We start from the raw sequence: 568,596 nt of genomic DNA on the forward strand, positions 1-568,596 counted from the left end.
GTGGCTGAGGCAACCTAGTCAGATGGGCAGGGATAAATGATAACATGATGATGATGATGATGGAATAGCACATCCCTATTTTCATCGTGGACCTCTGCCCCAGAGTCCTGCTCCGACAGCACCACTGCCAACTTGCCTCTAAGCATACAAGATACATACTGTACTGTTTACATGTTAAAAGACTAATGGTGCTTTTAAAAGCTTTTCAGGTTTGAATAACCAAAGTTAATCATTCACTTAACATTTTGTAGAAGGACATAAGGGGTTTTTCTGCAGCACGTTTTTCTCTGAAATGTGCTTGTCAATAGCATCTCTACCCAACAACTGCCACCAGAACCTCCATAAGGCCCTAAAGCATGACGTCATTCCAGCGTCAGTAGAACAAGAGGAATTATGGTTGCAAAAGGTGTTCAGTTTTATGAGCAGGAGGAACGCGCTTTAGGGTTGGCATGAGGAGATGTCGCAAACTGCACCCCTTCAAACCAAATTTCTGTCTATAATAGGTAGTACTCACAAAATACGTATATTGAACTTGTGGATTGATGCTATGGATTGGTGAATCTGATAAAGTACACTTCGTTCAGTTTCTTGTCCCCTCCTCCGGTCTTAAGTCCCTTTGCCACATTTCTACATCTGTTTGCAATTAAAAAAAAAATTCCCCACAAAATGTTTCAGCATATTATTGTGAATTTCTCCTAATCTAAGCATATTCACTGCAATTTTGCCGTGTGTGTGTGTTTGCGAGCAATTTTTCTAATGCATTTTTATACATACTTTTTTGTACACCTTTTTCTTCCTAGTGAAAACTATTATCGCAAAATGCAGAGAAGTGTACATTTTGAAGGATAGCTGCGTTTTGGTTCACCTTAACGATATGAACCAACCAAAATTTCTGCCCTGTCCCTATTTGATGCCATTATGTGGCAGGCCACCATACCCTCACCCCATATTCCTGGCGCTTGCTTTCAAGGAGCAGTGTTGCTGAGCTGAGGCTAGGAGCCAGGACCCTGAGTCCAGACCTGAGGGAGTCAAGGCCTTGTACAAAACGGAGAGAATTACCGTAAAACCCAGAGAACAAACTGAGAGCCAGCAAAGTAATGCTAGCCCTGCAGTCCCATTGAGATGAATGACCATGACTGTTAGGTCCTTTCATTTCAATGGGGAAAACATAGTTGGATACAAACTACTAGGCTTCCCCCCACAAAAAACAAACAAACACAATGCTGGTTGTAGTTTTATTTATTCATTCATTCAACACGCTGAAGTTATACCCACTTACTCGAAACCCAACAACCACCTGACAACCTGTAAGCGTTTTACATAAAATATAAAATATTCATAAGGCAATACTGATAAAATCAACAGACTTTTAAAATCAAGTAGACATAATAACTTTATCCAAAGATAGATAAAATCAACAGACACACACACACACACACACACACACACACACACTTTAAAATAACATGCTGGGAAGTCTTGCTACCTAAATAAATAAAAATATCTTTTAAACACATCAAAAATAACACATCAAAGTCGCCTCCCTCATATTATTAGATGGGGGGGTGGGGTGGTTCCAGGTAATAGTTGCTGCCACAATAAAAAGGATTTGCCACCACTGCAGAGCAAATGTTATGTGGCACTTGTAGCAGTGCCAGGTCCTCAGGTCGAAGTGACAAAATGGGCACTTATAGGGTAAGGAGGCAAATTAAAGTGGTCACAGGCTGTTGAGAGCTTTATAGACCAATAGGTCCCGCTATGCACTGTAGTGGATTTCCTGTTTCATGTGAGAACAATTGTGAACAGCTTTTGTTGCCTTTTTCTTTTTCTTTGCCAGTGCAGGTAGTCACCTTCTGCTGACTTAAGCAGGAAGGGTTTGTTCAGCCGTGGGTCCTGTCCCCACCCACCTGGCCCAGAGCTACCTAGACCAGTCTTCCCCAACCCGGTGCCCTTCAGATGGTTTGGACTACAACTCCTATCAGTCCCAGTGAGCATGGCGAATGGTATGGGATGATGAGAGTTTTAGTCCAACAACATGTGGAGGCTGTCTATGTTCTGCCCACACTATTGGGATGTGTCGGTCCCAGGATCCTTCCCTGGCTTCTCCAGACAGGGCTGGGAGGGACCCCTTCTTGAAAACAGCGGGGAGCCACTTCCCATCTGTGTAGACCAGGGGTGGAGACCTTCCAGTCCAGAGGCCAAAATTAGCCCACAAGTCCTCCCCATTTGGCCCATGAGGCCATTTTGAGGAAGGAAAATCCACCTGCCTTATCCCAATATCACTGAAGCACTGAGCAACCTGTTTTGCAAAGCCTACGCACAGCACTTCCGCGAAACCCAACAACCAGCTGCTTGCCAAGCCTTTGGGGAATGTTGCAGAAAATTATCTTCCACCCCCATGGTCCAAACATTGACAGGTGTCAATTACCTGGCATTTTTATGATATCAGATGATGGACAGGTGGGTGGTTTTGTCCACCTACCAAATATAGCCCACGGAGGTGAGGGAGATAAAGATCCAGCCCATCAGGCCAAAAAGATTCCCTATTCTCCGTGTAGACAATATTGAGTTAGCTAGAAGAAGGGCCTGTCTCACATCACAAGCCGTTTCCTATGTTCCTATGACATAGCTGTGCGTGATGGTTTCAGCGTCAAGTTAAAACTTACCTGTTTGTGTAGGAATTTTAAGTGTTCTTAACCAGGTGATTGTTTTCCCCTGATATGTTGTTTTTAGCTGTCTCTGCTTTTCTTCTTCTTTTTAGTTTCTTCTACCCTTTTATTGTTGTTTGTCTAGATATGTTGCTTGTTTATTCTGTTTTATGCTCTGCCCTGCCTTGGTATCTGTGCTGATGATGAGATGTAAACCCTTGTCAAACAAACAAATAAAGCAAATAAAATACGACAATAGCTCACCTGCCTGACACACTGGTGCACACACGTCAAAAACTTGTATCCTTTTCAAAAGGAAGAGCAATTGCTTCCGAGAAAGAAATGGAATGGTGCTCTTCAAATTGTCACAAGGCTTGAAGAAAGTTATAAGGAGCAGAGGGAAACCACAGGAGAACAGCAATTTGATGCCAGTGCCATGTAGATGCTCCATAAAAAGTGAGTAAACAAAGGGTGGTAATTCTACATTCATTCAGCACCTAGTGTTGAAAGCACCATATATAAGAAGGTAGGTGAAGATGCACTGTTTGCTTAGAGCAGCCACAGCGCATTCCTCACACATGATGTGAACTCACCTTTGCCATTTGTTTGAGAGACATGCATTCTGGGGTGGAGGAACACTGGCTTCGTGAATTGCTTCTCATAAGAAGAAGAGCTGATTCTCAGTATTCCTTCGCTTGCTGGACATCTAGTAGGCTGTCTCTCTTTTAAGCTCCATCAGCATTATACATTTAAAACAGTATCCTATGACTCTGGACTGTCATGGCTTCCCTCTCCTCAAGGCAGCCTGGGAAGTGTTGTGTGTTAAAGATGCTGAGAGCTGTTAAAGGGGCACCTGTTCCCCTCTCAGATCTGCAATTCCCAGAATTCTCTGGGAAGAGCAGTCAACTGTTAAACCATTGTGGGAATTGTAGCTCCTTGAGGAGAATAAGGGCCTCTCAGCACCATTTGCAAACTAGGTTTCCATAATGATTTGGGCGAAGGAGCCACGACTGATCAAAGTGGTATGGTACTGATCAGAAAGTCGGGGGTTTGACAGGGTGAGCTCCTGTTGTTCGATCCCTGCTCCTGCCAACCTAGCAGTTCGAAAGCACATCAAAGTGCAAGTAGATAAATAGGTACTGCTCTGGCGGGAAGGTAAACAGTGTTTCCGTGCACTGCTCTGGTTTGCCAGAAGCGGCTTAGTCATGCTGGCCACATGACCCGGAAGCTGTACGCTGGCTCCCTCGGCCAATAAAGCGAGATGAGTGCTGCAACCCCAGAGTTGGCCACGACTGGACCTAATGGTCAGGGGTCCCTTTACCTTACTTTACTGCTTTGTAATGCAGAAGGGGCAATGCAGTGATGTGTGTGCATTTATGTGTGTGTACTTGGAATCATCCTTCAGTGTTCCAACAAATAAAATGTACTTATATTTTTTAAACTGTTGCAAATTGATATTTGGAGCCAACGGAGCCAGGTATATAGGGCAGAGGGGGCTTCAGCTCCCCAAATATTTTTTGGCAGGGGGCAGCGCCCCCCCAATATTGAGGGGGTCACCACCCCATGCTGGCACCGGGCACCCTTCGTGTGTGTGTGTGTGTGTGTGTGTGTGTGTGTGTATATATATATATATATATGCTTTCGTAGATTTTCACGGGTACAGGAATGCAGGTTTTGGTGTCTTCGGGTGTCTTCCCGTGTAAGAGTCGGGGTGTCTGTGCGACGTTTCGACGAGGTCTCACTCGTCATCTTCAGGCTGGTGCTTTCGGCTTCTTGTTACTGGAACAGAGCAGAATCTGGTGTTTGAGTTCCTATAAATACTGTTGAGGGGTGTGGTGTATAGCCTCCAACGTTCTGGGCAGAGAGGAAGTTCCTAGATTAGTGTGCCTTTTCTTCTTTTCTTTTCTTCTTTTGTTCCTTAATTACTTTTCTTCTTTTCTTTTCTTCTTTTGTTCCTTAATTACTTGTGCCAGCCAGATCTGTGTAGGGATTGCAGGGGGGTGCAGCATCCGGAGGTGCCACTATAGTTTGGCTACTGGATGGAGTCTGTAATATGTCTGTGGAGAGGGTCTGGGTTTGGGTCTGGTGTGGTTGATTGGTGACGGCGTTCTGTGTGCCTCTGGTTCTGGTGTCGGTTTTTGTGGGGAGGGCTAATTTCCAGATGTCTGGCAGGCGGGACGTGTCGTCACGCTTGTTCATGTTGTGAGGGTGTTGCACAAAGCACAAAACCACAGCTCGCCCCTATACACGAAGCCAAGCCAGAGCACAACTAAATGCAGCACAGCCATCTTCTCAGAAAAACTCTTCACAAGCTCAAGAGGTCAAGACACGAAAGCTTTAGCAACTAATCTACACTTAATGACCCACCCAGTGGTATTCAGAATATCACTCATGAAATCACTCAAGATATCCCTCAAGTAATTAAGGAACAAAAGAAGAAAAGGCACACTAATCTAGGAACTTCCTCTCTGCCCAGAACGTTGGAGGCTATACACCACACCCCTCAACAGTATTTATAGGAACTCAAACACCAGATTCTGCTCTGTTCCAGTAACAAGAAGCCGAAAGCACCAGCCTGAAGATGACGAGTGAGACCTCGTCGAAACGTCGCACAGACACCCCGACTCTTACACGGGAAGACACCCGAAGACACCAAAACCTGCATATATATATATATATATATATATGCAGGTTTTGGTGTCTTCGGGTGTCTTCCCGTGTAAGAGTCGGGGTGTCTGTGCGACGTTTCGACGAGGTCTCACTCGTCATCTTCAGGCTGGTGCTTTCGGCTTCTTGTTACTGGAACAGAGCAGAATCTGGTGTTTGAGTTCCTATAAATACTGTTGAGGGGTGTGAGACCTCGTCGAAACGTCGCACAGACACCCCGACTCTTACACGGGAAGACACCCGAAGACACCAAAACCTGCATTCCTATACCCGTGAAAATCTACGAAAGCAAATATATATATATATATATATGGATGCTTCCACCCTGCTATTTTCATGTGGGATTCAGTCACCTATCTGAAAATTCAGGTTGCATAATTAAAGTTAATTTGGAGCTTTTGCTCCAAATTAACCCACATCCCCTCCCCCCCCCCGCAAAAAAATCAAACTTTTTTTTGGTGAGAAGAAAAATGCATTGGAAAGTGTGGGATAACGTTGGCTCAAGACAGCGTAATCTAACCTCTCCACAAACAAATCAGGCGGAATGCTCAAGGTCATTTTCAAATGACCTTGGAGGGCAGTGGTAGGAACATCACACTACACTTAAAATGTTTAATCTGTTTCATCACAAACTCTTGCACCATACAGTATCCTTAAATCAGGTTGAGGTAAACTGAATTTGAGCAACTATCCCTAAGAGCTTGTTAGGAGCTGGTATCTTTCACTGGATCAAACCCAGAGTATTTAAACAGCAGTACAAGCTTCGAAACCAAATGAAGTGCTTAATTAAACAAGAAGGAAGGGATCTAGTTGATAGTGGTGCTCTGCTCTTTAAAAATATATAAAAACAGGAAAACCACCAACTAGGCCCTCCCTTCCTGCTCCAGCCCACCCAGTTTATATAAACACCTGAAATAAACAAAAGGGTAAAAAACAACAACACCAAAACAATCAAAATAGAAAACAATTAAAAGCATTAGAATAGCCCCCCAAGTAATTTGCATTAATGTCAGTCAGTCTTCAGATTAAAGTTCCAAGGGGTGCATTTAAATTTTGTTATGTTGTTTTTTCTTATTGCTTGAAATTGTTTTGTGAATGAAAATTGATAAAAAATACACTTCTCTTTTTTAAAAAAATGATGCTCAAGCAACACATTCAAATGCATCCTTTCATAAGAACATTTCCCTGTGTCTCACATCACCAGCTCATTGCTTCCCGGCTACTGTGGGTGTAGCACTAAGAGATTTGATTTTTTAATTATTTGGCATGGCCTGTGGACTCTTCCCACTTTAGGCTGCTTGACCTGGCTTTTGTTTCCAGGTAATTAGCATTTAAAGCATCTTTGAGAGGCAGCTCTGGAAGGAATGTCAACCTTGGTCCTTCAAGACCAGGCTATAATCCCACATACTTTTCATAACTGAAAATGCCTCCATTAAATCTGAAAATGGGTTTGTATGGGGGTTTTCTATTGCTGTTGTTTTTTTGCCAGGCTTTCTCTTTCAATGTGTCCTGTCTGTCACTCGCTGTATTACTGTGAACACAAATGAGTGGTGCTGGTGGTGTAGAGACATACGGTGTAATGAATTGAGAAAAAAATGTTTAAAATAACTTTTGTAAAAACAAACAAACCCAGAAGCCTTTTTCTTTTAATATATATTTTATTAAGGATTTTCTTGTTTTACAGAAGTGTAGTGCCTCGTATTTCCCCCCCCCCGTAACATTTTTACAAATCCGTTTCATTTGTTGAGGCATTAGGGGGAGAAGAAAAGAAAAAAGAAAGGGGGGGTGGAGAGAGGGAAGATGGATAGGGGTGGGGTCAGGTGGCGGTGTTTCTATTATGTTTAATGTATGTAGAGTTTGGTGTCAGCGTTGCTTGTGTTGTTCACTTGTGTTCCTTTGGTGGTGAGAGAGGTTGGGGTTGGCCTAGGGTGTGATTGTTTGCTTGTGATTGGCTGTGGTGATCTTTGTTTTCGTGTGTGGGTGAGGTGGGTGGGTGTTTTGGATCAGGTTAGCCATATTGATTTGTATGCTGTTGGTGGATTATTGTCATTGTCCTGTTGGGTTGTGTATGTGATAAAGGGGAGCCATACCGGGGTGAAGGCGTCTTCTTCTGTTTGTCCCCGTGTCAGTTTCAGTTTATTAGTTATTTTTTCTAGTCCCAGAAGCCTTTTATTAGAAATTGTAGGTACTGACATTCCAAAGGAACAGAAAAGACTTTTCATGTATGTGACAACAGCAATGCGGATGCTACTAGCCCAGAGATGGAAAGAAGACAAAGTCCCTACCAGAGAGGAATGGCAAACCAAGCTGTTGGACTATGCCGAAATGACAAAACTTAGCAGTATTTTAACAACACTTTTAACATAGTGAATAATATGGACAATATTGAAAGATATAAAATATGGATTATGAAATTATATGCAGTTGAGAAGGTGGACAATAGGATCCATGGAGGGGAAGGTGGGAAGTCCAGAGATTTGGAGAAATCTCTAAATAGGGATATGTAATTTGGATTGTTATAATTCTATATTTGTAAAATCAAATAAAAATTATTATATGTGTAAAAAGGGAGGCTTGGGCAGTGGTGAGTTGGGGCGGAACCTTCCTATTTCAAATCGGGTGACCAAACAGGATGGCACTGTCTTTGCCCATCCCTCAAAAATGCCATCTAAGAAGAGGAAGGGAATTCCTGCAGCAGGGCACTTTCCCTCCCCTCCCCTTCTTGAATGTACACTCTGTAAAATGGAAGACCCTGCAGTATGAGGAGACCAGTCTTATAGCACACAGTCAACCCAAGTGGAGATGACGATCTTCTTGTCACCCCGGGATGATGAGCCCAGCCACCTTTTATTCACAGTCGCATAAGCACTACACTACAGCATGGCCATAAAGCTGTACGTTCAACCGCTGAAATACACACCCAATATGTAGCAATGGAGATTTATGTTACTATTTTATGGATGAACACTGTGTTTTATTAATGGACTCTGTATTTTTGGAATTACCCAAGAGCCACCAATAGGGAGAATCTGACAGCTAACCAATTGGGTACTACCAAACAGTGACCCCTATTGCTGAAAGCAGGTAACCAGCAGGAAACGCTTCAGCTCAGCCTTTGCACTGTTGACTGAACACCCCCTGCTGTGCAGATAATGGAGAAAGCGCATAAATTGTATCCCTTCTTTCATCCTGGTCAACTCTATTAGGCTGGTGTAAACCCTGGTGCACCAGGAACCCAGAATAACAGCAAATAAAATCCGCTCATACACCAGCGACTGATAAGCTGTTATTCCAAAGTCTTTCTAGATTATAAAACTCCAAAATACAGGCCAAAAGAGAGCAGGTCTGGAAAGAGCGAGCCATACAATGGGCACCACCAGTGAAAAGGCCCTGCTCCATGTAGTTCCTGCCTTGTCATTTGATGGGGTGCCCATCTGCCCTCCTTCTTGACATGGAATGCTCTCTATTGGAGTCTCCAGGTCCAATATAAAGACCATAAGAAGGGAGAGCAGGGACCTTGAAGTTCCCAACAGCTGTTAAGCAAGCAAGCAAGCATACAGGTCACCTTTGTCACAGGTGCATCATGCCTATGTCCTGGCCAGGCCTGCACCCAATCTTGTTTCTGTACACTCTTGCTTGTTCTCAGTAGCCAAAAACATATTATCAACAAATACAAGGAGAAAAGTTGTTTTCCTTCATTTGCAAGGAATCGTACAAAACAAAGTGGCACTAATGAAGAGAAGTTCCAGGGTGGCAACAGAAAGCAAACTAAAAATGCTTTTGCAGTTCATCAGAACTATCCAGTAATATCAAAAGTTATAGGAAAACTGGTGCTATTAATAGTAACCCTACTTGGTTAATTGATTTGGCAACTTCCATGCATGTGACGTCTGATGCTAAACCCCCCCCCCCCCAGAATTAAATAAGATTCAGGTGAGGGTCATATGCTTTGTCCAGCCCAGCAGGTATATAACAGGAAGACCCGGCCTGCCCAGGACGGAGGAGCTATTTTGGCAGCAGAATCTTGCTGCCAGTTGGTCTGGAAAAAGTCAACAAGACTGCCTGGCCTGTTCTGGACAACCTTTGAGATCAGGATTATAGGCAGTATTTGGCAGAATAAGTTCATGAGCAGAGCAACTTCCACTTCTGCAATAGGACTTTCCTTCCTCTCTTCCAACCCTGCACTGTCCCTGAATCTGGGTTTGGAGGAACCCGTATAAAGTATTTAGGGGGATCACAGGGAGAAGAGAAGGAGGAAAGTCCCATTGTGGTCCACTCATGCAATTATTTAATTGAATATCACCCTATGTCTGCATGTCGAGCTGCTGTTAAAAGCACAGCTACAATGGCCGCTTGAAAACACTATTTGGGAAGAAAGTGGAATCTTTTAAAATCATAGGCCACCCACAAACCAGTAGCATTTGGTGGGGGGAGGCACTTAGCATATCTCCCAATGCTGACATCCCTGTGGCTTACGAGAAGGTAGAGGAGGAAGGAGGTGAGGTTGATGTGGTGCAAACACACTGGCATGAGCACCAATTTGGCTGCACCGGTGTGTTTGCACTGTGCCAACCTCACTCAACCCCGCCAGCACCAGCAATGTCAGTAGTGGGAGGTCATGTAAGTGCCAGGACCTTACCCTGCCGACAGTATTAGCTGCAACCCAACATGGAAACCCTATGCATAATCCTACTAAATCTAGTTGGTTTAATAGCAGTATTAGGCTAGCAAGATCTTGCGAGATCTTCCTGAAATTTCACAAGATCTCATGAACTCTGTAAGATCTTGCAAGAACTCAGTGAGATCTCACAAGATCTCACCAGAATCTGCCATTGCTGCTGCCAGGCACCGCTGCACAATCCAAATAAGGGAGGCATGGGAGGTGGTGAAATTCTCAGCATGTTGTACGCTGAAAGAAAATTATATGAAAATGATGTACCGGTGGTATTTGACTTCTAGTAAGCTTGCAAAAATGTATAAGACAAGTGCAAATATCTGCTAGAAATGTAAGCAAAAGGAAGGCACCTTCTATCATATGTGGTGGACCTGTAAGGTTCTAAAAGCATTCTGGGAAATGATATACCGGTAACTTCTGTTTTTGTTTTAAAGGAATCTTTTCTGCTAAATTTATACATACAACAGAGTTGATTTTCTGCACTGCTGAAATCCAGGTTTTGAGGCAAGGAAACCAAATTTGGGACCAAGAACACTATTATTTTTAAAAAATATTGTAAAGCTGGAAAAAAGGTACTAAAATGGGCATTGTAGCAGCTTCCCTAAAGAAAAGCTAAGGTTGGGATTTTGGAATATTCTAGAAAGAACTTGAGAATTGGTCTTGAACAGGTTGCTAGGCAACAGAAAAATCTCCCCAGTAACAGGTTCCTTTATTAAAGGTATGTAGGTCAATAAAGGTCAGTCAGTGTGTTAATGAACAGAGTTGTAAATGAGTCAGCAATTGAGTCTCAGAGCCAAATGGCTAGAGGAGAAGGAATTATGTTGTTTTATTTGACAAGTGTAATTTTTTTTGGTAAATAATAAAAATTCTCTGTAAAAAGAAACTCTGCTGCCAGCCTGAATAAGAATACAACCCAAGAGCTGATTCTCACATGTCAACAAGGGAGAGTGTTATGTACTGAAGTTTTCACCCTGGGCCAGCAGGGGGATACTGTAGATAGTTTTCACTCAGGTCCACATATGCAAATAAGGAATTGGAAGTGACGTTCAGTGATTGGATAGTTACAGAAAGTTGTTACTGTTGCTTTGTAGTTGAGCTCTATATAAGCAGGTTGGCTGAACCCTTCAGCCCAGTTCTGTTCTGGGCCTGTGAATAAACAAGAGCTGTCTGAAGAATCGCTGTGTCGTCTGATATGTTCACCCACAACTTAACAGAGAGCATTCCAGAGGTTTCTAAACTACAGCTCCCTTCTGCCTTGACCGCTGGCCGTGTTGGTTGATGGGAGTTGTAGAATGCTGAGGAATTTTCAGCCTCTTAGTTTCAGAGTTTTGGAGAAATGAGGAATGGCTGGGCCTCATCAGGCCCTAAAGACAGAAACCAGAAGCAGGCGGGGAAAACTTTTAAGAAAGCTTTTTTTCTCACGGAAGTTAGCAACACCTGGAAGGCGATGTCGGCCACCCTTTGGCTAAAATGTTTAGGAGTTGGGTGGCCACTTTTGCATCGTGAAAAAAGAAAGAAAATACCTCACCCATAGAAGAGGACTGTGTTCACATCAGCCTGCCTTGGCTTCATTTCTCCATTGATACAAGGGAATTATAATGACCTACACTGCAGGGATTTTGTGAGGATGAGAGCAATACAATTTTAAAGCACTTTGGAAATTAAAAGCACTTATAAAGAGAGGGACCCCCCCCCACTACCCCAGACAAGTTTTATTTTGTGGGTATTCAGCAACATGTTCTAATATGGTATTAGTGGTGGCTTTCGTCTCCTTCAGTCGGTTCTGCGATGTTCTGCAATGCTACCACAGTCTTGCCATCTGGAGGGGGAATAATGCAACAAAAGCAGGGTGAAAAGAACCCCACAACCCCAGAACATTTGCGGTATAGAAAGATCTAAGATTTTGTTTGTCATAGCTATTTGTGCATGTGCAAATCAGGACACGCATGCAGAGGACAGATGAACAGGAATTCCTGTGGGGTGGCGGTTTCAGGGACAGGGAAACCTAAAAGGTAATGGGTGAAGATATCCCTTGCCTCTTCTCTGATGTGAGCAAGACCATGGAAACATAGCTTGAAATGCAGCGGGGTGAATGGGAATGATTTTGCTGCATTTTAAGCCACTATTGTGAACATACCTTTAGATAGTGTATTGGAATGCCATGAGAACTCTAAAGCTGGTATGTTTGGTGCTTTTCGAGATTCTATATGGCCACATAAATAAATAAAATAGGGAGAATTAATAGTGAAGAGTACCATAACATGTAAACCCAAGCTGCTTATGAGACTGACCTGGGAGAGAATAAGGTTACATACATTCCAAGTTTCTAAAAGATGTTTCAAGGCTGAAGTAGTTTTCATTCTCTTGCCTTACTGCTCCCATATGGCATTTGAGGTGGCAAGCAGTGCCATCTAGTGGCAGTTGCTTTCCATTGCAATGCCACATTAGAGAGAGAGAGAATGAATGAATATAACATATACTATACAGTGGTATCTCAGGTTAAGTACTTAATTCGTTCCGGAGGTCCGTTCTTAACCTGAAACTGTACTTAACCTGAAGCACAACTTTAGCTAATGGGGCCTCCCGCTGCTGCTGCGCTGCCGGAGCCCGATTTCTGTTCTCATCCTGAAGCAAAGTTCTTAACCTGAGGTACTATTTCTGGGTTAGCGGAGTCTGTAACCTGAAGCGTATGTAACCCGAGGTACCACTGTATAACATATACAGGGTAAGTCCTTTAAAAGAGGCCCCGTGGATACAGAATACACATGTTCCACGGGGCCTCTTTTAAAAGACTCACCCTGTATAATATATAACAAATATTTAAAATATTTGATATCAGCTCTTCAAACAAATTCGGAGGCAGTGTACCAAAGTGTGGATAAAAATTAATGCTCTCTCTCTCACTCACACACACACACACCATTTTAGCATCCTTTAATTGTGCTTCATAATCTCTGACCTATTCCAATTAAACTAAAGTAGCATCTACAGAGATCATCCATCTCTTCACCTTTCAGTAATACTCCAGAGTCCTTTGGTTGGTTTTTTTAAACTTACATTTTAAACAAAGAGAAAGGAAGGAAGGAAATCTCTTGTTATTTAACAAACAGAGGTACAGAGTTAAAAATACCCAGGTGCTATTCTGTTCCATCCAGCTGCGCAGTGAGAAATGAATCCCTTCAAGATCTTTGATGCTTATTCTTTTTTATTTTAATTTTTATTAAGTACAAATTAGAAAACATACATATTTACAACAAAAGAAAATACAAAAGAAAAAGAAATTACATATAACCAAGGAAAATTAGAGAATACTTTGTCTCTTTTCATATTTACAGTTATTTATAACCTCTATAAAATGCTATTCACAATAAAGGAGTGAAATGAAAGATAAGATATCAGAAAAAAATAAAAAAGAACAAAGAAAAAATAAAGAAGTAAAAGAAAAAGATGCTTTGATGCTTATTCTTAAAGTGCTTTTGGTTGACCTGTTTATTGAGCATTTACCTGGATTTCTTTTTTGGGAGATGAGATGATATTGGCTATTTAATAAGCCTTCACTCTGATTTGCGGGTGGTGAAACGAGACAGCATTGCCTCAAAGCAACTGCTAGCCCACACTTTCTAGTGTGTTTCCTCAAAACTTTCATTACCCCCACAAAAGTCTGCTTTTGAGGGAAGTGGGTTTATTTGCAGAACAGCTCCAAATCAGTTTAATTGCACAACCTGGATTTGACGAGCTGTGGATGAATCTGAATCTCATCCGACAATAGCAACGGCCCGGAAGCGCCCTTAATTGCATTCTGATTAATGGTTGTCTGATTCAAATTATTTAATAAATTAAAAACTAGCAAATGAATGAAGCATTGTTCAATCAACTGAATAATGACTTAAAAAATATTGGATGGCTTGAATTTAGGTCTTAGCTGGTTTGCTTGGTTTTTAGAACTGAGGGATTTGTGACTCTGGCACACCCACATAATAAATAGGCCCAGTTTATCATTATGAATGAGTCACTGAGTGGTTCAACCTTGAGAGCTGTCCAACAAAACACATGATGAAGGTACCCACGTCATTGGAGAACAATAGGAACGTGCCTTATACCGAGTCAGACCATGAGTCCATCTAGCAGCAGATCTCCAGGGTTTCACACAAAATTCCCTGCCCCAGCTCTAGTTGGAGATGTCGGGGATTGAACCTGAGACCTTCGGTGTTATGTACGGAGCTGAATCCTAGAACAATAAGATCCAGAACGCAGCAGTCTGATTCGTCCGCAGGAGCCACCCAATCCAGCTCCAGGTGGAAGTGAATCAGTGACCTGATTGGCCTACAGGAGCAGCCAATCAAGCTCCTGGATGAAGTGAATCAGCAACCTGATTGGCCCCCAGGAGCAGCCCGGAATTAGCCAATCATTTGGGGCCCATTGTGTAAATACTATATATATAGCAAGATGTTTTGGGGAAAGTTTCATTCATTGCTACTATGAGCTGAGTAAAGAGCATGAAATTCACACTCGACTCTTGAGTATGTTTCATTTGGCATGCAAAGCAGATGCTCTTCCACTGAGCTATGACCCTTTCCCATCAGGAGGCTGCAGTCACACACATGTCCTGAGCACTGTCGTGTTCTGTGAACTGCAGCTCTCTGAAGGGGAAACCACATTCCCAGGATCCTCTGGGGGACGTCAACAGGCTTCAAACGTGCATTAAATGTATGGTGTCTATGCAGCCTGCTTTGAAAGTGTGTCTTCCCTTCAATCAGCGTAAGCATGCTGTTATGTACTGAAGTTCTCACCCTGGGCCAGCAGGGGGATACTGTAGATAGTTTTCACTCAGGTCCACATATGCAAATAAGGGGTTGAAAGTAACGTTCAGTGATTGGATAGTTACAGAAAATGGTTACTGTTGCGTTCTAGTGGATCTCTATATAAGCAGGCTGGCTGAACCCTTCAGTTCAGTTCTGTTCTAGCCTGTGAATAAACAAGAACTGTTTGAAGAATCACTGTGTCGTCTGATATGTTCACCCACAACTTAGAATCATAGAATCATAGAATCATAGAGTTGGAAGAGACCACAAGGCCCATCGAGTCCAACCCCCTGCCAAGCAGGAAACACCATCAGAGCACTCCTGACATATGGTTGTCAAGCCTCTGCTTAAAGACCTCCAAAGTAGGAGACTCTACCACACTCCCTGGCAGCAAATTCCACTGTTGAACAGCTCTCACTGTCAGGAAGTTCCTCCTAACGTTTAGGTGGAATCTTCTTTCTTGTAGTTTGGATCCATTGCTCCGTGTCCGCTTCTCTGGAGCAGCAGAAAACCACCTTTCTCCCTCCTCTATGTGACATCCTTTTATATATTTGAACATGGCTATCATATCACCCCTTAACCTCCTCTTCTCCAGTCTAAACATGCCCAGCTCCCTTAGCCGTTCCTCATAAGGCATCGTTTCTAGGCCTTTGACCATTTTGGTTGCCCTCCTCTGGACACGTTCCAGTTTGTGAGTGTCCTTCTTGAACTGTGGTGCCCAGAACTGGACACAGTACTCCAGGTGAGGTCTGACCAGAGCAGAATACAGTGGCACTATTACTTCCCTTGATCTAGATGCTATACTCCTATTGATGCAGCCCAGAATTGCATTGGCTTTTTTAGCTGCCGCGTCACACTGTTGGCTCATGTCAAGTTTGTGGTCAACCAAGACTCCTAGATCCTTTTCACATGTACTGCTCTCAAGCCAGGTGTCACCCATCTTGTATTTGTGCCTCTCATTTTTTTTTGCCCAAGTGCAATACTTTACATTTCTCCCTGTTAAAATTCATCTTGTTTGTTTTTGCCCAGTTCTCTAATCTGTCAAGGTCGTTTTGAAGTGTGATCCTGTCCTCTGGGGTGTTAGCCACCCCTCCCAGTTTGGTGTCATCTGCAAATTTGATCAGGATGCCCTTGAGTCCATCATCCAAGTCGTTGATAAAGATGTTGAATAAGACCGGGCCCAAGACAGAACCCTGTGGCACCCCACTAGTCACTCTTCTCTAGGATGAAGAGGAACCATTGATGAGCACCCTTTGGGTTCGGTCAGTCAGCCAGTTACAAATCCACTGAGTGGTAGCATAGTCAAGACCGCATTTTACCAGCTTCTTTACAAGAATATCATGGGGCACCTTGTCGAATGCCTTGCTGAAATCAAGGTAGGCTACATCCACTGTGTTGCCTTCATCTACCAGGCTTGTAATTCTGTCAGGTGCATTTCTCTCCAGGGTCAAAAGCTGGGTGGGGTTTGCAACAACAGAAACTAGCTGTATACAATGATGATTGGCTGATGCCTCTGAGGTTGCTAAGCCACCTTTCTCTCCCTACAGCTGCTGCAGCTCTTTCCAGAACTTATCCGTATTTGTTTGTTTTAACAGGCTGAAAGATGAGCTGCCAAATTACCCATCCCAGGCCAGAGCCCGAATGATACGAGGGCATGGAGATGGGTCTGTAGTTTTGCATGCAGAAGGTCCCCGGTTCAGTCCCCAGTGGGACACCTAGGTAAGGCTGGGAATGACCCCTGTCTGAATCCTGGGAGAGCACCTGCCAGTCAGTGTAGACAATATGGAGCAAGATGAGCCAGTGGTTTGGCTCAATAGAAGGCAGGTAGGAGAAAACCACAAGAGTCTGTAGCTGTCCAAATGCCTATCCAGACAGCTGGTGTTTCTTTCTTTTTTTAAAATATACAGTGGTACCTCGGGTTACATACGCTTCAGGTTACATACGCTTCAGGTTACAGACTCTGCTAACCCAGAAATAGTGCTTCAGGTTAAGAACTTTGCTTCACAATGAGAACAGAAATCGCCCAGTGGCGGCACGGCGGCAGCAGGAGGCCCCATTAGCTAAAGTGGTGCTTCAGGTTAAGAACAGTTTCAGGTTAAGTATGGACCTCCGGAACGAATTAAGTACGTAACCAGAAGTACCACTGTATTTTTAAAAAAGATTTTCTTGATTTACAAAGGTATGTGCAATGTCTCTCTCGTATTTTTTCCCCCATGTAACTTTTTTTTTTTTTTTACAAATTGGTTTCATTTGTTGAGACATTAGGAGGAAAAGGGGGGAAGATGAGTGGGGGTGAGGTCAGGTGGTGATGTTTCTATTTTACTTAATATATGTGGGGTTTTGTGTCAGTGTTGCTTGCGCAGGTTCTCTGCTATTCACTTGTGTTTCTTTGGTGGTGAGAGAGGTTGGGGTTGGCCTCATTTGTGGTTGGCTGTGGTGGTCTTTGTTTTCATGTGTGAGTGGGGTGGGTGGGTGTTTTGGATCAGGTTAGCCATATTGATTTGTAGGCTGTTGGTGGATTTTTGTCATTGTCTTGTTGGGCTGTGGTGATAAAGCGGAGCCATACTGAGGTGAAGCCAGCTGGTGTTTCTGTGGAACTGGCACATTGATATATACTCGGAGTTGAGAGTGGATTTCATGCTCTTTATTCAGCTCATAGTGGTGAGGAGGAATCGAAGTTCCCCCACAATATCTGCTTTATATGCATTATTTACACAACGGGCTGCACGTGATTGGCTAATTCCAGGATTCTCCTGTAGGCCAATCAAGTTGTGGAGCTGGGTTGGGTGGCTCCTGCGGACCAATCAGACTGCTGCATTGTTCTAGGACCAATCAGACTGCTGCATTCTGAATCCTATTGTTCTAGGACCAATCAGACTGATGCATTTTGGATCCTATTCAACTCAGTATATAACACGCATAACACAGCAGCAAGGTAAAGCCGCCTCTAAATGTTCAGGGGCTCCAGCACCAAATTTCTAGGTTTTAGCTCAGTGACATTACAAAGGAACAAGGCTGCAGGCATCTCATTCGCATCTAGTTCTGGGCTTTCCCGATTTCTCAGCTTAAAACAGAGCTGGCCCACCCATGAGGCAGGGTGAAGCATCTGCCTCAGGTAGCAGAACTGCAAGAGGTGGCCTCCTGCTTGCGCCATCTTTTCTGCCACCCTCTTGCCAGCAAAAGGGCTGTGTTCTGGCAAGTGAGAACATCTTGGGGAATTCCCTGGCTCTCATTGATTTTGGTGAGGGGGGGGTAATTCTGGAAGCAGAGGAAGTAGGAGGGCACAGCACAGCAGAGCCATTTCATTCCCATTTCACCTCAGGTGGCAAAAACAGGACAGGCCGCCCCTGGCTTACAACGTCGTCATTAATTCCAACCCGAATTCTCAGGAATGTAAATAAAATAGTCAAGAAAGAGCAATATATAATCAACATTTATTCATCATCAATCCCTATTACTAGGAATAATCACATGCAAAAAGTAAGGATGTAAATCAAGTGAAAACAATAACACCACACAGAAGCTCCTCACTGGCAAGGGAGGTGCACTCTGTACATGCCCCTGTCCCTTATTTCTAAGTCTCAGAGTACCTAATTAAATTTTTCACACGATACCATGCAATCTTCTTTTCCATCCTTAGGCCCTTCTCAACCCCCTTTCAGTCTCTAGGTGTTTATTCACCTCCTGCCTAGTCCCAGGAACCCTGTGGTGGTCGGTGTCAACTGCATTGGCTACCCTGATCTGGTCTGTTTTCCATAAGGTGAGATTAAAATATACTTGTACACATTCAACAGTAGGAAAGGTTAAAAGTCCACTGCTTTGGCCCGGGCCCCAATTCCTCTGTGCTTGTTCAGCGAAGCAGGCGGCACCCAGATCCCCACGTCATTCGGGCTCTGCCCTCCTAGCGCCTGGGGTGTTGCAGTCTGGCTTGATAAAGGAATGTGCAAAGTCGACAAACCAACCGGCCTCATTTCATTTTCACTTGCTACTGTTTGCGCAAAGGGGACTCTGGTGGCAACTTCATTCCAGATGTTCAAGCAACGGTGGATGAAACCTGGCAAGGATTCAAGGCTGCCACTCCCAGCTTGAACATTTAACCCTGGGGAGGTTTCTAGTATCTGAGAAGGGGGCGGGCAACACATTGCTATAGGTTTTTAACTCACTCCTTTTTTTTTCATTTTGTGGTTTTAAGTTTTTATTGCTGCAAACCGCTTTGATTTTTTTTTAAAAAAATGGCAGAGCAGTAGACAAATACTTTTGTAAATAAATAATTATGTTCATGTCCAAGTTGAAACAAATTGTGTGCTCGTTTGTGGGGGGAATTTATCTCTGGTCACATCTGCAGCATACATTTAAATCACAATTTAACACACATGGGTTTAAATATTTATTGAAAACTGCTTAGAGGATGTGTTCCAGTCAAGCAGCATATAAATTTTGTTAAATAACACATTTTCATTTAAAAAAATACACATTTTTATATACTCTATCCCCTAATACATGCATTTTTGTAAACATTGGGTAGAGAACAGCATCACTAAATTTGGATAAGCGTGAATTTGGAAGGATGACTCTGCTTTGGTTCACATATTGTTTTGGAAAACTACAGATTGGATGGATCCTCCTTTAAAATGAGAACTGCATAGAATTCCACCCCCACCTCTAGGCCCCATAACTGCTAAAGTGGTATAAGAGTGTTTTACGTGGATGGTGTCCTTTGCAGCTGTCTCTGGCTAGTGGCCAAAGGGAATGTTTGGGGAAATTCACACATTCCACCACAAGGAGGCAGAGCACTAAAGAGATCAATTGTTGAGATACAGTTTATTGAAGACGTTGATGGGATTGTGAAAAAAAATTACCCGGGCATTTGATGGCAGAAAGATCTATCTCTGGCCACCTTGAATTACTAATTTTTAGAGGTGTTGACATCCGTATGTCTCGGGAGTCAATGGAGGAGTGCGCCTTTGCGTCAAGCTGTTGGACAGTTGCAGCGCCTGCTGTGGCTGTACAGACCAACGTGGGAGAGACATGCTTTGTTGCAGCTGGGGCAGATGAAGGCATCTGTTTGCGCTGCTGCAGATGCATCCTGGCGTTTCTTCTCTCTGTGCTCCTCCCCAGTGGTCATTTCTCCTCTGGCCACTGCTATGGATACACAACTCGACTGCCTGTCTCCAGGCACTGCAGTCGTCTACAAGGGTTCATATCACATTTGCAGACATCTTTGTAACGCAGAGTTGGTCTGGTGCCAGAAGTCAGCTCTCCGTACAACCAGGGCCGGATTTAGGTTTGATGATGCTCTAAGCTACTGAAGGTAATGGGGCCCTTTATATGTCCAGCTGACCTATGCCAACAACAAATTGTCACTGGTTTTTTGTGTTGAATATGTGCTATATGGTAATTTAGGGACCTAATAGGAATCTAAAGCCATTTGCACATAACAAAATATGTATTTTATCAAACTAATTGATATAGAAATGAGCAAACCAGTGATATTTTAGGGAGCAGGCTAGCAGGCGGGGCCCATTACTTACATCACAGGAGCCTACACAACACAAAACACTGTTGCTGTATGTAGGTTTTATTTTATTCGGTTTTTATCTTACATTTTGGAAATGTACATCCAGTGTTTTTTCCTTTAAATATTTAGGGCCCCCCAAGAGAGTGGGGCCCTAAGCTATAGTTTGTTTAGCTTATACGTAAATCCGGCACAGCGTACAGCACATCCTTATGTATCCTGGTTGCTTTTAGGAGTTCTAAATTGTTTTTAGAAGTCTGAGTTGCAGTTTTAGTCTTTGCGTTTGCTGCCCTGGGATCCTCTGGAGGAAGGGCAGGATATAAATGTCATGAACAACACTACCAACAGCAGTAAGCGAATAAGCCTGCAGGGGTTGGGATAGAGAGACACTTCAGGGATGGCTAGTGCAGCAGGCTCTTAAGTACAACAGCCAAAGGTGCCTTTTTATGTACATCCAGGAGATTCAGCAAGTAAATGTGCTTCCTGTCCTCTAGGTGGCTGCTGTGCTTTGGCACGTGTGCCACAGGTGCTGTTTCCTGCCAGGAAACCTCAAAGTGAAAGTAAGAAACAGAAGTTCCTGGCCCAAACATGAGCTGCTGCACGCCTTTCCAGGATGTCTCTTCTGGGGGTCTGTTGTCTTGTGGTGCTGGCTTCCTTTGGACAGGCTTCAGGGACAGTCGGTAAGCCCAAATTCCCTCTGGCTCTTTTGTTTCTACTGATACGTTTGCTGGGTTATGCTCCAAAGGGTGCAAAGTCTAAAAAGGAGAGCCTGCTGTTGGGTTCACTTTCTCAAAGTCTCTCTGCTGCTGGCCGGATTTGACAGGGAGTGACGATTTATGGCAAGGAACAAGGTTGTCGGTCTGTCAGTGTGGAAGGAGTACACTCAGATGGAAAAAGGCAGCAGGGAGAAAGGAGATGTGGGAATGAATGTCTGGCTGAAAGTGGGGTGTAAAATGATTTCCTTTTTCTCACACGCTGGCTGGGGCTGATGGGAGTTTCAGTCGAAAGCATCGGGAGGGCAGCAGGGCTGTGAGGGCTGTTACATGCAGCGTTGAATGCTTTGAGCTTCTGCACGGTGGAAGGAACCCTCTGCAGGGGCCTATTCTATGGTTACCAGATTTTTTTTCCAATGACTAATAAAATAATAATAAAAAATTACAAGCTTTATTATCCCCAATTACATTTATAGATCAGCTGTTTTGCTGTCTTGAGAAGTCCAGAGGAGAGGAGAAACCTGGGGGGTGGAAGCAGAGTTTGAGAATATGACTGTGGGATGATCACAGATTTGGAAAGGACCTCTGAGGGGCACCTAGGCCAACCCCCTGCAATGGAGGTACCTCAACTCAAGCACCCTCAACTTAAAAGAACATAAGGCTTCCCTGCTCCAATTTGACTTCTGCAGTTCCTGGCCGTCGGGGACACGCTTTCATTCACGCTCTCTCTCACGCTCAGTTGCCCAGCTCTGCTCCAGCTCCACCGCTGCTCCAGTTGGCCGAGGGGATTGAAGTCATCTCACCCCTCCGTGCCTTGCCCAGCAGAGAAACTGCGCCCCTCGCACCCCTCCTGGGCAACTGCATGCCGCCTGCCCGTGACTCCCGAGCCTCCCCATATCTCCTGCCCCCTTCCCCCTTCATTTTGCTAGTCTCACAGGGTGCAAAAGAAGAGCTTTGCACCATGCCCAGCAGAGAAACTGTGCACCTTGCACCCCTCCTGGGCAACGGTCGCCCACCCATGACCTCACAAAAAAGGGGGTAGGAGATCGGGGGAGGCTCGGGAGTCACGGGCAGGTAGCGCGCCGTTGCCCAGGAGGGATGCAAGGCACACAATTTCTCTGCCGGGCAAGGTGCAAAGCCCTTCTTTCGCACTCCTCGATCCCCCCCACCTCTGCCTCTGCCTGCGCAAAAACTGTCTTCCCACCCCTCCAGCTGCATATTACTCCAGGAGACCAGGATGTCACATTTCCCTGGGATGTTTAATGAAATCCAGCGATGGAATTTGTCCAGGGACAGATTTGCAAATTTGGGGTCTGTCCCCGGGAAATGGGGACATCTGGTAACCCTAGCCTATTCAAATGTGGTGACCTCAAGATGTTGTCAGACTCCAACTCCCATCAACCCCTGCCAGCATGGCCTATGACCTGGGATGATGGGAGTTGTATTCCAAGCAATAAATAGAGGGCGACACGTTGGCTGCTCCTATTCACCATGTTGGCCTATTCCAGGATGGTTAACAACCAATCCTTCTTCCTGGGGAACTGTAGGAATTGTAGCTCTCTGAAGAAAATAGGAGTCACCCAACAACTCTCAGCCCCTTTAACAAATGCCACAGCATTGGTGATCACAAGATCTTGTCAGTACCTGCTGTCACCGTTGCTGCTTTGTGTCACTACGTAACCCAGGGAGGGGATGCTTTGGTGGCGGTGGTGCACTGAAATGGGACATACTAACTCTGGCTGCTACACCCCCCGTTAAGGGAAACTTACAGGCATCCAAGGACTTTCCCTAACAGGTAAATAGGCACTCATTTTTTTAAGTGAGTTTTCAGCATTTGGGTGCGGAAGTGGACTCTCACCTCTTTGCAGTGCTCCTGTCCAAATCACAGACACCCCGCAGATACTTTCCCAAAAGAATTTCAGCCACAGAATTCCAGATATGGCCCTAAAGTTATCAACTGGGTGTTTCAACATATGAAATGGGATAATGCCAGGCAGCTGTGCAAGATTGGTTCACCGTCTCTCTTTTGATCTGATCATTTTTGCATAATCTTCACTTCCCTTTTTTATATATACTAGACTATCATTTCCTGCTGGGTGGTTTGGGCGCTTTCCAATTACATATATTTGCCCTATAGGGAAGTTTAGTAAAATATTGTTTTGCGAATAAGTTTGTATTCTCCCCCACTTCCTTATCCAAATTGCTCAGCAGCAGCAAAGTGGGGTAGACAAACACCTGACCAAAGATGGATATTGACGTAGTAGGTGGAATCTACACACATATAAAAACCGTTCTGAAAATGCTTTTTTAAAAACATACTTTGAATTTTCCATAAGGTTCACCATCACCATCTAGTGCACTTAAAGCATACTTTGTTGTTGTTTAGTTGTTTAGTCGTGTCCGACTCTTCATGACCCCATGGACCAGAACACGCCAGGCACTCCTGTCTTCCACTGCCGCCCGCAGTTTGGTCAAACTCATGCTGGTAGCTTCGATAACACTGTCCAACCATCTCGTCCTCTGTCGTCCCCTTAAAAGCGTTTTATTTGCAGCTGTATAATGGGAGTCTATGGGACGCAGGTGGCGCTGTGGGTTAAACCAAAGAGCCTAGGGCTTGCCAATCAGAAGGTCACGGTTCGAATCCCCATGATGGGGTGAGCTCCCGTTGTTTGGTCCCCGCTCCTGTGCACCTAGCAATTCAAAAGCACGTTAAAGTGCAAGTAGATAAATAGGTACCTCTCCGGCGGGAAGGTAAACGGTGTTTCCGTGAGCTGCTCTGGTTTCACCATGCTGGCCACATGACCCGGAAGCTGTACGCCAGCTCCCTCGGTCAATAAAGCGGGATGAGCACCGCAACCCCAGAGTCGGCCACAACTGGACCTAATGGTCAGGGGTCCCTTTACCTTTTAATGGGTGTCTATAGTGCTCCCGTTTTTGATAATTGCAACTGCAATCACATTTCCCCTTTAAAAAGGCAAAATTGTTGTATTGCAGGAGTTCATAGCTTGGGATCATTCTCTAAGAAGCCATCGCTATGTATGCATATGTAACCATGACACATTTCCTGGGCATCATTACAGAAAGCCTTGAAATAGATAGTGGTTAGCAGCCCTTGGGCCAATCCCTTTCCCTCACAGAGTTGTTGTGAGGACAAATTGTGCGGAAGGGCATATTTGTGTGAAAGTGCTCAGAGAATGGGGGAAGTTGCCTTATCCTGAATCCTAGCTCCATATTGCCCACACTGACAGGCAGCCGCTCTCCAGAGTTTCAGACAGGGAGTCTGTCTCCCAACTCTACCTGAAGATGCCAGGAGGTGAACCAGAGATCTTCTGATTGCAAAGTAGATGATCTACCACTGAGCTACAACCTTTCCCCAACTGTTTTTTTTAAAATGGAGGAGCATTCAGTCACATGACACTTGCCTCTGCTCTGCCACCCTGCAGTCTGAGGCAGTTTAGCCCAAGTATAGATTTATTGCCTCACCCAGAAACAGGCTTCACTGTGCTGAGAAGACACAGGTTTGCACAGGTCGGTTGTCTTTGTTGTGACCATCCTTTCTCTCCCCTGCAGCACTTTAAAAATCATTATTGTTTATAGTTTTTATTCAGTACCAAAATGACACATTTATGATAGAGTACATGGAATTGGCAGAAATGACTGGCAGAATCCGAGATCAGGGAGAAGAGGTGGTGGAAGAAGAATGGAAAAAATTTAAAGACTACTTGCAGAAATACCGTAAAATTAATGAATGTTAGAGGGATGTTGGATTGAAAATATGCGGTGTTGGTAAAAAGATCAACAAGAATATGTAAATATGGATTGACAATGGTGGAAAATATATATTTATAATAGGTTAAGATACTGAGTAAGGACAAATGATAGAGGGTAAGGACTTGCTGAATTAAATATTTGAACTGGAATACAAAAAGGGAGGTGTGAGGAGGTCAAGAAACTAGTAAATGAAGTATAAGATATGAAATTATTGATTTTCTTTTTTCTTTTTTCTTTTCTTTTTTCTTCGTGTTAACTGTTCTCTATTTTGTATTTTTCATGTGTCTTGCTTTTGTATTTTTGTAAGTCTTTTTTATCCTATTAGGGTTATTCTTTGTCTTTATTTTTTAAGTTTAAATTTTGAAACTTATTAATGTTTGTAAAACTTCAATAAATATTATTTAAAACAACAACAACAAAATGACACATTTATGGAACAGAGGAGAGTCACTGCATCAGTATCAAAAGACAGGCACTCGTGTGTACCATCCATTGATCCACACGCATTCGCAGAGACACACAAGGGAAAGCCAAGGGTTATTGCTCTAGCCCCCAAATTCAACAAACCACCTTAGATGAAGAAGCCCGTTGCTCAACTCCAGTTCAGGCAAATAAGCCTTTATACGCAGGCCAAATGTCAGAGAACGTCTTGTCCTGCCGCCGCCTGTGAAAACCTGCCCGCTTGTATGCTGCCAATGTTAACAGAACGTTTGATGGCTGTACAATTGGGGGTAAGAGGCGTTCTTCCCAATACAGTGGAACCTCAGGTTACATATCGTCCCCTTTACGAACGCTTCAGGAAACGAGCTCCACTAACCCAGAAGTAGATGCTCCTGGTAGCAAACTTTGCCCTGGGATGCGAGCGGAAGTCGCGCGCCAGTGGCACAGCAGCAGTGGGAGGCCCCATTAGCGAAAGCGCACCTCAGGATAAGAACAGTTTCATGTTTAGAACGGACCTCCAGAATGAAATAAGTTCATAACCAGAGGTACCACTGTACTGCAGCGTCAGCACCCACAGAATCCAGTTTCTGCCCCTCAGTGAGGTCCTGTTACACCGAGATACAGTTCAACATCCACTAATGTCAAATATTTCTCTAGAATTAGATTAACAAGTGTGAGGACCTCGGACCAGAGAGGGGTAACCATTAGGCAGGCCCATATCATATATACTAAAGATTCTCCACAGTTCCAGCCTTTGTCCACGCTTGAAATGCATTTAGGTGAGGTGGTAGGAAAGATCCTTTTAAATAGGTTATTGGGGGAGTGTTTTAATTTTTGTTTATTGCTGTTTTTAAATTGATTTTAATGTTTTTGTTATGTTCTTTTTTTTTAACCGTGTGATTTGCTTTGAGGCACTTGAGTGCAAGAATGCAACTAATTAACATTAATAAGAATACTCCCAACTCAGGTAATGAATAAATGAGGCCCAAAGGGTGGGATTCTCATCCAGATTATGAGGTTTCCTCACAGATGTTCCCTGTGGGCTTTGCTTTATCTGAATTAATAGTAGGGTGGTTGTCCTTTGGATCTTCTGCCTGAGCAAGGAAAAGTCTTGGGCTAGCCTTGTGAAGACGAAATGAACCCCAGGACACTTAAGGAAGTCTTCCTTTCCAACAGGCCAAGAATTCCACCTATCACCTCCTCAAAATCTGACGCTCGTGTCGAAGGATTTCCATCTGTTCTTGACATGGCTGCCAGCTGCTGATGACCTTCCTGGAGTAACCTACACTGTTCAATGGATGTGAGCATCAAAGAAAAGAGCAATGGCTAGAAGAACCTTCCCCCAGTTTGGTAGCCTTCCAGATGTTTTGGACTACAATTCCCACCAACTTGCTGGCAGCTGTGGCTGCTGGGAGTTGTAGTTCAAAACATCTGAGCGACACCAGATTTGGAAAGGCTGGACTATAATTTCCACTTGATTTTTCTGGGATATTACTAGCACATAAGAAATTGGAGGCAGTGGGTGTGTTTATGTCTCCCAATTAAAAACATCATCTTCTTGTTTGTGCAGGATGAGCTAGGTTCACACACCTCTCAGAGAAGATGGGGGGAGGACAGTCTCCCAGATGACCTGTTTATTGAGCATTCACACCTGATTTGTTTGCACAAAGTTTACAGGGAGGTGCTGTCATGCCCACCATTTATTGAGTGTTCATTGCAGGGAGCTTATCCAATGTCACATGAAGTAATTGTCACCCCACACTTTCCAGAGCATTTCCCCATCACTTGCCTTACTGCAGTAAGTGGGTGGGTGGGTGGGTGGGTGTGGGTGTTTTGTCCAAGAACGCCAAATACTCATTAATTGCATGACTTGTATTTGGTGTTTTGCAATGGAAGCCCACCTGCAAAAATAGCTTTGGCCTGAAGTGGCCTTTGACTTGAATACGTTGTGTAACACCAGTCGCTTGCCAGAACGGCCTAGTCCATAGGTCAGGCTCAGACTGGTTTGGAAATTTACAGTGCTATTGGGTTGGGCATTCCATTTTTATCCTTTGACAATATATTTCTGGGGTGAAGGGCATAGTTACATGCACACATTAAACAAAACAGGAAACAAGTATGGCCATATTCACACCATACATTTAAAGCACTGTTGTACCACTTTAAACTGTCATGGCTTCCCTCAATGAATTATGGGGGCTGTAGTTTGTTAAGAGTGTTGAGAGTGGTTAGGGGGGGCCTATTCCCCTCACAGAGCGACAGTTCTCAGTACAATCAATCCCTCTTCACAGGGAACTCTGGGAACTGTAGTTCTGTGAGGGGAAACAGAGGTCTCTTTGGGGGCAGCCATGGCTGTTTAAAATGACAACATAGTCCTTTAAATATATAGTGTGAATGTGGCCTATATGTGTATGTATATGTATGTTTATATTGCATATAAACCATATTTATATTCTGTAAAAAAATTGCTATGCAGGCAAGGTTATTTTGTTTCGTGACAGCTCTTCTAAATCATACGTCTATAAAGAATGGTATACTTTCTCAGATATTTTGTTGAGCTTGTCATTTAAAAACAAAGACGATCCTTTAGGGACTGAGTATTGGCAAAGCCCCATCTAATCTCCACCCCTGGCGACAATTGGCTGCTGACTGTTCTTCAGAATTGAAATCGTCACATCCTCATGTGAATCTGAATACTAACCTGCCACCGCTGTGGCTTCTTCCTGCAGGGAGCCTTACAGACTTCAATGGGACGACTTCTTACCCTGTAGGGACATCTCTGAAACAGTCTGCAACATAACTTGCATGCCTCCAGAACTGGACAACAGATACTCAGTCCATGTGAAAGCTCAGATGAAGAATAACTCTGGGATGGCCTCTTCTAAATGGGTGGAACTGAATAATATTGACTACACTGTTCAAGGTATGGCTGGTAGGACCCTGAGATCAAGGAGCGGAGGGCGGTTGTACTAATGCTGCCAATTGTTATTTTGTGAAATGGAAGGTTCTGCTCACAATTCTGTCCCAGAAGACCTAATAAGTGAAAGAGAGGGGAACTTCTTATAAGGCCAGAGGTTCCTTTCTCTCCAGACAGCCTGGCAGATAGGGATAAAACACTAATACCTTGAAATATACTCAGAGTCGAGTGTGGATTTCATGCTCTTTATTCAGCTCATAGTGGTGAGGAGGAATCGAAGTTCCCCCACAATATCTGCTTTATATACATTATTTACACAATGGGCCAAACGTGATTGGCTAATTCCGGGATTCTCCCGTGGGCCAATCAGGTTGTGGATTCACTTCCACCTGGAGCTGGATTGGGTGGCTCCTGCAGACCAATCATACTGCTGCATTGTTCTAGGACCAATCAGACTGCTGCATTCTAAATCCTATTGTTCTAGGACCAATCAGACTGCTGCCTTTTGGATCCTATTCAGCTCAGTACATAACTGAGGCTTTTATGGGTATGTTCGTAGCAAAAGGAAGAACAAAGAAACTGTGGGGTCACTCAGAGGAGAAGATGGTGAAATGCAAACAGGGGACACAGAAAGGGCTGAACTACTCAATGCCTTCTTTGCCTCAGTCTTCTCCGATAAAGAAAACAATGCCCGACCTGAAGAATTTGGAGCAAATGATTCAGCAAAGGAAACACAGCCCAGAATAACTAAGGAGATAGTACAAGAATATTTGGCTAGTTTAGATGTATTCAAGTCTCCAGGGCCAGATGAACTGCATCCAAGAGTATTAAAAGAACTGGCAGATGTGATCTCAGAACCACTGGCAGTCATCTTTGAGAATTCCTGGAGAACAGGCGAAGTCCCGGCAGACTGGAGGAGGGCAAATGTTGCCCCTATTTTCAAAAAGGGGAAAAGAGAGGACCCAAATAATTACCGCCCAGTCAGTCTGACATCAATACCAGGGAAGATTCTGGAGCAGATCATTAAGCAAACAGTCTGTGAGCACCTAGAAAGGAATGCTGTGATCACCAATAGTCAGCATGGATTTCTGAAAAATAAGTCATGTCAGACTAACCTGATCTCGTTTTTTGACAGAATTACAAGCCTGGTAGATGAAGGGAACGCAGTGGATGTAGCCTACCTTGATTTCAGCAAGGCATTTGACAAGGTGCCCCATGATATTCTTGTAAAGAAGCTGGTAAAATGCGGTCTTGACTATGCTACCACTCAGTGGATTTGTAACTGGCTGACTGACCGAACCCAAAGGGTGCTCATCAATGGTTCCTCTTCATCCTGGAGAAGAGTGACTAGTGGGGTGCCACAGGGTTCTGTCTTGGGCCCGGTCTTATTCAACATCTTTATCAACGACTTGGATGATGGACTCAAGGGCATCCTGATCAAATTTGCAGATGACACCAAACTGGGAGGGGTGGCTAACACCCCAGAGGACAGGATCACACTTCAAAACGACCTTGACAGATTAGAGAACTGGGCAAAAACAAACAAGATGAATTTTAACAGGGAGAAATGTAAAGTATTGCACTTGGGCAAAAAAAATGAGAGGCACAAATACAAGATGGGTGACACCTGGCTTGAGAGCAGTACATGTGAAAAGGATCTAGGAGTCTTGGTTGACCACAAACTTGACATGAGCCAACAGTGTGACGCGGCAGCTAAAAAAGCCAATGCAATTCTGGGCTGCATCAATAGGAGTATAGCATCTAGATCAAGGGAAGTAATAGTGCCACTGTATTCTGCTCTGGTCAGACCACACCTGGAGTACTGTGTCCAGTTCTGGGCACCACAATTCAAGAGGGACACTGACAAACTGGAACGTGTCCAGAGGAGGGCAACCAAAATGGTCAAAGGCCTGGAAACGATGCCTTATGAGGAACGGCTAAGGGAGCTGGGCATGTTTAGCCTGCAGAAGAGGAGGTTAAGGGGTGATATGATAGCCATGTTCAAATATATAAAAGGATGTCACATAGAGGAGGGAGAAAGGTTGTTTTCTGCTGCTCCAGAGAAGCGGACACGGAGCAATGGATCCAAACTACAAGAAAGAAGATTCCACCTAAACATTAGGAAGAACTTCCTGACAGTAAGAGCTGTTCGACAGTGGAATTTGCTGCCAAGGAGTGTGGTGGAGTCTCCTACTTTGGAGGTCTTTAAGCAGAGGCTTGACAACCATATGTCAGGAGTGCTCTGATGGTGTTTCCTGCTTGGCAGGGGGTTGGACTCGATGGCCCTTGTGGTCTCTTCCAACTCTATGATTCTATGATTCTATGATAACATACCTGATGGGATTAACCTTCCCCAACCTGGCACTCATTGGCAGTGAAGCAGAAAGACATGGAACTGTGTCCAAAATATCTGGAGGGCACCAGGTTGGGGAAGCTGAGATTGAGCCAATGCTGTGGTTTAGAAAGGCCCAGGTAGCTTACCTGACAGGCCCATAAATGAGCAGGAATTTTAGGATGATTCCAGACATATAGTTAAAATTGTGCACTCATGATGATTTGTGCTCAGGGTGGCACTGAGGTGTCTATATGCAATCTCTCTTCAAAATACTACTTGTACCTGTAAAAGTTTCAGAGCAAGCATATTGCCTTCATTTCCTGTCAGCACATGCCCTGTAGCTTCCTGCTGAAATTCTGTCACTTTTTATACCACGTTCTGAGTCCCAGTTTTGTTGCTCTATAGCTCAAGAGTTTTGTACCGGACAGTAGTAATGTGGTATCATTCAGGAAGCATTGCAGAATGCCAGATAAAGCGGAATGATATGTATTATTGCATAATTGAGATGTGGAATACATTGGCAACAACCAAGCATTTGGGGGGTGGGGGTATTTACTCCTCTCTGTCTCAATATTGCCCTAACATCTGTCCAATCATTTCCAGTGGAACTTGCTCCCCCAATTCTGCAACTGAAAAAGACTGAAAATGCTCTTAATGTAAGCATTGCTTTCTCCTACCCATCCTGTGCAAAGGCCACATTTCAAGACCTGACCTATGACTTGGAGTATGGCATCGATGGAGCAGGGAAACCAGTAAGTAGGTGGTGGATATGCAACTTCAAAATCATCCTCAGACGTCCTTCTTGAAAGTCATTGTCATTTACATTTAACAATCCTTCCTCATTTCAGGGCTTGCTTAGGGAGTGCTTATTAAACTTGTATCCCACCCTTCCTTCCATTGAAAAGCCTCCTGTGTGTGGTGCAGTGGACCTCTTCAAAGTGCAGCTGCAGCAGGGAGTGCTGGTGTATACTTCAAACCAGGGGCGGGGATCCTCAGGCCTTGGGGCTGAATGTGGCCCTCCAAGCGTCTCTGTCTGGCCCTTGGTACTCTCTGTTAAGTTGTGGGTGAACAGGCCAGAACAGAACTGAACTGAAGGGTTCAGTCAGCCTGCTTATATAGAGCTCCAGTACAACATAACTGTAACAATTTTCTAAAACTATCGAATCACTGAACGTCACTTTCAATCCCTTATTTGCATAACTATCTACAGTATCCCCCTGCTGGCCCAGGGTGAGAACTTCAGTACATAACACTCTCCCCAGGCCATACCCCCTCACTAGCCCTGCCTTGTACCCCAGCTGTTTTTTGCCTGGCTTGAAATCGTTCTTGAACCAGGCTAATGCCTCTTGGTGGACAAGGAATGGGCAAGTCTGTCAATTTCAAAACTCAGTTTCTCATTTTTTCCAACCTTAAGTCCAGTTCTCTGCATTTCTGAAGCAATTTATCCCCTCCATTGTTTTTAAATTCTTGTGAGAATTTGTCAGTATTTTAGTGCACGTTTCTCCTGTTAACCACATTTTGCATGCCACTTTGACTAGTTTAGACATTTTTGCCACCCCATTTCCCCTCCTATAATGCATTTTTGTGTGTTATTTTCAACTTCCACAATGTATGCATTTTTCTACACATTATTTGGCTGGAGAAGTGCATGGTGAAATTCAGAAAGCGCAAATTTTCAAACACTTGCTGTGTTTCAGTTTGTGTTTTATATGTATAAAAAAAGTGTGAATTTGTCCCCGGTTTCCCAATGAAATGCAAGTTTCTAAATGTAAAATAATAAAAAAATTAAAAAACCCTAGTCTCAGCCAAAGTTAATGTTTGCTGATATCCCTGTCTGTTCAGGGAATTGGCTTCCTTCTGTTAGGAGTGTGTGCAGGAGCCGGGCCCTGTGACTGGTAGGGCCTCACAGGACTGGGGCCTTCCTGAGTTTGGCCTGGAAGGGCAAGGCACGGCCGCACAGGTGAGGCTTGACAGAAGACTTGTAGCACCTGGTGGCAAGGGCCGGGAGGGGTATATAAGACCAGCATTTCCCTCTGGCTCTTTGCCACAACAACATGCTACCCATCTAGCTGTGCTTTGGCTTCCTGACTCCTGGTTTTTTGACCCTCGGACTCTTGGCTTCCTGATTCGTGGACCCCTGGACTGCTGATTCCTGCTTCCCGACCTCTACCCCGGTCCAGAGGTACCAAGCTGGGACTCCGACTGCCTGTAACCCGGACCATGAAACCTTCCCCCTTTTGGCAAAAGATAAGCAGAACAAAGAGAAAGGAGTCTCTTACCAGTTAGAAACTTTAATGATCACAGTGAGAGAACAAAGAATACATTCATCGAAATGAAGGTGCTCCCAATTAAGGGTTCCACCCACTTCCTCCCTAGTCACCCACATCACTACCGCGTCTTGCAACCTTAGCTCGCAACCACTGTGCTTTCTTACCTGCTCTTCTTGACCTTGGGCTGAGCAAATGAACGCTTTCAAGCAACAGTGAGTCTGTTAACTCTCTCTCTCCCAGTTCTTCTCCTCCTAGCTGTCCCCCATCCAGTATTTCCCAGCTTCTGCCTTCAGAACTATGCCCCTCTGCAAACCACTGTTCCAAATCTATGCTGTCCTCCTGCTCCTGGGAAGATTCAGGATCCTGATCAGGAGCAGGGGGAGGGGAAGGCTCCCACCGTTCCTCCTCAGTGCAGCCTTCCTCAGCATGGTCCCTGACACTGTCGATTTCAACCCCCTTTGCTTTTCTTATCTGCCAGAGGAACTACACTGAGATGAAGAAGAAAGTTCTGAGCTTCGACACGACACACTGGAGCAGTGGCAGATACTGCTTCCGTGCCCGTGCTGTTGTGAGTGAAAAATGGAGCAACTACTCGAAACCAGTTTGCACTCTCTTGCATGAAAAAGGTACAGGGAAGGAGGAAATGGGGGTGCCTGTGCAAAGACTTTACTGTCCATTTTGTATACTTGCCCTGATCCAGCACGTGCAGGACAGACTTGTGCACATGCAGTTTAGATGGGTGCAAATGGATGTTTGAAGTTGCATTGTGATCACACAGCTAAAGCAGATAGCTTTGCCTCTTTATGTAGATGGGAACAAATCCCTGTGGCCTCTTATTGAGCAGCCCCACATTCCAGGAATATATACAGAGACATTGTGTGCCAAGGAAGCTTTGTTTTATCAATAATAATAATAATAATAATAATAATTTATTTATACGCCGCCCATCTGGCTGGGTTTCCCCAGCCACTCTGGGCAGCTTCCAACTGAATATTAAAAACAATACAGCATCAGACATTAAAAACTTCCCTAATCAGTTGTCATTTAAAAGTAAAATAGTTGTTTATTGCCTTGGCATCTGCTGGCAGGGCGTTCTACAGGGCAGGCGCCACTACCGAGAAGGCCCTCTGCCTGCTTCCCTGGTTCAGTGAAAATTTCATTCTGTCTGTGATAAACAACAAAAAACACCACTTTTCATTAAGAGACCAGGAAGAACAGAACAATAAAACAGATTGAAGTGGAGAAAGGGGAAGAACTTACCCCAAATACAGTATTAACTGCTTCGTTTGTTTGTTTTCTTCTGCAGCAGAAAACTGGGTCTTTGTTGCTGTTCCATTGCTACTCATGCTCCCTGCTGGTGCCTTTATTGTCTTCTGCTGCTACAAAAAGATGAATAATCCAATCAAGATGCCTCAAGCTTTGGTATGGGATGATTGATTATTTATTTATTTATTTATTTTATTATCACTTTCCCCACAAAAGTGACCCAAAGCAACTTAGAAAAAACAAAACACTAAACTCAAGTATAACAAACTGCTGATAAAAATCTAAAAAACACAGCTATACAAATAAAAAACAAGTCTTCCACTAAAAGGGCACAAATACCTGAAGCCCTTCTAATCAAGAGCCAAAAGCCCCGGGGAAAAGGGAAGTTTTTGCCTGGCACTTAAAAATGGATGAAGGTGGCGCCAAGGGCATTCCAGAAGTGGGGAACCACCATGGAAAAGGCCCATTCTTGTACTGCCACCCTCTGGACCTACCTGATGACTGTCAGGTTCTGGATTGGTTCATGTGGGGAGAGGGCAGTCCTTGAGATATTGGGGTCCTGAGCGACATAAGGCTTTATAGGTCAAATCTAGCACTTTGAATTGAGCTTGGAGACTTAACTGGTAGTGACTGCAGACATACCAGAATTGGTTCACCATCTGGACTCTGAATTCTGTACCAGCTGCAGTTTCCTAACTGTGGAGGTAAAGGTAAAGGGACCCCTGACCATTGGGTCCAGTCGTGACCGACTCTGGGGTTGCGGCGCTCATCTCGCTTTATTGGCTGAGGGAGCCGGTGTACAGCTTCCAGGTCATGTGGCCAGCATGACTAAGCCGCTTCTGGCGAGCCAGAGCAGCACACGGAAACGCCGTTTACCTTCCCTCCGGAGCGGTACCTATTTATCTACTTGCACTTTGACGTGCTTTCGAACTGCTAGGTTGGCAGGAGCAGGGACTGAGCAACGGGAGCTCACCCCGTCACGGGGATTCGAACCGCCGACCTTCTGATCAGCAAGTCCTAGGCTCAGTGGTTTAACCCACAGCGCCACCCGCATCCCTGACTGTGGAGGCAGCCCTACAAATAACACATAGAAGTAACCCAACCTAGAGATTACCAGATTGTAGACAACGGAAGCTAGGCTGCCCCTGTCCAGATAGGGGTGCAATTGGGCCACCAGTTGAAGCTGATGAAAGGTGCTCTATGTCGCCAAGGCTAATTGAACCTCAAGCAACCGTAATGGATCCATTAGTACCCCCAAGCTACATAACTCCACTCAAAGCAGGCTGCATCTCATCTATTTGATCTAGGGCCCCCCACACCAACAGTGCCTCGGCCTTGTCAGGATTAAGCTTTCGTTGATTGGATCTCATCCAGACATTTACCAAGACAACACATCAATCTTGCACCTCTGCTGCCACGCTCGCAGATGTCAAAGAGAAGCAGAGCTGTCTGCCACCCACATTTTGCTCACATCGTGCTCCAAAATCCTGGATGACCTCAGTCGGGGGTTTTGTGTAGATGTTGAAGAACAGGAGGAGGAAGGTAGATTACTTCCCTGTTCTGTGGTTTTTATCAAATGGCAAGGTTCTTTCCTCTTGCCAGAGACATGAACCTGACTGAACTTCTGCATTTGAAACCAAGGACTGAAACACCTTGTATACGGAACAGATAATGCTGCTTTATACAGTGGTACCTTGGTTCTCAAACGCCTTGGTACTCAAACAACTTGGAACCCAAATGCTGCAAACCCAGAATTATGTGTTCTGGTTTGCAAACTTTTTCCGGAAGCCTAACGTGCTCCGTTTTGAGAGTTGCGCTTCCGATTTGAGTGCCACACTTCCGTTTTGAGTGTTACGCTCAGGTATGTCTGTTTTTCCTATTTATTTTGCGTTTTTGTTTTTGCGGCTTTTTTGTTTGTTTTTGCGACTGTGTGGAACCCAGTTCAGCTACTGACTGACTGATTGTGTGGCTGCAGTACATTGTTTATGGCTTTCATTTTATGGATCAATGGTCTCGTTAGATAGTAAAATTCATGTTGAATTGCTGTTTTAGGGGTTGTTTTTAAAAGTCTGGAACAGATTGATCCATTTTGCATTACTTTCTATGGGAAAGCGAGCCTTGGTTTTGGAATGCTTTAGTTTTGGAACGGACTTCCAGAACGGATTAAGTTTGAGAACCAAGATACCACTGTAATAAGCCAGACACACTTTTGACAGTGTTGCTACTGCCTACAGCTCCTGGTAGACAGGAAGGGATGCAAGGATAGTAGAGCTGGGAATTTTGCTGCATTTTAAATATTTGCAAGCATGCATTTCTGTTCTACTTTGCACTTGATTGCACCGTTTCTTAGGGATGGATGAATCTGTTGAGTTTACTTTCTCTCCATTTCTCGTTTTTCCAGCTTTCCACGCTTCTACATCATTTTGCATTTTTTTAAAAAAAGGTATTGACCCCACACATACACTAAGTAGAACAGAAGCATTGCCACCCCACCCCACCCCACTCACCACTCCCCCCTCCACCTCTTTCCCCCTTTTCTTCCTAATGTAACACTAATGTCTCACAACAAATGAAACTGATCTGTAGAAAACGGAACTTGAAAAAGGGGATGTTGCACATACTTTTGTAAATCAAGAAATCTCATATATATTTAAGAGGTGCTATGGAAAAAAAGGCATTATGAAAATTCTTCTGCATTTTAGTGTGCATTTCTTCCATCATATGCCTTTTTCAATGCAACGCTGTTAACACGCACATTTTTGACAGCAATTTTCCATATTGTATAAAGAGGTTTTGTATGTTAGTTTCGCTAATATTTGCAATTTTACTCACACTCCCCCCTAACACATTACTTTTTTTGGTCGGAGAATGGCATTTCAAAATGCAGAGAAGTGTGAATTTAAAATTTATCTAGGAAGTGCAAACCAGGTAGGTTTGCATTAAAATGTGAACAGAAGCTAATCTCTCCCCCATCCCGAAAACCTCCTTAGCTATTGACCATTCGCATAATCAGTCCTAGTTTAAAGTCGTATGTCATGGTGACTTCAAGATGAAATGTTGACATATTTTAATATATTTTGCTGTTCATTTTAATTATTTTTTAAAAGGTTTTTAATTCTGTTTAACTTTTTACGGATAATTTAAATACTTCCCGTTAACTGCTTAGAGGGTTTTTTGTTTTTGCAGTCAAGGAGTGTATAAGTAACTAAGGAAATAGATAAATGTTATATCCAGAATTAAAAATATCTAGCCATATGCCTCTAAAATGGTTAACCACATTCTGTCTCCCTAATTAGGATTTTTCCAAAGGCCCAACAAAGTTGCTGCTGATTGGTGAAAAGGAAGCAATCAAGGTGTATCCCATCACGTGTACAGCAGCACTTGTCGAATCAGGAAGGAGGGACAGGACTGGCCCCCAGAAACACTCAGCACTGAGTCCTTCTGTGCCGTCAGAAGAAAGTGAGGAAGATGAGGAAGATGACGATGACGATAGCGGAAGCCCCATACCCTACACGGAAGTGCTTCGATTCCAGAAGAAAAGCTTGAACTGCCAAATGGCCAGCATGGGCCTGGAAGCACCTCTGCCATCTTCCGGCTATGGAAGTTCTCAGTCAGGTTTGCCAGATTTAACGGTGCCAGGGGTCCCTGCTTCAACAGGGTGGGTGACAGGGGAGTCTTCTTCTGGGTTCCAAGAGAACGAGGGGACCTCAAGTTCTGAGAGTTCCTCTGTGGAGGAATCCCTTGGGTTTCCAGTTGGCTTTCCAACTGCTGGAGGAAAAGGATGGGCTGAAGATATAGACTTCTCGTCGGTATTGATAGAAGGTTCTGGCATTGACCTTTCCACTGGGAAGCAATTCACACCTGTGAGAGGTCATCTTGAAGAACACTGTGCAAGCCTGGAGGACTTGAAGATACCTCTCTTTGGGATGCTAGGCAGCCAGGACTCCTGTGGGTTCCATTTTGAGGAGCAGTTTGTAGACAAAAGAGGTTCTGAAAAGGACTCCAGTGGTTGTGGAAGTCTCATGGATAAAATACCTCTTCTGGACGTGCCTTGTATGGGAGCCTTAGACCCTGGGCTGTTTGGAGAAAACAGAGACTTGGAATCGGGCCGTACTCCAGAACCCAAATTCCATGGGTATCGGCCGAGGCACACACATTATATTGCAAGAACCTGATTTTGATGCCCTGAAATGGATTTCCCTAGTCACAGAATCTTAGGATCACAGCCGTTTCACCAGTACCAAGGTGGTGAACTTTGCACTGAAAGATCTGGATTCTACAATAGGGAAGTTAACCATTATACAGAATCCAATTCAGTCCAAGCTCACGTTGTTTTCTAAACCCCCATCCCATAATGAACAAGGTGTGGGAAGAGAAAGGTGTCTCCTGCTTCAGAATTTTAGCCCCATGCTGTAGCAAAAGCTTTGATTCCAGGGGGCAGCTCAGCAGTCACAAAGAAAGCCAGGAGAATAAATGTGTTAATTTACAGTGCAATCCTATATATGCTCACTTGGAACTATGTCATGGGCACAGGGTGGAACTGTCAATACAATAAATAGATCTACATCTAAATTCCGTTGTTGGAACAAAAAAAACCTCTCTGCTGAGCACAAAGAGGCCTTCTGAAGTCCCAAGCTGTTGTAAGTGTTCTAAATGCATTTGTTAATTTATATTGTTAATATATTGTTAGATGTGTGTACATTCCTCATATATTTAACAATCTGGTGTCCCAGATATTTTGGACAGTTCCCATTTAGGCTACAATTCCCACCAGCCCTAGCCAGGGTTGCGTTTTCGGGGCCACTGGCAGTTGTGAACCAAAACATTTGCAAGGCAACAGGTTGGCAAAGACTCTTGCACAGAGTTTACTGTGCACTGTCGCCCTCTGGTGGTGACAGCTGGGCCTACAGGCTGCTGAATCTTGTGAACCTTGCGTTGAGGCTGGCAGCTAGCTTTGCCAAGAAGCTTTGCTCTGAAGGTACGACGGTCCAAACCAAAAAATCCAGCCATTGTTCTCTCTGACAACCTCGTCTCCTATCCTCTTCCACATTACCTGATGCAGGTTAGCTATTGGGATGAGGATAATGTGTGGCAGGTACCTGGAGGGAAGGCTCTTTTCCCTTGCGTCTTTCTCTCTCCAGCCCCAGCTCCTTAAAAGGGGGTGGAGGGAGAGAGGAGGTGGCAAATGGAGGTCAAGATAGCAGCCCTCAATGGGCGTGTTTGATCTGGAGTCTTCCTGGCGTTAATGCCTCTTTGGATAGATAGAAAGTTTTATTTGGGTTTTCACAGTATTATAATAAAAGCAATACAGCCTTCTGCTCCCTTCCCTGTCCCTTCCTTTCCTCACGCCTTGTTGTTGTTACAGCCTTTTTGCTTCTGATGTGCAGTTGTTTTGACATGTTTATACAGTGTTGGGGCTCACATGCTCAGATAAGGGCTAGGAAAAACCGCTCTCCTTGAGCCCCGGATTAAGATCCGTTAACCGGAGACCTTTCCATTACTGTGTTGTGCCACTTTTCGAGACATGAATATTATGTTCAAGGACATTGGCTAGTTCTTTGCAATGATTCTATTATTCCTCCAGAGAAAACAAACCTACCTCGCCCAAAGCTGCTTCCCACCTTCCTTTTTATTGCCTAGCTAAGTGTGCTTGAAACCACCATGCACACCCACCCTTGCTAACACTTTGGGTAATTCAAACAGTATTTTCTAAAGGACGTTTTACTGTGACAGAGTCTGACACATGCACGCTCTTCTCCCTTGATTTCTTCAGGCAGGAGAAGTGGTTCCTTTCCATGCGTATTGACAGGTGGTATTTCTCCTTAGAATGAAAAATACTGTTGGAAACTGAGACTTCCAGGTATAGGGCCGTATTCAATAAATAATAACAACTGGCAACCCTATCAATAAAATGGCAAGTGTGTCACTGTATGTGTATAATGTTGAGTTGTATTGTTATTTGCATTGCTAAATAATGTATGTTTTTATAGCCATAAATAGGCTACAAATAAACTTTTACAGGGGAAAAATATTTTATTCAAAACTTTGTGTGTGTTTTTCAATCGGTGATACTCGATACTCGAACATGTTTCTGTGGAACACAGGAGTGACGAGAACAACCAAGTTCACTTTGAATAGGGCTGAGCCAAACATTTTGTTAAGAACTTTCAGCTTGAAATGCAGGAGAGGCTCAGGGTGTGTATGTGACATCTTCGTACAGAACGGAACTCACCAATACCCCAGCTCACCTTTTCTGCTGCTGGTGCCAATATATTTTTCATAAGCCTGACAGTGATGGTGATAAAGCTGCCAGGGGTGGAATATTTTTTACTGAACCAGCAAGGAATATTTTTTACTGAACAGGACCCAGAGCAGGGCAGGGAAATCTCAGGCTAACTCCACTCTCGGCATCCTTACCAAACTACAGTTCCCAGGATTCTTTGAGGGAAGCCATGGCTGTTAAAGTGGTATGATGGTGCTTTAAATGTATGGTGTGAATGTGGCCTGGGGGTCACTGGGAGCTTCTCAAGGTTTCCTTGATGAGAAGATCCATAATGCTTTTCCAAATGCCCAGCTTTCCCTGTCACTACAAGCAATGGCTTCCCACTGCACCCAAAGAAGAGTGTACAGTACTAGGGCCCACCCCCAATTCACACAGGACAACAAGGGGGCCTAACAGGCTGGGTCTGCCCTGCATATGACTGAGGAAAGGTCTACCTGTTACATATATGGAGAAGGGGTGAGGAGCCTGCGGCTTACCAGAGGCTGCTGGGCTACAACACCCTTTGTCCCTGACCACTGGCCACAGCGGCTGGGGCTGATGGGGTCTGGAGTCCAACACCAGCCTCTGGAGAGCCAGACCTTCCTCACCCCTGAGGTAGAAAATTTAGGACATCGGTTCCCAAACTTTTTCAGGCTACACCCTCCCCTCTGGTTTCATAAACTCATCCTCTGTGCCCCTTTAAAGAACATTCAGCATAGCTGTTTGCACAACCCCCTAAGGAAGATAAATAATAAAATCCAGAACAGTAACAATTAATTGCACATTTATTCAAAACCCAGTTAAAACCATTTAGTTCAATTGATTCAACAAAACAGATCAACTTGACCCTCTGGTGCATGCTTTTCAGAGCCTGGTGTGCCCCTCCAGCACCCCCTGCCACCCTCTTGCCTCTTAGTGCCCCCCTTGGTAATCCCACCATCCCCCAGGGGGCAGTAACGTCCATTTTGGGAACCACTGTTTCAGACAAATGTAATCTGCCGCAACCTAACAGTGGAGACTGGTATTGAATCAGCATTGCAAGAGAACTTAAGATGCATCCCTGTGAGAAAAGGAATCTGATTTGCATATTGGAGCTTCCTTATATTTTCCAGTTGCACAAGTTGTAATAGGTAATTAGTGTATAAAATGCATATATTCATTAGCATGCAAATATGCATTAGATCAGGGAACACTGCTTTGCAAAAAGGTCTGTGCTAGGCCACTGTGTGAACAGGGTGGTGGACGAGTCGGGCCATTGATCCCGAAGTACGTAAGGGTCTTATTATGCTCTTACGTGTGCAACAAAAACTTGATGGCTGCTTTTCTACAAGTCTGTCTAGGCCGGGGATGGAGAAAACAAAGACATTTTTCGCTTTAGCTCTTCAGTGCTGGGCCATGTTCTCCATCTCCCCACCGGCCAGGCAGCCATTTTGTGACATTTGGCCACACCACTTTCTCCATATTCCCATCTGAAATCAATATTAGTGTCCTCCAGACAGAAAAGGAGAATTGCTATCCAATTCTGTGGCTGCCATAGTTCCTTATTCTCTGGACCTTAGAAAAAAAGTTAGCTGTTTGCCAGGGCAAAGTGCAAGAAAGGGGAAATGAGCCCACATGACGCATAATGATAGTGTTCAGACAAAGCAAAAGTGGTAAAATGAATTTCCACCACATTCTCACGCATGTAGAACCTGAAAGCGGAAAGGGTGTGTGAACTGACCGTGCCCTCTGAAATTTTCTTAGTGCTGGAAAAATTCTTCCAAGTGAGTTGAAGGGCAGGTACATCTTTTAACAGAGACAGGCAGCTGTTGACACAGTGACTGCCTTCTTATGACAAGTCCAAAAAGAGGCCGTTGATGATGAGCAGCTGTATATATTAACTAACAGACCTGTTGGGCAGCTTCATTTGTCAAGGAGGTGGATGTGGCAGCTCCTTGCTCTAGGAAGTACAAATGAGAACCTCTATATATACACACGTATATCACACGCAGACAAGCAGGTTACTCACCACTGCAATGTCTGTGAGTAGGTTGCCTTCTTCAACCTAGTAACCACTCCAGACTAGTGAAGCCTGTTGGGAAACACTCCACATGACCTGACAATCAGCTCTTAGTGGGGTCTTCTGGAGAGCTTTACTCAGGTCTTTGCTGGCACCACCAATCAGCTGATCCCTGCAATCTCCTTTTGGCTGAACCGGGTCTTTACCTGCATCACACCAAAAGTCAGATATGACATCAGTTGTAGGGCAAGTGGGCGTGGTGTGGATAAAATGGCCGGATCTGGAAGTTTGGTGGGCCTGATAAGACCTGCAGACTGGAGGTTCCCTACCCCTGGTGAAGGGTCTGTTTGGGGGCATAAGTTGACTACCTATGCATCACCAAAAACAAGAAAATGCACCAATGAAACAAAGGCAAAAGAGGAAAACAGATTTGCACGAAACCTGTACATGCTAATTTATATGCATAGATGCAAATCAAAAACAATTACTATAAACAGAAATAGTGGAGAAGGCTAGGGCCAGCTGAATCTGGGACCTTCACTGTGCAAAGCAGTTGCTCTACCACTGGGCTTTGGCCCTTCCTTGAAATCCCATTTGCCATAAAACAGGGATTCTCACTCGCACTTCCATCACTGCGAGCCCATCTAAATCCCACTTTGTGATAGATTCATGGCAATGTCAGTTCTGCCCTTCTGAGCAACCTCCTCCTTCCCTGCAAACCACTTAACAACCTTTTTCTCATCCAAACCAAACTGAGCCCTTTTCCATTTGCTCCTCTTTGCCATGCAGAAGGCAATGCGCCCTCCAGAACTGGGATGGGGAACCTGTGGCCCTACAGATGTTGCCAGACTCCCATCAGCCTCAACCAGCATCAGCATCCATGATCAGGGATGCTGGGGGTTGTAGCCCAGTGGTGAGGAACCTCTGACCCACAGACCTAATTTGAGGCTGTTTTCCCTGTCATCAGTTGCAAGGTAGGTACAGCCACTGCTCCCTGCCCAAAGAAGGGTTTGCAGGCACTGCTGATAAACAAAGCTCTATTCCTTTGCCTGCACAGTTTCAATTCAAACCATAAAGGCAAAGAAAAATGCTTCACCTGATACGGTAACATCAGTTAATTGACAGGGGGTGGCCCCACCCACCTGCCAATATGGCCCATGGTCATTGGAGAGGCCAAGATTCAGCCTGCTGCCTGCATTCACTTCTCCACCCCATTGTAGCCCAACAATATCTGGAGGGAACAAAGTCTAGAGACACGCCCCACCTTTTAAATAATATCCAATGCACATATAAAGTGCATGACTTCCTCTCAAATATCCTTGGGAATTGTAGCTCTGCGAGGAGCAAACTACAGTTCTCTGGGAAGTCATGTGCTCATAATAATAATAATAATAATAATAATAATAATAATAATAATAATAATTTATTATTTGTACCCCGCCCATCTGGCTGGGTTTCCCCAGCCACTCTGGGCGGCTTCCACAAAGACCAAAAATACACTAAGATGTCACACATTAAAAACTTCCCCGAACAGGGCTGCCTTCATATGTCTTCTGAATGTCAGGTAGTTGTTTATCTCTTTGACATCTGATGGGAGGGCGTTCCACAGGGCGGGCGCCACTACCAAGAAGGCCCTCTGCTTGGTTCCCTGTAGCTTTGCTTCTTGCAATAAGGGAACCGCCAGAAGGCCCTCGGCGCTGTTCCTCAGCATCCGGGCAGAACGATGTGGGTGGAGACGCTCCTCCAGGTATGTATTGTGTATTGGATGCGCTTCAAAAGTATGGTGTGGACCAGATGCAAGTTGTTTTAGGATAATATAAGTGTTCAGAGTATGTAGCTTTCAAACAAGAACTCACATTTTATTTAATATTATTTATTTTACTTTTTAACTCAGCTCACCTCAGGCTTAGGAATGCACGGATGTTGCTTTTTAAAAAAGCAAACCAAAGTAAAAGGCTGTTTCAAAAGGCCATCCTGACACTGTCTTCCCTTGTGCAGGCTTTTCAAAAGGGTTTTTTTTTTTTTTTCACCAGTGTGACAGCAGCTTGCGCAACAAGAATTGCAGAAGTTCCGCAGCCACAGGCTGAGGTGCGGAGCCCTGTTTCTGCTGGTTGAGGTAATAGTAAATGAAGAAGAAAAAGGCGACTAGACCAGAAAAACCAGTTCCTGACTTCTCGTGAGGAATGTCAGCAGGAAGTCCCTTATCAGGGAATATTCTTGGCTTGGCTTCAGACTGCTGGACGTTCTGATGCCTCTGGCATTTAAGCAAAGAAGACGTCTCTCCGACGAAGCTCGCTCGATTCCATGTGCTGCAGTGGGGACAGAGTTACCGTATTATCTCTTCAGCCGAGGCAGACAGGGTAGTCCAGGATCACCAGCCTGGAGCCTTCCCAAATTCATTCAGCCAGTGTTGAGGACAGCTAGCTCCGTACCACGACTCTTTGTGCCGTGCTATTAATGAAGGAACTTCTCGTCTTCTGGGCCCTGTGCTCCCTAGTGGGTAAGTAGCCAGCCTTTGACTCCTCTTTATTAAAGCCTCTCTTCAGGATCTCTGAATCTCTTTAAGCTGTAGCGAGAGTTTACCAAGCAGGCAAACGCGATCTCCATGGTTGGTTCTTGCTCCCATTACCTTTGTTTCGAGCTTACGCCCTGGAGTGGCATTGACATAGTTTCACTTGTTTCAGTTGTCACGCAGGTAGAAACAGCGTTCATCTATGGCAGCTGGAGCCAGTGGCAGACCTGGGGTCTCAAAATTCAGCAGCGCCTTATGTGACGCCAAAATTCAGCGCCCCCCCCCACCTCTTGCCTTCCATTATGCAGCATAGTTGCAGCATCTCCTGCTGTGCCCCCGAGGCTCTGCGACCAAGCAAGTCGCGCTCCCCTCTATCTACCTCTGACTGGAGCTGCCTATCTTATTTCTCTCTCTCTCTCCTTTTATTTTCTTTATTTCGATTGTCCTTTTCCCTTCTTTTCTATTCCTAATTTTATTGTATTATGGAAATTTTTAAAATAAAAAAATCTTACTAATCTTAACTTTATATGGGTTTGAAGGTATGGTATGTATTAAGCCTAGGATTTCAGTCCTAAAGAGGAAAGTTTTCCTCTCAACAGATAGGTGGTCTCCAACCTATCTGGGGCGCTGGGGGGGGGGAGCAAAACAGAAAGCTGAAATGAAATCAAAGTATTTCTTAGGTCTTTTCACTACACTGTCAAAGCAGGAGTCCAAGCTGGGAGTTGTTTTTCCTTTTCCCTCCATGGGAGGTTTTGCCCTTTGAATAGGGAGAGATGTGGGCTAGACTCTAATTCTCATCCTTATTGCAATTTGCTGCTTGTGAGACTCTGACGGTGTACACAACACACTTTTAAAGCACACACACAACCAAGAATCCTGGTAATAGAAGCTGGACTTGTTGGAAGAGTGGGCTTTGAGGAGGTCCTCTTGCCCATAGGAACTGCAAAACCTGGAGCCAACACCAGGGATGCCAATTTGAACAAAATATTTGGGGTAAGCCCTGCCCCACATAATCCATCACAAGATGCACACCATTAGAACGGCAATGCCCATCAACTTTGGGGGCCCCAAACCCCTAGGAGTTGACTCCTACAGCCAACACCCAGCACAGCAGCTTGCATCGCTGCCATGCGGCGAGGGTAATGAGGTAGGGGAAATCCCAGCTGCATATTTTTTACTTCTACAATTCTAAAAAAACAATTGTAAACCTTTTAAACAATGTGGGTCTGTATTTCCTGATCACTGTTGCCAAAACACCGCTCAGCTGAGAATGCTTGACAGGTTTAAGGCAATAGCTGGCTCCCCACCTGAAACCGTTGTTTGTTTGTTTGTGGGGCGGAGAGCCCATTTCAGCCCAAGGCAGCCTTTTGAAGGGCTACATGCAAATGGTGGGTGGGGCTAGAGGCAAAAGTGAGCAAAGCAATGAGTGTAAATGCTACCTTTGTACAGCAAGCTAGTTTCTACGCACATATCTCTCCCTATCCTCCACCTACACCAAGGAAACTTTCCAGTGAGACAAAAACCCTCAAGGAGGGGGCAAAGCAAGGCCTGAGAGGGCCAGGTAAAGAGGTAGGGAGTCCCCACTGGCCTGAGTTTTATGGCATTTCTACACCACCCTTCCACCTACAAAATCCCAGAGCAATGTACAACAACACTGCAACAAAAAGCAGCAAATAAAATTCTCTAAAATAGGGGTTCTCAAACTGAGGGGAATTTTGTTTGGGTTCACACCCTGCATTTGTTCTGTGCTCCCACTGCTGGCTTGGGAAGTGGTGCACACATGACATTAGCCACAAACATTGAGGTCGGTAATAAATGTTATCATTATCCATATCTATCCTGTCATTTCTTATGAAATACTGTATGGGAAAAATAGAGATGGCGGATAAATTTGATTCAGTTCACATTGATAGCTGATTCTATGAAATTTGCGTTTTCCTAAAACACTATGAGAACTAAAACAGGGTAGTTCGTGGAAATTCGCAAATATCAGAATTTTGCAATACAGTTCTCCAACCACAGATGGTTTATAAATATATATATATTAAGGGAAACTTTGCAAAAAAAATCAATATATTAGTTAAAATAATATACTAGATGCATTATATTGTGAGGAATATATTGTTAGTTAAAACTGCATGGAAAAATATATCTATTTGCAGAATTACACGTAAACATACTGGAGAATTTTCATGCGGATTTTTGACCCCCCAAAAAATCCACCATTGTTGAAAAAATGTAGAAAACTGTATTTAAATTTTGAGAAATGAGAAACTGAGAGAGCCAAAATGGATGGATGCTTTCGCCCCTTGTTTCAGTGTGTCATTGTCCCTACCACCACCACATGCAACCAGCTTTAGTCTGAATTGAGAAAAAGAATGACCCTAGCTGCCTTTTAAGTTGATAAGATATACACAGCCTAAGTACAGAGACTGCACTTTCTACGGTTAACCTCTAATAATCTTTCCCCTTCATTGTAGGGAATTCGCTAGCAGAGAGATCACCACTCATTCAACAACCAATCTTTTTGTCCACAAACTTTGAAAATATCTTCACTTGGAAGAGCTGGGGGGAGCCACTTCCAGGCACGGTGTACGATGTGCAGTATAAGAAGTAAGAGGACTATTCCTTCTCCTTACTTGGTGTGACTGTTATTCTTTGAACCCACAGAGATCTCAGATAGGGAGAAAAATACTTTGCTGTAGAAATAGCATTGTGTCAGGTCCAAGGAAGAAACAGACCCGGCCCAACCCAAGACATTTTGCTGCCTGAGGCAACAGGCAAGATGATGTGTCCTCCCCATTCTAGAAACAGAAGCCAATTGGACTTTTCAGTACTGTCAATGGGACAGTGTCCTATGCCGCATTTGATTGGAGCAAGTACATATGGAGAAACACAGCTCTGTCCTGTAAGAGAAGGGGACAGTTGGGGGGGGCCTTAGAAGGCGACTGCCATTGTTGGCCCCACCCCCCAGTATCTACCATCTGAAATAATAAACTTATTCTGCCTAATGGTTGAGGCGGCTCTGGATACGGCCATATTTTGAGGCTGTTGTGTAGCTTTAGGTTCTCACTAATGGGCGTTGACAGCCCCAGTTATTACATTTATAAGGAGCTCAGTGTGGTGTAAATTGATCCTCCTATCCCTTTTATCTGCAAAATAGGCGTGTTAGGCTGAAAGGCTGTAACTGGCCCAAGGTCACAAAGAGAGCTTGATAACTAAGTCACTGACGGAGGAAGAGGAATGCGGGGAGCACACCGCCCCCGGCAGCGCGATCCCAGCCGGGTGCCATCACGGCTGCCCCCCCCGCCCACGTAGGGCACCACGCCCCTGTAGGTGGTGTGCCCCGCCCCCAGGATGTGCACCAGCCCCGCCCCCACCTGCTCTCCACCCCGCAGTGCCGGAGCACAAAGCTCTGCCACTGAACTGAGTATGGGTGTGGACCCCTGTCTCCAGCGCTCCAACCACTGCACCACACTGGTTGCCTTGTACCAGTATCGCAATGTGAATACTCCCAGTGCAAGGAATTCAGGTCACACCTAAGTGGCAGGTTGCAGAAGTAGTTTTGCCATTTGGAATGCAACTGGCAAATGAGAGGCAGCCTTGTGGAGCTGTAATGTCACTGTAGCTGTGGGAGGAACTGGTGCTGCTTGCAAGACGTGCTTGCTTCCCCTTGCTCAGCATGCGTGCGTGTAAGCAAACATAGAAGTACACACATTCACCAACCTGTTTTCCATGGATTTATGCACGGTGTTTAGTGGTCCTGACAAAGGACTCAGCTACATTAGAGAACCAACAGTGTTTTAAACATGTAACAGCAGATGCTGCTGTAGAGCAAAAAACTTTGTCTATGCAATTTTACATAGAGTTTTTTCTTTTGTTATAATGATTGAATTCATGGCTTATTTATAGCGCCCCCCCCCCCCCGTAGATTCAGCCCCAGTCAAGTGCTCTTGCACAGAGCACTTGGGCATTATCCGTTTTGTTGGTTTGTTAAAACCCAACTAATTCAACACTATACTTCTGCAATATATATATTCTGAACAGTGGTACCTTGGTTTACAACCATAATCCATTCTGGAGGTCTGTTTGTAAACCAAAACAGGTTGTAACCCAAGGTGCGCTTTTGCCGATGAGGCCTCAAAAATTTTTTTGTTCGTAATCCAAAAACAGCAGGTTGTAATAAAAAAAAAAAGGTTGCAAACCGGGATGCGCACTTCCGGGTTTGACGTATTTGTAAACCAAGATGTATGCAAACCAAGGTACCACTGTACTATATTTCTGCAACATAATTGTATAAGTATTAATGCAAAGTACCCTTTTATACACATTGTTGTAGGTATCTGTTTATGTGCTTTAGGAAACTTGGGGTATACATATATGTGCATAAAATGCATATTATAATAATGCACAAAATATGCAAGAATTATTCCTATTCTGGCAGAACAGGGGGGAAAAGTGCTCTCTTTTCATCATGCATGCCTGTCAGGGTTACTTCCAGATCCTAGCTCACAAAGGATCACGCTAGCCAGCGATCGTTAAATAAAAGTCTTTATTGAGTTACAGTTTCCATTCTCAAGCTGCTGCGTGCAACTCTACGTCTAATGGCTAGATCGGCGAAGTCCCGTCTGAGTCTCCGCCCCTTGCGCACCAACTTAATATCCTAGCCCTGCTCCACCTTTTCCGCCTGACAGTTCTCCTCTGGGTCCCTCTGCCCCCCTGGGTCTCTTCCTTCCGGGATTCTTCTGACGCTGACCCCCCTGACTCTCCTGTCTCCTTGCGCCGGGTTTTAGGACCTGGCTCCCTTTCCGGGCTGCATACTGCGCCACCTTCCTGTGCATTTGAACTTGGCGCGCGCGCCCAACCTTCCACTTTCCGTCTAACCGTCACTTCGCTCCCCGATGAAGGTGTGGCCACTCCTGACTCGTGCCCTCCCTCCTGTTGCGAGCTGCCAGCGCTTGCTCCCTGGCGCTCTTCCTCTTTCCTACTCTCTGGCGGTGACGTTGGTCCCGATCTCCAACTGCTCCCCTCTGAGTCCCCTCTGGCTCTTTCTTCCTGGGGTGTCCCCCTAGTCTCCCCCCTTGCCCTGGCCACTGGTGCTCCTTTTTGTGAATCTTCTGATTCACTGGAAAGACTCGGAGATCTCGGGTCGTCGTCATCACTCATCCTTTCTTCTGCCTCCTCCCCCTCGCTCTCTGTTTCCTCCCTTGCCCTCGCCTCTGCTCCTGAACCCCTGACATCCATCCCCCCCTCGAAGCCCCCTCTTCCCCCCTCCCCTCCTTCCGGTGCGGGAACTGGGTGCTGCAGTGTCAAGGGGACGAATGTCGGGTACAGTTCGCTTCCCGTGGCGGGCCTCCATCCGAAGTCTTCCGGTTCTTCCTCCCTGCTCTCGTCGACGACGGTCACCTCTGCTTCCATCTCTGTGCCGCCGTGCTCGAGACCCTGGTCGTCCCCGAAAACGTCCATGTCCGTCTCTCCCTCGCTTCCTTCTGGAGGCGTTGCTCGTCCTGGACCCTCCAGCCACTTCCTGCGCCACTGCTCCTCTGGTCGATCATCCCACCAATACGAGGGTTTTGAAGCAGATCCCGAGGGCGACCCCTCCGGGGAACGGGCGTCTCGTGTCGGTTCCTCATCCGAGTCGAACCCCCGGAACGTGCTGGCTGAAAGCGTGGGCGTGAAAAGCCAGTCGTCGAAAAAGTCCGCTGGCATTGGCCTATGGGGGAAGAGGGCATGAAACTCTTCCTTGAGCAGAGGTTCATCTAAAGCGTAGCCCGGCACCCAGCTGTTGGCACTGGCCGGGGTGCCCTCCTTAGCGAGAAGGTATTCTACCCCCTCTTCCCCCCATCTGGAGTCCAAAATCTCCGTGACTTCGTTGAGGCGCACCTCCTGTGCCACTCCCCGTTGCCTGGTTCCCTCTCGGAGCGGACTCGGCGCCGTTCCGGGTTCCTGAAACCTGTGCGGTGCCTTGTAGGGAGTGAGCACCGATCTGTGGAACACCGGATGCATTCTGGAACCCTCCGGAAGCGCCAGCCTGAAGGCCACCGGGTTGACCTGCTCTTCGACTTGGTAGGGCCCCAGTTGCTTATGCCCTAGTTTCTTCTTGGCCAACGACCTGGCCGGCACTGCGTGGGCTGCTAACCAGACCCAGTCTCCCACATGGATCTCTTCGCCAACCCTTCTGTGTTTGTCTGCCTGCACCTTGTATGCGTGTTTGGCCAGCTCCAGGTGCCGCCGCAGCTGATCGTGGACCTCCTGCAACTCCGACGCGAACGCATCTGCTGTCTGCGGCTCCCCCTCCACCAGTCTTTCCAGTCCCGGGAAGGTTCTGGGGTGCCTCCCGTTGTTGGCGAAGAACGGCGTGACCCCCGTGGACACGTGCTTCGTGTTGTTGTAGGCGAACTCGGCGAGCGGCAGGTAATCCACCCACGTCGCAGGCTGTTGATTCGCATAGCATCTCAGGTACTGCTGCATGATGGCATTGACCCGCTCCGCTTGCCCGTTGGTCTGCGGGTGTCTCGCCGACGCCAGGTTGATCTTGACGTTTAGGAAGCCCATCAGCTTCTGCCAGAAATTCGAGATGAACTGCCGCCCGCGGTCGGACAGAATAGACCGTGGCAGACCGTGAACCTTGAACACGTGGTCTATGAACAGTTTGGCGGTTTGTTCCGCCGTGGCCACCTTCGCACACGGGATGAAATGTGCCATCTTGGAGAACAAGTCCACCACCACCAGCACGGCCGTCTTGCCCCTCGAGCTGGGCAGATCCGTGACGAAGTCCAGGGCGACTCTCTCCCATGGCTCGACCGGAGTTTGCAGCGGTTCCAACAGTCCGGCCGGCGGTCTGTGCACTGGTTTGGCCCTCTGGCAGGTGTCGCACCTCGCCACGTAGTCCGCGACCTCCCCTCTCATTCCGGGCCACCAGAAATCCCTGGCGACTAATTCCACCGTCTTCTCCTTGCCAAAGTGCCCGGCAGTGGGCGCGTCGTGCAGCTGATGCAGTACCTTGGCGCAAAGTTCGTCTCCCGGCACGTAGATGGCCCCTTTGCGGATGAGCAATCCATCTCTCAGCTGGAACCCGTCGGTCGCTGCCGTGCCCCTTTGCATCTCTGCCATCTTTGCTTGCGCGAAGGAGTCATTCTGCAACGCTCGTCGCACCGCCTCCAGGTCCACTGTCGCCGCAGCGCACGCCCACACTGTTGGCGCAAAGATGTGCATGGCAGCCGCTGGCGTGGCGTCCTCCAGATACTGTGGCTTACGGGAGAGCGCGTCCGCCATGATGTTGGTGTCCCCCGGGACATACTCTATTCGGAAGTCGAAGTTCGCAAAGAACTCAGCCCAACGTATCTGCCTCTGGTTCAGGAACTGTGCCGTGCGCCAGTGCTCCAGATTCTTGTGGTCCGTGCAGACCTGCACCGTGTGCTTGGCTCCAATCAGGAAGTGCCTCCATGCTTTGAACGCTGCATGAATAGCCAGCAACTCCCTGTCCCAGATGGTGTAGTTCTGTTCGGACTTGCTGAGCTTCCTGGAGTAAAACGCTCCGGGCCTCCAAACCCCCTGCGGGTCCTCCTGCAGCAGGACTGCTCCGACGGCCCTGTCCGAGGCGTCTGTTTCAACTCTCTTCGGCCTGCTGGGGTCGACATGAAGCAGCTGTTCCTCCGACGCAAAAAGACGCTTGAGTGCCTGAAAGGACTGCTCCGCCTGCGCTGTCCAGATGAACTTCTTTTTCTTGAAACTGAGCGTGTCCGTGATGGCCGCTGTCTGCATAGCGAAGCCTTTGATGAACTTGCGATAGAAGTTCGCGAAGCCGACAAACCGTTGGACCTCCTTCCGGTTGCGTGGGCTTTTCCAATCCAACACCGCTCGAACCTTGGCGCTGTCCATGGCGAGCCCCTTGTCAGACAACTTGTAGCCCAGGAAATCCACCTCCGTCACGTCGAATTGGCACTTCTCCAGCTTGGCGTAAAGCCTATGTTGCTGGAGCCTGCTCAGCACTTCCCTGACGTGTCTGTCATGCTCCTGCTGCGATTCCGAAAAGATCAGGATGTCATCCAAGAAACAGACGCACGTCTTGTAGAGGAGCCCCGCCAACACGTGATGCATGAAAGCTTGAAAAACGTGGGAGCCATTTTGCAATCCAAAAGGCATAACTCTATATTCGTAGGTGCCCAGGGGCGTGAACATGGCTGTCTTCCACTCATCTCCTTCCCGCATGCGAATGAGGTTGTACGCCCCTCGCAGGTCCAACTTGGTGAACACGCTGCCCTTGCGTACTTTTGCGAGGAGGTCGTCGATTCGGGGCATGGGGAAGTCCGATGGCTTGGTGACACTGTTCAAAATGCGGTAGTCCACTACGAGTCTTTTTTGGGGCGTGTCTCGCTTCTTCACAAAGAATACAGGACTGCCCCCCGCTGCCTGGGACTCTCGGATGAAACCGCGCTTCAAATTATGATCTATGAACTCTTTGAGTTCCTGCAGTTCGTCTTCAGACATGGAATACAGCTTCCCTTTGGGCAGCGCCGCCCCCGGCAGCAGGTCAATTTTGCAGTCATATGGTCTGTGGGGGGGTAGCTTGTCTGCCTCCTTCTTGCAGAAAACCTCCAAAAATTCTGTGTACTTGTGGGGAATCGCTTGCAGCGTGCCTAGCAGCAGCTGTGACTCCTCTTGCTCCCCTTCCTGCTGGGGCATGATGCAGTGTTCAGCACAAAAGGAAGAGCCGAAGGTCAGCTGCCTCTGGTACCAAGCCAGCGTCGGGCTGTGCTTGTCCAGCCAACTCATGCCCAATACAATAGGCGTGTCCGAGAGTTGAGTGACGTTGAAGCTGATGATTTCCCTGTGATTTCCAAGCCGCAGCACCATAGGTGGCGTCTGCTTCACCACTTGCCCCCCTAACAGCTCCCTGCCATCCACCGTGACAACCTGCAGGGGCAGCGTGGCAGGCAGCAACTGTATAGCGTGCCGGTCGACAAAGTCCTGCCCTATGAAGTCTGCATTGCTTCCCGAGTCGACGGTGATTGGCACGTCCATGGTGATTCCATTGGGTAGCTGGAGCGATGCGGTGAGTCTCACTACTGGCTTGGGCGGGAGGGGGTCCATGGGCGGGAAAATCTCTGGGGACTGCTTCACTGACACGTCTGGCTGGGCCCCAGTGCCTCTTCCTCCAGCCAGACATCGTCGTTTCCCTGCTGTGGTTCTCCGTGCTGCGTTGCTGCAGTCACCATTGCTGAGGCTGCAGTGTGCTTGTGGAGCCTCCGGGGACACTCTTTCGCCATATGCCCTGGATCCTCGCAGATATAACACTTCCTGTTCCCTCTAGGAGGCTTCGCTTTCACTGCTGCCGGTGCTAGGGCTCTGGCTGCTGACTGAGCCCTTGCACTCCCAACCTCCATCGGTTCCACCCCTCCCCCTGTTGGAGGCGTGGATTGCGCACGCGCTGCTTCTCTGGGAAGGAAGGAGGAGCCCCTGGCTGGTTCGCGCCCGCTGCGCCCTTCGTCCCTGCTCCACGGACGTTCTTCCAGCCGCACCCCCACCGCCAGCGCCCTCTGAACGATCTCCTGCGTGGTCCGGGGTCTCTCCCCCCTCGCAATCTCATCTTTAACCGAGTTGTGCAAGCCCTCCCAAAAAAGGTCTCTGACAGGAGCCGAATCTCTGTCCCATTCCAGGGCACTGACCAAGGCGAAAAAGCGGGCATGATACTGCCTTACGCTGGCCCTCCCTTGCCTTAGTCCATGCACCTCCTTTCGGGCAAGATCCACGTCAATGCTTGATAAAAAACAGCCATCCATCGCTTTAATAAAGGCGTCCGCATTTTGGAGCGCAGGATCCTTATCTCTCCACAAATTGCGCAGCCATGCTTTTGCGTCTCCATGCAAATGGGACATGATGAACCCCACTTTCTCTTGTTCATCTCTAAAGTCTTTGTGCAGTAGTTGCAGTGCACACATTACGTCTGCTCTAAAGTTGGGGTACTGTTGCAAATTCCCATCGAAGTGCGAGACCAGACCGCCTGTGCGTCTCCCCAACCCAATCCCCTCTGATTTGGGTGTCTGTTGCCCTTGCTTCGTAAGCACGTCCAACCTGACCTGGAGATCCCTGTAGGCGGCAGCTGCTTCCTCCTCTCTCTTCCTGGACGCCAGCGCCTCGGCATTCAGTCGTGAAACTGCTTCTCTGAGTTCCGTTATTTGCTGTTCGGCCGTCATATTGTCTGCCGTTCGTGAGCTCTCTTGTAGGCACCCGCTTTCCCTCCTCTTCGCGAGGCCGTGGATGCCCACAATTTGAAGAGACGGAGCTTACTGTCAGGGTTACTTCCAGATCCTAGCTCACAGAGGATCACGCTAGCCAGCGATCGTTAAATAAAAGTCTTTATTGAGTTACAGTCTCCATTCTCGAGCTGCTGCGTGCAACCCTACGTCTTATGCTTAGATCGGCGAAGCTCCGTCTGAGTCTCCGCCCCTTGTGCACCAACTTAATATCCTAGCCCTGCTCCACCTTTTCCGCCTGACAGTTCTCCTCTGGGTCCCTCTGCCCCCCTGGGTCTCTTCCTTCCGGGATTCTTCTGACGCTGACCCCCCTGACTCTCCTGTCTCCTTGCGCCGGGCTTTAGGACCTGGCTCCCTTTCCGGGCTGCCTACTGCGCCACCTTCCTGTGCATTTGAACTTGGCGCGCGCGCCCAACCTTCCACTTTCCGTCTAACCGTTACTTCGCTCCCCGATGAAGGTGTGGCCACTCCTGACTCGTGCCCTCCCTCCTGTTGCGAGCTGCCAGCGCTTGCTCCCTGGCGCTCTTCCTCTTTCCTACTCTCTGGCGGTGACGTTGGTCCCGATCTCCAACTGCTCCCCTCTGAGTCCCCTCTGGCTCTTTCTTCCTGGGGTGTCCCCCTAGTCTCCCCCCTTGCCCTGGCCACTGGTGCTCCTTTTTGTGAATCTTCTGATTCACTGGAAAGACTCGGAGATCTCGGGTCGTCGTCATCACTCATCCTTTCTTCTGCCTCCTCCCCCTCGCTCTCTGTTTCCTCCCTTGCCCTCGCCTCTGCTCCTGAACCCCTGACAATGCCCATGACACAGTCCATTTCATGCTGTTGCACAAGTAGACCCAATCTGAATGTTTTCCAATAACTGTAAAATGAGCAAAGACATATCTAACTCAGATGACTGGGTAGGGGTGTCGTGTAAACAAATCCTCTTGATGACAGCTTTCACCCAATTTGCTTCCATCACATTGCTGAGATAGCTGATGTCCCCCTGAACTGCATCGTACTTTAGATTTTCCTCTGTTGCACAAGCTGGAGAACTTGGCACCCAGACATTTTCCTCCTTTGATCTTTCCAGTAAACATAACCCTCTGGTTGCAATCCATGGATGGGTTATGAAATTCTCATTAAACCTTAATATCTAAATTGAATATTCATTGTAGCAATTAAGCTAAAGAGCAGAGGGGGGGAAATATGCAGATAAATTACACTACTGCCTGCTTTCAAGATGCAACACACACACACACACACACACACACACACACACACTTTCAGGGAACACCCACCAAGACATAATGAATGGATGACTGATGAAGAGATTGGCGACAATGAAAACATATTTATGGCTTTCGCAGTGACACCATCTCTTTAAAAACTTGCCCTCCTCTTCCACAAGTGTATTTACCCACAAAGCCTTTCGCAAACTTGGTAGCAGACAGTTGCAGTAAGTCTTGTCATCTTTCCATTCTGTCAACCCATGAAATTGCTGGCAGAAAGTCTGGAGGAGGAGGAGGAGGAGGAGTTGGGTTATTCCTCTAATCCTGCTGTTGCTGCTTTGCTAAAGCTGCAATCCAAATGCTAATAACACAGAAGTAAACACTGAACCCAGTAGGACTTAATTGTAAGCAGACATGATTAGGATTGCACTGTAAGGTGGTGACTTTTTAAAAAAAACTCCTCACCTGAAACCTTGTTTGCTGACAAAGGCTTTTGGAAAGTTGGGAGGAAGTTACAGTCCGTGCATCTCTGGCCTATAGGGACACCTGGTCTCCTCTTAACTGCAGCCTTGTTTTGCTCTCAGGGGCTTTTAGAAAGTTGGGAGGAGGAGGAATTCCATTCAGTTCTCATTTTAAAGTGAAACTACCCAATTTGCACTTTCAAAAAACAATATGAGAACCAAAACCCATCCACCCATCAACTGAAATCTGTATTTCTCCCAATTTTGCAACAATGTTTCGCAAAAATGCATTATGTTAGGGGAAAGTGTATAAAACACATAACGCATAAAAACACATATATTCAAGAAAAGAAACCGCACACAAACATGTTTTTTGGGAGAAATTTGCACTAAAATCCTGGCAACTTTTCATGGCGAAAAATTGTAAACTGCTGCAGCAATGTAGAAAACTGGATCAAAGACTGGGAAAATTAGAAACTGAGTTCCATCCCTCCATCCCTACTATCAGGTCAAATATGGCGGGCAAGGTATACTACATGACAACTTAGTGTCAGCGTAGCCCGCATGGTCCCCTCCAGATGTTGCAGTCAGCATGCCCAATAGCCAGGGATCATGGGAGTTGTAATCCAAAGACTCTGTTGGCTGCCTCTGCCTTAGTGAAACACCCACCCCTTTGCCCAGGCCTTATGCCTGCTACGACGGTAAAGAAATGCACTTGGTGCCATCACTGCATTGTTTTCACTGTGCACTGAAGACAAACCACTCTACCCTGGCCTTCTGACATATATATTTTAGGACCTACTCAATTTCCCTTTCTATTTTCCCATATACAGTGGTACCTTGGGTTAAGTACTTAATTCGTTCTGGAGGTCCGTACTTAACCTCAAACTGTTCTTAACCTGAAGCACCACTTTAGCTAATGGGGCCTCCTGCTGCCGCCGCGCCACCAGAACCCAATTTCTGTTCTTATCCTGAAGCAAAGTTCTTAACCTGAAGCACTATTTCTAGGTTAGCGGAGTGTATAACCTGAAGCGTATGTAACCTGAAGCGTATGTAACCTGAAGCGTATGTAACCCGAGGTACCACTGTACTTTTCTGGCATTTTCTTTGATGTAAATACTTTTAACTGGTTTTAATGTCATTGGTTTTTTTGTGCTGCTGCAATCCAGCCTGGGACTCTGCAGCAAAGGGCAGAAAGGAAACTTGATAGCCGAATAACTAAAATGGTGACAAGCTGGCACCCCAAGAGAGAGAAGCCTTCCCTGTTCTACATATTTGGCATGCCTCATTCAAGGGAGGAATATGAGAGGAGCCACTCCTCCTGCGCCAAGGGTGATGAAACAAACAAAATGATGGGCTATTATGATGGTGGGAGGCTGTCTGGAAGGAGGGCCTGCACAGAGGTGCCCTGTGCCCTTTTTTGTATTCTTGCCTTGCACCCCATCCATGAGATTCCTACTGACAAAGGCCACCAGCTACCAGAGTGGTGGGGGAGTATGCTCTTCTTCCTCACATTATTGTCATTATTTATTCAGTTTATGGCCAACGCTTCCTCCCAAAGGAGCCCAGGGCAGCAATGGATGGCAACCAGCCACCTGAAAGTAAGGCAGTGGCTCAATGCATGCAGAAACAGGTACAATCCCTGACATCTCCAGACTGCGCCTAGAGAGACCTCGGTCTGAAATCCAGGACAGCTGATGCCAGTGAGTGTAGGCGAGACTGAACTAGATGGACCCAAGGTCTGATTCAGTGTAACATGACACCCTCTGCTCTTTTCATCCAGTGCTTTACCAACTGCACTGGCTCCCAGTGGAGCACAAGGTGATGGTTTTGACCTCTGAAGCCCTCTGCAGCCTAGGACCCATGTACCTATGGGACCGCCTCTCCTGGTATTCCCTGCGAAGGACCTTAAGGTCCACAAATGACAACATTTTGGAGGTCCCAGGTCATAAGGTGGTTAGATTGGTCTCAACTAGGGCCAGGGCCTTTTCAGTACTGGCCCCGACTTGGTGGAACACTCTGTTACAAGAGACTAGGGCCCTGTGGGACTTGACATCTTTCCGCAGGGCCTGCAAGACAGAGCTGTTCTGCCTGGCCTTTGGTTTGTACTCAGTCTGACCCTTATGTTTCCCTCCCCCTTATGATTTTGATTTAGGGGCTACTTTTAAAATGAGGCTGCATTTTACATTGCATTTTAACCAGTATTTTAAATTGGTTCCCCCCCCCCCCCCCATTACATTTTTACTGCAATTTTATTGGTGTTAGCCTCCCTGAGCCCGACTCTGGCCGGGGAGGGCGGGATATAAATAAACATTATTATTATTATTATTATTATTATTATTATTATTATTATTATTATTATTTTCCACATGCAGGAAAAAGTAATAGAGTTTTCTTAAGGACACCATTGGGCTGAGGGTGAAACCTGCCTTCTGACCTTAGTGGCCCACATTGTGTGATGTGATCTGTACTAACTCCACTGTGTCCCAGGGGGCAGCCTGTTTGACCCCTAAAGTATTTGTCACATGTCACCTTAGCATTGTTTAAAAAGGAAGCTTTTTAAAAGCAAAATTGTCCTAGAGATTGCAGGTGGGAGCTGCCTTGGTGATGTTAAAGGCGCTGGCCAATGGGTGCTGTGCAGTGCTCAGTTCTGCTGCTTGCCGAACCAAATAGGTTCCTGAACTCCACCCTGGAGTGAATGCAGGGCTGAATGCAGAGAACTCACTTCCAAATAGGCCCAACTGCTCTAAAACCCTCACACCTTATTTGTCTTAAGCTGGAATCCCGGCAACAATAGCACAGCCAGCCAAGTGGCTGGTAGCATCGCAGCTTGCAACACACTGCTCCGTGGCATATCCAGGCACGTGTCTCTTTTTCATTGATGTCTGTCTCAGACCTGAATTACCTTCCCTGTGGTTTAACAGTGACGTGTGCTGTCTATGCCACTGCCTGCTGTTCTCCACCCACACATTGCCTAAAGCAGATGGGGAGCAGTGATTGTGGGGGAAGGGCTGTAACTCAGAGGTAGAGCATCTGGTTTGCATGCAGAAGGTCCCAAGTTCAATCCCTGGTGGCATCTTCAGGTGAGGCTGGGAAAAACACTAGCCTGAAATCTTGCCAGCCAGCTTGGATAATAGAAGAAGAGTTTGGATTTGATATCCCGCTTTGTCACTACCCTAAGGAGTCTCAAAGCGGCTAACAATCTTCTTTCCCTTCCTCCCCCACAACAAACACTCTGTGAGGTGAGTGGGGCTGAGAGACTTCAGAGGAGTGTGACTGGCCCAAGGTCACCCAGCAGCTGCATGTGGAGGAGCGGGGAATCGAACCGGGTTCACCAGATTACGAGTCTACCACTCTTAACCACTACACCACACTGGCGCTCTCTGGATAATACGGAGCTAAATGGGCTTTTGGCCTGACTCAGCTACCTTTGTTCATAGGTACGGGGATGCATGGCAGAACAAGAGCGAGTGCCAAAACATCACACGCCGCTCCTGCAATCTCACGCTTGAAACGGAAAACTTCACCGAGTGCTACTACGCCAGAGTGAGAGCCACTGTCCCTAACTGTTGCGTCTCTGAATGGGCCGAGTCCTCAAGATTCTATCCCCGGGAAAACAGTAAGTGGCTAATATTGTAAACCGGGTTGGGGAACTTCTGGCCCAGCAGCCAAATGTCTACCAAATCACCTGTCCCTCAAAAGTCTCTCCAAACCACAGACCCTCTCCTTGAGTTGCCTTGAGCTCTACTTTAGTGGAAAAGTGGGAGACATTGTTAAAAAGTAAACAAGAAAATAAACTTCAACAGTTTGTAGGATGTCTCGCCACTATGGCACTATGATGGGGTAAGATGCATTTCTTGAAATTCTCACTTCCATACAGTAGTTGAAAGCTGCAGGAGTAAGGTAAACATGTTTCCCAAAGACAGGCCTCATGTTTCTTTAAGAAAGCTGCCTCATTCAGCAGGTGCAGCTATTGCAGGTTGTGCGGATGTTGCTGAACTACAGTTCTCATCACCTGTGGCCATTGGCCGTGCTTGCTGGGGCTGATGGGAGTTGTACTTCAGCAACAATTGGAGGGCCAAGACTTCTGCACTCCTGTGTTTTGGTCCTCTTCACACTGCTCTGACACTCATTGCTTTCCACAAAGAATCTGAGTACTGTAGTTTGTTAATGGCACTGGGCCAGTTCCCAACACCTTTAACAAACTGCAGTTCCCAGGATTCCTGGGGGAGAAGACAAGAGTGTTTACTCTTGGGTTGGTTGGGGAATTGTTTAGGGGGTGTTGTTGCTGTTATTGATATTAATTTTTAATTTATTTTATCTTAAGTTTCTTTTAGATCTTACTATGTTTTATGTGTATTTTTTCAATTTGGTTGTGTATTTTTTTGATGTTTTCTTTATGGCTGCTTTTGTTGTGCTGTAATTATGTATTTTTTCATGTTGTAAGCCGCCTTGATCATGGTTTGAACTGTGGAAAGGTGGCATACAAATAAAATTATGCATATACGCATGAATGTTTTAAATACATGGTGTAGACATCATGTGAGGGCCAAGGGTGCTAACAATGAGAAGTCAGTATTCAAGAAACGGAGCCAATTCTTTTTAAATGCCTCAGTTACCCAGTTCTCAAAACTGGGTATCACTAAACTCTTCAGTCTTAAACTAATCCCTTTTGCTTTCTCACTCTTGCTCTCTCTCTCTCTCCAAGCCATTATTGGGAGTCCTGATGTGAAATACACACCCAGTGTTAATTCAATAAAGTTCTATGTACAACCTCCTGCTACCCCTCTGAGAGACAAGGATAACCAGGTCCTGACCGTCGTAGACATTTTCAGTCAAATTGGAACGACCTTTGAATACGAATTAACGATACATTGCCAAAAGACAAAGCAGGAGGTAAGGGGGGGGGGGAAGGTGTATGAGAGAAAATGGTAACTTTGGGGGGAAAGTACCCAATTCTTATTTCTTTGACTGTTGTTGTCTGTCTCAAGAGACAATGGAAAATGCACTTCTGGGGGTGAAGTCAAACTGCTGCGTTAGCAACACCCCAGGGTACAAGCCTGAGCAGCGTGTCCAGATGACAAAGTGTGGTCCAAAGAAAAGCAGAGCAATATGTTTGGCGTTAGTTGCTGGAAAGAGGTGTGCAAGGCACCATCCGACTGTCTTAGGGACTCCACTCTGGATTTGTGTAGGGTTCCCTCTTTGGCCTTTTCTTCTCCCAAAGATATCTTGCAAGGCAGCAGAGGTTTAGGGTCAGAGTTTTCCTGAGAACCAGTGTGGTGTAGTGGTTAAGAGTGGTAGTTTCGTAATCTGGGGAACCAGGTTCGCGTCCCTGCTCCTCCACATGCAGCTGCTGGGTGGCCTTGGGCCAGTCACACTTCTTTGAAGTCTCTCAGCCCCACTCACCTCACAGAGTGTTTGTTGTGGGGGAGGAAGGGAAAGGAGAATGTTAGCCGCTTTGAGACTCCTTAAAGGGAGTGAAAGGCGGGATATCAAATCCAAACTCTTCCTTCTCCTAGATGGGCTACCTTCCTACTGCACACTTCTTGAGGGTCAGCGGAGTGCTATTCCATACAGATTAAGAATGGGAAATAAATTTAATTCAGTTCTCATTTAAAGACAAACCTACCTCATTCACATTTTCCAAAATAATATGCAAACCAAAACACAGCCACCCTTCAATATTTGCACTTCTCCGAATGTTGCAATGCAGTTCTCCAGCTGTGTGATTTGTCAAAAAATGCACATACTGAAGTGTGCATAGAAATACATATATTGGTGAAAATAACATACAAACGTGCATTATGTTAGGGGAAATTGTTTTGCCAAAATGTGTGGATTAGGCAAAATGCATACAACGATGTGTGGATTTGGAGTAATTTGCACTGAAACATTTGTGAATTTTCAAAGGGCATTTTTAAAAAGAATTTCATACTTATGTGGAAACATGGAGAACTGAACTTCAGATTGGAGAAATGAGAAACTGAGGGTAACCAAAAGTTTCAGCTTCAGTCTTTAGCTCTCTCTGTGTTGTTGTACATATTCATGTGGAAACACCCTTGTTTTATGAAGTGTCAGGACTAAGTTTCATGTTATGCTCAGTTCACAGCATGCAGCTACATCCTCTGTTTTTCCTGAGTGAATCAGAGGTGCAAGGATCCCTGATGGTCTGGAGAGGGCAGGTTTACCCCCAGCTGCCACCAGGAGTGGAAATCAGGGGACTGAAAACAGAAGACACAACTATATACTACACATTAAGCATAACATACAGTTTGGCCCTTAGTGGAGCTTTGAAAGTAGATAACACAAAGTACCACTTTCCCTACTTAAAATACAAATCTCTCTCTCTTTCTTTCTCTCTAGTGGGTCAAAGTCAACAACAACAATGAATTTGAAATCTCTGACTTGTATTCCAACACCGAATACAATGGCACAATACACATAAGATATTCAGACAAAATCAGCAAGCCTTATGTTTTTCGGGCAAAAACATTATCAGGTGAGACATTGTTATGAAATGCTGCCGGATCTTAAATACTGAAAACCTTAGAGATGAAGCAGTCACCACAGGCAATTTTCCCATTGTGAACCTTGTGGCACAACTTGCATCACAAATGAATGTACCAATCGCCAGTCTTGCCTGCCACAAATGAGTCTATGGAGCTCTTTGTCCTCCCCCTCCCCCATCTCAGTGTATTTATTTATTTTACACAGGTACATATACCTTTCCATGAATGTGAGTTAAGCCCTTATCTTAACAACAAGAAAGCCACAAATATTTTGCAAACAATGAAACACTGCTTGAGGGATTTGGAATGGGTTGGTGATGTCGCAAGTGCTAACCAAGAGGCAGTAACCAAGAGGCACCCTTCACAGCAGGGTGACTAAATTACACCGGGCTGAAATCCTGCAGGAGACAAACCCTATTCCACCAAAAGAAACGGGGGACACCAGGAGCAGGAAGCAGATGCCATCTCACAAACGTTGAGACCTGTTACCTGCCTTCATATAAATAAAGAGTTATGCTTCATTCCTGTGGGAAAGTGTCACACTTGTGGACACCACTGTAAAACTGCCCCGGGTGCTCCAGGTTCTTTGAGTGTGTACAGAGGCCCTCTGGGCATCTTTGCCATTCATAGACTTTCTTTCTGCTCTCCACAATAAGGGCATTTTGCTAGTTCAAAAAGTAAAGGGCCACATAGCTCAGAGGTAGAGAACCTTCTTTGAATGCAGAAGGTCTCATTTTTCACCCCCAGCATCTCCTAGTAAGGTTGTGAAAGACCCCTGTCCGAAGCTCTGGAGAGGCGCTACTAGCCAGTGTAGACAATACTAAGATAGATGGACCAGTGTTCTGACTAAGGCAGCTTCCTTTGTCCCTATGGAGATTCATCACTTCCCTTTACTTTGGCTGGAAAGATGATGATCCTTTATAAAAGCTCAGACCAGTCCTATGAACTCTTGAGCCAGAATGACTAAACGATGCATGCCATCTGTTCCTGCCCTCTCAACTCTCCTGGTCTTGCTATCTTTAACGGTTTGTTTTCTCTCTCCAGATACCACCTGGTTTGCATATTTGTTCGCGGTAGCTCTGTTTGCGGCACTGTTGATCTTTGGAACAATATATTACTTCATTTACAAGTATATTAAACAGCACACCGCACAGCAACCCACGTCTTTGGTATGTACTGTACCCCCCCCCCCCGCTTTATGGAAGGTTGTTGGATTTTTTATTAATGAGCCTGGGCTTTTAATTGCTGGGCATTGTTCATACATAAAAGAGTAGCGCCTGAAGGGCAAGGAGAAGGCTGCAGCCCCCACCCAGGAATGCTGGAGAAATTGCTGCACTGCCTGGGTTCCTAATAGTTTGATTTCCCTTTTAGGAATTTCTTTGCAAGTGGAGAGACTTGGTGGAATGGTTACTCTTGTAAACAAAACATGGCAGTTCTTGGTGTTTACTAACCAGGAGTTCCCATATTTTGGCTTGGCTTAGTAGCCACCTGTGATTTTTGTGGTCGCCATTAATTTCTCTCAACCCCTCAAGCTCTTTGGCTTACACAGAGAACTCAGGAGGAGAGAGGGGATCATTTTGAAGTGGGCTTTGGATAAAATAGATGCTCACCCTGAAGTGAAAACCTTTTCCTCTTAGAGGAAGGACCATAGCTTAGTGGTAGAGCCACTGCTTTGTGTGCAGAATATGCCAGGTTCAATCCCTGGCTTCTCCAGGTAGCGGTGGGAAGGACCCCTGCCTGAAATCCTGGTAAGCTGCTGCCCATCACTGTAGCCTGTCACATTTGAGCTCAGGCCCAGGTGCCAACTGTGGCCCTCGAGTCCTCTCTGTCTGGTCCTCAAAACTCTTCACAGGCCACCCCCCCCTCTGACCAGGCCGCATCCCTCACTCGACCTGCTTCACACACTCCTTGAATGTTTTTGCCCAGCTGGGATGTGACCTTGAACTCTAGTAATGTCTTGTGCCTGCCTGGATGGAAGTTAAAGAGGAGTGTGTGTCTGTAGAAATTAGTATACAAAAGTGAAATTTACATTCATTGCTCCACTCACTTTTGCCTCTGACCCTGCCCACCATTGGCATGTGGCCATTGGAAGCTTGCCCAGAAGAGAATGTGGCCCTCAGGCTGATAGAGGTTTCCCTTACCCCTGCTGTAGTCAATATTGACCTAGATGAACCAATGGCCTGACTTGGTATAAGGCAACTTCCTGTGTTCCATGCTGGCCCCAAGGCAGAGAGTGAACTTGATTTCTTAATGGTGGGGACTTCCCGCTTCACCACTCGGTCCTTCCGCTACTCTGCTTCATTATCTTTCTAGCTGCCTACGTTTATGCTGATGCTTATCTCTGGCAACTAAATTTAATCCTTCTTCCCTGATAGGATTTCAAGGATATTTTACGCTCCCAACCTCTCGTGCCAAGAGTGGAATATATTCTGAACCCCTATGAATCGTGCAAGCCTGTCCAACTTACTATAGAGAATCACCAGGCACAGATCACCCAACATCAGGGAGTGTTCAGCCTGACAGAAACAGCTTACCAGAAACAGGCCAACGCACCACTGTTCCAGACCATTGCTCAGCATGAAGGTTATACACCACAAATGGCCAAGAACAACCCACCATGCACACAAGGTCCTTCGCCTTTAACATATGGAGTGTGTTTTGAAGGCACCAGCTCCACCAAAGCGAATTCTTCAGCAAATCAGGTGAGGAAGCTCAATTCTTTAGCTGAGGGCTTCTTGAGCAGCGAGCATTATAAAGCACAGCCGCCAGAACAGATCAAAAGAGAATTGTGGGGAAACAAGCCCCAACAGATGCCAGTGCCTGTGTTGGGAGATGCAGAGCGAACTCAATGTCTGCTGCTTCAGGAAGACATGCAAGATATGCCACAGCTGCTTCCGCCCCTTCTGGAAGAGAGAGTACCTGCCACAAGAGGCAACACGACAGGGAGCTACAGAGAGCAGCCTGCAGAATTGCAACCATCTGCGGTGGAATTCGACCAAAATGCCATCTCAGATGGCAATCTTCTGTCAAGCGTGCCACCATCCTTGTTTTCAAATCGCACCTGCAGCAGCATCATTCAAGATCAGAACCCTGGGCAGTGGGTGGCCTGGGATTTGACAGCCTGGACGAATCCCCAGCATCAGCCTTTGGGACTCCCTGTATCGGACTGCATAACTCAAGTGAGCAAGGGGTTGGAAAACAAGCCTGGGTTCCTTGGTACAAACCCAGATACCTTAGACTCTGCCCACAGCAATGGGCTCTTCACAAGCCTGTTCAGAGACTTGGAGCTGAAGGTGCAGTGGGATCAGGCGTCTGAGGAATAATGGTTAACGCATCCAGCAACTGAGGAATGGAGCGAGGGGAGGCGATAACACAAGGGAGGTGGAAATATCTCCCTCCAAAACAGAGTTGAAAGGAAATGTCTTTTCCCAGCTGTTCCTGAATCCTCTTTGTGAATCACACTTCAGCCCATTAAACGAAAACTAAATGTGGTTGATAGGTACCCTGCCAACTGGGTGGGTACTGCTGGCATGATTATTCCCAGGTGATTCTGTCCCTCACACATTGCTGGTTAGCTTGCACAAGGAATCCTGACAGTGCTGGTCCTATCTTGTGGCAGATACCCCAAACTTGAGTTGCCGGCTGATAGGGTGTGGGAGGAAACACACCGATTGGCCTGCCTTTGTGTTAGTTACAGTTTTGCCTGCAAGTCGGGAGGCGACCCTTTACATGGCCTGGCGATAAGAACGACCACCTGCTCATGTCAGCAAAAGAAGCTGCCGCTGTTGAGCAGGAACCACCAGTGTGGCGCCCGTGGGCACCAGGGTGCCCGTGAGTTCCTCTTATGATGCTCACGAAAGGTCTCAGTAAATTTCCACCAAACAAATCCACAGTGCTTGCAAGAGACTGCTTGTTATTCTTGTTCTGTTCCTGTTTGCACTGACTTTGCCTCTCCTACATTGCACAGCGCCCTTAAATATGCTCACATTTCATTGGATGCCAGGGCTGGACACCTCCTTGCCCTCCCATTCTGAACAGAAGATTGCTGCAAAGAGCTTCTCTCTGTGAGAAAGCATGGCAGTGGCTGATGTAGGTACCTTTTCCTCATGGATGACAGGACTGTTGATGGGGTGAATGCCTCCACCATTTTGTGGACCCATCTCTTTTTCTGCTCTTTTAGATGTAAGCCATTTTGTGGCGTGTCACATACCCACGGCAGCCATTTTCTGACTGGTGTCTGCTTCCTCAAAATTCCACATTTGCTCACTGGCTCCTAAAGGTTGGCTGCTCCTGAGTTAAAGGAACAGGAACAGAAGCAGCAGAGACATTGGTGACTCTTCCCCAGTTCTGTATTACATGGGGGGCGCGAGAGAAGTATGTACTATCTTTGTACTTTACTAATAAATATTTTTATTATTATTGTGACTTATTTTCAGTCTACAGAGAGCTAAGAATTGTATTTATAGTTCAAAATAGCCTATACCCTTTGAGGAGTTGTCTGTGTTCCAAACTTCACAGCTAACTTGATCCTGCAAAATGCACTGAACCAAACAACCAGGTCCAAACACAACGGAATGTAAGGAAAGCTTTATTAATAAATTGCCTGAGGCAATGATTCCATAATTCCTTGGAAGGGTGTATACACTCAGATGATTAATTTTCTGGAGCCAAGTATAAAAACATTAAAAGAGCTCTTAAAGGAAGGAAGAATTACAGCCTACTAAGTTCTACTCAGGGCAGACCCATTTAAATTGCTCAACCTAAATTAGCCATGCCCATTAATTTTAATGGATCTACTCTGAGTATTGCTAACAATAGATGTAGCACAAGGTAATTTTAAGCGGTTTTAGTATTTTAACTTTTGTATGTTTTAAAATGGGATTGTAAATATTTCTTGGTTTTTCTGTTCTGTCTTTTGTAAACCACTTTGAGAATTTTATTTTTACAATCAAGCAGTGTATAATTTTTTATGAAATAAAAAGTAAATAAAATACATCAACATTGTCATAGGATGGAATGGATCTACTTTTTTGACATTGTTCTGATGTCAGAGAGGAAAATCCTCTTTGTCATTGTGGGAGCATCATGAAGCATCTGACATCAGAGCTGCAACGTCCCTAGGGCTCCAAATGCCCCCATTTCAGAAACAGGGAGAGGATTTGAACGTGTGCTTCAGAGCTTGCCTAAATCTTCCCTTCCCTTTTACCTCTCATTGTTTCCAATGGAGAATAAAACATGCAAAAAAAAAAAAAAAAAGCACACCACTCCACTTTTGTTTTAACTAGCAAACAGACAAAGCAATGCAAGAGAGTTCTTCCATCCTCACTTCCACCTCAAGCCGAGTAGGGTGTAGGCAGCGGCTGACTTTGGTGGTATGGTGCCATGAGCAAGGACAAAATTCCCACCTCCCAATATTTATTATTTTCACAATAATTCCTTTCAGTACAGTTGCTTTTTAATGGATCTTCTCAGGAGGTATCCATATAAATATAGGTTAAAAAAATATTATTATTATTACTATTATTTTGCGCCCCCTCGGCTTGGCGCCCTCTGCAGGGGAACTGGCCACACAGCTCTAAATCTGGTGATGGCACAATGGAACCTCAGTTTTCAAACATCTCCATTGACGAATGTTTCAGCCTCCAAATGCCGAAAACTCGGAAGTAACTGCTTCGGTTTTCGAATGATTTTTCGGAAACCGAACGTGCCACGTGGCTTCCGTTTTGAGTTTCCCTATTGTATTGAGGCTTCCGCTTTCAGATTTCGGTTTTTGAATATTTCAGAAGTCGAACGGTCTGCCGGAACTGATTACGTTCAAAAACCCGAGGTTCCACTGTATAGAATAAAGTGGTAAAACTGCCTTTCTGTTTCACCATCCTTTGATTTTCCCAACAAAAGCACAACCCTTTTGCTCACTCTAGGTGAGCACCTGGAACCCCCTGGAATCTTGTTACTGCTCAGCAGAGATTGGGGTGGGGTGGGTTGGCATGCAGCCTTTGCAACACTCTTATCCTGCCAACATCTAAAACATATTTGGCAGAAACTCAAAAGTAGCAGCAGGAGGAGAGAATTGCTACCATTCACATTTAAATCTTAATCTTAATCTCAGTTTGCTTGTTACCTCCAGTTACAAACTTAATTTGTTCCGCGGGTCCGTTCTTAACCTGAAACCGTTCTTAACCTGAGGTACCACTTTAGCTAACGGGGCCTCCTACTGCCGCTGCACCACCACCACACGATTTCTGTTCTCATCCTGGGGCAAAGTTCTTAACCTGAGGTACTACTTCTGGGTTAGTGGAGTCTGTAATCTGAAGTGTTTGTAACCCGAGGTACCACTGTATAGGAAGAAAAATGCCAACATCCTTTGAAATTTTGCAGTAGTGGCAGACTGTAAAATTTCACTGAAGCCCTGTGAGACACCAAAATCCGGGGCCCCCTCTCACCTTCCATGGGATGTTATAATTGTGACACCTCCTGCAGCGCCTAATAAGCTCTTCACCGCTTGCGCTCCCCTTTGTTTGCAGTGTGGTTCTCTAGCCAAGTAATTTGTAAGAAAATGCATAAACTAGGGTAAAATATGCATATAAACACATAGAAATGACATAGAAAAATGCATTATCTTAGCGGGAATCTGCACTAAAATGCAGGTGAATTTTCAGGAGGACTAAAAAAAAAAACAACACAACCACGACAACACACTCTCATGTGAAAAATGTAAAGAACTGAACTAAAATTGGACAAATGAGAAACCAAAATGGCCAAGTCCATCCCTGTTCAAGAGAACTGGAACTCTTTGCTAGGAAGTCCATATGGTGACCTGGCAGCAGGTAAATGGGTTTTTATTCAGACAGAACTTTGCCCTGATAAGTTGATTTGTCTGTGGCTGGTATGTTGTAATTCGTTCATCTGGCTGCTGTCCTTATTGATTTTAGCCGCATGTTTCATCTGCCGTTTTTGTTCCTTTTTCATTACTGTTTTGCCTTTCACTTCTCTTACTGTTTGGTAGCTGCTTTGGGCACTCTTTGGTTGAAAGGAGGGGTCCAAATTTCTCAATAAACATTGAATAAATCAATATTTATGTACAGTTTTCCTGTGAGTTAGGGAGAGCTATGAAAATGAACATTCTGGAAGTCAAAAAGTCTCTTCAGTAGGCGGGAAGGCCTTCTCAGCTTGCTGGAGCATGCTCTAACATCCACGAGATACAAAGATATGAACCACCTAGAGGTTATAAAACATGCCCCATTAAGTATGAGTCAGATATTGCACCTCATATGGGGCCACTCCCAAGTGAAAGAACATCACGTCACTAACATGCCTTAAAGCAGGGGTTGCCAAATGTTTGGGGCCCATGGGTACATTTGCAAACTGGAGGAACACAAGCTGCAATTATACTTGAAACAAGCCTTAACCAAAGTAGAACACTTCTTCCAAGCCTAGTTTCAGCTCGGGAGGGTGGGGAACAGGACCCTGCAGAGAAGGCCTCTGTTTGCAACATATGACCTAAAGCAGTGTGTGAAAATAAATAATATTTGCTACATAGATATCTAGTAAATAGCAGGTCACAGCCTCAACTTATATTTCAAGCACATTTAATGCACATGGCTTCGCCACAAATAATCTTTGCAACTACAGTTAACAAAACTACAGTTCCTTCCTTCCTTCCTTCCTTCCTTCCTTCCTTCCTTCCTTCCTTCCTTCCTTCCTTCCTTCCTGTCACCATGTGCTTTAAAAGTGTGCTAAGTGCACTTTAGATATACAGTAGTACCTTGGGTTAAGTACCGTATTTTTTGCACCATAACACTCACTTTTTTCCTCCTAGAAAGTAAGGGGAAATGTCTGTGCGTGTTATGGAGGGAATGCCTACGGGTGGCATGCCTACGGATTTTCCTCCTCTAAAAACTATGTGCGTGTTATGGTCGGGTGCGTGTTATAGAACGAAAAATACGGTACTTAATTTGTTCCAGAGGTCCGTTCTTAACCTGAAACTGTTCTTAACCTGAAGCACCACTTTAGCTAATAGGGCCTCCTGCTGCTGCTGCGCCACAGGAGCATGATTTCTGTTCTCATCCTGAAGCAAAGTTCTTAACCCGAGGTACTATTTCTGGGTTAGCAGAGTCTGTAACCTGAAGCGTATGTAACCTGAAGCATATGTAACCCGAGGTACCACTGTATGGGTATGGCTCAACCCCAACGGGCATATAAACGCATATATTAGTGAAAGTAACATACCAAAACACACTACATTGGGGGAAATTGCTTGCACAAATGTAAGCCCTGGTCAAAACTACACACAAAAATGTGCTTATTTGAATAAATTTGCACAAAAATGTTGATGAATTTCCACGAGGACTCTTTAAAAAAAATCACAAACATGTGGGGATGTAGAGAACTGACTGGAAAAATGAGAAAGTGGGAGAAGCTGAAATCCACACATCCCTCGTCAAGAGAGAGGCTGAGTGGTCGTGACCCTAAAGGAAGGGGCATGTGCCGCCGTCTGAAGCTTGGGGAAACGTTTAGTGGGATCATCACCAGTCCATTTCCTCCTTCCCTGACCCTGGGCAAGCAGCTGCAGATGTTGCTGACAGCCCAGCCGGCCACCTGTTGGTTTCCATGCAAGGACGGGGCTTTAAAGGGTGCAGGCTGCCCTGCCAGGGGCCGCGTTCCAAGCTCTTGATGTGGGATGCTTTTCTGAGCAATAGCCCGGGGATCCCATGTCAGCAGCATGCCAGGTGATGCCACTCAGCCAGTGATTAAATGCCACGGCGGAGCCTGTTCCTGCTCACTTTTTAAAAAGGAAACCTCACACACAGAACCATCAATGGGGACACCACTGGACCAAAGGCGGGGAGGCCTTCCATTTGAAGGAGTAATACAAAATGGAGAGTTCACTGGTGGGCCCACCTTTGAATTAGGTATTATCAGGGACTCCAGCAAACCTTTGTTTGTTTGTTTGTTTGTTTGTTTGTTTGTTTGTTTGTTTGTTTGTTTGTTTCAACCCAGGCCACCCTCCAGAATTATGAAAGGCGAAGGCTTCTGGTTCAGGCGTGGCTGTCCTTTTTTCTTTGTTTTCTTATAAATTTGCGGGCCTTGAGTCTCTACAGCTGACACCATGTCATGCAAGGCTTAGTGATAAGGAGTCTTTGGCCCTCCATATGTTATGGACTACAACTCCCATCAGCCCTTCTCTTAGAATCATAAAATCATAGAGTTGAAAAGGATCCTGAAAGAGCAACCAGTCCAACCTCATGGTTGGCAATCCAGACTCTTCTTAAAAAACCTCTACAGTGGTACCTCGGGTTACATACGCTTCAGGTTACAGACTCCGCTAACCCAGAAATAGTGCTTCAGGTTAAGAACTTTGCTTCAGGATGAGAACAGAAATTGTGCTATGGCGGCGCGGCGGCAGCAGGAGGCCCCGTTAGCTAAAGTGGTGCTTCAGGTTAAGAACAGTTTCAGGTTAAGTACGGACCTCCAGAATGAATTAAGTACTTAACCCGAGGTACCACTGTAATGAGTCCACAACCTTCCGGGGCAGGTCCAGTCATTCGGATATTTAAAGAAGGACAACAGGAAACTCCTGACTCCCCCCAGATACAACGAGGTCCAGCGCAATCTATTTGTTTAACAAAATGTATATGCCACCTGATTGTAGTAAAGCATTGAAATCATCAATGAAAACAGTTTCAAACATTTAAAGATGAATGCCCTGTTCTCAGAGTCAGGGCGAGCCAACCCATGAGGCGATGTGAAGCGGTCACTTCAGGCAGCAGATCTGGCCTAAGGAGTGTGCCACTCGCTGCCAGTGCCACATCCTTGCCCCAGCTTCCACGGGCGCACCCTGTCACTGTGGCTGGTGCCCCCCACTGCCTCCTCTGCCACAGGCACGCCCCGCGAACACCATGGCCACACTTTCTGCCATAAGTGCACCCCACTCCACCATGCCCCCATCATGGGTGTGTCCACAGTTCTCAACTGCAACCAAGGAGGAGAAGGAGGCAGCAAAATGTCCCAGCCTGTGGAAGAGGATTGGAAGAAGTTTAAAGACTATTTGCAAAAACATTGTAAAATGTTGGAATGTTAAAATGTTGGAAGGCTAAAATGATGCAAGATATAAAGGCAATGTGGCATTAGTGATATAGGTAAAAGGAGTATGTAACAAATATCTCAAAAGACAAGTGCGGAAAAATTAGAGTACACTGTGTCAAATCTAATTAAAATATAAAGGGAAAAATTGGAGACACAATGGGTTGAAATGCATAATATAGATTAAGATCTGAAAGAGGGTAAGATATTGCTGAATATGAGTGTGTAAAAAGGAACACAGAAAAGGGAGATGTGAGGAAGTCAGGAAGAAGGGTTACGAAAACAACAAGTAAAAATTTGGGACTTCCGGGTTAGCGCGATCGGCTAAGGGCGGATTACCTCCAAGCTCCGGAGGGAATCTGCTCGGCAGGGGCCGGGTCTTGCCGCGCCAGCGACGCGGGGACCCTTAAAAACCACGGGTGTGGATGCCCGTGGACATGGTGACTCGGCGGGCACCGTTAGCGCCCTCCCAACCCGCGAAGGAGCCTTTTTAAAGGCTACGGAACAGGGGACGGGGAGCGGCGCGGTGCTGTGAGTCTACTGCTTCCCCTGCCAAGTGAAGCCGCATGCCATTTGTCAGAGAGCGCTGACTTCTTCCTTTAAAAATTTGGACTCAAAATCAAGAACAACAACCCATGAGTAATTTGGAAATTGGACTAAAATTATTTTTTTTTGTGGATCTGGCACGAGCGGGGGAGGTGCAAAGAGGAAGTCCGTCTCCCCCCCCATTGTAAACAGTTTAAAGCAAGGATTTGCCAACTAAGGTTGTGAGAAGAGCTGTTTTTTTCCCCTGATTGGATAAAAGTTATTAATTCCACGGATTTAAAATTCTAAGTTACTGTGCTGGAGGACAAGAGTTTATTTGCTTTGATTAAGTGCCACTCTTCCCGAGACCGGGAGTAACCCGTGAAAGGAGCCTGCTGAGGGTTTACAGAAGATTTTGACAGCTGTCAAATTAGCTGTCAAAGTTGGAAAAAACTGAAAGCTTTGGTTTAGCCGGTCATATCGTTACAAGGTATTGAAAGTAAAGAAAGATTGATACAGATAAATTTGACTTTTGGTTTGGAAGTGAAAGGAATACTAAGTAACCAGAATCCCTCTAGAGGGGATTCACGGACATTACAAGAATGGAAGTAGGTCGGAAAATTCTGGCAGATCTGGATGAGGTCATTTTTCTCATGGGAAAGCTGTGAAAGATGTATGAGCAAGGCCATGTTTTGTCTACAAGTCCTACAAAACCGAAGTCAACAGTAAATATACCTTCTGAGCTGGAAAAGGACTTGATGTTCAAAACACAGGCAGCTGGACAAGAAAAGAAACCAAAGACTGAAGAGGAGGAAAAGATACTTGCTGAACAGGAGGAGCAGAAAGGAGGGGCGGCCGAAATGTCACAGAAGGTAAACGAGAGCCGGAGGCCTGTCAAGATGGCTACAAGCTCGACCAAGGTGGAAGCTGGAGTCTTTGGGATACATGGATCTAAGAAACAGAGCTTGAGCTCCACCTTTAAACAAGTAGGCCTGGCTGGAAGGATCATGGACATTATAGAGAGAGTGCCCCTTCGAGTTTGGGTGTTAACCATAAGGGACTTTCAAAGAAGCCGGCTGAAAGGGACTGAGAGAGATTTGAGAGCCTCGGACGTAAGGTCACCAGGCTAAATAGATGGACTAATGGACTATGGTTTGGGATTGAAACCGGGGAGAGAAGGGTGGGGTTTGGAAATCCAAAGGGGGCCTGATCTTTTTTATGCTGTGTTAAATTTCATGTTGTTTATCACTATAAGAATGGGGAATTCGTGGAAGGGAAATAGGGTCAACCTTAGAAAAAGTTTTTTTATATATGATTAAGGTATATAAATTAAAAGTTGATTTATAAACTGAACTAAATATAATAATGAATTAAGGGTTAAAATCTAATACAAATAAACACATTAATAAATTAAGGTTAAGACATTAGGGATAAAAACTTGTTGAACAAATAATTGGATCTGGAATACAAGAAGGGGAGGTGAGGGGAAGTCGTGAAAAGAAGTTATTGAAAATAAGATTTTAAAGGTGGATTTTTTTGTGTTTTTCTTTGTCTTTTTGTTTTGTTTTTTGTACCTTTTGAAACTTTATTAAATATTACTTTAAAAAAACAAGTAAAAATTTGGATTTTTATGTCTTTTTTATGTCTTGTTTTTATGTTTTTCTTTTTTTCTTTTTGTTTTTTACCTTTTATATGTTTTTATTGTATTTATCTGTTGTGTTTTGAGTGTGATGGTTTTTTGTTTAAAATCTCAATAAATATTTTATATATATATAAAAAAGCAAAATGTCCCAGCCGGACCCTGCTCACAGTGGCCAGTCAGGTGCCTGTGGGAAGCCTGCAGGCAAGATTCACGCACAAGAACGTTCTCCCCTCCTGCAGTTTCCAGCACCTGATACTCAGAGGCATATTGTGTCCAATAGTCAATAAAACCCTGCTTTGCATATAAACGTTGTGCAAGCAATCAGGATGAATGTTCAATAAACAGGTAATCTGGAGGAGCCCTGCTCTCTCTCTCCCCATTCCCTCTCGACCCGCCTCTCTCACACACAGTGCATAAATCCACAGATTTGTTGACTGGCTAAAATTTGTGCAAATAAATCTTTCTGAGAGCCCAAACAGAAGAAATCCGTAGAGTCTGGGCCTGGAAAATCAGCCCGCAGCTTTTCTTCCTTGTTCTGCTTTGACAATGGCCATGAATACTTCTGACCTAGGAAAATGATCTTGCTTTACCCGTGCAGAGAGCTGTTTGGGGATCATAAATCCTAGATAGTTCTCTCCATTGTCATTGAAATGACATGAGATAATGCTATATTTAAGGCTGCAAGGGTGGGCAGTTTACCCTTGGACACATTCTTCCCGGGACAGTCATTCTTAATGCCATCAAGCAGGGGGAAGGCATCCTTCCTTTTGTCCTTTAGCTCTCTTCTTCAAGACTAGCTCCCTTGCCAACCTGTTCTCTGATTTTCCTCTACACTGGGATAGCGAAGTCAAGATTTAGAAGATCCCCCAACTTCAGGGAAGGTACGTGATTCCTGCCGCCTGCCCCAAACTTGTATCTTGCTTTAAAGATTGCTTGTGATTCTTGTCGTATGAAAGACTAGCTGATTTTCATTGTTGCTGCTATTCTTACATTTTGTTTCACAGGAATTCTTTTGCTCTGTTTTAAATTAAATATAATTTTAATTTAGCATGGAAGGGAAATGCGGTTCCTCCCTGTTCTTGAACTAAAAAGAATGCTCTGTTCTTTTATTTAGCTCAGATCTCTTTGATTATTGCTATTTATCATTTCTGTCATACTTCACACATCCTATATTAAAACCACCCTGTGAAGCAGCGGGGTATTATGGACATAGGGCAACATCACCAATCCTAGTTTTACAATCCCAGTTTGCAGAGCATGTGCCAACTCTAATTTGCTTAGCAGATGAAAGGGCACACTATGGTTTCCTGCAACCAGGAACTAGAAGTTCCTAGTCTTGATTGGCAAGAGAGGGCAGGAACAATGTGGACGAATGCATAAGATTACGCACCAGATTCAGCCAACGTGGTGCACTAACAAAAGCTAGGACAAGGGCTCCTGCTAGAAGAATGGGGCTGTCCTCCCACTCTGCTTCCCCTCCCCCAAAAATCTGCCCTGGCTGGTGAGAACCACCAAAGAAGTATGTGGGGAGGAGAAATGCTTGCACTGATGGAAAGACCATATTAGCACATCGTTGAATCGCACCCCAAGACTACTCACTCGCAAGATACTAAACCATAGCTGCCCAAAACGGCTGAACCACCAACCAGTGTCATGGACAAAGAGTGTTTCCATTGGCACTCCCATCTCAAAACCCATCAAATTTCCTAACTTCACCACCTTGTCTCTCCTCACTTGCCTCCAAGGAGAGCAAACCCCCAACTTGAGTGTATAGCCAAAGTATTTATAGAAAGGGAATGACTGGGGGAGGATCGAAGCAGCTACAATCTCCACTTCAGGGTCTGCACATCTGTTCGCTTGCACTCATACCCTCCAACATTTCGGGAGGGCAAAGCAGGACACCTTCCCTCCCACCCGATCTTCCTGCTCTTCCCCATCTGCCCAAACTCCATGCTCCTTCTCCCACCTGATTTATGCACTCTTTCTGGCCTCCACCTGCCTGATCTTCATGCTGCTTCTTCCCACCCCCCATCACCCGCCCATCTCTCATTGCTCCAAAACCTCAGCCAGGACCCAGTGTTCTCACTTATTTCTCAGTATGACAGTACAATATATGAACAATGGTCCACAGCAGGTAACCACCTTCAGAGTTGCTGCACCCCACCCACCCCACAGTTCCATCTTTAATGCCTCTAACTCAACGGCAACAGCAATGTTTCAAATGGCCCCGGCTAAGGTCAGCAACACCAATGAAAAGAAGAGTTTGCTCTGACTGAGCACCAGCTTCTGCCAATAGCGACGCAAAAGGAGAGTGGTGGTGCTAAAGAAGGTATAGGGGGCTTGGGGAAAAAATCTAATGGAGGCAAAGGTAAGAGAGCATCTTTCACCTCTGTTTTTTTGGTGTTGCGCTCTGGTGTGAGCCAATTGACTCGCACCACAGCGCGGAACTAAAAACTACACGTCTTTTGGTCCCAAATGGGACATTCAAGATTGGGATCAGGAGTCAGGAAGGCTTCTGTTAATCCAGGATGTCCTGCTTAAAACGGGACAGTTGCGTAGTATGCGCTAAGCCATTGTGTGCTTAGCATTGTGTGCCAATACGGGAAGAGGAGGCATTTAAAAGAAAACTGAATGAATATGCCCTTTCTGAAATAATAGGGAAGATGAAACACAGCCATCCCTTCTCCAAATTTTCCAGTGCAGTGCTCCAGCCAAGTAATGTGTACAAAAATGTAAGTACTTGGGTAAGGTGTGCATAGAAATCAGAAGCAGCACATCCCATTGCACTGCTTGTGGCCAATTGGGTAGTGCCGCCCTGCCCTGCCACTGCCACCTTGGGGCTTCCATGGCTTGAGATGGTGGCCTCACCTGTCCTAATGGCTGGGTAGGCCCTGATAGACATGCATATATTGGTGAAAATAGGATGCATTAAAGGTTCCGTTAGTGGGAAAATGCTTTGCAAAAATGTATATATTAGGCAAGTTTTAATATTAGGAGAAATTTGCACTAAAATGCCGATGACTTTTCACGGTGACTTCTAAAGAAAGATTGCATACTGTTGATGAAACGTGAAGGACCGAACTTAAGACTGGGGGGAGGGGGAGGAAACAAAAATTGTCAGACCCTTGTCATCCCTCTCCACACAGAATTAACCTCTCCTGTATTTATTTATTTACGGGGTGACCCTCATTACAAATCAGTGAAGCATACTGCATGTTCTCATCTCCTGAACTTCTTGTTAAATCATCTAGCAATGTATACCAGAGTACAGCAAATACTTCAAGACGAAGGCATTTATTTCTGAGTATGTCAAGAGGACTTGCTCATGAGTATATTGCTGGAGTCCCAGAAATGGCACCATTGAATGCCCTCCCACTTGGTGCCTGGCAACAGCCTCTCCCCTTCCAGCTTTTAAAATTGAAAGGGGTGTTGTCTCTTTACTGGTGGCTGTTTAGGGAAGTGCCCGACATGGGGCGGGGGTGTCTGCTGCCTGCTTCTTTGGTCTGTGTTTTGTTTTCGTCGGTGTATAGGTGATTGCCTGTTTCGTGGGCGGCAGCAGTCTTTCTTTAGTGAAAATGAATTTTGTGGAGCCCGCAATAGTTCCTTAGATTGCCAAATGTGCCACGTGGCCCCTAAAAATCAGGGACTCCAAGTACTATATATTTAAAGCCACATCATATCACTTTAAACCTTTGTGATTTCCCCCAAAGAATTCTGGTTACTATAGTTTATTTGCGTAAGAACGCAAAGAGCACCTAAGTGGATCAGTCCAATGGCCTATCTAGTCTAGTATCCTATTCTCACAGGTGACTCTGGGATTAAGCATAACAAGACATGAGGAGACCCCTGGTCTCCTCACAGAGCTATAATTCTCAGAGTGGTTTAACAGTTAATGCATAAACTTTTGCTATTGCTATCTAATACCAGGTGTGTGTGTGTGTGTGTGTGTTTCCTCAGTAGCAGGAAAAATATACCATGTGTCCACATTGTGTCCACATTGTACTCTCTTTTCGCAGAAGTCATTTTGAAGGCACCTGCAAATTTTACCACATAACTTTCTTTCTAGGAGGGCTAGAGACTAATGTCTTTTTTTTAAATGAAAGCTCAGAGTCTGAGGAACTTGCCCAGCAGCTCCAGTGTAATCCTTCAAGGGCACTGGGTTGGTGACCTCAGTGCTAGGTGTTACAGATATCAGGTTACACACCTGGGATTCTGGACTAAAGAAGCAATGACCTCATTTTTTATAATGTACAGTCTAAATAATGTCTTAATTGAATCTAAGTAAAGTCTATAATGTAATACTAAAGACTACTAATTTATTTATATCCATTTCGCAGCTGCTAAGTGTTATTTTCATCCCGAATTTAAGACAATTGTCTTTCCACTTGCTGCAGTTCTTATGCTTCCTCTTGCCTGAGCCCTGTTGATGCAAGAGTGATGGGAACACATGCACAGTTAAGTCTGAGTGTTTTGTGTTCACTGCAACAGTTTAACACATGGGCTATTTTAAAACCTGTTACTTGCATTCAAGCGTAAACAGTTTATTAAAAGTATTAGCCTCAGATGTTCTAATTAAAACAGAAAATGCATCTTCCAAACAGAACTTGAGACACACAATAAAACCAACATGCCAAAGACAAAAAAAAACCTATTTAAATCCAGTGAGTTAAATGGGAGTTTCATTTTACAGATTTGGAGACTGTGTTGTCTAAGAAGTATTTTGAGTAATTTCTGAGATAATTCACCTGAATAATTTATCTTGGTTTTAACATATCTAGGTGGGGCTTATTGTCTGTTTGGTTGTAAGTTGCTTTGGGTTATTATGGGCAAGAGAAAGCAAATAACTAATTAACTAACTGAATGAATGAATGGGTGAATTAGTATGTGTCTTCTTCAACAGGGATTGGTAAATTCATCAATTTTCAGTTCTCTCGGTTTCTCATTTTTTCCAAGCAAGTTCTTTACATTTTTAACATCATTTTCCATTTTCTTTTCTAATGTTCTCATAAAAATACACCAGCATTTTAGTCTGAATTTTTCAATACATAAAAATGTCTCTATGCAATTTTGTATTTTTGTCTGTTATTTTCATGAACATTTGATGTTATTGTTTCTGACAGGAATTCCCTCCCTCCATAAGTGTCCATCATGGAAATCCGAAGCTTTTCCCACCACAGGGAAGAGGAGCAAAAGGAGGAGAGGCACAGAAATCTACAAATGAGCTCTAGAACAAGGAAGGCAAAGTTCAGGACCAGGTTAGCCAAGGAATGAATGAAATGACAAAACCCAGTGCTCTGAAGTGTATATATATATATATATAGTGCGTGTGTGTGCGTGTGCGCACACACTAACAGTGAATGCCAGAATTTCAGATAATGTAAACCTTTTGTGATAAATTTTGTGAATTCATGAAAACTAAGAGCGAAGCTTTGGAAGATTCACAAAACTCATTAGGGATTGCTAGCATTCCCATGAGAATGTCACTAAAGTTTGGATATTCAGCATATCATATGAGTGGAGTTGCCATTTGTAATGCCAGGAATCTGAATTTAAGATTGGACAAATGGGAAACAGGGAGAGACTGAAATTGACAGATTCACCCATCCCTAACTGAGTATAGTGCTGTTGTATTTAGAAACAGGCTGGGGGTTTTTGGCACCTCTAGTCCATGTGAAACATTTTTGTTTTTGAACTTGTCCCGTTACATATCTCCCTCGCTGCACCTTGTGGTACTTCTTTGGTATTCATGAAATCTTTCATTTCTATCTGCTTTCTCAACCTTGGGGGCAACAGTGAAGAAGACGAGGGCTTCACACGTCTGGATTTGTCCATAGCATCTGCACTTGCATTGACATCGGAAAAATCATGGTAGGTCCAGTAACTTACTAGAGCAAACTTTTCCAAAATTCTAAAGCATAATGAGTTCAGTTAGGGTCAGTTATCTTAGTGATGGAACTGTGTACATTTGCATAAAATCTGCCTGCTGCGTGAATGTGAACTGATATCACCAGCAAACCTTTGGACGCATTAATTTTCTGGAGCCATACCTGCGAGCATAAGAAGATAGTCATGTGATGCCCTCAAGATGTGGTTCAGCTCTAAAAAAATCCCTGGTTATTAGAATCTGAGACTTGGGAGAAGAAACAATGGAGGAGGATTGGAAAAAATGTAAGGACTACTTACAAAAACATTATAAGTTATACGAATCTTAAGAATTTGCATGATTTGGGAAATCTAGCTTCAGCAACCAGGATTTAAAAATATAGGGATTTAAGTTATAAGTATGAAAGGGTTAAAGTTTAAAGTAAGATTATATTTAATTTAAGGTATAAGTGAATTGATAATAAGTATCTAAAATCCAAAATATAATATTTGAAAAGTACAAAAGAATGCATGAAACAAGGTAATAATTTCCTGATATCTTTATTGTAAAGAATGCAGGGTGAGGGAGATGTGGGGAAGTCCGGTTGGTTATGAAAAAATGTTCTGGAATGTTGGATTTCTTTTCTTTTTCTTTTCTGTTTTCTATACCTGAAAAATGTAATTAAAAATATTTTTTTTAAAAAAATCCCTGGTTATTGGCCATGCTGACTAATGTGCGTTGAGAGTTCAAACGTATCTGGAGGGTGCCATATGTTGGTTTCTGCTCTCTTCACTGTGCAGCGAAGTGCTTGTCACAAGACAATGTTTACATTCCACAGTCAGAGTACTGTTGGGTTTTCCCACGGGAATGGGAAGCTGGATGTGACGTACACTGGTTTCCTGTTTTTCACAGTTTCTCTCGGTGTTCTTCATTCCGAGGAGAAGGATGGTTGCTTCTCTGCTCCCGCAGAGGCAAGATGCATGTTTGTAATTTATCCACTTTGAACTGAAAATAAAGCAACATTAAGCATGTGGCACGTACTGTTCGTCATTCCGTTGTGCAAAGGACTCTGCAATATCAACACCATATTGGCTACCCGCCATCTAGAGCCCTGCTCATAGGTTAAGAACATAAGGAGAGCCTACTGGATCAGGCCAATGGCCCATTTAGTGCAGCCTCCTCTTCTCACAGCGGCTAACCAAATGCTTGTGGGAAACTGGCAAGCAGAACATGAGCACAAGACCCATCTCCGCTCCTGTGGCTTCCAGCACCTGGTATTCAGAAGCATTAGTGCCTCTGACTGTAGAAGCAGAGAGAATGAAAAAGGATAAAGATTGCTAGTTCGGGCAAAACCTGTGTGGGAATGTTCAGGGGCCCCCAAGAGGATATATATTGTTTATTAATATCCTTCCTAACTTGCACTAGCAAGTGTTAGAATTCCTGCTCCATGATTGCAGTCATGGGATTGTTGTCTATCACATGATGGTGTATGTTTTGACTCCACAGAGTGGGAAGTGACGGACACAGGATGTTTGTGTTACTGTTTTCCGTGAAGTGGGACTATTGTCCTTTGTTCTTTCTCTTTGCTGTCTGATGCTAGAGAGAGAGGGAGCCATGTTACAGTGCTCCGTGTGTGTTTATATGGAAATAAAGTAGATTAGCCAAAATGCTGAGTTGCTGAGGTCTGTTACGCAAGCTGAGAAGACTCTGCGGATCCCTAAGTGTGCCAATGTCTGTTGGCATCGGTCGCTGTGATGTTCGGGCAGAAGAAAGCTTTTGAAGCTCCCGGACGATCAACCAGGAGGGAGAGAACATGCCAGTCGGGCATGTGTCTCTGCCAGGGTCCTACTTGAGTGTAGGACGAACTCCTGACAGCAAGTTCCTTTATTTAGCAGCGTGCATTCCCCTCTACACAGCAGAAAACTAGTTGAAAACTCATGTGAGTTTCTTAAGTGATTCAGTCTGGCTTGTCCAGATTGAAATGTGTTCTAATATTTTCCTGATAAGACCCTTTGAATCCCTCCTAAAAGAATAAAGACACCACAGTCTTATTCATAAGCAGTAAAAAGAAAGTTTACTCACGATCAGGCAAACCAAAATGTGATCCCTGAAGGCAGGCTTTAGGCTTAAAGTTACAAACGTATAAAAGAGGTGTACCCCATAAGGGAGATGACCTGAGGGACTGCTTGGCTGGCAGCCAGCAGTTCATTCCAGGAAGTTCGCAGGACGAAAGGAAGATGGAAGAGGAGAGAGTGGCAGCATGCCTTGTCCTTTTACCAGGTCTGGAAAGGTCACCCCCACCCACTAGTCACATGCAAGGAAGGATGCTCCAGGCCAGGAGGAACAGGAAGTTTCGCCTGGCTGGACCAAACATTCCTTTGCGTGTCCACTCTAGGAAAACAAGGAATGTTGTACTTGACTGCTCTCAGTGGATTACATCCCACAACCTGAACCCTGTGAGAGGACATGGAAAGCTGGATGCTATATATTTAATGCTTTCTGTCCCCAGGGAAACGAAAATGAGGCAGAAGACTACTGTTTTGGAGCTAGAGAAAAGAGGACAGAAGAGAGTTCGTTTTGGGAATGAAATGGAGAAACTGGAGAAAACGGTCATTCGGAACTGCCGGGCCTTGCGGGTGAGAGCTGACAAAAAGGCTCTGCGGAGGAAGGTAAGGGGAGGAGCAGCTTAAAGTGGGTTGTTTGAGAGTCAAGAGCCAGCAGCATCCATCCACCAGCTTGGGGCCAGTCTGGAAGCTTGCAAATTGTACTATGAAGATCAGCCTCAAGGCTGCAGCTTTGCGGAGGAGGAATGTCTGGCTCTGCGCATGTGTGGATACTTTTCCATTGCTTTCTGTCAGTGATTTCTGCCCGAGCAACAGATTAAAGTTATGTATGTTAGATGGGACAAGAAAGGGTCAGCGCTGTGTGGTTTGCGAAAAGAGAGCCTGACTGTTGTATGTAGATACTCTGTTGTTATAGCAAGTGGGTTAACAACCAGCAGGTAAAATAACCAAGCCAGGAAGGAATCTCAGTGTTCATTGACACCTCCTGGTTAGTTCTGAGTCCTGAAGCCCCTTCAGCCCCATATGCGCTATACATTTAAAGCAGTTTCATCTCACTTTAAACAGTCATGGCTTCCCCCAAAGAAAATTGGGAACTGTAGTTTAAGGGTGCTGAGAGTTGTTAGGGGGCCACCATTGCCCCACACAGAGCCCCAGAGGTGGATTTACTGTTAAACCATTCCAACCATTGTAGCTCTGTGAAACAGTACATTATAAGATAAAGGAACGTGTTAGATTTCCAAAATTGTGGACATGCGACTTCCATACAGTAGCCACTTATATATCTCCAGAAAGGATGGGGCTGCTCTCCACTAACATTTACTTGGAATAGATCTGCTGAAATTAATGGACCCAAGTTAGCAATGACCATTAATTTCAATAGGTCAACTCTGAGTAGAAGTTAGTTGGATCCAGCCCAGGAGGACAAGTATCTGCATAGAAGGATTTATATGTATAGATGCAAATTTCTATGATTTAAATAGAAATACTGTGACAGGTAAGCTGCATGTCAGACATCGTCCTGTAAATCATTTGTTTATATCCCACACTTTTCAGTGGATATACCTTTCCTAGCTACAAAGGTATATATTTGGATTTAGTGCACCGAGGCGGCATCTTACCTGCACAAACTTAAAATTTACAGTATGCTCCTGAATCCCTCCCATGAAAGGCTGACAAACTTAAGCTTCCTGGGAGAGCTGTTCCATGAGATACTTTCACTGGCTTGACGCTCTGTCTGAAGCCTTTGAGAGCTGCTGCCAGTCAGTGTACACGATACTGAGCTAGATGGTCTAATGGTCTGACTCCATATAAGGCAGCTTCCAGAAAGGGCCTGCCTGATTATTCTGTAGCAGAAAACAGAAGGGTGTTAAGAGTTGCCTGCCCAGTTCCTGCAAGTGTATTTATAGAACACTAAGATAAAAGGTTTTAAAGCTGTTTGTGGTCCTTGTCCTAGGCTGAAGCAAAGGCACAGTTGGAAAAGGAGGTCATGGAGCTGCTTTCTTGCCGGCCGCCCATGTTCTGGATCCCTCTCCGGGCTCACGCAGTCTGGGAAAGAATGAGCGTCAAACTGGAATGTACAGTTCTGGCTTCTCCTCTGCCAGAGGTGACTTGGTGAGTGGGCAGAGATGGAAGAATTCAGTTTCAAGAGTCCCCTGCAATTAGGGCTGCGGGTGCGGAATGTTATTCAGTCTGCATTTAAAGGTGACCCTGCTAAAACCACCCTTTTTGCAGCAATATTCAAAGGGAAACCCCATTCTTTTGGCATTCATACTTCTCTGAAACTTGAAATGAAGTTCTCCAGCCAAGTAAAGTGTATGAAGATGTATCTGCTTGGTTAAAGGGTGCACACAAATGCATTTATTAGTGAAAATGACACAAAATGCATTATATTAGGAGAGATGGCTTGCAAAACAAAATGTTTATTTTAAAAAAACTGCACACAGAAATATGCTTCTTAGGGGAAATTGGCACTAAAATGCCGACAAATTATCATGAGAACTTTCTTCCGTTTCTTAAAAAATCACAGATTGTTGGGGAAACATGGAGCACTGAATTTAAAATTGGCAAAACGATAAACTTAGATAACCAAAATTTACAGATTCATCCATCCCTACCTAAAATCTGGCCTTGCTGCTTCTTTTCATGTCTCTGTGTTTGTTTATTTGCACCTGACTAGGTATAAAAATGGAGTTCGGATTGACCCTCGTCTGGCTCCAGCGGGGAAATATAAGATGAAGAATGAGTTTGGAATGCTGACTTTGGACATCAGCAGGTAACGGACTTGCATGAAAGCAAGGAAAAGCCAGACTGTGATTTATCTTTATTGAAACATCAGGTGCCATTTCTCCTCTGAGCTCTCTGCAGAATGTCTTAATAGTCCAACCCACAGGTATTAAAAATAAGCACACACTTGTATATTAGAAATCGGGGCTTCTGGACTGAAAGCCGTGTGGCACCCCAACACTTTCAAGAGACTGCGACCCTCCCAGCCTCTTTGTCTATCCCTTGATATTCTCCCTAGACCACGCCCCCTCCCAAGCCCCGCCCCCTCCCTGGCCCTCCTCTTCACCCTACACAAGTGCCTTTGCCTAGCTGGAATGGGTCCTTGAAGCACAATGATGGCTCTTATTTCCTGGTTGAAGGATGAAGGTGTGTGTATATGTATAGGTGTACCTTTCACTTTTGTGCGGCTAGAATACAGCCTAGTCTGCAAAGTTAAGAATCTCCACATCAATTGCTCCACCCACCTTTGCCTCTGGCCCCAACCACCTCTTGAATGTGGCCCCCAGAAGGTTCCCCTCAAGAGATTGCGGCCCTCTGGCTGAAAAAGGCACCCTATTCCTGCCCTTGGACTGGCGCTCCTTGCTGTTGAGGCCTCTTGGGGCCCCCTCAGAGCCAGGTGCTTTTAGCTTCCTCTCTTTCTTTCAGGTGCTCCTTGGACGATTCTGCTGAATACAGTGTAGAAGTGAAAAACGCTTATGGCGAAGCCTACTCATTTGCCACAGTGCTCGTCAGGAGTAAGTGGATGTGGGAAAGGGGGAAGAGATTTTCTTTTCTCTCTAAAATTGCTTTAGGACTCTCTCAGGAACCTTCCTTGCAGCTTCCGCGTTGCAAAATGTTTGGGGTTTGCACATCATGTTTGTTTCTCATTTGCGAGGAGCTAATATTTTAGCGTGGTAAAAGCTGTGCTTCTGGACTTCCTGCTTGTTGACATTAGGCAGGTGGCCGTGCTGTATCGTTTTAGACTCCTGTGGGAAAACCTGTTTATTTCAGCAACCCTACCTAGGCAATATAATTGAGTTATGCATATTTGTTCTTTAAAGTTTTACTGGTGTTTATGTTTCATAGAAAAAATTATTTTGACCTTGTTTTATTGATAATTTAGTTTTTGTTCTAAATTCTTCCGCTTAGAAGCCACCTTGGCAAGTAAGCAGTATATAAATTAATAAACCATCATCATAATGATAAAACAAAATTTTTGTTCAGGAGCCTGAAGAAGTTCCTTGCAGTAAAAATGGAAATGGAAGACTTTCCATGTGATGCAAAATTACCTTTATCTGCTGTTATAGCAACGACCCATTGTAACAGAAGCAACATATAATTTAATCATCCACAATGTTTACCAGATTGTTTCCCGTGTTTACTTTGGTTCAGGCCCCATCTGTTCCATTATGGATCCCTGTAACCCACTGGGATTTTCCTTTGGTGGTATATAGGAGATTTTCCTCTACAGCTATGAGGCCAAGACAGTGAGATCTGCGAGTGACCTCTAAGCACATTGTGGATACATAGGGCCTCTCTCTTGGGCAGCGTTCTGGTGCTGTCCAGATGTTCTGGACTACAGCTCCCATGATCCCTGGGCATTGGCCATGCTGTCTGGAGCTGATGGGAGTTGCAGTCCAAAGTATTTGAAGGGCACCTGGTTGGGGGAAAGTTGCTCTATATATCTAATGTGAGTTAGCAGACCTGCTGCCTTCCAAGAGTGCCTACCTTCACTTATGCTCTGCCTGTATACTTCAAAATAAACCAAACAATGCAGAACCCTCCAAGGCTTTAGCACCCTCTCATCCAAAGGAAGCCCACCAGAACTGCTTCTGGAATTCTTCAGTGTTGATACGAGCATAGGAAGCTGCCTTATTCCAAGTCAGCCCATGGACCCATCTAGCTCAGGATTGTTGCTGCACAAACTGTTAGCAGCTCTTCAAGGTTTCAGACAGAGACTGGTCTTTCCCAGCCCTACCTAGAGAAACCAGAGATTGAACCTAGTCCTTTTGCATGCAAAACTACTGAGCTATGACCCTGGGTGTTATGTAGTGTAGTTTCACCCTGGGCCAACAGGGGGATACTGTATATAGTTTCCACTCAGGTCTGTAGATAGTTTTTACTCAGGTCCGCGTCCGTTATTTTAGGCGGGAACTCTGAGCTGTTATGGTTACAATGTTGACAGCCGGCTGACTATAAATACAGGCCGGCTGAGCTGTTCGCTGTCAGTTTATTTCCAGCTTACCAGAATAAAAGAGCTACTTGAAGAAATCGCTGTGCCGGCTGCTATGTCAACCCACAACTTAACACTGGCGACGAGGATGGGATGGATGGACATCAGAGCACAGCCAGATGCGGCCAGCCTCTGAACTGAGCTGAATCACAGAGCGAAATCACTGAGCGAAATCACTGGGCAGAACCAATTCAGAGCTGACTGTTCTGGCTGGAGCACTGTGTTCCATCCATCGCCCTTCACGCCGGCATCGGAATCATGGCTTCACTTGTGCCTCTACCGCCGTTTGCGCCAGCATCTGAATCATGGGACTCCTACCTCGCTCGGTTCGACTGCTACCTCCAAGCCAACGAGCTGACAGCAGTATCAAAGGATCGGAAGCGGGGCCTATTCCTCAGCCTCTGTGGGCCTGAGGTGTTTGAGACGGCCCGAGCATTGGTTGCACCTGAAGCAGTCCAGGAAACACCATGGGACACGATCCAAGAGAAGCTCCGCAGCCACTACGCACCAAAGCCGTCCAAGATTGCTGCCCGCCATGCGTTCTACCACCGGAACCAGGCAGAGGGGGAGTCAATCAACAACTACACCACCGCCCTGCGACAGGCTGCAATGCACTGTGAGTTCCGAGACTTAGACGATGCCCTGATGGATTGAATCGTCTGCGGGGTCCGGGACATCCATCTGCAACGGCGTCTCCTAGCCAAGCCAGACCTCACGCTACAGAAAGCCATTGAGGAGGCTGTGGCCTCAGAAGCTGCTGAACGCTCCGCTCAGGAGATCCGCAAGTCCAGCAGCCCGCGTCGTGCTAGGGAGCCAGTTCCGGTGCATCATGAAGAGGCCAGCAGTGATGAGGCATCCTCCAGTGAAGACGATGATGTGCACCAGACAAAGCGGGAGCACAGGAAGTTCCAACAGAACTCCAAGGGCCAACCGGAATGTGCTGGCTGCGGAGGCAACCATTCCCGTGCCAAGTGTCGATTCAGAGACGCCATCTGTAGGAAGTGTTCCAGAAGGGACCACATCGCTAAGGTCTGCCGATCGGCTCCGTCTGACACCCCCCCTTCATCGACTCGCAAGTCCAAGTCTTCACTCCAGTCTGCCAAGGAAAGTTGTTTCGCTCTCACCAACTGCCGCTGCCCGTCTGGAACCACGATTGGCCAAACCGACTCGTCGACGCGACGCAAGCTGAACGTCACGGTGCTCATTGAAGGAGCTCCATGTGGGAAATGGGGAATGTGAACACTGCTTTGGAGGATCTGCTGATCAGCTCCTGGACATTATTATTTAGATTCTGAAAACTGAAATACAATTCTATAAACCAGGAACTGGGAACCAATGGCCTTCCAGATGTTGTTGGATTCCAACTCCAGTCATCCCTTACCATTGGTTGTGCTCACTGAGGATGACCAACGACTTCTGAAGGGCCACAGATTGTTCATCCCAGCTATAAGTATATATAATGCCATTCCGACAAAAGAAGAATGGCAGACGAAATTAATGGACTATGCAGAACTCGACAAAATGACAGGAAGGATTTGAAACCTGAGGGACCAAGATTTACAGAAGATTGGAAGAAGTATATGAATTATTTGAAGAGCAACTGTAACCAACAAATTACGCTAGCAGGACTACAATAAGTTTTGTAAGGAGAAATATATGAAATGTTACAAAGTAGAAAAAGATAGAGATATTGGTTATGAGTTTGAAATGTAATAGGGAAAATAAGAAAATAAGAAATCCATATTAAGAGATTAGATTGGAAAATTTTCAGACAGGACTGATGGGAGTCAAAAAAATTGAATAAGATGTAAAAGTATGTTTAATTACTGTTGAAAATGATATGTTAAAACACTAATAAAATTTATAAAAATAAAATAAAAAATAAGTATATATAATACCTATATATAATACCTCATCAATTCCCTTCCTCTCTCTCTCTCTCTTTTTTTTTTTTGGTAGAATATTATGGAAAGGAGTCTGGATTTGACTCAGAGATATATAAAAGTAAGTACAAAACTTTTATTCTTTTGTGGTTTTCTCTATATTGGTTTAGCCTGGCATGTGACTTCATAGTACAGTTTGGGGCCATTTTGTTGCCCAAATGATGAGATGGGAATACTGGGGAGAAAACAGTTGCATAGGTAGCCTGGGGCAGAGGGGGGCACCCATAGGGCGTCACGGGGCTCTGTAGGGCAGCACGGGGTCTGCAGTGTTTTAAGTTGGCTGCTGTGTGTCAGGGGAGTTTGCGGACACCACTGCAGTTCCTCAGAGGGCTCAACAACTTCAATTTCCCCCCAAAAAGCTCAACATCTTTGGTCCGCCCCAGGTGCTGGCAGGGGTTGCTATGCCACTGGAAGAATGTCTAAATGGTGACTGGGAAGCAGGTCTATGTCTATTCTGTGGAGAGAGTGAAAGGTTCCTGTTCCAAATAAGCTTTACTCCAGGGGTTGCCAACCGTTCAGGCCCTGTGGGCACATTTGGAATTTTGAGAGAGTGTTGTGAGCACCAGTCACAAAATGGCTGCCACAGCAGACGGCAGGGGCACTGGGTCACGGAGCTAGGGACGGCTGACACTCCTGCGACGCCACCCCATAGCATCTGTTTGGGAAAATATAAAGATTTGGAAAACAAACAGACACGCTCTGAATTGAAGAAGCTGGAAAAAACCTGCAGTATGTACAGTCTCTGGTGCAAAAGATCGAACTTCAAAGAGATCCTCATCATGACGTTTGGAGTGTGGAGGGGCTTGGTATGTAAAAAAAACATTCTTTTATCCTTAACATCAACAATCCGTAATGCATGCCAAGTCTCATTAAGAACTTAAATTGCTCTTCAAAAAGTGAGTTCAGATGGACTTTCATATATACCGGTAATTGGGATCTACTCGCAGCCACTTCTCTTCTAAGACCGGAAATGTCTGTTAAAGATGAAAACAAAGGACAAAAGACAAAATGGCGTATCCCACCACGTCGTTATTGAATATCTGAAATACTTCCCTGATTAAGAGAAACAGGAGCTAACGGATGGTTGGTTATAAAGACTGGAAACAATATTACATATACAACTGTTTGCAAAAAGATGTTTTTTTGATTACGAGCGAGAGAGGGGGCTAAATGGACGTCTGGCAGCCTCCCTCTAGGGCCCAGAGGGGAGACTGGGAAGATTCCAAAGGCCAATTGCTAACTGTCTGATATATGGCTACATTGCAAACAGTCTGTTTAAGATAAATCAACAAGGAGGGTACAGAAGGAAATTTCTCTCTGTCTCTTTGATAACACCTGGATGGGAAAGATTAACGATCTGGGAGCTGCCAAAATAACAACTCTCAAAGAGCTGGACAGAACTTTGAAATTGGATGCAATTAAATGAAGCGGTGCAATGAAAAAACAGCTGAAGGAGTACAATATCTGCAGTCCATAGGGGAAAAAAAGTATTGGTTTTCTGACATGAATGAGGATCGTAGAACCAGAGTCAAAATGTGGAAGGGGAAAATCGAACATGGAATTATGAATAACATTGAGGATGATGAGAGGCAGGACTATGATGTTGAATGCGCTTCGAAATTCAGACCGTGGGAAGTCAAAACAAAATTATTACAATTTGGAAGACAATTGGACCTTTTTTTATTTTAGTTTTTTATTTTTATTGGATCTGATTTGATATGTTAATTGGATGTTTTTATTGGAAAATTAATAAACGCTTTAAAAAAAATGGCTGCCACAGGATTTGTGGCACAACACGTTTGCTCATGGAGAGAACCTCTTTGTACTTGTTCAGAATGGAAGACGGAGGGTAGGTGCAAGCAAATCAGGATGAATGCTAGAAGCTACATAACCTCCCTGCAAACATACCAGAATGAATGTTCAATAAAGTCTGCACACTGTATAAACTCCAAGTAACCGTTTTTGTAAGCAAATCAGGATAAATGCTCAATAAGCAAGTTGTCTGGAGGAGCCCTAAAGTGGGTTTAAAAATAGCATAGATATAATTGGAGGAGGGGGTTGTATAGATGCCCAATAAAAATAATGAATGAGTCAAACACAGCAGTTCCACACTTTCCTTAAACTGGATGCAAAGAGCAGAGATTAGCTCCATGCACTGTCTTCTGCTTGTGAGCTTGGCTGTTTGTGGCAGCCGAAAGCTGCAGACGTCTAGAGAGTTCTAACAGAAATGGAAATCCGGAGCAGAAATTGTTACAATTCACATGTTCATTAGAATTCAGGAATGGAAATGGTTGGGTTTTTTGATCTGCAAACGTGATGTAAATATTTGGTTGTTTTCTGCATTGTGTTTTACATTTCACTTCCTCTGAAATGCATTTAAATTAATTAATTGCATCATTAATCACACTGGGATGTGGGTGGCACTGTGGTCTAAACCACAGAGCCTAGGGCTTGCCGATCAGAAGGTCGGCGGTTTGAATCCCCGCGACGGGGTGAGCTCCCGTTGCTCGGTCCCTGCTCCTGCCAACCTAGCAGTTCGAAAGCACGTCAAAGTGCAAGTAAATAAATAGGTACCGCTCCGGTGGGAAGGTAAACGGCCTTTCTGTGCGCTGCTTTGGATCACCAGAAGTGGCTTAGTCATGCTGGCCACATGACCCGTAAGCTGTATGCCAGCTCCCTCGGCCAATAAAGCGAGATGAGCGCTGCAACCCCAGAGTTGGCCACGACTGGACCTAATGGTCAGGAGTCCCTTTACGTTTACGTAATCACATTAGTTTTGGCCATAGGAGATAGCGAGATGATCAAAGTTAGGTTTTAGCAGAAGCTGAACTGTAGCTGAATGGAAATAGCACTGATTGTGATGAACAGATCGTCGAATCATAGAATTGTAGAGTTGGAAGGGACCACAAGGGTCATCTAGTCCAACCCCCTGCAATGCAGGAATCCTGCCCACAGCTGTCCCTGGGTGGGCTCAGACCACCAACCTTTTGGTTAACAGCCAGATGCACTGGATGGAAATCGCTGTCTCCTTACATCTGGCAAGGCCAGATGCTCTTACCTAACATCTTCTCTTTTTAGAGTCACTCAGGGACCTGGAAGCTGACTTTGCTAGCACTCTGAGGCCTGTCTTTTCCAGAGAAAAGGAGCCCTTCACGCTTTGCTGCACTTTTACTTCAGACTTGCAGGAATACCAACGAGACATCCGCTGGTTCAGAGATGGTCTGTATTTGTAACCCCTCCCCCCAAAAAAAACCCCACCATCCATGACTATTGCCATTTGACAAGTATTAAGAAAATCCTGGCCAAAGACATTTTGTTGTCTGAAGTGGGGCCCCAATACAGCCAACACTTCGGACCAGGGTTGGGATAATTTTTCAGCCTGAGGGCCACATTCCTTTGCAGGGAACTTTTGGGGGGCCACATGGCTCCTGATGCTACATACCTGGTTCCTGGTACTAATTACAGGAAAATTTATCTTGGGGGTAAGGGGGGAAAGGCACCTGGCTTTTCCCAAATGAATGCTGGAAGAAGAGATTAAATGAATTTGGGGACGAAATTCTTAAGCAAATTATCCAAGATTGAGTGTTTATGCAAGAATACCCTCTGCATTTAATTTTCCATTAACATTCCCAAATAGCGCTGGAATTATAATTTCACATTCTGAAATTTTGCTATGTTTTAGCTCTGTTAGGAAGCCACCGACCAGGTAAGTCCTCAGTTACCATCTTTCTCTTGCACTCAGGTGAGTTGCTGAGAGATTCTGATCGCCGGCAAATAAAGTGTGAGGCCCAGGAGGCTTCCCTGACAGTCTCTTGCGCTTACAAAGAGGATGAAGGGTTTTACAGCATCCGCATACCGACACATGATGGGTACAACGAGCAAAGAGCTTATGTGTTTGTTAGGGGTAGGTGCACTTGTTTGCTGCTGTTTGGTGATGGCATTGTTGTATAATTGTAATTTACAAAGGCCCTAAAATGTCAATGGTCTGTATGGAACTAAAAAAAAAGTAGGTTCTGCTTAGAGCCTTACAGTTTTTAGGGAGAAAGCAAAAGCAAAACCACAGGTCAGTGGTAAGGAACCTCTTGCCTACAGACTTAGGTCCAGCAGGTCTTCCCATTTAGCCCATGAGGCTGTTTTGGCAAAGCCACATGCACCAGCCCTACACCTGATGCCATTTAGGATGTCAAGTGCATGGCAGGTAAAGATGCATCTGGGCTGAAAAAGGGTTCGCAAGTGCCAGCCATCAGCTGATCAGTGGCACCTTCACAGCTCCTTGCATCGTGCTTAGTGAGTGCCATGAATCAGCTGATTTTCAGGGCTTGCAAAGAAGAGTTTGGATTTGATATCCCACTTTATCACTACCCGAAGGAGTCTCAAAGCGGCTAATGTTCTCCTTTCCCTTCCTCCCCCACAACAAACACTCTGTGAGGTGAGTTGGGCTGAGAGACTTCAAAGAAGTGTGACTGGCCCAAGGTCACCCAGCAGCTGCATGTGGAGGAGTGGGGACGCGAACCCGGTTCACCAGATTACGAGTCCACCACTCTTAACCACTACACCACACTGGCTCTCTGTGCATACTGCTTTGCAAGCCCTCCTGATCATCTGATTGCCAGGGCTTCCGTGCACAGCGCTATGCAAATCCTGACAACCAACTAATTGTCAGGGTTTACAGAGCGTTGTGCAAAAATGAGTCACCTGTTGTCATTGTGAGATCGAGTGAATGGTCCCACCTCCCTTTCAAGCTTGGCCGGTGGGTGAGTGGGGGGAGATAAGGATCCAGTCCACAGGTCGGATTCAGTTCCACATACCTACTGTAGGCAAATTTTGTACAGTGGCTTCTCTAAAACTTGACCATGCTTTCATGGGCCAGAAGATAAACTTGGGAGCCATTCTAGCTTATGGGCCAACCTGACCTACAGGAAACCATCTAAGCATGGTTTTTTCTTATCTTTAGATGCCGAGGCTGAAACTGCTGGAGCTCCTGGGTCACCCCTCAGTGTGCAAGGCCATGACGTGAACAGAAACAGTCTCATACTTTCCTGGATTACTCCCAGTGATAATGGCGGAAGTCCTGTCATTGGGTATTACATTGAGAGGTCTGTCCTCAGAAGCCACAGATCTGTTATCTCTTTCTTTCCCAGATCATGTTGCACCCAAACTGTAAGGTCCTTCTTTTTCCAGGTGTGAAGCAGGCACAGACGAATGGGTATTGTGCAATGATAAGCTCGTGAAAGCCTGCAGATCTCCTGTTTTAGGTCTCACTGAAGGGAAGACATACCAATTCCGAGTAAAGGCCGTCAACTGTGCAGGCATCAGTAACCCATCGAAGGCCAGCGACCCGGTGACAATGATAGACCCAAATGACAGCAAAAGAGTGCTAAGTATGTTGGGGTTTTTAATTGCTCCAAGACAATTGCTATTTTCTTAACATCCAAGGCAGCCTCCAAGATCATAAAACCCACCAGTAATCCCAAATAAAACAATTTTAATGTTCAAAACACAGAACAATTACCCTGTGTCGGCAGACTTCAAGAGCAATAGATCTGTGCAGGACCACTCAGAGTAATGTCACATGTCCTATCAAAAGTGGCTGGTGGGGGCAGTCATCTTCCCCCCAAGAATGCCCCGGGCAATGGCACTATGTCACAACAGAGCATCATTCCCAGTGATCCATTCTGGAAGGCATATGGGAATATCACTGGTCTGCTTTGAAAGCAGCTCAGCAACATAGTTTTCCCCCCTTGTTTATGAAACAGAGAGAGAAGACAAAATCCTCCTCTATTTCTCTTCCACCTCGTCTTATTTATAAGCCCCCCTGACAAAAATTAACACATTTTAAACAACTCCCTAAGATTATTGCCATAACCCAAAAGTGACCAGGAAAAAAATCTAGGCTGATTATTCTGGCCCAGCCTAAAACAAGAAGAACAAAAAGACTAGCAACTGCAACACTTTGCATACAAGAGTCCACTGTAGTTCAAAATGGTGACAGTAAGGAAAGGGGGGGGGACTTCTCCCAACTTTAAGGTCCCTTAAACCAAGGGTAGCCAAAGTGGTACCCTCCAGGTGTTGTTGGACTTCACTTCCCATCATCCCTGACCAGTGACCATGCTGGCTGAGGCTGATGGGAGCTGGAGCCCACCAAAATCTGGAGGGAGCCATGTTGACTATCTCTGAAGAATTCTGCCCCCTTGTAGTTTAGAGGACCCTAGGGGAGCAGAATTGGTCTTGGAAGATGCTCTCATCAGGCATGCAGCCTCTGAACCCTGTTCCCTATGCCTCACCATGTAGGCTCCCACACCCACCAATTTAGCCTAGCACAAGCTTAACACAAGTCTGCACGATTGTTTTGGAAGCTGAAGAAGCAAGGGCACAAGCTTCAGCCTTCTAGCTTCTGTACCAGAGCTTTCCAAACTGTGTGTCACAACACATTAGTGTGTCAGCTGCAGTGTGTAGGTGTCTCTCACGAATGCTCCCCACACTCATCCCGGGGCTGGAAAGGGGTTAGTTTAACCTCCGGTTTGCTAATAAAGCTTAACTACTGTGTTGCAAAATGATGCAAAACTGAATTACTGTGTCACGAAATGATGCATGTCTAAAAAGTCTGTCACCACCATGAAAAGTTTGGAAAGCTCTGTTCTATACCATCATTGGATGGTGGCTTAAGAGCTTTGGGATCAACTCATCCACTGTGCTCAAGGCTAACCCCCACTATGGATTTAAAGCCACTAAGAGAGGTGCAAGCTCACATATATGTTGTTTGGCCATAATGGGGCAGGTCAGTTCCCAGCCACAGCCCCCTAGTCAAGCCAGGTAACATCCTGGCCATTCACTGCCCCCAAACGCAATTTGCAATTCTTTTCATGATTCCCCACTTATCCCCATCTCTTTCTCTTTCCCTCTCTGCTCCCTGTCTAGATATCCCTTATGATGACGGATTTAGGACAATTACAGTTTCCAAAGATGAACTGGAACGTAAGTTCGCATGTGACCTTTGTGGTTGGGTAACACTGCAGAGCTGCCCTCCCAGCACCACCATCGCTGTTGCTTAACTGGATGGTGCTGGAGGGGGGGAGGGGGCTGCATGAATGCACTTAGGGCCGGCCCATGCATGAGGCGCAGTGAGACAGTTGCCTCAGGCAGGAGACGCAGGCTTTAAGAAGTGTGCCACTCACTGTCTCTTGCCACCTCCACCACCCATCACCTTCTTTTACTCCCTCACCGCATTTGGCACACTGGGGCTGCCCTGGGACACCTCCAGGCACCTGAGGAGGGAGCACAGAGAAGGAGACAGTGGCGGGGGGGAGAGGCTCTACCAGAAGGTGGCATTTTCATTTTTTGCCTCAAGAGGCAAAACCCCCTGGGCTGGCCCTGGATGCAGCAATTGGGCTTTAACCACTGCCCTATCCCATCCATGTCTAGCAGCAATGCTGGCGGCAGAGTTGAGGTACCATTGCTGCTGTCTCCTTTGAAAAACATTGGGCGTTGGAGCAGAATGAAAATCATATCCATGGGGTCTGATCAGTGGTGGCTAGGGATGGAAGGATCTGTCGATTTCATTTCTGCAAATCTCTCATTTTTCTTCAATTCAGTTCCGCAAGTTTCTGCAGCAATTGCCAGGGGTGTTTGTTTTCGTTTTCTGAATTTGCAGGTTTTCCTGAAAAAATCTCCAGGATTTTTGTTTTAAATTTCTCCTATCTGCAGTTTTGACTGATGTGCACACTTTTGCAAGCAACTTCTCATATAATGCATTTTCACCAATGTCCCCCTGATACATGCATTTTTGCAAATCTTTTGGTTGGAGAATTCCATTGCAAAGTTCAGATAAGTTCAAAGTTTTTTTGAAATCTGGCTGTGTTCCAGTTCTCATAATGTTTCAGAAATGCGAATTTGATAAATTTGGCTTCAAACATGAATTTCTAGTTGTACTTCTCATCAGCTATTTTGGGGGCTGCTCCATCTGGTGACTTTTACCCATCTGGCTGTTAATTGGTCTTTCTTGCAAACACTTTTCTATTCCAAATTAAATTGCTGAAAGGTTGGCTTGTTGTTTTTCTCCCACAGCCAAGATCAAAGTCCCTTTGCCACCCACCAACGTTCATGCCAGTGAGATCAGGGAAGAATATGTTGTCCTCTCTTGGGATGAACCAGACCCTAGAGGCAAAGAGCCACTGAGTTACTATGTTGAAAAGGTAAGGAAAGGGCACAGAGAACATACAAGAAGCACCATCTGTTAGTTGCTAAGGATGCTGGAGAAGCCCATCGGAAATGGGAGTAGAAATTGCCGATGTTCCCTAATTCATCCCATGTCTGGAACGAAAACCAACCCAGCGAATGCAATCAGTAGCACTGCTCTTGCGTTTTTCAGTCTCAAACAATACCTAACAATACATTATTTAAGACTCCCCTGTCCACCCACAATGTGTATTGCATTTCCTCTGCGCTGTAATGAATGATGTGCAATAATGAAATGGTAAGATGATTGATTAATTAATTAATTGTTTGTTTGATTGATTGCATAACATTTCACCATAGTGGACAGCAAGAGGTCATTTTTGTTGGAAGCTGAACTGCAGCAGAATGGAAACAGTGTTGCATCTGGCAAATACAGGACAGAACTGAAGTCAGTGCCGTCCTACATTCCTGTTAGTTGCTTCAAAGATCTTGTGAACATCTCTCTATATTTTTGCCCTGGCTTTTCCCTGACCTATAGGATTTGACTCTGTTATTTCTGTATTTCTCTCTCAACTGTTCGTATTCTCATAATGTTCTTTTACTGCTTCGATTATAGTGCTGTTTTTATGCTACCTTTGTATACCACTGTGGTTTTTTAAAAAAACAAAAACAAACAATAAATGGCCTAGAATGGCTTTTCAATTAATTAATAAAATTAATTAGAAATGGGCAAGGGCTTCCAAGTGTGCCATGGATTAATCCAGAAATTATTCAAATTGCAAGGACTTGGGTAATTTTTCCAAGCTACTCTCTCATCTCCTTAGGCACCTTTGACTGGACTTAACCATCCAGGGATCCTTTACCTTTACCTGACTTATATGTCACTCTGTTGTTCTGAGTGTTGTTCTGAGCTTTTATGATACCTGCAGCTTCCCAGAGGCATCTGGTGGCCACCGTGAGAACAGGACTAGGTGGGCCTTTGGATCTGATCCACCTCCAAGTGCTCCAAGCCAGGGGAAGGACAGTAGCTCAGTCATAGAGCAGCTGCTTTCCATGCCAAAGGCCACAGGTTCAGTCCCCGAGCACTCCCAGGTAGGGCGGGGGATATCCCCTGCCTAAAACTGCTGCCAGTCAGTGCGGACAATGCTGAGCTAGATAAGGGGTCAGCAAACTTTTTCAGCAAACTTGTCCCTCAGACCTTGTGGGGGGCCAGACTATATTTTGGGACCCAAGTACCTAAAAGAGCACCTTCCCCAGTCTCAACCATCTTGGATCCTACGATCAGCAGGAGAGGCTTTGTTAGTGGTCCCACTACTGAAGGCTGCCCTCTTGGCATTGAATAATAATAATAATGCCCGCCCATCTGGCTGGGTTTCCCCAATACTCTGGGTGGCTTACAGCATATCTGAAAACATAACATCAAGCATTACAGGGCTGCCTTCAGATGTCTTCTAAAACTTGTGTAATTCTTTATCTCCTGGTGGGTCCTTTTCAGTGGTGGCTCCCCATTTGCAGAATGCCCTTCCTCTGCCTCCTTCACTATTGGCTTTCAGGAGAAATCTGAAAGCCTTCCTGCTTGCCCAGGCAGTGGATGGCAGAAATACACAGTTCCTGGCAACCGCGAGGTCACTTGGTTGAGTTAATGTTTTTAGCTGTTTTTAGAATGTTTCAAATGCTTTATCATTATGGTGTCTGCTGCCCTGGGCTTCTTCAGGAGGAAGAGTCGTATATAAATCAAATAAACAACATTAATAATAATCCTTTATCCTTGTAGCGCTACTGTCTCTAGTTTATAGCAATTAGCCACTGATAAATCACCCTTCCTATCTTCTCAGTCGATAGCAGGCAGCGACAGCTGGCAGATGGCTAATCTGGACACCCTAGTGAATTCCACAACATTCACTGTCTTTGATCTGGACAAAGGGAAGTCCTATTGCTTCCGAGTGCGGTCTGTGAACAAGTATGGAGTGAGCGAGCCTTCCTTGCCCAGTGAGCCCATCTCTTCTGGAGAAAAAATAGGTAATCTTTTTTTTAATGGATTCGTTTCAGTGAACATTTCTCCTGATATACCTTGTATGCAGTTTTGCTTTTACAAGCAGTTTCCCCGAATATAAAACATTTTGGTATGTTATTTTGACTAGTATATAGTATATAGGGAAGTTTTTAATATTTAATGCTGTATTGTTTTTAACACTCGATTGGGAGCCGCCCAGAGTGGCTGGGGAAACTCAGCCAGATGGGCGGGGTATAAATAGATTATTATTATTATTATTATTATTATTATTATTATTATTATTATTATATGCATCTTTACACACACTTTCCTCTAATATACACTTCGTTACAAACACATTGGTTGGAGAACTTCTTTGCAAAATTTGGAGAAGGGCAAATTTCAAAGGTTAGTTGTATATCAATTTGCAGATTGCTTCGGGAAATGCAAAATAGGTGGACTTGCATTAAAATGTGAACCACACCCAATTTCTTCCCCACCCCTACCCGTGGTTGATAGCAATAACACCCAACTTGAACCTGGAAGGAGCTACAGAATAGGCTCCCAATAGCTGCTGTTCTTTGGTGATTCTATCCCTCTTCTTTTTCCTTCTTCAGCTCCCCTCCCACCTCCATCCCAGGTGCTGACCTTCAGAGACACAAACACTTCTGTTTTCCTGAAGTGGAGCAAGCCAAAGGAGGGCCAGGAACCACTTGGCTATTATATATATTGCCGGGAGGTTGGGACAGATGAATGGCAAACGGTCAACAATAAACCCGTCACATGTAATGAGTAAGTTGGTAAAGCAATTTGGTATGCCTCTCTGCATCTCCTCTCTGACCTTCTTTGAGGGCATGGGCTGGATCCTATCACTCAGTTCTGAGATTTGAAACAGGGGAGGGGAAAATTCCATTTGTTTGTACTATTTTATGACGTTATTGGGTTGGATATAGGCAGGTAAGTTAGCTAAACTGAGGTCCCATTGAAATCAGTAATGAAAGGCGAATGATGACTTATTTGGAAGTCCCATTTATCTCAATGGGATCTAACTGTAACTAATGTACAGGGCAATCCTGTGCATGTCTACTCAGAAGTAAGTTTCACTGTGTTCATTGGAGATGTTCAAGACACTGTGATTCATGGAATCATAGAATCATGGAGTTTTAGGGTTGGAAGGGTCATCTAGTCCAACCCCCTGCAATGCAAGACTCTCAGCTAAATCATCCATGACAGATGGCCATCCAACTTCTGCTTAAAAACCTCCAAGGAAGAAGAGTCCACAACCTCCCAAGGGAGTCCATTCCACTGTCAAACAGCTCTTGCAGTCAGAAGGTTCTTCCTGAAAATTAGTTGGAATCTCCTTTCTTGTAACTTGAAGCCCTTGGTTCAAGTCCTGCCCTCCAGAGCAGAAGAAAACAAGCTTGCTCCATCTTCCATGTAAAGGCGGCGCAGTGGCTGCAGGAGTCCACCCGCTGCCTCCCCCTCAGCTGCAGGGCGACGTAGTACCTGCAGACACTCGAGCCACCACATTACTCCCAGGAGAGACATATGGCTCAGGCACACTGCAAGCCCCACGGTAAATGCCGCCCCCCTGGGTAAGTGGCACCCAGTGCACCCCACTCCTCCCCCTGCCCCCCTAGCTACACTGCTGACCCCTAGATCATTTTCACATGTACTACTAGTAAGCCAGGTGTCCCCCATCTTATATTTGTGCAGCTGGTTCTTCCTGCCTAAGTGCAGAACCTTACATTTATCCCTATTTGACTTCATTTTGTTAGCTTGGGCCCAGTTCTCCAATCAGCTAGTCGTTTTGAATTCACTAGGAGCTGCTCCAGAAACTCTTTTTATTGCATAATCATGATTACAGTCATACGTCGGGTTACAGATGCTTCGGGTTGCACACCACGCCTAACCCGGAAGTACTGGAATGGGTTTTGGCACTTGCGCATGCGCAGAAGCGCTAAATCGTGCTTTGCACATGTGCAGAAGCTCTGAATCGTGACCTGTGTGCGCGCAGATGTGGCGCTGCGGGTTGCAAATGTGCTTCCCACACAGATCACGTTCACAACCTGAGCATCCACTGTACTTGTATTCATGGTGGTTATGTGCGATTCTGCTTTCAGTATTGTTTGTGTCTGCAAATGTTAATAAATAAATAAATAGGCTGAACACTGCAAGCACTTTTATATTCTGAGTTTGGAAGGTGACTTGTAAGGTGCTAAGAAATGACCATACAGGGGGGGTTTCAATTGTTTATCAGGTTCACCGTTCCAGGGCTCAAAACAGGCAAAGAGTACGTCTTTTGTGTGAAATGTGTCAATGAAGCTGGCGTGGGTGACAGCTCCCCTGAATCAGATGCTATCATTGTGAGGCAGGCTATCTGTAAGTATTGTGTTTGAGGTGGGCACATAGCTGTCAACTTACAGATTTGAAAATAAGGGGCCAGCAGCCTTGAAAATAAGGGACCAGCAGCCAAAATAAGGGACCAGCAGCCAAAATAAGGGACCTACAGCCTCACCTGTTCTAGGCACTCCAATCTTCCTGTCCTCCTGCAGTCTGGTCAAACTCATGCTGGGTAGCTTCGAGAACACTGTCCAACCAACTTTATAACCAGAGGTTCCACTGAATAGAATCTGAATCACATGCACCACAAGGCCTATGCAGCCTCAACTTAAGATGGCTCCACGGCCTGGCTTTGCACTGCAAAGTTTGCAGCAGCATGTGCAACAAAATGGCATCCAGCATTCAAAAAACCCCTCAACTTGCATTAACTAGCCACACACAAGGCATGCAAGCTCCACCCCCCAGTCATTCTCAGACTTCTTATTGGGTGAGCAACACAGCCAAGCAACACAGTTGGAGCCTCCCTCCTCCCTGGCCGGCAGGGAGGGAGGGAGAGGAGCTGCTTCCTTTGAAATTTAAGGGACATCATTTAAGGGACATTTAAGGGACATCCATCAATAAGGGACAGCGGCGGGACATGGCGCTGGAATAAGGGACTGTCCCTTCAAATAAGGAACACTTGACAGCTATGGGTGGGCAGATCTATCCATTTTTGTCCTCTAGCTTTCTCATTTTTCCTCCTTTAAACTCAGTTCTCTGCATTTCTGCAGGAACTTGCATTTTTTAAAAGAAAATAAAATAAAATTCCTCTGAAAATTCATTGGCATTTTAGTGTGAATTTCTTCTGTATGCAGCTTTGACTTATATAAACATATTTTGCAAGCAGTTTCCCCTAATACAATGTATACAATGTCACATGATATGTCACATTTTAGCCATCTTTGTGCATATTGTTTGGTTGGAGAACTGTTTTGCAAAATTAGGGAAAGTGCAGATTTTGAAACATAGTTGTGTTTTAGTTCATGAATTGGTTTGAAAAGCATGAATTAGGTCCTTTTTCCTTAAAAGGCAAACCAATTCAAATTTCTCTTAGTTATGGCGTACACATTATCCCCTGAAACCACTACAACTTGAGAGAGCAGCTGAATGCCGATCAGATTCTAAACCTTCATTATCCTTTAATTTATTTCCCGCACAGCTTGTCCATCAGCCCCAAGGGCCTTTGCCTTGCTGAGTTGCGGGAAAGACAACATGACCATTGCTTGGAAGCCTCCCAAACGCAAAGGAGGCACAACAATCCTGGGCTATTTCCTGGATCAACACGATGTGTCGCAGATTGAATGGCACGAGATCAACATTAAGCCAATCGCTCAGCGTGTTTACACGGTATGGGTGTTTGTGCCATTAGTTTGCCTCTGAAGAAATAAGTAAATAAATTACCATATTTTTCGCTCTATAAGACGCACCAGACCACAAGACGCACCTTGTTTTTGGAGGAGGAAAACAAGAAAAAAAATATTCTGAATTTCAGAAGCCAGAACAGCAAGAGGGATCGCTGCGCAGTGAAAGCAGCAATCCCTCTTGCTGTTCTGGCTTCTGTGATAGCTGCATAGCCTGCATTCGCTCCACAAGATGCACACACATTTCCCCTTACTTTTTAGAAGGGAAAAGGTGAGTCTTATAGAGCAAAAAATATGGTACTATCACTTTTAGGCAAGACTTTCACTCTCTTTCGATTCTATAGGTCACCAGCCTGGATGAAGGGCACTTCTATGAGTTCCGTGGTTATGCAATGAATGTGGCTGGTGTTGGGAAGGTATCAGAACCCAGTGACATATTCAAGTGCGAGGAGTGGACAATGCCAGAACCAGGTAAAAGTCAATGCCAGGCCTTGAGACTGATTGCTGTCTTCACACACCCATTTACTGCACACTGTCTGTATTTTCAGTGCTGGGTTTTAAAATCTGTGGTCTCACAATGTGATCCCAAATGCGTACACACCCTGTACTTTGCTTCAACTCCTGTCTGATGGGTTATGCCTCAAACCAGCTTCACACCAATTAAGAGTTCCAAAGCTGTTCTTAAATCGTACCATCAAGTAAAAGCATCTTGCCCAGTCTCACCTTGGAATTTAAAACAGCAGGAGAAGAATGCCTGGCCAGGAAGGTCTGGGCTTTAGGACAATTGTGAGGTTGTCACAGCAGATGACTCCCAAGCAGATGGAACGGTGGTCTAACTATGCCCCCTCCTGGCAGGGGTGGGGGGGAATGTATGTCCATGGATTCAACTTTACAATTCTATGGTTCTATGATTCAATGAAATTAAGGGGCATGTGTGCTCCTTGCCCCTGCTTTCCCACCTTCTCATTTGCGCATACTTTGAAATTTCATCTGCCCTTGAAACAGGACCTCCCTATGATGTCAGGTGTACAGAAGTGAGAGACACATCTCTGATGCTTCACTGGGAGCCACCTGTGTATACTGGAGCGGGCCCTGTCACTGGCTATTATGTGGATGCCTGTGAGGAGGGATCAGACACCTGGGAACAACTGAACAAGCAGCCAATATCCAGCACCCACATGAAGGTCTTTCTCTTGTATTTCCTGTGCCTTTTACATCTGCATTACAGCTGTCGTTGCTCCTCTGACGCCAAGGTCCACTGAAGCCTGCAGGCTGAATCCAGCCCATGAAGCCAGTTCTAGTGTACCACCAGCCCTCTTGCCAAAATTGGTAGTCAGAGAGTAACGCTCTCTTCTTACCTTGGAAAAAAATATCTCTTCTTCTTACTGCACAGTCCCCAGGGATGGTGTGTCCCATTTGACCACTTGAGGCAAAACAGAAATTTGTCCTGCCACTGCTGCCACTCCTGCCACACCACGTCTGCTGCTGTTGCCACAACTTAGGCCACCCACTTGGCCTCTACCACACGCCCTGCTGCATCCACCACTGGCAGATTGCACCAATTTTGGGTGAGACCCAAAATTGTGGGAGATATTGTGCGCTCTGCAAGTTCTCACACAGTTTCAGGTGAGATCTCACCCAAACTGGATGCAGTCTTGTCTGAAATCAATGCCAATGGTGGTGGCGCTTATCTGCCACTGGTGGAGGTGGCAGGGCACCCATGGGGGTGCTGCCTCGGGCTTCTGCTGCCTGAGGCGGTGGTCTCACTCTGCCTAATGGCTGGGCCGGTTCTGATGGCCCCATTACAATAAGTCCTAGAGATTTCAGAAACACTCTAAAAACTGCTGTTCCACCCCACGGCAGTGCTGGAGGGAAACTACTGTTTTTCCACGATAGAGCAGCATAGAGATAAGAGAAGAATATCTCCTATTTTAGGAGGAAAATGCTCTCTGCCCATGTGTGTGTGTGTGCGCACACATGCCCTCCTCTGACATGTTATCTCTGACTGTTACCAAGGGAAAAAGGAACGCGGAGGGGAAATGAAAGCAAGTACTGGAGCTGCTCCACCTCTGGCATGTTACCTCTGACTTTTACCTGCTCTTTTTCTTACACTTTTCTTGATAGCTGTCTGATCTGGAGACAGGAAAGTGCTATATTTTTCGAGTGCGGGCCCTGAATAAGGCAGGAGTTGGCCCGCCATCCTTGCCATCAGATCCTGTGGTAGTAAGAACCAAACCAGGTACAAAGCTTCTGCCTCTGCCCTCCACTTCCTCTCCCTTTCCTCTCTCAACGTTTTTTATTATTTCCACATTTCTTCACAAAAGTCTGCATTCCCTTGGAGAAAGATTAGGTCAGTAGACTGGGGGTGGTGAGAACTGTAGTCCAAGTCCTCAGGAGGGCATCAGGCCAGGGAAGGTAGACTTTTCATCGGAAATCTTAAAGCCATTATACGAATGTATAGTGTGATGGCCTTTGGTATACTGTGTACCATTCCGGTCACCTCGCCTCAAAAAGGATATTGTAGAGTTGGAAAAAGGAAGCGCAACCAAATGATCAAAGGGATGGAGTGACTCCATTATGAGGCAAGGCTGCAGTATTTCGGACCTTTTTGTTTAGAAAACAGCTCTGTAAGTGGTGACATGATAGACGTGTGTGGAGAAAGTGCATAGAAAATAGGTTTTTCTCCCACACAGCTCTAGAACTCATGGGCATCCAATGAAGCTAAATGTTGGAATATGCAGGACAGATAGTCAAACTATTGGAACTTGCTTCCAAAGGAGGCAGTGATGGCCAGCAACTTGGATGGCTTTAAAAGAGGATTGGACAAATTCATGGAAGACAAGTTTACCAGTGGCTACTAGTCATGATGCGGGTGGCGCTGTGGGTTAAACCACAGAGCCTAGGGCTTGCCGATCGGAAGGTCAGCAGTTTGAATCCCCGTGATGGGGTGAGCTCCCATTGCTCGGTCCCTGCTCCTGCCAACCTAGCAGTTCAAAAGCACCTCAAAGTGCAAGTAGATAAATGGGGATCGCTCCGGCGGGAAGGTAAACGGTGTTTCTGTGCGCTGCTCTGGTTCGCCAGAAGCAGCTTAGTCATGCTGGCCACATGACCCGGAAGCTGTATGCCAGCTCCCTCGGCCAGTAAAGCGAGATGAGCACCGCAACCCCAGAGTCGGTCACGACTGCACCTAATGGTCAGGGTCCCTTTACCTTTACCTTTACCACTTCTTTGTGGAAGCCGCCCAGAGTGGCTGGGGAAACCCAGCCAGATGGACGGGATACAAATAATAAATTATTATTATTATTATTATTATTATTATTATTATTATTACTACTACTACTACTACTACTACTACCAGTCATGGTGGCGGTGTTGTTCCTCCAGAGTCAAAGGCAGCATGCTTCTGAATACCAGTTGTTAGGAATTGCAGTTGGGCATCGCTCCTGTCCATCTTGCTGGCTTCCCTTAGGCATCTGGTTGGCCAGTGTGAGAACAGGAGGTTGAACTAGATGGGTCATTTACCTGATCCTGCAGGCTCCTCTTATGTAATGGCATTAGGCAAGGAGAAAAGGTGATAAAAGCTGTGGTTTATTTCACTGTGTTGAAAAATTAAATTACTTTTTTCTCTTAATTTGCAGGCACAAAAGAAATTGAAGTTGGGGTGGATGAAGAAGGATTCATCTATATGGCCTTTGAGGCTCCAGAAATGGTTGACACCTCAGAGTTTATCTGGTCTAAGGATTACGAAGGGCCACCAAACCCTGACAGGGTCGAGGTTGTAAACAAAGATGATAAGTAAGCTTGCAGTGTTGCCAGTTTTTAATTAGGTGTGCGTTTTGTGCCATTAAAAGCCACCCAAAGTACAGGACCCTGAGAACAACTACAGCTGCATAGATATGTCTTAATTTGCGTGTTTGCATTTTCTTTTCTTTTAAGATCTAAACTCATTTTGAAATATGCCACTGAAAGAGATCTGGGGACATACTCAGTAGAAGTAACAGACACTGATGAAGACATCTCTGCCAGTCATCTTTTAACCCAGGAAGGTAAATAATCCATCCTTACAGGGTTAAAAAAAAGAATCTAGCTAATTTTGCATGATTGGAGGCTCAGATATAAATTCCTCCCAAGTTGCTAGGTTTGAAATTGTGTGTCCTCTGTGCTCCATCCTCAAATGTGCCTGAAAGAGGTTGGAGTGGGCAGGTTCTATTCTGCAAGACTCTCCTTTTTCACAAAGACAAGAGGTCTCAGTGCAGATTGGTGAATGTTTTTTTCCTGCACCTTGGAATGTTGGAGGATTCTGACAAAAATGGAAAAGGGAGCAGAAATAGTGTGTGCTCTTCTATGGTCACGAATGGAATCAGTCAAGTGAATACAACCAGTATTCATTCACAACGTTGTTCTTTTTAAGTCCTCAAGCATGAGGGGGTTTTTAAACACTGAAATGAAGGTAAAGTATATAAGTAACTTAACTAGTTATGTAACGTATGTTATATACTGGACAGTGAGACAAATACTGTAGTATCTGACAGAAACTGAGCTGCAGCAAAAGAGAAACAGCACTGATTGAGAGGAATATAGGTCAGAATAGAAATTGCTGCCTTCTTACATCCTCTACCTCCACAAAGATGTCTCCTCAAGTAAAGTCCAATCCACCGCATGGTTACTTTGGTTTCATTCACATCATCCTCTAAGACAGTGGTTCTCAACCTATGGGTCCCCAGATGTTGTTGGACTACAACTCCCATCATCCTTGAGCTCTGGCCTTGCTAGTTGGGGTGATGGGAGTTGTAGTTCAACAACACCTGGGGACCCACAGGTTGAGAGAGGCTGCTGTAAGAGGAAGCTTGCACAACTTGTGATCCACCAACCCAAACTAAGCTAAGCAGCCATGAAAGGCAGCCCACAAAAGGGGGCCGGTCCTTTACCTCCTGACACCCAACAGGCCACTGTATGTGGCAGGCAAACTTTACGTGACTTGGTGGGTTCCAGGTTACACAGTCTAAGGCAATGCAATCAGAAGGAACCAATGTCATTGTGGGGTCATTGCACTCAAGCACCCCAGACTAGGTGTACAGAACCTTTAGCCCATGAGCTGAATGAGGCTCTCCTGGCCTGCCTATCCCTTGGGGACTCATGCCTGGCCTGGCCAGGGCCATTTCTCAGACCACCCATTGCTGTGTGTTGCTTGAGTGTGTTGCTTGAGTGTTTTCTATTAGTTACTGAATCGGCTCCTTCCCAAGGCTGTCTCAAATGTTCTACCACTCATTTATTCAGCACAGTAGAAATTTGGCAACTGAACCAAAGCACCAGCACCCAATGGGGAAAGGGTTGGGATGTGCATGGCTCCTTCTCTTAAGTCTAAGGCCTAGTTCTGTTCATTGCATTTTTTTATTTTTTTTTCAGAACTGGACAAGCTGCGGAAGATCAGCCAGGAGATCCGCAACCCCTGTAAGTTGTTGTTTTAAAAAATGATATGTGACTTTGCAGCTACAAACTGTGACCAAGGGGGTTAGCAAACACAAGGGTAAAAATACAGTGGTACCTCGGGTTACAAACACCTTGGGTTACAAACACTTCGGGTTACAGACTACTACAGAAGTAGTACTCGGGTTAAGAACTTTACCTCAGGATGAGAACAGAAATCGTGTGGCGGCAGCGGGAGGCCCCATTAGCTAAAATGGTACCTCAGGTTAAGAACAGTTTCAGATTAAGAACAGATCTCCGGAACGAATTAAGTTTGTAACCCGAGGTACCACTGTAATTAAAATTTAAAATAGATAATAAATAACTCCTAGTGGTTTTTGTGTATATTTTCTGTTTGTACGTTTTATATCAGCCTTCAGCAACCAGGCAAGCTTTTTTTAGGTGTGTTGTGTAGGCCCAGTTTGCACAGAAAGCCAAGCCAAACCAGGGCTAAGGGTGAATGCATTCAGGCATCTACTTTTGGCCACTTTCCTCCTCTGCCACCCTATCTGGAACCAGGCCATGGTTTAGTTTAGCATTGTGGCCAAACCTAGGATCGGTTTCGCTCCAAACCACAAGCTGTAACCAACGTTTGTTCTTGACTTACTGCTCATGGTTTGTCTGGAGGAGATGAGCATAATGCTAAGTCAAAAGTGTTTTACTATGAGTATTCACACCCTTGGGCATCGGTTTTGCCATGGATTGGCATAGTGTTAAAGGAAAATCAGACCAAATAATTATGGGGTTGGTTGTTTTTTTTACATTTTGCAAGCCTCCCAAGGAGTTCAGCAATAAGCCTTAATCCATCATATGTTGCTAGTTCACGTTGAGCTTCACTCTTCATCCTCGGATTCCAATAACCTGTCACATCTTATTCTGTTCCTTTCAGTAATTGACCTGATATCCGGATGGAACATTGATGTTCTGGAGAAAGGGGAGGTGCGGCTGTGGCTGGAGGTTGAGAAGCTCTCCCCAGAGGCAGAGCTGCACTTGATTTTCAACGGAAAGGAGCTTTCAAGCACTCCAGTGAGTTTCCCATCATTTGCTTTACGAGAAGGGTGAGGAACCACTGCCCTGCGGCCAATCTGGGATCCAGTTTGGCCCATGATGCCATTTCCCCCAAACCTGTCACTCAACTGATGTCACTTGGTGATGTCAGCTAATGGGCAGAGGAGTGAGGTTCAGGTCTGCACTGGCTGTGCACCAAGAAACTGGGGCAAGCATCCAATAAAGCATAATTTAACACACACACACACCAGCTTATTAGCTGATGGGGCTGTTAAATCCTGCTCAGTTTTGTCATGTAAGGCATTTCCTTGTGGGGAATTGGTGTCTGCAGACATTTCAGCAGAAATGCACACACACACACACATAGGCTGATGAGTTTCCCTCAGATGCAATGGAAGAGGTTGTTCCAATGGAAGATGCTGACAGTCCAGCCACCTTCTGTGTGAAAAATGAAAAATGGAGAGGGCTCCATCTTGTACTTCTCAGGCCACAAAATGTATTGGGGCAATTCTGCCCCTAAGAATCCTTTCCTGCTTGCTCCCTTCTTGCTTTCTGGATGCTACGAACCCCATTTCTCAATTCTGAAGTCTTTGGAGTAGTGAGCTGATATAAATAAATGGTTCCTTTTTATTCTCGTGGTTGTCTTTTGCTGTGATTTTAGTGGGATTTTAAAATGCATTGTTCAGTTCCTCACTAGCCATGTTTTCCTTTGCTAGCAACTTATTTTTGCGTGTGTTGCTGTTCCTGTTGTTTACATTTAGACACATAAGATCAATTTTGACAAAGCAAAAGGCCTTGTGGAACTGATCATCCAAGACTTCTCTGAGGACGACAAGGGGACATACACTGCCAAGCTGAAAGACGGCAAAGCTGAAAACCAGTTTACTTTGGCTCTGGTTGGGGACGGTACGTGGAGGGTCAGCAAGCAAAAGAAGGCAGCTGCAACTGTCTCTTGTGGCTGTGGGTCCAGTGTAACTTTTAGGTAGCATTCCCCAACCTAGTCCCTTTAAGCGGATTTGGACTACACTTCCCATCAGCCCCTGCCAGCCCAGGCCAGGGGTAGGTGAGACTGATTAGAACTGTGGCTCAGAACAGTTGGAGGTCACCAGGTTAGGGAAGGCTGCTTCTAAATGTTCAGGAAGTTTCTGAACTTGATGCAGTGTTTAGGGAACAGCTCTTAAATAGTTGGGTTTTTTTTAAAAAAAATCAATCACAAAGCTATGGCAATGTTGTGAATCACACTTAAGATTGGAAAAATTAGAAATTGAGACAAACTGAAATGGAAAGGTTATTCCATCCCTACCACCCACGGGCAAGTGTCATTACTTTCTCTTGTCTCACAGTCAGTCTCCTACCTTCGCTCCGTACTCGTGCCCTTGGATCTTGAAAACCTAATAGATCTACTGGAAAACCTAGTAGATCAACACATCTGGGGAAGTTACTTATCTTAGCACAGTGTTAAACATCCAACACTATCCTTCATGAATCAAGAAATCTTGGCTTGTCATCACACACTGATCCGATGGTGTATTTATTCTTCCAGATTTTGATAAACTTAAAGCAGAGGCTGATGCCAAGAAGAGAGAATGGAAGAGAAAACATGGTAAGATATCCTTGCAGTCAGTGGCTATATGCCTGGCTTGAGAAGCTGCATTTGTGGCACAAGGGGTCACTCATAAAATGCACCTGGGGTGGGGAGGTGGGGGAACAAAGCTGTGATACCAAATGTCATTTGTTGACATGGGGCAAAGTAGGTCACGGTTACAGGTAGAGGAGCTGAAAAGTTAGCAAGAGTTTTGTACAGTGTGTTGTACTTTAGAGACAGTCCCAAAGCTGGACACAGACATGGCTTCTGCTGTAGGGACATTGAGCCAGCGGATGCACCTCCCCACTTGGATGCCTGATTCGTTCTCATCTAAGAATTTTTCAAAACCAGGGTCTTTGATTTCTGACATTTCCATTTAAAATTGTTTAAAATAGGAAAATGCCTAATTTCAACAAGCAAAAGAAGAAATCAATCCTGTCCCCAAAGTGATAGTGCTCAAAATTCCACCCATCTCATCACCTGCCTAGTTCTGCCTAGTCAAGATTCCCTTGACTGTTTTTAAAAGAAAATTATGCTTAACTATGCCTAGAAACCAACCCCTTCCTCCTTCAAATCTACAATGACTTTGAGCACAGCAGATGATTGAGATTGTTTCATTCCATTTAATAGGTCCACATTTTATTGAACAGCTACAGTGGAAGGTCACTGAAGACTGTGAAGTTCTGTTGACCTGCAAGGTAAACAGCACAATCCCAGACACTGGCATTATTATTATTATTATTATTATTATTATTATGGAAAAGAAAAGAGGAGAGACAATATCCACAATTAATAGGCAGTTAAGAGTGCAATGCTACCTATGTCTAGTCCTGTTGAATTCAATGGGGCTTACTCCCAGGTAAGTGGGGTTGGGAGTGAAGCCTATTGTTTTGGCATAACAAAGATGCAAAATGTTCTGTCTTCTGGTCTCAGTTAACAAAATAAAACCATCCCCACAATCTCAGCCTTGTTCCCATTTTACCAGAGGCCGGTGGAGCAGTGGTATAGTGGTAGATTTTTTTTAAGTGCAAGAGATCATTAGTCTTTGTAACCGTGAACTCAAGGAGAGTCCAACAATGCAAGCAGTTGTTATTGATCCACTCTATATTATACACTCATCAAAGAGCAGCAGTACATACCACGATACTCCATTTATTAGGACCAGCAGGACTGTAATCCTGCTGGGAGTAAACTTACAGGAAGTCAATTTCACTGAACTCATTGGTACTTGCTTCTGACTACATAGCGTCATTTTGTATATGATGCTGAGCTTTAACAAAAGATTGTCAGCCAACTGAAATGCAACAACAGAAATGCAATCAATCTTGCAAGGAAGCTGCAATAAGTTACCGTTTAAACCACTAGCATGAAGCAGTCATCCCATCCAATAAAAGCAAAGCAGTACCTAGCCTCTATTTAAGTATTTCCCTCTTTCTCTGACTTAGTCTATGCTTCTCTGTCCCAGACAATAGATTGTACTTGAAAGTCTCTTTATCGCTCATTTCACTTGCCGGAGCAAGTAGAATTCATCAATTCCCTTGTATTCCCAGCAGGTATTGTCATTGCTCTGGCCCTGTAAAATATCCTGGAGTTGTGCTCCCTTGCACTCTCCCTCCACACTACCACTGCTGAAAGCTAAACTATTTGTGACATTAATTGTGCCAGAAATGGGATTCCCTGGCAGGGCTGCCCTAGGGGATGCTGTAGCAGCAGAGAGGAGCAGTTTCTACATTGCTTCCCCTAACCAGATTTCAAGTAAGCCTCCACTCCCCTACCCATTTCCTTTCAACAGGCAGCAAACATGAAGAAGGAGAGCACCTTCAAATGGTTCTTTGATAACAAGCCTCGTTCAGATGGTCAGTATGACCCAAAGACAGGTGCTGGAGTCCTGCGGATTAAGAAGGTAAAGAGCGTGCAATAGCCAACTGGGTCAGTAATGTATAGGGTGGAATTACAATGGATTTATAGACACTACATGTTAAAATGAGGTGGGGGGAATGAAAGACTGCCCAGGTAATCATGCTGCACAGGAATGTGGACCTTTGTTGCATCGGATCACCCTACACATCAATGATGCTCAATGCTTTTTTCATTTTTTTGATAGATAAATATATGTCTGTATTTTGCTAGATTACCAAAGCAGATAAGGGAATATACAAAGCTGTGGTTTCTGATGACCGAGGGGAAGATACAACTCAGCTTGATCTCTCTAAGGAAGGTATGTTTCTCTTTATTCATTGGGCAGGAGATATGTTGTTGTCTGTTCATTAAACAATATTTACAACCTGCCCTTTATCAACACAAATCCAGAGTGTATCAAGCAAAACACTCTGCTGCTTTTTTTAAAAAAAATTCATTTAGTATGCACTTTAATAACAAGAACAAAAAACAAAAACAGCAGAACCAAATGAAAACGAAAATTATACATACATACGAGAAGTACAAATATGGGTTGTTTCATTCTCATGCCCTGGAAATTGTAATAATTATTATTGGTGTTGGGAGGTAATAGCATTTTTTTAAAAAAAAGATTTGTTTTATTTATAAGTAGCCCCGAACATCTGGAAGTTACTAGGTAGGGTTCAAATTCCCACTCAGCATAAATCTCCCTGGGTGACTTTGACCTCTCATTTTCTCTTGGCCTAATCTACCTAAGCAGGAGTTGCTGTGTGGGTAAGAGGAAAAACGGGACGCGGGTGGCGCTGTGGGTTAAAGCCTCAGCGCCTAGGGCTTGCCGATCGAAAGGTCGGCGGTTCGAATCCCCGCGGCGGGGTGCGCTCCCGCTGCTCGGTCCCAGCGCCTGCCAACCTAGCAGTTCGAAAGCACCCCCGGGTGCAAGTAGATAAATAGGTACCGCTTACCAGTGGGAAGGTAAACGGCGTTCCGTGTGCTGCGCTGGCTCGCCAGATGCAGCTTTGTCACGCTGGCCACGTGACCCGGAAGTGTCTCCGGACAGCGCTGGCCCCCGGCCTATAGATGTGAGATGGGCGCACAAACCCCAGAGTCTGTCAAGACTGGCCCGTTCGGGCAGGGGTACCTTTACCTTTACCTTTAAGAGGAAAAAAGACTTGTGTGGCCAGCACTTTGCCAACAGCTGTGGATGATGACAACTGTAGACTCAAACATTAGGAGGGTACCAGGCTGAAGAAGATTGATGCACATTCTTCTGAGCTCCTTGGAGGAAGGGCGAGATCTCAGTGAAATTCTAACTGAATAACTCCTAATTCTTTTCCAAGTAATCCCATGGTTATCCAGAACATAGTTTGAAAATATTGCCATTCTGATATGTTTGCTATGTGTTGCTGCTTGTTTGTTTTTATCTACTTAAAAGGATTTTTAAAAATGTGTTTTACAGCGTTTGATGACATCCTCAAGGAACTTGCCAGGATCAGCGGTAAGTTGTTTACTTCTAAACCCACATCCTTGTGGTATCAATAACATTACATTAAAGATGTAAATAGATACAAGGCTGCCGCCTTGCTGAAGCTAAGCAGGTCTGGGTTTGGTCAGTGCCTGGATCAGTGACCTCTGAGATCAGTGACATGTATACATACCTGCCTTTGCTATCATCATGGAAGAAAGGCAGAAAGAAAATAAACAAATGTGGGTTAAAAGAAAAGCAAAAAATAGGAGGCCTGGTCATCTTTCTCAACTGCATTTCCATCCCCACAACCCCTCCCTCCCCATAATTCTCTGTTTAGTTCTTTCTGCATCACCTTTGAAAGTCCAGCCTACTGTAGAAGGCATCAAGATCTACAGTGAGGTGAAATACTACACAGATGCCATGAAAGCAACCTGGGACCACAAGTATGTGTTTATTTATTAGTACTTAATTGGTTTAGAGTGCTTATACCATGGGTAGGCAAACTAAGGCCCGGGGGCCGGTTATCACCTTCTGAATCTGACCCACGGACGGTCTGGGAATCAACGTGTTTTTACATGAGTAGAATGTGTGCTTTTTTTAAAAATGCATCTCTGGGTTATTTGTGGGGCATAGGGATTTGTTCATTCCCCCCCCCCAAAAAAATAGTCTGGCCCCCCCACAAGGTCTGAGGGACAGTCAACCGGCCCCCTGCTGAAAAAGTTTGCTGACCCTTGGCTTATGCCAACAAAAGCGGAGTGGCAGGTTAAATTATTTGAGTATATGGAATTAGAGAATATGACTGAGAAGATCAGGGATCAGTTGACCCAAAAGTTTAACAATGAATGGGACATTTACATATTATATTTAAAAGAGCATTGTCCCCACATCAAAGCTTTAGTATGCTTTGACTAACTCTCATGATAGCATAAGGTAAAAAGAGCACAAACAACATTTATTACAAGATAAGTTTATTGAAAAATAGATGCAATTAATAAGGAAACAAAGAACCCACGCTGAGGAGGTCAGAAGTCGGTGGTGAAAGTTGTCTGTTTTTAATATTTGTGTGTTTTGGTGTTGTACTTTCTTCTTTCTTTTTGGAGTTATGTTTTCTTTTTTCTTTGTGTATTGCTTATAAACTAATAAAGATCGATTTTTTTAAAAAAAGAATGCTTATACCTCCACTTTAAAGCTCCAAGCGTTGCACAGGGGATTGTAAAAGATTCTCAAAACGAAATTACATTCAAAACTAATAGTTCACATTCAAATCTAGCATTTTTGGAAATTATTAGCATAAGAGGTTTGTGTACTCATGGGGTGGGGAAGTGTTCAAAAATGGCGCGTCCACATGGTTTGCCATATATGCATGAGCCTTTTGCCTGCATGCCATCACTTGTCTAACCTCTTCTCAGCAATTGAGCTTCATTTTAAAGATGAAGAGGGGAAACCTTTGCACCACTTGTCAGAAGTCATGGCCTCCATACCTGAAAATCTGGGACAAATCTTCTGGTAAAATGAGAGGGGGAATTGCTGCTCTCTTTTGCCTTAACTCAAAGGCATGGGGTTTGTAGTTCTTTGTCTATGAAACTGAGGGAATGGACTAGCCTGCTTCAGGAGTGAAACAAAGGTCAACCCCCTATTTTTGAATCAGGGAGAGAGGGAGGAACAAAGGAACATTGGAACCTCTGGGTGTAGCAAAAGGTCATACACCCCAATTTTAGATATTTTCCATAACTTAACCCCTAGCTTCTTAACTCTCTGTGGCAGTAATCCCTCAATCACATTCCCCAGAGAAGAGGCTAGCTGGCACCAGCACTAAGACGTCTGGCCCCAGCACCATTGCTCTGACATAGTTAAATGTTGTTGTTTTTTACATCATGGTAATCCAATGTCATCCTGTTTATTCAGTGACAAGCGCGTGGAAGGAGGAGACCGACTGAAAACAGGAACAACCATGGAGCAGGTTTGGCTCCACATCCTGGATCCCAAGGAGTCGGACAAAGGCAAATATACTTTGGAGTTGTTTGATGGAGAAAAATCACGCAAGCTGTCGACTGACCTGTCTGGCAAAGGTAAGCAACAAAGCAACAGCTTTTTTTTAGAATCCTAGAATTGTAGAGTCGGAAGGTACCCCAAGGGTCATCTTTGCCGCCATCTCAACACCCAACACTCTGCCTGGCCTTTGGTTTTCCTCTCTCTAACACTGGCAAAATTAACCCTTACATTACAAACTGCATGATCCCTGCCGTTGCACTTCCAGCCATTTGAAGCTAAGGAAGACCTGCTGACTAAAGTCCTGCTTCCTCACCCCACAAAGATGAGTCTCCCTGGCCTAGAAAATTAACATTCTGTGACTTTACTAAGTTCCAGCCTTAGCTCACTTAGCTCCATCTTAGAGGAGATCCTGGTTTAATGCTCCTTCCTGCAGGATTAGAGTTGGAAGAAAATTTTCCACAGATTCACCAACATTTCAGGTGTCAGATTTGACTTTTTGAATTTCAGATATTTATAAATTTTTGTACTGATATTTGATTTTTAGGGATATGTAATTTTTGCTATTGCAAAGGAGCTATGTGATATCATTGAGTGGCAGGAGACTGAGCTATGGAACAAAGTTTACTTAATACACCATCTCTTACAACAACCAAATTCAAAATGGGTACTACTACCCTGCACCTGCAATCCTATATGCACTGGGAGTAAGTCCCACTGAATTAAATGGCACTCATAGGCTTATGCTGTAAATTTCAGTTACTTCTTGGTGTTCCACAGAACTGTTTCCCTCCGTGTACTTATTCCAATAACACTTTGGTTCCTACTTACCATTCCTACCTGAGATGTTGCAGGAAATTTAGAATTCCCCGTCTCTGTCATTTCAGCTCTACATTTTTTACCTCCAGTTTCTACAAGTACCTTCCCTTCTCCTCTCCCAATGAACAAGGCTCTGTTTTCACTAATGGAGACTAATTCCCTGTGTTAGAGAGGGCAGCTGAGCATTTTCTGTCCAGATTTATGGGCATAGGTGTTTGGGATGATAAAAAACATTGTACTGCTGACAATCTTTCCTTTTCATTGGCTGCTTGTGTATTTGCCTTAAAGCTTAATAAATATATATATATAAAGGAGGGGGAAAGACTATGGGCATTTCCTTGGAGATGAATGACAATTCTGTGCATAGGAGACAAATAGAGGATAAGAACCTGGTATTGTTTTCATATTTCAACAGTAAAGGAAAACATGGTTCATTCAGTCAAAATCTCTCTCTTTTTGCAGCTTTTGACGATGCACTGGCTGAACATCAAAGGCTCAAGTAAGTTTTTGCTCCAAACTTTCCTTTTCCGTAGAAAATTTCTACTTGTCACTTAACCAACACTCAATGCAGAGGAAGGTTTTGCTTTCTTTCTGAGCATGCTCCAATCATCTGGGTGTGAAGCTGATGCCCTAACTGTGTACTCCATGACAAAATGTGCATCCTGAGATAGGAAGCAGTTAGTATGGCATCTACACCAGCCTGGTCATCCTCTTAGTGATCCTTTGCAGCCACATTTTTTTCAAGAGGCACTTGCCCTTTGGAGCAAAGTACTCTGCACTGGACCTACCATTGAACAAAGAGTGGTGTAATTTGTTCTTCCATAGCTGCCAAACTGGATCTTGTCAAAAAAGCACTGATGGCAAGCTTTGTTTAAAATAAAGCAAAAACAAAACAAAACCAGAAAGTGGGGTGGGGAGACAAGATTGAAATACCAGCTAGGAGAGTAGCCATATTACTTGAGGGATGTGAGGGGTTTTTATTTGCCCTACAGTTGGGGTGATGGTGTCTTCGTTAGTGTTTTAGTTTTAATTAAGGGTGGGAGGGCTTTGAATATTTATGGTGGAACTCTCTGATCTCATGTAATAAGCCAGTACAGGGTGTAGTGGCTAGAGCATTGAATATGACCTGGGTTCAAATACCTGATGAAGCCATGAAGCCAACTGGGTGGGCCTTGGATGTCACACACATTCTCTCCCAGCTAGAGCGGCTGGGAGGGAGAGAGATTCAACTCAGGTCACATTTAAAGGTCTATCTACCTAACTCACACTTTCTGAAACCAATATGAGAACCAAAACATAGCCTTTTTTCAGAATTTGCACTTTTCCGAATTTTCAGTGCAGTTCTCCAGCCAAGTAAGGGGTACATAAATGCACATATTGCAATAAACTGTGCGTTGAATGGGAATATAGTGGGGGGGGGTATGCAAAAATGCATTACATTAAGTAAAATTTGCTTTGCAAAAATGTACATATTAGGCAACACTGCATTTGGAATTGTATATATTTGGACTTCTAAAAATTGCAAATAGGTGGGGGGGGGAAATGAGAAACCGAGAGAAACTGGAATTGGCACATTCATCTGCCCCTCCTTCCAACCTACATCAGGGGGTTATTATGCAGCTTAAATGGGTTGGCTCCTTGGAATAGGCAAAAGCAGAGATTCAGGAAGATAATCTCTTTATGAGTATTAGATACTCATTTAATAAGAAAATGCCTATGCTGATTTTACAATATCATTTTTCATTTTAGGGAAGCAGCTGTTGTGGAAGAGCGTGAGTATACAAAAGTGCAATCTTTGTTGACTGAAGCAAATGCATCAAAGGCGCTTGTTTTGTGTTATATATTGTACTGTGACACACTTCCATTTCCCTTGGTCGTGGAGGGGAGGTCTAGGGGCAGTACCAGTGGGTTGAGTTTCCTATGGATCCAAAAGTACTGGAGACTTAAAGATGTCTTTCTAAGATGAGCTATCCTTGTAAATATACAAGTTGGGCATATAAGAAGCAAGCAGACACTCTTTCAGCAGCTCCAAAGGGATAATCTTCTGCAGCAGCAGCATCAACTCCACCCCTGCCATCAAGGCTGCTCCTCCCATTTCAGTTAACTCCAGGTGGAAAACTCTCTGAAGTTCAAACTGCAAGCTGCTTTTTTGCTGTCTATCTGCCTCCTCTTTGCAGCTGGAGGAGTATCTCCTTCTCCAAGCTTTGATGTGCAATGCATTCTGAAGGCTACCGAGAGAGATTCCCAGCTATCACAAGATCATCTTCTGGCCTTAGCTCTCAGCTGTGAAGCATCAGCTGATTGTCCTGGTGAAACAGTCAGTAGCCTAACCAAGGAACAGTCAAGCAGCAGTCATAACATTATTAATATATAAGCTTAGTAGGCATTCCTCTTTTGGTGGGAAAAGGTGAGGTGATAGCTGAATAAATAATAATGATATTTGATCTTTTGTCAGGCCGAGCAAAAGTTGTTCGGGGCCTTCCAGATGTTGCCACCATAATGGAGAACAAGGTAATTCTAATGTTATGGACAGGTTAACTCTAGCCCTAATAGTAGGGGAACAACTTCTTCCTCTGGATGCCCTAAACTGCTTGAGAGCCCTTACAATTTATCACACCATGGATACAAGAATGCCCCCTAATTCATTAACGGGACCATGGTATAAATCTTTTTCTCATATTTACATTTCTCTGTATATATATGAGGCAGGGAAAAGACACACAAGGGAAGGGCATTTAAAGCTCCTGATTGTGATTAGTAGCAAACCACAGTTTCCCATATTCAGAGAAAATGGTAAACTATGGTTTGTTACCAACTGAGTATGGAAGCTTAAAATAACCTAACACTCATTAAGGCTTACACATAACAACTGAATTGGTGCTGCATTCATTTTATAAGGCTGTAAGTTTAATATACTCTCCCACTCAGAGACCTTTCTTATCTGTATTGATTTTCTTTTGTAAAGCCTGAATTCCTATTGCTAATGCTATGTTTGTTTGTTTGTTTGTTTGTTTGTTTGTTTGTTTGTTTGTTAAACAGACTCTCTGCTTGACATGCATCATATCTGGAGATCCTTATCCAGAGATCACTTGGTACAAAAACGAGCAAGTCATTACATTCAAAGATCGGTACAAGATGGAAGTGAAAGGGACCGTTATCACCATCACCATTGAGAATGTCAGCAGCGAGGACTCTGGGAAATTCAGCATCTTTGTCAAGAACAAGTGGGGCTCTGAAACTGGCAGGGTTACCGTCAGTGTCTACAAGCATGGAGAAGAGCCTAAGGAGCTAAGAGATGAGCAGGCCTTGATCTGAGCTAGGCCTTAGCCCAGCGCCTTGTTTCAACTCCAGAGCTCACATAAAATAATCAGATAGAAGAGATTTTGTTTCCTTCCCCATTTGCAGAGCACTTCTCTCACTGCCAAATAACTGCCCCCAGTATATCTGGATTGGTGCTTCCAGGACAGACTACCAACTGAGGCCCATCTGTTTTTACATGGTAAAGGCAATCTGTAGTGTTATTGGGTTGAATCCAGGCTAAGCTAATTGAATGTGGGTCCCATGGAAATCAATGGATTGGGGAAGTCATGAGTTAACTTGCATTGAAATAAATAAAACTTGAATTCAGCCAGCAAAATTCCTCATATGTTCACCCAGTAAATTCGTTTGGGGTGTCAACCCTAATCTGGATCCATCCTCCTGTTTTTTTATCTATCCTAACTAGTGGGCACGCACAGTTTGTACTGCCTCCTTCATAAACCTAGAACAGATGGTGCCAAGGGGCAGTTGCAATGAAATGGCTGGAGGTTGGAGGCAGCACTTGGCAGTCAAGGTAGGAGGTTGGAAATGAAACCTGGTTTTCTTGTGGGCACCCAGGAATTACACAAATAAGAGGCATGTGCAATGGACTTCCCCATTCTACTGAGTCCCTCTGAAGGACAACTGCTGCAATGAATGGACATGAGGGTCCACCTTTAGTCAAGCATCTTTCCAGACAGATGCATCATGGGAAACTCAAAAGCAGGGCAGGATGGCAATAGCTCTCCCCACATTGTGCTTCCACCTAAACACACACATCCAGTAGCTGGTATTCTGTCGCATACAATTTCTGACTCTTCCTAGTTGATTTTGTCGTAGTGATCTGAGCTTGTGAAAGTGCCAACCACCACCACATCCCTTGGTAGCCCACTTTTTGAAAATATTTCAGAACACAGCTACGAGGACTTGCATCAGAGCATTGATAGGAACAGTACTGTACATGAAAATCCCACTCGGAAAATGTCGACTGAAAGCTAAGGACCCCTCCAGACTGGTGCTTTATTGTGGGTGCTATCACAAAAATTATGTTTTAGTGGTGGCTTTATTCTGCTCATTAGTTCCGCGATGCTTCTCCAATGCTACCTCATTATTGATGTCTGGAAAGGCTGCAGCAGAACAAAAGTGGGACACACCCAGAACATTTGTAGCACGAAAGGTCAAGGAATTTCAGCAGGAAGTCACAGGATGTGTACCGATTGGAAATGAAGTAGTGTGACTGCCCCAACTTTTGTAGGTGCAAATAGTGGGATTGCATATGACATCCCTGATAGAATAATAATAATAATAATAATAATAATAATAATGATGATGATGATGTTATTATTTATACCCCACCCATCATGAAATCACAATTTTAAAAATCTGGGTTCACCATGTTAAAAAGAGACTTGTCAATCAAGCATTATTGGAAAGTTTTGGGACTTGGGTGATATGTCAGGCAGGTCTAAGAGTGATGTTAGGTCTACAGTGGCTCATTCACAAATTATAACATGATATTGCGGTTGCCCATTGACGAGCATGCATGCATGACTCAGCCCTGGCAGGCAGAGAGAAAAGAAATTGTACTTTAGAAAATGGGGAAAGTGGCGGGAGGGGGTGCTTGGAAAGAGTGACAGGCCTACAGCTGGATCTCTTTACAGGACAAACATGGTCTGAACTAGAGTACAGAAGATGCTGAATTTGTTTTTCACGAAAAACAAACCTGAAATCAAATGTCTGTAGTAGCAGCAGCAGCATTATTATTACCTGAAGAATTATTATTATTATTATTATTATTATTATTATTATTATTATTATCATCATGATCATCCCACCTTATAAGGAGCTCAGGACAGTATACATTATTCCTGTCCCCTAATTTTATTCTCACAGTAACAACTCTGAAAGGTAGGCTACTGGTAGAGTTGATGTGTGGCTCAAGGTCACCTAGTGAGTTTGATGGTTGAGGTCTCAAGTCTACAGCACATCCACAACATTCATTTAAAGCACATGGTTTCCCCTCCAAAAAAAAAAATAAATCCTGGGAACTATAGTTTAGAGTGCTGGGAATTATAGCTCTGTGAGGAGTATACTTCCAGGATTCATTGGGTGAAGTCATGTGCTTTGGTTTAAGGATGCTTTAACTGAATAGTGTTGATATGTCTGATGTCAGAGACCTTCCTGCTGATGTTAATAGCAGTGGCTCTATTCTGGATGTAGAGTCCAGGTGAAAGAAGGCTTGAGTGGACTTCTGATGCATTTATTCCTTGGTGTTATTGATCATGAATCTGTAGTGAGCTGTTTTGTGGTTCATGCTATGCTTTTAATATTCACGTGAAAGAAAACTGTTAAATGTGACAAGACAAGAGCAAATGATGATGCTTGATGATGAGGCATGCATTAATAAACTAGAAGCCTAAAACCTGAATTCATGGCTGCTCACCTGTGGTGCTACCTAGATCTAAAGACGTTTGAAGGTCTTCCTTTGTTATGAAAAAGGCTAACAGCGGTTGCCCAACTCCCCCCCCCATGGGCCAAATATAGGTGAATATTTAATGCAGACACACTTCAGACCACTTGAAAGAAGCACACAGACCGCTGTTGGTGTTGGGGAAATATTGGGGTTCGATACCCAAGACCCTATGAGTTCAGCCAATAAAATCCAGACTTCAACTGTTGGTCACCAAGGGTGTTTATTTAAGCGTTGCAAGGCCAGTGCGGCAACCTCAACCAGCAAGTAGTTGAGAGGATGGCACACCAAATATGAAAAAGGCACAAGCATTTGTACATGTGCTAGCAAAGGGGCCGTTATCTCCATATATGGCAGTACTTCTTTCTACTAGCTTCTGCTGGTTTGATCTCAAGACATAGCAACTTTCTTAGCTTCCTCTCCCTTTGTCCTTAACACTTACAGCTATAGCTCCTGTCATTCCACCCTTCTCTCACGGGTCTCTTGCAAACACAACCTTCGCTTGCTCAACCCCCTCTCACACACATTTCAACTTTCTTTAATTCTTTCATTTCTGTACTTTTTCTCTGACAGTGGTCCATGGACCAGAGTGTGGTCACAGTCACGTGATACATTTAAAGCACGGGGATCCCCCACAGAATACTGGGAACTATAGTCTGTTAACGGTGTTTGGGAATTGTAACTGTGGGAGGATAAATTACAGTTCCTAGGATTCTTTGGGGGAAGTCATTAGCCTTAAATATAAGGTGTAGAAGTGGCCAAAATCTGCCACGCTGTTTTGTGTTATAAATGCTCCTAAAAGCATTTGTGGCCATTTGTCATGTCCTCCTCACCCTCTCTGGTGGCTAGGGCTGGTTAGCTAATGCCACAGTCCCTTTGACACAGCAGCTTAAATTTTAGCTCCCCAGGGTCAGCAGAAGTCAAAAGAGGTAACTGGCAGAACTGAGCAGGATTGCTTAAGAGATTATGAACTTTTCCAGTGTTACAACTGAATATGTCCTGTTATGCACTAAATGCCTCCAGGCATTCTGATACCGTTAGGGAGCAAGAGAAGAGGAACTGCATAACCCAAAAGAAGAGGCAGATTTGAAGAAATTGGCATATGCTAACTTATACTGTATGTAAAGATGCAAATTCAGAAATAATTACAATAAATAGAAACACAATACTTCTCACTGCAGTGGGAAAGACTGCTCAAGTGACCTGTGTACCTACTCTCCAGGTCTGCTGTTGAGGTGCTAAGTGTTGATGGACAACTTCTTCAAGGCCACTCCTGCTCTGCCTCCCTATGTTATTTCTTTTTAAGCTAGGCTGGAACCAGAGAGCCATTTATGACTGTCCTCTGTAAAGTAAGACATGGCCACCCTGTCTGAGAGAGCCCTAATCTCCATCTCATACGTATGTATGTTTTTCTGATACAAAGCTAGCTCTGAAAATGTGTTCCTATGCATGGTCTGCATGATTCAGTTGCTATTGGTCCTAGTCCAGGAACCCTTGGAGGTTCTCTGAGGAGAAGATGGCTCCACTCCCCAGTCCATCCCATGTAGGACTGTGTGTACCAGAGTCCACATCTCCCCAGAACAGATTCCTTGGATGATGAAGAGAGCCTTGAGAAGATATCCCCACAGCTTGAAACCCCAGGGCCTAGCAGAAGCCAATGGCCACAGAAGGCATCAGCCCATCAACTGACCAGATACAGCATTTAGTGGGTGGGGCCTCTACTCAATAAATAATTAGGCTATAAAAATAGGAACATACAAATATATGAAGCTGCCTTAAACTGAGTCAGACTTTTGATCTGGGGTTTCAGCCAGCAGTCCTTCCCAGACCTACATGGAGATGTCCAGGATTGAAGATGGAACTTTCTATGCAAGGTCAATGTTCTACCACAAAGCTACAGCCCTTCCCTGTACATCTGCCAGTTGCTCCAGGACCCTGTAGGCAAGACTTTTATGTCCTACCTCAGCTGCAGGATCACTAATTGTGACCCACCCTCAGAAGACTCAGCCATAACAGCCAAAGGCCTATCTGAACAAAAAGCTCTCTGTCTGCTGGTGAGAGGAAAGCAGAGAGGGGACCAGCCTAGCCTCCCATGGAAAGGAGTTCCACCATCTGGGAGGAACCACCGAGAAATCCCTCTCTTGTGTCCTCACCAAAAGTGCCTGGACCAAAGACATATAAGGTTTTGTAGGTCAAAACCAGCACTGATTTATGCCTGGAAACAGACCAGTAGCCCGTGGTGCTATTGCTAACAAGGAGTTTTTAGTGAGAGCCTGGAGTCACCAAGCCTTTCTCCACCAAATCAATTCAACAGTACTTTGCAAGTGCAAAGCTGCTCCAAACCAGGACTCATGGTGTGGTGTTTCTCAAAGTATGGCGCAGGGGTATTAAGATGGTTTCCACCTCTTGGCATTTGGGGGGGGGGACAAGTTGCATACAGCTACAAAAAGAGGGGGAAGTATTACTCTTCCATTCTGCTATCAAAAGGGGGTGCATTGTGTAGTATGCAGGAGTAGAAATGTTGACCTAGGTAGGTCAGACCTGGTAGTACACAAATACTACTTCAATTAAGCAATCTCGTGGCATACAAGGTTACACTGCAGTGTAAAGCCTGCCAAAGTTAACAAGCCATCGTCCTGGAGTGATTATTCATCTCTCTTCTTTGGCCCTGTGCCCAAAAGGTGTAGAGGTCTGGAGTCATGGGGGGTGGGGTCAAAGACCTGTGACTATTTCTGCAGCAGGGTCCCTGTCTCCAGTATCCTAGAGCCATCCAATCAACATGAAAGGGGAGCTTCATAGCCACTGAGAAGAAGTCTTCTTACCATTTGTGCTGATTGGAGCCAATCGGAGTGAAAGGAGGTGAGTTGGCCATTGAGGATTGGCTCCTAGGGTCACCCTGGAGAAGGCACATGGGAAGAACACCAAGGAGTTGTTTTTCCATATGCTCCAAAACTGAGCATTTAGGAACACTGAAAATGCAAGGTGCCTCCGTTTCCAAGAGTATGGTGTGTAAGTTCTGTTCTGCACAACGGAACTTCAAGGAAAGCACAGCTTGAGTCACTGCAAAGGAAGATATTGGAGCACTCCAAATCATTTGCCGATGTACATGCACAGAAAATAATAGCTCTTGCTGAAAAGCAACACAGGGAGCTCTGCATTGATTGTTGCAATTAGCCCCTGATTATTATTACAGTGGTACTTCGGGTTACAGACACTTCAGGTTACAGACTCCGCTAACCCAGAAATAGTACCTCGGGTTAAGAACTTTGCTTCAGGATGTGAACAGAAATCCACGATGGCGGTGTGGCGGCAGCAGGAGGCCCCATTAGCTAAAGTGGTACCTCAGGTTAAGAACAGTTTCAGGTTAAGAACGGACCACCAGAACAAATTAAGTTCTTAACCCGAGGTACCACTGTATTGCATAATCTTAGAAGAGGGTGTGGCTGTAACTGGGGTATGGCTGTGACTATCATAAACGGACTGTGAACTTCTGAATTTGCCCACGATGTCTAAGTACAAAAGAAGGTTGCCACCATGCTAGTATCCTACATGATCCACTTGATTTCCTATCAAACAGAAGACCAGCAATCTCAGCTTTGAAGGACCGATCATCAAGCATTCTATCCTCCTGCCTGATAGGCCACATTTTTCAATAGACATTCACCTGGCTGCCTGTGGTGATTCTAGACAATCAGGAATCAAAACTCTCACAAGCTGGAAGCTGGAAGGTAGTTTGTTGATTTTGCTTTTGCTTTTAAGCCTATGCTAGGAACAAAGGAAGCTACCTTACACCAAGTCAGGCCATTGGTCCATCTAGCTCAGTATTGTCTACACTGACTGGCAGCCACTCTCTAAGATACTCCCTAGTATCCTTCGAAATTCACATTTCTCCAGATATGGCATGTGGTTCTCCAACCAAATAAATTTGTTCAGAAATGCTTATATTAGGGGAAGCATGCATAAAAATGCACACATGGATGAAAATAACACAAAATATATTGGGAGAAATTGCTTGCAAAAATGTGCATATTAATCAAAATTGCATACAAAAATGTGTGTGTTAGGAGAAATGTGCACCAAAATGTTGGCAAATTTTCATAAGGACTTTAAAAAATGCAAACTGCAGGTCTTAACTTTAGACTGGGAAAATGAGAAACCAAAATCAACAGATTCATCCATCCCTAATGTTCTGTGGCAAAAATCTGAAGTGAGGGTGGAGGAGATATATGATATACCAGGGTGAAGTATACACAAAAAAATGCCTAATTAGTGAAAATAGCATTTTCATGAGGACATGTTGTTGTTTTTAAATCACCAAGTGATGTGGAGATGTAGCAAATGAATTTAAGGGTAGGAAAGTGAGAAACTGAAATTGACAGATTCAGCCACCTTTGCATTGGATTCACCCACCCTAAATACATTGAGGCTTCCTGCCTTCATTGTTACATAAACCCTGGATCTTGAAATAACGTGTGATTTGCCAATGCCTGTTCCTGTGAGGAATCAGTCAAGGCTTGCACCAACCCAATGACCGGAAGGTTATTTCCACAAAGCCAAAATTTAGGATTAATTATTGATAGTTCCTAGTATAATCATTTGCAGCTTGAATTTGGGCAGGATGCAGGATTCACATCTTTATAAATGGCACCCAGTTAAGTTGGGGACACCAACAACTGCTTTTGCCCTGCACCAGTAGCCTGTCGTTCTGTCATTCCTGGTTTCCAAAATGGCATTCAATGGCACGTGGCAGGTCTACAGCCAAGAGAAATATGAAGAGTTCCTGAAAGCTATTGGTAAGCAGCTCCTTGCTTCTTCCGGAAGAGACAAGTTCGCTAGAGTATAATCAGGGGTCTCACGGGAGACCTGTTCTCTCTGCTTTGAGGACTAATAGAATTTGTAAAGTCCTCTGGGCAGAGAGGCAAAGGACAGGGCTAGGAACCATGCAGACCTCTTTTGCTAGATCAAGGTGAGCAGCATCTTCTGCTACAGAATCAATCTTTTGCTGCAATTAGAAAGCCCTTCTTTGCTACAATTCTGTGATTGTTTCCCTCCAGTTTTAGAGGTCAAGGATAGCTCAGTTGGCAATTAAGACACTTAATCTCAGGGTCATGGGTTCAAGCCCCATGCTAGGCAAAAGATTCCTACATTGCTGAGGGTGGGACTAGATGACCCTGGTGGTCCCTTCCAATTCTACATCATTCCTCGCCATACATTCACTATCACCCCAATTTAGACATCTTCCCAAAACCTTTCCAACCTCAGAATTGCTCTTTTACTGAGAATATAATGCTCCTTGTTTCCAGGCAAGAGGAAGCAATCCTTCAGGCAGAAAGCATGCATAGGGTTCCCCACCATAGAATGGGGTGGTGGTCACTGCTTTAGAAGGTGTTAAATCTAAAAGGAAGGGCCATAGCTCAGTGGCGGATATCTGATATGGATGCAGAAGATCCTGGTTCAATCTCCAGGGTCTCTGAGGAGGGCTGGAAGACGGTCCCCTGCCTAAAACCTTGGAGAGCTGCTGCCAGTTGGTATGGAGTTAGATGAATCAGTGGGTCTGACTCAGTACAAGGCAGCTTCCTGTGTTTCTGAAAATGAGTGAGACACATACATGGAGGAAGAGAGGCTTAGCAGTGACTATTAGCCATGCACAGTTGGCACCTGCAACCAAATGTTGCCCTTTCTAGGGCTGCTGTTCAAGATTCCAACCCCACCTCCCCTCTGGCTTCTCCCCCTTCCTACAGTCATTGTGTGGTCAACGAGCATGCTCAGTTTGGGGATCCTTTAATTTGGAGTTCCCCACAATACCTCCCAGTCATGTTAAGGTGGTGTTGTTTGGGCTACATAAAGGATTGGCACTCATAACCAGAAGCCTGGGAAATAGAAGGAATGATAGCAAAATGGAACTTCCATTGCCTGTGAACAATGGTTGCAGGAGAGCAATAGTGGGGGGAGACTGTGCTCCTACTTGAAGGCGTCCCCAGAGGTATATTGGGGGAAGGGGAAAGCAGGATGCTCTAATAAGCAGTTCTTTGATCTGATCCAGTCAGGATCTTTCATGTTCTCCATTTATGAACACCACATCTGTCTGCCTCTGTCTCTTTCCACCTCCCCAGCTTTGTCAGACGATATCATCAAAGCGGCTAAAGACATTAAGCCCATCACTGAAATCCAGCAAACCGGGAACAGCTTTGTCGTCACATCCAAAACCCCCAACAAATCCGTCACAAATTCATTTACTCTGGGAAAAGAAACAGAAATGACCACCATGGATGGCAAGAAAGTGAAGGTAACTAAGGGCTTTGAGAGAGTTAACAGCATTAGCAGGTGGCTCTTGATGCTGCCGACTGATTACTCAGGCACATCTGCAACACAAACTAGAGCAGAGTTGGTTCCAGTGTGAGAGCTGCTGGGAAACAGTAGCTGGTGGAGATTCCCAGATGCTTTGCCAGAACGACAGTTCCCAAGGTTCTTTGCTGGAAAGACATTATAACCACGCTTCTTTAAAACTGTCTTGTTTGTAATGTACAGAAAAGGGCCAGTCCAAGATATTTTTGGTGCATAATGTAGAAAACCGACTGCTCCTCACACGTGCATGAATTTAAAAGGGTGCACAATCTCCTGCGACACTAAGCTGCCGTTGCTGCTCATTTCGCTGGGGCTTGAGCAAGAGAAAATCCCACAGGACTGTGCCTCCAGACTCAAATCTGCCCTACCTGTTTTTACTCTGCCATCCTCAGAGGCATACGATGAAGCTGCCACCTGGTGCAGCTGCCTCACCTGGCTGCTGTTGTCATCCACACTTCTTCGGTTTGCCCTGCCGCTTTCCTCTGGGAAAACCTGTGGTTTAGCGCTGAATTTGAACAATTGGCCATCAGGTTTCCCTCAGATTGCTGCTTGTTCCAATATAGCACTAAAATACAAGTTTCCTAAGGGGAAAGTGGTGGGACAAAGGCAAAACCTCTTGGACCTGCACCTAGAAAGTACGGGACAAGCAGGAAAGCACTCAGACACCTCCTTTCTATGCACAGGACAAGCGAAAGTGTGCATGAGTCCTGAATTCTCTGTAGAGTTGCCAAACCCAGAGAAAAGGGCAGGGGAGGGAGAATTTTGATCCAGTTTTCATTTCAGGGTGAACCTACCTCATTCACACTTTTTGAAACAATACACAAGGCAAAAGACAGGCGTCCTTCAAAATCCACACTTCCCAAATTTTGCATTGCAGGTTTTTCAGTCAGGTAATGGGTACGAGAAGGCAGCTACTAGGGTGAAGTGTGCATTAAAGTGCATATCCTGGAGAAAATAACAAAGGGAAAAAATGCATTATATTGGGGAAAATGGCTTCTCAGAACTGAGTATATTAGTAAAAAAAATGCATTAAAATGTTTATATCTGAGAATGAATTTGTATGAAAATGCTACTGAATTTTCACAAGGACGTTTAAAAAAATCAAACTGATGTGAAAATGTAGAGAACTGAAGAATGAAAAAATGAAAAACAGGTTCACTCATCCCTACTCACACCTGCATGTGAGAGCCCACATGGGTGGGTTCTTAAAGGTAGACACAGAGGCCACAGTCACACTATACATTTAAAGTGCTATGGCACCACTTTAAACAGGCATGGCTTCCCGCAAAGGATTCTGGGGGCTGTAGGTGGTTAAGGATCCTGAGAGGCATTAAGAGGCTCCTGCTCCCCTCAGAGAGCTACAGTTCGCTGAGTAGTTTAACAGCCAAGCCCTCTTCATAAGGAACTCTGAGAACTGAAGCTCTGGGAAGACAACAGGGGTCTGGTAACAATGCTCAGCACCCTTAACAAACTACAGTTCCCAGAATTCTTTGGGGGAAACCATGACTGTTTAACATGGTAGCAAAGTGCTATAAATGAATGGGACAAAGTGGTCAGAGACTCTGGGCCTGGCTGGCAACCCTCAATCTTTGTGGCACAGTATTCCCAGGAGGCACCTGTTTCTTTCCCACTGCAGTGTATGGAGAAGCTTCTATTCACTTTAGAGGCTCCATAATGTACACATTTGTTTAGAATGTATATACAGGCAGCAACTGATTTGAGTGTACGTTACGTTCCAGACCCCTGTGCACATCAGTGGTGCCTGTGTAAGGCGCCCTGTCCTGTTCTGCCCCCTTTTTTGTGATGTTTTTCGTGACATTTTCTGGGTGTTTCTGAGTTCACTGCAATGTGGACATGTAAAGTCATGCACATATCAGAGGTGTCTAAAACACTAACTGCCTGTATTCATTTCCTTCATTCTGGTGCAACTCTGCCTTCTGCTGGCCATTTGGCTGTGGCCACCTATGCATCTGATCTGTTGCTGCCCAAACCTTGTGCAGTAATGGTTTTTCTTCTTTTTTAAAACAGTGCACAGTAACCCTGGAAAATGGGAAACTAATAGCCAAAGCAGATAAATTCGTCCATGAGCAGCAAGTAGTTGGCAATGAAATGGTGGAGGTGAGTAAATGCTGATACAGTGGTACCTCGGATTACAGACGCTTCAGGTTACAGACTCCGCTAACCCAGAAATAGTACCTCGGGTTAAGAACTTTGCTTCAGAGTGAGAACAGAAATTGTGCTCTGGCAGCACGGCGGCAGCAGGAGGCCCCATTAGCTAAAGTGGTACCTCAGCTTCAGGTTAAGAACGGACCTCCGGAACGAATTAAGTACTTAACCCGAGGTACCACTGTATTTTAAGATGAACAGTTGCAGAAGGGCCACTTTCTCCAAAAGAGGGGCTGGGAGAATGTCTGTGCCTCTGCCTTTGGAAGCTCCTGTTCTCCCAATCCCAGATATGTGGGAAGTATTGGTCAAGGATGCAAGCATTTTGCTCACTTTTATTTTGGCATTTTGCATCATGCATTTTGCTCACTTTTATTTTGGCATTTTGCATCGTGCCACATGGTTCTGCAAAATACTGCAGGCCATCTAGAGAAAGGCACTCTGCACATGCTCAAAGGGTACATGCCCCTTTAACTATTGCAAATGTGAAAGCAAGAATCGAAGCAGGTGTAGATGCTAATGCATACAAGAGCATTTTGAACATGGCCACCCTATCCCCAATCCAAGACTACACAAACTGGATCTCATCAGGAATATGCTCCAACAATAGCCATGGCTCGAACAAAGGTGAAAACTCACTCCAAACAAAATAGTTTCATTGGAATGTTTTTGAATCTAAATTATATGTGTCAGTTAATTTACTAAGGGATCTACTTTTAATTGGTTCCCTGGCTTCAACGATTGCCCCAATTACCTGGTTATATGCAGTGTTTTGGAACACGTTCTGATGTACTTTGCGTTGCTTAGGTAAGTCTTACATCTGCTAGTTACGAGGCAATTTAGAGAAACCTTTTCCAATTTATCTTCCACAGACCATCACATCTGGCTCAGCAACATTCACCAGACGAAGCCGGAAGGTTTAAAGATTCAAAAGACAACCCAGTTTTGTAGCAAACTTTTTATATTTGGGGAATAAAGTGCCCTGTCCATCACTGATAATGTTTCCTTTTATTTATGGAGGGTGAGACTTGTTGGAAAAATGCCCGGGAAGGCCACCACCTTCCCAAGACACCAGGGCGTCTCTCCGGTGGTCACTCTCTGGCTGTAAATCTTCCTCAGTCCAGAGAGACCTGTGATAAGCGACCCCCCCCTGAGAGGAGCACGCTCGTCTTCCGGCATCTCACTGTAGAAGAAAGAGACAATGAGTAGCTATAAACTACTTTATTTAACAGTCTATATACAGAGACTCCAACAGCATGTCTGCTCTCTCTCAGCAGCAGTACAGAACAACATCTCACACAGAAGTGAAATAACCTCTATCAGTACTCCAACAGCAATGAGACTTCCTGTCTCATGCCCTCAGACACTCACATGATATAAACAACCATAGTGCTACTTGCTGAGCAGCTGGTGAGATAAAAATCCTAACAAGACTATCAATATATTCTGCCTCCACTGTCGGCGGCAGTGTGCTTGTGAACACCAGTTGCTGGAAGCCGCAGGAGAAGAGAGTGCTCTTGCCCTTGGGTCCTACTTGCAATTTTCCCACAGGCTTCTCATTGGCCACTGTGAGAACAGGATGCTGGACAAGATGAGTCATTGGTGTGTTTCAGCAGTAAGGTTCTTCTTAAGTTTAGCAATGCTAAAGGAAATGTAAAGGGACGTTGCTGAAATTGAGAGGACTTTAGTTTTGAAAAGATTCCAAGGAAAGCTTTGGGGCGAAAAGAACTCTGGTGTCACCAAATGGAATGGAGTTAGCATGGGTTGCTGACAATGCTAGGCCTACTCATTGTAGATCCACTGAAATTAATGGACATGACTAACTTAGGCCCATTCATTTCAATGGCTTTACTCCACATAAAACTCAGTTGGGTACAACCACAAATTAGTCATGTGAAGTTGGCTTCTCATCAAATGGCAAAGATACATCGTTGAGCATCAAGTGCCTCTCCTCTTGCAAAGGACATCGTCTCTTGCTTTTTGCCTCTTTCATGCCAAAGCCCTCATATAAGATTCCCACTAGTGCCCCTATAGCTGCCCATAAAGCTGTGCCAATTAATTACAGACCTGCAGCAGCTGAGAAGAAAGAAGAGTAAGAAACACTGTTACTGTGAATCCTCAGCTAGAGGGCCGAACCTTGGTACATTGGTGTAATAGCTCTCTAAGAGTGACTAGAATAGGATAGCAATGCTCACTTCAGACACTCCTCCAGCATAGATAAGTGCTGGTATTGCCATCATCTATGCATCCAAGAACCCATTCACAATTCTGCCTCCAGTGAAATTGTGGCACCCTTAAAAAAATGAAAACGCTAGAATTAACGACATGGTAAGAACCTTAAAAATAAGTTCAGAATTACTATCACACACACATCTACAGTTCTGCACATGACACCAAACAGCTAATGCTGTAGATGATAGAATCGGGATTCAAGATTATCCTAACAGATTGGAGAACTGGGTTCCAACTAATAGAATTAATTTCAATAGTGTAGCAGGAACCCCCCACCCCAATCATTCTGTTTGCACAAACTTCACACACACTCACACTCACACACTACATACGCCACATTTCTGTTATAAATTCATAGAAAATCAACCATACATCGGATTTGCACTGTTCCATTTTATTTTACTCCATGTGACAAGGACTATTAAGGGGGGGGTGGCTTGGTTCTGGTCAGCCATAATCCCTTCAGCATACCAGCACATCCACAGGAGCCCTGCCCAGTTGCTATGTCAGCCCTGATAATCCCAGACAGAAGACAATCAAAAAGACAAAGAACCTGCATATGGGAGTGGATTCAGCACAGACTGAAACAAAGGACAATAATCAGATTTTCCCTCTGGGGGCAGGAAACTGCAAACTCCCCTTTGTCACCTGGAAAGTACTCATGGGGAGGGGGAAAGGAGGAACCAGCCAGGTGACAGGACACTCAGGTTACCACCACAACTCCTCCCTCAACCCCTCCTTTCTGTAATGTATGCATGATGTCAACCCCTTCTGTAATGTATGCATGATGAGCCGGGGGGGAGCAGCGCTGCTTCCCGAGCCGAGCCCGGGGGAAAACTTCGGCGTCGTTGCACCGGGTGTTGGAAGCGGAGGCTGGCGGGGGGCCCTCACCTGCAAAACCTGGTCGCCTCTCATATATTTCGTGCATTGCATTCATCGCCCGCTTTCTCCTCCAAGGAGCTCCCGGGGGCGCGCGTGGTTCTCCCCGTGTTATCCTCGCAACAACAGCCCTGCGAGGTGGGTCAGGCGAGTGGCCCAAGGGAGCACCCAGGGATTGTCCTGGCCAGGTGGGGTGATTTGAACCCTGCTCTCTGCCCGGTCTTCGTCCTCATTTAGCCCCCACATGTGCATGACTGTGCATGACTGAGGTTTTCCCTCCTCGTCTTGGCTATGGTGTGAGTCTGTGCTGTTAATTAATGGGGTTCTGCCTTCGGAGAAGATGAGCCAGCCCTCAAGGAGGTGATTATGTAATTTGCTAGCAATTCATGTCCCTCCCGGCGTGACGCTGCGCGCTGACGTCACGGGGCTGTAATGGTGGTGTGCCTCGATATTTTTTTCATGAAACAAGTGTGCCTTTGCCCAAAAAAGGTTGGGAAACACTGACTTAAATTGCTGAGTTTCTCTTTTTGTTTAAAATCAAACCCTATTTTCAAAATCTACTCCTTACCCTTCCCTTCCCTTCCCTTCCCTTATTCCAGTGTTTCCCAAACGTTTTTGGGCAACGGCACACCTGTTTACCGGAAAAAAATCTCGCGGCACACCACCATTAAAGCCCCGCCCCGTGACGTCAGCGCGCAGCGTCACGCCGGGAGGGACGCACAAAAGTGAACGTTTTTTCCCTTCCCCTTGCCGGGGTGGGAGGAGGCAGCAGAGCGAGGGACTGAGGGACGGCGGCAGCTGAGGCGGCGGCGGCTGTTGTGGTGGTGGCGGCGATAGCGGGCGGAGGAGGAGCCGTCGCCGGGAGTTGCTGCTGCTGCTGTTGCTGCTGCTGCCCGGACATGCCGGCCTCCTCCTCCTCCGCTGTCTCGCGCTCCTCCCTTTTGCGCGCGCTGCCCCGCCGCTCGGCACCACCACCGCGGAGCCGCCCCCGGCTCGACGCGGATCCTCGCCGCCGCCGCCTCTCGCCGCCCGACTCGCCCGCCTCCCTCCCACGGCACACCAGCCGGTGTCTCACGGCACACTAGTGTGCCGCGGAACACCGGTTGGGAAACACTGCCTTATTCAAATGGTAATTTAGCCAAAGGATGCAACATTTTCAATAGTATAAAACGTTTGCTGAGACATGAACTCTGCACATGCACAGAGGCTAGATCAGCTAAAGAAGAGAGAGAGAGAGGAAGGGGGGAACTGTAAGGGGAGAGAGAAGGTTTGGAGAGTGTGAAACCTATACAAATTTCCTTATGTAAAACTTGGAACCATTGAGGGAAATCACCCTTAATGTGTTTTGCTCCAGGGGCTACTTAAGACAAAAGAGTTAAGTATTGGACATGCCAAATTCTTTTCACAGGTAAATATCAAAGCACTCCCACTGTGAGTTCCTCTCTTGAGTAGTTTCTCCCCCCCCCCATGGGATTTAAATGTTATAACAGGTTTTGTGTGTGTGTGTGTGTGTGTGTGTGTATGCCTATGCATTTTAGGAACAGCATTTCCTGACAGACCTCTCACATGAAATAATTTTCCCTTTCAACAGGTGTGTACATGCCTATGCATTTTAGGAACAGCATTTCTTGACAGACCTCTCACATGAAATAATTTTCCCTTTCAACAGGATATGGGAACCTAACAAAGTGTCCTTTCTTTTCTCCCACAGCACAAATGATAATGAGGGGATGCAAACAGTGATTTAAATACTCTATAAAAAGTAATTGCATTGTATTTCTTTTTGTCTTTCTTCCCTTAAAGCCAAACAGTCACTTTCTGTTCAGCAAAAGAAGTCTGAATCCCTGCTATATTAGTGACTTCCCTCTATCTCTTTGTGGCTTTGACATTTTTTTTAGGTTACAAATAATCTGTTTTCGTTTATTAAGTTCGTTTTATCAGTTCTTCCATTATATATATGAAATTAATCGAAGCACAACCAAACATTGTTTGTGGACTGGTATTTGTTTACCTTTTTGCCTGAGCATTTCTTATTAATTCTGTCATTTTGGCTAGTGCAAGGTACTTGCACAACTTTAAATTGCCATTCATTTTTTCTTGGTATTAACTCATTTCCCAGTATTCCGCTATTAACATTACAGCTGATGTTGTCACATCATTTGGGATGTTAGAATGCCAAAACAGATTACTTCAGGTTACTTCAAGTTTCTTATTAATTGTGTGTCTTAGCATTTATTTATTTTTGGTTCCTCATAGCTCATTTTGTGTGTGTGTGTTTTAACTTTGGGGACATGTTCATCACATGTTGAAAGTCAGTTTCATGAAGTTCTTTTATCAGATAGCACATGGTGAATTTAAAGTTTTTCCCCCATTGTTTTCCCATTTTTTTCAGTCCAGTAGTAATCTGTGCGGTTTTTGATAATATCTCTGTATTATTTAATAATAGTTCTTTTCTGAATCTGATGTCTTTGTGTCAAGTCCGTTTTCATCTAACTGGTAATCTAATTTTTTGCTTACTTTTAATTTTTTAACCTTTCTTGTATTTTTTACAGTTCTCTTTCTCTACATGTGGAGTAATTTTTTATTAAGTGAAGGAAAGCAAACAAATTTAGCAGATAATAACAGTAATTATATGGAAATGTGATAATGAATAAAATGTTTAATCCACTAAGATTGTTATTATTTGCAGCTTCCCATGGAAACTGGAGGACATCCTTTTTTGCCTTTTGCCCCTTCCTTGTCTAACTGTGTTTTTAAGTCACCCCAAAACCCTGCCCCCTTACAGGATATCACTTCTACAGATGTGCAATGATGAAAAGCAGCAACAACCCCTCAACTCAGTACTTCGCCATCACAAGACCAGCAACAACAGACAACAGAGTTTTCAAAGTGCCCACAGCTATCTCTTTCAAAGGCTATAGACTGCCGGGGGAGTGGGCCTGACAAAGGGGGGTGGAGTTGACTTGCAAGGACATCTTTTCACTTGAACCTCAAGCCTCTGTGCTCCAGGATTCAAAAGATACATGCGTAAAAGATCACAATTGTGTCAAGATATGCAACTGATATTTAATTAGTTTGTTTTGTATTACGTGTTATTACGTAGGAATGTTGAAATGTGTCTGACAGTGTGTTATTTGTGGGGGGGCTATTTTGTGTATAATTGTTTTTATGTTTAATGTCTTATTCCTTACACCCCAGTGGAGGATTCTCATACATTTTATGCTTTTTAATAGGTCAGGCTATTATGTAGTCCAATGTTTAGAATTAGATAAATTTATAACCACATTTCGTTGTTCCACCTGGCACTCTGCCAACTTCCCTACCCATTTTAAAATGTGCTAAAACTCGCTTTACCAAAGAGAAGCTGATAAGATACATGAAGGTGCATATGCTTTGGTTTAGCAGGAATGATCCCTTATAGAGTTAAATTGTCTTATTTGGACAAAGTGCCCTTTTAAGAACAGTTTTCCTTTAACAGACTGGTTTGAAAGGTTGAGAACCATGGGCACATAAATTCAAATTGGACTCAGTTTGAATTGGGCAAGTGTATCCAGGCTGCAATTAGCTTTTTGGTCCTTAAAGTGCAAGTGAGCAACTTCCCAGGACTGCAAGACCAGAGCCTGTAATAATAATAAGAAATCCCATGGATTTTGGCCAAGGCAAAGACATTTCTCTCAGGACGTGTCCGAAACCTGTGCCAGCTGTGGTGGGTGCCAGGCAACATGATAAATATGAAAGCTCTAAGTGGATTCACCAGGGATTGCCACTACTGCGACACCATGCCGATGTGAGACCACAGAAGAGCTACCTTGACACCTGAGAACACAAAAATGGCGGGAGGGGAGCAAACTGCACTTATCAGTCATTAGTGGACCTTCCTGCTAAATGTAAAGCATAGATCACTATTGAGAAAATATTTCTTCCAAGGTGCTAGAATACCACAAGTAACTGAGCAACAAAATATTAATTTACGTGATATCCTATGTCTAACTATGTGCACTGTTACACCATTATATTTCTATGCAAATATCCTTAAAGTAGCATGATATCCAAGTCCCTTTCAGGTTCATATGGACACACACATCTGGGACAGAGAATACCAGGTTATTATTTACCACCTTAAATTGTGCGGAGAAAAGGATTGCAAAGTAGCCACCTTTGCAATCTTATCTCCGAAGGGGGGAACTGTAGCAGGAACCCCCCACCCCAATCATTCTGTTTGCACAAACTTCACACACACACACACACACACTCACACACTACATATGCCACATTTCTGTTATAAATTCATAGAAAATCAACCATACATCGGATTTGCACTGTTCCATTTTATTTTACTCCATGTGACAAGGACTATCAAGGGGGGGGTGGCTTGGTTCTGGTCAGCCATAATCCCTTCAGCATACCAACACATCCACAGGAGCCCTGCCCAGTTGCTATGTCAGCCCTGATAATCCCAGACAGAAGACAATCAAAAAGACAAAGAACCTGCATATGAGAGTGGATTCAGCACAGACTGAAACAAAGGACAATAATCAGATTTTCCCTCTGGGGGCAGGAAACTGCAAACTCCCCTTTGTCACCTGGAAAGTACTCATGGGGAGGGGGAAAGGAGGAACCAGCCAGGTGACAGGACACTCAGGTTACCACCACAACTCCTCCCTCAACCCCTCCTTTCTGTAATGTATGCATGATGTCAACCCCTCCTTTCTGTAATGTATGCATGATGTTTCTGGGGGTGGGCTTGACCTAGAGGAGGGGAATTTCAAAAGTTTTTATAAGGTCTTGCACACCATCTTTCTGGGTCTTTCCTCTCTCTTGCAAGTGAAGGGAATACCCTGTTGCAACAGTTCAATAAAGGCCAAGCCTACAGGCTGCTGTTTTGCTCCAAGATATCCTGGTTGGTGTCTTTGTTTTGTCCAAGAGAGCCCTCGGATTTTTCCGTTAACAATAGGGACAAATGTCAGGTTCTACACTAGGCAGAAAGAACCAGCTGCACAAATATAAGATTGGGGGACACCTGGCTTGTCAGTAGTTCATGTGGAAAGGATCTAAGGGTCTTAGGAGACCACAGTCTTAGCATGTCAACAATGTGATGTAGCTGCGGAAAAAGCTAATGCTATTCAAGGCTGCACTAACAAAAGTATAGTGTTCCGTTCAAGGGAAATAATAAGATGGCTCTCTATTCTATTTTGGTGATATCAAACCTAGAATATTGTGTCCAGTCCTGGGTGCCACAATTTAAGAAGGATATTGGCAAGCTGGTGGTAAGAGCTGTTTGACAATGGAATGGACTTCCTCAGAAGATAGTTGACTCTCCTTCCTTGGAAGTTTTTAGACAGAGGTTGGATGGACATCTGTCATGGATGCTTTGGTTGAGATTTTGCATTGCAGGGGGTTGGACTAGATGACCCTCATGATCCCTTCCAATTCTACAGTCTATGATTCTGTTATCTTTTACTAGCCTGACTGTGCACATATACTATTATAGTAGTCATATGTAGATAGGGATTTTGGAGAAATTCAATTCAGATTAAAAGCAAAACCTACGTTATTCACATTTACTGAAACCATATGCAAAGTGAAACAGACCCATTCTTCAAAATCTGCACTTCTCTGAATTTTGGAATGCAGTTCTCCAGCCAAGTAACGTCCACAAAATGCATATATTAGTAATAAAACTAAAACAAAAAACAAAAACATGCATACATACAAATATGCATTGTGTTTGGGAAAATTGCTTTGCAAAAACTGTCTGTCATATTATTATTAGCATTAAATTTATTTATTCACGAGCAGGTCCCAGGGTGTGTTACCGTAATCTAAAATGCAATGCTAAAAGCAGTTTAAGCAAATCACAAGAGTAGGGCAGGTCCCAAAACACACTTCTCAGGTGTCAAAAGCCAGGGCAAAGAGGTATATCATCAGCATACAATTAAAAACTGTATAACGAAGGTGCCAGACATACAGTGAGGGGAAAAAGTATTTGATCCCCTGCTAAATTTGCCCGTTTGCCCTCTGACGAAGAAATGACCAGTCCATACTTTTAATGGTAGGTTTATTGTTGCTGTGAGAGATAGAATAACAACAGGAAAACCCCCAGAAACCCAGAAGACAAAAGTTAGAGATTGATGTGCATTATAATGAGTGAAATAAGTATTTGATCCTCCATCTTTTTTTAAAAATAATTTTTATCAATTTACAACAAAAACACACAATAATTTCACATCCAATTTTTCACAAAGTATTTCTTTTCTGGACTTCCTTCAGCCTTTCCGTAAATCGTTCATAGTCATTATTTAAGTTACGCATTCCTTAGGTTTGTATTGTCATTATTTGAACCTTTCTTTTTCTATTCCCTTTTAACAATACTTCTCACAATTCACAGTGCTTCTTTAAATCCCTCTAGCGTTATCTGTCCCTCACTTATACTTTTCAGATATTCCACAAACTTTCCCCAGTCCTTGATGACCTTTTAGTCTCTTAAATATCTAATCTTCCCAGTCAATTTATCCAACTCGGCATAGTCTAACAGCTTCATTCTCCATTCTTCCATCATCGGTATTTCCTGTTGTTTCCATTTCTGAGCCAGTAGCACTCTTGCAGCTGTCACTGCATATTGAAAAAATTTACTGTCCTTTCTCTTTATCTCATTTCCTAAAATTCCTAACAGAAAGGCCTCTGGTTTCTTTATAAATGTATATTTTAATATCTTCTTTAATTCATTATATATCATTTCCCAGAAGCCTTTCACTTTCTTACATTCCCACCACATATGGTAAAAAGAACCTTCTTTATCTTTACATTTCTAACACTTATTACATGTCTTATACATTTTCGCTAATTTTACCAGTGTTATGTACCATCTATAAAACATTTTCATAACATTTTCTTTTAACGTCATACATGCTGTAAATTTTAAATTCTCCTTCCATAGCCTTTCCCAGTCTTCAAATTGTATGTTATAACCAAAATCTCTGGCCCAATGTATCATTACCAATTTAACTTCCTTATCCTTCAAATTCCATTCTAACAACAGCTTATACATTTTGGATTAAATTTTAAAATCATTATTTATCATTTCTATCTGAAATTTTGAATCCTTGTCTGTATAACCGCATTCTTTAAAATCTTTCCTAAACATTTCATTTATTTGAAAATAATGCAACCAGTCATATACATGTTCTTTAACCTGTTCTTATGGTTTCATTTTCCATTTTCCTCCTTTAAATAACAATTGGCCATATGTGATCCAATTACCTCTCATATTGATTTTCCTTACACTCATAACTTCTAATGGAGATAACCAGTGTGGTACTCTAGGTTCTAATAGGTTTTTATACCTATCCCAAACTTCAATTAAAGGACCTCGGAAGATGTGGTTCTCAAAACCTTTATGGATTTTCTTCTTCTCACACCATAGGTATGCATGCCATCCAAATCTGTTATCGAACCCCTCTTAGTCTAACAATTCCTTATTTTCTAATTTTATCCATTCTTTTAACCAGCAAGGGCATGATGCCTCAGTATAATTTCAAGTCAGGCAGGGCAAAGCCTCCTCTTTCTCTCACATCTGTTAGTAGCTTAAATTGAATTCTCGGCTTTTTGCCCTGCCAAATATATCTTGAAATCGCTCTTTGCCACTCTTTGAAAATCCTGTTCCCCTTAATTATGGGGATAGCCTGAAATAAGAATAACATCCTTGGAAGCACATTCATCTTAATTGTAGATATTCTGCCCCAAAAGGACAGTTTCATTCTTCCCCACACCTCCAAGTCCTTTCTTATTCCATTCCATACCAGTTCATAATTGTTCTTGAATAAGTCTATATTTTTAGAGGTTAACCATATTCCTAAATATTTCACCTTTTTAACCACCTCTATCTCTGTTTGCTGCTGCATTATTTCTATTACACTTTGGTCCATGTTCTTCACGATCATTTTCGTTTTCTTCTTGTTTAGTCTAAAACCTGCCACTCCTCCAAATTGTTCAATTTCCTCCAATACTTCTTTTGCAGTACTTATTGGATCTTCTATCATTATTACCAAATCGTCTGCAAACGCTTTAATTTTATATTCATTTTGGCCAATTGTCACTCCCTTTATTTTTCCATTTTGTCTAATCGAATTTAAAAGTACTTCTAGCATCGTTATAAATAATAATGGCGAAAGTGGGCATCCCTGTCTTGTTCCTTTTGATATCTTTACTTCTTCTGTAATTACATTATTTATAATAAGTTTAGCTTTTTGTTCTGTATAAATTGCCTTTATTCCATTGAACAATTCTTTACCAACATCCATGTATTCTAAATTTTTCAGCATAAAGTCCCATGCTATGTTGTCAAAAGCCTTTTCTGCATCCACAAACATCATTATGGCTTGTTTCTCATTCCTGGCAGACAGATATTCCACAATATTGATTATATTCCTTATATTATCCTTCATCTGCGTGCCTGGAAGGAAACCTGCCTGATCCTTATGAATGATTTCTAGTAGTATGCTTTTCATTCTTTTTGCAAGGATCCCTGCGAATATTTTATAGTCCGTATTTAGCAGTGAGCTCGGCTTATAATTTTTAACTTGAGTTAAGTCCGAATCCTGTTTTGGAATAAATGTAATGTATGCTTCTTTCCATGTTTCTGGAATGTCTCTTTCCTTTAAAATGTTATTCATTACTTCTTTCAATGGCGTCATCAACACAGATTTCATTTCTTTATAATAACTTGCAGTGAATCCATCTGGACCTGGAGCCTTTCCCCTCTTTAAAGCTTTTATTGCTTCTTTTATCTCCTCAATTTCTATTGGGGCGTTTAACTGTTCTTTTTTATCTGTCGGGATCTTCTGCACCTCTTTCTCCTTCAAGAATCTCTCTATTTTCCTCAAATTGTTTCTTTCTCTATTTTTATATAATCTTCTGTAGTAGTCCAAGAATCCTTTTCTGATCTCCTTCGGATTGACTATCTCTTCTCCTTCCACTATAATTTTATTTATTGTATTCTGCTCTTTTCTTTTTTTTATTTGCCATGCAAGCCATTTTCCTGATTTGTTCGCAAATTCAAAACTTCGTCTTAATTTTTTGATATTCCATTCCACTTCTCTATTTATTATCATTGCAAACTGAGTTTGTAGAACTTTAATGTTTTCTTTTATTTTTTGACTGTTTGGTTGCTTAATTAATTTTTGTTCATTGTCCATTATCTGCTTCAAAATTTCTTTTTTACCTTTTTCTCTGTTTTTATTCCTGATTGAGTTCTGCTGGATGAAAAATCCTCTCATCACTGCCTTGCTTGCATCCCAAACCACATTTATCTTTGTGCCCTTGTTGCAATTGTCAACAAAGTATTCTGTTAACCTCTTTTGTGCTTTTTCTGTAATTTTCTGATCATCTGATAGTCATTCATCTTCCATCTGAAAGTTCTTTCCTCAAAACCTTTTAGTTCAAATTTTATTGGACTATGATCCGAAATCACTTTCGGTTGAATTTCTATTTGTAGGGTTCTTCATTCGAAATCCAAATTTGATCTATCCTTGACATTGACTGGTTCGGTTCTGAATAGTAAGTAAATTGTTTGTCCAATGGGTGTCTAAGTCGCCAAATGTCTATCAAGTTACAATTCTTTATCATTGAAAAAAAAAAGATTTGGGTAATTTCCCTTCTTTACTTGTTCCCTCTCTAAGTCTATCCATTTCTAGTGAGACCACTCCATTCATATCACCCATTGTTATAATTTTCTGGTCCATGTACTCAAATAGTTTTTCTTCCAAAGTAGAACTCAGTCTTATTGCCATTAGGTGCATAGATCCCAACTATAATCAAATTTTCTCCTTGCCATTTGATCCGAACTGCTATTATCCTTCCTTCTTCATCTTTAAAGATTTGTTGAGCTTCAATTTTATTTTTTTATGTACATGACCACTCCTCTTTTTTTCTCCTTGTCTGAAGATATGTGTCAGGGAACTGACATCGGAGCTAGGGGTGGAGGGAAGGCTCTCTAATGATGCTGGAGAAGGGCCCAGCAGGGAGAGAGGCAGTTCAGCAGATGGGGAAGCAATTCATTGCAACACCAGGAATAAGAGGGGCAGATGGGGGAATTGGTGAGAGGGCTCTCAGACTCTTCACCGGACATCAGCGGGGAGAGCACTGGTCCTCCGCTACCCATGCCCTCCCTGCACAGAAGACTTCCACGCAGAGAAAGTAGGAGGAGACTGCGTGTCAAACAACTTTTATGTTGGAAAGGGTTTAAGAAACGGCCACTGACGGATTCTGCTAGCGACTGAGGCAGCCACAAATTGAAGGGCTGTCCAGACAGAAAGGTTTAACAAGGCAACATAGCCAGGAGAGGCGGCAACTTACGCACGAGCAACCCCATACCCATTATAATATGAATTCATTTCCTAATCTTTTATTAATCAGTATTTTTTGTGTCTTCTTGCCACATGTGTCTCTTGTAAACAAATGAAATCTAAATTTTTCTTTTTAAAAAATTGTTCAATTTTATTCCTCTTTTTTATCATTCATCCCATTAATATTCCAATTCCAAATTTTTAACGCCATGATGTCCTGATTTTAAATAACTTTTATTTGTATATCTATAATTTAGCTGTTTCTTCTTCTTCCCCTTCTTCTTCCTCATCTGTTTTCTTTCCATTCTCTCCCTCTTCTTCCTCTGGTTCTGACCCCCCTGGTGCTCCTCCGTCTGCTCCTTTGGTTTCATCCTTTTCTGATCTTAATTCCTTATATTTCCTCAGAAATTTCCCGGTCTCCTCTGGGCTTGTCAATCTGTGCCTTCTATACGCAAATGAAATTCCTTCCGGGAACTCCCATCTAAATTCAATGTTGTTTTTCTTCAGCGTCTGTACCAATGGTTTATATGGGTCTCTTCGTCTGAGTAATCTGATTGCTATATCTTTTAAAATGATTATGAAAATCCCATCTATACACAATCTCTTTTCTCTATTCTTTTGTATGATCATATTTCTCATTTCTCTATCTTTAAATGTAATCAAACAGTCTCCTGCAAATCTTCTTGCTTTGGTTGTTCTTAAGTATTTGATCCTCTACCTGGTATCTTCACTGTATGTAACGAGCTGAGATTAGAAGCACCTGCTGTAAGGGAGAGGTCTTACCTGTAATCCCAGCTCGTTACAGTACCTGTACAAAAGACACCTGTCAACAGAAGCAAATATGCCCAGGAACCTCACCTAAATGCTGGAGAGGGTGCACCACCACAGGCACATACCTCCACATGTGGTGGGAATGCCCCCAAATCCAACTATTCTGGACAACAGCCATACGAGAAATATGTAAAATAACTAAGCAAGTATTAGAAATCACCCCAGAATTGGCACTACTAAACATCTTCCAAGACAATAATGCCCATTTACATTACAAAGAACTCATAACCCGCCTACTTTCAGCAGCCAGAAACATCATAACCAGACACTGGAGAGACCTGTCAGGAGTAAGCATGGACCAATAGTACCAAATAGTATGGAAAACAGCCCTACTAGAAAAATTAACCAATAAACTGAAACTGACACAGGGACAAATAGAAGAAGACACCTTCACCCTGGTATGGCTCCCCTTTATCACATACACAGCCCCACAAGACAACGGTAAAAATCCACCAACAGCATACGAATCAATATGGCTAACCTGATCCAAAACACCCACCCACCCCACTCACACATGAAAACAAAGACCACCACAGCCAACCACAAATGAGGCCAACCTCTCTCACCACCAAAGGAACACAAGAGAATAGCGGAGAACCTGCACAAGCGATGCTGACACAAAACCCCACATATATTAAGTAAAATAGAAACATTGCCACCCCACCCCAGCCCCACTCGCCTTTCCCCCCTCCAACTCTTTCCCCCTTTTCATGCTAATGTAACACTAATGTCTCAACAAATGAAACTGATCTGTAAAAATGTTACTTGGAAAAGAAAAGAAAGAGGAACACTGCTCATACTTTTGTAAACCAATAATTTTTAAAAATAAAAATACATTTAAAAAAAACATGATCGTAAAATTGTAGAGCTGGAAGGAGCCTGGTGTGAGGCTCGAACCACAACACTGAGATTAAGAGTTTCGTGTTCTAGCAACTGTCATCCAATCTTGCTCAAATATTTGTGTATCACTTTTGCTTCCTTCCTTCTCAGAGGGCTGGGAAATAGAAACCTAAAGGTTTGTGGCTTGGTCCCTGGACGTTACTTAATAACTGGAGCAGGAACTAGATTCTGTTTACGTTGGTGGAGCATGCTGTTAGTCACTAGCCTCTCCCCACTACAGAGAAGGATATAAACAAGAGGTGGCAGGGGCTGCAGATATGCTGCAAGAAGCGGAGTGGGTGAGTAGGAACTTCTCGGAGGATTACCCAAAGGGTAAGCAAGGGAAGTTGGTGACTCCATCAGTTCCTTCCCCAGCAGCTGAATATTGAGATGTTTCTATTTCGGAGAAATATTTCTTAATATGCAATACCAAGTATCACTTCTCAGAATGTATACTTTCCAATAAGCTTATTTGGTGGGGAGGTAAAGATACGTGGTGTTTTTGGCAAAGTATCATAAAAGGAATCAAAGAAAAAGCAGGGTGTGAGCTTCCCTTGCCCCCTTGGTTTTGCTGTTAGACAACATTAAGGATGTTTTTAAAATGAAAACTCTAACTGTTAAAGTATTGTTAATAGGTTGTTTTCAACACAAATACTGAATGCCTTTTTAAAAGCAACAATACCTTCGTTTAAGAAAAGAAAATCTGGTGAAAGGTAACTTTATACAATTGTTCATATTGTTAGCAATTTGTTAACTTAATGCAACATATATAGGATAGAAACAAGCAGCTGCTTGTTAAATTTCTGGATTAAAGTCATATGGAAATGTTAGGTAGGAAATTCTAAAGATTAACTCTTTGGCTGTGAGGACGTTCTTTACTTCACCTTAGTATAACCTGGTGGCTGTTGGTTGTTTTCCTGATACTATGAATTTTTAATCATATAAGTTTGCACATTTTAAATTTCCATTTGGTTATATTAAAAGCACAGTACAGTATTCAGGGGTGAAACTATGCTTTATTTCACTGAGGTCAAAGACACAGTTTGGTGCACACACACAAACACGCCATAGGTATTTGCATACACAAAAGCATCTCAACACATTTGTTCCTAACAAGTAGACAAAATATTATTTGAATACAAAGTTTCGCTTTTAAAAAAAAAACCCCAGATAATTTACACAACAGAATATCCAAAATAACTTATCAACAAGTAATAAAAAGTATGCATTTTTTACAGTGTTAGGGGATATAATTTATATCTATTTAGAGCATTATAATGTTTTTGCTGCAGGTTAGCTGTGAGATAAAAAAATTGTTCTTATATATTAAAGGCCAGAGCCAAACTGACTGAGGATGGGGGTGGGTGGGGAATAAGAGTGCAAAGAACAATATACGTGCATGGAAACGTGAATCAGGATTGCTCTCTTACGAACAGGAAGGCTGGGCATGCAAGCTAATCCCTGAAGCCCTGCAGGCTGGAAGCCTCAATGACGCCCCTCGGGATAGGGATTATTATGACCGGAAAGTAATTGAAATCAGTAGGATTTTGGAACACAAAAATAAAGAAAATCATCCAATCATCAATTCCAGCACCTGGGGGCCACCTTATCTAAATTATATAATTTGGTATCTTAATGATTGATATTATTAATTGTATTATAAATTGGTACTGGTATTATGAGGCTATTATTCAATTATAAAATATATTTTAATAAATTTTTATTAGGAATTTAAACAAAACATATTATCTTAAAACATATCATCCTTAATTACCCCCTATTTTTTCCACCTCCCTCCCATAAAACAACCCACCCTCCCCACCCCACCCCTTGACTTCCCTCAGTTCCAATCTCTGGTTTCTCTATAAATGCTATTCTCTGCATGCTACAAAATTGTATAGATCCTTAATTTGTCTGACTAGTTATTATCAATAAAAAGTTTGTGAGTGTTTATTCAAAACCTGCCAAGGAATCCAATTCACTTTGTTGCATCTTTAAGTACTTTGTAAAAGGTTCCCATTCCTCTTTAAAATCACAGTTATCCTTGTCCCGTAGTTTATGTGTCAATTTTGTCAATTCTGCATAATCCATCAATTTCTCTTGCCATGCTTCTTTAGTCGGGGTTTCCTCAGTCTTCCATCCTTGTGCTATTAAGACTCTCGCCACAGTTATCGCATACATAAAAATGTTTTTCAGCTTCTTTGGCAGGTCTTTCCCTATAATCCCTAACAAAAATGCTTAAAATTATTATAAAAAAAATAAAAATAAAAATGACACCCCTCTGGAGGCACCAAAAAAAATGTGGCTACCCACCCCCCACCCTCACCCCCAACTAACTTTTTATCCAACTAACTTTTTCACCAGTGTCCTTCTTACTGGCTCTTTTGTGTCTTTTAGCAGCAGCCTGGCCTGCAGAAATTATTCTGTCTCTGAATATTTTCCTGCCAGACAGATGACAAAGCGAGGAACCCTCTTCCCAGCACTTATCTGCATACCTAATTACAAACTGACAAACTACAATTCCCAGGATTTCTCGAGAGGACACCACTTTCTGAGTTCCCTGGGAAGAGGGATTGATTGCTAAACCACTTTATCAGATGTGCAGAATTATCCTAAATTGGCCAAGTGATGTACACCAGGGGTCAGCAAACTTTTTCAGCAGGGGGCGGGCCTACTGTCCCTCAGACCTTGTGGGGGGGGGCGGACTATATTTTGAAAAATAAATGAACGAATTCCTATGCCCCACAAATAGAAATAGATATACTTTATTTTCACTGTACCACTTGTTTACAGTGAAATAACCCAGAGATGCATTTTAAATAAAAGCACACATTCTACTCATGTAAAAACAACAGGCAGGCCCCACAAATAACCCAGAGATGCATTTTAAATAAAAGCACACATTCTTCTCATGTAAAAACACGCTGATTCCGGACTGTCCGTGGGCCGGATTTAGAAGACAATTGGGCCGGATCCAGCTCCGGGCCTTAGTTTGCCTACCCATGATGTACACAAATGCTTGGGAGGCAGAGGGTATGGAGAGGTCAAGAGGGAAACAAAATGCAAAAAAAACAAACAAACCAGGCAGTTGGTAATTGTGTAAAGGGAAATAATAATAATACCCCGCCCTTCTGGGTATGAATACCCAGCCACTCTGGGCTGCTTCCAGCAAAATATAAAAACAATAAAATGTCACACAGTTAATAATAATAATAATAATAATAATAATAATAATAATAATAATAATTTATTATTTGTACCCCGCTCATCTGGCTGGGTTTCCCCAGCCACTCTGGGCAGCTTCCAACAAAGATGAAAAATACACTAAAATGTCACATATTAAAAACTTCCCTGAACAGGGCTGCCTTCAGATGTCTTCTGAATGTCAGGTAGTTGTTTATCGCTTTGACATCTGATGGGAGGGCGTTCCACAGGGCGGGCGCCACTACCGAAAAGGCCCTCTGCCTGGTTCCCTGTAACCTTACTTCTCGCAATGAGGGAACCGCCAGAAGGCCCTCGGAGCTGGACCTCAGTGTCCGGGAAGAACGATGGGGGTGGAGATGCTCTTTCAGGTATACTGGACCAGGGCCGTTTAGGGCTTTAAAGGTCAGCACCAACACTTTGAATTGTGCTCGGAAACGTACTAGGAGCCAATGTAGGTCTTTCAAGACCGGTGTTATATGGTCTTGGTGGCCGCTCCCAATCACCAGTCTAGCTGCCGCATTCTGGATTAGTTGTAGTTTCCGGGTCACCTTCAAAGGTAGCCCCACGTAGAGCGCATTGCAGTAGTCCAAGCGGGAGATAACCAGAGCATGCACCACTCTGGCGAGACAGTCTGCAGGCAGATAGGGTCTCAGCCTAGGTACCAGATGGAGCTGGTAAACAGCTGCCCTGGATACAGATTTGACCTGTGCCTCCATGGACAGCTGTGAGTCCAAAATGACTCCCAGGCTGCGCACCTGGTCCTTCAGGGGCACAATTACCCCATTCAGGACCAGGGAATCCTCCACACCTGCCCGCCTCCTGTCCCCCAAAAACAGTACTTGTGTCTTGTCAGGATTCAACCTCAATCTGTTAGCTGCCATCCATCCTCCAACCGCCTCCAGACACTCACACAGGACCTTCACCGCCTTCACTGGTTCTGATTTAAAAGAGAGGTAGAGCTGGGTATCATCCGCATACTGATGAACACCCAGCCCAAACCTCCTGATGATCACTCCCAGTGGCTACATGTAAATGTTGAAAAGCATGGGGGAGAGGACAGAACCCTGAGGCACCCCACAAGTGAGAGCCCAGGGTTCTGAACACTCATCCCCCCCACCACTTTCTGAACACGGCCCAGAAGGAAGGAGTGGAACCACTGTATGACAGTGCCCCCAGCTCCCAGCCCCTCAAGACGGTCCAGAAGGATGTTATGGTCGATGCTATCAAACGCCGCTGAGAGATCCAGCAGAACTAGGAAACAGCTCTCACCTTTGTCCCTAGCCCGCCGGAGATCATCAACCAGTGCGACCAAGGCAGTTTCAGTCCCATGATGAGGCCTGAATCCCGACTGGAAGGGATCCAAATGGTCCGCTTCTTCCAGGCGTGCCTGGAGTTGTTCAGCAACCACTCACTCAATCACCTTGCCCAAGAATGGAAGATTTGAGACTGGGCGATAATTGGCCATCGTGGCCACATCCAAAGATGTTTTTTTAAGAAGCGGTTTAATAACTGACTCTTTTAGCGGGTCTGGGAAGGCTCCCTCACGGAGGGAAGCATTCACCACCCCACGAAGCCCATCGCCCAGTCCTTCCCGGCTAGCTTTTATAAGCCAGAATGGGCAAGGATCCAGGAGACAGGTGGTTGGCTTCACTCGTCCGAGCAGCCTGTCCACATCCTCGGAGGTAACAGATTGGAATTGATCCCACACAACTTGACTAGACAGGACTCTAGCACTCTCCCGCCCTGGCCCTGCTCCCACGGTGGAGTCTACTTCTTCCCGAATCTGAGCGATTTTATCTGCAAAAAACTTTGCGAAATCATTGCAGGAGATCATGTGGCCCGTACTGGGCCCCGATGTCGCAGGTGGTTCCGCTAAATTGTGAACCACCTGAAAAAGTCTCCTGCTGCTGTTTTCTGCAGATGCAATAGAGGCGGCGAAGAAAGTATTCTTTGCTGTCGCTATCGCCACTTGGTAGGCTCGACGTTGAGCTCTAACCTGTGTCTGGTCAGATTCGGAATGAGTTATCCGCCACCGGCGCTATAGCCGTCTCAACGATTGTTGTTGTTTTTTTAATGATATTTATTAGAGGTTTAATAGTTACAGAAAAAAGAAGAAAGAAACAATAAAAAGTTAAACAAAACAAAACCTTACAATACATCAGAAATAAAAAGTTTGGATTTGATATCCCGCCTTTCACTCCCTTTAAGAAGTCTCAAAGTGGCTAACATTCTCCTTTCCCTTCCTCCCCCACAACAAACACTCTGTGAGGTGAGTGGGGCTGAGAGACTTCAAAGAAGGGTGACTTGCCCAAGGTCACCCAGCAGCTGCATGTGGAGGAACGGAGACGCGAACCCGGTTCCCCAGATTACGAGACTACTGCTCTTAACCACTACACCACACTGGCTCAAACAAAAAACAATACAGCAAAACAACAAGAAAAACAAAAACATTTAAAAACACATCCAATATTTCCATATCTTTACATTTCATTTACTTGTTTCATCGACCTCCTCACACCTCCCTTTTTTGTATTCTAGTTCAATTAGCTACTTCAGCAAATCCTTTCCATCTTTCTCAATTTTTGTTCTATAATTTATCTTAACACAATCTAACCTTAAATTTTCCACTTTGGCCCATTGACAATCTGTTTTTGCTTAATTCTTTATGACATTTCTGCTAAAGCCATATAACTTCATTCCAGCATCCTTCTAACATTGATTAATTTTGCAATATTTCTGTAAATATACTTTGAATTTTTTCCAATCTTCTTCCACCGACTCTTCTCCCTGGTCTCGGATTCTGACAGTCATTTCCGCCAATTCCATGTAGTCCATCAGCTTCATCTGCCATTCTTCCCGGGTGGCTAGATCTTGTGTCTTCCAATGCTTTGCGATAAGTATTCTTGCTGCTGTTGTTGCATACATAAAGAAAGTTCTATCCTTCTTTGACACCAATTGGCCGACCATGCCCAGGAGAAAGGCCTCTGGTTTCTTCAGGAAGGTATATTTAAATACCTTTTTCATTTCATTATAAATCATCTCCCAGAAATTCTTAATCCTTGGGCATGTCCACCAAAGGTGAAAGAATGTACCTTCAGTCTCATTACATTTCCAGCATTTATTATCGGGCAAATGGTAGATTTTTGCAAGCTTGACTGGTGTTATGTACCACCTGTAAATCATTTTGATTAAATTCTCTTTTAAGGCATTACATGCCGTAAACTTCATACCTGTGGTCCATAACTGGTCCCAGTCAGCCATCATAATGTTATGTCCAACATCTTGTGCCCATTTAATCATAGCAGATTTCACCGTTTCATCCTGAGTATTCCATTTCAACAGCAAGTTATACATTCTTGACAGATTCTTAACTTTGGGGTCTAACAATTCTGTTTCCAATTTTTATTTTTCCACCTGGAAGCCTAGTTTTTTGTCCAAATTATATGCCTCCATTATTTGATAATAATGGAGCCAGTCTCACACTTTGTTTTTTAATTTTTCAAAACTCTGCAGTTTTAATCTGTCTCCCTCTTGTTGCAGAATTTCCCAATACTTCGGCAATTTGGCCTCCATATTGAGCTTTTTCTGAGCCTTTGCTTCCATTGGTGACAGCCATCTTGGGGTTTTATTTTCTAGCAAGTCCTTATATCTTATCCAGACATTAAACAGTGTTTTTCTGACAATATGGTTTTTAAATGCTTTGTGTGCTTTAACCTTATCATACCACAGATATGCATGCCAACCAAATACATTGTTGAAACCTTCCAAATCCAACACATCAGTGTTTTCAAGAAGCATCCATTCTCTCAGCCAACAAAAAGCGGCTGATTCATAATAAAGTTTAAGGTCTGGCAGGGCAAATCCACCTCTTTCTTTAACATCTGTTAATATCTTAAATTTTATTCGAGGCTTCTTGCCCTGCCAGACAAATCTAGAGATGTCTCTCTGCCACTTCTTGAAACAGTCCATTTTGTCCAAAATTTGCAATGTTTGAAACAGAAACAGCATCCTTGGCAATACGTTCATTTTTATCACAGCAATTCGGCCTAACAGTGATAACTTCAAGTTTGACCATATTTCTAAGTCCTTTTTCACTTCAGTCCAACATTTTTCATAGTTATCCTTAAATAAATTCACGTTCTTAGCAGTCATGTTAACCCCTATGTCTCAACGATTGTTTCATTGCCCTCAGATCCGTGGAAAACCACGGGGCTGCCCGGGCTCCATGCAATCGGAGAGGGCGCTTCGGAGCCAAACAGTCAATAGCCCTGGTTAACTCCACATTCCAGCAGGCCACCAGGGAATCGGCTGAAAGGCCATCAACATGGGATAAAGCATCCCCTACCACTCTCTGGAAACCATTTGGATCCATTAAGTGGCGGGGGCGGACTATCCGAATCGGTCCCACCTCCCTGCAGAGGGGATGGGTCGCAGAGAAGTCCAGTTGCACCAGGAAGTGATCTGACCATGGCACTTCTTTCGTTTCGCTTTTACTTAGTGTCAGCAGTGGCGTAGCGTGGGGGGTGCAGGGGGGCCGGCTGCACCGGGCGCAACATCTGGGGGTTAGGGTTAAGGGGCGCAAATCCACGGGTTAGGGGGCGTAAATTACTTGCCTTGCCCCGGGTGCTGACAACCCATGCTACGCCACTGAGTGTCAGATCACCAACATCCATAGAGGTAAACACCAGGTCCAAGGCATGTCCGCGGCTATGGGTTGGGCCAGACTTATTCAGGGACAGCCCCATGGAGGCCATGCTTTCCACGAAGTCCCGAGCAGCCCTTTGTAAGGTCGTGTCGGCATGGATGTTAAAATCCCCTAGGACAACCAAGCTAGGTGTCTCCAGGAGAACATCCGCCACAACCTGAAGCAGCTCGGGCAGGGAATCCTTGGTGCAGCGGAGAGGTCAGTATACCAAAAGGAATCCTGTTGCCCAACTTCCAGAACATGCACTCGGAAAACTGGGTCTTCCCAATAGGACGCCTGGTGCAAACTAATGACTTCCTAAAAATCACTGCAACCCCCCCTCCTCGCCCACATGACCTGGGTTGCTGTGCGTAAGAGAAACCTGGTGGACAAGCAGTGGCAAGGACAGGCCCATCTGCTTCATCCAACCAAGTCTCTGTTACACATGCCAGGTCAAGTCCTACATCCATGATCAAGTCATGGATGGCAGTGGTCTTATGAATCATTGACCTGGCATTGAACAGCAGCACCTTCAGGTCATGTGGGTATCCCTTGCTGATTCTAGTATCTATCCGGTCAGGACCAGACCCGGAGGCAGGGATAGTCCTCAGACAACGACTAAACCTGCCTCCTCTGTAATGACATGGTCTGGTCTTAGCATAACTCCTCCTCCTACCCATGATCACTGAGATCGGTTGTCCCAGTGCATCCCCCCCCCCCCCGTGGAACATGCCCCAGCCATTTTGTTGGCTGGGACCTACTCCCCGGTAGCCCTGACACCTCCCCTTAAGAACAAAATAACACCTTAAAAAAAAACACCAATAAAACAATACAAACAAAAAACAGTAAAAAGTACAAAAGCATAAAATCAAACAAATTCCCAGGCCCAATAAACATCCATCCCACCCCCACCCCCACCCCACATACAAAAAATTCAAAAGAAATTTTTTAAAACATTTTAAAAGCACTCTGCACCCCTCCAGCAGTAACAGCAACTGTCCTAGTGAGGCCTGTCAGGCCCTGCCCTGGGCCAGGTGGTAAGTGGCAGGAAGGAGCAGGGCCCCCAGACACTCACACAGGAGAGTCCTCCTGGGCAGCAGAGCGCAGCAGTCCCTTCCCGAAACAGAGACCAGCAGAGAATGATAATTGTCACTGTAACTATTTAGGCAGTGATTGTTAAACCACTTTGATACTTGTTGCTCTCAAACAGGAACAGGGATCTCCTAACAACTCTCAGCACCCTCAACAAACTATAGTTCCCAGTATTCTTTGAGGGAAGCCATGAGGACCATTTAAAGTGGTACAATACTGTCAACCAGCTCATGGGCGTAGCCAGGATCTTTGTGGGGGGGGCAGGATTTGGTTGGGGGGGGTCAGGACTTTTCTTAGGGGGGCAGAATCGACATGATTGGTCAGTTAGTTAAGTATTTACAGTATATTGTTTTACTTCATCGGGGGGGGAGCTGCTCCCCCCGCTACACCCATGAACCAGAGTCCTTTTTTAACTCATGGAAGCTTATGCTGAATATAATTTGCTAGTCTTTATGTTACCATGAGACTCTTGGTTGCTTTTGCTGTGAAACAGAATTAACACAGAAGTTTCCCACCTTGGGAATTGTTTTAAGCAAATCAGTTTAACAGTGCAGTGGCATAATGTGCGAGTGGATTCTGGACGCAGTGGGAGTCTGAGTGGTTGTTAGTTAAGAACATAGGATCTTGCTGGATCAAGCCAATGGTCCATCTAGTCTAGAATCCTGTTTTCACAATGGCCATTCAGATGCATCTGGAAAACTCTCAATCGCAACTCCACTGGTTTCCAGCAACTGGTATTCAGAAGCATCGCAGTCTCTGAACTGGAGGCAGAGCACAGTCATTATGGCTTGTAGCCACTGATAGCCATGTCCTCCGTGAATTTGTCCAGTCCTCTTTTAAAGCCACCCAAAATTGGTGGCCGTCACTGCCTTCTGTGGGGTTGAGTTCCAGAGTTTCACACACAATTGTACACTGCATTATCCTAACAAGAGTTTCTGGCACCTCTATACAGGTCTTTAGGAAGCCAGCATGGTTAATCCAGGTAAGAGAGCCTGTTTACTTTCTTGGGGATTGGGTAACTGTAACCTTACAGTCCAAAGCAGTTGTCTCAAACTCTCAGTCAGTGACACAAACTCTCCTCACCTCCACCCCCACTCAGCGCAGATTAAAATTGGAAGCATGCTTCACCGTTAGGATCTGTTGACACTATGGCATTAATGTGTTAAAAATGTGTAGATTGGTAAAAATAACATTTTAAAAAATGTATTGTTTTAGAGAAATTGCTTTGGGGGAAAAATGTGTGCACTAAGGAATATTGCATAAAAATGTATATATTAGGAGAAATCAGCATTGAAATGTTGGTAAATTTTCATGAGAATTTGTTTGCATTTGCTTTTAAATCAAGCTGATATGGAAATGTGAACTGAACCTAAGACTGGAAAACATGAAGAGCTGAAAGTGACAAATATGCCCATCACAGTTGTAGCTCAACTGATGCTTTTTTGCATTTTACAGTCATACCTCTGGTTGCGAACATGAACCATGTGGGAGGCACGTTCGCAACCCACAGTGTTCATAGCCTGAAGCGCCACGTCTGCGCACGCGCATGATGCAATCCAAAGCTTCTGTGCATGCGCATGATGTCATTTTGTGCTTCTGCGCATGCATGAGGGCCAAAACCCGGAAGTAACCCGTTCCGGTACTTCCGGGTTTGGCGCGGTCTGCAACCTGAAAACCCGCAACCAGCATCATTCGTAAACCAAGGTATGACTGTATATGTACTTGAGATCTATTATAACTTATTAAAACAAGTCTCTCTTTCAGTAGCTGCAGTTTTGGGAGGTGCAGCCGGCTTGGGTAAGTAATCTGGATTTCCAGTTGGGGAAGTTTGGGTGATTATTTTGCTTGTAGCGGCATGAATGAAGCTTGCAAGTCATTGGAAATGGTGGAGTTCACAATGAAAGTCTGGCTTGATGAGATCTGTGAAATGGCTTTGACAGAACACCTGGCATATCAAAACAGAATAACTGAAGGGATAGCCAATACCACTAAATTTAACAAAATTTGGATGCCCTTTCTGCATTAAGCAAATACAGTGATACCTCAGGTTAAGTACTTAATTCGTTCCAGAGGTCTGTTCTTAACCTGAAACTGTTCTTAACCTGAAGCACCACTTTAGCTAATGGGGCCTCCTACCGCTGCCGCGCCACCGGAGCATGATTTCTCTTCTCATCCTGAAGCAAAGTTCTTCACCCAAGGTACTATTTCTGGGTTAGCGGAGTCTGTAACCTGAAGTGTATGTAACCTGAAGCATATGTAACCCGAGGTACCACTGTATCTATATATCGTAGTCAGTTCCCCCATCTTTTTTTTCAAGAAAAAAAGCACTGGTAGCCGGGATAGCCAAAGCAGGAAGGATGGCAGGGGTGGGTGGGTGGGTGGGTGGGTGGAGGAGAGAAACAAACTGCCTTGACTGTCAGAAATGCAGCTGAAGTTATGGCAAGTTGTTGTGAGCAGGTGCTAGCAACGGAGGTACCTAGTGCTGGTGAAAAGGTTTGTTCCCCCCCCCACTCCACTGGTCTCAGAAACAGTGACTGGTCTAGGGCTACTCTGATTTTTTAAAGCAAAAAAGGGACTTGAACCAAATTCTCCCCAAGCCCAAATCAATGAGGTCTGGACGCAAAAATATGCATTTGCTTGATTGGGCATATTTTTAGAATCCACCTTATTCATATGGCATTAAGTTGTTTTCTATTGCCTTTAAATATTGTGTTTTAATTGTTGTAAGCTGCTTTGGGACCTTGGGGTAAAAGATGGATTGATGATGACAACAACGATAGGTGGAGAGCTTTACACGCCAAGTCGTCTGAATTAGTCGCTCCTAGTTTAATTATTTTAGATCAGGCTTCCTCAAACTCAGCCCTCCATATGTTTTTAGCCTACAGTTCCCATGATCCCTAGCTAGCAGGACCAGTGGTCAGGGATGATGGGAATTATAGTCTCAAAACATCTGGAGGGCCAAGCTTGAGGAAGCCTATTTTAGATGATAAGCAACCAGGAGCTGCTTCCCCTTTTGTCCTATCAGGGCTCCATGAATTCGCCCCATGGAGCAAGCAATTTGCATTCTCACTCTCTCCTTGTACCAATTGCAAGAGCCATAAAATGATGTCAGAGGTTTTTCCCCAATCCCTACTCTCTTGCCATCCAGCAACTTTCCCTGATAGTGCGTGGAGGCTCAATGATCCACAGATGGCTTTCACTCCCCAATTAGCAAGATAAGCAAGTTCTCTCAGGCGGGTGCAACAGACCACACACACCCCCAATTGGAAACCACTGTCCTAAATACCCCAGCCCAAGAGCCTTAGCTTTTGAAATTAGAGTCTGTCAGTCAGGGCCCCACCATCCCAGGCCAGGTGGGAAAAGACCTGCAAGGTCTCATAGGACCCACAGCCAAGACGGTTAAGCACTGTGGTCTAGCCAATTTAGATTTAAGGCTTCTATCATGTAACATATTCCTAATTCTCTTTTCTTGCAGCAGTGGCCACAATTGCTGTACCAGTAGCACTGGGAGCAGCTGGCTTCACTGGAGCTGGAATTCTAACTGGCTCTCTGGCTGCAAAAATGATGTCGGCAGCGGCCATCGCCAATGGTGGAGGAGTAGCAGCTTGGAGCGCTGTTGCCGTGCTTCAGTCAGTCGGTATGTCTGCTGCTCTCAGGACAAGAACCACATGATTGGCAGAGCCAGTCTCCGAACCTTGAGATCTTCATCACAATAATTGTGTGCCTTAATCATCTTCTAGGTGCTGCTGGGCTGTCCACCGCTACCACAGCTGCAGTGACAGCTGGTGGAGCACTGCTAGCTGCCATCTTCGCTTAAGAAGACACACATACGCAGAGGCCATATCTACATGGAAAAGCAGTACTTGGAAGATTATGCTTTGCTGTCAACAGCATAAATTACCTTAAGCAAAATGTGATTTTAATCAATGCTACGTTATTCCTACTGGTTGAGATATGCAACAACAAATAAAGCTTTGAGAATTCAACAAGTGTGTTAGCAAGAAAGCTGATTGGTGGTATTGCACAATGTACATGTAAAATACTTGCTGTCCCATGAGGAAAAGATCCATGTTTTCCTTAGCAGGCTTTTGACTTCAGTGTTTTGTGCTGCACTGGGGGAAACTCCATTTCCCCTCTTTGCACAGTTATGAGCTTCTTAGTTGAGAATCCCATTCTGACTGGAGTCCAGACATGTACTGAGGCCCCCAGTAATAGAGCTCGGATTCACCTAGTGCAATAAACTGGCAGTAGATTCAGAACCAATAGAGGAAAACACTCCTTTGCAAAGTTGAGATAGCTTTGAGGGGACATTAAAAAGTAATTGAGGATCAGACCAATTGATGGGTGGCAGATATGGGACAGTTGCATATTGTTGGACTAGATGATCCTCAGGGTCCCTTCCAACTCTATGCTTCTATGACCCCCAAGGGCCGTTGGTGACTATTAATCACAATAGTTATTTGGACCATTGGGCAGGATAGAGTGGGAACAAGCATGGGACAGACCTGCCTGTTAAGCTTCACAAAACGTATATTGCCAGCATTCAAGGGTGGTCCTTCAGCACACACCACAAACTACAGTGGTACCTCGGGTTAAGTACTTAATTCGTTCCAGAGGTCCGTTCTTAACCTGAAACTGTTCTTAACCTGAAGCACCCCTTTAGCTAATGGGGCCTCCCACTGCCGCTGCACCACCACTGGACAATTTCTGTTCTCATCCTGAAGCAAAGTTCTTAACCTGAGGTACTATTTCTGGGTTAGCGGAGTCTGTAACCTGAAGCATATGTAACCTGAAGTGTATGTAACCCAAGGTACCACTGTATTTGGGGAACTTTTGAACTTGGGTATGTGCTACTTAAAAGCAACAGTGTTAAATGGAAACACCAGGCAGAACTGGAACACCACTGGGACTGACAAACAGGAGATCTAGGGTTCTTCCAGATGGTCAGTATTTTATGTGTGATTCCAGCACAAAGTGGAACGTAAGGTCTATGTATTTAAGTGGATTAAACAACACTTTCCCTCATGCAGGGATGTCAAATTGGGCTCTTTTTCCTTTGTGGGGGCAAAAGAGCATCAAGTCCCGCCCCCTTGCCCCGTCCTCCATTTGTGCACAATCGCTAGTACGGAAAACAGAGTTTTCGCCATGATCCTGAGTGTTCTTTTGGTAAGCGACTTTTACCTTTCCCCCCTAAAGTCAACAAGTTTGGCTTTTCTCCCTAAAAAAAAGCTCAACAACTTTAACCTGAACCCCTCCAAAAGGGGTAGATCACTGTCAGTTTTTTCTTCTGTAAGTAGATCACAGTCTCTTGGGAGTTTGACATCCCTGCCCTAGTGCAACGGATCCACTTTTTTTACTTCTGAAACTGAAATTGACCAATTCTATGAAGACTTACAACACCTTCTAGAAATGACACCAAAGAAGGAGGTTCTTCTCGTTATAGGGGATTTGAATGCTAAAGTAGGGAATCAAGAGATAAAAAGAACAACTGGCAAGTTTGGCCTTGGAGATCAAAACGAAGCAGGGCAAAGGCTAATAGAGTTCTGTCAAGAGAACAAGCATAGACATCACCTTGCCAACAAAGGTCCATATAGTTAAAGCTATGGTTTTCCCAGTAGTGATGTATGGAAGTGAGAGCTGGACCATAAAGAAGGCTGATCGCTGAAGAATTGATGCTTTTGAATTATGGTGTTGGAGGAGATTCTTGAGAGTCCCATGGACTGCAAGAAGATCAAACGCATCCATTCTTAAGGAAATCAGCCCTGAGTGCTCACTGGAAGGACAGATCGTGAAGCTAAGGCTCCAATACTTTGGCCACCTCATGAGAAGAGAAGACTCCCTGGAAAAGACCCTGATGTTGGGAAAGATGGAGGGCACAAGAAGGGGACGATAGAGGACGAGATGGTTGGATAGTGTTCTCAAAGCTACCAGCATGAGTTTGACCAAACTGCGGGAGGCAGTAGAAGACAGAAGTGCCTGGCGTGCTCTGGTCCATGGGGTCACAAAGAGTCGGACACAACTAAACAACAACACACTGCTGGCTGTGCAAGATAAGAAAAGAAAAAAGTAGGTTGCTAAGGGGATTGCATATGCTGATGCTGATAGCCAATTGAATCGTCATAAGTATTACTGCGTATAGAGTTAACTGTATAAATTGTGTGAGCATGCCACAAATGCTGTACGTATAGGATTTGGAACTCCATTTCCCCATACTTTCTTCCTGCTGTCTGATTAAATCTTTCCTTCTCAATCCTGGTGTGATTAATGGCTCAGGTCACCCCACCATTGGACCTTTTGTCCGCAACACAGTTGTAAATAAAATGAAAACATTAAAAACATCCAAAAACTTAAGAAATGCTCTGAAAGCTAGTAATGCCTAGTTTACTGGGAGTAGTATCTTTCAGCCATCAATCAGGTCAGCAAACATTTTCAGCAGGGTCCCTCAGACCTTGTGGGGGGCCGGACTATACTGGGGGGTGAACAAATTCCCATGCCCCACAAATAACCCAGAGATGCATTTTAAATAAAAGGACACATTCTACTCATGTAAAAACACACTTGTTCCCAGACCGTCCGCAGCCAAATTGAGAAGGCGATTGGGCCGGAGTTTGCCTACCCATGAATCAAATGTATGGGTATGCAGGAATATTTTAAAACTCCTCCTGAAAGTTAATGATGAAAAATATCACTCACCAAAATGTCACCACTTTGGGCTGACAAAGTCTCACCCAACCCCAAAAATGTGCTAGTGAGCTTTCACAACACCCGTGTGCTTACTGCAGATGCAGAATGATTTATTTTTATTTGGTGTTGCCTGGGCTTCAGTTTTCTTCCAGAATCACAGTAATAATTGCTTCCATTACCTTCTAGCATAATTGCAAATAGCCATCCCACCCCTTCACTGCCACATTTTTCCTCTTTCACACTCCCAGGATCTGTCTGAAGAATTTTGAATCCTTTCTGATACAAGTACTGAAATCTCATCCTGACTCAGCTTTATCATTTCATTCCTCCCCTACATAGTTCCATTCATCTCCTGAAATTTTCCAGCTACAATTAGTTACTGGATTGTCCTTTTAAAAAAAATGGTGGGGAGAAGTGTTTTAATAGGGTTCATTACCAGTATATGCTCAAAACACTTCATAGACTCAGTCCTTGTTTCATGGTTTTCACGTTCTCATGGTTCCTGATGAAAATGCTTAATTTGTGAATATTCCCATAGAGACGTAGCTCAGTCTATCTCTTATTGCTCCTAGGCAAGCTACAAAAGGGAAAACTGAATCATTAAACTACAAGCCACCTGGTATCAATGCCACTTTCGTTTCCTCCCATCTTCAGAAGAGGGGGAAATAGAAACCTAAAGGTTTTGTGGGCTGGTCTCTGAGAATCACTTAAAAACTGGGAGGGGGGGTGTTGCAACATGGAACGAGAGTCTAGGTACTGTTTCCATTGGCGGAGGATGCTGTCAATCACTAGCCTCTCCCCAATATAGAAAACCTGGTGGAAGTAGCTGCAGATCTCCGAGGAGAGGCGTGGGTAAGTAACAGCTTCTAGCAGCGGTAACCAAAACAATCAAGGGAAATTGGTGACTCGATCAGTTCCTTCCCCAGCTCAGCAATTGAGCATAGAGATGTTTCTGTTTTGGAGAGCTGACTTCTCTTCATATGCAAGACCAAGTATCACACCCACCCCAATGTCTATTTTCCAAGAATTTAGTAGATGTTAAATTTGTTTGTTCGATATGTACAGATATGCAGTGTTTTCGGCAGGATATCGTAAAAGGAATTAAAGAATAACACTGCCCCCGTTTTTGCTGTTAGACAAAGGATGTTTTCAGAATAAAAGATCTAACTGTAAAAGTATTGTTAATAGGATGCTTGCAATGTAAATACTGAATGCCATTTTCTAACAAAAACATTTGCATTTCAGAAAGGAAAAACAGGTAAGAGGTAACTTGTTTATATTTTTAGCGGTGTATTAGCTCTATGCAACACCTATAGGATGGATTGAAGCAAGCAGACTCTTTGGATAACCGGCAGCCGCTTGTTAAATTTTTGGAACCAATTAAAGCTATATGGAAACATTTGGTGGCGCCTTGCAGGGAACTGCAGGGCCAGCATAGGGGTCCTGGGGCCTTCGCTTTCTGTTGCCAAGACGCCAGCTGAGGAGATGCTGATGCTGTGCAGAGTGAGCGGCAAGCTCATTGGGGGCAGCAGGAGCGGGGAGAAGCCAGAGAAGAAATCCTCATCCGCTGGCTGGGAGCTGCTGCCTGTGCAGAACGAGCGAGAGGTAAACAAATAGAGGTGGGTGGTGTGGGGAGCAGGGCTTTGGGCCTGGCTGGGCCATCCCTGATTTAGACTTTAATCCCGTCATTCTGACGCAATCCAAACTGAAATGGAGGCTCCTCTCTTCCGTCTCGAAACTCCCCATTGTTTTGGCATGTTTTGCATCAGGGAATTTGTTTCCAGCAGCTTCTGAGCTCTGGGTGCAATACTGCGCCTCAGATTTCAGATTAAAACTGCCACTGCTGGAAGGAAAGGAGGACCTTTTTGTGCCTCCCCACTTCCAGCCACTCTCTGGAGATGGGCGAAGGGACCCTCATAAGAATATTAGCAGTGTGGACAAAGGAAGCATGGCTTTGTGTTTTTTTGCAGTCTTCAGATGAGGACTAGACCATGTGAAAAATGAACATAAGATTTTAGCTGCGGTTCATTGATTTTCAGCTTTGTATTGTTATAAAAAAAACATGCCTAGACATTCCGTTGCGGCGCCCATAACAAAGGTTTAAGATTCCATTTACATAGCTCCTAGCTTTCATATCTGAGTTTCTAACACTGTTTGCAGTGTTATGTCTCCTGGTGAAAAGGCAAGGAAAGTGACTTCTCATGCTTTCATATTTAGGTTATCTGTGTCTGGGTGAAAAACAAAAACCAGGGTGCAGCTTTTCCCAGCATGAGGATGCCTTGATGGGGAGAGCTGGCATTTCTGTCTGCCACACAGCTGTTACAGAAAATCCTAGACACCACAAATAAAAGCAATATTCTTATCCTCCTCCTGAGCTTCTGGGTGCTGCTGTCAGGCACTTTTATTTCCCCTTAATTCATACTCAGGGTTATTTATTTGCATCTAAAATTCAAATCTTGGCTTTATGCTGTTTCTCAGCATTTATTCTTTGGGGCAGTTGCAGTTTTGCAGCTGCTGGTATATTTGCCTCTGAAAATGGAGGTGCTGCACGCATAAACACATCCCTTATATAGCACTTTTAAAAAAAACAACCCCTCTAAACTGTATACATAAAACTGTATGAAATAGTCATATAGCAATAATGACTATATAGCAATAAAGACAATATTGCTTTCCAACAGATGGAGATAAAATGGAGATAAAAGCAACAGATTTAAAAAACCAATGTACATAATAAAATTACATGTCTGAGAAAGCTTTAAAAGAGTACACCTGTCTTTCACAGGGCGTATGCCTATTTTCATACTTAGGACTATCCCGTATTGTGCGTTGGGATTGCTACCATTCTTGCCGGTCCTTCTATGTCGTTTAGCAGCAACCTGGCATGCAGGAATTCTTATTCTTAATATTTTCCTGCCAGACAGATGACAGAGTTGGGAACCCTTTTCCCAGCACTTTGTCAGTTTGTAGCCTGACAAACTACAATTTCCAGGATTCCTGAGGGGACAACACCATTTTCTGATTCGTCTCAGGCACCAAAATGTCTTGAGCCAGCCTTGGTGCTGAGAGTTCTTAATTAACTCTTAAAATACCCTGACTTAACTGGGAAGAGGGATTGGTAGTTAAACCACCAGAGTCCACTTTGTCAGATGTATAGAATTACAGTGGTACCTTGGTCAAAGAACAGCTTAGTTTATGAACAACTTAGATTAAGAACGCTGCAAACCCGGAAGTAGGTGTTTTGATTTGTGAACTTTGCCTTGGAATAAGAACATGTTCCGCTTCCTGTTGAGTGTGTTCCATTTTTAAATTGAGTCCCCTGCTGCTATGGGAAAGCACGCCTTGGTTTAAGAATGCTTTGGTTTAAGAACAGAATTCCAGAGCAGATTAAGTTCGTAAACCAAGGTACCACTGTATCCTAAATAGACAGTGTCCAGTTATCACAGTAGCCATCCAAATGCATCTGGAAACCCCTCAAGAGCACCCTCTTCCCTCCTGTGGTTTCAGACAACTGCTATTCAGAAGCATTGCTGCCATCGTGGCTAGTAGACATTGATAGCCTTATCCTCCATGAATTTGTCCCGTCCTTTTTTAAATTCACTCAAATTGGTGGCCATCACTGCCTCCTGTGCGATCAAGTTCCATAGTTTAACACACAATTGTACACTGCATTAGCCTAACTGAGTTTCTGGCATCTCTCTTCAGGTCTCTTAAAGCCAACATGGTGGGCGTTCCAGGTAAGAGAGTCTATTTACTTTCTTGGGGATTGGGAAACTGGTCACCTTCCAGTCTTCTCGAACTCTTCTCAGTCAGGGACATGGGGTTCTCCTCACCTCTTAGCCTAGATTAAAATTAGAGGCACACTTCACTATTGGACTGCGTCCAGACTATGGCACTACCATGTACATACACAGGCCACTCTTTCTGAGTTAATATTTGTGCGCCTTCATCCGCATATAAGTGCTTTTGATTTCATGCTTCCGAAATCTATCTTGATGTTTCCCATCCACACCAGTAGGCCGTACTTGGTTAAATGTGTGTGTTGTCTCACACCTCAACTAGAATTTCCCTGTTCCTGAAACTGGAGGTCTCTTGTGGGCATGAATAGACATTTACCTGGGTCCAGCACCTTGTTGTAATACAAGTTGTCTTGATTTTGTTAAATTTAGGGCTAAATCATTATGCCGCTGAATCATTAGCATTGCTAAGCAATTCTTTTTTTAAAAGAGACCACACAGAGAAGAAAACGATAAAAAGTCATCAGAAAACTGAAATAATGTTTCCAGGCAAGCTACCTTGAAATGCTAATGATGTATTTTAAAATCTTGTACAACTTTGAGTAATCAGCATTAAAATGGTGAGGAAATTTTCATGAGAACTTGTGTTTGTTTTTAAATCAAGCTGATACGGAAATGTGAACTGAACCTAAGACTGGAAAACATGAGGAACAGAAAGGAACTGAAACTGACAAATATGCCTATCACAGTTGTAGCTCACCTGATGCTTTTTTGCATTTTACAGTCATACCTCCAGTTGCGAACGTGATGCGTGCAGGAGGCATGTTCGCAACCCGCAGTGTTCACAACCTGAAGTGCCGCGTCTGCACACGCGCATGATGCAATCCAGAGCTTCTGCGCATGCGCGTGATGTCATTTTGTGCTTCTGCGCATGCATGAGTACCAAAACCCGGAAGTAACCTGTTCCGGTACTTCTGGGTTCTGCGCAGTCTGCGACCCGAAAACGCACAACCAGCAGCGTTCGTAACCCGAGGTATGACTGTATATGTACTTGAGATCCATTATATCTTATTAAAACATGTCTCTCTTTCAGTAATTGCAGCTTTGGGAGGTGCAGCCGGCTTGGGTAAGTCTTCAGTAATATGGATTTCCAGTTGGGCAAATTTTGGTGATTATCTTGCTTGCAGCAGCATGAATGAAGCTTGCAAGTCATTGGAAATGGTGGAGTTCACAATGAAAGTCTGGCTTGATGAGATCTGTGAAATGGCTTGGACAGAACACCTGGCATATGAAAACAGAATAACTGAAGGGATAGCCAACAGCATTAAATTTAACAAAATTTGGATGCCTTTTCTGCATTAAGCAAATATCTATATATCGTAGTAGTCCCACGCTGTGCACCCTATGGAGCCTTGTGTTTAGAGGGAGGTCAGCACAAGGTAGAGGCTGTCGCCTGGGCGAGATTTCTTCTATCCTGGTTAAACATCTGCCTTACATCAGATAAAGATCCTCTCCTCAGCGATATTTTATTAGATCCCTTTCTTTCCCCAGGGCTACAACAGTTTAACAAGAAGGTACTGCAACTCAGGCTGTCAGTGGAACTTTTGCGATCGATGTCCCTACCATCTGCCAAGGCTATATTAAAAACTACGTTGTGGGATATTGAACGCCAAGAACTAACAGCAGCAGCAGGGGAAACATGTTTCCCTCTTTATTTTCAACTTTCTTGGGCACATGAAACCAACCACAATTACCTTGAATTTCTGCTTAACCCTCAAGAAAAGGGGCATTTTCGCTGGCCAGGTTTAATTCAAATCCATCAAACCTCAGGCAGGGGAAGGTTCTGAGGCAGGGTGGAAGGAGAAAGAACTTGCCCATGTGAAGACCACCTGGTGGAAACCCTTCCACACATGGTTCTTCATTATAAACTATATGCTGATCTCCTTTAGCAATTTCTAGATCAACTCCGTATCCCCAAATGGAAACCAGAGTTGGAGTTCATACATTTTCTTTTACTGGGGAATGATCAAGAGCTCACCAAGTTAGTGGCTAAAAATATCTATTTGGTTTTTTGTAATTGAAATACACTGCAGACGTCTGATCTCCCTGGAGACCTAGAGATGTGATGATAGTCTGCTCTGCCTTTCTTTTAGCAAATGTTTTGTGCCACTGGGGAAGTGGTAATTCTGTATTGATTTGTTTTGGATGTCTGTATGTGATGCCAATAAAAGGTTTGATGATGATGATGATGATAATATAGTCAGTTCCCCTACTTCTATCATGTAACATATACCTTATTCTGTGTTCTTGCAGCCGTGGCCACGATTGCTGTCCCAGTAGCACTGGGAGCAGCAGGCTTCACTGGAGCTGGAATTGCAGCTGGCTCTGTGGCTGCAAAAATGATGTCGGCAGCGGCCATCGCCAATGGTGGAGGAGTAGCAGCTGGGAGCGCTGTTGCCGCGCTTCAGTCAGTCGGTATGTCTGCTGCTCTCAGGACAAGAACCACATGATTGGCAGAGCCAGTCTCCGCACCTTGAGATCTTCATCACAATAATTGTGTGTCTTGATCATCTTCTAGGTGCTGCTGGGCTGTCCACCGCTACCACAGCTGCAGTGACAGCTGGTGGAGCACTGCTGGCTGCCATCTTCCCTTAAGAAGACACACATACGCAGAGGCCATATCTACTTGGAAAAGCAGTACTTGGAAAATTATGCTTTGCCGTCAACAACATAAATTACCTTAAGCAAAATGTGATTTTAATCAATGCTGCGTTATTCCTACTGGCCGAGATATTCAACAACAAATAAAGCTTTGAGAATTCAACAAGTGTGTTAGCAAGAAAGCTGATTGGTGGCATCACACAACGCACATGTAAAATACTTGCTGTCCCATGAGGAAAAGATCCATGTTTTCCTTAGCAGGCTTTTGACTTCAGTGTTTTGTGCTGCACTGGGGGAAACTCCATTTCCCCTCTTTGCACAGTTATGAGCTTCTTAGTTGAGAATCCCATTCTGACTGGAGTCCAGACATGTACTGAGGCCCCCAGTAATAGAGCTTGGATTCACCTAGTGCAATTAACTGGCAGTAGATTCAGAACCAATAGAGGAAAACACTCCTTTGCAAAGTTGTGATAGTCAATAGCTTTGAGGGGACATTAAAAAGTAATAATTAAGGATCAGACCAATTGATGGATGGCACATATGGGACAGTTGCATATTGTTGGACTAGATGATCCTCAGAGTCCCTTCCAACTCTATGCTTCTATGACCCCAAGGGCTGTTGATGACTATTAATCACAATAGTTATTTGGAACATTGAGCAGACTATACTGGGAACAAGCATGGGACAGACCTGCCTGTTAAGCATTCAAGGGCGGTCTTTCAGCACTTACCACAAACTGTTTGGAGAACTTTTTAACTTGGGGTATTTGCTACTTTAAAGCAACAATGTTAAATGGAAACACCAGGCAGAATTGGAACACCACTGGGAATGACAAACGGGAGACCTAGGGTTCTTCCAGATGGTCAGTATTTTATGTGAGTGATTCCAGCACAAACTGGAACCTGGGGTTTATGCATTTAAACAACTTCCCCTAGTGCAACAAATCCACATTTTTCTTTTAATAATTTACTGCTGTTTGAAGAGTGACAGGGGCATGCACTCGAAGATGACGAATGGAAAGACATGTAAACAACCTGCAAGCAAATCAAGAAGAATGCTGATAGAACTGCCCCATAAACAAATTAGAATTAATGCTCATTAAAGACTAGACAAAGGGCTTATCCACACTTACTTTTTGCCCTGCTCTTTACAGGCACGTATCATATAGTTTGAAGGGACCCTGGCATCGTCCTAGTCCAACCTCCTGCAATGCAGGGCTATGCAGCTGTCCCTTACAGGGATCGAACCTGCAACCTTGGAGTTCTTAGCACCACACACTAACCAACGTGAGTTCCATGCCTTAAAGCTCTGAGCGCTCTCTTTCGCCCAGAGCTTTCCCTGTGAAAACCCGCGCTCTAAAGCTTGAAGCACAACAAGCAGCTTCATGCCAATTGGGTTAGCCATTGCTAATTCATTACTAGCCAAGGTTCATTTTGCACAGGGTAGACATCCTTGAAAGCCCCCTGGTGTGTACACAAACAGAATTGAATCTGACACTGATGAAGCTGTGCTGAACAGCTAGCGGTGGGGCGGGGAGGAAGAGCTGTGAAAGGAACACATACCAGAGGCTTACTAAGGGCAATGGGCTAGCAGACTAGCAATCGGCAACCCTGAGCTGCAGACACCAAAGTACAGTCAGCCACTGATTACTGTATCTGCAGGGAACAAGGTCAGTCCCAGGAATGCGGAGCACAGTTATCTCAGTGGGTCAAATGCACAGCTCTGCTGCAGCTTGGCTTAAATTCCTCCGTAAAGCAGCACCAGTCTTGTAAACATGCAAACACATGCACAGGCATGGCATCCAGTGTAGAAAAATGCACCCCAGATAAAACTGAAAAAACAAAAGTACCGTAGGTTGTGCTGCCATCTGAAGTTCGGAACTGGACGTGCTTTTGCCACTCACTTCGGTAGACTGAAATAAGAGCAGAAACAAGTATTTAAAGAAATTGAAGCTATAACCAATCCTAAGCTTCCTTGTATGTATGCTGCATATACACACCATACATTTAAAGCACATTTCCCCCATTTTCAAAGAAACCTGGAAACTTGTTAAGGATATGGAGGAAGCTGCCTCCCGCTGACCTAACCATTGATCCATCTAGCTCAATATTCTCTACACTGACTGGCAGCAGCTCTCCAGGGTTTCAGGCAGGAGTCTCTCCTACCCCACCTGGAGATGCTGAGGATTGAATCTGGGACCTTCTGAATGCAAAGCAAATACGCTACAACTGGTCTACAGCCCTTCCAAATTCCCAGGGTGCTGGGAATCGTAGCTCTGTGAGGAATGAACTAGTTGCCATGCCTCTTTGCCAGGGGGTATGCGCTTTAAATGTAAGTTGTGTATATTGTCAGAGAAACAAAAGGAATGCTAAGATTCCTCTAAAACACGGTTTGAAAACTGCTGCACTTTTTTTGGGAAGTATACTGTTATCCTATTGGATTTGTTTTGTGTTATGTAACTTGCACCATAAAAAAACTTTCAGTGAAAATGTATTTTTAAAGGCACTGCATTCCAAACATAATTAGCAGAAAGAGCAGGACGTTAAAGGTTTGAAAAACAAGCGCATTGTAGCTGGCAGCATCATATTTCAGAAGCATAATGGCATGTGGAGACTTGTGATAACGCCATCTGGTTGAAGGTTTTTTAAATATACACAAGCCAAACATTAGCTAGGCTTCTACTCCAAAGTGCTTTATTCACTTGACTCATTACCTGTATACCTTTGGCACAATACCTTTATGTGATGTACTAGCAACACTTTTATGTATCTGCTACGAAGTGATTGTAGCCATAGAATCACTAATCATTACATTGGCCTCAGCACTGAGTACCTTGCTTGTAGTTTTCTCCACCATCTTTCTATTTCCACTGGCAAGCCTCAGAAACACACTGTCCTATCATTGCATGAATTACCGCTCAGGCTGCAGGCTTTACTGGACAGTGCTTTACATGTGAAAGAATCAAAAGTGGTTACAGGCAGGCAAACTGCTTCTCAGGATATGCAGAGTATTGCTCCAACAGAAAATGTCTTCCATTTACCAATGAGGGCATTTTCCTGATTTATTATTTTATTTTTTAGTAAATCAGTGAAAGCACAGGCACAGCATCTCTGAGCAGTGTGTATTTACCATACAGGGGATCCAAGTTAGTTTGTGCCAATGTAATGAAACCAGAGGGCCATGGGCTTACCCAGGATTTTTGTAGGGGGGGGCAGACTTTTGTTGGGAGGGGCAGGGGATTTTTATTTATTTATATTTATTTAGGGAGGCATCTGCCCCCGTTAGGCCCATGCAGAGGGCTTATGAGCATTATGTGGAGTGAACCTCTAAGGGTCACCTTCTTTTCTAAAATGCAACCTAATAAAGGTTTACAAAAAAAATCGAAAATATTTTTTCGTAGAAATATATCCTTGAAAGATTTTGTGTCCTGCAAGGTAGTGCCCAGATGAATGAAAGCCTGGCCAAAGGCCAACAGCAACCTTCTCAGCCCGACCCCCGAAGAGACCAACACAACCCGCGCCTTAAACACGGGGAAATGAGCCCCTCGCTTCCACAGCGACTACTTCTACAGATACGCATGCGTACTCCGCGAGCACCCGCTTGAATAAGAAATGACGAGGCCTCAAAGAGAAGGAAATGGGTGGAGCTGGGAGGGGAACGCGAGAAACTTCGGCGCCTGCGCATACGGCCCCGCGAGGGCAGACGGCCGGCGAAAGTTCTCCGGCGCCTGCGCGCTCGCACTCCCTTCGCTCCTATTGTGAGCGAGCGCCAGTCTTGCCGCCCCGCGCGGCTCGAGTCTCGCGAGAGGTCAGCACAAGGCGGTTGGCCTGAGGCGCTTTCTGCTTGTGTCTCTTTCGTCAGGTGGGTCGCTTCGCCGACCTCCCTTCGCGTTCTGCCTCGCTCTCCCTTCGAGCCAGCCGCCTCCGACGAGCCATGTCTCGCTACCTGCGGCCTCCCAACACCTCGCTCTTCGTGCGGAACGTGGCCGACGACACCAGGTGTGTGTAAGTGAGGCGGGGGGTGGAGAGGGCATGGCTGGCTGGGCCTGCTGGCGGAGGCGCGGAGAAAGAGAGAGAGAGAGAGAGAGGAGCCCCCTCCCCCCCCCGCCGCCATTAGCTCTCTTGATTCTTCCCGTTCCCCATAGGCATTATGCAGAATCCGCCAGGCCTCCGTTTAAGCCGGGGGAAAGCTCGCGGCGGAGGTCTTCGCGAGCCGCCTTCCCGCCATTTGTCTTCTCTTCGCGCTTCTTGTGTGCTGTTCGTCGGGCCTCTGCACACCATGTCCCTCGTTTCACATCCCAGTTCAGCGCGTTTGTTCCGTGGCGCTTAACCGCCAATGTCGTTCTGAGGTCTCAGCACGCGGGTTCCCTAGGAGTAAGCGCCGTGTTGTTCTCAAGCTTTCTCTTTTGGAGCCAAACGTGACTTGGCAAAACACAATAAGAAAATAGGCATTTAGGCTCCGCTCTTCAGCCGGAACAGTCCCCCGAGTAGCTTACAAATTAATGTTAAAAACCCTATCGCAGCAGCGTTTATTTTCAAAGACTTCTTTTTTCTCCTCTCTCCCCGCCGCGCGCGCTTCTTGTCCTTTTTCTTCTCTTGTCCTCTTTTCGTCTCTTTCGTTTTCCCTCTTTATATTGTTTCATCCCCACCTGAATCTCGTCTGCCTTTTTTTCCTATTCATGGCACCATCTAATTTCTGTTTGGAATTTATCCTCATTAGATGGTTTTGCCTATATTTTCAACCAGCTGCGATGGCTATACTCTGTCTCTGAGGAAGTATCCTTCTGAATACCCATTTCTGGGAAATAAGGAAGGGAGAGTACTTTGTGGTTAAATCCAGCTTGAGGGTTTTCTACAGGCATCTGGTTGGTCCCTGAGAACTAATTGCCGGACTAGGCAGGCACTTGGCTTGATCTAGTGGGATGTTATGTTTTAATTACTTCTCTAATCCAAATCTACAATTTTTTAGGTTTTCAGTTTTTGTTTCCTTCAGTATCTAAAGTACATTGTTTCAATAGGCCTTAACACAACTCTAAAGTAATTTACAGTTAGCAGTTCATAGCTCCTGGCGATGGTGGATGGGCTCCTTTGCTTTTTTATCCGCTATTATTCTGTAATAATTCCTAAAAGTCTTGACGGACACTTTAGCATAGTTTTTTTTTAAAAAAAAAAAGCTTGAAAATATTTTCATCTAATTGATACACTTTAATAATGATTTGATATACTTGTATTTGGGAATGGACTGTTACCACAAAATGCTAAGAAAAAAGTCTTCAGTCCCACATTAAAGTAAGTTCTACTATGTTCAGTGGGTTATATTCCCTGTTGAGTTAGCATGGAATTGTAGCCTTAGGGTTGTATCCAACATGAATCCCACTCAAAGTTAAGCCATTGATATTATTGGACAGTGGACATAAGCTAAAATAGGTCTATCAATTTCAGTGGCTCTAAGCCTAACTTAGTTGGATAGATCCCTTAGGGTTGTATCCAACATTACTGTTCCACTTGCACACAAAAACTCCTCTCCAAAGCAGATTTTGGGGACACGTGCAAATAGTGGCTTGGCAATTGTCTCTTTAAGTATGTGTTCATGTAGCCTGTTTCTTCTCAGCTTGCTTTGATTATATTAGTAAAGACATTCAAATGGTCAGTGTTCTGTTTCAGGTCTGAAGATTTACGTCGTGAATTTGGTCGTTACGGTCCGATAGTAGATGTGTATGTACCTCTGGATTTCTACACTCGCCGTCCAAGAGGATTCGCTTATGTTCAATATCCTTTCTTCAGATGGCTGATTAGTGAGGGGTGTTGAAGTTTGAAATTCACGTTTGTGTATGAGGTAACAACCCTAAATGAAAAAGCTGTTTTCTTCTGTGTTGTATATAATGTCATTGTAGTGTGCTCCATTTCCCTCACAGATGACTATCTTACAAAATTTCTGTAAGTTAAAATTTAAATTGCATCAAGTAAAATGTGCTTTGTTATTGCAAGCTTCATATACAGATTTGTGCTTTTAACATTGAAATGGCCTTTGCTGCTGCCTCCAAGTGTATCGTTGCAGTTTTATATCACTGGCATTGATAAACTTGTTCTTGTGCTTAGCAAAATGTGGCTGATATTTTATTGTTTAACTTAATGGAAACTGGAATAATTTGATCAAAAGCAGATTTGTATAAAAATGAGGTGAAAAGTTTTGCTCTGATTATTGTCCCCTAATTTACTGTCCTCTGTTGTTGCCTCAGAGTGTAAAGCTGTACAGTAATGGCGACCCCAAAGAGAAAGCATGAAAGAACCTTTAGAGTAGAGTTCAAGAATTAAGGCAAGTAGACAAGCCAAAGACCTCTTAAGGATCAGGCTTGAAGAGAAGGGAAAGTTTGGGAAAAGAAAAGATAAAGAAAAAGCTGGAAGAAGGACAAGCCATAATGGGAGACAAAGCTTCGCTTTATCTGCAAATGGGGGAAAAGGTTGTTTTTCAAAGTATAAAGATAAAGCCATCTGTCACTTTTGACCAAGCATCTCATGACAAGTCCTTCTGACAAGCACTTAAAGAGTTAAAGGTCAAGATGAAGTTGACTGGTGGCCAAGATAAAAGGAGCCAAACCTGATGTATCCTACAGAATAAGAGCTGTCCTCTGGCTGCTTGTGTAAGTGATTAACCAATCAATTTTTCTGGTTTAGTCTAGCTGTGAGCCCTGTAATAATTTGCTTTACTTTGGTAGTATCTTCTGAAATTATGGTTCTCAGTGAAATGCAATCACTCATTATTTGAGATGAGTATAATAGGGTGAAATTTGGCTTCTGAGGATTTGGTATATGAACATATAGGGACAACCTGTCTAGGCTACTTAGAGGTATGCAGGATATGGGTTATTACATAATAAAATTTGGTATAATTTCATGCTTTAAAACCTTAGTACAGTGGTACCTCAGGTTACAGACACGTTAGGTTATGCGATTTTGGGTTGCGCACCGCGCTGAACCCGGAAGTACCGGGAACTGGTTACTTTCGGCGCAGAAGCGCCAAATTGCAACGTGTGCAGACACGGCGCTGCGGGTTGCAAATGTGCCTCCCGCACGGATCACGTTTGCAACCTGAGGTTCCACTGTATAAGAATCTAGGAAACGTCTAGTACTAGTTTCATCAGCAAAAAGCAACATTTTGATGTCTTCTAATGAGTCTCTGCTGAGGGAAGCAAAACAGATTTTCAGAGAAGCTATATTTGAAATACCCATATAGACAACTATAGAACGATTATTTTAAACTGAAATTTGTCTTTTGTCTCAAATAGATATTGTTAATGTCAGCTAATTTTTGTTATGCCATAGAACATGCCAAAAAATGAGGACAAGTTGGTAAACAAGGGTGTGTGATGACATTATGGGAAAGCCAAAACTTGCTAACTGTGTAGCTGTAAATACATCAAATTCCCAAGTACCTTAACATCTAGCACATTTGAAGATGTCCGTGATGCTGAAGATGCCCTTCATAATTTGGACCGGAAGTGGATTTGTGGCCGCCAAATAGAAATCCAGTTTGCTCAAGGAGATCGTAAAAGTATGTATGCTGTCTTAACAACTGTGTAGTGTAAAACATAAAGCCTAATACTCAGGGCTATGTATTAAATGTGTTGTCAGACTTGTCAGAAGAAGACAAAAACTGGTGCGGGTTTAGCACTGTGAAATAAATAAATTAGAATATTTAAAGCATTTCTGTCCTAATCTTCAGCCAACAAGGCTCCCAGAATGGCTTGTGAATGGTACAGTAAATTAAAACAAGACCACTTTGAGGGGGTTTTCTACAAGCGGTATATAAATTTCATGAAATACATCAATAAGACCCACAAGCTTACACTAAATAAATAAAAATGACACAAAGGGAAAGGGACATGGAGGGAAGCAGAAGAGGCACTGTTTAAGCACCTATTCCTAAACAGTTGTTAATGACTAGATGGCACAGTTCAGGGTTCTGTTTAGGGAAGTTTTTAATGTTTGATGTTTTATTGTGTTTTAAATACTCTGTTGGGAGTCAACCAGCATGGCTAGAGCAACTCAGTCAGATGGGCGGCATAGAAATAATAAAATTATTATTATTAAATATTATGGAAACCCTGATTGAGCTAGGCATTCAGCAAAGTGGATGGAATAAACCCTGCTTCCTATCCATCCCACTGAGACAGTCTGATGGAATGTCTGTTCCCAGGGAGAGGAGGCCAGATGTTGGGTCTTTCACAACAGCTGATGGAGTGAGTGCTACTTGCCATTTTTAAGGTGTATGATTGGAGGCAAGGAGAAAATCCTGGAAGCAAAGCTAGTGGGTTGGATCCAATATCAGTAATACCCAAAAGTAGACCTATTGAAGTTAATAGAATTAACTTAGTATCTGTCCAAGTCCTGATAGTCCAACTCTTCCTCATTTGTCAAGAAGAGTGCAGATCATAAACTAGAATGCTGGATGCCGAATAAAGGATGCAAAGTTGATTTGCATATGTTTCTGATAATTTCTGCACGTTGCTTGTGTATTTCAGCTAGAAAATATAATCATGTATTTGAGTGTGCATACAATAACTCACTGTAATTGAGTACTATAGAAAGGTTTTGCTGTTGATTATGGATGAGAAACATTTGGCCCTCCATATATCTTAAAATAAACTGAAATGATCAGACAGTATGTTTTTTAAATTGTTCCATTTCAGAGATGAAGATCCATTGGTGGTGGGAAGTCATTTCAGGGGTCTGTTACTTAATGATTAACATGTATTGCATTTACAAACATCAGCTGAGAATTTTTATTGTAACATTAAAAAATTGCTGTTCTGTTCTTCTGTAGCACCAAACCAAATGAAAGCCAAGGAAGGAAGAAATGTATACAGCTCTTCCCGTTACGATGACTATGACAGATACAGACGTTCTAGAAGCCGCAGTTACGAAAGGAGGAGGTCAAGAAGCCGCTCTTTTGACTACAGCTATCGCAGATCTTATAGTCCTAGAAAGTAAGTGTTGTACTTGGATTGACCTATGCTGCCATGTAATGGAGAAGAGAGATCATATTGACTGTTTGACACTTCTAGATATCAAGTCACCTTTGTAATAACATGCATGGAAGTTGTTGTACCTTGCATGGACCATCCAAAAGTCTGTGCATCACTGAAGAAAAATGAAAAACAAATGCAACTCTCAAGAAACTTAACGTAGTTGGGTGTGTGTGAATAATTTTAAAGGTATATGCCACTGTTTACTTTTTCTGATGTACCTTTTTAGCAGTAGACCTGCTGGAAGACGCCGACGTAGCAGAAGTCGTTCAGATAATGATAGGTAAACATTCTTTTATATAACAAATTCAAAATCAGACTAGTCTGTGCCTGCAAGAGTAAGCTATTTTGATGTGAGATACCCAACTCCTAGCAACTTGTCCATATTCAAATGTATTATCTTCCTCTTTCTGATAGGTTCAGACACCGTAACAGATCTTTTTCAAGGTCAAAGTCCAATTCAAGATCACGATCTAAATCACCCAAAAAAGAAATGAAGGCTAAATCACGTTCTAGATCTGCATCTCGCACTAAATCTAGAGGCACCTCTAAAACGGATTCTAAAACACAATATAAATCCAGCTCAAGATATGAAAAAGAATCAAGGAAAAAAGAACCAGCTAGATCCAAATCTCAGTCGAGATCGCATTCTAGATCTAGATCAAAATCCAGATCCAGGTCATGGGCTAGTCCCAAGTCCAGTGGCCACTAACAATGTACCTTGTTTTTTAGGCATGTATCATCCAGTTACACAGTTGAGTTATGATGTTGCAACATTGCATAAAATAACTTTCGTCAGTTATCCTGTTAGCAGACAATTAATACTATTAAAACACAATATTGAGAATCTTATACAAAAGAGTCCACTTTGTTAAATGTCATGGGCAGCTACTGAGGTTCTTGTGGTGTTTCTATGTATATTTTTGTAAAAGACTTGCATTTTTATGCTTCAAATATCAATGGCACATTGATTATGACAGTAGTTTACAGCTTGTCCTAATGAACTCACCCACAAACAATAACTGTTTCATGTATATTTAAATTGTCCAATAATCCCTGCAGTACAGTTGGAAAACTGCGCAGTTGTAATGCACTGGTAACTGCTGTGAAATCAGAAATTAGTACTTTGACATTTGAGAGGGAGGGGATTTGCATTTTTCTTCCCCACTTGTGCCAAGGTGGCTCGTTCCTAAGGCATTGTGAAAAATAGTATTAAGATTCTCATTGATAACATCTGAAGGGGTGGTTCTTGTAGCATAGTGAAAAGGAGATAAAACAGCCATGAGACTGTTGTGGAATTGGTCAAGGTTCCAGGTACTTTTTTCCGGCTACTATATTGACACCTAAAATATTTAGTTACATAATTAGGTGAATGTGTATACATTTATATCCAGTGTATTGTTACCTAGTGAACAGTTGACCTCTAAATTGCATAGGGTTACTTGCTGTAAAACTGCAAAGAAAACATCTCAGATTAATGTGTACAATAGTAAGAATGAATATTTTTTGCCAATGACTTCATAGGTAGCCTGTGTATCCATAAGAACCAATTTCTAGTCTCCTATCTTTAATAATTATAATTGACAGTTTTGAGTTTACATGTCAGAACCTACATCACAGTAGGTTAAACTAGTCTGTTTACCCAGAAGGTGAGATTATAAATTGTGCTCCACTTGCAATGTAGCATATCCAGTTCCAGTATAGTTTATCATAATGTGAGCTTCTTCATCCCTATGAAGAAGAGCTGCATCCTACTTTTGGTTTGTTGTAATACAGTATCAGAACTGAACATGAAAAGTTGCTATGGCATAATCTCAAAGTATTCTCTGCAGAGAGCTCTCTTGTATTACAAACCATAGCTTTTTAATTCAAATGTGAAAGCCAGTCTCAAACACTTAAAGACCCTCCACTTATGCTTGGTAGGATAATTGAATGTTGATGAAATTGTTTTGTTTCAATTTTAGTTCTAACTGGCCACTCTAAATAAAGCTGGCTTTTAAAATTCTGGCTGCGGAATGTGTTTAAGAGGTGATTCTAGAACCTTTGTATATTTGATAGTATTTCTAACTTTCATTTAATGTTAAAAGTTAACGTTCTGCTATGCAATCATTTATATCTGCGTTCCTTTAATTTTGTAGACTTTCCCCTGATGTATAGTTTAAAACAAAGTGTAAAATGGTAGCGTTACTGTGCAGCTCTGGTCAGATGAAAGTTGTGGAAATAAACTTTGTATTTCCTTTCTTATAGAGGCTTCTAAAAGGGTATTTTTATATGTTCTTTTTAAAATATTGTGTACTACTTTAAAACATCAATGTTTTGATCAAGGAAGACCCAGCTTATTATCTGCTGTAAATTTAGCAAACATGCTGTAATAAAAGAGATCCAGTTATTCTGCATTGTAATCTTAACCTGTTCCAAACACTGTTTAAAATGTATCGGTTTGTGGCTGAGGGATAAAATTTTATATATCAGTATTGAGTAAAAATGGGTACTAAGTTGTATTGCTCAAGAAATTACCAATGATGTATTTCCAACTATGATTGGAAGGTTGGTCAACAAAATAAGGTAATTCTTTGTTGGGATAGTTTGGTGTAGGTATTTGTATAGGATTGCATTTGACCAGTTTAAAAAACAAAATATTGGTCAAATCAAGTAGCTAAAAAAAGCCTTCAGATTGTAGTGCTCACTGTAGAACTCCTGGTTCCTAGAAAGTTCCTGTTCCCCCTAGCACAGTGCTGGGTTATATGAAGTCATTCATCGTCCTGTTGCAATAACTGACCCTATGATAGTCACCATTGTGGCACATAAAGCTGCCGGATTCCTTTTCTAAGAAAAGAAAGTTTTCTTGACTCAAACTTTGTTCTCTGACTACACTTTCTGCAAAGTATCCTTGATGTAATGACAGGCAGTCCTTTGAGACAATCATGCCAAATGCATCCTGCACAAACCTCCATATTCATAGTCTTAAGGGCTCATTCTGCATTTATATTCAGTGTACATATGTATTACACTAGAGATGCTATCTTTACATCCATGCCATACCTGGTTGGCTACTACAACAGGGGTGTGTGCTTTTCCAGTGCTGCATTTGTGGGTACAGGGAGCAGGGAATCCCTCAACCATGTAACTGCTACAAGATACCATGATGCAAGTAAGAGAGGTTGTTTGGTATAGTGATGATTTTGGAGGGTCAGGTATCCTAAAACAGATAGTGTCCTATGAATTCCTATCATTTTCCACTGGCTACATACCACACAAGAAGTGGGTTACAGTTCTTTCATTATTCCTTTTCAAATGAAGTTAATACAGTATAATTCTAAAAGCCAGTATTGCTCATTGCTCACCCTTCCAAATTCCCCATGTGTCTACACTGTAAGCTAAATAACCACTGGTCTTCTGGCAGACAAGTGTTTCAACTTCTTATTTGGCCATAACAATCACTTTAGGTTTGGTTGATTTGTAAGTTTGTTGAGGTCCCTGGGATGCACATTTGATTTAGTGAGCAGCTATGAGTCCTAGTTGCATTTTGTCATCCAAACGATGCAGACCTGACAAACCAGAGATGGGAAAGAGCACTCTGAAGTTGTGCAGTTGCTTTTAATTTTGTTCGCCCTGACCTAGCCACTGTGATCCACGCGACGGTCACCTCCAGACTGGATTATTGTAACTTGCTCTACGTGGGGCTGCCCTTGAGACTGACCCAGAAACTCCAGCGGGTGCAGAATGCCGCGGCGAGACTCCTTACGGGGTCTTCGCTGCGAGATCGCATTCATCCGGTACTATACTAGCTGCACTGGCTCCCAGTGGAGTACAGGATCAGGCTTAAGGTGCTGGTTTTAACCTTTAAAGCCCTATATGGCTTAGGACCCTCGTACCTACAGGACCGCCTCTCCTGGTATGTCCCACAGAGGAACTTACGGTCTTCAAATAAAAACATCCTGAAGGCCCCAGGCCACAGAGAGGTTAGGCTGGCCTCAACTAGAGCCAGGGCTTTTTCGGCTGCGACTCCAATCTGGTGGAATGCTCTGTCACAAGAGATGGGCCCTGCGGGATTTGACATCTTTCCGCAGGGCCTGCAAGACAGAGCTGTTCCACCAGGCCTTTGGTCAGGGCGCAGCCTGATTCCCTCCTTTGGCAATCTTTACAGAACTTAAGCTTATGGTTGCCATCAACTTGATTTTAATTAATTCTTATAATGAAATGTTTTTAGAATGTTGCACTATTGTTAGCCGCCCTGAGCCCGGCTTTGGCTGGGGAGGGCGGGATATAAATAAAATTTATTATTATTATTAAGCACACCAAATCCTGTCTAAATACCGTATTTTTTGCACCATAACACTCACTTTTTTCCTCCTAGAAAGTAAGGGGGAATGTCTGTGCGTGTTATGGAGCGAATGCCTACAGATGGCCGGGGGGATCTGCTGCAGTTGTGAGCAGAGGATCCATGGTTCCCCTTCCGTGGCTTGCTTTGAAACAGCAAAGCGGGAGAAGAGCCGCTGAGTGGGGAAGAGAGAGGGACAGAGAGCCTGCTTGCTTTAAAGGAGCAAAGCGGGAGAGGAGAGGAGCCTTCTCCTCTTATACCCCTCTTCTGCATTATTAACAGCATCCTTCTCCACCCACCCCACACGTGTTCCTTGTCCCTTGAGTGCTTTTCCTTCCCTCCCCACTTAAAACATCGTTACAAAGCACGGATCCACATGGATCCTCAGGATTTTTACACTGGGTCACCCCAAATTTACCATCAGATCACATAGCATGTCCATGGCTACAGCTTTCACCAAAAAAATCACGCACCCACTGTTGCTTGGGGCCACAGTGGTGCAAAAATGTGGTTACAAAGCATGGATCCACAGGATTTTTGCATTGGGCTACCCCAAACTCACCGTCAGATCACATGTCCGTGGCCACAGCATGAACCACAAAAATCATACATCTGCTGTTTCATTTATTTTTTTTCTTGTTTTCCTCCTAAAAACTATGTGCGTGTTATAGAGCGAAAAATATGGTAGTTTCTTTGCTCCAGTTGCAGATGAATAATGGGAGAAAGACAACAGAAAACTCAGGCTACGCTCCCATAGCATGAGTTGTCTGTTGTCTTTCTCCCATTCATTCTTTCCAAGGCATCCTTTACCAACATATGCATAAGGTCTAGTCTTTTACTCTTTAATAAACTCAGATTGAGAAGAGTAAGGCATATTCAATTTACAAACCCAAATCCCTAATTCTAAGATAAAGCAAATTAAGTAATAGTGTGATCAAGTGATTTAATCTTGCAGCTTACAGTACATTTAAAGTGTGTAGAACACCCACACCCTGGAAAAGGGAAAGTTTGTGTAAAAGTAATAAGCCAACACATTATTAGGGGAGAGAAAACATTACAATTTTTTATTTAAATTTTGTTTCTAATTAAGATTCAAGCAGTACTTCAAACATGAAATTTAGATCAGAATTACATTTGGGCTATAACAATGATTTCAACATACTGATGACAATTTGGGGAAACAATACTTATGTTTTTTCAAGATGCCCAATACATTTCATTTGGGAATATGGAAAGTTTCTTCACGGTTGCAAACATTTTGAATGTACAAATAGATAAAACATGCACTTTTGTATTGTCAAGTGCTGCAGAGACTTTCTGAAGTAATTAAACATGTTTATTAGTAACTACTGGTAGAAATCCACCTTTGGTATCACCACCAGATATTCATCATGGAAGGAATTTAAGATTTCCGTTGCTACCAAGTCATGCACCACATACAATTTAAGAAATTCTATCCAATTTTGTAGATTCTTGGATGCTGGCAGAAATTGAAAATTGGTTTTCAAGTCTGTCATGAGATAGTTGAACTACAGGCCTGAGAGAGCTAAGTTCTACACAGCAGATCCACTGCGATTAATTGACCTGATTTAGTCGTACCCATTAATTCCAATGGATCTACTCAAGTGTGACTAACATGGTATACAACCCTTAATTGCATCATTCAGCGCTGCTAGGAAAGGTAATGAGTTCAAATGCATACTCTTAAACCAAATAAAATATCCAACCTGACCTGAGTCACAACTAAGATTAGACTGTCACAAATAAAAGATGGGGTTTTGGCAGATCTTTATTTTACACTTACTACCATTGTGGGTATTTAAATTTCTGATAATGGTTTGTCTCTGCTATTTACTCAGTACATTCAAAATGAAAGCATTTACTGGCTACAATGCAGCCTTCCCTCAACAGCCCAATCCTAAACACACTTGAGTAGTTCAGAAAGTTAAGTGTGCCTAGAATTGCTTTCAAGTTAAGTGTGCCTAGAATTGCTGCCCAAGGACACAATTCAGCTCCATTGCACCGTCATTATTTTTTTTTTAAATGCTTGTTTTACCTTTAAAAAGCAGTTTCTTTGTACCAAGGTTATTTTAAAATTCAACTTAACAACCAAAGCCAAAAAAATGGGGACATATACCCTCACTGATACTTGAGTGCAATGGCACAGACATGTGCTTTTAAGGTTTTTTTTAACTTTTTTTATTTTTAAAAAATCATGCCATGTGTTTAGCATGGTCTTCTTACATTCAGCAGTTTTGTACTAAAAATATTTCATCTTGGCAGGAAAGCCCAGCATAAATTTACATATGCTACAAAGTTTTACATTTATTTACATGGCTCTTTTTTCCCTAGATAAAGGATGTTTTACACTTGCTAAGTTCATTTAAACAAGTTCATATCATCCAATTTCAGACTGGCCTCAACAGTTCCGTTTCAGCAAAAGATACAAAACATACAGAATGTGTTTCAAACACACAGCTCAGTGAAATTCTGTGAACAAAAAAACACTTTGAAAGCTTTTGGCAGTCAACCAGCAATGCAAAAATGTTCTTGACCTGGCACACATAGACTGTTTGTGCTCAATGCAATACATTTCTATGGTTGTATAAAAAGCTAGAAATCAAGTGCATGCCCATGTTCATTCTTATTAAACAAGTTCTATACAGAATGAGATTTCCAAATTTAAGCGTTTACATTTTGGTCACAGGGTTTTGGATGGATGCCTACCTGCCCAAACCACCAGTTCAAATGATACAGGTCTCGTAAACTAATAAAATCCATCACAATCTAAATGGCTTTCTTAAAACAATTTTAGGTGTTTTGTGTTTTTTTAATTAGAAACTCTAGGCAAAAAGTTACTAACATTTCACAGTATGTGGGGGAAATCAATGATATTTTGCAATCACTTTGCATTGCAGTGGTTGTAAATTTGGTCAGCTGGTGTTAAATTTTAATTCCCCCAAATACGTGCTCCATCAAGCAGTTCCAAAAGGGAAGGCAACTGAAATATTTATTAAGAGGGCCCGGTAGTGTTTGTAATTCCAGGACCAAACCAGGAGTTGGTTCAGACTATATTGATTACAATGGTGCATCAGTAGCACAAGTTGATAAAAGTGCACAGAACCCCAAAATAGGTGAGTGTTAACCAGTGCACAAAACCCCAAAACGGGTGTTTCCAAGTGGGGATTCCCCACATGACATAAAAAACTGACCCAACTTCTATTACACAGCTCATTAATTCCATAAGATGTGCCTTGGTTTGCATTTGGGAACCCAATGCAGACCAACCTTATGGAATTTGAAATGATAACATGTATCTTTTATCCCAATGTATTCATAGATTGTATCTCAAGCCTGGACTTTAAGCAAGGTCTTAAGTTGAAAAGTCATGATTTCTTTATCAGCAGGGTCAAGTGAAACAGTTACCCAGTGGCTTGGTGGTTTAGGAAGAACACTGGGTGATGGTGGCTCACTGAATTTTGCTCCAGCATAATTTTCATTGGTTTGAGGCATGAAGAGGGAGTGGGATAAAGCTGGACTCCAAGTCTGGTTAGTTGGGAAGTGCATTGTATTCTTCCCCCCATTCTGCATGGCCTGCCATGCTACAGATGATGGGCTGCATCCATGTCCCCTCTCTTTTTTGTGGATTTTCTTTATCTGCGAATTCTGATCTTTGCTTTTTTTCCTGTTGTTCAGTTGTTGGTGGTTCTTCGAAGTATTTCTGGGCTGGGTAGATGGAATGTTGAACCTTTCTCCACCCCCCATCTTCAACTTAAGTGTCACCTAGGGCAAGGCACAGAAGAAAGCAAATGCAATTGTCAATAGAAAGCCAGATAAAGTTTATTGAAGATACAAAGCACATGCTTAAAGAGATTAAATAATTTATCAGATTTGTGTTTTCAAACTAAAAAGACAAAAATCTAAATGACTTTACTGGCCTTTCATGCAACTACTATTTTTTAAAAAACAAAACTACAGCATTAACCATAGGTTTAAGAGCCCAAGCTACACCATGTAACAAGTCATAATGACTTAAAAGTTTAATTTGCAAACTTTTTTAAAGGTTGCACTATACGCCAAGGAATCCCTAGTCCCTCACAAAGACATAATTTGAAGGCTTCAAGAAGCTTGATAAATAGGTTTCAAGTGGTTCAAAGACCAGGTCTTAATTGTAGAAGGTTAGGAGTACTCGTGATATTCCAATGCTGTTTTGTCCCCTACCTTTCAGTTCTCTCTTCAGATTCCACAGTCTCCACCTCCTGTTCTATTTCCTGCTGCCAGACCTGAAGGAATAGATACTGACTCCTGCTGGACCCCTTCCTTTGGCTAGGAATGGTAGTTCTCATGGGCCGATTTGCTGTTTTCAGCCACGAAGCCGAGCCCAACATCGGATTCTCGGCACACGGGCTTCTAGGGTAGAAGTCCCAGCTCTGAAAAGATAAAGGTTTTTTTTTATAATAAAAAAACAGATATAGCTCCTAGTCAGAAATACAGTTTGGAGAACAAATAGTTTTGATTCTCTTAAAAATAGTATCAACAATGTCTCTGTTCTAAACCATCAGTTGCATCTGATTTTAAAAAAACATCTAGTTAGTAATTATTTTTCTTTCAGTATGGGTATCAAATTTCAGAGGAGCAGCCATATTAGCAAAAGCACAGACTAAAATAGACTGTGGCATAAGAATTTGTGGGCTAGATCTCACTTTTATTTCTGTAGATTTTCAGCCTGGATCTGGAAGAGCCTAGTTCTATGCATGCTTACTCAGATGTTCCAGTGTACTCAAGGAAGCTTACTAATAAGTATGCACAGGACTGCAGCCTTTGTCCATCTACAGTCATATCTCGGGTTACAGACGCTTCAGGTTGCGCATTTGCGGGTTGTGCACCGCACCGAGCCCGGAAGTACCAGAATGGGTTACTTCCAGGTTTCGCTGCATGCGCAGAAGCACTAAAACACACTTTGTGCATAAGCGCAAAATCGCACATGCACAGACATGGTGCTGCGGGTTGTGAACGTGCCTCCCACATGGATCACATTTGCAACCCGAGCGTCCACTGTATTTATTTTTAACTCCAAAAGGTACTCTTTTAACTCCCCACTCATTACAATAGTAAATTAACCCGGACTTCTCAAATGTGCTGTATCCCAATGTTTTTGAATACAATTCCCATCAAAACATCTAGAGGACACGAGACTAAGGAAGGCTGCATTAACCAGAAACATGTCAATGAAAAAAAACTTTAGCAACAAACCCTTATAAGTGCAAATGTTCAATGGTTTGTAGTTAAGATATTTAGCAACAAGTGCTGAAACTAATTAATTTAAACAGTTTCTATTTAAACAAGCTCAGTATCCGACAATTTAATAATTACGGTCGTTAACTGGAGTCAGTCAAATTTAAAACAGATAATCCTTTTCCTGAGATTATGACTACCAGAATCCTCCTTTTTCAGGAAGAGTAAGATTCCGGAATTTATTTATTTCTTTAAAAAGAAAGCACAGCTAGATCTTTGAACAGAAAAGTTTCTTCAAGAAGCCAGTACTCCCATTCAAGTCAATATGAAAGGGGGGTAGATTCAAAAACTGTCTTATACCCAGTCCATTTAGTCCAGGACTGTCTACCAGGGATGCCAACTTGAATAAAATATTGTGGGGGGCCAAATAAGCCCCACCCCCTGCATAATCGATCACATGATGCAGTGCATACACACAATTTGAATGGGAATGCCCATCAACTTTGTGGGGGCCCAGCCCCCCCAAATATTTTATTGTGGAGGCCAAAGCCCTCTGGAGTTGGCTCCTATGCTGTCTACTCTGACTGGCAGTGGCTCTCCAGAAGAGGTGTCTCACCAACTACTGCTCTGCTCCTTAATTATTATTTTTCTAAGATGCCAGGGACAAACCTGGTATCCTTTGCATGCAAAACGTTTCTTCCCTCCTTCCAATAGAAACTACATGGCAGCACTTCTCTTCCTTCAAGCAAATCCTCTATCCACTGTTGCCAAGTATACTCTCACACAGATATGCAGTTGGTGGCATCTTAAACCCCTTTATTTCAATTATTTATGGAGCACTACAACACCATCACAATTTTTCATATATATTTGCTTTCTGATTGGTTTTCAGATTTAAGCTGCGTTTTATCTACAGTTTCTTTCGTATGCTGCTTGGAGAGATCTTTAAATCAAGGATACATACTGTACTTGTTCCACTTTCTTTGCTCACTCACATGACCAAAGGAATAAAAACAAAACCCTCAGCTGGATCACAAGTAGTAACACAGATTTTCCTAGCTGCACACACTGCAAACTCTTCACCAAATTTTATTTCATATTGTTTTTGATAGCGACCTCCCCCCCCAACCCTGCTTCCTTATCTAACCTCCTTTACCACTACAGGGGGGGAAATCGGCCCTGGGTTCAAAACAAGGCAGGATAACTTATCACTTCTGGAATTCGTTTCCCAAGTAAAGCCTTACCACCGCGACACACAAAGGGGAATTCGTAAAGCCTCCCTGCTGAAAAAGAAACCACCAATCCTCCGGGGAAACCGAAGCCTAAAGTCTTTCCCTTCCCGCCGCCAACACCAAGGGGGGGGAGGCTTCGATTTCCTCCTTTCCCACAAGAAAACAAAGCCCTCCAACGTTATTTGGAGGGCTCTGTACTGGTCAACGTCTTGAAACGGGCTTGCATCTTACGAAGTCATACTCAGGAGCAGATCCACCGAGAAATAAATGGGACAAGGTCTATCACCCAAGTCCACCAATTTCAGCGAGTCTACTCTCAGCGTATGATTTGGTCAGGAACAACCCGATGCGGGTTTTTGTAGTTGTTGGTATTAAAGGGCCCTGTTGTTGTTGCTGCCTTATTTATCTCACGCGAGTGAAGGAAACCGGAGTCTCTCCCCCGCCCAGAGAAAAGGAAGAAACGAGCTGCTCCCAATCCTTTACCTGTGTTTCTTTCGCGCACCCCACGCACAGCAGTACCTGGCAGTAAAGTCCCCAATGAACTTATGGGGCGCAGCCCGCTTGTGCTCTTACTCAAAGAGGAGACCCATTGAAATCAATGGATGCGGCTAACGTAGGTCCATTTCAATAAGTCTACTCAAGAGTAGAGCTTAGGATGAGACAACCCTCTTGAGGTTCAGTTCCGCATAAACACGGACAGAGAGTTAGGCGCCAGCTACCCCGGATTCCTCCCCCCCCCCTTAAAAACCTTACCATTTTTTAACACTTCCACCACCGATTAGGGAAGAAAGACCATCCTAAATGGGGGAGACACAACATGGCGGCGAACCCACCCGGAGGTTCCCTCCACCCGCCGCACCCAGAGCCTCCCCTCGGCCGCCCAACACATTCCCGACTGCCGCGGGAGCCGCAGTCCTGCCTCACCGCTAAGGCGCAGCCCGCTCCGCTCCTCTCTTCGCCTCCCGCCGCTGCCGCTCTCGCCTTCCGCTGAAGCAAACTCGCACACAAAATGGCGGCCACATTCTCCCCGCTTACGTACGAGCGAGGAGGGGAGGAGGAGCCACGCACAACGGGGCCTCGTCCTCTCTCGCTGGGGCTAGCCAATGAGAGAGCGAAGTCTGAGAACAGATAGCCAATAGGAATTGCGTCCGCCTGTTGCTAGGCTTGGGAGGGAACTCGGAGTGGTTGAAAGGGAAAAGGAAAGGAGGAGGATGGCGCAGCAGAAGGAGTTGTTTTTGCTGCTGTTGTTTGATTTGAACCTCTCGAGAGAGGGGCATGTCGGGAAAATGAAGGGATGCGGGAGCAGCTAAGGATGTGATGTGGGGCGGAGGGACTGTAGCAGCTTTTGAGAGGGAGGTGTCCTCTTGCTCGGTCTTTGCACGTATCTTATTTTTACCCATCAACAGTTCAGAGGGTAGTTGTGCATTAGGTCACAATCACACAACATACATTTAGAGTACATTTGTCACCCCTCCAAAAAAGCCTGGGAACTGTGCTTGGCCCGTCAGAGTTTCAATCCGCAGCACCGGCCTCAACAAACTATGATTCTATGAATTATGGGGGAGAATGCGTGTATGATGCTTTTGGGTGGTCTTTGGCGAAGGGGTTGGGCAGTTTTTAAAGTAAGAGTTGTTACACGCTTTTGTTCTGGGTTCTCACCTTGCAATGGGGAGGGGGAACTCTCTCGCAACAGAAAAAATAAAAGAACTTCCTTGCTTTTCTTCAACTGGTTCCTGCCTCCATCCATTCTTCTCTGACCGATCATGGACTCCAAGTCCCCTGAGGAATGGGCTGTAAAATTTCATGTAACAAATATCAAAGTTGAAATAAGGAGAATATGTCCAAAGGATCAAGTTTCACCATGTTTCAAGTTAAAGAGTGTTGTAAGAAAAACTGCTCCTCTTCCCTGATTTCCATGAGCCCATATGGAGTCCTTCTAAAGTTCCCTATCGTAGGAGAAAGTAACAGAGGCCAACCAGAGTATATTGAGAAGCAAAACAGCTAGTAAGCTTGATCTTTATTAAAGGAACTGTTGCAAAAGGGTCCCCACTCACCACACGCAGGATGGAGGAGAACCCTGAACAATGGTGCGCAAGCAAGGCTCTTGAAATTGCCCACCCTGTAGCCCAAGACCCATCCACCCCCCAAAAAAATCACTGTCTGCCAGCATACCTGATAATGGTCACTGATTGCATTACCTGGGCAGTCTGGCCATCCTTTTGTGATGGTTAATACTTTGGCTCCTGAATCCAGGTCACAGGCTCACCCTATTCATACACAAATACGCCCTTAAGACAGGATTTGCAAGCAAAAAGACAATGGGAAGGCTTTCCCTATTGGCCTCCCTTACTGCAGAGGAATATTTGAGGTCACTGGAAGAGTCAAAATGGCTACAGGATTGCTCTCCTGCACTATTGCAGACACATGGCTTGTATACTTAAGTATGTGTTTACCTTGTACATTTATGAACATTTAATTTATATATATAAGACCTTAGAATTCCTATAACACATGTTTTCATTTTTAATTGTATTGTTTTAACTTTTTGTGTTTAGCACCCTAGGCACCTTTGAGAGGAAGGGTGGAATAGAACAGAATAGAATAGAAATGCAAGATAGTGAAGATCTTGGTGAAGGGATTAAGATATGCAAAGCTGCAGCAGTGAGGCTCAGGGTTTGATTGGAAGGATTTCTCTAGCTTACTTTCCAGATAATTTAGCCCCTATTCTATTCATTAAAAATGGAATGTTTCCCCCCCACAAACATTTTTAAAGATTTATCTATTTACTTAAAAAATAATAGAATTGCCCAATTCTGTGACCTCAGGGTGGCTCACAATAAATATAAGAAACTGTCAAACTCTTTCTTAAGTATTTAACTCTTTTAACTATTTAATTCTTTGTTAAGACAATGGCCCAGCCAAATTGGTTAAGTATGGTAACTGCATGTCTAAAGACCTGGTCAAGTACATATGTTTTGTCATTGATACAAGCTAGTGATGCTTCAAGGAGCATCCAGCTCAGTATTGCAGACACTGACTGGCAGCCACTCTCCAGGGTTTCAGGCAGTTCTACCTAAATATATTGGGGGCTTTGAACTTAGGACCTTCCACGTGTAAAGCAGATGCTCTACCATTAAGCTATGGCTCTACTTTTTGTTTATTGCTCTCCACAGGTTATATGGGTGCCAAAAGCCCAACTCCAGTATTCAAAAACATGTGGATATGTACTCATTAGTGGCTTTAAATGCAGAAAGGTTACTCCTGCCTCCTGTGCATTTCAAGTCATATTTGCATGTTGCTGTACACACCAGAGAAGGGGTGGGGATGTCTTAATCTGGCACACATTTATGTTTTCCCATGTCTGCAGCCCCACTCCTTGCCCGCCGAACTCCTATTCTATGAAGCTGTCATCTGCACATGCGCAACCGCTGTCTCGAACATACACACCTCAGCTTAACTGCAAAATGAATGCAGCTTGTGCTTTCAGACTGAATGGAATCTGGTTTGAGAGACAACACGTCAAACAGCAGTATTACTCAAGAAACAACAGGACAGATATGGACTGTGGCTAAAGTCATGCATACATTGCTTCAAAGACCAGTAGTGGGAGTGCACTGGAGCCATTAATGGTAATGTTTACATAGTCTTAGTCACATCCATGGAGCATGAAGAAGGTTGTCTACATGCTCTTTTCCTTCCCAAGGCTGCATGTGCCAGACAGAGGTCCTCCTTTGGAAAGTCACACCCTACAGCAGCTAACCAATCTGCACAATGCAGATTCATTACTTCGGGAAACATTCACGTCCATCGTGAGCAAGAGACAGGCCTAAGCCACCTCAAAGCAGTACAGACTGGCCTCTGGATTATTGGTAGAATTCCATTTTTTAAATGGCACCGACTTGAGCCCCTAAGGGCTGTCAGAGATGTAATTACTTGCCATTCTAAATATCACTTTAAAAACTACAATAGCAAAAAAGTTATCCAATTCCAAAACTATTGAAGGATGAAGCAGGAAAATAATGGGTCAGCGGCTCCGCAAAAAGGTTGATAGAAATGAAGCAACAACTCCTGTCTCATCATGGGGAAATTATAGGCTGCCTCACTTGCACTTCTCTTATTTTCTGCTGATTGCAAACAATTCCCTTGCCATCAACAGCTACAGCAAAAGCGATGTGCCCTGTGGTCAGGGAGAACTCCATAAAGCACAATGTCTGCTGACGGCCAAGGAAACTTTCGCTGCTGTTAAAAAGAGTGAAGATAATACAGGTTACACTGCCCAAAAGCTCAGTGGTAGTTCCACCATCTTTCAAATACTAATTTAGCAAAAATGCTCTTGCTTATATTGGCTTATAATTTGAAAGATGTTGGGATGAAATCCCCACTCAGGCATGAAGCTCATTGGGTGACCTTGGGCCAGTTGCTGTCTCTTAGCCAAGCTACCTCGCAGGGGTCTTATGAGGATAAAACAGAGGAAGAGAACCAGGTACATCACCTTAAAAAAGACATCGCATCAATAAATGTATATGTTTGGTGTTCAATAATTACCTAGAGTCTAGCAAGCAGCTGTAAATGGGTAGGGCTGCTAAATTCAGAGGTTCTTCTGGGACAATTAGGCTCCAGTCCTGTACCCACTTTTCTGTGTTTAAGCTGGAATCAGGCTATGTACATATTAGTGACTCAAAACCCAGTGACATTCCCCCCACATGCCGCATTTCAAGTCACTTTTTAATGTTGCTGGTCATACCAAAGAGGGGGCAAGGGTGTCTTAACCTGATTTGTTTCCCTGCACCAAACTCCAGTTCACTGAACCTGTCGCGCACCCTTCAAATTAACTGCTGCTTCTGTTTCCTAAGTGATGGAGGCTGTTTGACCGGAAAGTGAGCCAAACAGGAGTATCTCTCAAGAAGCTACAGACCACCTGTGGATTGTGGCTAATGCTGTGTGTATTTTGTTCCAAACACCAACAGTGGGACCACACTGGAGCCAGACTAACCAGTAATGTGTACACATCCACCAGTGGGAAGTTCTCCTAAATAGGAAGAGACAAGACTGTCCTGTTAATTAATGGGGATTACCAGCAGGCAGCTGTGGCATTTCTAGGTGATTCACAACAGCAGGATTATGTGAGTTAGGTCACTTCTGATTGATGGGTTGAGAAGCACACCAGGAAGAACAAAGACTTGTGTGATGTCCAATAGTGCTGATCGCTGATCAGCTTTCTACATCTATCTCTGGGTTCCTTTAACAGGTAAATGCCTGTAAAATGTTGAGGGTCTATGAGCCTACCTCAAGTCATTGGAGGTCCTGCTCGGTGTGCCCCCTCTTGCTGGGATTTTGGGGGTGGCAACGAGAGAGGAATTTCTCAGTGGTGGTGCCACACCTGTGGAATGCTCTTCCCAAGGAAACTTGCCTGATACCCACTTTACATGCCCAGGGCCCTAAGTGAAGACTTTTCCTTCTAGTATTAAAAGCTAGAACAGGTCAGGTCAAACCTTCTTTGCTTATTTGCCAATGTTCTTTGCAAAAATTCAAAACAAACTCAATGGTACACAGTAAATCACATTTACAAATACAAATACTGAAAATACTGTATGCAATAACACATTAAGTAAAAGCCTGAATCAAGATTTGTATATTTAATTTTTTTTTTTTTAAGAAATGCAACAGTTTTTTTGTTATTTATACTTGTTTTTTCTCGGCCAGTGACTAAATATTGTTTACTGTGGCTGCTATATCATCTGCGCTTTAGACAGATATGTTTTGTTTTTAAATGTTAAGTTAGCAATAAGCTCCTGTGTAGCTGACACATAAATTCAATAATCATAATCATAATATAAACTTGTTATTCTTTATGAAGTCACTTATGCACACATATTCTCAGTCACCCATATCTATACATCTGTCAAATTCTGCTGTGCTTTGTTAAATCTCATTGATGCAATTTCTAGACTTTTGGACTTTGTAAAGGTTCTTGGTGACTCAGTAAAAACAAGTTTACTTCCTTTATTTGTTTCCTTGTGGTGATTTAAAAGGAACTCTTGTCATTGTTTACCATCTAATTGTAGGAAAGTTTCTCATGGGGGATGAAGATTAAAACAGTGTCAAGGCTGATAGTCTAGTAAAAAAAAGCTGAAATAACTGGAAATCTTGGTATTTCAATGGGCCTCTTTGGGCCTTGTGGGACGCGGGTGGCGCTGTGGGCTAAAGCCTCAACGCCTAGGGCTTGCCGATCGAAAGGTCGGCGGTTCGAATCCCCGCGGCGGGGTGCGCTCCCGCTGCTCGGTCCCAGCGCCTGCCCACCTAGCAGTTCGAAAGCACCCCCGGGGGCAAGTAGATAAATAGGTACCGCTTACCAGCGGGAAGGTAAACGGCGTTCCGTGTGCGGCTCTGGCTCGCCAGAGCAGCGATGTCACGCTGGCCACGTGACCCGGAAGTGTCCCCGGACAGCGCTGGCCCCCGGCCAATAGATGTGAGATGGGCGCACAAACCCCACAGTCTGTCAAGACTGGCCCGTTCGGGCAGGGGTACCTTTACCTTTACCTTTGGGCCTTGGGGAAGTGCTTGTGATGTTATTGATATGCAAAGCATGCCTATCATCCCAGAAATGAAACCTGGGCAGAAGTGTAAAGCAGAGGAAGTAGTGGGTGACAAGTAATAAAAGAAAAAGCAACTAAAACAACAGGGAACATGTAGAAAAAGCAGAAATAAAAACTAGAAATGAAAGTGGCCCGTATTATTATTATTTTGTTATAAAAAGCTTGGGTTGTATCCAGCTAAGCCCTACTCAGAGTAGAACATTCTTTTCAGTGAATACCAAATTCGTTGGGGGGGGGGGTTTAGAATTCTAACAGGGCAATTCTACACATGTCTACTTAAAAGTAAGTCCTAATGGAACTTCCTCACGCGTACGTGGATATAACAGAAGCAGGGGTGCCAACTTCGATAAAATATTGAGGGAGGGCAGGTAAGCCCCACCCTGAATAATCAATCACAAGATGTGGCACACCACACGCAAACCATTTGAACGACAACACCCAGGGCTTTTTTCCGCTCAGTTCCAGCCCCTCTCATGTGGGCACCATTTGCCATGGAGATGACTAGTGAGACCAAAGCCAGTGAGCATTTGAAGCAGAGTTCAGCTACATCAGCCGTTCACCTAAGGTCACTAGGATGTCCTCTCAGGCAACCAAGGAAAGGCCTTTTGCTGACGTGTGCGCACTGCAGCATTGCTACCCGCTTCTGATTCACATCCTGGTCCTTCTGATAAACTCTGCAAACCTACACAAGGCAGGGAGAGTGCAAAGGTCAGTGACAGAATACATACGTTACTTACAGAATGGTTCAGGCCACATCAACATTATGCATTCATAGTAACGTATAACTTTAAACAGTCATGGCTGCCCCAAAGGATATTTGGAACTGTAGTTTGTTAAGGGTGCTGAGAGTTGTTAGGAGACACATCCACCCACCCACCCCGTTCCCCTCATATAACTACAGTTTCACTGTGTTGTGAGAAAAAAATGGAAAGGGGAATATTCATGTACACCACTTTGAGCTCCCAGTAGGGAAGAAATATAACAACAACAACAATTACTATTAGTAGCAGCAGTACCATTATTGGCTTGGCTCCAACAAAGTTTTGCTCAGAGCACACCCACTGAAATTAATGGGTATGACTAACCTAGTTGCATTAATTTCAGTGAGTCTATTTTGAGTAGAACTTAGTTGGGTACAACTTATTCTTTTTCGTTTTATATTTTTAATTGATCTTATATGTTTAAATGTTTTCATTTTTAATTGCATTGTTTTAACTTTTTGTGTTTGGCACCCTAGACTCCTTTGGGAGGAAGGGTGGAATAGAATAGAATAGAATAGAATAGAATAGAATAGAATAGAATAGAATAGAATAGAATAGAATAGAATAGAATAGAATAGAATAGCCAGATAGTGAAGATCTGGGTAAGGGCATTAAGATAAGCAGTGGCAGGGGGGCTCAGGATTTGATTGGAAGGAGAGGGTTGTTTAACCCTTTCCTCCTATGCCATTTCCCTGATTAAATCACCTCAATCAAAGCAGTTGTTTGCCCAAGAGCAGAAACATCAGTTGCTCCAGACCTTTTGTGAAGACTTATTGTTTTGCCCAAGGGACGCGGGTGGCGCTGTGGGTAAAACTTCAGCGCCTAGGACTTGCCGATCGCATGGTCGGCGGTTCGAATCCCTGCGGCGGGGTGCGCTCCCGTAGTTCGGTCCCAGCGCCTGCCAACCTAGCAGTTCGAAAGCACCCCCAGGTGCAAGTAGATAAATAGGGACTGCTTACTAGCGGGAAGGTAAACGGCGTTTCTGTGTGCGACTCTGGCTCACCAGAGTAGCTTCGTCACACTGGCCACGTGACCCGGAAGTGTCTGCGGACAGCGCTGGCTCCCGGCCTATAGCGTGAGATGAGCGCACAACCCTAGAGTCTGTCAAGACTGGCCCGTACGGGCAGGGGTACCTTTACCTTTACCTTTATTGTTTTGCCCAGGCTTTCCCTGCCCAATAATATGGAACTCTGTTTTACATGTTTGGATATCTGTTTTATTTCCTTTCATATTGCTGTTTTGTTGGTTTTAGGCTGTTTTTTCATGTTAATGTTTTAATGATGCATTATTTGCTTTTATAGACTACAGATCACTTGGAGACTTTTGAACTATGATGCAGTTGATAAATGCTATTAAATAAACAAACTAAAGACAGAAAATGAGACATGTATGGTATTTTGAAACAGGCCCTGGGTTCAGTCTTGGACAAGCCCAGCCCAGGGAGAATAGGGTGGCTCTATCTTTCTCATGGGAGGCAGTGGCAAAGCAGAAGCTTTCCACACAGAAAATCTCCAGTGCAGTCTTTGCAATCTCAGGTAACTGGCTTGGCAAAATTCCCAGCAGGAAATGTGGCTAAATATATTACCCAAGCCTAGTGACTCAGAGCTGACAGCTGCTGCCCCTATCTAGTTTCAGGGGCGGAATATGGTCAGAGAGGCACTGGATGAATCATAAAACTGTCACAGAACAGGAATAGTGGAGGAGAACTGGGCAGGCCGGCTCTATCATAAGGAAGGGTGCAGCAGCCTGCCTCAGGGGACAGATTTTGGGGTACGATTAGAATTACCAGTCGCCTAGTTCTGTATGATATTATTACCAGTAGCACCTGCAACAAAATGTTGGAGTATTACATTCATCCTCTAACACAAGAGTGTTCCTGGTGATGTAGTGGAGAGGCAATGCCATTCTGGGCCTCTTCTTAGAGCAGGAACAATGATGTCATTGTCAGGACACACATGAGCTCCAGGAGAGGAGCTTATAGCCAGCTTGCTCTACCTGGTCCTTTTCTCTGTATTAATGGGGAGACAGGCCAGTGAGCATCCACAATTTACTCTGCTGTGGACATGCCCACAGATGTCTCCATGCTAACGTGCTTCCAATTTGTATCGAAAGAAATAATAAGCATTAACTGGAAATGCCTGCGTTTGCACGCATGCTGGTAGTGGAGAGGAGGGCCATGGTTCATTGGCAGAGCATCCAATTTGCACACAGAAGGTCCCAGATTCAACCCCCAGAATCTCCAGGTAGAGCTGAGAAAGAATCCTGCCTGAAATCCAGGAGAACCTCAGTAGACAATACAGAGATAGAGGGACCAGTGGTCCGACTTTGGGATCAGGCAGCTCCCTACAGTACATTTCCAAGCACAATTTGAAGTGTTGGTGCTGACCTTTAAAGCCCTAAACGGACTCAGTCCAGTATACCTGAAGGAGCATATCCACCCCCATCGTTCTGCCCGGACAGTGAGATGCAGTGTTGAGGGCCTTCTGGCGGTTCCCTCGCTGCGAGAAGCCAAGTTACAGGGAACCAGGCAGAGGGCCTTCTCGGTAGTGGCGCCCTCCCTGTGGAAAGCCCTCCCACCAGATGTCAAAGAGAAAAACAACTACCAGACTTTTAGAAGACATTGGAAGGCAGACTTCCGGAGGCGGCGCGAAACAAGCAATGGCGGTCCTCTTCGCGCTGTGAAGAGGGGCTCCGCAGAAAAGGGTCGTTCGCTGCGGCAAAGCGACGACCCACCAAGATAAACCACGAGCAGAGTGAGCTCGTGGCCGTGGGACTCGGCGGGCACCTGGAGCGACCCCCAAAATGAAGAAGGGACCCCGTAAGGGGTTCCGGAAGCGCGGAGGGGAAGCGGTGCTGTGAGTTCATCGCTCTTTCTGCGGGAGTGAAGCCGCGCGGCTGTTGCTGATGAGCGCTGACCTTTCTTCCTTAAATATTGGATTACAAATCATCTACTCGTGAGTAAGAGTTGTTTTACATTGGATTACAAATTTATGAATTCGGCTGAAAGCGGGAGACGAAAAAAAGGAAGTCCGTCTCCCGGCAAGGCTTACAGATCAAAGGCAAAGAACTGACAAGCTGGCAGCAGTGGAAAGGGATTTTAAAACTTTTTTAAAACATCGTGTGTTGGAGGAGTTCGTAATTGAAAGGAAAGGCAAGTCTTTTTCTCTATTTTCTTTTACTTTTGGGACGATTTAAATTGAGAACTTTCCTCTCTCTGTGGACTTTGTAAATTGAAGAAAACAAAACCTCGGGCTGACAGAAAGGAATGTGAGCTGTCTTTGCGGATACAGTGTATATTTGAAATTGTCACATTGTTATATTGGGGCGCTATTGGAAGATACAATTAAGTAACTGTAACTTGCACCTTTTAGAAGCAACTAAATGGTAACTGGGGAAAGACTCTGCAACTGGAAAAAGTTTTTAGGACTATTGTTAAGTTATTTAGCTGCAGGGACTTTAATGGCGGCTAAACTTTTCTCCTTCTTTTCTGAACTGTAACAATACTCCCTCTAATGGAGTTTGGGATTTACAAACCCCTGGGAACTAACTCCTGGGAACTATCTTTGTTTTGTCTCTCATCCGTTTTGTTATCTACATCGAGGACTGTCTTTCTCATGGAACATTTGACAACTTGACCTTGACTCATAGACAGGTGTGGAATGAGTGGCCCTCCGAAAACAAGATCTGCAAAAGCAAAAGCAGGGAAAGGCCAACTTGTGCAAACAACTCTGACCTCTCAGTCTCGCAGATCATCTGTCCCTGCTGTATTAAAGGGAGTCGAACTCCCAACAACAGCCCTATTAAAGGAAGCTGAACAGCCAACAACAGAGGATATGGCTGCAGGGGGATCTGATACCCTACTAAATGAAATGTTACAACAATTTGCAATTCTAAATAAGAAGGTTGATGACCAAACAGCAAAAATTGACTTAGCCACATCCTCTATTACAAAACTATCTGAACAAGTGGCACAACATTCACAAGCAATTGGGAATTTAAAAGACACTACCTCTGAGAATCGGAAATTGGCTGAGGCAGCAAATGAAAAAGCGGAGCAAGCGAATCAGAAAGTGGATGAACTGAAAGGAGAGGTAAGGCCACTACATAAGCACATCAGTGACCAGCAGGCCTACCTGTCTATGGTCGAATTGAGAAACCGGGAAAATAATTTGAGATTACGCTCTATCCCAGAGCTTGAGAAAGAGGATCTGACCGGCTATTTGACAGCAGAATTTTCTAAGTTCTGGGGTATAGTGGAAGACAAAGATTTCAAAATAACAACTGCGTTTAGACTGGGAAGAGCAGCAAAGAAAGACAGGCCCAGAGACTGTCTGATTATCCTGAGGACTAAACAGGAGAGAGACAAAATACTTGACCTTCATTTTAATAAATCACTTGAGATCCAGGACAGAAGAGCGGAGATTTACAAGGATATACCAAAACAATTACTGGATCTCAGAGCTACATATACTGATTTAGCAGGACTTTTGAGAGGCAACGGGATACCCTACAGGTGGGAGTTTCCACAAGGTTTATCATTTAACTACAAAGGAAAGAAGGTTAGAATCAAAACAAAAGAGGACAGCCAGAAGTTCCTGCACGACCACGGAGAGGATCTACAGAAGGGAACAGCAGTCCCCTGGCCTCCACCACAGCCTGGAATAGTACCAATACCTACACCCTCGGATTCGGAAGAAAAGAAGGACACCCCAGAATAGAAACAACAGACTGATTCAGGATGTCTCTGCAGCTGTACAGTTGGAACATTAATGGAGCAAATTCCCCGGAGAAAAGGAAAAGGATTTTTCATATTTTGAAAAAAGAACATTTGGATATAATTTGCCTGCAGGAAACACATGTGACTAGACTCCATAGGAAAGTGCTAATTAATAAAAGACTAGGCCAAGAATTTATTTCATCAGACAGAGTTAAAAAGAGAGGTGTAGTGATCTACGCGAAGGAGAACTTGTCACCGAAATTTTTGTTTAAAGATGAACAAGGAAGAATCCTGGCAATTGAAATACAAACTCAAGGAGAAAAAGTTTTGATATTAGGAGTCTACGCACCAAATGAGGGGAAATCAGAATTCTACAAGAAGCTGCATGAGACCTTGCTGGACTATTTGGACTATTCGAACATCATTATGATGGGAGATATGAATGGGGTGGTTTCCACCTTTATGGATAAGTCACAAAATCAAAATTTAACTAAGGATGGCAGACTACCGAAAACTTTTTTTGAACTGACAGACAATATGGACTTGATTGATATTTGGCGGACAAGGAACCCTCTAGGTAAGGAAGGAACTTTCTTTTCTGAGGCCCATCTGTCATGGACAAGAATCGACCAAATTTGGACAACTAGAGGGCTGGCACCGAAGACTACAAGAGTGGAAATCTGCCCAAAGACTTGCTCCGACCACAACGCCCTGAAAATGGAAGTGAGATTTACTCCAGCCGGCTCCTTTAGATGGAAAATGAATGACAGCCTGTTTAGAGATCAAGAGTTGGTAAAGAAGGCCCAAAAAACTTTAAAGGACTATTTTGAAATTAATTTGAACACTTCGGTGGAAAAAAGAACGACCTGGGACGCAAGTAAAGCTGTAATGAGAGGGTTTCTGATACAACAAAATACGATTAAGAAAAAACTCTGGAATGGAAAAAAGGATAAAATATTAGAGAAGATAAGAGATGGGGAGAAAAGACTGAGATCTAAACCAAAATCAAAAGAGATTCTGCGAGAAATTAAATTCCACCAGTCACAATATATGAAATTGATAAATCAAGAAGTGGAATGGAAAATTAAACAAATGAGACAAAGATCTTTTGAGTCAGTGAATAAATGTGGGAAACTGCTGGCGTGGCAGTTGAAAAAAAGACAGAAATTGAACTATGTCACCAATCTAGAGGTGGAAGGGAAAAATATTCAGAAACCAGGCGAAATTAGAAAGTGTTTCCAGAAGTACTTTAAAAAGTTGTATACACAAGGGCCTGAGGAAATGTCTGAGATAGATCAGTTTCTGAATCTTAATGGTTTACCTGTACTATCTCAGGAGAAGAGATCAATCTTAAATTGTAAAATAACACAACAGGAAATTGAGGATGCCATTCAGAATTTGCAGCTGGGCAAGTCTCCAGGCCCAGATGGACTTACCTCCAAGTATTATAGGACGTTGAAGGACTATTTGATACAACCACTAATGGAGGTGTGTAATCAGATTATGGGGGGAGGAAGGGCACCGGAAACGTGGAAAGAAGCTTTCATCACATTGATACCCAAAGTGGAAACTGAAAAGACTCAACTTAGAAACTACCGTCCCATCTCACTCCTAAATGTGGATTACAAAATATTTGCAGACGTTTTGGCAAGTAGATTTAAAAAGGTTTTGAATGAAGTAATTCATAAGGACCAAGCAGGCTTTCTCCCTGGTAGGCATTTGTTTGACAATACTAGGAATATTATAGACATTCTGGAACTTTTGCAAACAAACATTAACACTAAAGCAGTGTTAATTTTTATTGATGCAGAGAAGGCCTTTGACAACATTTCTTGGAAGTTTATGAAGAAAAACTTGGGAGGGATGGGAGTGGGACGGGAGTTTGAAAATGGCATAGAAGCAATTTATTCAGAACAAAAAGCTAAGTTGATAGTGAACAATGTGGTGACAGAGGAGTTTCATATCGAAAAAGGAACACGCCAGGGGTGCCCCCTATCCCCTCTATTATTTATATCAGTCCTGGAGGTGCTGCTGAATATGATTAGGAGGGACCGGCAGATACAAGGGATACGGGTCGGAGTGAAACAATATAAACTGAAAGCATTTGCAGATGATTTAGTTTTGACATTACAGGAGCCAGAATCTAGCACAAAAAGAGTTCTAGAACTGATTCAAGAATTTGGTCGGGTGGCAGGATTTAAATTGAATAAACAAAAAACTAAGGTCTTGGGGAAAAACTTGACACCCTTAGAAACAGATGGGTTTCAGAGGGAAACAGAGCTAACTGTGGTTAAAAAAGTGAAGTACCTGGGGGTAAACTTGACGTCTAAAAATCTGAATCTGTTTAAAGACAACTATGAAAAATGTTGGTTAGAAGTTAAGAAAGATCTAGAAATTTGGTCAAGATTGAAGCTTTCCTTGCTGGGCCGAATTGCAGCTGTAAAGATGAATGTTTTGCCAAAGATGTTGTTTTTATTTCAAACCTTACAGATCGTGGACAGAGTGGAATGTTTTGGAAAGTGGCAGAAGGATATTTCAAAGTTTGTTTGGCAGGGCAAAAAGCCCCGAATTAAGTTTAAAATACTAACTGATGCAAAAGAAAGAGGGGGGTTTGCCCTGCCAGATTTAAGGTTATATTATGAAGCTGCGGCCTTCTGCTGGATGAAGGATTAGATTTTATTAGAGAACACAGATGTCCTAGATCTGGAAGGTTTTAATAACTCGTTAGGATGGCATGCGTATTTGTGGTATGGCAAGGTAAAAACACATGGAATGTTCAAAAACCATATTGTCAGGAAAGCAATTTTTAGGGTCTGGATGAAATACAAAGACTTACTAGAAAGTAAGACTCCGAGGTGGCTATCACCAATAGAGGCCAAGGCACGGAAAAAACCCAATATGGAGGCCGGCTGGCCGAAATATTGGGAAATAATAGAAAACATTGGAGATAACTGGAGGTTGCAGAGCTATGAAAAACTAAAGGATAAGGTGCAAGATTGGTTTCATTATGCCCAAATTAATGAGGTTGTTAAGTTGGACAAAAAAATAGGATTCCAGGTGGAAAAATCGAAACTGGAGACAGAGTTGTTAGAACCAAAGACCAAGGTTTTATCGAGAATGTATAACTTGCTGCTTAAATGGAACACCCAGGATGAGACAGTTAAATCAGCCATGATAAAGTGGGCTCAAGATATTGGGTACAACATTATGTCTGAAGACTGGGAGAAGTTATGTACCACTGGTATTAAATTTACGGCATGTAATGCTCTGAAAGAAAACATTATGAAAATGATATACAGGTGGTACATGACCCCAGTCAAGCTTGCTAAGATATACCATTTGTCTGATAATAAATGTTGGAAGTGTAAGGAGGCTGAAGGGACATTCTTTCACCTTTGGTGGACTTGTCCAAGAGTGAAGGCCTTCTGGGAAATGATTTACAACGAGTTAAAAAAGGTGTTTAAGTACACCTTTCCTAAGAAACCGGAGGCCTTCCTCTTGGGCATTGTGGGCCAAAAGGTGTTAAAGAAGGATAGAACGTTTTTTATGTATGCAACTACAGCAGCAAGAATTCTCATCGCTAAACTCTGGAAGACCCAAGATTTGCCCACGCTGGAAGAGTGGCAAACGCAACTGATGGACTACATGGAACTGGCCGAGATGACTGTCAGGATCCGAGATTTGGGAGAAGAAGCAATGGAGGAGGACTGGAAAAAATTTAAGGATTATTTGCAAAAATTTTATAAGTTATATGAACTATAGGAGCTCACACGATTCGGAAAGATAGCCCCAGCAACGAGAGTGGAATATATATGAAATTAGATAATAATAATGAAAGAACCAATGTTTAAATGTTTTAAAAAGGATAATATATGTGTTTATTGAATAATTTGGGTAATAAGTAATTTAAACTTAAAAGGCATTTGAAAGCACAAAAGAAACACACGAAACAAGGTTATAATTTGCTGATAAATTTATTGTTGAGAATGCACTGTGCGGGAGATGTGGGGAAGTCTGTTGGTAGATTGAAATAAGCTCTGGAAATAATTTGTTTTTCTTCTTTTTTTCTTTCTTTTTCTTGTTCTCTTCGTTGTTCTGAGCTGTTTATTTCTGTCTGGAAAAATGTAATAAAATTTTATATATATATAAAAAAAGAAGACATTGGAAGGCAGCCCTGTTTAGGGAAGCTTTTAATGTTTAATAGATTATTGTATTTTAATATTGTATCAGAAGCCACCCAGAGTGGCTGGGGAAACCCAACCAGATGGGCGGGGTATAAATAATAAATTATTATTATTATTACATTGCCTTGGCATCTACCTTTTTGTTTGAAACCATGATGCACACCTTAAGGTCAAATCATAGGTGTTTTTACCCTGCAGATTAGTTGGCAGTGCAGGTTTTCCTTCAGAATGAAAAGCCAGTGTTAACGGTGTTCTAGTTTCTTTTAATAAACAATACCTGTGAAGTTTTTGGGGTTTTAAAAAAACTTTTATTTAATTATATGTGTTTTATATGTGTTGGAACTTGGAAGCCGCCCAGAGTGGCTATAAGTGTGTTATAAGTATTTCCCACACATACCTCCCTCACGATGCAAAGCAGACTGGCACAAATCTTCTGGAACCTTTCTTCCCTAGTCAGCTGCTATCTTTCTCTCTGCTTTTATTTTTGTCTACTGTGGGTCTGTGTAGGATAATGGCCTCCATTACTTAATTCTATGGCTACCGAGTTATTAGTCTGAACAAGCAGCCAGAAGACTCAGCACTCGCTGCAAGCACCAAAGATATTTCATTGGCTTTATAGCCTAAATTCTCTGTCAGGGGCTTGATGCGTTAGTTATTTCTCCTTTTCTTTCTTTCTTTCTTTCTTTCTTTCTTTCTTTCTTTCTTTCTTTCTTTCTTTCTCTTTCTTTCTTATATGCATCCCAGGCTTAAAAATATATGTTTGTCCTAGCCTACTTATTTGTCCTTGTGGCAGGAATGGACTTCACTGAATTACTCTTTGTAAAGGCATAGAATTCTTTGGAATGGCACTAAAGGCTGCAAATCTAAGTACCGTATTTTTCGCTCTATAACACGCACCAGACCATAACACGCATGTAGTTTTTAGAGAAGGAAAACAAGAAAAAAAAATATTCTAAATGAAATAGTGGATATATGATTTTTGTGGTTCATGCTGTGGCCACAGACATGTGATCTGACAGTGAGTTTGGAGTAGCCCAATGCAAAAATCCTGAGGATCCATGTGGATCCATGCTTTGTAACCACGGAGGAGGGAAGGAAGGGGAACCATGGATCCTCTGCTCACGACTGCAGCAGATCCCCCCCGCCACCCGCAGGCATTCGCTCCATAACACGCACAGACATTTCCCCTTACTTTCTAGGAGGAAAAAAGTGAGTGTTATGGTGCAAAAAATACGGTATATATCTCTATGGGAATAAGGCCCATTAAATGCTCTGAGTGTTACTGGAACTCGCATCCTACATATCTGGGGGAAAGGGAGAAATTATTATTTGAAACCCACTTATCATTTGGAAACCAAACGCGGGGTAAGCACAGTACCCTGCCCCCCGGAGTCTCTTGCTGCTAAAAGATTGGGGTGCAGACACATAATAATACTTTACTTAAGTGAAACAGCTACAGGAATACAGTAGAGCTCAGGAAGACCTAGTTCAGACAAGGCTTGATGGGAACTGGAAGCCCTTTATACTCCTCCTTTTCCAGAGTGATCCAATGGTCTGCCTGGATGGGAGGAATCGTCCAGCACCCAAAGGTGCTGAGAAGTTGCTACCTGCATTTCACCAGATCACCACAGGAGGCAAGCTGTGCACAGATCCCCGCAGCTCCTGACATTGTGTTCCACTGGCTTGTGTTCCGCCTTGGCCACCTGACTCCGTCTATCTCTCTCATTGGCTGTCTTAGGTTACAGACGGTTCTATCAGTAATCACAAGGAACCCAAAGATAATTCCCAGTTGTGGACCTTTCTGGGTCCAAGTCTCCTAGTCCAGGTTTGGCCAGTGGCTGGGAAGCACAATAGTAGCATAGCAAAGTGAAGTGTAGGAGTGTGTAGCTACAGGGTTATACTATTTTTTCCAGAGCACAGGAGCAATGGCATTTTCTGCTAGAGGGCTAGGGAAATTGATGGACCGTCTTTGCTCTGGCATGTGAATGAGGTAATAAGGAGGCTTTTGAGTTTGTTTGTGATAGCTTAGCATAGACCAAGTCAGAGAATGAGGACAATAACCAAGCAGAGGCTATATATGTTTTTTATTTGATGTGGTTCCTGCTTTGTGGTAGCAGTTTAAATGGCAATACCCCTTTACAAGCTTGCTTGAATTTCTAATTAAAAACTAAAGGTAAAGGTAAAGGTACCCCTGCCCATACAGGCCAGTTTTGACAGACTCTAGGGTTGTGCGCTCATCTCACTCTATAGGCCGGGAGCCAGCGCTGTCCGCAGACACTTCTGGGTCACGTGGCCAGCGTGACAAGCTGCATCTGGCGAGCCAGCGCAGCACACGGAACGCCGTTTACCTTCCCACTGGTAAGCGGTCCCTATTTATCTACTTGCACCCAGGGGTGCTTTCGAACTGCTAGGGTGGCAGGCGCTGGGACCGAACGACGGGAGCGCACCCCACCGCGGGGATTTGAACCGCCGACCATGAGATCGGCAAGTCTTAGGCACTGAGGTTTTACCCACAGCGCCACCCACGTCCCTAAAGAGAGAATTTCAATTGCATAAAGATCTTTTGTTAAAGCTTAACATGCTGTATACGTTGAACCTGCAGTCAGACGTAAGCAACTCTGATTTCTTTGGAGCTTGCTTGCAGAAAACAGCATAGGATTGAAGTCATGCCACCTAATAAATTAGGTATTGTGCTATGTCCTGCTTCTTTTGTGTGTGTGTTTAATAATGGATCAATACAGCTGCTTATATGTTCAGACTCTTCTTGGGGCCATAGGCTGTATTGCCTCATAGGCTGCAGACACACTACACCTTTAAAGAACATTCCACTCCGCTCCCCGGACACTGCTATGTACTCCTCACAGAGTTTCATGTCTCAGCATCTACAATGCCCAGAATTATTTGAAGGAGGAAACACGGGCTTTAAAGATACTGTATAATAGTCAACTATACTGTATACAGTATGAACTTTATTACGGTCGGAGACCAGGATTAAGAAAAGCATATAGATAAAATAGCAGTTGGGATTTTTGACCGGTAATTGTTAGGGCAAATGAGGACAAGGAAACAGGCATAAAATATCCGAATAAAATATTAAACACAGATAATGGATGGATAAAAAACTAATAATTAAAACAGATAAGAGCTAAAAACCAACAAAGACACGGAGTTAAAACAACTATAAGAGCATATGAACTAAAAGACTCGCAGATAAAACAACTATAAGAGGCTGCAGAGTAGAAGCTTCTTAAATAGAGGACACTCACAACGTTAAAAACTGCTGTGCAAATATGGTTAAAACAGACAATTAAAACAATATACAACACTAAATTTAGAAACAATGTACAACAATAAACTGTCCCAGGGAGTTGGTATACAGTATAATATACCAGGTAAAGTATGGTCTGGTGATGGCACATCCCCCCCAACAGGTGGCAGTACAGCACACCAGTAAAGAGTTGGGCTAAATACAGTGGTACCTTGGGTTACATATGCTTCAGGTTACATACGCTTCAGGTTACAGACTCCGCTAACCCAGAAATAGTGCTTCAGGTTAAGAACTTTGCTTCAGGATGAGAACAGAAATCGTGCTGCGGCGGCGCGGTGGCAGTGGGACGCCCCATTAGCTAAAGTGGTGCTTCAGGTTAAGAACAGTTTCAGGTTAAGAAAGGACCTCTGGAACGAATTAAGTACATAACCAGAGGTACCACTGTACATTTTAAATAAGAGAGAAGCACCTGAATGAGAGAAGCAAAAAAATTAAAATCCAAAGGAAAAAAATTGGCACTTGACAAATCAGATGTAGCATTTTGTATTGTTTTGCTCTTGCCTTTTAACCGTAGGTGATTGAGCAGCAACCAGTCATTGCTGTTCTGCTTTAAGCATACAGTGTTAGTGGCGTAGAATTTTAACACCCAGTACTGCCTCAATACAGCTGCACGTTTCTGCCACTGTGCTCTTTTAAAAATGGCTTCCCCGTGTGAACCAGGAAATGATCTCTTCAAACAATGGAATGACTCTTCTTTTCTTATCTCTGTGGCTGTGATCTCTTGGGTGACGCGGACACCGTTAGACAGTTGAACGCTCATGCGTACGCAGTCCGTTTCCCTCCCACCCCATCCCCTCCACATGGCCCCAGGCTCTGGCAACCTATGCTACACCACTGACCTAAGTACACTTCCTCAAAACATGGAGGCTCCGTTTACCCATCTCGTCTTATATTAATGATTCTATTGGATCTTGTGCTTTTAAAAACTAGAATAGACTGGGCTTGTTCCATAGCTCACAGATTCCTGCACATATACTCCATTTTTGTGCATGTGTACACAAAGTGGGATTTCTCATGTCCCCCTCCCACTGGGACAGACCTACTAACATTGCAGGACTGTGCCCCACATCCAACCTCATGTTTAACTTGCCTAAGGATGAAATAGGCAAAATAGGAAGCAACACACTAAATTAGCCACCTGCGTGTGAGAGAGAGTATGAAAACACTAATTGAGGGAAGTTGGATAGAGAACACCATTACACACTAGTTCGTAAACATGCCCACGTGTATACAGACAACACGGATAGTAGATGACGTTATCATGCAAAGGTGTGTACAATTGCAAACCACCATGTATAAAAGCAGACTCTTGGGGGGGGGACAGCCCCTGTGCATTCATAGGCTATGTGTGTACACAGGCTTAAATGGGAACCTAAACAAATTTGAATACACTAAACTTAGGTGCAGACAAGCTCTAGAATGTGCACAATGTTTTTGTGAGGAGGTTATATATACAGTGGTACCTCAGGTTAAGTACTTAATTCGTTCCGGAGGTCCGTACTTAACCTGAAACTGTTCTTAACCTGAAGCACCACTTTAGCTAATGGGGCCTCCTGCTGCTGCCGTGCCGCTGGAGCATGATTTCTATTCCCATCTGGAAGCAAGGTTCTTAACCTGAGGTACTATTTCTGAGTTAGCTGAGTCCGTAACCTGAAGCGTATGTAACCTGAAGCGTATGTAACCCGAGGTACCACTGTGTGTGTGTGTGTGTGTGTACACATATTGCTGCAGACAGGTGGGGAACTAGAAATGAGAATGGAAATGGGTAGTTTAATCAATCCCTATACAATGGTTAGATAATGCTGATCAGGGGCTTATGAAGTCTTCCAAATGCAGCAATCTCCCTGCCTGCCTTCCTACCTACACAGAATCACCACAAGAGTTTAACCACACCACTGAGCTCTTAGCAAAGGTGATGCATAGCAAAGCCACAGGAGACTGAGCGCATTCTTTGGCTGACAGACTCCTGCAGAAGTCAAGAGATGGAGAAGTAATAAATACTTCCCTGCTCTGGCTTGCAACTTAAAACACTTCTTGTAGCTCGGAGGAAAATCTAACTCTGGAAGGTGATCTACAACTGAGGTTGACTGGAGTGCTGATTAAACAGAAAGGAGGGTTTCTTCCCCCATGCTTGTTCCAAGAAGGGATGCACAGCAGAGCATTTCTACTTAGGAGAGGAGGGTGAACCTTGGCCAGTTACCACCCAGTCAGGAATGGATGCCCTGGCAGAGCCAATGAGTACAAGAGGCGTAGGGCGTGCAGTGCCCAGTTGCTGAAGGAGGGCAACATAAGGAACCCAGGCGGCGGAATGGAGAGAACCTCAGAAAGCATCCAGACCGGGGCATCCCATCTATAAAGCCACCTGGAGCTTTGATCTGCTATCCAAAGGGTCCAGCTTTCTTGGGAGAAAAGGTACTTGTAAGATGAAAGTATTTACTGACTCTAATTTATGTTTATTCATTTATAGTAGCCTAAGTACATGGAACGGCATTTGTGGAGATGTGTCCCTGTTGCCTCATTGACTGCTTTGGTTCTCCCTCCCACACTCCGTTCCTTCTGCTGCCTTCCCTATCTGAAATGTAGATTGGAATCTCCTTGGGGCATAGCCTTGTCTTTTTGGAAAGTGTCATGTGCATCAACATTATTTGCATAAATCATTTGCCTGTTTCTTTGAATTATTTGGCTTACACTTAAAATAAATGCTGTATAGAGAGATGATCAACAATTTGAGCAGTGTTTAACATGTGAGTGTGATGCTGATGATGATGGTAGGGAACTGTAGGCAGACAGACTGTATTTACTTTCTTAAAAAAGAAACTGCAGTTGTAATTCTATATGTGCTTACCTGGGAGTAAGCCCCATTGATCGATGAGGGTCAGTTGTGGGGGAATGAGAAAAGTTCCTATTTTCATCTGAGGAATGTTGGAGAGTATGAAACCAGGCTGAAAGCCCCCATGGTAGAGTGGGATATATAAATTATAATAAACATGAACTGGAACTACAGTTTTAGTGTGCTTGTGGCAAGTTTCCCTTAGTTATAACAAGCAGGGCTTCTTTGAAGATACTTTATTAATGATGCTAGCCAACGCTCCATTACTGAACAACACATGAGTCTTCCCACAGCCTAGACTTGCGAAAGCAAATTGGACAGATCCTACGAAGAGAGACCTCTTGTCAAAAGCATTTTTCCAGGTAAAGGTTCCGGAGATCTGGTTTTCAGAAAATGGAAATCTTGGCTTTGTGGAATACAGCTGATCATAGTATCACAGGAGGGTCTTGTGCTTGTCCAGGAAGCATCCAAAATCACTCTTGAGCAGCTTATTGAGCAGCTTGTGGAAGGGCTTCACCTGAGACTCTCTGCCAGGGTACATCCACTGGATGAGGTTTAACGGAGGTTTAACTGAGTACACCTCAGAGGTCTTCTTCAGCAGCTTATATTGCGTGGTGGTTACCGTATTTTTTGCACCATAACACTCACTTTTTTCCTCCTAGAAAGTAAGGGGAAATATCTGTGGGTGTTATGGAGCGAATGCCTGCGGGTGGCAGGGGGGATCTGCTGCAGTCGTGAGCAGAGGATCCATGGTTCCCTTTCCTTCCCTCCTCTGTGGTTACAAAGCATGGATCTACATGGATCCTCAGGATTTTTGCATTGGGCTACTGTGGCCACAGCATGAACCACAAAAATCATATATCCACTATTTTGTTTAGAATATTTTTTTTCTTGTTTTCCTCCTCTAAAAACTATGTGCGTGTTATGGTCTGGTGCGTGATATAGAGCGAAAAATACGGTATGTTCCAGGGGTGGCATGTATATCTAAGAATGCTTATGCTCAAACTGTGCCCGTGTGAGCATCACCCTTCCAGAGCCATGCCTGCCTGGGGGTGCTGATGTGAGATCTCACGAGAACTCAGACAGCCCTGTGAGATCTCAGAACAGCATCACTGAGCACACATGCTGAGTGCCTTGCCTGGTAAAGAAGGCAGAGAATTTAAAAGTTATTTTGTGCTGGGTTTTCCCGGTTTGTGGAAAGAGCTTTCTGCCTTCCTTACTGGACAAGGCCTGCTCAGGACTTGGAATGGCTGGCCTGGCTGACCCAGCAAGTTTTAACCCCCTAGGTCAGTAGTTCCCAAACTTTACCAGGCTACTGATCCCTTGGTTCCATGAACTCATCTCAGTGCATACTATCCTACCCTATAAAAAGCATTATTCATAATAGTGTTTTCCACAGCCCACTAAGGAAGATAACACAATAAAAGTCAAAATAGTAGCAATTATTTACACATTGAACTTGATCCAATGATAACACTTTTTCAAAGTCTGATAGTCATTTATACCTTCAGTGCCTCCCTGCCCCCCTCCTGCTGCCTGGCTGAGGTGAATTTGCTGCGTTACTGAGGAGATGGATCACTCTCACTTCCTGAACTGAGAGTAAAGGCAAAAGAGTGGCAGCTGGGGAAGTGCAGGGGAGCTGCCTTGTTCTGTCAGACCACTGGTCCACCTGGCCCAATATCAACTGCATGCTGAGGCTCTGCTTTTCTAGAGTGGGGGGGTGGACAGGACTTATCAGATGTTTTGTTTTCCTTTGTTTTTAAGGAGACTCAAGTAATGGCCACCATCACCAGCAAGGCTTCCTGGCTGACAAGTGCCTAGACTGCCCAACAGATTTTGTAAAGCACCAAGAAAACCTTAAGCACAGGCAGGCAGGCAGTTTTGCAAGAGGATGCTTAGGCGGATGACGTCACCACCACAAGATGGCGGAATAGCTTTTCTCTCCCCAACCCCAGGGCTCACAGATGTTTACATTAGATAACTCTAAATCTTAAAAAAAACGCTTATCAAAATAGCGAATTCTGTCTGGACATGTTACAGCGCTCATAATTAGAACAAAAACGGGTGGGGCTGATTTAATTTTAAAGAGATTTACTGTGGTTAGAAGGGGGTAAGTGAAGACTTCTAGATCTCTTCAGAGATTGCTTGCCACAGGAGAAAGCAAATGGCTTAAGCCACTTTTAACACAGTTGTAACATAAAGAAAAGGGCTGCCCTCTGAATGGGAAGGGTTTCGAAGAGATCAAGGGAAAGAGGAGCAGAGAAGGCAGCTTGTAGAGCACAGACCCCTGTCTCAATTCAGATGGCTTCACAGCAACAGTCTGCAATGACAGTTACAGCCCTCCCCCTCAGCACTCGCCATTTGTGGCAGCTGGACAAGCACTGGTCCTTCCAACTCTGAGATTTGTTCAAACACAGCTCAAAAGTCGAGAAAAGGTGGCAAAGTAATAGATGCTGATTTTACGATGAGGATTCCTTTAAAACTTAGAACAGATATAATGTAAGACTGGGGTGAAACTTTTGTTGCCCCTTAGAAATCAGCTCAGAGAACTCACAGCTCAATTGGGGGGGGGGAACAACTTCAGTCACTCCAGAGGCTAAGGAAACAAGTTTAAAAAATAAAGCAGTCCTAAAATCACTTACCTTGGAACAACAGGAAATCTTGTGCATGTTAGCTGACAATGAGGACAAAAATAGAAGGGAAACTATTTGGGTGAAGGGGCCCCCAGAAAATGTGGAAAATAATAATATTATTGAAACTTTTGTCGACTGTCTTAATACCCTTCTTCCTGATTTAAATCTGAAATCAGAGGGTATGAAAAGAGTGCATTGAGCTCTTTATCCCAAGCCCAAAGTAGGGGAGCATCCACACGATGTAATTATTGCTGGGTTTGAAAAAGTTTCCACTAAAAAGTTTCCACTTTACAAAAGCTACGCAAAATTGAACAAATAACTTGGAAAGGTGCTTCCATCCTTGCTTTTCAAGATCACAGCCAATTTACGCTTAACAAGAGATGTGAAATGAAATCTATTAGAGAAGCTATTCTCAGAACCGTAAATTTTTGTGGGAGAAACTAGCCTACTCCTCTTTTCAGCTCCCTCCCCTAGACCTGGTGTCCCTGCTGGGCATCTTCAGGCAGCTGGTACCTTTCCATCTTGACCCCCTCTAACAAGCATTCTGCAGCTAAACTCATCCACCTCTCTCATCTCTTTGATCACATGATGCATCTCTTCTCAAATCCCTCAACTGACTTTCTGTTCATTCCCAAATCCAGCACAAGCTCCATGACCTTCCTGTCAAAGTCCTCTGTAGCCCCCACAGTAGTTTTCTCTCTGCTCTCGTATCCTGATCAGCTTTTGTCAGTGACCTCCACTGCTTCAGCTACATCACTCTTAGCCATCTGAGGGCCCCTCCACACGTCCCATTTATTGTGCATTCATAATGATTTGTGCTCATGATGGTGTTGGGGCAGTTACACACAATCCTGCTTTCAGTACTTTTTTGAGGCTTCAAAGGATTCAGGAGGTTTGTTTCCTCCAGCAGGTACTGTTTGGTATGCAGGCACAGAAGGAAAAAAGGAGCACTGAATTCTCTCGCAATACAGTGGTACCTCTGGTTACGAACTTAATTTGTTCTGGAGGTCCGTTCTTAACCTGAAACCATTCTAAACCTGAGGTACCACTTTAGCTAATGGGGCCTCCCGCTGCCGCCACACGATTTCCGTTCTCATCCTGAGGTAAAGTTCTTAACCCAAGGTACTAATTCCAGGTTAGCGGAGTCTATAACCCGAAGTGTTTGTAACCTGAGGTGTTTGTAATCCGAGGTACCACTGTACGTTGCGGCAAATCTTTCCGGATTCTCTCGCAATATGTTGCTGTTATCTCTTTCTGCTCTGTGTGCAAACACAGCTGCACTTGGTGACTTTTTCCTCTCTTTTCCACTCCAAAAAGGCACGAGATAAGAGCCATGTTCTCTTCAGCTAAGAAGCAATCCTTCTTCTGAGACTGTAAACCTGTAATTTTTATAACCAGTCTTGTTCTTTTCCCACGATGCTCTAGTTCCTGGATTCCTCTGTTCCTGTTTTTCCCCAGTGAAAAATATTGACAGGGTTTTAGGTGTGTGTTTGCCTCATCACCAGAGGGCCCCTGTCAGCCTCTAGATTTTGCACCCAAAGCCGCACAGACCTACCACAAGCATGCCACCATGCTCAACTTCTAAGATTTGACTTAAGGAAAATGGGTGTGTGGTCCAATATAGAAGAAGAAGAAGAAGAAGAAGAAGAAGAAGAAGAAGAAGAAGAAGAAGAAGAAGAAGAATTTATTATTTATACCCCAGCCACTCTGGGTGGCTTCCAACAAAATATTAAAATACAATAGTCCGTTAAACATTAAAAGATATGTGGGAAACAGCCAATTCGCATGTGTGGATGCATTGCTTAATGACAGCATCATCAGGTGTGCATCTCACAGCCCAAACCATAGAGAGAATGCCCATCTCATCTCATCTGTACCTGCCCATCTTCTTACATCCAGTCCAGGGGACAGCATTGCCTATGAGCTTCCTCCTCCTCTCAGGCTGGGTATACACCATACATTTAAATCACCCCCAAAAGAAAGCTTCCTGGCAACTGTAGTTTGTTGACAGTTTGGGGAATTGTAGCTCTGTGGGGGGAACTACAGCTCCCAATATTCCTTTTGGGGGAGTTGTGCTTTAAATGTATGGTGTGCACATAGCCCAAGTGTTGCCTTTGTAGATCTCAGCAGAGGAGAGGATGGGGGCAAATTAGAATTAATTGGCTCCTCTCATTGGCACTGACTCCATCTGCTATTGGTCTTCCTGCCTTCTGCTGCACCATTCCCAGTGGGCACCAGCCACCCCTGGAGGGTGTTTGACAAATACTACGGTTTGATGCATTCCTGTCAGCCAGAAAGCCTTGATGGTGATGGTAGAATTTGTAAAACTACAGGATCAAGATGGATTGTGGCTAATGTTGTGTCAGTGCGGCTTCAGAAATTAGCAGTGGGAGTGCAGTGGATGCAGAGTAAGCAGTCATATGAACATACCCAAATAACTTTGTATGCACATGGATTAAAGACCAATCACTGGAAAGGCACTAAGTGCACAGTAAACAGGACTCTGAACATAGCCCAAATTTCCAGACAGCAATCTTCATGAGATTGGCATTTATAAGAAATATGCTCAAATGTCCCTTACTGGCAGAATCACTGTTGTTGCTTCTAACGTGCCTACCTGTTTGTTTGCTTTTCTGTCCTGCTCCTCATTAGGGAACAGGTTTTTGCAGGGTTTCAAAGAGGGCTAGTTGTCAGGTGTCTGATGATGTCCCAGCACCCCAGCAAGGACCCATTGCTGCCACCCCTACCCTGCTCCTCCTCCTCTTCATTCACCTGTCCTTTCTAAAGTGTGCAAGAAGATCAGGGAGAAAGAGTAACAGCCTCCATTTCCCTTGCGTTCTCTGTCTGGGCAGTGGTACGGACTGGGTCCAAAGGAAGAGAGTAACAAGGGGGACAACCCAGAAGGAGGGTTCACTGAGACCATCTTGCCCAAGGGCTCTCCAAATTCTGGAGCTTCAAAACCTCCTTGAGAAGAGAGACAACAGTGGAACAAATGAAATTAGTGTGAGTGTCACAAACAATAGTGCTCTTTGCAAACAACTTTGAGCTCTTTTTAGAACTTTGCTTACATTTTCTGGTGGTGGCAAATGTTGACACAGAGATCTCTGCCCCACAAGCCCTTTGTGGTGGCCGCCTTTGGAGAGCTGTTCCACTCCTGCCACCTGCTCTCCTGTCAGAGCTGATGCCTGCCTGCTTTCCTTCCATTTCAAAGGTCGCACAGAGAAAGCCAGGCACAGAATCCTGGAAAGTCCCAGCACAGATCAAGCCAGCGCTGAATCTCACATGGTCTTCTTTTTTCTACCACATCCCTCTACTCTCCGACATGCCATGATTCAGCTTTTGCAGGTTTCTGTGGTTCTTCTCTTGCAAAGGCTGTTACTTTGTGGTTTTGGCTCTCCAGACATCTGTTCTTCCCACAGACTCTTGAGGAGATCAACATTCGGGCTGATTTTGTGCAACTCTTTCGGATCAGGTGAGGAAATCACAAGAAGTCAGCCAGGTAGGTCCTTCCCAAAATTTCATTTTACAGCGGTGTCTATGACAATCCTGCATTTGAAATTTGTAGTTGGAAGCAAGGAGTAAAAGGGTCTTTTGATGATTTTTTTTTACATGAAAAGTGATTGAATACTGTAAAACCAACATTAAAACCTTACAAAGAAAATTGCATTTGATAATTGCACATGCATCTGGGAAGCTGCAGAGTACAGTGTGCTGCTTTTGAGAGCCTTTCTAAATAATCCAGGTTCTCTAGTCAATAAATGTGCAGTAATTCATTGCAGGAGAGTGAGATGAAATTGAGAGAAAATCTCAGGGATCTCAATAAGTCTTTAAGGCCTTTTTTGAATGCTACACTAAGTTGTGGTTTAGCTTTATATGAACAAGCCTGCTCAAGCTTCAGGTGTGCTCCAAGGGAGAACACTGAGAATGTGCTGGAGTCAGAGAACAAAAACACCTACTTTCAATTTTAAATTAATGACAGTTCTCTGTCAGAATCCATGGAATAGGGATTACCTTAAATCAGGAGTGGCTAAACTCTGACCCGCCAGATGTTGCTTTCCTTAACTACATCTCCTGTCATCCCTGACTATTGGCAATGTTGGCTGGGGCTGACGGAAGTTTGAATCCAACAACATTTGGAAAGCCACAGGTTCTCCATTCCTGGTTCAAACTACAGATAGCTCAGACAAAGCAGGAGCGAACCATGGTTTGTGATCCTGGTTTGTTCACTAACCAGAGTGCACACAATCCAGAGTTTGGACATAATAGGGAACTCTTGTTAGTTTAAAATGCTTCTGATCTACTGACCATGCAAGAGGAGAGATTGTGAGGTAAGGAGCATACAGGTTTTGAGGCTCAGGCAGGCTTGTTTATTTAATACTAAAGCATAGTTGGGCATTATTCCTGAAGCAGCCCACTGTTTTTTAAATGCTCACTAATGTTATCTCTCATTGGGTGGGATTGTAAAGAGTGGAACAGCTCATTAGCAGAAATGCTGAAAATGGCTGGCCTTTATCAAATTCTTATCTTCTGTAATATAGAAGGCTGTGTACACATGGCACCTTTAAAGCACATTTGAAGTACATTAATTCCCTCAAAGAATTATGGGCTTTGTAGCTTGTTATGTTAAGGGCTGCTGGGAATGGTAACTATATGAGGGGTGAATTACAGCGTCCAGAGTTCTTTGTGGTCGTGTGGATGTCCTTTGAATGTGCTTTAAATGTATGTTGTGAATGCAGCCTTACTCCCTTTCTTCTATCACTTTTGCATTTCACTTCAAATTGTTGGAGGAAGGACAATGAACAACGATGTCAGAACATGGGGTTTCAGCTGCAGCCCCACAGTTTTTTGCAAAGTGTGATTCTATCCTATGCAAGGTACACTCTCCTAATTAGAAACAAGGTGAATGGATGTTGATGTGCTAAGATGGAGCTTCGGTCTCAATATTTTCTCTTTAAAAGTGGCTAGCAAGAGACTCCTGAGAAGCTCAGAAGCAGGGGATAGCCATATCCTGTTGTTTGCCTCTAAGAGCCAGGAACTGTACCTATACTTAGGGATGGAAGAGGAATTCAATTCAGTTCACATTTGAAGCTGAATCTATCAAATTCACACTTTCCAAAACAATATGAGAACCAAAATCCAGCCATCATTTGAAATTCACACTTACCTGAATTTTGCGATACACTTCTCCAACCAATGTTTTAAAAAGAGAGTATGTTAAGGGAAAGTGTGCATAGAATTGAATGTGTTAGTGAAAATAACTTACCAAAATACATTATATTAGGAGAAATTGCTCACCAAAAGGGTGTAAATTTGTCACAACTACATGGAAAAAGGTGTTATTAGGAGAGATTTACATTAAAATGCTGAATATTTTTCTTAAAGACTTTTTTAAAAAAAACACACACACATATTGCTACAAGAATGTGGAGAACCAAATATAAGACTGCAAAAATGAGAAGCTGCGGAAACAAAAATAGACAGAGCCTTCCTTCCCTAGCTATGTTGCCTTTGAGTGTGGAGGTTTCCTTTAGCTGTCATGACTAGATGTTTCAAGGAGTTATGTCAGGTAGCCCAGGTTTACAAAAATCCAAAGCACAGACCAGAATCTATCCAGAATGCTGTGTGCTTGGCAGAAGCAAACATTAGAAAACAGGAGCTAGCAAAAGCAGATGTGGTGCTGTAAAAAAGCTCTGGAGGCAAGAGGTTATAGGGAATGTCATGTAGTTGCGGACCCTAACCCAGGGCTTGGAATAAGGCTTCAAAGCCCATTTAATTGAGCTCTATTAGTAGCATCAAAGGCTGCCTAACTTCTCTTTGCTAGATTCCCCCCCAAAAGGGTTTCTAAGGGTATTCTAGTTAAAGAAGTATGCTTGTGAAAACAGGAAACATGATGGAAACAACTTCCTCTTCAGAAAGAAAACACCTTTTAGCACTTCTGCTTCTATTATATCATTGTTTTGGTTTTCCCATTAGCTGCTTTATACACAGTAGCACAGAGCATGTCGCACGCTGCTAGCCTTAAATGCACAAACACTTCATTACATAATGTCATCTGCATGCACTCAGCCTCAATAAATAACTAGCAGTTTTGCATAACCATGCATGTACAGGAAAAGAAAACATATAAATGAAATGTATACCTTGTTTTTAATCTTTTAAAGACAGTGTAGATGCACCAGTATAGTGCATGAAAAGATGAAGAGGCTTTGCTTCCTGCATGTTCTTAAAAGGCTACAGTGCTACACCTGTGCTGTTACTCCATTGTGGAGGAGTGGGACACTTCCAGATAACCTTGTTACTGAACATTCATTCTGCCTTTTTCTTTTAACAAAATGTATATACCACTTACTAGAGCAAAAGACCTCTAAGCAATTTACATGATGGTGCAGCAGGGGTCAGCAAACTTTTTCAGCAAGAGACCGGTCCACTGTCCCTCAGACCTTGTGGGGGGCCGGACTATATTGGGGGGAATGAACAAATTCCTATGCCCCACAAAGAACAAAAGCACACATTCTACTCATGTAAAAACACCAGGCATGCCTCACAAATAACCCAGAGATGCATTTTAAATAAAAGGACACATTCTACTCATGTAAAAGTTTTAGATTTAGAAGGCGATGGGGCTGGATCTGGTCCCCGGGCCTTAGTTTGCCTACCCATGGTGTAGAATGTTTATTTAAAATACGACAAACCCATTAAAAACTAGTTACATAATTGTTCAAAAGAATCATTAACGTACAAAACCCAGGAAGCGTCCAATGATGTAAAGAAAAGGGAGAAATGTACTGCAAAAGTGCTGGATAGGATTATTATTTTATCATTTAATTAGCTCTTTGAATTTTGGCTCAGGTACCTTTTGAAAGTGTTCCTAGTTTCTTTACAAACTGCTTAAAATTCTCCATTTCAAAGATCTTGCAGGACAAAAGTGCCTCAGGATGACTTTTGAGCAGTTTGTAAAACATAAAGACTGGCAACATCAGCCCCGCCATGTGGGAATCCCTCGCAGATGACCATAGTGCCTGGAGACAGACCACAGTAGTGACCAGAGGAGAAATGACCACTGGGAGGACTGCAGAGAGAAGAAATGCCCTGGTGCATCTGCAGCAGCACAACCGAATGCCTTCATTTGCCCCAGCTGCAACAAAACATGTCTCTCCTGTATCAGTTTCAGCAGACACTATAACTCTCCAACAGTTTGACTTCACCCTCAAAGGCGCACTCCTCCATTGTCTCCCAAGACAGCCAGATGACAACTTGAAAGGAAACAAAGAAGCCTTTGAGCCAAAACATGCTGGGCTAATTGAATAATAAAATAGCCATCCTCTCCAGCATCTTTGAGATTCATTTCTCCTTTTTTGCTGTGAGGCCTAATAGAAGACACAAATGTGACTGAGTACTTTTGTGCAATTCTTTAAAATGCAGTTTTGCGTTTAAAAAAAAATGAAGAAAAAGAAATGAAATGCAGTATATAGTAAAACGAGGAAGGAAGGAATCAACCAAGGAAACTATGCAGCTAAAAAGGGCGGTGTGTGTGTGTGTGTGTGTGTGTGTGTGTGTGTGTGTTGCAGATAGAACTTAGTAAATACAGGGTGGAGTTGAGCAGAATACATTGATGGCATTTGTACACTATTATATATTTAAGTTCTCTCATTTCCAACTCTCTTGCAGTTGCACCATAAATACTGCAAAAGAAGACAAGCTTGCTCACTCTCGAGTTCACCGGCATGGAGAAGTGCAAGAACACCACGGCCGGCACCTCTCAATGCGGCTCCAGTGCAACGCCCATGGAATGCTACATGGTACTTGACAATTCAGCTCAGACTGTCATTGCCGTGCTCTGTTACAGCGTTGGGAGCTTTTGTATCTTGGAGAACTGTTTGGTGCTATACCTCATATTTTCTTCCCCCAAGATCCGGCACAAGCCTTCCTACCTCTTCCTTAGCAGCCTGGCCTTGGCAGACACACTAGCCAGCATGATATTTGTCTGTAGCTTTGTCACCTTCCATGTTTTCAATAAGATTGATTCATCAAAGGACATCTTCTTGCTAAAACTTGGAGGGGTCAACACGTCTTTCACAGCCTCCCTCGGCAGCCTGCTGCTGATGGCCTTTGACCGCTACATCTGTATCCTCAGGCCGACAGAGTACAAAGTCCTTGTCACGAGCAGAAGAGCTGTGGTGGCCCTGGTGATGCTTTGGGTCATCATCATGCTAATTGCTTTCCTGCCGTTGCTGGGATGGAACTGCTGCCACCTCAGCTCCCCCTGCTCCGAGCTGTTTCCTTTTGTCGACAACAAATATCTCTCAAGCTGGATTGTCTTGGTGGCCATCCTTCTGGCATTTATTGTCTATGCCTACATGAATGTTCTTTGGAAGGCCCGCAAGCATGTGGTGTACATGGAAAAGTACCACATTCAAACAGGCCAGCAGAACACAAAGGTGAGACTAGATGTCACGCTTGCCAAGACCTTAGTAATTGTCCTGGTGGTTCTTGTGATGTGCTGGTCACCAGCCTTGGCTCTCATGACTTACAGCATCTTTGCCGAACTAGACGACTCCATAAAGCAAGCGTTTGCCTTCTGCAGCACACTCTGTCTGGTGAACTCTATGGTGAACCCCGCTATCTATGCCCTAAGGAGTAGGGAGTTGTGCTCCTCCCTGAAGAGAGTCTGCTCCTGTTTTGGAAGACTGCTGGGTGTATCTGAGAGCAACCCAGAAGTGGAGAGCACTCAGAAGTCCTGCCCAATCGAAACAATTTGCGATTAATTTGTCGCCAGAACAGGGGCAGAACTGATGAAGGTCTGCACTCCAAATGGCGTCAAAACTTATACATAGAAACTGATGTTTTATACTTTGTTTGAAGGGACTCTAGAGCTTATTTTCTACATGAGTTCGACTTGCCCTTTGAGTATGGTAGCAGTTTTTCGGTTGCAATGATTTCCCAGTTTATAGATCGCAGGAACAACTCCATACAAACCATCAAATAGCCAGCAATAGATGTCAAAGACAGTATGAAACCAGGGCCATTAAAGTGGTCCACCTCTGGAACAGACTATCAAGTCTGACCATTTGCAACAACAGGGTGGCATCTGGAGAGTTTATTTGTTATTTAATAAAAAGTAAAGTGGGAGCACCTCTCTACACTGTGCAAAAACAAACTCCAATTATTGTGGGCCAGGATTGGACACAATCAGGGCTACTCAGATGTCATATTTATGTGGCAGAGCAGAAAAAAAGGCAGAATGTAACACTTTGGGAGCTGACCTTAGCTGAAGAGAGTTTGGGATGCTAATACACAAATAAAGAAATACTGTGTGCAAAAATTGGCTTCCTAAGAATCTCTGCTTTCATTTTGTGTAGATTTATTTAATTAATAAAAGGTATCTAGACCTTATGACTGAAAAAAATTATGCTTGGCAGTATGTGATAAATTTGTGCAGGCATGTCTGAATCCAGAGAGAGGTCTACATGCAATTTCCAGTGGTTGTGGGCAGAGCCTCACCTTGAATAGTTTCCTGTCCCTCTTCATCCACAACAAGCAACAGCTGGAACGAACTACAATGTGCAAAATAAAAGAAAATTATGTTGTGCCGGCTTTAGACTTTTCTGTTATTTTTAGTACAGAATCTAAACCATCTTACTTCTTGATTCCTATACTTAAAAGAACACATATTAACTCCTGCTTCCAGATTTCCAGATGAAGGATAGAAAGAGATAACTCTTCTCATCAACCAATGACCAAGGTGGGCAGGGAGTGTGTGTTCAGGGTTGAGACTTAATGGGTGTCAGGGGAAGACCTAAAGGGCCCTTTTGCTCCCTGGGGCATCATGTTGGTGCCGCATGGCTTAAGGTGAGACTTAAGGTGACGGAGAAAAGAAAGCTGCTGCTTTGGACATACAGCTTTAAAAAAACTGCTTTAGTTTTTAAAAGTTTTTTTTTAAAAAACCTTTTTAAAGAACCTTTCTGAAAACAAGTCCAAAAGCAAAATACCGTAAATGAACAGTCAGGTTTGTCCCCCCTGTTCAATTGGCAATCATGTGTACATGTGCTGGTTGTGAATATTTGGTATCCAGAAAGACACAAAAATGTGACCAACCTGCAGTAGTGCAGCCCGTTTTGACCCATACAATCTCTACCCATGTGTATTCAACTCCATGTGTACACTTAAGTCTTATACAAGATGCCAGGCAAGTTAAAACTGATTACCTGTGAAGGTTGTACCCTTCAGTGGTTATCGAGGGATGGACTGGGACCTGGGAGACCAGAGTTCAAATCCTCACTCAGCTATGAAGGCTAACCTACCTCACAGGGTTCTTGTGAGGATAAAATGGGGGAGGGGAGAACCATATACACCAGCCTGAGCTCCTTGGAGAAAAGGTTGGCTATGAATGTAGTTGTATTAAAATAAACACGAGTAGCATTTACACCCTGCCCTATGACACTTGCCAGAACCAAGAATTCATAGTGTGGTAATGTCATGGCTGAAGGAGGAAGCATTCATGGCTGAACCAGTCATGCAGTGGCGTAGCGTGGGGGGTGCCAGGGGTGCCGGCCGCACCGGGCGCAACATTTGGGGGGGCGCGTTTGGCCGGCCCTCCTCGAGGAAGCAGGAACCCCACTGTCCTCGGACCTCCTCCGAAGGCTGGCGGTGGGGCGGAGAGACCTTCTCCCCGCGCCAGCCTTCGGATGGCTGTCCTGAAGACTTGTGGTGGGAGCAGTGGCGTAGCGTGGGGAGTGCAGGGGGGCCTGCTGCACCTGGCGCAACATCTGAGGGGGGTGCGGAAGAGACTCGAGTGCTAAAATCCACGGGTTAGGGGGCGCAAATTACTTGCCTTGCCGCGGGTGCTGAGAACCCACGCTACGCCACTGCAGTCATGTGGAGCGTCAGCCCAGGGGTAAGCAAAGTTAAGCAGTAAATCAGTCCCCCCCCCCCCAAAAAAAACCCAGGCCTCATGCTGTGTGAGATGGAAGAAGAGCCTGCTGTCAAACCATTTGGATCCAGGTTGCCTCCAGCTCTACCAGTCTGCCTTTTCTTTAAGATAAGCTCCAGAAGGGACCAAGCAGTACAACCAGTTTGGCTGGCAGATATGACCTGCCTTCTTAGTGGTCATCCTACTACAGTGGTACCTCAGGTTACAGACTACCAGAAATAGTACCTTGGGTTAAGAATTTTGCTTCAGGAGGGGAACAGAAATCGCGCAGTGGCGGCGGCACAGCAGCAGCGGGAGGCCCCATTAGCTAAAGTGGTGCTTCAGATAAGAACAGTTTCAGGTTAAGAACGGACCTCCGGAACGAATTAAGTACGTAACCAGAGGTACCACTGTACAACTATGAAATTCCCTGATCTGAACAACAAAAAAGAGACATTGCACATTCTTTCGTAATTCATGAAAATCTTTAATAAAAACTATTTCAAAAACAAAACAAAACCCTAACTATGAAATTCCCTCCTGGGATATATGTGTGTGTGTGTGTGTGTGTGTACACACACCACATAGGCACTGAGGACATTGTTTCAGATGGCATTGGCAGAGACGTTGTGTGTTATAATAGTTTTAAGGTTTATGTGCTCTGAAATGGTATTAGTAAGCCAGTTGGATTTTTTTTATTGCTACTTTTATTTATTATACTTATGTATGAGGAAGTTGAGGCAGGATACACGATTCTCCCTATTTTTTAATCCTCGCAACAACCCTTCAAGCTAGGTCAGGCTATGAGTTGGTGACCGGCCCAAAGTAATCTAGTGCATTTCATGGCTGAGGATTTGAACTCGGATCTGGTACTGCAGTCAGTGCATCCGGCTTGCCTTTGGAGCTATCATTATGCGACAGCTCCCCCCCCCCCCTTTTGACTGTTGTTACGCCTTTCTATCTTAACCCTGGTACGGAAACCGCCTTGGGAAAGACTTCCGTCTAGCAAGTCTTCTAAAAAAATGAAGTACTGTACAAGCCACACCGCCCATTTCCTTTCTCGAGACCCAAGCCCTTGGGAAACTGCTTGAGTTCCGCTCCTGTCGTTATAATGTATGCCACTCTCACTCCCTCCAGCCATCAGCTGCTCGCTTTCACCCCCCGGGCGGGTCGCGCGCTTATTATGCATGATTTACATATGGGAGCGAGGCTGCGATTGGCCGAGGGAAGCCCTTACTGGCGCCAATCGGCGAGCGCCGTTCTGAGCGGCGATTGCTGAGGGGAAAGACATGGAGACGGGCCGGGGGCTTTTCCTGCGGGCGGCGGCGGCGGCGGCGGCGGCGTGGCTCTGCTTGGTCGGGGCAGCCTCTGCCTCGGCGCCCCCTCAGCGCTACACCCCCGACTGGCCCAGCTTGGACGCCCGGCCGCTGCCGGGCTGGTTCGACGCCGCCAAGGTCGGCGTGTTCGTCCACTGGGGAGTCTTCTCGGTGCCGGCCTGGGGCTCCGAGTGGTTCTGGTGGCACTGGCGGGGCGAGAAGCAGCCCGACTTCGACCGCTTCGTCCAGGCGCGCTTCCCGCCTGGCACCAGCTACGCGGACTTCGCCCCCCGCTTCACCGCCCGCGACTTCCAGCCCCGGCAGTGGGCGCAGCTCTTCCAGCAGGCCGGCGCAAGGTCAGCAGCAGACGGGCGGAGCGGGCAGCAGAGGCCGCTTCCGCATACCGGCCGGCCTGGGGCTTAGCACGACTGAGCAGTAATAATAATAATAATAATGGTGTATAATAATCCATGTGACAAACAGCACAGCGAGGACTGTGTTAATCGCAGTTGTTGTTATGAATTTCCCGCCCTTCACCCTAAGGTCCCAGGGTGGGCTACAACATAAAAAAGAACATCAAAAGCAGTTTAAAACAACAGTCACAGAAACAATATCAGGAATATATATATATATATAGTACAATATTTTTTATTGCGTGGCATTTTCATTGTTCTGCGATGGATAAAATACTCTTGCATAGAAAATTATTGTTACTACACACCTTTCCTCTTTCATAATATAAATCATTGCAAAACTATTATAGCATTCATAATTATTAGGACATAGCTATATTTTCTAGGCTTGAGGCTATCTTGAGTACAGTCTTAACCTGCAGAAGAATGAAGCTTTACCTGGAGATGCCAGGGAATGAACTTGGGATCTTACGTCTGCAAAGCTATGGCCCTTTCCTAAATTCTGTCACAGCATCACCCAATAAAATTGACATGCAGTGGATTTTGGGACTTACAAAAATGTAAAATACATACTAAAACACATAATTAAGTTTTGAAATTTCCTGCTGAAAGATGTGGCAATGAGAAAACTATTGCCTTCAGACATGTCCTGTTTGGGGACTTCCCAGAGGCATCTGGTTGGTCATTGTGGGAAACAGGATGCTGAACTAGATAGACAATTAGTCTTATCGAGTTGGGGTGCAAAAGGTTTTGCTGTAGTCCTGCCTAAGTCATTCAGTTCTTGACCAGCTAGCACACCCTATCTCTTGGTGAGGCTTCTTACGACGCTGGGCTAGCCATTTCCCAGACATTGCTGTTGGGATGATCTAATTTAAAATTATAGGCTTATTGAGGAAACACCTCAAAAGGTATGCGCCATACAATTGTATCCAACTAAGTCCTACTTCAAGTAGACCCATTGAAGTTAATCGACTTAAGTTATGTTCATTATCTTCATTGAGTCTGACTCTGTCGGAGTAGCATTGTATACAACCCTTGATTTAAAAGGACTTATCCATAGAATACAATACAGTAAAGGGAGGGGGAGGGATACAAAAGGAAGTGGAATGGGGAAGTCAATGCAGAAGTTACAAGAGGTCGAAGATTTTGGGGAAGAAGTTCAATCACTCGCAGAGAGGAAGAGTTAAGAAGGGGCCAGAGTATGAAAATAAATAAAGAAAAGTAGTAACTGGACAAAATGCAGGGCAATGAAGAAACAGAAGCCAGCAAAACAAGAAATGGAAAAAACCCAGCTGTACAGGCACCAGAAATAAGAATGGAGGACAAAGGGTGAATCTGAGTGTGCAAAGAATTTCAGTCATCAAACTGGGAAAATAAAAGAAGAGATCTGTGTTTTTGCAGAAGATAACAGAATACACGGCAATAGTTGTTTTTACAGTGTCTTGAAGAGTACTGTACACAGGGAGAAGGCAAAATAGAAGCATTACTTAAGTGTCTTTCAGGCCAACTTGTTTATTAAGTATTTGTCCTAATTTGGTTGCAGGGAGATTAGATGCCAGTGGCTATTTAATGAGCATTCATTCTGATTCGTGGGGTGGTTGAATGCCATTGCATCAAAGCAAATGTTATCCCAACTTTCCAGTTCATTTTCCTGTCGCTTATCGCAAAAAGTCAGACCTTTGGGGGAAGCGGATTTGCTGCGAGACCTCCCAGTCAGCTATAATTGTACAACCTGAATTAGCTGGTACATGATTGAATCTCACATGAAATTAGTGACAGTCTGGAAGTGCAGCCAGAGTGAGAGAAAATGAAGTGATTTAACAAAGTTGGGAAGGCCCATCTTGGTCTAGTCTCTCCAGCTCTCACCTACCCTCCCTGTTAGATTTGGGAATATTGTTGATTAATTTTCTTCCCTTCTAATCCTGTGCCTTTGGTTCCTACAGATACGTGGTGTTGACGACAAAGCATCATGAAGGCTTCACCAACTGGGGGTCCAACGTGTCATGGAACTGGAATTCGGTAGATACGGGGCCCCATCGAGACTTGGTGGGTGAACTGGGGGATGCGCTCAGAGAAAGGTATCTATGCGGGTTAACAAGTGGGGAGTGGAAGCTTATTGCTGTGCAGGGTCCTGGGCTTCACAGCCTTCTGCTGACATCCAGACCTATCTAATTCTATTACTGTGTTTCCCCCTTTGTTTAATCTTTAGGAACATACACTATGGACTGTACCACTCCCTCTTTGAATGGTTTAACCCACTCTATTTATTGGACAAAAAAAATGGCTTCAAGAGTCAGTTTTTTGTCTATGGCAAGATCCTGCCTGAGCTTTATGAGCTTGTCTTGAGGTAAGATTGAAGAACCTCCACTTACATGCATTGAACAAAGTGAGACTTTCAAGTAAATTGGGTTGCTCAGAGGTTTCCCCTTGCTACTTGTTGCCGTGGTAGGTTGTTATTGTTCTTGCAACACTTAACAGAGTGTATGGGGCTGTATAGTTACACAGGCCGCCTCTGCCATAGTCCCAACATTCTACCACCATGTTTCCTACATTGAAACCATGACTTAGCTATGAAATCTCAAATGGTTCACTATGTGTCCCCTTAAACTACCTTGGTGGGTTGTTATGAGGATGAAATGGGTAAGTTCATAAGCAGTGTCCTGATCTCCTTGAGGAAGGGCAGGATATATATGCCAGGGCTATATATACTTGTATTGTTTTAATAGTCTTAGAGGGGGAAATAGCTGGGCACGCCGCTGAAGCTCTTCCTCTTAGGCCCTGTCATGGTTACTTATTTAGAAATGGTAGCCAAGCTTTGCCCCATCCCCTTCAGCTCTTTGTAGGCATGTTTACTCAGATGGAAATCGTAGTGTGTTCAGTGGGGTTTGCTCACAGGTAAGGGTGCATAGGATTGTAGTCTTAGTGAGTGTAAAGGTCAACCCCTTTTGTTTTGCCCACAGTGGCTTCCAGAATTTCAGCAAACAATGCTGACAGACTTTCAAGCATATCTTTACAGACGAGAGAGCTAGGAACATTAAAAAAACAAAAAACACCACTCAAGTTCTGTACCTGGTGTCCAATTTTATGCTTTATGGAACTGCAGTACATATGCAACTCTATAACTTTGTCATTTCTAAAACATGTTTGTAGTGCACAAAGAACTCCGGTTTTGTAATAAGAATGTAGGTTTCTTGTGTGCAGACCACTGGCACAATAGGCTTCTATCCACCTGGTCATTTGTAGACAAGTGCAGTTAGCACACTTGGTGTAGAAAGGTGGGGTATAAATTGTTGTAATACATTTACAAAATAATTCAATACCATAAGCAGCTATTAGTGGCTAATCTCTGCAGAAATACCAACTCGGATTTATGACGCAATGGTACTTCCATCTTAGATACAAGCCAGATCTCATTTGGTCTGATGGAGACTGGGAGGCACCAGATACTTACTGGAACTCAACTTCTTTCCTCGCCTGGCTTTACAATGACAGTCCAGTCAAGGTATCTCAATTTCCTTCATGTTTACTGATCAGTTAAACAGGTTAAGAACTGGGTAGTCTCCTTGTTTGCATTTGAGATGAATCTCTTAGAATGGTTTCTGGTATATGGGATTGTCACATTTTTTGTGCTCCTTTGTAAGTTCTGCCCCTTTCCCTTTCCTCCGGGGTGAGATGTATTAATTGCTTCTGATGCAGGATCAGCTTATGGTTATGATTATATATGTGTTGCTTTATTATACCCAAAGGTCTCATGGCGGTTTATAAACAAATATTTAAACCTACAACTACAATAACTAAAAAAGATCACACTATGTGTCCCTCCAAGAGTGCACTTCCTGCCATAAAATTAATCACACACAATCACCGTAAAACCATAAGCAGCTAAAAACCTCCCATTGAGCTAGCAAGAGAATGATGTCAGTATTCAAATATTGGGGTGTACAGTATTTTTTCAAAACAACCAACCCGACAGTGAAAAGATGCTAGATTTGCAGTCAGGTGCACCTTTCTAGGGAAGGTAATCCAAAGGCAGAGAGCCTCTAAGAGGAAAGGCACTTTCTCACGTGGTGACTCTCTGCACCTCCGTTGGAGATGGTATTCAGAAAAGGGCTCCAGAGATGACCAGGGGGCTCTGAGGCAATAGAGTGTTCATCCATATGACACTTTATAGGTTAAAATTAGCACTTTGAATTTGGCCTGGAAATCAGCTGAAAGCCCGTACAGATGGCTGGCGCTGTTATTAGATTATTCATCATCCCAGTTCCACTTATAAATATGGCAGCCAGATTTTGCACCAGCTGAAGTTCATGAAGCCTCTTCATAGGTAGCCCCACATATAACACATTATACTAGAGCATAGGCAGCGTATCCCCATCCAGCACCCTCATCCAGTCTGTTACTGCAACCAGGCAGCTGAATGTGGGTACAAACTCATATGAAAGGCATTTGCTTAAGGTGAGATGATACAGAAGTTCCATCAGCAGTGGCTCATTCCCACATGCAGATTGCCACCCAATGCTGCAGTCATCTGAGAATGGGCAGACAACAAGCCAGGATTCTGTGACACTGAAACTAAACTGTAGCAAAGTCTTTTTCCTCACTGCACTGTCAGGGAGCTGGGTGCAAGCCCAAGCCTTTGTTAAGGCTCATTCCAGCTCATGCACAAGTCATGGTTTTGTGTGAATGAGGCCACTTTCTTCAGAGTGCTAACAGGGATTCTACAGCCATCTATAGGGCCACGTTTTGCTGTTCCCCGTCTTTGATCCAAAGCAAAGTGGACGAGCAGAACACACTGGATACTTCCATTTTTATCCTGAAACATTAACCTCTGTTTTATCTGGAGGATTTCACACGCACCTGTAATTATTGAAGATTGTAGCATAAGGAAAAACAGCTGCAGTTATTTCATATGAATCTCTTCCTCTAGGATACTATAGTGGTGAATGATCGATGGGGCATCAATTGCTCTTGTCACCATGGAGGTTTCTATAACTGTCAAGATAAATACAAGCCTGGCACTCTGCCAGACCACAAGTGGGAGATGTGCAGCTCTATTGACAGAAGTTCTTGGGGGTATCGAAGCAACATGCAAATCAATGAACTCATGGATGAATCCAGCATCATTCAGGTGAGCACTTTGAAGTGTAAACAAAGGCCAAGGATTGGCCATCCAGCAATGATGTTGCAAAAGCTTGCAGAGAGTTGCCTGGAGGTTGCAACAGCCGGAGCAGAGATTTGAATTGAGCCTCATCTCTAGTTAAAGTAGGCCACATTCTTTAGGAAAATGCTAGATACTTTTGTACTTCAGCTTAAACACATGTAAATGGTGCTGGACAAGGTCAGTGTCTTTAAAAAAAAAAGGCTTTTTCAATCTTTCCCAAACCGACTGCCTCCTACAACCACAGAAGAATACCTGAAAAGAGAACAAACCATGCAAAACCATAAGCATTCATCCTGTTTGTTGACTTTTGAAGGGACTGCATAAGATAAAAGGCGAAGGAGAGGATAAGAACTGGCATGAAATGCCACCACCATACCTGCTCAGACAGGCCCTTTTCCTTCTTCCCAACTTACACTTAAACCTCCCCACAAATGTTGGAGGCATCAACATAAGCATGCAAGACATTTATGTTCGGTGAAAATTTCGCTTTGTACAGTATGTTTATCAGAGTCAGTTTGTTGAAATTACTGCAAGAACAGCAGGATACATTCTGCAATGTGAATATTTTGCTATAATGTTGGATACTTGTGAGGTTATGGAATTTCCTAAATCTTTCAGGAAAAAGGAGGCAGGCATTTGTGGGTTGTTCTACAGCAGGGGTGGCTGATGTGTTGTCCCCCCAGATGTTGGACTGCTACTACTACTATTAATATTATTATTAACATTTGTTAGTTGCTTTATCTTGCCCAGTGAAACCCAAAGCGACTTACAAACAGACAGTAAACATAGATACATTAAAACCAAGAGGAAAGAGAAGGACATTAAAACATCCCATTCACTTCTAAAAGGTCACAGGGTAAAGACCTGTTTTTGCCTGGCACTTAAAGGTATGTAGTGAAGGTGCCAGGAGAGCCTCCCTGGGGAGAGCATTCCACAAATGGGGAGCCCCTGCAGAAAAGGCCCCTTGTCATGTTGCCACTGTCCAGACCTCTAGCAGAGAAGGCACATGAAGAAGGGCCTCAGAGGATGAGTGCAGGGTCCAGGTTGGTTAATATGGGCAGAAGCGGTCTTTGAGGTATTGTTGAACATGTTATCTCCCCTGTTCTAGAGTATCCTTTCTCAGTGTAAAGGACTGAACTAGTTAAACAGGCACTTGCAATTTTATTGCTGCTTTGGGGAATGACTTTCTTTCTCTCTTTACTTAAAAATGCGTATATGTTCTGTTTCTGTCTTTACCACAGGAACTTGTGCAAACTGTGAGCTATGGTGGAAACTATCTTCTCAATGTGGGACCCACAAAAGAAGGGGTGATCGCTCCAGTCTTCCAAGAGAGGCTCCTAGCCCTTGGGAAGTGGCTAGGCATTAATGGGGAGGCCATTTATGAATCAAAGCCATGGAGAATACAAAAGGAGAATTGCACTTGCAGCACATGGTATGGCAAAAACTAATACAAAAGCGGGCTTCTTCTTGAAGATTCAGGGAGGTAGCCTCTAATGCTTCAGCTATCTGTAGTTAACCATTATTTGCATAGCAACAAGAGGAGATGTCACAGTGTCTTCATGGATATTTGGTTGCTGCATTGGCCTTAATGTGATGAGTAAACTGTGTTAGAACCTCTTTAGGAACGAGCACACTTACACAAAATTCCTTTTGTAGTATCTTACATGAATTCACTATTTTACTGAGGTAGTAAGAAGGGCAAACCTTTTGCATGTGCTGCAGTAGCTCAAAGGAAACTGAAATGCAAGAGGCCTCACCTTAGAAAAAGACATAAAGTATTGTCAATCACAGGTGACGCAGGCTGTCAAAGTACTTGATTGGACTGCACTTCTCTGCTCTTTCAGCACCCAAAGCCCATGAAGGTTTGCTATTCATATTAATGCTTTCTTTTCTTGCTGTGTTTTGCTTTATTTTACTTAATGAGAAGGTTTGTGTTAGATTTAACATCTGAAACCACAAATGGCTTTGTTTTGTTTAAATGCTGGTTACACTTTTAAATCTTCTTGGTTGACTTTTTGGTATTTGCTACATTGGGGGTAGTTATTTTATTTATCTAAAAGGTACACATTGTCATTTCACCAGTTATCTCCAAGGCAGCTTTTCGTAGATCACAGAATTGAAGAGTTGGAAGGGATCTTGAGGGTCATCTAGTTCAACTCTCATTCAGTGCAGGAATAATTTTTGCTATTAAGAGCTCCCCTGCATACATCAGCTATGACATGGTGGTGTGCTAAATCCTAAGTAGAGGGAGAGATGAGAGAATACCAATTCTGAAAGTCTTTCAGGAGCAGAGAACATTTAAAAGAGAATGGCCCAGCATAGAACTCTAATGGAAAGTTTCCACAGGCCCCTGCCAGACCCACCTCCATGTTGGTGACGGCAGCAGTTGAAAAGCAAGGACAGACTGTCATGCAATGTTTGCTTTTAGGGGGTGTGAGTGTAAAGGTGGACTTTGAGGCTTTCGTCATTCTTGGCCACGCAGCCACAACATGAGAAGGTGGAAGAAGCACTAGATCCCTGCAAACATCAGCAAGGGAAGGTATTTCCGATACAGATGTTCTGCTCCTGCAAAAGATGGATGCTTTTTCTTTGCTTTGGAACTTTTGTGTTTGTTTCCACAACTTTGCTTTGCTATATATTTTCTCAGGTACACTTCAAAGGGAGAAACAGTCTATGCCATCTTCTTGACCTGGCCAGAAAGCAGTGTGTTGATTCTTCCATCACCTGTCTCATCTGCAACTACTAAAGTAAGGAAAGAAGGGAAAGCAGGCCTGAAAATTGCATCTACTGGCATCTCAGTAATTTTTAACATTTCTTGAGCCTTTGTTATGACAAAGAATAATTTTAATGGCTCTAGTAAGAACTTGAATACCCCGTATTCAATACGAGTACAAAATTACCTTAGTCTGGCTATTGGTCTGTCTAAACCAGGCATGACCAAATAAGCGCCCTCTCAGTTACCTTTGCCAAGATACAGTGAGCTGTTGTGCTGGATTTCGCTTGAAAGGAAATGCACCACGGAATCTCCAATATCAGATTCATATGCATATTTGCTCTGGAAAGGCAAAAGTACCTATTCAAGTATCACTTCATATCATCCATGTTCATGTGCTCCATTCATGGGTACCCATTTCTGCTAAATGATGGCAACTTGAACCCTGACTGACCAAGAGGAGGCTAGATTGTCCTTCATCCTGAACGTGGCTGCTGATGGTCTTGGGCAAAGCTCTCTCCTAGCTCTGCTTCTTTAGATCTTTTTAACTGGAAATTCCAGGAGTTGAACCTGCATCTTCATGCTGTTAGGACACTTCCCCAGTTATCTGATTAGCTGGATTTAACCTCTGAGGGGCAGGGGAAACTGCCCAGCATGAAGGCAAGTAGCTCCTTCCATCTCCCCCACCCCATATACTGCTCTTGTTGCTCTTGCCCACTTTAGGGCTGCAGATTTGCTGGTCTTCCAGCTGGCTCCAGGTCACTATGATGCTCACACCAGAAAATGATAGGCGTGCATTGTTTGCATTTCCCTGTCACATGCCTTCCTAGATTCTCTTCTTTTCCTTTTGTGAGGATGCCACAAATTAACACAGAGGCTGCAGCCTCTGCTCCCTATAAGTAACGCAGTTGGGTGAGGTGGGCAGCAGGAGAAGTAGTAACTACAGTGTAGGAAGGCAGTCTGTCATTGTTCAATCTAGTTGCTGAGTATTTCCAAGATATTAATTTATTTGGGATATTTATAATTAGCCAGTCTCAGAAAGAGCTCAGGGTGATATACATCAAACCATATCAACAAAAATACAGCAAATATAACTAAAGCATATTCAAATGAGGGTGGAAATTGTAACAGCTAATTAAAACACATACATTGCTGCTCAGGGTAAATCTTCTATTATCAGACTGCATAAATAAATTGAACTGAAATTCATTTGTAGAGGAGATCATTCCAGAGATGAGGTCTTACCACATATAAGTTCCTTCTATACATCCCCTCACCCTGAATCCTGGTGGGGACTGTGAACAGAGCTGCTCCCTCCACTGGCTGATCTTAAGATCAAGCTGTCTGGCATTGGAGGAGATGCTCTGGCAGATATTTGGGCCCAAAGCTGGTTAGGGCTTTTAGGCCATCTCTAACGCCTTGAATCAAACCTGGTAGCACACATGCAGGCAGTGTAGAGCTTTCAGGGTTGGCACATGTTCCCATCTTGCTGCGCCATCTGGCAGCCGCAGGTTTTCCCTCCTAAAATTGCCCTATGACTCTTCAGAAAATTAGATTGCTGCAAATAATCAGAGAAGCTCCTTCCTTCAATAGGCAATTGTAGGTAGATACTTGCCAGAATATTCTGTAATAGACTTAAACAGCAAAATGCCATCTGAAAACAGAATTCACATCTTTAAATGCCATTTTATAAGAATGTTATTTGCTTCCTCTTGCATCCTGTGTATGTGGTCTACCCCGTGCTCTGCAATCACTTTTTAATTATTCATTTCTGACAAGAGATCAGTCTATGCAGATGGATACTGTGTCCTCTTGTTGGGAAAGAAGCTGTGGTAGTTTTGTGCCTGTTCAGGCTACCCACAATCCCTAGACTCTTCAGGCCTTAAGCCAGTAAGCAAGTGCTTGGCAGATATCTGTACCTTAAAGTTATTTTTTCTCATTCTTGGTATTTTCTTAATTGCATTAAGCTTGATAAAGGCAGTCCCCTCCTTACAATCTTGGTACAGTTTGTTTTTACAGTGGTACAGTTTTCTCTTAAAGAGCACAGTGAAAACCTTATCCCTAATTGAAACTTGCCATTTCCATATTTTTCCTTTCTTGGAAACTCTTACGAAGCAGAGGATATTTCTGAAATCATTGTGCTTTATTCTGAACATTCCTTCCACCCTAATTCTGAACGGTTTGAAGACAGTGAGTTGTTTAGTTCAATGGGGATCCTTCTTGCACTAGCTGTTTATTTATATTTCTCATGTTTATAGCCCACCATTCCCCCAAGAAGCTTAAAGCAGTGTACATTGTGCTCCCCCACTCCATTTTCTCCTCACAGCATCTCTGTGAGGTAGGTTAGACTGAGAGACTGTTACTGGTCCAGGATCACCTAGTGAGCTTCATGGATAAGTGGGGATTTGGACCCTGGTCACCCAGTCTAACACTAACCACTACTCTTCACTGGTTCTCCCCACGTGACTGACACACAGTACCTGCATTGGGCTCATGGCCCAGCTAGGATGCTGCGGCGGGGTGGCCGTGTCACTGAGAAAAGATGTGCAATCATAATATACATTACTAGTCAGGTTATAAGCTGTTTGGTGGTTCCACATGTTCCGCAAGACCAATATGGAGATTGCTAGCTATGTGAACCAGCCTAATTATCTTACAATGTTTTTGTATAAAGTAACAAATTAACAACTTTTGTATCCTTGTTGTAGGTGACTATGTTGGGATTCTCTGAACCTTTGAAATGGCAGGTAGCCCCAGACAAAGGACTGAAGATCATGCTGCCCTCTGCTGTTCCTTCACTTCTCCCTCTGCAGCATGGCTGGACTCTTAAGCTAGTTGGAGTGGCATGATGGTGAAGTTGGAAGGAAATTGAGGAACGTCTGTTTCTCTCTCATTGACAAACCATTCAAGCTGGTGTGATTAGTGGCATGAATGGGTTTGAAATGGTGGGTGGTTGGGGCTTAAAAGATGGGACTGCAATGCAATGCAGTGTTTACGTGTTAGCAATCCTCAGGTGTTGCATTTCAGTAGGGAGAAACCGAAGAACGGGCACTTTCCCGGCAGGATTTAATTTGCCTGACACAAATGTCCAAAAGCACTCTGCTGTAATGCACTGAGCATCATTTGCACAGAATGAGAATTGTCTCCAGTAACTTCTCGGGAAAATTAGCTTGGCCTGTGGTGAGTTCCACTTAACTCACATGTTATGGGAAACTATACCTAGTGGCTAACTGAACACCAAAGTTATTGTGATCTTGGCCACTTAGCTTGAAATAAACTGTGATCCTTGACTTAGCATTACACCTGAAGCAGAAATTGTGGTTTGTTTCAGTCTCAGCATACCCTGATCTGTAGCCAAGGTTTGTCCTTGGCTTACTGATGATGCTTTGTTAGAGCAAAAGAAACTATGATTCCTGGCTTAGCGTTACCTCCAAATCTGGGGTCATGGTTTGTTTTGCTCTAATTCTAAGCCAGGGATAATGGTTTGGGTCCACTTGCAGGAAAGGGACAAAAGCAGCTCTGAAAAGCACATTCCAGCAAACCATTACCTGGTATATTGTGACATGCAAACTTGGGCCATCGATTAGAGGCAAAATGAGCAGAGCTCAGCAATTGATCTCAGTTGAATTAGAGCAGGTCTCCCATTTATGTATCACTTTACACAGGAAGAGTCACAAAGCAGTTTCCAGAGACAACAGCATACAAGCGACAAAAAAAATATATCAAAATGAAACAGATATATGAAGTATAAAACAAAATAACTATATTAAGTGTTCATTCACAAAAATCACTCAAAAATATGAATAACTGCCCCATCCAATAAGTATGAACACCAAAAATATATGCCCAAAACATAGACCATTAGTATTATGAGGTACTAATTAGAACTTTGAAAGCTTCTGAAAAGTGTTTTGCTTGGAAGTGGAAAGGAGAGGCCTTGTATCTTAAGTTCACAAACCAGCAAAGTCCAATGGGAGGGAACACAGAATTAACTAGAATTACTGGTAACAAGCCATCAATACATCACAGTTGTGGGGCAATAGATAATTAAATGCCAGATTTTGGTGCAGTGATTTGAGGGGAACAAAACAACTTTGTTCTTGGAACGCAGTGATGATATGACCTTCATGTTTTCAGAATTGTGTAAGTTCATCTCTTGCAAAAAGTGGACCGTGAGCCCATGTAGAACAGGGAATGGACTCTCTTAGAACGGGTTTCAAGGTCTAGACTTACAAATCAATTAAGAATTCACTTGTAAATAAGAAAAGTACCTGGTCCCTCACTTGCCTTTCTCGTGCATTCTATTGATGAAGAGTTAATGCTATCTTGAAACATCCAGTTAATTTATATTGCTGCATATGGCATTAAGTGCCTTTTCCACAGGCATGGCTGGCAAAATTTAGAAACTTTCACCATTGGCTGCTCATCTCACCCCGTTTTTCCTTAGCTAGTCCCTTCTCTTATGTCAAGGGTAGCAAATGTCTGGTGCCCTCCAGATGTTGGACATGAACATCCTTGGCAACCGGTCATGCTAGCTGTGACTGATGGAAGTTGTAGTCCACCATCAGGAGGATACCATGTTGGCTAACCCTTCCATAGCATATAAACTTACCTTCTAAATGAATAAACATACAAGATGGGAAATACAATTACAGGACCTTTTACCCCATTTCTTGAGGGATGTTCTTGTGCTCTGGAAGTACAAGCTAATCATGCAGTTGAGGGCAAATGTGGCTCTGAGTGAAGGGTATGAGTAATTGGGTTGAAATGTTGACCCTGCAAGGGATGGATGTGGGATCTGTGGCACTACAGGTGTTAGTCCTGCTCCCATCTGCACCAGCCAGTTGAGGATGATGGAACTTGTAGCCGGGCAACATCTGCAGGACTACAGGTTCTCTATCTCTGCTGCAAGGGTTATGTAGCAGTTAATTGCATTCTGCCACCCCCACCATGGCCTCTAGACTATGATCAAGCAATGCAGTAGATCCCAGCAAGTTTAAGGAGTGTGTTGCAGTTTCTTAGCAGCTATAACAGGTGATTTCCTCACCTCCATCATATGGCCTATCATGACAAAATACGAAAGTATATTTCAAAGGGAAACTCGTACGGTGCAACTCTGTAAATGAAGGACTTTAAATCAGATGTTTAAATCTTTTATATATATAGAAAACCAAACTGCTAGATTGAACCACATGGTATGAGTGGTCCTCCTGATGTGTTGTTCTGCAATGTATCAATCACAGTGCCTTTTCTGTTTTTCATATCTGATTTCAAATGTTGGTTTTGCAAAAATAATAAAACATTGGAATTGAAGTAAAAGCATTGCATGATCTGAATATAAGGCATTGCAACAAGTGAGGTTTGGAAGCAAAATGGGTAAGAACTTGGGAAGGGGTAGGCAGCCAATAGAACTGGCTTGTGAGAATGCCCTTTGTGGTGGACACAGGCTCTTGAGAAAGTGAAGGGGACACCAGAGAGGTGCCATTGTTTTACTCCAATACTTTTCAGAGGTATCCATTACCTCTGAAGCAAAGGAAATCCTCTCCCAACCCTTTAGTTATGGTACCTTCAATCATTTCTAAAATGATTTTTAACATGTTCAAGGGGAAAGACCTATATGTGTTCCAAAGAAAGGTGGTTTCCAATGAACATCCTGGTTCAATCATTAATTGCAGTGCTGTGAAGTAACAGTCAACCTCAAACGCTGAGGCTCAGTGCCAGTTAGGGGGATCCAAAAAATGCAATTGATGTCATCTGTCTCCTGGCTTGGGGACATTGGCAAATAGTTTTTGGCATTGATCATCCCTTGCAACATACTGAGGAAAATGCCACGATGCTAAAATGCTGAGTATATACTGGGCATACAAACTCTCTTGGCACTGGGTTGCAACCATTGTGAACTTTGGTGGGAGGAGAATAGTAACACACCTTTCTGCTTCATTCCATAGACCCTTGGGTGAAGGGAATATTTCAAGTAAATAAAATTGGCAGTTTTAGAGCCAAAACAAATAGCTCTTATCTCAGAGCCACAGGTTTCTGTTGCTTTAGTGGTATAAATGCACATAGGGCAGTGCTGCAAGTCACCCGTGCAGGCCAAGCTAAGTCAAACCCCTGTGTGAGCAGGAGACATCAGAGTGCAAAATGGGACCTTTACGAAGAGGAAGCCTGATGGGACAGGTATACTTTTTAAAAATGGGTGCAAATAGTATGTGTAATGAGTTGTTTCAGCTATTAGAAAAAAATATGGTTATCTCTTGTATCTTCTATGCACACTTGAGAATTTGGGTAGAAGGATGCATAGTACCATACTTTACCATACCATACTTTATAGGTTGGGTTGTTGTTTTTTGAAGGCCACTATAAATATGTTAGGCTAATAAGTGTAGCAAGCAGAATGAGGTGTAATTGATTATGTGTCATTACATTGCTTTCTTCAGCCTCTTAGTAAGTTGTGAAGAACACAAAGCAGGGCAGAAAGGTGGCATCAGGTATTTGGAAAGGATTTTCAGGTACGAACAGCAGCAGTTGAGAGTGGTCAAAAGCCATGTAGGGCTGCCGTCCCTATTGTGGATAAGCTCAGATTGTTAGCAGGAAACCTCATAGTAACCATGTGACTAATGCTAAGAGGTGGGGAAGTTATGGGGCAGAGAGATAACAGGCTTGACCAGGAAGATCTTTGAAGGTGAGGGCTTTGCTTCGGATGCTGTGGTTCAAGCATACCTCAAATATGCAAAAAATGTGAAATTGATGGGGAATTCTTTTATGGCACAGTATCCTGTCCATGTTGCTTGTGTGTCGTGCTTACCTTTGTCAAAAACAATCCTTGTTATGCTTGTATGAGTCTGGTGTCATTTTATACATACAGAGAGCCAGATTTAGGTTTGATGAGGCCCTAAGCTACTGAAGGTAATTGGACCCTTTATATGTCCAGTTGTCCTTTGTCAACAACAAATTGTCACTGTTTTTTGTGTTGAATATATGCTATATGGTAATTTATGGACCCAATAGGTATCTAAAGCCCATAACAAATTTGCACATAACAAATAGGAGCCTACAGAACACAAAACACTGTTGCTATAGGTTCTATTTAATTTGTTTTTTATCTTATACTTAGGAAATGTACATCGGTTTTTTCCTTTTCATTTTTTGGGGGCCCCCAAGAGAGTGGGGCCCTAAGCTATAGCTTGTTTAGCTTATAGGTAAATCCAGCACAGAGCTCTAACAGTTGTAGCCAGTCAGAAAATACAGGAATCGCCTATCCCCGTCTTGAAAGCCTCTCAGGGGCAACGCCTGCTTGGAGGCGGCAGCTACTAATGCCAAGAGCAGGCATGGGCAAACTCCGCCCCCCCAGATGTTTGGGACTACAATTCCCATCATCCCTGACCACTGGTCCTGTTAGCTAGGGATCATGGGAATTGTAGTCCCAAACATCTGGATGGCCGGAGTTTGCCTATGCCTGGCCAAGAGGAGGTCTGCCACGATGGGCATTTCGCCTAATTCATCAAAGCACTTCTTACGCTGTCCTCTCAAGCTCTGGTTCCGGATGCCGCACTCTCAGCTGCGCGGCGGCGCCAGCCACTGCTACTCCGCCAGGGGCGAGGGAGGCACTCTGCACATGCTCAGGCGCAAGCACAAAGGGCATAAAACAAACCGCCCCCCTCCCGTGCCGGGGTCTCCCATCCTCGGCCACTTTCCCCCCCAAGCGGACAGGCAGAGATTCACCAGGTGAAGCCCTGCCCGCATTGCTGGGAAGGCGAACGCGCCAGCGCCGCCCACTCCGCCGCACGCGCATCGAGGGAAGAGGGTCACGTGGAGGAACAAAGCCCTCCCGCCGTCACGTGACCTGCTTCTAGTCGCGGACTCTCGCTGGAGAAGTGGCGACATGGTGGCGGCCAAGCGGGCGCTGCCGCGGCTGGTGGCTTCGCTGCGGCCGGTGAGCGGGAGAGCAGAGCTGGGGCGGGTCCAGGCTGGGAAGCGGGACGTTGCTGCTTCGGGCGCTGCGGTTGTGGCGGCTCTCCGTGGGGAGCCGTGTCCCTAAGCTGCCCTGGCAGCTGCTATGGGGTGGCCTGCGAACGGCAGGGACTACCTCCAGATGTTTTCTACATCGTCCCCAGACAGGCTGCTTGTAGGGCCTGTGGGGAGGGCACGTTTCAGGTTAGTTGTTGCGCTGCAACCTCCCGAGCTCCACCAGCTGCAGCCTGGTGTGCAAGGTAAACACTTGCAAAGGCTCGCAGATTGAGACTGGCAAGAGCAACAATTGCGCTTTTGCCGGAGAATGGTAGAGGTCCGTTTCGTTTGCAAGTTCTCCAGAAAACCAGTCCCAAAGGTTTTTACTAACTTGTGAATCACTGAATAAGAACATGTTTTACGGATGTATGTATGTACAGGAATATAGGTTTTTTTTAAAAATGATGCACTTACCCAGGGTTCTCTGGGGAAATACATGAATGAAGTGCTGTGAGGCATGAGAAATCATTTGGAGGTGGGCTTATAGTCCTTTCATGCACAAATCCATTCCACTTTAAGCTTTCTTCATTTCAGGATATTAGGATTCCCGCCCCTCTCCGGGATGTAAGGGATGACATTTTGTTGTTGCTGTTCTGAAACAATTGGGAGTCCTTGCTGATCTACTATAAATCTGTCAGAGATCTACCAGTACTGTAGATCATTGTCTACATTCTGCCCACCCTTCCAAAAATGCTAGAAGGGCAGATGTCAAGCTTAGTTGAATCTACTCTATATTTTGGCTTTTGCCCTCCGTGAATTGGTTTTAACCTCTATGAATTTGTCCTGAACCCCATTTAAAGCCATCCAAATTGGGGACCATCGCTACATCCTTTAGTTTAGCTATGTACTGTACCAAGATGGACTTCATATCTCTTTTCATTAATTATTCATTAGGCATGTTGACCAATAAGAACATTGTGAAAATGTATTGTTCATCCCAGTTGTAAATAAATAAATTTATCATTTTTTCCCCTCTACAGCTCAGCTCAACAGCAGCTGGTACGCTTCCCAAATATGTGAAAATAGTTGAGGTCGGTCCAAGAGATGGCTTGCAAAATGAAAAGGTAAATGACTCCTGATAAGCCATTTGTCTTGTTCGTGAAACCTACAGTAATTTGTTCTCATGAACCTGCTCTTTCAACATCTGCGCTGTTTTGATTTTGCTGCCAACTAGAACATGGGTCACAGCTCAAAAATTCCATCCTCACCCTTTCATCCTACTTTGTCTGTTTCTGGCAATTCCTGTATATTGATCACTGGAAATGCATCAGTCCAGGCTGATGGGTCACATTAGACTCACCTCAGAGACTTAGGCCTGGGCAAACTGCAGTCTCTGCTGCTCAATTTCTCATTTGTTCATTTCAATACAGCAGCTTATATAAATTAAATCAGTCTGTGAAATGGGTACAGCCTACTGCACAGATGATGCAAAGATGCCATGGACCAGCATAAGGAGCACCTGGAGAGATAACATTTCATAACATGCTCTAATCTAACATTTTGTGATCTTTGTTGCATTTCATCAGATTCCTATGAGCATGCACAGTAGTATGTATAATGTTTGCACGCTCTGGGTTGAAAAGCACTCCGCATTACACAGACCTTGATAGTTTCAGTTTTTAAGGATTTAAGGCGGCATTGTGATGAGGAGACTGGCACCCTAATGAGTGATGCTGACAATAACATTTAGTATTTATGTCCCTCTTTCTTTGCTCAAAATGCTTTTGCATACCTTATCTTTGTTCAAACAGCAAACATCTAAGGTACGTCAGTGGTGTTGTACCCATATTGCAAATGGGAGATTGAGGCTCAGAGAATAGTTTGCCGAAGGCTACTTCCATAGCAGAGGCAAGATTTGAACTGGGCTCTTCCTGGTTCATAGCAACCTTAGCTTCTTAGCCACTACATTTTACCAGCTCTTGCCTTGAAATGGCATAGTTCAGAAATATCGAAGGATTTCTGTACTAGGAGGAGAAGCTGCAAGAGCCCGGCCTGGAGTCAGAATTGTCCTGTCTGCCTCTGGCTTCGGTGGGAGCCTTTGCAGCTTGTAGGATGTGTATGGTTTTGTTTATGCCTGTGAACCATATCTTGGAAGTTCCATTGGGGGATTTTAGCAGTCTTACCTGCACCCCATAGAGATACTGACTTCATAAAGGCATAATGAAAAATCCTGTTGGAATACCAAGAATACGTCCCCATCAGGCCAGTGGTCTGTCTAGCCCCACACCCAGATTCCCAAGTGGCCAACACAGTGCCCCTGAGAAGCCCACATGAGAGTAATGGGCCTCTCCTGCTGCTTTTGCTTCACAGAAACTGGTATTCAGAGGCATAATGCTTCTAAACTGGAAGGTTGCCTCTTGGCATCTTGACTAGCAGCCATTGATAGACCACTTCTCCTTTCTGAATTTCTCCGACCCTCTTCTAAAGCTATTTAATCATTGCAGGTAGCCAACTAGGTAAGACAGTACAAGTTCTGACCTACGGTAACTGTGGAGAGAGAGGGGAAAATATCTCCCAATACACAAAGTCAGAGCCAGGGAGTTTGTTTAAGGCTTGACGTGAATGTTTACCCATTACAAAGTCTGTCCAGCGTTACCACGTTGCAAAACAGGAAATCTTTGTCCCTCTGGCAGGCTGTGTGGTGCGCAATACTCACAGTGATGCAAAATTGACTAACAATGTCAGCTCCACTGAGTTCAGTGTAGCCGGTTCTTACGTATTTATTGTTTATTATAATAGGAGATTTTTAGTCTTCTCCATTCTCCAAAGCTCAAGGTCAGATGCAGTATAAAAATTAAAGAAATGCAAAAAGGTTGTGGTAATTCACCTATCTGTAAAAAATAATAAGATCATTGTATAAGGATCCCAGCCATTTCCACTCCCTTGTCTCCAATAAGAGGCATCCTTCTTGCCTTCCAGTTTGTGATCCTCCACCTCAGTGGCCTTCCCCAACCCTTCGAAGCCACTTTTGTTCTACTTCAGGGAAGGGTTTGATTAGACTTTCTGGAAGGGATTGTGGAATTGTTACAAGTGGGAAATGTCAAAATAAAAAAATTCCTTCCAGTAGCACCTTAAAGACCAACTAAGTTAGTTCTTGGTATGAGCTTTCGTGTGCATGCACACTTCTTCAGATACATGCACACGAAAGCTCATACCAAGAACTAACTTAGTTGGTCTTTAAGGTGCTACTGGAAGGAATTTTTTTATTTTGACTATGGCAGACCAACACGGCTACCTATCTGTAAGTGGGAAATGTGTTTCTCTCTTTTTGTAGAACATCGTCCCCACCCATGTGAAAATTGACTTAATCAACATGCTGTCGGAAACGGGTCTTTCGGTCATAGAAGCTACCAGCTTTGTGTCTCCGAAATGGATTCCTCAGGTCAGTATGGGTGATCCTCAAATTCACATTGTTGACATGTGAGTCTCATAGTGGGTTGCAGTAAAGAGAGCGGGTCCCTGCTTCTCCTGTAACCTCGCTGGGTGGCTTAGATAAATTACTGTGTCTCAACTTGGTTTCTTTCATAGGCTGCATTTGCATAGAGGTAATTCCAAACTATAGTTTAGCGCAGGTCTGGGAAGCTGGGAGCCGCTCTCTGATTCTCAGGACTTCCCCCCCAGGGCTGCTAAGCGTAATGTGGCTATGCAGCAATTTAACACAGCAGCATGCAGAGGGGGTTGTTTCTGTTATAAAAAGTTTCTGACCTTTGTAGATTACTGAGCATTGTTCTCAAATGCCTGTTATTGTAAAACGTTGTTCAGAAAGCTAGAGTCCCTCTTTAAAAACCAGCTAATAATGGAAGCAGAGCTTGCAAGAGGAGTCTGTTTTTCATTGAGGAAAGTCTTGTCAACAGTTTAAAAATACTTTTCATTTGCCGCCTAACAATCCTATTTCTTTTTCTCATTTTGATCTGCGAGGGTTTGGAAGCTTTAAGGTGCTCCCCTCTTTTACAGTAGAAAATTAAAATTCTGTCATCTCCGTTCTTTATTTTGCAACTTAGATGGCTGATCATACTGAAGTCATGCAAGGGATTCGGAAGGTTCCTGGGATCAGCTACCCTGTTTTGACTCCCAACCTCAAAGGCTTCCAAGCAGCGGTAAGGAAGATGGCAGTGCAGAAGCTCTGAGGCCATGGCTTTAGTAGTGAGAAATACACAACTATGACTATCATTTCATATCCTGTTCCAGGTATGGTGCACCTGGACAGGCAGCTCATTTATTTAAATAGGGGAGGCACATTCCCCCCCCCCCGAATTGAACTCAGTGAAGGTGTTTGTATATGTAAAAACCTGTAGGCCATGCTGGGAAAAGTCTCTCCAGCACCACAGGAATATTAATTAGCTCAATGTAGCCTTGAATTGGATAAACTAGACCCATTTTGGTATGATTTTTGTACATTATTTATTTGTTGATTTTATTGATTAGTCAATTTTTTCCAGAAAGGTGAACTCAGGGTGACTTACAAATAGGAACTTTAAAAACAAGTGAAAAGAAGAATAGGTAAAGGTAAAGTGCTTGTGCCAATAATACGTATAATAGATCAGATCCACCCCACTAAGGCAGAGGTCCCCTACCCTGCACCTTGCAAAGGCTTTCTCTGCTGCCCCAGGCAGGTGTCCCAGAGACTAAGTTTTTTATAAAAAAACAACAACAATCCAGTCTTTATTCCTCATAGGAAGAAAGTTTTGGGGCAAAATGTTCAGGTGCCTTCTAATCAATTTGTGTGAAATGAGAGCGAGTGTGATGTTGCCACCTGGTGCTGCGAAATGCCTTGTGTTATTACACAGCAACATCATTTATACGTGTAGAATCAATATTATGTGATTTCCACAACCAGGAGCAGCCGGACATAGCTGACGTCCCATGGTTAGCATAAGGTTGTTGGGGAGGTACCATACTTTTCCTCTATAAGACGCCCCCGTGTATAAAACTATCCCTCACATTTTAGAAAAAGGGAGTAGATTGCTCAGAGTTGTTGAGCTTTTTTTGCCAAAATTCACTCATCCACACGCGATGCGAAGTCAGCCTCCCGTCTGTCCCATCGCCAGCAGAAGCTGCCAATCACTCACCCAGCTGACAAGATATCAGCCAATCAACACTGCCGATTGACGTAGCAACCAATAACACGCATAATAGTGACTGACAGCCGCGGCAGCAACCAATCAAACATCCACCCTATGCACTACCCATGTATAAGACAACCCCCACTTTTTAGTATGATTTTTAAAGAAATAAACACAGTCTTATACACGGAAAAGTACAGTAACTAATTTTGAGTTATGCCACGCTGCCCCTAGCCATTTTGTGACAGGCCCCGCACAGCGCTTCTCAACATTCGAAAAGTGCCCCCATTCCAAAAAGGTTGGTGACCCCTGTGTTAGAAGATAAGCAGAAAATCAAGTTTGCTTGCAGTCACCACCTGAGTTTGAAAATTAAATTGTTGTCACTCACCACCACCTGAGTTCACTTATCAGAGGGAGTGATATATAGGGCATATTCCCTGTATTGGCAGGTGGCAGCAGGAGCTAAGGAGGTGTCAATCTTCGGGGCAGCATCAGAAGTTTTCACAAAGAAGAACATCAACTGTTCCATTGAGGAGAGTCTGGACAGATTCAGTGACGTCCTGAGTGCAGCTAGAGAAACCGGCATCCCGGTCCGAGGGTAAGCTTTAGGGCCATGTGCTAACTGAGGTGTTGAGCGTTCCTCTCTACCTGCTAATATATCGTGATTTATTTATTATTGTTATATTTACAAATGGGCTGGTGAAGTTCGGGAGAGCCGAGGGGATTCAGAACCAAAATACTGGACCATTTCTGAGATGGCCTGAAGGAGCTTTCCATAACGTGGTCCTGATAAGCCATAATTGGGGGGTGGCCATTGGTTGCTGTCTTTCATGTATGTGAGGAGGTAGCTGCCGCTCCCCAGTAGGTGAGCAAGGCTGCTCTTCACATTTTATGTGATGGAGTGAAGATTCTCGTGTATATAACAGGCTGTGGTGAGGTTTTCATACCACAGGCTTGGCTGTAAATCCCTTGGAGCTACTCTTATTCTGCAAATGATTTATAGGTCACGTGTGAGGCTGGTGGTCTGAGGCTCCCGTTCTGGTTGTGTAAAAGGCATTTGAAACTCCTGCATGTCTTTGGTATAATAATGCCTGTTCTTTCCCCCCTGCATGCAGGTATGTCTCCTGTGTCCTTGGCTGCCCATATGAAGGCAAGATTTCTCCTGCTAAAGTAGCAGAAGTGAGTATATGTTGCAGTTGGATGTTGTGGCATCCCTTCTATCTTTGATATTCTTGGTAACCTCAGTCAGTAGAGGGTCATGCATCAGCACTGCGTGTTGCAGCTGCCATCATTTCAGTTCTCATTGCACAGGTGGAAAAAGCAAAAGGTGCCTTTTTCAAGATGGAATTGCACTTTGCAAAGAGCATAGGGCTGCCATCCCAAATGGCAGCCCTGTATTAAGTTGGTATGTGTATATATGTGATATAGGCACACACACACCCCATTCACCTTGCACTGTGTTCTGACAGCAGTGCAGGGCTGGGAAGAGCCCAGTACTGGGCCAGGTGAAAGAATGCTGCAGCTGCATGTATTTTATCCTCACCACCAGCAGCCAACAATGCAAAGAGCAGGAAAACGCACACTGTAACATTGGGACATGGGGTGAACAGAAGTATATGTTATGCAAAGGGAGGATGAAACTCAGCCAGGGGCTCCCGCTTTTTGTTTTGTCCCTGTGCTCTTTACATTTTGTAGCTCAAACTTTAAATGGTAGGTCTGCATGGGAAGGGCAGTAGTAGAGCACCTGCTTTGCTGAGCAGAAGGTCACAGGTTCTGTCCCTACTCTCTCCAAGTAGGTCTGGGGACAGCCGTGTCTGAGATCCTGTAGAGCCACTGCCACTCACTCTAAACCAGGGTTTCCCAAACGTGGGTCTCCAGCCGCTTTTGGACTACAACTCCCATCATCCCTACCTAGTAGGACCCGTGGTCAGGGATGATGGGAGTTGTAGTCCAAAAACAGCTGGAGACCTAAGTTTGGGAAACTCTCCTCTAAACAGCACTGAGCTAGATGGGCCGGTGGTCTGAGTTGGTGTCAGGCAGCTTCGTGTGTTGGAAATTTTGTAAATGTTCTGTTCTCTGCTGCAGGTTTCAAAGAAAATGTATGCCATGGGGTGCTACGAGATTTCCCTTGGTGATACCATTGGCATTGGGACCCCTGGCAACATGAAGGACATGCTCTCTGCTGTCATGAAGGAGGTGCCTCTTGGAGCACTGGCTGTTCACTGCCATGACACTTACGGGCAGGCACTCGCCAACACGCTGGTAGCGCTTCAGGTGACTTCCTCGCTGTTTTCATAGCTCAAGACAAAATTCACTAAAATGGGTGGAGCAAATCAACCGATCCAATCCACATGCTAGCCCTGAACAAGCCCTGGTCGTTGGCCAATCTTGCCTGGGATAGAGATTATCTATTTATTTTGGCAGTTTATGTATCGCTTAATTAGAATTGCCTGTAAGCCATGTACAAGAAACTCAGTACGGTACAGATAAAAATCAATTGAAACAAATGAAATATTAGAATTCTGTTAAAATGCCTGCTGGAATACAAAACAGTCTCCAGTAGTAAGTAGTAACAAAGAGGGGACCTGCCTGACCTCAGCTGGAAGGAAGTTCTATAAAATCGGGTCCTCTGAATGCACAGCTCCTGGCACATATAAGCCGTGCATCTTAGCCATGGGGGACCACTAACAGTGACTCTCCAAAGAGCTCAGTGACCTGGAATGGATAAAAGGGTCCCTGGGGCATGTTTTGGCCCCACAAAAGGCATTCAGACTACATATAAAACAGGAGCCACGCAGAAGGAATGCTCTTAGGAGCCTTTCCAGCATACATCCGCCTTCCCCAAATCATACAAGAATTTCTGATACCCTGGAAGAAAGGGAGGCGACCTATTTTATTTTATTTATTTTTTGCAAAAGAAAAAGGAGGCAGAACCCCTTACCTGGATTTTCAGTCTAATTCAACGATGGGAAACCTGTGGCTTTCCCAGTTGTTGGCTCACAGCTCCCCTCATCCCTGGCCATTGGCCATGCTGGTTGGGACTGAGGAGAGCTAGGAACCACCCACATCAAGAGGGCCACCGCTTCCACCTCCCTGGTCGAGTTAATCAGCACATAAGTTGCTATTTCACTGGACTGACCAGGCAGGACTTTTCCTTAGGACGTCTCTGCTTCTGTTCGCAGATGGGCGTGAATGTGGTCGATTCCTCAGTCGCTGGCCTTGGCGGCTGCCCCTATGCCCAAGGAGCATCTGGGAATGTGGCCACAGAAGACATGGTGTACATGCTCAACGGCCTTGGCATCCACACTGTAAGTACTTGGTCATAGGAGGGGGACACACTTGTCTTGGCTTTGGGAGTTAGTACCAGGCTTTGCTTTGATAGAGATGGGTGTCTGTGGCCCTCGTTGGCTGATCAGCTGCTATTGTACTTGATGTCTCTCCTAACTAGAGCATCCAGCCGAGCTTTATCTGCCACTGTGTGTAAAGTTGTAATATGTGCTGGTGGAAACAGGTTGTCTGAAGTTTTCCACTGCATGAGGAGTTACCTACCTCAAAATTATATTCTTCTGAGTAAGGGCTGTGTCTTTGGTCACATTCATACCATCCATTTAAAGCATTCCTATGCCACTTTTAAGTCTGCCCACCCCCAAATCCTGGGAACTGAATTTTGTTAGGGGTGAGCATAGTTGTCAGGAGACCCTTACAGATACAATTCTCAGAGTGTTTTAACAACCAACTCGTCTTCCCGGGGAACTCTAGGAATTGTAGCTTTGTGAGGGAAATAGGGGTCCCCGGCACTGTGGGTTAAACCACAGAGCCTAGGACTTGCCGATTGGAAGGTCGGCGGTTCGAATCCCCACAATGGGGTGAGCTCCCGTTTCTCGGTCCCTGCTCCTGCCAACCTAGCAGTTCAAAAGCATGTCAAAGTGCAAGTAGATAAATAGGTACCACTCTGGCGGGAAGGTAAACGGCGTTTCCGTGTGCTGCTCTGGTTCGACAGAAGTGGCTTCGTCATGCTGGCCACGTGACCCGGAAGCTGTACACCAGCTCCCTCGGCCAATAAAGCGAGATGAGCGCCGCAACCCCAGAGTCGGTTACGACTGGACCTAATAGTCAGGGGTCCCTTTACCTTTTTTAATGAGCTCTGTTAACAAACTACATTTCCCTGGATACTTTGACGGAAGCCATGGTTGTTAACATGGTATAGGAGTACTTTAAATTCATGGTGTGGTTGTGACCTCTGAGGAAAAGCACATGTTTTTGGGTGTAGATGGTCTTAGGTTCAATTCTCTGCATCTCCACTTTTTTAAAAAAAGGAAAGAAAGTGGGAGGACCTCCGTTTACTGGGCTGGAAAGACCAGTGTCTGAATCTTTGGACAGTAGCTGACAGTCTAAAGAGCAGGCAGTACTAGACTAGATGGACAAATGATCTGACGTCATTTAATGCAGATTTGTATGTATAAGTAAGCAGCTGTGTCTCTTTTCTTCTTCCCTATGAAGGGTGTGGACCTCACGAAACTTCTGGACGCAGGAACCTTTATTTGCAAGGCGTTGAACAGGAGGACCAATTCGAAAGTGGCACAGGCCTCCTGCAAACTGTGAAGCAGAGCAGCGCCTTTACGGGACTTGTTGGAAGCAAAACTACAAGCGACACTCTGGAATCTGCCATGTTTGCACTTGGTCTCCTCTCCTAACTTTATTTAAGCACTCTCCGGACTCGACGGCAGGAAGATGAGTCAGCCAAATTTTACCCTGAAAAGAGACATTAAAAAAAAGTAGTCTAAAGCACTGTATTTGCACTTTGTTGGATATCTTGGGCTTTGCAAAGAACCTGAGTCCTTCCCACTGGTCACAGCTTGCCTCCAAGGAACAGATTTGTTGCAAGGGGTCATAAAATGAGCCCAGCTGGGTTGGGCCAAAGGCCTATCAATAGTCCAGCATTCTGTTCTCACAGTGGCTAACCAGAGTCCTATGGGAAGCTCACAAGCAGGCCCAGAGTGCAGTGGGGCCCTCCTCACCTGAGGGTCACTCCAAATGAGATTCAGAGGTATATTGCTTCTGACAGGGGAGGGAGAACCTAGCCATAGTGGTTCATAGCCTTATCTACCATGAATTTGCCTTTTAAAGCCATCCAAATTGGGGGTCGTCACTACATATTTTGGGAGCAAATGCCCTAGTTTAAAAAACTGCAGCTTGTGAAGAAGAACTTCCTTTTTCCTGTCTTGAATCTTCCAGCATCAATTGGAGCTTTTAAAAACACTCATCTTCATGGGAGCATCCTGAGTTCCTGTAGACCTCTATCCCAATTTGTATTTTTGGACCCTGCATTTGCTTGGGCCATAATTTATCTTTTCCTCTTCTCTCATTTGGAGTCTCCTATGTGGCATTGTGGTTGCGTCAACAGTGCGCTGTGGAGTACCCTCCCCCCCCCCACCAGGATGCCTTTCTGAATCAACTCGGGATATAAGTGGGCAACCTAAAACAGGCAATAATTTTTTGCCTTCTGTTCACCACACCTATCCCAAGGTTGCCCAGCTTGCAAAAAACAATTAACCAATTAAATAAATAATAAATAATTTTTTATTTATACCCCGCCCATATGCTACTTTCTATATCTAAAAGCAAGTAGCCTCTCTGAAGCCTTTGCTGAAATCTACTTCTTGGGTCTCAGAGGGTGGGATCCTGGTCTGACCCCCAACTCCTGTCCCCCTGAAGACTCCCTCTTGTAGGACAAGCCCATCACAAGCTCCTCCTGCTGCCAGTGTCCATGGCAGCTCAGCCTCCCCACATGATCTTCCTTAGGAAATGTGGGGCATGCTCAGTTTCCTACCCACTCTTGGAGAACAGTGTGCAGGCCTTCATTCCTTCTTGTGCCAGTATGGGATGATGGCTTCCAATCCTAGGGGAAGAGGTGTAGCAGGGATTGTGTGCCACTGAGTGATGGTGTGCCTACCCCTAGATTTGGGCCGCTGCAGCTGATTGATCCTTGTGCTGTTCCAGCCCCTGACCCAACTAGTTCTGCTTGCCAGCTAAGGGGAGTGGGCTCCTTTCACGCTTGTCCCTCTACTCCATTTTCCTCCCCTACCCCTTTTTGTTCTCCTGGAGTTGGTGTCAGAATGGCAATAGCAACCTTCCTTCCCTGGTACAAATCTGCACTTCTAGCCAAAAATAAATGGTACCCTGGATGACACAGTTGCTAATAGCTTGGTGCTGATCCTGCCAAGGTTACAGGTGTGATCCCCATATGGGACAGCTGCATATTCCTGCATTTCAGGGGGTTGGACTAGATGACCTTGGGGTACCAACTCTACAATTCTATGATTTTGTGTCAGGCATAGGCAACCTTCGGCTCTCCAGATGTTTAGGACTACAATTCCCATCATCCCTGACCACGGATCCTGTTATCTAGGGATCATGGGAGTTGTAGGCCAAAACATCTGGAGGGCCGAAGTTTGCCAATGTCATCCTAATGTCCATATGGCACTCACCCTTTTGCTTCCCAGTTCCTTCACTGCTTATAGTTCACTTTCCCTTTGTTAGGCTCTTAAGTCTTTCTGAAGATGAGGAACAGTAAAGACTTGATAGCTTTCTACTAATTCTAACAGACCTGTGCTAGAGGAATTGGTGCCAAATGATTGTTAGCTTCTTCTTGTTGCTGGGGAAAACCTTCAGAACTGGTTAGAGCAGAGGTAGCAAACCTGTGGCCCTTCAATTCTGGGACTCCCCTGACAGCCCATGCCTTAGATCAGGCATGGCCAAACTTGGCCCTCCAGCTGTTTTGGGACTACAACTCCCATCACCCCTAGCTAACAGCACCAGTGGTCAGGGATGATGGGAACTGTAGTCCCAAACCAGCTGGAGGGCCAAGTCTGGCCATGCCTGCCTTAGAGGTACATGTGTTCAATATGCCAGGCACATGTGTTGATACCCGTGCTGGCTAGGGCTGATGGGAGTTAGTCCAGCACGTCTGGAGGGCACTCGGTTGGCCCCAGGGGGGAGGGCTGAAATAGAATATATGGAAAGGGGTTGTTCTGGTTTTCTATATAGAAGGTAAAGGGAAGGGAATTATTAGGTAAATAAGCAAGTTGTGCTTGGTCCTGGACAGGGTTGGCTTGGCCACTGTGACCCCTGTATTGGTAACCTCAAGACTGGACTATTATGTGGACACACACTATCTGGAGCTGTTCTGGAAGCTGTAGCTGGTATGAAATGCAGCAGCTAGGCTGCAGGCTGGGGCAACATTCACATGTTACACTAATCCAAGGAGTTGCACTGACTGCAAACAGGCTGCTGGGCCAGGCTTTTAAGGATTTTGGTGATGACTTCTACTGCCCTAAGCAACTTGGTACCAGGATACCTGAGGCTCTTCCTCTTGGGATGCAGCCTATGGAGCTACAGTTTGCAGCCACTGGAGGGAGAGTCTTTTCAGTGGTGGCACCCATACTATTAAACCACCTGCCTTCTGAGAGTGGAAAATACAGTATGCCTAAACCTCATTACTTTGCACATCTTAAAGCCACATTGTGCCGTCAGGATTCTGGTGCCGTTTGGTCTCAGAATAAAGCTACCCTAGATTTTCAGTTGTGTTTCCTTCCCACATTTTAATGTTTTGATAAATGTATTTTAATATTGTTGTACACCACCGTGAGACTTGATGTGGGAGGTGGTATAGAAATGTTTTAAATAAAGTATTAGTTATAAAATCTGTTGTTCTTTTTTGGAATTGCTGTGGATGGGCAAGGGGAGTGGAGTGGAGGGCGTTTCAGGATCTTAATGAGGAGCACAAGCTTAACATGAGCCAACAGTGTGATGCAGCAGCAGCAAAAAAAAACAAAAAACTAATGTAATTCAAGGCTGCATCAACAGAAGTTGTCCAGATCAAGGAACGTAATAGTGCCACTCTATTCTGCCTTGGTCAGACCCCACCTGGAATACTGTGTCCAGTTCTAGGCGCCACAATTTAAGGAGGATATTGACAAGCTGGAACATGCAGAGATTATCAAGAGTCTGGAAACCAAGCCTTATGAGGAACAGTTTTAAAAAATGTTTTCAAGGTTGGCTCCCCTGCGCCTTTAACAACAACCTGAAAAGCACAAATGTAACACAGCTTTCCCCATCTCTGTGTATATCCTTATGTCTGGAAAAGCTACAGCTGCTAGGTTTTTTTGCAGGAGGAGGGCAGTAAAAATGTTGGCGGCTCAATTCCTACAATGCTGCTTTTGCAGGGAACTAGAGAATTAAGCTCCGTGCCCGTTCAATCTACTTTCTGGTCCCCATCGCAGGTATGTTGAAACACAGTCACACTCTCTGGGTGTGCAGAGTGTTACGATATAGAAGCAATGCAGCTGCGAGCTGGTAGCTTGAAAACAAAACATGATGGAATGTTGGGACTGTTCCGTGGGAAACAGAGGGACAGTCAACTCACAAGGCAATGCACCGGAATTAGCTCAGAGTGTAATATGAGCTCTTCCTCTTGCTCTTGTACAGGAAGTACAGGAGGTGTTTGTCCCTCGACTGCTGGAGCTTGAAGAGAGCAGTCATGTTTTCTGTAATGCTGCAAAGACAGGAATAAAAGCATATAAATACGTTTCTGTCTATCTCCTTTTCCCTGCCGGGGGGGAGCAGGAGGGTGGGAGTGTGCTCTTCCCACGCTGGGAAGGGTCGCTTATCGTGACCTAGCCTGGATCTTGCTGGGAATGCAACCAGGGAGGTCAACAGGAGACGAAGCCGGGTGCCTGGGAGTGTTGCCAGTTACTCCCGATATAGGCTTGATTTCTGACACAGAGTCAGTTACATGGGTGGGAGCCAACCTGCTTCAGAAAACAGGATATGGAGACACCAAAGTCACACAGTTCCTGGTCAGAGATAAAAGGGGGAGTGGCATGATGGACTGGAACTCACCTGGGCAGGCCAGATACCTGCAAGTGGAAATAAAGCCTTAGGAGGAACAGCTGAGGGAGTTGGGTAAGTTTAGCCTGGAGAAGAGAAGGCCGAGAAGTGATATGATAGCCATCTTCAAATATCTAAAGGGCTGTCACATGGAAGATGGAGCTGTGCTGGTTTTCTGCTGCTCCAGGGGGTAGGAGCTGAACCAACGGATTCAAATTACAAGTAAGAAGTTTCCAAGTAAACATCAGGAAGAACTTTCTGACAGAGCTGTTTGACAGTGGAACGGACTCCCTCAGAAGTGATGGACTCTCCTTCACTGAAGGCATTTTAAACATTGATTGAATGGCTATCGCTGCTGCTGCACGCAATGGCCACACTGTAACGCTCCTCCGTGCAAGGAGGAACATTGGCACAATCTGTGGGAGATTAGCAGCCAAAACCAACAAGTGCATGTTCTGGCTAGTTAGCATGAGAAGGGGCTACGTCCACAGAGTTGTATTGCCAATAGCCAGATACTCAGCCCATAGAAATGCAATTCATAGAGAGGGCTCTGTGTGATGTCATTTCCCCTCCTCTCCTGGGGAGGAAGCAGCATATAGTACTTCCTGTTCTTCTCTCTCCTCCTTTGACCAGTGTTGGACGCAGGCATGCCTCTGCTTGCCCCATCTTTAGGCACAGGCCTGAAGCTGGTTATATTGTAAATATAAGTATTTTGCCTGCATAGTTGTTACTGCTATGTTGCTGTGAACCAATCCATGATTATAAAGTAAGTAAATATATTTTTAAACTTACTTCTTAAATTATTCCCTGATTCTTTATTAAACAGGGTAAAAAGGGGAAAGCAAGCTTACTTCAGAGTTGGACTTGCTCCAAATAAGGTTTTATAGCTCAATTCCCTATGCTTTTAGTTTTGATGCCAAGTATGGGATTTGGAAACTCTGTTCAACCCACATGCATGGGTGTCTGGAGGGATACATTGTAATCAATATATCCTCTCCAGCCCATTGAAACCCATTCCACAAAATCAAAGTCCACCCCCTGCAGAGAGGGGTGCCCGCTGTGCTTGGCTGAGGCATGGGGTGGGCTTGTTGTTGTTGTTGTTGTTTAGTCCTTTAGTTGTGTCCAACTCTTCGTGACCCCATGGACCAGAGCACGCCAGGCACTCCTGTCTTCCACTGCCTCCCACACTTTGGTCAAACTTATGCTGGTAGCTTCGAGAACACTATCCAACCATCTCGTCCTCTGTCGTCCCCTTCTCCTTGTGCCCTCCATCTTTCCCAACATCAGGGTCTTTTCCAGGGAGTCTTCTCTTCTCATGAGGTAGCCAAAGTATTGGAGCCTCGGCTTCATGATCTGTCCTTCCACTGAGCACTCAGGGCTGATTGCCTTAAGAATGGATACGTTTGATCTCCTTGAAGTCCATGGGACTCTCAAGAGTCTCCTCCAACACCATAACTCAAAAGCATCAATTCTTCGGCAATCAGCCTTCTTTATGGTCCAGCTCTCACTTCCATACATCACTACTGGGAAAACTATAGCTTTAACTATACAGACCTTTGTTGGCAAGGTGATGTCTCTGCTTTTTAAGATGCTGTCTAGGTTTGTCATTGCTTTTCTCCCAAGAAGCAGGCATCTTTCAATTTCGTGGCTGCTGTCACCAACTGCAGTGATCATGGAGCCCAAGAAAGTGAAATCTCTCACTGCCTCCATTTCTTCCCCTTCTATTTGCCAGGAGATGATGGGACCAGTGGCCATGATCTTCGTTTTTTTGATGTTGAGCTTCATCCAGCCCAGCCTTTCGCATGATGAATTCTGCATATGAGTTAAATAAGCAGGGAGACAATATACAGCCCTGTCGTACGCCTTTCCCAATTTTGTACCAATCAGTTGTTTCATATCCAGTTCTAACTGTAGCTTCTTGTTCCACATAGAGATTTCTCAGGAGACAGATGAGGTGATCAGGCACTCCCATTTCTTCAAGAACTTGCCATAGTTTGCTGTGGTCGACACAGTCAAAGGCTTTTGCATAGTCAATGAAGCAGAAGTAGATGTCTTTCTGGAACTCTCTAGCTTTCTCCATAATCCAGCGCATGTTTGCAATTTGGTCTCTGGTTCCTCTGCCTCTTCTAAATCCAGCTTGCACTTCTGGGAATTCTCGGTCCACATACTGCTTGAGCCTTCCTTGCAGAATTTTAAGCATAACCTTGCTAGCATGTGAAATGAGTGCAATTGTGCGGTAGTTGGAGCATTCTTTGGCACTGCCCTTCTTTGGGATTGGGATGTAGACTGATCTTCTCCAATCCTCTGGCCACTGCTGAGTTTTTCAAACTTGCTGGCATATTGAGTGTAGCATCTTAACAGCATCATCTTTTAAAATTTTGAATAGTTCAGCTGGAATACCATCACTTCTACTGGCCTTGTTATTAGCAGTGCTTTCTAAGGCCCATTTGACTTCACTCTCCAGGATGTCTGGCTCAAGGTCAGCAACCACACTACCTGGGGTGTACGAGACATCCATATCTTTCTGGTATAATTCCTCTGTGTATTCTTGCCACCTCTTCTTGATGTCTTCTGTTTCTGTTAGGTCCTTACCACTTTTGTCCTTTATTATAGTAATCTTTGTATGAAATGTTCCTTTCATATCTCCAATTTTCTTGAACAGATCTCTGGTTCTTCCCATTCTGTTGTTTTCCTCTATTTCTTTGCATTGTTTGTTTAAGAAGGCCTTCTTGTCTCTCCTTGCTATTTTTGGGAAATCTGCATTCAATTTCCTGTATATTTCACTATCTCCCTTGCATTTTGCTTGCCTTCTCTCCCCCTCTGTTTGTAAGGCCTCGTTGGACAGCCACTTTGCTTTCTTGCATTTCCTTTTCATTGGGATGGTTTTCGTTGCTGCCTCCTGTATAATGTTGTGAACCTCTATCCATAGTTCTTCAGGCACTCTGTCCACCAAATCTTAATTCTTAAACCTGTTCCTCACTTCCACTGTGTATTCATAAGGGATTTGATTTAGATTGTATCTTACCGGCCCAGTGGTTTTTCCTACTTTCTTCAGTTTAAGGTGGAATTTTGCTATAAGAAGCTGATGATTTGAGCCACAGTCAGCTCCAGTTCTTGTTTTTGCTGACTGTATAGAGCTTCTCCATCTTTGGCGGCAGAGAATATAATCAATCTGATTTCAATGCTGCCCACCTGGTGATGTCCATGTGTAGAGTCATCTCTTGTGGTGTTGGAAAAGAGTGTTTGTGATGACCAGCTTGTTCTCTTGACAGAACTCTATTAGCCTTTGCCCTGCTTCGTTTTGATCTCCAAGGCCAAAATTGCCAGTTGTTCCTTTTATCTCTTGATTCCCTACTTTAGCATGCCAATCCCCTATAATGAGAAGAACATCCTTCTTTGGTGTCATTTCTAGAAGGTGTTGTAAGTCTTCATAGAATTGGTCAATTTCAGTTTCAGAAGTAAAAAAAGTGGATTCATTGCACTAGGGCAGGGATGTCAAACTCCCAAGAGATTGCAATCTACTTACAGAATAAAAAACTGGCAGTGATCTTTTGGAGGGGTTCAGGTTAAAGTTGTTGAGCTTTGTTTTAGGGAGGAAAGCCAAACTTGTTGACTTTAGGGGGGGAAAGGTAAAAGTCGCTTACCAAAAGAACACTCAGGATCATGGCGAAACCTCTGTTTTCCGTACTAGCGATTGTGCACAAATGGAGGACGGGGCAAGGGGGCGGGACTGGATGCTCTTTTGCCCCCACAAAGGAAAAAGAACCCAATTTGACATCCCTGCACGAGGGAAAGTGTTGTTTAATCCACTTAAATACATAGACCTTACGTTCCACTTTGTGCTGGAATCACACATAAAATACTGACCATCTGGAAGAACCCTAGCTCTCCTGTTTGTTAGTCCCAGTGGTGTTCCAATTCTGCCTGGTGTTTCCATTTAACACTGTTGCTTTTAAGTAGCACATACCCAAGTTCAAAAGTTCTCCAAATACAGTGGTACCTCGGGTTACATACACTTCAGGTTACATATGCTTCAGGTTACAGACTCTGCTAACCCAGAAATAGTACCTCAGGTTAAGAACTTCGCTTCAGGATGAGAACAGAAATTGTCCAGTGGTGGCGCAGCGGCAGCAGGAGGCCCCATTAGCTAAAGTGGTGCTTCAGGTTAAGAACAGTTTCAGGTTAAGAACGGACCTCCGGAACGAATTAAGTACTTAACCTGAGGTACCACTGTAGTTTGTGGTGTGTGCTGAAGGACCACCCTTGAATGCTGGCAATATACGTTTTGTGAAGATTAAGAGGCAGGTCTGTCCCATGCTTGTTCCCACTCTATCCTGCCCAATGGTCCAAATAACTATTGTGATTAATAGTCATCAACGGCCCTTGGGGTCATAGATGCATAGAGTTGGAAGGGACCCTGAGGATCACCTAGTTCAACAATATGCAACTGTCCCATATCTGCCACCCATCAATTGGTCTAATCCTCAATTATTATTTTTTAATGTCCCCTCAAAGCTATTGACTATCACAACTTTGCAAAGGAGTGTTTTCCTCTATTGGTTCTGAATCTACTGCCAGTTAATTGCACTAGGTGAATCCGAGCTCTATTACTGGGGGCAGATTGGGATTCTCAACTAAGAAGCTCATAATTGTGGAAAGAGGGGAAATGGAGTTTCCCCCAGTGCAGCACAAAACACTGAAGTCAAAAGCCTGTTAAGGAAAACATGGATGTTTTCCTCATGGGACAGCAAGTATTTTACATGTGCGTTGTGTGATGCCACCAATCAGCTTTCTTGCTAACACTCTTGTTGTTGTTTAATTCTCAAAGCTTTATTTGTTGTTGCATATCTTGGCCAGTAGGAATAACGTAGCATTGATTAAAATCACATTTTGCTTAAGGTCATTTATGCCTTTGACGGCAAAGCATAATCTTCCAAGTACTGCTTTTCCAAGTAGATATGGCCTCTGCGTGTGTCTTCTTCTTAAGGGAAGATGGCAGCCAGCAGTGCTCCACCAGCTGTCAATGCAGCTGTGGTAGCGGTGGACAGCCCAGCAGCACCTAGAAGATGATCAAGACACACAATTATTGTGATGAAGAGCTCATGGTGCGGAGACTGGCTCTGCCAGTCATGTGGTTCTTGTCCTGAGAGCAGCAGACATACCGACTGACTGAAGCGCGGCAACAGCGCTCCCAGCTGCTACTCCTCCACCATTGGCGATGGCCGCTGCCGACATCATTTTTGCAGCCAGAGAGCCAGCTGCAATTCCAGCTCCAGTGAAGCCTGCTGCTCCCAGTGCTACTGGTACAGCAATCGTGGCCACTGCTGCAATAACACAGAATAAGTTATGTTACATGATAGAAGCCTTAAATCTAAATTGCCTAGACCACAGTGCTTAACCGTCTTGGCTGTGGGTCCTAGGAGACCTTGCAGGCCTTTTCCCACCTGGCCTGGGATGGTGGGGCCCTGACTGACAGACTCGAATTTCAAAAGCTAAGGCAGTGTTTCCCAAACGTTTTTGGGCAACGGCACACCTGTTTACTGAAAAAAAATCTCGCGGCACACCACCATTAAAGCCCCGCCCCGTGACGTCAGCGCGCAGCGTCACGCCGGGAGGGACGCACAAAAGTGAAAGTTTTTTCCCTCGGCAGCTCCTCTCAGCTGCGCTCAATCCGCCTCGGAGCGCAGGAGCGATGCCTCTCTCTGGCTCTCCCTCCGCGCAGGCTGAGGGAGGGAGGGAGGGGCGCGTGTGACCCGTCTCTGCTGGGAGACCAAACCCAGCGAGGCAGAGTCGCGCGGAGGCGCCCAGGCAGCGCTGCCGGCTGCGAGGAGGAGCGCCAGGCAGCAGCAGGAGGCGCGACCTCTCCTCGCCGCCGCCGCCCCGCCTCTCGCCGCCCGACTCGCCCGCCTCCCTCCAGGTATCTCGCGGCACACCAGCCGATGTCTCACGGCACACTCGTGTGCCGCGGAACACCGGTTGGGAAACACTGAGCTAAGGCTCTTGGGTTGGGGTATTTAGGGCAGTGGTTTCCAATTGGTGGGGTGTGTGGTCTGTTGCACCCCCCCTGAGGGAACTTGCTTATCTTGCTAATTGGGGAGTGAAAGCCTGGATCATTGAGCCTCCACGTACTATCAGGGAATGTTGCTGGATGGCAAGAGAGTAGGGATTGGGGAAAAACCTCTGACATCATTTTGTGGCTCTTGCAATTGGTACAAGGATAGAGTGAGAATGCAAATTGCTTGCTCCATGGGGCGAATTCATGGAGCCCTGCTAGGACAAAAGGGGAAGCAGCTCCTGGTTGCTTATCATCTAAAACAGGCTTCCTCAAACTTGGCCCTCCAGATGTTTTGAGACTATAATTCCCATCATCCCTGACCACTGGTCCTGCTAGCTAGGGATCATGGGAACTGTAGGCAAAAAACATATGGAGGGCTGAGTTTGAGGAAGCCTGATCTAAAATAATTAAACTAGGAGCGCTTAATTCAGACGACTTGGCGTGTAAAGCTCTCCACCTATCGTTGTCGTTATCATCAATCCATCTTTTACCCCAAGGTCCCAAAGCAGCTTAACAACAATTAAAACACAATATTTAAAGGCAATAGAAAACAACTTAATGCCATATGAATAAGGTGGATTCTAAAAATATGCCCAATCAAGCAAATGCATATTTTTGCGTCCAGACCTCATTGATTTGGGCTTGGGGAGAATTTGGTTCAAGTCCCTTTTTTGCTTTAAAAAATCAGAGTAGCCCTAGACCACTCACAGTTTCTGAGACCAGTGGAGTGGGGGGGAACAAACCTTTTCACCAGCACTAGGTACCTCCGTTGCTAGCACCTGCTCACAACAACCTGCCATAACTTCAGCTGCATTTCTGACAGTCAAGGCAGTTTGTTTCTCTCCTCCACCCACCCACCCACCCCTGCCATCCTTCCTGCTTTGGCTATCCCAGCTACCAGTGCTTTTTTTCTTGAAAAAAAGGTGGGGGAACTGACTACGATATATAGATACAGTGGTACCTCAGGTTACATACGCTTCAGGTTACATACGCTTCAGGTTACAGACTCCGCTAACCCAGAAATAGTACCTTGGGTGAAGAACTTTGCTTCAGGATGAGAACAGAAATCGTGCTCCGGTGGCGCGGCAGCAGCAGGAGGCCCCATTAGCTAAAGTGGTGCTTCAGGTTAAGAGCAGTTTCAGGTTAAGAACGGACCTCTGGAACGAATTAAGTACTTAACCTGAGGTACCACTGTATTTGCTTAATGCAGAAAGGGCATCCAAATTTTGTTAAATTTAATGCTATTGGCTATCCCTTCAGATATTCTGTTTTGATATGCCAGGTGTTCTGTCAAAGCCATTTCACAGCTCTCATCAAGCCAGACTTTCATTGGGAACTCCACCATTTCCAATGACTTGCAAGCTTCATTCATGCTGCTGCAAGCAAAATAATCACCAAAGCTTGCCCAACTGCAAATCCAGATTACTTACCCAAGCCGGCTGCACCTCCCAAAACTGCAGTTACTGAAAGAGAGACTTGTTTTAATAAGATATAATGGATCTCAAGTACATATACAGTCATACCTCGGGTTACGAACTCTGTGCGTTGCGCGTTTTCAGGTTGCAGACCGCACAGAACCCGGAAGTACCAGAACGGGTTACGTCCAGGTTTCAGCGCTCGCTTATGTGCAGAAGCACAAAATGATGTCACGTGTGCACAGAAACGCCAAATTGCTACGAACACTGTGGGTTGCGAACGTGCCTCCTGCATGGATCACGTTTGCAACCAGAGGTATGACTGTAAAATGCAAAAAAGCATCAGGTGAGCTACAACTGTGATGGGCATATTTGTCAGTTTCAGTTCCTTTCTATTCCTCATGTTTTTCGATCTCAGGTTCAGTTCACATTTCCATATCACCTTGATTTAAAAGCAAATACAAACAAATTCTCATGAAAATTTACCAACATTTCAATTCTGATTTCTCCTAATATATACATTTGTATGCAATATTCCCTAGTGCACACATTTTTTTTTGCAAAGCAATTTCTCTAAAACAATACATTTTTAAAAAATGTTATTTTTAGTAATCTACACATTTTAAGGACAGTGTGTGCCTTTTTGTACACATTGCTTGGCTGAAGAACTGCACTGCAAAATTCGGAGAAGTGCACATCTCAAAGGGTTGCTGTTTTGGTTCTTGTACTGCTTCTGAAAGTGCAAATTAGGGAGGTTCACCTTCCAATTTGAAAGGAAATGAGTTTCTCCCCCATCCCTACCTGTGGCAGAGGGAAGTGGAAGCTATCAATTGGCACTGTGCCCAGAAATGAACTGCTATCCAGTGCAAATCTTTTAATACTGGGCAAGATATATTTCAAACTGGCATTTTCCAACATAATGGCACAGTTGCATTTCTTAACCAGCTTCTGTTTCCGTGCTGCCTTCAAAAGCTGCCCAAGATGTGGTCTGTTACATTAATCTAAGATGTTACAAGAGCATGCAACTGCCCATGCAGAACTAGAAGAAAAGTATTTCAGATTTGTTCAATTCTTTCATCTAGTCTTGGTCACAATGTATACAGTTGTACAAGATTTTGAAATACAGTGGTACCTCGGGTTACATACGCTTCAGACTTCGCTTAACCCAGAAACCTCAGGTTAAGAACTTTGCTTCAGGATGAGAACAGAAATTGTGCTCTGGCGGCACGGCAGCAGCAGGAGGCCCCATTACCTAAAGTGGTGCTTCAGGTTAAGACAGTTTCAGGTTAAGAACGGACCTCTGGAACGAATTAAGTACTTAACCCGAGGTACCACTGTACTTAAGGGACGCGGGTGGCGCTGTGGGTAAAAGCCTCAGCGCCTAGGGCTTGCCGATCGAAAGGTCGGCGGTTCGAATCCCCGCGGCGGGGTGCGCTCCCGCTGCTCGGTCCCAGCGCCTGCCAACCTAGCAGTTCGAAAGCACCCCCGGGTGCAAGTAGATAAATAGGTACCGCTTACCAGCGGGAAGGTAAACGGTGTTCCGTGTGCTGCGCTGGCTCGCCAGATGCAGCTTTGTCATGCTGGCCACGTGACCCGGAAGTGTCTCCGGACAGCGCTGGCCCCCGGCCTCTTGAGTGAGATGGGCACACAAACCCCAGAGTCTGTCAAGACTGGCCCGTTCGGGCAGGGGTACCTTTACCTTTACCTTACCACTGTACTTGCATTCATACCCACAAGAGACCTCCAGTTTCAGGAACGGGGAAGTTCTAATTGAAGCCTGGGGCAACACACACATTTAACCAAGTACTGCCTACTAGTGTACATGAACATTAAGACAGATTTTGGAAACATAAAATTAAAAGCACTCCTATGCGGATGAAGGCACACAAATACATTCAAAGAAACAGTGTCTGTGTACTGGGATGGAGGTGGTGCTGTGTTCTAAACCACTGAGACTCTTGGGCTTGCCGGCGGTTCAAATCCCCACGATGGAGTGAGCTCCCATTGCTCTGTCCCAGCTTCTGCCAATCTAGCAGTTTGAAAGCATGCCAGTGCAAGTAGATAAATAGATACCACTGCGGCGGGAAGGTAAATTGCGTTTCCGTGCACTCTTGCTTCCGTCACAGTGTTTGCACCAGAAGTGGTTTAGTCATGCTGGCCACATGATCCAGAAAGCTGTCTGTGGAGAAATGTCAGCTACCTCGGCCTGAAAGTGAGATGAGCGCTGCAACCCCATAGTCACCTTTGACTGGTAAAGGTCCAGGGGTCCTTTACCTTTCCCCCTTACCTGTGTACACATTAATGCCATAGTGTCAACAGATCCTAACAGTGAAGCATGCTTCCAATTTTAATCTGTGCTGAGTGGGGGTGGAGGTGAGGAGAGTTTGTGTCACTGACTGAGAGTTTGAGACAACTGCTTTGGACTATACGGTTACAGTTACCCAATCCCCAAGAAAGTAAACAGGCTCTCTTACCTGGCTCAACCATGCTGGCTTCCTAAAGACCTGTATAGAGATGCCAGAAACTCTTGTTAGGATAACGCAGTGTACAATTGTGTGATAAACTCTGGAACTCAATCCCACAGAAGGCAGTGATGGCCACCAATTTTGAGTGCCTGTGATGGCCTGGGATTCCGAGTCTGAGAGTGAACCGGAGGAATCCCAGCTGGCACAGGAGTCCCCGCCTCCAGGGCCGGCTGAACTGGGGCAAGGCCTAGATGCTGAGGAGCCTGCACCTGTGCCAGATCCTCAGGGGCAGGCACCAGGTGAAACCATTCTGGCCCCAGAGGTGCTGGAGGACTCAGTGGCTACAGGTGAGCCTCCCCCGGGGCCCAGTAACCCTTCGGCCTCTCCTGAACTGCAGAGGCTTAGGGCAGAGAGGCGAAGGGAACTGGTCTCTCCCAGGAGGAGTGCTCGCCTTAAGGCCAGGAGAGGCGGGACTCCTGGGGGCCGGGACCGCCCCCGGCCTTAGAAGAAGATAAAGGTCAGGCAGCCCGGTCCCAGGTTGCGGGAGCAACGTCATGGTGGAGTACCTGCTTTACCCAGACCTAGATCTGCACTCCCAGTGTGCCTGTTCCTCGCCCGGCTTCCTGCTCCTGACTCTCCGGTGTTCCTGTTCCTTGCCCGGCTGCCCGCTGCTGACCCACCAGTGTTCCTGTTCCCCGCCTGGCTCCCTGCTTCTGCTCTACCAGTGTTCCTGTTACTCGCCTGGCTTCCTGCTGCTGTCCTACCAGCGTTCCTGCTCCCCCGCCCGGCTCCCTGTTTCGGACCTCGCATTTCATCTAGTGTTCGTCTACCCTGCTAGTGACTCTGGACTGAACTTCGGCTACGGTATTAGTACCTCCCCCCCCCCGGGGGCCAGCACAGTGCCTTTAAAAGAGGACTGGACAAATTAGTGGAGACATGGCTATCAGTGGCTACAAGCCACGATGGCAGTGCTCTGCCTCCAGTTCAGAGACTGCAGTGCTTCTGAATACCAGTTGCTGGAAACCAGTGGAGTTGCGATTGAAGGTTTTCCAGATGCATCTAAATGGCCATTGTGAAAACAGGATTCTAGACTAGATGGACCATTGGCTTGATCCAGCAAGATCTTATGTTCTTACCTAACCACCACTCAGACTCCCACTGCGTCCAGAATCCACTCGCATATTATGCCACTGCACTGTTAAAATGATTTGCTTAAAACAATTCCCAAGGTGGGAAACTGCCGTGTTAATTCTGTTTCACAGCAAAAGCAACCAAGAGTCTCATGGTAACATAAAGACTAGCAAATTATATTCAGCATAAGCTTCCACGAGTTAAAAAAGGACTCTGGTTCATGGGTGTAATGGGGGGAGCAGCTCCCCCCCCCATCAAGTAAAACAATATACTCTAAATTCTTAACTAACTGACCAATCACGTCGGTTCTGCCCCCCCAACAAAAGTCCTGACCCCCCCCCACCAAATCCTGTCATTCCCCCCACAAAGATCCTGGCTACGCCCATGTGCTGGTTGACAGTATTATACCACTTTAAATGGTCCTCATGGCTTCCCTCAAAGAATACTGGGAACTATAGTTTGTTGAAGGTGCTGAGAGTTGTGAGGAGATCCCTGTTCCTGTTTGAGAGCAACAAGTATCAAAGTGGTTTAACAATCACTCCCTAAATAGTTACAGTGACAATTATCATCCTCTGCTGGTCTCTGTTTCGGGAAGTTTTTCCTGTGTGACATTTTATTGTTTTTATATTTTGCTGGGAGCAGCCCAGAGTGGCTGGGTATTTATACCCAGAAGGGTGGGGTATTATTATTATTTCCCTTTACACAATTACCAACTGCCTGGGGTTTTTTTGCATTTTGTTTCCCTCTTGACCTCTCCATACCCTCTGCCTCCCAAGCATTTGTATGTACATCACTTGGCCAATTTAGGATAATTCTGAGCATCTGATAAAGTGGTTTAGCAATCAATCCCTCTTCCCAGGGAACTCAGAAAATGGTGTCCCCTCGAGGAATCCTGGGAATTGTAGTTTGTCAGTTTGTAGTTTGGCATGCAGATAAACAAAGTGCTGGGAAGAGGGTTCCTCACTCTGTCATCCGCCTGGCAGGAAAATATTCAGAGACATTTCTGGAGGCCAGGCTGCTGCTAAAAGGCATAGAAGAGCCAGTAAGAAGGGCACTGGTGGAAAAAGTTAGTTGGATATAAAGTTAGTTGGGGGTGAGGGTGGGGTGGGTAGCCACGTTTTTTGCTGCGGGTGAAGCCTCCAGAGGGGTGTCATTTTTTAAAAAAAATAATATTTTTTATTAATTTTCAATTATAATCCAATAATACCCTCATTATAATAATACCAATTTATAACACAATTAATAATATCAATCATTAGGATACCAAATTATATAATTTAGATAAGGTGGCCCCCAGGTGCTGGAGTTGATGATTTGATGATTTTCTTTATTTTTGTGTTCCAAAATCCTACTGATTTCAATTACTTTCCAGTCATAATAATCCCTATCCCGAGGGGCGTCATTGAGGCTTCCAGCCTGCAGGGCTTCAGGGATTAGCTTGCATGCCCAGCCTTCCTGTTCGTAAGAGAGCAATCCTGATTCACGTTTCCATGCATGTATATTGTTCTTTGCACCCTTATTCCCCACCCACCCCCATCCTCAGTCAGTTTGGCTCTGGCCTTTAACATATAAGAACAATTTATTTATCTCACAGCTAACCTGCAGCAAAAACATTATAATGCTCTAAATAGATATAAATTATATCCCCTAAAACTGTAAAAAATGCATAATTTTTATTACTTGTTGATAAAAGTTATTTTGGATATTCTGTTGTGTAAATTATGCTGGGGGGGATTTTTTTTTAAAGCAAAACTTTGTATTCAAATAATATTTTGTCTACTTGTTACGAACAAATGTGTTGAGATGTGTTTGTGTACGCAAATGCCTATGGCGTGTTTGTGTGTGTGTGTGCCAAACTGTGTCTTTGACCTCAGTGAAATAAAGCATAGTTTCACCCCTGAATACTGTACTGTGCTTTTAATATAACCAAATGTAAACTTAATATGTGCAAACTTATATGATTAAAAATTCATAGTACCAAGAAAACAACCAACAGCCACCAGGTTATACTCAGGTGAAGTAAAGAACGTCCTCACAGCCAAAGAGTTAATCTTTAGAATTTCCTACCTAACATTTCCATATGACTTTAATCCAGAAATTTAACAAGTGGCTGCCAATTATATGAGGAGTCGGCTTGTTTCATTCTATCCTATATATGTTGCATTAAGCTAACAAATTGCTAATGATATGAGCAATTGTATAAAGTTACCTCTCACCAGATTTTCTTTTCTTAAACGAAGGTATTGTTGCTTTTAAATAGGCATTCGGTATTTGTGTTGAAAACAACCTATTAACAATACTTTAACAGTTAGAGCTTTCATTTTAAAAACATCCTTAATGTTGTCTAACAGCAAAACCAAGGGGGCAAGGGAAGCTCACACCCTGCTTTTTCTTTGATTCCTTTTATGATACTTTGCCAAAAATACCACGTATCTTTGCCTCCCCACCAAATAAGCTTAAAAGCTATTCTTGGAAAGTATACATTCTGAGAAGTGATACTTGGTCTTGCGTATTAAGAAATATTTCTACGAAATAGAAACATCTCAATATTCAGCTGCTGGGGAAGGAACTGATGGAGTCACCAACTTCCCTTGCTTACCCTTTGGGTAATCCTGCGAGAAATTCCTAATCACCCACTCCGCTTCTTGCAGCGTATCTGCAGCCCCTGCCACCTCTTGTTTATATCCTTCTCTGTAGTGGGGAGAGGCTAGTGACTGACAGCATGCTCCACCAATGTAAACAGAATCTGGACTCTAGTTCCATGCTGCAGCCCTGCTCCAGTTATTAAGTAACGTCCAGGGACCATTCCACAAACCTTTAGGTTTCTATTTCCCAGCCATCTGACGAGAAGGAGGGAAACGAAAGTGATTCACAAATATTTGAGCAAGATTGGATGATAGTCTCTAGAACATGAGACTCTTAATCTCAATGTTGTGGGTTCGAGCCGTTGTTGTTGTTTAGTCGTTTAGTTGTGTCCGACTCTTCATGAACCCCATGGACCAGAGGATGCCAGGCACTCCTGTCTTCCACTGTCTCCCACAGTTTGGTCAAACTCATGCTGGTAGCTTTGAGAACACTGTCCAACCGTCTCGTCCTCTGTCGTCCCCTTCTCCTTGTGCCCTCCATCTTTCCCAACATCAGGGTCTTTTCCAGGGAGTCTTCTCTTCTCATGAGGTGGCCAAAGTATTGGAGCCTCAGCTTCACGATCTGTCCTTCCAGTGAGCGCTCAGGGCTGATTTCCTTCAGAATGGAGAGGTTTGATCTTCTTGCAGTCCATGGGACTCTCAAGAGTTTCCTAACCTCCTCACACCTCCCTTTTTGTATTCCAGTTCAGATATTTAATTCAGCAAGTCCTTACCCTCTATCATTTATCCTTACTCAGCATCTTAACCTATAATAAATATATATTTTCCACCATTGTCAATCCATATTTACATATTCTTGTTAATCTTTTTACCAACACCGCTTGTTTTCAATCCAACATCCCTTTAACATTCATTAATTTTACAGTATTTCTGTAAATAGTCTTTAATCTATCCTATAATTATCTTAACACATTCTAACCTTATTTTTTCCTTTAATACTCTATTAATCTATTTATACTCTATTAATTTATTTATACTTAATTCCTTATAACATTTCTACTAAAGCCATATAACTTCATTCCAACATTTTTCTAACATTCATTAATTTTACAGTATTTCTGTAAATAGTCTTTAAACTTTTTCCAGTCTTCTTCCACCAACTCTTCTCCCTGGTCTCGGATTCTGCCAGTCATTTCCGCCAATTCCATATAGTCCATCAACTTCATCTGCCATTCTTCCCGGGTGGGTAAATCTTGTGTCTCCCAATACTTCGCGATGAGTATTCTTGCTGCTGTTGTTGCATACATAAAAAAAGTTCTGTCCTTCTTTGGCACCAATTGGCCGACCATGCCCAGGAGAAAGGCCTCTGGTTTCTTCAGGAAGGTATATTTAAATACCATTTTCATTTCATTATAAATCATCTCCCAGAATGTCTTAATCCTTGGGCATGTCCACCAAAGGTGAAATAATGTACCTTCAGTCTCATTACATTTCCAACATTTATTGTTGGGCAGATGGTAAATTTTTGCAAGCTTCACTGGTGTCATGTACCACCTATAAATCATTTTCATTAAATTTTCTCTTAGGGCATTACATGCCGTAAATTTCATACCTGTGGTCCATAACTGTTCCCAGTCAGCCATCATTATATTATGTCCAACATTTTGTGCCCATTTAATCATAGCTGATTTCACCATTTCATCCTGAGTGTTCCATTTCAACAGCAAGTTATACATTCTTGACAAATTCTTGATTTTTGGATCTAACAATTCTGTTTCCAATTTTGATTTTTCCACCTGGAAACCAACTTTTTTGTCCAAATTGTATGCCTCCATTATTTGGTAATAATGGAGCCAATCTTGCACTTTGTTTTTCAATTTTTCAAAACTCTGCAATTTTTTTCTGTCTCCATCTTGCTCCAGAATTTCCCAATATTTCGGCCATTTGGCCTCCATATTGAGTTTTTTCTGTGCCTTCACTTCCATTGGTGACAACCATCTTGCGGTTTTATTTTCTAACAAATCCTTATATCTTATCCAAACATTAAACAATGCTTTTCTAACAATATGGTTTTTAAACGCTTTATGTGCTTTTACCTTATCGTACCACAAATATGCATGCCAGCCAAATGCATTATTGAAACCTTCTAGAGCCAACACGTCAGTATTTTCAAGACACAGCCATTCTCTCAGCCAGCAAAAAGCAGCTGATTCATAGTAAAGTTTAAGATCTGGCAGGGCAAATCCACCTCTTTATTTGGCATCAGTTAATATCTTAAATTTTATTCGAGGCTTCTTGCCCTGCCAAACAAATCTGGAAATATCTTTCTGCCACTTCTTGAAACAATCCATCTTATCCAAAATTTGCAATGTTTGAAATAGAAACAACATCCTTGGCAACACATTCATTTTTATCACAGCAATTCGGCCTAACAATGATAACTTCAAATTTGTCCATATTTCTAAATCCTTTTTAACTTCAATCCAACATTTTTCATAATTATCCTTAAATAAATTCACATTTTTGGCAGTCATGTTAACTCCTAAATATTTCACTTTCTTAACCAATGTTAGTCCTGTCTCCTCCTGAAACTTCTCTCTCTCATTCACAGTTAGGTTTTTCTCTAAAACCTTAGTTTTCATCTTGTTCAACTTAAAACCTGCTACCTGTCCAAATTCTTGAATCAGTTCCAATACCCTTTTAGTACTAGATTCTGGCTCCTGTAAAGTCAATACTAAGTCATCAGCAAATGCTTTCAGTTTGTACTGTTTAGCTCCCACTTGTATACCTTTAACCTCTTGGTCCTTTCTAATCATAGTTAACAAACCTCAAGGACTGATATAAAAAGCAATGGAGAAATTGGGCAACCTTGTCGTGTCCCTTTCTCAGTCTTAAACTCTTTCGTCACTACATTGTTCACAATTAATTTTGCCTTTTGTTCTGAATAAATTGCACCTATATCATTTTCAAAACCTTGACCTACCCCCATTCCCTGTAAATTCTTCTTCATAAAACTCCAAGAAATGTTGTCAAAGGCTTTCTCTGCATCCACAAATATCAAAACTGCCTTAGTATTAATATTCACTTGTAGTTTTTCTAGAATATTAATTATATTCCTCATGTTGTCAGACAAATGTCTGCCCGGGAGAACTATACAGACCTTTGTTGGCAAGGTGAATTCTCTGCTTTTTAAGGGGTAGGCTTACATTATTTAAATATATTGTCATCTGATTCTTTTACCCTGATGATAATATGTTAAAAACATTAAGCCTGAGAACCACATTCCCATTTGTGGGCAAGTCAAGGGCAATGGGGTAACAGGTGTGATTCTTTACTGTTTGTTACATCCCAGCTGTGCAAAAGCCAAATCTTTTTACACTCACGCACCCTTCTCCATCCAGGCAAGCAAGAGGCATTATCACAGGTCAAGGAAATGAGATTCCAACCAGGCACAAGCAGTCGAGGAGGGCCTGGAGTAGGACCAGTGTGGAGTATGGCTTGGGGTAGAGTCTGAGGGCCCCATTCAGCCTCTGAGGCCAGGCGTTCCCAACCCCTGTACTTCGAGAATTAAGTACAAGAAGGTAGATATCAGTTCACACATTCGGCCACTAGGGAGCAGTGTGGTCTAAGAAGCAGCCGCTGATACAACGCATCCAGTGAAATTAATTTTTAAATCAGGTAATGCTTGTGATGTGATTTTCCGAAGAGGTAACGGTGTGTCTCCCACTTTTTGAATATAAACTTATTTTCATGAACAACAGCAAAAAGAATTTTGTTGGGCGGGGCGGAGTCGTGCGGGAGTAAATAGTTATCTGTTCTATTGTTACTTTATGTATTGCATTCATCAACCTTTGCAATAATTGATTCTAAAATGACACATATCTGTATTACAGAAGACATGTTTATTATTCTGCACCTCGATATTCTTCTTGAAAGGAGAGGAAAAACAACAGCAACTATGCACTTTGTTGTTGTTGTCTAGTCATTTAGTTGTGTCTGACTCTTTGTGACCCCATGGACCAGAGCACGCCAGGCACTCCTGTCTTCCACTGCCTCCCACAGTTTGGTCACACTCGTGCTGGTAGCTTTGAGAACACTGTCCAACCATCTCGTCCTCTGTCGTCCCCTTCTTCTCCTTGTGCCCTCCATCTTTCCCAACATCAGGGTCTTTTCCAGGGAGTCTTCTCTTCTCGTGAGGTGGCCAAAGTATTGGAGCCTCAGCTTCAGGATCTGTCCTTCCAGTGAGCACTCAGGGCTGATTTCCTTAAGAATGGATACATTTGATCTTCTTGCAGTCCATAGGCCAGTGTTTCCCAACCGGTGTTCCGCGGCACACTAGTGTGCCGCGAGACGTTGCCTGCTGTGCCGTGGGAGGGAGGCGGGCGAGTCGGGCGGCAAGAGGCTAGGAAGCAAATGGATTGCGAAGTCTGCCAGGTTCAGATTCGGGTCTCGGCTGTTTCCGGCAAGTGCTGATTCGGGTCTCGGCTGTTTTCGGCAAGTGCAGATTCCGGACTCGGCTGTTTCCGCCGGCCCAACTCGCCGATCCCGCGCCGTACGTAAGAATTCTCGAGGAAAGGCGCAGGCGCATTCCTCGGAGAGAGCGGCCGTTGGCGTCCAAGATGGCGGCTGTGCTGGCTGAGGGGAGCGCGGGCGGCGCCGAGTCCGAGGCAGCGGCTGTTCCGCCCATGGCGGGGCTGGAGATGGTCCAGCAGGGAGCCGAAGCCCGGGTCTACCGGGGCCTCTTCCTAGGCCGGCCAACTGTGGCGAAGCACTGCTTCCCGAAACGTTACCGGCACCCGCTGTTGGAGGAGCGCCTGAGCCGCAGGCGGACGGCGCAGGAGGCCCGCTCGCTGCTTCGCTGCCGGCGGGCAGGTGGGCGCGCCTCGAGACTGGACTGCGCGGGGCAGGGGCGCGGGCTGGGATTCCATCTCCTTTAAATTGCATGGCCGGCCCACCTCTTTGCAAGGAGTGCGGTTGGGAATTGCAAGCAAAGCAGCCACGCAGCTCGATTCCAGTCGTTAGTGACCGAAACTAATTCCCCCCCCCCCCCGCTATAGGCAAGGAAGCTGAAGACTGGTTATGGAAGGCGGTGGGCCACAGGTGTTCTGGTTTGCGAACATTTTTCAGAAGCCAAACGTGCTCCATTTTGTGTGCCATGCTTCTGTTTTGCGGTCTGTCTGCTTTTGCTGTTTATTTTGCATTTTTGTCTTTCTGACTTTTTTGTTTTGTTTTTGTGACTGATTGATTGACTGATTGTGTGACTGCAGTACATTGTTTATTGCTTTCATTTTATGGATCAATGGTCTTTATCGATAGTAAAATTCATGTTAAATTGCTGTTTTAGGGGTTGTTTTTAAATGTCTGGAATGGATTAATCCATTTTGCATTACTTTCAGCCAAACAGGCCCAGGTTGCGCACTGAATAAAGTATTTTATAATTTTTCATATTTCTGTTTACTTACTATTTCATAATAAAGTAATTATAAAATACTATCTTTGTGTTTATTTGATTCCTATTAAAGAGAGTTACTTTATATATAGTCAATATAGGCACAGAGTTAATTTTTTAAACATTTTCTAATGGTGGCGTGCCTCGAGATTTTTTTCATGAAACAAGTGTGCCTTTGCCCAAAAAAGGTTGGGAAACACTGCCATAGGCCTCTCAAGAGTCTCCTCCAGCACCATAATTCAAAACCATCAGTTCTTCAGCAATCAGCCTTCTTTATGGTCCAGCTCTCACTTCCATACATCACTACTGGGAAAATCATAGCTTTAATTATACAGACCTTTGTTGGCAAGGTGCACTTAGGGCATCCTTTCTCAGCCTTGGGTCTCCAGATGTTGGACTACAACTCCCAGCATCCCTCACCGCTGGCCCTGCTGCATCTGAAGCCAAGCAGAGAAGGTGCTCAAGGCCAGTCACAATGCAGCTTGGAGCTGAGCAGGTCTCTGCCTAGCCGATGCCTGGCTGGGAGAAGGACAGCGCCGACTTCTGTATATCCAATGGCTGATGGCTTGGCTCTTTTTGGCTCTTGCCTCTTCCCGTAGCGGGGGGCGGGGACGGGGCGGGAGAGGAGTGACACGTTTCCATGGGGAAGCTGCCGCGTATCGCCACGCTACGGGCCGGGGCGGGGCCAGGAGGGAACAAGGGAGGAGGGGGACCCAGGAGCTCTTAAAGGAGACGCGCCGAAGAATGCGCCCCTGTTGAATTGGAGGCGCTTTCAGAGCTGCTGGTGAGTGTGGGAGTTTGGGAGGCGGTACCGGGCAGTGTGTGTGCATTTTTATATATTTGTGAATGAAATGGAGGGCCCTGGCAATTTGAAACCTCATAGGGAGGAAGATGCTACTGACTGAGGTTTTGATTTAATACATGCCATGCTGTTCGAGGGATGCTGCTCATCCTAAAAGCGGGGTGGGGGAGTTTTTAGGGGGGGTTAATAGGATCTCTTGGTGTTCAGCGAGGGAGGTCAGCAGCCCGGGTAGCCTTTGTGCAATCAGGTTGCCACCTTTTCCTGATGGCTCTGCTCGTGTGCCTATAACAGCAGGCTGGAGTATTAGCAAATGAGCAGCCTTTCCCGGCCTGCTGTACCTCCATGCAAAGGAAAGCCTTCACCTGATCGTTTCCATCATGTGTCCACCTGCTGTGAAACAATACAGCTGTCTCCATTTACTTCCCGATACCTGTCTTAAACCTCTTCAAGGGCAATCACTCAGTGGTGGAGCATCTGCTTTGCGCCCAGAAGGTGTTAGGTTCAATCCCTGGCATTTCCAGATAGGGCTGGGGGCTGGCCTGTGCCTGAAACCCCGGAGAGCCACTGTTAGTCAAGGTACACAAGATGCACGAATGATTTGACTCAGTATAGGCAGTTCTCCGTATTCCTACGTTTCCTGTTTGCTCATGGGGTAATTACATTGCAAGAGCTAGTGGAGGGTGAGTGGGGAGGTTAGTCTGCATTCCTATTCTTGCTTTTTCCTGAATCTCCAGAAATTAAATATCCGGAGGCAGAGCTGGCATCTTGCTTCTAGTAGTATGCAAGTAAACACCTGTGTGTTAAAATCAAAGCAAGGCATGTTTATCTGCTGTTTCCACTTGCTGGTCTGGATCACTTCAAACTGTGGACAATCCATTATATTTCTAACCGACTGTCGTCGCACCTAATAAAAGACGAACAAATTACTCAGTGGAAGCTTATGCCATAATAACTTTTGTGCTTTTCCTCTAAAGTTATAACCAGCTAAATGTTGGCTATGGCAGAGGGCAGGGTTCAGTGCCTGGGGCACATGCTGTGCATGCAAAAGGTCCAAAGTTCAATGCTCAGCATTTCCAGGTAGACCTGGAAAGCATACCTGCTTGAAACCCTGCAAGGCAGTTACAGTGGTACCTCAGGTAAAGAACTTAATTCCTTCCGGAGGTCTGTTCTTAACCTGAGACTGTTCTTAACCCGAGGTACCACTTTAGCTAATGGGGCCTCCTGCTGCTGCCGCCGCACGATTTCTGTTCACATCCTGAAGCAAAGTTCTTAACCCGAGGTACAATTTCTGGGTTAGCGGAGTCTGTAACCTGAAACATCTGTAACCTGAAGTGTCTGTAACCAGAGGTACCACTGTAGTTGCCTGTCAGTGTAAAAGACAATAATAAACTAAATAGACCAATAGTCTGACTCCTCAGAAGGCAGCTTCCTATGTTTTAGAATAGGAAGTAGTAGGAGAAACCAGTGTGTTGCAGGGAGCCAGGGGTGTTCAGTGTACCCCAATGTTTTCTTTACACAGAGATGCACTTTCCCCATTACATAATCTCTGTCTGTAGGTTTCAGATCGCCTAGCATCACATATAGAGGGAAGATTTTGCTTCTCTGCAGTGATGAACTTTTCTGTAAAGGAAAAATTTCCTTCTAGTAGCAGCCAGCATGGAAATATCTGGAGTGTGGACGATGTCCTCAAAGTTGTGTCTATACAAGCTGTTACTCTTGAGTTTGGCATATTAATACATTGTAACAGATTACTAAAGGGTTTGTTAGATTAGAGGATGCTGTTGTTGTTGAAGCAATGTGGTTCTCATGTCTTTTCTTTCATTAAAATTGATGTACTTGGGATTAAGCCCCTTGCTGCACGTGACTTGTGCTGGGAGTATATTGTGGTTTGATGGCTGTTTGGGGTGATATTAAGGTGTGTGGCAGAACATTTCCTATCCCCCTGAGGCTACACCTGTGTGCTTTGTTTGGAATGCAAGTTCTTTTTTAAAAATTGTTTTTATTAAATAATTTCTTGGATCACAAATATGTTTTCAGATCATAAAGTCTTTTTTTTTACAGATCGTTTTTATTCAATGTGAAATTTGAATGCTGTATACAGTATATGGTGGGGGGAGAGATGGGGAGAGAAGGGGGTAGTAAATATTCATTCTTTTACATAGTGTATGTGTGATGTTTTTGGAACTTAAGTTCTATACAGGATATGTTTCATGTTATACTCACTTTTCCCTTGTATTTGAAACTGAACCATAAAATAAAAAATCAAATATATCATATTGAAGTCATTCTTGGCATTGTAACCTGTGGCCCTCCAGATGTTGTTGGACTCCAGCTCCCATCAGCCTCAGCCCGCATGGCCAAAGGTGAAGGATGATGGGAGCTGGAGTCTTAACAAGAAGAAGAAGAAGAAGAAGAGTTTGGATTTGATATCCCGCCTTTCACTCCCCTTCAGGAGTCTCAAAGCGGCTAACATTCTCCTTTCCCTTCCTCCCCCACAACAAACACTCTGTGAGGTGAGTGGGGCTGAGAGACTTCACAGAAGTGTGACTGGCCCAAGGTCACCCAGCAGCTGCATGTGGAGGAGCGGAGACGCGAACCTGGTTTCCCAGATTACGTGACTACCGCTCTTAACCACTACACCACACTGGTGTAGTGTTTCCCCACCCCTGCCCTTTCGTTGTCAGGAAGGTTTGGCGCACTTTCAACTTTATCCCAGACTGAGCTTTCACATACAGAACTGGGTGAGTGAGTGCCACTGAGAAATTAGCAAGTTGGACCTTCGTAGCTCCATCCCTTCATCTTCATATTCTTGCATCATGTTGGTGTGATACTATGGCCAACAAAGACTTTGCACATCATGCTGAGCCAAGCCATGGGTTAGCACAAATGCATGGGCTGTGGGAGAGGAGATTGAGGTCACTTTGCTCCCGGCCAGTCAATCTGTAGATGTGCCAGGACAAGCTACTGTTTGCCTTACTTAGCATGTTATCTGAAACAGAGCTGGTGGTTTGAACCTATGGTTTACAGCTCATGGTTAGTCCAGGGGAGCTAAACCATGAGCCTGGGTTCAGACAACATGTCAAGCCAAACCATGGCTTGTCTTTTTGGTTAACTAATTACCAGCACTGCATAGCTGCCTTGAAGATAAGGGAAGTGGTTGAAATTTCCCTCTGGTGCTATTTCCTTGATCGAAATCTTTGCCCCTGCCCCCTCCAGCATACAGGTTTCAGAACAAATAGTGGTTGGAAGGAGGAGATTTCAGATTAAGGAAAAGGCACCCCTTCAGCGATGCAGATGCTGTGAGCTGCAAGCATGCTTGTAACCCAGGATAAATTTTGGCTCTTGCCAGTTAATAAATGGAAGCTGTACAAGGTTCATTAATGATATGACAGAAGATTTTTCTGGTCATTACAAGAATAAAGAAATTTTCTAGACATGTCTCCACAATCTGGTTTAAAGCAATTTGTACCTGTCAAAATTCACAGACATGCCAATAAAGACCTGTCTGTATTATACATGCTTTTGTGTTCCTGCTAGTTGATCTACTACCTGGATTTCTGCATCTGGCCCATCACAGTGTCTCTTTCTGTTGTTTGTACAAGGTCTGACTCAAATCAGCTTTCTTCCTGCTTCTCCTACAGTTGTTGACAGCTTGTGTTTCTTCTCACATAACTGAGTCACCTTAACTTGTCCTCATTTATTGGGCTGTTAGAGTTGCGCTCAAATTGTGGAACAGAGGGCTGTGTGTACTCAAGGTATGCCAGCAGAGCCAGATGGTCTTGGTGTGGCACTGCTGGTGTAGCTACAGTACAGCTTGTATACCTACCACCTTCTAAAGTCTCCTCTGAACCAACCTGGACCCAGTGAGTGTCATCTGAAGCCCTTAATCGTGTGTTCCTTCCTCAGGATGTCCAAGGGTGGCAACACAAGACCGGGTCTTTTCTGTGGTGGCTCCCAGCTTGTGGAATGCTCTCTCCAGGGATGCTTGCCTGGCACCATCATTACATAGCTTAGAAAAACATTTAGCTGTTAATTATCTGTGGTCTCCTTGATAGAATCACCCTTTTGATTTTGCTTCAAATGTTTTTCTTTTATGCTGGTTTTACTGTACAGTGGTACCTCAGGTAACATACGCTTCAGGTTACATACGCTTCAAGTTACAGACTCCGCTAACCCAGAAATAGTGCTTCTGGTTAAGAACTTTGCTTCAGGATGAGAACAGAAATCATGCTCCGGCGGCACAGCAGCAGCAGGAGGCCCCATTAGCTAAAGTGGTGCTTCAGGTTAAGAACAGTTTCAGGTTAAGAACGGACCTCCGGAACAAATTAAGTACTTAACCCAAGATACCACTGTATGTGTTTCTTTGTTTATATACCGTAAGTTGCTTTGAGTTACCTTGGTAAAAAAAGGTGACCAATACATCTAATTAATAATAATATGAAAAGTCCATGCCTGAATCTATCTACTATTCTAATGATTACTGTTTAGGAGAGTCTAATTATCATAGAATTGTAGAGTTGGAGGAGACTCCAAGTTCAGCCTCCTGCAATACAGGAATTACAGATAAAGAATCCCTGAAAGATGGCTAGTCAACCTCTGTTTAAAAACCCCCAGTGAAGGAGAGTCCTTCAGATATTTGAAGATGGCGATCATCACTTCTCGGCCTTCTCTTCTCCAGGCTAAACTTACCCAACTCCCTCAGCCATTCCTCCTAAGGCTTTATTTCCACTTGCAGGTATCTGGCCTCCGCAGGTGAGTTCTAGTCGATCATGCCACTCCCCCTTTTATCTCTGACCAGGAACTGTGTGACTTTGGTGTCTCCATATCCTGTTCTCTGAAGCAGGTTGGCTCCCAGCCATGTAACTGACTCTGCACACCCACAGGGTGTGACTGTGTTTCAACATACCTGCGATGGGGGCCAGAAAGTAGATTGAACTGGCACGGAGCTTAATTCTCTTGTTCCCTGCAAAAGCAGCAATGCAGGAATTGAGCCAGCAACATTTTAACCTCCCTGCTCCTGAAAAAACAACCACCACCACCAGCAAGTGTAGCTTTCCCAGACATAAAGATACACAGAAATGGGAAAAGCTTTCTCTGTTACATTTGTGCTTTTCAGGCTGTTGTTAAAGGCGCAGGAGCAGAACCTGTCAACATATTTTTAAAAGTTGGCTAATTTGGAGGGTGCTGGGAACTGCACGGTTGTCGGAAGCACAGTATATCCATTGCCTGTCCTGGCAATCAAAGCTTAAACGTTAATCACCCTGCAGCAAAGGTTGCAGATTATAAAGCAGAAATGGATTGAAAACATGGTTTTGGGCGGAGGCGCAAGTGAGGTTACGCCAGGGCAGTCCCAGAAGGGGCTAAGCAGATGGTCTGTTCAGCCAGGAGAAATGGCAGGGGGGAAGCATCATAGCTGCTGGCTATCACCAGGGCTTCTGTTTTGGCTAATCATGATTTAAAATAGTAAAAATAATAATCCAAATACTATATTGGATCAAATGTGCTTGCAGGAGCGCCAAAGTCCATACAACTGCTTTATTATGGTGTGAAAATGGGCTTGAGGCCCTGGAAGAAGCTCATGCTCGTCATAGGAGCTTATGAACATGGGGAGCTGGTCCTTCTTGCAACTAGCAGTGGCTCTGCAGGGTTTTGTATGGGGGTCTGTCCCACTTGGAGAAGCTGGGTATTGTTGGCATGCAAAGGTGCTCGACCGCTGAACTGCAGTTCTTTTTGCCAGCCATAGTCATTTGCCAGCCATTTCCTCGCGCCTGTTCCTTTTTCTCTTTTAGGAAGTGTTGGGGATTTTGTGGCGGATGCCTTTGTAAGAGTTATGTTAATGGGCATCAGATGTACACTTGGGTCCTTCGTATTTCCTCTGCTGGGTGTCTAAACCAGCCTTTCTCAACCAGGTGCTCTCCTCCAGATGATCTGGGTTCCATCAGCCTAGCCTAAAGCATCTGGAGAGAACGAGGTTAAGGGAGGCTGGCCTGGACATTAGGCATGTTTCTGGTTTCAGTTTGCCATGCTCTGTATCTCTTCCATGACCTTGTTCTCACCTTGTTTTTAGTTTAGTTTTTAATCGTTCATTTCCATAGTGGTATCAGCACTTTACAATGTATAAGTCACTGCCCCCATGGCATTTCCAATCTGTAATTTGACTCAGTGGGCAGCAGGTGCAACAGAGGAAGGGAGGAAATGGGGATAAAATATGTATCCCTTTCAGTTGCATGTGGCTTCAGTAGGATATTGGGGTGGGGTTGTGCCAAAGATTTCACAAAAATGATGGGGGTGGGTTTTGAAGGGGGAGAGGTGGTATCAGGCTGGCATTGTAGGAGGCAGTTTCTAGCAGACAGAGGAAGAATGAAATCTTTTGAGAAAATTTTTGGTTGGTTGAGGGTGGTGGAACTGAAGGAGGGAAGATCACGGACAAGGGTTTATTGAATACTATGAGCCGTGGGATGAGGAGGGGGCAAGGCCAAGAAGGGCTTTGAAGCTAAGGACAGGGCACTCTTGCTGGATCCAAAAATAGACAGAGACCCAATGTATTCCCATTTTGCAGATGAAGACAAATGAGGCTCTGGGGCAGGGGTCTGCAACCCGCGGCTCCAGAGCCGCATGTGGCTCTTTTACACCTTTGCCGCGGCTCCAGGGCGGATACTAGCGAGGGGAGGAGGCGCATTGTGCGCCCCGACACTCCCCACTGTGGCGGGCTCTGTACTGGCTGTGATGTCGCATGGGGGCGGTGCGACGTTACCTTCCCGCCCTCTGTCAGATCGCGGCTCCGGAGATATATTTGTTTTAAATGTCACAATGGTTTTGCGGCTCCCAGTTTTTTCCCATTCGGAAACGGGTCCAAGTGGCTCTTTTTGTCTTAAAGGTTGCAGACCCCTGCTCTGGGGTAATCTGGCCAAGGCTGCTCAGGAGCATGCCTGAGGCTCAATTTGAACCTTAGTCCAAGCCTAACAGCCCAGCCACATCTCTGCGATGATTTTTCCCCAACATGAATGCTTTTCTCTGTGTATGTGTGTTTGGATATTCTTTCCATTGGCCTTTGGAGTGAGCCCAGTTTGTCTAGTTGGCTTAGTCTTCTCAGCTGCTACTCTGAGGGCTTCTATTCCAAGCAAGACGCTGAACCTTGCCAGCTCAAGAAGACTAAAAGCTTGTCTGTTCTCTGGGGAAAAAATTGTCCATTTGGGAGGATTAAACACCCGTCCACCCCTTCCTGCTCCAGTCCCTCCTTTCTCTCCAGGGAGCAGAAGGACAGAAACCTCTTTCAGTGGGCAGAAAGGTGGGGCTGACCCATGTATCTGCCGACTGTGAAGAGGCTCACATGCCCAGAGGTGTGCTTTTGGGCAGCTGCCCTGTGGTGTTGGCAACCCACTCTTTGGTTCTTGCGCAAAACAGGGTGGATCTCAACAAAGTGACTCATTGCCCTGGTCAAAGTCCAACTCCTCCCCCCCCCCCACGCAGTGGTTGATCCTGTCCTCTCCCAGATGACTATATTTTCACCACTCGCACGAACTGCAAGTTTCTTTGGTCCCTGGCTAAGAACAGTGTTGGTTCTGTATAGCATCTACCCTCCAGAGGACCCCAAAGGAGTGGGAAATAGATGATGAAGTAAATGTTGCAATTTACTCCAAATTACATTGAGGTGGAGGGAAGTTGTGGGAAGGAAGGAGGCAGGCTTGGAGGGGGTTTCATCCTGTGGCGTTAATGTCACATCTTCAGAGAAGATAACACTCCCCTATTTCTGTTTAGCATGCAAAGGGCGCCCAAAGGCATCATGGTTCTCTTCACAACAACCCTGCACTGTCTTAGCGCAGTTTTAGTGTCCTGAGTACCTCATCACCACTGGAAGCCCATCTTCTCAAACATCACCAGGCGCTGTCTGATTTCCAAGCCTGCCGTTGCAGTCTTAAAGACTAGAAACTTGCTATGTTCCCTTATTAAATATGAGCCAAAACTCTCAGGTTGCTGACTTCTGGACCTGAAAAGAATGTCACGACTTCCCCAGTGCAGTCGCGATATATGAAACCTGTGTGCATTCATGCTGTGCAACACCTGCCTTGACTCAGGCTGGATTTTCGCCTCTTGTGCCATCCAGGCAGATATCAGTTGGGGGCACTGACATCCTTCCTAGGTCCTCTGTGAAAGCTTCTGCAGCCCTGAGGTTCCCATGAAGGCCCTCATCCCTCCTCTCTGAAGCAGCTTCCATGTCCCCTTTCAGGTGACGATGTCGGAAAAGATCCTTGTGACGGGTGGAGCCGGCTACATCGGGAGCCACTGTGTTCTGGAACTGGCTGAGGCCGGCTACACCCCTGTGGTCCTTGACAATTTCCACAATGCCATCCGAGGTAAGGAGGCAGCCAAGGCCAGGGCTGGCAGCAACTGGTTTGATGGGGATTTAGAGAAGGGCCATAGCTCAGTGGTAGGGCACCTGCTTTGGATATAGAAGGTCCCACATTCAATCCCTGGCAAAAGAGGCCTGCTAGATCACACCTGATGCGTATCCAGAAGAATGGAGAAGTCCCATGTCCTGAAACCATGGAGAGCCGCTACCATTTCATGAAGACTGTGGGTCCTTTGATTCTGTTGGGACTGCACCTCCCATTATCCCTGGCCATTGGCAAAGGTGGCTGGGGATGATGGGAGTTGTAGTTCATTAACATCTGGGGACCTGAGGTTATGCTCTGATGAACTAGATGGACCTCTAGGAATGCAGGAAGCTGCCTTCAGCTGAGCTCAGGCCATTGGTCTATCTAGCTCAGGGTTGTCTACAGTGACTGGCAGCAGCTCTCTAGGAATCCTACCTGGAGATGCCGGGGATTGAACCTGGGACCTTCTGCATGGAAGACAGATGCTCGACCACTGAGCTATGGCCCTTCCAATAGTCCAACTCAGCAAAGGGAGATTCATAACTGAGCAAAGCCCCATAGGCCAGAAACATTAGCTCCACCCACTGATTTGCAGAGGCAAAGGGCTCTTTAACCCTCTCTTTCCCAGCGTGGCAACACAGGCTTTGGCCTTCCTCTTCCTAGGCCTCCCCATTCACTCACTTGAGATACAGACAAAAGCTCTCCTTTTTTCATCCAACCTCCCCACATGAACAGCAACTGGGACAGTGGTAGGATTTTGCTTTTCTGCACCTCAGCCAGTCATCTGACCAGGCCACTATTGCTCCACCTGTGGAAGGGATCAAGAGCAGCAACATTGGCTGCACTCACCCATTCACAAAAACAGAGGTTTATTTAACTCTTTAGGACAAGGAGGGGAAACCTCCAGATGTTTGTTGGACTACAGCAACCACCATTCCTTAACCATTGACTATCCTGGCTGGGACTGATAGGAGTTGAAGTCCAACAATTGGGGGGGGGGCACAGGTTCCCCATCCCTGCTCTAGGCTGGAACGTGGATGGAAAGTCCCTGAGGGCCAGACCAAGCTCCTGGACCACCAGTTGCCTATTCCAATCCTAAGAAGGGGGTCCTAGATCTGGATGTGTGAGTCCTTTCAGTAGTGCTGTTAGGATAATTTAAGTCCTTAGATGGAAACGTATTTACCTCACAACGTGAACATTAACCCAGCCGTTCCGTATTTGAGGGTCCCCCAACTGTTTACTCTGCTGAGTGGGGGCCCCTGTGTTTCTGCCCCCCCAAAGGCACCACTAAGTCTTCCTCATTGTAGAGGACAGCAATGATTTGGGAATTGGGTCCACTCTGGCATGGTGTCAAAAACAGTCTTTCTCCCCAGGGGGCAGCACGGTCCCTGAGAGTATTCAGCGGGTGGAGGAGATCGTGGGCAAGAAGATCCCATTCCAGGAACTGGATGTCCTCGATGAGGCAGGTCTCCACAACCTCTTCAAGAAGGTGAGGGCCTGATCCTACAGCTTAATGTTTCCTTCCCCATTACACCTATTGAGATGGGTCAGAGCATCGCCCCCTCTGCCCTGCCAGTGAGGGCACTATTCTGGCTTACCTGTTGCTCTCTGGGTGGCATCAGGGCCTCCTCAGTGGTGGTCCCCTAGATCTCCTGTCTTCACTGTCTTGGACTACACTTTGGGCTGGCAGGAAAGGGGTTCCATCTCTCTTCCCCTGCTCACCCCCTCCCTCCCCACAGCATTCCTTTCAGCCTCTGGGGAGATTTTATTGTTCCCAATGTGCGTGCATCTTTGTGTCGCTGCCATGCTGCTCCCCCAACACCCCTGCTGTGTTTATTTCTGGCCCATTTATTTATTTATTTTGTATACCGCCATTCACCTGAAGGATCACAGGGTGGTTCGAAACATGATTATTTTGTATTTTGTAAATACATAGTAAAAACAAGAACAAAAAGAAACCAATAGCCCCCTTTCCCACAAACACATGGGATGTTAATTAGCCAAAGGCCTGTTTCTAGAAAAACATTTTCGCCTGGCGCCTAAAGATATGTGGCAAAAGCGCCAGATGTGCCTCCTTGGGCTTTGCTGGGGAGCCACGAGTGACGCCTGTCAATCCCAGAACTCAGAAGTGGCATCTGCACCACTCAGGAGCCACGCAGCCCTGTTGTGGCTTGTGTCAGGCTGGCATCTGGCTCTCCTGCCAGAGATGCAGGACATCTGGCTCTGGTGTGTGTGTGTTTGCAAGCTTGGGCCAAAAGCCCTTTGAAATCAGTACACAAAATGGCGTTTCTCATAAAAAAAAAGCACCACAGGCGCTTTTTGCCCTCTTCTGGCTTTTCATTAGGGGAACATTTATTTATTTTTAAATGGGCACGTATAAATAGAAAACGTACTGTAGCCTCCGCAGAAGTATTCTTAACACAGTTCCCCCTTCTGTTTCCCCTCAGCACAATTTCTCTGCCGTGATGCATTTTGCAGGCCTCAAGGCTGTGGGAGAGTCTGTCCAGATGCCGCTGGAATATTACAAAGTGAACCTGACTGGGACCATCCGATTGCTGGAGGTGAGCAGGAACATGGCTTATTCCATCAGGGTTTGTAAGGCTTCTTTTATAAGTCTGGGTTTGCGGGAGGATGTCAACTGTAGCAGGCCCATCTCGCGTCTGGCACAGACGCCTGTCAGAGCAGCCCAAAGGTGCTTCCGGCATCACGTGCGACAGGCTTTCCATCTCTAGGCACCATGTTGGCCTGGAGGAAGGCTGGGCAGGGGTTGGATGTGTCCCATCAGTTGGCCCGCCCTGGCCTGGGGAAGTCCTGTTCACCCATCATCAGGGCTTCTTCCTGCTCTTGAGGAATCACTTTCAAACAGAAACCCTGCTAAATGGAGCCTGGATAGCTCAGTGCCCTTCGACCTTCGCTCCCTGACTCTTGTTGGACTCCCATAATCCTCAGCCATCTCAGTGGTCGGGGATGATGGATGTTGCAGTCCAACAACATCCAGAGACGTCTGGAGGAAGAGCACTGAGCTTAGGTTGTCTGCATTCCTCCGCAGGCCATGAAAGAGCACGGGGTCAAGAACATTGTGTTCAGCAGCTCAGCCACAGTATACGGCGACCCGGCCTACCTCCCCCTTGACGAAAACCACCCTGTGGGAGGCTGCACAAACCCTTATGGGAAATCCAAGTATTTCATCGAGGAGATGATCCGAGACTTGTGCAAGGCAGAGCCAGTGAGTGAGCAACATACCACACTACTAACCCCCTTATAACGCAAGGGTACAATTGTCCTCAGCAGTATTTTCTGGGTTTTTTTTTTTGTTTTTTTCTTCTAAAATAATTTTTATTGTCATTTTTGCAAAAACTCATATAGCATTAATATCAATACATACTACTTATTTCATTACTTCTGGAACTAATGGAAAGAAAGGCATATATTAAGAATCCACAAGTGCATGGCCTTGTAATACCAACATAAGCCTATACATTTAGCTCAATTTATCTGCCCCAGTATATAAAAACATATATTTAAAATATAATTGACATAAGCCAGAGATTGGTTACAAGTAATTCCATATAAATGAATTGTGTCTGGGCATATAATATTTAAGTGGATCATTGATCCATGGCCACCAAACAGTGGCCAGATCCTCAGAAGTGGCTTTACCTCTTTGTACCTTTGAGTGACATGTTACTTTTTCTGATACCACTATAAATAAAAGCTTTTTATCTCATGCCTCTAAAGTCAGACTTGTGCAAGGCAGAACTGGAAAGCAAATGGCCAGAGTCCTCCATACAGCTCTCCTGGGCGGTATTTTCTGATCCAATCTCTTGTGCTGCTTCTCTCAGGACTGGAACGCAGTTCTCCTGCGATACTTCAACCCCATTGGAGCCCACGAGTCGGGGAGGATTGGCGAGGACCCCCAGGGCACCCCAAACAACCTGATGCCCTACGTTGCTCAGGTACCCAAGACCCCCCCCCCCCGAGAGAGTTTGCTCTGCTCCACCTCTTGCACAGCGCGTTTCTCTTGCTAACTCCTGTGCCTTCCTGTTGTTTCTTCCTTCTGTTCACTCCAGGTGGCTGTGGGGCGCCGAGAGTACCTGAGTGTATTTGGGGATGACTATGATACAGTGGATGGGACTGGTGAGTTGCTTGGAATCACCCTAGCTTGAAAGGAAAGATACCTCCACCCCCAAATCTACTTGAAATACGCTGGGCACTGGGAAGTTTGGAGATGTGGAAGCCAGAGTGGTTATGGGCCTCTAACCCTAGTGGTTTATAGACACATATAGGCACGGGGGTGTTTTCTCTTTTTGTATGTGTTCTAGGGCAAAGATGGGAAAACTTCAAGGGGAACCTTCTGAGGGTCACAGGCCAGTGAAGGGCAGGGCCAGGAACAGCAAACATGGGTGGAGCAATGAACATGAATTGTCCCCTTATAAAGGGATGTGGGTGGCACTGTGGGTTGAACCACAGAGTCTAGGACTTGCTGATCAGAAGATCGGCGGTTCGAATCCCCACAATGGGGTGAGCTCCCGTTGTTCGGTCCCTGCTCCTGCCCATCTAGCAGTTCAAAAGCATGTCAAAGTGCAAGTAGCTAGATAGGTACCACTCTGGCGGGAAGGTAAACAGCATTTCCGTGCGCTGCTGTGGTTCACCAGAAGTGGCTTAGTCATGCTGGCCACATGACCCGGAAGCTGTACACCGGCTCCCTCGGCCAATAAAGCGAGATGAGCGCCGCAACCCCAGAGTCGGTCACGACTGGACCTAATGGTCAGGGGTCCCTTTAACTTTACCTTTACGATAGGCTAGTTTTGAAACACCCGTCTCTGTCTTCCATCCAGGCAACCAAGAAGCAGGGCACCTTCCAGCCAGGCGAAAGCAGTCTGGTTGCAAGCCATAGCCTGTGAGGGGTGTGGCCTGGGGAGAGTCTCAGTCCCAGAGTGGTTTAACAATCCCTCTTCCCTGGGAATTGAAGCACTGGGAGGGGAATAGGGGGTCTCCTAACAGCTCCCAGCACCCTTGGCAAACCGGAATCCCTATAATTCTTTTTTGGAAGCCCTGTTTAAAATCAAACTTGGCAAATCCATGATCTGCTTGGAAAATCTTCCCTGGGTTGTTCCTTTCATTTCATAGCAGGATAGCGTCTGTATTTATCATCCCTCCTTCTGATGATAAACCACTTCAGCCTTCGCCATCCTGGTGGCGACTCAGCTAGCTGGGCTGATGGGATCATCTGGAGGCTACCAGGTTGGCAAAGGTTGAACTAAGTAAGATGTAGGCCTACCCAGAGAGGGTGGCCAGTGCGCTGGCTGATGGGCTTCCTCCTTCTTCTTCACCTGCAAACTATCTGGCTGATTTACAAATATCTAAGTACAGACACTCCTTTACCCTGGCCAGATTTAACGTTTTGCCCTCTGCCCTGTTGCTAGGCAGATATGAGGGCAAACCATATGCGTCACGTGTTTGCCCATGTGGCTCATCGGAAGTGGAAACAAGTCTGCATGTATTGCTGCACTGTAGATACTACGAGGATCTACGCCTGACCTTTATTGCCCCAGTTTTACAAAAGCGTAAAAATGAACCAGAACTCCAACGTCTGAGAGCCTTGATAGAAGATAAGGTTCCTGAAATTACGACCAATGTGGCCAAATTTTGTGTAGCCGCTATTAGGCGCAGGAAACAAGAGCTTTCCAATATCAATATGCAGGCGAAGGCAAATACTTAATTTTATGTATGTTGTCTAATTTTAAATTGCTGTTATGGCCTAATTTGTATTGAAATTGTTCTTTGTTTTTTCCGGTGTTATGCTTCGTTGACTAGCTGTACGAGTTAATCTGGTCTGTGACCGTTTAATAAAATTTGATTTGATCCCTCCTTCTGATGATAAACCAGTTCAGCCTTCGCCATCCTGGTGGCGACTCAGCTAGCTGGGCTGATGGGATCATCTGGAGGCTACCAGGTTGGCAAAGGTTGAACTGTTGAACTAAGTTAGATGTAGGCCTACCCAGAGGGGGTGGCCAGGGCGCTGGCTGATGGGTTTCCTCCTTCTTCTGCAGGCGTCCGGGATTACATCCACGTGGTGGACCTGGCCAAAGGCCACATTGCGGCTTTGAAGAAGCTCAAGGAGAACTGTGGCTGCAAGGTAGGGAAGTGCATAGACTTGGTCAGAAGCACTGCTTCCATCCCTGTTGTCTTCTGCTGGAGCCCACGTCAACTGAGCCTCCGTCACCTGGATTTTGGGAGCATCCTTGCTTGCAGACTCCAGCCACTTCTCCTAATTTGTTCAGGAGACGGGCTCACTTTAGGAAGGGGTGTGTTCAAAATTTTGTGCCAATAAAGTTCCACCACCCTATATGATTACGCACACTTCCCGTTTCACAGAATGCTTTTTCCATGAAGACTTTGGCATGGCCCCTTAGTTACTTCCCACAACCTACAGAAACTAAGCTCTAGGGATGTGTACCTGAAAAGTGAATGCATTTCCTTCCTATAGACCCTTCCCTTGTGGTGCAGTTTTTCTTATATTTGTAAGTTCCTCGGGACAGGCACCTGGAAAGTGCCGCACAGGGCAATAAGGTCGACAAAGCCTTTGTCACAAGAGTTGCATCTTTGCAGATATACAACCTTGGAACCGGCACCGGCTGCTCAGTCCTGCAAATGGTGAAGGCAATGGAGAAGGCGTCGGGAAGAGAGGTAGAGTATCGGGACAACCTGGGTTCCAGGAGGGGGGATTGAACTCCTGTTAGGGTCTAGGTAAAGGGGACCAGAGAGAGGAAGGCATTGCCAATTGGCCAACCCTCGCTGGGCCCACCACCAAGCAGGAGTCTGGTTCAGCCTTCCCTAACCTGCTGCCCTCCAGATGTTCAAGGACACATTCCAGCAATGCAAAAGCACTTGAGAGTGGAGCAAGGCCAGGAAGGGGAGTGGCCTGGAGAATTCCTGCATTTTTCCCCTGGACTGGAGGCTCCCCACACATTTTAGCACTTACCAGACCATTGCCAGGCTGTTCTGTTCGCAGTGCTAGTTATGACAGCAAGATCAGGTTGGCTATCAAGCCAGGTCTCCATAGATGGCTGATGGGTTGCATCCACTTTTCTGCAGGGCTGGGGAGAACCTGTGGCCTTCTAGATGATGTTGGGGATGATGGGAATTGGAATCAGATGACTTGCCACAGGTTCCCACTCCTGCTTTAGGGGCTCGTAGGCTATTTAGCCTGTGCTAAAATAATAAATGCCTGCCATACCTGAGGTAGCTTTCAGTATTTTGGGATCCAAAATCTGCCTCCTTTGATATGAGGCAAACATGGCCTCTTTGATCTGCGACCCTGTTTAAAAAGAGTTGGCATAAAACTGGGGCTGGAATGTGTACCTTTAAATTTTAATACTGGGACTATAGAGAGGCACATTGCTCCCCTCTGCCAGTGGCATGACCAGCCCACCTAGTATGCAGAATGCAGGGTGCTTTTGAGGGAAGCAGGCAACATTTTGGTCTAGGAGCCTCACACTAGAGTAGAGAACGTCAACCAGCGCTTTAGTCTTCTGGAAGGAATGCCATTGTGATTAGGTTGCAGATAATTGAATATTAAGCAGCTTACCAATGATTGCCTTTAAATAAATGAAAAAATGCTCTCCCTAGTGAGGTCCACCTGGCACCATCATTAACATCCTTCCAACTCTCTTCTCCCATGCATTTGATGGCTTATGATAAACATTTTGTTTATTGCTGTTGGCGATTTGCTTCACTGTAATGCGTATTTTTTTCATTTTCATTCTTTGCCTGTGACACTTAATTTGTTATGTCTGAGAGGGTTTTATTTTGTAGTGAGAGACTTAATAAATCAAAATTATAGTACTACTAATAGTAATGTGTCTTATCATCTTGGCTGCTGCCCCTGGTCTGTTTCCCTCCGCTTAATGACAGGCTGCTGTCTTTGTTCTAGATAAACTACAAGATTGTTGCACGTCGGGAAGGAGACATTGCCTCCTGTTACGCCAACCCTGCCCTAGCTGAACGGGAGCTGGGCTGGAAAGCTGTTTTTGGCCTGGACAAAATGTGTAAGTGGAGCCTCCCCACGGAGGGCCATCTGCCTGCTCCTTTTCTGCCAGCCTTTGCCTCCCCCTTCTTTACTCCTAGGGGCGGAAGCTGGAGAAATAAATGGGTTTCCATTCCCTCCTCCTCATTTCAACCAAGTTGCTTCACTCGCCACTGTTCGCCTGGAGTCTCATGGGGTGGGGTTTTGCATTGACACCTGCATGCAAAGAATCCTGCAAGGTCAGGCCTTCAGCCCAGCTAGCCTAGCATCCTGCTCTCACAGCAGCCCACCAGGGGCCTCAATGGGAAGCCCACAAGCGCAACAACATCTCTCCCCCTTTGCAATTCCCAACGACTGGTATTCAGAGCTATACGCAGCCGCTGGCCCTGGAGGTAGACCATAGCTATCACAACCAGTAGCCATTTTTAGTTTTATCCTCCACGGATTTGTCTAATCTCTCTGCAAATCAAGGAAAGGACCTTCTCCGTAGTGGCACCCACCCCCACAGTGTGGTAGCAAATTCCAGTTTAACTCATTGCCGTTATTCTCTTGCCCCTTTCCAGGTGAGGACTTGTGGAGGTGGCAGTCACAGAACCCCACTGGCTACAGCAAGAACTAGCGCCTGGAAGATGTTGCCTGTCCTCCCCAGTGCGTGGCTGCCATGACCCAAGGACAGTTCCAAGGGCTGTTTTGCGTTTCACTCAGGGAAGATGGTGGCTCCTGCTCGTTCCCTCCCCTTACCTTCTTCTCCCTTTTTGTAAGAGACCAAATAGACTCAGGAAGGGGAAGATTATCTTGGCCTTTTGCTGTACCCATTTCTTTAACTCTCTTGTTCCTTCTCCCTGAACCTTCTCTGCCAGCCAGGTTGGTACCAAACAGGGAGCAAGGAACTCTGACCCTCCCATTGAGTGGGAAGACTGACAAATAAAAAGTGTCAATGGGAGCCCATGGAGGATGTCAAGCTCCCCTCACTGGGGACAAACTTGGTTTCTTTGGTTTTAAAGAGTCCACCCTCTGCTGCCAGGTTCTTGAGATGTCCTGATGGATGCAGGCTGCTCCATGAGGTTCTGAGCTGTGGGAAGAGGCTGCATGGAGGTACAAGTGTTAAAATGTAGTTGGAAAACGACAGCTAGGTCCATGGAGCCTTGTCGTTTGCTCCCTGGCTTCCCATTTCTAAATTGTAATGCCTTCTGTAAATCAGAGGTGGGGAACCTGTGGCCCTTTGGATGTGGCTGCACTACAGCTCATCATCATCCTGGACCACTGGCTGTGCTGGGAGTTAGCCGTCCAGCAGGTTCACCAAGACGGATGTGACAAAGCAGTAGTAGGAGAGAAGTACACCAACTCTTTGGCAGGTGAACGTTCAGGCTTATAGTTTGGTGCAGCTTTGAGGCCATGCTAGGTCAAGTGACCCTTTGCAGGGTGGTCCACAGACTGCCAGGTGTCGCTGAGGCCGTGAGGCTGGGATGAAAATCAAGAGAGAAGAAAGAGGGGCGTCAGTTCCGAGGGCATGTCTACCACTGTGGGAAAATGTGCTTTTCAGATTAGATCAAGGGGTGCCCCCCAGAAAGCTTTGGACAGCAACTCCTATCATTCCCGAGTATCGGCTGTGCTGCCTGGAGCTGAATGGAGTTGTAGTCCACAACAGCTGAATGCCACCAGGATAGGGAAATCTGGTTTGCACTGTTACTCTTCAACAGGGCAAGGGGCTGCTCCTAAGCAAACTTGGAGGGGACAAATACTGCAGCTGAATAGGAATGTAGTAACCTTTTGAAGTATCTTCTAGCAGGCAGAGGCTAAGCAAACGGTCGCTGTAAAGGTCACGCCCAAACTATAATTAATGTTGGTTTTAGGGCTGTAGCTGCAATGGATGCGGAAGGAGGTGGAATCCCAGTGTGAACTGCACTAGATAATGAGGCAAATAGCTGACCTCTCATTAAGCATAATTGCGCTTGTGTAGCCCCATAAAAACCAGAATCCAGAGAGTCCTGTAAAATTCGGAGCTGGCCACAATATTGCTATTCCTCTTCCCCTGGGGTGAAGATGAGTGCCAAGGACTCACAGAATGCCCCTTTCTTGCAGAGTTTTGGTGAGAAGCGGGCCGCTCCAGTGTCAGTGGAAGTGAGGGGCAGGCAGTGTATGGTGGTGGAGCAGGGCAGGGGACAGCACATTCACGTTTTAATTCAGGTGCGCCACAGAATGGGCCACTCCTAGTTCATTGAGCTTAGGCTGTGTGGCATAGGGGCCAGATCCCTAACCGGAGGGGGGGGAGCACTTCCTAAGCTCCTCTTTGGTGTTCATTGTAACTGTGACAGTTGATGCAAAAATCCGTTCATTTATTTGGTCAAGTAGAGACACAGGCTGTGGTCAGCCTGGAAACTCAAAAGCCTAGTCTTGCACCAGCTAGCTCAGCTCACCATCACACTTGGATTTCTTTGCAATTGCCCTCCTGCAATGCCTGATGATCAGTGTACCATCCCTACTACCAGAGATCAGCCTTCCTCTTTCTATATTTAATGTATTCTGAGGCAGGACATGTTTTCCTAAACCAGCCACATTTCTTGCCCCCATTGGAACCAATTATTTTGGCCTCTCTAGTGATCATCCACCACCAGTTTATAAGTAGCAATCTCTGAAGCATTATGAAATTTTTTGGTGGTGTACGGATTAAAGAAGAAACCAGTTGCAAAAATGGAGCATCAGCTAGGATTTGCTTGGTGGAATAAGTTCCCCTTTCTGGTCTGCCTTTATCTGTTACAACTAACTCGAATTCACACAGCAGTTTCTGTCGCAGCCAAATCAAAATCCTGCTGCAGTCATCTTGCAGCAGATAAATTACTCCAGTAGCAAAGTTGTGTGTAGCTCCTGCAGTGGAAAGCCAGATTGTGCACTTAGAAGAAATTGTGTATATAGCAGCTTTCATGAGTACGGAATGTTTTATTAGTGTATAACTTGAGGGCAGAAAGCTTTGAGGGAAAGAGCTCTACCTGATTGACTGGAGCAATGTCCTTCAACCATGGCTCCCTATCTCTTGTTGTATCACAGCTCACATAATCCACAGCAAGCAGTTAATAGTGAGGGATAATGGGAGATGCAGCCCCAGATGTTGCATTACAAAATCAAAGAACTAGAGATTACTCTTTCTACCCTTCTGATCTATTTGTGTCTCTCTGTTGCGGTGCTATTGTTGCCATTGTGTTCCTTCCATCTTAAAAAGGACGAAATACTTGATTTTTTGAAGTTAAAAAAAGGCCAGATTTTGCACCTCTGTGTTGCTAATAATCTATGATCCACCCTGCTTGTGGGCAAGCGGTTCACAGGTGAAGCTTTAACTCCCATGCCTGTTGCTAGAAGTTTTTTATCCCCACTGTAAGCATCACCCTGTGCCTGCCTACTCAGAAGCAATTCTTAATGTGTTCTGTGGGGCTTAGAAGCTGCATAACCTTGCCTATTGGAGTGAACAAGAGGAGAATCCATTTGAGGCTACCATCTTCCAATGTTTGAAAACTTCATTTAAAGCTCATTGCTCCCACTGTAAGCTACATGTAGAATTGCAGCTGACTTTTCCCAATTTTGGTGGGAGGTGGGTAGTGTCATGCTATATTCCAACTACATTGGGAAACATAACGTAGTGCAAGGGTTGCCAACCTTTTGGGGCCTGTGTGGCGTATTTGATATTTTGAGGAAGTGTCAAAATGGCTGCTGGGGGGTAGGCTAATTTACCTGTTCAGAGCAGCTGAGATGGTAGGTGTCCACTCCAGGGCAGCCAAAAAAATGTAGGCATATTCAACGTAGGAGAAACCAAGCCAAGTGCAAACACAATTTGAACAGGAAGATCAAACAGTCTCTTATGTTATATATATTTACCAAGACCTTTTGCAGGCACCGTAGGTGATACTGGCTGGCACATTACTGTTGGCAACCTCTGCCCTAGTGAGTTACAGTGCCCTGAAGAATGGCCATTTAGCAGCCTAGCTTTTTAAAGAACTCTAAAATCTGTACTGAAACACTTCTTTATTTGAGCACCATCATCTGAATGTGCATATAATTTTTAATGTAGGCAGAAGTATTTTAGGGCAAATTAGAAGTTCAATAAAAATAGGCACGTTATTAAAATTGTGCCGAGTAAGTAAAACATAATGATAGCCACTGCCACCAGAAACATGGCCAAGTAGCAGCAGAGGTGGCACTGATCCTTCTAAAAGGAGCCAGATTTTTCTGAGGTCTAAAAAAAACATATAGAAGGGCATTGGGGAAAATGCAATTGAATGATTATAGATAACTGTGTTATTCTTAGGGTCATCTGCCTGGAACACATCCCAGAAGGTACCAGAAAAATGTAAATCTTGCCAGTGCAAATTTGGTGGCTTGAGACTAAGGGGGGTGAGGTTTTTAAAAGGCTTGTTTTGATATATTTTTAGATATTGGAAAATATACACGAAATGATTAACACAGAGTAATAATTACTAGGCTCACTTCCAGCTTTTATTATAGCACCAGCAGTAACATGCAAGCACATCCTGGTGGTGAAACAGCACCCACCAACGTCAATGGGACTGTTTGCGAACAAGTGGATTAAGGCTTCCTGCCCCAAAGCCAGGTATTTACAAGGCCTTGCCTAACATACTCTGAGATAGCAGAGTAAGATTAGACTGCCACCTCAAGACGCACAAGGCATCTCTCTTTGTTGAGACAAAACGTAGGCAACAGGAACTTCCTTGTCCTCACTTAAGACAGATGCCTACCACACACACCCTGGCGATAGCAAGATCTATTGCAATGAGAATGCTGCCTTGGTTGGGTTACAAGTTTCCTGTGTGATTGAGGTGGGAGTTCCTGCTCTGCATGTAATGTTCCCATTTCAGTCCCTAAACATCTCCAGCTGAAACAATTCTCAAGGAACAGAGATCTTGAAGAGCCAGTGTTAAGCAGAGTAAACAATACTGTCCTCAGGGCCAGCCTAAGAGATCTAGCTGCCAGTGCCAGAAAGACAAAATAATGCATGCACACAGATGCACACCCCGAGCGGCATCTCAGCCTTACTTCAGTGCTGGTGATGGAACAGCATTCTCCACTGCAACTGGTGAAACAGGCGGCCAGCTGAGGGGGTGCAAGGCACAAGCACACAGCGCTAGCCAACACTTCATTGCTGCTCCCTACCTCTTCAACACCTGCCTAACAGTAGAGCTGGCCCTGACTCAATGAGGAGGAGAAGTTAAGAAAAACCCCTTCCAAACCGAGGGTGTTACATGGGAATAGTATCTCCTACCCAAACCACCAAATCTGCTTCTCTATTACATAAAGCCCTTTTGTACATACAGTATTTGGATTCAGAGCCATTCAGCAGTTAGCCTCAGGAGGCTTTTTTGTGCCACAATAAGGGCTAGAACCTTTTAAAATTTAGTAGACAAAACCAATATTTTCTAGGGAGTTTGTCTTGTGGGTCACATGTTGCACTCTAGAAATCAAAGATGGTAACTTGCAGTTTGTAGAATTCCAGTGTTGCAATAGGTATTTGGGCCTGGACTGGGAATATCTGTGATCAAATGCTAGTTCACAAATGAAGCCCACAGGTGGCCTTAGGTGAGTTTCTCTTTCCCCTGCTGCTCATCGTGTAGGAAAGTCACCTATAAGCTAATCTGCAACCCTCCAGATGTTACTGAACTGCAACTTCCATCAGCCCCAGCCAGCATGGCCAATGGTTGGGGGTGATGGGATATGTAGTTCAGCAACATCTGGAGAGTCACATACCAGCCGCCCCTGGCCTATGAGCTATTGCACAGGCTTGTTATTCATCTAAACCAAGAGGCGTACACAGTGCTTTAAACACTTAACGACTGTAGGAGAAACTGACACATCTTGACAACACTGAAGAAACAACAAGGTGAGGCACAGATGGTTGTGTTTGTTTAATCTCAGTGGAACACAAAAATAAAAATGATGTATGGGGAAGACAAAAGGGAAAGGGGGGTTGGGGAAGATAATTAATTCATGTGCAGGAACATACAGAAGCCACTGTTTTGCTTTGGCTTCCATATTCTTAACACAGTCCCTCCAGAGACACCCAAGACTTGCAGGCCACTTTGACAATTTGCTTTGAGAAGGATCTAGTCAAAATTGGCAATGGCAACAGCAGCAGAGTCCAGGGCACTTCTCTGTGTAACTCCTATACAGAACAATCCAATTAATGGTCAGAGAAGAGGAGAGCAGCAGCAGCAGCAGCCAGGCAGCCACAAGCACAGGAGGAGCATCACCCCTCATGTCTGCTTGCCTACGCTCACTATAGAGAAGGAAGCCAAGGCCTGGTCTGCAGATAGAGCAAAATGCAGAAGGAAAAGGACTGTCACCACAACACTTAGAATCATAGAGTTGGAAGAGACCACAAGGGCCATCGAGTCCAACTCCCTGCCAAGCAGGAAACACCATCAGAGCACTCCTGACATATGTTTGTCAAGCCTCTGCTTAAAGACCTCCAAAGTAGGAGACTCCACCACACTCCTTGGCAGCAAATTCCACTGTCGAATAGCTCTTACTGTCAGGAAGTTCTTCCTAATGTTTAGGTGGAATCTTCTTTCTTGTAGTTTGTGCCTTCCTTGTGAAGGCTGAAGTGGTGGTGGGATAACATGCCTAAATACTCCCTACGTAAAAAAGCAGCATACAACACGCACAAAGGTCCCTGCAGGTAGAAATCCAGCAGATCTGTTTGATGTGTTGCTACTTACAGGGATTTGAGTTTTACATCAGGGAGCATTCAAGAACAGTGCACACAAAACCCACCCAGTGGCGTAGCGTGGGTTGTCAGCACCCGGGGCAAGGCAAGTAATTTGCACCCCCTAACCCATGGATTTGCGCCCCCTAACCCTAACCCCCAGATGTTGCACCCGGTGCAGCCGGCCCCCCCTGCACCCCCCACGCTACGCCACTGGCGAGCGCCTCCTAAGCATGTGCAGAGCGCCTCCCTCCGCCCCCACCACGCGGAGCTCAGCCTGCGCGTGGGCAGGCCCTTTGCGTCGCGCGCGCTTGGCAATCCCCGGCACCTCTCCTCTCCTCTCTCTCTCCCTGGAGAAATGAAGCAGTGATCCGACAAGGAGTAGCGAAGGATGGGCGTGTTTCGTCCCTGATCCGGATGAGATCAAGGCGCCGGCAACGGGAAGGAGGCGGGGGAGAAGCAGGAGCAGGCCAGCCAGGGCTGCTCCAGACCCCCCCCCATCTCTCCCATCGCCGCTGAAGGGGTCATGGAGGCACTGAGCCCGGGAGGCGGGTAGCCAGCCAGGGCGCACCTACCCAACCTCGCCGTGCCCAGGCGCGCTGCTCTCTCCAGCTTCCTCCCGGCTGGGCCAGCGGCTCCACCTCTTCCTTTGCCTCTTTGAGCCGTTTAATTCCCAGCAAGTGATTAGCAGGGTCGGATCAGATCCTGTGCCAGGCGGCGCCTCCACCTCCTCCTCCTCCCGGCTTTGCTGCTGCTGCTGCACGGCTCTTTTCCCTCCACCGACGGCGCGCTGCACCTTGGAGAGGTTCCCGCTTCCTCGAGGGGGGCCGGCCAAACGGAGATGACGACCCCCCACCGCAAACAAGCCTCGATTGCTTGTCCCTTCCCTCTGGACTCACGCCCCCCCCCAGATGTTGCACCCGGTGCGGCCGGCACCCCTGGCACCCCCCACGCTACGCCACTGAACCCACCTTGCAATTGTGAAGTTGTACAGTCCTCTACTACCTTGGGATTCTACCACTTCATTCTGCTGCATGTCCAAGACCAGCCACAGTCCTCCCAACCACTAGAACGTCCAAACCCAAAGCAGAATATCGGAGGATTCAAACCCTCCACAGAGCAAGCAAGAGGCAGCTTTGCCATTTAAGCAGTCACTCAAAATGAGTCTAATGCAGATCAGTTTATGAAAGGATTAGTGCTTTCTGCTTCTCTGGTGATAAAAAGAGGCCATACAGAATATTCCGGCCCATTACAAACAAATCTCTCCAACCATTCCTGCTGTTTCTGTGAATGTGAGCTGTTCTGTCACCAAGCCATGTAATCTGGCCCTATTTCCAGTGAGATCTGGGAAGCCCCTGCGACCTGGAGGACGACCCAGCCAGTTGCCAGCTGCTAAAAAGGAAAGTCCCCCAAGTGGGAGGCGTTCCGCTTGGCAGTGAAGGCACTTTGCCTTCTAGAGAAGCCAAGTTTGGCCTTGACCAAATGATCCCCAAGGCTGGCAAAAAGCAGATTTTGGGGGAAGCAGCGGCTGCTCAGGGCAGAGGAGGAAGCCTTGCACTGAAAGCAGGAAGGGGAGCAACATCTCCTTTGGGGCTGCCATTGTGATGCAAGCTCTAGAAGGGCAGGCCAAGTATTCCTACATGGATATGCTGAGATCCCCCTTTGCTGCACATAGCTGTATAAAGCACTGGAAAGTGTAGCAGAGGGAGGGCTGTCCTAGCTTTGGGGGACCCCAAGCCCCTCCCTTGCTGTTGCTGCTACCAACCACCGAGGACCATACAGAGCCAGGGGAAGGAAGTGAGCAGAGAGATCCCTCACAAAGAGCAACACAGTAGGACAATGTGGGAGGCAACATTTAGCCCTTCACACAAAAAGAAGAGGAACGCTCCCTGAAGAGACATCTTGTCCCTGGCTGTCAGTGCTGGTGTCAGCCCACGCCGGTGGATAATTTGGGTGTGGGTGCTGAAGGGGTGATGGTAAGAGAACCTTGGCTGCTCAACAGCACAGCCCCCTGCCAGAAATGAGGATGAGAGCCTTCTGCTTGAGGTGAAAGGGGACAGTTACTGAAATAAAACAGACTAGAGACTTAGGGGGAGAGCCTCAAAAAATACGCCAGCCACCAGGGCTAGAAGGGAGAGAGGGGGACCGTGCTTGCCCATTCCACTAACAAGACCAGCAGGGTGGGGAGTGATAAGAGGGAGACTGCACCCCATAGACAAAAAGGCCGCTTGCAGCTACTCGATACAGACTGGATAGGAAGTGGAGGAGTGGTGCTTCTGAGAGCTGCGGTGCCCAAAAGGCTGCAGAGAACTTGCTGCGTGTCTACCTTCTGGACAAACGCTACCCTATCTGTGTAGATACAAAACAAGATAGACCCAATGGAGGAGACCACAACAGAGATGATTTTGAAAGAAACAAACAAAGGAATTTTTAAAAGAACATACATTAGAAGCAATTCCTGGTGAGGTGGGGGGCCCTCCACCACATTAACGCCCCAACCGATGGTATCTCCAGCCCAAGCTGGGAGTTGTTAGCACACTGAATGGTGCATGTGGCTGACTGGGGAGGAGCAGCCCCAGGACATGCTTGGAGGATGTACAGCAACCCGTCAGCCAGCCAGACCTTCCTCCTTTCGCCTGGCAGAGTGGATGGGATGGCAGAATAGGGATGGAATGATTGCCTGGGTGGGGCAGTTTACCTGCCTCCCCTGCCCCCAAAAAGCCAAGCACTGGCAACTCGAGAGGGGAGCCCTGACCCTACCTGCACCTCTAAGGTGGTTCCACCAGGACAGGCTCAGGCTCTGCATCACAGAAAAGGGGGGGCACAGGGACTGTGGGTGGGATTGTTGCAAACCCATCAGGGAGCTCAGATACCTTTGCAGATGCTCCCTGCAAATACTGTAACAGCGCAGAACACAGTCTCGTAATACCTTTGTTTTAAGCCTTTGGCTACCACCCAGTTCATTGCCACAGCAAGCATTTGTGTGGGGTTGGGGAAGGGGGGAGAGATAGCAAAGAAAGGCGGAAATCAGATGACCAAAAATACTAAATTTGCAAGGAGGCAGCCACATGGTTCTCAGCTGTACCTTAAAACCGCTCCGTACCTTCACTCCATGTACAGGAGAGAGAGGGGCAACCCTCCCTATGCACAGGAGGGGGGCGGTGCAGGAGGAAGGGAAAGGCCAGAGAAAGGAAACCGGCTGAAGTGGAGGTGGATTGCTGTGGCTCCCCATTTGCAGCTGGGCAGGTCAAGGTTAAAGATCACAGGTGGTGACCTCTGTCTCCTCTCCCTGCAACAGTCTCGAGTAGCTTTGTTTAAATCCTGGGCAGCAGCTTCTCAATGAATTCTTTCACAGCCATCATCTCCTGCACAGAGTAAAAAGAGAAGTAGTGGTTTTTGTTTGTGCGTGTGCTCATTCTCCTCCCCTTCAAAGACTTAACAGCCTCAAACAGTTCATGTGCTCCCTTCCGGGAGTGACAAGATTCTCTGCATTGAACTGAGGGTCATAAAACAGAAAAAAAGTCAAGAGCTGAAATGAGAACTGAGCTTATCAAGAGTCCGGGGGGTGGGGTGGAACTGGCCACTTTCCTTGTTATGCTACATGAGTTGCTGCCCACACATGTACGCTGATTTTCAAGTTTCAAGCAGTCTTTTGGCTGCCACAAAAGGCGGCTGCCAAGCCAGCTCACAGCAATTTATTTCGCTGCTCATATAAAATCAAAAGTCAATTGAAGCAAGTTGAGATTAAACAAAAGCCACAATTAAAGTGTCATGCTGGCACTTGGCTTTATCAGGAGTTTGGGGGTCTGGCCCATGAAAGCTGATGCCACAACCTTTAAGCTTCCACAGGGCACCTGCTATTTTTAGTACTCCAGACTAACACTGTTATCTCTTTTGAATTAATCGGCTAAAAAAAATACATATCCAGTTAAAGACAGCTGATTGCAGCAGTACGATATAATTAAGTGGGGGTCAAAAAGAGGCTGCCTCAGACCACCAGGTCTGCAAAGCTGCCTTAGGACACTGGAGCATACAAGCCATAATAAGGGCTCATGGCAGAAGGCACTTCAAGGAGTACCTCAAAGGATGCTTTGCTTTTGGATGCCATCCACCGAACCTCTGAAGGTCGAGGCACCAGGCATAGGACCTTCTCAGATACTCCCAGAGTAAGGGCATCTCAACCCTAATATCCTGGCATGCACCCTGGCTGCAACCAAGATATGGCACTCAACTAAGACTAGTTAGTCATCTTAGGAAATGGGTTTACCGGCTGCCAACTAACCTGAGGGCAGGAGCTGTGCATCATTCCTGGGTAGGTTCTGAATTGGACCCTGCTTGGAGTCACAATGCCCTTCAGTTTCTCGGCAGTGAGGGCTCCAAAGCGGACTGGGATCATGGGGTCCATCTCCCCATGGCACTGTAGGATGGGGATGTCTTTGTTCATGCTGTTATTTGCTGCCTGCAGGAGGAGGGGGGGGGGACAGCAGCAGGAGAAGGAACACCAAGCTGTGAACAACCCATTGCACTCTGGGAAATGCAGTACCTGGGCAAGCTAGTTGTGAAGGAACTGCTCTACCAGACAGGCATTTCCCAGTTGAGCAGCCACCCTGGCATGCACCAAGCCCAACCCACAGGGCCCACAGGGCCCACAGCAACACATTCAAGGGGGAGAGGGGGCTGCAGTACCTGAGGAAAGGTCTTGTGCAGGGGGAGCCAGCAGCTGAGGGCCACAATGCCAGCCAGTTGGTGTGGGCACGTGAGCGCCGTGTAGAGGGACAGTGCGCCACCCTGAAGCGCAACCAAGATTAGAAAGCAGGTCAGAGCTTGCTCCAGAAAAGACCCTCTACCAATGCAAAGGTGCACACAACTCTCATCTACTGCCACCCCTGTGAACAGCCCTCCCCACCCCACCCCTTTGTAGGAGATTTCCTGGTTCTTATGGCACGAATGGTATGGGGGGGGGACACACAGGTCAGTGGAGGCCACACTCCCAATGCAGAGAAGAGCCCTCACCGCTTCCTGCCCCACTTAACTGGTTGAGGGGGGGAAAACAGACCTAGTGCAACCTAAACCTTTCAAAAATATAGAACCAAATTCTGCAACTTGATTATATTCTACCTACACAAATTTCAAAGGCTTCCCTCTCTTTTTTTGCATGCAATGTTCAGCTTGCCAGAAGGAAACAGGGAAGTACAGTGGTACCTCGGGTTATGAACTTAATTCGTTCCAGAGGTCCATTCTTAACCCAAAACCATTCTTAATCTGAGGTGCGCTTTCGCTAATGGGGCCTCCCGCTGCCACCACGCGATTTCCGTTCTCATCCTGGGGCAAAGTTCTCAACCCGAGGTACTACTTCTGGGTTAGCGGAGTTTGTAACCCGAGGTACCACTGTAGTAGTTAGGAGGGCAGAAGTTCCCCTCCAGAAGTCTAACTCTGTCCCCACACCCATCCTTGGGTTGTAAGGTTTTACCAGACATTGCCCCAAAGCATGTGTTTCCCATGACAATAAGGGTTAGAAATGTGTTTTGAATGGAAAAAGTGAAAGCATTATGACTCAGGATACCACTTAACCTCAGTACTGTTGGAACAACTGCACACATCCACGTTGCTGCTCCAGAGGAAGCTATACCTCATCTCCCATGCTCCCCCCCCCCCCATTAGCAAGGTGGCAGCCGCTAGTTCTCCATGTTCCCCCAGCACTAGTGCTCATGTCCTGTTCCTCATTTCCAACCCCACTGTCCACACACCGGCTTGCCATCCTGAGGATGCAGCCTGCCACACACACACCAGTCACCTGTGAAAAGCCTCCCAGGATGATACGGTTGGCTGGGATCCCATTCTTTATCTCATGTTCGATCACCGCTTTAACTGAAATGCAGAGGGAGAGAGTTCAAGGTGGCATAATATCATAGGCCTTGCATCTCAGGTGCCAAATATGCTGGGTGCACAATAATTACAAAGACAAAGTCTGATGGCACAGATCTATTTCACAAAGTTTCCTCTGCTTCAAAATGTCATGTTTTTAAAAGGAGTGTGATGTTCTTTCTGGCAATGCCTCCGGTGGCAGAGATCAAGGGAAAAGGAGTAGAGATTGAAAAGGGGGGGAGGGGGAGCATAAGACAATCAACGTTTGCATTGGGCTCAGCTCTCCCTCATGAAAAGTGATGCCACAAAATACATGCTAGTCTTTTAAGATGCCAGAGGACTGTTGGTTTTGCTGCAGTGGACCAACATGGCTGTTTCTCTGGAATCTGAAGCTTGCCCAAGACCTCTTCATTGAATTCACAGCTTTTACCACTATGTCACACCAGCTTCGGAGAGAGTTGGTGTGAGATTGCTAAAACCCAGAAGCCACTCTTCTTTGGTGTTGAAATGTTTAAAAAGGCAGACAGTGCTAAGATGCCACACATTTGCAAATCAGGAATCCGCCTTGAGAGCACACATTCCCACTCTCTGGGTCTTTCCTGCTGGAGTGATTCATCTCCTCTTCTTCTCCTGCCAACATTAACAATTTGGGAATGGCTGCAAATCGGTGGTAGAACATTTGCTTTGCATGCAGAAGATCCTAGATTCAATCCCCAGAATCTGGATAGGGCTGGACAGACCCTTGTCAAAAAGCTGCCCATCAGCATAGACAGCACCCAGCCAAAGGTCTGACTAGGTAAGGTAATTTCCCATGTTGCTAGCCAAGGATTTGTTATACAGACCAATGCAAACCATGGTTACTACAACCAGCTTTCCTCATAACCATGGTTTCCATGTTTCCGATAGGAACTATGGCTTGCAACCACTGCACCTGCAACACAAAACTAGTTAAAACTGGAACGGGCAGGCAGGGGTGAAATCTTCTTGGAGAAGGGATAAATATGGTGTGGGAGTGGAGGATGGCTTAAGATATGCAAAACATTGTCTACAGGATGCCTCTGTTACATTTGCACCAGGAGGAAGTGTTTTAAAATAAGCCTTCCATGCATTCAGAATGTAAACATCCCAAACTGCTTCACTCGCTTTACTTTTTGCAAGAATTAGGAAGTGGGCCTTTTTGAACTGGGAATGTAAAAAAGGGCAGAGGCTCTTTATGACAGAACCCAAGTCTCTCTCTTTCTCTCCGGCTTTCAAATGTTGTCAGTTACAATTTGGAGAAATGTAGACCAGCTTTAACACTACCCCTGGGCAAACTTTTCTTACGGTTCTCAGCAGCTTTTTTAATTCCAGTTTCATCCTCGGGTGCATCAGGACTCAGGCCCATCAAATCAAACCTGGAAGAAAAAAATGCAAGTTAGCCCCTGTTCTCTGGTCCACCAGCAGCCTACATGAGGCTGGCTAAGCAAGCACATTATATGACTATATAGTGTCCTGGCAGCTTAGCTGTGCCATTCCAAAATCTTCTGTATGAAAGAATTAAAGTGATTAAGGGAGGACTCTGCTGGGAAGCTGGAGAGGTTTCTACCCGACAGACTATCTGCTGGCTGCAGACATGCACCAATTCAGAGACCTTCTTTCCACCAGGTCTTAAAAGGCAGCAAGCCTGCCTATGCTCCCCTGCTGTATTGTGAATATACATTAATGCCCATTGCCCAGAAAAGTAACCAGAGACACAGGAAAAATTTGTAGAAAAATCTAGAAGTGAAACCTGTAGGTGTTGAAACAATATACATTTCTTAAAAGACTGTTGAAGGGCTGTGGATCAGAACCCTAGGCAAGGCAAGTTACCTGGTAGGCAGTACCCCTCGACCTTATGGCCCAAATGTCTTATTTAAAGACGCACTCTTCATCCTCTACAGTGTTTGAACCCCAGCCTTATAGGCGTAGTCATGGTGTGCCCCCTACAAATCATGCACCAACCTGCCCTAGCCAAAAAGCATCGGCCAGCTTCCTCAGGTCCACTAAACCTTTACACACAGCTGCTGCCTTTAATTTCCCCCCATCACTCCTGGCAACTGCCACAAGCCCAGTTCTGGCTGCCATATTTCCTTATGATGTCATGCAGGCCAGAAAAAGAAGTGCCTGGGAGGCAGCAGGCCGGGGCACATCACTTATCTGTCAGCAATTAAATTAACATTGTTTTATACTAACCAGGATGGCATGACCATCTTCATGTTGAGGGTGACAGGGATCCTAGGCCTGCAAGCATATGAGAGGGTGGGAGGAGGGAGAGAGAAAGAGAGAGAGAGAGAGAGAGAGAGAGAGAGAGAGAGAGAGAGAGAAGCAGGCAATTATGCTCCAGTAGGAAGAGACAACAGGACATGAGGCTCCTCACAAACCTAAGAAACCTCAACTCATCCAGACTCATCCAGACATAGCAGAGTTTGCAAAAACCTGCAAAGGCTGCACATTCTATCAAATCCTGAACTTGTACAATGTGACTCCAAAAGGTATGGGATAAACGCGACTGAGTTCCAGCTACAGAACTGCTAGCTGTTTTCCCCCCAAGTACCCAACCTCAGGGTCTGCCCAGGTAGGCTTAGCTTTGCAAAGAAGCAGGTGACAAAGATCTTTACATATGCGCGCACACACACAGCCTGCTCTGCTTGCCCTTACTTCCTTTCTAAGAAATACACACAGTCCCTCCTGGATCAGGCAGCGTTTGGTGTGGTTGCCAAGCAGCCCACCCTGGGACCTGGACATTTGGGGACTGACTTGAGCATGAGCTAGGTGCTTTGGCTAGAGTTGCTGAGGAAGCAGCAGCTATCTCCTTTGGGCTGAAAGGCTCACGAGCCTGCACTCACCACAGTGGGCACAGGGCTTTGCATGTCTGCCTGTTGCTACCAACAAAAGAGCCGAACTCAAGTAGGAGCAGTCTGCAAGTCACTCCATTTTGTCTTAAATCTGACCCAGGTAGCGTCGCAAAAACAGACACGGCTGCTTTGCAAGGTAAGCGGGGGGTGGGGGGAGATATTGCAGGCTGAAGGCAGAACTGTGTGGCTCTTCCCAGTGTTTTGACAGAAAGAATGTAGGTGAAGGCAAACATCAGCTCTTTTGGAGCCTATTTTACTCATACTGCCATTACCACTGCAAGTCCAGGTTCAAAGAGGTGCCTAGGAAGGGAAACTGATGCCTGTTTATCATCTTGTATGGCACCCAGACCCACCACTTTAGCCCCACCCCAGCTGATGCATCCCCACCTTGCTTGTCAACATGCTCTTTGTGGCAAACCTAAAGATTCCCCAGTGTAAGGGGGGGGGGGCACGATGGTCCAGTTGTGGGGTATGTTCCACCTGGGAGCTGCTGGGGGTGGGGACTTGGTGAAGGGAAAACCAGGTCAAACAGACTCTCAAGTTTTGTAACAAGGGCAAAATTATTTGTGAGCCCCTCTTAGTATGTGCTTGGCAGATACTACGTTTGTCCAAAGCAAGCAAACTGGTGCTAAGGGCTGAGGTGGAGAGGCAGTGTGCTTTGTACCTCAAAGATAATATCAGCTGATTAAGGCTGACATCCTCGTGGAGAAATGGTGGCTTCTGTTAATGTTGGTCGGTCAAGAAGTTTGCACTAACTGACCTCCAGGTGTTCAACCTGGTTTGGTCAAAAGTCAACATCATGTCTGATGTCTATTTTTCAGATTGGGTCACCACTATGATATTAATGTACTAACCTCAATCTGTAATATTTAATATGGCTGTTTTACCATAAACACCAAATTATTGTTTTTTGTTGTGATGTTCGTGCGATTGTAGTATTTTACAGTTTAAAATCTTCAAAAAAATTGATTGAAAAAGATTAGAATATCAGGGATAACACAAGGATTGGTGGGGATGGGGTTTTTTTGGTTTTTTTGTGTTTTTTTGCAAGGGCAGAATCTTAAGCGGGCAGCAAAAACTTAAGCCATAGTCCCTAAAAAGCTATAGGTTAAGTGCTATTCTCACTTTGAGACAGCCAGAGCTGGCTTGATCCAAAAAGAAAGAGAACTGGGATGCAGCTGAGATTCTGCCTTAGCACATACATATATTTCTATTTTAAAAGGGAAAAAGTGGACGCAGGCAGGAAAAACATCACAGCCCAATTCCACTAATGGAATATATATTGTATTGTGCTTAAGGAAGCCAAGTCTCTGGCACTGGGGCAATGATGCACATAAGAGGAGCTCTGCTGGATCAGATCAAAGGGCTACCTACTCTAGCATGCTGCTCTCTACAGTAACCAACCAGAAGCCCAGAAAAGCTCACAAAAATGACGTAAGGCAACAACCTTATCCTGCCTCTCAACCTACAAGGTACCAAATTACATGACAGCAAAGCTGTCAGAATGCCTGCAAACTAGTTTCCATGGGTGAAGAGAATGTTTCCAGTTTGGCTAGGATTAAAACCACACACAGGCCTTAAGGGAACCGGTGTTCCGCACCTCCTCCCCATTGTTGGACTTTGGTTCCCATTAGCCCAGTTACCATGGCCATTGGTGAGGGATGATGAGATTGCGCTGGCTGGGGCTAATGGGAGCTGCAGTCCAGAATGACTGAAGCGCACTAGGCTGGGGATGGTGAGTGTATTTTCTGAGTTTGTAAGGGAAGCTTATTTTTGGCTGGAGGAAACTAGACTGATAAGGGGAACACACACCCCAAGCAGAGGCCTGTTTCCTGAAACATATGCAAGCCTTAATTGTAACCCAGGGCAGAGGCAACACTTACGCATGAGGGCAGATGTATTTCACATAAGGAAGCCGGATGGAGGACAGGGCCTCAGCCCAGCTGTGCCTGGAGTAGGGAAGGCAGAAAGAACATAGATCAGAACTTGCACTGCACAGCAGACAAACTAAAATGGAGAAGCAAGCATTTTCCACTGCCTGTCTCCCCCACCAAAACCCATTCTACTGGAAAGCCATGGTGGGACATTTTCATAGCTGCCAACTGTGGTTAGAAGCATTTATGCAAAACTATGCATAAAGACCCAAGTAAATTTATATACCCTGTATGAGTAACTGCAATCCAGTAAAGTCGGTAAGTTCTCCTCCGTCTGGTGCAGCATCCCAACAGGAGAGCTCAGCAGTCAGTCCACACAGACCAGCATTCCCCAGCCTGGTGCCTTTCAAATGTCTTGGACTATAATGTCCATCATCCCTGACCAATGGCCATGCTGGAATGGGCTGATGGGAGCAGTAGTCCAAGGTTTTTGGAAGGTACCAGGTTGGAGAAGGCTTGTGTAGACATACTGAGCTAGATAGACCAATAATCTGATTTGGTAGAAGGCATTTTCCTATGTGAAAATGTGTTCTGGATTGGTAAACTACTGCTTTTGTCTCAACATCTCCTCATTCCAATCCTGCCGCTGGCTAGAATATTAACATTCAACATTTCCCAACTAGAAACAGGAGCTTTTTCGGGTCCAGGCTGCTGGAACAAAGAAGGTTTCCCCCTTCCCTTCTTGCCTCAGTTACTAACACAACCCAAACACTCACCCTGTGTCTCCAAGCCCATGTAAAAAAATGACCTGTGAAATCAAGCAGAAAATAACACATTAGGCAGCACACCAAGTGCAAAAGTGCTACCAAAGCACATCAGGAGCATCCTGTGAGACCAATTAGTTGCCCCCCCCCAAAAAAAGTGCAGCAGTGAATTATGCTAAAGGGGAAAAGCAGGAAGGACCCAACCTAAAGGGAGGAGGAGAGGCTGGGAACGAAGAGCCTACACATCACCATGTGTGTGCCCCAGCTGTAATAAGAGAAGATGCCTCAACCACACCCCACGTCACTGAAAAGGGACTGCTAACACATCATGTACACATCTGCACCTGGAAGACAGAGGCAAACACAAGACGTCAGCTGAGCCATGCAGAGGCCCATCATCTAGGATTCCTAAACCTAGGAATCTAGGAACCTAGGAGTCCTAAACCATCATCTAGGATTCCTAATCCTAGGCACTGTGATAAGCTCACCCCATACATGCCCACTTGACTGCTTAGATCTCCAGAACCAACACTCTACAAATGCCACAAAGCATGCATTCCACACTTGTGAGAAATCCATCCTTTAGTGTAGCAGAACTTTGGAACTCCCTGCTCACTTACAGGAGGAGGCGCCTACTGTAACACTTTCAGTGCCTGGTAAAAATTTGTTCATTTCAGCAAGCCTACTCAGGCATGTAGCTGCAATTTGTGTTGTTAAATTTACTTATCTTCTTTTGTATTTTGAACTTTTTGATGTAACTTTTTAAATGTTTGCTTTTGCTGGTATTTTAAAAGGAATGTTATAGATTGTTTGTAAACCACTTAGAAGTCTTTTGTTTGAGTAACCATTATATAAATGTTGTTTAAAAAATATGCCCCACCCCCAATAACTTCTGGGTCAAGGTTACTGCTTTCTGTGAATTAATCCGACAGGCTGCTACCACCTCCTCTCCTAAACCTTGCCTATTTCAAGCATTTAATATTTCACCTGAAAGAAAGTATAAGCTTTCGCAGGATCACAATATCTAGCTTCCTGAGAATCTCCATTTTCAAAAAGAAGATGTTTCTAGCCTCTATGGCTTTGAGGCCAAGTGGGTATGATCGGCAAAGTCTCAAAAACCATAGAGGTGACCCAGTCTGGTTTCTAGTGGTTGAGGCTTCTGAGCCTTGCATAACTCCTCTGCCCCCTCTGCATAATACCGTATTTTTCCATCTGTAAGATGCCGTCATGTATAAGATGCCCCCTATTTTTGGGGACGCATATTTAAGAAAATGGGGGGTGGGAAGAGATGTATCTGTATATAAGATGCCCCCTAATTTTTGACATTTTTTTGGGGGGGGACCTAGTCTTATACATGGAAAAATACGGTATATTTATTTGCTGAGAATGGAAACAGTAGAAGTTGTGCAGTAAATTATGTATAATAAAGAAATATTGCACAAATTTGCAAAAAATTATACAGGTTTAAGAATTCAACATTTCTTGCTGAAGAACAGGGCAATTTATCTTAGCATTGAGAATCACAGTGATCTAAAGGTCCTATTTAAAAGGCAGGCTCTCCATGCAACGGAATCTGGCCTTTCGAAAATTCACCCAGAAATGCTGGTGCACAGCTTCTTGCACCCCTCTGTTATCAATGTTATTCTTGACCAGCAGCCCAGATAGAGGAAACCAAACACCCCCTAGCAGAGCTGGATGTGCTTTGCTTCCCCATTTCTGTTGGCAACCACAAGTTCCAGCCTTCTTGAAGAAAAACAGAGTTGTTCATTAGAAAGGTCAGGGAAGTTAGCAATTCCAGTCCAGGTGAGAGGGTTAAAAAGCTTCCATCAACCAGCTCCATGGCTACATCTCTGCAGCAGGTTACCACACTGCTAAACCCAGCAGTATTTTGGCAGTGACAGATCCACTTGCGGGCAGACAGGCCTGTTCACACCATCAGTTACCTCAGTCATGTCTCCTGAGCAGCTTCAATCTCTGTTCACAAGCCAAGACTGTTCACAAGTTAACTGAGGAGGCATACTCCAAATATTTACACCTGAGTATTCACATCCACTCCCCATGTGTCAGACCACCAGAGACCCTCGCAGAGAGGTTAGTGCAAACTAACTTCTCGTGAATCTCTTCACAGGATTTACCCAATGGAAAGCTAGAGACTTGTAAAGCTTTGCTTCTGTTGCAGATCTTGATATATGGTTTGGCTGCTTATGAGCTCTGAAAAACATGGCTTTCATTTCTAGTGGAAGAGGAAGTTCCTAGCCATTATCACTGTGGTCTTTGGGAGAGGAAATTCTACAGTTTCCTTTCCCTTCCTGTGGTTCCAAATGGTTATGCCAGAAAACCTATTACTGTCCTAGTTCCATCTTTCATTTAAAACATCCATTCTTCTCTCTTATGTCTAACCCTCACCAAAACGGCTACAAATTCTACAAACACCTCTGCCTATCCCATCTCAATCAGCACACATTACAACGAAACTCTCAATCCCACAGAGTTCTTGACCATCCGAGGGTTGTTTCACAGATTTAACCCCCCACCCCACCCCACGGAACTTGGGTGCAAAGGGGAGTTGGCTCTTTGAGAATTTAATCTCACTCCTTCCTACAGTTCTGAAACATTTAACACCCTACTCCAAATCTTCATATGCCATCAACCTTTCTCTCTGTCCTTTAAAAAGGAAACAGAGCCACAATTACACCTGCAAATTAATCAAGAGTCATTTGCTTAATAGAACAAGATGATGGGCTTTACAAAGTAATATTTGCTGAATTCCAGAATGCAATAATTTCTGTTGGCCAGAATGTGGCAAAATTTAGCATCTTTTGTCTGTTGGGCACATATGTTCGGAAAAGCTCAGTTACTAGTCCTCAGGAATGCAGAAAACAAACTTTTTTAAAAAAAAAAGTGTTCTGGGGGTTGGCAGAACTAACCAGTGGTCAGAAGGGAGCACTTCTGGTGTCTCCTTGCTTCCTGATCACTCACAGCCATGCCCCTGGAGACCACTCATCTCTCTGCTCTCACAGCACTGAGGAGACCAAATACTGAAAAATAATTATATACAAATAAGCCGATCTAGGCAAAATGTGTTTGATTTATGTAATGTGTTTTCCTTGCAGAATTTAGATCTTTGTGAAGGGGAGGGCATGGTTCACACAGATAGGCAGGAAATAAAACTGCAAGGTACATCTGATGGTGCAAATGCAGGCAGAGCCAGCAACAAGGGCGAGGATTATAGGAGCTTGGGAGCCTGGTGGGTGTCAGTGTCATTTCTGCAGAAGCGCCTGGCCATGATGGTTGACAGCAGCAGCCCCATATTTGCATTAAGGGGGTGGTAGAAAGCAAGCCTTGGCTATTATTTCCTTGTTAGTGCAAGAGTAGTAGCGTCAAGGCCAACACAATTTGATACAGCTGGGCTAATTACCTGCCAGAGGCAGCGGTGGTGTTTTGCGCAGGTCCTACACAAACAACATTGTGCTGTTTACTGGAAAGGAACGAAACCATGTTGATCTCTTCCCGCAGCCCTCCCCTTACCAAAGTTTCTCTCTGCACAATTCCTCTGCCACCACCCCTTTCTCTCAAACAGCTTCTGAGTTAAAGGGAGGGCAGCCCCTTGACATTAGCAGCAACCAAGAGGAGGGGGGTGGAGGAAAGAAATCCAGTTAATTCCCCTAATCTTTCTGGATCCCGACAGATGGCAAGCCAAGGAGAGAGACAGAGAAAGCCCTTACCGCTGCAGTCTCCCGCTCTGCCCCTGAAATGGTCACGGCATCGGCGAGGAGGGGGACAGACATGTTGTTACCGCACATACACCAATAGAGGTTTCACAGCTCACGGCTGAAAGACACAGAGATAGAGAAACACACACACATTTATTATATGCATAGCACTTTTAATTTAAGAGCCGCTCTGCAATGCTTAATCTTGTTGGACCTTACAACTATGCGAAGAGCTAGGTCACTTTTATAACCAGGCAGGGTACAGAATCAAAAGGGGTGTGAAAGTCTCTCTTCAAATGTGTGCATGATGTACAAGTTCCCATTCTGAAGCCCATCAGGTTTCATCTCTTTCCCTGTCCTACATAAGGGCTAGAAGCTTGCTCCTAGGTTAAAACTGAAAACCAAGATTTTCAGAGCAAAGGTTGCAACCCAGAAACCTTGGGCTTCAGACCAGCACCCAAGACCAAAAGCCACAAACAACTAGCTCTCAAGGTGGAATATCCACCTGGAAAACCTGGATCAGCTAGTTCCAGCAGTTGACAGTGGCAAAGAGAATATTCCATCTCTAGGCAAAGCAAAAATCCAGTCTGGTTTCCAAGGAGACTTTACATTTGCTTAAAAAGTTCATCTGGGAAAGTTTCCGGTAGATATGAACTAACAAAAAGAAGGCTGCATACAGGCCAGGTGCAAAAAGACTAACATACACAACGTTTAAAAGCCTTGAATACTTTAAACTCCAACCTATCTCAGGCCATGGATCTCTTCTTTAGACCATTATTTAATATAAAAGGTGAAACACAAAGAGTTGCCTGAAATGTGACCTACAAACATTCCACTGAAGGACACATGCGAGGATTCAGATTATTAATACCTCTGAAAACATTTCTGTACCCTTTTATAGTTGTCCTCTAGTAGACACACGTCAATGAATTACAGAGTTGAGGTCTGTAACAGATTATCTAGTCAGCAAAATCCTATCCTATACTGAAACAACCATGAGGGTTTGTCCCCGAGTATTTAATCACAAGGTGCTTTCCCACAAATTAAGTATGAACCCGTTTAATGTAGAAATATAAGAGTAAGAAGTGCTACATTCATAAAAGGCAAAATTCAAAACCAGGATGCAACTAGAGGAATATACCGTAGGCACAAAATAATATGTATATGTGTGTGTGAACACATTTCGAACAGGCTAAGAATTGGCTACCACATGGTAGCTGAGCTCCCAATCTGTATTTCCCAACTCTGAGGGTTTTCAAAGCAACCGTGACTTGTTTTTCAAATGCTGCTTATCTGTTATATTCAGTGATATGGTTTGATAAGGGTTCCCTGTAACATCCTGCCAAAGGCCTTGGGAGGCACACCTTAAGGACAGAGTGGGAGTCAGTGGCTTTTACAAAACTGCAGCATAAAGACCCTGATATTAAGCCTGGGATTTCTCATCCCAGCAAACCCCTCCTGCAACCAAAAAGCTGAAGGTTTAAAAGTAGTTTTTGTCACTTCAATGCCACCAGTAAAGGACAAGGCTATTTATATAACCACTGATAACAGTGCAGGGGCATAAAGATTCAAGAGTCTGTGCTGCCTCGGCTGCTACTGATGCAGCCAATACCATGAAAAACAAGAGCTAACTATGACCACAAAAGCCAGGAAGGTATCAAGCCATTGCCACACTGCCAGTACATCTGGAAGCCTATTATTAACCTAATCACGCAATGCAAATCATCATACTACAGTGGTACCTCAGATTACATATGCTTCAGGTTACATACACTTCAGGTTACAGACTCCACTAACCCAGAAATAGTGCTTCAGGTTAACAACTTTGCTTCAGGATGAGAACAGAAATCGCGCTACGGCAGCGCAGCAGCAGCAGGAGGCCCCATTAGCTAAAGTGGTGCTTCAGGTTATGAACAGTTTCAGGTTAAGAATGGGCAGCTTCCAATCAAGTGTTAAAAACAATACAGCATTAAATATTAAAAACTTAAGATAGCCGCTTATTTCCTTCACATCTGAAGGGAGGGCGTCCCACAGGGCGGGCGCCACTACCGAGAAGGCCCTCTGTCGGGTTCCCTGTAACCTCACTTTTATTTTCTCCTTCTCATCCAAATCAACAAATGGAATTCATTTCCACTTCAGCATCATCATCTGCTTAACTATTTCATGATCCAGTCCTCCCAACTTTTCATCAATTTAGTCTAAAGCCTCTGAGTATTCCCCTTCTCCATTTTCTGCATTAATCTCTGATCTGATCATTTGAAATTATTCAGTCATCAACTGTTGAACTACACCAACAGTCACTGGAAGATCCAAAAGTGACTTTACCATAATGGACGCTTTTGATGTTCTGGATATTATTAGCAACTCAGTCTAGCTTAGTATTTCCACCTTAAAATCACAGCTGCAACGTGTCTTATCTCATATTAACTTCTAACCCACAGCTGGCAATGGCCACTTTACTTTCAGTTTTTTCAGTTGTTTGGTGGTAGGAAAAGAGAAAAAGGGTTAAAGATTTTTCACACAGAGGTTTCCCTTGTCCATTTAATCATTATTGTCAACAATAAATCTGGAATTTTGCTCTGCCGTAGACACTCTGCCTTAGACAACAATCCGTTTTCCTTTCTGTTTTCCTTAATGACGGAAGGTGTTACTTACAGATTTTCAGATTGTAGATTTTCACCAGCTGATGGAGGGAATTTTTGTTACAGTTTTCCTTGTCCCAGAAGTGTTTTAAAAAGAGAGGGTGTGGGTCTTTCTTACCTGTGAAAATTGATTACGTGGAGTTTGGGCACGATGGCAACTCGTCAGTTTCCCAGCTCGTTATAACTCCCGTCCAAGCCACCAGGCATATAAAAACAGTCTCGATCAAAGCATTTGAGGTCAACTCCCAGATCACCCTTATCTGCATAATGATTAATAGTCAGACTATCTGTCTATTATCAATTACTACATACCGTAATTATCTTCTGTAAGCAGGAGCTAACAGAGAGGCAGCCAAACCGCCATTCCTCTCCCCGGAAGTCCTGTAACCTGCCCACAAATTGAGTGAGATGAGGACATACCAAGCTTGTTTATTCCATACCATCATTTTAAAGCCTACCAAAAAAGTGACTACACAGTACAGTATTCAAGGTTAGAATTCCATAAAGGCAAAGATCAGGGCCACAAACCTGTGCAAGGGCCACGTGTACATAAATCCACCAAAAAGCAAAGAACTTAAAGGTGCCTAATTCTATGTTGGGCAGTGACCAAAATATTTAAATTGCTATGCACATAGCATAGGTTGTTTAACTCCAGTAACACCTAGAGTGTCACAGATTTCCTATCCCTAGTATATATGATCTCTGAGCACAAGATGTTGAAAAGGTTGGTGCAGAAAATAGCAGGATTCCCTCATTCAAGGCACCCTGGCTCATGTGAAAAAAGCCATGAGAAATACAATCCCTAACTGTTAAGAAATCATAATCCCTTCCTCTCCCAAATGCATGCCATGGCCTTATTTATACGAAGGAGTGTAAAAGAAATGTGTCAGATAGTAAACCTGGTCATCTGTGCATTTAAAAATTAGAATCAGACACTGGCATCTTAGTACCTTGAATACATTTTCACCTCTATACAAGGTACTCACCTTGAAATTAACACTGGTACTGTAATCTAATTACCCCCCCCCCCATTTTACACAATACATTACTTAGGCTTGCCTCCTTTTTTTAAAAAAAAGCATACCTGCATGTAGGGCCCATTCATTCCTAGTTGAGGAACAGATGTGAAAGTCTGTCAAATATAAGGACTGAGGAGAGGGGAAAACATTTTACAGAACCTCATGCTAAACCATGCTAAATCTGAATAAGATAGGTAGTTTTCAAGAACAATGACAATTTTGCTTGAATTTAAGAGAACTCACTACTTAGCACACACTTACAGCATCATGGAAATCAGCTTCCTTATTGGAACACAGCCAGCGTAACACCATTTATTTTTAAGGAATCCAGTAAACTACGGATTAATTAGGCTAACTGCTGTCCCTGCTACTGATAGAAAACCTTATTAAGGGCTAGAATTGTTAAACATATAGAGAGGAAGAATCAGCTGAGGAATTAGTATGCTGAGGAAGATTCAGCACAGCTTTTTCAAGGATAGTTCTAGCCATTTTTTGAAAATTCCTTGAGCATTAAACATGAGACCTGCCAGACATATAATTTTGTCAAAAGATTTCAGAAAATTCAAGAATACAACATCTCAAAAGCTTTTGACAAAACTTTTTATCAAGGGCTGCTAAGAAAAAAAACCTTAGCATTCTGGTTAAAAAACAGGAAACAGACATTAGAAATAAATTGTCAATTTTCACAGTGGTGGGAAGCAAACTAAACTCCCTCAGTTCTGAATTGAGAATGGCGTTATTTCACCTATTCATAAATTATATGGATCTGTGGGAAACAATGAGGTAGCAGTAGAAGATAAAGCAATTTTCAGACAGGATAGAAGAATCCCAAGGAAAGAGACTAAAATAAAACAGCCATTACATATATAGAAAACTGTGGTGCACCTACTATTAGAATACTAGGTTACCAGTTGCTCTGTCTCAAAAGGGATATTCTCAGGAGGATGAAGCTACTGGCCAATAACCCTGGAACAGTTGGAATATCCATGTTCAGAGGTAGCATACTACAGAATATCAGCTGCTGTGGACAAACAACAGGGGATGGCTCTCATCATACCCTGCTCATGATTTTCATTTAGAGACATCTGGCTAGCCACAGCTGGAAAAGAAAGCCGGACTAAAGAGACTTTCTGCAAGGCAATTCTATGCTCTTATGACCAGCACTTCTTTAGGAGAATGGATTGGGGAAAATGAACATTCCTTGTCCATATCTGAGTGATGGGGCAAGAGAAACAAGCTATTCAAATGGCAAATGGAATTTCATTTGTGTTCTCTGCTCATTCTCTAGTAACAAAGAGAAGTCATGCAATATTAATAATAATGCTTGTTCAGTAATAACAGCACTCTCAGAGCTAAGTACATTGCTAACAAAATCAGTCCCAACATGCTCCCAAAATACATGACATGAGTGAGTCCAAAAGCAACAGTAGCATAAAACTTTTATTAGGACCAACTAAAACACTACAAAAGAGTGAGTTTCAAACAATTTGAAAGGTTGCTCACTACTTGGTAGTGTTTGAGGTGGCCCTAATAAAGGTGTTATGACACTGCTTCTGGATTTTTTTCTAGAAGACCTAACAACTACTTGTAATTGTTGTTTGCTGGTTCAAAGAAGTCTCTCCCTAGTGCCTCCTGAACAGGATGTCATAAGTAGATGGTTGCTTGGAAAGAGAAACCAACTCTTTAAGCACTATTTCACACAAATATGTTGTTCTTTCCCTGATATCAATTCCTATGCTATAGTAAAAAAGATACTTCATTTCTTATAGGACACATAGCCCAACAAGCTGGAAATGGTTTATCAAACCTCCATGCTACAATGTGAAGCATTTTACATGCCTGAGATGTATGGGGAAAGGGACTATACGTATTAAGAATAAATCCTCTTCCCTTCAAACCTTTCCCACACATTCTATTTATTGCTGTGGTGCTTTCAACCTTTGCAAATGGACCTGAGTACTTAACACAACATGAAATAAACTGATAGGATTTGCTACTGCCAGAAGTAGTGATTGATAGCCAACCGAGATGGTTTTTAAAAAGGATCAGACAAACCCATGGAAGGATAGGATTAACAGAAACTCTTAGCCACAAAAGTTCAGCAAAGCCTCCATGTTTAAAGAGAGTATAGCTGAGCATCAGATAATTGGAAAGGCAAAAGGATAAGGCTCTTGCTTTCATGTTCTATCTTGAAGCATTTAGTTGGCTGAAGACAGCATGATTAGTGGGCTCCTAGTCAGATCTAGGAATGTGACTTGTGTGTACTGTAATGAAGAACACTGTGCTGTGCATCTTCAGCCAAAACCACAACTCATCAGCTTTATTCCATTATAACTTGCTCAGGAAACTCTGGCCTTGCTGAATCAATTAACTTACAAATCACTCCGATGTGTTTTTCACAAACTGAGTTTTTGTGTAAGTCAAATTATAACTTCTGGCATGCTGACTGCAATCTTAGGCAATCTTGGAATGCCAAGGAAACATGGTTAGATCAGTCTGTAGGTTAACTAAGGTTTAAGACATTCAAACTTGTGGTCAACTTACAACTAACGAAGTTATTATTCCTTCCTAACGAATGTATGTCTCTCTCCCGCTTTAAATATTAAAGAACCCAGCCCATGAGAGACACCCATTTTTTATTGATGTGTGATGGCAAAAGTTCCAATGTAATCTACAGTTATCACACAATACAACATTGTAGTAAAGCTATTTTGTTTCAACAAGCCTTTGAGTTCAGGTGAATCGTATTATTTTAGTTATCAAAGTTATGTTTTTATGCTGCTTAGTTTATTATTATTTCATACTGTTTTATTATACTTGCAATTCACTTTGGACATTATTATGCAATGGAACAAAGACAATATATGCTTTTAATAATGAATGTGTTGTCCACCTTTGTTCTCGGAATAAGGTAGAAGATAGAAACTGAGTGAATATCATCTATTATTTGCAAGGGTACCTACAATATATGCAAAGGTTGTAAGCAGTTATAGGTACTCAGGTCACTGCTCACAATAAAAATACAGTTTGCATGAGATACTGCAGCATGCAATTAACTTCTCTCCTATGATTTGGCACAGCTTTGGTTCTTATCCTTATTCTTATTAGCGTCCCACCCAGATTCCTCCCCCCCCCCATTCATCTGCACACATACATTCTACCCACGACTGCTTGCATCTTCCTGCCCACACTCATTCACCCTCCTCATCCCCTGTCCTCTTAGGATGAGCCCATGCCAAGGAAGAGAAGGGTGGGCAGCTCCTGTATATCAAAGGAAAATGTAAATGTAAACTGGGAAGAGATGAGAAAAAATATGCACCTGCCAGGACACCTTTAAAAACACACACACACAACTCTCAGAATGACAAGGAGTCCTGGCAGGTGCATATTTTTCTCTCATCTCTTCCATTGCATCTGGGCCATGTTAGCACCTCCTCGTGCTCCTAACCCTCCATCACTGACCTCTTCCCATCTGCAACCCCTGGACACCCCCCCCCCAAAAAAAAAATCCAGTACCTCAAAGCCTCTTCCACTTTCTCAGCTCCCCTTCGCTCCTCGCGAGTGTCACCTCCTGGCCACACCTTCCCTCCAGCCCGCCCCACCCTCTGCCTCCCTCCAGCCCACGCCCCCTCCGCTCCCACCCGCGCCCTCCCCCAACCCCTTACCTCACAGACCTGGGCCCCTTCGCGTGCCCCCCCCCCACTTCTACCAACAGCCCGCCGCTCACGCAGACACCGGCCCACCCTCCTCCTCTCCCCATACAGAAGCCCCCTTGGCGAAGAGACTCTCCCCTCGAGGACGGCCCCGGTTCTAATTGCTCCTCTCCCCCACTCCCGCTCACCTCCTTCCTCTTGTCTCTTTCTACCCGGCTTCCAACTGAAGAGGATTCAGTCAGTTCTCGAGCTCACCAGACGGCTCCGGAACTTCCGCCGCCGTCGCGCGCGAGGTGGGCGAGTCCGCCCAAGCCTCGGCCCCGCCGGAAGTGTCGCGCGCCGCTCTATCCCGCTGGAAAGAACGGAGTCCGGAAGAGGAGCCTCGAGGGGCGCGGCCATCTTGGTTGGCTGAAGTAACGACCCGCGGGGTTCGTCGTGCCGGTGTCATAAATTAAATGGCTCAGTATTTTCATATGGCTTTTTGCTGTTATTACAGTGGTACCTCGGGTTACATACGCTTCAGGTTACAGACTCTGCTAACCCAGAAATAGTACCTCGGGTTAAGAACTTTGCTTCAGGATGAGAACAGAAATCGTGCTCCAGCGGGGGAGCAGCAGCAGGAGGCCCCATTAGCTAAAGTGGTGCTTCAGGTTAAGAACAGTTTCAGGTTAAGAACGGACCTCCGGAACGAATTAAGTACTTAACCCCGAGGTACCACTGTATTTGAAATAGAAGCTCTTTTTTGGGGTGGGTCTTGGTAATGGGGATTATAGCATTTGATGCCATGGCCAATTCATAATTATTATGGTGAACAGCAGCGTTGGCGTTGCTAATTATTTTTGCGCTCTTGGTATCAGCCGTTAGTCATAATAACGTCACACATACTGTACTTAATGGTAGCACGTGCCTACTAACTGTATCGAGTTAGCAGGATAAATTTTGCCTGACTTGATTTTGAAAGTCTGACCAGGTGACCATACTGAGCATACCAGGTAAGAGGGCAATCCTTTCCTGTGAATTTAACATCCCACACCTATTCGCAATGGGTATGCCCGTGAAAGATAGATTAGGATCTGCTGGTACAACCATAGATCGGCAATGACTTCTTCTTTTAATTGGGTTTTATAAACAAGAATAATGTTATACAAACAAGTATACCAAGTTTTCTCATGTCATTTGTATATCACAAAAATAGCATAATAAATGTGGAAAAATATATACAATGTGTTTCATTATTAGTGGTCAAGTTATAAGTTCTTGGTTTATGAATTGGTTTAAACATTTAGGAAGAAGACGGGAGGGGATGGGGAATCGGCAAGGACTTCTGACACAATTGTTCAACAGTAACAAGATTACTTATTTTCATCTATGTGCTGAGATGAAAAAGGCTAATTGGTAGTGGGTAGTTTGTCCACCTTTGGTCCCCACCCTGCACTTAGCTCTCATAGCTGTTAGAAGCTGTCAGCATGCAACAGTGGCCGCACCCTGGGAACTGCTTCCACTGGCTGGCTAAACCAGGTGAGGGTAGCCCATGGGTCTCAAACCCTTGTTGAGTTAAGGACTTCCTCTGCATGTGAAGACAGGCTACAGTGGATTGAGCGGATGAGGTCAAAAGTGGGTCCAACGGACAATAGGACAGTTTCTACATGTGCAGGAAAGTGAGGGGTAGATGGGGTTCATTAACCTGGGAAGGTAGCCCATCTAGAAGGAAAACAGTGATCCTAAACCTCCGTTACCTTGCAGTATATCTTCGGGAGAAGAAAAGGCTAAGGAGTAAACCCTACACAAATCCAGAGTGGAGTCCCTAAGGTGGCAGGATAGTGCCTTGTACATGTCCTTCCCTTCCAGCATCTCCTGCAGCCAAGCTGGTGCCAAACGTACTGCTCTGCTTTCTGTTGGACCACATCAGTGAGACCAAAAGCAAGTTCTTGTTGTCTTGGCATCCCGGGACCTTCATACACACTGCGCAGGCTTGCGTCCCATGGTCTGACTTTACTCTCAGAGGCACATTCCATTGTCTTGAGACGGATGCCAACAAATGGACTTGCTCACAACCACCACTACCAATGAAACAAATACTCCTCTTCCCTCCCTTCATCAAATGTTAAGGTGTAATAGGAAAAGGGCTGACATCTTTAGCCTATAAAGTGGACACTGAATGCACACATATTTTGAAAATGTACAGGAAGCTGGATTGGCTGTTGTTTATACCCAGCGGCAACAAAGGGTTTATTACTTTGGCACATGTAAAGTAACATTTGCCAGGAAACATGCACAGGATTGTGCTCTTTAGTCCTGCTGCTCAATGGAGAATAATCTGCTATAAGGGTTTAAGGCTGAGCCTTAGTTAAGAACTGGCTACTAGCATGTTGGACTAGGACTAAGGAGATCAGGGTTCAAATTCTCAATCATCCATGAAGATCACTGAACTAAACATTTTCTCTTGGCCTAGCTTACTGGAGAGAGGGAAAACCACATACACCACCTCGAGCTCCTTGAAAGAAAGGTGGAATATAAATGTTGTGATGATAGGGAGGTTTTTAAGCAGAGGCTGGATGGCCATCTGTCATGGATGCTTTAGCTGAGATTCCTGCATTGCAGGGGGGAAAGATTTTTTAAAAATCTACTGTTGTCAACAAAACTCTAATGCTGACAGCGGACCATAAATCTCATCCTTCCATACTATTTTATTTCCCCATTGCCCTGCTTGTGGACTTCCAAGAGGCATCTGGTTGGCCACTGTGAGAACCAAAAACTGGACTAGCTAGGCCTTTAATCTGATCCAGCAGGGCTCTTCTTGTGCTCTTTGTACTCCTCCACATTTATTTTGTACCAGTCAATTGTGTCAGGCACTAAGGGCAGATTTCCTGCTTGGAGAGTAAAAAATAAATAAATGATATAAGCAAGGGACATACACGTTCTTTGCCATGTTTATTAGAAAAAATTAAGCCACATTGGTTAGAAAGTTAAGCCCAGGAGAGAGACACCCCTCTTCAGGTTTTAGATGCACAGTTGAAACTGTTGCATTTTGGCAAGCAGCTTACTGGATGATATTCATGGAGAAGCATGCAGTACTTTGGTGCACTCTCTGGAGCACAACCAAATGAATACTGCCATGTACAAGTCACATTAACTTTTGAAATTAGCCAAGAGCTCATCTAGAACACCAATAACTTATCCCCCTGTATAAAGTACATTCAAGAGGCAGAACAGAATCTCAGATGATACAACACTCCCAGACCAAGTCTTCCACCAGCCTCACACCTTTAATGTATTGCCAGCAGAAGCAGCAACTGAACAGGAAGATCACTGACTGAAAAAAAACAACTTCTGCCCTGACAGATACAACATAGTTGAGACAACCATGTTACAGGCAGACAAAGGCCAATATTTCCAAAACCTACTCCTTCAATATTTGTAAGATCTCAAGCCATGATTGTCCTTAGCAATGGTATAATAATTGGTACCTAATTGCCAGCATTTAGTGCCCTGCTTTACCAAAGCAGCCACACCCACACCCACAAAAGAATGAACACTACAAAGCTCCTTATAGCCTTAAGTGTTTGACAGTCTTCCAAGCCTCCACAGCAGTCTGGTGGTGCACAAACCACTTAGGAAATGAAATATGTCTCCGGTGTGAACTGATCAATTTTGTGGTCAGCTGGGTTCGCTGCTGCTTCGTAGTTGCAGATGGTCACTTCATGTCGATGAGGCTGTACAGGAAAGACAAAAGACTTGCTAAGATGCAACACAGTAAAGTTGAGAATTGGCGAAAGCCAGAGCAGTCCTTTGATACAATTTCCATTTAGCAGGACCTTCTCTTCCACCATATGTTTTCCCTAGAATACTCACTACGCAAAGATTCCTTGAGTAACCTGTGCATGCTTTGATGAGTTTTAAGATGATGCTAACCTACCCCTTTGGGGATGCAGTGATGACTCTTTTCATGTCTTGTCCCCTCAAAGTCTAGCATGCCTTATCATTCAGGTATGCTGTGTGCAGTGAAAAATGGCAGGATTGTCAAGACAAGTCAGTGGCTGCTTTAACCTGGCAGAGCTCTGCACTAGGGAAAACCAGCAAAATAGCTACAACTGCTTTGTTTACAATCATACCCTAATTTGGAGCAACAGGTGGGATTGAAGACAAGCTGCCCATCTAAGGAATCTCTGCTTTAGATCCTACGACAGATCTTCCACATAACTGAAACACATCCTGCACAGAGAGCCTGGGGCCAGATTTGTAGCAATCAAGTGGCAGGTATATAAAAGTGGCATCTCTGCAAACAGCCACTCATTGAGTCATCTGTGAGACATAAGATGCATCAAGATGTGACAAGGCAGGAAAGCTGCTTCTTCTTCTTTTTTAACAGAAGGGTGGCTCCCTTATACAACGTGCTAAAAGTGACAAGTAACCTTCAGGAAGTCAAGCAAGCTCAACGGGATAGCAGCTTTTGTGGACTCATCTGCATGGCTTGGGTATACGTCATACTCCTCATCATTACCACAGCAAATAGCACTAAGAACCATAAGTGGTGGGCACCTACTAGAATGCAATAGTTGCATTTAAACCTTGTTAATGTTTTACTATGGATGTACCTTAAGCACAGACTTTCATATGCTCTTTTCCACTAGCCACTAACAACAGCAGACAACAGCTAGGAGTCGTTCAAATATACAACATCCAAAATCAACATTGATTTTGCACCCACCCTGGAGCCTCTGCCCAGACAGAATTACATACAGAATTGTATGTAATTTGACTTGTCTCCTGCTATTATAAACTCTCCAGTGATGAAGGACGGTATAGAAATTTTATAAATAAGTAACAGTATCCTTGGTGGCCTTCCTGCTGGCACAAGATCTACCTTTGTTTGCTTCCCTTCCCTTCCCTTCCCTTCCCTGCCCCCCACCCCACATCTCTTTTTCCTTTTTTACTGTGTACTGATCTAGAAGCACGTGGGCTAGGGCTGTCTTCTTTTTCTATCTCTATTAATAATTTATACAAATTTAAGAAGCTCTGCATGGCCCTCTTTCCTCATAACTGCACACTTTTTCCATTTGTCATCTTGGCCCCTTACTTCTGTCCATTCTCCCCTCAGGCCTATGTAAAAGATCTTCGTTGTCTCAGCACCAAAGTTCTTGGAGATGTGGATGGACAGATGATAAACATTTGAGAAGCGAGCAATTCTGAAACAAAAAAGAAATTTGGTGTTCTGAATATACAATTCTCATTACACACACGCAAGAAATTGCATTCTGGTCTCTGGAGTAATAATCACATAGGGATAGAAAAACAGTTTTTGGGGGTCACTGTCTCTACCAACTCCAGACTGAGACACAAGCTCAGGAACTGGCAAAGCTTGAAGGGAGAAAGGGATCACCTTAACTTCCTGGATTGCAGCAGCAGTTAGAGCATTTTTGGCTGTTTCAGCAAACCAATCAGGGCACACTTGTCACTGGTGCTATCTTTCTTTTCTGGGAGAGACCTACCAATGCCTGATCCCTTACTGAAATACTCCTCTATCAGATTCTGCCCCTTAAAGCCACTCAATTCACTTCTTGATCATTGGGATTTTTCAGTGACTACACTACCGATCACATTTAGAGACCGTTGTGCCTATTTATGCGTCATAGTACCCCCCGCCCCATTTAGAGGGCTTCCAACTCTCTGAAATTCCAGTTTTGTCTGTTCAGCAACACAACCAACCTACTATATTCTTCATCCTGCCTTTCCTCTTTTGGGGCACATGGGGGTTTATGTCACCTTGGGAAGTTAATTCAGAAATTGAATTACTTCAAAACCAGGGCTGCAACTTTCCACACCCTTAAATTTCCTGTGGTTTTTTGTCCCAGAAAATGATACGTATCACCTTTGTTCTGTTGTAATGACAAAACATCACATCAATAATAACTAATTATAATATCACAAAAGGAAATGGGAGCAAATGATGACAGTTAATGGGTGTCACACAAACAGGAGGCCAAAGCCCCATGATGGATAGCTTTCGCTACATTTCAAGTCTTCTCCAGTCACAAAAGACTCTAATCCTCAATTGCAGAAGAAAGCTCAAGAAGAAGCTGGGCAAGGAAAAAGCTTCTCTACAGTCTAGGTATCAAGTTAACTTCCCTTCTTTGACTTCTTCATTAATTTGCATGCATCCAGCTGTGGTGCTTAGTTCCCACCCAACACATACGCTTCAGGAGCAGCAATTAAGCACCATACCACATTTTTTACAGCAGTGGCAAAAATGCTGTTTGTGAGCTATACCAGAAAATAAAATATAATTAAGAATCAGTCTGGAAATAAAACAGTTGCCCTTCTCTTTATGTTCCGTTTCTTACACCAAGCATGTCTGCACAGTAGAAATATTAACCAATTTAACTGCCATGGCTCCTTATGCTCAAGAACACGACAGATTATAGTTCAAAAGAGAAGGTCCTGACATTTGGTACATGGAGAACTATAAGAGAGATGGTGTTGAGGCACAGGTTGAATATTTGTTTCCAGTTTCAAAACAAGGGAGTTCTGCACATCCCCTGTGAGAGCTGAGCAATGACTCACTTTGTAGGATATTCCAGTTCTCCAGTAACGTCACGATTCAGGCTGAACATCTGATCTGGTTCTCTGGCAGTATCACCAAAAGACATGTGAGGAATGTTCTTAAAGCTGAAATAAATACAAGACAACAGCAAAGGTCATCCTGCACAAATTCAAAGTTTGCTTACATATCCCAACCACTGTAGTAATTTGGCTTTGTACTGCGAAACATAGCCCAACTGCTAGGAGCACCACACAAATGGAGAAATCAGAAGACAAAAACAAGTTATTTTTCACATCCTGGTGCCCTCCAACTGTTTGGAACTGCTATGGCCATCATTCCCATGCACCACGGCCAAAGGTCAAGGGGGCAAGATCTGTAACCCACCACCACCAGGAAGGAACCAGGTTGGAGAAGGCTGGCTTAAGACATGGTCTAAGTATGAATTGTGATTTGTAATGATTTGTTGGGTCTCTGGACAGTAATAAAGATTGATTGATTGACATGCTCTAAGTCTATCTATTGCAAAGGCAGCCCAATATTGTGTTTTGGAGCTGCATATGTTTTTGAGCTACAACTCCCATTAGCCACAACCAGCATGGCCAAAAATCAGGCATGATGGAAACTGTAGTTTGTCAACATCTGGAGGGCACTACAATGGTTACCCTGCTCCATTCCACTGGTCCTCCACTGGTGGGTTGGGATCCACTGCTGGGTCACAGACAGATCTAAGGTAGGTCACAACAGCCGAAATACTACCCTGAAAGTACAGGTAACTTTCATCTTATATCAGGGCTAGGTTCCAGGGGTCCATGCATATACACAAAAATAAATTTAGTCATGAACCCCCAGAGTCAGCCCCCCTGCAAGCTCCAGCGCTACTTCCCACCTTTGGGAAGGAGGTGGGAGGACTCTAGGACCCTGCCAGAGCCCTCATGCCTCATTCCCAAAGCCCAGTGCCTCACTTATCTGGCTCTGGGAAGGAGGTGCAAGGGCTCTGGGATGCTTCCAGGGCCCTTGCACTGCTTACCCAAAGCATGGTAAGCCCACAATTGCAGCTTTGCACAGGTGGGGGGGAATAAATAAATGGAGAGTGGGTTTCCTACGCTCTCCATTTACTTAATCATTTCCCTTACCCACCCACGCAAAGCTATGATAGTGTAATTAAAATTAGCATAGATGTGAGTTACCTGTATGTAGTAAAAAAAAAAAAGAGATACGTCCCCAAATGCATATTGAGTTGAAGGTGAGTCCCAGGTCTGAAATAGTTGAAGACTACAGTATAGCCCTAATGTACTGCTTAGAAAAGGAAACTGCTCCTCCTATTGAAAAAGAAAGGAACTACAACTCGTGGATTTCTGAGTAACTGGGCTGGTAGATCAGTAGTACCAACATTGCTACCTAGGGGAAATATTGATTTAATAAATGTTAGCAATTTATGAATCTCCAGCCACATCCCCAATTCACCAACTTCCTGTTCCTTTGTGACTCTGCCCTCAAACCACCACAGATGACAGAATGGCAAGCTACTTGCGAAGCTCCTGCACCCAACTGCTAAGGGCACCAACCTGCAAATGCCATGACAGCAAAGCCAAATGCCAATTTGCCTAGAGAACACAGCCAAAGCAACAATATCCCACTGCAGCACTAAAGATGGCTCTCATGATTCTACAGTTTCGGTCTTCACAGTTGCACACAGGAGTGTAAAAACGTGTACTCTTCCTGATGAATGTGAGGGATCTATGTATGATTTCTAGGGGTCCCACAGGTCATATCATAAGCTTCTATTTGTATGGCTCTATTTTTATGGGCTCCACCTAAGAACTAGCATCCTGTATTTTGTTCAGAGGGGACAAAGGTGCAAAGAGGGAAACCTTAAGTACACTATGTGCTACTAAGGTGAGGTGGGAGTGGAAGGAAGGCTAGCCAAGTGGCAAGATGGTTAGAAGGAAATGGGACAAAGCAGACACCTGAGGAAAGAAGGAGCTGAAGAATGGGAGGCACTCTCCTACTTTCTCCTACGTAGGACTGGGGCACAGGGACCATTCAGCAGTGGCAGGAAAGCAAGGGAGGAGCACGTATTAGTATAGAAGCCAGATCTTGACAAATTCTGCCAATTGTAGCTTCTGCTGTCACTGCTACATGATGACCTGGAAGTTATGAGAGTAAAGAAAGACAGTTCTTCGGGCACAGAATTTGGGCATGGGCAATTTCAAATTTACTGAACTTAACCGTTTACTGCAAGCTACACAGTGGCCAGTATTGACTAGAATAATAGAAGAGCTAAAGCAAAAAAAATAAGAATAACCACTCAGTTATTGTCTTGGTAGGATTAGGCATTTGCACAGCACAACAGTTCCCCCACAAAATATTTCCCCTTCAGCCCCACTTACAGTCTCATTTCTGATGGGTGTGTGTCATCATTGTCTCCCATCACAATTATCCCTTTTAGTTTCACATTGCCGGTAAAACTGCAACAAGAGACAGATTGCTGGTTTTCCAAGTACAGTAGATTTAAAGCATTTTTTAACAAAAAGATTCCTAGGTGGTGTACTAAAGTGTAACAAAATCTGTACTCATATGATTAAAATCTTGCAGTAAGAATGTCACACCTTCAACATTGTCCGATGTCTCTTCAGAACATTGGAAAGACTGCTGCTGTGGCTTGCCATCTTTACCACCAGTCATACTGCCACCCAGTCTACCCACAGCTCCTTCTGCACCCCCCTCTGAAATGTCTATTAGGGCATCAGCTGCTGGAGAGTGCCATAAACACTTCACATATCCCTAACATATCACTCTTTTTGTGGATTTTTTAATTGCAACCTGCTTTGAGAGTCAGTCTTTCCTGAAAATCAGGTAGAAACAAAAATAAAATTATAGTAGCGATCTTCCAAAATTACCTCTTACAGCTTGACTGCCAACCAGATGCTCTGCATTTCAAGAGTGAGGAAAAAACAGCACTGAACATGGAGAGACGTGAATGTCAATAAATCATGCACTCATGCAAAATAGGTACTTACGGAATATTAAACAAAAGCTCTTCATCATCATCGCTTTCTACAAACTAGAAGAAACATAAAACTCCATTTAATATAAGGAAATTTATATCCAGTGAATAAAAATGTTGTCCTGCATGGCATCTTGAGAACACCAGAGGCTACTTTTAAGTTGTAATTTTTAAAGAACAAGTTCCTAGCCATCACAGCTAAGAAGAAAAGTCTGGATGCATGTAAGCCGGGCAGTAGCAACATAAACTGAAAGAAAGCCTTGCAAATAAATGCACATATGTTACATCAGCCCGCACATTTCAGCAACCTACACAAAGTTATGCTACTTATTCATTTTCTATTTGAAAAATTGAGGAGGAATCTGCTTCCACTCTGCAAGACCACCCTCTTGGATTTCCTGGAGGCAATAATGATCCACCCCAAGCAGGTGGCTATTTCGAAGCCTGGGGATGAGGCCATCTCTTATGCCTCCCAGAACTAATGCACTGTGACTCACAGACTACACCTGCTGTCAGTCTAACCCTGTTCTCTATGCCCATACCATTCTTGCCCAGATAATTCTATGTGACCTCAAAACCTGAATTTTAAGTGCACAGACAGAAAATATATAATTTGCCTTAATTCATCTCAGTTGCAGAATGCAGTAATTTTCTAGGCACAGAATTCTGGACATCTAGGCAAACACATACAAATCTAAGTCTGTCTTCTTTCAAACCTCTTTGCACTTTAAATCCAATACAGGCAAGTACAACTTAACTACCTATAAAACAGTCCTATAACATAGTGTGCACTGGGAATCTATCAGGAGACATAAGCAATAGTGCCAGATGGCACAGCCACCTCTCTGACCCTTTCCAGTCAATACACAAACTGACTGGACCAGGTGGTGTAACAAGACCTGTCCCTTCACAGTCAATGTATTACGTACATTGACAGACAGTACTGGAAACCAGTAAGTTTTTGCTTCTAAAAGTAGGGCTGTCTTATCTCTCTCTGACCTGAAAAGTACACTGGACATCCTCAACACTTTGTCTCATATGTCCAAGTTCTAATGGGGAAATAGCATCATGCTTCACATTACTGTTCCCATCCTAAATATACTGTATGCCTTCTGAAGTAATTTATATTTATATTGATGGAGTTAACTTTCATAGTAAGCATGCAGACTCCCGTCAATCTTATTTGCCATATTAAATTTGCGAGCCCTCATAAGAAGAGCTGCTGGATCAGGCCAATAACCCATGTAGTCCAGCATCCTGTTCTCACAGAAGAGAACCAGATGCCTGTGGGAAACCCACAAGTAGGACCCGAGAACAAAAGCACTCTCCCTTCCTGCAGTTTCTAGAAACTGGTCTACAGAAACATCACCATGGAGGCAGAGCATAGCCATCATGGTTAGTAACTACTGATAGCCTTATCTCCATAAATTTGTCCCATCCTCTTTTAAAGCCATCCAAGTTGGTGGCCATCACCACCTCCTGTGGGAGCGAGTTCTGGAGATTAACTATGTGTTGCATGAAAAAGTACTTTATTTGTCCTGAATCTTCCAACATTCAACTTCACTCGGTGTCCATGAGTTCTAATACTCGGTGTCCATGAGTTCTTACAGTTCTAAAATGGTTTTCCCCCCTATCCACTTCCTGAATGAGATGCATAATTTTATAATTTTTTTCATGTCACCTCACACTCACCTGTTCTCTAAACTACAAAGCCCTGAGTGCTGCAACTTTTTCCCATATGTTTTCCGGGTAAAACTCTAGTTTTTGTTTTCTAAGCATGCCGGTTTTCAATTTATACTGTTAAGAAGCCACCTTCAGATAGCTTACCTAAGAGGCAGCTTACAAATATCTTAAATAGATAAGCCTTGTTTCTATGGCAACAGAATAAACACCGTTATCTCTCTGGAAAATGCTTAGGATTTTTTAAAAGTTTCCACTTCATAACTGAGTTATAATTTGTACGTGGAAAAATACCTTTCTGCGCAGTTACCACATGCATCCAATAACAATGAAAGGGCGGGTGAGTGCCTGGGCGTTTGACACACACCCTTGACCCTCACTCTGCCCCTCCCTGTAACCAGCACCTTCTCTGGGTCGATATCTACGCCAGGTATGGGGAGCCCTGTGGCCCTCCAGATGTTGCTGGACTCCAACTCTCATCAGACTCAGCCAGATGGCCAATGATAGGGATACATGGGTACAGCCAGGGGGAGGAGCAGGTGTCCCCCATCAAGTAAATAAATAAAAAAATATTAACTAACTGAACAATTGCGTCGAAGACAACTCGATTCTGACCCCCTAACCTAAAGCCTGCCCCTCCCCCAAAAAATAAATCCTGGATGCTCCCATGCAGGGATGTCAGGAGTTGTACTTCAGCAACACGGGGTCTAGTGTTGCAACCTGTGCTGGTGCATTGCACCAACGCCCTCCAGGTGTTGTCGAGCTACAACTCCCTGGCACAGCCCATGGCGAGGCCTGGTAGGAATTGCAGCTCAGCAGCACCGAAACGTCCACAAGCTCCTCCTCCCCACAACACCTCCGCGAGGCGAGACAAAAAAAGGAGAAGCAGACCTTCTGGCGGTCCCCGCGGTCTTCCCAGGCGCGGAAGACCAGAGCCCCGCTGCCTTCCCTCCGCTCGTTCAGGCACTCCAGGCGCTCGCGGTCGATGCGCAGGTAAAGGCCCCAGGCCTGGCCGCGCCGCTCGGGAGGCTCTTCGTGGTCGTCGCTATGGCAACAGCTTCCCCCGCCGTGACTGTGCCCGTGAGACATGGCCGAGCGCGTGGCGACGCCCCCCCCCGCACGCCCCGTTCCCCGCAGCGATAGCAGCAAACACGCAGCCACGCGCACTGAGCAGAGGGAAAGAACCCGGATGTCAACAATGGCAGAGCATGCGCACTGCCGCCTTCAAAGGCATCTCCCGGCCCTGTGAGAGATGAGGCCGGCCTCCCTTGGTTCCTCCCGCATCTCTTGAAACACGGTGCCCGTTTTGCAATAGAGCTAGAAAAAGTATAGAGTGTCCCCGCACAAACTGAACTAATCTAGTCCAACCCCTTGCAATGAAGAAATATGATGGTAGCCCGTGTGGGGATCGAACCTGCGACCTTGGCATGATCAGCACCACGCCCTAACCACCAGAGCATTTATCATTGATGTTATTGTTATTAGTTACGCACTCTTCATCCCAAGGTCCCAGGGCAAGTTACAACATTAAAACACAATATAAAAAAACAGTTCAAAACATCTTACAACCCCAACAGCAATATGAGTCTTAAATGTACAAATATCAAGTGTCAGTAACAGATAAGTAGCCGTGTTGGTCTGCCATAGTCAAAATAAAAAAAATTCCTTACAGTAGCACCTTAAAGACCAACTAAGTTAGTTCTTGGTATGAGCTTTTGGTATGAGCTCATACCAAGAACTAACTTAGTTGGTCTTTAAGGTGCTACTGTAAGGAATTTTTTTTATTTTAAGTGTCAGTAAGCAACTGAGGTGTAAGTGACATTCATGTGCCATTACTTGGTCATAGACAGTGTCTCCTGAAACTAAGTCACACTCTTTATACCAGAGCTTTCCAAACTTTTCATGTTGGTGACACTTTTTAGACATCCATCATTTCACAACACAGCAATTCAGTTTTACTAGCAAACCAGAGGTTAAATTAATCCCTTTCCAGCTCTGGGAGGAGTGCAGAGAGTGTTTGTACGACACACTAATGTGGACACCGTTTGGAAAGCTCTGCTTTACATGTAGACACAATAGAATTGCCACATGCCACAACCAAGACACATATGCAGGTTGCGATCTTGAACTCACAGAATCCTTGAATTATTTCATTTATTCTTAGTAGTCCACCCGCCATACTTTCATGGCATTTACAATGGCCCTGTGGGCACGTTTGGAAATTATTGCCCTGTGGCAAGCATGGGTGATCTGTGGCCTTCCACATGTTGTTGGACTCCCAAGTCCCAACAAGCAAAGCATACACCTCAACAAACAACGCAGAACAGAAAGACACAAATGTCCAGTGTTTGGCTTTTATTGAGACACAATTTTCTTCCTTTCATATAACTTATCTAGTTAAAATATTCATCTCCATATAGTTACCACAAAAAAGTAAAATAGAAAACTGTTATTTACAGCTGTGGGAAACAAAAGACAAATGCAATTCAGCATTACCTTTTCCTTGTAGTATGCAAAAAAAAAAAAAAAGGAAGAAAGGGGAGGAAGGGCACTTTCATTCAATTCCTTTGCATGTAGAATAGCTCTGAAAATTGTACCCATTTTAAAATGTGTGGGAAGCCCAAAGAAGAATCAGAATTGGAGTCATTTTACTCTGCATGAGATTGTTTGTGTATCACCCAGGCACTGAAAAGCTTAAAAAAATGCTTTTTAAGCCAACTGATCAAGCATCTGGCTGGAGAAAAAACCCACCTGTAAAATAGAGGGGTATGACAATGCGCTAGTTCATTCTTCATTGGGTCCGCTTTTCCTATTTGAGAAAATTTGTTCCAGTATCACTGAGCTAGACGTCACAGTATTTGCACTGCAACTTTCATCGGACAATGCCACCTAACTAGTCCGTAATACTGATAAGACAGCTGAAGTCTCAGATTAGACACAAAGGGTGGAATATACTCGATGGCTCAGTTTCAGTGGTGGGATACACCCGATGGCATAGCTGATAGCAGCAGCAAGTATCATCTAGACACTCATCTCTACCAACAAGATGGCAATAGCAACAACCAGAAATTAAGGGGCAAACCCTGATCTCAGAGAACTAGCCCACCCAACTGCCCATTTTTCAGTCAAGCAAGCCTGATATCACATCATTCCGGTCCAGTGGCTGCCACAGTCACCGCCCCCCTGCCATAACTTATTGTGTGCTGTACACTATGGAGCTTTCTCCTACACCAGGGCTGCTGCAGACTAATGATATCACACACTGCAAGGTGGGAGGGGCTACAGCCAGCTGACCATTTCAAATACACAATTGCTCAGATGCTTCCTTGGTTAGTAAAAACAGGGAAACCACCCACGTTTCCTTTTTGTGGCTAACAGAAGGGATATTTTCCAGGGTCAAATGCTCTTTCTTCAGTGATTGATAATTCTTCAATCCCCCCCCCCCCATCCACACCACCGATCCCAATTATTACAAGGAGAAAATACATTAAGTACAACAGTTGGCAGAAGATTTATCTATATAATAAACTAAATTAATACAGCAAAATGAAGTACAGCAAAAAGCAAAAAGGAGCATGATTTTCTTTTCTTTTTTTCAACATCACAACACACCTTGAAATGCTACACGATGTCATTAAAGCTTCCGCGGAACTTTAATCAGCTCCAAACAGCATGAGAGAGACCAAGAGTCCCGTTTTCGAACACCATCATCATTAGAATTTTCATGTGTGTGTGTATGTGTGCACGTGTATAAGACTGGAACTTTGAGGGACATTGGGGTGCTTTTTTCAGCTTGAACAGAGAGAACATCAAGGTTTTCAAACTCTGCATGGCACACACTTCACAGGTCCCATCGAGCCCCAAGCATTGAGGAATTAGCAGCAGGGTTTTTTAAAAGTAGCAGGGCTTCTTCAGCTGCTGCAATTCGGTTAACACCACCGAGTGTCAGTCAAACTGTGGAACATCTTTGCAAGGCCTGAGTTTACAAGAGCGAGGCTGAAAAACCACTGAAGAAAGAGATTCCCATCTTCCACTTTCACGTGATCAGGAAAGGGCTAGGCTCCTTCATAAACCCCCTAGCCGAACTTCATGCAGCCTTGGCAACCAGAAAAACACACCGTCAAGTCTCCCAAAACTGATTCAGACCTGCCCAACCAACAACCCCCATCACCATCAGCATAAATAATAGTTAAAGCCTGTGCTCCCTCCAGCTGCTGAAAAAGCAGGCCCCCAAAAGTACAGCTGCCTCAAACTCCTCAGACAGACAAAAAAGATGGAACTCCCAGTGGATTTTCTCCCTTGGCCTCTTGCATGGGGAGAATGCAGGTCCAGATTCTACTCAGTTGCACAAGCTGCTGCTTCAAGGTAGACAAAACACCTGCATCTTTTGCCTGGAGCTCCTTCTAAGATTAGGTGCCGTCCAAGATCCTTGGGTGAAAGAAGTTTCATCATCTTCCCATCTAGAAGCTCAATGTGAAAACGAAGACAGGCTGTAAAGCTACTCCATGCATCTCTCCCAAAGTTCCTTGCAGGGAACTGATTAAAGTGCCAGTTGTTGTCATCATTTTTTTTTTAAAAAAAGTCAGAAAACAGTCTGACCAAAAACTGGAAGTGGGTATTAGAACAACAACACCCCCAAACCCGCCAAGAGAGGTGTTAGGAGCAGGGACACAAAACCTTAAACATCACTATTCATTTTTTAAAATAAATTTGGCTTTCAAAAGCAGAGATCAGTCTCCAATTCATCAGACTGCTTTAAATTTAGATTTCTGCAACCTGCCATTTTCTCTCCCCTCCTGAGGCTCCTCCTCTCAGATCCTGTGCTGTTTTTCCTATGAGTTTAAAAGGAAGAGGAAGAAGTGGAAGAGCTTTATCATGTGTTTTTTGTCAAATGAAGAGAAGGGAGAAATGGCAGGGGGCAGGGACAGTTTTGTGTCCATATGTAGAAAGGCCTAATCAACACATATCTGGCATGAGAGTTTTAGGGATAAGAGGGAAAATGGGGATTTAAGAATTGAGGGGATAAGAATATGCTGCACCAGGGATGATTTGATAGAGGGCTGGCAAAACCATGGGGTGGATTCCAAATGGGGTTTGAGAAGCAGCAGTGGCTGCCACAGTCACAAGTAAAGGCCTTTGTTTGTAACAGTACCAGCAAAAAAGAACTCTCCAAACTGGATGCTAGGAGAGATCAAGATCCATACATATTGGGACTGAGAAAAGAACACTGTAGGTAGAGGAAGAAGGTATTCCTTTCCATTCTGGAGTTCAGAGAAAGAGACTGAAGGAAGAGCAACAGTTTGTGGACCTTCTTATCTCAGCAAGTGCCAAGACTTCACATTTTAAAAAACGCTGGGTGAACAGACCAGGTTGTAGGAGCAGAGGAAGGAACTGGAGGGCTGCTTTGAACAATACTGTGCTGTTGGTCTTAAAATTGGGCTTGGGGGGATTCTTAGCCACCCCAACCCCTCCCTGTTTTCCCATTAAGCACTGCTTCCATCAAAAGAGGAGGAGAATAATTCCCTTCTCGCTCAGGCATGGGTGTCTTTATCTCCGAGAAAATCGATTTTTGAACTCTTTAATCGTCTTCGCCATCATAGGTGCAATCTCTGAAACAACACAATAAAGACAGAGAGAAAAGGAAAGTTGAGACCATCTCGTGCAAGAATGTGCTTGATCGGATTCCAGTTAGTGCCTGTGGAATACAGCTGCCCCAAAATGATGTTTAAAGTAAGATTCTAGCCCTTTAAATCAAGATGCCCTACAGCTCCAGCATTGTTCCCAGGCTGTATTACAATGTATACCAACAGCTACGAGTTCAAGCAGAGCATAAGCCCTAGAGAAAGCTGCATTCCCACATTTGCCTTACTTACTCTTCACAGGAGGCTTCCTGGAGTCATAGCCAGCAGAGGAGGCACTGCCCAGGGATGGCCCCGAGTGGCCGCTGCTAGTGCTGGGTCCATCGTAGGACTGTTCCTCTTCTGTGTGAACAGTGCTGCTTTTAGCTGGCGTGAAGTACACTGGTTTGATCCTAGACAGAGAGAAAAGACACAAGATTGCTCTGTGTGCACCCAAGAAATCACACTGCCACTGGAATAAGTGAGGCAATTTCAATCGCTCTGAGTTTAAGCTGGCAGAATGTAGACGAGAGGGTGTCAATTTAGAACCAGGGAGAGTGGAAGCTCTCTTTTTCTCAGCCTAACATCCCTCACAGGGAGGTTGCAAGGATTAAAAAAACAACACCAGACTAACAATGAATGGAAGAGAAGATATTATAGCACCACTGCTAAATCTGAACCGTCTTGAGCAATCTTCTCCAACCTCGTACCCTCCAGATGTTTTGTAACACAACTCCTTTCAGCCCCAGCCATCCTACTTGCTATGTGAAAGCAACTGCTAGACCAAAAAACAATCAAAACTGTACACTTCAGCCTCACGGACGCTTGCTCCCTCTCCCTACAAATTGTCTCTTGTTAGTTTGGGCCCTGCTAGGCTCAAGGAATCATCAGCTTCTGCAAACACCAGAACAGCCACAATGGGCCAAAATGGAGGAGAGGAATGAAATGTACGCATCTTGTAAGCTGCTTGGAACTTTTCCTGAATCCCGGCTGGATCCGGGAGTAGCAGTCATCTTGCCCAGTATTCTGTCTGCACAGTGGCCAACCCAAAGCCCTAAAACAGGACCTGAGGGCAACAGCAACACTTCCCATTTGTGATTCTTTGGCAATCAGAACCCAGAATACGGTTAAAAGACAACGCCATACCCAGTAAGATGCTAAGGAGAACCACAACGGCATCTCAGCGAATGTGGAATTGTAACTTTATTGGACTGTATAGGGAAAATGCTGGAATGTGTCAAAGTGAGCTGCCAGAAACCCACTGGTTGATAAAGTGCAAATCGGGAATCAGATTAGATCACCAAATTAACACCCCCAGGTCCTCTCCTCCTCAATATTACAAAAAAAGAGTGACTATGTGGTTTCAGACTCACTTGATTTTCTCTGGGACTGCAGCTCCTCCAGTCCCAAATTTTGCTTGCCGTCTCAGCACATCCCGGGGCGGCTTGGCCACTGAATTGACGAAAGCCATCTTGGCTACTCTGCCTAAAAGGGTGAGCAAATGGAGAAGGATTGGGTTAAACAAAAAGCGCTTTGCAAGGAAAACCCATATATCCACCCCCCTCTCCTTGCTCATGGCCTCAAGCCGTTCATGGAGCAGGGGGAGGCTTTCTCCCAACATCAAGCAGATGGCTTGCATCCTCTCTGATGAAAGCTTCCTCCTGCTGTACCTTTTCCTGCATGAAATTCCAGAATGATCCCAGTGATAGCATCTTCCCTCTGACAACATGCAATACACATACAAGCCATCTCACTGCTAACTACCAAGAGCAACTCAAGCATGCATTGGTTTGATCACAGTCTTTTAGGACAGGGGGCACGTAACATCTAGGACATGGCTACGGCCTCTTTAAAAGAACCAACTCTGGGAAATATTCAGCAGTCAAAGTTTCCTCCCCCCAATCACTGCAACACTGGAGATAGGAAAAAGTTATTTCTTTGGAAATCAGCCTTCCAAAGAAGGCAGATTAAAGCAGGGGTCGGCAAGGTTTACCTTGCCTGGGCCGGTTCATTCCAGTGGAGATCCGTCCGTGGGCTGGATCACATGAGCGCGCACACTCGCGAGTTCCAGCATCTGCGTCTGCAGACGTGATTTCCAGCGCCACGGAAGCAAGCCCCTGTGCCGTGCTGTGCTGGTTTAGTGCAGCGCGTGGGGACTCGCCAAGCAAGCAGCTCGGTTCGGGGGCGGCTCATGGGCCTGTTAAACGACTCCCATGGGCCACTTGTGGCCCATGGGCCTCAGGTTGCAGACCCCTGGATTAAAGGAACAGGGGCCCCAATCCCAGACGGAGTGCAGCAACCCTACTCTGTAGAACAAGGTAGTGCTGCCAACATTTCTGCTGGCTACTGTAGTCATTCCTTGATTTGTAGATGTAAGCAGGCAATAATATTTCACTCCATGCCGTTAGAAGCTTCTTGCTTTTAAAAAGATACAAGAGAGAGCCAGAGCACTTCACTATTAGTTAATAACCTTGGAGAGTCACCTATGAAAGGGCTACAGGACAGATTCTCATTTCCTAGAATGGAGCCAAAGCCTTCAGATAACTCATGTTATCATGGACAGCAATGCCTCTGAAGGAGCTGTGACTCAAGACGCAAAAATACTTCTAAAATGGTCATATCTTGTTTGTCCTTGTTCTTATGCCTTTAACAAAGGCACAAGGAAGTTATATAAGTGAAGATCCCATTAGGGCTGCCATATGTCTGGAATTTCCTCGTAAACAGCGCCTAGGCAGAAATCGCTTAAATGTCCTGGAAAATGTGGACATATGATAACCCGTGTCGGAAGTGTAGGTTTTGGCAAATTTCCTTAAAAATAGCTCAAAACTTCATTATTTTTTGATATTTTGTAAAAAAAATCTGTGCCTAGATTTTCACTTTTTGAAATATAGCAACCCTACATTAAACATCAGACTGGTGCTGACTCTCTTTTCAGCACATACTGAATACTTTCCTTTTTAAACAAACCTTTTATGTGCAGATTTTTACCCCAGTGTGTACCTGTACTGGATTCAAAATTGTGTTTATATATGAAATTGTTTAAATCATATTTTTTTTAATCTATGAAATGATTTTATATAGGTTTTACTAGTTGACTTTTTAAAATTGCTAAATCATTTAAATATGTTTCACAGGAAGCTATTTACAAATGAAAGTAAATAAACCAGATTTTCCTTCTCATTGTTTCCAGGCTTGATGCTAAATTTCTGTCCACCTAGGCCACTGCTGAAGTCAAAAGAGCAGGACTATTATTATTTTTTTTAAAAAAGTTGGCCGTTCTCATCCACACTTCCTTTCAGTTTCATAAGCAAATGGCTAGCATTTCCCCCTCAAATCCCAGGCCTTCACATTCTACCTTTGGGTTTATTGGCATGAGCTGACTGGATGTTTTTGGTCAACATCAGCAGCCGCTGCTCACGGGCATCGTGCAGGCGCAAGTACATCTCCCGCCACGACTCGAACTCCTCTGGCTTCTCCTTCTTGAAGTCGCGAAGGCAGTGATTGTGCCACAACTGATCTGTGTCCTCAATTAAAACCTGCAAGCCATGAGAGGAGAAAAGGCTTGAGCCCAGCAAATGGGAAAGACAGAAGGCAAAACATTGGGCAAACACCGCGGGGGATTAAATTAATTCTCTACACATCCACTTGGAACTGCTTTTCTAAAGGCAGGCTTCTTAAAGGCAGAGCTCTCTGCACTGCTCTTGAGAGACCACTTGTACCACCTGCCTCCTGGTTGTCTGGGGAGGCTGCATTTCATTCCCCCTCGGAGCATAAATTAAAGGGCTCTTGAGTGTGTTTTTTCGCTCTCCAAAAACATGTGACACCTCTCTCTTTTTTCACCTCTGTTTATACCCCCGAGGCTCATTTAGAGCAGCAACAGCTGCTGACCAACCTGCGCTGCTCTAACCAAGATCTAATTCCCTCTACTGAGCACGACTTTCAATGAAAAACGCAGCATCCGCTCCATCGCTGTCTTGGGAACCCTAATCCAGCTGAGCTCTAAGAGATTCTGCCTTGTGGGAAGGTAGCAAAATCCACATGTACTATGAAAGCAGCCCACTCCAAACTAATGCCTTCCTGATGCTTTGGGTTACAATTTCTACCAGCCCCATCCAGCACTGCAAGCAGTCAGGGATGATGGCAGTGGCACTCCAAAACTTCTGGAGGGCACCAGATTCGGGAAAGCTGTATTAAGGTTTCTCATCAAAACACAACTGGTATGACGGTGAACAAAGTGCTTGCTGCCTTAAGGAGGAAACACACATGCACGCTGATAAATCTGTGCTGCCTTTTTTTTAAAGCCATCAACAAAGAAAAAAACCCAAGAGGCTGATCGATTTTGTAATTCAAAATCTGAATTAGGAAGCCTAAACAGCTAGAACTTCAAGTTTCACATCAGAATTTGATCTCGGTGCCAGAAATGCTGGCCAGCGCCCCCCAACTTTAAAGCTATGAGTTCTGAACTAAAATGTTACTGTTCAACACAGATGTAGTTCAACTCACCCTTTTCCTGAAAAGCAGTCAGGCTCATTGTATTCAATACTGGACATAAACGTTAAGTAGTTACAGTGGTGCCCCGCAAGGCGAATGCCTCGCAAGATGAAAAACCCGCTAGACGAAAGGGTTTTCCGTTTTTCGATGCGCTTCGCAAGACGAATTTCCCTATGGGCTTGCTTCGCAAGACGAAAACGTCATGCAATTTTTTTTGCTCCCCCCCCCTTTTTCTAAGCCGCTAAGCCGCTAATAGCCTTTTAGCCGCTAAGCCTTTAATAGCCGCTAAACCGCTAATAGCGCTAATCCGCTAATTGGGTTGCTTCGCAAGACGAAAAAACCGCTAGATGAAGAGACTCGCGGAACGGATTATTTTCGTCTTACGAGGCACCACTGTAATGATTTACACCCTTAGTAAGGTTGGCGAAGCAAGGGATGGTGTGTCTTTGGAGTAAGTCAGACAATTTTCATACGGGTGAAATCAGTTGCATCCTGTCCAACTAGGACACCACTTTGTCCAATGTTGAGCAAACACAACATAATGATTAAGAGCAGCCTTCTGGCTCCAGTTGAGGACAGGAACGGCAGCTAGATTTATAGCTCAGTCGTTTTTTAAGCCTTTAAATTTAGTTTTAAACTTAGTTTTGCCTTTTTAAACTCTTTTAAACCAAACTATTTTTGCATGTTGGAAAAGCTCCAGACAAGACTGTGGCTAACTGCAATTAAGAGAGTTTTTGTTTTGTCAGCTTTCCTGTGGGAGCTTCAGATGAGTAAGCATTTTATAGATAAGATACAACAGCTGCCCTATCAATCTTGACCATGGAGCACGTCGATACTAAAGGAGGGAGACCCAACCTCCTCTCCCCCTTACCCCATGGGAAAGGATCTGCTCTCCCTTCTCAGCTCCAAGGCTGCCTTTCCTGAGAGGGTGGCTGGGAACCCATGCAAAGAACGTTGTGAGCAGCCTTCTTCAACCTGGTAACCCACATGTTACCAGACTAAAACTCCAAAAATCCCTGACCATTAGCTGTGCTGGCTAGAACTGATGGAGTTGGAAGTCCAAGTCTTCTGGAGTACAGCAGGTTGGGGAAGGCTGGGGAGTGTCAGAGGGGGACTGGGAAGACCTGGGTTTAAATCCCTCACTGAGTGATCATCAGTCTACCTCACTGGATTCTTGTGAGGTCAAAATGGTAGGGGGGAGAGAAGTGAGCCACTTACATTGGCCTGAGCTCACTGGAAGAAAGACCCAGATAAATGGAAGAACTCATACTAATATTAGTATATACTAATATTGGTGGGGAGGGATGGAACCCCCTCATAAAAATGACCAGTGAGAATTGAGCATGCTCTGTGGCATGGAATGCTGACTCTGCAAGTTTGGCTGAAGGAGAAAGGAATATCCTACAGATGGACATGACTCACTGGCCGGCACCTGAACAGGAACATTCTGTGCTGCAAAAATTCGTTGCAGATCCTAGGAAACAGAATCCAGGGTGCAAAACTACACAGAGAGGAAGGAGCAGTCTTGTTTCCTAATGCATGGGATAACCAGGGGGCAGGTTCAAGTCACCCTTTTGTGCCCCCAATGTAAGTAAATGGGGCTGCCTTTCATTACTGCAGAAGGCAGTAAAGCACTGGCAGCTGGGGGCACGGCTGAATAAGGAAGTGGAAGCTAGTGCCCATTGGGACCAATAGGGCAGAAGGCAGGGAGAACAACAGTAGGTGAAGCCAGAGCCAAGTGATTCTTGTTTTGTCTTCATCTTCCTCCCTGCTCAGCCCTATAAGGGCAACACTGAGGCTAAGGAGAAGGAAGCCAACAGCTAGTGCTACCCTATGCTGGTTGCAAGTAAGAAGATAAGCAAGTGGGGGCTGGATGAGGGCAGGCAGAGGCTGATGCGGCAGCGTGACACTTCCCCTAATGGATCAGCCTCTACTAGCACACACTAATCGCAGCCGGTAATGGAACAGCAGCAGCAACAGATGCAAACACTTCTTGGCCCTGACTCTCCCACACCATCTCATAACACTCACATGATTGCAGTCCTCAATGCGGTACAGTTGCTCCGGGGTGCATCTCTCCAAGACAGGCTCCAGCACAGAGAAAGGGACACCGCCTACTTCATAGATTGCTGTAAGAGAGAAGGCGACCCATCAGATCTATGAAAACGCGCCCAAGAGCAGCCAACGACCCAACTGATTTGACTTGCTGTAGAGCACAGGCCACTGTAGCACCTTCTGAAACTCAGGGAGGTGTCAGAATGCCACAGCTATTGTGCTGGCTGGGAGCTGTATTCCAAAACATCTGAAGGGCTGGCAAAGGCAGAAAGAGATCATAACAAATGTTCCCTGCAGGCCATTACCCAGCTGGAGAGGGGGCAGTAAGCAGAAGCAAGACCTAGACTGCTTTGTACTTAACCAGTCACAGAGCCCATTGGTGGCAACGGACAAATATGTAGAAAGGGGGGCTTGAAACTGGCGTAGGGGGGCACACACATCAGGAGTGTTTACCAGGAGAGTGGGGCATGAATATTCTCCCACTGGAGCTTTGATAGACCATATAAGGAAAGGTTTGAGGAAGGCAAAGCAGGAGGATAACGAAGAAAGTGAACAAAAAAGGTCATGAAGAGACGTCCTACTTCTATTTCAAACCACTATTTAGCACAGGGATGGGGAACCAATAGGCCTCCAGGTGTTGTCATCAACTCCAATTCCCAACTAGCATCAAGGATGATGGGAATTGTAGTCCATCAACATCTGAAGGACCACAAGTTCCCCATCGCTGAATGAGCAGGAGGATCTTGAATTAGAGGCGGGGGGAGCCAGAGCAACAGGCAGAGAGAACTTCCAATAAATAAAGTGAAAGTTGCTGTTGGTCATGACCCTATGAATATAAATAAGTACGTTCCTGTAGCCTTGCATGTCTCTAGTGAAAGACACATAGGCCTGGCATTGACAATTTAGAGTGGCTGCTACTGCAAGCCAATAGGAGCACAGGAAACTGCTTTAGTTAGAGTCAGAACAGATCTGGGAGACCAGGGTTCGTATCCCCACTTGTCCATGAAGCTCACTGGGTGACCTCAGGCCAGTCACTTACTCTCAGCCTAAACTGCCTCACAAGGTTGTTGTGAGGATAAAAGGGGGGAGTTGCTATGCACACTACGTTGAGCTCCTTGCAGGAAAGCTGGGATAAATAAATGAAATATATATGCTGCATATATTGCCTACCCTGACAGAGGGTCTCCAGCATTTGAGCCAGGAAATAAACATGGTTGCATTAAGGTGGGGCAGAAGGAAGTCAAGGGTGAGGAGCTGTGGAGAAGGCCTAAGCAGCCCTCCCTTCCCCCACTAGAAATACTCAGTCAACATGGGGAACCAGAAATGGCAGTTTTCCTCAGCCATCCAGAGGCCCCAAACTCCTCCCTGCAAAACCCACCCCTTTATGTTAAAGGAGCCCAGCTGGCAAATACTCACAGTCAATATTATTGCTGAGTACCCTGATGCACTGCTCATACAGAGACATCATCTTTGGGAGGTAGGCAGTCTTTGAGCCGGAGTACACCTGCATCTTGGAATTCAGCCTGCGTCCTGTGAAGCCAGCCTCGTCTTCCTCTGTGGGTGAGGACAGTACTGAGGGACAGGAGGAAAATGAGACAAAAGCAGAGAAACAAGTCACTGTCAGTTCTCAGGATCCAGTACAGAGATTAGGTAAATACAACGCAAAGCTCAGACGGCTTGCTGAGTCCTTCCCAAGAAGACCTGCTGTCTCATTGCAGCAGGTCAATGATCCGCCTTAGATACCACTCCTTCTCTAGCCCTGGGTCCAAAAGTTGGGAAGTTGACAACTCCTGAATCAGGAACTCAGGTGTGCTGGTGAACCTGGGAGATTCCACATAGCAATCACCATAATTTATTACAGGGATGGGAAACCAGTGGTGTTCTAGATGTCAGTAGACTGCATTTCAGGGGGTTGGTATTAATAATAATAATAATAATAATAATAATAATAATAATAATAATAATAATAATTTATTATTTGTACCCCGCCCATCTGGCTGGGTTTCCCCAGCCACTCTGGGCGGCTTCCACAGAAACCGAAAAACACTAAAATATCATACATTAAAAGCTTCCCTGAATAGGGCCGCCTTAAGATGTCTTCTGAATGTCAGGTAGTTGTCCATCACCTTGACATCCAATGGGAGGGCATTCCACAGGGCGGGCGCCATTAAGAACATACAAAGCTGCTTCATACCTAGACAAACCACTGGCCGATCTAGCTTAGTGCTAGACTGGCAGTGGCTCTCCGGCATTTCAGACAAGAGCCTTTTCCAAGCCCTACCTGAAGATGCCACAGATTGAACCTTCTGCGTGCAAAGCAGATTCTCTACCACCGAGCTCCAGCCCTTCTTCCACTAATATCATAATGACTAAAATGACTGAGAAGCAAAGAGCTTTTGAATGATGGTTCTCTATGCCAGGCACCCAAAAGCAACACAGAAAACAAGGAGCATGCTGCACGGCAAAATATTGACAGAAGTGGAAATAAGCCTCGCATGAACCGAATCACGGATCAATGAAGTCAAATCCATGTCTGCATTTCAAAGCCAAACAGAGGTCAAGAATTGATCTCCAAGCATGTTCAGAGGGGCATACCTTTTCCACAAGATCCTGATTACTTAAATTTTGAGTCCGTCTATTTCTCAATCCAGCAGGCATATTGGAGGGCTAAGGTCCAAGGTACCTGAGTGCACCTTTCCCTAATATATCAAGGGTAGGGAACGTGTGGCACTCCAGATGCTGTGAGACTTCAACCTTCATCACCCCCAGCCAGCATGGCCAACGTTCAAGGTTTATGGGAGCTGGGAATCCAATATCTGGAGTGCCACACATTCTCCATCCCTGCTGTACATTAAGATCTTCACATGACACCGTTCTCTACACCCTTTGAGAGTGACTCAGGGCAGTGCCTTTCCAGCAGTGGCACCCAGGTGTGAAACCTCCTTCCCCAGGAGGACTGCATGCTGAGCTCTTTAGAGGCCTTGGGGGAAGAGCTATGGGGCATTTCTATTCCAAGAGTCTTTGGAAGGTAAGATTCCACCAATGATCTCTGTATTGGGTATTTTCAGCACCTGCTTTTTACATTCTAATAGGGGTTTCGCTGTTGATGGTTTTAAAAGAATAGAGCTGTCCCACTAGTCTTAGAAAGGATTTTCTCAAGCAGATTCCATCCTGTTCTTAGCTCAGAAGTTACCTTTCCTTTTTGGCTGGGGAAGGGGCATCGATTCAATTGTAGGAAGAGGGCGGTAGTTGGCCTGGATTGGGGGCAAGGGGATGTCAGGAAGCGTTGGCACCACGTCAATGATCATCTGGAATAGAGGAGAAAATAAAGTGTTTAAGTTAAGGCAGCTCTGCAAAATAAAGTTCATGAAAGTGTTGCTAATCCGCTATAATATTTACTAGCCTTTCTTCTCACACATAGTCATTTGTGGCCCATAGATGTCCTGAAGGAAGACGGCTGGTGGGCAGGAGTGGGGAGAGTGCAAACACTTGTCTGCCTGGTTGCCTAAAGGCAGTTCTCTCTGCCCTCCAAATAGAAGCAACCATACTGAATCAGACCACTGGTCCATTTAGCTCAGTATTGTCTACACTGACTGGCAGCAGCCTGTAAAGGGTGTGGCCTGGGGCCTGAGGGAGGGTTCCGAGGCCAGATTTGGCCCTGGGGCTCCCCACCCTTGGTCTATACTAACCTATCAGCAGCTCTTCAGAGTCTCACACATAAGGGATATTTTTCTTTACAACACCTACTACTCGATCCATTAAACTGGAGATGCCAGGAACTGAACCAGGGATTCCCAGAATGCAAAGCACATTCACTACCAGTGACCTATGATCACCTCCCTTCCGCCACTAGAAATGAGAGCAAATACAATCACATGCACTTAGTCTTCTTTTCAGTTCAAGTTGAGGCCAAAGGGAGTTGCTTGTTTATTTCCAATATTTATATACCAGCTAATGACTACAGTCCTCTGGGTGGTTTACAAGTAAAAATTATAACATAAAATACAGTATGAAAAGAAAATCTAACACAGAATAAAACCAGCAACAGAGATTGGCATCAGTGCAGCATGCATTTTAAAATAAAAGTTCAGTAAAATGTTGTTTGAAATTTTCTTCAAAGGAAAGATACAGCAAGTACTACCCAGACATGTATTTCCCTGCCAGTGCTGCCACTCAAGGGGATCTCACGGGAGGCATTTTTATTTGGCAGCGCTCTGCCCAGCCCCCATGACCTCATGCCATGCCAGTTCATGCACTCCATACACCTGAACCTGTCACCGTTAGGCAGTGTCAATTTTATTTCATTGCCCAACAGGTTGGCTTGCTCTGGTCTCTGTGGATTAGTGCCTGAAGAATATAGTGGCCCCAAGAATACAGAAGTTAAGCAAGCTTTACACAATGTTGATGAGCCATTTTCAGGGTGAGGGAGGTGGCACTGTGCAGGCCGGGCCGGGGAATCTGTGGCCTTCCAGATATTGTTGGACCACAACTCTCATCATCCTTGCCATTGGCTATGTTTGCTGGGGCTGCTGAGAATTGTAATTCAGCAACATCTGGAGGGCCAAAGGTTCCCCATACATGCAATTATCCACTAACCATGGATCATCATTACATGTGAATAAGTCTGGGATGAAGACAAGGCAGATCCCAATTCCATGGATAGTCTTCCTTATTCTCATAGAACTGTTCCATGAAGAAGTTCTATCCTCCTTCTGATTTACTAAAGCTAGCTTGCCCCTCAGTGTGCTGAAGCTAGATCAAGTACCAAGCAGAGAGGAGTTCTTTCTCATTAATTCAGAATTTGGGGAGTTCAGAACTCACAGGAGCAAAACAGAGAGCAAGATGCCCTGAGGCATTGAGGAGCAGAGGTGTCACAAGCCCTGCACCACTTGCAATTATGCTGCAAAGGAGAAATCAAATCTCCAACAGTTGCTTTTTAGTAATTTTATCAGAGGCTGGAGTTACCAAGAAGACATAGGGAACTTAGGGAGCTGCTTTATACTGAGTCAGACCAATGACCATGGGCCTATCTAGCATGGCATTGTCTACAATGACTGGCAGCGACTATCCAGAGTCCCAGGCAAGAGTCCTTCTCTGCCCTACTTAGAGGTGCTGAGAATTGAATCTGGAACCTTCTGGGTTCAAGGCAGAAACTCTGCCACTGAGCTGAGGCCGCTCCCACAGCTAAATAGAAATAAAAAGAAGTGAGCTACACCTTTTAGTAAAACATCAAGAATAAAGTAAAGTACAGCCTCTGATAAGTGTGCAAATGTTCAAGATGTAATTACACTGCACTGCTTCCTCCCACATTGTTTTTGCTGCATTTGCAGCACCGGTGACCTCTCTGGGGTGCAAGCCTGGGCAGTATGTATGGAGGTCCTGGGCTGCCCAGAAGGCGCTAGACCACAAAGATAAGAGAGACCATATTTCACAAACAGATGGAGCACATGCAGAACCACCCCAAGATAAATGGTCTTCCCTCTTCTCCTCATTCATAAGGTCAGGGTGTATGTAATCCCTTGGGAGACTGTCTCTGCACAAGTCTCGTTGAAATGAACAGCAGCACCCTAGAATGCTACTCCAGCTCCCTTGCATCCCAGAGAACTTCCTCCAGAGCTGCCATGCCATGAGGCAGATCCACCTCTTTGCTGCGTTTGTGGATGCTCTCTACCTGCCATCTCCCCTTTCCTTATTGTAAAAGGCACTTATGAGCAAGTGATCCCTCAAGGGGAGAAGGTGCAATGTACCCCCAAAACATCGCACTCACCTTTTTCGCTTTGGAAGCCCCCGACTGCTTCTTCTCGCTGGCCTGCTTGTGTGTCTTCCTGCTCGTGTCAGAGCTCTTGGTGCTGGACTTGGAACCGTTCTGCTTGCCGTGCCCTTTGTCTTTTTCTGGGACGGGAGCCGTGGGCTTCACCACGTTCTTCTTCTTCTTCTTCTGCGGCTGGTCATAACTCAGGTAGGACTCAAAGGACATCTTCGGCTTCTCGTACTCATCCTCTGCGTCTCCCTCCCCATCGTTTGGAGGAGAGAAGTTGGCTGGTCTCTTGTTTGACTCGGAGGCCCTGGCTTTGCCCTCCAAGTTCTTGGAGCTGCCCGAAGCCTTCTTCTCCTTGCTCTTGGAGGGATCACCCTCTGGCTTGCGCTTCTCCCGATCTCCAGGCAAGGCCTCCAGGCTGCCCAGTTTCACCTTCTCTGACTTGACTCTCTCAGAGTCCTGGTGCTTTTGCTTCCTCAAGTGGTTGTCCAGCGTTTCCTCCAAGTCCACGTGTGGCTTGTCCTTCTTGCTACTGCTGCCGCCTTCTCTCTTCTTCTCTCGCTTGGTGCCGTCCAAGGCCTTCAGCCTCTCCTTGCTGCCCCCCACCACAGAAGAGTCTCGCAGGGGCTCTTTGGAGGAAGCCTTTAGCAGCCTCTCCGGGCTAAAAGCAGGCCCTTTCTCCTCCCCCTTGGCCTCCAGCCGCAGCTTCTCCTTGTGAGAAGACTTGTGCTCTTTGCTCCGACCCAAGCCGGCTTTCTCCTGGGAGTCACTGAAGCTCCTACTCTGGCTTCCCTCTTGCCTGTCCTGAAAGCCATGGCCCTTATTGGACTTCCGATTAAGGGACTTCTGCTCCCTTTCCTGGTCCTCAGCTCTACAGAGGTCCATGTACTGAGGGCTATCACTAGGCTCAGGCGAGGCCGCGTGTCCATAGTCAGAGCATTCCTGGTCGGAGGAGAGAGCCGGGGACTCTCTGCCCCACGTCCTGTCCTCTGGAACACCATAGCTCAACGTCTCATGGGCTTTTTCGGGCTCATAATATCTCTTGGGCTTTTTTGCCCCATTGTCTGGCTCGTACGACTGGCTGCAGGAAGGCTGGTACGCCTCTGTGTAGTCCTGGTCAACCTCTTCATCCTCTTTGGGGGAAGGTTCCCTTTGCCGTTTCCTAGAGATGCTTCGGTCATAGCTGCGCTCTACAGGTTCGAGGTTAGGCCTTTGCAAAATAGAAAAGGAAAGAAGTAGTAGATCAGAAAAACCTGACATCGAAGCATGAAGTTACTTCTGAGGTTGGCATCCCTCCCTTTACTGAGGTAGAAAAAGAATCCAGCCAAGACTGTTGACTTCAGTGCCTCTGCAACAAGGGTGGGGAACATCCAGCCCTCCAAGCACCGCTAGAGTAGGACTCCCATCAGCCCCAGCCACCATAGCCAAGGGTGATGGGAGTTGCAGTCCAACAGCATTGGGAATGCCAGAGGCTCCCCATTCCAGTTCTACAATAGGCAGAATGCTGGATATTTTTTGAGGCCAAGTTTCTAGTCCTTATGGCCAAAGATTGAGCTTTCACGTGTTATGAAATACCCCTGCACTCAAGAAGCACAATGTATCTCTTTCTTCGCCTTGACAGTCCCTTATTTACTTTCTCACATGCCAACAGTCCAAGTACAGACTATGTCATTTGAGATAATGCAGAAGAAGACAAAATGCAAGTGAACATGTTTGCTTAAACTGGTGTTCTAAAGTCATGATTCAAAAGAGCCAAAAAAATTGGCACCCAGGTTCCATGATCACATACAATGCACAGGAAAAGGCAACACAGATGGTGCAACTCTCTGGAGTTTGAGTTACAGTTCTAGTCTCACTCTCACACACAATTATTCACTGCCCTCCTTGAGCATAAGGGAGGGGAGGTCAGTCAACTTTGCCTTTGTTTCCAGCAGTTCTCAATGCCTGTTCTTTGTCCAGCAGCAGCAGCTAGGCCAGTAATTCTTACTGCTAGGAGAAAGCGGTCAACGAGCCACGATAAAAATAAAAATAGTAATTAAAGACTCCAAGGAGCCCAAAGGGGCCATCACATGGAAGAAGTTTCCTGCTGCTATCTCTACATGAAAGTGCCCGTGCCAACTCTCAGCCAGTCTCTCCTGGAGGTGGGCTATTCCTGCTGTGACCCAATTCTGGACTGGGGACAACAGATTATTTGACTGCACACAATGCAGATTCAACAGATTACATGGCCTCTGAGGAAGATGCCTACTATCCCTCTGGATAAGTCTCATATAGCTATCCTCACTTTCTGCTATGCAGCATCACTTAAAGGTGGACAATTCTGCTGCCTGCCTCTAGAATGGGTACAATTGGACCATTCAAGCATTCCTGGTGTGGAGATACAAAAAACTGTGTCCTTCTAATCAGGAGACATGCCCAGATCACCAATTCCTGCAGAAATACTAGTAACAGGAGGGTTGTTCTTCTGAGGGAAGGTATCCATTAAAAAATATATTATAGCCTGCCTTCCAACTAAAAGCATATTTGGGTTCTTTAAAAGCTTTCCTGTAAGAGTGGCATGTATGTTTCACTACAATGCCAGCAAGGAATTCTATGAACGGTCAAAAGGGAGAGAAACACCAGAGTGGACAAACTATTCATGGTGTTGGGGAAATGGACAGAGAGACATTTCTCTCTCCCAATCTCCCGGTTCTAGAACCCAGGGCCATGCAGAGGAGCCGAATGTTGGAAGAGTCAGGACAGGCAAAAGGAAGTACTTCTTCACACAGCACAAAGTTAAAAGTATGGAATTCACCACCATAAGATGTAGTGGGGGCCAACTTGAATGGTTTTAAAAAGCATTCAGACAAATTCATTGAGGATAAAGCTGTCGGTCGCTATGCACAACCCTCCAGTATTGAAGGCAGTATGCTTCTGACATTTCTGGAAAGTCGAAGGGTGGAATGCACTTGGGTTCTTCTTGCAGTCTTCCCATAGGCATCTGATTGGCCACCGCAAAAACAGGATGCTGTGCTAGAGTGACCTAATCCAACAGGCCCCTTCTAACCTTCCTAATGCTTACAAGGCAGATCAGAGATGAACCAGAATCCCCTGTGCTATGGAACAAAGGAAGCTGCCTTGTACCAAGTTCATATTGTCACTACACAGAATGGGTGATATTCAAGCAGTAGACCCATGGAAATTAATAAACCTAAGTTAGTCATGCCTATTAATTTCTATGGGTCTACTTTGAGTAGGACTAACATTGGCTATAACCCATAGTTAGCACCTCTCCAGGGTTTCCAATAGAGAAGGTCCTTTCCCAGTGCTACCTGGAGATGCCAGAGATTGAGCCAGGAAACTCTACACCCCAAGAATGCGCTGTACCACCAAGTACCCCAAAACAGCAGGGATTCCTGGACTCTATCCCACACTGCTTTGGGCTTACTTACTTGGTCCCTACCTGGTCAGCCACAATCAATGCAAGAAACGTGGGAATCTTTCAAATTATTCTGAGGCATGAAATGACTTCAGCTGATGAATTACAAGTCCCCAGATGACATCTGATATAAAAGATCATCAAAGAACAGAATTAGGGGATAAGTCTAGCTTACCGTTCCACTTCCTGTGGGACTGGCACTAGCTTTTTCCACCTTGCCACCAAATTCTTGGCAAACTCTCCAACCTGTTCGTGTTTTCGTAAACCGTTCACAGTTTTCCCCACTCCAGTCTCCTGCAGAAGGGATACAGAAAACCTCAAGTTTTGACCATCATTGATTGCCAATGTGTATTTCTTTTAGGATTGTGTATATCCAGTCTCACCCTGGGAGGTAACATGTCCAATCCCCCCAAGTACATAAAATAAAACTTGTTTATTTTTACCCCACCTTTCACTCTCAAAAAGGAGCCCAAAACAGTTAAATTAAAAACATCAGAACACAACCAAATAAAAAAACCACTAAAAATAAAATATGAATGAATCTTTTGCTTGGTTCTCAATTTGGGAGAAATTACTGGGTTTTTGTGAGATTAGGAATGATGCTAAGGGTCAGACAAAAAGCCACCGGAGCTCATTTTGGCTTCCACCTGCTTCATCCTAAAGGTGGTACATACCCTCAGTGATGCACTGCATATCTGGGAATAAGAAGAGCTGTTATCAAAATAGGTCTTACCAGAAGGATATCAACCGTAATAGGCAACTCTGAAAGCCGCTTCAAACTCTTCATCAGCTGCAGAGACAAAAACGAAAAGGGAATTCAAGATGTCTGTGCTAGCATAAAAAACCCTAACTGGCTGAGGGCCCAGGTACCTAAAAGAGCACCTTCCCACAATATAAACCATCTTGGCAGTTGTGACCTTGGTGGCAGTATCACCATTAGATGCTGCCAGGTTGCCACTGACTCGTGACAGGGCCTTTTCGGTGGTGGTTCTCCAATTTGTGGAACGCCCTCCCTGGTGAGTCCTGCCCATCTCCCCACATTATTACCGTATTTTTCGCCCTATAGGACGCACTTTTTCCTCTCCAAAAATGAAGGGGGAAGCTGGGTGCGTCCTATGGGGCGAATGCAGGCTTTTGATGAAGCTTGGAGAGCGAGAGGGGTCGGTGCGCACCGACCCCTCTCGCTCTCCAGGCTTCAGGAACACATCCGCAGCCTAGGCAGTCCTTTATTTCCCCCCAAAAAAACTAGGTTCGTCCTATGGGACGGAGCATCCTATGGGACGAAAAATACAGTAAGTTTCAGGAAAAGCTTTAGCGCATTCCTGTTTAAGCAGGCATCTGGTGGCTGAAAGATACTGGTCTTGGCAGCCTTGAAATTATTAACCATGAGAACAGGCAACTTTTTTAAAAAAAATAATAATGCTTTTCTATGCTCTTATTTATTTATTAAATCCACCTTCTACCACAAGGTCCCAGGAAAGGTAGCAACAATAAATTAATACAAATAAAAATCAAATAAAAGAGTTACAGCTGTAAAACAAAAAAAGTGTGGTGGGGGAACCAGTTCCATATGTATAGAACATTTTTTTAAAAAATCCGCATATAAAAACAGTTCCAATGTGGTCATAGGCTGGGATAAAGATCTCCACTTAAAAGAGTTGCTGAAAGAAGAATGTCTTCAGTAGGCGCCAAAAAGTCAACATAGTCGGTGCCTGTCTTAGTATGTATTGGAAGGAATTCTATCATGCTCAATGGACCTCCTAATAAGACAGTATCCACAGGAGGCCCTCTCCTGCAGAACCCAGTGATTGGTTGGGTGTAGAAGGGGCGAGACTATCTTTTAGGCACCCTGGTCCCAAGCTGTACAGGGCTTTGCACACTAGTACCTTGAACTTAAGCTTGCTGGCAAATTGGCAGCCAGAGCAATTCTTTCAGCAGCAGTGAAACACGGTGGGGATAGTCAACTTGCCAATTCCTGCACCAGCTGCAGCTTCTGAGCCAACCTCAAGGACAGTATGCATTGCTGATGGAGTCTCTGACGGGTTGTTTCTCTTTTTACTTATCTCTACGTGGGTTGTTTTGCAGCTTTGTTGTTTGCCACCATGGGCTCCTTTCGGAGCAAGGGTGAGATGGAAATTAAATAAATAAATAAGAGACCTCCTGAGGGCTGCACCATCTCGAATCAAGCACTATCTATCATGGATGCTTTTGCTGTGGCTCCTGCATTGCAGCAGGTTAAGCTAGATGACTCTTGGTGTTCCTCCTAACTCTACACTTCTATGATTCTATGACTCAAACTGTGATGCCTAGTAAGGTCAGTAACCTCAATGGGCTACTCTGAGGAAGACTAACACTGTATACAATGCCACAAATATATTCTATTTATGCCCCACCAACCACTAATAATTTCCAGGCAATCCCATGCAGTAGTCTAACCTGAAGGTTACCATAGAATGGATAACTGAAGCCAGGCTATTTTTGCCCAGCTAAGGCTGCTGGGGGGCAGAGATGGAACCTGGGGTGTCCTACAGACAAGGCAGATGCTCTGCTTCTAAGCTACAGCCCTTCCCCAAAGGCAAGGCTCCTGTATTTATAACAATTGTGGAGCAGAGGGAATTCTTCCAAGTGCAGAGTGCCTTTTCGTGGGTGAGAAAGCAGCATCTCTCCAAATTTCCTGTTTTACACAACTGTTTGAGAAAAATTCCGCCCACCTCCTTCCCATCTGCCAAGTCCAAAAACAAAAGGGAGACGTGGCCTCAAAGGTGCAGAGTCTCATTTGGGCCAGTGTGGTGCTGCTCTTTCTTCAGCAAGGGGGTTGTAAGTTATGTTCACAGAAGACCCGTGGAAATTAATGTGTTAGCCATGTCCATTACTTGCAATGGATCTACTCCGAGTCGGACCAACACTGGTTACAATCCGAAGATATTTTAACAGGATAATTGTACAAACTCGCTTACTAAATGGATCTAAACTACAAAGGGAGCCCATCCAATTGTCTTGTCATTTGTTCTTTTATTGCAGTTTTGTTTTGTAGATGGTCCAAAGAAGAGCTGCACGAGTTAAAATGTGCCGTGCCAAATTATTTACTCTCGGTGCGGCCAGATATCTGCTCCTTTTCTCTCCTGCAGCTGCTCAACCTCTCTCTCTCTGCCTCTCTTCAGAAAGTAGACCAAACTAACAAAGCAAAAAAGAAAACATTGGTGTTGCCACTAGTGCACGCTATCTTTGTTTAAGGGAAGGGCCGTGGCTCAGCGGCAGAGCATCCGCTTTGCACACAGAACATTCCCCAGTATCTCCAGGTAGAAGGGGGAGAGACTCCCTGCCTGAAACCATAGAGCAGCTGCCAATAGGTATGGATGACACTAAGCTAGATGGACCAATGGTCTCACTTCATATGTCAACTTCCTATCTTCCCCTGTACAGCCCCTTGGCTAAAGCCAGAGCACTACCTTTTCCAGAAACCAGTATGCAAGCAAAAGACCAGAGTCAGGCAAAATGTTTCACAAGCCGTAAAGAACTTCTGCAACTCAGACCACTGAGCAACATTTTCTGAGCCATCCACGTACACAAGTGCACTTGCCCAACCCTGGATTAGCGGCTCAATGGCAAAATTTCAGTTAGAGATCAAACTCCTTTCAGACTTTTATTTGCAGCCAGGGCTGCATGTGTTCTGCAGCAGGTCAAGCATGTCTGGTGTTAGTCTGGTGTCTAGCATTTAGACCTGCAGCTAACAGCATGGCTCCAAAACAGAAAAGGGGGGGGGCATGTAAGGAAACAAACAGAAAATGCTTCATAAAGGATCAGACACGGAGGTGGAACAGGACCATTCTCCGACCGTTTCCTTCCCCCTGACCACAGTGCACCCACAAGCCCCGACTGGCCAAAGAACACCCATCTCCAGGGTCTTCAGTCCTTTTTGCCACCTTGCCACTTCAGCCTTTCGCCCAAAAGAGAAATCAACATCTTTGAAAACTGTCTGGAAGCAAAAATAAAACTACAAACTGTGTAATCATTTATGCTAAGCCCAAAATTAGAGTTTCTGTTACGCAAACTCTGACAGAGTGAAGAATAAAGGCATACAAACAGCTTATTTAAAAAGAAAAGTACGAGAATAAAGTATGGGTGGGGATTTAATACAGATGACAGAACAATAAAAGGGCAATAGAAAAGAGGATTTATAGCAGGGGTGGCCTTCCAGATGTTTTTGGACTACAACTCCCATCAGCCCTGATCACCAACTAAGGGCTGGTGTGAGTTCTATTCCAACAACACTTCTACTTCCCTGGGTTTTATAAAACGTGCAAAATCCCTATCTCCTGGACAACAGACATAAAGCCTCATGGGGCGGGGGAGGAGAGGCAAGGGTCCGCCTGAGGTGTTAGCATTTGAGAGGAAGGAGAAAGAGTGCCCTCCTGTCCCTTTTTCCTCATGTGTCATAAGCCTGAGGGCAGTGAACCACTTACTACTGATTTTTCTAACTGCTCTGGAAGCCTGATTGGCTAAAAGGCAAAGAAGAAATTATTTCAATCAAATCCCCACTTGGGAGCCTCAGGACCATGTAGTAGCACAGTGTTCTTCAAACTTGGGTCCCAAGATACTGTACTAAAACTCCCATCATTCCTGCCCATTGACTAAGCTAGCCAGGGATGTCGAGAGTTGTAATGTCTGGAGACCTGAGATTGTTCAACACTGGTCTACATGAGTATGTAAGTCCCTTTTTTCTAAATTGCAGTCCTCTCACCTTGATGATTTATGAAGACTCTAACTAGAAAAACTGTTGCAAGAATAAAATCAAGTTTTTGCTAAAAGCAGCAAAATTATTTGATTTTGCTTTTCCAAGCTTCTTCCCAAGAAGCTTATATTACTGGTTTCTGGACTTTGCCCTGGACAAAGCTCACAGAATTTTTCAGGATGAAGGGTGAACACAGACGGTCCTTTTACCAAGTGGTATCAGCTATCACGGTACACATGCTGCCATATGGCACAACTAGTTGCCTGTATGACAAGACCTTGGCCAAACATCTAAACCCATTCAGAAAGTCAACAAAACAAGGGGAAAGGGCACACACTTCTTAGCATTTGCCTGGATATTACAGACCACCCTGATGTCTCACATGGTAACAGGTACACTATGATAAGTTGCCATTTTGGACGATCGGCACCCACCCCCTAATGAGTAGGTCTAGGACCTTCACATTTTTATTTAAGCAGAAGCCAATATTTTATAGGGCAGACACCAGATTCTAGCTGTGCATGCCATTTCCCACCCCCTCTCACAAATACACAGAGCAGATGATACAAAAAGCATACTTGTGGACATACAGATTAATAAGAATTAAGCTGGGTAGGTGTTGGAACTCTCCTTTTCACACCTATGAATTTCTTTTTTATAAATTGTTGCAATAACTTTAAAAAAAATAACATTTTACATATAAATCAAAAAGCATTTTTGACCTGGTTCGAAACCCCAAGCTTATTGTACTGTAGTTCCCAGAATTCCCAAGGAGCAGGGCCATCTGATTTTAAGGAATTTCTAGGTTAAAAATGCAACTCACATTGCTGAGCAAACCTAAAACCCATAAAATACAGGAAGCACTTCTAGATACAAAGTTGATTTCACTTCGTGGTTTGTTGCTGTGCACCAGAGATATGGTGCTTTCCCTCTAGCAATTAATGTGCTCCAGTACATGGAGTGCAATGCATCTGATCTCTCCCGTAACCTTATTTTAAATCAGTTCAATGCAAAGACATGATGAGGTATTCAGCAGACACCAAAGTTATATTGATTTGCCAGAATAACCCTCTTTTTATGAGTCCAGGAAAAAGAAATCCAGCCCTTTCCTCTAAATTATTCACAGAGCCACTCACCATATCCCATGCCTGCCCCCCCCCATGCTTTACATCCCCAATCAGCACATAATGAAAATCACTTAGCTTAGCTTAGTTGTTCTTTGCACACTTTAACCATTTTGGGGATGCATGTAAACATGATGGTTAAAATCAGTGTTTTCTTTTAAAATGTTTAGGGGTACTCTCGTTTTCCTACTCATATTGAAATACTGCCCCTCAATGAAGCTAAACTTAGATTCACAAAATGTTTAGGGATATGCGTCCCCCTGAGTCCCCCCAGGAAAAAAAGCACTGTTTAAAATTAATTAGGATATATTCTACTTTTTGGTCAGCACACCTAAAGTAGTTGCAACTACAAAATCAAAGGGTGGTTATGATTCCACATTTGTGCAGAGGGATTTATAAAATGTTGAGGACTGCCTTGCTTCAGATATCTCCAGCAACCCGCTCGATGTGGGGGTAAACCCAACAACCTCCCCGCTTCCTTCTTTACACTGCACATATGATGATTTTATTTGACAGATCGACCCTTTCATAGGTCCACAGCGACAACCCGCACACCATCCATCAGCACACACTGAAAAGGGGGTTCAGGGAACACACTGAAAACGGGGCTTGAGATCGGAGCCCTCATTGCAACCACCCCGGTTCAGAGTTCAACCAGGGTGTCGTGGGGCGGGCGGGGAGGGGGGAGGCGTAGAATAACTTAAGACACGTTAAGGTACATGCCCTTGGAAACGGAGCTCTGCTGACTGCCACCCCACTTCGGAAAAAGAGACGTTGGATCTCCTGGTCTTTCCATCTTCCCGGTGTGAAAAAGTCCCAGCCTGCCCCAAATTCATAATTTGACTAGGGGGTGGGATCCCTTACTCCAGAACACCTGGATCCATACTAGGGAGCCACCCCGCCAACATCCCACCGACCTCCTCCGAGTCGCCCCCCACCTCCTTCTCAAGGACCCCTCCCCAGTTCTCGTCTCCTTTGCTGTGTGGCCCTTACAAGCGGGGCCCCCTCTTTGTCCACCCAGTTAGCCAGAGTTCCCCAAACCACTCGGCTACCAGAGGACCCACCCGCCACCTTTGCTTCGCCCTCCCCTTCAGGGGGTCCTTTACCTTCTTGGGCTCCGAACTGCCCGTGAGCCGCGACTGCAGCTTCCCTACAACTTCTAGCACCGACTCCGCCATTTTTACTGCTGGCGAGGCCTCTCCTCGGCGGAAGTGGCTGCTGCTTCACCGTCTACCCAGGAGGACTCGGGGCTTCCCTCCTTCCGAACCTTTACTCCCTCGCTTCCTTTTTTTTCGCGCCGCCATATTTGCTCCGGGCAAAAAAAGAAGACGGTGGGCAAAAGAAGGGCCAGTAAGCCGTTCTCTTCCATAGGTCGGCTCCGCCATCTTAGAAGCTGGCAAGTTGCTTCGAAACCGAGAAAGGTAGAGAGGGACAAAAATCGCCATCTCGGATCAGGGCGAAGCTCGAAAAACAGCTGAAAGGATAACGGGTTGGAACCCTCTCATCTTGGAGAAGGGCAAGAAGTTTCCTTGCTGAGGTGCAGCCGCCATCTTGCGTGCTGGCAAGAACCTACCCTCCTCATATGTTCTAAGCCTGGAGTCGGTTGCTGAGGTTTTTCGTGCCCTTTCACATAGTATGAACACGCCAGGATCTCAGCTTTACTGAGTAAATAGCTCAAATAAGGAAATTACTATAAAAGATACTTTTAATGGGGTGGTGTTTTGTTTTAAAAGTCTTTTTTCCACTGCAATTTGTGGGAAATGCTTCCAGGAATCTCCATCTGTTATCAACTGAGAATTTGTTGCATATCAGCCTTTTCTCCATCCTAATCCAAGCATCAGGAGCAAACAAAACTGTCTCTGCAGGGCCAGAACCATTCAGGGAGCTCTCAGCCTAGTGCTGCCAATGGGGCCCTACCCAGACCCCAACTCTCACACATACTCTTTTCCCACTGCATACCAGTAGACGACCTCATTTCCTATTCAAAAGTGGATCTACCACCCACCCCTAAAGTAGCCAGCCATGCCCCCAACACAAACAGCAATGAACTGCAGCATAGCTGGGCTAGGCCAGTGATCAGTCCTTCTGCTGAGCCCTGGATAGTTCCCAACCAGACCAACTGCTGGTCCTGTGTCTGCATCAACAAACCCCAAAACTGGAATTTAAGTACAGTGGTACCTCTGGCTATGAACACTTCTGGTTACGAACGCTTCAGGTTACGAGCTCTGCTAACCCGGAAGTAGCTAATCCTGGTTGTGAACTTTGCCACAGGATGCGAACAGAAATCATGCGCTAGCGCGCACACAGCAAGAGGCCCCATTAGCGAAAGTGCGCCTCAGGATAAGAACAGTTTCAGCTTAAGAACAGACCTCCGGAACGAATTAAGTTGGTAACCAGAGGTACCACTGTAAGGAAAGAGCAAGGCTGGTTACTCCTCTTTAAACAACAGTGCTTATCCTTGGCATGGGGAAATGTGTGGCCTTCCAACTCTTGTCAGTCATCTTCCAAGTGTCCCTATTTTCCAGGAACGTCCCTGATTTACAGAAGCCGTCCCGGTTTCTGATTTGATCCCAGAATGTCCTGATTTTCCTTAGGATGTCCCAATTTTCACTGGAGAAATGTTGGAGGGTATGGAGTTATCCAACCCCTGAGCTGTCTGAAGGCAATCCTTTATAGGGAAGTTTTCTTAATGTTTAATGTTTTATTGTTATTGTTATTGTTATTATTATATGTTGGAAGCTGTCCAGAGTGCTGGGGCAACCCAGTAAGATATGTGGGGTATAAATAGTAAAATTGTCATTATGGAATGGCCCGAATGGGGTGTCCTTATTTTCATTGGAGAAATGTTGGAGGGTATGCTATGGCTGATGATGGGAGAATCCAATAATGGGAGAGCCACAGGTTCCTCATTCTTGATTTGCCTCTTATTTCAGCTTTCCCCAACCTAATACCCTCCATCAACCCCAACCAGGTCAGGGACACAGGTGCCGCTGTGGTCTAAACCACTGAGCCTCTTGAGCTTGCTGGTTGAAAGGTTGGCGGTTCGAATCCCCATGTTGGAGTGAGCTCCCGTTGCTCTGTCCCAGCTCCTGCCAACCTAGCAGTTCAAAAGCACGCCAGTGCAAGTAGATACTTTAAATAGGTACCACTGAGGCGGGAAGGTAAATGGCGTTTTCGTGCACTCTGGTTTCCATCACGGTGTTCTGTTGTACCAGAAGTGGTTTAGTCATGCTGGCCACATGACCCGGAAAGCTGTCTGTGGTCCAACGCCGGCTCCCTCAGCCTGAAAGTGAAATGAGCACCGCAACCCCAGTCGCCTTTGACTGGACTTAACCATCTAGGGGTCCTTTATCTTTTTACCTTATAAGACAGACAAATCTAAAACATATGGAGGGCTATAGGTAGGTTCCTTATCCCCGATTTTACCTCTTACTTCTTCATATGATGCAAAATTAGTTTACAGACCTCACCATCACAATATGTGGCAATGAATCTGTGGTCTGATCCAGTGGGACACTTCTTATGAACTGAACTTTGTTCATGATAAAATTATGAGAAGCAGGGCCCTCTATTTTTCCCCCAGGATGAGCCTCTTGCTTTTTAAAGAGATGATGATGTGCGGTGCCACTGCTGCCTAAGAACATAAGATGAACCTGCAGGATCAGGCCAAAGGCTCAACTAGTCCAGCGTCCTGTTTTCACAATGGCTGACCCACTGTCTGTGGAAAGCCTGCAAACTGGACATGAGTACAACAGCACTTGGCCCACCTGCCCAAGGCATGTGGCCGTTCTTCCCTGCTAAGTGGATGTGTGTACTCAAGGGCAGCAGCAGCACAGTGCCAAGGGCTCCCCAAAGTCTGGCACCAGAATTCTTCCCACCATGTCATTTTGCTGAATATGTAGTTCAAGCATGCATAATCAATCCTTCCAACAGACCAAGGCTATCTACACACCCCACATGACTTTCTCCAAAGAATCCTGGGAAGTGTAGTTTGTTAAGGGGTGCTGGGAATTGTAGTTCTGTGAGAGGTAAACTGCAGTTCCTAGTATTTTTTTGGGGGGGAGCTATGTGCTTTAATGAGTCCCTTACCTTTACCTTTAGTGTGTGCACAGCAAAGGTGATAAGTCAGTTGTTATTGGTTGGCATCTATCTATTATTATTTATTATTTTAATTATAATAATCATCACCCCCACATAACAAATAGCAGCTAAGACAGAGAATGGTGGCTTGCCTAAGACCACTGAATGCAATAGTCTTCAACCTCAGACCCACTTGGAGCCCAAACATTCATTTGGAGTCCCATGTCTTTTTTTTTTTTTAAACCACATACTTGTATGGCAGTAGTGCGTCACTCCCATCAAGCTGGATGCAACTGGTGAGTTGATAAGGGTCGTCAGCTGGCCAGGCTGAATTGGGAAAGGAGGAGGAGGGACAGGGGAGCTGCTACATTTTGGACGTCTGCCTGGGTTCCCGAGTGCCTCTTAGCTTGTGCAGCGTACAGGCATTGGTTGCTATACCCTCCACTGGATCAGCCTCTTGAAGGTAGGGAGCAAAGGCCCTTCTGTCTGTCTGTCTGTCTGTCCTGAACCAACCAGCTTGCCCATTTCTACTTTAATATTTGCAGAGTAGTTTACGGGTCACTTGAGCTCTTAAAAAGTTGGGTGCAGATGGAACAAAGCGAGTCCTTCTTAAGAGAAAGAAACATTAGCTGTGTGAGTGACTGGAATGTGGAAAAAACAACAGGAGAAGGCTTAGATTTCTGTTGCCTAAAACCTACAATTTTTCATGATTTCAGGGTGGGGGAACAAAATACAAACTCAAGCTATTTATCGACACAAAGTCATCACTCCAAAAAGTAAATATGACCCAGAATGGCCATAGCAGTATTTTAGCTAAGCTAGAGGTGGGCAGAAAAAATAGATTGGAGGGGAAGGTCTCATAATGGACAATTTCTGGTTCTTAGGATTCTTGCAAAGAATGCTAGACTCAGTAGTCTTTGGCCTGATCTAGCAAGACACTTTATGTTCTAAGTAAACGTATCATTTAGCATGCTCAGTATCACCTAACACTGATTACTTATGCCTTAACTGTTAAGAGATACTGAATGTGCACTCTCGCTTATAAATTTAACACATGTTGGTGGCCATGAGCGAGGGATTGTAAGCAGAGGGAGGGAGGACTGCAACACATAAAACAGATTATTCTAACCCTGATCTAATCTGCCGGTGCGGCTCAAAAATGGTCAACAAAGGTAATGTCCAAAAAGGCAGCAGGTGGAGGGAGAAGGAATATAGATATAGAACAGTTGAGGATGTCCTGAGACGGGTACCTACAGTGCTCTGAAAACTCAAAGCAGGAGATAAATGCTAATTATTATTTTATTAAAACATGAACAGAATAAAGATCCAGATTCCAAACATTGTGGTGCAATAGGTTTTGCACTGTGTGTTGTGTGTATATGATATTTAGTCAACAAAGTAGTAACTTTGCACATAATTCTGCTACTGATAGGGATTTACACTGGCAAATTGAGTTGGATGTGCTGGATCCAGATTAACGGCATATTCCTATACTCAGGAGTAAATCTCATTGAGTTCAGCAGGTTTATTCTCCACTTAAGGGGCACAGGATTGCAGTTTAAGTCTGCAAGTCAATCACATTTAGGTCCCATTGACTTAAACTTTTCATATTGATTTAAGTGAGACCAAATTGCCACTTGGTTAGTCTGGATCCAAGCTTGTATTCTGCAGTGTAATTCAAAAATGCATTTGCTTTCAGAAAGTGACATTTTCAATTGGGCTTTGCTGTTGTTTTGGCTAGAAACTTCAATAGAGAGTTGGAAAGGAGAGGGGGAATCCCTGGGAAATGAGAATGATGGCTTATATAAGCATTTCCTCCAAGGCAGGAATCAGCACCCATCTCCACGCAAATGCTTAGGCAAGCCATATGGTTTGTGCAGCAGTGAATGGTATGTCAGCTAGTAGCCCCATAGATAAGCCTACAATGAACTTCACATAGTTGATGCTGCTGTTGCTGTTTTTAATAGTTATTGCATTACAGTGTTTCAAAAATTTTTGTTATCTAGCTTGTTTTTTGGCTTATATTGGAGGCACACACTTCACTCATTCCCACTAAAAATATGGATCCCTTTTAGAACACTAATAAGAGCTCTGCTGGATCAGAGCAAGGGTCCATCTAGGTCAGATTCCAGTTTCTTACACTGGCCAGACAAACGCTGACAAGCAAAACATGGAAGCAAGAATCCTCACCTGTCATTTGCCCCCACCCCAGCAGCTGTTATTCATTAATAGGTAGACTATATCTAGATGGGGAGGTTCTCTTCAGCTGCCATAGCTAATACCTTAGGGCTCGATTGCACCATCTCCATGAATGTAATTAATGTTCTATGATATAAGCACATAAGAGCAGTCCTGCTGGATCAGATCAAGGAACCACCTGGTCCACAGTGCTTTATACATCACCGGCCAGATGTACACCTGTAATGCAGGACCCCGTCAGGAAAAAGTGCATCCCTATTCCTCCCAATTGCTGCTCAATGGGCACAGAGTAGTGGAGGCATCCAATGTAATGGCTCAAGCTGAAATCCTTGGCACACTAAAAAAGGTAAAGAGACCCCTGACCATTAGGTCCAGTTGTGACCGACTCTGGGGTTGCGGCGTTCATCTCACTTTATTGGCCGAGGAAGCCGGTGTACAGCTTCCGGGGTCATGTGGCCAGCATGACTAAGCCACTTCTGGTGAACCAGAGCAACGCACGGAAACGCCGTTTACCTTCCCGCCAGAGCGGTACCTATTTATCTACTTGCAGTTTGACGTGCTTTCGAACTGCTAGGCGGGCAGGAGCTGGGACTGAGCAACGGGAGCTCACCCCGTCGCGGGGATTCAAACCGACGACCTTCTGATTGGCAAGTCCTAGGCTCTGTGGTTTAACCCACAGCGCCACCCGTGGGAGTAAATACCACTGAACTCAATTTACTTTTAAGTAGAAGGGATGTAGCTCAGTGGTAGAGCATCTGCTTTCAATGTAGAAGGTCCCAGGTTCAGTCCCTGGCATCTCCAGGTAAGGCTGAGAGTGTCCCTTGTCTGAAACTGTGGAGAGCCACTGCCAGTCAGCAGAGATAATGTTGAGCTAGATGGACCAGTGGTCTGATTCAGTATAAGGTGGCTTTCCTATGTACATATATCAGATTGTACCGTATATTTTTCAAAACACACATTACAGTGCAATTGTAGATGGGTCTACTCCGAAGTGGGTTTTTTTTTAAAAAAAAAACAACAACAGTCTATTGAGTTCAAAGGGCTTACTCCCTGGAAAGTGCCTTAGCATTGCAGTCTCAGACCCTGCTTGCGGCACACTAGCACATCCCAGTTTTGGACTCACATTGCCTTTACAGATTTTGCACACCATTTCTGTCCTCAGACCGAAGTACGACCATAACAAAACAATAAAATCAGTTTAGGAACAAGCAGCCCCACTAGGAAAAGTGTGTGTGGAAGGGGGAACCAGTAGCATCATAAATACAACTCTGGGAAACAGGCAGCATGGAAAGCATGTCTAAATAAGTCCGCTTGGGACATTTTCCTAAAGACTGGGAAGAGGCAGGGAAGAATTTCCAGAGCCCGTTCTGTGTACTCTCCAATTGCACATCAGATGGTGGTAAGATGCAGAGAAAAGGCTCTTCGGAAAGTCTTCACTGGTGAGAAGAGTCCTGTGGAGGGAGCAAGGGGAGGGGTCCTTCACAGACCCAAGCTGCGTACTTAGAACTGGGCTTCAAAAATACACTGAGGGCCACCTTTACCTTTACTAAATAGATACAGAGTCTGTCAATAAGGAGTCTGTGGCAGTAGCAGAGTATAGTTGTCCAACAGTCTTCAGAGTCAGCCCCATGCAGAGGATGTTGCAGTGGTCCAACCTACATGTAATCAAAGCATGTGTAATTGTGGCTCCATCTGCCTTCTGTAAGAAGGGTCGCAGCTAGCACCTTAGTCACAGATGCACAAAGCACACTCTGTGGCCACAGCAACAACCTGCCCTCCAGAGGCAAAGCTGGGTCCAGAAACACTGTTAGACTGAAAGCCTGATCTTTCAGAGGGTATGCTACTCCATCTAGATCCTTAACGCTTACAAATGTCCTCAGATCAAGTTCCTATTAAAGGCACAGCTACAAAGGCTGGTAAAAAAGTTGGCAACCCTAGCCTAGGACTTTGCTTCCTCCCCATCCTGTTCTAAGAATTGCCAATTGCTTAACCCTCCAGAAATTTGATCTTTATGTCCAGCTCTGAGAGATGCAAGACAGAGAGGCACTTCGGCTATTTCTGGCCTGTAACAAACAGGTTTGTCACCCAGGAGCTCAGATCTCCTTCCCTCCTCTCCCCGCCCCCAGCAGAGGGAAGGGAAGGTGGACAGAAACAGCTGAGAAACATTAGCAATAAGCCGTCCTGCCTGTGGAGGGTCAGAATCTGTATGCACGCTCAGTTCAGATATCAAATGCAGTCATGCCGCATGTCCCAAGTCATGAAGTCCACACGTGGCAAGCCTTGATGGAAGGAATTATTACAGAAGGGTACACCAACCCTTTCTCTATGTTGTGGAAGATACGGTTCCTGTCTTGCCCAGAGACACAGCCTATGCTTTCAGTTACATGCAACAGCCTAAATCATATACTCTATTCTCCCACGATGGGTTTCTGCAAAAAGAACTGTACAGAGCTGGAGTAGCTAAGTAGCTGGAAGTTTGGGCAGTGAGGGAGCAACTCCCTGGTTCAAATCACACCACAGCTATGAGCTCCCTTGATTGACCTGGGCCAAGCTACTATTTTAAAGCCTCAGGCCCACCCTGCCAGCTTTGTGCTGTGATAGGAAGTTTATGACAAAAAAATTCCTTCCAGTAGCACCTTAAAGACCAACTAAGTTAGTTCTTGGTATGAGCTTTCGTGTGCAAGCACACTTCTTCAGATACACTGAAACAGAAGTTGCCAGATCCTTCTATATAGTGAGAAGGTGGGGAGGGGTATTACTCAGAAGGGTGGTGGGAATGGGTGATTGGCAGATAGCTGAGATGAGCCTGTTGACGACTCTTAACGACTGCAATAGGTCTTACAGGAAAAAGCAAGGGGTGAGAAGGTGAGAAATGGCTTTGTCATGTATAATGAGATAAGAATCCAATGTCTTTGTTCAGGATATATGGTAATGTTCATAAGCGTACCAACCAAGCACATACATAGATCAGCACAGGAAGGCCAACCTGGAACCATTTTTATTCCTAAACTGACCAAATCTTTTCTCTGCAAGGTCAAAATGGAAAAGCCTCCCCATTGTCTTTTCCTTCACAAATCCTGTCTTAAGGGTATGTCTGTGTTTGAATAGGGTGTGAGCCTGCGACCTGGCCCAGGAACTAAGTATTTATCATTACAAAAGACTGGCCAGGCTACCCAGGAAATCCAATCAAGTAACCTGCCAGACAGGAGATAAACAAAAACAGGAGAAAAACAATATTAAAATTTCTATTTTGGACCGCCTTTTCTGTGATGTAGGTGTGATGTATCTGAGGGGTGGTCTTAGGTTACACCCCTTCTGTGATGTATGTATGATGTTTCTGGGGGTGGTCTTGATCTACAGGGTCGCAATTTCAAAAGTCTTTATAAGGCCTTGCACACCATTTTTCTGGGTCTCTCCTCTCTCCTGCAGGTGAGGGGAGCACCCTGTTGCAACCGATCAATAAAGGCCAAGCCTACAGGCTGCTGTTTTGCTCCAAGTAATCCTGGTTGGTGTCTTTGTTTTTTGTCCAAGGGAGCCCTCGGATTTTTCCATTAACAGTGCTAGGACAGTAATAATACTGGCCCAGTATTATTACAGTATTATAATACTGGACACGGGTGGCGCTGTGAGTTAAACCACAGAGCCTAGGGCCTGCCAATCAGAAGGTTGGCGGTTCAAATCCCTGCAACAGGGTGGGCTCCCGTTGCTCGGTCTCTGTTCCTGCCAACCTAGCAGTTCGAAAGCACATCAAAAGTGCAAGTAGATAAATAGGTACCGCTCTGGCGGGAAGGTAAACGGCGTTTCCGTGCGCTGCTCTGGTTCGCCAGAAGCAGCTTAGTCATGCTGGCCACATGACTGGAAGCTGTATGCAGGCTCCCTCGGCCAATAAAGTGAGATGAGCGCCACAACCCCAGAGTCGTCCGCAACAGGACCTAACGGTCAGGGGTCCCTTTACCTTTACAGGAACACAGGAGGCTGCTTTCTGCCCAGTCAAGCCACTGGTCCAACCAGCTCAGTATTGTCTGATCCAGGGATCGGCCTTTTCAGCCCAAAGGCCATGTTCCCTTCCTGGCAACTTTCCAGGGGGGCACAAATCAGTGAGAGCTAGTCTGGTGGGTCACTTGGTTAGAGTTTCAGACTACCAGGTTTTGATCTCCCTCAGCCATGAAGCCCCCTGGGTGACTCTGAGTCAGAAACTGCCTATCAGCCTAACCAACCTCACAGGAGGAGGATAAGAGGAGGGGGGGGGGGAGGACTAAGTATGTCACCTTGAGATCCTTGAAGGGAAAGGTGGGATATATACGCAGCACATAAAATAGCAGTCGGGGATGTGGGCAGAGGCAAAAGTGGTCAGAGCAATAAATGTTAATTTTAGCTTTGTAAAATAGGCTTGTTTATCCATACACCCACAAACCCCTCCTCTAGCCCCCATCCAATAAGTAAGAGGCATTCACAGAAATCAAAGAAATTCCAGCATGGGCGTAGCCAGGAATTTTTTTTTTGGGGGGGGACTTTTGTTGGGAGGTGGCAGAACTGACGCGATTAGTCAGGAAGTTAAGTATTTCTATTGTTTTACTTGATCTGGGGGGACCTCCCCATAGGCATAGCCAAGGGGAGACAGCTGCCCCCCTAAATCAATAAAAATTCATAACAAACTGAGGTTCTGCCCCCTTAAGAAAAGGCCTGCCCCCCCCCCACAAAAATGCTGGCTACACCCATGAAGCTCACCCCCCCCCCCGGCTATGCCCATGAATTCCAGCTAGGCAAAAATACCCAAGGAGAGTATGAAGTAGGGCAGGTGAGAGGTGTGGCCTGGGGAGAGGGTGTGGCTAATAATGGGTTGTGGCCTTGAGACAGTCCCAAGGGCCTTAGAGAAACAGGGGTGGGGGGTAGAATGCATTTGGCTCCTATATTAGGGCTATATCTAAATGCAATTGCAGTTGATAGTAGAGGCATAAGGAACCTTTAGCCCTCCAGATATTGCTGAACTTCAGCTCCCATTGCCCCTGGCAATTGGCCATGCATTCTGGGGCTGATAGGAATTGTAGTTCAGCAACATCTGGAGGGCCACAGGTTCCTCACTCTTGTCTCTTTCAAATTCCTCCATCCATTTTGTGCTGGAGGCCAATATATATGTCACCTATGATATTCCTTTACAAAGCAGTGTTCTCCTTAATACACCTTACAGGCCACGCTTCCGCTCCAATGGCACCCAAGAAGAAAGCCCCAAAGAAGAGCAAGCCGTCAAAGACGGAGACGTCTACGAATGTCACCATGGTAGAGGATTCTTCTCTTGACATTGACCACCATCAGCAACTAGATGGCTTGTTTGAAAATGGTTCAGGTGGCTTCCTCTGCACTGCCACAGAAGTCACAAATCCTAGCCACGGAACCAGTGTTCTGGAGGAGATGAGCCTCATGCACCAGGAGCGTTTCCTCTGTGACCTCACTATTGTCACAAAAACAAAATCCTTCAGCGTTCACAAGTTGGTCATGTCTTCCTGCAGTGAGTTTTTCAGAAGCCTGCTGAAAAAAGACCCAAACCTTCAACAAGTGGACCTCAAAGATGCCTCCTCCTTAGGCTTGGCTACCGCCATTGCCTACACCTACACTGGAAAGCTGAACCTTTCTCTGTACACCATTGGGAGCACCATTTCCATAGCCAGCCGCCTGAGGATGTATGCTCTGCTCAACATGTGCACTGACTTCCTCATCCAGGAGATGAATGTGGAAAACTGGATGTACATTGCCAACCTGGCAGACACCTACAATCTCAGCCAGGCGAAGGATGCTGCAAGGAAGTTCATCCGGGAATGCTTCCTGGAGTTTTCCGACACTGAACAGTTCATGAAACTCACCTTCGATCAGCTCAATGAGCTGCTGATGGACGACAACCTTCAGTTCCCCAATGAGGTGGTGGTCTTTCAGATTGTCATGAAATGGATCGAGTTTGATCCCAAGCGGATCAAACACGCCGCCGACCTCCTGAACAATGTCCGATTTGGCACAATCCCAGCTCACGACTTGATCAACTACATCCAGCCTGTGCCGTGCATGATGCAGAACCCAGAATGCCACAAGCTCCTGGTAGACGCTATGAATTACCACTTGTTACCTTATCAGCAAAATGACCTCCAGTCCAGAAGGACCAAGATTCGAGGAAGCCGTAAAGTGTTGCTCATGGTTGGGGGCCGCCCATGCTCGGCCGAGAAAGCTCTTAGCAAAGATGTAAGCTACAGAGATCAAGAAGGAAACTGGAATAAGCTAACAGAGATGCCTACCAAATGTTTTAACCAATGTGTTGTGGTAATGGATGGATTCCTCTATGTGGCTGGTGGAGAGGATCAAACTGATGCCCGGAACCAGGCAAAGCATGCAGTTAACAACCTGTGCAGGTAATGGGGAGGTTGCACCTTGATTGACACTGTCTATAGGGTTCCCAAGCAGGGGTCTTCCTCATGCCTGAAATCTTCTAAATCCATGCTGGGGTATCCATGGCCCAGCTCCAATTCCTATTATCCCCAGCCATCATGGACAATGGTTTTGGGGGCTGTAGTCCAGCAACATCTGAAGAGGCCAGCAGTTTCCCAGCCCTGGATATACTGGGGTCACCTGCCAGAGGCACAAGTAGGCAGAGCAACAAATGTGAATTTTACCTTTGCACAGTAGACTAGTTTCTGCACACCCAGCCCTCTCTATCCTCCGTCTAGGCAAGCAAGAGGCATTGTCAAAGCTCAAAGACACATTCCAGCCAGGAAAAATATCCAAAGACAGTATGAAGTGGGGCAGGTGAGAGGTGTGGCCTGGGGAGAGTCCCACGGGCCAAGTAGAGAGATCCAGTGGGCTGTATGTGGCCCCTGGGGCTGAGGCTCCCCACACCTGATGTATAAACTCCCTCATAGGGCACAGAAAAAGAACCTCAATTAAAAAATAGCATCACAAAATAAAAATCACATATAGGAAGGTAGACATAGATCTGAATATCAGTATTGATCTCTAAATGCTTATGTAAGAAGTCATATTTTACATTGGCTTCTTAATGACAGTCCTGTAGATGTCTTACATACTTTTAAGAGGCAAGGCATTCTAAAGCTGGTGGGGGGTTCACCACTGAACAGGTCCATTTCAGGGCCAACAGCTAGCAAGGCTTGAAGAGTTTTGGGGTGGTGAGATGGACTGAGGTGTATGGAGGAAAAGGCTATCCCTGGCTGCTAGGGCTGCATGCTGCCTCCAGTATTGGAGGGAATGTGCCTCTGAAGACCAGTTTCTGGGAATCACAAGTGCGGAGAGTTGCTGGTGTACTCAGGGCCTGCTTACACTTTCTCCATAGGCATATGGTTGGCCACTGGGAACAGGCTGCTGAACAGATGGGCATTTGGGCTGATTCAGCCACCAGACTCTTCTTATATTATGCTCCTATGGACGGGGAAGGTACTTATTTCTAACCCTGATTTTTATTGAGGACAGAAGCCTAAGGCATGTCACAAAACATTATTTCATGGGTGAGAGAGACATTATAATAGACATCCGTTTGAGCCAAAAAATTAAGGGGCACAACAGGCAGAGGAACTTTAGTTGTGTTTTGAGGTCTTTTCCCCCAGGGGCACCTAGAAAAAAGGAATGTTCTCTATGACTCTGGGCTTAGTGGTCTTATGGCCCTGCTGCATTTATTTACAGTGGATGCTCGGGTTGCGAACGTGATCCATGCGGGAGGCATGTTCGCAACCCGCAGCGCCACGTCTGCACACGTGTGGATCACAATTTCGCGCTTCTGCGCATGTGCTGAAACCCAGAAGTAACCCATCTGGTACTTCCGGGTTTGGCACAGTGCGCAACCTGAAAAAGCGCAACCTGAAGCCTCTGTCACCCGAGGTATGACTGTATTTAGAAAATGTATAACCTGTGACCCCTTAAGTTAACTGGTCTCAGGTTTGCTAGGGGCCCCACCTGAGGAGTGGGACCGCAAACTGTTACCCTGACAGCCTCACTAGGCAAACTCAGATCCCCTGCTTCAACCACACATAAGAAGCCAACACAGCAAACCTGTGGTGCCTGCTGGATCAGCCCAATGGTCCATTAAGTGCAGCATCCTCTTCTCACAGTGGCCAAGCAGATGCCTGTGGGAAACCCCCAAGCAGGCCCCAAGGACAAGAGCACTCTCTCCTCCTGCAGTTCCCATCAGCTGGTATTCAGGGGCATTACTGCTTCCAACTATGGAGGCAGAGCATAGCCATCACACTCAATGGTGACAACGACAAACTCTCTTCCCCTCTGCAGGTATGATCCCCGTTTCGGCACCTGGCTGCACTTGGCCAGCATGTCGCACAGAAGAACTCACTTCAGCCTCAGCGCATTCAATGGGAACCTCTATGCCATCGGGGGACGTAATGCCAAGGGGACCCTAGTCTCTCTTGAATGCTACATCCCTTCAGCCAACACCTGGCAAGCCAAAGCCAACATGGACTTGCCCCGCTGCTGCCATGCCAGCGTGGTCATCGATGGCAAGATCCTGGTGACTGGCGGCTACGTCAACAACGCCTACTCCCGTACCGTCTGCAGCTATGACCCCGCCACAGATTCATGGCGAGACGGGGCATGGCTGAGCAGCCCCCGAGGCTGGCACTGCGCTGCCACCTTAGCAGACCGCGCCTACGTCCTGGGTGGCAGCCAGTTGGGTCCCCGGGGGGAGAGGGTGGACGTCATCCCTGTGGAGTGCTACAACCCTTCCACGAACCAGTGGAGCCACATGGCCCCCCTGCCCACCGGCTTGAGCATGGCGGGGGTGGCCACCCTCGGTGGGCAGATCTTGGTTGTCGGTGGTTGGAATGAGAGCGGGAAAAAGTACCAGAAGAGCATCCACGCCTACAATCCGGACCTGAATGAATGGACAGAGGAAGGAGAACTTTCCGAAGGCACCGTGGGGGTCTCCTGCTGCACCATCGCCCTTCCGCACTCAAGCACCAGGGGCTCCAGAGCCAGCTCAGCTGCCTCAGCAACGGTCAGCATTTAAGGGTGAGAGGATGGTTGGATGGAATGGAGGAAAGAGTCAGAACTGGCCTCAGCTGGCATGATCAGGGGGTTCACAAGAACGTCAAAATACTTCTTTAAAAATCTCATTTATGCCTTGGTTTTGCCAGCTTCCAGGAGATAAATATTCTACCTGTAGAGCAGGTTTGGGCAGCTCTTGGTCCTCTGTATGTTGCAGAAATGCAAACCTCATCATCCCTGGCCACAGGCCATGCTTGCTGAGGCTGATGGGAATTGTAGTTCAGCAACGCTTCCAAGGCCAAAGGTCCCCCAAACTTGCTTTATAGAATTAGCACTGCCTTACTGCAACAGGGGAGGCTAACCTGCAGCCCTCCAGGTGTTAGTGGACAACCCCCATCCTTGACTGTTGGGGCTAATGGGGTACAAGAGCATCTGGAGGGCCACAAATTAGTTACCCATGTACTATAGCTTACTTCACAGAAAAATAAGTAACAGGGCTGAATACAGCACCGCCTTCCCATGGTTTTACTTTAATAACACCTTTAAAGCACAATTTCCAGTCCCTCAAGTGAAACCTGAAGATGTCATTTGAGCTGAAATACAACTCCCCGTCCCTCAGCTTCTACCCCCAAATATCACCACCAGTTTTTTAAAAGAAAGGTGTGACCCTTAAGGCCTACCTTGAATGAACTGCGTCACTGAGATATAGGATTCTTGAGGTCTAAATTAAAAATCTGAAGCACACTTTACAATTTTGTGTTGCGTCGTCTATGTGGTGTGGAACTCTGAAATGGCATTTTGTGTGTAATGTCAACCAATGACTCTCTTGAAAGGAAGTTTTCAAGGAAGGGATTTAGGCTGCAAATCCTGCACTCTCATACCTGGCTTTGACACTGCCCATTCAGGCCCTTACAGTTTTACAGCCTCCCCATCCCCGGAGAACCACCCATAAGAACAAAAGGGTTTCTCATCAAACCTTTTACATTAATAATTTCTCTTCCACGCCATGCCTCAAGGAAGTACGTTGCTAGGGGACAGAATAATTATGAGAGGCAAATGAAGCTGAGTTAATTGCAGGGTGGCTGACAGCACTTTCCCCCACCACCCTGGGCAAAGAGGGCACGTGTGCTTGGAAGTGTTTGTACTGAGCTGAATCAAACACAGGGGATTGTGTAATTGTGGCGACAGCCTTTTGTACAAGGCAGTATAAGCCTCCCAAGAAAAAGTGCAACCATTACAGAGGAAGGCACAAGAGTTTCCTGTTTTCACACAGGCCTGCCTCGTGCCAATTATGAGGCTGTTTTATACCAGGTCCATCTAACCCAATAGTATCTACTAGGTAAGGATGCAACAACAGGAAATATGTGGATTTCTTTTTAAAATTTCTACAGGTAGCAATAGAAATGGGAAGGAAAACATCCCTCCCCTTGGCAGTCCTTATCTGGATCAGCTCCCATTGCTACTTGCGGTGTAAATAGGTGGAAATTCCTGCACTGTGTAATTTTGGTGCCAACATTTGTCCTAAAAATAATAATAAAAAGATAGGTCTTTCCAGAGCCATTTTCCTATGATGCATTTAGTTGGAGAGTTCAACACTCAACATGGGCATTCTGTGTCCAGTTAGGTACTCCACCACTCAGCTACAGCCCCTTCAATTACCATAAGAAATTAAATCTTCCATGCCAGCTCACTTTTGTCTGTCCCCACCTTGACCAAGAGGTGGTATACAGTGGTACCTCGGGTTACATACGCTTTAGGTTACAGACTCCGCTAACCCAGAAATATTACCTCGGGTTAAGAACTTTGCTTCAGGATGAGAACAGAAATCGTGTGGCGGCGGCACAGCAGCAGGAGGCCCCATTAGCTAAAGTGGTGCTTCAGGTTAAGAACAGTTTCAGGTTAATAGATCTCCAGAACAAATTAAGTTCTTAACCTGAGGTACCACTGTATTCCGCTGTTATCACAGCAAGCCTACAGCTTTCCCCAGTAACCACACAGAACATGCTAAAAGCCATCCTCCATGGGCCCTTCCTCTTATCTACCCATTTGGCTATTAGGTCAGAGCAATTATTTCTCATTAGATTGGCTTTGAGCTAGCTCCATTTGGGGAGTAGGAAGTCACTCATTTTGTGTGTCTTTGGATGACACATCTTGTGAAGACTCAGAATATATTTAATTCTCTTTCATGGTCTCACTTGTGCCTTGTGCTTTTCAAGGAGCACTACTAATTTGATCTCAGCAAACGTCTGGCTGGCTGTCCCGGCCAAGAAGGCCAATGGGTTTTTTACAACCCCACCCAAAACTAAAAGAATCACCCACGGTACTCCAGCTGTCTATCAAATATTGAATACAGATCAGAACTGGAGAAAGGGGATTAGTAATAGAATATGCTAAAAGGCAGTCTGAGCAAAGACTCTGCTCCACTACACACAGAGAATACGAATTGAAGTTTTTACAGAATTCAATTTGTTACTAATATCAGACAGAGCACGATCTGAAGACATGTGATGCAGCAGCCATGTTGAAGCTAACTAGGTCTAGGTCTACTGTCAGTGCTTGGAAGCAAGAGGATGGGAGCCCTCTATATGCCACTTTGGTTCCTTAGAAGAAAAATGTTAAGATAAAAGTGGTGGCCTGGATGTCAAAATAATGTGGAGCATTTTCCTAGTACAGGAAATGGATTATCATGCATACAATTATCTAAGAAGGTACAAGATCTTCCAAAGTAGAGAAAGGACATGTATTGTTAGCAATGAGGAGACGGCTACTGGGATCACCTGTGTCTTTGATGGCCAGTGGCCTAGGCTGGGGAAACTAGGCTCTTCACGGCCAAGCCAACCACAGGCAACACCTCCAAGCTATCTTTGTAAGAGTGAAACAGAAAGCAGAATCAGAAATATTGCCACTTTCACCCCAACCTCTGTACTTGTGGAGTGTCTCTGTCCTGTTTTCCATCTACCCCCACACCCTGCCAAATGATAGGCTACAGGAACTGTTTGAAATCATGTTGTATGTCTACACAGTCCTCCTCCTATAGCAGCTTTTGCCATGCCTCCGGATTAGGCAGACAATAGCTCCTGAGACACAACATGGAAAGGACAAACAGATATAGTGGCTCAGCAAAGGATAAATGACCACAAAATACACAGCAGCAAGTTAAATGGTGGAAAAATTTATTGACTTTTTTATACTGGAAACTTTTCATTTACCAGGAAGGATGATGCCGTCATACTGCAAGAGAAGAAAAGGATTATCAAAATAATTGTGCAAGAAAGACTAGTCTTTAAAGCATAGCCACCACCAGGAAATTTCTCCCACATTATGTCTTCGGCAAAGTGATTTGATGCACTGGGAAACAAACTCAGAAGTTAGCAGATTATAAATATTGCACCAGCCCACACATTAGTGATTTTTTGTGGCACAGAAAAAGAACTAATTTCTGATTGGCTGAAAAGCAATAGTATATTTACAAGCCATTTAAGCAGGAAGAGTGCTATAAAAGAGAAGCTTACACATTGTAAATAATGATCTTGCCATGTGGAAGCATATTCCAAATACTTTTGAGATGCTGCTCACAACATTTCCCAATACTGTGAAGAACTGTATGAATTGCCCCCCGAAATCTCCATCCACCTTGCTGCAGAATGCACAGGTCTCACACATCTTTTACATTTGTTAATCCATTAGACTAATGTAGGCAAACACTAACAATTCAATGCAGCTCTCCAAAACTGTTCCAAACTATCAGAACTGCTGAAGACTTATGTACTGGAATTCTTTTAGAAGTGGAAGGTAAGAATTGAGCACAATTATTTTACTTAAATACTTATAAACAGCACTTCCATAAAAATACAAGGCTATTTACACCATACAAAAATTACAATAAAAACAAATAAATTGCAAATTGGAAAAATTCACATTTCAAAGGCCTGTCTAAATAAAATCCTTTTTAGGAGAAATCTAAAAGAAAGCAGGGGTGATTCCTGCCAAATCTCTACTGATAGGGAGTTCTACAGGGCAGTGTCTGCCACACTAAAGGCTTGGTCCTAAGTGAAGGATGATTGGGCTTCAGGAGTGTGCAAAACACCAAGAAGTGCTCCATCAAATGACCTCAGTAATCTAGGTGGAACATAAGATATCATGATTGCCCTTACAGTACTTTGGGCCGAAGTTATTCAGGGCTTTGTGAATTAACACAAGAACCTTGAGCTTGGCCAGGTGGCAAACTTCAACATACCTCTGCTCTCGCTGACCGTTTGACATGAGCCAAGCTAACTGTAAACCCTATCCTAAAGATGCTAAGGTCAGAAACTGTAGATTGCACTAGATTGTACTGTTAAGCCTTAGATATATTGGTCTAACACAAAGAGGTCAACAAAGCGGACTAAACATGTTTTGCAAGCTTGTTTGCAGCTTAAAATGCAGCAAAACCTACCTTCTGCTGGAACCAACGCATGGCTTCCTCCTTGCTGATTCGGTGCTTGGCCCCAATGCTACCAGTTCGGTGCTTCTTGTCAGCAATGCTGAAGCCTGGCCTGCCCAAAACCTGCAGCAGAAACACAAGCCTCATTGAGTCCTGAAGACCTACCTTTAGAAAGCCTTTTCAGATAAGACTTCCATCTTTCATAGTGTTCGAGAAAGAAATTTAAGAAAAGCACCCAAGTTATCCATAGCACCCAAGAAGGGTGTTCACAGCTTCTCACAGAGTACACACACTGCAGCAGCTGCTAGAGTGTTGAATTTGGATGCAGGACCTGGGTAACAAGGAAGAGCTGGGCGATCTGATGCAAGTCACTCTCCTAGACTAACCTACCTCAGATGTAGGTCTGAAGTTTAAAATGCTATACCCCACCTGCCAACATTAATGAGATAAGCAAAGCCATCATGAGCAACACTTGCTTAGGATTAATTCCTATGCTCCTTTTAAAGAATCTATAGACACAATGCTACATGAACAGCTATTTAATGTGTACATTGTAAAGCCACTTTTTCGCCTGCGTGGCCCCCACAGAGACTTACCCCAAAACTGACTATCAAAAAACAGAGCAGAAAACTGACAATATCCTTTTGATTCCAGTATAGTTTAATTACTTTTAAACTATTATATTTTAGATATATTTTTAACTTTCTGTGTTTAATTTTTGTTTAAAAAAAAGAATCTGGGAAATAAATGAATAAAAGCAGCAATCTATTTTTAAAACAGTAAGCGTAACAAGACAACTTTCAGCAAGTCAATTAAAATTATCTTAGGAGCAGTGTCAGCAGTGCTTCACTGGACATACATGTCAATCTCACCCCAGGAACACACAGTAAACTATTCAAAAAAACGATTCTGTTGCAGGCCTGTATGGCTGCAGCAGTAAAGAACAGCAGCAGTCATTCCAGCAGTGCTTTTCAGTTGATGCTTTTACAATTTGTTCCTATTCAATTCTCACAGCTGCCCTGTCAGCTAAAATAGATTGAGAAAGGAGACTCTTCTCACCCAATAAGCTTGACAAAGTGGGAATTTGAACATGAGCATATCCAATGGCAAAGTTTGCAGATAAAGTAAAAAGTGTTAATTGGTCAAACCACATGGTTCCCTTTCTACAGCTGTTGCCAGTTGTTATAGCACAGGGGCAGAGAGCTGAGAGAGGGCCCAAGCACATCAAACCACATGTTTTGGGCCTACCTAACCTCATATGTAACTCAGGTGTCCATAGATACAAATGTTAACTAGATACAGACTGGAACAATAAAATATAATTGAATGTTCTGGTCCACAAGCTCTAGCTGGTGCAGAATGCAGGAGCTAGACCACTGATGGGAGCTGAAAGCATGTGACACCTTTGCTAAAACTTCTGCACTGACTCTCTTTATGCTACTTGGTAAGATTCAAGGCTCTTGTGTTGATTTACAAACCCTGAACAACTTGGTCTCAGGATAACTTAAGGATTTGCTGAGCCCTTATATACCAGGTCAATCACAGAGACCCTCTGTGGAGAGCATTTAGTTTTCTCCTGTGTTTACAGAGGCCCAACTAGCCTCAACTATAAATCAGGCATTTAGTGTTGCTGTTCTCACGCCATGGAACAGTCTTCCAGGAGAGATTCAGCAGGCATCCTTGCTTCTGACTTTCAGGCATATCTTGAAGAACCTTCTATGCCAATAGGTCTTTGCAGCTGTTTACTTTTATCAATAAATATTTACTTGCATGCACGCACCAAGTGCACTTGCTACAGCTTAAGTTCAGGCTCCCCAGATTTGTTTTAGGGTAACAGCCCCTCTCTTGTGTGTCCAACCATGCAGAAAATGGCAGCTACCACTGCAGTGGCACCTAGGCTCAGAGTCAGTAAGACTGACAAAACAACTCTACAGACATGACCTCTGGATTACAGCCTAAGAATGCAAAAGGGTAAGCTAAGTATACAAACCACATAGAAGTCCAAGCCGTAGATACCAATACTAGGATCGTATTTAATCCCCAGATCAATGTGCTCCTGGATTCCAAAGCCAAAGTTGCCGGTGTCAGAGAAGTTATTCTTCCTCAGCTCGTATTCTCGCACCTGAAAGATGGACATCAGCTTTAAGCTTTGACATTTTCCGCCTTGCATGTGCCAAGTTCTCTTAAGAAAGCATCCAAATACAGCAAGGACAGCACTTCACCTTCAACCCTTTCTCCAGGATCTCCTCAGCTTTGGCCCCACGTACAGTGCAGTGAACGGCTATCTTCTCATTTCTCCTGATCCCAAAGGACCTGACTGTGTATCGAGCTGAAGAAGAAACACAACTTCTCTTAAGTTTGCTCAAAGGGTCAGCAAAAGGACAGATATGACATGCCATATTCAAGGAAAACAAAAATACGGTGGTCAGAAATGTCCACCAAACACCCAGCTCCAAGTTTAAGATTACAACTTCCAAACAGTAGGTCCACATCTGCAAACAAGCTATACAGAAAATGTATTGACAGGCCACGTGACTGCAAGCACAAAGAGGGGAAGGCATGCATCACTGCTGATCAGGAAGTGGGTTTGAGTGGCAACTCCCCAACAAAAACACCAGCTGTAAGCAGCCCCAGTCAATGACTTAAACTTCTCCCAACCTAGTACAGTGGTGTCTCGCAAGACGAAATTAATTCGTTCCGCAAGTCTCTTCGTCTTGCGAGTTTTTCGTCTTGCGATGCACGGTTTCCCATAGGAATGCATTGAAAATCAATTAATGCGTTCCTAGGGAAACCGCCTTCAGACCAGGTCCGGGGACAGTCTGTCCCCGGACCTCTTCTGAAGGCTGGGGGGGGGGGACAAGGGCTTTTCTTCCCACCCCCAGCATTTTTAAAAACCCCGGGACAGCGGAGGACTTCTCCGCTGTCCGGGGCGATTTAAAAGCCCCTGGGAAGGCAGGCAGGGTGGACAAAGACTTTTGCCCCCCGCCCGCCTTCAGAAGAGGTCCTGGACCTCTTCTGAAGGCGGGCGGGGGGCAAAAGTCTTTGCTCCCCCCCCCGCCTGCCTTCAAAAGCCCTCCGGGACAGGCAGGCAGGGGGGAGCAAAGACTTTCGCCCCCCGCCCGCCTTCAGAGGGTGTTCCCTCCCCGCCGCCCGGCTTCAGAGCACCGTTCCGAAGCCGGGCAACGGCAGGAGGAGGTGTCCCCGCCCCGCCGCCAGGCTTCGGAGGAGGTCCGAGGACAGTGGAGAAGACGCGCTGCGCTTCCCCGCTGTCCCTGAGATTTCCCTATGGGCTGTCGTCTTGCGAAGCAAGCCCATAGGGAAATTCGTTTTGCGAAGCGCCTCCAAAACGGAAAACCCTTTCGTCTAGCGGGTTTTCCGTCTTGCGAGGCGTTCGTCTTGCGGGGTACCACTGTACTCACCATATGTTTTTGGACAAGTTCCATTACACTTACCCACTAGCAGTGCTTAGTGAGGCTGCTGGAAGTTGCCGCCCAAACTTCTAGAGAGCACTAGACAGAGAGGCCTGAGCTAAAATCTACTTTTGGTAATACTGATAGGCTAACTTAAGAATCCAGCTCTCTTTTTTAAAGATTTCTAGCATTCATATTTAAAGGGAAGCCTGCAAACGACAAAGACCTGGACACTAGAGAACAGAAAGCATGAAATGTGGATTCCAGTTCAAAATCAATCCAATTAGGTGTATAGAGAACTGTGAGGTGGGCCAACCCATTCCCTGACTTCCTGCCCTGGGGCAATCACCTATCCCTATTCTTTTGCCCTAGTCACCATGCTGTGCATGCGTTAAGCTGAACCAGGGTGCCCACCCACACAACAAAAAAAGAAGTCTGGGCAAGGGGAAGCAAATGAAGTTTCCAGACCACTGATGGGTCTTAAATAACTTTGGAAACACTGCTATACATCCTGCACTGAAGCTGATGCTTCCTTTGTTTTTTAAAAAATAAAAATAAAATGGTATGAATAAAATTTCAGCCTTCTTGCTCTAGAAACTTCAGTAACATTCTTCCAAAAAAGCTTACCTTTGGAGAAAACAGGAGTCTGGCCTGTGAGCTGCTCCAGCACTTTGGCTGCCCGGGTGAGCCTGTCTCCACTTTCCCCAACACAGATGTTCAGGCAGAGTTTGCGGATGCGCAGCTCCCGCATGGGGTTCTCCTTCTCACCCTTGTCTTGTTGCTGTGCAATGGTGGGGAAAAGAAAGCAGTTAAACCAGTGACAGATTTCCCTATACCCAACTCACATGGCATAACACAAGGAGCAACGTATTGGGCTGGGACAAGTTTTCATACGACGCTTAACGTTTACAATCACATCTTCTGTCCCCATGTTGGCAATTTAGCATGAAACCCTAGACTGGGGTGGCAAATGTGCGCCCCACCCCACATTATGTTAAGACTCCAACTTCCATCAGTCCCAGCCTGCATGGCCAATAGTCAGGAATGATGGGAGTTGCAACAGCCAGAGAGCCAAAGGTTCCCCATCCTTGCCCTGGACCCTAAAAGGCCTTCAAGTGGCCACTCCACCCCTCTTTGTGGTATTCTCCGCTATCACATGAGCACCTTATAGAGTAGAATAAGCAGCACCATGAGAAACACAGTAATTGTTAAAATGGTTCCTAATTCTGGATGTCTGTTTCAAAGTTTGCGGTGTTTCTGTAAAAACCTGTTGGTAGCTACCCTAAGTAGAGTTTTAATAGGTTGTTCATAAGCATGGCTATAAACGAAACTCAGCACAAGGTAAATTCAATACTGAGTGATACTTTACAAGGGGTAACTGCAACTTACATTATCTTTAAAATATAGTGAGGCTGGTGACCAATACACAAAGGTAAACACAAGAACCAGACATGTAGACAGCCCAACAGGCCCTGGTTTGTTTTTAACATCATGAATTTGTTTTAGCCCTGTTTTTAGTAACATTGACTTTTTATACCTGCCATTTTTGTTGTTTGTAAACTACTTTGGACTGGCTTTGCCCAGAAAAAGCACAACAAAAACAAGATAGCAAACACGTTCCCTTTCCCTAGACTTCTAGAATGCTAGGTAGAAATATTCTAAACGAGCCTTTCAAACAACATATCAACTTTCTGTGTGTAATGAACTTTTCTTGCATGAGGTATTCTATCCCTCAAGCCCTCCAGCACCCCCCCCAAAAAAACCCTCCAGCCTTAAGAGAGAGAACTACATCTACAGAATTCAGCAAGCGAAGCTTTTTCAAGCATGGAGACAAAAGCAACAGGGCAAATTGCACTGGCTGCTTTTCTTGCGTTATCATGCTGTTCTCAAAGAACCCAAGTTGGAGGCGGGGGGAGAAGAAACAGAAGGGAGAGCTGGCAACCATCTATCACCCAAGGAAAAGCATCTTGGGTAAGAAAATGCAGCCCCAAAGAGAACTGAGTGTGGAATGGAGGATGGGAATGAAACATCCCATCAGGCCCAGTCAGCTTGCCCAATGGTCAGAGATAACAGGGCCTGGAGGACCACAGTATCTGCAGACCCCCGTTTAAGGCCTCTCCAAAGGAGGAAGCTCGACTCCTTAGCCTGGTTTAGCCATAGGGCCAGCTATTCCTACGGCCCTCCCTCCCCGCCCGGCGAGACTCTCGCCGTTTCTCAAAACGGCCCCACGGAAAGCCCCCAGCCCTTCCCCGCCGCGCCTGAGTAAATTCCTGCCCAGAAGGACTCGGACTCGGAAGGATGGCGGCGGATTCAAGGGGTCCCTCCGCGCAACTCCTCAAACACAAGCTACTCACCGCCATCTTGGAGGCGTGGAAGAGAGCGCGATAGCCCCGGAACGGGATCTTAAACGCCTAAGCTGCGCTAGACTACCACAGAGAAGGGGAGCTAGAAGGCTTGCTTGAAGGGGACGTTGCTGCCCTCTGGAGGCTGGAGGGAGGAACTGCACGCGGTCCCCATCACTGGATAACGACGCTGTGATAATCTGCCGCTGGTCGCGTGCGGTCGCTTACTGATCGCCAAGAAAGCATGACACGGATTTGCATGAAAATTGCATCTGCTGTTTTATATGTGCAGATGCAAACATATTTGAATAAGATTTGCTTTCAGTACTTTATATGTGCAGGTGGAAATTTAGACATCATTACTGCACTTTCATAGAATCATAGAGTTGGAAGAGACCACAAGGGCCATCGAGTCCAACCCCCTGCCAAGCAGGAAACACCATCAGAGCACTCCTGACATATGGTTGTCAAGCCTCTGCTTAAAGACCTCCAAAGTAGGAGACTCCACCACACTCCTTGGCAGCAAATTCCACAGCTCTTACTGTCAGGAAGTTCTTCCTAATGTTTAGGTGGAATCTTCTTTCTTGTAGTTTGGATCCATTGTTCCGTGTCCGCTTCTCTGGAGCAGCAGAAAACAACCTTTCTCCCTCCTCTGTATGACATCCTTTTACCGTATTTTTCGCTCTATAGGACACACTTTTTCCCCTTCAAAAATGAAGGGGAAATGTGTGTGCGTCCTGTGGAGCGAAGACGCCATATCCCTGCGACCCTCTCCCGGCTGGAGAGGTGACGCGCGGCTATGGCAGGAACCTCTACGGCCCCGTGTCACCTCTAGAGCCGGGAGAGCGCGCGTGGGGCTAAAGCAGCCCCCCGCGACCCTCTCCCGGCTGGAGAGGTGACGCGCGGCTATGGCAGGAGCCTCTATAGCAGCGTGTCACCTCCCCAGCCGGGAGAGTGTGCGCAGGGCTAAAGAAGCCATAGCCCCGCGACCCTCTCCCGGCTGGAGAGGTGATGCACGGCTATGGCAGGAGCCTCTCCGCTGCGCCTTTCCGCTGCTCCCTGACCTGCTCTTTGGGGCTGGTGGTGGGCTTCCCCCCGCCAGCCCCAAAGAGCAGGTCGAAAGGAACCTGAAGCCTGGAGAGCGAGAGGGGTCAGTGCACACCGACCCCTCTGGCTCTCCAGGCTTCCAAGGTAGCCGCCTGAATGCACCTTAAACGGCACCTTGTTTTAGAGCGGGAAAACAAGAGGGGGAAAGTTCTCCCCCTCTCTGTGCAGCGCCTCCTGCCGCTTCACTGAAGGGGCGCTGGGCAGAGAGGGGGAGAATTTTTTTTTCTTGTTCTCCCCCCTCTAAAACAAAGTGCGTCCTATTGTCCGGTGCGTCCTATGGTGCGAAAAATACAGAATATATTTGAACATGGCTATCATATCACCCCTTAACCTCCTCTTCTCCAGGCTAAACATGCCCAGCTCCCTTAGCCGTTCCTCATAAGGCATCGTTTCCAGGCCTTTGACCATTTTGGTTGCCCTCCTCTGGACACGTTCCAGTTTGTCAGTGTCCTTCTTGAACTGTGGTGCCCAGAACTGGACACAGTACTCCAGGTGAGGTCTGACCAGAGCAGAATACAGTGGCACTATTACTTCCCTTGATCTAGATGCTATACTCCTATTGATGCAGCCCAGAATTGCATTGGCTTTTTTAGCTGCCGCGTCACACTGTTGGCTCATGTCAAGTTTGTGGTCAACCAAGACTCCTAGATCCTTTTCACATGTACTGCTCTCAAGCCAGGTGTCATCCATCTTGTATTTGTGCCTCTCATTTTTTTTGCCCAAGTGCAATACTTTACATTTCTCCCTGTTAAAGTTCATCTTATTTGTTTTGGCCCAGTTCTCTAATCTGTCAAGGTCGTTTTGAAGTGTGATCCTGTCCTCTGGGGTGTTAGCCACCCCTCCCAGTTTGGTGTCATCTGCAAATTTGATCAGGATGCCCTTGAGTCCATCATCCAAGTCGTTGATAAAGATGTTGAATAAGACCGGGCCCAAGACAGAACCCTGTGGCACCCCACTAGTCACTCTTCTCCAGGATGAAGAGGAACCATTGATGAGCACCCTTTGGGTTCGGTCAGTCAGCCAGTTACAAATCCACTGAGTGGTAGCATAGTCAAGACCGCATTTTTTTGTTTTTTCTTTCCCCCCTCCTTCACCCGTCTAGTTTCTGAGGCAGCCGCTTACTCAGCCAGGCATTGAAGTGTCTCACAATTCCCTCCCCCCCCCCCAAAGAAACTACGCTCAATCTTCTATGGGAATCTTGGGCCTGAGAGATCTGGGTGATTTTGGTCAGGCCGTCATGGCCTCCAGTGGCAGTGAGTTCCACTGTTTAGCCATGTGCTTGGGCAAGTGCACCCGGACCCCCCTTCCCTCTTGGTCCCCATCACCCCTCCCATCTTCTGCCTCTCCACAGCCTTCCACATGTTCGGGTCTGGCTCCCTGTAGGTCTGCCATGAACAGAGCCCCCCTGGTTTTCCTTCCCTCGTCCCATGACTTTGCTCGCTCCTGGGCACATCTGGCTGGGTGCGAGCACATGCCGCCCATCAAACGGTCTGGCGTTCAGGAAGGGGCACGGGTTCATAAGATGTGAGGCTGCTCGCTTGCAAAAATGCATCGCTGCAGATGTTCTGCAGATGCTTTGAACTGTGCAGAGACCAGGAAGGGCCCTGGCGATGTTTGCAGGGGGGGGGCCAGAGGGTTCCAGCTTCTTTACAAGAATTTCATGGGGCACCTTGTCGAATGCCTTGCTGAAATCAAGGTAGGCTACATCCACTGCGTTCCCTTCATCTACCAGGCTTGTAATTCTGTCAAAAAACGAGATCAGGTTAGTCTGACATGACTTATTTTTCAGAAATCCATGCTGACTATTGGTGATCACAGCATTCCTTTCTAGGTGCTCACAGACTGTTTGCTTAATGATCTGCTCCAGAATCTTCCCTGGTATTGATGTCAGACTGACCGGGCGATAATTATTTGGGTCCTCTCTTTTCCCCTTTTTGAAAATAGGGACAACATTTGCCCTCCTCCAGTCTGCCGGGACTTCGCCTGCTCTCCAGGAATTCTCAAAGATGACTGCCAGTGGTTCTGAGATCACATCTGCCAGTTCTTTTAATACTCTTGGATGCAGTTCATCTGGCCCTGGAGACTTGAATACATCTAAACTAGCCAAGTATTCTTGTACTATCTCCTTAGTTATTCTGGGCTGTGTTTCCTCTGCTGAATCATTTGCTCCAACTTCTTCAGGTCGGGCATTGTTTTCTTTATCGGAGAAGACTGAGGCAAAGAAGGCATTGAGGAGTTCAGCCCTTTCTGTGTCCCCTGTTTGCATTTCACCATCTTCTCCTCTGAGTGACCCCACTGTTTCTTTGTTCTTCCTTTTGCTACGGACATACCCATAAAAGCCTTTTTTGTTGCTTTTAACCTCTCTAGCAAGCCTGAGTTCATTCTGTGCTTTAGCTTTTCTGACTTTGTGTCTACATGTGCTGGCTATTTGTTTGAATTCCTCTTTGGTGGTTCCCCCCTTTTCCATTTTTTGTACACATCCTTTTTAAATCTTAACTCAGTTAAAAGTTCTTTAGATAGCCACCCTGGCTTCTTTAGGCACCTTCCATGTTTGCGTCTCATTGGTATTGCCTGAAGTTGTGCTTTTACTATCTCCCTCTTAACAAACTCCCAGCCATCATGAACTCCCTTTCCTTTTAGTATTACTGTCCATGGGATCCCACCCAGCACTTCTCTAAGTTTTATGAAGTCGTCTTTCTTAAAGTCAAGAAATTGAGTCCTAGTATGCTTGGCTGCTCCTTTCCGCTGTATAGTAAACTTCAGAAGAGCATGATCACTCGCACCTAATGATCCTTCCACTTCTACCCCACTAACCAGGTCATCAACATTGGTTAGGACCAGATCTAAAATGGCTGTTCCTCTTGTTGCTTCTCCCACTTTCTGGACAATGAAGTTGTCAGCAGAAATGTGATACATCTCACTGCAGAAGATTGTCATAGAATCATGGAATTGTAGAGTTGGAAGGAACCGCAAGGGTCATCTAGTCCAATCCCCTGCAATGCAGGAATCTCAGCAACCAGGCAACCTTTGTATCTGCTCAGTGTGCTGTCGAGGTGCTGCTAGCTGTGGATGGGCAACTTCCAGGCCTCTCCAGCTCTCCCTTGTTAGGGTTTTTTATTGTTAAACTGAACAATTTATCCTTAGGACTGAACAGCCTTTCAACCTGAGAAGTCCTTTAAACAGAAGACTGTGACCACCCGACAAAAAATTCTGCAGTTTTTGGCTGTAATAGACTAAGGATTGTTTTCAACTAAGGCCACATTCACACCATACATTAAAAGCAGTATCATACCACTTTAAACAAACATGGCTTCCCATGAAGAATTCTGGGAGCTGTAGGTTGTTACTAGTGCTGAGAGTTGTTAGGAGACCTCTAGTCCTCTCCTAGAGCTACAATTTTCATAGAGATTTAAAAATGCTGTTTCACAGGAAACTCCGAGAAGCCAATTAAGAGGATGCAGTATTGGAGTACTAAGCTGAAATAAGCAGGTGTCTTGTCAGCAGTCTAGCTGCAGCATCCTCTGATTTAATAGGCATTCTCCCCCTCGAAGAATTTTAGGTGTGCAGTGAGGGAATAGACAGCCAGTGTGGTACACTGAGACTAAGACCAAAGAGACTTGGGTTCAAATCTCCACTCCACCGTGAAGCTTCTTGGATGTGCTTGTGCCAGATAAAAAGGTAATAAATAAGACAAACACATAAATAAACTTTAGGAAATCTATTTATTATATTTTTCTCTGGTTTTGAAATAAACAAGGTTTATAAACAAGGCCAACATTTTTGGAGAAGCAATTTCCTAATTAAACAGAATACAGAGATCTGTTCAAAAGTGGTAATGGAATTGGCCTGTCTTATACTAGGAATAAGGCCATCTATTTATATTCCTCTGGTATATTATTTCACCATATACTCACATATTTTGTCTTCCTCATATGGTCAAATCATCAAGGGATAAATGTGTAACAGGAATATTGAGGATCATTGCATGTGCTACCACTGTTACCATATAATCTATCTCTGATGAAAGTCAGGAGTGCTTGAGATGCAAAACAAACAAACAAACAAACAAACAAACAAACAAACAAACAAACACCCTTCCATGCGAAAAATGTGCAAGAGAAAGATCCCCACAGATTTTGCAAGAAGGACCAAGAGGAGGAGCTGACAATCATCTGCTATCCTGCTCACAGATTTCTTGTCTTAACCAAAACTCCATGTGGATTTTCCAGCCCAGTGACACATTTCCCACACAAATTCCATCCTGTAAAACACTGCCTCTAAAGTACTGCTGTGGAATACATCAAAATGTTGCTAGCTGGGTCAGGATGAGATGACTATGACTGGCCATTAACAAAGATATCCTATAACACATTTTCTCTCAGTTCAGAAACCAAACAGTGGAAGCTGATAACCCTACATTTTTAAGATGCAGTTTGTGGGAGAACAACTGATACTAGAACTATCAGGCCAAGGGTAATCATGAGAGGCCAAGTCATATCAGGATTTACAATCAGGGCAGAACAGCGTCTCTTGCGGGACACAGTGAACGACTTCATAGTTCCTTCCTTCTCCTTCAGCTGCGCCCATAAGAATTTCAGCTTTGTGGGCGGGAAGAACTTTGCCCCAAACAGGTTGCATTTGGGTAGGAAGAAGTGGGTCAGGTGAGCAGTGGTCACCTGGTGGATGAAATTGGTCAAGACCCTCTCAAAACACTGAGGGACTTCAGAAGGCTTCCAGTCTTTATCGGCCTTCCACTCCCACAGGGTGTGCAGGAAGGACGTCCGACTGTGGTAGGAACTCAGATGACCCAACATTTGAGGGTATTCCATCTTGAGAGCATTCACAAGGTCCTCCAGCATCTTCAAGCAGTCTTTCCTAGAACAGACCCCCCCCCAGTCATTAGCCTGACTCATTCAGATCTTTTCTTAGAGCTTTTCCCCAAACAATGTCCACCCCCCATCTCTCTGTATACAATGAACTATGGTTGTCATTTCTGAAACTTGGGTAGTCACTTGATGATAGGGCTTGTGGCATGAGGTATATCTCTCTGGCCATACAGTACGTCATCCACACAAGAGCATACATGGAGGATATCTGCTGAGGGGAACTATGGAAAAGAGAAAACTTTGGTGGGCAAGGTGGTGGAAAAAGTGATGGCAGAGCAATTGCTCTTCCCTTTACTAATATATGACTACTATGCCTTGGAACTTGGAACTACTATGCCACTCCTGGTCCAACACTCCTTTCTGCACTGCAAGATCTCAGCCAAGACACCTGCCAAAGAGCAGGCTGAGACATACAAGGAGGGGGGGAACAGGAGGATGACATGAGGGAGGAGGCTGAGACAGAGGAACAGAGGCTTCTTTGTGTGCCCACTCCACCAGTAGGTGGCAACAGGAGAACAGGCCTTTTCTGCAGTGGCTCCCCATTTGTGGAATGCTGGTACAGCTGCCCATCTCATTTCGGAAGCCAGGGATGCCATCTACTGAGGGGGCAGGGGGCAGCCCCTCAATATTTTCAAGAAGGGGGCAGCTCCCTCCCAAAATCCACAGCGATCCTGAAAAGGATGCACCAGGATAAAGCTGCTTCACCCTGCCACATCCTTTTGAGGATTGCCAGGGACGTAGCAGGGCGATACATCTTTGTCCCGCACACCCCTTTCACACAGGCAAGACGGCTGGCAGGGGAGGGGGGTGGCGGTCTGAGCTGGCCTGGCCGGGTTGGCCGGGGTATCATGTGCGTGAAGTCATGCATACACAATGCCCCCCCCCCAGCGCCTATGTCAGAAACTAAGTGCTGCCCTCATTAATCACAAACCCTAACAACGTTGCCAGGCACACATACCTGCAGCACTTCGTCTTGTGATACGATTGGGACCTGCTGTTGAGGTTCAAAATCTCTTTTTCAACATGAGAGAATGAAATTCTCCAGGTCTCTGAAATATACAGGACATAGACATGCACCACTTTGTGTCAGGAATCAATATTATCAAGGAGCTGGAGACACGTCCTTACAAGGAAACGTTTGGTGGTGTACAGCTTTTTTCAAAAAATAGGGGCAGGAGACATGTTATATGAAAGAGGTGGATTAAATTATGCAGGATGTGGAGGAGGGGAGCCAACTTGAATATTGTGGGGTCCCAGGTAAGCCCTGCCCTCAATCATAAGACGTGGTGCACACACACCATTTGAATGGCAATGCCCATCAATGGGGGGGGGTCCCCTGAAATATTTTTTTTGGGGGGGCATAGGGACCTCAGTCCCCTGGAGTTGGCTCCCATGGCCGCTGCATTCCTCCTTGCACCTAGCCCCTTCCTTGGCTGTCTTGCCCCCAATTTCCACCCAGCAGGGATCCAAGATCAGCTGGGCTAAACACAGTCCAGGCTTGCTTCCAGGTGGGGGCTTGTTGCATGGGATCAATGCTCAAATGCATGCACATTTTTCACAGCATCCACACAATCCAGATTTACCATATATGGGGAAAATTCAAAAAGTTTCATGCTTTGCTGACATGTTTAGTTATTTTCTACAAAAATAAAATCCTTAATGGGCACGTGTGTTCGTGTGTAAGTGGGAATCTAGGTGAAACATTAGCTGAGCCTACGTATTGGAAGAGTTTGCTGGGAAACTGGAACCTTTGCCTCTATTTCCAGCCTGAAATTTACCGCTAACAACCCTTTGATGGCACCAGATTGGCTGACAGAGGTAAGAGGGGTATGTTACCTTTGTTGTGCCTCCCGGGGGATTGTTCAGCTATGAAATAAAACACCCTCATCAAGTGAAGCAGTTCTTTCCCCTTCATCAGCTCCTTCGCCTTCTTCATGCATGGCCACTGGCCAGTCATCTCCAGAGCAGGGACGAGGTTCAAGGACATGAACTTGGCGCCTTGGTTGTCCAGCATTACAAGCTGAACTGCTGGACAGTTTGACTTCTTCTTCTCCAGCCTCATCTGCCAACCTGGAAAAGGCACTGAAAGACCAGATGGACAGCTAGGTGAACAACTGAGGCAGCTCAGGGGGCCAAACAGCCTGCAACGCTAGCAAAAAATGCAAGCCAAAAATGCAGTACACCTCCAGGTGTACATGTGTGCAGCAAATTTATGAATTTATTTAGCAGGATTTATAAACCACTTAATTTAAACGCGGGTGGCGCTGTGGGTTAAACCACAGAGCCTAGGACTTGCTGATCAGAAGGTCGGCAGTTCAAATCCGGGGTGAGCTCCCGTTGCTCGATCCCTGCTCCTGCCCACCTAGGCGTTCGCAAGCATGTCAAGTGCAAGTAGATAAATAGGTACCGCTCCAGCGGGAAGGTAAACGGCATTTCCGTGTGCTGGTCTGGTTCACCAGAAGCGGCTTACTCATGCTGGCCACATGACCCGGAAACTGTACGCTGGCTCCCTCGGCCAGTAAAGCGAGATGAGCGCCGCAACCCCAGAGTCGTCCGCGACTGGACCTAATGGTCAGGGGTCCCTTTACCCCTTTACCTTTTTAAATCTCTAAGCAGTTTACAGAAAATGGGTTTGCTGGTGATTATAACTCTGTGAGGTGGAAACTACAGTTCACAGGATTCTTTGGGGGGAAGTCATATGCTTTTAATGTGTGTTGGGTATCCCAGGCATCCTAGGGAGTTGCTTGGGATGCCTGCATAGTTCAGCAAGCTGTGGCTGGCAATGTTTACAAGCCTCCCAGGAATGTGTGGTGCCTGGGTGCAGTATAAAGTGGTTCAGGTCTGTAAACAAACCCCCACTCCGGTGTTGGCTATTCATCCTTTCCTCCTACCCTCACCCCAAATCCCTGATTGGCCACACCTGAATAAGAAACTTTAAGAAACTGGTCGACGTGTTTCCGGAATTCCTCCATGATGTTCCGTGGGGAGATGGTCTTCCCATCCTCCAGAAGGAGCGTTGCTGGGAAGCTGCGAGACTTTCTCAAGAGAGCCAGGGTGTAAAAGAGGCCGCCATAGCCCTCCACTTCAGTGTACTGGACGTCCTGTGGGACAAGGATGCTTAGCATCACCTCAAACTCGCCCGGATGCAAGACCTGCAGGCAAACCAACAGCATCGTTGAAGACAACAGGGAAGGAAGGAGAGGGCTTGAGGCACAGAACCAACCTTGCCTCACCTGTCACACTGACTCTGAGGTCTTCCCTTCTAGCTGTTTTTGGACTTCAGTTCCCACCAGCCTCAGCCAGTATGATCCGTGGTTTGAGATTATGGGAGGTGTGCCCAATTTCATCGCAGGGGGTGGGGCAGGTTAGTGGCGGTTGCAGCAGCAGAGCAGTAAGGAGACAGATGGCAGCTTCCTTGAGATTAATTATTCCTTGAAAATTTACTCCTTGAGTGCAAATGGCCTGATTTAGATAACTGTTATGCTTCACCAGCATTATATTGGCTTTTTGGATTTTAGTACCAGAAAGTCTAGGCAGAAAGTCTAGATTTTAGTACCAGAAAGTCTAGACAGCATCTTAAAAAAGCAGAGACATCACCTTGCCAACAAAGGTCTGTATAGTTAAAGCCATGGTTTTCCCAGTAGTGATGTATGGAAGTGAGAGCTGGACCGTAAAGAAGGCTGATCACCAAAGACTTGATGCTTTTGAATTATGGTGCTGGAGGAGACTCTTGAGAGTCCCATGGACTGCAAGAAGATCAAACGCATCCATTCTTAAGGAAATTAGCCCTGAGTGCTCACTGGAAGGACAGATCGTGAAGCTGAGGCTCCAATACTTTGGCCACCTCATGAGAAGAGAAGACTCCCTGGAAAAGACCCTGATGTTGGGAAAGATGGAGGGCACAAGGAGAAGGGGACGACAGAGGACGCGATGGTTGTATAGTGTTCTCGAAGCTACTAGCATGAGTTTGACCAAACCGCGGGAGGCAGTGGAGGACAGGAGTGCCTGGCGTGCTCTGGTCCATGGGGTCACAAAGAGTCGGACATAACTAAACAACTAAACAACAACAACGACCAGAAAGTAGCAGTAGAAAGCATTTATTACAGCACAGGGGTCACTGATGTGGGGCCTGCAGGTGCACAGGCACCCACAGGGGCCTTCTGTAGCACCCACAGGGTTCCCTCCCATTGCTTAAATTAAAAGTCAATTAGGTGTGGTTTGATCTACAGCCATTATGTTACACTGCTATTACAATCTTCATATGGCCCAATACCCACTGGTTCTAATGGGCTTAGGCAAGTGAAACTCTGTGGTGGATTGTTGCCTGCAATTTGAATCCCCATGGAGCAGATGGGTTCAGACTGAGGCTGAGAGAGCCTGCAGCTCACCTGAGGCCATATGGTGAGTTTGCTGCTTAGGTGCGATTTTTGAACTTTCCTCCTCAGAGCCCAGTTAGGCAAGGTGTAGGAGGCTTGATCTCCTGAAGTTTTATGGGGCGGAGACGTCCTCAGTTTTGATCAGAGTGACAGCACTGAGATAAGGGGTGTTTAACTATTTCTACTAGGAGTGGAGAACTTTTGGTACCCCAGATGTTGCTGAACTACAACTCCCATCATCCCTGATCATTGGTCACCTGTCTGAGTCTGATGGCAACTGGAGTCCAGCAACATCTGGTGGACCACAGATTCCCCAGCCCTATTCTACAACTTGGGTCCCCTGATGTTGCTGGACTTCAGCTTCCATCATCCTTGACCACTGGCCAAGCTGACTAGGAATGTTGGGGATTGAATCCCAACAACAACTGAGAGGTTGCCCAGGTTTGGATAAAGCTGCTTACCTGGCATTTGTTATACATTACCTTTTCATACTCATAGCTGCTGCCTGGAACGAGTTCCCTGGTGTCCCTGAAGTAAGGCCTGTCTGGGCAATCATGCAGATAGTTGAGAAAATGACTGAGGAAGTTCTCAAGCACATCTGCTGCCTGGGCTCTGTCTGGCTCCTTCAGGGGCAGAGGCTTTGCCTTCTTTTGAACCAGTGTGTTGCTCTCTGCCTGCAGGGTTTGGTGGTTTCCTTCTCTGCCTCCCACAGCCACTGCAGACAAAGCCTCTGCATCTTTGGACACCCACCCATCACCTGCTAGAACAAAAAGACATTTTGGATCATAGTTGTATTTAGTTCACTTTCTAAGGTTTTTATTATTATTATTATTATTATTATTATTATTATTATTATTATTACTAGTACTAGTAGTAGTAGTACTACTACTACTACATTCCACACTTCCCAAGGTAGTGGGGAGTTCCAGGAACAGCTGCCACATGAAATTAGTTTTATTGTGAGATTAATGGTGTATTTGTAATATCTGGAGGTTTTGTGCATGTTTTACAAATATACACATTGGGCAGGGAAGACCGGAGTCAATATCCTTGTGCTGGCTGGAGCTGTTGGGAGTTGTAGTCCAAAACATCTGGAGGGAACTAGGTCAAAGTATGCTGATCTAAAATGTTTAGTACAAAAGTGGCACCAGCAGTAAAATGAGCATAAAATAAGCAAGATAATAACCTACCTGCCGGCTCCTGCTTGAGCCTGTCTGGCCTCCGTCTGGACCAGGGGGCTGGTGTCCCAGGATGCTCCACAGTTTGAGGGATTTGGGGCACCTTGGGACTTTGCAGATTCCCATCTGCAGGCTCTTTGGACTCTGCTGCTGATAGCAATGGGGTTTTGTAGCCAGGCACCTCCCTATCGCTGGTCTCTGTACATGTCCTCCCTCTGTTCTTACTCTGAGACCTCTTCTCCATCTTCTCGCCATTCCTGACAGGCATGCTGCTGAGAATGGGAATGAGAACCGGGCCTAGTTTCACAGACCACTCTGGAAGCCATGTTGAAAGATTAGCAGCCAGTCTTCCCCGACCAGATGCCCTCCAGATGTGTTAGACTCCAACTCCCAACAGCCCCAGCCATCACAGTGAAAGGTTGAGGGTGATGGGAGCTGTAGTCCAAAATACCTTGGGGTAGGCTGCCCTAAAACTACCTGAGGAATCTCACATCCTGCAGCAAGGGTGGGTGCTAAGGAAATATTTTGCTTAGTCTGTGGCTGGAGTAGAGCAAGGGGGCAAATAGCAGGACATTTGGCAGGCCTGGCAGAGAGACTGGCGTGAGAGGAAGGAGACGAGGAAAGACTTTTTAAAAGTGAGTTTTCCTGCAATAACATTGAGCATACAAAAGAGAATAGTACATAAACAGACCAACAAGTGTGTGGAGCATAAAAGCATAGTAGATATCAATAAAATTACTGAAATAACGGTTGACAAATAAGTGAAGAGACACTAAAAGGCTAGCAAATAGAAAGATGGAGCTGTTTCGTGTTAAATGAACTTACTCTTGGTTTGTAGGGAAGTTGATCTGGACGTTGGGCTTCTTTGTTTTTACTATATTTAAATCCCCCTAGCCTATATTCACTAGTAGGGACCTGCCTTTGCAATTCCCCAACCCCACAGAGTTTCCTAAGGAGCCTTACTTACCCCAGAGATCACCAACTGCCCACTCCCAACGGTCAAACCCAAACCCCTCAGAATGTTAGGGAGCAAACATTCCTGATCAGACAGGAGGGCTGCTTGGAGCTTGGAAAGTTCATTTTAAAAAGGAACTATTTCAAGTTCAACATGTCCCCAAAGGAACTGATTCTGCTCCATGTTAGTCCATTTACAAAATGAACTAGTTTGGTTCACGTTTAAGTAAATGGGTTCAGGGCTTCAGCCTTGCAGTGGTATAAGTTTTCGTGGACAAGAGCTCATCTCATGAGATGCTTTTTCATCATGCCCAGAAATACTATGTTGTATCTCTGCAAAAAAAAACCAAAACCCAACATTTTTCTTTGTTGATAAATAATTATGATAAACTCGAAAGCTTGTTGATTCATTCATGTCTTCTTAGTTGGTCTTTAGTGAGAACATTTTTAGATGGTTTCCATATAGATAGCTAAACCTCTTAGCAATCCTTTGCCACCGAGTTTACTGGAGCTAGTTTTTCATAGGAAGTTTTTAATGTTTGATGTTTTATCTTGTTTTGTATGCTGCATACCTTATTTATGTATTTTTTATTAAAGTGGGGTCTCTAAATATTTTGATACAGAAATAAAATAAACTTACTTGGGAGTAAAGCCCATTAAATGCAGACTAAGCTTGCTTCTGAGTAAACATGTGTATGCTTAGCTAAACCAAACCTGTCTTTGAACTATGTTATGAACTACGCTCTGTAAGTTGAATAATTTGTCTTTGAACTTGCTTCTCCTCCTCCCTCTCAATTCCTTTTACTTCACATGTTATGTTATTCTGAGAGCTTTTTTGCCTAAAGAGCAAGGGGTGTGTCTGTGTGTGTGAACTCAGGATAAAGTGTTCATTTCCTAATTATTTTTCTGCAGGAAGAGTGGCTAACCAATCTCGCAAAGCTAACAATGAGTTTTGTGGGACCTAAAAGTCCAACAAATTCATTATGGCATTAGTTTTTGTGAACTGTTCATAATAAATTTGTGAGGCTTTAAAGTGCCACAAAGCTACTCCACTGGAAACTGATCAATTATTGGTTCTCATCTACAACAAATGGGTGTGGCTAGTCAAACCTCGGGTCCTGGGTGTTAGATTAAAAAGGACAATGAGTGACATCTCCTAAATCATTGGAGGAAATAGCTGGATCCTTAAAGAAAGTTGAACCTGTAGCCATTGTTCATACAAACTTAATGGATCTTACGAGATGTGTGAATTAAGGAATTTGAATGTATTATATAGCCTAAGCAATGGAAAATTGCTTTACATTCTGTGGAGCATTTCTTCAGACTGGAAATTGAGACTGATCCATCAAAAATAAATATACAGTGGTACCTTGGGTTAAGTACTTAATTTGTTCCGGAGGTCCGTACTTAACCTGAAACTGTTCTTAACCTGAAGCACCACTTTAGCTAATGGGGTCTCCCGCTGCCGCTGTGCCGCCAGAGCACGATTTCTGTTCTCATCCTGAAGCAAAGTTCTTAACCTGAAGCACTATTTCTGGGTTAGCAGAGTCTGTAACCTGAAGCGTATGTAACTCGAGGTACCACTGTATTCTGTTTGCAGATAAAATGGAAGAATCCAATGAGAGGCGTCCCCCCCCCAATATATATATAAATTCTGCACTAGAAATCTGTCTAGAGTTATGTTAATATTCAAACCACACACCCCTGGTCTAGCAGGAGCAGCATGAACTCATGCAGGTTTACTGTAGAGCTAGGCAACCTGTGGCCCTCTAAATATTGCTGCACTACAACTCCCATCATCCCTGACCCTTGCCTATGCCAGCTAGATCGGATGAGAGCTGGAGCTCTGGCCTTGCCACTGTCTCAAAAAAAGTGTTTTTGCACTGCATTGTGGCCGCATATAGCACCCTTTTCCCTGTAGAGAAACAGATCCACCGCTAAAACTGAAGGGAATGTCTCATTTTATCATTTTAACTCTCTAGCCCTCATTGTTCCAGGAAAGTAAGAGTTTGTCAAATTCCGAAGTAAAGTGAGACACCAGTGTCACCTTACTTCTCTCGTTTGGTCCCTCCACCTTTAAAAAGTTCTGTTTCATGTCAACCCAGCCCTCCCATCAGTCCATTGTGATGGCTGAAAAGAAGCGGTGGGGGGTGGGGGGAGGGATTTTTGGCCCAAACTCCGCCCCGCCTTTGAGGACTTAAAAGCCGCGGACCAAAGCACTGCGTGCATATTGGGCCTTTGGGATTCACACGTGGAGAAAGGTGACACGGGGTTTGAACAGGAGGACGGCGGGATTTCTCAGCCCGTTTTATTCGCGAGTGACTTGTGCGTTGCAAAGATGGGGGGCTCACTTCTGCAAGTGCCGAGGCTGGCACCTGCTGGTGGAAAGGGTTGGGTGTCTTTTACGAGGTTCATTCGAATTGATCCGTTTACACGCAGGCTGGAAAGGGGGTGTGTGTTTCTTTTCAAAGACCCTCGATAAAACCGATGCTTGGCCGGGGTGTGTGTGTGTGTGTCTCCCCCGCGGATCTTAGCAAGGTGAAGGGACTCTGGTCTGCTTTGACTTCGAAGTCGCTTCGGTTTCGGTTAGGGGGCGTTTGGTTTTCGGGTCGGGAGAGGTGAGGAGTACTCGGAAACGTGCATTTAGGGCTCAATTCGTGAAATTGCGACTAGGGCGGCTGGGCGAAGGGGCTGTGCTCCTGTGCCTTTAATATCTGTGTGGGGAAGGGAATTTAGCTGCTTGTCATCCCAGGCACACCTGCGGAGGAGAGATTCTCAATTCTACATACCTGTTAAAGGTGCAGGAGACCGGCCCTATCTGGCCCCCTGCCCACCCCAACTGTGGCTATTTGGGTGAATTTATTTGGGGTTAGACATTGCAATCCTATACACATTTACTGTGCTCAATACTCCCTAGTTCTTAAAATTGTAGACCCACCTATTTTATGCCCATTGAACCGGATAGGATTTCTGAATAGGACTTACTTCTGAATCCATAATGCAGAATATAGGGCTGTCAAACTGGACCAGTGAAGGTGCCAGTTGCTGGTGGGGGTCTCCGCCCATCCTGCTTATTTTGTTCCCTTCTGGTCTTTTCTCTGATCCAGGGTTTTGTCTTGGCTGTGTGTCTGTGTTTGTGTGTTCACTGCACATCTTTACAGCAGTCTAAATGGGTCTCACTCAGTAACTTTGGTGCATGCACCAGAATTCAAGCCTGGATAGGTTTTTTTGCCAAATCAGATGGGCATGGGCATCTTAAATTAGCAAGCTCTGATTGGGGCCGCTGTCTTCTACTTACCACCCCCCAAAAAAAGAAAAAAATTGCTGGGGAGAAGCATGCAGGCATAGTAGAAAAACTTTGATGTTAAATTTGGAGGCATAATTTGGACTCCAGAGTCCTTTTTTTGCAGCTGGCGCCTGCAAATGTTGTTGTGTAGCTGCAGTTTGAACCATGTTTGTAGACTTTCCCCCCTCTTCCACGTACATCTGGGCTTTGTCCTCTTGCTTCCAATCCTTACAGGTTCCCTCAGCCTCGTCACCATGGGCAAAGAGAAGACCCACATCAACATAGTGGTTATTGGGCATGTGGACTCTGGCAAGTCGACCACCACAGGCCACCTCATCTACAAGTGTGGAGGCATAGACAAGCGTACCATAGAGAAATTTGAGAAGGAGGCAGCTGAGGTGAGTTCATGCTAGGGCTCAGGCCTAGAATGAAAGGCAGTGCCTCTAGGTATTCCTGCTTTCTTGACCGTGCTTGCACAACTAGGATATTGGGGTAGCTTTGAGCCACTGGCTGCTCCAGGAATCCTATCTCCCCGTGTCTGTCCTCTTCTCACCCCACTGGAGTGTTTTGGAAATAGTATGCATTTATTTTTATTTTTTTAAGATGCTGACTTAACTGAACGTAGCCTCCATCTTCAAGGCTAAGGTGTGTGTATGTATGTGTAAATAAAACTATATATCTTAAAGACACTACAGGCTCTGCCATGCCTCATTCCAAAGGAACACAAACCCCGGTTAAGTTCCAAGACCCCTGAAATCTTGCTACCGCTTGGCAGAGTTTAGGGTGGCTGGTAGCAATATATTAACTCTCTCACTCACAGCTACATCTACCTCCTGCAACTGCACAAGATTGAGGAGAAAGCTAGCTTAGATGCCTAGTAGCAAGCACACCAGGGATTTGTTTTGTTTTAACAAACTATTGTTAACTACAGTGGTACCTCGGGTTAAGAACTTAATTCGTTCCGCAGGTCCGTACTTAACCTGAAACTGTTCTTAACCTGAAGCACCACTTTAGCTAATGGGGCCTCCTGCTGCTGCTGCGCCGCTGGAGCACGATTTCTGTTCTCATCCTGATGCAAAGTTCTTGACCTGAGGTATTATTTCTGGGTTAGCAGAGTCTGTAACCTGAAGCGTATGTAACCTGAGGTACCACTGTATTTAAATTCATTTAAGAGGCTATTATTGTTGGTATATGACCATGGAGAAGAGTTAACCCTTTCTACCCCTGTTACAATCGTTTTGAAAATCCCCCTCGCATGCTATTAATTCCAGAAAGAAACAGCTCTTACAGCAATGAGTAGGTAAGTCATTTTAATAAGGAATGTGGTAGAGAATGAAAAGTTTAAATCTTCCCATGTGCTGCACTGCAGTCCTAATTATAGCTCCCTCCCATTGCCATCCATGCATGCAATTACAGTGGTACCTCGGGTTACATATGCTTCAGGTTACATACGCTTCAGGTTACAGACTCCGCTAACCCAGAAATATTACCTTGGGTTAATAACTTTGTTTCAGGATAAGAAGAGAAATCAAGCGGCGACCAGCAGGAGGCCCCATTAGCTAAAGTGGTGCTTCAGGTTAAGAACAGTTTCAGGTTAAGAACAGACCTCCAGAATGAATTAAGTTCTTAACCCGAGGTACCACTGTAATTACAAAACAAACAAAGTTGGGCTTCCTGATGATGCATTTTGCATCATGTATAGTTTGGTTTCTAAAAGTACCGTAGTTTTCTTTCTTCCTTGCAGATGGGAAAAGGCTCTTTCAAATATGCCTGGGTGCTGGACAAGCTGAAAGCTGAGCGTGAGCGAGGGATCACAATCGACATCTCCCTGTGGAAGTTTGAAACCAGCAAATTCTACATTACCATCATCGATGCTCCCGGCCACAGGGACTTCATAAAGAACATGATCACTGGGACCTCTCAGGTAAGGTTGCTGTCTTCCACTCCCCTGGAGAGGAAACGTGTGCCATTAGTTATGGCTGCTTCTTTTTTCTTTACAAAAAAATGCAAAGGAAAATGTAACTTACCTTTTTTAAGAAAAGGCAGGAAGAACCAGCTGCACACAAAAAGATGGGGGGGGGGGCGGGAATCTGGCTTGTCAGTAGACCACACAAGCCTAACATGAGTCAACCGTGTGATGCAGCAGCAAAAAAAGTTAATCAGGCTGCATTCACAGAAGTATAGTGTCTCAATCAAGGGAAGTAATAGAATCATAGAATCATAGAGTTGGAAGAGACCACAAGGGCCATCGAGTCCAACCCCCTGCCAAGCAGGAAACACCATCAGAGCACTCCTGACATACAGTTGTCAAGCCTCTGCTTAAAGACCTCCAAAGAAGGAGACTCCACCACACTCCTTGGCAGCAAATTCCACTGTCGAACAGCTCTTACGGTCAGGAAGTTCTTCCTAATGTTTAGGTGGAATCTTCTTTCTTGTAGTTTGGATCCATTGCTCCGTGTCCGCTTCTCTGGAGCAGCAGAAAACAACCTTTTTCCCTCCTCTGTGACATCCTTTTATATATTTGAACATGGCTATCATATCACCCCTTAACCTCCTCTTCTCCAGGCTAAACATGCCCAGCTCCCTTAGCCGTTCCTCATAAGGCATCGTTTCCAGGCCTTTGACCATTTTGGTTGCCCTCCTCTGGACACGTTCCAGTTTGTCAGTATCCTTCTTGAACTGTGGTGCCCAGAACTGGACACAGTACTCCAGGTGAGATCTGACCAGAGCAGAATACAGTGGCACTATTACAGTAGTGCCTCGCAAGACGAAAAGAATCCGTTCTGTGATTCTCTTCGTCTAGCGGTTTTTTCGTCTTGCGAAGCAAGCCCATTGACAGATTAGCGGATTAGCGCTATTAGCGGCTTTTATCGGCTTATCTGCTGATCGGATCAGCTGATAAGCGGCTTAGCGGCTTAGAAAAAGGGGGGGAGGAAAAAAACCCAGCAGGAACTCGCAAGACATTGTCGTCTTGCGAAGCAAGCCCATAGGAAATTCGTTTTGCGAAGCACCGCCAAAACGGAAAACTCTTTCGTCTAGCGAGTTTTCCGTCTTGCGAGTTTTCCATCTTGCGGGGCACCACTGTACTTCCCTTGATCTAGATGCTATACTCCTATTGATGCAGCCGAGTATTGCATTGGCTTTTTTAGCTGCCGCGTCACACTGTTGGCTCATGTCAAGTTTGTGGTCAACCAAGACTCCTAGATCCTTTTCACATGTACTGCTCTCAAGCCAGGTGTCCCCCATCTTGTATTTGTGCCTCTCATTTTTTTTGCCCAAGTGCAATACTTTACATTTCTCCCTGTTAAAGTTCATCTTGTTTGTTTTGGCCCAGTTCTCTAATCTGTCAAGGTCGTTTTGAAGTGTGATCCTGTCCTCTGGGGTGTTAGCCACCCCTCCCAGTTTGGTGTCATCTGCAAATTTGATCAGAATGCCCTTGAGTCCATCATCCAAGTCGTTGATAAAGATGTTGAATAAGACCAGGCCCAAGAAAGAACCCTGTGGCACCCCACTAGTCACTCTTCTAATAGTTCCACTCTACTCAGGCTTGGTCAAACCGTTTCTGGAGTACTGTGGCCAGTTCTGGGTGCCACAGTTTGAGAAGTACCTATAGGAAGCACTTTTCCCCCTCCAAAATTGAAGGGGAAATGTGTGTGCGTCCTATGGGGCGAATGCAGGCTTTTGCTGAAGCCTGGAGAGCGAGAGGGGTCGGTGCGCACTGACACCTCTTGCTCTCCAGGCTTCAGGAAGCTGTCCGCAAGCCGTGGGAGAGCTGCCTGCACCCCGAAGCTCTCCCACCTCTTGCGGAGACCTGCTTTGGAGGCTGGCGGTAGGGAGAAGGGCACTTCTCCCCATCGCCAGCCCCACAAGCTCGGGGGACAGTGGGGAGGCGGAGAGCCACCATCCCGCTATTCCCCGACCTGCTTTGGAGGCTGGCGATGGGGAGAAGTGCACTTCTTCCCACCGCCAGCCCCACAAGCTTGGGGGACAGCGGGGAGGGGGAGCACACCTTCCCGCTGTTCCCCGACCTGGTTCTTCCAGCCCCACACCTGGGGGGGGAAAATAATTTTTTTTCTTTATTTCCCCCCAAAAAACTAGGTGCGTCCTATGGTCCGGTGCGTCCTATGGGGCGAAAAATACGGTATATTGGCAAGCTGGAACGTGTGCAGAGGTGGGCTACCAAGATGATAAAAAGTCTGGAAATCAAACCTTTGCCCTAACGCAGCCTCATGGGTTATAGTTTGCTGAGGGCTCCATTAGAGATTTGTATCCCATTTCATGGCACTAATAGTTTCTAGATGAATGTAAATGACTTATGCCTGCCATATTGGTTTGCCCTAACTGTGCCCTAGATTCTACCCTGACTCCTTGGGAGTCCCTAGACACCAGACAGTATTCCAGAGCTGTCTCTTGGTCTCCCCAGGCTGACTGTGCAGTGCTGATTGTGGCTGCTGGCATGGGTGAGTTTGAAGCTGGCATCTCCAAGAGTGGGCAGACCCGTGAGCATGCCCTTTTGGCCTATACTTTGGGGGTGAAGCAGCTCATCATTGGGGTGAACAAGATGGACTCCACAGAGCCTCCTTACAGCAGCAAGCGCTACCAGGAAATTTCCAAGGAAGTGAGTGCCTACATCAAGAAGATTGGCTACAACCCAGCCACTGTGGCCTTTGTGCCCATCTCTGGGTGGCATGGAGACAACATGTTGGAGCCCAGCAGTAATGTGAGTAGCCTACAGTATTTTTCTCCCCCTTTCCTCAAACCTACTCAGTAGGGAAGTTTAGATTGATGAGGTCAGTGGTATTTCTCCAGCACAAAGGAACCTGTGGTCCTCCAGATGCTGTTGGACTACAACGCCCATCATTCCTGACTGTATATGCTGGAGTTGATGGGACTTGGAGTCAAACATCTGGAGGGTCACAAGACCTCATCCTTTCTTTATCCCATGTCTAAAAATCTTACTTAAGCATCTATTCTGGCATTGGAGATTTAAGCAGACATCTTATGCCCACTTTCAAGCATACCTCTGCAGTCATAAGAACTAGAAACTTCATTTACCCCTCCTTTGAAAATAAACGTTGAGGCTTTTGGTGAGCTGAATTCCACCATCCAGTGGAATTGCAGAAGACGCATAGCCCCGTTCATAGTGATTTAGGCTGTTTGCCCAGCTGACCCACTTTGGCTAACGTAGATTGGCAGTAGTTCTCCAGAGTCCCATGAAGGAGGTCTTTGGTAAGCTCCCACCTGAAGATCCCAGGGAATAAGCTTAGACTTGCCAAGCTTGTTCCTACCCCCTCCTAAAAACTGGAAACACATTCCCAGGAGAGAGACAGGAGAACATGCTCACTTCCAAAGACCAGCTGTAGAAGGTCTCCAGTTGTAGAATTGCATGATGTGACTTCAGGCTGTCACAAATATTTGCAGGCATGCTGAAAACTGCACATGCTCTTCATCTCTGTTGGCAGATGCCTTGGTTCAAGGGCTGGAGCATCACCAGGAAGGAAGGCAATGCCTCTGGCACCACTTTGCTGGAAGCTCTGGATTCTATTATCCCTCCTTCCCGCCCTATTAACAAGCCCCTTCGCCTTCCTCTGCAGGATGTCTACAAGATTGGTGGTATGCATTATTGTACTGGTGGGATAATAATGTAAAAGGATATTGACCTGCGCTTCAATAGTTATGCACAGTGCAGTGATTCAATGCAGGCAAATATTCCAGCTTTCAGGAAGAATTCCGAGTCCTTGCTGGTCTGCATTTGTAGCCTGAATTTCTGCCAAAAAGGCTCCCGGAGCAGCTTACATAGAATCAACTGAAATAAGGCAGCCCCTGCTTGCAGAGTTGCAGTCCTAAAGCCATGGCACACAAGGGAAAAGAGACTGGGATGGAAGAGGAGAAAGACAAACTCTGCCACCAATTCTTAAGAGTTAAATAGTAATACTTTACATATGGAAGCCTAGTGGGTTGCCTGAGGCTGACTAGGCCATATTTTTCACTACTCGACTGGGGACGGCTGTTGTTCTATGAGGCAGAGCTTGGAGTAACTCTGTCAGGCCATTAGCTGTGCAGCTCAGTGGGTAACCCTGTTGCTTTACCCTTAGGCATTGGCACTGTCCCGGTGGGCAGGGTGGAAACAGGGTTCCTGAAGGCCGGCATGGTGGTCACCTTCGCCCCCACCAACATCACCACAGAGGTGAAGTCTGTGGAAATGCACCATGAGGCGCTGGCGGAGGCCCTGCCAGGAGACAACGTGGGCTTCAACGTTAAGAACGTGTCGGTGAAAGACATCCGTCGTGGGAACGTGGCTGGGGACAGCAAGAACGACCCTCCCATGGAGGCAGGCAGCTTCTCAGCCCAGGTGAGGGGTGGGCAGGGCCAGAGGGGTCTTGGGAGATAGAGGAAGCTTCCATATTTAGTCACTTATTGGTCCATTTAGCTTGGTATTGTCTACACTGACTGGCAGCAGGTCTCCATGATTTGGGCCTGGTTTCCCTCCCAGCCCTACCTAGAGTTGTTGGGGATTGAACCGGGATTTTCTGTATGCAGATGCTCTTCCATTGAGCTGCAGCCCTTCCCATAATGCTTGGTTGCATATCCTTGTAACTCCATAAAGCAGGGATGGGGGACCTTTTTTGCCTGGTGGGCCAGGCCTTTATCTCCCCACACCTGCAACTTACTACCTGTCAATCATACAAACAAACAAACAAACAAACAAACAAACAAACAAACATATGCTGCCTTTCCACAATTCAAGCCATGCCCAAGGCGGCTTACATAATGAAAAAATACATAACTACAACATAACAAAAGAAGACATCAGTAGTAAATTCAAAAATACAAAACGAAACCGAACAATTCCCATAAATCACAGCAAACAATACAAAAATAAGAGCAACAACTCCCTCCTCAACACCACCTCAGCAGCCTGAGGCCCCACCCTCCCAGATCAGGTGTAAAAAGGCCAGGCTTCACTGGATGCTCAATTCTCATTTCCAGTCTGCACAGGTTAAGTACCTTAAAATCAGGGCCAGAATCAAGGATCAACATGGCTGATACAGTAAATAATAATGTCATGCCATTCCCCATGGGCTCCAGTCACCACTGAGATCAAGCCCTTTGCATTACAAGTATTCTGAATCCTGAACTGTCCTGGTCAGAAACATGAAGTTGCCCGGGTGGCATGGCATTTAGAGAAGAAAACAAAGCTTGTGGAATACTGCATAACAGCAAGAGGAATCTGTTGAAGTTGAACAATCATCCAATGTCAAGTGGGTAGTTTCCTACCTCTGCTGTGTAGCAACATCATCATAGAACAGGACTCAAGGTGACTTAAAAAAGTAAAAATAAGAACCGCAAAAAGGGGGGGGAAGCAATAATTAAAAAAGTAAACACTGATAGAACAAAAAGTTATAGACATACATACATACAATTTATTTAAAACCTTACAAAAACTACAATAAAAACAGCACGACACCAGCTCTTTCATAAAAAGCAGTCAATTCCTAAGAGCCTATTGGAGCAAAAAAAATGTACCTGCCAGCAGAAGGACAGCAAGGAGGGTGCCAATCTAGCTTCACCAGGGAGGGAGTTTCATAGTTGAGGAGCAGCCACCGAAAAGGCCATCTCCCATGTTCCCAGGGCTGATGGGAGTTGTAGTCCAAAACATTTGAAGGGCACCCAGTTGGGGAAAGGCTGCTGGACAGGTAGAGTAAATGTTTTCAGAAGTCCTACATGTTCTTCCTCCTTGACCTTGATGTTGTAGGTGATCATCTTGAACCACCCAGGCCAGATCTCAGCAGGCTATGCCCCAGTCCTGGACTGCCACACAGCCCATATCTCCTGTAAGTTTGCTGAGCTGAAGGAGAAGATTGACCGCAGGTCTGGCAAGAAGCTGGAGGATGACCCCAAATCCCTGAAGACTGGTGATGCGGCCATTGTTCAGATGATCCCTGGCAAGCCCATGTGTGTGGAGAGCTTCTCTGAATACCCACCTCTTGGTAAGTTTGCAGCGCATTTATCAGAGACTCGTGGCCTCATATCTGGGATTGGCTAGGAATTCTAAAAAACTAAAACGTCAGGGCAGTTTTGAAACTGGTATAGCTTAGAAAGGTTCAGTCCACTATCTTGATTAAAAATGACTTCCAAATGTATCAAAAAACCACAGATGAAACCCTTCTGCTTGGTCTCAGGAACCATCATGCAAAAGTGTCCATACTTCCATTTTAATGGGCATCATTTTGGTTTTCCTCATTATGTGGAAGGGTGAGGGTCTAGGTTGTGCAAGGGCCTTTTCAGATCATTCAGCTATGCCTGGGCCCTGATCTGGGGAAGGGCCATTGGGTCAGTGGCAGAGCATCTGCTTTGCATGCAGAAGGTCACAGGTTCAATCCCAGGCATCTCCAGGTAAGGTTGGAAGAGAAACTCACTGGCTGATACCCTGGAGAACTGTGGCTTGTCAGAGCAGACGGTAACTGAGCTTGATGGGCCAGTGGTGTAAGGCAGCATCCTATGTTCCTGTTTTCCTCTGGCACCAAGGGGCATTGTGCATGTGCACATACCACAACAGCCATGAGGGCTAGCAACTTGGATTTTTAAAAAATGGACTGAAAAATTAGATTTTGGGGTAGCTAAGTCTGTACCCAGTACATCTTGCCCTTGACTGAGGATGTGAGACTGAATTGTGGGAGTGGCTGCGGAATGTGGTTTGCGAGTTTACTATAACAGGAAATTTTGAGTAGGTTTGTACTTGATGTGTGTTGCTCATGTAAGGGTACTCTTCTGCTAAGAATGACTGCCTCTGTAGGACCTTCTGGGTCTGTTTAGGAGTCTTCTTTCAGGCCTCTCCTGTCTGCTTCAGTAGCCGTTTTGAGTAGGCTGAACTTGAAAACAGTGCACATAAATCGTCCAAATAAACAAAGAATGAATCATTCTGTGGTCAGTTGTGATGAATCAGGTCCTCCTTTGAAGCTTGGCAGGGAGGTATGATCTTTGACTGTACCCTCCTATTAAATGTGCCACATGCTAACTATTAGTGGCTATTGTATGATATGAGTGGCTAGGCAAAGAGTAGGTAACCTTTGCCCCTCCAGATGTTGATGAACTACAACTTCCATAATCCCTGGTCATGCTTCCTAGGACTGAAGGGAGTTGTAGTGCAGCAACATCTGGAGGACCAAAGGTTACCCTCACCTTGGTTAGGCATTTGTTTCTAGCTTTTAGGAAGGCTGCTGCTTGCTAATGGTGCACTCTTCTAGCTTGCGGTTTTGCATTCTACAGCCATTTATAGCTACATCTGTGTGACAGCTTTAAAACCTAGTTTAATAATCAGTCCTTCTTTCTAAGGAATACTAGGAACTGGTAATTCTGTGAGTGGCGCTACAAATCTCAAACTCTTGGCAACTACAGTTAAGCCATGGCTGTTCAAACCTGTCGGTCATAGGTAAAAAGATTCCAGAAACTGCATTGAACTTTCTGTGCCCTAATGAGATCTCTTCTCTCTGGCAGGTCGTTTTGCTGTTCGGGACATGAGGCAGACAGTGGCTGTGGGTGTAATTAAGTCTGTGGAGAAGAAGGCTAGTGGGGCAGCTAAAATAACTAAGTCTGCCATAAAGGCCAGTAAAAAGTGAACAGCTTCTTGCTCCTCCCCCCCCCAGCACCAACAGCTGGTGCTTAGGCTCTTTCTGATCCCTGACTGGAGCCCGGCCTCGCTCAAACTGGACTGATAGCTGAGCACTGCCATGCAGCGGAAGAGGATCTTGAAGGAAACTGGACACTCTGTGTGGGTGGTGGGTTTAGATATAAATATATATATTTATATATTTATATCTTAAATATATAAAAATAAAAATGTGCATCTAATTTGCCATGTTTCTCCATTGTTATAGCATCCATAACCAGATTATAATACTTGCGTCCAAATGTACAATTTGCAGTTGGGTGGAGGGGAGGAAGAGAGTATATTGGCCTGTTTATAATCCTTAGTTTCAAGGACTGTACTGGTTATCAGTGCAATCCTGCATGTCTACTCAAAGTCAGGACCCCTGAGTTTAAAGGTAAGTGTGCATAGGATTGGAGATTTCTTAAAAGCTGCATCTACAGCACTAAACAAATGCTAGTGTTATTTGACTGCATTAGCAATTATGAGGATTCTGCTTGTAGGAGAAGGGGGTAAGAGGATGATTCTACAATCTAGGTCTAACCTAGATGTACCCAGCCATACTTTAAAAAGTAGAGAACATGCATAGTTACCAGGATTGCTGGACCTCAGGCAGTGACTTCCTCCTAGGACTCTCCAGCAATGAAGATATCCAGAAAAATATAAGCAAGAGTACAAGGTGATTCTTCCATAAGGCTCAAACCCAGCTGTCTTCTCCCTTCCAAGCTTTAAGCTTAAAGTTTAAACCATCCTCCCTCTGCCCCATGTATTTACTTTCCAGTCTTTGTATCTTTCAATATTGAGGAGAGTGAGAGGTGGACATCAGGGCATAATATATTTCTCAAAACAGGTGGGACAGAAAGATGTCATCTTGCACCAAAGGCTCGTTTAAGAGGAAGGTTATCTGGCCTCTCCTAAATAATAAAATTGACAAATCCTACCAGGTGCCACCCTTGAGTCTGCCACCTTGAGTTTGAGCAGCTGAAGCCAGTGCAATGTTATTCCCTGTAGGGCAAGGTGTACAACTCTGGGCTCTTTTAAAATCCCCTCTTAAAGCAACAACAATCAATTTACCAGCAAGTATGTCTGAAATCAAGGGGCTTATTTTGAAGTATACATTTATAGAGTTGCACTGCAAATCTGGCAGTGGAAAGCTTGTTCTGTTTGTTGCAAACAGGCATAATGGTCAGGCATGTCTGCCAGTTTAAAATAGGTGGGGAAATTTACAGCCCTCTAGATACTGTTTTGACTCCCAACTCACATCAGCTGCAGCCAGCATGGCTAATGGGTGGGGATGCTGGGGCCCAACAGCATGTGGAGGGCCACTCTTTCCTCATCTGTTATTTGAAAGCTGCTTTCACCTCTGAAGCAGAATCCTAGGTGTATTTACAAGTCCCATTGTACTCAATGGATATATTACTGTACTTACGAGAATACAGTAGAAGGGTCTTGTTGTATCAGGCCAAAGACTCATGTGGTCAAATGCTGTTACCATAGTGGCCAGATGTCTCTTAGAAAGCCCACAAGCAAGACCTGGTTGCAACCATGTTCTCCCACCTGTGCGGGAAGCAAGTGGTATTCAGTGGCACACTGTGTCCAACAGTAAAGGCGGAAAATACCCATTGCGGCTACTAACTATTGCTGGCCTTGCACAGCTTGCATGGCAAGTTGCACCTGCTGAAATAATCTCATTCATACAACTATAGGCTGCAGGAGCCCTGCCTTCCTCCTCTGCATTCTGACACCTCCCTCCTATGCCAATAGTGTGGTTAGAGCGCTGGATTTGGACCTAGGAAGCCAGGGTTCAAATCCCCACTCAGCCATGAACCTCACTGGGTGACCTTGGGCCAGTCGCAACCTCTAGCAGCCTAGCCTACTGTAAAGGGTTGTTGTGGGGATTAAATGGGGGGACGGGACAGTATACAGCAACTTTGAGAAAAAGGTGGGGTATAAATGCAGTAAGTGTGAAGACTGGCTGAAGCATGAAACTGAATATTTTATGATAATAAATTAATATCAAAAATGTACAATCTGTTGCTAGACTGGGAAATGAAAGATAAAGAGGTTAAATTGGTCATGATTAAATGGGCACAAGATATGGGACACAATATTCAGATGGAGGAATGGGAAAAACTATGGAAGAGTGGGATTAAATTTACAGCATGTGTGGCAAGAAAATTAGATACCATCTATAAATCATTTTCATATAACTCCAGTCAAATTAGCAAAAATGTATAAATTAAAGAAAATAAGTGTTGGAAATGTAAAATAACAGAAGGGAGGTTTTTCATATGTGGTGGGAATGTAAAATAGTAAAAAAAAAAACTATTGGGAAACAATTTATAATGAAATGATTTTTTTAAAAAAAACTTTTGTCAAAAAACCAGAAGCATCCCTACTATTAACAGGAGTAGATATACCTAGATTACAAAAGAACTTATTTATGTATGCGACTGCAGCCGCACGAGTACTGCTTGCACAACACTAGAAAGAAGGTGTCCCAATTAAAGACGATTGGCAAGTTAAATTAATGGAACGTGCTGAAATGGCAAAAATGACAATGAAACTAAGAAAAAGAGATGACAACGAATTTAAGGAAGAATGGATTTTATTGCATATATACAGAAGCAATGTACACAGGTTAATATATTGGCAGGGTTCTAGCACTACTTGTAATTAGATTATGAATGAACAATAAGTAATTTTAATGTGGTATGTTGATAAACGCTGGAACCAAGGAAGGGACATAGGGGGGAAGTCAATTTTTTGTTTGATATTGAATTTGTATTGATGTTTTATTTTTGTTATATTGGGAAATTAATAAAATATTTATTAAATATTTACCACATTTTTATTTTTAAAAAAACCTGAATGAGATTTTCGTTTTGTTATTTGATTGGCTGCCCCTCCAACCCAAGTCCTCCAATCTCCCGTTCCCAGAGCTCCTCCTTTCTGAAGAGGCGACAAGGCTGGTCCAGGCCCGCCTCTTCTCTGTGCACATGGCATATTTTCCTCGGCTGCGGTGGGAGGGGGGGATTTGTGTCATATGACAGATCCAAGATGGCGTCGGCCAGGCTGCCGAAAGTTTTGCTGCTCCAGCTGCTGAGCGGATTTTGCTGGCTGAGTCCCGGGAGCTCGGCGGGGCCGGTGCCGCTGGTCATCTGGCATGGCATGGGTGAGTGAGCGGGATCTAGTCAGGGTCTCGGCTGATGCTTTGTCGAGAGAGAGGGTGTTTTAAATGTTCATCCCGGGTTTTTTTTGCTTTCGCAGCAGTCTTGAAAGAGTCTTACAAGAGAGTGACCAGGCTAGTTAGCTTTGTGGCTGAATGCAAATTCGAACCCTGGTTGTGGGTAAACGCTTTCCCACGGAGTTCTAGCCTCGTTGTGGTAAAACACTGGGAACATCTGTATAGCATGTACTATGAGGTGCTTTAACAAAACGAATTGTAGCACAATCCTAGCCATGTCTACTTGGAAGTAAGGCCTATCTAATTCAGTGGATCTTACTCGTAGGTAAGTGGGGATCGCAGCCTTACTAACAGCAGTGTGGGCTTGTTCGTAGTTTAGTATCTGTCAACAGGTTGCTAATTGTCAGGAGGCTATTCATTTACCTGTGAATAAGCCCCATTTAACTTGCTGGAAATTATTTCTGAGAAGATATGCATAGGATTGCAGTGTCAGTTAACTCTTGTCAAGCAAAAGAAATGAAGAAGAAAAAAACCCACTGTGCATAGGATGGAGCAAAGCAAGTGTTAATTAGTTGTTGGACATGGGTTCAAGTATGGGTTCTGCTACTTCAAAGTGTCACCACTTCAGTTGTCTTGCAAGGTTTCTTTTAGGGTGAAACTCTGTGGCTTTCTTGTTTCAGTTTCAGAAGGAAGGTAATGTGGTAACTACCTGATGGCCCTGTAGCTACAGTTCCTTATTCGGAAAATCATTAAGTTAGTAGTGCTTTGAGAACAGAAGCAGCACAGTTACACTATGACTGTGAAACTAAAAAAACATGTCTCCTCCAAGTCACTGTCTCCTGCTTGTCATTTAGCAGCCTAAAGGGTCTGGAGGGACTAGTATCTAAACCAGAGGGTCAGTTTTTCATTGTAGCCCATGTTTGCTGACCCCAGTCTTGTACTCCCCAGTAGCCTGGCCAATCACATTTTCCTTACTGTGTGACTTACTAGGTTATCAACTTGCAGGAAACTGATCCAGTATTTCACCAAGCAAAGCTTGTATGCATTTCTCCCTAGTGGTTTTCCTTAAGAGAGGACTTGTCTGTAGTGACAATCTTTCTAGCATTTCTTGGGTGTTCACAGTTTTTTCTCGGTTGCTGTGATTGATGTGTAGACTACATTAGTTGAAAAGTGGATTGATACAGCTCATCCTTCTGCCAATCGCATACCATAAAAAGACACACGTGTGCACAAATGAAGCTTGATTCTGCATGAATAGTGCAAATGGAAGCAGCTTTTATAAATATAGCAGTAATATTTAACAACTACCGCGGTGTCATTATCCTGCCAACAGTGACCTTTTTTATCTGCTGGCTTTAGTCTAAAAGCAATGTTTGATGTATAAACAGACAGGTGGCAAGAAATCTGGTGAAGCTTGTTCAAAGCTGGCCAGGTGCCACCCTTCCCTTTATGATCATATCACTTAATTGGATTATACAAGGGGATGGTTGAATTGGAGTGGCATGAAAAGAACTGGGCATTCAAAGCTCATCTCAGTCAAGGAAAATGTATTATAATTTGTGTTAATGCAGAGGTGGGGAACTGAAGGCCCAGGACCAGACCCTCCAGGGCTCTCTGTCTGGCCCTTGGGACTCTCCCCAGCCCATATCCCTCCCTTGCTGCTGGCCCTGGTTTGCACCCTTCTTGAATGTTTTTGCTTGGCTGGAATGTGTCCTTGAACTTTGATAGCGCCTATTTCTTGTTTGGATGAGGATGGAGAGGGATGTGTGTAGAAACTAGCCTTCTGAACAAAGGTAAACATTAAATTGATTGCTGTGCCCACTTTTGCCTCTTGCCCTGCTCATCTCCCAGAAGCAGGTGGCCCTTGAGAAGAAAAGGGCTTCCTGCCTCTGTAACTGGGATCATGGGACACTGTTTCTCAAAGAAATATGCTGACCAACATCATTAAAAAACTGAAACTAAACAGAAGAGAAAATGAAACTTTAAAAAACGGAATTTACAAGATTGGAAGAATGCCATACAAAACATAGCATCCAGTTCCAGACAATGACATTGCAAGTGTTATATGCATTTACAGTTGAATAAGACAGTGAGAAAGGGCAGGTAGCATTAACGCTGTTCCTTAAGACCAGTTTGATTCTCTTCCCTAATCCTCGCCCTGCCCTAAAGCAGTTGCTGAGAAATTGCAAATGTAAAGGCATCCTGAAATGGCAAGACGTCTTGGAATCGGGGTTAGCGACTGGAGGCCCCATGACCAACTCCAACCTTTGAAAGAGGACCAATTGCAAAATGGGCTAGATTAGGAGGCTTACTTGTTAGTCCACTTTGGGTGGGGGTAGAGGGTAGCCCTTTTTGCCCAGCTTCCTTTCAAGGTAGTTGCTGACTCTAGGACAGGGGCAGGGGACCTTGTGCACCTCCTGATATTCATGGACTTTCATCTTTCTTGAATGCCGGCCTTGCTGATGGGAGCTGGTGTCCAGAAACATCTGGAGGAGCCACAGTTTTGTCCACTTTGCCCTGAGATAATATTTCTTTTCCAGGGGTAAAGAGTTAGAGGAACTGGCTCCAGGCCCCTCCAGCCACAGTATAAAAGAGAATATTTGTATCTCCTGAAAGGCCACAGGCTCCAGACTTCCATGACTCTTCACAGTGATTTCAGCCTCAATTAAAGACTGGTTTATAGCATGGCTGCATTTGTGTGATCATTCAGCTTTATAAAAGTCCAAGGCTCCAGACTTCTTGTCTTAGGGTTCTTACTCACTCCAAATCACCATGTAAGATGTTAAGCACACTCAGTACTGTGAGTGAGGTTTGAAATTTGGATGTGCACTCTCCTGTTGCACTTTTGATTCTGTTTCAGACTTTTACTCCCAACGGTTTGTAATCTCTTGCGCTTATCCATGGGATGGAGCACAAATGAGGGAGGGACTAATGACTAGGAAAGTGATGACAGAGCTGCTTGGGCAATTAATATTTTTTCCTTAGGGGAAGATGATATGTACAGCTTCCCTGCCTAAGATCCTCCTCCAGTTTCCTGCTGATCTTGCCTCTTCCCCTCAGGCTCTTTTGGAGTCCCAGGTTGATGAGATCAGGCCAGATTTCTTTATATGGTCTAAGGCTGCACACAGACAATACATTTAAAGCGCATGGCTTCCCCCCAAAAAATCCTGAGATTAGTAGTTTAGCTATAATTTCCAGCACCCTTCAACTACAGTTCCCATGATTCTTTGGAGAAGAAATGTGCTTCAACTGTATGATGTATATGCAAGTTATAGACCCATTGTGAAATATAACTGGAATAACATGAAATGTTAGATATAGTATGAAATTTTGCATCCATCCAGACCTCATTCTGATATTATCTGGGCTTTTATCTTGATTACCAAACTTGTTCTTTCTTTTTTTCTTTCTTCTTTCTTTCTTTTTTCTTTCTAAAAGGGGCTACCCTTCTAGTAATAGATTCACCCTCTCCCTTCATATAAAATTCTCACAACACCATTGATCTGCCAGATAACATGTCCTCAGTTCCCTGCCTCCTGTGAAGTCTCAGCCCTGTGCTTGGAGAATAAAAAATCCTGATACGCTTTCTCTGCTGGGACTAATATTCAATGGCAAACAATCTAAATTGATGTCATGAGCATACAATTAACAAGGGTACAGGAAACTCTGGGCCGTGTCTAAAGCCACATTCGACATGCATTTATTTTGAAGTGCAGTATTCCTATGTGTGTCTAAAACCATACTCCTTTTTTTTACCTCACCCCTTTCTTTGGATGGGGCTTTGGGTTACAGCTGTTCAAGTAAGTGCCTGTTGTATATATCTGGATCAAAATGGCTGAAGTTTTGTCAGGAAATCAGAAATCCATTGCTATATTTTAGTATTACAGTGGTACCCCGGGTTACAGACGCTTCAGGTTGCAGACTCTGCTAACCCAGAAATAGTACCTCGGGTTAAGAACTTTGCTTCAGGATGAGAACAGAAATTGTGCGGCGGCGGCACAGCAGCAGTGGGAGGCCCCATTAGCTAAAGTGGTGTCTCAGGTTAAGAACAGTTTCAGGTTAAGAATGGATCTCCAGAACGAATTAAGTTCTTAACCTGAGGTACCACTGTATTTATTAGATTTATATGCCACCCCTCATTATAAGATCTTAGGGAGGTTCGCAGAATAAAATACAGGTTAAAACAAGTACATGATTAAAACAGCTAAACAATAGCCTGCCCACTTCCCACAGACACATTTAAAAGGCTGCAGAATGTTAATCAGCCAAAGGGGAACCTTTTCGCCTGGCACCTGAAATATATATAATGAAGGTGCCAGACGAACCTCCCTGAGGAGAGCATTCCACAAAGGGGAGTATTATAAATATTATATGTTCCTTTTGCCTTTGTCTATGTGGGAGGTGTCAGTCTCCTGACTCACTGGCAAGATAAGATGCACACCGTTTGTATAAACCCACTTTATCATCACTGTTATCTTCCCAGGTGTAGTCCAGGATGACGTTCAGCAGCCCTCGCACAAGAAACAACATGCCTTGCCCAGGATGGTCAGGAATGATAATCGTGTTGTTTTTGTGGAACCGAGAAACAAATGTGGTTTTGTTTATGTGCTTATTACGTGCGTCAGCCTTCAGTATCTCAAGAAGATATTTACAGTGGTGCCTTGCAAGACGAAATTAATCCGTTCCGCGAGTCTCTTCGTCTTGCGAAGCAACCCTATTAGTGGATTAGCGCTATTAGCGGTTTAGCGGCTATTAAAGGCTTAGCGGCTATTAAAGGCTTAGCGGATTAGCGGCTAACAGGCTATTAGCGGCTTAGTGGCTTAGGAAAAGGGGGGGGAGCGAAAAAAATCTGAACACTCGCAAGACATTTTCGTCTTGCAAAGCAAGCCCATACGGAAATTCGTCTTGTGAAGCAGCTCCAAAACGGAAAACCCTTTCGTCCAGCGGGTTTTCCGTCTTGCGAGGCATTCGTCTTGCGGGGCACCACTGTATGTGGCAGTTTTTGTAAAATGCAGGATTTTCTTTTAATGTAATCCATTAACTTTTCAGGAAAGATAATTGAGCAACTAAAAATTCTGTCTTAATAGTTGACCACCCTGCTGATTTGCGTTAAGGTGGGAGCCGACTATGGGGCTTCCCTATAGCTCCCTGGGGACCCCAGCAACACATGAGCTGAGTCTACGTTTGTTATAATTTGCAAATATATTTTGCTAGACTAAAAAAGAATGCTACTGCAACAGTCCCGTTGCTGAATTTCTGATTCCAAATCTTTTCCCTCATCTGCTTTTTTCCCTTTAATCCCAGGTGACAGCTGCTGCAATCCTGAGAGCATGGGTTACATAAAAAAAATTGTGGAGAAGAAAATCCCAGGGATTTACGTTCTGTCTTTGAAGATTGGCAGCAACCTAATTGAGGTGGTGTAATTTTTTATTGTGAATTTTCTCAAGTAGACACGGTGTTTAAAATGGTGCTCCTCATACTTTGTTAACTTGAGCCCCAACTATCAGCCTGGAGAGCTCAGTTGGTTAGAGTGTGGTGCTGATAACGCCAAGGTTGTAGGTTCGATCTCCTTAAGAGACAGCTGCATATTCTTGCATTGCAGAGGGTTGAATTAGATCAGGGGTCAGCAACCTTTTTCAGCCGTGGGTCGGTCCACCATCCCTCAGACCATGTGGTGGGCTGGACTATATTTTGGAGAAAAAACGAACGAATTCCTATGCCCCACAAATAACCCAGAGATGCAATTTAAATAAAAGGACATATTCTACTCATGTAAAAACACGCTGATTCCTGGACCGTTTGCTGGCCGGATTGAGAAGGCGATTGGGCCGCATCCAGCCCACAGGCCATAGGTTGCCTACCCCTGGATTAGATAACCCTCTGGATCCCTTCCAACTCTTCAGTTCTAAAGGACAGTGTGCAGAACATTGTGGACAGCGCTGCATGTCTTTCCAATGCTGCTTCCAACAAGGATCTGTGCATTGGGGCAATCAGTCTTGATGCCAAGACTGACATTAGAGGAGGGACAGGGGCGGGGGAGTGTTTGTAGGGAAATGCCATTAGAACAAAGCAGCATCTCTTCTGCCTGAAAGAGGATGAAATGATGGTATGGTGAGGAGCAGCAATCTCACGAATCCAGTGGGGATAAATGGAGGACCCTGCTGGGGCAGTTGAATTCTTCCCACTCATGAGAAAGGCTAGGAGACCTGCCTGTTGATGAGCAGGATTCTCATCCCCATCCCCTCCTGACCCAATGGACTTGTCAATCACATTGGGTGTGCATGTCTGAGTAGGGGTGGGGAGAACCTAAAGGCATCATCATGGACACCTTTAAAACAGGTGTGAGCAAGTAAGGGTGTAAGAAGGGCAGACTCCCATGAAGTAACCCCGAAGCTGCGGGTTGTAATTGGATTTGGGCGCAGATCTGCTTATGAGCTCCTTGAAGCCATGATGGCCTCTTACTTAGGCCTCTTCTAAGCCTTGTCTGTGCCTAAGCTCTGATCTCTAAATGGATTTGGTCCTGATACTGAGCCGCCCAGCTCTCCCACACGCTCGTGCCTTTGGTTTTGCTACGCAGAGCTCAGAACCTGGGTGCTGAATCAAATTCCATCCTGGCGTTACTTTTCCAAGCATTGAGGGCTGCCTTTCCCCAGTGGAGAGCTGTCGGGGGCTGCATCCCAGTAGTGAGTGGGGCCAGACACAATCACACAAGCACTTGGACAAAGCGACTTCCCATGGAAGCAGCTAGGCATATATTCTGGGTGACCTCGGCTAAAGTTTCACCTCCTATCTTTGCCATAGACATAGAACCCTGTAGTCCCCCTAACTCCCTCTCCCTCTTGTATCCTGATGGAACGGCTGCTGGCTGCTAGGCACTTGAAGGAGAAGCCTCTGTCCAGCAGAGCCAATGGAGAGACACAGCAGCCTCATCTCTCCCTCTTTACTTCTCTCTTTACATCTATCTATCTATCTATCTATCTATCTATCTATCTATCTATCTATCTATCATCTATCTATCATCTATCTATCTATCATCTATCTATCATCTATCTATCATCTACCCCTCTTGCGTTTGGTCCAGAAATAACAGTTAATGCAGAACACTGCAACATGTTTGCTGATCCTGCCAGCATGTTACATCCTCAGCTCATAGATCTGCATTGACGACTGATTTGTTCCTGGGCCAGATTCAAGGTGGTCCTCAGCCCGGTGAGTCAGGCTGGGCCTGGGAAGGACTAACACCTGGCTCCTTCGAGACCAGGAGATTCAGCTGCAGAGTGACACTTGTTGGAACATTGGACAATTAGTGAGGGAAATCTATATACAAACTTGTCCCACTCTAGTGACTGCTGTATCATTGCATTATTAATATACTGTAAGCTTCACAAATACTCCTAAATGAGCAAACAACTGGAGGGCCACAGGTTCCCTATCCCTGGGTTAGCGACTTCCTTTTTGAACAGAAAGGAGGAGGGCTGATTGTCTGGGGAAGGGAGCTGCAATCTCCCTGTGGGGACTTGCCTGCCTCCTGCTCAGTGTGTGACACTTTGGCTGTCTCCTGTTCTTCAAGTTCTCCATTTTCTTCAGGACATGGAGAACAGCTTCTTCATGAACGTGAATGACCAGGTGAAACTCGTGTGTGATGAACTCGCAAAGGACCCGAAGCTTCGAGGCGGCTACAACGCCATGGGCTTCTCACAGGGAGGGCAGTTCCTGTAAGTGTCTCAAGCGCTGCAGAATGAGGGAGGAGCTTTGGGTGGAAGGGGGCAACTTTTGATAGAATGCAGTGGTAGAGCACATGTGTTGCATGCAGAAGGCTCTTAGAAATGTTAAATAATCAATACAGTTTTTTTTAATGTTTAAATCATATTAATTTTTTAAAATCACTTTTTAAAATGTTCAATTTTGTAACTTATTTTAATTTTAAATTTATGTCCCTCATGTGACATATCATATTAAAGCCCACGAAGTTCTGAAGAGATTGGTGTTTTTAGTTTTGATTTATGTCAGTTCTGGCCTGAGCTTTTCAGGTTTTTCTGCAAGGCCAAAATTGTCAATTTTTTGAAATTTCAAACCCTCATGACTCACAAACGGATGAGATAAAAAAAAATTGAAATTTTAGATTTAAGCTTAGCTTTGATCATTCAACAAATGTACAAAATGTTAAGAAAATTGGATGAGATGAGGTAAAAAAGTTGAATCACTTGATATGGAATGACCTACCTGTGACACAGGAGGCTGCCTTTTACAGAACCCAGGCCCTTGGCCCCTCCAGCTCAGTACTGGTAACCTTAAAGATGGGGAACTGCGGGCCTCCAGATGACATCAAATGTCCCCTCCCACCACCCCTGGCCATTGGCCATGCTGGCTGGGGATGATGGGAACATCCGACAGGTCACCCCACCTCCCCAACCTGAATTCCAATAAGAAGTATAATAAAATCTAACGTATATAAATTGAATTTCAAAATCAATATTAAATCAAAGTCAATATAATCCTGCCAGTTCTACGTTCTGCCCTGGCATGTAAGAACTGTCTGGACAATGTGTCTTCTGCCTTGGAGGTTGCTGCTTAATCTGTTTTTGTCGTTGCCCCCCCCCCCTTTCCAGGAGGGCGGTGGTGCAGAGATGTCCCTCTCCCCCAATGTTCAATCTGGTTTCTGTAGGAGGTCAGCACCAAGGTAAGCCCATCTGAGTGGTCTTTTGTTTTCTAGACAAGAGAATGCAGATTCAGGCGGGGAAAGTTATGACATAGCAACAGAGGATGTTATGTCTGGGGGAGGCAGACCATATGGGTCCCTTCCAATCAGGATTCAGTCCCCATCATGGGACTGAAACTGCCTTGACTGCGCTGGTCAGTGATCTCCGGCGGGCTAGGGACAGAAAGGAAAGCTGTTCCTGGTTCTGCTGTGAGTGTTTGGAGGCAGCTGGAGGATGGATGGCAGTTAATGGATTGAGGTTGAATCCTGACAAGACGGAACACTGTTTTTGGGGGATGGGCTGGGCGAGTGTGGGGGACTCCTTGGTCCTGAATGGGGTAATTGTGCCTCTGAAGGAACAGCAGCACAGCCTGGGAGCCATTTTGGACTCACAGCTGTCGATACAGGCACAGGTCAATTCTGTGTCCAGGACAGCTCCACCTGGTACGCCAGCTGAGACCCTACCTGCCCGCGGACTGTCTCACCAGAGTGGTGCATGCTCTAGTTATCTCCCGCTTGGACTACTGCAACGTGCTTCAACCTTTGAAGGTGACCCGGAAACTACAACTAATCCAGAATGTGGCAGCTAGACTGGTGACTGGGAGTGGCTGCTGGGACCATATAACACCAATCCTAAGGGATCTTCACTGGCTCCCAGTACGTTTCCAAGCAGAATTCAAATTGTTGGTGCTGACCTTTAAAGCTCTTGGCCCAGTCAGTATACCTGAAGCAGCGTCTCCACTGAGGTCCACCTCCAAGGGTCTTCTGGCATTTCCCTCACTGAGAGAAGCAAAGTTACAGGGAACCAGGCAGAGGGCCCTCCCATCCGATGTCAGGGAGATAAAGAACCAGACAACTTTTAGAAGACATCTGAAGGCAGCCCTGTATTGGGAAGTTTTAAATGTTTGATATTTTATTATGTTTTTGCACGTGCCGGAAGGAAGCTGTCCAGAGTGGCTGGGGAAACCCTGCCGGATGAGTGGGGTAGAAATAATAAAACAACAACAATTATTATTAAAGCAATAAGCATGACTAAGGGCCATTAATCTTAATGGCTGGTGTCATGTTCAGATCTTGAATGCCTGCAAATTGGTATCTTGCTGCCACAGGCGTGTATGGCTTTCCGCGTTGTCCTGGGGAGAGTTCTCACCTCTGTGACTGGATCCGAAGGATGTTAGACCTAGGGGCCTATACTGCAGTGGTCCAGAACCGGTGAGTTCACTTTGGCGGAAGTCGAATGTTATGGGGTGGGGCATGTGCTTGGGGGTTGGGGCTCAAGGGCTTGCTCTGGCTTGTGTTTTGAACTCCCAGTTCTCCCTCCACTACAGCCTGGTCCAAGCCCAGTACTGGCACGACCCACTGAATGAAGAGGAATACCGGAAGCACAGTCTTTTCCTGGCTGACATCAATCAAGAGCGAGTAAGTTTGATAGGTTTGGGCCTGGCCGGTCTGGCTGCTCATCCCACCCCTCTAATCAAATCCAAAAACACCCCTGTAAACTGCAGGAAGTTTATCATGAAATTGTGAAGGTCTGGAAGGGCTCAAGAAAGAAAAAAACAAGCTAGAAAAAGTAGAATAAAACATGCAAAAATTAAGCAGATATATGCAGGGCATGGTCCATAGGCACACAATGGAGCAGCCTTGCTGAGTCTTGTAAGATCTGCACCTGGTCAGTGACCAGAAAGAATGCCTGTGAGCTACACGCTTATGCTTCCTTAGAGGAAGGGTTGCTGCTGACGTTTAACTTGTTTTGTTATGTACTATAAGCCTTGTTTTGAAGGGTGAGTTATTAAACATGTAGTTAATTAGTACCCAAACAATATGTTTGCATAATAATATAAAAGGTAAAGGACCCCTGGACAGTTAAGTCCAGTCAAAGGCAACTGTGAGGTGCGGCGCTCATCTTGCTTTCAGGCCGAAGGAGCGACGTTTGTCCACAGACAGCTTTCCGGGTCATGTGGCCAGCATGACTAAACTGTTGGGGCACACTTGGGTCAGGATTTGCATGGCATTTTCTGCAGTGTCATCAGCAAAGCAGATTCCAAGGTAGCTTGGGATTCTCTTAAATCTTCTTTCCTCTCTGTCTTTTCCTCCCTCTGTGCCCCCAATCTTCTTTCCAGAACAACAACAGTACCTATAAGAAAAACCTGATGTCTTTGAAGAAATTTGTGATGGTGAAGTTCCTCAATGATACCATGGTGGACCCTCCTGCATCTGAGGTGTGCACGCATATATATGTGTGAGAAACACATGCAGAATTTGATGAAATGGAAGGGGGCTGATTTTGCAAACCCGATACACCTTGAGTATAAGCCGATCCGAATATAAGCCGAGGCACCTAATTTTAGCACAAAAAACTGGGAAAACGTATTGACTTGACTATAAGCCGGTTCACCACACCACAAACCTGGTGGCAGCGGCAGCAGCAGAGGAAGAACAAGCAGCCTGAAAGGGACCGTCCTTTGCTGGCCTGGTGCATGTAGGTATGAACTGGCCATTGCAACAGTGAGTGGCTCATTTTGTTGCTCTTCTCTTTCCCCAGTGGTTTGGTTACTACCGGAGCGGTCAGGCCAAAGAGACCATTCCCTTGCAAGAGACCTCACTGTACACAGAGGTAACTATCCCGAATGTTGCTATTATTCCTATCAAGAATTTGACACCAAACCAGCTGTGTGACATCCCATCAGTTGTTGCAACAAAGAGTTTTGTTTTGTAACTAGATAATAACTTGCAGAAGAGAGAGGTGACTCCCCACTTGCATGGGGGGTTGTGTTCTGGGGGGCCCATGATTGTGTATAAGTGGGGAGCACTCTTATTTAAGTGGGGAGTGCTTGTGGTTCACAAGGAGACCTTCCTCTTTGGGCTATGGGGAACCAAGAGGACACTTCAGGGTGCTCCCCTCTTCTGGGTTCCTGTGCTGCAGGTGTGCATAGTTGCATGCAAGTAAATTCCACTCAAAAGTTGTCTGCTTAAAGAGCTGCATAAATACTGTTCTACAAACACTGATTTGCAGAATTTGAAATTGAGACAGTTGACAGGAAAATGATAAATGAGTCTAAGCTGGTGTAACTGAACAGAGATAATCTTCCAAACCTGAAGATGTGCTGACCACTGGAAGCACGTTCCTTCCAAGCTTTTACGAGAGAGCAGGGTGCATGCTTCCAAAAACAACAGGCAAATGTGTCTTTTTTTTTTTTAGACTTCAATAGCTTTTAGGAATGCATACAGTATTTAAGAATAGTTACTGCCTCCTCTCAGGGGCCAGTTAAAGGAATTTGGTTGGACTAGTACTGCAACCTTTTAAGTGACTGAAAGCCTTTGTGAATTAATTAAAAAGGCAGCCCTGGTTAATGGGACAACACATTGGATGAGGTCCAACAATGTTGTACTCAGAATAGTAGACCCATTGAAATCAGTGGATGTAACTTAAGATAAATTGCAGAAATATTTGAAGAGCATCATCCCTACACTCTTGAATCAGTGCAACTGATACACTGGTTGTGAGCCGCAAAACATCTGGACAAATGGACAGATACTACCCTGAACGATTTGGAGTTAGAGGATAGAAATTAACAGCCTTTATACCCTTTTCTTGTCACTTGCTGCCTTTAACTTGCTGCTGCTTGCCTTTAACTTAATGAAGCAGGGGGTGTAAATTCACGCCAGTTAACTTGATGGAATTTCCCCCTAGACTGCAGCTTAGTTCTAATGGTAGGTTTTAGCATTTTTACAGTAGTTTCCTTGGTGCCCTCAAACTAGATTGGCCCAGGATCTGCTCAGAGGAAGTCTTGATAGTTAAACTGGATGTAAGCCAGTTTAGGATTGTTCTATATATGCAGCTGTGGAAACATCTGCTGTTGTATTTTCTCAGAAGCTCCATTTATAGGGCTTACTCCAGTGCTTATGATTGCAGCTTCAGGATCTTAATACTGATTTATTTTATTTAATAAAATTTATATACCCCTTGATTGTAAGAAGAAACCCCAAAGTGGGCAGGAGTGGACTTGTTCAGCCTACTTTTTTACTAGAAGTCCAAGATCTGCTAACAAGTCAAAAGACATATAGCTGGAAGCAAACACTCTTTCAGCCAGCAATCTACCAGTAGATTCCAAACCACCTTCTCTGCGTGCCTAAGTTTTGCATGGTGATTTCTAGCTGAGGTCCATCTGTTTGTTACTCTATGTTCCTTCTTTCAGGATCGATTGGGTTTGAAGGAAATGGACAAAGCAGGGAAGCTGGTGTTCCTGGGCGCAGAAGGAGATCACCTCCACTTTTCTGAAGACTGGTTCTACAAGAACATCTTGCCATTCTTGCAGTGAAGCTGATGACGACCCACAGGCTGAGCCTGCCTTTCTGTGTTGCTGGAGAGGAGAGTGTTTGGTGTGTTCCTTTATAGCGCTTGCCTGGAAGGGAGAGACTTCTCACTAATCTGCTAGGTAGGGGCTAGCTTGATATAAAGATTAACACCAATTAATTGAACTCTCTCAGTAGGTCTTCTGCACCTGTATTCAATACAGCCTGACCTCTGTCAGCTTTGCCCTGCAGAGGCACTGAAATAGAACAGTCCTTTCAGCTATGTGAACAGTCATTCGTATTTGTTTTGGGATGGCAAAATTGATGTGGGTTACAATGCTTTATCAGCCTCCTTTTCTGGGATCTGTGCCAACCTTTTCCTGCCCCCGAAATGTTTTGACTACAGCAGGAGGGGAGGATCACTTTGTCTTCTTCCTCCTTTAGTGATTTTATTAGGACAGGCAGCCATCAAAATGAACACATTCACTTGTGGAGCATGTTGTGCGAAACTGAGGATGCGATATTGCAGTTAACCTTTTGCAGATCTCAGGGATGGGATATTTAATACCTCTTGTTAGAACAAGAGATAAAATGGGGGTGGGGTGGTGCACTAGCTTACGTTTCTCTCACCAGACTGCAAGTCTGAAAGCAGGCAGTAGGTCTGTAGTACACAAGAGAAACAGGTGACTTATACGTGCAACAATACTGTTGGGCCGTGTGAATGGCAGGATGTTAAGAAATGATGATTCAAGTTCTTTGGCTTTGTATTGTATTATAAGCAATAGCACACAAAAAACAACACATTCCAATAAAAAGGTTTAAGATGATTCATCGAGCAGCAGCACTGCTTTCTTTGTAGAGGAAGATTGCATCCTCACTCCTAGCATGAAGCAACATTCCTCTTGAAGGCAACAGAAGAGGTACTGTTTCCCATGTTGTTGGTTTCAAAACTCCCTTCAACCCCGCCAAACCATTATGGCTAATGAGGAATTATGGGAATTGTAATCTAGCAATAGGTGCAAAACACAAGATCTGCAGTTCAGTAGATACTCAGAAGAAGCAGAAGTGCCATTTCCCCCAAACTCCCACCTGGGTTCTAAAGGGCAGAGGCTGGATGATGAAGCAACTACTGCATCTTCCAAGTTGCAGTCTACATGCGACTCTGGCAAACTTGCAGCCCTTCACTTGTTGCTGGATTACATCTGCTACACCATCCCTGACCGCTAGCTCTGCTTGATAGGACTGATGGAAGGAAGTTGGGTAGCCAACAGTTTCCCCACCCATTATAAGTATAAGTATGTTGGGTTATGCATACAGTACTAACTCTCAAAATTCCAGAAGCCCTTCATTTGAAACATCTGAATTATTTCACTACAATCCCTTGGTGAGTGGAGAGATGGCTTTCTGGACTTGGAGGCTGACGTAGGCAGGCTGTCGGGCTAGTTCAAGACCTTCCTGCCAACACAACAGATGTCAGTGGCCTCTGTGGTAACAGCTTTTAACAAAGCCAGGAAACATTTCCATGAATGCATTTGCCCACCACTGCCGCTAGCCACAATGAAATTCTGAGTGAAGCCACAGCGGGCTCTGAGAGACTAGTGTGAAAACACTCCCAAGGACTCCTCAGACAAGCTTAAGCTGGAAATGTTGCTGAAAGAGAGCAGCATTGAGTGAAGCTGTAAACTGAGATTTGCAGCTTTTCTGGACGAAGCTAGTTGCAGAGGAGCTTAGGAAGGACCACCATGTTAAGGAGCAACTTGGCATTAACTTTATTCTATCTTCAGTATAATTTTAAGTACATAAGAAAGGTTTTATTTCCACAAGCCTCGGGAGAGAAATACAAGTCACAGGACAGTTTCAAAATAAAAAGAAATTGCATATCTTTTGTTAAGTTTCATTTTAGTGGGGGGGGGGAATCATTAATGTGGCAAAGAGGGAAATAAGATATGCATATGCTATCCAAAAACACTTATGATTCTGGTGCGCAGGCAACTCCCTTTGGTGGGTCAGTACAGTACCATGCCTTTGGTCTCGGCGCAAGCACTGCAGTGCCATGCTAACACACACACACACTGGCCTTCCGGTGGAGAAGAAGCTGAGCGACAGAGAAGGACAGCCAGAGAAAGTCTTCCAGACTCTACAGGGTAAATAAGCTCAGATGGAGGATTGGAATGAACTTGTGCTTACAAATAATTAAATACTGGACCTGGAATGAAGAAGACTCATCCCTCCCTAAAAAAAAGAGAGAGATGGGCTCCAAGGAAAAACCTGTCCTGGAAAGCCTGGACAACGCTCAGTTGCTCAGAAGAGGGACCTTTGGGCACAATTTTCCCTTTAAAGGAGGGCTTGAATGGAAGTGGGTGAGCAGCAGTTTTCTTGCTGCTGGACAGACTCCCGGAAGGGGCGAGTGGGGAGCCTGTCCCATGGAAGTCTTGTGGCACCTGTAACTGAGAGGTCTCCCCCAACATCATGGCACAACACAGAATTTTACACTGAGCACATAAGGGGGAAAATGGGGAGGTGGGGTGGGGGAGGAATGCTATACATGCACCAGTCCTTCAGCTTTTGGTCCAGCAAAGCCATTCCTGGAATCTTTGAACAGCCCCAATTAGATTAAACAGAATGAAGTCAACTCCCTTGTACTTCCCCCAACCCTCACCTTCCAGATACACTGTCACACACACATATCACTGGGGACTCTATACCCTGATAACTCGCTTTACTCCAAGAGGAACCGTCTTCCTTTGCTTAAAATGAAAGGGGAAGAGAAAAACCTCTAGAACCAAGTCCTTGAGATACTGGCTCCAGAGAGCACAAAAAGAAAGGCCAGACAGAAGTTGATTGGTGATGCGGGTTTGCCAGACCAAGGGGAAACGCCACACTTTCCTGCTGATCAATTGATAGAAGCAAATGATTCTGCCACCCTGCCCCAAATCCTAGCCTGAGGTATTTTCAGTGAAGGCAGGTAGGCAAGTCTCTCGGGGAGAAGACAGAAGCAGATTGAGAGCGGAAAAGGTACAGGAAAATCTATAAATCATCCCAAAAAAAGCAGATTTGTCCCACAGCAGTGGTGGGGCGAATGTCGAGCGCCAGGTCAACTTATCCAGCTATCTCCGTGACAGTGGTGACTAACTTCTGCCCGTTCCACTGTGTCTTGAATTGTTCTGGGATTGGGAACTCATTCTAGGGGGAAACAAAATATTGGAGTCAGTAACATCTACATGGAAGTGACTTGCAGAGACGTACAGCTTTCAAAGTCCTTGTGTGCTCTCTGTCCTTTAGTACAGCTACACCTCTAACACAAAAGCTTACTGCCATCACAGGGAGAGCCTTGCTGGATCTGAGCAAAGGCCCATTGAGCTCAACATCCTGCTTTTCAAGAGCGGCCAGAAGGATGCTTCTTTGAAGCCCGCAAGCAAGGTACTAATCTGCCTGGCTGCTCCCCTCTCCCTCCATAACTGGCATTCAGGGACAACACTGTCTTGAATGCAGGCCTTCCACTTACATATCTTGTCTAAATGAGCTGCATGCCAGGGGTGGAGACATGAGAAAACTGCAAAGAGGCCTAATTCAGCAACAAAGCTATTAACATCCCATTCAATATATCAAAAAACAGAGCAAGTACCAAATTAAGCCAGGTCTGGGAATCTCTGGCCTAAGGGGCTAATTAGATCTGGCACAGGTGCACACACCTGACTTCAAATGCAATGTCAAGTAGATGCAGCTGCCAAAGCACAACTGGGGCCCTTAAAGTACACTCTAGGATGCTAAGTGGCAAAGGAGGCTTGCTGTCATGCCCATCAGCTGATAGGTGGTGACAGCAAGCCTGGCAGGATCTGCAATGCAGCCCGCCACCCATACAAGAGGAGCATAATGTTGGCACCAATCAGCAGTAGCTTCAAGCCCTGCTTGGGTGGGCTTGGAATCTTTGTAGTGGGGCTTGCCATGCTACAGAGAAGAAAGTATTCATCTGACATAGTGATACCAGGTTAATGCAGGTGGGCAGGGCCCGTTCCACCTGTCAAAGTAGTCTGCTGAGGGTGAGGGAATGCAGGATTCAGCCTGTCAGGTGGATCCAGTTCTTCACCCCAATATTAAGCTCCTTAGAGCTTTGCTTCTTGATTCATGCTTCTTAATCCTAAAAGTGTGGTGCAGATGTACATTGATCCCAACCACTGAAAGCCTGCCTGCCTTATTAAGCCTGGGCTTCTGAAAGCCAGCTAAAATCATTTTGGCAACACAGCACTTCATCCTGGTGACTTTTGACCACGAGCTATCCCAAGATAGCTTCTTCCCAATGTCAGCAACAACCACCACCCACAGCAAAGCGGCTTTCTCCCAGCATCTGATTTCTATGCCAAGTAATCAGAAAGAAACTTACAAAATCACCACTGTCTGTAGGAACGAGGACGTTCATCTCTGAGGACTTGGCACTGACAATCTCACATTCTAATGAGTTCTTGCTCAGGTAGACGTGACAACCGTCTGTCTTGTTGATGGAAATGGTTGGCACTTTACCCAACACCTAGCAAGAAAGGCAAGGATGTCAGACATGGCTAGAGCGCCTACCACCCTACACCCTAGAAGTCTGAAAGAAACACAGGAGTTCACTTCTCCTTGTTCTGAAAACATCATTATCAATACTCTTTATATGTACTCTTTATAATATCATATATAAATAATACATCAATGAAGACAACGGATCCATCAATAACACATTCAATTATCAATAAATCATAAAACAGTAGTGTGGTGAATCCTATGAGCAATGGAAACAAAATTCAGTACGTTCTCTTTTCAAGCTCCGAGTGGCTTGTACTTCAAGTGCCACTTGCTCTCAACATGAACCTGGCCTGGATGCAACATCATCTTTGGAGGGGCCCTTCTTTGTCTCACTCCCATGATGGCAGGACCCAGTAACCCAAGACTGGGGCTTCCACAGGAAGCAATTGCCCTTCCTTGGAACACCTTCCATGGAGAGGCCTGCCCAGTGCTAACTTTTCAGCACCCGTTGAATACCTTTTTATTCGTCCATACCTTTGAAAGTTGTGTGTAATCCTACAGGTTGCCATTTTAAAACATTTATCCTAGCTGTTAGTATTCTGTCCTTTGCCATTTTTAACGCATTTTTAATTTACATGGGGCTTACGCTCAAAGACACTGCACAGTTAAGTGAAATTGCAATTGAAAAAGCTGGCAAACACACCATTCCACCCCTTTCTGGGACGTTTTTGGGTCACTTCTGGGTTCGGAGCAATGTGTGTGTGCGCATGGGTTGAGGAGCAAGATGGGTTTCTAATTCTGTTAGGGAATCTGAAGACCCTGAATCCCCCCTCAGAGACTACTTCTTCTTGCTCATCTGTTTAAGGGTTCCTGCTCTTCAAAAGAGGCAAGGCAGAGTGAGGACCGTTAGAGGTTAAGGGAAAACAAAACTGGGTGGGGGCGAGGGAGTGCAATTACCTGAACTTGGATATCCCGACTGTTGATGATCTCAACAATGCCCACCACATCATCGAACACCAGACCTAGCTTCTTGCAGTTATCTACAAAATAGAGGAAAAGAGAACAGAAAGGACCATTAAGGACCTTTCCCAGTGTGGCTGAAGAATACTTCAGCAAGTCCTGATTTAGCCACCCATCCATTGGGTGCTCCAAGGTAAGTCACAACAACAGCACTCCTCATTTGCAAGGGTAATTTTTGGGAAAATGAGAAACTAGGGGGGGGGGACCCCATGGGGTTTGGATGCACACACCAGTTCCCCATAAATATATGGGGAAGACCCTTGTGGTGAACCCTGTTGGACTGAGCAGGAGTTAACTCCCTCTTTTCAGCTGAAGAACTTGGGAGGCCTGGGATGTTAAATCCTGCAGGGAAGTGGTGCATGAAGCCAACAGTGAATTGAATCAGAGAATCACACCCACCTCTCTTGGAGTGGCATGAGCTGATTGGTGGGCATGAGTTATTGGTTTCTTCTTTTTTTAAAGCCTCCCACCCCAGCCCCAGCCGATAAGAACCTACCCAGTGTGATGGAGTTGATCTTGCCCTTGATATGGAGTGTACTGTTCATGCACTTGTAGACGTAGGCCACCTGCTTCAGCTCCGTGTCGCTGATCACCAAGTTGGAGGCATTTTCTTGGTTCTCCTAAAGAGGAAGGGGAAAAACAAATGCCGCTCATTCCAGCCCCTTCCCTCCTCGGATACGCTTATGACCTGCAGATGTGCCTGATGGACAGCAATGAGCCAACGTCTCCTTACAAGACTCTCTTATTCAGGTCAGGTATGGGGAGTCTCTGGCCCCCCAGACTCCAATTCTCATCACTGGCCATGCTAGCTAGGGCTGCTGCGAGCTGGAGTCCAGCACCCAGAGGACAAAGTTTCCCTCCCTCTTTATTTTATTAAAACAAAGACTAAAGGTGCTGCTTGAATTAATTGGACAGCAGACTTTAATAAGTACTCTTAAGAACTGCAGATGACGTGTCTCTTCTAAGATGCTGCCTGCTTCAAAATGCATGCATAATCTAAATGCAAAATACAATTCAGATTTTCCCCACCTTCTCATATGAAATCGCAAGTTATCCATGGCAGCAGGGAGTCTTTTGAGTGGGACCCTTGCAACGCCCCAGCCCCTCGGAACTCACCACTCTCCATTTCTTGCCTTCCAGCTCCAGCACAGGAGGCTCCTTCTTCGCAGGCAGTTTTTGGGAGGCGCTGACAGGACAGGCTGGCTTCGGAGCCATGAAAGGCTTTGGTCCCGTCCGCATAGGTCCACCTGGGTTCTTCAGCGCTGGGTTCTTGTGGGTCTTCATCTCGTCCGACACGTGCTTCAGGCCTAGGAGGGAAACCGCCATTAACATCCACCTTGAAGATGCCACCAGCTTTAAGAGCTGCCCCTCGGCCGTGGCCAGCAGCTACTCTTCCCCACCCAGGCGCTTCCATTCTTGTGGCAGCTTTGCAGTGTGGGAGCATCGCAGTGCAGCTCCTTCCTACACCACTTATCAGCAGCCCCGGGCACAAGCCATTCCCACGCTTGAGTCACCCTTTCTAAAGCTTCAGTACATCTGACATTACCCCCAAGTAGAGCTTCTTTGCTGCTTCTCTACCACAAGGGCAATGTCAGAGCCAGGCCCAAAGAGCCGCTTCTTACGAACCAAGAACTTCCCCCTGAAACCACCACAGCCTGCACCAGACCACCAGCCATTTGTGCCTTATAAACAGATTTAGTTCCCTTTTCTAGCTTGGCACCAATTGGTTGGCTTCTATGCTGCTTTTACTCAAAAAGCTCAAAATGAATTTCAACGTAGAAACAAGGGTTTATAACACCAATGTAAAGTAATTAAAACAAAACAAATTCAAAGTAAAATTGCTATAAGCCTCAGGAAAAAATCCACTACTACAAACATATCCTAATGTGTCATATGCTGCTTTCCCCAAAATACTGTGTCGCTAGGGATGTCATTTTCAGTAAAGAGCCCCACAAACCAGGGTCCATAACCAAGATGGTCTAGCTCTGCCCATTCTTCTCTCTCTGGCTAGCTAAAGGGCTTTCAGCAGGTCTCTGGATCTATAAGAGTGGAAAGCTTCTTGGCCTCCATCCGTTGCCCCGCTATAGCATCAAGTCCTCAATTCTTAGAGACTTTTGTTTCTAAATAGCAGGCACAGACACTGCAGCATGTGTGGAGTAGTATTGAGTGGAGGGCTGGACTCTTGACCAGGCAGTCCTGGGTTCAAATGCCCTCTTGGCCAAGGTGTTTTCCTCTTGTCTAATTGACACTCAGCCTAACCTACTCCACAGGGCTCTTCCAAAGATAAAAAAGGACGATACACACTGGATTTAGAGGAAGGAATGGGTACAAGTTTTAACCATGTTAAAAACCACCCCACCCTAGGAAGGAAATCTCTCGCTCCCATCTGCTGCTGATCTAGACAGCCAGTAAAAGGGCTATGGAAGAGTGAAACAACTCATCACATTTTTAAGGTTTAAAGCTGGTTACAATACATGCAGAGCATGCCTGAAATTTTATCCTTAACGAAGCAGTCCTTCCTCAGCTTACATGAAAACAGAGACTCAGTGCTCCTAGTGGTATGTGATGTGAGATGTCCCTTTCTCCCCTCCCCTTATTTTTGCTTCTGTCACTGGCAGTCATATGATTGGTGTTGCGCTTAAAATGATCCAATAAAATAGCTTTAAAAGCAGGTTCAAGTTCTTGACGGTTCAGCAGGCATCCTATTTGCATCCAGAAGCCAAAAGCAGTGGCTTCCAGAGCCACGGGGAGATCTCTGCATTGGCTTACTGCATTGCAGTATGTGCAATTTACACACAGCACTGTCCTCCATGCATGCCCTCCCCCACAACTACCTGCAATCTAATTGGTTTCACTTGATGAAAAGAAAAAAGGAGGAATTAATTGGCTTAAGGAAGAATATACTGGAGATCAGAGATTAGCTTCAACTATTTGTACAGGTTACCATACAGGGCCTGGAGATTACAAAAATTAAACTCCATCAATTCCCCAGAAAGGCAGTGCAAAAGCTTTCCTCACTATATTTGGGTTTCTTGAACCATAGGATACATAAAACTAAATCTTCTGCATATCATAAACCCTCACCAAGCCCAAGATTGGAGTCCTCTAATAATAATAGTAATATTTTTATTTATTTATACCCTGCCCATCTGGCTGGGTTTCCATCGCCACTGGGTTTCCCTCTTGGCCACTGCAATTCCCAGAGTGCAGATTTCTCCCATCTTCACTAACCACAAAGGTATTTTATGGACCCACTTCTGCTACCTCTACTCCTTATCCAAAACATTCAGGCTGCTTTCTCCAAGGAAAGGACATTCTCAAAATTCATGTTTTGCACACTGAAGTTGAGTGGCCTGTTTAGCAAGCAAAACTGGTTTAGGGAATTATGACCCAAGGGTTTTTTTTTTTGTGGGGAGGGGGAATTCCTCAAAGGGGCGTCATGAATCAGAATGCAGGAAACTGAAATCTAGACACAACTGAACATTCTGTACACTCAATACATCAAAACACACTAGCAGAATTAGCCACGCATTTCTGCTGCATCAGTGAAAAGCTATGCAAATTCACTTATAAGAACAGCTTGTGAAAACCAAGATGACCAAGAAATCCTCTAGGGCCATCTGCAACAAGACCATGGGTACAAATGCATCAGTATGGTTCAAAAGATGGGACTATGCTGGACCTTGTCCCCAGATCCTGGAGCAAAAGGACCCCTGCAGATCACAAAGGCTTTGTGTAGAAGGGTTGCAATTTCTATCCCAAGTGAGTTTGCTTAGAGCACAGCCATTTGCTCACCTTGCCATTCCATTAACTCATTTCACCTACCGGAAGTGATGGCCTCTCCTTGGTTGATCTGGGCAAAAAGGGCGGAACGGGTTGCAGGGTCATCTGAGCCAGAATTTGTTGAGGTGGGAGCTGGAGGGGGTGGAGGGCCAGGTGGCGGGGGTGGGGGGCCACCAGGAGAAGGAGCTGCTGCTCGGGATCCATTTCCTGAATCAGTTAGAACAGGTCCCTGGAAAAGGGGATGGGACAGGAACAGAAAACAGAGAAAGGTCAAGAATAATAAATGCAAGAGTTCTGTGGTGCCTTGAGGATTAGCGTCCAGCCTGTACTCACCGTTTTGCTCCAGGTCAGCCCAGTGGTGTGATACTCCTTAATGTACGCCTGCAGCTCTGTCCAGATACTCAGATAAGCTTTCACCCAGTCCACATGCTTCTTATCTCTAGGAGAAAGAGGAGCCAGGTAAACTAATTGGTCTAGGTAAGGGGGGATATTTGAAACTCCACTTGCAACAGGAGCCATAGATTTCCTACCCTCCTGCTTTGCAGATGGAACTTTTCACAAACTGACTATTCAGAGCTTTCTGGGAATGAAACCCTGCACTGCCCCCCTGCCACTACTCAGGTTCCCTCATTTTCTACGCAGTCACAGCACCATCCCTCTCCCTGCTCTTCTGTATGGTTTCATTAACAGCATTCCAAAACTTTGCATCTCAGTAGTCCTATTCACGGTAACCCCACACCCTTGCATTCTCATTTTCCATGAACTGTCTTCATTTCTTAGCATTCCCTTTTAAAAGTGGAGCCCGCCTTGAGTGGCCGAGTTTAAGAACATTCCACTCCCATTCCAAAAATGGTTAGCCACCTCCTGCTGTTAGGAATTCGAGGGAGATGAGTAATTTTTTAAAACTAAGTGACGCAAACATTGGAAGGTGATCCAATGCTGCCTTCCCTCAAAATCCTCTGCTGGGGGCAGCACCCCATGGCTCCCCATCCCCCCAAGAGGCAAGCAACACTTACACATCTTTGTATTCCTTGAGGATCCGGTTGCTATAAAACATGGCGGCATCAGTCATTTCCTTCACGTAAGGGCCTGGTTTGGGAGCCTATGAGAAGACAGTGCATCATCAGAACGTAAAAGTTCTCGCGTTTGACCCAGAAGCTTTCCAAACCCACCAGTGTTATTTGGAAGCTGACCCTCTGAGTGAAATGGTTTAAGGACCAGAAGTCAAGCTTGCCAGGAGGTAGTGGACAAAGACGCCATCCCCAAACCCAGATAACAGAGGCAAGGCCGGAAGTGCAGTTTGAAATCTTAAAACTGCATCTGGATGAGAGAAAATTAGGTGACAAGGACCAAGTAATCTCTCAGGAAATACAAAAAGAAACTGGAAGCTTATGGGCACAAAACCACCAACTTATTGTTAGTTCCATATCATTTTACTGGCAATGACTTTCCCCTAATTCAAGGGTGGGGAACCTGTACTCCATCACCTCGAGGGCCACAACTACCTTTGTCCACTGGGAATCCAACAGTATCTAGTGCACCTCAAGAATCCTTGGCAGTGTAGTCTGGAGGGATTGTTGAAACTTCTGTTAAGAAAGCCCCGCCAAACCATACAAAACTACAACTCCCAGGTTTCCCTGGGGAAAGTGAATGACTCTTCGACCAGACTGACACTGCCAACTAAAACTGCCCATGTGAGAATGGTACCATCAGGGGGGAAATCATGCTATCTGTGCAATATTTTCCTCCTAGCATGTGTCCATGTACAGAAATTAAGACAGGCTATATTTTAAAAACAAAGCTACAGACATAAGAGCAGTTTAAGGAGCTTCAGGGAGGCCTGCTGGCCCTTTGAGTACCAGAACCGCAGAACAAGTTTTGACAGAAAAGCACCAGTTCCTGAGCCCTTACCATGGCGACCCAGCCTAATGCAGGGATGCTCTCACTAACGGTTGAGAGGTGATTGAAGAGTTTGCTGCCACGGTTCTTCTCCCGGAAGTTCTGGGCCACCTGGATCTTCTCGGATATTGGCTTCAGCACAGATGAGAAGTTGTTCTGCAACAACAAAATTACAGAAGATAAGCCGAGCAAAGTGTGAACTGCTTAAGCCTGCTTAAGCCTCTGCCATCATTTAGATTGCCTGCCCCTGTCAGTGGACAGATTTGCACATAAAGCCAAGTCAGGGTTTGTTTGATGATCCAAACCCTGCCCAGCAACTTAACTATGGTTTGTTTACTGTCAAACCATAAGCTGAACCATGGTTTATTGTTGACCTATGAACCTTGGTTAGCTTTTTAGCTATGGCTTGGCATACTGTGTGAAACTGGCACCCTTCCTTAACCATGGTTCCGCCCCAAATGCTCACAAAGCTACAAAGGCACAAGGCAAGAGCAGCTGGAAAACAAATCCTGCTTGGAAAAAACAAGTCATAGTTAAATCATGACTTAAGTTATAGTGTTGTGCTAACCAGGCCAGTGACAGTATTATCCATGTATTAAAGATGCTGGGAGAAAGATGATCCTAATCTTCGTCAAAGGTGCTCAAGATGGTGTATAGAGTCCCTATCCCCCATTTTAACCCCACAGTAACTCTGCAAGGCTGGTTCACATCAAAGAGAATGAATGGCCTAAAGTCACCCAGCATTTTTCACAAGTGATTTTCTTGGGGAGCGGGGAGGCATGTACACCACCTTGAGCTCCTCTGAGGAAAAGCAAAATATAAATGTAATAAATACATTTACCTACAACCTTTGTCAAAGGAATTAAGCATTTTTTGTAATTCAAAATGGCAAGACACAAGAGGAAAATTGAGCAAGGAGGGAAGAGGAAAATAAGCAAGTGCCAGGTAGCAATTGTTTCACTGTGATATATAAGTTACTTGACTGATCCATAGTAGGCAGTTCTGGGGAAGGAGGAACAAAGTAGCAGATAGGCCAGGTTCTCTACATCATGTAGTCACACAAGAAAGGAGGGTACCACTTTCCTACCAAACCCTAATTCCTTCTCCTGGACAGGAAGGTGTTATGGGATAATCCTACCAACGTACACACCTGTTACATTGGAGTCACTCAAAATTTATAGATGTTGGCTTCCCGGAAAATGAGTCCTTGTCTTGGAACAGGCACTTGCAATGCCCCAGCACCCATGAAGCCATGCAATGCTGCCTGCAAATGGTCTCACTGTGTCCTGCCATCTGGAGGTCCTGCAACTTTCATCCTATCCCTGAGGTTTCTGATCTGTGGTCCTCCGTATCTTGTTAGATTCGAACTCCCATCAGCCCAAGCAAACAAGGGAGCCAGTAGTCAAGGACAATGGGAGTTCTAGTCCAGCAATATCAGGAAGGACACAGGCCAGCCATCCTTGCCCTGTGCAAATTAAGGGGATGGGGTAGAAAGCTTTATTACCAAAAATGTCTAGTGGGAGAGGGTAGCCCACTCCCTGACAGTAAACAAGTTTTTGGCAGTAGCAGACTCTTTCCACCTCACCAGCCTCTCTCTCTCTCTCTCTCTCTCTCTCTCTGTGTGTGTGTGTCTTTTTCCTCCCACGAAAGTCAATGGAGCAATTTTTGTATTGGGAAGGAGCTGTGTGTGAGAGAGAAAAAACAGAAAATACAGAGCATGCACCACAAAGTGGGGGTGCTTAAAAAATGTGGTGACTGACCACACCCCCACAGCTGACCATGCCCACAACTCTTTTCAACAATCCCAGGCTGAAAGCAGCTGGGAATCCCCATTCAGAAGACCACTTTTTATATCCTTTGGAAAAAGGAATCTAGTTTCCAGCTGCACCTACCCTTGAGCTTCACTGCTGAAATACAAGGGGTTTCCCCAGACTTACCGCTGTGGGTTGCTGGCACTGAGATGCTGTCACCAGGAGAGCCCTCTCTGTCATCAACCCTGCATGGACCATGTCAGCCTTGGAGGAGGAGAGGATACCAAGAGGCAAAAGGGGGGAATTAGTTGCATATATATTGCTCATGGGGTGGTAATACACTGACAAAAAGAGCACCAGCTGTATCCAAGGAGGACTGTGTTGCACATGTGATGGTCAATTTCACATTAAGAGCCAAAAGCTCTGAAGTATCAACTGCAGCAGCTTCACAGTAAGACCAACTTTCTTCTGTATGAGTTTGGGACACCTGGAATATGGATAAGAGTGTGCCTTTTTTAGTTCCCTCCCTATACTGTATACTTGATACTCCAAAATCACTCTTCCATAACGCCAATCAATTTGATCAGCCCCCGTTTATTCAGGCAGTTTTATTACTTTGTTTTAATCTTCTTCCAAGTGTGTAGAGTGGGGCACATGTCTCCCTCTATCTCAACCCAGTTCATCCTTAGCACATCAGAGAGAATGTGATTGCCCAAAGTCAACCCATGTGTTTCATGGCAAGGCGGATATTTCAACCCAAGTCTTTGTGATTCTAGTTCAACACTGTAGCCAGGGCAACTTTTCTAGAAAGAGAGGTGCCGGAACTCACCATGAACACCTCTCTTGTTCTATTATAATGGCAATGATGCCCACCTGAGAGGTGCCAGAACTGAGTTCCAGTGAGTTCCAGGTGAAAAAAAGCCCTGACTGTAGCCACGTGTCGGATTCACAGCCCTTTTAACGGCTGCTGGTATTGGTTGTTTACGGAGAAGTAAGAGTGATTTGGGGCATTGCTGGTGTTTTTAAATAGACCGACAATTTTAGACTTTTGTTAGAGCCACTGTAGCCTGTGGTGTGACCGTAACTCTCCTTGTGCACTACAGTCTCCGGCAAAAAATATCCACATGGTTTTGAGACACTGCCGAAAATAACTCCCTGCAAATGTGTACACATAGACTATGGGGGGGATGGATGGGCAAACCACAGATAAAACATTTACCGCACCACTTCCAACTCCGGGGGGGGGGGGGAATGGAACATTAGCCAGCTACTTTCCAAAACCTAAATTTTGAGTGCAGCAAGCAAATGTTCTCCCCAAATAGGAAGGAAGCCTGAGCCTTACGTGTTTTTGGACATCACCGCCAATTTCTCTGCTGATCTTCATGTATTCAGCTACTGGACCCGCCAAGAGTGTGTCAAAAGCCTGTACATACTCAGCTATGTCTGCAGAGGAATGCAAGCAAGTCAATCATGAGAACTGAGAGACAGCAGATGGATTTGGTTTGAAACATTTGCAAGTCATGTTTTGCAGTAAGCATCTGTCCTCCACTCCAGCCCCTCCTTTCCCGGCCGCAATGCACAAAACTTTGGCAGAGCACTCTAGGTTTATTAAAATCCTTGCCTGTTAGCACCCAAGTCTTGGCTCTAATTAGATTTTTCACTTTTAAAAGGAAGCAGCTGGACTCTAAGTAAAATGCCAGTATCATTGCTGACACCAGAATAATGTGACGCCAACGTTTAGCTGCTGAGGGTTGACAATTAGGGCAGTTCACTTCCTCTTCCTTGTATATCCCAATCTGGTTTACACAAAGTCAGCTGCATGCCCTGACTTTCCTACTAAGTGGGAGAAGTTAAAGTAATTCATCCTGAATACACTGGTCAAGTCAGGGCCTCTCACCTTTGGAAAGGCCATCTCCACAGCTGCCCTGCATGCCAGGGCCATGGGACATCATCTCTAAGCGGCCCACAGCTCTCTCCAATCGCTCCACAAGACCGTGCAGCTCTGTCATCTCTCAGCACCTGCAAAGTTAGACCATACATTCAGAGGAAAGCTTGACGGAGCCAATATTATTTATAGATTTAATCAAAGGGCAATCTTGTACCAATCTCAGTGAAGAAATGGCAATTGAAGACTATTTACTTACTCTTGCTTACCATACCTTTTTTGGGAACAACTCCCTGCTGAAAACAAACAAGGTTCTGGCCAGAAGCTCTGGGTCCACCACCCAACAATTGTAAACAAAGATAACGTCCCATTTTACCTTTTTTGGTGCACTTATTTAATTGCAGGTGCCACCCTGTAACTAGTGCCCCCAAATGAGTACAGTATTCTGTTCCAAAAGATCCTGAGCTTGAAAAAACAGTAGCCTGTCTCTGACCAAGTCATACTCAGAATAGTCCCCCTTAAATCATGACTAACTTGAGTCCATTCATTTCAATGGGTCAACTCCAAGCATGACTCAGTTTCAAAGAATCATAGAATTTTAAAGTTGGAAAGGACCAAGAGGGTCGTCTAGTCCAACCCCTTGCAAGGCAAGAATCGTTTTGCCCAAAATGGTGCTCAAACCCACTGAGATTAAGAGTCTCATGACTGAGCTATCCCACAGGCTCTGAGTTGTATTCAAGTTGTATCTGTGCTGACACAGGGGTGAGGTACGCAAGTATTTTAATGAGCCCCAGCCACTGCATGTGTGTCGCAACCCCTACATTATAAGGAGCTGTGCAACAGGCAGACACACAACTCTCTAACCTCCAACAGCCACTGGCTATCTTGGTTGAAAGATCACAGCCAAGCTGTGCTTTTGTGCCCTCTAGTATGGAAAAAGGGCTCAAGATGAGCCTAGGCCCTGGGCCTGGGCTGGTGATAGCAACACAGACCCAAGGCTACAGTGAACACAAGACCACCCCAAGTTTCATCTAGAGCAGGATATGGTCTAGATTCAGGATATGATGTGAAGGCACATGAGGCCACCACCTTGCTGAGGTTAAGTAGGCCTGGTCTGTCAGTGCCTGTATGGGTGTCCATCTGGAAACCACATGAATGCCACCTTGGGTCCCATGACAGAAGATGGATGGGATATAAATGGGAAGAAAAGTAATGCAGCAGCCTGTTTCTGGATGCAGCCAGCCTGATCCTTTCAGGACCCCTGCAGAGCCTGAAAGCAACAGCCCTTGCACCCGATATTCAGAGGTACCCTACCTCTGGATGTCCCATTTAGCTACCCAAGCTAACAGCCAAAGGCAGACCTGTCCTCAATGAATTTCCCCAATCCATTTCTAAGGGGCATCTAAATGCCCACCACATTATGAAACAGTTCCCATAAGTTTATTATGCATCATGTGAAACAGCTTTTTGTCTTCCCTATTAGATTCTCTCGTCTCCTTGACTTCCAGGTAATGAGGCACTTTTATCAAAACTGGTACCCTCCATTTGTGTTTGACTACAATTCCCGTGCTGATTAGGCCTGAGAGTTGCGGTCTGAAAGGTCTGGAGAGCACCTGGTTGGCAAAGGGTGAGTTAGACAGTCACAGAGTGCTTTCAAACCCACATAAGAGGTAAGCAACCCAAGCTTCCTCGCTCTTTTCATCTAAATGTACAGTATAGGACCTGTTTAAAGCCAAGAGGAGGGAGGGCAGGCCTAAATGAGTATCATAGAGAAACCTAACATTTCTGGCAAATCCTAAGGGCTTGTCAAGGGTTGCAGTGGCTCCTCTCTTCTCCAATCAATAGAGGGACAGAGTCATAAAGCTTACCTGAGGCAGACACTATTTTAAAGCAATCGCAAAACCATCGAAGCCACCCAGTCCCAACCATGGCGGACAAATTAGCATAGCAGGCCTACTACACAGGCCAAGACAAGCCAGCTGCCCAAGATAATGAACAATGGCATCCCTGTTCATGCTTTTGCACAGGACCTTGTTTTCCAAGAAATGCCGAAGGAGAATGGATTTTGGCACGCGAGTTTTGCTAGCTGCCTCCTGTTACAGGAGCACAAAGTCTGTCTGTAGCCTTCTAAATGGGAGACCATTTCAAGCCTGCCTTCCTCCCTCCCTAGTGTGATGGGAAAGCCTGGAGGAACTGGCAGCTACTTTTTTTTAATCGCTTAGGTCATTTGCACAATGAATCACAGCCATCATTTGGAGCATGAATCACCACCCCAGGCCAAGAGCAGAATTCCCATATATGCCTTTAGAGCTCAGAACGAAGCCAGGCAACGTTTCACTTTGCAATCACTGGCTGTGGCGCAGGGCATAAAGGAGGGGGAAACACTTGCTCAGCTATACTCCAGGCTTCTTTGCACCTTAAATTCCGGGCGGATGCAATTAGCTGTACAGCAACTTTGCAGTGTGTCTGTGCAGTACTCATGGGGGTTGTGCAGCTGCCCTTTCAGGGTCCAGTCAAGACACCCAAGCAAAGCCTGGAGAAAGCCAGCAGCTTAACAAAAGAGTGTCTGCGGTTAGGGATGACCCATATTTCACAGCAGCTGTCAGTGGAGCAGTTTGTGCTGTGCTGCAGTTCATAACTGCCATGGGAAGCGACAGAGGCAGGGCCAACAGAGCACAGCAAACAAACAGTACGTCAATTATAACTAGAAAGCCTGGAAACTTAACCGTGGTTTATATCAATATTGTATTTCTGTTTGCAAGTTCTGCTGAAAGAGAGAGAAAAGCAAAGTTGTTTTACGCACACTCACGACTCAGATACTTTTAAGAATCATCAAAAGACCCACTAAAGACACAACTGAAGTCCGATGCAATGTTATCCTTCTCCCCACACACGTTGGCCTCAAAAAAGAGGAAGAGGACAGCTTCCTTCCTGGAACAGACTGCTCTTCTTGACTTCCCCTTTACAGAGGGGCAATAGCAGCTCCTCAAAGGCTCCATCTCAACCCCCCCCTTCAACTAGCTCTCGTTTGCACGCAACCCCGACACTTGTTCACACAGCAGAGGGCAAGCTGCCTCTCAGAGTGCAAGAATGAACAGAGACATACCTCTTTGACATCAACGAATTCAACAGATCACTGCTGTTGAGGGAGGAGCCAGAAGATTAAAGGTGGAGTGTGAAGTAGCACCAAGGAGGTAGCTCAGTTAGCACAAACATTTCTGTTTGCTTGATAGAATGATCTCCCCTCTCCTCCCCAGGAGCTGTTCTAGGTGGGTTTTCCTAATGCCCCTCCTCAAGAAGACCTGGTGGGGGAAACCCTACTGCACTAGTGGAAGTCCTTGCACTGACTTCCACTAGAGTACTGGGTTGAATCCAGCCCCAAGTGCCCTTCTAGATTTTCCATCCAAACTTACTGGACACTAGGATAGAAAACAAGGATACTAACCACAGTCCATTCTCCCCAGCAGAAGGAACCTCATTAAGTGCTTTGCTAAAGAGGGGCGAAGGTGGAGGAACAGTTTTACTCTGATTCGTTCAGAACTTTGGCAGCTGAGCACTCCTGGGAGATGTGCCACAGCTCAGTGGTAGAACAGCTGCTTTGCTTGCAGAAGGTTGTAGGTTCAATTCCCAGCACCTCCAGAAATTGGTGAGAGAGACTCCTGTCAGAAACAACAGTGAGCCACTACCACTCAGTGGAGACAAATACTTGGTCAGATGCAACCATGGCCTGAGATAAGCCTGGAACTGTCACCACACACACATCTCAGGTGCTGGAAGGAGGGTTAGATGTCTTTTGAAGTTGGGAAACAACTGCAAAGCAGTTCTGACTTGTGTGTAGCTGCATACAGCTGCCCACATCTGGAAATGATGCAACCTACATCCATACTAGCTTCTCTTTTATGTAAAGAGCTATAGGACTTTTCTGACAACTCGGCTCACAACTCAGTAGCTTCTATGTGGGCCTGGCCAGACATTCATTCTAACCTACCTATGCTTGGATGGCCTCAAAGAGGCAAAGAACCAGCTTACTAGAAAACAGGCCTTCTTGCCCGTTTACCCAAAAGTAATCTGGAGGTACCATGAGTGGATCTTTAAAAGCCCATGCCAGCAGTGATAGGATCTCAGACCCATTCATACTCCTTCTGGAGACACACACACATTTTACTCCACTTTATGATGACAACCCATCTAACAAAACGTAGGACCTTCCACTGCCTCTTCTGCTTTATGCTGTATTACTTTCAATGACGGAATTCCAAGCTGTCATGCTAAGCCCAGCCAGCTCAAACTCTGCATCAACAAGTCACGGAAAATGGGAGTTACAGTCCAGCAACACCAGGCTCCCCACCACTACTCTATAGCATCATCATCAGAAAGGTGGGATATGTGCTTCCATCTGCTGAATTATATGGTTAAAGTTGAGAGCAGCCAATTCTAAAGCAGCTGTAAATGGGTCAACATGAACAGTCATCTTGTCCACAGGCACAGACATCAACAGGTTGATGTTAAGTGCTGGACTTGAACTGGGGAGACCCAGATTTGACCCCCTATTCAGCCCCTAAGTTCACTGCATAACCTGTGCCAATCATTTGATCCCAGAATCACTTACTTGTGCAAGTGCTGGAAGGATGAAATGGGGCAACTCCAAATAAACTTACTCGAAACAAAAGGGTCAGGCTTGCAAAAAAGCCTGATCTGGTTTGCCTGTGGTAAGTCGGCCACAGAAGTTTCTAAAATTGATTCTTTTAGGCCACAAGCATCTAAATTAGGTTATGTGTGGGCGGGCAGTCTAGTAAGATTTTCATAGGCCAGTACCTTGTCAACTTCAGTAGGTGAAAGCTTTTTTGCTCGCCCATAAACTTTAATGCAGTGGTCAATCTGTTTGCGAGGCTGCGCAGAATACAGATGTAAGTCACACAAGGCCACCCTAGCTGTAACAGGCCCATCTATTACACTAAGATTCATGACACAGACCCTTAAAAATTTCCAGTCTAACAACCACAGGCTAAATCTCCTTCATTCCTAGTTTTTCCATTTCATGAATAATTCTATAAAAGAATGCAGGAAGGGGGTGGAGTGGGATTAGGGTAATAATTGGTTCTGTTTCTTTGTATGCATCCATTTGAAGAGAGTACGAAAATGAAAATGCAGCTGAACATCTTTGCTACAGGCCTTTCTCTGCGCTGTCTGAATATGCTGAGGCTTTATAGACATTTCAATAGAAGAATTTGTTTGTAAGTGATTAATGGTTAATGGAACAGACAGAGGTGCCGTTCTGCTGCATTCCATATGGGTCTGATCGGATTAGAGCCCCATTACCCTCTCTCTGATTGCATTTCAGATATAGGGATTACTTGCTCCTTGAAAGCTTAGAAGCAGAGTGGCTTCTAACCCAGAGGAATTTGACAAGCTGTTGCAGGTCTGTCTGCAGTGGAACATGAGGCCTCCTTGAAGTGGACCACTAAGAAAATAAGTTCCTGATCATCAAGAAGCTAACGCCTACCTCCAGAATGTCAGACTTCCCTAGTTCTCCCTTGTGGTCTTCCAAGAGATTTTGCAACATGCAGACCAAACGTATCTGAAGCCGGTTCTCAAACTAAAACTCTTGGAAATATTTATATTCTTGGCATTGTTTATAAAGGCATTGGTCCTGGACTCAGCTTAACAGCTAGTGATACAAGAAAGATAAAGAATTTATAGAAGCACATATCCAAGCATCTCTACATGAAATTTAGGAAAAGCATGGATACTGCAAGTCAGAATTAGGGAAACAAACCATGGTTAAAATTCCAAGGGTACAAAAAGAAACCATGTCTTCCAAGGGCATCTAAAGGAAGTCCAGTGAGACCTGCAAACAGAAAGCCATGGAAAATACCTAAGCTTTGGTTTTGTCAGCGCACACGCAACAATGATTAGCCAATGCAAACTATGGTTTGCAAACACACTTCAAAGCATGTAATATAGTTGTTAACCTCTAAACTGCCCAAGGACTGCTGTTTTTACTTCAAAGCATGGTTTCATGCCCAAATTTGTGGCTAGCCCTTAATTACTGAAACTTTAGATACTGAGACCCACTGCTAACAGAAAACAAGCCACATTAAACATCATGACTGCATCTAGATCAAGCGGTTCAACATATCATTCATATCTGGTTTTATTCTACCATAACATGTCTCTTCACTGTAACAGAGTAATTATTTCAACCCCTACATCTACTGCCAAGGAGCTCTTACACAAGTGTTACTCAAATACTAATATGCCCCTTAAGTACTCCTGATTCACTAAAAGTGCCTGAAAAACAAATATGTTCTGAGGCTGGGGTATGGTTTAGAGGGATTTGTTGCCTGGGGTGCACGCGTTGTTTTATTTAATGTTGGTGAATTCTTTTGTTATGTTGTAATTAGGCATTTTTTCATTTTGTATGCCACCTTGAGCATGGTTTGAACTATGGAACGATGGCATACAAATAAAATTATGTATGTATGTATGTATGTATGTACGTATGTATGTATGTATGTATGTATGTATGTAAAAGGTAAAGGACCCCTGGAAAGGCTTCGGCCTTTGAATGCTTCTGTTGCAACAAGCGCTGTAGCTCAAACTGGTACAGTAATGTTGCCTTCAAGAACTTTAGTATGTGCAGTGGGAGGTGGGGTAGTGGAGAATAAAGCCAACTGGATTTCGTTTTTTTGTCACAGCATAGTTTTTAAGAAGACACACTTTAAAATCTTCCATGCTGCATTGCTTAATATCTCAAGTGTGTAACTGATGCATGCAAAAGATGCTCACCAGTATTCCACATCTTAATATCAGATGAGAATTCATTACCATTCCAAAACACAAATGCAACGACTACACTCCTCTTCTCCCAAGTATAAATTCTTGACATGGGGCCTCACACACCTTGCCCAACCCTACAACTTGCCTTGCTTCCGTTATCAACCGCTTAAGCAAAAACCACCAGACATGCTTTGTTCCAGAAAGAGAAACCAAACCACATTTTATTGCCAAAGCTGTGATAGGCAGTGAGCAGCAACAGTGGAGAAACAAAAGGAGTGTAACACGAAGCCAATATGCAGAAAGAGGGCACCACCCCTGAATTGCATTAATGCACCTAACTTGAGTACTCTTTTCCCATTTGTGCCAAAGCCATATGTTTACTAGAGCTGGCAGCAGGATTCAGAGTCATGCTAGCCGATACTTGCAGGAAGCTTGAAATGCCCACTGAACACATTTCACATCAGAATGCATCTAAAATTCCCCAGAGCAAACCCTGTTGACCTGACATTCGAATGAGCAAATCTCATTTATTTACCTTCATGGGTATATATGGTGCTATACAAAGCAATGTTTATTTACAAAGTAAGATACTTCTCTGCCCCAAGTAGTCTGCAGTCGAAAAGTTTGCAATGGGAGAGAAAGAGATGTTCCTGTAATGTGGGATGATCTGAGCATGTATGGTTTTGCAGGCATAGACTTTGTTCCAGCTGCAAATACTTAGCCTTAGTTTCAGTTGGGGATAAGTGTGTTGGCCATTTCTTTCTAAAGACAACATACTATAGTTATTAATGTAGATATCTGTCATTCAGGCAGTTAAGTAAAAGTCAATATTCACACAGTCATTCATTCCTAATCCTTTGCAGATAAAATCACTAAAAACCCTTGAGAGAGTCAAGGGTTCAGGGAAAAAGAAGGGTCTTACATATTTGAAGAGCAAGATGGTGGGATGTACCCTTTTGTAGGAGAAAGCTACAGTCAAACCTCAGTTGTCGAACATAATCTGTTCCGGAAGCCCGTTTAGCTTTCGAAACATTCGACAACCGAGGCATGGCTTCCGACTGGCTGCAACAGCTTCCTGCACTCAAGTGGAAGCCGCATCCGATGTTTGGCTTCCAAAAAACGTTTGAAAACTGGAGCATTTACTTCTGGGTTTTTGGTGTCCGGAAGCTGAAACGTTCCAAAATGGAGCCTTTCAGGAACCAAGGTTTGACCGTATAAGGAGCAGCAAGAAAAAGGCCAAATTTCAAGGAGGCGTTGGCAGGAAAAGTTCCTAGCAAATTGAGCTCACAGAATTTTACCAGAGATGCACAAATGAGTCACCAATACTGGTATTTTTTTTACCACACTTGTACTGCATCCCTTCTCCAAAGAAGTCAGCACCGCATACAGGAGTCTCTCTCATTTTATTCCAACAACCCTGCAAAGTACGGCAGTCTGAGACATAATAATGAGCACAGGATCATCCAGTGAGCTTCATGCTTATTTTTACATTTCTATCATGCAAAATCAGTGTATATAATTATAAGCTCTTGCTGTGCCTGCAAGATTAAACACAATTTTTTACATACAGGTTACAAGACCAGTCAAGAGAATCTTGCAAGCAAGTTTCGATATGAAACATTTCTGTTACTCTAGAAAGTCTGATGTTTTCTTACAGTTTAGGAAAGCGTCGTGCAGATGCACCTGCCTGAGAGGGGAGCGCCAATGAGATGGTGCCACTACAGGAAAGGCCCACGGTCCGGCCACCATCTTTTGTACTTAAGCCGAAGAAGAGGATTAAGCAAACCCTCAGTCTCTCTCATTATGCAGCAGGACAACTAAACCCAGGCTTTTCCAGTCCAAAGTTCAATTCACACTCCTCTAAACAACTCCTTTGAAGAGAGAGCCCAAATCCACCAACAGCAAAATCTTCCATTCCAACACATTACAAGAGCCTTTCACTGAACGAATTATATGCTGCTACCAAATATTAATCCAGGAAGTTGTCATAAAGCAATCTGGGTCTATGTCCTGTCTTAATGGAGGACATCTGTAAGTAAATCTCTTTATATTAAACTAAGTTTGGTAGATAAGTGCACCTGGGAATCATTATTTCTTCTCATACAAGTATGCAACTGGTTTTCACTTGGCTCTATTATGTCTAGTTAAGAAGCAGAAACAAACAGTACTAGCTTCCTCCTCTCTCACTCTCACATTTGTGCTTACCCTTGGAAGCATGCATCTCACGCAACTGATGACTCAGTGGAGGAGGCTCCTTGGCCAAGAGTTCCTGACTAACTGGGAAACACAGCAGTTGGGAAGCAAAGTGTCTCTAGTGCCAGCGTGCTGCAGAGAACTGGGCAGAAGTCTGAGGCTTCCTTAGACCACAGGGCAAAGGCTTCTATTTTACAATGTCAGAGCTCTTCTGAAGCTTGGATTGAGGGGGAGGCAATTCAATAGCAATTACATTTAGCATAGCTGCCCTGCTGAATTAGACCAAGGGTCGGCTAATCCATCATTTTGTTTCATCAAACCACATGCCTCTGGGAAGTTCAAAAGCAATGTATGGAGATATCTTCCCCTCTTTATCCCCAGTTTCTGATATCCAAGTGCACCATTTCTGAGCCAACCAGTCCCAAATATCTAAGCTAGTGGCCACCACCCCATCATGAATTCTGTAAGTTACTGTATTTTTCACTCTATAAGATGCACCAGACCACAAGACGCACCTAATTTTTGGAGAAGGAAAACAAGAAAAAAAATGTTCTGAATCTCAGAAGCCAGAACAGCAAGAGGGATTGCTGCACAGTGAAAGCAGCAATCCCTCTTGCTGTTCTGGCTTCTGTGATAGCTGCGCAGCCTGCATTCGCTCCATAAGACGTACACACATTTCCCATTACTTTTTAGGAGGGAAAAAGTGAGTCTTATAGAGCAAAAAATACGGTAAATATGTTTTGTGAGAATTAGCACTTCCTTGTGTTTGTCCAGAGCCTACAGCCAGCCAGACATATTTATGCCTGCATTGTTTTTTTAGATATGTTATAACATTTTAAAAACAGGTGTTAAAAACAATTAAAGCACATGACTACAAGGAGAATAGGGCAGGTTCAAAATTATTTTATCTCAGGCATCAAAGACCAGGGCAAAAAGGCACACCTTCAGCATACCATGGAAACTACATTGTGAAGGTGCAACTGACAGCTTAAAGTCAGTTTATGCCTAGCCACCATCAATAAGACAAGATACTGACTCCCAATTCAATCCCCAAGCTCCTCCTACCAAGATAAAACCTTACTCCAATTCGCACTATGCCTCCAAAACCAACCCAAATCTTTCATGGAACCAAAATACACTTTTGTATTCCACCGCTCATCTGCAAACCACCGCCTCCTGTTATTTTCATGCCCAGCTAGTTCTCTCATCCATCACCTCTTCAATCCACAACATGACAGACAAGATACTCAGAAGAATTATTTATGTTTACTGTAGCCTATCCACAACTGGTTGGCAGTTGGTTATGTAGTATAAATTAATTCCTGCTGTAAATCTGCTTCCTTCTTTCAGGATCAGGCACAGCAAACCATTTTATGGCTCCTTTTAACCCCCAATACAGTTACAAACCTTCCCACCGTACCTAGTATATGGGCTCCTAACCTGAATTCCAGCTATACTCTTTCCATCAGAAGGTGCTTTTCAGACAGTATATAGACTTCTCTCTTTTCAGAATCACACACACAAAAGCATACTTCCTACTACTAATAATTAATATTGCACACTCTTCACTATAAGGTCCAAGGGTGGGTTACGTCTAAAAAGATAACACAGTACAATAAAACAAATAAAACAAACCTGCCCTTAAGTACGATACTATACAACACAAGACACCCGATACAATGGGTTGAATTCAACATAGTGCTAAGGAGATTGTCTCTTTTTCCGCCCCCAACACGCTGTTCTAAGGTTCTCCCAACCCTCCTCTGCAGATATGAAGAGGGTGAAAAGGTCGGTTAGAGTTCCACATTAGGCAAAAAATTCCTGCACTACAAGGGGTTGGACTAAACGACCCTTGTGGCTTCTTCTAACTCTACAATTCTATTATTCTATTAAAAAAAAACAGAGTAGAAGTCAGGGGAGTCCTGTTGCACTAGAATAAACCGCTGTGCTACTTTCCACTAGTGCAACAATTTAGTTGAATATGACATGCCAGACTACAGATAGGGGAACACTAACAATAAAAATTCAACTGCCAAAGGCAGAAAAGAGATATGCCCTCAATAACAGCCTACAGCTGTAAATAGGTAGTGCATGACACACTTCTATAGAGAGGAAGTTGCAGTTTCGGGATCATTACAGAGAAGGGTCTCTGGTAGGCCATCACCCTCCTCACTGCCAAGGGTTCAGGCCGCCAAAATCAAACAGGATGTGTTGAAATTGAGCATCCGTACTACTCAACCTAGCGCGCGCACACACAGAAACACTTCGCTAGCCAATTTGTCATAATTGACTGTGGCTTGCTAAAGTTCTAAAGACAAATCAGAAAGCACAATGCATACTAGAAAATAACCGCTGTTTCCACAGCTTTCAGAGGTTTTCAAATTCAAATATCCAGACCCTTTAACTCCTGGCGAAACATTTAAATAACTTAAAAAAAATCCCCCCCAAAACCTTACAAGGATGACCAGACCTCCAGCTACACAGAGCCAAATAATAGTCCTGAACAACTTAACAGCTCGCCTTGCCACCTTAGCCACTTGACACAGCAGTTCCTAAGGCTGTAATTCCCATGCGCTCCCGAGCGTTAAACCCTCTCCACCCAACGCAACTTTCTCCGGAGTAAACACACACATGACTGCAATGCAACTTAACATGTTCAAAACCCTCCCTTACAATAGGCAAATACCAGAGATGACACCGACCTGAATCCCAGGGTCGTTCCTCGCCAGGATAAACCGGACTGTCAAGCATGGGGCAGAAAAGCGTCCCTTCCCCAGAAAATTAGCGCAATAATTGGGATTATTCTTGACTCCATCCATGCAAACACTCGCCGCCCCTCCTCCCTGTCCCCGAAGTAGCACCTCAGACACTCGTTGCTTCAGCCTCCCCCCCCCAACCCTTTCAGACGTGCATGATATTGACCACTCAACCCCCGTCCCCTCCTTATCCTCCTCCCCAAACACCTCAGTCAAGTACAGGCTGCCCTCGGGAGCCTCAGCCGCCGCTGCCTTACCTCGCTCAGCCACGCAGGGTGTGTCTCTCTCCCTCTCCCACCCACTCACCTCTGCCCAGCTCGCCTCTTCCCGGCTGCTCCACTTCCGCCTGGAGACGCCCAGTAACCCTACCCGCAGCACTTCCGGCCTTACCGGAAATACGCTCGCGAGGGCTTGTCTGCAACTAGAAGAAGGCGCGCGAGACGGCCAGAGTGAAGGAGGGGGCGGGAGCGGGAGGAGGCGGGGAGAAGAGCAGCCACGCCTCTCTCGTTCGGGTCGGACGGGAGGGAGGCTGGCGATTGGACAAGGCGCGGTGAACGAAAAAGGAGCGGGACAAGACGAGGGGCGTGGCTTTCTGGATAGGGAGGTTCCCGTGAAGGAAGGGGGCGGGGTTTGAAATTATGATGGACAGTAAGCAAGGGAGGGGTGAAGGCAGGAGTAGGCATAGCAGGGTAGGCAGAAATTTAGGTGGTGCAGCCTTCCCTGGCTCAGACACGGAAAGAGCTTTACCTGTTGGATTTCTGCCAGCCAGGCACGCGCTGGCAATCTGTGTGTGTTTTGCAGGCTTGGGGTGTGAAATGAAATAAAACTGATGCAAACGATAATAAAAATCACGCTTTGAAAATGCTGAAACATCTGAAGCAAAAGTTAAAAGCAAAAATACTTAATTCCTTGGGGAACTCTGGTAAGACATCCTCTTTCAGAACCTATTTTATCATTTTTTTTTAAAAAAATCCTCTCAGGATTATCGTGAGGATAAGCAATATAAAACGCACTTTATCGGTTAAGAACCTGATCCTCTAAACAGGTTTATTCAGTAGAATCACTCAGGTCCCATTGACATCAAATCTGTGTAAGACTGTAGAATCTGGTAGCAGATTGAGGTTTACTTCTGTTCTGGGAAATGCCTCCCTTTCTTCTTTCATCCCCACTTAGCCTATGCCATCCATAAAGCTGAATACTTCAGGGATGGGCTCTAGCTATTGATTGCTTAGTGTAGCCCTGAGGGGACACTAGAAGTCTCATGGTGAGAGGTGGGTGGGCAGGAACAGGACAGAGAATCACTGCTAGCCCTTGTTGTGCCACCACCTCCATGTCTGAAAGCAAGTGGGTGGGGTCTACATAAACATAGACACCACCAATCCCATAAATCCTTGGTCAGCAAAAATATTCTTTGAAGGGCTGCTTTCCTCACCAAAATGAACATGGACCACCTGTGCTACAACTCTCACCCCATGAAGTCATTGCAGCAAGTTCTGTTCCTGAAGGAGACACTCACAAAGACATAGCAGCTTGGATCAAACCAAAGCCCTATCTTCTTGAGCATCCAGCTACCACAGTGGTCAATTGGATTCCTCTAGAAAACCCAAAAGTAGGACATGAGGACAAATGCCCTCTCCCACTGCTATTCCACAGCAACTGGAATTCAGAGATATGCTGGCTCAGATATCGTGACTAATAGCCATTGATGATTCCCCCCCCTCTGTGAATTTGTCTAATCACTTTTCAAAGCTGTTGTGGTCATCTCCACATCTTGTCGTAGTAAATATCAGAATCTAACTGTGTTGTGTGAAGGTGTGTTTTATTTTGTCAGCTTTGAAGCTCCTACCACTCACCTTCATCTCACAACTTTTGTTTCCTTCCTCACCCTATATTAGCATTCTAGAGAGAAGGGGAAAGTGTGCAAGTAGTGGATTTGACCCAGAGGCTTTGAGTAGATCTGGATTCAGATTCTTACAGAGTCCACTAAAGGACGGAGTGATAGATTCCAATCCTATCAGGCAGAAGAAAGGCGCCTGTACCATGTTTCCCAAACAAGTTCTGAAAACCCCGATTTAGAGCATTTTATTCCATTCGTGACATCCGCATTCCTTCCTCATTCTGAACATTGGCTGCATTCCCAGCTATTCCTTTCAGTCCTAAACTACCAGCCTCAGGAGGCAAGAACAGCTTACAAATGAAATAAAAATAAGCCTGTTTGTTTGCAAGGGAGACTTGCCCATAAAAGCCACGATGCTCTGGGACATGTTGAGAAGGGAAGGAGGGGACACCGCAGTGAGGTTGGCTGTTTTCACCACCATTTCCTCCCCTCGTCTTTTTTTTTACCATAGATGGTAACATCGACAGTCACACACCAGGCATGTGGAAACTGGAAACAAACAGGCGTAATGCTGGCCTGGAGCTCTTACATTGCTTTGTAGAGACGGCTGCTTTATTTCTCGGATTCTTTGCATTCAGAAATGGGGGGGAAGGGATTTGTTGCTAGGAGGGAACAGGACACAGTGGATTCCTGGTTGTGTGTGTGTGTGTGTGCATACATGCCAAGGATATGGAATTGCTGACATCTAGTGTCTTGTTTTTCAAATAGGTTGTGTATGAATTGATGGTTTAGAAATCATTGGACTCTCAAGGGGATCAGAAGGTCTTCAAGACTGCCACCTAAGTTCCACAGTAGGAGCTGACCCCTAGATAAAGATCAGATGAGATTCAGGTTCACCAGATCACAACACCACCAGATTTTCATCTAACAAAATCATTTCTGTGGTGAATCCAACATTGTAGAAATCCTTCCCTAGAGAGGTATATTGGACCTGGCTTTAAGTGAAAAGCAGGTTTTTGCCAAGCTTTCTAGGTTCTCAGAGCGTACTAATTTTAATTACTGTGCTGTTGTGCTGAGCTAGCTTTAGATGGCTCGGTTTTCCTGTTGCCTTTACAGTTGTATTATGAGGACTATTCCAGGGGGAAAGGAAACATATTGTTGCATGCCACCCCGATCTCCGAGTGGTGCAGATTCCAGGGGTTCCAGGCACTTATACAGGGTTTGTGTTTCCTTTTGTAAATGTGGCACAGCAGACTGTAGTGTCTATATTATCTAGTTTATTCACACATATATACAACCTGAGTCTATAAAGGAGGGCTTTGCAGCATTAGCACTCCCAGATTGTCTTGTTTCTCCCATAGCCACAGCCTTTGATTGAAACAGACATCAAACATCATACTCTGCTTCTGCCTTTTATTTTTGCCCTGGCATATGCCCCATGGAAACCCACTCTTTACTGCTGAATCGGAGCAAATGGCAATCCATTGAAAACCTGAATTATTGTGTGTTCCAATTCAGCATTAAAGAGAGGGTTTTCCTGGGGAAAGCAGGGAGGGGAGTGCTTGGACAGGGCACTTAAAAGTGCAGACCTATACCTAGAAAGTACAGGGCAAAAGGTACCATAAGTGTGGATCATGGTCTGGCTGGAGGAATCTGTTATTACTCTATGCAACCCCCTGGCCTCAACAGAGATAAAGTTTGTTAGCTATTAGCTTAGCTGGTAGTGAATTTTTACCTAAATAGCTGAAGACAACACGTGGTGTCAGAAGTGGGATCTGTACATTTATAGGTGCTTTGTAACTGTAGAATCCAATCACAACACTCTGGAAAGAATACTAAATAAACCTCTGACCTCTGGCTCCACCAAGACTTCAGCAGATGATGCTAAAAGCACAACAGTACAATTTAAAAGCAACATACAAGTCTGGGAAAGACATTCCCAAAGCTGATCTGCTCTCATGCAAGTGTGTAGAAGGAGACAGTTCCAAAGAGGAGAAAAACTTAGAAGAGCAGGTGCGCATGCTATTGCAGCACCTCCCAGCAATCACAAACAAACTGGAAGAAACTGGGCAGAAAACAGAGAGAGATTAGACACTCTTATCATCAAAGTCCAGGCTAGCACTAAAAGTTAGAGCCACGTATTCAATTGCAGCTTTCTGTCTGTTGCAGAAGTAACTAATTTAGATGGTTACCATTACCAATACCCAAAGTCACCACAATGGTGACTGCATATCTGGCGGTGGGTGTGGCCAAGGGCAAAAGTGGGGCAGCAGAGGTGACTTCCATCTTTGTACTCTTGGCTACATTACAGGCACACAAAGGTCAGAGGTTTTGATGCACATCTCTCTCCATCCAGGCAAGCACAAGAGATTATTCCAGTTCAAAGACAAGTCACAGCATTCCAGGAGGGCTGAGAGCAGGGACAGTGAGAGGTCAAGCCTGGGGACTTCCTTGAAGGCCAAATACAGAGGGCTGGAAGGCCACATTCAGCCCCTGGGTATGAGGATCCCCACTCCTGGCGCAAACTAATCTATAGCTTTCCCATGCGCTGGGCAGACAATGACAGTTAGGTAGCAGTGACTGGTCCAGAGCCACTGGGCAAGGATTTGAACCCAGGTCTCTAGAGTCCAAATCTGCCCACAATACTACACTGCCTCTTAAAAGCAGTATTGGATTGTACCAGGCACCCACCCACCCACCCACCCTATGTTTCACATTGAATGGGACTCTGTAGTCTCACTTTGTGATTGCACCTGCAGAGATGCAGCCTGACTGGATGGAGTTCTCCTGAGTGTCAGGCAGAGGTGTTCCGCCGTTCCTTGCTCTCTGAACTTATTTAAGGCAGGGGTGGGGAACGTCAGGCTCGGGGACGAAGTACTGCCCTCCGACTCTCTATTTAGCCCTTGAGACTCTTCCCAGGCTAAACCTTCTCCAAATAACACACCCCAGAAAGCCCTGCTCTGTGCTTTCCTCGAGTGCTTTTGCCTGGCTGAACTTGTGAGAATGCCTCTGGCTTGCCTGGATGGAAAATGAAGAGACGGGGATATAGGTAAACCCCTGACTTTCGTGTGGTTGGAATGTAACCTACCATACAAATTGAAGAAGAAGAAGAAGAAGAAGAAGAAGAAGGAGAGGAGGAGGAGGAGGAGGAGGAGGAGGAGTTTGGATTTGATATCCCGCTTTATCACTACCCGAAGGAGTCTCAAAGCGGCTAACATTCTCCTTTCCCTTCCTCCCCCACAACAAACACTCTGTGAGGTGAGTGGGGCTGAGAGACTTCAGAGAAGTGAGACTGGCCCAAGGTCACCCAGCAGCTGCATGTGGAGGAGCGGGGAAGCGAACCCGGTTCCCCAGATTATGAGACGACCGCTCTTAACCACTACACCACACTGGCTTAAGAACCACAATGGTTGCTCTGCCCATTTTGCCTTTGGCCCAGTCCACTTTAGCCTCTGGCTCTGCCTACCACTGACATGCCCTAGAGAGGTTGCCAACAAGGAAATGCGGCCCTTGGTTTGATAAAGGCTCCCCACTCCAGTTTAAAGCATAAATATTAAGCCAAGAAACTTAGGACCAAGTCTTGAATCATCCATGCCTTATTTGTCAGTTCCTAGGCTGTTGTCATCAATCAGTACCTTGCAACAAGTGAGATTTCACCAAATTGAAAAGGGCTTTCTGTTTTATTTTATTGCTCCAAATCTTGATTGAAAGGGGCCTTCTGTTTCATTTTACTATTTTGCTTTCAAGTGATTGCTTTTAAATTTCATCTGGCACCCTACGATTCTGTGCAATGCAGTATATAGAAGCTTTCTCTGTCACTGACTACTGTACACATTTGCTTTCTATCATATCTGCTTTTCAGAGTCTCTTTTGGAAGCTAAACACTCGTAACCTTTATCAGTTCGCCTCACATGGAGTCTCACTTGTAGTCATGATTGTTCTTTGGACATTTGTTGTTCCACATCCTGGTATTTCCTTTTGGGACGATCTGCCCTGGAGTTATCAGTTGCTCATTGCTTGGAAATCCTAGCAGCGGAAAATAAAGCTGTGCCTGTCAGTCTGCTTTGCAACAGCAGCTGAGCAACCTGACTTCAGAGGGCTGATAAGAACAGTAATTGTTATCACACCAGTTTGCAGAGCCCCATCTGGAGATATCGGGGATTGAATCTGAGACGTTTTGCATGCAAAGTAGACGCTCCACCACTGAACTGGAGCACTGTGTCCAGTTCTGGGCCCCACAATTTAGAAAGGATATTGACAAGCTGGAATGTGTACAGAGGAGGGCGAACAAGAAGATAAAGGATCTGGAAAACAAGCCTTATGGGGAATGGTTGAAGGAGCTGCAGTGGCATAGTGTGGGAGGAGGCACAGGGGCAGTTGCCCCAGGTGCAAAATTGTTTGGGGTGCAAAATTTCAACACCTGGTGCTGCCTTATTGCAGCTGTTCACTTCTGTTGATGGGCTCTATTGAAAACAGCTTCTCCATGCGAACCAGAAAGTGACCTCTCCAGACCACGATCAACTCTTCTTTTCTTATCTCTGCAGCTGCAGTTTGGGTGATGCAGACCCACTGAATGTGCATGTGTACCATTTTCCTCCCTTCCACCCCTCTCTGTGTGGCCCCGGGTGCTGGCAACCCATGCTACGGCACTGAGGAGCTGTGTATGTTTAGCCTGGGAAAGAGAGGAGATATGATAGTCATCTTTAAATATCTCAAGGGCTGTCACATGGAAGATGGAGCAAACTTCTTTACTCCTGCTCCGGTGGGTAGGACTTGAACCAATGGCTTCAAGTTAAAAGAAAAGAGAGTCTGACTAAACATCAGAAAGAACTTCCCTGCATTGCAGGGGGTTGGACTAGATGACCCTCGGGATCCCTTCCAACTCTACAGTTCTATGATTCTATGCTCACTTTCAGGGCTTGCATCAAGGGCTGACCTGGCCAGGTGCTCGCCCAGGACCCCACTCCCTGGCCCTGCTCTTCCCCTTTGTAGTGGGGCTCAGGGGTACAGCATCTGTATTTTGCACGGGGGGTGGGGGGCAACTGTCCCTCTAAATCAAGTAAATCAATAAACATACTTAACTAACTGAGATTCTGCCCCCCTAACATGAAGCCTCCCTCCCCAACATAAATTCTGCCTACACCCATGCATGCAGAATATTCCTTGTTCATCCCCAACATCTCCTCCCTGTCTGAAACCCTGGAGAGCCACTGCCAGTCAGTGCAGACAATGCTGAGCTGGATAGACCAGTGGGCCTGACTCAGTAAAAGGCAGCTTTCTAGGTTCCTAACCTGCTTGTTCACCTGCCTCTTGCTCTGGCCAAAAGCGAGGGAGAAAGCAAACTACAGAAGTGGTGAGAAGGAGGAAGAGTGACTGTCAGAGCCTCTGGCTGGCTAGCTCTTCCTTTCCTGTTTTATCTGGCAACTGGGAGGTGCAGGCTCTATGGCTTATGTGTATCTGTGAACCGGGGCCCGCATGAGCAGTCAACATGGCTGAGTACTTGCCAAGGGCCCACAGGGACCCAGCAGGAAGGCCCCTGGCAGGAGCACCCTGGAACAGCTACTTCTTCTCTTCCCCATTGCAACCTGCTTCTGCACCCGCCTCCTTTTCCAACAGGCAAACAACAACAGTGGTGAGAAGGTTAAGAGATGTGGTTGCCGCCCCCTGCCTGCACATTGGATCTGTCTGGCAAGCAAGCAGGTGGCAGCAGCTAGGAGGGCAGAGGAGCAGGAGCGGCTGGCAGCAATGGCAGACTCACCAAAGGAGTGGGTCCATTCTGAGTGTCTTTTCCAAGCACCCCTCTGCCTGACACGAAACCTGGCATCACCATCATTCCTGCCTGTTTGTCAGTTTTAATCAGTGGTTCTGCGAGGTCAGGCTACACCTGCTTTGTTTTGGAGGCTATTTTTGGTTATACTATGAAAGAGAGAGGGACACAGGTGGTGCTGTGGGTTAAACCACAGAGCCTCTTGGGCTTGCCGATCAGAAGGTCGGCGGTTCGAATCCCTGCGGTGGGCTCCCGTTGCTTGGTCCTTGCTCCTGCCCACCTAGCAGTTTGAAAGCATGAAGAGCAAGTAGATAAATAGGTACCGCTCCGGCGGGAAGGTAAACGGTGTTTCCATGCGCTGCTCTGGCTCGCCAGAAGCGGCTTAGTCATGCTGGCCACATGACTCAGAAGCTGTATGCTGGCTCCCATGGCCAATAAAGCGAGATGAGCGCTGCAACCCCAGAGTCATTCGCGACTGGACCTAACGGTCAGGGGTCCCTTTACCTTTATGAAAGAGAGAGAGAGAGGGAGAGAGAGAGACAGGAGTTATTAAAGATGGCCTTGAAAATGAAGATGAAAATGGGTGGTCACTTTTATTTATTGCATCTGTATATACAGTATATACAGAAATTACAGTGTGAAGGCAAATCTTAAAAGTGCCTTTTAATTGGTTGTGTGCCTGAGTATACAGAGATGCTATCCCTCCTGCAGTCCAGGAGAGGGCACCCTTCATCCAGCATTTGAAGTGAACTTTCTAGTTTGCAGCTCTGGATTTCTGCCTGACAGGCTGCAATTTACTGCTGCATTGAGAAAGAACCGAAGTGGTACATGGATTGAAAGCAGAACCTGATCTGTAATAACAGCCATGAGCAGAGAACTGAACGTCTGGTGCTTGGATTGCTGTGCTAGAACAGAGAGCTCCTCTTCTGTGGAATGCATTGTTAACATTCAATATATGAGCAGGAATACCACAGGAATTGGCCAAATGTGGGGGACCCACATTCAGCTAGCTCTGCTGGTGGCTTGGCTTGTTAGCATAACTAAATCCAGGGGGGTTCTGTGTTTGGCACAGTTTAATCAAACCTTGATTAATTCTAATTTTTACTAATTCCAGGATTTATGGGGGACTTGCACCCACAGACTCTGACCTCTAGAACTTATAACATTACATTCTGATTTATTTGCACATCAATTTTGAAAGCTAGCTATAGGGCAACAGCCTCCTTTGGGATGAAGGGCAGGATACAAGTTTAATAAATGAACAAAATAACAAATGCATATTCATCCTGATTTGCTAGTGGAATGTTTGCACATCTTTCCATTAATTGTTCATCCCACACTTTTCAATGCATATCCCTGTCAATTTCCTACTTGCAAAAAGGCATGTGTTTTTTTAAACAGAGTACTTTAATCCACCTTCATTGCGCAAACCAACATTTCTGCAAAATATTGGCAGTCTGGAGGCACCGATTATCATTCGCCTCTCCTGTTGATCAAGCCTTATAACATCAGCCCACAAATCCCAACACTGACTTTCTAACCTCCATTTCCTAACCTTTCAAGTTCCTCATGGGTTTGCTCCACTTTAATCCCATAATGTGTTAATTCCTTTCCACCACTTGAAACTCCCTTCCCACATGTATATAATTTCTCCAAATTCCATCTAGGTTTGACATCATGTTAAGTTTCGTTAAATACCAAACCATGAAAACAAATTAGTATTACATTGACTTGCAAAAGCAGGGCATTCTGTAGGTTAAATGAGTTCAGTATGTTTAGGTGGGGAGATGATTAAGAGGCAATATGATAGCCATCTTCAACTATCTGAAGGGCTGTCACATGTAGATGATGAAGTGGAATTATTTTCTGTTGCTCTGGAGGACAGGAGGACCAGGAAGCAATGGGTTCCGATTACAATCAAGGGGACTTTGACTAAGTGTTAGGAAGAATAACTTCCTGGTGGCATGACCTGTTTGAGAGTGGAGCAGGCTGCCTTGGAAGGTAGTGGACTCTTCTATCTTCCTTAGAGGTTTTTAAGCAGAGGCTGGAAGGCCACCTAGCAGGGATGCTGCAGCAGTGGATTTCCTGCATCAATACTGGAGTTGGACTAAACTGAGGTCCTTTCCAACACTTTGGGGTTGGGACACATCATTTGCTGCTGCATCTCAGGCAGCCAGGGTAGAGTCCAGAGGGACAGAGAAGCATTTAGCTCCTGGGCCTGAGGCTTCCCACCACTGCATTGCAGAGTATGCTCATGATAGCTGGTAGAGCATGAGACTCTTAATCTCAGGGTTGTGGGTTCAAGCCCCATGCTGGACAAAATGAACTGGGGTATTATTATTATTATTATTATTATTATTATTATTATTAACTATCATTATTATTCTTTCAGACTAACATATAATACAGAGGTAACTCAGAGGAAGGAGAAGCAGAGGGATAAAGGAGAAGAGTCTGCAACAATTGCACTAATTGTTCAGCATAATGGAAAATCACTGCCCACATCAAATGTAACTCAATCAGAACAAATGCTCCCAAAACCTAGGAGTACCTCCTCCACTGAAATCAGCAGAATTGGACTCAGATGCCCATCCAGCAGCAGTGGATAATTATTGGAATGTAGTGAACTGCAAAAAGAAAAAAGTAAAAAACCATCCAGCCTGCAAACCAAGTGAAACAGAATGAAAGTGAAAAAGTGAGTGATCCTTAAGGCCGTCTAACCTAATATTTCAACAGAATTTTCCTATCAGACGCTTCTGCAACCAGACTTATTCTCATGTTCATTGTAAACCCTGGGGAAGTAGAAGATCTTGTAAATACAGCAGGATCTCCGCTGGCCCCTAAGTTCTCCTCTGCAACTTTGGGAAGTGCTCCAAACTCCCCTGATGGTGGGAGAGATTCCTATTCAAAGGGAACTGTTTATTGTTGTGTTCAAATCACTGTTGCGGTTATTGTTGTTCAGTTTCATAGGGATTAGCAACCCAAGTCACATCAACCAGAAATCCCATCTTTCCACAAAATTTAGAAGTAAAGCATCATAGCAACTGATGCTATCAGCATTTCACAAGCTAGTGCTCCATCTAGTGGCTGGCTTAAAGTGGGATGCCGGTAGCACTCTGGTCTAAACCACTGAGCCTCTGGGGCTTGCTGATCAGAAGGTTGGCGGTTCAAATCCCTGTGACGGGTGGGAAACGGTGTTTCCATTGCACCCAAAGCAGTTTAGTCCTGCTGGCCACATGGCCCAGAAAGCTGTCTGTGGACAAACGCCAGTTCCCTTGGCCTGAAGCAAGATGAGCGCCTTTGGTGGGATATAACCATCCAGGGGTCCTTTACCTTTTCTTTTCTTTTTTCTTTTTTAACCTGTTACTGGCTTTAAATATAGAAGGATTGGGCAATGCAGCGAGCCAGAATGGAACCAGTTCATTAAAAAAAACCTAGCTGACAATTTCTGTACAGAAAATACCGCAAAAAAAAGAGAGAGAAGTCAGATATAAATTGCTTAAGGGTGGATGGTTAAAATCCCAAATATTTGCAGTTGGCAATACGAAAGAATTAAGAATCAAGAATTAAGAGAACAGCTCATTCATTTTGGTGGGGCTTATGCTGTGCAAGTTCCCTGTCAACCACAAAGCTGCCTGCACTTCACTTTGGGAAGTGAGGAATTCCATAATTAAGCAAATTTAATAATGATGATAGTACATGTCTGTCAATATCTACACCTATTCTAATTTAAATTCCCCTTATAAGGAAAATAAAACATTGAGCTAAAATTTAAGAGCAATTTAAGCAGCAATTACCCTACCTACAGTCCTCAGTTATTGCAGAATGTCATAGCTTCAATTAAGAGAAAATTAGGTTTTAATAATTCTAAACAACATTCTGTACTAAGAATCTTAGGTTTCATCCATTATCCTTTATAATTTGTGTTACTCTACAGTATTCAATATTTTAGTTATGCACTATAAGTAATTTCTTTGATTTAAGTTGATCTGCTATCTATATTAGCTTAATTGCTAGCCTTTTTAAAAACACACACACAAAGGATCTCTTCTGGATCTCTTTTGGAACTGTACAAAAGCTTGTATGAATTAAAGCTGCCTGTAGCTTCTGAATTTTGCACTTCTCATGCATTGTGAATGTCATATTTAAATAAAACACTTTGAGTGTAATTGCTGTCTTAATTTCAAATTGGGATTTTGCAGAAAGAAAATGCTTTGCAGCATAAGCTGAAAAGACATTTACCCTTGTATTGCTGTTCAAAACTTGCAGCTGGCTCAGTTCAGAATTTTAAAAATTATGAGTTTTTCTGGGTTGGACAGCTTAATCTTGTCTCCATTCCAATTCTCCACTTTGATGCCCACCTCATCTTCCTATTCATGCTGGGTGTGGGTAATATGACTGAAGAAAGGCCAGAGCCCAGAGTTATGACAAGAGCCTTTGGCACCTAAGAGCTTCCTTATAAAACCCCCATCCCATCTCTGATTCTCCCTTTTAGGTTGCCCTTGAGTCATGATATATAGTATCACTCTAATGACAAACTATAACAGCAAACTTATCTATACTCCCTTGTGAGCTATGCAGAAATCAGTGGGACTAATGAGTAAATGTGGTGTATTTGGGCTGTCAATATATTCTGTATTCATTTTATACAAAGTTCATTCATGCTCTCATAATATCTAGGTTAGACTATAGCAACGTGGAGCTCCCCTTAAAAACCATTTGGAAACTTCAGTTTCTTTAGCAGTCAGAATACTAACTTGGACATATGAGTTTTAACCTATTTCACCTGTGTCAAAACATCACTGATCATTGTTGTATTTCTGGGCTAAATTCAAGGGTTATCTCTTACCAAGTGATCCAATCTTTAATTAATGTTTTACTTCATGTCATCCAATTTTCTAAAAAAATTGTACACTTACTGAATGATAAAAACTAAGTTTAAATCTAAAAAAATTATTTTTTTTATCTCATCCCGCTTTTGAGTTATAAGGGTTTGAAATTTCAAAAAAATGACAGTTTTGGCCATGCCAAATATAAAAACCTTAAAAGTTCAGTCCAGAATTGAGATATTTGAAAACTAAAAATACAAATCTCTTCAGAACCTCATGGGCTTTAATATGATATAGTACATGGCGGACTTATTTTAAATTTGAAAGTTAAGTTACAAAATTTATTTTTTTAAAAAAATATTTAAAAATTAAAAAAAATACCCCCAAAATGTATAGATTAGTTCATATTTCTAAGAGCTACCTGCAAATATTCACCTCAGGATCTTAATGGGATCACATTAATTTTTTAATTTTTTTTTTACCATACATGTCTTCCTTATTGGGTTCTATTTAGGATAAATGGGCCTTGGAATAAAATATAACAGAAGAAACAAAACTTCAAACGATAATATCAGTTACTTCAGGCATTTCTTTTATTCAATTAAAAGGTTTCTGATAAGCTAGCCACGCTTTTCTTTTAAAAATGAGTTTCAAAGCAGAGTGATAGCTTGCTATTGCAAGACAGAATTAACACTGTACATTCAGATCTCAGTTTGTCTAGAGTTGTAATATTTCTAAAAGTGAAAATCCAGAAAATTGTAAAAACTGTGATCTCTATTTTTTAGAGAAATCTCAAAAAAAGAAAAGATTTTTTGAGCTATTTTTAGTGAAATTCGTCAAAATCGACACGGGCTGTTGGACATTTCCGCGATTTCCACCCAGATGCTGTTTATGAGGGCTGAATACCGGCTATGTCCAGGAAATTCTGGATACATGGCATCCCTAAGTTTGCCAAATGTGCAGATAGTCTCAGCACCTCCTTTCTGTTTTGGTTTTTAAAAAAACTGAGCCCACTTTATATAGCCATGTTAGTTTCTGGCAGCAAAAGTCTTGCAACACCTTGAAGCCTAAGAAATTAATTGATGGTAGCATAAGCTCTCATAGAAACCCCTCCCGCCAAAATATACAGAGCGCTCAAGTGAAATTGGTAAAATATCCAAAGTGTGTGAGAGAGCATGATCCACTCCCAGCTTGTAAATAATTGGTGAAACGAGATGATTTGTGTGCCTGAGCAATCACTTTCATGCATGCCTCCAATTACCCTATGTTTTCATGCATTTGCTTCCTAGCCTGCTTCCCCCAACCTGTTCAGCTCTGCTTGACTGGGGCATTTGCTGCTTCCCTTCCTTCCTTGGGGAGGGGGGAAGAGGTCGTGGCTCATTTCAGGCCTTTGCGTTTATTTTCTGAGACCCCTGGCTTGCCTTGGCCTATTCAACAAGGCATTTCCATCGCTGCCTTTGTCTCCTCGTTCCGCCCAGCCACTCAACTGGTGTGGAGGGAGTTCCCTTTTGATTCTTTTCCCATGCCAGGAGCCCTTCTCAAAGCAGCTCCCTGACTTCCACTTGCCTTTGTTTTGAGAAATCAGCCCTTCTCTGGCTTGCCAGCGCATCGGCATCTGCTGCCATCAATCAGCTCACTCCTAATGGATGAAGAGACCCCCAGTTTTCCTACCTAAAAAAAAAGAGAGAGAAAAGTCCTGAGACGCTTATCATCCTTGGCTGCAAAACAAGGCCACTTTCAGTTGCAAAAGAGCCACCCACAACCCCACACAATGGCCCCCTGGCCTGTCAACTCGTCTTGCTCGATGTACCCCAGTCTTGAAGGATTTGCCTCAGCTCCTTGATTAGCATAGGCCAATGGCTTTGCCCTGTTCCTTTTGGCCCAGCCGGGGCTACTTTTCACTCTTTATCTGGAGGCCAGTCCAGCATTTCCATCTGAGGGATAATCCCTTTTGTCGCTTTTAACCCACTCCTCGTTCCAGCCCCTTCGCTTTGTTCAACATTCAAACAGCGCATGAGTCATCATCTGTGCACCCTTCCCATCCACCTCCAAGAATTGTGCTCTGCTGAGGCTCATGTTACCCTTCTGAACTTTTGGGCCATGGGAAATGTTGCCTCAAGGGTTGCCAGAAAATGGGGCTAAGGATGCAGCCTTTCAGATGACCAGAATTCAAGTTCAACTGGAAAAAATATATCTAGAATCCAAGTTCAATTGGAGAACTTATCCAAATATCTAGAAATCAAGTTCAGCTGGAAAACTTTTAAAGAAGAACCTCGGAGGTCGAACGGAATCCATTCTGGAAGTCCGTTCGACTTCCGAAAAGTTCGGAAACCAAGGCGCGGCTTCCAATTGGTTCCTGATTGTGCAGACATGCCGGAAACAATAGCGGAAGCTGTACCCGACATTCGACTTCCAAAAAAAAGTTCGAAAACCAGAATACTCACTTCTGGTTTTCAATCGTTTGGGAGCTGGAACATTTGACTCCCAAGACGTTTGGGAGCCGAGGTACAACTGTATGGCATAGGCAGGGCCAGCCCACCCATGAGACAAGGTGAGGTGACCACCTTAGGCGGCATGATCCACAGTGTCAGCAACAGCTGTGGCACATTCCTTGGAGGCTGGTTCTGCCGCCTCCTCAACAGCCTCTCATTGGGGGGACACCATCCACTCTGATGCTCACTCAAAACACAGGGCTGGGAACGACTGTTCATTCATGACTCCAGGCAGCCAGCACTAGCAACCCTGGACCAGATGAACCAACTCACCCAAGTGCAGCATGAGTGCCTAAGCACAGGACCAGCTGACCAATCATTAATTAATCTGCCTGGGTTCAGTGTCAAGAGATTCTGATGTATTCCACTATTGCCCTGCAAACATATGTCACATTTAAGTACAGTGAATGGAATTTAGCACCCTGATCATCTCTCTCTTTTTCTAGCCGCTATTGGCTATTTGAAAGGATATGGGTGATGCCAGGTGAACCTTCAGAGGCTGGCTAAGTAGGACTTCAGCAGAAAGCAGGCAGTGCTTCAGGCCACAATCCTATACACACTTACCTGGGAGTAAGTCCTGTTGAACTGGGTCTTCTGGGCAGACATGTGAAAAATTGCACTGTCTATGTCTTGCTTAGGGGTTTTGCCCATCTCCATCACTAGTGGAAAAATAAATTAGGCCTATATTTGAAGGATTCCTCTGTTTGAAGGGCTGTCAGGTTTAAAAAGAAAGACCCTAAGAAAGGGAGAGTAGGGATGGCCCTTGGAAGTTTCCCATGAACAGCTAGCGCACTGCAGATGGTGACAGCAGTCACAAAATTAAAAGACGCCTGCTCCTTGGGAGAAAAGTGATGGCAAACCTAGAAAGTATCTTAAAAAGCAGAGGCATCACCTTGCCGACAAAGGTCCATATAGTTAAAGCTATTTTTCCCAGTAGTGATGTATGGAAGTGAGAGCTGGACCATAAAGAAGGCTGATCGCCAAAGAATGGATGCTTTTGAATTATGGTGCTGGAGGAGACTCTTGAGAGTCCCATGGACTGCAAGAAGATCAAACACATCCATTCTGAAGGAAATCAGCCCTGAGTGCTCACTGGAAGGACAGATTGTGAAGCTGAGGCTCCAATATTTTGGCCACCTCATGAGAAGAGAAGACTCCCTGGAAAAGACCCTGATGTTGGGAAAGATGGAGGGCACAAGGAGAAGGGGATGACAGAGGACAAGATGGTTGGACAGTGTTCTCGAAGCTACCAACATGAGTTTGACCAAACTGCGGGAGGCAGTGGAAGACAGGAGTGCCTGGCGTGCTCTGCTCCATGGGGTCATGAAGAGTCGGACACAACTAAACTAAACAACAACAAATGGAGGGCTACAGCTTCTTCATCCCTACTCTACAGGTGCATGCATTTAAAACACATTTTCCCAATCCCCCCAAATCCTGGGAACTAGTTTACTCTGCACAGAGCTGCAATTCCCAACACCCTTAACAAACTACTGTTCCCAGGATTTTTGCGTGTGTGCTTTAAATGCATGGCGTGTAAAGTCGCATGTGATGGATGGGGAGAAGGGGGTGAGGTGCCAAAGACCCACTGGAGGCGATCCGGCCCTCACTACTGACCCTAGAGATGACCCTGCAGCAGCTGCTGTTCCTCCTTCTCCATCTTTGTGGGTCAGGGACTGGCCATGAACCCCGCACAATGGGCACTGGAGCCTTGGCAACTGCCCAGAGATGCCAGCTGAATGAGTTGGTGCAAGGTGTTGACTCATTAGGATTTTTTTTTTTAATAAAAAGCTTAGAATATGCACAGGCTAGCTCTCATTCAGGCTGTGAGAAAGAGCAAGACTCTCTCTCGCTGTGTTTCTTAATGACGTCAACTGTCCCATCTCATCCTTCTCAGCGACCCCCCCCCCGCTCCCAGTTCTTAACAGGCGTTTAACAAATGACTTGCCTCCATTTCAAAACCACAGCCCAAACTTCCTGCTTTGCAATCAAAAGAAAAGGACCTGACCTTCACCCCTTCAGTAACCATAAAAACAGGGGCGATAAATCTAATCTGCCTCCAGAGGCTGTCCCACAGGATCCAATCAGTCGTTTGTTTCGTTTGGATAAGGGTTGTAGAAGTGTCTTGTGTCAGCGCAAGGTCAGGTTCATGGGATTTCTTCCCAGCCTCTCCCCCATTTCTAGCTAGGGCACAGCCTGGAATCTCAGCAACCGGAGCTTTAATGGCATTGGGGTGTGTGTGTATTTTACGAGCATCTCGAAGAATAGGAGCTTTGTTGGAAACCTGAAGGCCTGCGCTGAGAGAGTGTCAAAGGGTTAAGTGAACACACCAGCACATTAATGGGGGGTTGGATTAAGACATTCCAGTACTCCAAAGTAAGAGACTGGAGGCCGGCAGAAGGAGCTGGCCTGCTCAGTCTTATAGTCAGTTTAGTTCTACACTGGATAAGGGACCATTGTTCATTGGCAGAGGACTTGCACTGCATACAGACGGTCCCAAATGCAATCTCAGGTACTTCCACTTAAAGGACCTCCTTTAGCCAAATCTTCTGATTGCCTTTGTTTGATTCTTGCTTTAAAAACTTCCCCAACACCCTATAAAATCACAACCAAAACTCCCTGCTTCCTCTAAAAACCTCCTCTTCTTTATCTAAAGTGGCCCAAGTCAGCATCTACGTTCCTTTCGATACTACCCCCAGCCAATTCCCCCGGCCCCAATTCCTAGTTTCTTTCTTGCTCCGCCCTTCTCAGTCCCTTACTAAATTTACATGTTTCCATGTTGGTATCTTGAATGTTAATTCCTTTAAAACTATGAAAGCCCATGCCACTTCATTTCTGTTTCATATATTTTAAATAAAGATGCCCATTCCCTTTTACTTGTTTTATTAACTGGTAATTTCTTATGTATTATTTTTACTCCATAAATCTTTAATGTGCCAGTTTTAGGACACACCCAGCTCTCAGTGTCAAAACACCCTAAAATGGATGTCAGGGTCACATGCAAGAATTGTAGGCTCATGTGAAAATTGCACAGTTCATAAGGAAGCAGCTTTCAGACAGGAGACATTCCCTGTCCTACTTAGAGATTCAGCCACTCACTATACCAGAACTGGACTTGATAGCCAGTCATGGTTCAATAGAAAAGGTAGCTTTGCTGGAAGAGTGACTTACACCCTGGCCCCCCAAAAAGGACACAAATTTGCACATGCAAACTTTATATGTGTAAATGCCAGTGTATATTTAAAAAGGTAAAGGTAAAGGACCCCTGACTGTTAAGTCCAGTCGCAGACGACTCTGGGGTTGTGGTGCTCATCTCGCTTTACAGGCCGAGGGAGCTGGCGTTAGTCCGCAGTTTTTCTGGTCATGTGGCCAGCATGACTAAGCTGCTTCCGGCGAAACCAGAGCAGCACACGGAAACACTGTTTACCTTCCCGCCGGAGGGGGGAAGGTAAACAGTATCTACTTGCACTTTTTAGCATGCTTCCGAACTGCTAGGTTGGTAGGAGCTGGGACTGAGCAATGGGAGCTCACCCCGTCGTGGGGATTCGAACCGCCGACCTTCTGATCGGCAAGCCCAAGAGGCTCAATGGTTTAGACCACAGTGCCACCCGCATTCCTGTATAAATATTTACTGTCTTTTAAATAGGAATAAAGTGGCAAACAGATGATCCCATTTGCCAGCTCAGTCTTCTGTCCAGGTACTCACTGCTGCTGATGCACAACTCCAAAGCCCCTGCTTTTTCTTCTGGTTCATCATCTTTAAACCAGAAAGCCTAGTGACACTTGGGGGGTGGCGAGTCACTAGTGACTGGTCCCTCAGGGATGGAGTCTGACTGGGGTGGGGTGGGAGCTGAGGAAATACAAAAACCTCTCCATGGCCCCTTGACCCAGCTCCTTGCTGCAATATTTTAGTTCTTCTCTTGAGAAACTCTGGGCGTGCTGAGGGAAAGTTTGAACCTGAAGCTTCAGAGCAGATGTTGACATCTGGCAAACAACTATATTTCCCTCCCCTATAATCTTGGATTTGCCTAAAGGCACCCTTGGTCAATGATGTCCTGTTTTCTGCAACACCGGCACTTGGGGCAACCAGAACAAAAGATGCAATTCAATCAAAGTACCCAAAGCTATACTAGTTAAATAACAATTTGTCCAGTTTCAGTTGTTCTTTAGAGAAAGACATAACAAGTACAGGTGACACATTTGCATTTTAATGTAAATTAATATTAATTGTCTTCTTTCTGTACAGATATATACAAATAGGTAAACATAGCAGTTTTATATTTACAAAATAATTAAGTTATTTTTATTAATTAGGCTCTCTTTATATATAAATACACATGTACATAAATAGCACCAGCACAGGATGCTTCAACATTAGTTGTGTCTTATTTACAGTTGAGAACAGTACGAGGTTGTGTTTGGCAAGGTCATGCCAATGGTGTAATGTACACCAACAAGCACCATCCGGGTCTGTGGCAAGATAAAATTAAAAAAAAAGGGGGGGGGAGAGACCCTTAACAGTACTGCAATTTTCTTTACCACACTTGATGCCATTGGTATCAGGCGGATTAGAGGCAGCATGAACCACACCCAAAGAAAATGACTGCTCAAAAGGTGTTTTTCAAAAAATAAATGTAAAAATAAATAACAATTGTGGCGCACTTATTCCATCAAGAGATATGTTCCTGCAGTACTGCACATTGCCCTGCATGCAGATGCAGTTGGTGCTCCTTCAATTCCACGTAGCATGTACCAGTGTTTGCTCTCCAGAGAAGTCTGGAAGGACGTCATAGAGCACTCCCTCAAGGAAGTAAGTCAGCATCCCTCCTGCACAGCGGATGGCCCTGTGGCAGCCCCTCCCCACCTTCAAAGGATTCCAGTGTGTAAACAGCAAACCAAGGCAAGCCGAGGTCAAACAATGCTGGCCAGCTCTGTGGAGTCTGACTCGGTGCTACTGTTGTTTTCTTCATCTCTGGGGAAGTAAAAAGGAAAATATATGTTAATCACACACACACACACACACACACACACACACACACACAGGTTTGCAGTAGGCACACAGACTGCAGCTGTAAGGGCTGCATTCAACTAATGAGTCCTGCTAGTGGAAGCCCATGCCAGGACTTCTGCTTGTGCAATAGGGCTCCACCCCATCCTCCCATGAGAGCCAGTGTGGTGTAGTGGTTAAGAGCGATACACTCGCAATCTGGGGAACCGGGTTCACGTCTCTGCTCCTCCACCTGCAGCTGCTGGGTGACCTTGGGCCAGTGACACTTCTCTGAAGTCTCTCAGCCCCACTCACCTCACAGAGTGTTTGTTGTGGGGGAGGAAGGGAAAGGAGAATGTTAGCCGCTTTGAGACTCCTTAAAGGGAGTGATAAAGCGGGATATCAAATCCAAACTCTCTCTCTCTCTCTCTCTCTCCCAGCTTGAGTTGTGTTGGGGGGAAACCCAGAACAGTGCATGAGGGGTGGAGAGGGAAGATTGTTCCCTCTGGTAAGCCAACATGCTTCCGCTGATGGAACAATTGCCATGGAACTACGATGAATTCCTAAGTTTCCAAACAGGGATTAGGTGTTGCTGCCAGAGGCAAAAGTGTCCTTCAGCTGTGTACACACCATACATTTAAAGCACACAGCCTATCCCAGGAATTCTGGGAAATGTAGTTTATTAATGTTGCTGGAAATTATGCTTTTGTGAGGAGTAAACCACAGTTCCCAGGATTCTTTTTGGGGGTGCTCTGAAGGTTTGGTGTGTACCAGGCACGGCGAGGTCAGTACCCAATCCAGAGCTCCTGTGTGTTTGCACTATGCTGACCTTGCTCCTGCCTCATTCCTCCTCTCTTACCTCCTAGGAAGCATCAGGGACCGCTACTGCTTCAGCAGACCCTCCACTATTGCCTAAAAGGTGACCTTTAATCTGTCCCATTATGAGGATGCAGGTTGCTTGTTAAGACGCAGCTCATGACTCCCCTGGTGCCCTCTTCCAGACTCGACAGGGAGTGCAAGGCACAGCCTGCTGCTTATGTGACAAATGTCCCTCCCTCTGGGGAATGAAAGAGGTTCGCAGTATTGGAAAGGACTCAGAAAAAGAGGAAAACGGTCTGGTTGGTGGGCCACTGCGATTCACAGGTCACCAGTTGCCTATCCCTGAACTAGAGCTACCCCCACTTCTGAACTATCAGGCAGTTATGCGCCACCACTAATCTTGGAGTAAAAGAGGTACCCGAGGCAACTCTGAACAGTCAGGAATCCCAGCAAGTGAAGACAGAACTATCAGGAAGCCAAGCAGTGATTTGTGCATAAAGGTCCAACATTCAGGATCACTCAGCATTTTATATTTAGCTCTCTACCCCCTGCCTTGGAGTGCTGCATCAGAGAAACTAGACACCCATTTGTCCCAGGGCCATCAAACGCCTGCTCTATTTTAAGTTTTGGCAATAAACGGAAAGGGTCATCTGGAGGAAGAGCCACCTGTCCTTTCAGAATTTGAACCCGTTGCCACACACGGGGAATTTTGAAAGAGTGGTGTTTTCCGTGGGTGGGGGGGATTCTTCCTGATTCTGAATGGAACATGAGATCACACTCCCCCCTTCACTGCAGCTTCACCCAGACACGGGATTCCGGATCCTTTGCAAACCATCCTTCTCCGGAGCCCCTCCCATGCTCAACCTATGAGACTACAGTAAGGATTTTGTTCAGAAGGGATCAAGGAGGCATAGCACCTGTGGCAATCGCTCCTGAGCCAACAGCATCCCTGCAAGTGAATGTTCTCCTGCAACTACTGGCTAGGGCATGATAGCCCATCCCATGAGAAAAGTCCCAGTCTGATAGTTGCTCATCTCTGCCAAGTTATAGATGCACCCCCCCGCCCCGCCCCAAGTGGCCATCGGAGTCTCACCTTAAATCCTGCAGGGCTTTCTTGTTTTTCCGTCGCCTCTCCTCATCAATGGGGTACAGCTTGAAAAGGAGCAGGCCAAGGATGATCAAAGCCACAGGAGCAGCCGACACCAGTATCTTCAAGGTCAAGTTCACCTCCTCTGGCTGGGAGCACCCCCGGGTCTTGTAACCAGCAAAGCTACACACCAAGGAAAGAACTGTTATGATGGCCAAGTAAAGTGTCCAGTAGCCCCGCGTCACTCCTTACCACACCGCCAGGTTAACAAAACCAGAATAAATTAAACAAAATAATAAATTACACAAACTGGCTCAAATTGCAATAAACAAGCCAACACACACAACAGGTTTCCTATCTCTTCTCTTGGGCTCCCTGGGCACAGAATTTTAACATTCTTTTTAACATACACTTCTGCTACAGCCCCCGGAACATCTTTGAACAATCTAGTGAGTTAAGTCTCTATTTTAGAGAAGGCAAACTGCAACTAAGACAGAACAAATTGCCTAATGCAGCACACAGGTATGTGAAATTAATGGTGACACAGAGCTTCAAGCCCAGGTATTCCAGGGCTCCCAGGTGATGCATTCCAGTCACTGGATCTCACTAGCTCACCAGTAGATCCATCAGGATCCTACTCTCCCTAAAATGTCTCCATTCCAGCCATCATGACGAAAACTACCATGCAATTTTAAAGAAATGGTGTTGGCATCTGATAGTCTTCCTCTTCCTCCCCATTTCCTCTTGCATCATTATCTTTTTATATTGTAAGGGCAGGGATTGGCTTTGCTTTTATTCAAACAAAGCCAGTCTGGAAGCCTTTTTGGCTGAAGAGCAGGGTAAAAATAATAATGCTTCAAATGATGGCGTTCTGCTATATATACCACCAAATCTAAAAAAAGGGGAGGGGAGAAAGAGGCAGGCAGGCAAAGACTTACTCTAAACTGAGTGTGGAGATTCCCAGAGACACCCCAGATGCAAACTTGATGAAGAAGACGTAGAAGGAGAAGAAAATTGCTTCATGGCCAGTGGAATCTGGGTGCTGCAGGTTGAAGTCATCAATGACATCTGGCAACATGGACCTAAATGGAGAGAGAAGCAAACCAGTCAGTACCATTTCATTCTCCCCAATTGTCCTCAGCTTCCAAACTGGAGGTTACAACAAAGAAGTAAGATGTCCAATTACATAGGGCTGCGATACGTCCAAGTTCTCCTGGACATATCCTGGATTCGGTCGCCAAAAATAGCATCTGGGGGGAATTTCTGAAAACTGCTAAAATGTCTGGGGAAACCTGGACATATGGCAACCCATGTTGGAAGTGGACTTGTTTTGAGCAAATTTCCTAAAAAATAGGTCAAGAAAATTAATTTGTTTTGAGATTTTGCAAAAAGCTCAACAACATTTGTCACTGGATTTTCACTCTCAGAAATACGGCATCCCTAAATTACAAATCACACTTTTTCACTCAATGATAACCAGAAAAACATGTTTTGGGGCTGCCCCATTATTTGCCACCCACATTTCAACATAGAGTTGGGAGTTTCAACATAACATAGGAGTTATTGGGGGGGGGGTGGAGGAAGCATAATCTGCTTTCAACACTGAAAACATAGTACTATGTTTACTAAATACACACACACACACACACACACACACACACACACACACTTACCAGGGTAAAAGAAAAGCAGCAGCGACACTGATTCCTGCTGCAACAGCCACTATATAGGTGATAATAAGGTTACTTTCCATTATTATGATCAAGAGGAGGAAAGGAGTTGCAGACTGTGGAATCAAGAGAGGAAATGGTCAAAAAGATAATCATTTGAAGGTTTCCATTGGCTCAAGACATAGTGGATAAAGTTTTTTTTAAAAAAAAAACCATGATAGTTTAGGCTTTAATTGTTTGCACCTTGAAAACAGTATACAAATATTCATTTATATACCTGCAATATATATTTTTATTTTTAAGGGATAAGGTGGGCTAATATTAACACAGTCACCTCACAATTTGCACGTGTTTAATTTATGCGATTTCAGCTTTACAAGGTTGATGGCCAACTGGTTAAAACTGAACAAATTAAATGCGCAAAAACTGGTGAGCTTAAAAGTTCTTTTTGCACAGAGTTCTGCTGGTGCAGAAAGAGCTTTTAAGCTCTCTGCCTTGCTTACCAGCCTCTGGGAGGCTCTTTCTCGGGCTCTGGGACGGTCTCCCAAGATCTCAGAAAGCCTCCTAGCGTCTGGTAAGCAAAGCAGAACGCTTAAAAGCTCTCTGCTCGTTTTTAAGACTCATGTGGTGTGCTGGTTCAGGAAAGCAAGAAGGGGGTTCCAAGGAGGTGGTATGTCTATATGCATTTGTGGGTATCCACACCATCCCCAGAACATAAACACCACAAAAGATGTGAGAAGACTGCATTTCTTGATTTGTAGGCCAATTGCAATGTTGCCCAGCCCTGTGAATAGACCTAGTAACTTACAGGAAGAAAGTAGCAGGTACAGCCCAACACTGACGTCAGTAGGCCTCAAGCACATGAGGTCTGTTCCCCCTTTACAAGGCCTTTCCACAATGGAACAGCCTTGTTTTGGGGAAAAGTAAAGGAGCCCCATGAGGTCCCAAGTCCTGTACTGTCAATAGGCCTTAGATCTGCTGCAGAACAGCCATCTCAGAGAGGGAAACACACAGAGCTAACACTGCACCACTAAGAGCTCTCTAGAGAAAACCTTTGAAGAGGCCCATAGTGTTTACCCATAATTCCATGGCATGTTCAGTTCTTGGACTTAATAGTTTTATCAAGATCTAGACCAGCTCATTGAGAAGCTGCTTGCCAAACCACTTGGGCTGCGTGGTTTCCTCACTGTTGTAGGCTTAGCAGCGCCAAGTGGAAAGACTTGCTCTGAGCGCTACGTTTCCCTGCATGGCTTTGCAACAGGCACAAAACCTCAAGTCGGCTTTGTGCTTCCCCTTGGAGATTTTTCACTCACCGAGATTCCAATGTAGACGGCTGTTTTCTTCCCAAAGCGAGTGAGGAACCACTGCCAAAAGGGGATGGTAAGCGTGGCAGAGAGCTGCAAGAGAGCAACAAGAAGGGGAAGGGAGGAAGAGTTGTTACTCGAGTCAGCCAGAGTCAGTCTTCGCAACAGCCTCTCCAAGGGAGCTCTGCGGGAGCCTCGGGCACTATGTATGCAAGATCACACGCTTGGATGTGGCATTGATTAACCTGGACTTAAAACCCCGATTCCAAACACAATCATGCGTATGGAATCCACAGTTCGTTCATAAGCATGCACAGAAAGAAGGGGAAATGTTCTGACAGCAACCATAGCTAAGGACCCCAGGGCAGGTTATTATCATGGGAGGTTTTTTTTTTTTAGGAATGCCTGCAGTCACATAATGGCAGGGCAAAAAACATGCTCAGGTTACATGATACCCATTTACAAATGGCTGCACTAGCTCCTTGGCTTCTTTCATAGCCAGCACAAATGCCAATTCTATCCTCAGCTGTCCCACCATAGTCTCCTGTTCTCAAACAATCATGTCCAGTCTCCTTCACTGCCCCCTTACGCCTGAAACTCCCTTCCTTTTTTATAATAACTGTTTATTAGTTTTCAGTTAAAGTCCAATAATAGCCTCATTATAACAATACCAATTTATAATACAATTTGTTGAAATACCGAGTTACAGAATTTAGATAAAGTGGCCCCCTGTGTACTAGATTTGATTGGTGATTTTCTTTATTTCTGCGTTCTATAGCAATAATGCCAGAATTCCGCAAGGCTTATAAAGCACTGAGTTTCCCCACAAGAACTCAGCCAGTGTCAAGTTCCTTTTCCTCATGAAAGTTCCTCTCAGGGCAGCGTCTCTGCCCTTGCCTCTTCTTAGGACAGGACAGGAATTGTTGGTGGCATGTCAAGAACACGCCCCTACGTTCCTATGGAGTCAGAAAGGGAAGAGGAGAGGAGAAATGAAGGGTGGCGGGGTCTGTTACGTATCAGGGATTGGCGTAAGTTTTGATTCTGCAAAGGAGGCGTGAACTGGATGGAGTCTGGCCAAGAGAGTTGGCCACGAGGATGACAGAACATGCTCCACACCCCTCTCTAAGGGACACGCAATGAGGGGCTGAGGTCACAGCCGGTGGTGGCATCCAGCAAAGCTAAGCATGTGGCTAGAACTAAGGGAAGCTTGAATATGCTACTGAGGACAAGCGCACAGCCCCTCATCCATCTTCTCTCATCCTCTCTCAGCAGCACTGTCCCAAAACACCACAGGGAGATGGTGTTGCAAATTATTATTATATAATACAGCTCCATCTGTGGACGCTGAACTTTATACAGGGTTCCATAAGCAAAAAAAGTGACACAGATCCATGTCCTCCTCCCTTTCCCAGGACAGCACTTGGGTTTGGTTACAGTCAAAAGGATTAAAGGGTTTAAGCCAAAGGCTTAATGGAAAAAGGCGGGTTTTGTGGAGTGATTACAGAACAGCCTTTGCCAGCCTGGCACCTTTCAGATGCTTTGGATTACAACACCTCTCATTCTATGGGATTTGTGCTCCGAAACATCTGGAAGGCACTACGCTGGCAAAGGCTGTTCTGTAAGACAGCTGTGTGTGATCTCACTGGGCAAGGGGCATATGGGGGGGGAGCATGGGGAAGTGCTGCAGGTCATTGGGCTGGAGCCCATGAACACCCCCTCCCAGGTTTAGGAACACACGCTATTTCCCAAACTTGCATGGCTCTAAAATAAGATATGGAGCTAATTTTTACTTTCTTCCTCAATTTCGACTTGGCCACGAGGTCCTAAAAAGGGTGGGGGGCCTAAACTCTCACTAGATAAGCAGACTATGAATTTGCTGCAAATGCCCAGGCCACATGTTTTGGGTGGGGAGGAAAGAATAGGAATGAATATGCTAGCCAAGTCAAATTAACACAGTAAAACTGCAAGAGACCACACACCGATTAAGCAGAAGCTTTTTGAAAACACAAAAACAAACACCATACTTTCCAGGACTGCCTTACAGAGGCCACATGTCCGTCTCTCTTTCTCTCTCTTTCTCTCTCTCTCTCTCTCTCTCTCTCACACACACACACACACAGAGAGAGAGAGAGAGAGAGAGAGAGCGCACTCTGAGAGTAACCACCTGGTATTCAGATACATCAAGGCCCTTTCTTACCAGCGCCTCCCTCCACTCCAAAATATTCAGAGCTCTTCTCCAAATAGTCCAGAGCCCTGTTCATTTTATTCCCCCTCAACGGCCCGGACACACACTCAGCATTCCATGCAGGGTTTGTAACGGCTCCTTGAATGCAAATGGATCAGGTTTTTCCCACTCACTTCTCTAACATTCATCTCCAACCTCTCCAAAACATCCAATTCATCCTGTTCTGCTCCAGGTGGGTGTGCTACATATGCTGCCCCTGCTTAACTTCAAAACCAGCAATTTCCTTTGGGAACTGTTCTGCAGAATGTGTGTATCACACCACTTTAAACAGTCATGGTTACACCCCCCCCACCCCACCCCCCAGAATCCTGAGGACTAGTTTCTCATAGGTGCTGAGAATTGTTAAGAGACTCTTAGTTCCCTCACAGAGCTGCAATTCCCAAAGTTCCCTGGGAAGAGGGATTGCTTGTTAAACCGCTCTGGGAACTCTGTGGGAGGAATAAGAGACTCATTCCCCTCCCAGAGCTTAACAACTCTCTGCACCTATAAGATTCTTTGGGGAAATCCATGACTGTTTAAAGTGGTGCAATACTGTCTTAAATGTATAATATGGATGAGGCCTCAGTAATGCACGTTCCTGAATGTGTCATTTTAAAAGAAAAGAAACTTTCTTGGTTTTTTTTAGCAATGTGGTGAATATCTATATCTATATCATCTATCTATCTAGATCTATCATCTCCTGTCCTCCTGTTTGAAGTGGTATAGTCCAAGCCATGGCACCTCCTCTACAAACACTTACACCATTAACGTGCAGAAGTACTTTATATGGGAAACAGTGGCACCTTCAAAATACACCATTTCCTTTTGTGTGTTTTGCATTTCTAGGATGCCTTAAGAGTGAATCACTGGATCTGGTAACAGATCAAAAAAGTTGGCATTTTACCTGCCCAAAGTTTTGAGTTTTTCTGTAGCCATGAGAAAACAGAGACCATTGGCGGGGGGCGGGGAGGAGGTAAACAGAAAGGCAGACTGCGCTCAGGATTTGGCCTACCCTGAATCTGCTTCACAGAGAAAGCTTACAGAGCCACCCCCCCCCCCGAGCTAAATGCAACACCATTGCATGGTAGTCAGTACTAGGCTGCCAGGTTGCAAAGTAATTTTCTTTTTACCACACCATCAGATGAAAGCATGTGGCAAAACAGTTGTCTCCAACCAGTGCAATCAAACCTTTTTGTAAATGTGACACACAGGAGAAGGAAGAGGAAGACAGCAAGTTATTGGTGGGGCTTTACTATGCTACGGTGTCTGCATCAGGCCACAGTTTGACTCCTTTGTGAGCTTGGAGAAGCAGAACAGAGCCTCTTTGCCCACCATGCTATTACTGCCTGAATTACTTTCAAGTCCCTGTGTTTCCTAAAGGCGTAGAGAGGAAGGGGGTTCTTCCCTCTCCCTTCACTTCACTTACTTTCTAGCCTGGCACAACACAATGCCCCCCACTGCCTGCTCCCCACCCCCACCCCTCCTCCTCACATCCATCAGCCTGGAAAGGCTTTCCCAGACAAATCGGCTCCATTCCTTTCATTCAGTGCCTCTCTCCGATAAACACTCAAGGCTCCTTTTTTCTCATGATTAAGGGTAGAAAAAATGGCCGGGTTGGGACAAAAGGCTCACATGGCTTTTATTCTCCATCCCTTTTCATGGCCTCCTTCAAATGCCTAACAAAGAACACACTGTTCCAGGAACCATGTAAAGTGACTGCCCTTCCCTTCCCTAAGGTTGCCCATCCTTTAGCTTCCTCCAACTCCTGCACAATTGTCAGGCAGCTTAAATGCTTCTATGGTGGCTCTCCAAGGAGTGTGTGGCTAAGTTCTCCAACTTCCACGTGCTCCTTGGACTCTTTGCACCCTGGCAGCTCAAGACCGGTTTATTGCCGGATGTGCCTCAATTACTATTGGTTTGCAGTCCAGTGGTAGTTTGGTGTTCAGTTGCTGGGCAAACCAAATCAAAGTTCTTCAACATTTCCCCAAAATGCCTCAAACAGATACAGAGCTGGATAGCCATAGGGTACAACTGTCCAGTTATTTCTGCTCAGGAGGAGAGCAGCCTTTTCAAAAGGCAGCATCCTTTACCTTCCAATATTCAAAGTGAGTATTAGCCAAGTAGAATAATGGGGAACCTACAGCCCTCAATAACATTTTAGACTCCTTCTACCATTAGTTCTCGTCAGCTTGGAAAGCTACAGCTTTCCCCAACACAGATTGGCATGCGTGAGTATTTACAAAATAACCTGGGACACCCACACATAGGATGTCACACAATGTTCATTCTGCACATGTATAAAATAAATTTTTTAGTGTGGAATTCACTGCCTCTGCTGTACTCTTTTTGGCGCCTGCTTAAAACATTTCTGTTTACGCAAGTCCATCCAGACACACCACTGTTTTAATCTCCTTTTAGTTTACTACTGATTTTAATTGTTTTCTAAGTGCTTTAATTACTTGTTTTCATCTATTTATTGATCATTTTAATTTTTTTGCTAAACCACTTTAGAGGCTCTCTTACAATCGATCAGTATATAAATATTGTTAGATAAAATAAAGAAATAAAAATAAAAAGAATTCCATTCATGAGAGCCTTCTCCCTCATCACACTGGCCAACAGCTACAGACCTTCACTTCTGTGCTGCTGTATCCTATTGTACGGAAAAACTGATTACTTGGAGGTCTACTGCTGCCACTTGGATTCCAGCTGGAAATTTGGGCTTTCCCCCTCCCATGAAACTATGCTGGTACAGCCATTTACATGACTACTAAGGAAGTTGCAGGTGGGGGCAGGGGGCAGGAGAACAACATTAAAAGTTTGTAAAAGCATCTGTTCCACATTAACCTGAACAAAATGAGGGCAGAGGTCAAGATGAAATGGATTTCCCAAAACCACTTAAGCAGGTTCATGACAGAGGTCTCTCCCCCCCCCCCAAAAGAGCTCCCTTTTGAAACAGATAAAGAGCAAGAGAAATGTGAGTAGTAGTCATGCTGACTGCCATATACATACCATGATGGCCAGGAGAATGTTCTGGAACTCATTGCGTAAGCCCAAGGTGTACGTACAGAACAAAGCAAAGTTGCCTTCCAGCAGCTGAAAAGAAGCGGAACAGCTGACATTAAGGGAAGAGATCCTGGGAACTCTCATTAAATCTCATTAGAAAGGAAGGGAGGTTCTTGATTTCTGCCTGAAGTAACTTCTTTATCCTGTCTTTCCTCTATGGAACTCATAGCAGCATACCTAGTTATTTCCCCCTTATACAATCTATTCTCACAACTACCCAGTGAGGTAGGCGAGAGAGAGAGAGAGAGAGAGAGAGAGAGAGAGAGAGAGAGAGTGTCAAAGGCTGTCCAGTGAGCTTCAAGGCCAAGCAGGGACGTGAACCTGGGTCTCCCCAGTCTTAGTCTAACCCTCTAACCACTATACAGTGGTACCTCGGGTTAAGAACTTAATTCGTTCTGGAGGTCCGTTCTTAACCTGAAACTGTTCTTAACCTGAAGCACCACTTTAGCTAATGGGGTCTCCTGCTGCTGCCGTGCTGCTGCTGCACAATATCTGTTCTCATCCTGAAGCAAAGTTCTTAACCCAAGGTACTATTTCTGGGTTAGCGGAGCCTGTAACCTGAAGCGTCTGTAACCCAAGGTACCACTGTATTTCACTGACTTCCCAACATCCCATAAGGGGTGGCGGTTCAGCTGCAATGTTAAATGCACTTATCCCCAATTAAAGGCTGTCCCTAAACAGTGTTATAAGTTAGCCAGGCGCCAGGTGCATTTTGCAACTGGCATGGGCTCAATTGGGGCCACACAAAGATCTCTGGATGCCAGGTCTGCAACTAGGGAAAGCAAAATGTCACTTAGAGAAGGATCTGAAATATTTTCCTTGAAGTATGAATTAGTTTTATCCTGGATTGTTTTATTTTATTTTTTAAATGTGTTGTAAACCACATTGAGATTTGTTCTTTGAAATATAAAGCTGTATAGAAATGAAAGAACAAGAACAACCTTCATCGTGTGTGTGTGTGTGTGTGTGTCTACTAGACATTCTATTGTGGTGACCGTAATCTAGGTTTAAGGGTGGCATTTGGAAATTAGGATTATATACCTGAGTTTCTAACACTGCCCCTAAAGATATCTTAAATCACAGCTCCTCTAAGAGTGTGCATATACACTACAAACCAGATTTTTGGGCGGGGGCGGGCGGGGGGAGAAGGGAAGCGCAGCCTATATTCAGACCCCTACGGTAACTCCAGAAACAGAGGCATATAAAAATAAACTTCTGTATTAGAACCTGGAGCAGTTTGTGTGTGTGTGTGTGTGTGTGTGTGTGTGTGGAGGAGGGAGAGAAAAAGACGAGAAGGCTACTGGATGACTGCCACAGTGAAGGGGAAGGAAGGCTAACAAAAGTGGAAGAATTCAGCAGATTCCCCAAGGCCAGAGAAGAAAAGTCACTATTCACAATTGAGCTGGAAGTAAAAAAAAAGCTAAATGAGAAGTATTCAGCCAAGGAGCAAGTTCAGCATTGCTGCTGTTGCAGCTTGTTGCTACTAGGGCAGATTCCAGAAAAGGTTAAGAAGTTTAGCAAGTCTTTAGCAAGAATCTGGTATTAAGGGCCCATAGACAGTTCTTCTGCTTTGTCCGGTGACTGCTTCTATACCAATGTGTCTATAATCCAGAAATAGATCTAGGTCTGAGTTCATTCATTAAGCGCAGCTGTTTTCCTCTACTCCTCCTTTTGAGAGCAGCCCATTTCAGAGCACTCTTTGTTAAACCTTAGTCCTTAATATGAGGCCTTAGTATGTATTAACATTCTAGCTAGCAGACATCTTGCCCTGGGTTCTGCCATATAGTTGCCTGTTTCAAACTAATTTACCTTGTCATTTGCTCAGTTTAGGATGCTATCTTGTATTACTGATAGAAACAGAGCTGAGTGGTCCTTCCCCAAAGCTAGTCAGACTCAATGGGAACTAAAATGTTATTCTTCTTTTGCAATCTGGCTTCTAACACCACGCTTGTTTTCAAGGAAACAGGAGACACATTAGGACACACAACACGCTTCTCTGTGGGTCTCTGATCAAGTTTAACAATTTGTGGCATTCCTATTACCAACTCAGGTTTCCAAAAGGCAACCAGGGTATTACTGAACTAAATGCACCAGGTTGCACTCTTAACTCAGATTTTGTGCGTGTTTTGTCTCCATTTCTGGAAAGAGTTCCAACAACAGTTGTCGTAAAAACCCTTCTGGCAGATTATGGTTATTATAACTTATTCCCTTTTTAACAAGAATACTCCTGAACCAATCTATTCTGTCTAAAACAGCACACTACTCTCCGTGTTATGACCTATACTAGACAATCCAGCTATATGTCTGACTTCTTAGCTACCAATCCCAACATAGGGTCCCAGCAAAGTTGACAAATACTATAAGGCTTGCATTTTATTTTCCCAACCTGGAAAGAATCCACATGGCAAGGGAGAAAAAACAGTAAGTCTGAAGGCTGCAATGAAATAAACCAGCCTGTGATCTTTGAATGAAGGGCAGTATATTAATTAATTAATTAATTAATTAATTAATTAATTAATTCAGCCAGCCAGCCAGCCAGCCGGCTGCCTGGAGATATCATATAAAATCATCATCTTAAATAGAGGTGGTCAAGGCAGCCCATGACATAGGAACAAGCAACTTCCACACAGGGCTCATCAATGCAAATCCCAAGTGCCACCTGGCTAGGTGTTGTGGTGGATTTCGGGATTAGGAATTCCCCATCAAGGAAACAACAAGGTTCTAAGCACTCGGGGAAATGGAAATTCTGTGCTCATCTGGGAACTTCTGTTCTTCTCAGGGAGAGAAAGTCACCAAGGTGGGGTAGGGAGGCCTCAAACAGGCAGACCTCACCTCAGTTTGAGGAGAGAAAGGACCCCACCTCTGAAGCTGGGTAGTAACGGTGCATTTATCACTGGGAGGGGTGTGTGTGCGTGTAAAATATGGTTTCCTTACCATAAAGGCCAGAGAGGTAAAGAGTAAGCCAGCGATCAGCTTGACGTAGGGGCCATAGTTCATCACTAGCTTTAAGCTTTGGAAGAAGGAAACTGGCTCTTCTGGCTGGAGATCGGAAGACTCTGCGGGGAGCAAAACAGAAGCACTAGGTCAAGTTATTTCCCATCAAAGCATCTTCAGACAGGGCCTTACACCACTTTCATGCTAATCTTGTGCTGGTGCAAATTTTGTTTTGATTCTTATATTCCTATTTGATTTAGTGAATTGTCTAGAACACACTGGTTAGTTGGGAGATACGTAAATACCATAAATAAATTTGAATGCAAAATAAAATGCTATGAACGAATGCCTTACAATGCCTTCATTATTTAACTTGTTTTGTGTCATTTCATCATTTTGCTCCTGGTTTTAGGATCTGGCTATGAGGAGCAAGGAGCCCAAGGCCAAGCCAAGGAAAAGAATGCTCAGCCGCCTCCCTAACATGCTTCCCACAGTATCATGCTGTATAAGGGCTAGTGGCTGTCATCGCCTAAGAGCTAAACACTGACCCCCCACTATCAGATCCTACCGTATATCCACCCTACTGTGGAATTGTAGCTTATGCGTTACTGCATTTCAGCGAAAGAGAGAAAGCAAGAAGTGGCAGCCCTCAGAATGCCATGTACGTGGATTAGAAAATAAGGTATCTCACAGTACTACAGAGAATGGTAATGAATTTGCAAAGGCATAGAGAAAGACAACTTCTTTTCTGCGGTGAGCAAATTGTTCCCAGTTCCCATAAGCTCAAGTCTGCAAATGAATTAGGAACACAGGAAACTGCTGAGTCAGACCAGGGGTCCTTCCAGATCAGTATTGTCCACACTGACTGGTAGGGGCTCTCCTGGGGTTCAGGATTCCCTCACAACCCCACATGGAGATGCCAGGGATTGAACCTGGGAACTGATTCATGACCCTTCCATTATGTTCCAGTTTAGCAGCTTAAAACCAGAGCTTGAAACCTTTCGGGTGGAATACAGCAAAGGGAATTTCCATGCCTTTGCAATATATTCTGATGGCCAAGGCGCTTGCTCTTTGATACTTCCATTACTTGCATATTTTGGATATATATTCCACCTCAGCCCTACTCACTACAGTCGTACCTTGGAAGTTCAACAGAATCTGTTCCGGAAGTCTGTTTGACTTCCAAAATGTTCAGAAACCAAAGCATGGCTTCTGATTGGCTGCAGGCATTTGGACGTTCGGCTTCCAAAAATAGTTCGCAAACTGGAACAGTCACTTTCGGGTTTGCGGCATTCAAGAGCCAAAACTAAGCTGTTCGAAAACCAAGGTACAACTGTATTTAGGCTAACAAGTCTATTTTACAATTTGTCCAGGACTCTATTACATCACGTTGGGGCGGTGAGGGGAAAGAAAAAGCAAGCAAGCAAACAAACAAACCTATCAGGGAAATCTCCTTGTCAGTAAAACCTCCTCTCCATCATAAGTTTAGGACTGTTGACAGATGGATTGCAAGACTTCCCCTTGAAAGCTAGCTAACTATCATTTCACGAATGTGGAGTGTTTGGGTGATGATAGGCTTAGTTACCTAAGAAGAGGGACAATATTTCATAGATGTGGGTGATTCTTTTGATAAGCCCCCTGCAAATGTGGCCTTTAGCACACCTTGAGGCTGAGTGGATTAAAAACCTCAAGAGGAACTTGAGTGACAAGGAGGCCTTTGAGAATGCAGAACAAAGATCGCAAGAGCCAGCTTCCCTCCCCAATGGCTGGTTTCAACCAGCAAAAGGGCTTTTCCACAAGGAGCTGGAGTTGCATAGGTGACGCTTGGTTTATGCAACGGGAAATTCTTGCAATGGAAATTCTTGCCCTGTGTGTCATTTGCTCCCTTGAAGTCAGCCCATATATTAAAAGGGATTGGCCCATGTACAAAGAGGCACAATAAGGACATCAATCTCCAAGAGGCAAGGAGTAGATTCTTTTGCAACTATCAAACCAGCCCGATTACATGCCCAATGGGAAGAAAAGACAAAGCATGTCTCTTTTTTCTAGTGGGGGGGGGAAGAGATCAGATGCTTATACAGCACAATAGGAGTGCACAGAATGCTTCATGGATAATCCTAGTTCTCTCAAACCAGAAAAAACTCTATGAATTGGAAGTATGAGGTGGGTGGAACAGAAGAGGAATGCATGTGAGTGGAAATACGCTTATGAAAGCCAAACCATGGTTTGGTTGTTACATATTTAAAATAGGTCTGTGTAAGTAATGGGAGGGGGACCTAGCTCAGTGCCAGAGCACACAGTTTGCATTAAACAGGTTGCAGGTTCAATCCCTAGCATCTCCAGGTTGGGCTGGGGAAAAACACCCCGTCAAAAACAGTGGAGCGCTGCTGGCAGTCAGAGTAGACACTACGGTGTTAAGCAGTTTAACAACAACAACAACAACAACAACAACAACAACAATACTCAGCAAGATGAAGTAAAAGGCAGGTTTCGATGGACTCCTTTGGGAGCCAGTATGAATTCTGCACTACTCAACTTGCATCCATCTTTGTCACAAGCAAGTCGATTTCTTGGCAAATTATGCCTGGACTTTTCCTTTTAGAGCCCACCCCCTCCACCCACTTTGCAGAGGTCACTTAAGCTGTCCTTGCTCACCTCGTCTTTCTCGAACACCCACAGATAAGACGATAGCACAAAGAATATATATCCCACCGATGACACCAGCTGCGATCATGTAGGCATTTCTCTGTACAAGGATAGGAAACAAGGTTGGGGTGGGGGGGTGGGAGACAAAGGTGGAACATCCAGATGAGAGGTGATGTTTTCCAGAATGGCTTGGCACAAATGCATGAGCATGTGGGCGTCAGGAGAGGAGATTGTGGTGGCTTTGCTTCTCCCTGGCTGCTCTGGGAGTTGCGAAGTGCTGAGCTAAGCCATGGCTTGGCGCGTTTCTCCAAGTCTGGACTTATGGTTTAGACAGTGCTTCCAAACAAAACTTAAGCTGTAAACCATAGGGCAAACCTTGGTTACAGCTTGTGGTTCGCCTGAAGCCTCTATGCTCTTGCTAAGCCATGGTTTGGCATGGTGTGACGCGCAAAACAGGCCATCATATGCTTGCCTGACAATGGAGTAAAACAAAAGTCACCATTCCAGAAAAACCCAACAGCTTTTAATTATTATTACATCTGTATTTTGCTCTTTGCCCAAAGCACATTAAGCATTAAATTAGCACAATGAACAGGCTGAGATGAAAGTGTAGCTTTCCTTTCATATAAACTGACCTGGAATTCAATGGGAGGAGGGTATTAAAGCATCAAGAAACAGCATCGGGTTTGATTGCTGCACCTCCAGTTAAGAATGGTCCTATGGCAAAGTTCAATTTAATCAAGGAAAAGAAACCTGGGATGATAGCATAAGAATGTAAGAACCCAAAGGTTCATCTGGTCCAAGGATGGGGAACCTGTGGCCCTTCAGATGTTACTGGACTACAACTCCCATCAACCACCATCACTGAGTGTTTTGGTTGGGGCTGATGGGAAATGAAGTCCAACAAGCTGGAGAGATGCAAATTTCCCATCCCTTTTGTAGTCCATCATCCTGTTCCACACAGTGGCCAAATGTCTCTGGGAAGCCCACAAACAAGACATGTAGCCAAGAGATCTCTCTCCTTTTGCTGCTGCCTAGCAGTTGGCATTTGGAGGCATGCTGCCCGCTCTGAACCTGGAGCATCAGTGCATATTCAGCCTGGCTGCTAGACGGTCTTCTTGACGAAGAAGCATGAAGAGGAAGAGTTCTCTCTCCAGCCCAGCTCTGCAGCCACGGGCTTCCGCTAAACCCCTTACTATATTACCCCAACCAAGTGGGATTAGGGAATGCTCAAAAGGGATCTGTACCGTGTCCGTGAGTGAGCCAGTGTCATGGGTGATGTTGACCTCTTCCATGGCCACTGAAGAAGTATTGCCAATGTTCAACAAGAGCGGGTCTGGAATGCAAGGCGTGCCCACTTTGCCCACAATTTGCCCTTGGATGGCTGTTCCCAGGACAGTCCCAAGCACTTCCACTGTCATGCCTGCAGGAAAGGGATGCACAAGCGGTGATTAGGGCTAACAAGTGTACTGTTGAGCCAGAAATGGCGTATGAAACCTAGCTCGCCCAGCAAGTTTAACTATCACAAGTTGGCTAAACAAGCCCATTTCTGGTTTAACCCACTTAGCAACGGAGACTATTTTGCAAAAGGTATTCAGTCATCTCCCAACAGTCTCCTGGGAAGCTATTTTCCAAGTCAGCATCTACTTAAAATGGATATTCCCAAATACCCAGTGGGGTGTAGATGTTTGGACCAAGACGACTCTGGTTCAAAACCCCACTTTGACACGAAGATAACCAGATGACCTTGGGCCAGTGACCATTGCTCAGTCTAACCTAACCTATCCCACAGGCTTGTTGGGATGATAAAATAGAGAAGAATTAAGTATGCTGTCTTGAGTTTGGAAGAAATGCAGGAAACAAATGTGGTCAATAAATAAATATAGTAAATAAACATGAACAGAATTCAGCCCCTCATTTCCTAGTCAAGAGATAGAATTCATTCATAATGTAGAAGGAAACTTGGATCCATGAGGAATGTGAACTGCCTCTGAGCCTCAGCCTTTTCTTGCAGTTGCTCAAAAGCTCCTCTTGAGTGAGGTTACATTTTGGTCTCTGGTCTAAGTATTAAAATTGTTGAAAATAACTCTTCTACATATTAAGAGGTAAAATCTGGACATTACCACTGTAGTGGGAGCAAAGAATTTAATTTTTAATGCTCCCCCATGTGAAAAATTGAGTGGCCTACTTTATTGCATATTGGAAGACTGCAAGTGAGGTATGTGAATTCCCTCCCCATAACATGCCCCCTACCTTTCTAAGTGGCACAACCAGAGTTCTATTGCCCCAGAGTTCTGTTGATCTGGGGCTGTTCTGACTAATGTGCAGAACAGCCCCAGATCAATGCAAATATTTATTTTTGTAATGAGAGGCTGATTTGCATCCATTCCAAGGAACTTAACAGTGGTGAACTTCCTGAAATTTGGGAGAGAGCAGAAGTGTGGGACAAATAGATCACCTGTACAGATATGCTGAGAGGAGAGATTTCTGAAAAGCTAATTATTCACAACCTGGGAATCTTAATGTCCAATTTCCACTAAAAAAAAAGTATTTTGAATGCTCCTGTCCTGCGTTTTCCAAACTGTCCTGCACAATTCATCCACGATCACTAGGCACTGAACACAAGCTTTGCAAAGGTGTGTTCTTCCTGTCTTAAGTAAACACTCCAAAGTAGACAGGAACAGCCTGAAAAGTCTCTCCCCTTTTCAGCAAGTTGCTTCCACTCAAATGCACACCTTACTGGACGTAACAACGATGACGCTCCATCATCAGCAAACGTATAGACCTCCAGCCATAGCAACCAGAGGCACACACCCAAAATTTCAAGCCTCCACATGCAACTGAGCAGGGCATATGAGCAAATTTCATGCTGAAGTCCCAGCAATTCACAGTTAAAACACAATTAGCTGGGGCAAGAGAGCAGAGGGTGGGGGGAAGAAGTAGACAGACTCTCAAATGAAAGGAGCACAAGCATTTCAACATTCAAGGAAGTGGCTGTTCTTACGGTAGGCAGTGGCGGAATCTCGCTCACTCTGCTCCCTGCTAATGAACATGGTGAGGGCCGAGTACGGAACATGGAAACACTGCAGAGGAGAACAAGCAAATAAGGAAGTCAGACTACACATACCCTTGTCCAACCTGCAATTACAATATACAAAAGGAGAAGTGAATGCGAAGTGGATGCTATTTTAGGAGGGTGTGGTGGGGATGGGGTGATGTAGAAGAAGAGTTGAGCAAGGCTTCGGGGCCTGACGCGTGCCAAGCTTCTCAACCTGAAGAGGATAAACCCCCTACTGGACAGACCAAGCCCTCAAAATAAGATCGGGTAACTTTGGAGAACGCTCAACCTGCAAAAATAGAGCATAACTCAAAATCTGCCCAACTTCCATTGTCTAGATCTACCAGGATCCCATCTTGTGGCAAGCAGGAACCCCTCCTCCTCCTCCGGCATTTAAATATGAAAACCAGACCAAGAGACACAACAACATGTGGCAAGCACATGCCTAGCTAGAAAGGGCCTTAAATCCTTCTCAAGGGTACTAGACTAGACTTTTCCCATGTACAGAAACTTTTACACCAGCATTTCTCAAACTATCTGATGTGGTGGGCTGGCATTCCTCCCCCCCCCCACTGTGCCAGGGGCCAGTAGCATATTCGGTCTCTGAAGCATCCCCCCCCCAACCTGCTCTGTGGTGCAGTCACTGCAGACAGGCAGCCAATGGCTCACGGACCTGCTGAGGACCTGGTGCTTAGAGGCAAACAAGACCAACATACACACACCTTCATACGGTGCACACTTGTTCAGTTTTATTATTTAAGATTAGGGCTGGGCGATATCAGCTTTTCAACATCGCGCTGTATCACCAGCCGAACATTGCGGTTTGGCGATATACTGTGATGTTGAAAAAAGAAGATGCATTTGACTCTGCCTGAGAGACACTAGGTGAAACTGCCCCAGCTCTCACCTCGGGAGCCAAGGCGGTTTCACCCAGGCTCACAGACTGGGACAATGCAGCTTGTTTGCACTGCTCAGCTGGGGGAAGAGATGGTCCCCCCGCCCCAAGCTGAGACAACTGTGGGGAGCTCGCACGAGTGGCCAGACCATCAGGGCTCCTTTAACTGCTTGCTGTGGGGAGCAGCAACCACGATCCCCTCAGCTGAGCAGTTTCACAAAGCCACCACTGGCTTGCAGGAGCCTTTAACTGGGGGCTCCTTTAACTGCTCAACTGAGGCAAGGGCAGCTGTGCAGTTTAAAGATGCAGAGGAAGGAACAAGCTGTACAGTGGTGCCTTGCAAGACGAAAAGAATCCGTTCTGTGATTCTCTTCGTCTAGCAGTTTTTTCGTCTTGCGAAGCAAGCCCATTGACAGATTAGCGGATTAGCGCTATTAGCGGCTTATCTGCTGATCGGATCAACTGATAAGCGGATTAGCGGATTAGAAAAAGGGGGGGAGAAAAAAACCCAGCAGGAACTCGCAAGACATTGTCGTCTTGTGAAGCAAGCCCATAGGAAATTCGTTTTGCGAAGCACCTCCAAAACGGAAAACTCTTTCGTCTAGCGAGTTTTCCGTCTTGCGAGGCATTCGTCTTGCGGGGCACCACTGTATTGGCTCCTCACCAATACAGCTTGTTCCTCCCTCCCCATCGTATGAGGGCAGAGTGGGATGGCGGTTTCACTCAGCGACATATTGCTGGTGAAACCGCTCCCGAGTCCCTCTGCTAGCAGTGCCAACTGAAGGAAGGAACTCTTGCACTCGGGAAGTACATTGCAATGGCTCTGCTAGGCCTACGTTCCGCAAGGCACACTAAGCAGAGAACTGGCAAAGCCACTTTCTGCAGGCATTGGCGATATATGATCAAGTTGCCCCACGGGGAATTCAGTTCTGCAGCTGGTCTGGCCACATCCCATATGATGTCGGGTGTGAGCTAAATGAGATGCAGTTTTGGGGGGAATGGCCTTGTGGGCCAAATCTGGCCTGTGGGCTGGAAGTTTCCCACCCTTGCTCAAAAGCAAAATGCAGGCTTTGCGCAAGAAGATGAGGGACTCACTGTCACGAGGGTCTGGAAGATGCAGTAGAAGAAGAGATACCACATCACTTGGCCTTGAGAGATGTCGGGCACAAACCATATCAGGAAGTAGGAGATCACAGCAAAAGGAGTGGAGAATATAATCCTGTTGAAAATTGAAGCAAGATGAGAAAAACCTGATATAGTTTGGGGTTCGGAGAGAGGAAAAGGAAGAGAAAAAGTATAATTTGATACGAATTCGTCTGGTTTCAAATGCAAGGGACGTAGTCCATTGACCACCTCTGTAGAAGTTCTATTGGTCTTGACCTAACAGGGTTTTCACCTTCCTGTTCCTTTCAATGGCTGCTGGGGGCCACAGCAGTTCTCATTACCACGGAGGAGTTAAAGCTGATGTCAGTCGTGAACTTACTAGGCTGCCTTGGAAAAGCCACCAAATCCAAGTCCCTGACCTGAATCATAAAGGATAATTATACCAGCCTACTTTTAGGAAAAGGGACGCGGGTGGCGCTGTGGGTTAAAGCCTCAGCGCCTAGGGCTTGCCGATCGAAAGGTCGGCAGTTCGAATCCCCGCGGCGGGGTGCGCTCCTGTCGTTCGGTCCCAGCGCCTGCCAACCTAGCAGTTCGAAAGCACCCCCGGGTGCAAGTAGATAAATAGGTACCGCTTACCAGCGGGAAGGTAAACGGCGTTCCGTGTGCTGCGCTGGCTCGCCAGATGCAGCTTTGTCACGCTGGCCACGTGACCCGGAAGTGTCTCCGGACAGCGCTGGCCCCCGGCCAATAGATGTGAGATGGGCGCACAAACCCCAGAGTCTGTCAAGACTGGCCCGTTCGGGCAGGGGTACCTTTACCTTACCTTTACTTTTAGGAAGCAAATACTGACACAATCCCTGGGAAACGCTAAGACAACTGGAAACAAAGCCAAGTATAATTGTCATTCTCTTCACTCTATGGCTGCGGTATGTGTCCCTGTGAGCCCCGCCTCATGGTCAGAACCCTTGGTTCAGCTCCAAGGGATTAGATGACCTTCAGATTCAGCTTGCAGTCCTACAAGCTTATAATTCCAGGCTTGTCAGTGCTTGGGCGGGATTGGGTGGGTAGGAGAAGAGACAGAGAAACAAGAGAGAGAGAGAAGAGGCAAAGTTCCAGCAGCATAAAGAGCTGAGTAAGGTTTTGTGCAGTGGGGCTTTGATCACACAGTCCCCCTCAATGAGGCAGCAGGAGCAGCCCTGCTGAGCTTTAGAACCTGTTGTGAGCAACAAAGCAGAGATTTGGCAAGAAGGTCCATCTGCTTCAGGAGGAGCTAAGCATTTTGCAGGACTGGAAGGGAGGCAGGAGAAATCTACATGCTGTGCGTGTGAGGCGAGGAAAGCTAAACCAAGGAGCTAAAGTGCCACCTTCTCCACCCAAAGAGAGGAATTCACTACCTCCCTCGCTCAGAAAAGAGAAGCGAACTGGCTTTCTTTGTGTATCTACTTCCCACGCAGGACCACATGATAAGACAGACTTTTAAACAGCCACTTGGCCATCCAATGACAAAGAATTAGGTGTAGGTCGCCAGCCTATTGTAAGCCACAGAAAACTAGCATAAATAAGTGTGGCTTGAAAGGCCAAATATTTCTACAAGCTAGTCAACTCAGGTGGGTTTATTTCCACAAGATATGCATTTCACAGAAGGAAAACTGGCAATGTTCAGAATTCCTCCCCCAAATAAGCTAAAGATCTACATACACCCCAGAACAAATAAAAACCCAGGGGGAAAATGCAGGCGGTATGCTGGAAAGCAGTGGCGTATCCTGCAACATAGGCAACTTGGGCTACAGCTTTCGCCCTTAACTGGAAACCTAGGTCTTTATCATTCAACGCCTCTTGTGTCACTGGTCCTCCAGGAAACCGGAGTGCGTTGCTGTATGCACATTCTCTGTAGCAAGGATACGTTATCAACAGGACAGAGGAGTACATAGAGACGGAGGGCGGGGATTGGGGTGAAGAGACAAAGGGGAAGATATCCATTTATTCCCTAGGAGAGAAACTGCTAAAGCCTTTTACAGGAAAGGACCTGGTGAACGTAAGAGAAGCCGGCTAGATCAAGCCAGTAATCGAGCATCCCAGTCTCACAGTTGTCTGCAGGAAGCAAGCCAGCCAGCCAGACCTGAGCACAACAACCCCTCTTCTCTGCCTTGGTTTTCAGCAACTGGTATTCAGAGGCACAGTGTCTCCGACAGGGGAGGAAGAACCATATTCCTCCTAAGTGAAGTTGGCCTAATGCTCGTCAACTTTTCCCAGCTCTTCCAGTCTAATAAGCATAGAGAATAGGGATCCAACCAAGCAAAGCTCCCCCCCCCCAGCACATAAGCAGAGGCTAACATAAGAAGAGTGGAAGCTCAATCCAGGTGGGGTGGGGTTGGGGGAGGATTGGCTGGCTTTTTCTTGCCTTTCACCTGCTAGCTAATGCACAGAGGCAAAAATCAAAAGTGGCACCGGGTTACACACGTGTACACACCCTTTGATAACTAAACTCAAGGTTGCCAAGAGAGATCTAGAAGACACAACCCATAATGGGAATGTGCTCTTGCATAGGCCTCATTAAAATGAAGAGGAGCCTTGCAAGAACACATTTACTGTTCTCTCGGTGCAGTTCTCATTCGGTTCAATAAGCCTTTGTGTAGGACTTCTCTGTGGACTGTACACGCTAGAAATGGGTGTACTGTCATTTGGACTTTCTGCATTCTCAAAACCTCCAGTTTGTAGGCCAACCTTGGCTCTCCAGGGGGTCTGAATTGGTCTGAGAGGCAACTTTCCCCAGAAAATGCCCACCCATTCTTCAACTGACTTCAGTTATCTGATGGCCAGGAGGGGGAGGAGAAATCCTGTGCTGGCTGAGCATGAATGTTTCTCATGCAGGAACATAGCAGTATAGCTGAAATGAGCAAGATTCCAGACAAACCCCTTCCTGATTCAAGGATAGATTTGAATGGAAACCCCTGGGAAAACAAGTTTTAGCAGCGCCTTGAAAGGGGCTTTGAAGTCCCAGCTTTAGCACTTCAAAGCTCTTTGCACTTGATGTCATTGTGATGCCATGTGACCGATAGCTAGGGGGCTGTGCCCACCAGTCTTGCTTCACATGGATTGTAAGGACTATGTGGGGCAGGAACTGCCCCACTGTTAAGTGAGTGCAAGGGTAACAAGAGCTATTGTGGAGAGCAAGTCTGAATTAGTTTTTCTTTTCTTTTTTAAAAAAGGTTTCTGTGCGCATATTATGTGGGCATAATAATAATAATAAACAGGCATGGGCAATCCTGGTAGAATTCTTAGGAATCTCATTTCTCTTTTGGGGGCTGTAGCCATGTGGCCGAAAATTAAATTCATCCCTCAGGGTGTGTGCAAGACTACTTTTCTCCATCTGGCGAGGGAAGCAGACGGAAGAGAGAAATTATTTTAATGTGACTCATTGGCATTTTGCCCCACAGCATGCCAATTCCCATGACGCGGAAAGGAAAGGGGACGTGTGTAGGACACTAAGACAATCCCAAGCGTCCTGAAATTCTGAACTAGAATACTCAGTATTTGCATAGCCTTCCTCTTGCCCCTGGGCTTAAAAAAAATAAAAATCCCCATAAACTCTACATAGCTTGATAGTGGTGCGGAAAGTGGAGGAGCGTCCACACCCTACAGTGGGGATGCCCTTGTGGAGATCCCCTTGTAAAACACCTTTTTAGCAAGAATGACTGCTACAGAGTTCAAGACCGGACGGCCAGCTTCATCTGTTTCCTCCTCTCCAACCCATTCTAAGAGTGACAGAGTCTCCCAGCAGTTTGACTTCTAGTAACCCCCACCCGCTGATCCGCAGAGATATATGAAACAGGCTAGACAGGCACACACCCTGGCTTTCCATTGGCTGAGCTCCGATGGTGTGTTCCACTGCAATCTCTTCTCCTTCCCCGCCCACCGGCTTTAACCGTTTCCTCTGCCATGTGTGAAATAGCTTCCTTCCACACACGTTGCTCTTGGGGAAAGGGAAAGAGTTTGATTTTCAGCTTCAAATCAGAATGGAAAGTGTGAGGTGGGGGCAGAGGAGATACTAATTTTTAAAAAATTAAAAGCAGATTTTTTAAAAGTAAGCCTTGCTTCCATGTTGAAGTTTTTAAAAGCAAAATTTTCACTGTATTATTATTAGTGTTTTATTTATTATTATTAAGATTTATTAAATTTCTATAGCAACCTTCATCCTAGGAGCACAGGGCAGTTTACAATGTAAAAAACACAAAGATACATAACAATAATAATACCGCCCAATATTATTATTGAGTAAAACCCTGGCCCAGTTTTCATGAAATGCTGTGCTAAACCACAGCTTAGCACAAATGAGCAAGTTTCCCAAGCAAAGATCGCAGCCACAGTGCTTCTTCTGCTGCTACCAGAACCAAACTAGGGCCAGACAAACCATGAGCTGTAACCAAGGTTTGTTCTTGGTTTACCACTTGTACAGAGAAGTCCTCAATCACCTACCACAGAACCCCTGCAAATCTTACTGGGGCACCTTCTAGGGTGCATGGACTCATGGTCCTCACAGTCATTGTCTGCAAATTGAGCGTGTGTTCCAGAAACACCCACCCACACCCATGTTTCTCCTTGTGGCTACTTCTTGGAGAGGGAAGATGCCCAAAAGCCACTGCAGAGAACATGCTAAAGATGTTGTGGGCAATATTAGAATAAGGCTACAAGCCTTCGCATGCTAAGCCCCATCAAAGACAGTGGAACTTACTTCTAAGGAGATGGGCACAGGATTGCATCGCAGGAGCGAGCCCTGTTCCCCGCAAGCCTGACTGGAGAGACGTGCGATGGAGAGGGAGCCAATTTTAGAGAGAAGCAAGCCGACTCAGATTGATAAGGACACGACCTCATAAGCCATCTGCCTCAGCCCACTTACCGCATCAGAAATCACTAAACTTAACTGCTCTCTGACATGTTGCTATTCTGGACTTTCAATACTGTATTTGCAACTCACCATTCGAGAGGCAAAAGTGAGGGGAGAAGCACTGGTGCTATGGAAGCTGTTAAGCCCACTCACACAAACTTCAGCTCAACTGCAGGAAGCCTTGCCTAGAAATATCTCAGCTGCAATAAATTGCCAGGCAAGTTATTACTAAAATAGGTTTAAAAGAATCAGCTCTAGCTTAACAATGGCCTAGACAATGTCACAGCTAGGGGAGGCTTTCTGTTCTGCAACGGGCCCGCTTACAAAAGATTTCCATGAGATCATGTACAGGTGAAGATGAAGTCACATTTGTTTCTACATATTCGTAACACATTCCAGACACTACTGGCACTCTTTTGTCTTTGTGAGTCATATTTACTAACGCCAACAAGGTATCTGGCTGAGCCACTCTCCTAACTGCAGAATTTTTTTTTGCTTCCCAAAAATAAACTAGTCCACTACTCCCAACAAATTTAATTAGCCCCCACCCACTTCCTGCTGACATCCTGGCCAGCATTTTATTAGCATATCATAAAAAGCCAATGAGAATCTATATTATATACAGCAAACATGGGGAGCCTGGGCACTCCAGAGTATGTTGGGGTATAAATCCCATTACAGTCATACCTTGGCTCTCAAACGCCTTGGGAGTTAAACGTTCCAGCTTCCGAACGATCGAAAACCACAAGTGAGTGTTCCAGTTTTTGAATGTTCTTTTGGAACCCGAACATCCGATGGGGCTTCCGATTGGCTGCAGGAGCTTCCTGCAGCCAATCAGAAGCCTTGATTTGGAAGTCGAACGGACTTCAGGAACGGATTCTGTTTGACTTCTGAGGTACGACTGCAAATTCCATCGCTGCAAAACAGTATATCAATGGCTAACTGCTTCTCCAATAGCCAATCCCTATACAGCAAAAACAGAAGTACCCCCTCCCCACAGATGGCATACTTCGGGGAGTGGGGGGTGGGAATAGACATATGGACCCTAAGGCCTGCAGAAGTACCAAAACCACCACAAGGACAACCCAGAGAACAACACAATAAGCACTGAGCAGAAAGCTGACCCAGAAAATGAGGAGGCAAAGCGGGGAAGGGGATAGGAGATGGGAATGAAATGGAATTACAAGAAAGGGGGCCCAGTTCACTGACAGGTACCCTGAACAGCAACTTTCCACACAGCAACATTTTGTTGTAGGCCCCTCCAATCTATGTGAGACGCCAACAGGAGTTTTTTCTGGCTTCTGACTGGCCTTCCTGGACTGAACCCAAATAGCATCATTGCATGCTGGCTGGGCAGACACCCGCCCTTTATTCCAGTCCTGGAACCTCAGCAAAGGCAAGAGCAGTGGGGGAGGGATATTTTGGGCCTGGGTTTAAGGCCAACAGAAGCAAAACAAAAAGCACCAAGTTGCACCAGCAAATTTAAGAACCCCAAAGGGTGGGGTGGAGAGTATAATCATGCCCTACCAAGGAAATGCATATCTAATTTCTCCCTGGGCAGCTCGTCCCCGCCCAACCCTTTTTCGTATGTTATCCACCGTTAGGCCCTTCAGCCAGTGAGCAATGCAGTCCTAGTAACACATGCAAATGCTTCCCAGATTCAGAGGCTGCCACTATACCTCAGCCATAACTAGCTATTGCTGACTGTCAGCCAAAAGAGGATTGGGAGAGTTGAGACACAAGCAGCTGTCTCCTAGGAAGCTTTTCCTTATAAACCCCAGGGTGCTAGTTAGCCCTTTTTTATTTATTTTGCTGCAACTTTGATTTATCAAGAAGTTCCACTTTATCCATAGGAATCTGAATAACCACAATGGTTTCTGGTCCCACTGCAAGTTCTAATTTAAGCACATTTCCAACCTTCAGACAACCTCTCTCTTCCCTAATTTCTCCAAGTACTGAAAACAGGAAATATTTGGGTAGTATACTGCCTTTCAGATTCTTCTGCGCCCAATGTGTGAAGAGTATTGTGGAGGCGTAGGCCTGTTAGGAAAGAGGTGGCAACACTCTCCTAGTCCTCAAGGGGGGAAAGGCAGTTTGCCCAGGCACCAAAAGCTTTCCAGTCATTTACACTCTCCAGTACTAGATGGGAAAAGCTGTAGTTCGAAGGTTCTATCTCCAGAAAGAGCTTCAACCCTGCCTGACAGGGAGCCTCTGACTATCAGTGATGACAGTATTATTAAAAGGATCTGTTATCCAGTTTTCACCTATACCAGGGGTGGGGAGCCTCTGGCCTGGGAGCCAGATGTAGCCCTCCAGACTTAGCTATCTGGCCGTCAGGATGTTCACCACACGCCTCACTGCCCCTGCATTGCACCATTTGGCTGCAATGTGTCCTTGCACTGGGAGACTGCCTCTTGCTTGCCTCGGGAGTTTCCCCTACACAGGAGACTAGAATGACCCATCTCCGCCATTAAAATTCCACTCTGGGGTTCTTCCTCAGCATGCAGTTTTTTAAAAATCAAAGCCTGTTCACAAATGCAATCTCTTGCCAGATTGAATAAGCAACTGTTCATCTTCTTACTCTGAATTGCTCCCTTACACTCCTGGTTCAGTCCAAAGATAATTTAAATAAAGCCCATTCAACCTCAGCCAAGTGGGGAGTGCATAATAAAACATTGTTAAATCCTTTGTTGGGCATAAACCAAATGCCTGCCCTCTCTTTTCCTTGTTATCAGACAGAATAACATAGCTACACACAGCTCATTCATTTTGCAGGGGAGGCCAAGAAAGAAAAAAGCCAATTTCCAATCTAGGAAGAACAGTCTGAATCCAGACTGCAGATAGTTAATCCAAAAACTTCTATTCCTGCAGCTGGTGGGCTCCTTTTCTCCCTGCCGCTGATTTAGGGTCATTTGTCCTTATCTCGAACAACGCCTCTTGCTTGCCTCAGGAGTTTCCCCTACACAGGAGACTAAGCTGAGGGGGCTTAGTTTGAAGCTTGAAAGGATATATGAGAAGATCACCAAATTTTGGCTTCACATGGGGAGCCGTATTATGAAAGATCTGCCCCGAGACGGGCCACCACTCCATTCACAAATGCATGTGCTTCTCAACATAGGGACAAGCACTATGCACTGACTAGCTCTACGAATCCCAAATTTCGGCAAAAACCAGCTTACCAGGGCATCAGGCGTCCAAGGCGACTCCATGACGTTTTACTGATGAAGAAACCCACCAGTGGATCAGTAATGGCATCCCATGCGCGGCCCACAAAAAGGATGATGGATGCATAGAAAGGGTCCAGCTATGCGGGAGAGGAAGAGATCCAATTCAGGTCGAGCAGCTTATGACTGAAGGTGTGGAAGCACGTGAGTACAAGGTGAGGTTCCATCAGTTATGCTTTCCAAATGCACCATTTTTCTTTGTCATCTCAGGTGGTCTTTGTCTGCCCCCACTAAGCTTGAACAACTTGTGATCTACCACACATTACAGAAGCTCAGCAGGCAGGGAGAGATGACACCATAACACAAAAACCAGCAGCTCCAAAGTGCAGCCTGTCAGGTGCTTAGAAAAACCCCTCAGGCAGGCATCAAAAAACTGGAGGGTTTTCAAGCCCCAGGTGGCTAGTAGGGCACATTTTCCTTGGAAGAGGAACTTGTATCATGAAATGCTACTCCTGCAAACAACATAATTTAGAAAGCTGCCTTATACCGAGTCAGGACATAGATCCATCTAGCTCAATGTTGTCTATTCTGATGGAAGGTGGCTCCCAGGGTGTTTAGACAGGAAGTCTTTCTCAGCCCTACCTGCCAGGGATTGAACCTGCGACTTTCTGCATACAATGCAGCTGCTCCATCACTAAGCTATGGACCTTCCTCCACCAACAGAACTCTACCGCTCTCTTCTGCTATATTGTTAGCTACAGCATATCCAAAGGCAGCCTTCATGCAAGGGCCTGTCAGGCACAGCGAAAACCCTTCTCCTGCCAACATTCTGTTTCAGTTTGCAGGTTACTCAGTGGAGTGCTGCATTCCCCTCAAAAAGCAAACATACAAGCTGATCAAAAAGCAAAACATACAAGCTGGTCAGACTTACCTGAGCCACATCCAACAAGTAAATCTGCAGAAAGAAGCCCAAGGCGCAGCCAGTGATCTGGTAGGGCGCTCCGCCAATGGCATAACACACTTTGCTGCATATCGATAGCTTTCCTTTGCTTTCTCTCTGGAAAATAGAGGACAGGACGTACTAAATTAGCCACCATCATTCCTGGGCATATTCAGCTTCTTGTGGGAACAGCATGACAACCTAACAACTTTGCAACTAGTTGAGGTTGTGTGTGTTTTTTTTTAATCACTTTCTTGCATTTATCAGTCCAGAGCCTTGAATGACTTCCAAGCAATGTGTCATATCTGGTTGTATTAGCTCAAGGCAGCTTTACTACTCCCCACTCTTACTAGCAAAGATTTACATTGCTCACTCAACGTTTGCAAACAGCTCTGCCTCAAGCGGACAATGGAGTTGCATCAAGGACAGACAACAGAAGTTGCCCAGAGTGGGTGTGTTGCTTGTGCGTGCGTGGCAATGCATTCCACACCACAACACTAATTTCCTGCTAACCAAGTAAAACTCTCCCTGTCTTTTTGTTCCCTGTCTATTCAGGGGGTGGGGTGAAATGTTTATTTTATATGGCATTTACAGGCGATTTACTTTTAATAAGCTCATCATGGCATACAAAACTATGGCCATGACAAGCCTTCTTCTTAAACAGGTAATAATTTCAGAACCGACCAATTTCCTAGTGGTGCAGCAATATCATCATCATTCATTCATTAAAATGCTAGCACATTTGCAAAGCTAAGCAGGGTCTGGTATGATTTCAAATTGGATGGGGGAATGCATGTTGAAATTCCTGAATTGCAGGGAGTTGGACTAGATGACTCTCAAGGTCCCTTCCAAGTTCTAGGACTCTACGACCACTGCTTCCCCACCGCTAGCCTATATCTGGTTCTCTGAATGTTGGGGTGACTGAAGCCCGGCAACATCTGGGAAGCCACAGTTTAGCCTTCCCAACTGCCAGTGGCTCTCCAGGGTTTCAGAGGGGAGTCTTTGCCAGCCCTACCAGGTGATACTTGGGATTACCTGGAACCCTTTGGACGGAAAGCAGGTGCTCTCTCTCTATGCAGCAGCCCTCCCCAAAGGTAGAGCAGTGGACTTGGAAGACTACCTGGTGAACTTTGGCCAGTCACAGTCTTTCAGACAAAGCCTACCTCACAGGGTTTTTATGCAGACCAGACCAGTTATGCTACCCCGAGCCTTTTGGAAGACTGAAAAACCCTACCCCACACCCAATCAGCAGCAGCAGTCCCAAGTAAGGCTGTGTACATTGGTACCTCTAGTTACAAACTTAATTCGTTCAGAGGTCCATTCTTAACCTGACACTGTTCTTAACTAGAGGCGTGCTTTCGCTAATGGGGCCTCTTGCTGCTGCTGCGCCGCCAGCACACGATTTCCGTTCTCATCCCGGGGCAAAGTTCTTGACTCGAGGTAACTCTTCCAAGTTAGCGGAGTTTGTAACCTGAGGTGTTTGTAACTCGAGGTACCACTGTACACACTATTACCTTTAAAGCACACTCAAATCACATTCTTTCCTTCAAAGAATCCTGGGCACAATGTTTTACCCCTCAGTGTTCCCATTCCCAGCAACCCTTAGTGAAATGCAGTAACCAGAATTCCTTGAGAAAAAGAATGAGCTTTGAATGTAGAGTGTGTACACAGCTTTAAAGGTAGAATCCAGAGAGATCCATCATGTTTGCTCCCTCCCTTTCTCAAGAATCAGGGTCTTACAGTTAATCTCACACACACACACACACACACACACACACACACACTATCTACTCAGAAGGAAGATGCATTGAGTTCAGTGGGGTTTACTCCTATGGAGTTTGGGATAGCTGTGCAGCCTTAAACCTTCTGAATATCATGGAAGGGATCAGATATGTACCTGCTGCAGTTCAGTCTGTGGTCAGATAATGCAATAGTACTCTAAACAGTTACATGAAGTGCTTAAAGATATTTTTAAAAACCCACATAAAATGGGTTCTCTTCTCCATGAAGCATCTGATGACACACACTCTGCAGGTGCTGGCTGTCTAAACCAAGATTCCCACCACAAATATATAGTATTTAGCCATTTGAGCCTTTTCTGGAGAGAAGCACCACTTTGTTTCCATCGTAAGCACCACCTGCGATCCAAGTCCTCATTTCCTGGCGGTGGTGCTCTCTTTAAGGCTGCACTCCTAAAATGCACTTCCTTCCATGAAAGTAAGCCCCACTGATCTCCATATACTTCTGAGTAGGTTTGCACCACAATTGTTTTTAATCACTACATTGCACTGTACAGCTGGGATGGGGAAACTGTGGCCCTCCAGATGTTGCTGAACTCCCACCATTCCTCATCTCTGGCTGGGGATGATGTGAACTGGAGTCCAACAACACAAGTTCCCTCTGCTTGCTTCAGAGCACTGAAAAGCCATGGGCTCCCTCAGAAAAGCTTCAGAGCAGCCCCATAAAGCAGGCCAGTATTACTATCACCATTTTTCAGATGGAGACACAGCTGAAATACAGATGGCAACCCACAAAAGCCTACCTACTGAATCTATGGCGGAAGTGAGATTTGAATTGGTGGGCAGGGAAGACACAAACACACATTTCCTGCCTTACTCTTTCAGTAAGATTATTCAGCATAAGCTCCACGTGGCTGCCTGGCAATGCAACTGCTCCATCTAGCTATACAGTAAACTCGGAAGCAGGAAAAAAGAACAATGTGCACAGCTCCCTGGATCCACTGGACCATATTTAATCTAGAAGATTAACAACGGGGGATTGGTTTACAGATAACAAGCACACTTCTCTAGAAAGCAGCAAAACCAACTGCTTTGAATGGAGCCAGTGGACTAACACAAGCCTAATTCTGCAAAGCAATCCAGCTGCCAAGTTTAGCGGCACAGCTGCATTCGCAGGGAGAACAGCTGGGGCAGCTCCCCACCCCCCAAGCCCGGGAATTGGCAATTGGAAAGGGAGAGGCCCTGAAAGAGACACGTACTTCAACGGCACTGGTGTACACTTTCCCCAGGAGGCGGGCTCCATCAATAGTGCCCTGTGACAAGTTATGAGCTACTCTCACCCCATGAAGCACAGTACAAGGGGCTGCTGTAACAATGAGTCTCCAAAGCCTTTGCAAGGAGTAAGGCTTTCCACTATCAGAAGCCAATCCTGATACTAATTCAACAACAGGCAACCTTGAGCAAGGCACCTCTGTGCTTCTCGCCTTTCCTTTCTGTTGCAAGGAGTCAAAATCTTCAGTAGCGATGATGCAACTAACTCTGGAAGAAGCCTGCAAAGCATTTCATGAGGTGGGGGATGCTTTTGCCCCTGCCATCAGCCGTGTGGCAGGCTCCGCAGAATTGCTCCTCAGGAGCACTTTAAAATGGGTATGAAGCGTGCATGCCAAAGGCAAGAATCCCACCACCCCTTTTAATAACTCTGACCTATGTTGAGTGATAACATTGCTAACTCTGAAGCAACCACACATGCTCTTGTAGCATATTGACTTTTTGCAATTCAAGCTTGAATGAATGGACCTTCAAATCTTATGGGGGGGGACACACACACTGCAAAATAGCACCCCTGCTTTATACAAGAGGCTGGTCCCATTCAAGAAGTGTTGTGTTTCTCTGCTTTTAACCCAGGGTTCGCTGAAAGTCATTGTCTCTAATCCTAGTAATGCAGTTCATGTGCTGTTCCAAACCCCTTAAATTACACCCCTCCTTACTTCATTCATTCACACAAGAACCTACTTGGATAGGTGAAATTTCCAAACACATTTTGCACCCATTCAACATACTGCAAACTGTTCAACGATACCCTTTCGAGTCCTGGAATAAGGATCAATACCATCTACTATCAGTACTGGCAGTTTTTATTTAGTGCCCAGGGCTATTATCTTTTGACCAGCTTTCTCTCATCTCTGCCCCAGATTCTCTAGAGTCTTCAAGAGTCATGAGGAAGCCAACAGGTCAAAATCCCACCTTGGAAGTCATGGTTAGAACTCAATAGGAGTCCTTCTGGATCAGGTCAGTGGCCCATTTAGTCCAGAATCCTGTTCTCAGGGACCAACCAGATGGAAAGCCAAGACCAGAGTCCAGCAGCAAAACTCTCCCCACTTGTGATTTTCAGTGTTCAGAGGAATATTGCCTCTGACAGTGGGGGAGAAGGAACATAGCCTTTTCCTCCAAAGTTTAGACTCTAAACTTTAGAGTTAAAAACTAGACATAGACACCCCCCTTCCATATAGTTTACAAAAACAAACGTAATAAGTTTGTACATTAGTACGAACACCCTATAAATCAGTTATTACTTTATGCTCCCTATCCTCTTTACTTCCACGTGGACCTCCCACTCCGCTATGTATATATTTTAAATGCATATGAGAAAGCGGGAACAAGTCTGATTTTCTAGTTGCCAGGAAGTTTAAACAGCGCGAGCGACCCCCACCCATCGAGAGTAAAGCGAACGCGGCGCCTTTAAGGAAAGTTTGCCCTTGTCTCCAATGAATGAACTTGAACGGCTCGGAGGCCTTTGGAGCCGATTTACTACCACTCGAAGGTTGTGGGGGAAGAAAGGCAGGGGGCGCAGCAGGCGGTGCGAGACTTCGCAGCGTCCCGCGCAGAGAGCTCAGCCCAGACTAATGGCCCCGCCGCCTCCCGAGAAAAGCCAGCCCAGACAAAGCGCCTCCAACCCGCCACAGTAATCATCCGAGATGTGGGCCGTTCCCCTCCTCTCATCTGGACGGATAAACCTTATAAGGAGTCCTCCCGTCACCACCCCCACGCCCCAATCCCGACGGGATTCGGATCTGCCACATCGCTTTGACGCCACGATCCGCATCCCGGCGTTGGAGCGAATCGCTTTCTGCTCCAAAGCCTCGCTCTCGCACACACAATGCACGGCCCTTTGAAGAAGAAGAAACTCCCAAAGGCCATCCGGATCGAGCCATGCGGATCCACTCACGTGGCAGCCCCGGTCTTACTAGCCATGCCTCCTCGGGAGTAACGCCCGATGGAACTCCGCTCCTCCCGAGCCCAGCGCGCGAGGATCGCGGCTTCAAATCCCTTGGGGATTTCTAAACTCCCCACCCCGGCCCGACCTCCCAAAGGGGACCCCCCCCCCTCCGCTCACATTTTTCCTTACGTACCTTGGGGCGTATCAGTTCTTCTTGCTTCAAGATACTTTGCTGCAAAAGACCCGCAGTTGCAACGCTCTCCGCTCCTTCTCCTTTGGCCATTTGGCAAAAAGAAAAAGAAAAAACCAACCCCAAACCCTGACCCGATCCCCTTCACTGGTCTTTCCTTTCCTTCTTTGCTTGCTTCCTTCGCTTTCTTCTTCTTCTTGTTGCTCGGTTGGTTGCCTTTTCGCAGGTGAAAGTACCCCGTCGACAAAGCAGCACCACGTATTTGATGGCCAGATAAGCGCGCTCGCCAGAACAGAGCGGCGTGGCGCTTCCTTTCGCTTTTCCCAAGGCGAAGGTCCCGCTCGAAGCCGCCCAAAAGTGAATGAATGAACGGCTCGAGGCGGATTGAATTTCATTCGCACGCTTGCAGGCGGAGCCCCGCCCTCTTACTCGTGAGACACGCCCCCTCCCCTCGCCCCAGGGCTGGTGGGTGGGGGCTGGCAGCTGCCCAGCGCACACCCACCAGCCCTGATCCTCTTTTGCTCCTGTGCCCATAATTGGAGGCGCCACCCAATATAACGCGAGAGCCAATCAGCGGCTGCGCCGGCGCAAACACCCCCAATTTACCCATCGCCTTCTGCCTGCCTCCTCCTCGCCGAAGCAGACAATCCCGGCTCCTAATTTTAGCCCCTCCACCTGCCTGCCGTTTTTACATTGTGATCACGGCTTTCCGAAGTCCCTGAGACATTATTCTTAAACTGATCTAATCCCGTCCGTATCCCCTGCTGCTAAAAGCGTCAGGCTTTGCCAGATCGCTTACACCAGCACTTCCCAAATTTGGGAGGTGCAAACTGCTTCCTGAAATAAAGAAAAGAGGCACGTCTTATTCGTATCCTCCCCATCCCCAAATATTCATTTATATAGGCCAGGGATGGGGCTGCAGACATTGCTGGACCACAACTCCCCATCAACTGGACTCATCAACTGAGGAGGTTGGTGAGAGTTGGAGCGAAACCGCATCTTCTTTAGGCACTCTGAAAATAGACCTTGTTTCTAGCGCACTGATTATGACATAGGAGCCAACTCCAGGGGGCAGTGGGTGCTTGGGCACCCACAATAATATAATGCTGGGGGCGGGGCACCCATAAAGTCAATGAGAAAAGCTGGCAGATGGCAGCTCAGCTCCACCCTCCTCAGTCAGCCAGCAAAGCACCCTTTCTGGGGGGGGGGTGAGGGACTCAGATGTGGAGGCCGAGTCTCTCTGCCTCCGAGCCCGTGGAAAAGGGTGCCTTGCTGGCTGTGGAGTGGAGGAGGAGGAAGAGGAGCTGCTGCTAGCCGCAGCAACGCAGATGTATGACATCACACGCACACTCCTGTTCGTAGTGCGTGTGACATCACTATGTGCAGGTGTGTGCTTGTGACATCACATGTCCGTGTTGCGGCAGCAGGCACCCACAATCCTGAGGGCGAGTTGGCACCCCTGGATTATAAGTGAAGTGAGGTGTGTTTGTGTGTGGAGCCACTGTTTGTGCTGGCTCCATTAGGGCAGCAGGGCATGATTTGGTTAAAATTGGAAGGAGTCAGGGATGTGGCCTTTAGATGCTTTCAAGGCAGCCATTCTTAGCCTGCTCCCTTCCAGATCTTATGGACCACAAAAACATGTAGCAGCTCCAAAGGAGAATTTCAACGGAAGGTGTTCTGCTGAAAACTTGAGAGAAGTTTGCTTCCCTTCCCCCACCCGCCCACTCAGCGTGGCACAGGTGGTTAGGCCTGACCATCTTACTACTGTGTTATGTGTATACAATGTGTGTGTTTATGCTAAACATCTTCTTCCCTACTGTTGACAGCATCAAGTCTGCTTCAAACATGATGCATTCACTACACAATAGCCTAGCAACACAGGGAGCTACCATATTTTTTGCACCATAACACTCACTTTTTTCCTCCTAAAAAGTAAGGGGAAATGTCTGTGCGTGTTATGGAGGGAGTGCCTGCGGGTGGCATGCCTACGGATTTTCCGGTCGGGTGCGTGTTATAGAGCGAAAAATACGGTAACTAATTCCTGTTGGAAGGGGTTCCTTCTGTTAGTGTTAAAGCCAAGAGGGAGATGAGTGGAGCTGTGGCTTAGCAACTAGGCAGACTGGCATTTGCTCTGATTGGCTGTGCAGTTTTGAGGGTTTCTCTCCCCACCAAATATGTTTGGTTAACTGTCCCTCTGCCCTGAAAAAGGCCTGAACTAAGAAAGTCAACGCTGTCTGTTAATTTCTTCCCAGATTACACTGCTTTGTGGAGTTTCCTCATTAAAGTGTTGTCAAGATTTCTTTCTGGAATCCATCCGCATTGTTTAAATGAATTTCCTAACAATTCCAAGGCAAAACGTTGGCTCATTTAGCCCACTAATGTGTACACTGACTGGCAGCAGCTCTCCGGGGTTTCAGACAGGGAGCCTCTCTCGGTCTTCTTTCCAGATGAATTTGAATTTGAATGGATGGATTGAGTTTAGGACCTTCTGCATGCCAAGCCTATGCTCCATCACTGAGCCACAAGAAAACATTAAATGCTGGGTAGATTTCATCATGTAATGGCTGCACTTTATGCACCATTTCCCCCTCTGTGTGTTCACATGCCAGAAGACTGCAATTAGCCACAGAGTGCTAATACTCTTACTAGTCTGAAGGTGGGTGCCTCTAAACAGAAGCACCATGAGAAGGAGTTGAGCGGGCCTCATTCTGTTGTTTCTTCCTAGAGTTGCCACATTTATGTGCTTTTTTATACTGGTTGTCTTAAGCAGCATGTGCCATTGCTCTGAGCAGACTTTTTTAAAGTCCTTAAGGCAAAATGATTCTAAGCAAGCACAGAGTGCATTTTACCCTCGATGGAGAAAACTCTAAATTCATAGTTCTCCATGGCTGAGGTTGGCCTGGCCCAATGAGCTACCCTCCCTCTGGGAAATCACAAGTTTGGTTGTTATTAAATGATTAATTAAATGATTAATTACAGGAGTGGCAGCTCTTCTCTTCAACCACCACCAGCCAAGGCAGAGTGGGGACAGGCCAGGGCATTGGTGATATCAAGGCTACGCGGAGCCATCCCATCTGTTGCTAACCACATTGCCCCCCCTGATTAATTTAATAAATTAAAATGCCTACACTGAATTTAAAACATTTCTTTAATTGGCTGATTCTGTCATGCTCAGAACACAAGTCCAAAACACCAGCAGCCTGCCATGACTGCTAAATGAAACTTCCCCACTAAATGTGGGCACCCTGTTCAAGGCAAGGTCCTCCAGACGCACTTCAGGTGTGTACAGTGGTGTAAAGTTGGAGGTGGTGGCACAGGGGTGGCTGCCCCAGGGGCAAAATCGTTAGGCATGAAAATTTCAACATCCTGTGCTGCCTCAATACAGTTGTGTGTGTCTATTACTGGGCTCTGTTGAAAACGGCTTCTCCATGCAAACCAGGAAGTGACCTCTCCAGGCAACAAAACAACTCTACTTTTCGTATCTCTGTGGCTGCGATCTCCTAGGTGACGAGGATGCCATTAGGCAGCTGAATGCACATGCATACTCTGTCCATTTCCCTCCATCCCACCTACCCCTTCTGCGTGGCCCCGGGTGCTGGCAACCCACACTACACCATTGGGTGTGTAGGTCACATGTACAGTGCGTCCATAGGCGCAATGGAATGCACACATTACCTACGAGCATCTCATTAGTTTTAAGTAGGCCCAAATCTGGTCTGGATGGGTGACCCCCTGGGAACCACATGTCCACTTCCTTGAATTCCATGACAGCAGAACAATGGGACTGAAATGTAAAATGAATAAATAAATCCAGGTCCAATTCAAACTCCTGTTTTAAAGACTTATGAGGCTCAGGACCCCGATAACTCAAGAACCACCTCTCTCCATATAAACCAGCGATTGTCATCTGAGGCCCCCTCCATGGGAAGTCTGGTGGGTGGCAACACAAGAATAGGTCTTTTCAGTGGTGGCTCCCTGCTTGTGGAATGCTCACCCCAGGGAGGCTCGCCTGGTACCTTCATTACATATCTTTAGGCACCTGGCAAAAACATTCCTTCTTCAAGAAAAGGGTGGGATGTTTTAATATACTGTAGATTTGTGGGGTTTTTTGCTGCTTTCTGTAACTATATGTCTTTGTTTGTTGCTTAAAATATTGTAATACTTCGCGTTTCAGTGGTAAAGAAAAGACTAATAAATTTAAATATTAACTATTTAATTAATTCAGCCACATCTCAATCCAAACGCTGATAGGAATGTGCATTAAGATACCTACCTGAATGTGCATCCATCTGATGTTGATGACTTACAGGTGCACATCAGATTTACTGCTGCCACTCCTATGACATATGCATCTTCTTTGTACTGGGACCAGTGCACTTATCCAAGCATTTTCTTAATCTACAAAAATGTAACACTCTGAACAAAAGCTAGCTGAGCATCAGAACTTCTTGTTCTCGAATATCTCTGACAGCTGGATCAGAGTGCAGGAATTCAGCAGAGGACGTCTTGGGAAGAAAATGACTCTGGGTTATCTTTGCGCATGAGCCCTTGGGAACCTGTTGATCACATTTATCTGCTCCTTGCACCTGTCTGGGCTTAGAGGGGAAATTATTTCTAGCATTTGGTCATATCAAGTCCTTTACGGGGGGAGGGGGTGAGTTGCCATTGGGCATTGCTGTCACCTAGCACCAAACCTCTTTTCCTCATTTAGCAGATGTTCCATCAGCTGACCAGATTGATTCCATCTGCCATAAGACTGATCTAAACGTTCCTCCACACAAAAGTCACTCACAGTCTCCGCAAAGCAAAGTTATAAAGGCCGGTCTCTTTGAGAGAAGACTTTCAGTACAGAAACCTGGATTCATTGCTAGACCAGTCAATGGAAGGACGGGGAAGGAATGTGCATAGATTTAAATCACTATTCTCTTCCTTTGCAATGTGGAATCTTCCTGTCATTTCCTGGTCACCAGATGATGACTTCAGACATCATGCGTGGTGAGGGTTGATAAGAAAATGCTTTAGGATTACATAAGCTGTGGTCAGTTTTGGCAATGCAGGAAATAACAGTGCATTTGTGGCAAATATTTATTTTAAAGGAAAACGCGTACACGTGCGCAGACACACGCAAAGGTTTCCATGTCGATTGCTACTTAATGCCCAGTTAACATAACCGCCCCATTTTTATACTTAAGTCTTACATATTTCTGTGAGCTTTTATTCATTGCATTTATTACTACATTTATACAGGGCCGGCCTGTGCATGAGGCAGGCTGAGAGATTGCCTTGGGCAGCAGAACCGCAAGAGGCAGCACCTGCAAGCAGCCTGCCTGCCCCACCACCTCTGCTGCTGCTGGTGGAGAAGTGGGGCAGCAGTGGCAGCGGCTTCCAGTGAGATCTCATAACATCTTGCAGAAATCTCACGAGATCTTGCATACTCCACAAGATTTTGTGAGATCTCGTTGGAACCCATCAACGTTGCTGCTTTGTGGGTGCCAGCACACAACCCACACAAGGACGTCTTTGATTGCGTGTATGGACCAATACCTTCCTGTTACACCTCAGGCAGCAAAACAGGATGCACCTTGCATTCAAGAAGCTCTAAGTTCTTTCCCCTTCATATTATCCTCACAATAACCCTTTGAGGTAGCTCCAGCTGAGTCTGTGACTGACTCGAGGTCACCCAAGTGAGCTTCATGGCCTGGTAGGGATTGGAACTCAAGTCCTAATCTGATACACTCTAACTAAACACTTTAAAACTAAAAGCAACTGACAGTAGGGAAGAATGAAATCAGGAGCAGATATAGGGTAGTAAGGTAAAGGTAAAGGTACCCCTGCCGGTACGGGCCAGTCGTGTCCGACTCTAGAGTTGTGTGCCCATCTCACTTAAGAGGCCGGGAGCCAGAGCTGTCCGCAGACACTTCTGGGTCACGTGGCCAGCGTGACGAAGCTGCTCTGGCGAGCCAGGACCAGCGCAGCACACAGAAACGCCGTTTACCTTCCCGCTATAAAGCGGTACCTATTTATCTACTTGCACTTAGGGGTGCTTTCGAACTGCTAGCTGGGCAGGAGCTGGGACCGAAAGACGGGAGCTCACCCCGCCGCGGGGATTCGAACCGCCGACCATGCGATCGGCAAGCCCTAGGTGCTGAGGTTTTACCCACAGCGCCACCCGCGTCCCTTTTAGGGTAGAAAGAAGACAGAAAACCGGTAAGTTGCTTAACTCTTTCCCTCCCTGCTATCTGCTCAAAAATCCCTCAAGCCAACCAATTTATCTACCCACAGAGGGGGGAAATTGGGGGAACAGCTAATCATCTTTTTAATATTTGCATACTTTTTATATACTGTATAATACTGGAGTCAGGCAAAGCTCCCTAGTGATCAGTTTCTCCATTTCAGAACCACTGCTTTAATCACAGGGTTTGTTAACCTAAGATATATCTCCCTCAAAGTGTGTTGACTCTTGCCAGTAATTTTAGAGGAAGCTGGCGTCAGGCAATCCTCTCTCCTGGTGCTAAGGAGAAGAGGAACAGCTGAGGATTTGTAGGCCAATCATAACATCCATAACTCTTCCAAGGAAGGATGACTGGATTCCCAAGATCAGCTGACAGGAACAATGTAGAGAGGAAATTCCTCTGGCAGACAGTAAGCCTTTGTTTCTGTAAGGGCTGCGCAACCTTGTTTCATGTCCCAAGATTGCTGGGAGGCGTTCAGGGAGGCCAGATGTCCTACTTTGCAGAGGACAGCCCTCTGTCTGCTCTAAGCCCAGTTTAGAGATAAAGAACCCCAAGAAGGGAGAGAAGGAAGGGCTTTGAAGTTGCGCATCCACAGTTGATTTGCACCTCGACAGCAGACAGAGTATGCACCCTGATCACCCTTAAGTCACAGACCTCTCCAATCAGCTACCTGGCTTGTGCTGACCCATGACAGGGCCTTTTCAGTGGTAGTTCCCCAGTTGTGGAATGCCCTCCCTAGTGCCTGTCTCCATCATTATTGACTTTCAGGATAAATTTGAAAACATTCTTGTTTATGCAGACATTTGACAGCAGAACAATACTTTTCCGGCCCAGAGATCACTGTTTGCAAATGTTTTAATAGAAAAAGTTCACATGGAAATTTGTCAGCATTTTAGTGCAAATTTCTTCTAATATAAACACTCTTGCAAATGTTCCCTAAAACAATGCAATTTTGTTTCACTAAGATATGTAATTTTATGCACACTTTATGCCAGTATATATACATATTTGTACACATTACATGGCCAGAGGACCCTATTGCTAAATTTGGAGAAGTGCTCACTGAAATCATCATCTTCTAGCCCTTGATAGTGAAGATGCATCCTTTAGCTACTGAGAAATCAAAAGGCATGAAGGTGGTGTCAGTGGTGAAAAACCGTCCTGTCACTTTGCCTGACCTGTAACACTGTTATGGGTTAATGGCTCTCAGCATCCTGTCATTTCCCCTAAAATGTACATGCCTGCCCTCTGGCACACTACATAGGTAACACAAACTTAACCTGCTCCACAACCTTTACTATCACTTGTAATCACACATCATTACACAGTTCTGCAACACACCTACAACACCTCCTGATCGCTGGCAGATTGCACAAAGCCACTCATGTCTGCCTCACCCAACAAACTTCAGGGCCAGCATGAAGCAATGTGAAATAACCAGTACTTGGGATGGTAAACTCCATGTGTGTGGTGTGATCTGTCTCCATCCAATCTCCATTTTTGGTGCCCTTCTCTTAAAAGTTGAGATGGCACTGGGATGAATGGACTACATTGCCCAGCTCTTGATGACGATGCAATTCTCCCCCTCTCTCCCTGCTTATCAGACCGATCATCTGCATGGATTATTTGAGGGGGGGGGAGCTGTGTATTTGTGTGCATGAGAGAGAAAGGATAGTGACCACACCCACTACTGGTATGTGGCCCCTGGAAGGTTCAACGGTGAATCTGGCCCTTGGACCCAAGCAGGTAAACTACCCCTGGTGTACAAAATCACATAATAATCTCATTTGCAGTAATCAGATGTCCAAACACACAATGCAATTATCTCAGGTTAGGCTTGCTCCTGTTCATAATCTCTGTGGGATTCTGATATACTTAACAGCCTCACTCACAGTAATCAGATGTCCAAACTCACTATGCAATTATCTCGAATTAGGGTTGCTCCCGTTCATAAACTCTGTGGGTTGTTTGTAATTGGGGAGCTCTCTCTATAAGAAGTAGCAAACTGTTTTATTGGATCTGAGGCTACCTAGTAAGTTAAAGGCTAAGGCAAAATTTGGTGACTTCTCAGCTAAGACAGGGCCTGCCCCGCCATTAGGCAGGGTGAGGCAGGTGTTTTGGGCGGCAGATTGCTTGTGATGGTGGTGTCAGGCAATGGCAGTGAGGTGCTGGAGCAGAGTTGTGCGTGTCAGGCTGCCTAGACTGCTGTCCTCAGCCTGGGAGGGCTGTGGGCAGGTGAGAGGATGTGGCCTAGGGACAGCCCCAAGGACCAGACAGGCTGCCCTGGGGGGCTGGATTTGGCCCAGAGACCCAATGTTCCCCACCCTCAGATTAGGTTACCAGATCTTGACTCCAGAGACCCAGGTTCAAATGATGCTAACTGGGTAACCCAGAAACAGACACCTCCCTCCCTCATCTACCATGCAGGCATATAATGAGGATAAAGCAAGAGGTCCTGAATATATTGGAAGCAGGGTCGGATAAAAACAAAATGAAAGAAGTTACTGTCGGGGTTTCCTCATGCACTTGCTGTGATAAGTATTTGCAACCCCAGGTGGACATAGTTTGGAAAACCAAGGGTAATGTAGTGTATAGTTTGATGCCCATCAAAGGGGCAATCAGTCCCGTCTCTTATCCTGTCTGTCTTTTCTGTCATCAGAACAGTTGTCTGCCCTTTGTCCTAATGCTTGATAAAGGTGAAGATGTGTACAAGTGAGTGGTCCGGTTTTTATCTTAGGAAATACTGGACTAGGGCTCGTTTTCTAGAAGCACCTGAGATCAAAGGCCTGTGTGTGTTTTTATCAGAGAGCACTGCTGTGTCTTTCCTTCTGCGGGAAGGGGAAACGTTAATAGCCACGGCGATGCAACCTCTGCTCTGCTCAGACCACCTGCAGAAGGTCCAAAGGTTCTGGCACGTGAAGCTTCTGGGCAGAGGTGGAAACCAAACACCCAGCGTGGCTGTCCATCATAAAGCATTGAAAAAGATTGCAGCAGCATTTGAAAATAGTAAATATGATTAGTAGGACTCAGGTATCAAACGGCACCAGTGCTGGGTCTATAAATTTTGCTGTAGGAGGCCAAAGTCTTACTCCCAACAGTGGAGCAATTGCATCCCCTATTCATTAGGGATGGTCCCTATCTCCTGCTCTTTGTCAAACTGCTATCTCTGTTTTTGCCTTTCGTGGATGTCAGTTAGGAGAATTCATGTTCCTTGGGGGGCACTGAGGTGTGCTCTATGGTCAGTCTACTCCAGCTCATGTTGGTTGGCCCTTGACACCTTGCAGCTTAAAAGGTAAAGGGGCCCCTGACCATTAGGTCCAGTCATGACCGACTCTGGGGTTGCGGCGCTCATCTCGCTTTATTGGCCGAGGGAGCCGGCATACAGCTTCCGGGTCATGTGGCCAGCATGACTAAACTGCTTCTGGCAAACCAGAGCAGCGCACGAAAATGCCGTTTACCTTCCCACCAGAGCGGTACCTATTTATCTTGCATTTTGACATGCTTTCAAACTGCTAGGTTGGCAGGAGCAGGGACCGAGCAATGGGAGCTCACCGCGTTGTGGGGATTCGAACCGCTGACCTTCTGATCGGCAAGTCCTAGGCTCTGTGGTTTAACCCACAGTGCCACCTAGGCATCAATGTAAATGTCAGAAAGGTAACTGCCAGGTGACAGCTTAGCTCAGCCATGTCTGGGAGAATTATCCAATACATCCAACGAATGGAAATATATTAGGAGCAATTTTAACAGCATACGGATCAAACGGAAATCAGTTGTGTTAACTTGGAGGAAACTGCATAGTATTTGGACGTAATAATTCTGCAGAGCTGAAGGGGGAAAACTATGACTCAATGCACCCTATAGATGAATCAAATATCCACATTTAAGTAAGCAGATTTGTGATGAAATCATGGTGAACAGCACATTTGGGGACTCCAAAACGTGTTGCAATCACAACGCACCATTTCCTGTCTTAACTGAAGTTTTTCCCCTGGGGTGATGGTTCAGGTTTGCAAAAAACAAACAAACTGAGGAGGATCAAAAGAATCTGAAAATGTGAATGACAGTTTTGGGACCTTGGGAGAGTCTCAAGGGCTAGACAAAAGGGCTTGGAGGGCTGTGTTTATCCCATAGTTTGAGGGTTCCTCCAGGGGCGTGGCATGGGTGTGTGTGTGCCAGAGGGCCGTGGACCCAGGTGTGGGTTTTCGAGGTGGCACAAAGTAGGCACCCCCACACTGGTGCCCCCAGCACAGCACGACGCTCCTCTCCCGGCGTCAGAGAAACTTCCTCCGGGGAATGATGGAGGCCAAAGTGAAGACAGCTCTGCATTCAAAATCTGGATGTAAACCAGTGGAACAAGATCAGCTGCCTCTTGCTCCATTTGAAAGCTTTGAATTGCCCCATTTGTTACTGTCAGCAGCACCCACGAAACCTCACACACCCTCCACCATTGTGTGCCTAAAAATAACTGCCTCAACTCCGCAGCACAGTACTCACTGAGGTGGGAAAACTTGTGTTTGGGCTTTACCACGTCATATCATAGACACAGGTAGAGGCTCACACGTGAGAAAACTTCTCCATATGAAGGGGAGCAGAATCCCTGCACATAGAAAATCTAGTGTACAGTACAGGAAAGCAGGGCCTTTCTCCTGACATGCTAGTTTTCTGGGTGCAGGGATGCCCCCCTCCTTTTAATGTGGGAAAACATTCTATTGTGTGAATCCAGACACAGGTTCACTGCACAATGGTTAAGGAAAGATAGAAGAAGGCAGATGTCACTCATAACAGAGCGAAGCAGAAACATATATCAACACAGCCACACTATGTACACGCCATACATTTAAAGCACATCCCTACCGTCACTGACAACAATTCCCAGCACATTTAAAGAATTACCGTTCTCATGATTCTCTGGGGATTGGGGAAATATGGTATGAGTGTAGGAGGCACACATTCAGGTCTTGAGCACATACCCTCCAACATTCCTCAGAGGAAAATAGGGACATTTTCACCTGTGGAATGTTGGAGGGTATGCGAAGTCTGTGATTCAGTGGGCGCTTTACATGCTAGTAAAAAGGCACCAGAAAGGGCTACAGCCCCACCCCACTACGCACCCCCCCAGAGCAGGCTGCAGGTCTTCCTCACCCTCCTCACTTCCTTGTCACATTTTTGGTTCCCTATTCAAGATGCTACCCTCCATCTCTCTGGCCAGGACTCTTGAGGGACTTCCCTCACCACAACAACTTTCATGTAACTTTTTTGTTTTCGGGTAATTTCCATTTATTTATTTTTTATTTTTTTGCATTTCATGTGTATATATGCTTTTCATTTGAAGATTGCACTTCGCACATCTAATGGGCTGTGGTCTATGAAAGCCTATGCCATAATGAATTTGTCAGTCTTTATGATGTCATAAAACTCTTTCCTGATTTTCCTTCAACAGAGCAATACAGCTGTTATCTGCTCCCTTTTAAGGTGGAACGGAAATATCCTAACATCCCCTTCAGCAAATTGTCACACTAGAGGTGTCTTTCTACCATATACGCCAACTGTCCTTATTTATCCTATTTTCTGCTAAGTAGCTGGTAAAATCGATGTCTGTTTTTGCCTGACGAGGGTTCCTTGTTAAATTGTTTTAGGAGAACACCTAGAGTTTTTCAGGGTTCTGCCCCTTCCGCAGGGTCTAGGAGCAGATAACAGCTGCAACATCTCCCGTGAATGATCTTAAAATGTGCTGTCCAATACACAAACATTCACATTTCACACACTACAGCTGCTGAAGTAAATTTCTTAACTTTTCCTTAACGCTTGTAGGACGATCATGTTTTACAGTTATGTATTTAACCAAAAGTGGGAGCAAGCACCCTCGTGGCATATAAAACAATGGGAGGCAGAGCAAGCGATGCAACATTACATAACAGTAGACAAAGTAGACAAGGGCTGCATGCACAACATACATTTGCAACGCACAGCTTCCCCCAAATAAGGCTGGGCACTCTAGTTTACCCCTCACAGAGCTACAGCTTCCAGCACCCTTACAAACTACATGTGTAATAGTGCATTTGTGAGTGTGGGAGAGAGGGAGGGAGGGAAAGCAGGAGAGCGCTTGCGCAATAACCCTCGGTGTGGAAATTAAGATGTTACAATCATGTCCCTGTTTTTGCTTCTGAAATGTTGGCAAGTTCCTCAGGGTGCAGTATCCTCCTGCTGGAGAGAGAGAAATACATCTCTCTTTAACCGAAATATTCGTGGGAGGAAAGGGTCTCTCTGTGTGTATCTGATACTTCCTGCCTGTGCCACACGCCAATGTCTGAATGTCTGAAACATGAACATTATGAACCACATAACATTCTGTCTGTCAATGGTCCCTTCCAACTCTACAATTCCATGATTTTGCATGCTCCACTGGTGAGGTTCACTAATTTTACACACACACAACACACACTTCTGGATCTTATCAAGCTCTTGTGGTTTGCTTTTACTTTACTGATATTTCTTAAGCAGCATTAATGACACTCAAGATAAGTCCTGTTTGAAAGAGCTTTTCTCTCCTGCAATTCAGTTAATGAGTCAAAGTGCATTATGTTAAGGCCAAACGAAGTGTTGCAAATACAGCGCAGCAGAAGAAAACAAAGACAATGGGGGACCTTCAGTTTATGCTTAAGCCTTCAAAGATAGCATCCACAGGGACCAAGTTACACAAGCAGTAGTCTCCCCGCCCCTGCCCCCCCCCCCACACACACTGACAGGACTGCTCCAAACTACACATGGGTAAATAGCAGGTCTGAATTCTCCCACGTGGAAAAAAGATCCCTGCATAGAGAAGACTTGCTTGGCGTGGTGAGATCTAGCTTGATCTTTCCTAGCATATTACTCGTCTTTGTGCAGTGGGGTTTTCAGGTGTTGAAAATCTGAATAGAAGTAAGGAGAGAGAAATTTTATAAATGGAATGCACATTCTAGCCAGAATTGATGTTGCATTCTTGTTAGAGAAGCATGAATAAAGAAAAAGTTCCAACCCTAAAACAAACTCCACAAATGCTAAATGACAAGTGCCTAGCATCTTCACAGTTAGGCAAGGTTTTCCTTGAAGTGTGAACCATCCATTTTTTTTGAATAACAACTGTATAGTTGCAGAAATAGTTTTATTGCCTTTAGTTTGTGGTGTGTGTAACCTTTAGTATTTTAAATTTTATCTTGCATTATTTTATTGTATACCACTTTGGTGATGTTTTGATATGAGATGGTCTATTAATCTGCAAACAAACAAACAACTGATAGAGATCAGCAACTTTTAGCCTCTGAGACTATTTTTGCCCAGTGAGAAAAGCTGCCTGGCCCTACCAGGGTAGCAAGCCAGACTTAAAGCAGAATGCTGGACGAAGGAAATGGGATTAGGCAGTGAACTACATTGGGAGGAAACTGTGGTTTCAGTTTGGGTTTATCATTACAGAGCTATTATTATGCAGAGTGTAGCCAAGTGGCCAGAGTAGTTGCTGACCAGAATCATAGTGAAAACGCCTCAATCTGTCTGTTCTGGATTTTCAGGGATAGGCAGCTATCTTCAAATGTTGGGATTGTTCATGCATGCTTATTATAATTATTATTATTTGATGACTATAGCATCAAGCGGCAATTTGCAAATGTGAATCAGTCTTCACAGACTAGACAGATATTTTATGCAGAAATTTTGCAACACCTCCAGGGCAACCGGGATACATTTCAATCATGTTTCTTTTCATTCAGGTACAAATCATCAAGAGTGCTGTAATCATCATTTGTGAAATCAAGTGTGTGCTCCTGGGAACCCTCACATAACTTGTGATGTATGCGTGCTTGTGAACCAGCCCTACCTTACACCCCCTACCCCTGTATGCCAAATTTGATGTGGTGGGTAGGACCGCACACCTGTCCATCAGTTGACATCACAGTGATGTCAGGGTACGTGAAGCCCCTGCGAAGAAAGGCCCTGATCTGCCTTACCTCTAAGCCAGTTTGTCATGTACTTCCTGCAACTCCCTTTCAATGCAAAAAGGGTAATTAAGAGGCCATGAAGGACCTGAGCAATTAACTCTGACTGCTTATTGGTCAGGAAGAACCAGGGGTCACTCCTCCCATGAGTGGGGAGAAAAACTTTTAAAAGTTGAGCTGCCCTTGCATCTGTTTTCCCCTGGGATCTAGGGTTCCCTTTTCTACCACCAGAGATCCAGGTTCCCTTTCCTGCAAAAGGGATCCAGGTTCTTCCTCAACATCAAACTTTCAGTAAAGAACAACTACTGTACAGAGTAGGCTAAGATTAGTCCAGTTTTAGAGCGACCATACGGTGGTTTATTTTGTATTCTGTTTCAACCTTCCTCCTGCTTTTTAATCCCAATAAAGTTGCTTAATTTGTGCCAGCCTCAGGGTTTTCGAAATCCACATGTGCCTAGATGATTGAAATGTCTGCTACTGGAGATTTAGGACTGGAATTGTAAATGACCAGCACGCTCTTCTGAAGTCTGGGAGAGACCCAGAAGGTGGTTGGGCTGCCTTTACACTCTGTGTAATGCATAATGGAAGCTTGAATAATAATTTATTTAGTGCATCCCAGGTCCCCTGCCATCTGGGCTTCAGGAGTGTGAGGGTGGGGGCAACAAATACCGGAGAGTAAGACCCACTAGCAACACTGCAGGGCTGTTGTGTTGCAGTTGGGCAATGAAGAGGGTGCGAGAGGCTTATTTTGGGTGTCCCTCCTTCATCACAGCCCCACAATCAGCTGATTGTTGGTGCTGCAGAAGCCCAGCATGCAGTACTTCTGAAGTGCTGCCGATCAGCTGATTGGCAGCACTTCAGAAGCCCTTTTAGTCAAGCCTAGCTGCCTTTAACCTGCCCACACCTGATGCCATATATGATGTCAGGTGATTGACAGGTGGGCATGGTTTGGCCAAATGAGGAGACCTGAGAGGCCTAATGAGGCTTCTGGCCTGCAGGATCCCTACCCCTGACATAAGCACTCTGCTGGACAACCAGTTTATTTATTTCTAAATAAATAAATAGACTACATTTCTGTTATGCACTTGAATCCCTCCTGCCACAATGGTGACAGACAGGGGGCTTGCAAAACTCAGAAGTGTGGGGCAACAGCCTTGACTCTCCAGCTCCATAGAACTCCTGTCTTGCAGCTCAAGGAGACCTCTTGAGCCTTTGGAGTTTCAATCTGGCAAACTTGGTCTTTCCTTGGCCTCCTCATGAAAGCTGAGGGCGCTGGCCTAACCTGAAAGCAGAAAAAAAGACAGCTGTGTGGGAGAGACTGTGAGTGAAAGCAGGCAGGAGATCTACAGCCACAGCCCTTCAGGGAAGACTGTGTGTGAATGGGGGCAGGCAGAAGGATTTTGGAAACAGTGAAAAGAAGGCCTGGGGGTGGGGAAAACAACAGGATATGTGGAGTGTGCTGGCCTGGGAGGATTCCCAGTGGCCTATTTAAAGTGTTGGTTGCAGAGCATTTTCCTGATGATGAGGCAAGAAGCCTCTTGGGATCTTGCTTGGTGGAAATTGTTGATATTCTTAGCATTCCTGTGTTGTGCAGCCTGAAAAACCCAGGGAAAAGGTGAGCGGCTGCCTCATGTCTCCCAGGCAAAACCAGATGTGAAATGAACAATATCTGGAATAGGGAGGATTTGTTGCTTTCTCACCTGGGGTCATTTCCAATTTATTCAGTGCCTCTAGATGAAGTTATTATTCAGTGCAACTAGGGATGGAGGAGGAATTCTCCTTACTCAGATTCCAAACCAGGCACAACTGATCTAATCCATCATGACCCAGATTGGCTCAATGGTCCATTTCAAAATCTGCAGTCCAATGGATTCACTTCCAGGGCACACTGAGTGACTGATGGCCATTGGGACTGGTAGGGAGAAGGCAGGGTGACCAAGAGCTGACGGAGGCAGAGCCAAGGACAGGGGCAGCCAACTAGTTCCAGTTTTGCCCCCATCTTTCTCTGAGTTCAACAGAGGCAATACTGAGACACTACAGAGGAAGAAATTAATAGCCAGTGCCCCAGAATGGTTATCTATTTATCTAGTTCTATTTATTGCATTTCTATCCCACCTCTTCTCCAGGGAGCTTGAGGTGGCTTACATGGTTTCCCTCCTCCCCATTTAATCCCCACAACAATCCTGTGAGGCAAGTTAGTCTGTCAGGCAGTGACTGAAGCCCAAAGTGAGCTTCATGACTGAATGAAGATTTGAGCACTGGCCTCCCAGGTCCTAGTCCAGGGGTCAGCAAAGTTTTTGTGGCTTGAGCTGGTTCACGGTCCCGCAGATGGGGTGGGCCGGAGTGTGTGCATGCATACATGTGCAAATGCTATTTTCGGTGCTCCTTCCGGCGCGCAGGAGGTGTGCGCAGGAGCTTCCTGCAGCCAATGGGAAGCCGGCCAGCATTGCAGAAGGCGGTCCCCACTCTGCTCTGCACCGGTTTAGCGCAGCGCACAGGAGCCAACCGAGCGGGTGGCAGGGGTCCATGGGCCAGTTTAACGACCCCTATGGGCCGCCCCCTGTCCTAGTCCAATGTACTAACCATCTACACCACACAGGTTGCAAGTAAGAAGACAGGCAGGTGGGGGCTGGCTGCGGGCAGACTGGTTATCCACAGTTCCCTTGGAAGAAGGATTGACTATTAAACCACTCTTGGGAATTACAGTAGTACCTCGGGTTACATACGCTTCAGGTTACATACGCTTCAGGTTACAGACTCCGCTAACCCAGAAATATTACCTCGGGTTAAGAACTTTGCTTCAGGATGAGAGCAGAAATCGTGCTCCAGCGGCGCAGCTGCAGCAGGAGGCCCGATTAGCTAAAGTGGTGCTTCAGGTTAAGAACAGTTTCAGGTTAAGAACAGACCTCCAGAACGAATTAAGTACTTAACCCGAGGTACCACTGTATAGGGACAGAACTACCCAAACTGTACAGAAACTTATTCCTGTACGCTACTACTGCAGCAAGAATGTTACTTGCCCCAAAATGGAAAGAAGTAGAAGTCCCAGCAAAGGAAGAATGGGTACAAAAACATACGGAATATGCAGAAATGGTGAAACTTACCGGAAAAATAAGAAATCAAGATAACAAACTTTTTATATAAAAATGGAAATGGTTTATTAAATATTTACAAATAAATTGTAAACAGATGAGAACATTGACAGGATTATAATAATAACCTGCAGTTTCATAAGAGTATATATTTAAAGTACATGTTGGGATATTTCCGTTCCACCTTAAAAGGGAGCAGGCTTGTGAGTCACAGAGTCTGCGCATGTCCTGATTCACAGGATGTTTATGTTCTGCTGTTGTTTCCTTTCGATTTCAGTTAGTCAGAGACGCTGACTGAGAATGGACGTGTTTTCTTTTGTTCTGTTCATGTTCTAAATAAAGTCTGTAAATATGCTCTTCTGCTCTTCTGCGGTGCAAGCTTTTGACTGTGCTTTCTGCTGAAAGAGGGTGCACCAGCCTAGGAATGTGGCTAGGAATTTCCAAAGGCTTTGTGCCCCTAACTGTTGGATCTGCGTGACTACGGGAGGCCGATGGATTCTCCGAACTCCGGCTTGGGGGCCATGATGGACGTTATCTCCCTGGCAGTTTCCCAACAACAAGGTTATGGGCCCAGATTCACAAAACACCTACAGGAGAGTAAAGCTGCAACAGACTGCGTTTAAGAGGTACGGTGGGAAAAGCGAAAGAAATGAGGGACGCTTTTCTGTTTTACCTCGGCAAGGAGCTTTTGATCTCCGGCAAGGCTTAATTGGCCTGGGAGCCGAGCCAAAGAGGCTTCGTGATTAATGGCTGCCAAGATAACGAGTCTCTAAGTTAAAATAGACTCACGGCTAAAGTAAAAGCTGGAATGGAGTTTTTCCAAGCTGATGGGGATACTCAGTGTCCAAAGTTGGATGGGCAGAACTATGAAACCTGGGCAAAATGGTGTGAGAGTTTGCTGCGTCAGTTTCGGGTGTGGCATACCGTGAGTGAAGCCCCCCCCAGTTCCTCTGACAGAGAAATGGAAATCAGCTGATTTGAAAGCGATAGACGTAATAGTCTTATCCGTATCTCTTGAGGAAATTAAGACGCTGGCTGGCAACACCACTGCACGTGGAATGTGGACTGCTTTGATGAAAGCTCACAAGCCAATAATCCCAGCCCAGAGTTTGACTGCATCGGAGGTCCTAGCTGTTTCCCAGAATGCGAGTGAATGCAGGGATGCTGAGGGCACCGGTTGCAAGCTGCAGGGGGAGCTGACCGTCACGTCATCCCAGGCAGCATTCCAGCCTCCAGGGGGAGCCAAGGAGTCGGCAGCTGAGAGCTCTGTTTCTCGTGAGAACCAAGGCCATCGCCTTTGCAGAGGCCGGAAAGGCAAAGGTAAACACAGGCAGCCGCCTGCAGATGGCCAGGAGCAGAGGGAGGGTGAAGAGCCCGCGCAAGGGAAAAACAAAGCGTTGTTTGCTGGCACAGCTTCACCAAAGGCTAAAGGCACGTCTGCTGGCCAGGAGCAGCAGGGGGGCAAGCTGCAAAAGCCCACACCAGTGGAAAACAAGGGTTTGCTTGCTGTAAAGACTGCTCCAACAGCCAAAGGCAGATTTATTGTTGATTCAGGTGCGAATCGCCACGTTTCGAAGGATCGCCACCTCTTTATCTCCTTCAAGCCTCAGGAAGGTGAGATCCACCTGGCTGATGGAAGGACGTTGCAAATTGCTGGAGAAGGGACTGTGAAACTTGCAAGTTTGCACACAACCATCAGCGGTGTACTATATGTTCCAGGCGCTGCAAGCAACTTGCTGAGCGTCCCACAGCTTACTGGGCGTGGTTTTCAGATTTCCTTCAAGAGGAGCGTCTGTGTCATCAGTAAAGGCAAAGAGGACTATTTGCATGCAAAGTTTATGGATGGTTTGTTCCATATAACTTATGATGACACTGTTGTTGTGAATAATGCTGATTCTTGTTGTGTTGCACAAACTAACAAAGTTCTTCATGCAGGTTGCATTCACGATGCGCATCGAAGATTTTGTCACCTCTCTTGGAAGGCACTGGCCAAGATGCCAGAGGTGGTTGAGGGTTTGAACATCAAGCCCTGTAAATTTCACATGAAATGTGTATCTTGTGCAGAGAACAAGGTGAAGGTTGCTCCAAAAGGCAAGGAGTCTAGCAGGCAGGCTTCCAAACCCTACCAGCTAGTGCATGCAGACCTGGTTGGGCCACTAGCACCCTCTTTAGGAGGAGCAAGGTACTTCATGATTCTGATTGATTCTTTTTCCAGGTACATTCATGTGTTTTTGCTCGAACAGAAATCGCAAGCGTTTCCGAAGTTTAAGGCATTCTGTGCTTGGTTGGAGAATGTGCACGGTAAACGTATTTCTTGTTTATTTACTGATCGGGGCGGGGAGTTTACTTCTCAGCAGTTTGAAGCTTTCCTGACTGAGAAGGGAATCCAGCATGACATGTCAACGCCCAGATCACCATGGATGAATGGGCTTGCGGAGAGAGCAAATCAGACATTGCTGCAAGGAATAAAAACCTTGTTGCATGATGCCAATCTCCCTGATAAGTTTTGGGGGGAGGCTCTGGGGAATTTGGTTTACACCTTTAATCGCAGATTGTCATCACCCATTGGTTGTACCCCCTATGAGAAGATGTTTGGCAAGAAACCCAACACCAAACACATGAAAATATTTGGTTCGGACATGTGGGTACGCACACAACAAACCAACAAGCTTGGGAAGCGTGGGGCACATGGTTTGTTCATGGGGTACGAAAAAGGTGCATACAGGGTATGGATGACTGACTCTAAGTCCATTAAGTTCACAAGGAGTGTTGAGTACAATCCTAAGTGGGGGAAAAATGTGGGAATTTTCCAGAGTTACCCAGAGGAGGATGAAGGTGATGTCAAGCAAGCAGCTAAAGCTGAGGAAGCTGCTGAGGATGATGAGGATGAGGATGATGAGGATGAGGATGATGATGAGGATGATGATGATGATGATGATCAGAGTTCGGATTCCAGTTCAGTGGGCGGCGCTGCTGCTGCTGCTGGTGTCAGTGACAGTGATGACACAGCAGACTACGAGAGCGCAAAGGCCTCAGTCAGACCATCTGATGCGTCTGACAATGAACTGGAAGAACCACTGTTCACCATTGGTCATTTTTCTCCTAAGAAAGAGGAGATGAGTCCAGAAGACTTGCGTCTAGTACGTAGGTCTGAAAGGGCGACCAAGGGCAGACCTCCAAAGAGGTATGCTGATGAGTTTGCTAAGACAGCAACTGCTGTTCTTAGTAACTCAGAGAAGGTGTGGGAACCTTCAAGCTTCAAAGAGGTTCAGGAGTTAGCCTCTAAAGATGCTGAGCCTTGGCTTAATGCCATGAAGGCTGAAGTTGATTCCTTAAACAGGAACCAAACTTGGGAATTGGTACCGGTAGTCCCAGGAATGAGACTGGTTGGCAGCAAATGGGTCTTCAAGGCCAAGACAGACCAGAATGGCAAGGTAGTCAGACACAAAGCCAGATTGGTTGCCAGAGGTTTTTCACAGGTACCAGGACAGGATTACCACGAGACCTACTCACCCACAGTCAAATATGAGAGCATTCGGCTGATGCTCAAGGTCGCTGCGGAGGAGAAACTGCATGTTACCCATCATGACATTAATACAGCTTTTTTGTACGGGATTTTGGGGGAGGAGCTGTTCATGCTTCCACCTGATGGGATGCAGATACAGAAGGGAATGGTCTGTAAACTGCGGAAATCCTTATATGGTCTCAAGCAGAGTGCCAGGTGTTGGAACACAAAACTCACTGAGACATTGCTTTCTCTAGGTTTTCACCAGGGCAAAGCTGATCCATGTGTGTTTGTCAAGGAGGAGGGGCAAAACAAACTGTATTGTTTATGTTTTGTTGATGATCTTCTGATGTTTTGGAAGAATCAGGCTTTTTATCAAAGCACCCTAGCTCAGCTGAAGGAGCACTTTGACATGAAGGATCTTGGTGAGGTATCCAACTATCTTTCTCTGCAGGTGGAGAAGGACCAAGCAGGTAATTTTCTGGTACACCAAACACAGAAAATTGCTGATGTATTAACCAGGTTGAATTTGGTTGATGCAAACCCAGCAGACACACCAATGGTGACAGGTTACCAGGTAGACAGTACTGCTGAAGCGTTTTCTGACACAACGCTATACAGATGCATTCTAGGCAAGCTGAATTTCATTGCCAGATGTTCAAGACCTGACATAGCTGTAAACTGTAATCTGCTTAGCAGACATGCCAACAATCCTACGGTTCAGGATTGGAAAGCTCTGAAGCGCATAGCCCGCTATTTGAAAGGGACTGTGCACTACAGGCTGAGGTTCACCAGTCAAAAGACTGGAGGTCTTGAAATCTTTGCAGATGCAAGTTTTGGAAGTGACACCACGGATGGGACAAGCACTTCTGGAGTATGCTACATGTACAACCACTGCCTGTTTGACTGGTTGTGCAAGAAGCAGACAACAGTGAGCCTAAGTTCCTGTGAAGCAGAACTCAATGCTCTGTCATTTTCACTCATGGATTGTGAATGGTTGATGCAACTGTTTAAGGACATCAGAGTGTCTGTGAAATGTCCTGTACAAGTGTATCAAGACAATAGATCTTGTTTGGCTTTGCTGAACTCCGAGAGTTGCAAGCAAAGAACCAAGTACTTGCAGATTAAGCTACATTGTGCAAGAGAGTGTATTCAGAAAGGACTGATTCAGGTGTCCTACATGCCAGGAAATGAAATTCCTGCTGATCTGTTGTCTAAGGTTGTTAACAGAGAACAACTTAAGGTTTATGTACAAAGGTTGCAATTGGGTTGAACCACAGGTACTACAGGTTACACGAAAAGGGGGAGGATGTTGGGATATTTCCGTTCCACCTTAAAAGGGAGCAGGCTTGTGAGTCACAGAGTCTGCGCATGTCCTGATTCACAGGATGTTTATGTTCTGCTGTTGTTTCCTTTCGATTTCAGTTAGTCAGAGACGCTGACTGAGAATGGACGTGTTTTCTTTTGTTCTGTTCATGTTCTAAATAAAGTCTGTAAATATGCTCTTCTGCTCTTCTGCGGTGCAAGCTTTTGACTGTGCTTTCTGCTGAAAGAGGGTGCACCAGCCTAGGAATGTGGCTAGGAATTTCCAAAGGCTTTGTGCCCCTAACTGTTGGATCTGCGTGACTACGGGAGGCCGATGGATTCTCCGAACTCCGGCTTGGGGGCCATGATGGACGTTATCTCCCTGGCAGTTTCCCAACAGTACAGTGGTACCTCTACTTATGGACGCGATCCGTTCCATGGTGCTGTTTGGACCTCAAAAAGTCCGTAAGAAGAGCGCCGCTTCTGCACGTGTGTGTGACGTGATGGAGCCCTCCTGCGCATTCGCAAAGCGCACAGATCGCTCATGCACATGCGTGAAGCGGCAAACCTGGAAGTGAACACTTCCGGGGTTGCCACGTTTGTAACCTGAAAAAGTGCAACGTGAAGCAAACGCAACTCGAGGTATGACTGTAGATGAATAAATGAACAAATTAAGTTAATTTGGATATGTAGAAGGTACAGTGGTACCTCAGGTTACATACACTTCAGGTTACAGACTCTGCTAACCCAGAAATAATGCTTCAGGTTAAGAACTTTGCTTCAGGATGAGAACAGAAATCGTGCTCCGGCGGCGCGGTGGCAGCGAGAGGCCCCATTATCTAAAGTGGTGCTTCAGGTTAAGAACGGACCTCCGGAACGAATTAAGTACTTAATCCGAGGTACCACTGTATTAAAAATAAATTTAAGGAATCGTAGAAAGAGGGGGTAGGAAGTCAAGTTTTGAAATGTTAAAATGACTGTAAAATTATTGAAATGTATAAACCTGAAAATTATAAATAAAATTGGAGGGAGGGGAAAAGACTGTTAAACCACTCAGAATTGTAGCTCTGTGAGGGGAAACAGAGGCCTCTTAAGTCTTAACATCACTCAGCGCCCTTAACAAATTACACTTCCCAGGATTCTTTGGGGGAAGCCATGCCTGTCTAAAGTAGTATGATACAGAACTGCTTTAAATATATAGTGCAGCTTGGGGCCTTAGTCGTGTCCATTAATTCCAATGGGCCCATTCTGAGTATGACTCACATGGGATATAACCCATTGTCTCTCAATGCAACCCCCTTCATGGATCACTGCCTTGCCGTGGCGAAGGGGATTGAAGAACTCAGAGAAGCTATGAACTACGCCGAGCAGGGCACCCAAGATGAACAGGTCATAGTGGAGAGTTTTGACCAAACGTGATCCATCTGGAGTAGGAACCGGCAAGCCACTCCAGTATCCCTGCCAAGAAAACTCCATGGACAAAGACAACAGGCATATAAAAGTTATGACACTGGAAGATGAGCCCCTCAGGTCGGAAGGTGTCCAACATGCTACTGGGGAAGAGCGGAGGACAAGTACAAGTAGATCCAGAGCTGATGAAGTGGCTGGGCCAAAGCCGAAAGGACGCTCAGTTGTGGATATGCATGGAAGCGAAAGGAAAGTCCAATGCTGTAAAGAAAAATATTGCATAGGAACCTGGAATGTAAGAACCATGAACCTGGGTAAGTTGGATGTGGTCAAAAATGAGATGGCAAGAATAAATATTGACATCCTGGGCATCAGTGAGCTAAAATGGACGGGAATGGGCGAATTCAGTTTGGATGACTATCATATCTACTACTGTGGGCAAGAAACCCGTAAGAGAAATGGAGTGGCCCTCATAGTCAACAAAAGAGTGGCGAAAGCTGTACTGGGATGCAGTCTCAAAAATGATAGAATGATCTCGATACGAATCCAAGGCAGACCTTTTAACATCACAGTAATCCACGTTTATGCACCAACTACTGGTGCTGAAGAAACTGAAATTGACCAGTTCTATGAAGACTTACAATATCTTATCGAAGTGACACCAAAGAAGGATGTTCTGCTCATTATAGGGGATTGGAATGCTAAAGTAGGGAATCAAGAGATAAAAGGAACAACTGGCAAGTTTGGCCTTGGAGATCAAAACGAAGCAGGGCAAAGGCTAATAGAGTTCTGTCAAGAGAACAAGCTGGTCATCACAAACACGCTTTTCCAACAACACAAGAGACGACTCTACACATGGACATCCCCAGATGGGCAACATCGAAATCAGATTGATTATATTCTCTGCAGCCAAAGATGGAGAAGCTCTATACAGTCAGCAAAAACAAGACCTGGAGCTGACTGTGGCTCAGATCATCAGCTCCTTATAGCAAAATTCAAGCTTAAACTGAAGAAAGTAGGAAAAACCACTGGACAGGTAAGATACAATCTAAACCAAATCCCTTATGAATACACAGTGGAAGTGAGGAACAGGTTTAAGGATTTAGATTTGCTGGACAGAGTGCCTGAAGAACTATGGGTGGAGGCTCGCAACATTATACAGGAGGCAGCAACTAAAACCATCCCAATGAAAAAGAAATGCAAGAAAGCAAAGTGGCTGTCCAACGAGGCATTACAAATAGCGGGGGAGAGAAGGCAAGCAAAATGCGAGGGAGATAGTTGTCAGGGGATGGTTAGCTGCTTGTGCTTAAAATTGTGCCCCTTCAGAGTTTGTGCGACCCCACAAACCTCTGTGTGTGACAGAGCTCCTCAGACATGTCTGCTCTAGTCACTAGTAGAGTCTGACAGTGGCTGTCTGCGGAAGCGCTTCCAGCAAAGAAGTTCCTTAACGGAAACGCGTCTCCTGGACTCACGACGTGGCAGCTTCCGGCGCAGCATGGGTCTCCCTGCAGTTGCTTCTGACACCTCCCCGCTATTTTCGCTCGAAGTGTCTCTCACCCCTTTCTCTCCCCTGCTGCTTCCTGCCTGGGCTGCTGCGTCTCTCTCAGCATTACTGAGATCCTCCTCCAGAGACCCCGCGCTCCCCCTGCTGGTCCCTGCTTTGGCTGTTGACTCTCTCCCAGTCTCTGAGAGCCTTACCACTTCCCTTTCCTCCGATGTCAGTTCCCTGACATCCACCTCCCCTCCAGGGCCCCCCTCTCCCCCGCCCCTACTTTCTCCTCTGGGCGGTGAGGAGCTGAAACCCCTAAAAGAATCCTCTTCATCTTCAGACGTCTCGAACAATTCCCTCCATCGGTCTTCGTTCCGACTCGCTGAATCCTCCTCCACCTCGGAATCAGCGAACCCCTCCAACTCTTCTTCGTCGTCGGTGGTGGCGAAGTATTCCCTCCGGAACCTCGCCACTGGCTGGGGTTTTCTAGGGAATCTCTGATGAAAAGTTTCAATCAAAACCTCGTCATCTACCTCCTCTGCCCTGACCCAGGTGTTTTCCGACTCCGGCTCCCCTTCCCACATTACCAAATACTCTACTTGCTCTCCCCTCCACCTGGAATCGAGAATCTCCGCTACATGGTAGCTGTGTTCTTTTTCCTCCATAGCTGGTCCCCTATTGACCCTCCCCTCTCTGTCCCCTATATACGGTGACAGCAATGATCTGTGGAACACTGGGTGCAACTTCATGTGGTTCGGTAACCGGAGTCTGAAAGCCACTGGGTTGACCTGTTGCGTGACTTCAAATGGGCCCAGTCTTTTGGGTCTTAACTTCTTACAACCTCCTTTAAATGGTAACCCTTGGGTGGACAGCCACACCTGGTCCCCCACCCTAATGCTTTCCCCTTCCCTTCTGGTTTTGTCTGCCTGCCTCTTATATTCCTCCTTCGCCCTGTTTAAATTAAGTTGGAGCTGGCGATGGATCGCTTCCATTTCTTCAACGAACTGTTCTGCGGCAGGAACGCTCCAGTTCTCCCCTCCCCCCCTGGGAAGGCTCGGGGATGACACCCGTGATTGGCCAAAAAAGGGCTCATCCCCGTGGACACGTTCTCTGCATTGTTATAGGCAAATTCTGCCAACGCCAGCTTCTCCACCCAATCATTCTCTCTGTCATTCACATGACACCTCAAATATTGCTGGAGGACACCATTAGCTCTTTCCGCCTGCCCATTGGTTTCTGGATGACGGGCAGTGGAAAAATTCACCTCTACATGCAATAAGCTCATGAGCTTCCTCCAGAACCTGGAAGTAAATTGTTTCCCTCGGTCCGAAACCACCCTCAAGGGGGCACCATGCAACCTAAACACATTTTCCACAAACAATTTAGCGGTTTCTTCTGCTGTGACCGCATGTGAGCAGGCTATAAAGTGGGCCATCTTGGTTAACAGGTCTACTACAACCATAATGGCTGTCTTCCCTTTGGACCTGGGCAGATCAGTCATGAAATCTATTGCCACTGCCTCCCATGGTCTTTCCGGCGTGGGTAGTGGTTCTAATAAACCTGCCGGTGCCCGCCTCTCCCCCTTGGCTCGTTGACATCGGTCACACCCTCTCACATATTCACGCACATCTTCCCTGACCTTGGGCCACCAGAATTCCCTGGTAACCAGCCACATGGTTTTGTGTTGCCCAAAATGCCCTGCTGTGGGGCTATCGTGCAGTTGCTTGAGTACCTTTTCCCTCAATTCCCCTTCAGGTATGTATAACGCTCCCTTGTAGTACAACGCCCCGTTTCTCTCCTCAAAACCCCCGGGTTTGTCTCCCTCCCTCCTGAGACCCCTGAGTTTGTCCTGGGCGTATTCATCCTGCACCGTTCCCTCTACCAGTTCCCTTTGCCCCACCAAAGCCGCCCCACACACCCAGCGGTCCTCGGGAATAACATGGGTCTCTTCGGGTGCACCCTCTCCCTCCAAATATTCAGGTTTGCGTGAGAGAGCGTCCGCCCTAACGTTCTCCGGGCCTGGTACGTAACAAATCTCAAAGTTAAATTTGGAGAACTCCTGGGCCCATCTCAACTGCCTTTGGTTGAGCACTCGCGCAGTTCTCCAATACTCTAGATTCTTATGGTCCGTGCACACTTGCACCTTCTGTTGTGCACCAATTAGTAGGTGCCTCCATCTCCGGAAGGCCTCATAAATCGCAAGAAGTTCCCGGTCGTGCACCGTGTAGTTTCTCTCAGATTTGTTCAGCTTTCGCGAAAAGAAGGCACACGGTCGCCACTCTGACCCCTCCTTCCCCGGCTGCAGAAGAAGCACCGCCCCTATGGCTCTGTCCGAAGCGTCTGTTTCGACCCTCAGCTTTTTTTGTAAATCCACATGTAGAAGTTGTTCGTCAGAGGCGAAGGCCCTTTTCAGTTCCTCAAACGCTCGCTCCGCCTCCCCCGTCCAAACAAACTTCTTTTTGCTGCTGAGACAGTCCGTGATGGGCGCCGTCAGGTGGGCGAAGTTTCGGATGAACTTACGATAAAAGTTTCCAAACCCTAGGAACCTCTGCACATCCTTCTTGGTCTTGGGTGTTTTCCATTCCAGCACCGCTTGAACCTTGCCGGGGTCCATAGCCAACCCCTTGTCTGACAAGCGGTACCCCAGGAATTCCACCTCCTTGGTATGAAACTGACACTTTTCCAGTTTCACCCACAGTCTGTTGGCTTGCAGCCTGCTCAACACTTCTCTGATGTCTCTCACATGTTGCTCCTCATTCTCCGAATACACCAACACGTCATCTAAGAAGGCCACGCAATTCTTGTAGAGCAAAGGCCCCAGTACATGGTTCATAAAGGCTTGAAAACACGCGGAGCCTGTTTGTAATCCAAAAGGCATAACGAGGTATTCAAATGCCCCCAAAGGGGTGAACATGGTGGTCTTCCATTCATCCCCTTTCCTTATACGTATCAGGTTGTACGCCCCCCTTAGGTCCAGCTTTGTAAAAATCTTTCCTTTTCGCACCCTGGTCAAAATATCATCAATCCTGGGCATAGGAAAAGCCGCCGGCTCTGTCACTGCATTTAGGGCCCGAAAGTCACATACCAGCCTCGGCTTGTCCGTGTTTTTTTTATCCACAAAAAACACTGGGCTACCCCCCGCTGCCTTGGACTCTCTGATGAAGCCTCTCTTCAGGTTCTTGTCAATGAACGCTCGCAACTCCTGCATCTCCCTGTCTGACATGGCATACAACTTGCCTACAGGAAGCTGTGCTCCAGGGAGTAAATTGATCTGGCAATCAAAGGGCCTATGCGGGGGTAGTTGGTCCGCTTCCTTCTCGCTGAACACGTCGCTGAGATCAGCATACTGTGGTGGCACCTTCCCCTTCTCCATCACTTCCGTCCCTGCTAGGGTGGCTTGGGCCCCTGCTGACCCCTTTTCCGCCCTGCAGTGTTCTAAGCAGTGTGCGGAACCGAAGGAAACCACTCTTTGATGCCAGCCCACCAGCGGATCATGTAGGGCTAGCCAGCTCATTCCCAAAATAATGGGAGCGCCTCCCAAGGTGGCCACATTAAACGCTATCAGTTCTGTGTGCCTTGCCACCCTCATTATCATTGGGACGGTCTGCAAGCTGACGCCTCCTCCCAACAGTTCCCTGCCATCAATCGTGGTCACCTGCAGGGGGTTGCTTAAAGGGATAGTCTGTATCTGGTGTTCAGCAGCAAACTCCTTGCTCATGAAATTGCAGGAGCTGCCTGAGTCCAACAGCGCCTTTATTTTTAGGGGGTGTCCATTTTGCAGCTCTAGCGACACTTCAATCACTAGAGCAGGTCGAGGAGCTTCTGGCACTGGCACTTGGGGAAGGGGCACTTTCACTGCTCTTTGGCCTGGCTGCAGTGCCCTACTGGCAACCAGGCGTTGGCTTTTACCTGCTCCGTTTCTCCCTGCTCTTCCCCCTCAACAGCTCCCACCATCCCTTGCCATTCCTTCCTCTGGGGGCAGACTCTGGCAAAGTGGCCTGGCTGTTGGCAGAGATAGCATTTCCGGGCTCCCTTTCCCTCCTTCTTCGCCCCCTCACTGGGCTTTGAAACTGCGCGCGCGCGGGCTGTTCCGATTTCCATCGGCTCTGCCGGCGGGAAAGCTGGCTCAGGAATGTCTGGAATGCGTAACTCCTTCCAACGTTCCCCTCTCCCTTCCCGCCTCTCCAAGGCTCTTGCCTCCTGGCGCGCTCCAATGGTCAGCGCAGATTTGGTCAGCTGATCCATAGACCCCGCCCTGGGGCTCCTGGCCAGCTCGTCTTTCACAGCTGAAGAAAGACCTTCTTCAAATAGCATCTGAATGGGTGCCGCCGATAAATCCCACCCCAATCTGTGAATCAGCATGGTAAATTCAGTCCAGTACTCACGGACAGATCTGCTTCCCTGCTTGCAAGCCATTAGCTGTCTGCGTACCAACCCTTCCTCAATATCGCTGGAAAACATGATATCCATTGCACGAAAGAATTTCATAGTGTCCTTTAGGATATCGTTGTGCGTTGCCATCAGGGGTCGAACCCAGTCCCGCGCCCCCTTCTCAAGATGCCCAATTACGAACGCAACTCGCGATTCCTCATCAGGGAACTCATCAAACTGCACATTCAGAGCATATTGCATCTCAGTCCTAAAGGCATGGTAATCCTTGGGGTCCCCCCCAAACTTCTGCACCAATCCTGGTACCTTTCTGGGGAACTGAGTGGTTCTCCCCTTTTTGTCAGCATCCTGAGCCCTTCTCTCCTCGAGCCTCGCCGTCTGCAACGCAAGTTGGACCTCCAGAGCTTGATACCTTTCTTCCAAGCTTGGACCAGCTCCAACCCCTGCGTCTCCGGTTCCGACTGGGTTGCTCATGATGCTTTCTCCTGCACAGGCAGCGTACAGAGACTGTCAGACTGCTGTCAGGGGATGGTTAGCTGCTTGTGCTTAAAATTGTGCCCCTTCAGAGTTTGTGCGACCCCACAAACCTCTGTGTGTGACAGAGCTCCTCAGACATGTCTGCTCTAGTCACTAGTAGAGTCTGACAGTGGCTGTCTGCGGAAGCGCTTCCAGCAAAGAAGTTCCTTAACGGAAACGCGTCTCCTGGACTCACGACGTGGCAGCTTCCGGCGCAGCATGGGTCTCCCTGCAGTTGCTTCTGACACCTCCCCGCTATTTTCGCTCGAAGTGTCTCTCACCCCTTTCTCTCCCCTGCTGCTTCCTGCCTGGGCTGCTGCGTCTCTCTCAGCATTACTGAGATCCTCCTCCAGAGACCCCGCGCTCCCCCTGCTGGTCCCTGCTTTGGCTGTTGACTCTCTCCCAGTCTCTGGGAGCCTTACCACTTCCCTTTCCTCCGATGTCAGTTCCCTGACAATAGTGAAAGATACAGGAAATTGAATGCAGATTTCCAAAGAACAGCAAGGAGAGACAAGAAGGCCTTCTTAAACGAGCAATGCAAAGAAATAGAGGAAAGCAACAGAATGGGAAGAACCAGAGATCTGTTCAAGAAAATTGGAGATATGAAAGGAACATTTTGTACAAAGATTACCATAATAAAGGACAAAAGTGGTAAAGATCTAACTGAAGCAGAAGACATCAAGAAGAGGTGGCAAGAATACACAGAGGAATTATACCAGAAAGATATGGATGTCTCGTACACCCCAGGTAGTGTGGTTGCTGACCTTGAGCCAGACATCCTGGAGAGTGAAGTCAAATGGGCCTTAGAAAGCACTGCTAATAACAAGGCCAGTGGAAGTGATGGTATTCCAGCTGAACTGTTTAAAATTTTAAAAGATGATGCTGTTAAGGTGCTACACTCAATATGCCAGCAAGTTTGGAAAACTCAGCAGTGGCCAGAGGATTGGAGAAGATCAGTCTACATTCCAATCCCAAAGAAAGGCAGTGCCAAAGAATGCTCCAACTACCGCACAATTTCACTCATTTCACATGCTAGCAAGGTTATGCTTAAAATTCTACAAGGAAGGCTCAAGCACTATGTGGACTGAGAACTCCCAGAAGTGCAAGCTGGATTTAGAAGAGGCAGAGGAACCAGAGACCAAATTGCAAACATGCGCTGGATTATGGAGAAAGCTAGAGAGTTCCAGAAAGACATCTACTTCTGCTTCATTGACTATGCAAAAGCCTTTGACTGTGTTGACCACAGCAAACTATGGCAAGTTATTAAAGAAATGGGAGTGCCTGATCACCTCATCTGTCTCCTGCGAAATCTCTATGTGGGACAAGAAGCTCCAGTTAGAACTGGATATGGAACAACTGATTGGTTCCAAATTGGGAAAGGAGTACGGCAAGGCTGTATATTGTCTCCCTGCTTATTTAACTTATATGCAGAATTCATCATGCGAAAGGCTGGGCTGGATGAATCCCAAGCCGGAATTAAGATTGCCGGAAGAAATATCAACAACCTCAGATATGCAGATGACACAACCTTGATGGCAGAAAGTGAAGAGGAATTAAAGAACCTTTTAATGAGGGTGAAAGAGGAGAGCGCAAAATATGGTCTGAAGCTCAACATCAAAAAAAGATCATGGCCACTGGGCCCATCACCTCCTGGCAAATAGATGGGGAAGACATGGAGGCAGTGAGAGATTTTACTTTCTTGGGCTCCATGATCAGTGCAGATGGTGACAGCAGTCACGAAATTAAAAGACGCCTGCTCCTTGGGAGAAAGGCGATGGCAAACCTAGACAACATCTTAAAAAGCAGAGACATCACCTTGCCAACAAAGGTCCGTATAGTAAAAGCCATGGTTTTCCCAGTAGTGATGTATGGAAGTGAGAGCTGGACCATAAAGAAGGCTGATCGCCGAAGAATTGATGCTTTTGAATTATGGTGCTGGAGGAGACTCTTGAAAGTCCCATGGACTGCAAGAAGATCAAACCTCTCCATTCTGAAGGAAATCAGCCCTGAGTGCTCACTGGAAGGACAGATCATGAAGCTGAGGCTCCAATACTTTGGCCACCTCATGAGAAGAGAAGACTCCCTGGAAAAGACCCTGATGCTGGGAAAGATGGAGGGCACAAGGAGAAGGGGACGACAGAGAATGAGATGGTTGGATGGTGTTCTTGAAGCTACTAGCATGAGTTTGATCAAACTGCGGGAGGCAGTGGAGGACAGAAGTGCCTGGCGTGCTCTGGTCCATGGGGTCACGAAGAGTCGGACACGACTAAATGACTAAACAACAACAACAACCTTTCAGGGTTGTTTTGAGGATAAAATGGGGACGATGACGACTATGTACATTGCTTTGAGAAAGGTGGAGTGTGTAAACATATTCCCTCAAACTGTGCAGTGAGTTTCTCCAAAAGAGGGAGGACTCTGAGGCCCTTCCTCTTCCTGTCAGATGTTTGCTTCCAAGGTGTCAGGTAAGAGCCCATTGGGCTTCCTTCTCTTCAGGCTTCCAGGTTCACCTCCTGAATTCCTAGTAATCCTGCCAGGTTGGACATAATTTGTTTGTCTTCTGCGCCAGGTCAGGTCAGAACAGTCAGCTCTGATAAGATTAAGTAATCACACACCAGGTTGTGGATTTTGGCTGATGGGATGTGAGGGTGGGGTGTGGGGTTATGCTGTGTTATCTGAGAGACATCCCTCCCTCCCTCCGCCATCACAATTTCCTCTCAGCAAGCTTATTTATTTATTTGATATATTTATGTCCCACCTTTCTTCCCAGTTGGGCTTCAGGTTTTAGCATGGGGAGCTGCAAATAGAAGTATTCCGTGATCCAGGATGGAAATATAACTGGTAGTGATATTGCAGACATCCAAATATTGTGCATAGGATGGCTGGTGCCACGAGAAGAATGCATCCTGCAGTGACGATAAATGCATACATGGACAAGAGCTTATTTCACAATATAATAGTTAGTCTTTAAGATGCCACAGGACTTTTTGACAGTTTCACTGCGGAATCCTTACATTTTTTGAAAGTGTGTTAGGGATGGACGAATCTCCCACTTTAGTTTCTCTGTTTCTTTCCCCCCGCCCCCCAGCTTTAAACACACACCATTGCTGCATCAGTTTGTGATTTTTTATTTTAAAAGGTCTGTAATTATAATGTGCATTTTCTTGTTCAGTTTTGCCTAGTGCTGTACACACATTTTTTGCAAGCAATTGCAGAAAATAGAATGGATTGTTGTACATTGATTTCATAAATATATGCCCCCCCCCCCAAATTTCACTCACTATATCCATTTTTGTATGCATATTCAGGCTGGGGAGTTGTATGGCAATATTTGGAGAAGGTGCAGATTTTGAAGGATGGTTGCATGTCAGTTCTCGTATTGTTTCAGGAAGTGTGAATTAAGCAAATAAATGCTTTCCCCAACCCTAATTGCATTTCACATTGCAAATTTCCCCCTTCCTTTGTGTGGGTGGGTGGGTGGAATCTAACATTGTGCTCTATTTGACTGGGATAGGGTGAAATGTTAGTTTAAAAGGGGGGGAAGAAAACATCTACCGAGGTTTCCTAATGCAGGAACTGAATAAGGTGCTGAGACCTCGCCTCCCAAGGCTGATTGGAGCACTTCCACCACAGCCAGGTATGTCCCCTCAGAGCCCAATGACTGAGGATGCGGGCCATCAGGGAGCAATTTGATAAAGTCTCCCTCCAAAGGTTGCATTGAAGGCGATATGGCCATTAGGTTGAAAAAGGTTCCTCACCCCTGCTGAAAGACAGTCACTTTTTCTTAATTAACCTATCTCACAGAAAGTTTAATAGTGGGAGGGCAACAGCCCTTTGTGTGAGCCTAGGTGTGTTACAAGAAGGTAGAAGAATCTGTTTTCATTTGTGAGACATCTGATATGCAGGTTCCCTTGGGGTCTCCGATGGGGAGCCAGGATGTCTCACAAATGAAACCAGATTCCTCAGTTATGCAGGAGAGAGTAAAGAATGGTGGTGGCAGAACAAAGTGTGGTCAGGATGATAGATGAATGGACAGGGGCTGCTGTGTGAGAGAGCTGTATCGAACCAGGACTTCAAAGTCCATCCATGTTGTCAAACTGCATTCCAAAGGCCACAGGGAACTTTTGGCAACCTCTGTGAGTTATGGCTCTGCAGATATAGCATCCACGTCTTTCTGCAATTTGCGTCCAACAGATCGGCACGGTTGGGTCGTAACTAGACCATAGTGCTATGACCCAGAATGGGCAGGCTCCTCAATGCTACTTCAAACCTTGGCCTAAATGTGTAACAAGAGAACAGCTGACATGTGCGCCTCTGCCTAGAAACCTCATGCAAATGTTGACCTGAAGCCTTGCCCCAAAGGCCTGACCTTGGGGGCAAAGGAAAAGCAATCCTCTGCCCCGCAACAGAACAGGGTGACAAAAGGGAACAGGACCCCTGCACCCTTAATGAAGCTTGTCACGCAAGCCACACTTACTGAAATCCCCTCTTCTACACAACTATTAAAGGTGCCTGGGTCTTGCTGTATTTTCCTACCTGGCTGTCCAGCAATTGCAGAGAAATATCACAGCAGGGGAAAATGCAGCAAAACCTTGCAAATAAGTCCACAAACATTACTTATCTACAAATGACAATGTTAAGCCTGAGGAATGGCCTGGTTGTCAAGCAGTTCACAGAGGTTTCCTGGCCTGGGGAAGAATCCTTGGAAGCCAATTCTAATTCACTACAGATGAGGTGGCAAGGGAATAGCCCGGGTCCCTCCAGGTGCCCGTCTTATCGTGCCTTCATAATGATTTGTGCTCATGATAGTATTGAGGCAGATAAATGTGATCCTGCTTTCTATACTGTTTGTGCAGGCAAATGTTTCAGGTTGGACATTCAGCTTTGTTTCCAACCAGCACATGTCCCATTGTTTTCTGCTGAAATCCTGTAACTTTTTATATTACAAATGTTCTGGTTGTTTTTGTGGTGTTGTAGCCTTATGAGGCTTTGCCCTCGGGTGGGAAAAATATTGCGCCCGGGAAAGGGAAGTGGGAGTCAACAGACACTCAAGGAATAGTTTCAGAGAAAAGGCTTTTATTTCTACCATCCATGAACTGGTAGAAGGAGCAAGTGTGATAAGTCACAAAAAGCACGCACGAAATTCACAGTCGTGTGCACAAGCATATATAACCCTTTCCAGTTCCCTCCTCCTTTCTCCTCCCTCAGGAGTCCTGCCCCATGTTGAGGTTCCTGAGCATGTACAGAAAGCTGTCTTGGAACTATTGTGGACTCTTGGCATGAAAGGGGGTGAGGGGGTTTTCAGAGTGTTCCCGTTGTTTCATTCTTGTGCTTTGGCATGGTTCCCGGAGAGAAAGCAAGTTGCAATGTGGTTCTGAGAAAGGCCTGAGAAGACAATGGGCTCTGTTCTCTACCTTGTTGCAATCTTTTTAGTTACAGCAAGCGGAATGTTTCTGATGCTTAGCTGCTGAGAAAATGATTTTGAAAAGCTTTGAGAAGCTTTGAGCCTGCTTTGGGGGGGGGGTGACTTCGGGCCTAGGTGAGGTCACCTGTCCTCACCTTCCTTCAGTGTGTTTTTTTTATTTAAAAAATTGCTTAATGAGGCAATATTGGGGAAGTATTGCAGAACAACTAAAGATGTGAGGATGGTCCCTTGCTCCAGTATAAATCCACCACTCATTATTGCATTCAACGACATGTTGCATCAACTCCTCCGTCCGCACAATATTCTGGTGAAGCCTTTTCTGGTTCCTCACTTCTGATGAAGGAGGTCGTCAGAAAAGAGCTCAGCAAATGAGTCTTAGGGCTCACCCACACTTAGGTTTGTCCTATGAGTTCAAGTTACAGGTCCAAGAGGTTTGGTGGTGATTTTTTTTTTTTTTTTTTGTCCTTCCATTTTCCATGCTGTTTACTGCTGAATCGGAACAAGCGCTCCTCACATTGCTGGGCCCTGAAAATGAGCCACCTCCCTCCCAGTCTCGCAGCACCTTTGGAATTGCTATGGTCGAATGGTATACTATGTGTTGCCCCCTAAGAATTTTTGCCTGTGGCCTCCCCACGCTACACCACTGTTTAAGGTAAAGGTAAAGGGACCCCTGACCATTAGGTCTAGTTGTGGCCGACTCTGGGGTTGCGACGCTCATCTCGCTTTATTGGCCGAGGGAGACGGCGTACAGCTTCCGGGTCATGTGGCCAGCATGACTAAGCCACTTCTGGTGAACCAGAGCAGCACACGGAAACGCGTTTACCTTCCCGCCGGAGCGGTACCTATTTATCTACTTGCACTTTGACATGCTTTCGAATTGCTAGGTTGGCAGGAGCAGGGACCGAGCAACAGGAGCTCACCCTGTCATGGGGATTCGAACCGCTGACCTTCTGATCAGCAAGCCCTAGGCTCTGTACCCAGCCTAAGTAGGTGTAGTGGTTAGAGTAGGTCAGTCTAGGACTGGTGAGACCCCTGCTTTAGTTCTGACTCAACCAGGAGGCTCTTTGAGTGATCTGAGGCCAGTCACTGACCTTGTTTGCATGCAATAATAAGCTTATTGTGGGGGCGGAGAACCTCAAGTCCAGAAGCTAAATGTGACCCCTCTCTGGCAGGTGCCACTCTCTGGTGCTTGTGACTCACTCCAGATCCTTCACTGGCCCTGCTCTAAGTTTCGTGCCATTTTGTAAAACATACAGTGGTGCCTCGCAAGACGAAAATAATCCGTTCCGCGAGTCTCTTCGTCTAGCGGTTTTTTCGTCTTGCAAAGCAACCCTATTAGCAGCTTAGCGGATTAGCGGCTATTAAAGGCTTAGCGGCTTAGCGGCTAAAAGGCTATTAGCAGCTTAGCGGCTTAGAAAAAGGGGGGTGAAAGCGAAAAAAATCGGAACACTTGCCAGACGTTTTCGTCTTGCGAAGCAAGCCCATAGGGAAATTCGTCTTGCGAAGCAGCTCAAAAACGGAAAACCCTTTCGTCTAGCGGGTTTTCCGTCTTGCGAGGCATTCGTCTTGCGGGGCACCACTGTAATGTTATTTTGCATTTTTGTATTTCATACCCTCCAACATATCTCCGATGATAACAGAGATGTCCTAAGGAAAAGCGGAACATCCTGGGATCAAATCAGAAACCGGGACGGCTTCTTTAAATCAGGGACGTCCCTGGAAAATAGGCACACTTGAAGGGTCTGGTTTGTTTGTTTGAATTACACATGAGGGGCACCACAATCTTTTTAGTGCTTAGGGCCTCTAAAGGTCTTAATCTGGCGCTGAACCCCTGTCTCCCAGGTCTTCTTAGTCCAACACTTTAACCACTATTGGCTCGCTAAGGTTACAGCTGCACTATTTAATGTACTCTTGTATCACTTTAACAGCTATAGCAAAGATTCCTAGCATTCCTGCTGTTTGTTAAGGGTGCTAGGAATTGTAGCTCTTTGCATGGGTCTCCCTGCAACTGTCAGCACCCTTAACAAATGTTTGAAGTTGTACAAGAGTGCTTGTCCAGGATTTGCCTGTCCTGGCTGACTTGCCACTGAGCATCATAGCAGAGGCTAGTTGAAAGGAACCACGTTGTTCTTCCTTTGTTGCTGCCAACACAGGCCGTGGGTGGCCAAGAGCGTCTGCACGCTTGAGCCAGCCAATCATCTCTCAGGATTGTGTTCTGACTTCCTAGGAGCCAATGAAAGACAGGTGCTCTCAAAAAGCAGGAGAGGGTGGTGAAGAGGACCAGAGCGTGCTGGAACACCTGGCCTCTCTTCTAGGGCACAGCTGGCTTCCATCCTATTGAGAGAGCAAGAGGGAATGAATGTTTACTCAACCTTTAAACCTGCCAAGCACTATGTTCAAAGGACTTGTGGTCATTATAACTCTGGGTGCTCCCATGGGAAATGTTTGCAAGGTGTCCCTGAGAGCCTTGATTGAAAACCCTTCAAAAACCAGACCTTGGATAGTCATGTTGTATACAGTGGTGCCTCGCAAGACGAAAATAATCCGTTCCGCGAGTCTCTTCGTCTAGCGGTTTTTTCGTCTTGCGAAGCAACCCTATTAGCGGCTTAGCGGATTAGCGGCTATTAAAGGCTTAGCGGCTAAAAGGCTATTAGCGGCTTAGCAGCTTAGAAAAAGGGGGGAAGCGTAAAAAAATCGGAACACTCGCAAGACGTTTTCATCTTGTGAAGCAAGCCCATAGGGAAATTCGTCTTGCGAAGCAGCTCAAAAACGGGAAACCCTTTCATCTAGCGGGTTTTCCGTCTTGTGAGGCATTTGTCTTGCGGGGCACCACTGTAGTTAAGTCCCCAGCCAAGAGAGATGGGGTCTCTCTCTCTCTCTCTCTCTCTCTCTCTCTCTCTCTCTCTCTCACACACACACACACACACACACACCACTCAAGGGCCAAACTAGTCCCCTGCTTGCATAGGAGATAGCTTTCGAAAGACTAAGGCCCCCATCTGCACTGAATGTAAAGTAGTATAAAACCACTTTACACAGTCATAGCTTTCTCCAAAGAATTCTGGGAATTGTAGTTTGTTAAGGGTGCTGAGAGTTATTAGGAGACCACTGTTTCACTCACAGAGCTATAGTATAGGACAGAGTAGTTTAACAGTTGTTCCCTCTTCCCAGGGAACTCTTGGAACACAGCTCACCCTTAAAAAACCGTAGTTTCCAGGATTCGTTGGAAGAAGCCACGACTGTTGAAAGTGTGATGAAATGGCTTTAAATGTGTCGTGCAGATGGGGCTTAATAAAATGTGGTGGTGGGCTCAAAAGCAAGGTAATGGAACATTCATGCTAAATCTGTAATAGGTACAAAGTATTGATATCAGTTGGTGGGTACAAGACACCCTGAATTCCAGATCAGTCTAGTGTTAGAATGTAATTAAGGCTTATGTGTTAAAACTGTGTGTTAGAATCTAATCAAGACCCATGTGTATTAAGCTGTATGTCCAGTGCCTCTTTAATCCTAGGAAATCAACAAGAATTTTTTTTAAAAAACTACTGTAATTAAGTCAGGCTAAATTCCTTTCATGTGATAGCCTGGGGATGAGCCAATAAAGCAACACAAAGTATCAAGGGCAGATCTCATCTGGAAATGAGTGGGCTCCCTCACTTAACTGAGAATTAGTTTGGGGTCGGCTTAAGTCCAAGGTTGTCTTGGACTTGAGAAGCCCAGAACTTCTTGGGGTGTTAATGCTGTGAATCCCTCCATTGTAGGCTCAGGTTGTATATATGTGTAAATAAAGCATATACAGTGGTACCTCGGGTTAAGAACTTAATTCGTTCTGGAGGTCCGTTCTTAACCTGAAACTGTTCTTAACCTGAGGTACCACTTTCACTAATGGGGCCTCCTGCTGCTGCCGCGCTGCCGCCGCACAATTTCTGTTCTCATCCTGAAGTAAAGTTCTTAACCCGAGGTACTATTTCTGGATTAGCGGAGTCTGTAACCTGAAGCGTCTGTAACCCAAGGTACCACTGTATCATAAAGACACCACAGTCTCTGCTGTGCCTCATTTCCAAAAGGAAAAATGGTCCCTGGCTAAGCACACCTGGAACCCCTGGAATCTCGCAATGATGGGAAAATTGGAGGTGACATGTAACTGTATGTTTCAGGCAGCTCAGGTTTTGCCAAGGTTTATTGCAAAGAAGCTGGTAATTTTACAAAGAATTGTAAAAGCTGAGGTTTTGCAAGGCCCTAAGGGAGGGAGAGAATTTTGTATAATTAATAAAATTATACACCTACATGTTGCACAGAAAGAGCTGGTAAACATCAGAACTGTGATGCTTTAGACTGCAGGCAACAATCAGTTTGTAATTTCCTCAAGTAGAAAAATCATCAGCTTGAAAAAGGCTAGTGCAACAGAAAGAAATATTTAATGTAGCCCTCTCCCTAGTGAGACCAACATGTAGACCAACACAGTAGCATAGCGTGTGTTGCCAGTGCCCCAGGCAAGGTTTTGCTCCGTAGCCTCCTTGCATGTGTTGTGCAGGAGGCAACAAGAGGACTTTGTTGTGCCCCTGAAGCATTATTAGGATAATAGAAAACTTCGGCAAGGTGGCAGGTTTTAAATTGAACATGTCAGAGATGAAATTATTGACAAAAAATGTACCAATCCAATAAAGGGAAGATTTAGAGGAAACATTTGAGTTGAAAATCTGCAGCAAAGCAAAATACCTGGGCATCCCCCTTCATGGATCACTGCCTTGCCATGGTGAAGGGGCTTGAATAACTCAGGGAAGCTATGAGCAGGGCCACCAAGATGGACAGGTCATAGTGGAGAGTTTTGACCAAATGTGATCCACCTGGAGCAGGAACTGGCAAGCCACTCCAGTATCCCTGCCAAGAAAACTCCATGGACAAAGACACCAAGCATATAAAAGTTATGACGCTGGAAGGTGAGCTCCTCAGGTTGGAAGGCGTCCAACATGCTACTGAGGAAGAGCGGAGGACAAGTACAAGTAGATTCAGAGCTGATGAAGCGGCTGGGCCAAAGCTGAAAGGTTGCTCAGTTGCGGATATGCCTGGAAGCGAAAGGAAAGTCCAATGCTGTAAAGAAAAATATTGCATAGGAACCTGGAATGTAAGAACAATGAACCTGGGTAAGTTGGATGTGGTCAAAAATGAGATGGCAAGAATAAATATTGACATCCTGGGCATCAGTGAACTAAAATGGACGGGAATGGGCGAATTCAGTTCGGATGACCATCATATCTACTACTGTGGGCAAGAATCCCGTAAAAGAAATGGAGTGGCCCTCATAGTCAACAAAAGAGTGGCGAGAGCTGTACTGGGATGCAATCTCAAATGATCTCAATACGAATACAAGACAAACCTTTTAACATCACAGTAATCCAAGTTTATGCACCAACTACTGTTGCTGAAGTAACTGAAATTGACCAATTCTATGAAGACTTACAACACCTTCTAGAAATGACACCAAAGAAGGATGTTCTTCTCATTATAGGGGATTGGAATGCTAAAGTAGGGATTCAAGAGATAAAAGGAACAACTGGCAAGTTTGGCTTTGGAGTTCAAAACGAAGCAGGGCAAAGGCTAATAGAGTTCTGCCAAGAGAACAAGCTGGTCATCACAAACACACTTTTCCAACAACACAAGAGACGACTCTACACATAGACATCACAAGGTGGGCAGCATTGAAATCAGACTGATTATATTCTCTGCAGCCAAAGATGGAGAAGCTCTATACGGTCAGCAAAAACAAGACCTGGAGCTGACTGTGGCTCAGATCATCAGCTTCTTATAGGAAAATTCCACCTTAAACTGAAGAAAGTAGGAAAAACCACTGGGCCGGTAAGATACAATCTAAATCCAATCCCTTATGAATACACAGTGGAAGTGAGGAACAGTTTTAAGGATTTAGATTTGGTGGACAGAGTGCCTGAAGAACTATGGATGGAGGCTCGTAACATTATACAGGAGGCAGCAACAAAAACCATCCCAATGAAAAGGAAATGCAAGAAAGCAAAGTGGCTGTCCAATGAGGCCTTACAAATAGCGGGGGAAAGAAGGCAAGCGAAATGTGAGGGAGATACTGAAAGATACAGGAAACTGAATGCAGATTTCCAAAAAATAGCAAGGAGAGACAAGAAGGCCTTCTTAAACGAGCAATGCATAGAAACAGAGGAAAACAATAGAAACGGAAAAACCAGAGATCTGTTCAAGAAAATTGGAGATATGAAAGGAACATTTCGTACAAAGATTACCATAATAAAGGACAAAAGTGGTAAGGACCTAACAGAAGCAGAAGACATCAAGAAGAGGTGGCAAGAATACACAGAGGAATTATACCAGAAAGATATGGATGTCTCACACACCCCAGGTAGTGTGGTTGCTGACCTTGTGCCAGACATCCTGGAGAGTGAAGTCAAATGGGCCTTAGAAAGCACTGCTAATAACAAGGCCAGTGGAAGTGATGATATTCCAGCTGAACTATTTAAAATTTTAAAAGATGATGCTGTTAAGGTGCTACACTCAATATGCCGGCAAGTTTGGAAAACTCAGCAGTGGCCAGAGGATTGGAGAATATTAGTCTACATTCCAATCCCAAAGAAGGACAGTGCCAAAGAACGCTCCAATTACTGCACAATTGCACTCATTTCAGACGCTAGCAAGGTTATGCTTAAAATTCTACAAGGTAGGCTTAAGCAGTATGTAGACCGAGAACTCCCAGAAGTGCAAGCTGGATTTCGAAGAGGCAGAGGAACCAGAGACCAAATTGCAAACATGCACTGGATTATGGAGAAAGCTAGAGAGTTCCAGAAAGACATCTACTTCTGCTTCATTGACTATGCAAAAGCCTTTGACTGTGTTGAGCACAGCAAACTATGGCAAGTTCTTAAAGAAATGGGAGTGCCTGATCACCTCATCTGTCTCCTGAGAAATCTCTATGTGGGACAAGAAGCTACAGTTAGAACTGGATATGGAACAACTGATTGGTTCAAAATTGGGAAAGGCGTACGACAAGGCTGTATATTGTCTCCCTGCTTATTTAACTCATATGCAGAATTCATCATGTGAAAGGCTGGGCTGGATGAATCCCTAGCCGGAATTAAGATTGCCGGAAGAAATATCAACAACATCAGATATGCAGATGACACAACCTTGATGTTAGAATGCGAGGAGGAATTAAAGAACCTTTTAATGAGGGTGAAAGAGGAGAGCGCAAATATGGTTTGAAGCTCAACATCAAAAAAAACGAAGATCATGGCCACTGGTCCCATCACGTCCTGGCAAATAGAAGGGGAAGAGATGGAGGCAGTGAGAGATTTTACTTTCTTGGGCTCCATGATCACTGCAGATGGTGACAGCAGTCACGAAATTAAAAGGCACCTGCATCTTGGGAGAAAAGCAATGACAAACCTAGACAGCATCTTAAAAAGCAGAGACATCACCTTGCCAACAAAGGTCCGTATAGTTAAAGCTATGGTTTTCCCAGTAGTGATGTACGGAAGTGAGAGCTGGACCATAAAGAAGGCTGATCGCCGAAGAATTGATGCTTTTGAATTATGGTGTTGGAGGAGACTCTTGAGAGTCCCATGGACTGCAAGAAGATCAAACCTATCCATTCTTAAGGAAATCATCCCTGAGTGCTCACTGGAAAGACAGATTGTGAAGCTGAGGCTCCAAGATGGAGGGCACAAGGAGAAGGGGACGACAGAGGACGAGTTGGTTGGACAGTGTTCTCGAAGCTGCTAACATGAGTTTGACCAAACTGCGGGAGGCAGTGGAAGACAGGAGTGCCTGGCGTGCTCTGGTCCATGGGGTCATTAAGCATCGGACACGACTAAACGACTAAACAACAACAACAAAGGATGGTATGTCTTTGATGTATTGATGTAATTTTGGATAATAAAGTAATTAGTGGGTGGGAGGGGAAAAGACTGGTAATGTGCATCCTCCATTGGTAGTCTGAAGTGGCACATTCCACTCTCCCACCACATTCTGTTGCACAAGTTGACCCAGCCTAATAAAGCCGTTCTTGTGAATGTCCTTTCCTTTGATCTAGCTCCTTCAGCAATGTTAAGTTTTCCCTTAGAGATAATCTTGCTTGGGAAAGTACAGTGAGGAAATAAATGTTAATTAACTAATCCAGAATGCGGCAGGTAGACTGGTAAATGGGAGTGGCTGCCAAGACCACATAACATTGGTCCTGAAAGACCTACATTGGCTCCCAGTAGGTTTCCGAGCACAATTCAAAGTGTTGGTGCTGACCTTTAAAGCCCTAAATAGCCTCGGCCCAGTATACCTGAAAGAGCGTCTCCACCCCCATTGTTCTGCCCAGACACTGAGGTCTAGCTCCGAGGGCCTTCTGGCAGTTCCCTCACTGCAAGAAGTGAGGTTACAGGGAACCAGGCAGAGGGCCTTCTCAGTAGTGGTGCCCTCCCTGTGGAACGCCCTCCCGTCAGATGTCAGGGTAATAAATAACTACCTGACTTTTAGAAGACATCTGATGGCAACCCTGTATTGGGAAATCTTTAATGTCTAATGTTTTACCCTTTTTTATGTGCTGTAAGCTGCCCAAAGTGGCTGTGGAAACCCAGCCAGATGGGTGGGGTATAAATAATGAAATTATTCTTATTCTTATTACTAGCATGTTTGGTAATACCAATTAGTACCAAGCTATTCCCTGCAGTGCAGTCTTTGATCTTAAAGCAGGAAAGATGGAGATAAGTCCCTGAACCAAAGCCTTCCCAGTACAGTCATACCTCAGGTTACAGCCGCTTCAGGTTGCGTTTTTTCGGGTTGCGGACCGCCGAAACCCGGAAGTACCGGAACAGGTTACTTCCAGGTTTCGACAGTTGCGCATGCGCAGAAGTGCTAAATCACACTTTGTGCATGCGCAGAAGTGTCAAATCACAACCCGTGTGTGCGCAGATGTGCAGACACGGGTTGTGAATGCTACGGGTTGCGAACGTGCATCCCGCATGGATCACGTTTGCAACGCGAGCGCCCACTGTAATGGCTGGGGAAGAATGGGATGACATACAGTATCGGCTTATCTGCTAGGAGGAGGCCTGGATTATTCTCTTGCCAACACTTTGTTGTGATATTGAGAAAGTGGCACATATAGATCAGGCTTTGCATCCGCATCAGAGTCCTTTCAGAGGTTGAAGCACAGAACCTCCCCACCTGAATGATTGCATAATGCAGCACAGCGTCAAAACAGCTCAGCTTCCACATTTGACTGAAGACAGAGGAGCATGGAACAAAGGTATTATTCCCCCACATTAAAACAACAAGGCAAGTAGAAAGCTAGAACATCAAGGAAGGCAATCTTCTAGCCCAGCCCTCTTCCTCTTGTGCTAGTTTTCTACCTGCAGTGAGGTGTTTTGTGTGTGTTTTTTACTTGGGGTATTCAAACTGAGCCCTGTGTTCAGAAGCAAGGGTTATATCACACCATCTGATTTCACCATCTGCTCTGTCATTTTGGCTCCTAGTGGTGTCGCTCAGCAGAATGTGCTGTGGAAGGTTTCAGAACTCTATGTATCCAGAAATAAAGGGAACAAGAATACCATAGTCATATCCGACTTAGCTGGAACTGTGCAGGTCTAAGATACTTTATGGGCAGAGCCTCAAAATAGAATATACTTGAACCTGGGTACAATCTTCTCTCTCTCTTTCTCTCATTCTCCTTGTTCTGTCTCTCAATCACTCTCTTGTTCTCTAGTTCCCCCTCTCTTCTTCCCCTTCTCATTTTCTCTCTCTCATTTGCTCATTCTCCCTCTGCTTTTCCCTCTTGTTCCCTTTGCCACACCACGCATTTCAAGCACACTCAGTGTACATTTAAAGCACATGACCAAAGAATCCAGGAAACTAATTTGTTAAGGGTGCTGGGAATTGTAGCTTGGTGGGGGGGAACTACAGTTCCCAAGATTCTTTGGGGGAAGGTATGTGCTTTAAATTCCCTTTAGATGCATGGTGCAGATGTGACACAACCCCCCTTTCTCTCTCTCCAGTCACATGATCTTTTGTTGTGTTGCCATCCCTTATCTCTGAGACGCGTCACAACCTGGCATTCCAAAGGTTATGCTCCAGCTTATTCAGTTGCTCCCGTCAGTGCTTAACCCTGCTTCCCGTCAGCCAAGGGAACCGGGCTCCTCGGACCCTGCTCAGAGCCAGAGGGAGAGAAGCACATGGCACATAGCCTGACCCAAAAAATACAGCTTCTGGGATTGTGGGGTGGCAATTTTACACATGCACACCCCCTGCAGTGGTGTTTGGGGGGTGGCTGCTGTTTAGATAGCAGTACAGGGTGTCCCTGTGTTCTTCATTACAGAGGACAGCCCTCAATTTGAAGGAGTCCACTACTTGAAAGCCTTCCTGGTCCAAGTTTGGTTCAAAGACAAAGAGTCTAAGAAGGGAGAGCAGGAGGGCCCTTGAAGATGCTCATCCATAGCTTGTTGGCACCTGGGCAGCAGAATAAGAAGATGCACACACAGTTCACCTGTAGGCCACACTCTTCCCCACTATGGTGTGATGTGCTGCATTTTGATTTAAACAACGTTGATGTTTTCCAGCCTTGTATCCATATCTATATACTGTATACAAGATAGCAACATATTCAAATGTTATGGACATCCCCTCTTTTACTGCCACCGCATCCAGTTGTCATGTGCTTTACTTCACCATGGAGCAAGCCAGGCCTGCTGCTTTGGTTTGGTGGGGGGGGGTGGGATTCTTGCTCATTCTGCTCAGAGAGGTCCTGGACGTTTGCCCAAAGCCCCGCCCAGGTGGCACCGCTCCTTCCCCATTCCCAAATGCCACATGGAAGTGTCAGCGGCAAAATTGGGGTGACCACAAAACACAGTGTCTCTTATCAAGAGGAGAACAGGAAGTTTCAAACTGGATGAGGGACCACATGTTGAGATTCGTGCAGTGCAAGGATTTGGACTAGTTGATGCTTGTGGTCCCTTCCGACTCTACAATTCTGTAATCTCTTAATACATTTTTGGCAAGGTGCCTTATACTGCGTATTGTCTACACTGGCTGGCAGCAGCTCGCCAGGGTTTCAGGCAAGAGTCTTTTCCCAGCCGTACCTGAATACACCAGGGGTCGATTCTGGGACCTCCTGCATGCAAAGCTACGGTCCTTTCATCAAGATTGTTTGGGAACACTCACTTGCTGAGGACACTTGGGCAACCAGTGGCGCTTAGGAGGTCCTTTGCCAGGAATGGCCTCTCAAGGGCCCTTCCCCAGCTGCTACGATGACTCTCAGGCATAAGAGGATTGTAAAGGGCTGCCTTTACCCAGCAGGCAATAAGGCTGCCCAGGACAGAGTGCACTGCCAGGATGAAAACAGATTACCCGTGTTAGATCACTTTCCACTAAGTAGCTTCACAAAGATCATAATTATAGGTATCACCACAAGGCAGCCTAAAAGGACAGCTTAGTAGACTCTTGCCTTAATCCAGCCAAGTGTGCGATGAACATGGAAGCAGATTTTCCCACACCTGCGCAAGATAGGGCACTGCATGCATGCTTTTCCCATACCACATCTGTGGCTCTGCAGGCACATATGGTTAGCGAGAACAAGCAAGCAAGTTAAACCTCCTTCTTTTTCTCTCACATGCGCACACCTCAGTCCTCCTTCGCAACCAACTGGTTGGACCATGGGAAATTTTGAAAGGGAGCTGCTCTTTGATGCATGCTCCACAGGTCCACTCTCCCCACTTACTTTTTGCTGGTTGGGACTGATGGGAATTGTAGTCCACAACATCAGGAGTGTGCTAGGCTGGCAAAGAATCCTGAGAGCCAAAAAGGGATGCCTGAAAGAGGCAAGTTTGACCTCTGGACCCGAGGTTCACTGCCTCTGGTGTAGATAATACAGAGATACAGTAGATATGCAGGTCTAAGGCATCTTCCATTGTTCTTATGAATGCTCAACAAATACATTCTCTGGAAGCAATTTTTGTCTTAACAGTCTAGAGGCAAAGCCTGAACAAAGCTCTGGGCTGGTGCCCATATATTTTAATGCACACTGTAACAAACGACTCTTGAGGCACAATCATAAGGTAGTAAGCAAGCAGGTATTTGGGGCACTCCCAGAAAACAAGTTTATTGATCATTCATTCATCCTGATAATCATATATATATATATATATAATTTTATTAGTTTTCAATTGCAGACCAGTAACAGCCTCATTATAACAACATCAATTTATAATACAAATATTAATGCCAATTGTCCAAATACCAAGATATATAATTTAGATAAAGTCCCCCCATGTGCTAGATCTGATGATTTGATTATTTTCTTTATTTCTGCGTCCCAAAACTTATTGATTTCCATTACATTCTGATCATAATAATAATGCCTTCTACAACTGCAATATTACTAACTTCTATTCGTGTTGACACATGAAATGTTTTATAAAACTACAGGTGAGGAACTCAAAACTATATCCTTGTTCTTCCTGTGTGTGGCAATTATTTTAAGGCACATTTCCACCTACTATATGCATTTACGATTATAAACACTGGTGTTTCAAAAAGTGTGAATTTGATGAATTTGGCTTAAAATGCAAACTTAACTGAATTTCTCCCCCACCCTTATCTAATACTCCCTGTTAACACTGGCGTCACAACGGGGGGGGGGGGCGGTACGCCCTGGGTTCCATGCCTGTGGGGGTGACAAGAAGTCACCCCACAGGGGCTCGCGGTAGTGTTTGTGGTTGCAGCGGTGACGGAGGGATCCCGGCACCATCCATACGGCGCTGGAGTGGCGCTGGCGGCAAACCGCTATACGGCACATGTGTGGCGTCATTTTGCACGGTGCATGTGTCGTACATAGTGACACCACACATGCACCCTATGTCGTGTCACCCGCCCCAGGTGTCATGATGCCTTCCTCCGCCCCTGCCTGTTAAAGAATCTGCTTCTCTCTCCAAAGTCTTTTCACCCAGCCTGTTCATATCTCTCCCTCTCTCTCTCTCTCTCTCTCTCTCTCTCTCTCTCTCTCTCTCACACACACACACACACACACACTGTTGAAAAGGTCCTTGTTAGGCAACACACAGTCTGATGTGCCATCTGCTGGCCATAATGAAGCTCTGCATCCTGAACCGCATTGTATGAGTGCTTCCAGGTGTGATAAAGAAAGTGACGAAAAAATGCACTGGAAAGTGTGGGGTGACAATTACTTGGCAAGATGTTTCCCTACAGGTGAATCAGAATGAATGCTGAATAAGCAGCAGACACTGCCTAACCTCTCTGCAAACTCTGTGCCAACATATCAGGATGAGTGTTCAATAAATAGGTTACCTTGAATCAACTTGTGTTGCAACTCAGCAGGTGATCAGATGCAAAGACAGATAGGGCTTGTTGTCCCTTTCACACAGGGATGGGGAAACTTTGGCCACTCAGATTGGATTGGACTCCAACTCCCATCAACCTCTGCCTGCAGGGCCAGAGGTCAGGGATGGTGGGAATTGGAGTCCAGCAAGAATTCCCACATAGCACACCTGGTCCGTTACTTAAAGTAGTCCTGACTGCTCTAAAAGCCAAAAATCCATGATTCTCTGCATCCTGCACTTGGCAGCAATGGGCCAGTGGGCTTTTTCCATGACTGTGCCCAAGCTTTTTACTCCCTCCCTGCAGGGACACACCCTGGGAAGTGAAGACTTTGTTTAAATAGGCCTACCTGCTAGGTTGACCGCTGTTGTCTTTTTACAGGGGTGTATTTACTGCTCAGTGGCGCTGTGGGTTAAACCACAGAGCCTAGGACTTGCCGATCGGAAGGTTGGCAGTTCGAATCCCCGCGATGAGGTGAGCTCCCGTTGCTCGGTTCTTGCTCCTGCCAACCTAGCAGTTCAAAAGCATGCCAGTGCAAGTAGATAAATAGGTACCACTCCGGTGGGAAGGTAAACGGCGTTTCCGTGAGCTGCTCTGGTTCACCAGAAGCAGCTTAGTCATCCCTCGGCCAATAAAGCGAGATGAGTGCCGCAACCCCAGAGTTGGTCACGACTGGACCTAATGGTCAGGGGTCCCTTTACCTTTTTATTTACTGCTATATTTAATATTTGAGTTGATGTTTGAATTGTGCTTTCACTGGCTTCTGACAGTTGTCTTCTATTGTATTGAGATGTCCTGGTGTTAGTCACCTTGAGTGCCTGGTGAGGAAAGCGGGGTGGAAATCTAATTGAACAAACAGGTATCAAGAGGTATTGCACTTACGGTAATCATATTGATTTCACTCATTTGTTTGCTTGAAAGGAACTGTATATTTAAAAGTGGCGTATGAATAAGAATGATGATAATATGCATTCCTGTAAATGTAGCTTGCTTGGAGAATTCCCTTGCAAAATTTGGATAAGTGCAAATTTTGCAAGATGGCTGTGTTTTGGTGCTTGTATTGTTTCAAAAAGTGCAAATTTAATAAAGAGGAAGTGAATTTAAATCCTCATCTCTTTTTATAGCTCATGGTTTATCTGAGAGAGCTAAACCACGCCCCGTAGATTATGATGAGTGCTGCGCAGCAGAAGCGTAGTGGCTGCACATTCAGCCACACATTCACGCTAGGGCATGAACTAGCTTAGCATGTCATCCAAATCAGCCAGCTGGGCTGCTACCCTTCAGTCCCCCACATGGAGTTCTGCTCATTTCCTCCTCCTTCTTCCCAGCAGCACTGGTAGGGGGAAAAAACCCTCAGTCTAAAAGGGCACTCTTCCTGTGGTGACATCATGCTCCCTGTTGTCCTGGCAACATTCCCACTCCCATTTTACATAATCCAGCACTGAAACCCTAAACCTGGCCTTTGTCTCTGCTTACCATCCCCGCATGGGAGGGGCTCACACTTCTCTGCTGGCACAAGGTGACTGTTTGTGTCAGTGGCCCGTTGATTTCTCTCTTACTGCATGATGGTTCTTCTCCCCAGGCAGTTCCTGGCTAGGAATTCCTTCATTGGAGGTTTCTAAACAAAGGTTGGATAGCCATATGTCAAGGAATATTTGTCTGTGATTCCTGCATTGCAGGGTTGGACTAGATGACCCCTGGGGTGCATTCCAACTCTACAATTCTATGATTTGCTATCTGTCGTCAATTTTCAGCGAGCCACTTTGCACACAATGTATTTGTAGGGAAGGCCATATATAAATATAAAGTGACTATGACCAAGAAACAGATTCAGCCTGCATTTTCACTCTGCTAAGCTGTCTTGCAACTGGGTGAAGACTTCAAGCATTCAGTGATCTCCTGCATTTACCAACTGTAGAAATTATTGGGTGGGTGAGAATCTGGGATCCAGGATTTTTAGGTGATCCTTGCCCCCTGCAAACCCATAACAGTATTCTTTAAAATGCGGTGACTTCCTCTGCTTCAGTATTCCCATTTTTTGGGTGTCAGACGAGACTCTACTTTTGGAGTCATCCCTCCCCCCAAAAAAGAAAAGAAAAAGATCTCACAACATTGCCAGTTCAATAGAGCTGAGGAAGGAAGCTAGAAGCCGCAGCTCTTCTATATTTGGACATGTCTGTTTGAGGTTGCGGCAGCTGCGTTTCTTGGGTGAACATCAGCTCTTTAAGGCCAAGATGTGAGGCTAAGTTTGAATGTGAAACATCTTTTCGTTGTAAAGGCTCAGCCCTGGAATGTGTAATAAGGAAAAATATACTTTTATTTATTCTATTCCACTTTTGAGGACATGCAAAGCACCCTTTGGGTTCTAAATGACCTTTGGCCATGCTGGCTAGCAATGTCTCAAGGGACACAGGTTTCCCATCTTTGCCTTATTATTTACTTATTAATTAATTTATTAAATTTATATCCTCCCCTTTTTTCTCCAAGGGGATCCCAAAACAGAAAACACTTTTTTTAAAAAATACAGTTTAAGATAAAGTTTAAACATTTAACTTTATTTAAAAACAATAAAACACAGCAAAACATCTAAAATAAGTTTAAGAACAGATGTAACCATCTCATGTGTCTGGATAGGCCAACAGAAACAGAAAGGCTTACAGCTGGTGTCTAAAAGAATACAGTGATGGTACCTGGCTAACGTCAATAGGCAAGGAGTTCCTAAGCACAGGTGCTGCCACACTGCTGTTTTTTGTTGCATCAATTAAGTGTTTTAAATTTGTTGTTAGCCACCCTGAGCCCGGTTTTCTGAACCGGGAAGGGCGGGGTATAAATAAAAAATTATTTAAGAAATGATTCCTTACAGATGTGGAATAGACATGGCGTGGCACTTGTCAAAGTTCAAACTCCACAGATTGAAGTGATTGAATTGGCACATACAGGGTAATGTGATCCCTTGAGTAAACTCGGAACAGCCTTTTTAAAGAAAGGATGGCCCATTTAATGCCTGAAAGCAAAGCCTTCCTCTTGCTCAGGTTGTATGAAGAACAAACAAGCAAAGCCCTCAGCCTGAACCACAATCGCTTGACATAAGCAGCCTTTTAATGCTTGAAAAGGTCTGCTCAGCCTCAGCTGACCAGCAATTTTTTAAGGGAGGAGTGGAAGGCTGTGCAGTACTTTGTAAGGTTGGCAAGGGAAGCAGCAACAGCAGTGACATGGGGAGTTCACCACCACAGGCAAATCTGCCCCACCAAGCTCAGTCTGCCCTCAGCCAGCCAACTGCAACCTATCTGCCTTCCAACTTCCATCCTATCCAGGGGGTTTCCCTGCCAGTCAGCTTCCTGCTCCGCCTCAGCCTCAGTGCCCCCTTTGTAAAACTCAGCAGGGAGGAGGACAGGGACAAAAAAAAAAAAATCCCGAGACTCAGCTGACTCTGCCTGCCTTTGGCTCTGGCTCCACCTAGGGATGAGCAAGTATGTCAACTTCTGTTTCTCGGTTTCTCGTTTTTCCAGCCTCAACTTCAGTTCTTCACATGTCCGCACCGTTGTGCAATCATAAAAGTCATGATGAAAATTCACCAGCACTCGAGTGCAAAGTTGTTTCAATGACACGTTTTTGTTTGCAATTTTGCCTGATGTACACATTTCTGCAAAACAATCTCCTCAAAGGTAACACTTTTATCGGCGTTATCTTCCAGAGGAGGCTGGTCCTTCGGGACCCTGCCGTGGAAGGTTTTCTGTGTCCGCTCTCCTGCTAAGCCTTAACTTCATTCCACCTTCCCATTTCCATTTCCAGGGACTGGAAATTGCACTCTCCCCAGACTTGCCTCTCTTCACCATCTGAAACCAGCCAATTTGCCATTTTGAACTCCTAGCAAAGAGTCTCCAGGGCAGAAACGAAACACAGGTAGGCAGGAGCCACAGGCAGGTGGCCATTGAGCCTTTGGCTGGGGAGGCTTGTCCCTCTGAGGTGCCCCTTTTGCCTCCCCTGCCCCCCTCCCACCGCCTCCATTCCTGTCAGTCGAGGGAAGCATGTGGGGCTGGGGCTATGGTCGCCCATAGCCAGTCACAACGCAGGCTGTGAGCACGTGCAGTGCTGCTTCTTACCTGAGCAGCAAGTTCTCAGGAGGAGGCAGGCAGCCTTCTTGCTGCCCTCAGATGAGCCTGCAGGGCTGCCAGTAGCATCACCCTGGCTTGTTTCTGAGAACAGTCGCCATCATCATAGGGAATGTGTGGACTGTGGATGAGCCCCAGTTGACAGGGTGACTTTAAAGCAATCCCTTGGATTGTAAGCATAATTTGTCTTCCTTTGGAGAAGGGGGAGGTGGGGAAATGGAGGGGCCAACTTGCCTGGCTTTCTCTTCTTCGTTCTGCTGCTCCTGCCCTGGTTGGGGCCCTGGATTTTTTTAGTGTTAAATCCCCGCCCCCATTTTTAGGTCATGGGAATGGGGAGACGGATGGCACGTGCCCCTGGCCTCTTCTTCATGGAGGTGACCTGGCCTGCTGTTACTGAAAGGGAGCAAGAAACTAGGGTGGGAGGAAAAGGGTGCCATTCCTAGTTGTGGCAAACAAAGGGTGACGGTGCTTTACAGTGGAAAGTCTAACCAATGTCCATTCAGAAGTAAGTCCTATTGAGTTCAGTGGGGCTTACTCAGTCCCAGGTAAGCGAGGCTAGGATTGCAGGCTTAATGATGAATAGCTGCTGGGTGGGAATCAGGAATGGATTTTAAAGGGTGGGAACACATGTTTTAGACTAAAATTATTTCATCCCTTCCTCTCCTCCCTTGCTTTCCTCTTTGTCTGCCTCTTCCTGGAAGAATATAAATATAATTCTTAAAAATAATTATGCAAGGGCTGACTAGGGTTATTCAGCAGTATTGTGGGAAATACTGCATCTTGCATATTCTCCATGGTTCTCTTCATGCATTAAAGCGCTGGCATTAAAGGCATAGGGGCAGGGCTAGAAATAGGATAGCAACCCTACTTGCTGTCGCTCAGCCCATCCCCTTCCTTACCCAGTATAGATTTGCCCCTGGGCCTCTAAAACACAGATGGGGAACCTCTGCATTTCCTAGAGTCCTTGCCTAGTCACTCCTGCTTCCTTTGACCTCCTTGGCACCCGGTAAATATGCATTGTGTGTAATTGGGCCTTCGGCAGCAAAGCCTGAAGCAATAGTTAAAACAGAGTCAACCAATTCCCAACGGTCTCTCAAATCTGGCCCAGCTATCTTTATAAACTGCAGTACATTCCCTGGCCGTTATAAGGGTGGTGCTGCGACACAAGGAATGCCAGGCTGGTGACTCCCTCTGCAAGCTGTCTCTGCAGTGTTCTGTGTAAGTCACCTGGACTGTCTACCTGAATCCCTGGTATGAGGGAAATTGGGGTGGAGATTCTTATTCCCCTCCCTTTTTTGATGTAAGCCTTTTTTCATGATTCCAAACTTGTCTCCCCTCCCCTGATTCAAAACTGGGAGCAAGTAGGCTAGAGAAAGATGTTTATTTTGTTTATTCCTTATTTATCAGTATTAAGTTTATATCCAACCTTCCCTCCAAGGCTCTGAAGGTGGCACTCATTGGTTTACTTTTCCCCACACTATCCTCACCTTTGAGGTAGGTTAGGCTGAGTGAGTGGCCCAAGGTCACACAGTGAGCTTCCCGGCTAATTTTAACCCAGGTCTCCCAGGTCCTAGTCTATTTAATATTCCTCTACCTTATTCCATGGGTTAAACCACAGAACCTAGGACTTGCTGATCAGAAGGTTGGCAGTTTGAATCCCTGCAACGGGGTGAGCTCCTGTTGCTCAGTCCCTGCTCCTGCCAACCTAGCAGTTTGAACGCACGTCAAAGTGCAAGTAGATAAATAGGTACCGCTCTGGCGGGAAGGTAAACGGCGTTTCCGTGCGCTGCTCTGGTTTGCCAGAAGCGGCTTAGTCATGCTGGCCACATGACCTGGAAGCTGTACGCCGGCTCCCTCGGCCAATAAAGCGAGATGAATGCCGCAACCCCAGAGTAGGTCACGACTGGACCTAATGGTCAGGGGTCCCTTTCCCTTTACAGTGGTACCTCGGGTTAAGTACTTAATTCGTTCTGGAGGTCTGTTCTTAACCTGAAACTGTTCTTAACCTGAAGCACCACTTTAGCTAATGGGGTCTCCTGCTGCCGCCGTGCCGCCGGAGCACGATTTCTGTTCTCATCCTGAAGCAAAGTTCTTAACCCGAGGTACTATTTCTGGGTTAGCAGAGTGTGTAACCTGAAGCGTCTGTAACCCGAGGTACCACTGTACCTTATTCCACAATCTGGAAAAAAAAGATGTAGAAGTGAATAAGCTGAGAGAGGAGAACCATCTTCTCCTACAGGTCTGGTAACTTCTGTTGTCCTATGTTAACAGTCCTGTGCAGCACCTTTAAGACTTATCCATTCAATCCTGTACATACTTATCAGGGAGCAATCCCCATGGGATTCAGTGGAGATTACTTAGTTTATTTGGCATGAACTCACACTAGAAATTGTGACAGTAGGGCCCCCTTCTGAAACATGGCAAGAAGATATTTAAGTGCTAAATTTTTAATAAAACCGCAGTGTTTAAGGCCCAACTCCCTCCCCCCACCACCAAGGAAGAGGACAGGAAGAAAACCAGAACTGGTGGGATCTACACAAATTTTCTCCCAGCAGAGAAGCAACAGCAACAACAGGCATCCTTTCTGAATCAAAGTAAGATGCTTTTCAGTTTACTTAAGTAAAACTGTGATGCTCCAGTGTCCACTATAGGGAGGAGGATGGAGAGAAAACTAGAACAGCTTGGCCACCACCCCACTGAGACTTCCTGGCAGTCACACTAGATCTATTGGGCACCAGCTGCCACTGGGGTAGACCACTGCGCTCAATTTTCTGGCAGTTTAAAGAATGCTACTGTTTGAGTCTAGCTTCCTCTGTTGCTGATGGTCATCCCATACTGTGTAGCAGTCAGTTGCATGCATTAATTTTCATCTCATTGCCCTGGAGCCACAGGAAGACATTAATAGAGCAGCACAGGACCCAGGAAGGGTAACAACAAGGGACATGATGTAGAAAAAGTTGAGATAATTTCAAGAGCAAACAAAAGGATGATGAGGGCCAGGATCTAATTGCATCATTCAGCTCCTCAACTTTGGAATATCATGTGGGAGCTCCTGAGCTTCACAGATATGCTCAGGCTCCACATGTGGCAGGAAGATTAGGCATCCCTAAATGCTTCGCTGGCTACCCATGAGCCTTACAGAATTGTAGATTTGGAAGGGACTCTGAGGGTCATCTAGTCCAACCCCCTGTGATGCATTTTGGGCATGGCATTGTCCCTTGGTAGACAAGCAGTGTTTGATTTTGGTGCTTTTTAATTTTGATGCTTTGAAATAGGACTAAAATGTGACCTTGAAGAGTGCAGGATAGTAGTGGCTGAAGGGTGGGGGTGAGAAGGAGGCTACACCAAACAAACACTTCCATTCTTTGTTTCAAAGGGTGAGAACCTTGATATAAATATTTAACAGGATTGAATGGAAGAGTACAAGAGTGAAACACTAGAGTAGCATTAGTAAAAAAATAACAACCTGTGTCTTAGAACACTTTCAGGTGCCCTTTAGTGCCAAAGCCTCCTCATTGCCTGCTGCAACCTGTGACCATGCTGTAGCCTTTTGGTTGGACCGATGGCAGCATCAACAACAGATGGTGTAGGAAGGGAAGGTCATGAGCTGGGACACTTATGTGAGACTCTCTGGTCTGGAAAATGCTGGCCTTGACTCTTCTGCAGGGAAACAGCTGCAATCATCCAGATGCCGCTAGAGAGAGGGGCACAAGTGGCCCTTGTTCTTCAGGGACGTGCTGGGAAGTCCTTTTTCTGCCAAGGGCATTCAATGTATTTTGCCCTCCTCTTTTGAAGGCAGCCAAGAACAGCTTGCAGCATCTTGCAAAGGCCCTCTAATGGCACCCTGGAGGCACTATCCTGGCGGGGGTCCCTTGCAACCTGCAGGAGCTGTGCCACAAGTTCACCAAGTGGCTGGTAAGAACCCTTCCTCCTCTGGGCATTCCTTCTCCAGTGGAGAGGCAAGAAGGTGGAGCACAGTTGGCACACCATGAACAGACTACCTGTACATGGCATTTAACTTTGTCTGTTATCTTTGATTAGGCACCAGAGCTCAGCGAGGGGGTTGGACGCCTTTGCTTATGACGTCCTTTCCCACTTCCACAGCAGGCAGGCTTTGGTGAGGAGCGCTACTGCCATGCTCGTCGCTAACTGAACTTTTGGGTTCCCCTCAGTGGATAGCCAACAGGCAAGATCTCCCTTCGTAGCTTCATGGTTTGTCCTGAAGATGTATACAGATGCTTCAGGTTACAGAAACTTCAGGTTACAGACTCTGCTAACCCAGAAATAGTACCTCGGTTTAAGAACTTTGCTTCAGAATGAGAACAGAAATCGTGCAGCGGGAGGCCCCATTAGCTGAAGTGGTGCTTCAGGTTAAGAAGAGTTTCAGGTTAAGAACAGACCTCCAGAATGAATTAAGTTCTTAACCCAAGGTACCACTGTAATTGCAGGCAGAGGTGTACCTATGGGTTGATCAGATTGGCCCCTGCCAAAGGTGCAGGCGGGGGGAGGGGGCAAAAATTGCACCTCTCAGTGCCACACCAGAGGAATCCAGGCGCTGGTGCTGGCCATCACAGCAGCCCTGCGAAGCCCCCTTCCCAGTCTGCCGGCAGCAGTGCTCCCTGTGAGGACACTGCTGCTTGGCCCTGTGTCCTCCTAGCATGGCCACTTCTCCTTGTCCTCCTGCAGGCAACACTCTTAATTTACCACAGCCGAGTCACTTTTCCTTGGTTTCTTTCCCACCTTGACCAATTTCCAGCACACGCTGCTGCATATTTACCCCAGAGGTTTACTCCATATTTACCCCAGAGAGCAAGGACCATTGACTTAAGCAAGGCTTACTTCCAAGTAAAGCACAACTGTTCTGCCAGCACCTTGTTGGAAGCAATGAAAAGGCAAATGAGGTATTGTCAGAGGTTCCTGCTTCTAGCATGGCAGATTTAGGGTGCAGTTCTGTGTACCCACTTTCCTGGGAGCAAGCCCCATTGAACTCAGAGGGATTTACTTTTCAGTAGACATAAGATTGTGCTGTTAAACGCTCAGTTTAAGTGTCATTTGTAATTGCTGAATTACATCATGGTGTTTTTTCCTGGAGATTGGGGTGGGGGCAAAAGGACATCTCTTTGTCAAGGGCGCAAGGGATGGGGAGATAGGGAAATGGTTTCGCCCGGAGAGAGCTAAAGTAAAATTCCTTAGGGATCCCATAAAGGGGAGGGAAATATCACTCTTGCCGTTAGACCAAACAGACCACTTGCAGGTGGCTTTTGAAATCTGGCAGGCATCTCAGTGACCTGGACCCTGCAGTGAACTCAGCTGGGAGTGAAGTTTGGAACTGCGGTGGAAAGTGGGAGCAACAGAAACTATGCTGACACTGTTCACTGATTCATTCAGGTACACTGGGATCCTAGCTGACATTGGAATAATGGAGACGGAATGTTTAAAGAAAAAGAAGAGGAAGAACAGCTTGTCATGAGAATCACATCCATGTCCCCTTTTCTTGATATATGCCTATATCTATCTATCTATCTATCTATCTATCTATATCTATCTATCTATCTATCTATGACATTATTACAATTACAGTGGTACCTCGGGTTAAGTACTTAATTTGTTCTGGAGGTCTGTTCTTAACCTGAAGCACCACTTTAGCTAATGGGGCCTCCTGCTGCTGCCGCACCGCCGGAGCACGATTTCTGTTCTCATCCTGAAGCAAAGTTCTTAACCCGAGGTACTATTTCTGGGTTAGCGGAGTCTGTAACCTGAAGTGTCTGTAACCCGAGATACCACTGTAGTTATTTCTAAGAAATCCATCAGCTTTCCAACACAGTTTTAAAATTTAAAATTGGACAATTTGTTCACACATTGTAGCTTAAAAAAAAAAAAAAAGCTTTAGCAGTCTTGGTGACATAAAAAGCTTAAAAACCCCCAGTCAGAATGGGTTGTCATCTGAGAATGCAATCCAGAAACACCTTTAGAAAACAATGAAGTTTTGTCACCTTACACGATGCGGATTTCTGGTCTGGCCCAAGGACTATATAGATGCAGGGGTGCCAACTTGGCTCCCCAACTGTGGGTGCCCAGCACGCTTGCCGCAACATCATGATGAGACGCCATTTTGTTGTGGCGCGTGTGTGCCATAAAAGAAATTGGGCCTGCACAGGC

The 568,596-nt window shown here is 45.1% G+C and overlaps 23 protein-coding genes and 4 long non-coding RNA genes across 66 annotated transcripts; 15 read left to right on the forward strand and 12 right to left on the reverse strand.

Annotated features, from left to right (window-relative positions):
- The first annotated feature begins 20,851 nt into the window (after positions 1–20,851).
- IFNLR1 (interferon lambda receptor 1) lies at positions 20,852–39,769 on the forward strand. Its single transcript, XM_082231691.1, has 7 exons — positions 20,852–20,987; positions 26,409–26,532; positions 27,962–28,155; positions 31,088–31,236; positions 33,233–33,380; positions 34,061–34,176; positions 37,317–39,769. Exons 1-7 carry the CDS (start codon positions 20,921–20,923, stop codon positions 38,193–38,195), a joined length of 1,677 nt encoding a protein of 558 aa, XP_082087817.1. The 5' UTR covers positions 20,852–20,920; the 3' UTR covers positions 38,196–39,769.
- On the reverse strand, positions 33,510–85,160 carry LOC309537383. Of its 3 annotated transcripts, XR_014221853.1 has the most exons (4): positions 56,723–57,035; positions 56,446–56,618; positions 34,015–34,133; positions 33,510–33,919 (listed from the first exon to the last, which is right to left on the reverse strand). It is a non-coding gene; the product is annotated as an uncharacterized lncRNA (long non-coding RNA). The 3 variants fall into 3 exon arrangements; XR_014221852.1 differs by lacking the exons at positions 56,446–56,618; positions 56,723–57,035 and adding an exon at positions 85,023–85,160; XR_014221854.1 differs by having other exon boundaries at positions 56,446–57,034.
- Positions 44,469–68,234, forward strand: IL22RA1 (interleukin 22 receptor subunit alpha 1). The gene is made up of 7 exons (XM_082231666.1): positions 44,469–44,781; positions 47,274–47,406; positions 60,159–60,337; positions 61,427–61,614; positions 63,082–63,217; positions 64,272–64,396; positions 65,603–68,234. Exons 1-7 carry the CDS (start codon positions 44,739–44,741, stop codon positions 66,548–66,550), a joined length of 1,752 nt encoding a protein of 583 aa, XP_082087792.1. The 5' UTR covers positions 44,469–44,738; the 3' UTR covers positions 66,551–68,234.
- Positions 76,207–121,955, forward strand: MYOM3 (myomesin 3). Of its 2 annotated transcripts, XM_082231467.1 has the most exons (37): positions 76,207–76,358; positions 80,598–80,732; positions 81,271–81,345; positions 83,850–84,009; positions 85,358–85,515; positions 86,081–86,176; positions 86,833–86,921; positions 90,359–90,403; positions 93,421–93,561; positions 94,085–94,246; positions 95,297–95,438; positions 95,524–95,723; positions 97,261–97,317; positions 98,407–98,534; positions 100,353–100,536; positions 101,128–101,302; positions 102,771–102,892; positions 104,052–104,239; positions 104,598–104,724; positions 105,259–105,437; positions 106,378–106,492; positions 107,892–108,048; positions 108,190–108,299; positions 109,660–109,704; positions 110,609–110,745; positions 111,489–111,633; positions 112,271–112,330; positions 112,943–113,010; positions 114,105–114,215; positions 114,443–114,530; positions 115,668–115,706; positions 116,014–116,119; positions 117,582–117,745; positions 118,947–118,983; positions 120,234–120,256; positions 120,940–120,995; positions 121,524–121,955. In XM_082231467.1, the coding sequence occupies exons 2-37, from the start codon at positions 80,626–80,628 to the stop codon at positions 121,797–121,799; spliced, it is 4,272 nt and encodes a 1,423-aa protein (XP_082087593.1). In that variant the 5' UTR covers positions 76,207–76,358; positions 80,598–80,625; the 3' UTR covers positions 121,800–121,955. The 2 variants fall into 2 exon arrangements, with proteins under 2 accessions (XP_082087593.1, XP_082087592.1); XM_082231466.1 differs by lacking the exons at positions 76,207–76,358; positions 80,598–80,732; positions 81,271–81,345 and having other exon boundaries at positions 83,638–84,009.
- Positions 121,956–128,881: 6,926 nt separating this feature from the next.
- LOC309537342 (fatty acid-binding protein, liver) lies at positions 128,882–133,758 on the forward strand. Its single transcript, XM_082232210.1, has 4 exons — positions 128,882–129,044; positions 130,365–130,537; positions 132,625–132,714; positions 133,632–133,758. Exons 1-4 carry the CDS (start codon positions 128,978–128,980, stop codon positions 133,680–133,682), a joined length of 381 nt encoding a protein of 126 aa, XP_082088336.1. The 5' UTR covers positions 128,882–128,977; the 3' UTR covers positions 133,683–133,758.
- A 14,448-nt stretch (positions 133,759–148,206) lies between these two features.
- LOC309537351 (interferon alpha-inducible protein 27-like protein 2A) lies at positions 148,207–160,892 on the forward strand. 4 transcript variants are annotated; one of them, XM_082232234.1, is made up of 6 exons: positions 148,209–148,256; positions 157,022–157,111; positions 157,856–157,885; positions 158,668–158,700; positions 160,379–160,540; positions 160,644–160,892. In XM_082232234.1, the coding sequence occupies exons 3-6, from the start codon at positions 157,873–157,875 to the stop codon at positions 160,718–160,720; spliced, it is 285 nt and encodes a 94-aa protein (XP_082088360.1). In that variant the 5' UTR covers positions 148,209–148,256; positions 157,022–157,111; positions 157,856–157,872; the 3' UTR covers positions 160,721–160,892. The 4 variants fall into 4 exon arrangements, 3 of the variants coding, with proteins under 3 accessions (XP_082088359.1, XP_082088361.1, XP_082088360.1); XM_082232233.1 differs by lacking the exon at positions 157,022–157,111 and having other exon boundaries at positions 148,207–148,256; XM_082232235.1 differs by lacking the exon at positions 157,022–157,111 and having other exon boundaries at positions 148,208–148,256; positions 158,671–158,700.
- A 3,412-nt stretch (positions 160,893–164,304) lies between these two features.
- Positions 164,305–170,145, forward strand: LOC309537345 (uncharacterized protein). 2 transcript variants are annotated; one of them, XM_082232222.1, is made up of 5 exons: positions 164,305–164,439; positions 167,293–167,324; positions 168,418–168,450; positions 169,638–169,799; positions 169,903–170,145. In XM_082232222.1, exons 2-5 carry the CDS (start codon positions 167,309–167,311, stop codon positions 169,977–169,979), a joined length of 288 nt encoding a protein of 95 aa, XP_082088348.1. In that variant the 5' UTR covers positions 164,305–164,439; positions 167,293–167,308; the 3' UTR covers positions 169,980–170,145. The 2 variants fall into 2 exon arrangements, with proteins under 2 accessions (XP_082088348.1, XP_082088347.1); XM_082232221.1 differs by lacking the exon at positions 164,305–164,439 and adding an exon at positions 165,378–165,520.
- On the reverse strand, positions 167,886–168,435 carry LOC309537436. The gene is made up of 2 exons (XR_014221926.1): positions 168,322–168,435; positions 167,886–168,284 (listed from the first exon to the last, which is right to left on the reverse strand). It is a non-coding gene; the product is annotated as an uncharacterized lncRNA (long non-coding RNA).
- Positions 170,146–173,750: 3,605 nt separating the features above from the next.
- SRSF10 (serine and arginine rich splicing factor 10) lies at positions 173,751–181,398 on the forward strand. 3 transcript variants are annotated; one of them, XM_082232039.1, is made up of 6 exons: positions 173,752–173,990; positions 175,650–175,754; positions 177,434–177,537; positions 178,810–178,972; positions 179,241–179,294; positions 179,429–181,398. In XM_082232039.1, the coding sequence occupies exons 1-6, from the start codon at positions 173,920–173,922 to the stop codon at positions 179,721–179,723; spliced, it is 792 nt and encodes a 263-aa protein (XP_082088165.1). In that variant the 5' UTR covers positions 173,752–173,919; the 3' UTR covers positions 179,724–181,398. The 3 variants fall into 3 exon arrangements, with proteins under 3 accessions (XP_082088167.1, XP_082088165.1, XP_082088166.1); XM_082232040.1 differs by having other exon boundaries at positions 173,752–173,984; XM_082232041.1 differs by having other exon boundaries at positions 173,751–173,984; positions 179,241–179,569.
- Positions 181,399–184,366: 2,968 nt separating this feature from the next.
- On the reverse strand, positions 184,367–190,873 carry PNRC2 (proline rich nuclear receptor coactivator 2). The gene is made up of 3 exons (XM_082232200.1): positions 190,724–190,873; positions 187,554–187,762; positions 184,367–187,115 (listed from the first exon to the last, which is right to left on the reverse strand). The coding sequence occupies exon 3, from the start codon at positions 187,095–187,097 to the stop codon at positions 186,681–186,683; it is 417 nt and encodes a 138-aa protein (XP_082088326.1). The 5' UTR covers positions 187,098–187,115; positions 187,554–187,762; positions 190,724–190,873; the 3' UTR covers positions 184,367–186,680.
- A 20,283-nt stretch (positions 190,874–211,156) lies between these two features.
- Positions 211,157–224,437, forward strand: CNR2 (cannabinoid receptor 2). 8 transcript variants are annotated; one of them, XM_082231910.1, is made up of 3 exons: positions 211,157–211,797; positions 218,268–218,347; positions 222,517–224,437. In XM_082231910.1, exon 3 carries the CDS (start codon positions 222,573–222,575, stop codon positions 223,611–223,613), a length of 1,041 nt encoding a protein of 346 aa, XP_082088036.1. In that variant the 5' UTR covers positions 211,157–211,797; positions 218,268–218,347; positions 222,517–222,572; the 3' UTR covers positions 223,614–224,437. The 8 variants fall into 8 exon arrangements, with proteins under 8 accessions (XP_082088036.1, XP_082088035.1, XP_082088032.1 ...); XM_082231909.1 differs by lacking the exon at positions 211,157–211,797 and adding an exon at positions 213,181–214,325; XM_082231906.1 differs by lacking the exon at positions 211,157–211,797 and adding an exon at positions 213,987–214,028 and having other exon boundaries at positions 218,060–218,347.
- Positions 224,438–227,021: 2,584 nt separating this feature from the next.
- Positions 227,022–240,679, forward strand: FUCA1 (alpha-L-fucosidase 1). Of its 2 annotated transcripts, XR_014221967.1 has the most exons (9): positions 227,022–227,429; positions 229,430–229,564; positions 229,696–229,833; positions 230,883–230,988; positions 232,414–232,614; positions 233,889–234,079; positions 235,295–235,394; positions 238,069–239,507; positions 239,547–240,679. XR_014221967.1 is itself a non-coding variant. In XM_082232571.1 (8 exons), the coding sequence occupies exons 1-8, from the start codon at positions 227,047–227,049 to the stop codon at positions 238,207–238,209; spliced, it is 1,395 nt and encodes a 464-aa protein (XP_082088697.1). In that variant the 5' UTR covers positions 227,022–227,046; the 3' UTR covers positions 238,210–240,679. The 2 variants fall into 2 exon arrangements, 1 of the variants encoding a protein (XP_082088697.1); XM_082232571.1 differs by having other exon boundaries at positions 238,069–240,679.
- Positions 240,680–241,392: 713 nt separating this feature from the next.
- Positions 241,393–256,133, forward strand: HMGCL (3-hydroxy-3-methylglutaryl-CoA lyase). 2 transcript variants are annotated; one of them, XM_082232573.1, is made up of 9 exons: positions 241,393–241,537; positions 244,348–244,431; positions 246,642–246,749; positions 247,369–247,464; positions 248,880–249,028; positions 249,546–249,609; positions 250,516–250,704; positions 251,613–251,738; positions 252,931–256,133. In XM_082232573.1, exons 1-9 carry the CDS (start codon positions 241,502–241,504, stop codon positions 253,030–253,032), a joined length of 954 nt encoding a protein of 317 aa, XP_082088699.1. In that variant the 5' UTR covers positions 241,393–241,501; the 3' UTR covers positions 253,033–256,133. The 2 variants fall into 2 exon arrangements, with proteins under 2 accessions (XP_082088699.1, XP_082088698.1); XM_082232572.1 differs by lacking the exon at positions 241,393–241,537 and adding an exon at positions 243,151–243,293.
- Positions 256,134–260,947: 4,814 nt separating this feature from the next.
- On the forward strand, positions 260,948–326,254 carry LOC309537430. Its single transcript, XR_014221920.1, has 2 exons — positions 260,948–261,543; positions 324,481–326,254. It is a non-coding gene; the product is annotated as an uncharacterized lncRNA (long non-coding RNA).
- Positions 262,125–271,071, reverse strand: LOC309537350 (uncharacterized protein). Of its 3 annotated transcripts, none has more exons than XM_082232231.1 (5): positions 271,019–271,071; positions 267,264–267,293; positions 264,805–264,837; positions 262,482–262,643; positions 262,125–262,378 (listed from the first exon to the last, which is right to left on the reverse strand). In XM_082232231.1, exons 2-5 carry the CDS (start codon positions 267,274–267,276, stop codon positions 262,302–262,304), a joined length of 285 nt encoding a protein of 94 aa, XP_082088357.1. In that variant the 5' UTR covers positions 267,277–267,293; positions 271,019–271,071; the 3' UTR covers positions 262,125–262,301. The 3 variants fall into 3 exon arrangements, with proteins under 3 accessions (XP_082088357.1, XP_082088356.1, XP_082088358.1); XM_082232230.1 differs by having other exon boundaries at positions 270,985–271,056; XM_082232232.1 differs by lacking the exon at positions 271,019–271,071 and adding an exon at positions 268,794–268,812.
- GALE (UDP-galactose-4-epimerase) lies at positions 277,087–296,296 on the forward strand. The gene is made up of 11 exons (XM_082231902.1): positions 277,087–277,203; positions 285,449–285,575; positions 286,970–287,085; positions 288,044–288,157; positions 288,646–288,822; positions 289,439–289,552; positions 289,667–289,733; positions 291,650–291,735; positions 292,209–292,286; positions 293,533–293,647; positions 294,189–296,296. The coding sequence occupies exons 2-11, from the start codon at positions 285,455–285,457 to the stop codon at positions 294,242–294,244; spliced, it is 1,044 nt and encodes a 347-aa protein (XP_082088028.1). The 5' UTR covers positions 277,087–277,203; positions 285,449–285,454; the 3' UTR covers positions 294,245–296,296.
- On the reverse strand, positions 299,522–300,395 carry LOC309537367. The gene is made up of 2 exons (XR_014221832.1): positions 300,214–300,395; positions 299,522–299,979 (listed from the first exon to the last, which is right to left on the reverse strand). It is a non-coding gene; the product is annotated as an uncharacterized lncRNA (long non-coding RNA).
- On the reverse strand, positions 301,500–323,046 carry LYPLA2 (lysophospholipase 2). Of its 3 annotated transcripts, XM_082232111.1 has the most exons (11): positions 322,926–323,009; positions 318,378–318,453; positions 315,436–315,541; positions 311,723–311,754; positions 310,956–311,021; positions 308,411–308,458; positions 307,523–307,593; positions 306,129–306,202; positions 305,021–305,122; positions 304,617–304,793; positions 301,500–303,699 (listed from the first exon to the last, which is right to left on the reverse strand). In XM_082232111.1, the coding sequence occupies exons 3-11, from the start codon at positions 315,511–315,513 to the stop codon at positions 303,649–303,651; spliced, it is 699 nt and encodes a 232-aa protein (XP_082088237.1). In that variant the 5' UTR covers positions 315,514–315,541; positions 318,378–318,453; positions 322,926–323,009; the 3' UTR covers positions 301,500–303,648. The 3 variants fall into 3 exon arrangements, with proteins under 3 accessions (XP_082088237.1, XP_082088235.1, XP_082088236.1); XM_082232109.1 differs by lacking the exon at positions 318,378–318,453 and having other exon boundaries at positions 322,926–323,046; XM_082232110.1 differs by lacking the exons at positions 318,378–318,453; positions 322,926–323,009 and adding an exon at positions 318,184–318,325.
- On the reverse strand, positions 325,650–335,149 carry PITHD1 (PITH domain containing 1). The gene is made up of 6 exons (XM_082232244.1): positions 334,857–335,149; positions 332,299–332,342; positions 331,669–331,746; positions 329,299–329,403; positions 327,815–327,923; positions 325,650–326,450 (listed from the first exon to the last, which is right to left on the reverse strand). Exons 1-6 carry the CDS (start codon positions 335,052–335,054, stop codon positions 326,349–326,351), a joined length of 636 nt encoding a protein of 211 aa, XP_082088370.1. The 5' UTR covers positions 335,055–335,149; the 3' UTR covers positions 325,650–326,348.
- A 1,156-nt stretch (positions 335,150–336,305) lies between these two features.
- On the reverse strand, positions 336,306–362,401 carry ELOA (elongin A). The gene is made up of 11 exons (XM_082231577.1): positions 362,268–362,401; positions 356,039–356,095; positions 355,481–355,599; positions 351,897–353,097; positions 349,323–349,437; positions 347,546–347,701; positions 346,106–346,203; positions 342,939–343,119; positions 340,957–341,068; positions 339,839–339,996; positions 336,306–339,574 (listed from the first exon to the last, which is right to left on the reverse strand). Exons 1-11 carry the CDS (start codon positions 362,337–362,339, stop codon positions 339,513–339,515), a joined length of 2,331 nt encoding a protein of 776 aa, XP_082087703.1. The 5' UTR covers positions 362,340–362,401; the 3' UTR covers positions 336,306–339,512.
- Positions 336,306–386,740, reverse strand: RPL11 (ribosomal protein L11). Of its 2 annotated transcripts, none has more exons than XM_082232185.1 (6): positions 386,616–386,740; positions 384,889–385,042; positions 383,074–383,180; positions 382,842–382,973; positions 380,864–380,974; positions 336,306–339,564 (listed from the first exon to the last, which is right to left on the reverse strand). In XM_082232185.1, exons 1-6 carry the CDS (start codon positions 386,619–386,621, stop codon positions 339,544–339,546), a joined length of 531 nt encoding a protein of 176 aa, XP_082088311.1. In that variant the 5' UTR covers positions 386,622–386,740; the 3' UTR covers positions 336,306–339,543. The 2 variants fall into 2 exon arrangements, with proteins under 2 accessions (XP_082088311.1, XP_082088310.1); XM_082232184.1 differs by lacking the exon at positions 336,306–339,564 and adding an exon at positions 379,585–379,659.
- On the forward strand, positions 362,733–377,180 carry LOC309537109 (kelch-like protein 31). Of its 2 annotated transcripts, none has more exons than XM_082231614.1 (3): positions 362,733–362,826; positions 372,629–373,835; positions 375,718–377,180. In XM_082231614.1, the coding sequence occupies exons 2-3, from the start codon at positions 372,646–372,648 to the stop codon at positions 376,448–376,450; spliced, it is 1,923 nt and encodes a 640-aa protein (XP_082087740.1). In that variant the 5' UTR covers positions 362,733–362,826; positions 372,629–372,645; the 3' UTR covers positions 376,451–377,180. The 2 variants fall into 2 exon arrangements, with proteins under 2 accessions (XP_082087740.1, XP_082087739.1); XM_082231613.1 differs by lacking the exon at positions 362,733–362,826 and adding an exon at positions 370,398–370,945.
- A 4,748-nt stretch (positions 386,741–391,488) lies between the features above and the next one.
- LOC309537145 (cyclic GMP-AMP synthase-like) lies at positions 391,489–401,247 on the reverse strand. 8 transcript variants are annotated; one of them, XM_082231711.1, is made up of 7 exons: positions 401,157–401,247; positions 398,163–398,422; positions 397,455–397,732; positions 395,517–395,748; positions 394,433–394,678; positions 393,555–393,645; positions 391,489–392,585 (listed from the first exon to the last, which is right to left on the reverse strand). In XM_082231711.1, the coding sequence occupies exons 2-7, from the start codon at positions 398,416–398,418 to the stop codon at positions 392,132–392,134; spliced, it is 1,557 nt and encodes a 518-aa protein (XP_082087837.1). In that variant the 5' UTR covers positions 398,419–398,422; positions 401,157–401,247; the 3' UTR covers positions 391,489–392,131. The 8 variants fall into 8 exon arrangements, with proteins under 8 accessions (XP_082087837.1, XP_082087836.1, XP_082087835.1 ...); XM_082231710.1 differs by lacking the exon at positions 401,157–401,247 and adding an exon at positions 399,118–399,209 and having other exon boundaries at positions 398,163–398,419; XM_082231709.1 differs by lacking the exon at positions 401,157–401,247 and adding an exon at positions 399,118–399,192.
- LOC309537162 (elongation factor 1-alpha 1-like) lies at positions 398,456–412,173 on the forward strand. Of its 7 annotated transcripts, none has more exons than XM_082231768.1 (8): positions 398,456–398,785; positions 402,625–402,788; positions 404,135–404,314; positions 406,814–407,110; positions 407,853–408,003; positions 408,486–408,742; positions 410,147–410,381; positions 411,889–412,173. In XM_082231768.1, the coding sequence occupies exons 2-8, from the start codon at positions 402,645–402,647 to the stop codon at positions 412,008–412,010; spliced, it is 1,386 nt and encodes a 461-aa protein (XP_082087894.1). In that variant the 5' UTR covers positions 398,456–398,785; positions 402,625–402,644; the 3' UTR covers positions 412,011–412,173. The 7 variants fall into 7 exon arrangements, with proteins under 7 accessions (XP_082087894.1, XP_082087891.1, XP_082087895.1 ...); XM_082231765.1 differs by lacking the exon at positions 398,456–398,785 and adding an exon at positions 399,193–399,288; XM_082231764.1 differs by lacking the exon at positions 398,456–398,785 and adding an exon at positions 401,275–401,365.
- Positions 412,174–415,059: 2,886 nt separating this feature from the next.
- On the forward strand, positions 415,060–429,044 carry PPT1 (palmitoyl-protein thioesterase 1). Its single transcript, XM_082231949.1, has 9 exons — positions 415,060–415,214; positions 420,531–420,640; positions 422,814–422,941; positions 423,836–423,906; positions 425,034–425,136; positions 425,253–425,343; positions 426,045–426,143; positions 426,467–426,538; positions 428,121–429,044. Exons 1-9 carry the CDS (start codon positions 415,100–415,102, stop codon positions 428,241–428,243), a joined length of 912 nt encoding a protein of 303 aa, XP_082088075.1. The 5' UTR covers positions 415,060–415,099; the 3' UTR covers positions 428,244–429,044.
- A 918-nt stretch (positions 429,045–429,962) lies between these two features.
- Positions 429,963–455,246, reverse strand: CAP1 (cyclase associated actin cytoskeleton regulatory protein 1). Of its 3 annotated transcripts, none has more exons than XM_082231744.1 (13): positions 455,094–455,246; positions 443,071–443,192; positions 442,516–442,616; positions 441,360–441,437; positions 439,435–439,578; positions 438,540–438,625; positions 437,857–437,962; positions 437,566–437,752; positions 434,857–435,047; positions 434,237–434,360; positions 433,678–433,760; positions 432,599–432,742; positions 429,963–431,400 (listed from the first exon to the last, which is right to left on the reverse strand). In XM_082231744.1, exons 2-13 carry the CDS (start codon positions 443,180–443,182, stop codon positions 431,317–431,319), a joined length of 1,440 nt encoding a protein of 479 aa, XP_082087870.1. In that variant the 5' UTR covers positions 443,183–443,192; positions 455,094–455,246; the 3' UTR covers positions 429,963–431,316. The 3 variants fall into 3 exon arrangements, with proteins under 3 accessions (XP_082087870.1, XP_082087871.1, XP_082087872.1); XM_082231745.1 differs by having other exon boundaries at positions 455,045–455,171; XM_082231746.1 differs by lacking the exon at positions 455,094–455,246 and adding an exon at positions 455,015–455,034.
- An 18,658-nt stretch (positions 455,247–473,904) lies between these two features.
- On the reverse strand, positions 473,905–510,017 carry MFSD2A (MFSD2 lysolipid transporter A, lysophospholipid). Its single transcript, XM_082233564.1, has 14 exons — positions 509,645–510,017; positions 504,487–504,612; positions 503,571–503,695; positions 495,498–495,621; positions 493,454–493,532; positions 491,697–491,872; positions 490,459–490,549; positions 487,804–487,925; positions 484,816–484,899; positions 479,589–479,672; positions 478,279–478,391; positions 477,544–477,687; positions 476,612–476,788; positions 473,905–474,684 (listed from the first exon to the last, which is right to left on the reverse strand). Exons 1-14 carry the CDS (start codon positions 509,732–509,734, stop codon positions 474,624–474,626), a joined length of 1,596 nt encoding a protein of 531 aa, XP_082089690.1. The 5' UTR covers positions 509,735–510,017; the 3' UTR covers positions 473,905–474,623.
- Positions 510,018–568,596: the final 58,579 nt, after the last annotated feature.

The sequence above is a fragment of the Podarcis vaucheri genome, assembly GCF_965113315.1.
Source record: "Podarcis vaucheri genome assembly, chromosome: 7".
NCBI classification, from domain to species: Eukaryota; Metazoa; Chordata; class Lepidosauria; order Squamata; family Lacertidae; genus Podarcis; species Podarcis vaucheri.

Coding starts and splice junctions, on each gene's coding strand:
- IFNLR1 (XM_082231691.1), top strand. CDS start 20,921: ATGTCTCTTCTGGGGGTCTGTTGTCTTGTGGTGCTGGCTTCCTTTGGA. Junction 20,988..26,408: donor ACAGGCTTCAGGGACAGTCG/GTAAGCCCAAAT, acceptor CCTTTCCAACAG/GCCAAGAATTCCACCTATCA. Junction 33,381..34,060: donor CACTCTCTTGCATGAAAAAG/GTACAGGGAAGG, acceptor TTTCTTCTGCAG/CAGAAAACTGGGTCTTTGTT.
- IL22RA1 (XM_082231666.1), top strand. CDS start 44,739: ATGAAGGAACTTCTCGTCTTCTGGGCCCTGTGCTCCCTAGTGG. Junction 47,407..60,158: donor TACGATGTGCAGTATAAGAA/GTAAGAGGACTA, acceptor CTTTGTTCATAG/GTACGGGGATGCATGGCAGA. Junction 61,615..63,081: donor GCCAAAAGACAAAGCAGGAG/GTAAGGGGGGGG, acceptor CTTTCTCTCTAG/TGGGTCAAAGTCAACAACAA.
- MYOM3 (XM_082231466.1), top strand. CDS start 83,653: ATGCAAGGAAGGATGCTCCAGGCCAGGAGGAACAGGAAGTTTCGCCTG. Junction 109,705..110,608: donor CCAGGAGATCCGCAACCCCT/GTAAGTTGTTGT, acceptor TGTTCCTTTCAG/TAATTGACCTGATATCCGGA. Junction 116,120..117,581: donor AAAGCAACCTGGGACCACAA/GTATGTGTTTAT, acceptor CTGTTTATTCAG/TGACAAGCGCGTGGAAGGAG.
- LOC309537342 (XM_082232210.1), top strand. CDS start 128,978: ATGGCATTCAATGGCACGTGGCAGGTCTACAGCCAAGAGAAATATGAA. Junction 129,045..130,364: donor AGAGTTCCTGAAAGCTATTG/GTAAGCAGCTCC, acceptor CCACCTCCCCAG/CTTTGTCAGACGATATCATC. Junction 130,538..132,624: donor TGGATGGCAAGAAAGTGAAG/GTAACTAAGGGC, acceptor TTTTTAAAACAG/TGCACAGTAACCCTGGAAAA.
- LOC309537351 (XM_082232233.1), top strand. Junction 158,701..160,378: donor GGGAGGTGCAGCCGGCTTGG/GTAAGTAATCTG, acceptor CTTTTCTTGCAG/CAGTGGCCACAATTGCTGTA. Junction 160,541..160,643: donor TGCCGTGCTTCAGTCAGTCG/GTATGTCTGCTG, acceptor ATCATCTTCTAG/GTGCTGCTGGGCTGTCCACC.
- LOC309537345 (XM_082232221.1), top strand. CDS start 165,486: ATGGGCGAAGGGACCCTCATAAGAATATTAGCAGT. Junction 165,521..167,292: donor CTCATAAGAATATTAGCAGT/GTGGACAAAGGA, acceptor ATCTCTCTTCAG/GTCTCTTAAAGCCAACATGG. Junction 167,325..168,417: donor CAACATGGTGGGCGTTCCAG/GTAAGAGAGTCT, acceptor TCTCTCTTTCAG/TAATTGCAGCTTTGGGAGGT.
- SRSF10 (XM_082232039.1), top strand. CDS start 173,920: ATGTCTCGCTACCTGCGGCCTCCCAACACCTCGCTCTTCGTGCGGAAC. Junction 175,755..177,433: donor AGAGGATTCGCTTATGTTCA/ATATCCTTTCTT, acceptor AACATCTAGCAC/ATTTGAAGATGTCCGTGATG. Junction 177,538..178,809: donor TGCTCAAGGAGATCGTAAAA/GTATGTATGCTG, acceptor GTTCTTCTGTAG/CACCAAACCAAATGAAAGCC.
- PNRC2 (XM_082232200.1), bottom strand. CDS start 187,097: ATGGGGGGTGGAGAAAGGTTCAACATTCCATCTACCCAGCCCAGAAAT.
- CNR2 (XM_082231910.1), top strand. CDS start 222,573: ATGGAGAAGTGCAAGAACACCACGGCCGGCACCTCTCAATGCGGCTCC.
- FUCA1 (XM_082232571.1), top strand. CDS start 227,047: ATGGAGACGGGCCGGGGGCTTTTCCTGCGGGCGGCGGCGGCGGCGGCG. Junction 227,430..229,429: donor TTCCAGCAGGCCGGCGCAAG/GTCAGCAGCAGA, acceptor TGGTTCCTACAG/ATACGTGGTGTTGACGACAA. Junction 232,615..233,888: donor ATGAATCCAGCATCATTCAG/GTGAGCACTTTG, acceptor TCTTTACCACAG/GAACTTGTGCAAACTGTGAG.
- HMGCL (XM_082232572.1), top strand. CDS start 243,243: ATGGTGGCGGCCAAGCGGGCGCTGCCGCGGCTGGTGGCTTCGCTGCGG. Junction 249,029..249,545: donor ACCGGCATCCCGGTCCGAGG/GTAAGCTTTAGG, acceptor CCCTGCATGCAG/GTATGTCTCCTGTGTCCTTG. Junction 250,705..251,612: donor ACACGCTGGTAGCGCTTCAG/GTGACTTCCTCG, acceptor TTCTGTTCGCAG/ATGGGCGTGAATGTGGTCGA.
- LOC309537350 (XM_082232231.1), bottom strand. Junction 262,644..264,804: donor GGGAGGTGCAGCCGGCTTGG/GTAAGTAATCTG, acceptor GTGTTATTGCAG/CAGTGGCCACGATTGCTGTA. Junction 262,379..262,481: donor TGCCGCGCTTCAGTCAGTCG/GTATGTCTGCTG, acceptor ATCATCTTCTAG/GTGCTGCTGGGCTGTCCACC.
- GALE (XM_082231902.1), top strand. CDS start 285,455: ATGTCGGAAAAGATCCTTGTGACGGGTGGAGCCGGCTACATCGGGAGC. Junction 292,287..293,532: donor AGAAGGCGTCGGGAAGAGAG/GTAGAGTATCGG, acceptor TCTTTGTTCTAG/ATAAACTACAAGATTGTTGC. Junction 293,648..294,188: donor TTTTGGCCTGGACAAAATGT/GTAAGTGGAGCC, acceptor GCCCCTTTCCAG/GTGAGGACTTGTGGAGGTGG.
- LYPLA2 (XM_082232109.1), bottom strand. CDS start 315,513: ATGTGCGGTAACAACATGTCTGTCCCCCTCCTCGCCGATGCCGTGACC. Junction 308,459..310,955: donor AAATACATCTGCCCTCATGC/GTAAGTGTTGCC, acceptor ATATGCTTGCAG/GCCTAGGATCCCTGTCACCC. Junction 306,203..307,522: donor TAAAAAAGCTGCTGAGAACC/GTAAGAAAAGTT, acceptor TCTGCATTTCAG/TTAAAGCGGTGATCGAACAT.
- PITHD1 (XM_082232244.1), bottom strand. CDS start 335,054: ATGTCTCACGGGCACAGTCACGGCGGGGGAAGCTGTTGCCATAGCGAC. Junction 332,343..334,856: donor ACCGCGGGGACCGCCAGAAG/GTCTGCTTCTCC, acceptor TGTTTCTTCTAG/TTTGTAGAAAGCGATGATGA. Junction 326,451..327,814: donor TGAGGGGAGAATGGACAGAA/GTAAGGGGCCAA, acceptor TTTCCTGTACAG/CCTCATCGACATGAAGTGAC.
- ELOA (XM_082231577.1), bottom strand. CDS start 362,339: ATGGCGGAGTCGGTGCTAGAAGTTGTAGGGAAGCTGCAGTCGCGGCTC. Junction 356,096..362,267: donor GCAGTTCGGAGCCCAAGAAG/GTAAAGGACCCC, acceptor TTGTCTCTGCAG/CTGATGAAGAGTTTGAAGCG. Junction 349,438..351,896: donor GGGCTTCCAAAGCGAAAAAG/GTGAGTGCGATG, acceptor CCTCTATTCCAG/ATGATCATTGACGTGGTGCC.
- LOC309537109 (XM_082231613.1), top strand. CDS start 370,765: ATGTATGATGTTTCTGGGGGTGGTCTTGATCTACAGGGTCGCAATTTC. Junction 370,946..372,628: donor TTTTGCTCCAAGTAATCCTG/GTTGGTGTCTTT, acceptor TACACCTTACAG/GCCACGCTTCCGCTCCAATG. Junction 373,836..375,717: donor GCAGTTAACAACCTGTGCAG/GTAATGGGGAGG, acceptor TCCCCTCTGCAG/GTATGATCCCCGTTTCGGCA.
- RPL11 (XM_082232184.1), bottom strand. Junction 383,181..384,888: donor GACTCCTGTTTTCTCCAAAG/GTAAGCTTTTTT, acceptor TTTCTTCTTCAG/CTCGATACACAGTCAGGTCC. Junction 382,974..383,073: donor TCCTGGAGAAAGGGTTGAAG/GTGAAGTGCTGT, acceptor TCCATCTTTCAG/GTGCGAGAATACGAGCTGAG.
- LOC309537145 (XM_082231711.1), bottom strand. CDS start 398,418: ATGCCTGTCAGGAATGGCGAGAAGATGGAGAAGAGGTCTCAGAGTAAG. Junction 397,733..398,162: donor GCTCAAGCAGGAGCCGGCAG/GTAGGTTATTAT, acceptor TTTTTGTTCTAG/CAGGTGATGGGTGGGTGTCC. Junction 392,586..393,554: donor CACAAGACGAAGTGCTGCAG/GTATGTGTGCCT, acceptor GGTCTGTTCTAG/GAAAGACTGCTTGAAGATGC.
- LOC309537162 (XM_082231768.1), top strand. CDS start 402,645: ATGGGCAAAGAGAAGACCCACATCAACATAGTGGTTATTGGGCATGTG. Junction 404,315..406,813: donor TGATCACTGGGACCTCTCAG/GTAAGGTTGCTG, acceptor TGGTCTCCCCAG/GCTGACTGTGCAGTGCTGAT. Junction 408,743..410,146: donor CAGGCAGCTTCTCAGCCCAG/GTGAGGGGTGGG, acceptor TTGATGTTGTAG/GTGATCATCTTGAACCACCC.
- PPT1 (XM_082231949.1), top strand. CDS start 415,100: ATGGCGTCGGCCAGGCTGCCGAAAGTTTTGCTGCTCCAGCTGCTGAGC. Junction 425,344..426,044: donor CTGACATCAATCAAGAGCGA/GTAAGTTTGATA, acceptor TCTTCTTTCCAG/AACAACAACAGTACCTATAA. Junction 426,539..428,120: donor AGACCTCACTGTACACAGAG/GTAACTATCCCG, acceptor TCCTTCTTTCAG/GATCGATTGGGTTTGAAGGA.
- CAP1 (XM_082231744.1), bottom strand. CDS start 443,182: ATGACAGAGCTGCACGGTCTTGTGGAGCGATTGGAGAGAGCTGTGGGC. Junction 438,626..439,434: donor CATTAGGCTGGGTCGCCATG/GTAAGGGCTCAG, acceptor GTCTTCTCATAG/GCTCCCAAACCAGGCCCTTA. Junction 435,048..437,565: donor AGGAGAGGCCATCACTTCCG/GTAGGTGAAATG, acceptor TTTCCCTCCTAG/GCCTGAAGCACGTGTCGGAC.
- MFSD2A (XM_082233564.1), bottom strand. CDS start 509,734: ATGGCCAAAGGAGAAGGAGCGGAGAGCGTTGCAACTGCGGGTCTTTTG. Junction 490,550..491,696: donor CTGGCTCACTCACGGACACG/GTACAGATCCCT, acceptor ATCCTTGTACAG/AGAAATGCCTACATGATCGC. Junction 474,685..476,611: donor AAAGCCCTGCAGGATTTAAG/GTGAGACTCCGA, acceptor TTACTTCCCCAG/AGATGAAGAAAACAACAGTA.